The sequence below is a fragment of the Haliotis asinina genome, chromosome 13, assembly GCF_037392515.1.
Source record: "Haliotis asinina isolate JCU_RB_2024 chromosome 13, JCU_Hal_asi_v2, whole genome shotgun sequence".
Taxonomy (NCBI): domain Eukaryota; kingdom Metazoa; phylum Mollusca; class Gastropoda; order Lepetellida; family Haliotidae; genus Haliotis; species Haliotis asinina.
Window position 1 is genome coordinate 17,700,150 of NC_090292.1, and position 576,716 is coordinate 18,276,865.

The 576,716-nt window shown below is 40.9% G+C and overlaps 20 protein-coding genes and 2 pseudogenes across 26 annotated transcripts; 10 read left to right on the forward strand and 12 right to left on the reverse strand.

Moving 5' to 3' along the window:
- Window positions 1–2,106: 2,106 nt before the first annotated feature.
- Window positions 2,107–23,979, reverse strand: LOC137259725 (acetylcholinesterase-like). Of its 2 annotated transcripts, XM_067797326.1 has the most exons (5): window positions 23,929–23,979; window positions 6,439–6,597; window positions 4,141–5,616; window positions 3,838–4,001; window positions 2,107–2,949 (listed from the first exon to the last, which is right to left on the reverse strand). In XM_067797326.1, exons 3-5 carry the CDS (start codon window positions 5,613–5,615, stop codon window positions 2,912–2,914), a joined length of 1,677 nt encoding a protein of 558 aa, XP_067653427.1. In that variant the 5' UTR covers window position 5,616; window positions 6,439–6,597; window positions 23,929–23,979; the 3' UTR covers window positions 2,107–2,911. The 2 variants fall into 2 exon arrangements, with proteins under 2 accessions (XP_067653427.1, XP_067653426.1); XM_067797325.1 differs by lacking the exon at window positions 23,929–23,979 and having other exon boundaries at window positions 6,439–6,751.
- On the forward strand, window positions 18,227–20,406 carry LOC137259383 (cholinesterase-like; annotated as a pseudogene).
- Window positions 23,980–29,747: 5,768 nt separating the features above from the next.
- On the reverse strand, window positions 29,748–35,419 carry LOC137259724 (cholinesterase-like). The gene is made up of 4 exons (XM_067797324.1): window positions 35,011–35,419; window positions 32,228–33,712; window positions 31,572–31,735; window positions 29,748–31,084 (listed from the first exon to the last, which is right to left on the reverse strand). Exons 2-4 carry the CDS (start codon window positions 33,709–33,711, stop codon window positions 31,047–31,049), a joined length of 1,686 nt encoding a protein of 561 aa, XP_067653425.1. The 5' UTR covers window position 33,712; window positions 35,011–35,419; the 3' UTR covers window positions 29,748–31,046.
- A 9,823-nt stretch (window positions 35,420–45,242) lies between these two features.
- On the reverse strand, window positions 45,243–50,548 carry LOC137259930 (cholinesterase-like). Its single transcript, XM_067797582.1, has 5 exons — window positions 50,405–50,548; window positions 46,716–48,188; window positions 46,205–46,368; window positions 45,519–45,586; window positions 45,243–45,309 (listed from the first exon to the last, which is right to left on the reverse strand). Exons 2-4 carry the CDS (start codon window positions 48,185–48,187, stop codon window positions 45,549–45,551), a joined length of 1,674 nt encoding a protein of 557 aa, XP_067653683.1. The 5' UTR covers window position 48,188; window positions 50,405–50,548; the 3' UTR covers window positions 45,243–45,309; window positions 45,519–45,548.
- Window positions 50,549–62,704: 12,156 nt separating this feature from the next.
- LOC137259215 (ependymin-1-like) lies at window positions 62,705–70,532 on the reverse strand. Its single transcript, XM_067796822.1, has 6 exons — window positions 70,224–70,532; window positions 69,444–69,554; window positions 68,262–68,346; window positions 67,506–67,685; window positions 65,031–65,128; window positions 62,705–63,303 (listed from the first exon to the last, which is right to left on the reverse strand). The coding sequence occupies exons 1-6, from the start codon at window positions 70,368–70,370 to the stop codon at window positions 63,232–63,234; spliced, it is 693 nt and encodes a 230-aa protein (XP_067652923.1). The 5' UTR covers window positions 70,371–70,532; the 3' UTR covers window positions 62,705–63,231.
- A 2,781-nt stretch (window positions 70,533–73,313) lies between these two features.
- LOC137260485 (uncharacterized) lies at window positions 73,314–80,226 on the forward strand. The gene is made up of 6 exons (XM_067798154.1): window positions 73,314–73,533; window positions 74,075–74,185; window positions 75,341–75,422; window positions 77,669–77,836; window positions 78,339–78,439; window positions 79,923–80,226. The coding sequence occupies exons 1-6, from the start codon at window positions 73,405–73,407 to the stop codon at window positions 79,989–79,991; spliced, it is 660 nt and encodes a 219-aa protein (XP_067654255.1). The 5' UTR covers window positions 73,314–73,404; the 3' UTR covers window positions 79,992–80,226.
- Window positions 80,227–81,339: 1,113 nt separating this feature from the next.
- Window positions 81,340–83,720, reverse strand: LOC137260273 (cholinesterase-like; annotated as a pseudogene).
- Window positions 83,721–102,018: 18,298 nt separating this feature from the next.
- On the reverse strand, window positions 102,019–124,715 carry LOC137260206 (aminopeptidase Ey-like). Its single transcript, XM_067797900.1, has 22 exons — window positions 124,382–124,715; window positions 123,473–123,774; window positions 122,233–122,432; window positions 121,760–121,930; window positions 119,708–119,819; window positions 118,969–119,089; window positions 118,453–118,604; window positions 117,513–117,626; window positions 116,556–116,690; window positions 114,929–114,994; window positions 114,565–114,630; window positions 113,545–113,723; window positions 113,239–113,345; window positions 112,454–112,584; window positions 111,785–111,840; window positions 111,005–111,152; window positions 110,494–110,573; window positions 110,030–110,137; window positions 107,778–107,945; window positions 106,317–106,457; window positions 105,702–105,780; window positions 102,019–102,984 (listed from the first exon to the last, which is right to left on the reverse strand). The coding sequence occupies exons 1-22, from the start codon at window positions 124,647–124,649 to the stop codon at window positions 102,835–102,837; spliced, it is 3,054 nt and encodes a 1,017-aa protein (XP_067654001.1). The 5' UTR covers window positions 124,650–124,715; the 3' UTR covers window positions 102,019–102,834.
- Window positions 124,716–131,760: 7,045 nt separating this feature from the next.
- Window positions 131,761–161,163, reverse strand: LOC137259384 (aminopeptidase N-like). Its single transcript, XM_067797053.1, has 21 exons — window positions 160,899–161,163; window positions 159,646–160,102; window positions 158,117–158,287; window positions 155,940–156,051; window positions 150,509–150,629; window positions 149,884–150,035; window positions 148,158–148,271; window positions 146,976–147,110; window positions 146,437–146,502; window positions 145,441–145,510; window positions 144,699–144,870; window positions 144,068–144,168; window positions 143,740–143,870; window positions 142,003–142,058; window positions 141,089–141,236; window positions 140,173–140,252; window positions 139,792–139,902; window positions 135,220–135,387; window positions 134,342–134,482; window positions 133,461–133,539; window positions 131,761–131,913 (listed from the first exon to the last, which is right to left on the reverse strand). Exons 1-21 carry the CDS (start codon window positions 161,161–161,163, stop codon window positions 131,761–131,763), a joined length of 3,003 nt encoding a protein of 1,000 aa, XP_067653154.1.
- A 1,687-nt stretch (window positions 161,164–162,850) lies between these two features.
- On the forward strand, window positions 162,851–175,996 carry LOC137260029 (acetylcholinesterase-like). The gene is made up of 4 exons (XM_067797712.1): window positions 162,851–162,921; window positions 165,868–167,340; window positions 168,117–168,280; window positions 174,861–175,996. The coding sequence occupies exons 2-4, from the start codon at window positions 165,869–165,871 to the stop codon at window positions 174,899–174,901; spliced, it is 1,677 nt and encodes a 558-aa protein (XP_067653813.1). The 5' UTR covers window positions 162,851–162,921; window position 165,868; the 3' UTR covers window positions 174,902–175,996.
- A 487-nt stretch (window positions 175,997–176,483) lies between these two features.
- On the reverse strand, window positions 176,484–196,820 carry LOC137259282 (deleted in malignant brain tumors 1 protein-like). Its single transcript, XM_067796916.1, has 16 exons — window positions 196,737–196,820; window positions 195,674–195,788; window positions 195,039–195,186; window positions 194,142–194,323; window positions 189,223–189,367; window positions 187,941–188,119; window positions 186,298–186,448; window positions 185,902–186,074; window positions 184,429–184,573; window positions 182,874–183,037; window positions 182,161–182,330; window positions 181,645–181,786; window positions 179,932–180,134; window positions 178,269–178,391; window positions 177,453–177,712; window positions 176,484–176,819 (listed from the first exon to the last, which is right to left on the reverse strand). Exons 1-16 carry the CDS (start codon window positions 196,761–196,763, stop codon window positions 176,573–176,575), a joined length of 2,574 nt encoding a protein of 857 aa, XP_067653017.1. The 5' UTR covers window positions 196,764–196,820; the 3' UTR covers window positions 176,484–176,572.
- Window positions 196,821–198,889: 2,069 nt separating this feature from the next.
- LOC137260476 (MAM and LDL-receptor class A domain-containing protein 1-like) lies at window positions 198,890–214,749 on the reverse strand. Its single transcript, XM_067798142.1, has 15 exons — window positions 214,508–214,749; window positions 212,804–212,899; window positions 212,612–212,663; window positions 211,980–212,015; window positions 211,074–211,472; window positions 210,437–210,700; window positions 208,821–208,949; window positions 207,862–208,019; window positions 206,714–206,909; window positions 206,059–206,199; window positions 205,298–205,455; window positions 204,352–204,547; window positions 203,486–203,626; window positions 202,565–202,719; window positions 198,890–199,136 (listed from the first exon to the last, which is right to left on the reverse strand). The coding sequence occupies exons 1-15, from the start codon at window positions 214,700–214,702 to the stop codon at window positions 198,936–198,938; spliced, it is 2,517 nt and encodes an 838-aa protein (XP_067654243.1). The 5' UTR covers window positions 214,703–214,749; the 3' UTR covers window positions 198,890–198,935.
- A 6,306-nt stretch (window positions 214,750–221,055) lies between these two features.
- LOC137260131 (uncharacterized) lies at window positions 221,056–223,962 on the forward strand. Its single transcript, XM_067797832.1, has 2 exons — window positions 221,056–221,141; window positions 223,182–223,962. Exon 2 carries the CDS (start codon window positions 223,192–223,194, stop codon window positions 223,609–223,611), a length of 420 nt encoding a protein of 139 aa, XP_067653933.1. The 5' UTR covers window positions 221,056–221,141; window positions 223,182–223,191; the 3' UTR covers window positions 223,612–223,962.
- Window positions 223,963–227,242: 3,280 nt separating this feature from the next.
- LOC137259808 (uncharacterized) lies at window positions 227,243–234,806 on the forward strand. The gene is made up of 3 exons (XM_067797426.1): window positions 227,243–227,360; window positions 230,917–231,085; window positions 232,526–234,806. The coding sequence occupies exons 2-3, from the start codon at window positions 230,968–230,970 to the stop codon at window positions 233,128–233,130; spliced, it is 723 nt and encodes a 240-aa protein (XP_067653527.1). The 5' UTR covers window positions 227,243–227,360; window positions 230,917–230,967; the 3' UTR covers window positions 233,131–234,806.
- Window positions 234,807–243,770: 8,964 nt separating this feature from the next.
- Window positions 243,771–264,692, reverse strand: LOC137260011 (probable methyltransferase-like protein 25). 2 transcript variants are annotated; one of them, XM_067797692.1, is made up of 11 exons: window positions 264,647–264,692; window positions 262,760–262,882; window positions 259,509–259,580; window positions 254,250–254,471; window positions 253,445–253,550; window positions 252,005–252,598; window positions 250,515–250,641; window positions 248,809–248,900; window positions 248,528–248,617; window positions 245,156–245,250; window positions 243,771–243,932 (listed from the first exon to the last, which is right to left on the reverse strand). In XM_067797692.1, exons 1-11 carry the CDS (start codon window positions 264,680–264,682, stop codon window positions 243,777–243,779), a joined length of 1,713 nt encoding a protein of 570 aa, XP_067653793.1. In that variant the 5' UTR covers window positions 264,683–264,692; the 3' UTR covers window positions 243,771–243,776. The 2 variants fall into 2 exon arrangements, with proteins under 2 accessions (XP_067653793.1, XP_067653794.1); XM_067797693.1 differs by lacking the exon at window positions 264,647–264,692 and adding an exon at window positions 264,302–264,446.
- Window positions 264,693–264,864: 172 nt separating this feature from the next.
- LOC137260093 (dipeptidyl peptidase 9-like) lies at window positions 264,865–302,081 on the forward strand. Of its 3 annotated transcripts, none has more exons than XM_067797786.1 (20): window positions 264,865–264,937; window positions 269,302–269,839; window positions 273,884–274,064; window positions 275,274–275,390; window positions 275,988–276,110; window positions 276,997–277,058; window positions 277,793–277,893; window positions 278,851–279,019; window positions 280,586–280,748; window positions 281,946–282,016; window positions 283,148–283,218; window positions 291,151–291,232; window positions 291,990–292,125; window positions 295,867–296,044; window positions 297,115–297,226; window positions 297,745–297,847; window positions 298,087–298,136; window positions 298,530–298,672; window positions 299,338–299,449; window positions 301,438–302,081. In XM_067797786.1, the coding sequence occupies exons 2-20, from the start codon at window positions 269,360–269,362 to the stop codon at window positions 301,528–301,530; spliced, it is 2,547 nt and encodes an 848-aa protein (XP_067653887.1). In that variant the 5' UTR covers window positions 264,865–264,937; window positions 269,302–269,359; the 3' UTR covers window positions 301,531–302,081. The 3 variants fall into 3 exon arrangements, with proteins under 3 accessions (XP_067653887.1, XP_067653886.1, XP_067653885.1); XM_067797785.1 differs by having other exon boundaries at window positions 264,880–264,937; window positions 277,793–277,896; window positions 301,438–301,631; XM_067797784.1 differs by having other exon boundaries at window positions 264,881–264,959; window positions 277,793–277,896; window positions 301,438–301,631.
- Window positions 302,082–312,059: 9,978 nt separating this feature from the next.
- On the reverse strand, window positions 312,060–377,063 carry LOC137260264 (uncharacterized). 2 transcript variants are annotated; one of them, XM_067797960.1, is made up of 13 exons: window positions 376,899–376,982; window positions 339,197–339,358; window positions 334,741–334,866; window positions 334,288–334,469; window positions 332,847–332,943; window positions 327,933–328,089; window positions 326,549–326,747; window positions 323,681–323,948; window positions 322,152–322,293; window positions 321,205–321,222; window positions 318,580–318,662; window positions 316,826–316,919; window positions 315,473–315,717 (listed from the first exon to the last, which is right to left on the reverse strand). In XM_067797960.1, exons 2-13 carry the CDS (start codon window positions 339,344–339,346, stop codon window positions 315,551–315,553), a joined length of 1,683 nt encoding a protein of 560 aa, XP_067654061.1. In that variant the 5' UTR covers window positions 339,347–339,358; window positions 376,899–376,982; the 3' UTR covers window positions 315,473–315,550. The 2 variants fall into 2 exon arrangements, with proteins under 2 accessions (XP_067654062.1, XP_067654061.1); XM_067797961.1 differs by lacking the exon at window positions 321,205–321,222 and having other exon boundaries at window positions 312,060–315,717; window positions 376,899–377,063.
- Window positions 377,064–387,445: 10,382 nt separating this feature from the next.
- On the forward strand, window positions 387,446–445,388 carry LOC137259956 (alpha-1,3-mannosyl-glycoprotein 2-beta-N-acetylglucosaminyltransferase-like). Its single transcript, XM_067797615.1, has 12 exons — window positions 387,446–387,616; window positions 422,283–422,435; window positions 436,088–436,214; window positions 437,037–437,157; window positions 437,553–437,667; window positions 438,693–438,831; window positions 440,005–440,139; window positions 440,496–440,586; window positions 441,135–441,239; window positions 442,117–442,207; window positions 443,102–443,272; window positions 444,531–445,388. The coding sequence occupies exons 2-12, from the start codon at window positions 422,334–422,336 to the stop codon at window positions 444,642–444,644; spliced, it is 1,311 nt and encodes a 436-aa protein (XP_067653716.1). The 5' UTR covers window positions 387,446–387,616; window positions 422,283–422,333; the 3' UTR covers window positions 444,645–445,388.
- An 18,982-nt stretch (window positions 445,389–464,370) lies between these two features.
- LOC137260284 (alpha-1,3-mannosyl-glycoprotein 2-beta-N-acetylglucosaminyltransferase-like) lies at window positions 464,371–489,830 on the forward strand. The gene is made up of 11 exons (XM_067797973.1): window positions 464,371–464,415; window positions 465,029–465,113; window positions 465,958–466,069; window positions 466,453–466,567; window positions 468,252–468,381; window positions 484,115–484,249; window positions 484,625–484,715; window positions 485,224–485,328; window positions 486,240–486,330; window positions 487,060–487,230; window positions 488,318–489,830. Exons 1-11 carry the CDS (start codon window positions 464,371–464,373, stop codon window positions 488,429–488,431), a joined length of 1,194 nt encoding a protein of 397 aa, XP_067654074.1. The 3' UTR covers window positions 488,432–489,830.
- A 25,364-nt stretch (window positions 489,831–515,194) lies between these two features.
- LOC137259871 (uncharacterized) lies at window positions 515,195–532,097 on the reverse strand. Its single transcript, XM_067797504.1, has 11 exons — window positions 532,037–532,097; window positions 531,182–531,223; window positions 529,492–529,622; window positions 528,010–528,125; window positions 527,085–527,200; window positions 526,580–526,668; window positions 524,986–525,066; window positions 522,207–523,386; window positions 517,598–517,781; window positions 516,833–516,913; window positions 515,195–515,447 (listed from the first exon to the last, which is right to left on the reverse strand). Exons 1-11 carry the CDS (start codon window positions 532,086–532,088, stop codon window positions 515,237–515,239), a joined length of 2,283 nt encoding a protein of 760 aa, XP_067653605.1. The 5' UTR covers window positions 532,089–532,097; the 3' UTR covers window positions 515,195–515,236.
- A 7,884-nt stretch (window positions 532,098–539,981) lies between these two features.
- LOC137259849 (cholinesterase-like) lies at window positions 539,982–550,063 on the forward strand. Its single transcript, XM_067797475.1, has 4 exons — window positions 539,982–540,332; window positions 544,181–545,665; window positions 546,094–546,257; window positions 547,808–550,063. The coding sequence occupies exons 2-4, from the start codon at window positions 544,182–544,184 to the stop codon at window positions 547,843–547,845; spliced, it is 1,686 nt and encodes a 561-aa protein (XP_067653576.1). The 5' UTR covers window positions 539,982–540,332; window position 544,181; the 3' UTR covers window positions 547,846–550,063.
- An 8,824-nt stretch (window positions 550,064–558,887) lies between these two features.
- On the forward strand, window positions 558,888–574,704 carry LOC137259848 (acetylcholinesterase-like). 2 transcript variants are annotated; one of them, XM_067797473.1, is made up of 4 exons: window positions 558,888–558,964; window positions 570,408–571,880; window positions 572,143–572,306; window positions 572,563–574,704. In XM_067797473.1, the coding sequence occupies exons 1-4, from the start codon at window positions 558,891–558,893 to the stop codon at window positions 572,598–572,600; spliced, it is 1,749 nt and encodes a 582-aa protein (XP_067653574.1). In that variant the 5' UTR covers window positions 558,888–558,890; the 3' UTR covers window positions 572,601–574,704. The 2 variants fall into 2 exon arrangements, with proteins under 2 accessions (XP_067653574.1, XP_067653575.1); XM_067797474.1 differs by lacking the exon at window positions 558,888–558,964 and adding an exon at window positions 559,250–559,345.
- Window positions 574,705–576,716: the final 2,012 nt, after the last annotated feature.

Here is a 576,716-nt window from a genome sequence, read left to right on the forward strand (position 1 = left end):
TGCTCGTCACTCTGTAGACCTGGGTTCGATGTTCCACACGCGTACAATGTGCGAAACACATTGCTGATGTCTACCGCGGTAATACTGTCAAAAGAGACGTTAATCCATACTCATCAACACTATACATTCACTACAGTTTGCAGCCACCAGTCTGGTCTGTAATCCTTCCTATTGTTACTGTTATTTACTAGTAGCATAATAACGGTGAGTGAGGGAGGGAGTGAGCGAAAGTATGTGGAGAGTGAGAGTGAGTGAGAGAGAGAAGGTGTGTGTGTGTGTTTAATCAATCTTCCAGCACCGTTCGTGACATCAGTGATAGGTTTCATATATAATACTCATGTGGGCAATTAAACCCGGGTCTACGGCGTGATGAGCAAACGCTTTAACCACTAGGCTACCCAACTGGCCCCAGGAGGATAACGATCAACTGTAATTAACATTTTGAACTTAAAAGTAATAACATTACCCTCAATGGGTACAATTGCTTGTAAACAACATGGAGGTCACCGGGTCAGAGTGGGTAATATACAGACCCATGTTCTGACCTCATCAAACAGATGCAACATATGTCATATCTGGGATTTCACTTTCTCAGTAAAGTTCCGGGATTCGAACCCGCACCCTCAGAGTCAGGCACCTAATCGCCAGCACACAAAGTCTGCCGCCTAACCCGCTCAGCCACCGCGACTTCCACAAAAATGAAAGTCGGACAACTGGTAGTCTACACTGCGTACTTTGTGTACCCCTCTGATAAGTCGGCTTCTTTTTTCTTCTTTTTTTTTTAAAGTACTAGAATTTGTACTTTACTGAGAAAGTGAAATCCCAGATATGACATATGTTGCATTTGACCACTTTCTAAATGGCATCGTCTAATCATCAAACAGAGGCAGACGCTGGTACATAATATGAAAATCACCTTGTAAGTGCAGGTAATATACACATCCAGTTGTATATACGCACATGCAGCCTAAATCATCAAAGATAAACTGTTGGACTAATGACACTGCTAGTCATGACCTGTATTTCGACAGTCCTACACGGCAATGGTATTTGATGGAAAACAGAGCGCATTTGTTCAACACTCACTCACCTTATACCTTCCACTACACTTGCACTGAGGACACTGCACTGGGGTGTACACATAGGTGCTGTTAAACCGGTGATAGCATGACCTGCACAATCTCAACATGCTAATCGAGAAAAGAAAACACTGGAAGACATATATGCTGATATGAATGTACCGCTACTTGCACTTCCTCAAGACCATGGGTATTAGGTGAGAGCTAGCTCTTGTAAGATGATTGGTGCATGACGTGAAATTTGTGTACGAAAAATAAATCCAAGTTAGAAACAAACACTAACATTTGAGTGATGCAAAATGATTGTAAATATGAAAGGTCGGCAATGATTTATGAAATGAAAACCGCCAAAATGAAAAGAATTACACCCCATGTACTGCGTTGTGCACGTGCATCCCATGAGTTCTGTTTAGGGGTGGTGTTAAGTAGAAATCTTGTACATTTTTGAGATGTTTATCTTTGACAAAAAAGTTAGTTAACGCTCGTGCTTCCTATCCAAATAGAAAGTTCAAATTCCCCTATTTTATTTCAACAGTATAGGTGAGTTCGGAATGTCTGTTCAATTGGAAAGTGTTTTTTGAGTGAGTGAGTCAAAGAGTTCATAAGTGAATGCAACACAGTATATTACGTTCATCATTATAGCCCAAAGTCACTCACTCACTCCACCACTCACTCAGTTTTCAATATTTCTTAGATATCTCTGATTTATATGTCATTTTAAAAGAAGAAGGGGATATTTCACATTTTGGGAGAGTGGGGACGAGGTGGCATTACCGAGTAAGATCCACATATGTTGTAGAGAACAACATAGCTCGCCTGTCTGGCTTCATGACTTTGTCCAATTGATGCCATTCTACCCCCATTGCTAACACTGCATGGCCAAACTCACAGTGAGTCTGCTTTGCACATGTCGTAATCAGACTGAAGGCCTGACCAGATGACTTGCAGATTCTCAAACTCAAGTCGAGCTACCACTACACTCAAAATACCTGTTTCCATGAACTCAGTTACCCGTTATTTACATGTACAGTTAAAAAAGTAGAGAATATTTTATTTTGGGTAAGTGGGAATGAAGTTATATGATTGTATATGGATTTAATAACTGAATACTCCATTTATATATCGTATGAATTTCTCGCAAGCGGGAGATCAGGCCGACAAACATCATGGAATGTCCTAATTGAGATTCGAACCCGCACCCTCAGAGCGAGGCACCTACTCGCCAGCACACAAGTCAGCCGCCTAACATGCCCGGCTACCGCGACCTCCGCGATTTGTCTCCTTACACGGGTGACACCGAGCTTCTTGCCAAAGGAGATGCCAGTTTGATAGCATCTTTCTCGTTGTCGAATCCTTTTCTAATGATATTGGCATGACATATGGACTCGACAAATGTAATACTCTTCATCTGAAACGTGGCAAGTTAACTAATGATAGATGGATCAGTCAAGTTACAAAAGGGAGGAGTTATTGACATCATGTGGAGGAAATGCAAGCTCAAGACAAGCTGCAGAATGCCCAGAGTTAAGACAAACTTCAGGCCGAGTATGAAACTCGCTAAAATAATATACAAATACATTAGTAGTTAATTCACATTTCTAACTTCAAGTCAATCACAATAACGTTTACCTTTGACTATATTAATTTATTTACATACACAAATTGACTTTCTTCAACTTGACTTGCTTGACTATACTAAAGAGGAAGTTAACATGAAGCAGTGAGGAACATGGTAATTATTCCACGAAGCTTTTGATAGGCACACAGGCTGAGGTTGGGTGACTGTGTATGTGACTGTGACTGGTGGGTCTGATTATTATGACACTCTCCTTTCATCCTCTTGTGCAATACTCCTGGCCTTCCGGTGTGTCTGAAATACAACAGTGAATTCATTGTTTCCATAGCTGCACTTTAAGATCATTCTGAGACCCTGGTGCTTTTTGTCATCTTTCAAAATCAGCTGTATTGGCTGGTGATCGAGCTGTACTCAACTTGCAAACATAATATACTATTACAAAGTAGGGGATTTGTTGAGTGCTGCCTTAGTTATTTTAATGAAGGACTTCACATCAGCAACAACACGCCGAAATATGAACTATCGAAGGGCACCCGCAGACATAGACACTTTGCCTCGGAAACATTGTTTAACGTCTCAACATGAATCGATATATAGAAAAATATCGGCATGAACATATTGCCATGAGGCAGTGTCAAGCATTGTGCAACAAAGTTACAAGGTACACATTGTACCTGTAAATTCAGACCCGTTTTGGGTGTGGTCACTTTAAACTTTGGACTCTCCCTGCCTGGCGCTTTCTTCCTAGTCTCTATTCCTGTTTCAATCACGGTCTTATATCATGTACCTCTGAATTTGTACTGCGTTCTGGAATATTGCTGAATGCGGCGTAAAACTAAAGTCAATCAATCACACATTCAAAGTGAAATCTTTCTGGAAAGTGTATTGATTTGAGACTTTACATGTGAAGTTTAGAATACAATTGTTAATTTCGTCATATGTCTTTTTTGTTTCTTGGTTTCACACATAATCCTCTCACAGAGGGATTCTTGATTAACTATTTAGTTTCAGCCTGCTAGTCACCAACTACTGTTATAAATAAGTCTGTTTCAACCATTCAACTGTGTAAATTGAACCAACGAAACAACATTACTTATCATTGTAAATATTCAACCAAGTAACTGCTAACATTTAACCATGTGTACCAGCAGCCCATGTTTCATCATTAACATATAATATTACCTTTAGAAATCATGGGTAGAATCCTGTTGATGAAGACACATTCGTGATGGACAACACCGTGTCCTACTGCTAACTTGCTGCCCACGTCAAGTGCCATGTAGGAGAGATCAGTGTTGTCAGAAACAGGCCATTTCACCATGACGGGGACCGGAGCGTTTGGATCCCTGGATACAGATACGAAAATCTCCAAGAAATCTTGATTATTTGAAACAGACTGATCTGTGGTATAATTTATTGAACGGTGAGGAAAAAAACAGCTTATGTCATTTAAAGTATGTTTCACTCTCTCATTCACTCACTTACCCTGACTTGGCAAAGTTGGTCCAGTACGTCATGATGGTCCTGCTGAGTTCCACTTCCTCCTCTGTACATCCCAGAGACTTTTCCAGGACCAAGCCAAACACGAAGTCTAGTTCGTACCAGTGTGCTGCCCCCATCCACTGTGGATTCGGACTAATTGATAGTGGGTGACGAAAACTGTAGACATATGTGGGATTGGCCGGAGAGTACAATCTGTCAAACTCAAGATGAGGACACTTAAACCCCCTGTCCGAAGTTGCACGAGTCACTACGTCTAAATAATCCGTGTCCTTTAGAGGGGCTTTCTGACTTTCATAAAACAAACGGATAGGCTCTTCAACGGCTTTTCCAGTGAGCATGTCAAATGAAAGAAAGCTGTCATATTCTTGACGACTTAAAGTCAGTCTTTCCGGTAATGTTGATATGTTTCTCAACTGCTTCAATGTCATTGCAGAAACCATTGTTGTCTCATCTTTAGTAAATCCATGCAATACACTGGTTTGTTTGATGGAACCAGTGGACAGAAGAGTTTGGGGGTCATCAGGGAGGAAGTACCCATCCACAACTGGCACAAATGCCATTCCTTCGTCAAATAAACCTAGCTGAAGGTCTGCCATAGTTTGTGCATCTGCTGCCTTCAGGCAGTTATGTATATCTTCATCAGTTGAAGATGAAGGACATTGAAGGAGATCAGCAAATCTCTTCAGTCTCCGTTTTGCTGTTTTGGGCACAGTGTATGCCCATGGACAATTGAAGGTCCCACTCTGCGGGATTGCTCTGTCAAACACGTCACGTGACAGAGGTGATGCCAAATGATGACTGACGCTTGCCCCACCAGCACTTTCTCCAAATATGGTCACTCGTGTTGGATCTCCACCAAAGTTGGCAATGTTGTCTTTCACCCACTGTAAGGCTAATCTTTGATCCATCAAGCCCATGTTTCCGGGAATGGTATCTGGTCCAAGGTAGCTGAACCCTAAAGGCCCCAATCTGTAATTCATGGAAACAACGATGATGTCATTCTCAACTGCAAGGTATTTTCCTTCATACAGTGGTATTCTTGTAGATCCAATATAAAAACCTCCACCGTAGATCCAAACCATCACTGCCAGATTGCCACCGTTGTTTGATGGTGTCCACACTGTAAGATGAAGGCAATCTTCACTGTAGTCATCAGGGGTCTGTCTGTAAGCCTCTACAGGTACGAGCACATCTTTAGGTTGAATGCAAGACGGCGTTGGTTTCTGTGCATCTCTAACTTCCGGTCCCCATGACTCTGAAGGCTGAGGATGCTTGAAGCGAAGATCGCCCACAGGAGGCTTAGCGTATGGGATTCCATAGAATACGTCAAGGGACTTGCCCAAAACTGACAGACGTTGTCCTAGAAGTGGGCCATTCAAAGTTGACACTTTCTGTGTTGTCGTAACATGCAAGACCGCCACCAGCGTGACAAACGCAAGTCTCATGGCTGTTGCCATTCTGGAAAAGCATAACTAAACATTTAAATTTACTTTCTTTTGCTTCTTTTCAGTGCATGTTCCTGGTTAATCTCAGGAATACTAATGTGATACTAATAAGTACAAGTCAAAGTACAGTTTAGCGTGATTGCGGTGAAACAACGTTATAACATAAAACTGTTTCCGCAAATATTTCCCAGACGGCAGTGATGTCTCGTATTCTGTGCACATCATTGTTTAACCTCTCGAAAGAACAGCATCATAATGATAAGGTTCTTAGACTCCATATAGTTTGAATATTGATGAGTGCGGCGTTGAACTATACTCATTCATTCATCCGTATGTCAAAAACCTGACAAAAGAACATTTGAGTACAAATAAGAAACTTACAAACCGTTATCACCCTCTGTCTGTGTGTGTGTGTCTGTCTGTCTGTCTGTCTGTCTGTCTATCTGTCTACCTACCTGCTTGCCTATCTATCTATCTATCTAACTAACTGTCCGTCTGTCTGTCTGCATGTCTGTCTGTCACACACAGAGTACAAACGTCGTAAGTAAAGTTATACTGCCTTACGTCAACCCTGGATCAATGTGCCCTTCATTTCCACTGAGTCACTGAATGTTGTAATTTTGACCAACAATGTCTGAGTCATGTGAATTAATGGTAAGTGGCTAACAGTCCTACTTGATTGCATTTATGTGCAGCCTCAGTCCTCAAAGATAAACTGCTATAATCAAGAGGAGTAACTTTGTCAGTCATTGGCTATATTGCGGACAATCGTATGCTTCAATGATAAAACACAAATGCATTGTTTAACACACACTCAACTTGTACTTGTACTCACCTTGGACTCTACAGCTGGACTCACAACACTGCACTGGGGTGTACAGACAAACGCGCTGGTAAACGGGTGTTATCTGATAAGATGACCTGGTTTGTGTGACATAGTGTAAACCTCTCCTTTACATTGCTTGTTTGTTTGCATTTATTTGCAGCCTCGGTCCTTAAAAACAAACTGTTGTGGTCAAGAGGAGTAACACTATCAGCCATTACCTATATTTCGGACAATCGTATGCTTCAAAGATAAAACAGAAAGTCATTTTTCAACGCACACTCACTTTGTCATGACTCTAGAGTTTGACTCTAGACACTGCACTGGAGTATACAGACAAACGCGCTGATAAACGGGTGTTATCTGATAAAATGACCTGTTTAAAGTGATATTATATACTATTATAAAAGGCAGACGTTTTAGATTCAGGATGACAACAGAATGATTAGCGCAAATGACTCGCATTGTTATGGAGTAAATAGCCAGTGCAAATGGTTTGTATTCTTACAGAGTATATAGCCAGTACAAATGGCTGGTATTCTTACAGAGTATATAACTAGTGCAAATGGCTTGTATTCTTGCAAACTATATAGCCAGTGAAAATGGCTGGTATTCTTACAGAGTATATAACTAGTGCAAATGGCTTGTATTCTTGCAAACTATATAGGCAATGAAAATGGCTGGTATTCTTACAGAGTATATAACTAATGCAAATCGCTTGTATTCTTACAGAGTATATAGCCAGTGCAAATGGATTGTATTCGTACAGAGTGTATAACCTGAAAAAATGGCTTGTATTCTTACAGAGTGTATAACCTGAAAAAATGGCTTGCATTCGTGCAGAGTATGTAATTAGTGCAAATGGCTTGTATTCTTACAGAGTATACAGCATGTGCAAATGGCGTGTATCCGTACAGTGTATACAGTTCGCAAATGGCTCGTATTGTTACTTAATATGACCTGTGCAAATGGCTGGTAGTGATAAGAAGTAACTTCAGGAGAATCACAAGAACACGCAAAAAATAACTTGGCTGCATGTTTTTCATGCACAAATTCTGATTTAGGTAATTATTAAAAGTACCTTAAATAGAAGTGAAAACATACGTGTCAGGCTTCTCACAGACGAAAATAGATCGAAGCTTGGAAATTTTAATTAGAACGCTTTCAACTGCGTCGACATAACATGAGCTGTGATTAAGCAACACATTGTTTGAAGTTACGTCACACAATCATTATGTCTAAACGACAGTTGTCCATGTGACGGTTTGTCGCGACTAGTAGATCTGATGCCGATCGATGTTCTAGGAAAGCTGTAAATGCGAGCAGGGTAGATGATAAATCCAGTGAAGAACTCGCAGATTCCGATATTAGTGGGCCTAAAGTCTTGGAAACATAAGGGACAGGCATCCTATGATAGGTAGAACTATATGAAAACATGGCTCCTTGGTGCTCTGTCCTTTAATCACTTAACTTGTTTCCAATCAATGTTAGCTGTAGGTATATCCGTTACTCTCTGGTTGATCACAATGACTAACTTTAATTTTGTGGTTAATGGCAGGTGTCAGTGACTATTGAGTTATAGTAACGTAAGTTAAAGAAGTTATCCGCTCCATGGATCCAGTTCTGAGCGTGACCTGAATCGTTGTTTAAATAAAATACTCATATGTGTGATATTATATCTGCTTTAACATATGTTTTCGTAAGGAAAGGAGGACTGGATACAAGTTACATCCATCCAAGTCGAACAGAAAAGGACAGAAAGATAGGAAACCGTAAAACAACTGTCTGAATTAAAAGAATCTTCTCGATCGACAAATATAAGTTTGAACAATTCTAAATGAGGTTCGACTGAACTGAATTACGTTCAGATATAGTAGTACCCCACAGATTGCATTGCTGTTGGCAATACTGTGTAATTAACCACTCATAACTGAATATAATTAACATTCAAATAAATAATTAGAAATATTTCCTAAAGAACAACTTGGGTTGTCTTCAATGCATACACGAATTACATGACAATACCATCGTGATATTATATTTCTCCATGTACGTGGATAATGTCACAACAGTCGACATCATTAGCAGACATATGTACTTTACAACTGACTATCGGGTAATCCGTTACTTGTGGCGGTCTTGGAGGTATTCTCGCCTCTGGTGGTATCCTCTTTTGCCAGTCGGGCAAGCTTCATATTTAAAGAATAAGAGGATTATGAGGCATGGTCGACTAGGTCTTTTTTCACGGCCTTCAGCGGTAGAGGGAATACGTTTGGGTCAGTTATTACATTGTAGTTCTCCACACATCTCCATGTTGTCCACACATCTCCATGTTCTCCACTCATCTCCATGTTCTCCACTCATCTCCATGTTCTCCACTCATCTCCATGTTGTCCACACATCTCCATGTTCTCCACTCATCTCCATGTTCTCCACACATCTCCATGTTGTCCACACATCTCCATGTTCTCCACTCATCTCCATGTTCTCCACTCATCTCCATATTCTCCACACATCTCCACGTTCTCCACACATCTCCATGTTCTCCACACATCTCCATGTTCTCCACACATCTCCATGTTCTCCACCCATCTCCATGCTCTCCACTCATCTCCATATTCTCCACACATCTCCACGTTCTCCATACATCTCCATGTTCTCCACTCATCTCCATGCTCTCCACTCATCTCCACATTCTCCACTCATCTCCATGTTCTCCACTCATCTCCATGTTCCCGACACATCTGCATGTTCTCCACACATCTCCATTTTCACCACACATCTCCATGTTCTCCACACATCTCCATGTTCTCCATACATCTCCACACATCTCCATATTTTGTCGGGCTTTTAAACATATTTTTATATAGACAAAGAGTGGTATTGGTGATTAAGCTTTATAGCTTACAAGAACAGCTTTCACCTTAGTAAACATAAATAGAGAGTCTACGCTATTGTTAAATTACTCCCAAACTCCCTCCCAAACTACGTCACTACGTTACTCATGACGAGTGTAATATTACATATCACTGATATATCTAATGGACAAGCGAGTAACAAATCACAGTCACACCATCTACATGCTCGGTGTGGAAATTCAACCAGTCAAAGCCCAGTTTACAAATAACTCATGACAAACGAAGGTAGGTATTGGTGAATTAGCTTTACAACTTACAGGAACAGCTTTGATCTTAGTAAACATAAAGACAGAGTCTACCTTGTTGTTAACTCACTTGCCCGCCCAAACTACTTCACTACGTAACTCATGACAAGTGAGTGCCATATTACATGTCATTGATGTGTCAAATTGACAAGACGAATAACAAATCACAGCACAGGATCTCATTGGACACTGTGGAAGGTATTCCCGGAAGTTCCACCAATCAAAGCCCAGTTTACAAATAATATCACAATCAGTAATAGGATCGATATGTGAAACCACCATGAACAATCGCTGTAAGACAAGAACTGACTTCCACACAAGGGATATGCTACTACAGACAAATAATGATCTGTCATTATATTAAACACTTGACGCGCAAGTTAAAATGTGTAAAAATAATTTTTCGTTATGTTAATTCTAGTGAAAGTTTCACACGTAAAAGATATGGACTACATATTTATAATTTATTTCTGCACGCACTCGTACAAAACCTACCGCCAACGCTGACTTAGTCATTCTTATTCAGTGTACCCTCATTGCTACGACTGTATGGTCAAAGTCCCCCTGTGTCCACTTTACACATATCGTAATCAGGCTGACGGCCTGGTTGGATGACTTGCACATTCTCAGCCGGAAGTCAAGTTACACTGAAAAAAAAAACACTGTTCACACGAATTATATGATTATATGATTTATATGCTCAGTTAAAAAGTAGGAACTATTTCATTTGGATGACTCGGAACGGAGTTGTATGATTGTATGTGAATTTAGAAATGGTCAAAGTCATTGAACTGAGCACTGGTCATTGGACTGAAGGCTGGTCATTGGACTGGTCATCGCTATCCATTACGACTACATTAAAAAGATTATCCCAGTGTTCGAAACTCTGCGACGGAAGGGAGCGCGTTGGTGTGTACAAGAGCAACCTGAAGTTAGAAACGGATTCAGGATTCGGGATTCGAATCCCGAATCTGAATGTTTTCTTCACATTCTGGACTCATACATGTCTGTGTGCATGTCTGTGTGTATGTATGTGTGTTTGTATGTATCTGTGTATGTATCTCTGTATGTCTGTATGTATATCTGTATCTCTGTATGTCTGCATGTAATCTGTATCTCTGTATGTATCTACATATGTATCTACGTATGTGTCTATGTATCTACGCATGTATTTGTGTATCTATGCATCTATGCATGTATCTATGTATACATATATGCATTTGTGTATCTATGTATCTATGTATCTATGTACGTATCTATGTATGTATCTTTGTATGTATCTGTGTATCTATGTATCCATGAACATTATTTTCAGATTCGGGATTTAAATCTGGGATTCAAACCCCCAATCTGAATATTTTGTTCAGATTTGGAGTTATGACCAACAGTGTCAATATACATTAGGTGTGTGTGTGTATTAGAAGTCTCACCTGCAATATTTCAGCCTTATGGTGACTGATATGTTTATTATAGCTTTAAAACCATCCCTTCAGCTATCAGCAATTTAGATAATCTAGCCCCCAAGAACATATGTACCACGATTAAAACTAGTAGTAGGTTTAAATTTACCTTGGATGCTTTGGGACTTACTTACCATCTCAGGATGACAATAATAGTACAATACTTCAACAAGGTTTGATGGTACAGCCACTAACCATTTCATTTATTCATCTAAATTACCAACGATAAAATATTTATCGTTTTACAAACCATTTATCAAAATTATCTAGTAATGCTATGTCTTTTAAAGGTCACGTTGTTACGAGTGTGTATTGTCTGTATATTATGTTATTAATTCAGTAATAATTATTATAGGGTCACAGTGTTTAGTGTTTTGAATAATACATATGGTGGATCGCATTTCGTATGATAGATGATCCGCATTTTTTAGGATTTTGGCAACAGGCTTGTTCGAGGGCATCCTACAGTGTTGGCGATGGCAGTAAGTGCTTGTACTTTCGGGAAACGACTGAAAATGTATATAAATGCTAGCTGCCGTGTTGTGAGCGACACAGATTCACACTCATTAACTTGAGTTACATTGCCAACGCTTTATTCGTCAACGCCTGATCTACTCCTGTCAGACCACTCAGTGTGTTCATTTTGCAGCACTGTTTCTCTCTCACACTAAGTCTTTGGTGAGTTTGCTATACTATATATGTTGTGACCCATTTTCCCGCATTTGTATTGTATTTGAAGGCTATAATATGAAATTGACTTGTGACTTTGTATACCTTGCTCTCGTTGCATAATAAAACAATATTTGAATGTTTAAGACTTGTCTTTGTTCTGTTTTGCTGGTTCACAGGGAGTTTCTTACATTATTTGTCACGGTAAATTCTTAACCGTAACAACGTGCAACCAAAAACTTAAACATAATTAAAACACAATTATCACTTGTTCATGACATTTCCGATTGTGAACAAAAAAACAGATAACAAAATTATAAGTCTACAATCGCGAATCAAATATGAACTATTTTGTAATTGGGTTTACTTCCCTCGAAACGAAACATCTGCGTGATCGAAAACAGTCAGGGCGGGTGGGTGTGTACATGAGTGTATCGAAGTCTTTTCATTGTCTGGTTCATTTGTCGATACACTGACGGCTCAATGCGTGTGTATATAGAGATGATCTGTTTGACTGGCACTTAAGAAGTATGGTGAGTTATAAGATATGTTATCATATGATTCTTTATTGGAGACAAATTCTTTTATTGTATACGACGCGACGTTTCCATGTAGAATCTTGTGCCATTGTCAAGCAAGAGTTATCTTAGGATTTGTAAATACAGTCTCTTTTCATTTGCGTTCAAACCAATACCAAGATGGTGAACTACTGCGTGGCTGGAAACTGTCGTTCGTCCAGGTAAAAAAGCAGGACATAAAACGGACAACCTGAGTTTGCACCGTTTTTCACGTGATCCAGTCATCCGAGAAAAATGGATGCAGTTCGTTTGCAAACAACAAATATCATAACATATCATGTGTACAAGCATCACACCTGCCTGTCTGTGTAATTGTATAATGTGACAGAGACAGACAGAAAGCGGTGTGTTTTGTTTATGGTGTATAGCCTGATGGGTGTTAAGTTCAAATTGCGTGGGGTTAGTGAGTGAAGTTCTGGGCTGCATATTGTCATTAACAGACAGACAGGCAAACACATAGGCGTCAATAAAACAGACATTGAGTTTTGTCGGTCAACATATTTCTGTATCTTATGTATTAAAACATTTCACTTTTCACATATGTCATATTTGGGACTACACTTTCTTATTAAAGTACAAATTCTAGTCCCATCCACGATTCGAATCCGCACGCTAATCGCCAGCAAACAAGGTCAGTCGCTTAACCCCCAAATATTGCATATGTTACATTTGACCACTTTCTAAAATGGCATTGTGTAATGTACATTTCTAGATTTCAAGATTGATTTGGAAATCTAGAAAAATAAGACAAAGGAAAATAATAAGTAACAAAAGACAAAATCAGAATCTTAGAAAGATCCTAACCAAAGCAAAATTTACATTTAAGAAATTTACATTGAATTGTGTCCAAATGTAACAGAAATAACTGTGGAACATGTGAACATATTGTTGAAGGACTCTCTGTAACTTTCACGAGACACGGAAATTTCTATGTAAAACAGAGCTCTGACTGTTCTTCCAAAAATATAAATGCACACTGGGTATGCAGTAGACGTGTGGTGGCTCTGAAGTCAGTACCTTGTGTGACCACAGAGGGCATCCACAACTGCACAGCATCGCTTCGGCATCGAACAAATAGGTCTCAGATTCTTGTGTTCCCTAATCACAGCCCACTCTGCCTGTAGTGCCTGTACGGGTTGCTGAAGTGTCTGGGGCTGTGGGTTACGGCGTCGCACCCGTCTGTCAAGGGCATCCCACAGATGTTTGATCGGGTTTAAGTGCGGTGATCTGGAGGGCCAGGGAAGCACACTCATGTTGTGGTACTAGAGGAAGTCTCTAGAGTGACGTGCTGTGTAGGGCCGGGCATTGTCCTGTTGAAACAACTCCCTCTGGCGGGAGGTGTTGGCGTAAGATTTCGTTACAGTACCTTGGAGTTGTCAGGTTGCCCTGGATCATCACCAAATCACTCCTCCAACGGAAGGTGATTCCCCCCACCCACATCATGACAGTGCCTCGTTCCCATCTGGGGAACGCAAGCGTCGGCGTCTGTGCCAGGGCATTCTGCCCTGGTGTCGTTCCAATAGAAATCGTGGTTCATCTCTGAACAAGATTCTACGCCAATTCGACAGGTTCTAGGCCTGAACGTTGGTGCACCATTGAACTCGATGTCGACGATGGCAAGTAAACCATCCTCTCTCAACCTGTTTCCGACGGTCTGTGCAGATGTCTCCTCAATCCGGGTATTTTATGAGCGGTACTGGTCTCCGTAGCTGTTCGATGACGCAGGTGATGTACCCGGACGTACAGCGATCCTGTGCCGCAGTGGTCGCTCGAGGTCGCCCAATTCGAGGGGCGTCTGCAACCGAATTTTTGGGGGGATATCTCTCCCAGAGTTGTGAAACGGTGCTTTGGTGAACATTCATGCGTCGGGCAACTGCACGTTGAGACTGGCCAGCTTCAAGGAGACCAATGTCGATATGACGGTTGGCTTCACGTAGACGTGGCATGTTGCGTTCGTCAACAATACTCCAAATACAGTGAATAATCGGCAGACTGCGGTCAACCTTTTATACCCATCGGTGAGACTATGTGATCCCCAACGTTCACGTGCGTTGCATGTTAGCTGTGTATTCTGTGAAAATACACGCCGATGTTGAAAAGAATGCTGTTAAATACGCCGTCGGGTATTTTACGGATGGTGCGTTTTGTGTTTCAAGACATACACACCATAGGACTCACAAACAGAGCAAACCCTTTCGTAAAATGAGTCATGTTTAATTCATTACTACATGACATTGCAATTTTCATTATGTGTTTCTTTTTGGGGAGAGTATATATGTCATAACATGCTCAGGCTGTAATGAACGGTATAGTGCTCATTCTGAAGATTTGAGAGCCCGGGTTCGTGTCCATAGACAACAAGTAAAGTGACCTGAAACCCATATTCATAGCATTGCCTTTTTCATCAAGTTCAAAATTCAGACAAACTAAAACGAACTTTTCAAATAACACTACTTCATAGATAAGTTCAAACAAAAATTACACCATTGTAAGCTTTGAACTTGTCACCCTTAAACTTTGTCCGCACTGTGACGTCATAACGCATATGTAATGACATCATACTGTAACTGCTACAATCTCTCTGAAGCTGCATGTTGGAAATATAACATTCTGTTTGCATTTATTACTTAACACTCTGTAATGATTTGTTTTACATTTTGTACACACCTACTACCTACCTACTGGCATTACATACACACACACACACACACACACACACACACACACACACACACACACACACACACATACATACATACATACATACATACATACATACATACATAGAAAAGAAACACCTGGAATGTGAAAAGAAAATTCGAATTCAGGATTTGAGTCCAGAATGTGAAGAAAAAAATATTCAGGTTCGGGATTCGAATCCCAAATCCCGAATCCCGAATCCCACATCTAACTTCATATTGCTGTGTAGACCCCACAGCATTGATTTATACGCGAGATTGAACAACAAAACTGTTGTGCAATCCACAATCACTTATGTACGAGTTGCTTCACTCATTCTAAAACCACTTACTCAACTTAACAGACATTCCACGCTCACCCGTAACTGAGATTGCGTATGTCACACTAACTAGGTCATGACGCGAGATACCACTGGTCTAACAGCGTCTATTGGTACACCCCAGCGCGGCGTACAGAGTCCAACTGTCGAGCCAGGTACCAGGTGAGTGTGTGTTGAAAAATGACTTTCGGTTTTATCACTGAAGTATATAGTTAACGGCTGACGATGTTATTCCTCTTGACCATAACAGTTTATCTTTGAGGACTGAGGTTGCACATAAATGCAAACAAACAAGTAGGACTGCCAGTCACCTACCCCTGCCTCATACGACTCACACGTTTTTTATGAACATTACAACATTCAATGTCTCAGTGAAAATGGTGGGAATATCGATCCACAGCCATGTTTCAGGGTTTTCTCAGTGAAAATGGTGGGCATATTGATCCACAGCCATGTTTCAGGGTTTTCTCAGTGAAAATGGTGGGCATATTGATCCACAGCCATGTTTCAGGGTTTTCTCAGGGGTGGAGATGGAGGTGGAGGACGCTTCACTCAAATGTGCGTGAACAGCTCTGAAACCTCTGTGGATTTCTTTTCCTGGAATATGTCTGGACCTTCATCAAATCTAGAGGATATGGACTTTGTCAATTGTATTGAAACATTCGATTTAGTTGGTTTTACCGAGACATGGAGCAATGTCTCTAATCTAGTCTTATTCCAAAAAAAAAAAAAAAAGCAAGGACAGGAAATGTCTAGACGAATACCACAAAACTAGGAATAAGTACTCAGCAACGTTCAGACTTAAACAAAAAGAATATTTTGAGTCTAAAAAATACGCTGGAAGACAGCATCAGTTCAACGCACTTTTGCTTGGAGAGCAAAAGAGTTTAAATCCGAAAAAGACTGAAAATTGTATACGTATTGAGAATGGTATAAATATTTTGAAAATCTGCCTCCCCAGATAAGGACTCCCACTATCTACATGGAGCACCAGAAAGTGATTCTAATATGCCATTTGTAAATCAGATTTTAGATGCCCCCAAAACTAGGGATGAGATACATGAAAACATTCAAAATCTGAAATGCAATAAAACCCCTGGTATTGGTGATACTATTTCTGATTTGTTAAGAACTCATAAATACCATATTTGGAAATGATATTCAATGTTATACTCTAGAATAGTATTTTCCTTCAATTTTGGCCCATTCACAAACAGGGTGATATAAATGGTATGACTAATTATAGAGGGATTGCCCTTCTTAGCATATTTATCAAAATCTTTACTTATATCAATAATAAAAGACTTGTACCATGGGCAGATACTCAGGATAAAATAAATGATGAGAAAGGGGGATTCAGAGAGGGATACTCAACAGTCCGTTTCTGTTTAGTTTCTTTACAAATGAATTAGCAACTCAAATTCAAACGTAAATTGCAATAATGGCATCCAACTACAGCCCGATATTTGCTTCTGCTTCTATTTGCAGATGATATTATATTATTTTCTAGTACTATTAATGGCCTACAGAGAGAAATTGATGAATTAGAGAACTATTGCGGTAACTGGAAACTAAGTGTAAACATGGATAAGACGAAAGAAGTAGTTTTAAAAATTGTGGAAAAATATCAGGTAAAGAAAAAAAATTTGAAAGGAGAACTTTCAGAAATAGCACCGTTTTATGAATATTTTGGTGTTCACCATGTCATGGAACAGTCACACTGCGCAGTCAGCCAGACAAGCGCAAACGGTTTGTGTTTCTATCTATAAGCCGTTCTATCTATAAGCCGTGTATTTCGATGTAATAGAAAAAGTTCATTTATATGTCTGTAAAAGATTTCTTGGCGTTAAAACATGTACAGCTAGTGTTGTGGTTTACGGTGAATGTGGTAGATTCCTAATGCACATATGTTCTCAATGTAAGGCTATTAAAATACTGGTAACGATTCTTAAACATGCCTGCACATAGGTTTACCACCAAGTGGTACAATGTGATGACAGTTTATGACAATGATAGAAAACGTAATTGGGTAAACGAATATTAAAAGATTGTTGTTTAAACAACAGGGTTTGGTGACGCATGGTATGACCAAAACGTTAACTGCTATCCTAATTTAATAACGTCACTGACTCAGAGGCTTCACGATATTTATGTATGTTGTTTGAATCATTGATTCTATCAAATAAATGTTTCTATTGCAATTTTTTTAAAGCACGCATTACTTTAACATGGTACCTCTCTAAGATAACAGTAAAGAATTTTCGAGTTTCATTATCACGTTTTCGGTGCGCGTCTCATGATTTATTTATAGAAACTGGACGCTGTACTTTAATCGAAACATTAATGGACAAGACAGACTTTGCCAATTGTGTGCTTTAAATAATGTCGAGCATGAGTACCACTTCCTTCTTGTTTGTCCGCTGTACTCTGATCTCAGAAGTAAATATTTCCCAAATCATTTTTACAGGTATCCAAAGGCAATTAAATGTATAACATCACTGACAAGAACAGTTTAATATTTCAGAACGTATCAATGTATATCCCATGCAACGTTGTAATGAAAGAAACAGAAGGAGAGAGAGATGGGGAGAGAGAGAGAGGAGAGAGAGAGGGAGAGAGAGGGAGGAGAGAGGAGAGAGAGGGGGAGAGAGGGGAGAGAGGGAGGAGAGAGGAGAGAGATATGGAGAGAGGGGAGAGAGGGAGAGAGGGGAGAGAGAGGAGAGAAAGGGAGGAGAGAGGAGAGAGAGGGGAAATAGAAAGAAAGAGAGATAGAGGAAGAGAGGGAGCTAAGTTAAATACAACACCATTTTCACTTATGCCTGTTAGTATAACACTCCCTGTGATTAACTAGGAACTTGCATTAAAAAGAAGCAAGAAAGTAAATTTAAATGTTTAATTATATTCTTTCAGAATGGAAACAGCAATGAGACTTGTGCTTGTTACGCTGGTGGCGGTCGTGCATATTGCGACAACACAGAAAGTGTCAACTCTAAATGGCCCACTTCTAGGACAACGTGTGTCAGTGTTGGGCAAGTCCCTTGACGTATTCTATGGAATCCCATATGGCAAGCCTCCTGTGGGTGATCTACGCTTCAAGCATCCTCAGCCTTCAGAGTCATGGGGACCGGAAGTTAGAGATGCACAGAAACCAACGCCGTCTTGCATTCAACCTAAAGATGGGGTCACAGCTCCAGACGCTTACAGAGAAACCCCTGATGGCACCAGTGAAGACTGCCTTCATCTTACAGTGTGGTCGCCATCAGATAATGCTGGTAATCTGGCCGTCATGGTTTGGATCCACGGTGGAAGTTTCTATTTTGGATCTACAAGAGTGCCACTGTATGACGGAAAATATCTTGCATCGGAGAATGACGTCATCGTTGTATCAATGAATTACAGATTGGGACCTTTAGGGTTCAGCTACCTTGGACCAGATACCATCCCTGGCAACATGGGCTTGATGGATCAACGACTGGCCTTACAGTGGGTGAAAGACAATATTGCCAACTTTGGAGGAGATCCAACCCGTGTGACCATATTTGGAGAAAGTGCTGGTGGGGCAAGCGTAGGACACCACGTGGTGTCACCTCTGTCACGTGACTTATTTCAGCAATATGGAGAGTGGATCTCCGATTTGCCCATGGGCCTACGCTTTTCCAAACACAGCCAAACGGAAATTGAAGCGGTTGGCTGATCTCCTTGGATGTCCGTCATCTTCAACTGATACAGATGTCTATGACTGTGTAAAGAAAGCAGATGCTCAAACTATGGCAGATCTTCAGATTACTGATTTGTTTACTGAAGGTCTTGGATTTGTTCCAGTGGTTGATGGGTACTTTCTCCCTAACGACCCCCAAACTCTTTTGACCTCTGGTTCCAAGACGCAGGTCAGTGTAATGCATGGTTTTACCAAAGACGAGTTAACACTGTTTATGGCAGTTGCTTTGAAGCAGATGAGGAACATATCTTCATTACCGGAAACGTTGATTTTAAGCCGCACAGAGTATGAAAGTTTTCTTTCCTTTGACATTGCTGCTGGTAAAGGATTTGAGGAACCACTTCGCCTGTTTTATGAGAGTCAAACATCACCTCTCAAGGACACTCACTATTTTGATGTCATGACTCGCATGATGTCAGACAGGGATTTCAAGTGTCCTCATCTTGAGTTTGACAGATTGTACTCTCCTGACAACCCTACCTACGTCTACAGTTTTAATCGCCGACTATCAGTTAGTCCGTTTCCACAGTGGATAGGAGCAGCCCACTGGTATGATGTTGAGTTTGTGTTGGGTTGGGCTCTGGAAAGGTCTCATGGATGTACAGAGGAGGAGATGGAACTCAGCAAGACCATCATGACGTACTGGACCAACTTTGCAAAATCAGGGTGAGTGAGTGAGTGCAAGTGAGAGTGAGTTAGAGAAAAAGTAAGTGATATACGGAGTCATGCAATCTACGGAGGTTATTACGCTCTGAACAATGAGTGAGTGAGTAATCCTTTACGCGGTGTTATATGGTTCATTTATACATGTATTTACATGTTCAAACAGTATCACCTCAGATAAAATTAACTCCCGGAAGTCGTGTACTCACCGACATTAGTTAATCCTCAAACACACTATTCATTAACACAAACACACTATTATGTGCAATGCATGGAGTTTTAATGGTTTCTCTTTCTCGTTCACGATGTCTCAAGCTCCTCTCTGTAACTCCCGCTGTTTTTTTTCTAAAAAACATGTCCTAAAAACATACTCATCTAAGACATTTGAGTTTTTTTATTTCCATGTGTATGGGCTCCAACACTGTTGTTTCAGTCAAGGTAGACTGCTTCCCAAACAGATCGATCTGTATTGTTTTCTTGAAGCTTTCATATCTTTATGCAGCAACCCGAACACTCCTGTCCCCGTCAAGGTGAACTGGCCATCCTCTGACAACACTGATCTCTCCTACATGGTGCTTGACGTGGGCAGCAAGTTATCTACAGGACACGGTGTTGTCCATCACGAATGTGTCTTCATCAATACGATTCTACCTATGATTTCTAAAGATGATATTATTATTATTTTTTCTTTTGCGTTTGGTTGGGGATAGGGGTGGGGGTGTCAGTTGTTGCAGTTACATATTTTTAAATATATTTTTGTCTAAAATCCTCAAAAGAATTTGATGCCAAAATCTGTGCCTCCTTATAGCTCATGATCGTGACTTTTTTTCTGCGATCAGAAAATATCAAGATTCTATGACGGACTGAAACCTAAGACTCTAACAGAACCGATCCAAGGTGCAATCATCTGAGTGAGTGAGTGAGTCGGCAATATTTCAGCCATATCGTTACGGGAACATTCAACAACGAAGCGGACCATATGTACATTATATACGATCATTTGAAATTCGTATTACCACACATCAATAATTGTTTTAATGACTCTGGTTTTGATCAGATGCAGTTCCAAACACAAATAGTGAGCAACGTAATAGGCGTCTATTTGACGTAATTATATGGAAACTAGCCCAAGATAATGTGTAATCAGGAAAATTACAAATATTGCGTTTTGAATCCCAGATTTTCTCAGATTATTATTCTTTGCTTGTCGTTGCATCCTGCCCCCTGGTTACGTAAATCAGAATGTGTGTGTGTTTGATAACCAGTTGAGGGCACGCCCACTCGTGTTGTAGAACTACACCGAACAGCAGGCGTTTCGGTTCTGATGGTCAGTTAGTATTGTCACAAACACTCTTGATACTGGTGTGTTCATTTCCGTATGTTCATGATGATGTATTCATACTGGTATGTTGATACTGATGTGTTCATAACGATATGTTCATACTGGTATGCTGATACTGATGTGTTCATAACGATATGTTCATACTGGTATGCTGATACTGATGTGTTCATAACGATATGTTCATACTGGTATGCTGATACTGATGTGTTCATAACGATATGTTCATACTGATATGTTGATACTGATATGTTCATAACGATATGTTCATACTGGTATGTTGATACTGATATATTCATAACGATATGTTCATACTGATATGTTGATACTGATGTGTTCATAACGATATGTTCATACTGATATGTTGATACTGATATGTTCATAACGATATGTTCATACTGGTATGTTGATACTGATATATTCATAACGATATGTTCATACTGATATGTTGATACTGATGTGTTCATAACGATATGTTCATACTGGTATGTTGATACTGATGTGTTCATAACGATATGTTCATACTGGTATGTTGATACTGATATGTTCATAACGATATGTTCATACTGGTATGTTGACACTGATATGTTCATAACGATATGTTCATACTGGTATGTTGATACTGATATATTCATAACAATATGTTCATACTGATATGTTGATACTGATGTGTTCATAACGATATGTTCATACTGGTATGCTGATACCGATATGTTCATAACGATATGTTCATACTGGTATGTTGATACTGATATGTTCATAACGATATGTTCATACTGGTATGTTCATAACGATATGTTCATACTGGTATGTTGATACTGACATGTTCATAACGATATGTTGATACTGATATGTTGATACTGATGTGTTCATAATGATATGCTCTTATGAATACGTTTACAGTCGTAAGTACACGCGAAAAAGAATACCACAAATATTGGCGACACCACCCACAGAAAGAAAGAAGAGGTTTGGTGACTGATCTTTTTCCAAAGCAGAACCCACAATGTGGAATGCTCTCCCAAGCAACATCTAGGACATATTGGAACTCAAGCGTATGCAAAAAACAGAACATTTTGTGTCTTTGTCTGAGCAGGTGGACCAGTCGCTAAACGATAATTAATGTTATTTATTTAACTATTTATATATAAACTGACAAACAGATAACTAATAACAACGGCCTCCCTCGTGTGTCCCATATCCCAATAGTTTTGAAAAGGAAACAAATGAATCAACTTGTTGTGTTTCAGACCCACCAGACGGACAGGAGTACTGCACAAAAGGATAACAGAGCTACATCATACTTTTCAATAATGAGGAAAAAATAAATCCATCATTATAGTTTAGTTTTAATGTTGTTTTGTTGGTTATTACTCATATGAAATCCTGGCATATAGATCTTCAAAGGCGTTATTGAATAAATAGATGGCTCATATGATGTTGTTCCGTATTTCATCTATTTAAACATGATGTGTCCTGCAAGTCATTTGGTGTACATAATACACACTCTGTCCTGCAAGTTAGATGGTATTTATGGTGTGTCCTGCAAGTCAGTTGGTGTACATACTGTGTCCTGCAAGTCAGTTGGTGTACATACTGTGTCCTGCAAGTTAGATGGTATTTATGTTGTGTCCTGCAGGTCAGTTGGTGTACATACTGTGTCCTGCAAGTTAGATGGTATTTATGGTGTGTCCTGCAAGTCAGTTGCTGTGCATACTGTGTCTTGCAAGTGAGTTCGTATTTATGTTGTGTCCTGCAGGTCAGTTGGTGTACATACTGTGTCCTGCAAGTTAGATGGTATTTATGGTGTGTCCTGCAAATCAGTTGGGGTTTATGGTGTGTCCTGCAAATCAGTTGGTGTACATACTGTGTCCTGCAAGTCAGTTGGTGTACATACTGTGTCCTGCAAGTTAGATGGTATTTATGGTGTGTCCTGCAAGTCAGTTGCTGTGCATACTGTGTCTTGCAAGTGAGTTCGTATTTATGTTGTGTCCTGCAGGTCAGTTGGTGTACATGCTGTGTCCTGCAAGTCAGTTGGTGTACATGCTGTGTCCTGCAAGTTAGATGGTATTTATGGTGTGTCCTGCAAATCAGTTGGTGTGCATACTGTGTCTTGCAAGTGAGTTCGTATTTATGTTGTGTCCTGCAGGTCAGTTGGTGTACATACTGTGTCCTGCAAGTTAGATAGTATTTATGGTGTGTCCTGCAAGTCAGTTCGTGTGCATATTGTGTCTTGCAAGTGAGTTCGTATTTATGTTGTGTCCTGCAGGTCAGTTGGTGTACATACTGTGTCCTGCAAGTCAGTTGGTGTACACACTCTGTCCTGCAAGTCAGTTGGGGTTTATGGTGTGTCCTGCTAGTCAGTTGGTGTACATACTGTGTCCTGCAAGTCAGTTGATGTTTATGGTATGCCATGCCTGTATGATGAGCACAGCGAGGAAGCCAATAGGCATTGACATGGCGAGATAATACCCAATATTCTGTGTACAGCGAGAAAGTCAACAGACATACAAATGAATTGACAATACCCAATGCTCTGTAGGAGCGAGAAGGCTCACTCACTCGCTCATGTATACACACACTCACTCATTCACTCACCCTGTCATCAACTCACTCAATTATACACATTCTCACTCACTCGTCGACTCACTAACTCACACATTCACTTCCTCACTCAACGTTAGTGTGTCATGAAAGTGACATTCTATTAAACATCAAATACCACTGAAACACGTGATTTTCCAAAATGAAGACAATGATGTTTTCGGTGGTGTTGCTACAGACCAGCCATAAACGTTTATGTTTGAGAGCAGAGGCTGCATAGGCTTACATACAAATACGCCGTTCAATACCCTTCACTGATCAGGGAATCTGAATGGTAAAGCTCACTTGCCTGTGTCACCAGTTTTACAGCCCGTCGTTGTGTACACAGTCAGGTCAATCTGGAACGCACCTGTAAAGGAAGGTATAAGGTGTATGCGTGGTACAAAGGCACATTCTGCTTTACCACTGAAGAATGCGACTGTCCGTAATATAGTAATCACCACCGCGTATGAACAGATCCAAAAAAGACTGTCACTCACCAATCCTTGTCTTGTGTACACACTTAGTTGAGTGTTTGTAGCACGACTGTGTCATCTCTGTGTGATAAAAGTCATTCAGTTGTACGTGAAATACTGCTAAAGCACACGGCTGCACGACATGAACAACATCTCGCACTACAATGTTGTTCCTTGGGACTATAACAGCCTGCAAACAGGCCAGTACAACCCGTCTCTCTTTCAGAGACCTGCATGTTGTCTACAAACTAGTAGTTTAGTGAAAGTTACAACGACATATTCCCTAGAATTTAATTGAATTGTCTGTGTCCGTTACCTGGTTGAACCTACCCCTGATTATTCAGCAGCAAATGGGTACCAGTATGGACAAGATGGCGATGAGGCTGTTATCGCGCCTCACTTCATATTTACTGTTCGAGTCTGAGTCAAGTATCCTTTGATGCGTTTCAACTTCCTAGACTTCATACTGGTCTGTGTCAAACGTTCCTCTGTTCATTCAGCTGGACATGGCTACTAGTAAGGACAACATGGTGATGTGGTTGTGGACACTATCGCGTCTCGGTGGCACAAGGAAATCCACAGGAAGCCTGTTACTGAAATCCGTCCATTAACGGTGTTCTTAAAGAACGAATAAACTCAACTTTTTGATACTGTTTTACCACTGCACATGAAAGACTTCTGGTTAGTCATAAACGGAACATCATATTTTTAGAAAAAATAAAACTTCTGTTTGATTAATACCAAACGCTTAAAAGTTGCTAAAAAGTCGTCTGCTTCTCTCTCGTCCGCAAGTGAAACCACAGACAGGTTACGTAACTCTGTCGCCAGAGTCCTGCAGTGACGTCATAGAAGAAACGATTTTCAGTTAGTTGTATAGAAAATGTGTAGGAAGCTCGTCATTTTGCTGATTTCTCGACGTCTCCAAAGACATGACGAATTGTTGTGTTGCCGTCACTTGTTCCTTGGGGTCGGGTGTTGGTGTCACTATGCACAGATTTCCGTCGGACCCCGTAGTTTGTGCTTAAATTGGTTGTTTATGTGTGCGAAGCGAGCGTTGTGGAAGCCTGTGGTATATACTAAATCGGATGGATCGCCCCCTACCACGCTTCCAGGATAGAAAATGGAGTTCAACTTTCATCGAGTTTATAAAATCAAGGCTGCTTACTATATACTGCTGACCAAAAGGATTTTGCATGAATGTAACGCTAACGCATGCCCATCAATAAAATACATATTTTACTACCAGTGAAAAGTACTTTTGATTTTGTAAGTCGGTGAAAACAAACTTAAATAGGATTCATCCTCAGACAGGGCGCCGTCATTCTTGAAAATCGTGAAGTCACGGACTAAAATCCATTTGAAGTAATGAGATAATGGTTTGTTTTCATCAAGTTAGAAAATAAACACTACCTCCTACTAGTAGTTAAATAAATCAAGCCTATATAAATATGTATTTGAATCATAACCAAAAGGGGTTTGCATGACACAACCTGCAACATAACATAGGCGAGGTCGGGGTCGATGTGAAAATACTGCGCGATAAATTTCTTCACTTGCTAAATGTATTTGGTTTGTAACGTTCACTCACCAGTATGTAGACACCTGTCAATATACGTCTTTATACTTGGTCTCATAATCCTAATTACTTAATAATCATACTTGTATGCATTTTGAAACTTCATAAAAAGAATCGATCTGCGAGAGTATAACAGGAACGTAATATTTTTTTATTTTATAGTTTGCCTATATTTGAATCATAATTCACACGCACGCCCTAGTGTATGTCGTCTGTATCATTACACTTCACGACGAAAACAATGATTCTGTTAAAAGCTACGACAACGTGATAAAAAGAAAATGAAGATATTAAAATAAAAGTTATAGGAGCAATGTCAGGCTATTAGCTTGTTCGAGGAATGTATCCATCAATATCCACAAAAAACAAGTGATATATAATTCATCTGCAGATTTACCAAGTGATGTGTCATTTAACAATCTAATATACGAAAACCTGATGTATCGTTTCAGGTTTTTCATATTGCTGTATAGTCTCATTGGTCACTCAAAATAGCACACCTGGCAACTAGTTGCATAATGTGGGCCATTCTTTTAAAGCGGTTAATCCTTTGAAAGAGTAGTGTTGTTCTTACTTAGACACAGACACGACAGAGTGTATTCAGTATAGATTAGTAAATGTACATACATAAACACTATCTTTTGACAAATTCCCCTTTTAAATCCCCACAAAACTAATTACTCAATCAGGGTGTTATCAGTTAATCCTTTGATCGATCCAGACACAAGAAATGCAAAAAAGGGTGTTGTTTTTACATAGACACAGACACGACAGAGTGTATTCAGTATAGATTAGTAAATGTACATACATTATCAGTACCTATTGCCCAATCCCCATTTAAATCCGCATAAAAGTAATTAATCAATCAGCGTGTTATCATTTAATCCTTTGATCGATCCTGACACTAGAAATGCCAAATGGGGACCTTTGTCTACCACTAATTATAGCTGTTATAAATTCATTAACTGAGCATCAAGTGAATGATGACAAATAACGTGTAAGGTTATACCACCTAACACGGATTACAACCTAGCGACACCAAGTGATTTTGACAGAATCGTCTATGAAAACAAGGGTTGTAACTCGGAAACTAGGCAAAGCAGGAGACAAAACTAAATGATAGTAGATTGTGAGAACATTTAAGGATTGACTGCGTATTTCTTTCGTTGCATTGAAGTATGAAACTAAAAACCAATGTGCAAACTGTATGAATTCGCGTAGCAACAAATACTATACCCTTTCAACAATATTTTCTTTGAAAATAATCAAATTCATCGAAACAGATATCTTTGTTACCACCGATTAACATTTTCGGTGTAAGAATTCCTTAATGGCGTGACATGACTCAGGTGACTCATTTACATAAAATGATACGCCTACCAAACCATTAGCCAATCAGCATAGAGCACCTCCAAACAGCTGTCAATCAACCAAGCTAACATCGGTCGGCGAATCAGAGTGGAACAACTCAACGTGACACGTCGCGGTATCGGTAAAGTTTCAAGTTCAAACGTTTGAATTACTACCTGCGAACTGAAAGGGACAGTTTGAAAAGTGAGAATTGGAAATGAAGCCCGATGATATGAAGTTAGTGGAACTGAGATTGTAGTATTTGCTCAGGTAGACAGAGGGTGTGATGTGACTGGGATTGCGATGCCATGAACTGATGTTCCAACGTGCGCATGCTCTTGTCGAGGCGTTGCAACGTTATTAAGGTTCACGGATAATTTTGAGTTGTTTGTTTATGTTAACCGCAATGTATCACTTCAATGTTTACTCAAAGTTCATTAAGGTACAAGGGAATTCCCTCGCTGCGTAAGGGTCCGAAAGTAGTCCGGTGCGGTGGGCGTGGCTTATTTTTTTCAGATTCATTGGGAAATGAACTCAAAAGAAATGTTCCCAGTTAACCAATCAGATTGCCAGAATTTTAATGAACACAATAAAAATTTAATTATTTTTGGCATAACGATACTGTCTTTCATATAACAGGACTTGAAAGTAAATGTTTTATGATCTAAAGAGTAAGACATTGTCAGAAATCAATCAGAAATATCAAAATATTCTCTTCAAATCGCGTTCAGTGAAATATTTTTTGATGACATACAGTTGAGGGGGATATCAAGAACATTGAAAGGTACCAGCAGTAGTAGTATTTGCGCAAGCAGAAAGAGGATGTGATGTGACTGGGATTGCGATGCCATGAACTGATGTTCCAACGTGCGCATGCTCTTGTCGAGGCGTTGCAACGTTGTTAACGTTCTCGGATAATTTTGAGTTGTTTGTTTATGTTAATCACAATGCATCACTTCAATGTTTACCCAAAGTTCATTAAGGTACCCGAGTACAAGGGAATTCCCTCGCTGTGTAAAGGTATTCCCCGACATTCCTCAGGTCCGAAAGTAGTCCGGTTCGGTGGGCGTGGCTTATTTTTTTTCAGATTCATTGGGAAATGAACTCAAAAGAAATGTTCCAAGTTAACCAATCAGATTGCCAGAAGTTTAATGACCACAATAAAAATTTAATTATATAGCTTTCACATTTAACAACAGCTTTCGCGATTTCAGGTTTGTACAAACAGTGTACCCCCTCAAATGTAGATGAATTCTGCCTAGCCCCTCATATATATACCTACTATTACGTCACGGAGACAAGCTGCTCTGATTGGTTGATATTTCGTTTGCGATTGAGAATTGTGCTCTGTTGTCAAAAAGGTCGATTTAAGGTAATTAAAGACGGGGTTTCATTTATAACGATGTCAATGAGTGATTTGTGCATTCGCACCTCCTAGAGTATATGTCATCTTTAAAGGTCATATGCAACGTAAAACACAACTTTGCAGATTCTGATACCTTTCGGCATGCACTTACCGAAACAAATCATCAAAAATGCAAATTCAACCTATAAAGTTGAAAAAAAAATACGTTGAAAAAACCCCGCCAAATCGGAGTTCAAACGATTCACTAATTTTCCACCAGCGCTAGGGGAACAAGTGGTTTCATTAGCTGTGTTGCGTTCCGCACATCACGCATGCGCAGTGAATAGTTTCACGGACCTTGAAACAGTATGCATGCCCGAAGTATTGAGGTCGTGAGCAGTAGTCTCATTTTGTACAAGTCAATAATCTACTCGTTACGGTGTTAAGGTCAGAATGAACACTCTGCTTGCAATCTTCGATCAAAACTAACTGTCTCAAACATCAATACAGTGTTTCCTTTACTCTAGCAAACTCTACAAAAGTCTCATTGTCCTTTTTGTGAGCATTCCTGAACTTCTGACGTTAAACCTCAGGCACTAACTCATAAGCTTTCAAAAGGGTACTCTTGATATGATCATAGACTGAGCTTTGTTGTACTGACAAGGCTGAACAACCATCCTGAGCGACTTGAGATATTCAGCAAGCTATATAAAACGAAGAAGAATCTAAGGGTAGAGAAGGGTTTTCGAGCTTTTTCAGTGCAATTTCTCTGTCAACTTCCAATTTCCTCAATTCTAATTCCTTTCTATCTCTGTCTCTTTCCACCTTTCTTCCTATTTCCAACCTTTTCAGAAAAATCTTCCTGTTTTCTATTTTCCTCTTTTTGAATTTGTAACTGAATTTCAAGTTTCATTATTTCCAATTGATCTAAACCTACCTCTTGGACCATTTCCAAAACATCATGTTCGAAAACTCCCTCGTCAATATAGTGATGCAACACAATTTACAAACTCTGAAATTTCCTCATTGCAGGTTTGGCATCAAGTTTGAGGTGTGAAGAAATCTGCAACAAATCTGATTTGCGCAACTGACTGAATGTCTCAAAGTTATGGGACAATGCATACGTCTCAAAATCAAAGACAATTTTGCTGGTTTCACAGATAACGTGTTGCAAAATTTAAAAAGAACAAAACAAATGAAATAAATTTCACAAATGGTCTCAATGTCAAATGAATTCAATCCCCGACGATTCCCCAATTTTGTTGTGGATAAAACTTGCCGTGACACATGGTATAGGAAATCCTCTCAGAACCAGCAAAATGTAACACTGACAAGTCTAAAATTTTCAATTACTTTATATTGAGCAAACAAATGCAAGAATATAAAGATTCACAAGAGAGGTTTTATGTACAATGCAACTGAGTCAAATCTAAAGTGACGGGTCACAAATACAATGTCAACTCACCGAAGTCTTGGTTTGAGAGTGAGAAACATTTATGCTGAATGGAACACAGCGAGCGGTCAGGCAGCAGTTATGTACGTCAAGTGTTGACGAACTCAGGCAGTTTAATGTACTTCAGTTTGTGTGTCTGGTGTGTGTCAACACAACCAGCCTTTACATGCAAAGTCACTGATTCCTGAACATTCCAGCGAAGTGAACCTTCGCCATGTTTCACGTTCGAAACCACACAAACCAAAGGGAGGTACCTCTAAGGTGCTACCTTAAAGGTCTGGCGCTAAAATACCACTAGCACTGAACATTTATGAAACGAAATGTGACCCATAATATCTATCACGCAAAACTCTAAACATTGCGACCCAACAATAATTATCACTTAATCAATATTACAATTTATAGGAACACACTCTCGTAACATAAGAGAATCTCTGATTCGACAAGACACACTTCTCGTGTAACGTCTGTTGTCATCCAGGTTCATTCTATCCCATTCTTCCTGCAGCGCTTCGCCAAGTTAATTAACAGTGGGTGGTTGTTAACGGTAACGTAAGGGTAGTCTTAGGCTATCCTAGACAATCATGTTCGATGTCATGTGACGTAGGTTAATCGTAGGTATGTAGGTTTCGTCAGTGTATTAATCGTTTGTTCACTCACTCACTCACTCATTTATTTCCCTGTATATTTCAAAATGTACCCTACTGCTTGCAAGAAATCCATAAGACGTTTTTAGTACTAAATCCACGAGTTTTTGTTGACTGATTTTTTTCATTTTCTTTTCTTGTTTGGTTTAGTATTGCAATTTCAAATTTATGTGTTAAAAGAGATTCACCATCTTTGTGATTGCGAGCACCAGATTTGGATCCTTTGCCCTTAATCTTTTGAATTACGTTCCACACCTTGGACATGGGTGTATGGGAGTTGATTTGGGACACATATTTCCTCCATGACCTGCATTTAGTTTGCGTAAAGACACAACAGGCCCTGGCATGTGCCATTTTAACGGCATCGTATGGCATCCTTGAGAAGTATGTTTTGGGAGTGGTAGAGGTGATGGCTATGTACACAGATGCCTAGGTGTAAAAGATTTCACACAATCATACATAGTAACGTCCCTTATATCTGATAATGCTCATGTGTTCCCCAAGGTCCGATTATTATGGACGTTGACTAATGATAATTATATCTATGTCCTTCGGAGTGTGATTACTGTGATGCTGTCCTTTCATCCTTTTGTGCAGTACTCCCGTCTTTCCGGCGGATCTGAAAAGTATCAAATGCATTCATCATTTGTCTTGCTACAGTTCAGTGTAGCATCCATAACGGGCCCGTTTCATAAAGATCTCGTAAGTTTCCTAGTAGTATCCCTACCTCGTGATTAAGAGGATAGTTATAAATCAAAGTGAACGAATCTGGTGCTTCCTGTATTTTGTGCTGTCTATCATCAACACAAGTCAATCACTTTGCTATCGACAGCCACGCAGATTATCGATGAATCGATAGGTTTTTGTTTCTACCATCGATTAACTCCTATCGGGGACTCCACAATTGCAATCCATCGATAGTTAGATGTACGGTACTAGTGGGGCATGGACGTATCGACATGAACGTGTTGATATACATGTGTCATTGTAACCATTTGTCACGAATGTATTGATACGAACTGATGAGTACATGTGTATCAGTGTCTGTGTCCTGTTTTGTTATACATAAGTATCAAAATCACTGTTCCGATAGCGTGTAACGTTACCTTTAGAAATCATGGGTAGAATCCTGTTGATGAAGACACATTCGTGGTGGACTACCCCATGTCCTGCTGCTAATTTGCTGCCTACGTCAAGTGCCATGTAGGAGAGATGGGTGTTGTCAGAGGCTGGCCAGTTCATCTTGACGGGGACAGGAGTGTTCGGGTTCCTGTAAATAGAACAGGTCTATAATGCTTTGCTGGAATTGTTTGTCTGTTTGTTAGTTGTCTAACACTGCACTCAGCAATATTCCAGCTATGTGGTGGCAGTCTGTAAATAAGTGAGTCTGGTCCAGACAGTCCAGTGATTAATACCATGAACATTGATCTATGTTATGCGATATATACAATGACTTGTTTCAACCGTGTCAGCGTGCTTGACCAACCGATCCCATCAGTCGCCTGGTACGACAAGCAGGAGCTGAATCAATTCTAAACAGAATCCTCACGGCTTAGTCTGTTTGGTATAATGCTAACTGTAGAAGGTGAACATGGCTTCATGACACAAACATGCCATAATGGTTGACATGAATGGTGTCTGTAAATTGCACAGATGAGAACAATAGAGGTTGTTTCATCTTTTTTTGTGCTATGCTTTCAAAATGAAGAAGGTCCACAAATATGTTCATCATTCAAAGCCAAAAGTGCGATTACTGACTCACCCTGATTTAGCAAAGTTGGTCCAATACGTCATGATGGTCCTGCTGAGTTCCATCTCCTCTTCTGTACATCCCAGAGACTTGTCCAGAACCCAACCAAACACAAAGTCAAGCTCGTACCAGTGGGCTGCTCCTATCCACTGTGGATATGGGCTAACTGACAGTCGGTGATTAAAGCTGTACACGAAGGTAGGGTTGGCAGGAGAGTACAATCTGTCAAACTCAAGATGAGGACACTTCATTGCCTTGTCCGTACTCGCGCGAGTCATGACATCAAAATAGTCGTTTTCTTTCAGTGGGGCTTTCTGACTTTCATAAAAGAGACGAAGAGGTTCGTCAATTCCGTCCGGATTTCCAATGGCAAACCTAAGAAGACCTTCATATTCTTGGCGACTTAAAATCAACGTTTCCGGTAATGCAGATACGTTTCTCATCTGTTTCAATGTCATTGCAGAAAACAGTGTCATCTCGTTTTTAGTAAAGCCATGTAGTATATTGGTCTGCTTGACGGAACCACTGCGCAAAAGACGTTTTGGGTCATCAGGGAGGAAGTACCCATCCACAACAGGACGAAATGGGAATCCTTCATTAAACAAATGAAGCTGACGGTCAACCAATGTTTGTGCATCTGCTTTCTTCAAGCAGTCACATAGGACTGCATCAGTTGAAGATGGAGGACATTCAAGGAGATTGGCAAATGTTTTCAGTTTCTTTTTTGCTATGTTGGGAAAAATGTAAGCCGACGGACAATTGAGGGTCCCGCTCATTGTAATTGCTCTGTCAAACAGGTCACGAGACAATGGGGACGCCAGGTGATGACCCACGCTGACACCACCAGCACTTTCTCCAAATATGGTCACACGGGTTGGATCTCCACCAAAGTTGGCAATGTTGTCTTTCACCCACTGTAAGGCCAGTCGTTGGTCCATCAAGCCCATGTTTCCGGGGATGGTATCTGGTCCTAGGTAGCTGAACCCTAAAGGCCCCAGTCTGTAATTCATTGATACAACGATGACGTCATTCTCTGCCGCAAGGTATTTTCCTTCATACAGTGGCATTCTTGTAGATCCACTATAAAATGCTCCACCATAGATCCAAACCATGACGGCCAGATTGCCGTCGTTGTCTGATGGTGCCCACACTGTAAGATGAAGACAGTCTTCACTGTAATCGTCGGGTATCTGTTTGTGAGACTCAGCGGTGCCAAGAGGACCTTGATTTTGGAAGCAGGATGGGGTTGGATTTTGCGCGTCTCTTACTTTCGGTCCCCATGACTCTGAAGGCTGTGGGTATTTGAATCGGAGATCGCCTACGGGAGGCTTGGCATATGGAATTCCATAGAATACGTCAAGGGACTTGCCTAACACTGGCACTCGTTGTCCTAGAAGTGGGCCATTCAGAGTTGACACTTTCTGTGTTTTAACTGTAGGCAACACTAGCAACAGAGTCACGAGCGTAGCGAAAGCATGACTCATTCCTGTCCACATTCTGAAAGAACATAGAGATTTTAAAAATGATGTGTACAGTTAGACCTTTGATCCTTTTCAAATCATGCTCCTCGTTATTCACAGTTTCTTTACACGAGAATTGTGACAGTATTAACCAAGATAGTAGTGTTGCCTTTAGAATGCAGGTTACAAGTGTTAAAATTTCCACTTGAGACACCCTTTAATTGTTATTGAGTAACAGGGTGGTGGTGGAAAAGGAAACATACATAGACATGGAAAGTCAATTGATATGGTACAAAAGGCACCACAGAATGATAAGTCCTGTTTGCAAATTCCATGCCTGCCTCCAGCCTTTTGGAGCCTGCATGAGGCCTAAATGGTCTAAACTCTGACCAAGGAACTTTGGGTAGGCCTGGAGAACGAATCAGTGGGCAGTTAGATAGCAGACACTGATACGTATATGAGCACATGTATCTATTTGTGCTTTTTCTGAATTGACAGATGGCCCTAAGTAGGTGGCGGCACTTCGTGAGACCTTAGTACTTCCGATGACAAACACAGTTTCATATCTCTTCGACTGGTCTCATGATTGTCAGTGACAGCCGAGAATGGTTGCAGACTTGGTCCGGTCTAGTAAAGTCCTACTTGGTGGTCGAACAATTTGGAACCAGAGCTGGTTATTAAATATACGCTTGTCACTGGAAATCTGGTACCAAAATTAAGCTGGGTGCAGTCTCGCATATATCAAGTTGGCGCGCGCAAAGGGAGCCGAGAACCAGCTTAGTACCGGAAGTAGCACCTCGCGAGACTTACAGGCCCCATTAAAAGATGCTAGTCGTATCTGGTGTTGATGATTCGGAATCCTTTCTAATTGTTCCTGTTTAAAACGAAGTACATCACTTAACGTTGACACGAACTACAAGCAACGGGATATAACTCTAACTCACATACATTCCTAAAAGTGTGAAAACAAAACCTCTACCTACCAACCCCCACCCCCAATCTCCCAATACCCCCCCCCCCATCCCCCCACCCCCAACCCACCCCTCTATCCCTTGCAAGGTTTAAACGTTTTCGAATTCCATGCACAGCACGCGTAATACTATTGTTGGCGTTATAGTTATATTATGAAGTCATACGATTGTTAACATCAAATGTGGCTACCGTAGGAGGGGGCGAATATTTTTTTCAGTTGTCACCCTCCGGTGAGGGGTGACCTTAACCAATGAATTTAAAGTATTTTACAGGAGGTTAAGATAACAATGCTAGTCGTTACCTATGTTTCGGAAAATCATACAGGTCAATGTTATTTGATGGAATTTGTCCTCGCATACTCACCTTGTTTCTGACAGTTACTCTGTGGACAATGAAGTACGTGTGTAGACCCGCTGTTACAACAGTGATATGACCTGGGTGGTGTGACTAGCAGAATATCAGATACAGGTCAGTCCGGAACGATTTACAACGAGAGGGTCAATGCGTGCAGAAGCGAGAGAGTGAGCTACAGCATATTACATATAAGTTGTTTGCTTCTCCCGAGGGTAATACGGTCTCATGTACGCTTCTTTGTAGCAGTGTCATATGAACTGGTAGTCGAGGAATTCCTCAAGCTCCATATGTTTGTTGTGGTTTGATGAGTTAGTTCAACATGTCAATCTATCCCCACTACAAACACTATTGACTGCAGGGCCAAAGTCCCCCTGAGCCTACTGAGTCTACATGCTGTAATCAGGCCGACTGCCTGGCTGAATGACTTGCAGATTCTCCACCAGAGGGCGAGCTATATATATATATATATATATATATATATATATATATATATATATATAATTACGCTCAAAAACATGTTCATATTATCTCAGTTACCATTGATTTATGTTTGTTATTAAAGAAGAAAGGGAATGTTTTATTAAAACATCCTGGAAGATGGGCGGCATATATGGTGTAGTTGTGAATGCTGTTCTGTTGTTCGACATAAATATATGTGACACATTTTAGTGAAGCTCCTACGATAAACCACTTTATAAATATTTGCAATCTGCCAATGTTGATGTGAGTAATTTTCATATTAGCTAAATTATATATTTCATACATACACATATGCATGGGTGTGTGTTGTTGTTGTTGTTGTCTGGTCCAAACTATCCTATTTATGAATGGTACTTTTATATATGTAAATAAGCTAGCCTAGACCAGACAGCGACATGAGCATTTGACCCGATGACATGTGTCAGCCATCAGCGAGTCTTACCATCCGTTTCCGTTAGTCGCCTCTTACTACAAGCATTGGTTACTGAAGATCGGTTCTAACCACGATATTCACGGGTCTCATTCATGTGACGTGTGATGAATTGCATGACTGCTGTGGACCAGTGGCCTTTTACTGAAAAAATGTCCGTCTGTCTTTATAGTATTTTTATGATTACGTACCTAAAACCAAAAGATTTCCACCATCATCAGATCCAGAATTTAGTATGTCTACATCAACGGTATTTAAAAGCAGGGCACCCCGAGCATTACTTCTAAAGGAACTAAACGAATATCTGTTGGATCGCATTGTTGTGTAATTGTCTGTTCAATATCTTTAGTGAACTGAGTATCTTATGAACGACATATTGATGGGTTCCTATTCCTAACACATCTGGAATTTAGCCTTTTCTTAAAATAGTCACTGCAAGGCCTCTGCGATTTGCAGTTATTATTCTATTCACTCACAATAAGCTATGAACATCAGTTGTTGTAAATACGGGTAGAACAGTAAAGTAATAACAGTCAAGTGTTAAAAACAGCTCAAAGAGACATGTGTCTTTTTGCAATGAAGAAAAACGACACATAAAATAATCCATTATGAAAATTGGTCTTGCTGTCTAATAACTAACGTCACCTGGTCATGGATTCAGAGAAGAGAATGAGGTCACATTTCTCCCAAAGAGGATAAAACAAATAAGGACGCAGGGAGTGAATTACCTGATAAAAAATTAATGCTGGTCTTAGTTATCACGTTCACCACCAACATTTACTTGAGATTTCAATACATAGGCAATAACCAGTTGTAAACTTGTTCACTGCATCTTTTGTGCGCAGTCATCCTCTTGTGCAGTACTCCTGATTGTCTGGTGGGTGTGAAAAAACAGCAATGTGGATTGATCACTTCCCTGCCTGCAGTTCAAATTAATGCCCCCCAAAGACACAACTGAGGGATATAGCCTGATCACGCATATCGCAACAAACAAGCAGCATGAATGAGTAAGTGAGTGAGTATGGCTTTATGCCCCTTTTAGCAATATTCCAGCAATATCAATCCATTGAGTGTCGGAAACAGGCTTCACACATTGTACCCATGTGGGGAATGGAACCCGGTGGTTCTTTGTGTCTGAAGTCTCCCTTCCGCTATTCACGCCGAAGACGCGGGTTCGATTCCCCACATGGGTACAATGTGTGAAGCCCATTTCTGGTGGGCCCCGCTGTCATATTGCTGGAATATTGTTAAAAGCGGCATACAATCCCACTCACTCACTCACTCACCCAGTCCAATAATACTATCGTTCATTCAACCAATGAACCAACAATCATAATCTGTAAGAATTCTTGAATGTAATTGGCAGCACCGGAAGTCTTCCACATTACACATGTTCCTTAACTGATGTCAATAGATATGGCTGTCATACAAACTGACATGGTTGATGATGTTTCCAATTGTCATATCGGAATGACAAGTCTTAGTTCAAATCCACGAGATCACAGAGATACTAAAATGAATCTATGGTCCAATTACCCAAAGATATTTCATTTTAAGTGATTCTTTTCATTATGTGTTTTACAAATATTCCAATGATCATAACAGAAGGCGCAGTCTGAATATTTTGAATATGGATGAATGTGTTTACAGACAGACTTGACCCTGAACGCAAAATACAATCCATTCAACTATGTGCAACAGCAATGTGTTCCAAACCAAGACACCTCAGAGATGCGAAAATGAATCATGAGTCTCTATGGTTCAATTACCAAACGTATTGGTTTACATGTGGTTCTCTTCGGGTATTGTTGGTGGTTTTTAAAATAGTGAAGAAATCATGAAAAGAGGTACGGTGTGATACATTTGTATTTTGAACATGAATGAATATGTTTGAGGGGGACCTGACCTTGAACGCCAGAACCAAAATATGCGGCATCCATTGACATGTCAGTTTACTTGGGTAAGTGTAATCATATTCAACAAAACAAAAGAAATATCAAGGTCACTTCTGAAGCCATTCAACTATGTATGACAGCAATGTGTTCCTTAATGAATATCACCTTTAGAAATCATAGGTAGTATCTTGTTGATGAAGGCACATTCGTGGTTGACTGCCCCGTGCCCTGCTGATAGCTTGCTTCCCACTTCAAGGGCCAACATATATTTGAAATCCTGTGATATGTTTGGTATCATTTAAAACTAATGTGTATGTTTTTTGGACAAATTCAGAAAACACGGCAGGGTTCTACAAAACAGGGCTGCAGTCACAGGAGGCACTAGAAAAAAAGTTCAACTTTACAAGCTTGTAAATCTCTTGTAAAGTTGATGTTTACAAGACATTTACAATCTTGGAAAGATGATGTTTACAAGACATTTACAACTTGTAAAGATCCACAAGGGGAGATAACTGGTGGGTGATGGTAAAACGGTCCGCACGGCCTCAAATTCACACCTAATAAATCCCAAAGGCTAATTACAGTTTGACCCCTGGACATAATTAATGAGGTAATTGGGGCGTGAAATGAGAGTGGGACAGACCACTGTTCAGTGGAGAGTGGTCACTCTGTTACGGGTAGGATACTGATGCTCTTACCACAGTGTTCGGTGGAGTGAAGAAGCATGGGTGTTTCAGTTTTCATGAATAAATATGTCACATGCAAGATCTATTATGCATATCAACAGTAAGAACTCTAACAGAACAAAAAAATAATAAATTAGTAAGTATACAGTGTCATGGGGATTCTTGAGAAATGGAAAAATTGAAAGAAGTAGTGGTAAAATCCTTCCTAAATTTACGAAAGTTTACAAGCCTTGTAAACATCACCTTTACAATCGTTGTAAATGTTTGTAAATATGACATTTAAATTTTGTAAATTTTTGTAAATCACCATTTTTTTCTTGTGAGGCGTGTGGACTAGTAACTGTTTCTCAGGTTGACGGGCGAACACTTGGCCAGCTTACCGTCCCTGTATTACCATGGGCATCAGTGACAATTTCAGGATGACGAGGTCTTAATGAGAACGTGATATTCTCAAAATACTTTCAAACTGACAAGAAACGGACCTATACATAGACAATATAAGACCAAGTGTTTCAAAACTGTTCACCTGCGTGGACAGGCAGGCAGGCAGGCAGGCAGGCAGGCAGACAGGCAGGCAGGCAGGCAGGCAGGCAGGCAGGCAGGCAGGCAGGCAGGCAGGCAGGCAGGCAGGCAGGCAGGCAGTTTATTCAGTAAGGAGGCCACTGGCCCATAATACATGCAGCTAATAGTTTACACCTTTCACGTGCGCATGTTTTAAGATATGTATATAGCGCTCATTTGTTCCTACATTTTTATGATATTGTTGACGTGGTACAAAAACAAACCGATGTTATACATAACATCATAATGTTCATTTTGGAGCAGATGTACCATAGTGTGTACAGTATATGGTTCTTGTATATATTTAGCGTGAGTGAGTTGAGTTTTACGCCGCACTCAGCAATATTCCACCTATATGGAGGTGGTCTGTAAATAATCGAGTCTGGACCGGACAATCCAGTGACCAACAACATGAGCATCGATCTGCGCAATTGGGAACCGATGACATGTGTCAACCAAGTCAGCAAGCCTGACCACCCGATCCCGTTCGTCGCCTCTAACGACAAGCATAGTCGCCTTTTATGGCAAGCATGGGTTGCTGAAGGCCTATTCTACCCCAGGACCTTCACAGGTCTGTATATATATTTAGCAATGCATGTGGCTCTTAAATCTTTATAACAACAACACATAAATATGGCATGCCATTCATTTTCAATATAGTCCAACCCTTTTGATTTATAGTACATACAGAGTCTCTCTCTTCCATATCTACCAGTTTCTATTGCTATCTTAAAGTTGCTACATCTAAACCTTGATAAGGTTATCCTTAAATACACTGGAATGTCAGAACACAAATATTTTTCAACATTCAACAAAGAACAATAATGCTTGTGATAAAAACATTTCGGAAAATCCTTTATTGATGAGTACCAGGACTGTTATCGATTACCCTTTAATCTTTGTTTAAAAGGGAAATGAACATGCTAACATTTCTTGAAAAAACCAGACATAACCAAAGCCATACATGAGTAATATTTGTTTCACCATGCGGCCAGTTTCATCTAAAGATCTCAACATGATGTAACACTGACGAGGCAACCTATTTTCATATAACAGGTGTACAGGTACAATCATTGAATCAAAAATCCTAAATTAATCACAGCCGTCTACTAGTATGTTACTAATTTTTCTCTTACCCTCTGTTACTCTCCAGTTTCTAATATTGCCGATCAAACAAATAATTTTTCTCTGAAAACTGAATAATGATGATATTGCTTTATTAGCCTGGGATGATAAAAATAGTTGAGCTTTGCTCCACACAAACTTGGGTCTGAAAACAATACCCAGGTATCTATAAAAAGAGACAGATTCAATCTGCTGGCCCTTGTAAAACTATTTCTAGTATGGTCGTAGAGGACCGCCATTTCTAAAAACTATAACTGTAGTCTTCTTGAAATTAACTTGCATTCCAGTTTCATTGCAAAAGGTTTCTAAAACGTTAATCTTCTTTTGTAGAAGAAGACATGTGTCAGCGAGTGCTGAGATATCATCAGCAAACATAAGTGCACATAGGTTGTCCATGGTTTGTGTAATAAAAACACCTTTACCACCATCATTTAACATTTTCTTGTACAGGTCATTTATACAAATAATAAACAGTTGTGGACTTAGTATGCACCCCTGACGGGCACCCACATTACAGGTGAAGCATGATGACAGTCCACAGTTTGTTCTTTCAAAGCATGAAAGTTGAGGGTACATGGAGACAAAAATGTTGTAATATTTGCCGGTTACACCAACATCATGAAGGGATCTTAAAAGTACATCGTGTCTTATTTTATCGAAGGCCTTAGATAATTGTCTGTAAAGCAAAAATGTGATCAGTAGTTGAATTGTTGGCTCTGAAACCGGCCTGAGATTCACTAATTTTTTGTTTTAAATCCCCCATTTCTGTAGTCTTTTGTTCAAAATAGCAGTAAATATTTTACATACTGTATCAATAAGGGAAATATGTTTATAACTGTGTGTGTCTTGTTTGCTTCCAGATTAAATAATGGACAAATAATACTGTTACCCCAACCTTTTGGAAATATGTGATTCTGCAAGATATTGTTAAAGATATTTGTCAAGCATGGGACAATAATTTGGTTAGCAGTCTTCAAAAACTCACCAGGTATACCATCTGGCCCTGGAGCTTTGTTAGTGGGAAGATTTGAAAGGCTTAATAAAACTTCCTGTTCAGTGATTTGACTGTTGAGTAGTTGGGTGTTATAGTCTGTGTCATCAGTGGTGCAATGTGTAAAGACTAGCTTCATGTAGAGGGTTAACAGTGTCCAAACAGAGAAGTGTTGTAAAACCCACTGGTCATCTGTTATGGTTACAGGGATGAATGCTTTTCTATTTTGCTTAATTATTTTCCAAAACTGTTTTGGGTCATTTCTTGCAGATACTAACTCTTCTTTTTGCTTGCACAAATACTGTTCTTTCCTCTTAGGCAAAAATATTTTTAAATAGAGCTTTGCATTTCTTCTAAATGCTGATGTCAGTGTTCTTATCTTTGTGGGCTCTAAGAACTGAATATTTCTGATGTTTCAAAGTTTCAAGTTCATTGTCCACTACAGGGGTTGTGTTTTCATCCTTCGTGCAGGTATACCACCCTATGTTGTCTTAGTGTGATCAGCAGTCTTTTGAATTATGTCTGTAAGAAGTGATAGTGAAGTTTCCGTATTCTCATTTATTTATTTATTTATTTATTTATTTATTTATTTATTTATTTATTTATTTATTTATTTATCAAATCTGATAACGTGTCATGGGAAGTATGCAACATTGTTGTCAGATTTGTCAGAAAAATGTATCTTAACTCTGTAGGTATTTTACCCACTTGTTAATTTATTTTGTACTTACATATGGGATGGATGATGAAGGATTTGTAGAATAAACAGTTAGGGCCACGTTATCATAACTAATATCCAGAGAGCAACTAACTGGAAGGTGACGTGAGATGTCATAAGTGCCCACTCCAAAGTCTGTAATATGTGGGAAGAGAGATGATGATGCTACCATATAATCCACTACAGTGCAACCGGTATGTGGAATACAAGTAAATTCTCCAGCTGTGTCATTAAAGAGCCGACCGTTTAATGTATGAATGCCAAGTGGCCGGCATAATTCAACTAACTTGATACCATCGTTATTGTAGGCGTGTGTATCCTTAGATGACCAAATCATATCAAGCATGTCGCTACGGTAATCAGAAGAATCATGCATAAAATCCAAAGTATCATCTGAAATGCAGTCCAAAAAATCCTTGATACGAGCATTTACGAGCACAATATGTATTTATATGGATGTTCTGAAACGATGACATTGAGTCCTCACATACCACCATAGTCTGCTTGTATATCGGTGAGAAAGGTAAGCAAAAATGATAACAGTAATTATCATTTCCCCAGTCAAGGAGTGACGTTTCAAACAACAAGACAACGCAGTTCTCAAATTCGCTATACAATCTGCGGATGTAGCCAAAGTTCACCAGAAGTTTCTTAATTAGCACCGTAACTCTACCACTATATCGTCCAAGACAATGAACCTTCTGTCGTACACTGTTTATAACGTGATAATCTGATAAGAAGTCTTTAAAGTCATCTACATTGCGTACGAAAGATTCCAGAAAGCCAATAATGTCAAATGTTCCACAGAAAGTTTAAAGGTTATGTTTCCTTCACAGTGCTTATTTAAACCTTCAATATTCCACTAGAGTATACAACGTTTATCACGTAATCACTTACAGTGGAACCTTGGCCTCCGCTTCAGTCGTTTGAGCTTGGTGTGGTCTCCTTTGGTGGGGGTATACCTCCGGTTTGCGAGGTAAACAAGGATCCACGTGCGTTTATTGACACTGGGGTTCTTGCGGCGGTGTTGCTGCTTGAGGAAACTCACAGGGTTTACCAGCAATTTGAACAATATCCTGTTTCACACTATCATAGATAAACGTAGCACCATCTACAATAAGTTTATCAAATCTCATTTTCACACGAAGATTGACTTTTCATGCACGAATGAACCAAGGAGAAAGGGATCGTCAATCCCCTGCGCGTGAAATCCTCTGAAACACGGAGAACACTAAGATAATATTTCTCGAGATTTCATAAATACCTTGCTTTTATCATTTGAGAGCATAAACTTGGCAATGATTGGAGACTGCTTCTTTCGCGGATTCAGACGATGAGCCCTTTCAATAATTATACTGTTTACCTCCTCATTACACATGTTTCAACCATGAAAGAACGAACTTTATCTTCAGACTCGGACCAGGTCTCATCTTGTGACCCCTCCAGGTGAAATATTATGTTATTTCGTCTATTTCTTGATTCTATATCCCCGAGTTTATCTTCCAGGACTATTAGTCTGTCTTTCAACTCTCTATTTTCAGCCGAGTCAAGTTGCACGTGGAATTCAACGGCCATGTTGTCAACTTTTGAGGAGAGTGTCTTGAAATTTTTATTCATCTCACCTTTCATGTCTTTGACAGCTTCTGATACACCGTTTGTGTCCTTATCTGTAGGAAAATTCGCGCTGTGTTGGTATTACGTCGTGAATACTAGTAATGTGCTGTTCTGAAACTCTGTACAATATAGATGTGGCTTGATGTGTAGAGTATTTAACAATGACATTACGATGCATACTTTTGAATGTGTATCGTGATTAATGTAGTATTATAACGAATCTACGTACAATGTTTTTATTCTTGGAAAGCTGATTGATAACTATAAATGTTACCCATACTATAATCGAGTGATAATGTAGAAATCATCCTGTGACTGTCGTGTAACAAACTCCTTTTTTATCCAGGTGTTGTGGTGTGTGTGGTTTGGTATAGTCATACCTCTTGCGAAGCGAAATAATTCCCCGAACTCGCTATTTGATATATGTTTTGCTTTGATTTTAACGATCATAAATTAGGGCGTTCACTTCCTTTTGCCTACTGTATTATGTTGGCATTTTGTATGTAAATAGCACATAAAGATGCAATGATTAGTGACCAGCATATACGTGCCGTGCCAGAACAAACATCTGAGTATTTAACCTTTTACGTACCAATGACTATTAGCCGTTCAGTTGTTCTATGGACACGCTTCCTGGTCTTCCTTTTACACCGGCAATCAATAATACATTTTAAAAGATATGACACACTAATCAGAAAAACGTATTGGTGCTTTACCACCAAATATACACACCCTCATATTACCTCTGAAATGCACACACTGTCAGTATTTCCAACACGTTTGTTGATTGTAACAAGTGATGTATATTCGTATTCTTTTCTAAGTTTACTTCGGTTCGAGATATGAATGTATCCTTAAGTGGGGAAACATTCGTAAATTTGTAAATGTTCAAATGTTTTCATAGCTTAAAACTTGTGCATCCTTCTGGATATCAGTGTTTTTTATTAAACACTCTTTATATGCTCATGTTACCATGGTTATGCAAGCGGACAAGTTTCATTTAGATCACCACCTTAAAGGAGAATACTATACAATTGCAGTAATTTGCTGGGTGAAAGATAAAGTCACCAGAAACAGGTACTGCAATTTTTAATTTAAAAATTCTGGTTTATTATGCTTTAATCGAGAAAACAGTTTCCTTTCTTGCCAGCTGCGCACGTCTGCATCAGGTCGCTATTTGTCAGTTGCTTCAACCCATTGTCAGTTGCTTCAACCCATTGTCAGTTGTTTCAACCCATTGTCAGTTGCTTCAACCCATTGTCAGTTGCTTCAGCCCATTGTCAGTTGCTTCAGCCCATTGTCAGCTGCCTCAACCCATTGTCAGTTGTTTAGGCAAAGGTGTAACATCTGTAAAAATACTCGTGATTGAAACCTACCTAAAGATGCATTACCCACAGGTAATTTAACACGTTGTTGTTCTACTGACTCTCCCTGTATGTATGTATGTATGTATGTATGTATGTATGTATGTATGTATGTATGTATGTATGTATGTATGTATGTATGTATGTATGTATGTATGTATGTATGTATGTATGTATGTATGTATGTATGTATGTATGTGATTGTCCTCTATCCATGCAGAGTGAAACTATTTCCATGGGGATTGGTCTCTTCGCGTGTCCTACACTGGACTTCACTACTACAGCTGAAGACGCCAATGACACATATCCCTCGGCAACATCTCCAACTACAACATGCTGTTTGAGTGGCATCACAGAAGCTGAGGATAGAACACACATTAAGGATTACAACTTCTTTATTTCGTCTCGATAGTTTCTGGTGCCGATGTCAAGTAGGATTCACTCCTGTAACGAAACGTCTGACTCACGAAATAGAAAAAAATCTTATCCATAAAATTTGCTCTAAACTACTATCATCAGCAACTACGACAACAACTACACAACAGCGAGGCTCTACGACACCTGTTTTCCCGATACAATGTTAGAGAGTTAAAATGGTAGGCAGTTCAAAGCAGCTTTAATGATGGTCAGTTTTCATGAAATATATCTTTTACTTGGGGTCTGATTGTTACGATGTTGTTCGGTCATCCTTTTATGCAGTACTCCTGTTCTTCCGGAGGGTCTGAAACATAACAATATGATTCATTACATCCCAATCCGCCGGTCCGATGGGGTAACCTAATGGTTAAAGCGTTCGTTCGTCATGCCGAAGGCAAGGTTCAATTCCCCACATGGGTACATTAGGCTCATTTCTGGTTTTCCCCGCCCTAATATTGCTGGAATATTGCCAAAAGCGGTGTAAAACCATAACTTACTCACTCACTCCCGTTGGATTTCAGACATTCACAGGTTTATGAAACTATGAAGCAGGACACGATGACAACAAGCAAAGAATCACAATCAGGGACCTCTGTGAGAAATCCTTGCAGTATTTGAAGTCTTCCACATTACACACGTACTTGCTTGAAGTTATCTATGACTAATGATGCAAGCTGGTATGGTTGTTGGTGTTTGCAGTTGTCATATCACAGCCATTATCGGCGTTCCTTCGTATGAATTTAGATCTGTCATTTCGAGAATGATTTGTGTTTTACAAATATTGCAAAAATCCTAAAAGGAGGCACACTTTGATATCTGGAATACGAATGAATATGTTTAAGACAGACCTGACCTTGAAAGAAAATACAAACCATTCACCTATGTGCAATAGCAATGTGTTCCCTGTCATCTCACATGTTACCTTTAGAAATCAAGGATAGAATCTTGTTCATGAAGATACATTCGTGGTGGACTGCCCCGTGTCCTGGTCCTAACTTGCTGCCCACGTCCAGAGCCATGTAGGAGAGATCAGTGTTATTAGAGACTGGCCAGTTCACCTTGACGGGGACAGGAGAGTTAGGGTTCCTGAAAATATATGAGAACTTCAAACGTCTGAAATTTATTGTTTAATATATTTGGTATCATTCAAAATAAGTGAGCGTGTGTGTTTTCTCGACACATCCAGAAACAACTGGTTTTGGACATTGCACGTATTTGGGATACGTATAACTTGGCTAACACACCTGAGTCACTATACGTATCAATGACATATGTTCAGGATCAACAGGCCTCAGTTAAAGAACATAATATACTTAGAATACATTTGATCTCACAAGACACTGAGTGATAATGCACATTGACAACTTTAAACAGGCTTATCTGTTCGAAAATCACTAACTTAATATACCATTTTCATTCCACCATGCACTCACCCAGATTTGGCAAAGTTGGTCCAGTAGCTCATGACGGTCCTGCTGAGTTCCATCTCCTCATCTGTACATCCAAGAGACTTATCCAGGACCCAACCAAACATAAAGTCAAGCTCGTACGCGTGGGTTGCTCCTATCCACTGTGGAAACGGACTAACTGATAGTCGGTGATTAAAACTGTAGACATAGGTAGGGTTGTCAGGAGAGTACAATCTGTCAAACTCGTGATGAGGACACTTGAAATCACTATCTGAAGTCATTTGAGTCACGACTTCAAATAAATCTTCATCTTTTAGGGGAGTTTTCTGACTCTCAAAAAAAAGACGAAGTGGTCCTTCCACTCTATCAAAATTTTCAATGCCCATCTTAAGAAGACTTGCATACTCGGTGCCACTTAAATACCATGCTTCCGGCAATGTAGATATTTGTCTCATCCCCTTCAAGGCCATTGCGGAAGCAAGTGTCATTTCGTTTTTCATGAAGCCGTGCAGGACACTAGTCTGCTTTATGGAACCAGTGGAGAGAAGAGTCTTGGGGTCATCTGGGAGAAAGTACCCATCCACAACTGGAGTGAATGCAGGTCCTTCAGTTGACAAATCTTGCTGAACGTTTGCCATAGTTTGTGCATCTGCTGCCTTCAAGCAGTCATATATCTCTTCGTCTGTGGAAGTGGGACATTTAAGGAGATCAGCAAATCTCTCGAGTCTCTCTTTTGCGTTGTTGGGAAAAATATATGCCCATGGGCACATGAAATTCCCACTCTGCATGATTGCTCTGTCAAATATGTCACGTGACAATGGTGACGCCAGGTGATGACTCACGCATGCAGCACCAGCACTTTCTCCAAATATGGTCACTCGGGTTGGATCTCCACCAAAGTTGACAATATTGTCTTTCACCCACTGTAAGGCCAGTCGTTGATCCATCAAGCCCATGTTGCCAGGGATGGTATCTGGTCCAAGATAGCTGAACCCTAAAGGCCCTAATCTATAATTCATTGAAACAACGATGATGTCATTCTCTGCTGCAATGAATTTTCCTTCATATAGTGGCACTCGTGTAGATCCACTAAAGAAACCTCCACCGTGGATCCAGACCATTACTGCCAGATTGCCAGCATTATCTGATGGCGCCCACACTGATAGATGAAGGCAGTCTTCACTGTAATCGTCGGGTATCTGTTTGTGCTTCTCATCAGTGCTAACGTCATCGTCACATTGGAAGCAGGATGGAGTTGGTTTCCGTGCATCTCTAACTTCCGGTCCCCATGGATCTGACGGTTCTGGGTATTTGAAGCGTAGATCACCTACAGGAGGTTTGGCGTAAGGGATTCCATAGAATACGTCAATAGACTTGCCCAACACTGACACACGCTCTCCAAGAAGGGGGCCGTTTAGAGTTGACACTTTCTGAGTCTCAGCAATATGTAACACTGCCAACAAGACCAGAAGCGCCAGTATAATTCTTCTGCACATCCTGCAAGAACAAAACAGAATATCATTTGTTTCTGGATCACTTTCCTATTCTCATTATTCCTCTGCATGAGACAAGTGGGGTTAATAACCCAGATTGTACTAGTTTGGTATCTCAGACTAAAACATAACAAAATCAAAACCGCTATGGAAACAGAAACCATTACAAATCAACAACAGTACTAGTCAAGGCAATATGCTCACTGCCGCCTACCGCAAACCAACCCACACAGATCAGTACATTCAAACCTCCATCCTCAGATAAACCAAGCAATCATTGCCACCATCAACCGAAGTGCCATAGCCATCTGCAGTTCAAACAGCCTCAGCCAAGACATTCATGATCTCAAGTACACGTTCATTACCCTGACTGGATACCCTAAACATTTGGTACAGAAAACCATAAGCAAAAGTCAAAGCAACCCAGCAAAAATGATCCTGATCCCAAGTCAGAACTTGCCCCATCACCAGTGTTCGTCAGTATCCTGTACCAAGGTCCTACCAATAACCAGATCAGCAGACTGCTCACCAGAGCAGCTAAAATAAACATCACTTTCAGCATGCATGCACCTGCATAGACAAATACATAGGAGAGACATCAGACCCCATTGCCACCAGGATAAAAGAACATCAGACCTTTGTAGAAAACTCGGCCATGAAATATGCCCTTTCAGACCACCTCATGAAAATCCCAACCATCTACACACTAACAGGCACTGGAAAAAAGAAGAAACGTCAAGAAAGCATCGAGATCCAAAGAAAAAAGGACAACCGACAACAGGGCATTTGTGGATTAATGTCTATATTCCTAATCAAAAGGAGGGCATACCAAGTATGTGCAGGTTTATTCAAATTATAGCAGTAATTTACAGCGGAAATCATGAATACAGAGGAAGTTGTCTAAACCGGCACTTATCGGGAACTGAAGAAATAGTCCGGTCTAGACAGTGCTGGATAGTACAGCTGGTGATAAATGTACAAGCCAATGCACGATGGAACTGAGACTTTATGCTGGTGTTGCCAACTTGACGGATAGGACTGACAGATACCACTGTACATTCTCCTCATCTTTTTGAATTTACGAAAGTATAGATAATATGGCATTTGTGAATCAGATCAGTTGGATAACGCATTCAAGTGTGCACTTAATTAGGGACCTACCGGTTCATGTCTGTGTGTAGACATCTGTCTGTGTTTTGTTGTAATAAGTAGTGTCTCCTCATATATAAGAAGTGTACCTAAGGTCAGTTATTTAAACTGTAATGTATGTTACAAAAACGTAGACACGATATCAGCTACTGATCAGAAAGGCTTATCAGTACCCAAACATCGCTACTTCGTCACTACCCCACCTTAGGCCTGCCCCATCCCACATCCTTTCCCTCTGACACACTTGCACAAACAAACACGCACACACACACACAAACACACAGACACACACACACACTCCCCCGTCTCTCTCTCTCTTTATCTCTCGCTCTCGGTATCTCTCTCTCTATCTCTCTCGCTCTCCCGCTACTGAACCCGATGTGACAGTTATATTACAGAACCATTGTAACACACGTTAACATAGTGTCAATCTTGTAACACTCTGTTTACCAGATACCATCCATATACGATATTGCAAGAAGTTATTTAAACACAAAGAATACTTATAATCAAGTTAACGCTTACTGTAACATTTAAAAACACAACAAAATTACCACGCTTTTATAAACTTTAATAAACAAAACTTTAATCATGACAAAATAAAAATGTAAATGCTATCTGGCACAAATGAAACAAGGAAAAGGACAATTTAACGTCAATACAGTTGGTACTAGTTTCATGTACTTAGTCCGCTCTGCACTGAGATTTTAGACAACAATTTGACCCAGTCAGAACATATCGAACATCACAGGTCATTAACGAGTAAACATTTTCAACATTTTAGATCCAAAACACTTGAACAAAAATTAAGGACATAACCTCAAGCCGAAATTAATCCAGTTAAATATAATTTAATCATTCCCTCAACTTTTACCACAATCGCCAGAATAATGAAGATTTCCGAGAGTTACGGAGTTTCCCCAATACCAAAATACCGGTTTTTGATCAGTGTATCGCAGTACACACCATTTTCTTGTCTGAACCGGTAAATGTCGATAAACCGGCCATATTGCACACCCCTTGTATTCTTCATATCAAAACAGCAGATTGCCATTCATATCACACACCTACCTTGTTCCTGACTCTCCCAGAGTTCTCTGGAGACAACTTGTGTACCCGTTCTCGTAAACAACGAACACTTGCTTGGCAACAACCTGAAGGCCTCCCTGTGGGGTAGGTAACTGATCGACCTATCTGTCTGTTGACATATGCAGTCTCCGTCCTCAACTCTGATTACTAATTTCTAAATTGCAGACAGTCACGTGTTTTCATAGTGTGAAATTCAACACTGTGCATGTGTACATCACCATCTGACGAATATCATGCACATTGTTAACGCTCATGCCACTGTCACATGTGTCAGTTACCTAATGTGTCAATTACATTTGTCACACATTGGACTGGCATTGTTTATGTCACCAGTTGGAAACAGGTGTGTAGAGGCATCACTGTCGTTTATGTTATATAACAGAACCAAAGTCGAGAGGCATAGATTCATCCTAAAGTAAAGAAACCGTTTTAAGGCTTATTGGTATGCATTTTATATAAGAACCCAGAACCATAAAACACCGTGGTTCCTGATGAGAATGCGAAGGCCCTATATTTAAATACTGAAATAAAGTTATTGGGGCTGAAATAAGTGTCGCCCTTAAGGCCCTGTAGAAAACAAATACTGAATGTACACCAAGTGGCTGTCAGGCCTCAGGACTGACGTTAATTGTGAACGCATATCTATTCCTATCTATTCCATCTATTCGAATATCTATTGCTGTTACACCAGTGACGCTTCATTACCAGGACGTGGACTTTTCTCTTAAAGCTCAGAGGCAACCAACAAATCAGACATTACTAAGACAAAAATGTCACTTATTCTTGGCACATAATATATGTCACAATAATGTATCATAATACAATCAATGTACTTCAATGATTTCATAAAATTTCACTTATTAACTTAATCTACACAATTTCAACATCACTTATTGTCACTTCAGCTTGGCTTCGAAGGATTTACACTTGTTTGCTGTGTGCAGGGAGACCACATCTGACAAATCCCTGTCCACCACATATAGATAAAATGAAATTTCATAAAATGACTGAATTATATTGATTGTAGGTACACAAGATGACGCGAAATGACTGATTTTTTGTTCATTTTATGAAATGACTAACTTCACAAACTGACTCTAACATATATATATTGGTTCGAATGTAATACATTCTCATCGCCAGTGCTAGTATGTTGGTAAATGTGCTTCAGTTTGCAGTTTCAATGTCCATTTATGTGTTTGTACATGGCATTTATAATGCTTTTGTATCTCATTGTGCCACTCTGAATGATATTCTAGATGATATAAGTGTACATTGCCTTGTTCTTTTTGCAAATTATCCTTCCCGTGACTATCTGGGTTGGAACTGATCTCCACAATCTAAGATGCGACTGACGGGATCGGGTTCACAGGATCGAAAACCATACCTCTATAGGTCAATAGGTTTCAGACAACTGAGCTGTATGTCAAATGATTTTCACCGATATCAATATATGATATTTTCACTATATCTATGAACTATTAGACACGATAACTGACAGTTCTTCTAATGTGAAATGGAAAAGCCAAGGTTTAGGTTTAGGTAATGGACTTTAAAAGGAAATTTTAAAAAAGTCTTTAAAACGCGTTGAACTTTACATCTTAGCAAGTTAACTCGACAAAGCAACAGCGGGGTTATTGTGAATGTATATACATATTTACACCTCCAATACCCGAGGCACTGCGGTCCTTTTTCATAAACCAAGGTCCAAACATCGCCACCAAATTGTTTTTCTGGTCTAAAACAAAACTTACGCAAAATATGGTAACAATAAAATGTTTTACTGCAAAAATCAATCATTCAGCAAAGGTATTTAATGGATAACAAGAAGACAAACGAAGCAGCTCATATGAATGACATTGAAGTGCATTACCCACTTTTTGATCACCAATGCAGAATCGACTGACAGCTTTTACAACTTTCTTGGCAGCACATATTGCACAGTGCTGGGTGTGGCCACTTCTAACAGTGATGCAGGCCGGAACCCGGCGTCGAACAGAGTAGGTAAGGCTTTTGACATCTTGATTAGAGACCCGACGCTATTCCTTTAGCAGAGCAGCTGCCAAAGCGTTCCGCTTGAGTAGCTGATTTTGGCGCTTCCGAATAACGTCTCAGTTATTCCCAACGGTGCTCATTTGGGGACAGATCTTGTAGAGCTGGAACTTGCTTTCGTCACCAAAGTTCACTCATCACCAGTTTGGCTGCTGCCAGTGTAGCACAGTCCTGGTTCATATCAGTCTGGCACGTCGGTGTTGGCACGTAAACGTCATGCCCTTGAAACGTCGGTCATGAATTCGGAATCGTCTGGTCACACTCTGTCTTCTGACTGTATGTCCAATACTGTTGGCGCTTGTGACGTCACAGTGACGTATCGGCTCCTGAAGTGCAACACCTGTAAATACCGGTCTTCATGTTGGGTAGAGACCTTCAGTCTATTACTCATTGGCCTGTCTGCAGTACTGCCAGTCTGTCGAAGACGTGTGACAAGACTTCCGATGGTGGATTTACAGCATCCCATGATCCTAGACATGCTCTTGTCTCTGTTCTATCTGTATCATACCTACTGCTCTCTCCATCTGCTCTGTTGTTAAAAGAGGCATGTTTCTGGTTGTCCGTCGATTTAAATAATGTAAGAGAATAAACCTGGTTAGCTTTTATACCCTAATTTGATGCGGGCAATTTTGTGCACAGTTTCCGTTTTGTTTGCGTAATTCGGGTTTATTTCACGAAATACGAAATGCAAGTACAAATGTGCAATGGGAATAGATATGTGTTTTTAGCAGACTGACAATTATTTTGTTTTGTTGTATTTATTTGGATGGCGTTTGTCACTAGTTTAGTAAGTACCTTCAAAGTCCTGATTTACAAATTTGATGAGATAGGTAATTATGTAACTTTAAAAGTCTTAAAAGATGAATCACATATACAGTTATTGCTACATATGACCCAAATGATCATCCACCCGAATGCTACGATAATATCGCTGGGGGAAAAACAGCAAGGGATCACATGAAAATACAAGTGTTCCTTTTTTTCAGGATTCCTCGCAAACTCTGTATCTCATATCTTGTGAAAAAAACTGAAAACAAATAAAGGAACACAAGTACTTTCCTGTGATCCCGTATTTGTCCCTCAGTATACAATCAAATGGTCGTGGGCTTTAATAGCGAGCAAATGTGCCTTTGTGGCCCCTGGAATTGGTGTTAAACGATTGAGTGGGCATTGATAATAACAGGCTTGAAAACAGGCTTGACGCTTGGAAAAAAGATTATGAAAGTAACTGATACCTTTGACGTCAAAGGTCCATAGCGAGAACTTAACTAAGACTGCAAAAGATACAAATGGCGCCTACGAAACTCCCTGTCACCTGACTCAATGCCATCAATTAGTTATTGTAACATTTGACTGTGTATAAACCCAATTTCTACTTTATGTATTGGAACAAGATTCTGGACATCTTAACTCGAGTTTGCTTGTTTGTTTTTTTGTTTTAAACTCGAATCGAGAACGTAAACACGGAAGAAGTGAAATTTTCAGCAACAATAATTATACATAACGATGCAGTGCGAATGGCACAGCCAAAACAATAGTCAGAGGGGCACGACTGACTACATGTATTTCAACTGTGTTCATATTCCCAGACTAACAAAAGCAGAATTTCAGAATCGTGAGGTTGAACTAGCATTGCCTGCATTAAGAACATTGAAAACGGTTTTACTGCAGAATCTCTTAAATTCTTTTGGAGAGATCCGGGCCCATCTATGGTAAAATTGTTAATCTATGGATATGATAAAAGCGACTTCAGGCATTACCCAAATTCAACGTCTTATATACCCCTATATCGGTGGCCAATATCATTGTTAAACACTTTTTTATATAAAATTGGTTCAGCAGCAATAGCCAATAAAACTCTGCCAAGTATTATTAATGAGGGCAGAACAGGTTTTATTAAAGTGGAACTCAAAGGTGAAGTTCAGTAGATTGCTTTTATGGTCTAACAAGGAGAACTATCAGACACTAGGACTATTTCTGTCAGTAGACTTTGAAAAAGAACTCATTCGAAACGGATTTTAGTACTCTGGGAACATTTACTATTGATCCTTGAACCTAGACCGAAGGTAATAATAAGGACAACATTGCAAAAATCGAAAAACCTATGAATATTTGGTCAACGCATTCGGGTTTTTTTTCAATACCATCTCAAAATACACTTTGTCACGAGAGTGTATTTTCTGTAAATTGTATTATTAAGTCCGTAATAATTATTATGGGTCACATTCCGTATCATACATGTTCAGTGGTATTGGCATTTTATCGGCAGGCGTTGAAGGTAGTTCTCTAGGGTTTCCTCCCTTTGAAAAAGGTAAACACAAGACTGACTGAGAGAATTCTACGTTGATGGCGATGGTCGATGGATGTGCTCGAACTTTCAGGAAATGTTGACTTTATATAAAAAGATTAGCAGATTAACTGGAGTATATATATCCTCCTGCCGCCGTCAACGCTTGATCTTCATAACCACTGCCTGGCCGCTCGCTGTGTCACATTCTGCATAACTGTTTCTTACTCTCACATGAAGACTAAATGAAATATATGTATATGAAACCTCTCTTGTGAATCTTTTGCATCTTGCCTTTGGTTTTGCTGAATACACAAGTATTGAAAATCTTAGACTTGCCAGTGTTATGTTTTGCTGATTCTGTGGGGAGGTCTTACACCTTTTGTAAGCATTTTTGCAGCATTTTGACCGTAACAACTTTACTTTCACAGTCAAATATTTTATTCTCAGCAATTCCTAATCCACTAAATTCACGTCTCAATTACAAGATTCAAAAGCAATCTACTTGCTTTAGATTGACGTGTAAGGAAAAACGTGATATAGTAAAGATAAATGTTATTTATTGTCACTGGCCTCCACATGTAATTCCTTGGCATCACATTACTGCTGTACTTCCATACACCTATCAACCAGCTTGTATAACCAACTTCTGTATGCAGTCTGTTGTTACTGGCTTCTACCGAACTGACCAGTTAAGTACCAGTTAAGTTAAGTATTATGTAGTACAAGAAGCTGTATCGAAACGTCGCTCCACCTGATAAAAGAAGAATGAACCAACGTTTGTTTAGATTCTAGTCAAGACTACACTTGTTGTTAGGTTAGATTTATATGTACCCGTATCACTATTTACAAGTGTGTCTATACCATTAAAATGCAGGGATATTCCATTTTGCGAACATACCACTAGCGAACGCCAATGCATGTGAGAAAAAGTAATATACACTCTTCAAACAAGAAACGTAAAACCCAAATATCAATGAATATTTTGATTTATTCAAGGACATGTAGATTAGCGGGAAACAAAGATACATAAATGGAATGTAGCAATGCATTGCTATCTTGTCCATATTCTGTGAGAATAACAGCCATAATACATTTCTGCTGTCCAACAGGTGGTGTTGAAGTCAGTACCTCATATGATCACCTCCAGCTGCTACCACTGCCCGACACTTCATGGGTCACATCCTGTCAATTGTTGGATGTTTTGTTGTGGAATCCTTCGCATGTGGAACAACTGTTGAAAATGCTGTGGTGGATTACGACGTCGACGTACCCGTCTATGGATCTGATCCCAACGGTGTTCGGCTGGGTTTAGATCTGGGGATCTGGAGGGCCAGGGGAGGGTGTTGATGTTGTTATTGGCCAGGTAGTCCACGGTGACACGTGCTGTGTGGGGCCTGGCGTTGTCCTGTTGGAAGAGCTGCCTTTGACGGTCAAAAAGGTGAAGGACGTGCGGACGGAGAATCTGGTCGATGAAGTGATTGGCCGTCTGATTGCCCTGGACTAGCACAAGTTCCGATCTGCGGCTGTATGAGATCCCCTCCCACACCATAACACTCCTCACCGCCGAATCTGTTCACCTGTATGATGACAGTTAGGAGCAAAACGATCATGACGTCGTCTGCAGACGCGGTCTCTACCATCACGTCGTCTGAGGAGATAACGGGATTCATCGCTAAACCATATGCGCCTCCAGTTTACCAGGTTCCATGGCAGCACCGTGTTGCACCATCTCACTCGTCGTCGGCGATGTAGTCATGTCAAGAAGGGGGCAACGTTTTGACGTTTGGCACGTATTCCTACTTCTCGGAGACGGTTCCCGATTGTCTGGTCGGACACTCTTCGGGCTCCAAACTGTTCTCGTGCTGTGTCCCGGGCGGTACGATGGCGGTCACGTAGGTGGGTTAACCGGATGTACAGATCTTCTTGATCTTGGACGGTCGTCAATTTTGTCGAATTTGTATGACGAAATCTATCCCACAGTCGAGTTATTGTACTGGGATGAACGTTGAAGATCCCTGCCACCTCACTCTTTGATTCGCCAGCTTGCAATCGTCCAATTGTCTGATTTCGATCGGCATCGTTGAGACGTCCCATTTTCGTGTACAGTACTTGCAAAGATCCTGGATGAAATTGTGAGATTTATTTGGATCTTTTATAGTCACATGCTGTACTCATGCATTGCACCTGTGGAACAATCCTTGTGAATTACATGATCTTCTAAAACATTCCACAAACAATGTGCAACCCTAGACAAATGTTTTACATATGTGTACAAAATTGCATCATTTTTTTAATTTCATGTTGCGTTTCCTTTTTTAAGAGTGAACAAGCAGGGATCTTCCACACACATACACACTCTCACGCAACCCCTACACCTTTCTCAAAGATCTGTATCCGTCCTTGATCAGTGTAATGCAGCGTTGTAGTGCATCATTGCTTTACGATGGATTCGAAACATAACCTTGTTTAACTTCTATCATCTAATTATTATCATTACTGCGTTGAGGACTTTTGATCAACCGGGAATATGAATAAGTGGTGCAGAAATAATAATTATAAATAATAAGTCATCTTCTATAGCTCGGTCTCTCCAAATACCAAGTGACTGCTCGCTGTGCTTATTGAGGATCTGAGTCTTATTACCCCTGATAACCCAAGGGCACAAAAAGGGTATGGTCATATGACTTTAACCAACCTTGTACCCACTTTCTGCTAGTGAACCGAGGACATTTTGAACAAGCAGGGATATTCCATTTTTGCGAGCATACCACTAGCCAATGCCAAAGCATATGAGAAAAAGTAACATATATCCATACAGATGAAACATTTCCAAAGTAATGGAATACATTGTCACATCTTTCCTTAATTTCTCTTTATCATCTGTTTCCTCCTTGTCTTCATCTTTTACATATTATCAGTCATGTAAATTCAATATAGCCTGCTTTTTATGATATATTGCGTATTGCAAATGAATCATAATGGACTGTTTGATATATGTTTATGTAATTTTATAGCGTATGTAAATTAACATATTGCACAATAACCTCATGGAAAAACAGCATTTATTTGCTTCCTGTTATTGAACAGGTAACATAACACACCTGTACAAAACATCGCGAATGGTATATTGCATTCCTTTGTCATGATGCTACAGGAGTCATGTGTCGATGTCACTAAATGGACGACGTTGTTATATTAAAGAGTGGTGAGTTTTCCTGAGAAATGTGCAACGCCGAGGAACGTCCTTCGTTGACTAGTCACGCCAAAATATAGTTCCTAGCATCGATTATTTATTGCTGTCATTCGGCGGTGAGGTAGTGTAATGATTACCACCCGTGTTCGATCCCCCATATGTGTACAATGTGTAAAGTCCATTTCTGGCTGGCTGGCTGTGAGTTTATATTTATGTGGTTTTAGTGTGTGTGTGTGTGTGTGTGTGTGTGTGTGTGTGTGTGTGTGTGTGAGAGAGAGAGAGAGAGAGAGAGAGTATGCGCGCGCGCGTGTGTGTGTGTGTTGAGTGTTTGCGTTTATGTGTGTGTGGCTGTGTGTTTAATTTTAGGTGTTTTCATATGTGTTTGTGTGTGTGTGTCTTAACATGCGCATGAAAGTTATGTGAGGTGTAGGCGTTTGTGTTTGTGTGTGTTTATGTGTATTAGAGTGAGAGTGTAACTGTGTGTGTTACTGTCTGAGTGTGTGAGTCTGTGTGTGCTACTGTCTGAGTGTGTGAGTCTGAGTGTGTATGTGGTAGACTAAGTGGGTAGTTGTGTGGGAGAGTGAGTGACTTGGTGTGCGAATGTCTGTGTTAATGTGCATATTCTTTGTGTGTGTGTGTATTTGTGATTGTGTGTGTGGAGTTGGGGTGGGGATGAATACGTTTGTGTGCACGTCTGTGTATGAATATGTATGTGTCTGTATTAGTGTGAGAACGTGTATGACAGACGGACATACAGACTGATTTATTCAATACTGCATGCAATGTGACCTAGGGTACAATTAAACCACAACATATTATTTTGCCACGTGGAATTGATATGAAGAATAAACTAATCATTAAGAACGGCATGCTTCAAATATATGCTTTAAATATAATGATAGTAATGTGATTGTTTGTGGATTTTGTGAAGAAATATGTTTGATTAAGTTACATTTGTTTGGCACAAAAGGGGCTAACCATGGTAAATATTTCGTTCGGAGTGCAAAATATCTTTGACAGGTAAATAGTATGTGGACTTCACCTTTGATGTAGAGATCCATACAATATTCATAGCAGATGTTGTAGTCGCAATGCCGTTTCTCCTTCCTGTATGTATTTACCTTCAGATTGTTCAATGCTATTCTAAATTTACAAAATGCACGTACCAAAGACTTGTCTTTAAGACAAGTGATATATCTTTCTGTGTTAAAATCAGTTTTAAATCTTGAGTATAACGACAGAAAACTTGAGGCAGAAATAGAAAAATGCCAATCCTGGATAAAGATATCCTGTAACCTTTGTTTGAATGTGCTGATGAATAGCTTTTCATCACCAACTTGTTGTGACAACCAAGTCCATGCAAAACCCGTTGAAAAGAGCAGAGATCTGACCCCTGACCTCCGAAACCCAGTTATGTCTTCCATTATCATCTAGAGATTCGAGGAACATAGCTCTGCTTTGGATATCTAAAGGTATCCATTTGCAACTGTTTCAACCAGTATTTGATTACTCTCATTCTGGTATACACAAATACACTGCAGCCACCTGTTTCACTCAGTATTGCTTTGTATGATGCAAGTTTCCCAACGGATAGGAATCGTTTCAGGTACGAATCATGGACCTTTTCAAATGGTCCATTGTACATTGTTCCCCATATCTCGGAGCCATACAGGAGGATTGGTAAAATGTTGCAGTCGAAGATATTCGTTACTGTGGAGAACGTCATTGCACGATTACGTTTAAATAGCTGGTACACTGGCCTTAATGCGTTCGATGCCTGTGATGCCAAATTGTTACATGCAGCTGCCCAATTCAGCCTAGATGAGAACAGTAGACCAAGATATTTGTAGCATGTCGTGCACCCCAGTTGTTCGCCTGCAAAGAACCACTCCTCATCCTTGCGTATAATTCCACCATTACGAAAAACGATTATGCTTGATTTATTCATATTGACAGACAGTTCCCAAGACTTGCAATACTGGTGTAATACGTCTAGTTGTTGCAAACCAATAACATCTTGACATCGTCAGCAAAAAACAGCATCTTAATATCCTCAATGTCCTGAGAAACAAAGATTCCGTGTCTGCAGGTCTGGTAGATTTCGCTGGCCAATTCATTGATGAAAATAGTAAACAAAAGAGGACTTGGCATACATCCTTGCCGTACTCCAGAACTTGTCAACAAGGCGTCAGTTTTCCTGTTGTCAACCTTTACACATGCTTTGGCTGAAGCATGCATATTAACCACAACATCATATATTTTACCATGGCATCCGTGAATTAAAAGCGAGTAAAGCAGTTTGTCCCCATCTACCAGATCAAACGCTTTTTTGAAATCAATACATGCGCAGTAGAAACGACCCCCTTTTACAAAGGTATTTGGAACATAAAGCTTGAAGGGTGAAGATATTTCAACTGTTCCATATCCTGGACGAAAGCCAGCTTGAGCTTCAAGGAGAATTTTGTTTAAACCAGTCCATGTTCGTAATCTGGTTTCCTGCACAGATGTGAATATTTTCCCCACCACATTAAATCACGAAATTCCTCTATAGCTATTGGGGTCAAGAGTAGATCCAGTCTTGAATATCGGCAGTATCAGGCCTACATTCCACGCATCTGGAAATAGTCCTGTATCTAAAATTTTGCTGAAAAGTGGATTCAGAAGTGCTAAAAGTGACGTTTGAGTTGCTTTGAGGAACTCGGGGGGTATGCCATCATCACCAGGGGCCTCACCAGATTTTAGATGTTTTATAGCGTGCACGATCTCATCATCAGTGATTGCGTCAGACAACAGATTACTCCTAAGAGAATGTCGACAGTGTTCACAATAATGGTTTGTTATATATTCCAAGAAAAGTTCATCAAATGAGTCGTTCACATCGGAATGCACAGGGTGTAACAAATCCTTGAAGTATGTAAATAGCGTTTGCGCTTTTTCAAGACATGACGAGCGTTTACAGTACATCGCTCGTTTCACAGTGTCCCAAAACTCTTTACAGTCTCCATGTTTTGCGGAATATTCTGAGTGTTTAGCAATTTTACCATCCATTTCAATTTTCTTACGGTCACAGCTTTTTCTAAATTGTGACTTGGCATCTACGTAGTTTACGAGGTTTTGTTTGCTTCTACCTTGTTTGAACACATTTAACAATTTACACTTATTTCGTTTCAAGTTCTCGCACTCGGAGCCAAACCATGCAGGCTGGGCCTCTCTGGCATTCTGTGCAACATTACTCTTAGGTTTATATTCCTGAACGCACGACGTCAGTATGTCATTGAGCATTGACACTGCTGAACTAATATCTGTGTTCAAACGAGAGTGAAACGTGGCTAGCGTATCTTGTGACTGGCAGAAATAACTGACATCATTTGAACAGGTACTAGATATCTTGAATCTAGGGATCCTCTTCAAATCTGAGGCTGAAGTTCCATTTTCTGGACCTGTGAATAAGTTTGGAAAGGTACACACGACGGGCATGTGATCGGACTCTGCTCTTGGAATCACCTCCAGATCACACAATTCGTTGAACATTTCACTTGACGCAATAAAGTAGTCATCAATGCTGGTACCTGAATGTGGAATAAATGTGTAGTTACTTGGTGAATCAGGAACCGTTCTTCCGTTGACAATGTGGATTCCAAACTGTTTACATAAATCCAGCAGTTGAAATCCATACATATTTGTGTCACTATCGTGGGACGTGGGACGTTCGTGGGTAAACGAAAGGAGTCAGACGCATAATAGTTGGGTAAGGGGAGATAATTTGAAGAATCACGTATAAAGTCATCAAGTTGACCTGTTCGTGCATTAAAGTCGCCAGTAATAATGAACACTGGCATATCGTCATCAAAATCACCACAGGTATCAGACAGGTTTCTTTCTAAGCGATCAATACCACTCTCATCTGTTTCTAAATAAATCGGAGATTTCTCAGGGTGAACATAAACAAAACCTAGAATCAATGTTCTATTAATTTTCTTACATAACACCCTGAAATAAAGACAGTCATTACAAACACTATATTCTTTTAAACTGTGATGAAATAGTTTTCTTTACACAAACGATGATACCCCCACTATGTATGAAAGGGTGGTAGGTATTGTGAGTATGTATGTGTCTGTGTTAGTGTGAGAGTGTGTATGAGAGGGTGGTAGGTATTGTGAGTATGTATGTGTCTGTGTTAGTGTGAGAGTGTGTATGAGAGGGTGGTAGTTATTGTGAGTATGTGTGTGTCTGTGTTAGTGTGCGAGTGTGTATGAGGGGGGTGGTAAGTGTTGTGAGAATGTGTGTTTCTGTGTTAGTGTGACAGTGTGTATGAGAGGGTGGTAGGTATTGTGAGTGAGTATGTGTCCGTGTTGGTGTGAGAGTGTGTATGAGAGTGTGGTAGGTATTGTGAGTGAGTATGTGTCTGTGTTGGTGTGAGAGTGTGTACGTGTCTGTGTTGGTGTGAGTGTGTGCCTGAATGGGAAACTCTTTAGACATCTGTTTGTTTTTCTATGTGTGCATATGTGTGTGTGAGAAAGTTTGTCTGTTTATTCATGTATGTGTCCCTTTGTGGCACTGTAAACGTTTATGTTCATGTGTGTATGCATGTCTCCGATAGAATGCGGCGTAAAAGGTAACTCACTCACTCTGTTTGGACTTGTGTGTATCTACAAGACCATATATGTGTTGATGTTTTGTAACATCATTTCACACATTTTGCGTTTCTCTTGGCAGTGGATATATCGTTCATCAGAAAAGCAAATTTCGAGTGCTTCAGTAATGTTTATCAGAAGGGCAAATGTCTGCATGTCACTAAGATACTGCATTTTAAGAGTAAGATTCAGCTGCAAGCATATGAACATTAGCGACGGTACCATCAGTACAATCTCGAGGAGAACACAGAGCGGCATGTGTCTTTGGTCGAGAGATTTTGTGGGGCACAGATGCCGTGTGAGTCATATAAAAGAACAGGAGTTTGCTACTTTCTGTAGTGAATCTATTATTAGAGAATTGAAAAATCCAAGGTGCGATCTTAGAGCCAATCTCATTAATGCGATGAATTATACACATCTATTATTAGAGGTTCGGAAAACCCATGATGCTATTTATAAAATTAGCCTAAGGTCGTTCATGAAACCCGCAGTTGGCAATAATATCCCCAAAGACACACGACAATGTAATGTCAATGATGCAGATGCCTTTAATATGAATGTAGCTACAGTAATATATCGTCCATGTCAGCGTTGGAGCAGAGAACAGCGTTAATATCGGTCATGTGTTGACGGCGCTTCAGGCGATCTCATCAAGAAGCATGTTGGCAACTGGTCCGAGGAACACGTGGAGTTCTTCATCTTGGTATAGCTACAAAAAATGATTAAGTACAGGTATATATGTGTGATGTCAGTGCCACAATACAAACAGAGTAAGTCATGCTCACTTAGCACTTAAGTTAATTAGATTACAATATACGCACACATACACACACACACACACATATATATATATATATGTGTGTGTGTGTGTATATATATATATAAGTAAAAAGTATGTGAATTTGAAACCATGATATAGTTAACCGCAAAAAGTAACATAACAATCACTCCCTTTTTGAAACTGGTGACCAGTTTAATTCAAACACATGTAAATAACATAATACTTGTCGGAAAGATTTCAAAATTTGACATGTTGGGTCGTCAATATTTAAAGAACTGCAAGTCAAAATGAGGTGGCGATCCGAAAGTCAATAATGCGTGTGGCTTCCTTGGGCGTTGCATCATCAGTACATGGAGTGGATGAGACGGTTGATGAAGGGCATAGGAACGCGCGCCCAGACTCGGTGATACGTCTGAGAGACTTCAGCTGTAGTTGTCGGCATTGGTCGCACATCACTGAACTTTCTCTGTATATTGTCCACGGGTGTTTATCGGGTTTATTGGTCTGGACTAAGGGCAGGCTATTGAAGAGTTTGTATGCCAAGTTGACGGAGAAAGTCTCTAGTTGCTCTGGCAGTATGGGCACACGCGTTGTCCTGCTGGAAGACATGGTTTCCATGACGACTAAATGTGGAACGACGAAGGGTCTCAACGCTTGATCAATGTAGCGGGCAGATCTTACACCATTTCCTCTACCAGGACCAGTACTCTGGCTTAATTTATAACGGACAGCAATAGAACGTCACACCATTATGCTCGGACCTCCCCACGAGTCTCTTTCCAGGATACAATCGTTTGCAAAGCGCTCCCCGCATCGTCGCCACACTGTCACTCTGCCATCAGCCCCACGCAATATACCTGTTTTGGTCGGAGAAGACTACAGTTGGCCAACCCTGGTGAAGCTAATACCGCTGATGTGTGGCCCACTGGAGACGAGCAAGACGATGTCGAACAGTGAGGATCGGATCCCTGTAAGGACGACGACGTCTGGCGTTCCTCTGCCTCAAACGCCACCGCACTGTGTCGGCGATTGCCAATGCTTGTGCCAGCAGTCTCCCCGCGTAGCCCTGCCGATCTTGCCTCAACGTTGTCACAGGCAGTTTGGCTGTGGCTGGGACTCAGGCCGTATAGTGTTCGAACATGAACAGAAAAATGATTTGCAACATGTCTTGCAGTCTGGCCAGCATTCAGTCTTCATAAAGTTTGCTCCCTCTGTTCCCATGATAATCGCCACATGTCACTGCTGTCGAACAGTGAATGATTCGATGGATGTTCGGTGGCGCTTCCTATAGGGATGGCATCTCGAGATGCGCGTACATTGTCATTTCATGAAATACGCACCAAAAAACACCTTTTCTTTGTTTTTTTATCAAATACAGAATCTGAAACCACATTTTCTTGAACATTTGCTAACCAAGTCTAGCTAAACACATAAAAAAGTGAAAAAAAATAATTAAAATTAAAATGAAACATATCCCGCAAATCTTTTGGTAGGGTGACGATTCTTTGACAATAAGGCTGATACCAATTCTCATGCATTAAAAATTTTGCAACCACATTTCCACTTCGCTGAACGTTGAAACGCTGCTGGTAATTCAGAACAGGTTAAAGCAAACGCGTTAAACAATACTCACCCACCCACTCACTCACTCTTACCTGGCTGGTACAGATTGACGGTACAGTGAAGACACCAATTTCATCAGAGGGTATAGGTTCAGCTATATTTCCAAACAGAGTCGACATTAGGAATTTGTCTGCAAAAATAATCAGTAATCGACTGTAGATCATCCACAGAAAATGGGTACCCGGTGGGAAAAGTCATGTAACCACTAACCTTCTAGCGCCTCACAAGCAGCCATGGTTATTCGGGGTAATAACAATCAGATGTGTTTGCTCCATAAGCACGTGTCTTGTACATGGAAAACTATTATGGGCATCATACATTGTTTTAATCATCCTCGACAACCCAGGGTATCACTCAGCTAATCTGGATCTGCTGACCACCAAAACAAACCAGGTTTCGCTTGTCCTTTGGGGCAGTTGAACAGTCTGCTATTTTCAGCGTCACTACCGGTGCCAAACAGAAAAGGGAATAGGTTATCTTTTCGGTTTAAATATTAAATGTACCAAGAAATAGACACAAGAGGTATTACTCAGAAATATCAGAATCATTTACATGAAAACCGATGTAAAGCAATGAAAGCATCTATCACCACATTTGTTCTATTCCTCTTTAAATTTTAGCATTGGGAGAAAATAATCTGTGTACCTTGATACTGATAAGAAGCTGAAGGGAACAAATATTTACCATAGCAGCATGCAGCTGATTTAGTATTAATTTCAGACAGACAGCATATGTTTCTGAATATTGTGACAATGAAAGCTTCAAGCTTCGACTAACTGTATCTGCAAACAAAGCTGTGGTATATTATAAAACGAAACTGAATGCGAAACATTAATAACAGATTTGGGGAGAGAAATTTGAATATGTGGAGGCATATATATATGTCTGTTTGAATAAGTTTTACCTACTATTAGTCTTGCTATTGGTTTTGTTTGTTTGTTGTTTTATGCCGCATTCAGCAACATGCCAGCTGTATGACGGCCATCTGTCAATAATCAAGTCTGGACCAGACATTCCAGTGATCAACTTAATGAGCATCGATCTATACAACTGGGATACGGTACGTGTGGCAACCACGGCAGCGAGTCTGCCAACGCCATTCTGTAGTCACTACTTACAGCAAGAATAGGTCGATGATGACTAATTCTAACCCGTATCCTCACAGGCCATAGACTCATGACATTTACAAACACACTAGTAGAAGACAGGAACTCGCTCTGACCTTCATATGACGGCTAAGTGACAGTATCTCAGCACAATTACACTTTAAATCTTTTGACATTGTTGCTCTCATTATTGTCACAGAGTTGCAGAATGTCGGAAGATATTAATCAAATTCTATTATTCTCAATGTACCCTGCTTACAACCGAGTAACATTTCTATATACCCCGCTGGGAATGCCGAATTCATTTGGTGCTTCGTGGTAGTACCTCTTATGATGTATGGAAATTACCGATGTTTTGCGAATGTATGCCGATACATGGGAGATAACTCTTAATCTGTTTTCCTTGTCGCTTGCAAATTAATCTACCCATGGCTATGATCCGATACCCTTGCTTCAAAATTAACACTGAGCTGTCCGACAAGATAAATACATTTTTCACTGGTCACTAGAGGGACATGTCTAGTGAAGGGCTCAGGGAACATAAGCAAACATCGAGGTTACATCAACCAATATCACCCTCGCGACCAGTGAACAAATATACCCCAGTCTAAAAGATAACTGGTAAAAGTATGCATTATCCTGTCATAATCATATATGATGCGGTCAGTGTATAAAATGTAGAATATTGAGTATTTAGTTTCTGAAAAATGAACGTTATAGAATATTGAAATTACAGATAACTTGTAACTATGATGTTGAACAAAAGTGTTTAAAATGATTGCGTATTTCTAGTGATCGCCTACCTAAAGAAGCTGAACGTTGAAACACTGCCTCCTTAACAGAAAGTAAATCAACCTGTTTATTAACAAGTTTAGTTTTACGCCGCACTCAGGAGTGTTCCAGCTATATGGCGGCGGTTTGTAAACAATTGTGCCTGGACCAAACCAGTGATCAACAACATGAGCATCGTTCCAAGCGATTGTGATACGATGACACGGTTGACATTAAGGGGTTAAGAAGAAACCATGCAATCAATAATGGTCGACTGCCATTTAAAACTTACTTCAGAGGACCAATGTTAGTGCCAAATGATTTTAAATGAAACATTTGAAAATGATAAACAAAGCAGTTTTATTAAAGTAGCTTTGACTCGCTTGTTCGTAAAATTATCTCATTAAATCACCGTATCCTAAAAACCTGTATTTCATTGTGCATCAGGTAAAGATTTTGAAAGTCTTAGTAACAGCTAAGGCTTTTATTTGGTGTGTGTGTGTGTGTGTGTGTGTGTGTGTGTCTGTGTCTGTGTTTGTGTGCGTGTGTGTCTCTGTGTGTGTGTATCTGTGCGTGTCTGTGTGTGTCTGTGTCACATGATAACTGACGCATATGATATAGTTTACATACGTTTTCCAAGGCCGTACTGAGTGGACAGGACGGGGAGGTAACGGTCACTGGTGACCGTCATGACGACGCCTACTTTCCCTTTCAGTTTTTCAAACTCCCCGAAGTACGCCTTGGCACTGATGGTGTCCCCGCCCTGCGCTGCGCCCCCGAGCTGGACGTCAAACAAGTACGTCGCCTTTTCTGAAACAGGAAGTGTCATACAGGAGTATTGCCTTGTCGGACTGAGGGTATGGCATTCAGGAAGAACCACTTCACTGAAACAGGTAAAGTCATCTTTCTCAGTCTGAGAAATATTGTTTTATATATTAAATATAGAATATACTCTCTAAAGTATTCATGGCATAGAGAAACAATGTCTTCTCTGAGTGAGTGTGTGAGTGCGGACGTGCAGACGTGCGTACGTGTGCGAGTGAGTGAAACTCCGCACGTCAAACTGTGGCGTCTTACTTGTGACTTTCAGCAGTACTCCACTGATATGACGACAGGGGACACAGGCAGTAGGCTTAGCATGTTATACCAATGTAGAAAATCGAACCCAGGTCGTTGGCGAAACGATGAACCCTTATCTACTGGGCCTATTATTTACAGCCGTATATTTCGTATATATCTTTGTTATTACTACCGTAATGTTTACAAGTGTGTTCATGACAACAACGGGAAAGGAAGCATCATTCTCAATATTCATTTGTTTTCCATGATTGCTTAATTAAAGATGTATCAAACAGACAACATTTTACCAAAGATGCTGCCACATACCTGGAATGCAGAGTTCTGGGAAACTTCGTGTGATCTCTTTAACTTTGCACGTGTTTTCCTTCTCGTTGATGATGTAGCGAACTCCCTGCACAGATAAACTGATATATAAACTCAGATTACCTACGTGTTACAAACCCAGCCTCAACTTTGCCTTCGTCGGAAATTCAAGTCTGAGGCACTTGCAACAGAAAAGAATGCCCTCAAATATTTGATGGAAAGGATGCTATCATGTCGATCATGCCCTTGTGTCCATCACCATGGCTTTGTGTCTATACAATGCGTGAGACAGCTCCTGGCCCACTAGTCCGTGGTCAGTAAAAGTCCAGTCGGGTCAGCAAATCTCCAGCGACTTTCCCGAATGGCTAGTCAATTTTCATGGGGTCATTTTGTAAATATCACTCTCTCCGACGTGTTAAGATATACCATAATTTTAAATCATGCAAGATTATGGCCCCATAAAAATGTTCATGATATTACCAGCCTAATGATCAAACCTGTGTTGTAATCATTTGTTTAGTTTTTACATTCAAAGTTCGGTGTAGTGAATTATTGTGTAAGGCTTGTAACTTTCAGGCACACCTAGTCTTTGTAGTTGAAAGATTTTCATAAAATGGCGCACAGTTTCACGTAGTCCTTTAAACGCCGAATTTCGACATGTGTAACCCCACTCACTCACCCAAGCGACAACACACGATACTTCCTTATAGTCAGTGATGATCTTGAGGTCTTCATAGTGGTCGCTCACTCACCCAGTCACTCACTTACTCACTCTCTCACCCCTACCCGAACCCCCACGCCCCACCCCAATCCCCCACTCACTCATTCCCTCAGGCGACAACACACGACACTTCCTTATAGTCAGTGATGATCTTGAGGTCTTCATGGTGGTCGCTCACTGTCTCAGTCACTCACTCACTCTCTCACCCCACCCGAACCCCCCACCCACTCACTCACCCACTCGCTCACCCACTCACTCACCCAGTCACTCACTCAAGCGACAACACATGGTACTTACTTCCTTATAGTCAGTGATGATCTTGAGGTCTTCATGGTGGTCGCTCACTGTCTCAGTCACTCACTCACTCTCTCACCCCACCCGAACCCCCCACCCACTCACTCACCCACTCGCTCACCCACTCACTCACCCAGTCACTCACTCAAGCGACAAGACATGGTACTTACTTCCTTATAGTCAGTGATGATCTTGAAGTCCCCATGACGCCCGTTGACTGATATGTTTGATACAATCGCAATCCTCTGGTCCTGCAAGTCGTAATAGATGATGTTGCGGCCCTGGGATATGAGAAACAGAAAAGACAATAGCTGGAATACGACGTCCATGTTAAAGTACGGAGCGACAATTACCTCAACTCTACGACTGTCGTAAATCGATGTTAAAGTATGCAAGTGTCGATCACCTCTGCTACGACTGTCGTAAATCGATGTTAAAGTATGCAAGTGTCGATCACCTCTGCTACGACTGTCGTAAATCGATGTTAAAGTATGCAAGTGTCGATCACCTCTGCTACAACTGTCGTAAATTTCAGTTAAAGTATGCAAGTGTCGATCACCTCAGCTACGACTGTCGTAAATTTCAGTTAAAGTATGCGAGTGCCAATCACCTCTGCCACAACTGTCGTAAATCGATGTTAAAGTATACAAGTGTCGATCACCTCTGCTACGACTGTCGTAAATTTCAGTTAAAGTATGCGAGTGCCAAACACCTCAGCTACAACTGTCGTAAATTTAAGTTAAAGTATGTGAGTGCCAATCACCTCAGCTACAACTGTCGTAAATCTAAGTTAAAGTATGCGAGTGCCGATCACCTCAGCGATACGACTGTCGTAAGGCAATGTTAAAGTAACGGAGTTTTACGATCGCCATAGTACATACGGCCCTGTACATTAGTTGCCCAGAGTTACGTTCCCCTTAACTCTAAAGTTGGAAGGCTTGTCGACCCACCCTCTCCTTAAGCGGCTTGTACTGCTCGTGGATCTGAGGCAGACCCAATCCGAGTGACCCCTCATACGCTCTCCAAGAAGGTTTGGCGCATTTCCTCTCAGCAACCGACACGCCGACAACAGCAACGGCTAACATCAACTTCAACATACTGAACTTTCCGACTGCAGTAGCTCCCGTGAGTCTGAAACTGTCTATCCTGGTTTATATAGATTGCAGTGGTATAACTCTGGATATTACATCAGTCTGCAACACGCGTTTCATTTTGATATATCGAGTTGATACAATAACTGAAACAGCTCATGACAGGACAATGCATTTTAGAGATGACTAGGATATCTTTCAACAATTTTTTTTCTGTTAAATTAAATTTTCCTCTCTTGTGTACGTAAGTAATTTTTTTAATTATTCGATTTGACGGGAACAAAGGGCTAGTTATCATGTTCCTGACAGGAGAATGTGTCCATGATGTATCATTGAGTGAGTTAGTGAGTGAGTGAGTGAATGAGTGAGTGAGTGAGTGAGTGAGTGAGTGAGTGAGTGAGTAGTGCTAGCCTAATCAACGAATACACGAGTTGCCCTGTACGTTTCTTTAAAGTGTAGCAGATCATTAAAATTCTGGGTCAGAATACTGGTAACTGCTTTTAGTGAGTGAGTGAGTGGATGGGTGGGTATGGGTGAGTGATAGGACTATCTCCAGAGTGTCCTATTCATAAAAAAACCCTCTCTCCTGAATTCATTCCCTTAAGGGTGTTATGAGCCGAGGTAGTTGAGATCGGTTGGAGGACTGTATGGATATAGCTGCAAAATGGTTGATGAAAGAAACTCGATTATTTACAGATCGCTGCCATAAAGCTGGATTTTGCTGCAAAGTAAAAACAAACAAACACATAGTGCACGGCGTATCAGGATAAAGTTGTACAAACACACTTTGCATGAAGTATGAGGTTAATGTAGGACAAACAAACAAATATAGCAAGGTGTATCAGTTAAATGTAGGACAAACAAAAACAGCACAGCGGATCTGTCTGATGTAGGACAAATAAACAAACAAACATTGTCCGACGTATCAGTTTAATTAGGAGCAAGTTTTATAGGGCATATCAGTTAAATGTTGGACAAACAAACAAACACAGCACAATGTATCAGTCAAATTTAGGACAAACAAACATTGCCCGGTGTATCAGTTTAACGTAGGATAAAAAAAAAACATTGCCCGAAGTATAAGTTTGAATTAGAACAAACAAACAAACAAACATAGCACAGCATGTCAGTTTAATGTAGGACAAACATACAAACAGCACAACACACTGGTTTAACTGGAGGAAAGACCAAACCGATACTCAACGATGTATCAGTTTGGAGGAGTCCATAATACTTTCAGTTGCCAGTTGGCTAACAGGGTCTGCTGCTGACCGCAGGCTTTAAAATCTGCAGGCCCTGAATGAAATCTGCAGGCCCATTTTTGCAAAAGTCAAACCAATAAAAATAAAATAGACTACACTGTGACAATTTCACACTGCCTCTACAAAATCAGTTCGTGAAACCTATGACAGAGAGTATTTTGCATTCCTGTGTACAAAGGGTTGAAATGCCAGGAAGTGAAACTGAAAGTTATCATGACATGATGGATTATGGGTGATTATATAAAGAGTAAACATATGAGAAAGATCCCAGTTGACAAAAATGACAGATAATTTACTGAGGGCCTCAAGTGCCGGCAAATATTTGAAACTGCTGGTCTGATACAATAACAAGCGGCGCAGGGCCTCAGCAATTATTTCGAAGGCTGGACACTTGTATGATTTGTTTCTGGGGCGATTGAAAGAGTTCGATTCCTCGATTCTGAAAATGGAAATATACTTTAAGCAACTCCGAAGCATCCTAAACTTGTAGATTCAGACGAAAGTTTTAAGTAAAATCGGTGATACACGCCAAAAAGTAAACACCTATACATATATTATGGAACTTAGAGGACGTATCGTGCCAGTTAAGACCTGTGACAAGAAAGTTCCAGGCATGTATTTTAGGCATTAAAATTCGTGTTCGAGCGTAAAGTTCGAAGACGCGACGAAAAGCCGACATGTCGTTTCAGTTACATCACAATAAGGATGGAAATAGTAAGTTATAATTCTAATCATGTCGATAATATATGGTCATTTGAAATGCAATATACCTGAAGTTATGTTTCGAAGATTAAAGGTTTAGAAAGTAACGGGAATATCTTTGACAGAACAAAATAACGACAACGTCTTTCTCGGTAAAATAGATTTAAACACTTCATTATTTCAAATTGTACAGGTGAGCAGGATCAGATTGTAAATCGCTGCAGATAAATTTGAGTGCGATTTTATAGCAATTGATGCGAGATAATCGCGATATTTCGGCCCAAGTCAATCCCTGCGTCACAAATTACGACATTACGTCCCAGTTTTTGACCTCTGCCCTCTGGAATGCTGTAGCTATATTATGTTATATATAACACATATTAGTTCCCTGCAGTATTATTCTGAATTGATATAATTTAATAACACGTCGTAACATAAATCACACAATTCATGTAAAAGATAATATTTTCGTAATAACAAATTGAAACATGATCATAGCATAGTTATGCTGATGAAGAACTCTTTCTAGGGCCCATCTCCAAAACTGAAGGAAAATTATTTCATTTTTTTGTCTGAAACATCACCAGAAAAGGGTGAGTGAGTGAGTTTAGTTTTACGCCACATATCAGCAATATTCCAGCTATATGGCGTCGGTTTGTAAAATAATCGAGTCAGGACCAGACAATCCGTTGCCCAACAGCATGAGCATCTATCTGCGCAACTGGGAACCGATGACATGTGTCAACCAAGTCGGCGAGCTTGACCACCCGATCCCGTTAGTCGCCTCTTACGACAAGCATAGTCGCCTTTTATAGCAAGGATGGGTTGCTGATGGCCTATTCTACCCCGGACCTTCACGGGTCATCACCAGAAAAGAAACAGCTTCATGCGTAGAACAAATATGATGGAAGGCGGTTAGGAGTAATACAAAATCAGAAATATACGTATGTTTGTGTCAGGATACCAAAGATATAAAAAAATGACCAAATCGAGCAGTTGAGAGCTCCCCCTATGCTTGCGTTGTATAAAGTGCTTCTATCGGCACTGGTTTTCCAGTCACCCCAAAACTCTCAACGATGTTGTTGTGGGCCGTGCTAGCTGTTGTGGTAGTCGCTACAAATGGGTGTTGTGCACCTGACAGGTGGAGCGCCTACCAACTGAAGGCAGGGCTGGAGTTGATCAAGGGCTCTCCCAAAACTCAAGTGGTAAGTCTTGTCCCCTTGATGTGGCAGGATCCTATGACACTATAGCTATGTGCTCGAATTCAAAGTTCATACTAATGTGTTCCATGGTAGAGGAAGATGTATGCATTGGAATTTGTTTACACAGTGCCAGGGTAAGTGCGTGCGAGGGGGTGGGGATCGGTGGGGGAGTATTTTAGGCGTTCAAGAAACCTTTAGTTCTATGTTTGAAGTCCTGTAGGCCCTGAAATATAACCTAAACATCATTCCAACAAGTTGATTGTGGGACGGGTGTGACTGGCACGTGCTACTGTATTTCACAGTCTACCTATACTCTTTACCCTCGAAGACCCGGGTTAGAATTGCTCATCAACAGACCATGCTTTTCGTAAGAGGAGACTGACTTGGTGCACGTATCGTCATATCCCATTTGCCTAGACCAATGCTTATGCCGTTGATCACTGGATTGTCTGGTCCTGACGCGAGTGTTTACAAAACGCCGCCATGTAGCTGGTGTATTGTTGAGTGCATATAAAGACATTTGTTGCTACCTGCTATGTTATAGGGATTGTCGAAGATCTACCACGATACTGCCTCTGAGCGAAGCGCCGAAGTTATCAAGTATGCTGCAGAGGGCGAAAAGAATGGTGTAAAGATTATCTCAGATCACAAAAATGTAAGTAAATGTAACATTTTAGGTCCAAGATTGTAAGTAGATATCTACATGAGGAAGGCATGTTGGTTTGAGCAATGGTGAAATTGCGACCTTTCGGCGTAGATACTAAAAGCGTCAGTAACTAGTTGGCATCAAAACGTGTTAGTACCTACACCGAAACGTCGCACTCATTATAACTTAGAGGATGGTTTTCGTCTTCACAACTTATAACGTGCCACTCACAGACGTATAACGCCGCTTGGTGTTATATTGCTTGCCTGGATATGCGCTCATGTTAGTGTATACATTCAAGGTTACTGGTTGCTGGGAAAAACTAGTCATAAAAATAGTTAGATATGTTCTGTCTAAAAACTATTTCAGCGCTCTGTTCAGGTAAACTACCGCTATATCTAGTCGCGTGATAAGCTTAAACGCTGTTCGGGAGAGCGGGCATTCGTGGCCAACATATAATATTTCGGGACATACCGAATAGCGACTAGTGCCTCTCGTACTATTTTCGCGTCCATCTAAGCGCATACGGGCACAAGGTACTTATTCAGTTGATATGATGGAAGTATATACCTCCATACATCATGTTTATTATATATTACACGTATTTTATGTTATTTAAAACGCATTGGAATTTAGTTGGTGTGTATGCTTGAACACAACTAAATGTATCTAGTATATATTTTTCGATAAGACAAATTTGTAACATCACAAAATCCTAAAGGTTTTTGATCTTAAGGTCATGCGCATTCTCATTGATTTGTCGTATTTGTACACACTGCCTTCACTCCCTGTGCAAGTCTTCTGTATGATTGCGGAAAGGGGCGAATGGTGACAAATGTTGTTGTAGCTCACTGAGATTAAAGGGGCCAGTGCTCAAGAATGTTGTTGTAGTTTACGGAAGGGTATAAATGATTGCGAATGTTTGGACAGTTTTACGGAAACTGGCTAGTGGTGACGAAAGATGTAGGTTACGGAAGCTGGCGAGTGGTGACGAATGTTGTTGTAGGTTACGGAAAGAGACGAGCTGTGACGAATGTTGTTGTAGGTTACGGAAAGAGAAGAGTTGTGACGGATATTCCTAAAGGTTGGAGGCGACTGATGGAAGTAGTCCAAATGCAAGATGACTTGTTCCCGTCTTACTCCATTCCCCATTTGTCTTTTCAGAAGCGACTCTACGTCATCAACCTTAAAACCAACGCCTGCACTGTACACAACTTTGACAAACCGTTCCGTAGATTCTGCACAGGTAGTTGATTAAATACCTTCTTAGTGGATTTATTTTTGCCCCGTACACCGACCGATCGGCATGAGTGAGTGAGTGAGTGGGTATCATGATGTGGTATTGGTGTCACATCTTGCAGTGATCGTCTAATGGTTATTAACTCACTCACTCACACTCTCACTAATGGTTAGTCTCACCAGCAGATTTCATCTGGCTAACTGGAAATATCACTGTTTTAAATGTTACTTCTGTACAATTAGAAATGGCAGTATGAAAATGTTAGACGTTCAAACGACTGGTACCGTCTTTTGAATTGATGATATTTAGTAAAAGCATCAGCATAGTTTAACTGGTCGGATTTCGCTGGTGGTACTTTTTTTTTTGTTTATTTTTTTTTCAGTGTATTTTATCGGAGTTTTGTTGGTGAAGTGTCACGTGGTTTCATCACCCATCTCATGAATTTCACTTAAAGCACAAAAGAAAATCGCTATCCTTTCTTTGCGTGAAATTTATGACAGTTAGATAAACAGCTTGTATCCTGAGTTGAATAAAATTTTGAGATTTATGTGTTCAGTTGGTAAGGTAAAATTATGACGATTCGAGATCTTAATTTCACTTTATTCGTTTTACGGTTTTGTTAAAAGTGAAATTCATAGCTACGTTTTCTCTGAAAACAGACTGTAGTTGCGCTGAGTTACACCTGAAGTGCGAGACGAAGTTGTTCCACCAGCCTTTTGTCACCCCTCGGTGTGAAGCGTGAAAACAACACAGTATTACATGATTTCTTAAAGAACAGTCTAAGTAAACACCCCGCCACTGAGGCTAACAAAACCTAGTAGAAGGTCGCGTCAGTTAACCCTTAAGCGACCAATGATCGTCCAATCAAACGCGGGACGGTTAAATAGATTTAACCAATGAGACAACGGCTACTATTTAGGGATCGGAGGGACTTTCAAAATATTCAGGTCACTGAAACAGATCTCCCAACAGACGAAAATCCGCATATAACACAGTTATTTGACCTGCAGTATATACGCTTTGGGGTTTCTGTTGACATGGTTACCATTAGCTAATATTTCCTCAAGATAACATCCTTGAATATTTCCAAAAACACTATTTTCAGCGACTGTTTACTCTTCGTTGTCATGGCAGTACGTACGCCGTGTACATCACCCGGAAACAAGCGTACGCTAAATAGCATTCGGAATCGTTTGGTTACGAACCTCTTCGAGATAAAAAGTTCAAAAGGTATGTGCGAATGTGCACTTTCGCGATTTGGTAAACTGTGTTCTGGTTGGTCAATCTCAAAGGTTACATGACGCAACCTCCCATAAGGTTTTGTTAGACTCAGTAGTGGAGTGTAACGAAGAGCTGTTTCCGTGATCGATCAAATAACGTCAGATTTCAGATCCTGGAGGGTACAGAGGTTGTGTCTTCTTTATGTTTTTGTGCCCTTATCCTTATTTCGATATATTTTATCATTCATCGTTCTCATTTGAACCCAAACGTGACCCGTGCCGTTATATTACGTCATGACTTTCACCATATACGTGTCGTGTCGATGAGAGACCAGAAAAAGCATTGAGGATCGAACCCAGAATCCTGGTTTTCTGGTTTTTGCCGCCCAAGAGGATACAAACGTCCAGTCAAAATATAATGTTTTTGATAGTTAAATATAACACAAATAAAAATGTTAATTCAATGGTGATTCTTTTCTTGTGTTTCCACGACTGTTTTCAGTCTAGTTAATGTGGCTTTAGAGAGTTCAGGGGATTAGTAATCCAAGTTTGATGTAAGAGGCGAGAGAATGGGTAATCGTCGTAGCTCAATGCGTGGTCGATGTTCATGTTGTCAAATACTTACTTGATGAGCGTGGTAGTAAAATATGGACCAACCCACAAGCAGCTGGTTTACTGCAAAGAGTGAGTGAGTGCCAGGATAAAGCTCATGGCGGTACCATAAACTCCACTGAACATGAACTTTATGCATATTCTAATGAGGTCATTAAATCGTTCAGTTTGAATCGTAAAGAAACACTCGGTTTGTGTGTTATATAATGCCGCAATATTAAGCTATATGGCGTCGGACTGTCAATAATTAAGTCTGAGCCAGACAATCCAGTGATTGACATCATGAGCATCTACGCCATTGGTATACGATGACATGTGTCAAAGCGATCATCATGTTTCTGGTTTTACGATAAATCATACCCATGCCATAAGTCCTTCTTGTAGGCGTGATTAATAATTCTCCATTCATGATATTTTCAGACTCTTCTCAGTATTTGTACGACATAAAACTGGGGTATGGAGACAATTCTTTGACAGCACATGAATACTACAACGAGTTGGGGCCGGATGACGGCAAAGTCGGCCATCTTTACCTTGTCAGTGATGCCTGCATACCGTTACAAGGCGTTAACTTTGGTCTCGGTAAACGTAAGTACGTCATGACGTAACTCCAGTTAACGTACTGGGGAGGTGACCGGTGTATGTGTGCGTGTATAGTATTGTCATTTGTTGTTCTTCCTCTTGTCTTCCTTTTGTCTTTGTCTTGTCTTCATCGTCGTCGTTGTTTAACACAACTGACAAGTGTATGTTGAAGTGTGTGAGTTACGATCACCTTACAGCTACGACTATAGTAAGCCTATGTTAAAGTGAGTGAGTTACGATAACCTTGGCGCAAAGACGATCGTAAGTATATATTTAAGTGTGGGAGTTACGGTCACCTTGCGTGCGTTGGGGTAGGCTGGGAGAGTGAGTGAGGTTTCACACAGGGCTTCTTCGTCGTGACCAGCGAACGCTTCATCCACGGTTGGGCTACCCAACCGCCCCAGTACACTTTGAAGGGGGGAGGGGCGGGGGGAAGAGAGTGTAAACCGAGGAAGGGAGGTTTAAGTTGCATTGACGTGTTATATTATCCATTATTTGGTCTCTACAGTGGACTTCCTGATCTCGTCTGGCTGGGGGTCATTCACTACCGACTTTGATGACTCTGTGTTCGTACCTCCTTCAACATGCCCACCTCTGAACTTTTCCCAGGTAAATCTTAAAATACACGAATTTTGACGGCATGTGAGTACTGACGCTAAATGTGTTTGTTTGTTTGTTTGTTTGATGTTTTACGTCCCAACAATATGTCAGTAGTCTGTAAATAACCGATTCTTGACCACACAATCCAGTGACTGACTGCATATGTTTACAATTACATTTTTAGTCATTCTGATATTCCGACTGTCTGTGTTTGGGCGATCGTGAACAGTATGTACCTAAGTACAGTTACATTCTCAGTCAGACTGGTATTCCGACTGTTTGTGTTAGGATCGCTGTGAACAGGATGTACCTAAGTACAGTTACATTCTCAGTCAGACTGGTATTCCGACTGTTTGTGTTAGGATCGCTGTGAACAGGATGTACCAAAGTACAGTTACATTCTCAGTCAGACTGGTATTCCGACTGTTTGTGTTAGGATCGCTGTGAACAGGATGTACCAAAGTACAGTTACATTCTCCGTCAGACAGGTATTGAGACTGTCTGTGTTAGGATCGCTGTGAACAGGATGTACCAAAGTACAGTTACATTCTCAGTCAGACAGGTATTGAGACTGTCTGTGTTAGGATCGCTGTGAACAGGATGTACCTAAGTACAGTTACATTCTCAGTCAGACTGGTATTCCGACTGTTTGTGTTAGGATCGCTGTGAACAGGATGTACCAAAGTACAGTTACATTCTCAGTCAGATTGGTATTCCGACTGTCTGTGTTAGCATCGCTGTGAACAGGATGTACCAAAGTACAGTTACATTCTCAGTCAGACTGGTATTCCGACTGTTTGTGTTAGCATCGCTGTGAACAGGATGTACCAAAGTACAGTTACATTCTCAGTCAGACAGGTATTGAGACTGTCTGTGTTAGCATCGCTGTGAACAGGATGTACCAAAGTACTCCGACCGCGAGCAGGATGTGCTGCTTGTAGGAAACACCCCTAGTTGACCTGCAATGCTGCCTACCTCATTGATGTCTGAACTTCGTATGAGGCATCGCGTGCGTATTACAATATGCTATTCTAAGAACCGGTAGACTGAGTAAAGATATGTCTTACTTTCTGTCTTTATTTCAGTGGTTTAAGATACAACGCGCATAGGCTTCCATTCACCCCGAATGTCACCCATCGTCATTAATTGACAAAGCAGGATAATATGAGTGTCATGCATTGTATATAAAAATGAGTCGCTGACTATCCAACCATATTTTTGAAGGATGTTATCAGAACCATATCATTTGTTTTTTCTGGCCTTTATGTGTAGAAGATAGCCTCTGTATGTACAGTCAGTACTACTTACTGTCGAATACCGCGGCCGTCAGTATATAACAAAGCGTTGTGGGATTATTTCAACATATAAAGAGTTTATTTGCGAGTACACAGCCCCAATAACTAGTGTTACACTGGATAATTAAGGGTTATTTAAACAGGAGCGAGTACCCGTGTGATTCCACTGGATGATTTTATTTCATTTCTCTTTACAGAGGGAATATGGCGTGAATATTTTTGACGTAATTCGAAACAACGGGCCTCTGAAATATGGAAAGCTGTAACCTTGTACAACACGGAGGAAATCACAGAGTGAGACAGAACGCATACAACGTGATTCCCATCGACACAAAAGTATAAACCCAGATTGAGAACGATGATATGTAGTCGACCTGATTTACTTGTATACCTTCTGTCTCATCAGTGATCGCTGGATAATGATAATCGTCGAGACTGTCCCTCTCGCTGTACTATATTATCCATGTCAGCATACTGCTGCACAATAAACAGATGGGCATATGAAGGTGTTTATGTTGCTTTGTGAGTGACCTAGAATATTAACCAGATGAGCATTTGAAGTTGACTGGCTGGCTGGCTGGCTGGCTGGCTGGCTGGCAGGCTGGATGGATGGATGGATCGATCGATCGATCGATCGATTGATTGATTGATTGATTGATTGATTGACTGACTGATTGATATAATGTATGCACACATATATGTTGACTTCTCTGATAATATAGTGTAGGCACATATACTTGTTGACCTATCAGGATATTTCATGTAGGCAGAGACACTTGTTGAATACTCTGATTATATAATGTAGACACAAGTACTTGTTGACTTCTCTGAAAATTTAATGTAGGCACAGATACTTGTTTACTTCTCTAATTATATAATGTAGGCACATCTACATATTGACTTCTCAGGATATATTATGTAGGCACTGATTCTTGTTGACGTCTCTCATTATATCATGTAGGTACATAAACATGTTGACTTAGCACGATATAAATGTAGGCACAAATACTTGTTGACCTCTCTGTGTACATAATGTAGGCACCGATGCGAGTTCACTTGAATTCTCGCATTATATAATGTAGGCAAAAGTAACTGTAGACTCCATGACGTAGAATCGAGTACCGTGGCATAGTTCCATAGCGTACTTGAGAGGTAAATAGGGGCGAGGTTAAGGCGATAACTTTTCAGAGTTAATAACTATTGTAACAAGTAACCTGTCCGTGTAGTTGATTTACCTTTTGAAGTTTCTGAGTATATAATGTAGGCACATGTACGAATTGACGTCCTGAAGTTGAACTGTGAGGAATATCAAACACAATCACAGTATTAACCCAATGGCGTACTTGAGATGTATGTTTGGGGTTGTAGAGGTGGTGGCTGTAGACAGATGCCACAGGAGTGCAAAGATAAGGTAAGATATACTCTACTTTATTGCCATGAGAGGAATTGGTTTACATAGCACAACATCCACGCAGGCAGACTTTCGGTGTCTGTAAGGACTGCTCCCCTGCCGAACTCCATTGGGCTTTGAATACCCGTTACACTTTAAAGCAGCTTCAGTGATGATAACGGCATTTATGTCCCTCGGGTCCTGATTACTGTGATGTTGACATATCATCCTTTTGTGCAGTACTCCTGTCCTTCCGGTGGATCTGAAAATCATCAAATGAATGCATTGTTTGTCTTGCTACAGTTCAGTGTAACATCCACAGCGACAAGGAGTGTTATTGAGGGGGTTTTGTCATCTAGTTGCAAACAAACGTGCCTTTTTGTAATGAAACATATATCTATCAGCGAGAGTACCATTTACAAGGTACATGACTTGAGCGAAAAGCTTTTTATGAACAAGATGTCATGACACAAGGCTGAACAATGACTTCAAAAACAATACTTTGTTTGAACGTAAGAAACAAAATCACCTGTAGAAATCAAAGGTAGAATCCGGTTGATGAAGACACATTCGTGGTGGACTACACCGTGTCCTGCTGCTAATTTGAAGCCCACGTCAAGTGCCATGTAGGAGAGAACAGTGTTGTCAGAGGCTGGCCAATTCACCTTGACGGGAACAGGAGAGTTCGGGTCCCTGTCAAACAGATATAACTTCAAATATCTTGAACGTTTTCTTTGACATGTTTAGGATCATTTGAAATGACAACGAATATGTTTTTGACACATTCAGGAAAACGGTTGCGGTCATCAATTAAGGCTTCTGACATTGTACAGGTTGGGAGTAGGACATGTTACTCTGCTTGAAGATCGAAAACCGTCATCACTTGGCTGGCTCACCGTCACTATATCACTGCAGGCATAAATATTTTATTTTCAGGTTTAAAAGGTCTCAATGAGAACCTGACTTCTGAGAATACATTTGAGCTGGCAAGAAATGTACATATACATGGACAATATACGACCGAGTGAGGGATCGTACACCTACTCACTCATATGTTACAAAACTATGAACCTGTGGCTCGATATAACGTAAGTTATCTTGAGATCACTCACTCACCCTGACTTGGCAAAGTTGGTCCAGTAGGTCATGATGGTCCTGCTGAGTTCCATCTCCTCCTCTGTACACCCCAGAGACTTTCCGAGAGACATTTCCAGAACCCAACCAAACATAAAGTCAAGCTCGTACCAGTGGGCTGCTCCTATCCACTGTGGATACGGACTAACTGATAGTCGGTGATTAAAACTGTACACGTAGGTAGGGTTAGCAGGAGAGTACAATCTGTCAAACTCAAGATGGGGACACTTGAAATTCCTGTCCGAAGTTATGTGAGTCACGGCATCAAAGTAGTCAGTGTCTTTTAAAGGTGCTTTCTGACTTTTGTAAAACAGGCGAATAGGATCTTCAATTCCCCTACCGCCAACAAAGTCAAAGGAAAGAAGACTTTCATACTCTCGATCACTTAAAATCAATGTTTCGGGTAATGTGGAAACGTTTCTCATTTGCTTCAACGACATTGCCAAAAACAGTGTATTCTCGTGTCCCGTGAACCCGTGTAATGCACTGGTCTGTTTCATGGATCCAGTGGACAGAAGACTTTGGGGGTCATCGGGAAGGAAGTACCCATCCACAACTGGAACAAATGCAAGACCTTCATAAAATATATCCCTAAGCTGAATGTCTACCATAACGCGAGAATCTGCAGTCTTCAAGCAGTAATAGATATCTGCATCAGTCGAAGATGAAGGACATTCAAGATGATCCGCAAACTTCTTTATTTTTACTTTTGCTGTCTTGGGTGTGTTGTAAGCCCAAGGGCAATGGACGGTCCCACTCTGCATGATCGCTCTGTCAAACAGGTCACGAGACAGAGGTGACACCAGGTGGTGACCCACACAGGCACCTCCAGCACTTTCTCCAAATATGGTCACTCGAGATGGATCTCCACCAAAGTTGGCAATATTGTTTCTGACCCACTGTAAGGCCAGTCGTTGATCCATCAAGCCCATGTTGCCAGGGATTGTATCTGGTCCAAGGTAGCTGAAACCTAAAGGCCCCAGTCTGTAATTCATTGATACAACGATGACGTCATTCTCTGTTGCAAGGTATTTTCCTTCATATAGTGGCATTCGTGTAGATCCACTAAAAAACCTCCACCGTGGATCCAGACCATTACTGCCAGATTGCCACCATTGTCTGATGGCGACCACACTGTAAGATGAAGGCAGTCTTCGCTGTAATCGTTGGGTATCTGTCTGTGTTTCTCACCAGCACTAAGAATATCTCCAGGTTGGAAGCAGGACGGCGTCGGTTTTCGTGCATCTCTAACTTCCGGTCCCCATGACTCTGAAGGCTGAGGATGCTTGAAGCGTAGATCACCTACAGGAGGCTTAGCATATGGGATTCCATAGAATACGTCAAGGGACTTGTCCAACACTGACAGACGTTGTCCTAGAAGCGGGCCATTTAGAGTTGACACTTTCTGAGTCAAAGTAATGTGTAATATTGCCATCAAGGCCAGAAGCACCAGTCTCGTTCTTGTCCACATACTGAAAGAGAGAAACGATTTTACAGGTTAGCCTTTCGGAATGTACCTTGTTTCTTGATCACTTTCTAATGTATTTTGCCGGTTGCTCGTTTCCATTTACATGGGACAAGTGAGCACATTCATACGTGTTACCCTGTTTCTGTTAAGATTCAGTCTCGGCCCGGGTAGCGATGTTCTGTTTTTGCATTTAGGTGTCAAGAAGAATCTGATCTGGAAGCTTCTGGAATAATACAGCTTCGTAAAGACATGTCTGCAAGTCTTTTTATTTATTTATTTATTTATTTATTTATTTATTTATTTATTTATTTATTTATTTATTTATTTATTTATTTATTTATTTATTTATTTATTTATTTATTTATATATTTATTTCACAAGACCACCATTCTGAGGAGACAATAGCTAAATACATGTAAAAGTGTTACAGATATGTTTAAGAGGTATTACGTACTTCACCTTACAATAACATATCTTCACTGCAAGGCATGATAAATAAGGTAGGCTAACTTTCTAACAACAGATGTTTGCTTAGAAGACATAAGTATATCAGATTTTGTCCCAGTAGGATATTTGTAATATTTCTTTACATTGTATCAATACCGAGAATCATCAAAACTGTACATATCAATATAAATGATACTCTATTTCAATAAAACCACAGCTACAGAGACTTTACAAAGTCTTTCTTTCCTCTGTACATTGAGATATCTGTCTTCTTCAGTGAATTCATATATGTGCATGATGAGGGTGTAAATGAGGTATGAAATAGTTAGATCATTAGTTGTAATATCGGCATCCAGCAAGGCTGTGTTCTGAGTCCACAGATCTTCATAATCTTTATGAACAAACTAGAAAGAATAATCCAAGAATGAAGCGAGAGAGGGGGAGGTGTCTATCTCCCAAACATTTAACAACCTATGTCCTCTCATGTTTGCTGATGATGTGGCTTCATTAGTCAGCTCTTTCCTGGAATTGCAGCGTAAGATCTATGCTTTAGAAAAAAATGTGATTAAACTAAAATAATGGAACTTCGCAATGGTGGTCCTCTTCGATCATATCAAAGATGGTATTTTCCGGGAAAACAAATAAATGCTGTTTCATCAGACATATATTTAGGACTTATATTCACTCCAATATTATCTGGAGCCAGGCGCAGTTTTGTCTTTGCTCACAAGCAAACAAAGTTATGATGTCAATTCATGGGTATTCTAAGAGGTTTGTGTCATGTAAGGATTTACTAAAGATATTTGATAGTATGATTGTGCCGGTTGTGTTATGGCTCAGAATTATGTGGTATATACTATAGCAAAGAAGGAGAAAAAGCACAGTTGAAATTCTGCAAGTGAATTCTTAGAGTTCGTATATCTATGAGGAGTGCGTGAGTTAGTTTTATTTTACGCTGCACTCAGCAATATTCCAGCTATATGGCGGCAGTCTGTAAATAATCGACCAGACAATCCAGTGGTTAACAGCATGAGCATCGATCTGCGCAATTGGGAACCGATGACATATTTTAAGTCAGCGAACCTGAACACCCGATCCCGTTAGTCGCCTCTTACGACAAGTATAGTCGCCTTTTATGGTAAGCATGGGTTCCTGAAGGCCTATTCGACACTGGACCTTCACGGGTCTGGCATATCTATATCAGATAATATGATATTAGGGGAATGTGGACGTTTGCCTCTAAAGCTGGTATATTTGACCAGAGCATTTAAATGCTGATACTTATTATTGCGTAAACACTTCCTCCAAGTGTAACTACTATAGACAGTCAAACGTAGAATCACATTTGTCAGGTGATTTTCCTGTCAAGATACAAAAATTATTGTGATGAAACCATATAGAAACAAGTAGATAAAATAAGACAGTATTTAAGGATAGGGTTTGTATATTTTGTAAATTTAAGAAAAAATATTTTATTGAAGATGCGCTTCAGATACAGTTGTCTGTGAAACCTATGATGTTCTTAGTAAGAAATATATATACCCGCTAATGCGTTTTGTTAAATCTCACCATGTGTCGCAAGATATGGTGTATTTACTGACATCACACAATGTTCCTACCTGGCATTGGAAATGTCTGTATATATGCAAAGTATGGCGATCGAGAGCCAACACTATTAACCTACAAGTACTTAACCTTGCAGTTATAGACGGTACACAGTAACGTCTCTACCCTGCCGAGACAAAAGGTATAAGAAACCCTTATGAACCAGCAAAGTATAACACTGACATGTCTAAATTATTCTATAATATACATATGGAAATTAATTAAGCAACACCAAATTCAAAGACACATAAAAACTTAACAAAGTTTAACGAAGTAATTTTGATGATTGATTATTCAATTTTGATGTATTGACATACAGCATGAGCTTTTCATGGGTTGATATGACGCGCGTGAAGCTTGCACAGCGCACGTGCATTGCTTTAACCTCAACTTTCGAAAAATGCACTTTTTCCCTGGGGTGTTTACAAGCGCAGGTTGTCGATTGCATTCGGTTTTTCATTCATTTCAATGTCATGGCACGTAGGAAATTATCAGAGGCCACTCGTTGGCAAATAATCGGCATGAGGAATGCTGGTATGTCTCTAAGACAAATCGGGACTCAAATCGGACGACATCATTCCATAATTTCAAAACTTTTGAAAAAATACCGGGCCACTAATGAAGTTAAAGACCTGCCTAGACCAGGAAGACCCAGGAAGACCACAGTCCGGGAGGACAGAGCTTTACTGAGACTTGTACGGCGCAGGTCCTTCGACTCGAGCTCTCGGTTGAGACAGGAGTGGCTTCCAGGGAGACCCATCTCGAACAGGACTGTTCGGAATCGTCTGAAAGCTGCAGGATACCGGGCAAGGAGGCCAATCAAGCGACCCAGACTGTCTCCAGCCCATAAGGCAGCCCGACTGGCCTGGTGTAATGACCGTTTGCACTGGAACATTGCCTCTTGGAGGAAGGTCCATTTCTCAGATGAGAGCCGGTTCTTGCTGCACATGGTGGACGGTCGTACTCGGGTCTGGAGGCAGAGGAACACAGCAATGGCTCCACGGAACATCCAGGAGACTGTGGCCTTTGGGGGAGGTTCCGTTATGGTATGGGGGTGCATTTCCATGAACTGCAAGTTGGATATCATTACCATCCGTGGCAACCTTAACGGTGTTCGTTACCAACAGGAGGTTCTTGACAGGGCTGTGGTACCTCATTTTGAGAACCATCCTCTGGCAACGAGACCCATATTTATGGACGACAATGCTAGACCTCACAGGGCGCATGCTGTAAATGATTTTTTGCGGCAAAATGCAATTGACAGAATTCCATGGCCTGCCATGAGCCCTGACCTCAACCCCATTGAACATTTGTGGGACTTTATTGGCCGTCGTGTGAGGCAGAGAGACCCACCAGTCCATAATCTCAACGAATTGACGGCTGCCCTGCATGAGGAGTGGAACAGGATCCCCCAGAATCAGATCCGGAGACTCATCCAAGGAATGAGGAGGCGTCTGGAATCGGTGGTGCGTGCGCAGGGAGGACACACTAGATATTGATGAAAGTCGGTGTGCAGACTCTCAGATGACTGTTCTTTCTTTCCATGTGACATTTGTGTTAATACACCTGACAACAACGTCTGTGGATGAATAGTAAATTGTGTCCATTTTTTCTTGAATTTAAGACAGTTTTAAGAATTTGGATTTCGTTGCAATAAAGCAAAGTCTTGATACTTTTTCCCTTTAAGTTGTTTGTCAGAGATCGTCTGTTGAATAAAAAAGTGTCAAACTATATCAACCCGGCATATTTTGATTGTCAGAACACTTCAAAGTTGCTCCAATAGAAAAAATTGGGGTGTTGCTTGATTAATTTCCAGGTGTATATATTAACCAAAGAGCAAGATACAATGATTCGCAATAAAGGTTTCTAGTACAATGCATTTGAATTAAATGTAAAGTAATGGGTCACAAATATTATATCAACTGGTTTGAGAGTGAGATACTGAATGTTACATGCCGAACGGTCAGTGTTGGATGTAGGTCGATATTGACCATCAGACGAAGAGGCAGACACTTGTAGATGACCGAATGATGGCACAACTCCAATATAACTCCGAGTGAGTAAGTGAGTGAGTTGAGTTTTACGCCGCACCCAGCAATATTCAAGCTATATCGCATAATGTTGCACTGATTTCTTTAAGTTCAAGTATTCAACAACAGATAAACCTGCACAAACCTATAATGCGTTGCGTGACGTCACTGTGTACAGTAGAGCAACGCCAACAGTGAAGTCTGTCAAAATCTTACTGAATGTTACAGTTCAGTTCTACATATTTCACCCGAATTATATGTCTTGCCACATTTGATGTAAATAACACATAAACCTTTGAGAATGGCAAGAATTAGCTCTGAAACGTCGTGTTAGTTGGTTTCCATAAGAAGTATGCAGTCTTGGTGGTCCAACATTGCAAACATATTTACACAATACATATCAACACGAAGTACATCACGCAATTCAAGTAAATTCATAAAATCTTATTGTCTATATTAAGAACACTTCCGTGCATGGTATTCTTCACATCGAACACCAACTTGTCATTCACATCACACACCTACCTTGTACCTGACTACACATGAGTGCTATGAACACGGCTTGTTTGCACGCTCTCATCAACAGAGAACGCTTGGCAACAACCTGAAGGCCTCCGTTTGAAGTAGGTCATTGACCGACCTATCTATCTGCAGGTATATGCTGTCTCGGTCCTCACGGATACGGGCTATAGTTTGTAGTCGTAACACTGTCATCCTCAGCGTCATCTGTATTGCACTCGCTTTCGTGGTTTGAAGTTCGACACAAAGTATGCACACACAGACGCACGGTTAAACCAGTGATGCATCACACATGTATTACTATGGGGGGTGGGGTGGGGGGTGGGTTGGGGGTGAATGTAGGAAAAGGAAAAGGAAAAGCAGTAACAGAGAAAAAGCCAGCAACATCCTTATGCCTAATGACCATAAGTGTCACATATGTATAGTTTACCAAAGCGTTGAATTAGAGACAGTTTAGAAATTTCTACACATATCAATATGTGGTCATGGCTTATCGTAATGGGGAAAATGGAGGGTCACACAGAGGTCACACTGAAGTCACAAAGAGAGTGTTACTCTCTAGTACAGATTACAGCGGGCCAGTCGGCTCTCCGAGAATTTTAATCTGGTACAATCACATCGGGTGTCGGGCATTCACCATTTATGCATTACTGGTGTATCTGTGTACACGCAGTACCTACAACATACCTGTGAGGTCAGGTCATAATTTTGTACTCGAAATGATATTCTTTGAGGTCAGGGGAATAAGCCGACCACTGCATTCTCCCAACATCTCTTGTTGAGGAAGTCAGGAACAAAACGTGCGCGATCAGACCTGGCATTATAAACGATAATATTGCAAATTGATAGGTCCAATGGCGTTAAGAGCTGGAATCGGGGCGGTTGGGTAGCCTAGTGGTTAGCCTTCGTCACGCCGAAGACCCGGTTTCGATTCCTCACATGGGTTCAATGTGTGAAGCCCATTTTCTGGTGTCCCCGGCCGTGATATTGCTGGAATATTGCTAAAAAAACGGCGTAAAACTAAACTCACTAACTCACTCATCCAAGAGCTGGAATCACAAGGTTCCAACAATCTCGTCCCTGTATCGAATACCATCCAAATCGCTTGGACGTGATAGAAGGGAGTCACCAAGCAAGTGCAAGTAAACCATTACCAACCATGCGAGAACCTGCCATGCCACGAGATAATGGAATCCCGGAAACATTCACTGCACTTTCTGGAAACACGAACCTGGCCATGTTGGACAATTAGACTGCGGCGGGATTCGGCAGTGAACAACACTCGACCCCATTCTGGCCGATTCCAACGCAAATGGGCAAGGCACCATGTACGCCGGGCTTGTCTAGGAGGTTAATGAAGGATATCTACTATGGATACCAGCCAGACGAAGTCGGTTTCGAATGGCATGTGTGCTGACGTCCACATGTGTTGCCTGTCGAAGACGTCGCAGTATGGCATTGGTGGTGATGAACCGCTCACGCAGAGCCGCCAAAACGACATTGCGGTAAGCAGCCCTTGACGTGGATCTTGGTCTCCTTGGTCCATCGCCGACTCTGACTCCATCCAATAGCTCCTCCACGATCTTCAGTACTCAGAGCATCATACCCAATGAAAAAGGGAACACAAACCAAATTTCTGCAACGTCAGCTTTATACTTATCCCACATTTCCCGAAATGCCCGTACATGCCATTTGGCATTGCAGAGACACTTCGTTGACAGTTTACCTGTTTGATTTGAACATATTCAATTTGTTTTGGGCTACACTGACCGACGCCAAAAGACGGGCATTGAGATCGTCATCGCGAGCCACTGACAGAGATCAGTATCACTGTAACTATAGAATAATTATGGAGGTGGTCAGGGTTAGGATCATAAGATACGTTCTTTCTTCGACGCGTTGAAGTGCGTGACACTTCAGTAATTGTATTACTGAAACTTGGTCGCTTAACTTTGTCTTGGAAACTATATTCAGTGATTTTGAGTTGTTTGTATAAAACACACTCTCACATACTCACTCAATCACCCTCACTCACCCACTCACACACAGACACGCACACACACTCTCTCTCTCTCCCCCCCCCCCACACACAGAGACTCTCTCTCTCTCTCGCACACACACACACACACACACACACACACACACACACACACGCGCGCGCACACATCTATTAAGGGGAGAGCTTCCAGGAGGTACTCATAAAGAAATAGACAATGGTCTAAAGTAACAGAAAAACGCTATATTTATCGTGTTTGACCATGCACTATTTTGACTCGATAAAGATATCTTGTACTCTCTTGTATATGTGTAAGCCGAAACAACCACTTGGTATGGTAAATACTCACCACTATGTAACAATAGTGTAAATTTATCTCAAGACAATCTATCATAAATCTCGTTTCTTCTGTATCATACTGTTATATTTTGTGTGGCGAAGATTTCTATACGCGCATCAGAACAGACTCTATCGAGGATGATCTACTGGACTACACCCTAACCCCAAAACATTCGCACTGGGACTTTCTTACAGACCGTTTCCATCTTAAGCGGTTCTCCACCGACAAGGTTATGAAAGGGTTTGGTGAAACACTTCTTGACACATGGTCAGCCTTGATACTTATATTATGGATGGTAGTTTTGTCAGTGCTGCACGACTCGGGGATTTTACCCACACAGATCTGAATGGTACCAGTGTTACTGATTGTTACTTTGTCAGCAGCAGCATTTGACTATATGTAAATTATTTCAGTATACAATCACGCATAGAATGAGACCATCAATACATAATAGAAAAGTTAGATACAAAAATAGATACACATGGGTACGTGTCCACTTGAAATAATGAGTTCAGGGACAATTTGCTATCTGAAAACTTTCAGGAATTGTTAGCTGCATCAGATTCTGTTGTTTTCATTGGTATCGACTAAAGCATAGCACATACCAAACGCTTAAGGAAACCTTACCCTCCTTCCTTAGTGACCGTCTGTGGTATTTTCAGCTGACTTTGTGGTCTGTCTACAGTAGCACTGGATGCTATCTGAGTGGGTGAGATGACTTTTACGCCGCACTCAGCAATATTCCAGCTATATGGCGGCGGTCTGTAAATAATTGAGTCTGAACCAGACAATCCAGTGATCAACAACATGAACATCGATCTGCGCAATTGGGAACCGATGTCATGTGTCAACCAAGTCAGCGGGCCTGACCACCCGATCTCGTTAGTCGACTCTTACGACAAGCATAGACGCCTTTTATGGCAAGCATGGGTTGCTGAAGGACTGTTCTACCCCAGGTAGACCTTCGCGGGTCGCTTGAACACAGTCCTCAATGTAGTTATCTAAAGTGATTCCCTGACAATGCAGGTAGCTTGCTATCAGCCTGGTTATCCGAGTGAAAAGCCAATGGGCCGTGGATATTCCAGTTGGTACAAACATCACCCTGCAGGGGTGAACATGACTGAACATCAACCGATCTATGAGATGGATTCGAGACAAGCTCAAGAGGTGATTATCCAACGACTAGCAGAACTAGAACTATGAATTGAACGGGATCGTCTGGTATGACTTGGAGAAGCGGACGTATTCGTTAACGCAGGCGATGCAGATCGGTGAACCGAAGCGACTGTAGTCACAGTTTGAGACGAACTAGAGGCACAAGAAACCAAGAGTGCAGACAGCAAGTTAGGGGAGGCTAGTTGGCTGTAGACACTAGAGGTTTATCAATCACAACTACCCTAGAACCGACCTGAGACGTTCGGCCAGGTGAAGGAAGTGTCCCAAATAGCTTCCGCACATCTTCCGACAGGTGAGACTCTGAAGAGGCTTCCAAAACACCCTCCGCCTCGGAGGGCCGGGATATCAAAGGACGAACCGTCAGGGTGAGACGCTCCAAGCATGGTTTCTTAGTAGGAGAGGGGCCTTGGTCAACAGATATATTCCTAGCTCTGGCTGCAATCCTACGAGCACAGACCAGATTATAAGCTTTTAAATCTTCAATTAATAACTCTCTCCAACGGGTCTCCCATGAACATTGACCTACACAATCAACACACGATATGTTTGGGTTCCAAATCGAAAATATAAACTCCCGTTCAAAAGAAAGTACACAGGCAAGAAAACTTGAAATAGCAGACAAACAACACAACGCTGAGACATAATTGAAAATGTGTATTGCAGCGCAATATCAAATATAATGACATAATGACATAAGAATAAACCATTTAGAACCGAAATTGTTCCAGTGACGTTAAGTCAAACAAGCATGGGGTCAAAATGACACTTTTCAAAACTGCTGACAAGAAAGTCAGTGTCAACAAAACAGACGACATGAAGTCCTAACAATAGGTAACACACTCAGTATCTTGTGTGGTCCCCATTGGCATCAATACACACCAGGACACGTCTCTTCATGGAAGACGTAAGCCGCCTGATGACGTAATTCTGGCCCATTTGTCCTGGAGAGCCTGTTCCAGTTGTTGAACGTTGTGTGGTTGCCGTTGTCGAAGTTGCCTCCCAAGGTGATCCCATAAATGTTCGATGGGGTGGAGGTCAGGTGAACGAGATGGCCATGGCAAAACATCGACATTTTGGCGGTTGAGAAAGTCTGTGGTAAGCCTGGCGGTGTGTGGTTGCGCGTTATCATGTTGGAATAGCGTTCCTTGGTGCTGTTGTACGAAGGGCAATACCACAGGTCGCAACACCTCATCCCTGTATCTCTGCGCTGTAAAATTTCCCCGAATAGTCTCTAGACGAGTCTTCTGGTCGTTGCAAATGGCTCCCCAAACCATCACACCTTTTCCATTAAACGGATGAACTTGTTGTATGCAGTTTGGCGCCAAAGGTTCTCCTCTACGCTTTCATCACTGAAGAGTACACGAGCCCAGTTGCGACGTTGCCAGCGACGTACCGTCCTGGTCCACTGTAAACGGTTCCTGCTATGTTAGAAGGTCAAGGCCATCCCGCGGAAAGGTCGATATGCCCGGATGCCAGCTGCGCGAAGTCTCCTCATCACTGTGAACCTGCTGATGCGGTGCCCCAATGCTGTTGCAGCTGATGACGTCACAGTGAACATCCGGTTCCGGAGATGCAAAGCCTCCGTGACAATACGACAACGTCTTTCATACTCATTTTTCTTGTTGGTTGCACGTGGAAGAGTAAAATAACATGATTTACGTAAAATTTCGTGAAAAGTGCGCAAAATGGTTGTGGTTGCGTTTCGGAGAATGTAACCCGCTAGTTGTTTTCTTTAGACATGTGTTTCGCGAAAACAGGTATCACTTAGAACGAGGTAAATGTATAGTGACCAAATATATGGGTGTGTACTTTCTTTTGAACGGGAGTTTAGTTCGACACTGAGCGACAAGGAGAAGAAGAATGATCACTCTGCGTTAATCACGTGGGTAGATAATGAGCATGCTGTATGAGAAGCATGGGGTTAGTGACCTGTCCTATAAGAAGAGCAGCCTGTGGGACACGGGCGTATGGACAAGAGAGGCCTGCAGGGAAAGATCTAATTAGTTCCACTCAGCGTCGAAGCAAGAGAGAGAAGTGCAAATCGTAACATAGGGTAAGTTAAAAATTTGCTATTTGTACACAGAAAATGGAAAATGTGTTACTAAAATGCAAAAATGTTAATAAAGATAATGTTAAATGTTGCTAAACACCTTTTTGTGACAATACCAAAGATATACAATATACAATATACAATATATACAATATATACAAGATATACAAGATATACAATACTTTTTCATGCATTCACTAATGTAGATCAAAGAAATGTTTTATAAGACTGAAATCCTATGAATGAACCTTCCACAATTTTACACACTCTACAACATTGGTGTCTTGTTTTAATAGTTGAGAAAAGGTGACTTTTAATGGCTTATCTTTGTCTCAAAGCAGAATTTCATTTCCGTCTTACTTTCAGCGGCTTCCTGTATGAGAAATAAAGTTGGTCAATCCAAAACATACTTGGAAAGATGGTTTGAATCAGATTGCGAAAAACTAAAAACCGAAAGATACAAACTTTTCAATATTTTAGAGAAAAACAAATAACAACAGAAAACAAAAATTCCATACTCAAAACATTTCTGGTCTCAACCTAATCGCTTAAATAACCATCAAGTAAGGCAAAACGCTATCCAAAAAGATGATTGGTTAGCACACTTTGAGCAACTTTTTTGTGGTCTTGAAAAAGTAGTTTATAACAATGACCATGATTGTCATGACAATACTAAACAGGCCAAATTCAGAACTTGCGGCATCTATATTTGATTCAACAATCACTAGAGAAGAGATTTGGAACGTATTGACAATTTTGTATCAAACAAATCATGATGGCATGATGTCAAAACATTCGTCGACCTTATCGCACCATACTAGAACTACTATTTAATATTATATCGGAAAATGGCCCCACATTGTTTGATGATGGTATCATTGTTCCAGTTCATAAACATGATCATGCAAAGAACCCAAATAATTATAGAGGAATAACATTACTTAGTATCTTCAGTAAGTTAATGCAAGGCTGGTAAGCTGTGGAGAGACAATGGATAAGATAAATGAATGACAAGCCGGATTTAGATATAGATATACCACTGTTGACAACACGTTTATTTAAGAAAGTATAATACAAATATATTTGAATTCAAAGGAGGGTGGACCCGTGAAGGTCCCGGGGTAGAATAGGCCTTCAGCAACCCATGCTTGCCATAAAAGGTCACTGTGCTTGTCGTAAGAGGCGACTAATGAGATCTGGTGGTCAGGCTCGCTGACTTGGTTGACACATGTCATCGGTTCCCAATTGCGCAGATCGATGTTCATGTTGTTGATCACTGGATTGTCTGGTCCAGACTCGATTATTTACAGACCGCCGCCATATAGCTGGGATATTGCTGGGTGCGGCGTAAAACCTAACTCACTCACTCACTCAAAGGAGGACGGTTTTATGCTCTGCTTGAAGATTTTACGAAAGCCTTTGATTCTGTCCAACGCAATAGATTTTGATTTCTATTTTAATGTCATTGTCTCGGTAATAAAGGAAGAAACTTTGGCCGAATATGAGAACGTGAAGGCATGTGTTAAAATAGTCGAGTAGTTTCCGAAACGTTCGAATTACCAGTTTGTGTGAAGCAAGGATGTATACCTAATCCGCCCCAGTGTTTATTCTTTATCAATGTGGTTGCTATTCAACTGAAAATCAAACTGTTCAAGTGGCCTACAACGTCACCGTTATTGACCTCCAAATCAAATAAATGACCTTGGACATTATTGCGATAAAAGAAAATAAACAGTCAATAGAAATATAACCAAAATCGTTGTCTATAAACTTTCTAAAAAAGAACATTGGTTTTTTTAAGGGTAATCAACTAGACTGTGTTAGCTGTTAGAAATGCTTGGGATTGTATTTAAACAATAGTTTGTCTTGGATTATGCATGTAAAATATGCTTAGCTCCGAGCACAAAAAGCAGCAAGGCATTGGAAAAGCAATTAATACACCTGGAGATAATAATTACAAAACCCTTCTTTAAGATTGTTGAGGTAAAAATAAACCAATTCTGACGTATGGAGAAGATATGTGGGGATTAGTTGATGTTCATCTTACAGGAACAACACGCATGCAAAAAACATTAAATTGCATACAGTTAACCCTGTGGTTCACGTTGAATGTGGGAGATATCCCATGCACTACTTTACAAGCATAAATGCTGTTAAATATGCCACCATATTGTTTATAATATGATGTTATTGCCTGATGAAAATGGAGAAAGAAGTTGGATATTTCATGTTAAGAACTACTTATTCGCTTCAGAAACGTTTGGAATACACACTATGCAGAATCGCATACGTCATCCACTCAGGGTACGATTAAATATCCTTGTGAAGTAAAAGTTTGTATTGTTCGATATTTTACCCAAAAAAAATATATAAATCTATTTAATGAAATATTCATATGTTTTAATTTGAAGACATTTAGGCGATCATGGAAATATTCCAATGTTTATCTCACAATTTCTTAATTGAAAAGCGGCAGATAAATAATTGTTAAAAAATTTAGAAAGGTATACACTTTGTAATTTTAATAAAATTAAAGACGAATATCATTTTCTCCTCGTCTGTCCACTTTTTTATCATGTAATACAATATGTTGTAAATACATTAAAATCTGTTACTACTTCCATCCAAGCGTCATAAAATTCTCCACCCTTAAATACACGATCGTGCTATGTTCATTCACAGTGTTGTATAGAACAAATGTTTCATCACTGTAATGTAAATATATTCATTGTGTTCCCGATCATATGTACTGTAGGCCTGATGTTTCTTCAGTACGAAGTAAAGATGGATTGATCACAGACCTACGCTTTAAGTAACTCCCCAAGATTGCTCTGGATACAGCTTGTGTATACGCTCTCGTAAACAACGAACACGTGCTTGGTATAACCTGAGGGCGTCCTTGATAGGTGGATCATTGACCGACCTACCTGTCTGTCATATGCAGCAGCAGCCTCAAGGACACAATATAAGGTGGCATGCACTGCATCATCTGTGTGCATGCTTGCTTTGTTGGTTTGAAATTGTACACATAGCTGTGCTGTTAAACCAGTGATGCACCCCACGTACATTATTAACGCTCATGCCACTGAATGGGTGTTTTGTTCCAGATAAAAATTCAGTGATGCATGACAATCCCTTAACCAATAGGGGCTTAACATAGTCTGTTTCGTCCTTTCAAAGTAGATACTATAACTTCATCTCGATCTTTCTACTTCAGCAATTCGCCCCTCCGTGAAGAGACACCTATTGGAGGCCCACAGGTATATGACATTTTCCTTGTTGACACCCCGTGATGGATAGGGAGTCAGGAGCATGAAGCTGTATCACTACTAATATGGAACCCCCAATGAAAAACACGAACTCACGAATCTCAAGTTCATTTTGGCAATGAGAGTGATAGTTCACGGCCAACTCCTGTTACTTTCGAAAATTGGCCCCGAGTTTTGGTCGTCTCTGCTTCAGATGGCACTCTTTTGAAGCTGAATCCATTTGTGTTGGAAAATTCAATTCAAGGCATAGCTGACGATGTCGAAGATGCAAAAGGATTACGCAGTGGCTGCTTATTGATTAAATGCAAGCGACACACACAAGTTGTTAGTCTTCTGTCCTTCAAACCTCTCGCAAACATTCCAGTTGTGGTTACACCGCATCGATCTTTGAACAGTTGTAAAGGGTTAGTACGAGATAGAGGTCGTTATATGACTGAGGACGACATTCTTGAGGAACTAAAAAGCCAAAATGTTATCTCAGTCAGACGTTTCACTTCGAAAAGAAATGGGGAGGTCATTAAGACCAATTCGTACTTGTTTATGTTTAATCTTCCAAAACATCCGGACTCCATAAAAGAAGGATATTGTAACATCAAAGTGGATTTTGGTAGGGTTAAGAATTGACCGTGACAAACGATGTAAGAAACCCCCTGTGAACCAGCAAAACAGAACAAAGACAAGTCTAAAACATTCAAATATTGTATTATTAATAAGCAGAGAATATACAAAATCACAAGTCAATTTCACAATACTGATTTCAAATACAATAGATCTACCATTGAGACAAAATGCAAGGCTATGGGTCACAAATATAACTCACCAATGTCTTAGTGCGAGAGAGGAACAGTTATGCAGAATGTAACACGACGAGCGGTCTGACAGCAGTTTCAGGCGTTGACAGATGCGGGAAGATATTACTCGAGAAATATGAATGTGTCCCTCACAACACGGAAACTAGCCTTTATATATATATATTCAGTCATTTCCCGAAAGTTCAGGCACATACGACCATCGCCAACACTGTAGAATGCTCTAGCAGCCTCCCGAAAGTAACAAATAGAAAACCAAGGGCGGATAATTTCCGGACAGCCTGCTACCAAAATCTTAAAAGGTGCAAGTAATGGTATAACGCACGCACACGCACACGCACACGCACACGCACACGCACACGCACACGCACACGCACACGCACACCCACACGCACACGCACACGCGTACGGCATTCTTACCCCGCATACCCCCTCGTCCATGGACAGTCAAACAGTTTAAACTAGTACAGTACATAAATAATGGTATTATACATCTCACACACACGCCAGTGGCCATTATACCTCAATCGTACCCCATGTACCCTCTCATCCCCATTCAGTCAGACTATTTAAGCACATATAATACATAAATATGTGGTATTATGGCATACCCATACACACCCCACCCCCAACCCCCAGTCACCCATACACCCACCCACTGACCCGATCCTCACCTAGTCCCTTGCATGTCAAACGTACCCATATAACCTCACATCCAAAAACTGTCTGACTCTTTAAACAAGTATAGTCGAATCCCGGAATGCCGGAATCTCGAATAGTATGCATAACTCAAATTGTTCAACATTCGATCATCTTTTTTCTACCCTCATAGACATACCTATGTCTCGAATACATCGATAAATCGATTTCATGAATGATACCATTGACGGCAAGAATCTGTTCTCTGTTCATTTCTAAGATGTCCTGTCGAATCTCCTCAGTGTCTTGAAACATTAACATGATCGTTCAAAATGTGTAATGTTTCAACATCTATCTGGCCATAATTCTAGAAAACAAGCCCTTATTCCAATTGTGTTTGGGATCTCAGTGAGATGAGTATTCGAGTATACCTCAATTTATACATCGACAATAGACAATAGACTGAATACAGATATACTCTCATATTCACTTATTTTCCAACATTCACAAACATACAGTATTTTACATTACACATATACCCAGCGGGCCATCTCTATCTGAGATACGCCCACAAGGGCCAAATAGGGATGGTCTGGAGACCACTTTTCATGTTGCGACCAAGGGATCATCATCGACTTCCCAGTTCTTCAGAACGACACCGCATTGAAAACACTTGCAAGCATCCCTTCTGAGCAAGTACACAAATACCGCCTGTGCCATTTGACTAGGACTCGTCTGCAATGGCAAAAGACCGAAAGGAATTTAGCCGTTCTTGGAACCTTTTTTGAGAGGGATAGTGTCCATACACAGGTACCCATCATCACAAGGATACGCTGACCTTTCTGCCTCTACTCCCAAAATGTCATCAGTTGTGTCTCTCTGCATTCCTGCAGTGCTTTGAAGAGGAGAAAGGGCCCGTATAGGTAACGTGGACAGCAGTTCTCTGACCTGATCGTAGGAGGTTTGTGGTTTCTCAATGATGTTAACTTTCATGAAGATATCAAGCACTCCAAACTGGTCCAGGTTTCCATCTTTAAGGTAAACAACTAGCAGTAGAGTCAAAAGCATAGAAAAATAATTAGGCTCAAACCATATGTCATCTGTTGACGTTCAGGATTGCGGATATTCTATTAAAGAAGCAGATATACAACAACTGTTAAAAACGAATTTGGAAGTCACACTATCCACTCAACAATATTCCAATATGATAACTAAAAATTATCATGAATACCACAGTGAAGTCGGTGATAACTTACTTTCGCCTGATGTTTTTATTTTTTTGTTTTTTTAACCTTTTTTTCGAACAAATTAGTGTGTTCAGCTTCGCAGAATTGGTCACCGTACCCCAGTTGCGTAGATCACAGGATTATCTACTCCAGATTTGATTATTTACAGACATCGTCCCTGTTTTATAAACAGTGTGGCGCCAAACAATGAACAAACAAAGAGACAGACATACTGGAATGGTATATGCCGGTTGCCGGGGTATAGAGAGGTGGTCCATCTGTCATGGTTCGTACCCGTAGAATGATAATAGTTTACGTTGCACACACACCAAATACTTACGTCCTGGCAGTTAGTTGACTTGTTCTCTTCTTTTCCCTGTCATCGTTTGTCCAGAGTATGAGTGAATGTATAAATGAATGCGTGAGTGAGTGAACGAGTGAGTGAATGAGTGGGTGAGTGAGTGTATAAATGAGTGAACGAGTGAGTTAGTGAATAGATGAGTGAACGAGTTAGTGTATAGATGAGTGAGTGAACGAGAGTATATAGATGGATGAGTTAGCGAGTGAGTATATAAATGAATGACTATAAATGAGTGAGTGAACGAGTGAGTGTATAGATGAGTGAGTGAATGTATAAACGAAAGTGAACGAGTGAATATGCCATTGTAAACGACCGAGTGAGTGAGTTTGTGAACGAGGGAGTGAGTGAATGTGTTTATAAGTGAGTGAGTGTATAAGTGAGTGAAAGAATAAGTGAACGAGTGAGTGTATAAATGAGTGAATGAGTGAGTGAGTGAGAATGCATAAGTGAGTGTTTAAATGAGTGATTGACTGAACGATTGAGTGAGTGAATGTGAGTGTATGAATGAGTCAGTGAGTGAGTGTTCTATATGAGTGACTGCGTGACTGACTGAGTGAGTGTAACTCCATGTCGTGAATGGTCGATATCATCCTGAGTGCAGCTGCTGCTTGAATGCTTTAATGCGTGAATTTGAATTTCTTCACCACATCACCAAATGTCTGGCCTATTTCCAGCCAAAACTCACAGGGCTGGAATATTGTGGGCTACAAACAAGCACTCAGACTCCATTGATCGCAAGGTGACTGGCAATCTACTTCATGAGCCAACTAACCAGCTTTGTGGCCTTGCTGTATACATGACTGTGCTGAGCTTCAAGAAGGGGCATGTTGCCTTCAAAAGGCTTCATGAGTTAGTTATATGTGCAACGTCTCACCAGATACGACACCACATAAGCAAATGAAACCCATTCATTTAGGTGCTTCGCACGACATGTTGCTGGAGATCTGTTTTACATAGTTAAACATTTGGTAAACTCTTTGTGATACCCGGCCATCAAACGCTTATGTTGTAATGTGGTGTACAGCTGGTTATCACGAAAGCGACACTCTGCGTCATAGATGACATGCAGTCGATAGCAAACCTCCACAAATGACAACCCGAGAAGGCCCGGGTTAGAATTGATCTTCAGTTACCCACGCTTGTCACAAAATGCCACTAACGGGATTGGGTGGTCAGTGTCGCCGACTTGGTTGACACATGTCACCCTGTCCCAGTTGCGTAGATCGATGGTCATATTGTTGATCAGTAGATTGTCTGGTCCAGATTCTATTATTTACAGACCGCCGACACTTAGCTGGAAATCCTGCCGACCGCGGGGTAAAACAACAGGTCAGCATACCAAGCAGTCACTTGTCAAAGTGGAGTTACCAGAGAAGATGTATGGGCGGTAGTACTCCATTATAAGTTGATTGACACTGAGCCGTCGTGTACATACTGTCGGAAATATTTGTTGACAGTTCATTTTGAGTCTTTGTCTGCAGTTTGTTAACAGTTTTACACACTGAGCATGTTGTCAAGAACGGAAAGCTTCACTAATTTTAATTAGACTTTGAAGTTTACGGAAAAACAAATTGAACAATCTCATATGCACAGGACATGATCTATCAATGATTAATCAATGAACTCCGAGGACTACGCATCTTTGGTCTCTAGGTAGGAGGATGAACAATATCGATAAAAGGTGAGGCTGTCCATCTTACAAGTTTTATCACTGACTTCTTTGATTTGCACTTCTGTATAGAATATATCATGCGGACAACCTCCTCTTAACTTTTATTTTTTTCTCTCGCATTTTCCATATTTGATCTTTATTTTCAGTTTTCTTTAAAATATATTTTGTTCTTCGTTATTTTCACCTTAGTTCAAGTTGTTGTCCAATACAATGGGAAATGTGCGCGTGGCTTCGAATCCTGTATGCCACTCAACCTCCTAAAAGTAATAGAATGTGCTCTACTAGAAAGTGTCATACCAAATATAGGATATGTTACACCTTCATTGATACAGTCATGAAATAACAGTAATTTGACTGTTTGTAGTGTAGTCTTATTCAATAATATTCAGTAACATTCATTAACGTTATAAGAGACGACTAACGGGATCGGGTGGTCAGGCTAGCTGACTTGGTTGACACATGTCATCGGTTCCCAAGTACGCAGATTGATGCTCATGTTGTTGATCACTGGATTGTCTGGTCCAGACTCGATTATTTACAGACCGCCGCCATATAGCTGGAATATTGCTGAGTGCGGCGTAAAACTAAAACTCACTCACTCACTCATTAACGTTATCTTTTAACAATTATGAAATAATGAGCAATGGTTTGTAATCTACAAAGGCTGAGGGTGCACGACAGATAAAAATGGAAGTATAAAAAAACCTTGACAATCGAGGATGAATGTTATTAAGAAATTCTGTCTGACTTTGGTTCCAGTTCTTCTCAACGAATTAGTGTTGAACAGCCCTCAATATGCATATTCACAACATTGGATTCACACCGTTCTTTCATTCGCAGCCTATCTGATAAATCCCCACATCGTCGGATTAAGAGAGTATTAGCCCCTTGTCTGATTCTCCAAGTTCTCAAAGAATGAACCATTTAGTGTTGATCATAGCCTACATGTATTGTCCATATCAGCAGGTGAAGACAGTTTTAGTTCCCTGTCTGACTCTGTAGCCAGCTCTGGAAGATGATGTAGTTCTTTCTGAGCCACTCAATGTTAGCCCTGGTTGAGTCAAGCACCTGAGTGAGCGCTGAACCAGCCCCAGAGAAATCCTCACCACTGTTCATAAAGTCCTGCACCTGGAACAAGGAGATGAGTGAGTGAGGTTAGTTTTATATTTAACATTCACTTTTCAATATTCCAGCTACATATGTATATGGTGGCGATCTGTAAATGATCGAGTCTGGACCAGACAATCCAGCATCGATCTGCGCAACTGGGAACAAATGACATGTTTCAACCAAGTCACCGAGTCTGACCACCCGATCCAGTTAGTCGCCTCTTAAGACACCTTTTGTGGCAAGCGTGGGTTGCTTAAAGGGTATTTAAAAAAGGTGAAACATTCTGCATTTTTATTACACGACATTCAAACATGAATACATGCTACATCTGCACCATCTACTTCAGATGAAAGGTCGTAAGATATATATAAGTATAAATATGCACCAAAATGAAAATCACTTTTGTCCCTCCCACTCGCATGCATATTTTTATTTTTAATGGTAAAACGTCTGTCTGTGTGACGTCATACCCGAGAGTCCGATTGGTGTGTCGACCTTTCAGTAGGGTATACGCCATCGAGTTAAAAGTGAAAACTTTCACTTCGACTTTTGACCATGATCCACCAGTGTAAATTACATAGATGGTGGGAACGTCAATTTGGGACTGAGACACAGAGTTGCATTCCAGACGCGAAGTTGGTTGCAGGTGAGTTTTAGATGTAGTTGTTTTGGAAAAACATAAACACTCCAGGAGCAAGCTATATGAAGTACTAGTTGATGTAAAAGTGTCATAATTTGCACGTGTGTCCTACTTTCGATCAGAGATATATTTTTCACAGTTACAGTAACTGTTACTCAGTAAAGCCATGTCATCTCTCAGTAAAGCCATGTCATCTCTCAGTAAAGCCATGTCATCGGTTTCCCTAGACAGGTGTGTTGTCATCATGGTGCGAGTGCGCGTCGAGTGATTGGGAAGTGGGGTGGGCATGGACAAATGGGAACTTGCAACACATGGGTGAGGTTGTGAGAGTGAGCACATAATATTAACAAATAATAACAAAATTAGTCATATCAGATAATTATCCAGGGACGGGTCAAAATGGTATGTGAATTGCTGGGTGAGATGGGTTAAGGCATGATTATAATGTTGATTCTCAATCACTGTCACTTCTCTTAAAAGCAATATACATACACATAATGAAAATGAACGCTTAACACTGGCAGAAAATTGAGACTTTATGAACTCCCTGTACAAACATCATGGCAGCTACAGGTATATATGAAGGTAACTTTCCAACCTACTTTAAAAATCAGAAATCAGTGAAATATGTTTATTTAGATCATGTCTTTTTCTGTTTGTTTTTTGGCTAATATAAAAATTTTCCTTCATTGTTTTTTAAGGATGTACATGGCAGCATTTCACATAAATAAAAACAGTGTAAACGCTGAAGCAGGGATCGAGGATGGAGAACCCAAGTGGGCTATCAGCTACCCCTAAACCAAGAGACCCAAGCCAGCGAACAACCAACACGTGATAAATGTGAAACAGACAATCATTTATTTTTGTCATTTTGCTCCCTTTGCAGCCAAGTTTGAAAAATCACAACTGTTTGTATCACTGCATGAGTTTTCTCTAACTAACATGTAATGAGTCAACACTCTGTCTTGTTTGCATGGACACTGGCTTTTAATTCTCATATCTGTTTTCCTTCTCAGCATTTGTTAAGGCGAAAGTGCTTACTGTATTAGGGCAGATTTCTAAGAAAAGTATTATTATTGTTGCCAAAGCAACATATACTGAACTTATGTTACAAAATGTCGCAAATTCAGTGTAAATTTTATTCACAAAGTGTATGGTATTCCTATCCAGGACCATCCCCAGACAAAGAACGGGTTTCCTTACTACAAACTTGCAAGACACTACTGGCTAATTTTACAGGATATTATGTCACACACTTTTATTAAAACTAGTAAACAGGAACTGGTGAATTCACTGACACTAAGATCTAAAATGAAATCAAACATATGTGACTTGGGTGTGAACTGAAATCAGCTGTCCTTGAAGCGTGATGATGTTCTATGGTATTCCTCTGTTTGAATCCTGCGACCTCAGATATTGAAATAGTAAGTGTTTTCTATCTGCAGTCACCACACATGATCATTGAGAGCCATCTCGTTTTCTTACACCTATACGAGCCCCTCCGATATACACGCAAATCATTGCCTTTATGACGTTGGTGCACACGCTTTATTCATACGTTTGTCGTAAACAGTTTGTATGCAAACCAGTGAGTAAGTTGGTAAAGTTAAATGCGGTTAAATATCATTGCTCAAAATATACCACGACAGGAGGCAAAAAAAGGCTTGCTTTACCAACAAGGGTGCACCTAAATTATATTATATCAGGTTTTCTAATCCAACACCGACAGACGGAAACGTTAATCAGACTATGTAGTTTATTGTTGTTGGTTTGTGCAGGTTCATAGCCTACTCCTGTTACCACCGCTAACACGAGGGGCGGTGGGGTGCCATAATGATTAATGCGTTCGCTCGTCACGCCGATGACCCCGGTTCGAGTCCCCGCATGGGTACAATGTGTGTCCCCTGCCATGATTTTGCTTGAACATTGTTAAAGCGGCGTAAAAACAAACTCACTCACTCGCTCACTACTGTCATCACCAACATGGATGACGTTACTATAGTAACATTCACAGATTTTGCAATGAAGAGTCGGCAGCTAATTAGATGATTACAAGAAAATAAAACAAACATTTGAAACAAAAACCTAGCTTTACCTTTTTGTATTCTTGTTCAGTGTTGAATTTAGCACTAATGTCACGCAGAACTCTCCCCACGCCAGAAACGGACTGGATTCTGTAAAATACGTTAGAAGATGCATGTTTACAGAACAAACGGAAGACAACAGTGGGTGATTTCTCCGGAATGCCGGAAACGGATTGGATTCTGTAAAATACGTTACAAGATGTATGTTTACAGAACAAACGGAACACAACAGTGGGTGATTTCAAAGGAACGCCGGAGACGGTCTTTACTTGGAGGCATAAGTTTCTTGAAACACGTGAAATGAAGGAAGAGAACCAATCAGAACAAGCAACAGGAAATGAAGAAAACTGAACGGTGATGTTATTTAATCATGAACCGGGTTGACTCAGTTTTACTGATTTGTTTCACACATATCATCGTAATCCAAGTGCGTAGATCGATGAGATAACAGGGTCTGGTCCAAACAATCCAGTGATAAACGGCATCCATCCATAGACGCAAACGGCATATGATAGCATGTCAACCACGTCATTGAGTCTCCCCATCCAATCCCGTTAGTCGCCTCATACAGGAATTGGTTACTAATGACCAATTATCACCCGGATCTTTATAACTGACAAACTTACACTTCAGTGAGCTTGGCATAGTTGTACGTGACGAAGTTCCAAGCTAAGTCACGCCCCCACGGACTGTTAGCCACATAGGTGATAGTGGTGCGAGCGTCCTGAGGCCGGACTTCGCTTGCGTTGACCGACATGTCCAGCAACCTGGGCAAGCAAGTGGAGACCGACATTTAGTCCCAGAAATGAAGTCTGATATAAAACTATAAATCTGAGAAAATCATTATTCAATATGAAAAAGAACGATGCTTAATTGCAGCCTTGAGTAGAGATAATTAGGAGATAAACATCATGTGTTGGCCAATTTCCGGGTATTATTGAGTATTTGAAGCACGGGAATGTTTCATTTGAAACCTCCGGCTGACGCCGTCGTTTCCAAATGCATTCCCGTGCTTCAAATACTCAATAACATGATGTTTATCGACATTGTAAACACAAAAGTAAACCAAAGGGTTTTATTGTCTGCACTCGTTTACATCGAGTACGGGTACAGCAGTGAAGTGTCATCAACAGGCCGTTTCAGCTGGTTCCCATGGTTGCGTCTGGAGTTGCTCATTTGTGACGTCATTCTGACTTTACGTCACAATATGATTTGAATGATGTCACCACTGTTGATGACTCAACAAAACAATTGTTTGCGAGGTCAATACGCAGTGAATAGTCTTGCAGTTTCCGGGAATCTAATACCATTTGATCATGTTTTTCAACCAATCAGATTACAGAACACAGTGACTTTTGGTTTACAATCTAGAATGACCAATACATGTCCAGCAACCTGGGCAAGTGGAGACAGACATTCATTTGGGTTAATATTGCCTGTTCAACTTTTCTTTTCCATGTGTTTAAAATAAATCTAAAATAACATAACAATACTTGTCTGTTCGAAGGTTTAACCAACGTGACAAGCAGAGAACACACAAGAATGAAAATTTTTATGGGTATCAACTTCTTTATTATGAGAACACAGCGTTTCGGAGTTAACGCTTACTCCTTCATCAGGTGAATGAGAATGGGGTTCAGAGCTATATTTATAATATAAATATATATATATATATATATATAAATAGTATAAACAAGCACGGACAGGGAGCCGACAACTGTCGGCACTTGTTTATACTGGCTTCCAGCTTTTGTTAACTCATTCTACTTGTTTCTTTGTTATTGTTTACCTGTACATATAAATATAGCTCTGTATCCCATTCTTATTCACCCGATGAAAGAGTAAGCATTAACTCGAAACGTTGTGTTCTCATAATAAAGAAGTTGAAATCCATAAAAATGTTCATTCTTGTGTATTTTACGTCTAAATGCCCTTCAAGAGAACACACAGTTTTGAGAAAATGGACAAACAGATGTTATAAAGATTTCTTTCGTTTTGAAAAACTTATCTATGCTAAGTCAGACGTCATAGTGTTTCGTTATAGTCTACCTGATGTGATGTCAAATGAATAATGGTGAACCACATACCTCTGCAGCAGCCATGTTTCTCTGGTGCACGACAAAGCCCGCCTCAGTCTGTTTCTCTCCGAGCTGCTTTGCTCCGTGTGATATTTCTCGTAAACAAACTGCCAGTGTTCCAGGCCCCCGTGTCTCACAGCTGTACAATAGTACGTACTGCGCAGGTCCGGATACATGCTGCAAGTAAGTAGTTCCCGGGTCACATGTCACAATATATAATATGATACATCTAAGCAGTCTGAACGGCGGGATTCGTTGCCGAGATGTGATTGGTTCACAAGATCTTGATACAGCCTTTATCCTACGTGGGAGGATAATGCATTTATGAGCACAAGAAGTACGTACCCTATACTCCACGAAGACACAGATGTCAGGGCATTGCTTATTGCTTTAACACTTTCATCAAGTTGATCGCTGCTTTCCATCAATTTTCAGTTTGTTTTAATTCTATTACTATGACGGATTATAGAAAAGCGTCTGTAGGACAAATGTACAATATGAGTATCACTAGAGGTACATACAGTGACTCGCATTCAAGTGTCCTCTGATATCAATTATATCAACGTGAATTGTTACTAATATCCTAGGCTTGCCTAAGATATTTGTACTTTTCTCAGCGAGTGTTGATATCGGAAGACACGAGGGTGAGATCCTATTTACTATAAAGAACGACTCTTTATATTAGTTTTCGAGAGAAAACCTCTCAATACTATGCTGCCATTAGACTTGCAGTGCAAAAAAGTCAGTGCAAAGTACAAATTCTGTTGTCAAAATCCTAGAGGATATGGTAAACGGTAACACTTGTTGACGTCAAATCTATGACAATTAATTGTTGAGTCTCATGCAAATGAAAGATTTGACAATATGTTGAGGGAATAACTGAAATCAGTGTTTTAATCTCCCCCATATTTGTGTCAACGTTTTAATCGTGTGTTTTTTTTAAATTTATATATTGAGTTAGTTAGTTAGTTAGTTTGTCTTGGTTTTTCTTGCCATTATGGCCACATATATAGCACTCATCTCCACGTGAATACAACATGATGGACTGTCAAGTCAAAACATTGATCACACAACAGTCTCGTTTCCTGTTTACTGGGTTTCCGGCTTGTTGCGCTATTTAGTGCTATAACCAGTCCAGAATTTCTAGACTAATACTTTTAACTGGATACATAAATATTAATCATTTTGATTTGATACAACTAAGCACTTGTATACACTACGCTCCTTCAAATCCTTGAAAACACTTTGTACAGCGTGCTGTCGTACAGCGTACTCTGTCGTACAGCGTGGTCTGTCGTACAGCGTACTCTGACAAACGGAGATCTGGAAATCGTGGAAATCATAAACGAGGCTCTGCCGCTAAGAAGGCTCGGCGGTCTGGTACGGAATTGGTACTGCATCACTCTCATTTTGCGTTACAGAACTACACTGAATAAGCGCAAACATAACTGGTGTAACCAGTGCCCCAGATGTATTGTGAATGATTTTACGACCTCATCAAACAGGGACAGTCTGTGACGTCCTGGCTATGGTCATGCTGCTTACACTTCGTCGTAAGATATAGAAATACGATGTTATTAAAGTTTAAAATTCACATTTATTTGTAAACGCCATTTCCTCATGAAACGAGGAAATGGAATTCAGTGTAACCAGAGTTGTCTGTGATGTTTTTGGGGTTTTTTTTCACTTTCTTACGACAAACGTCGGATCGGCTGTTAAAACGGTCATTGTCTGAATAGGTTAATGAGACTCATGATTCCGTATGTTATCCAAGATGACTCAAATTTGAGGAACCACTATTCCGGTACAGGGTGGCTGTCATGTTTGTGTCTTATATTTGCTGCACCATTGGGTCAGCATTTATGTAAAGCGAACAGGAACTATAGAACAGCTTTTGACATTAATTACATACACAGCATGGCAATCCTGCGCTAATTTTTCCTCTTTTGTATCCGCGCAATTATTTGTCTCGTCGGAACAATATTTTACATGCTTGTCGTTTATTTCTTAGCAAGCAGGATTATCTACAGAGAAATGCTAGTAATTTCTACTACTGCTCAAATTGACGATACTTTAGCACTTATTTGATTTCCTGTTTGTTGTAGAGCCTTGTTACAATTTAAACAATAAAGAATAGCGCCCAAAGGATCCTCAAATCGCACAATCTGATTATTATTACCCCTTATCACCGAAGTTGCATGTGAAGCGCTGGAAGGTTAAAAGTCCCACCGTGTACCCATTTTCATCTTGGTTCTACTGACCTGTTGGGCTGACCGGCCATCCACCTGTCCAGATTGTTCACGGCTGTGTCAACACATTCTTGATAGTCATAGTTACAGGCCAGAGACACCATTTGAGCAATCTCAATCCTGCAACATTGGGCCCATCTTCGATTATCCAGTATTAAAACAACCTACGCCTGGATCCCCTTTCAAGACACGGGTTAGAACTGGTCTTCAGCAACCCATGCTTGTCGAAAGGGGGATCTGTGGCCAATCTCTTACTAGACTGATGTATACCATCAAATGACAATTGCATTGATCGATGTTTCTTGAAGTAAATCATGAATTTAGATTGTCTAGGCCTGACTCTATCGATTTCTGCTCGCCCGCACATGGTTAGTTTATTGCTGAGAAACCAAATCAACAAACAAAATGAATTTATCTTGGGGTGTTTACCAGAAAACATAAAACAATCACGAACACTTCATATCAAAAACACTGACTTGTCTACTGGTGGCATGTCCTCTGTAATGTTTGTTCCAAGGGAAGAATACGGAGTGGCAACTGTTTTGTTCATGAATACCTGAAACGTAAATAATAAAAAATAAACATGGTGTATTTTTTTCTACTCTATTTGTCCGAAAATATATCTGACTGCAGCGCGACCTTACAAACATGAGCCTCGAGGTCCACTCGTGAATATGGCTGAACTGGACAGGTAAATATTCAATACTATATTATTTGAGAATAAACTGCAGATAGCCACAGACTGACTGACTGACTAACGGAGTGACGGATTCTCTGGCAGATGACTCACTGACTGACTCACTCACTCAGCATCAGTGATATTGAATGGCGCTTATGACTTATTTTACAGTTTGATTTTTATTATCTACGCAATCTACAGGTTGGTATTCATCTCGTAGTTGAGATATTTATTTTTTGTATATTCTCTAACGGCGTGAAGCTGAAACTAAGGCCCTTATCTGAAATGTCAACCTAGAGATTGTCTACCTGGAACATTCCATACAATGGAGTCCGTTCTAACATGTCTTCCACATAGCCAAGTTCTCTGCTAAAGGCTCGCCAAGGGGCATAATCCAGATCCTTACTTAGGTAAGTGACTGTCTCGAGGGCGATAGACTGATCCAGCAGGCCTGCCCTGAAAACCAGAGGTGTTGTGTACAACACTGTGTGCTAACATGACAATATCTCCCAAAATCTTATATCATGTCACCCTATCTGAAAGTCTCATTTCTTTTCAGTATATTTGGTATGTTGACGCCAAAACTTCATACTGCATTCTGAATACCATGGCAAAATAAACGTTGAAAAACACCAGTTTCCACAAGCATTTACAATATGATCTTGGGAAAAGAACCCTGATATATTCTACAACAGCAGTATTTAAAATATGATCTTGACAACAGAACCATGTTGTATTTATACACAATAGCATTTAGAACATGATCTTGACAACAGAGCCATGATAATACAGAAGCATTTAAAATATTTTCTTGACAACAGAACCATGATACATCCTAATAGAGTAGTATTTAAACTATGATCTTGACAACAGAGCCATGATACATCCTAATACAGAAGCATTTAAAATATTATCTTGACAACAGAACCATGATGCATCCTAATAGAGTAGTATTTAGAATATGATCTTGACAACAGAACCCACCCTGTATGTACACTGTAATGAGTTCTTAACACAAGAAAGGCGAAGAAAACGCTTATTAGAGCAACATTTAGTTATCATCGGAACCAGCTGAAGAGTGTACTTACTTTGCTAAGTTCCAAGCATCGTTGATGATCTGCGCACGGTTAATCGGATGTATTTCCTAGGAAGATAATACATAGGAGAGAGTTTTAGTAATAACAACACATATGAGAGACTGATAACTAAGCTCTTCATATTGTCCATTAACATTACACCTATATTCACATCTCACTTCCTTGTCCCATGACAAGGGAATTGCCTATTTAATGGCTATTGAACAATATTAGATCACCGTTACACTTCTTGGTTAAAAGCCTATGTTCTCATGAATATGCATAAAACGGGCACAAATGGTAACCACGGAGGTTCTTGTCTAAACGTTTCACTCTAAAAGTGTATGTAGATACATCCGATGAACATACCAGCATTCCACATCAGTTTCCTCAATAAACCCTTTTCTCTAAAATTGTGCTTTCATATTTTACAAATTGACCCGAACCTCTGACGATAGTTACCTACAGGTATTTGAGTTCATCACGTTTATGAACAAATCGGCCATGGATCAAGGAATGAAGTGTTCCCTTCAGTGTGTCGTGTAGGGTTGTGGCATACAACGTTGAAAACTGCATAAACTGAACACAGAAATGCCTGCCTCAGGATATTAAAAATGTATTTATAAGACCACGGCCAAGTTGTCAATACTTAGGTCGGGACACGCTCTTAATCAAGTTTACCTGGTGGTTGTTTAATAAAGTCGTTATTATGTTTTCCCAGATCTGTTCGTCGTAGTTGACGCGGTAGAAGCCACACTCTTGAATGTTGACGATGATCCAGCCGCTAGATGGGACAGCTACATTCACCTCCACTGAAATATCACACAGAGATCTCCATCATGATGGATGGATCGATGGATTGGTGGGTGGGTATATAGATGGATGGATGGATGGGTGGATGGATGGATGATGGATTGGTGGGTAGGTGGATGGGTGGATGGATGGGTGGATGGATGGATGGATGGATGGTGAATGGGTGGTTGGGTGGATGGGTGGATGGGTGAATGGGTCGATGGGTGGGTGTTGGATGGATGGACGGATGGGTGAATGGGTGGGTATATAGATGGATGGATGGATGGATGGGTGAATGGGTGGATGGGTGGGTTGACGGGTCCATTGGTAGGTGGGTCCATGGGTGGGAGGGTGGATGGATAGTGAATGGGTCGATGGGTGGGTGTAAAGATGAATGGATGGGTGGTTGGGTGGATGGAGGGATGGATTGGTGGAGGGAGGGAAGAAATTGGATGGATGGAGGGATGGAAGGGGTTGATGGATGGATGGTGGATGGAGGGACAGACAAGTGACAGAGGGTTCGAAGTACTGACGAACGGGCAAATAATAGGACAGATGGATGGACGATTGACGGGTACATCAATGCTCTTCTGCTCGTTCGTCGGCCGTTTTAATACTAATGACCAATCCCTTTATGAACATATTGGCATGTCTTATTATTCTTTTATACTTACTGGGGTCTCCATTAACGTTCATGTAGTGAATGTTGTCGTAAGCGTATTCTTCGGTGAAGTTAACGTTGTCGCTGACGGTGAACGTGATTGGAATCGTCCACTTGTAACTGCAACAAATATATTTTTTCTGTTAAAACACTTCTACTTTCATTCCTCATCCTTTACCAATCCAATCTAAATCACATTAAACACATTTTGAAATAATTTATCTTTCAATCACTTTACATTTTATGCTTTTTTTAGTGTTTAAAATTGTTGCCAGATTTCAGCATGTTACAAGGACTCAGACTTCAAACCCAAACATACCCATATTTGCCCACATCTTGACTGGCATTTTCTGCACCAGATACGAGGAATCGTTGCTGAGTGAATGTTACTTTATTGTTTGCTGTGATGGAAACCTTCACGACAGGGTAGTTCATCTGGGTCACCCATGGGTCCATGATCGCTGTCATGTCCAGACCAAGTCCACTCGCAGTGGCTTCCTGTAAACAAATTAGTGTTGAACATATGAACTGCACGAAGTGAACCATTATCTGATGTTGTGTTCAAATTACAATCCGACCGGACACAATGTTTCAATACAATCGCAGTGGCTTCCTGTAAACAAATTAGTGTTGAACATATGAACTGCACGAAGTGGTCCATTATCTGATGTTCTGATCAAATTACATTTCAAACCGGACACAATGTTTCAAACAATCGCAGTGGCTTCCCGTAATCAGTTCGTCTTGAAAATAGGAATTGCGTGAAGTGGAGCATTTTCTTCAGACCGCACATAATGCCATGTTTCAATACAATCGAAATGACTTCCTGTTAACATTAGTGTTGAACATAGGAACAGCATGAAGTAGAGTATATTAAAACACTTTTTTTCAATTTCAGTCGTCAAAGCTTTTAGAGGTGGATATTGAATATTTACCTTCAAGAGATTTTAGATGCCGTGTTTCTTCCATCAGGTTTAACAATGTTTTTAATTATATCACAACACTTCAGCTTGATGTGAGAAAAAAGGTCTTAGTTGTGGTAGGTCTTGCAAGGCTCTCATTTGGTGAAAAAAACAAGAGGACAGGCGTATTGCTGCGTGAAACTTGGCAACCAACTTGGCAAACAATACGGCACTGGAACTTTGACATCCATAATACTTTGTCGTATTCCTGAATACCTGCTTCAACATGCCTCTCAAACAAATTACTGGAACATACGATCATAGCATTCTTTCCAGTCAAAGGGATGTAATTCTATATCAGGAATTTAGCGTTAAAGTCGGAAAACAACCCAATCTTGGTAGGAAAACATCATCCGGAAAGAAGATCTAATTCTTACCTGAGTAAGAGCATCCCACAAGTCCTGATGTTCTGCGTTCCCAAACTTTTGTGCTTCGAGATAACGCTACGGACACAAATAATGGATAGTTAGGTTTGTGCTCTGTAATACGGGAAACTGTTTCTCTGAGATGGAGAAACGTAGGCACTGGATAAATTATTATGAAACTGTTATGACGAAAGGATTAACAATTTTATCAGGTCCGAGTTGCGGTTGTTCGTTATGCTGCAAAACGATGCTTTGGGTGTCGATATATCCACACTTAATACTCTATGACACCAACAAATCTGAAAACACTGTTGATCATTTTTCTCTGGTGATGCTATTTTACTGTGGGCTACATATATATATATATATATCCTACGTTAAGACCACGGATGAAGGGTACTTGTCCCATGACCAGATGCATCATTCGGATTATACCAGAACCCTGCAACAGAACAGCAAGTGAGTGAATGAGTGAATGAGTGAGTGAGTGAGAGAGTGGCGAGTGAGTGAGAGAGTGAGTGAGTGGCGAGTGAGTGGGTGAGTGAGTTGGTTATTACCCAGCGCCAGCTTCCCATGATCTAAGGGACGATCCATGGCACCTACTGACAAAGCACATCCTTTCATACATCCATTACACACGCACATACACACACACGTTTAATCACACACACTCCTGGTTCACACTCTGACACACATACACACTGACTGACATTCACAGTTATACAACTTCGCTCACATACGTTGTTACGCACATACACTTACATTTACACACACAATCTCACACACATAGTCACACACGCATATACTCTTACAGACTGTCTCACATAAAGAAATACACACACACACACACTCACTCACACACAGAGAGGGATATCAGACAAGACAACGTTGCTTCCATCATGTACCTTTGAAATGATGCTTCGATACTCCCACCTTAAGGAAGGCTTTCCTCAAATAACCCACTTTAGGTCAGGTGATATCATCAAATATCCCCATCTCAGAGAATGTGATATCATAAAATATCCCCACCTTAGAGTATGTGATATCATCAAATTGTCCCGCCATATAGCCTCACATTAGAGAATGTGATAATCATCAAATAGCCCCATCTTAAAGTATGTGATATCATCAATTACTGCACCTTAGAGTATGTGTTTTCATCAAATAGCTCACTCTTCGACCATGTGATGTCATCAAATATACCAACCATAAAGTATGTGACATCATGAAATATCCACACCTTAGCGTATGTGACATCAATGATATCATCAATAGCCCCCACCTTAGAGCCTGTGATACCATCAAATAGCCCACCTTAGTTTATGTGATATCATCAAATTGTCCCGCCTTACAGTATGTGATATCATCAAATAGCCCCCACTTTAGAGTATGTGCTCTCACCAAATAGCCCACCTTAGTTTATGTGATATCATCAAATTGTCCCGCCTTACAATATGTGATATCATCAAATAGCCCCCACCTTAGAGTATGTGCTCTCACCAAATAGCCCACCTTAGTTTATGTGATATCATCAAATTGTCCCGCCTTACAATATGTGATATCATCAAATAGCTCCGCCGTGGAGCATGTGATACCATCAAATGGCCCAACACAAGTATGTGATATCATCAAATAGCTCCACCTTACAATATGTAATATTATCAACTACCCTCACATTAGAGTATGTGATATCATCAAATAATTCCACCTTAGTTTATGTGATATCATCAAATGTTCCCGCCTTACAATGTGTGATATCATCAAATAGCCCCCACCTTAGAGCATGTGCTCTCACCAAATAGCCCACCTTAGTTTATGTGATATCATCAAATTGTCCCGCCTTACAATATGTGATATCATCAAATAGCTCCGCCGTGGAGCATGTGATACCATCAAATGGCCCAGCACAAGTATGTGATATCATCAAATAGCCCCACCTTACAATATGTAATATTATCAACTACCCTCACATTAGAGTGTGTGATATCATCAAATAGTCCCACCTTAGAGTATGTGATGTCATCAAATATACCGCTGATGTCCCCAGGTGTCATGACGTCAGCTGTGAGAGGGTGTGACGTCCTCAGACTGTCTACTGACATGGCACCGTGAATGCTGGTAGCTACGTGCAAGTCCAGCTGAAACACCAACAGTTATCATAAGAAGACGAACCTCTGTGTGGGTTATGTAATACTTATTACCTAACCTTGTAGATAACAGCTCCAGCCAAGCAGAAATTGTCAAAGTAAACAGTGAAGCTGAGTATGATGTCAATGTGTTCGTGACGTGCGTGATGTGTGTGTCTAAGCGACTGCGTGTTGCAGTGCTTGTTTGTCCCTGTGCTTGTTTGTGCGTTCATTACTCCTCATGTGTTCGAACGTGAATGGTCCTGCGCTCGCTTGTGTGCTCGTGAACTTGATTGCCATGGTGTTTGTGCGTACGCGTATGTGCGCGCGCAGAGGGCAGTGGGGTGGTCTAGTGGGTAAAGCGTTCGTTCGTCACGCCAAACCCCAGTGTTGGATTGCCCACAAGGGTACAAAGCCTTTTTCTTCATGTCCCCCGCGTCTAAAGCAGGTGAAGACTACACCCAGATTCTTCCACCGCCACTAGAGGAGAGACGGATGGATGGATGAATGGATGGATGGATGGAATGGGGAAGGTTGGATCAATGGTAGCATGGATGGAGAGAAGGTGAGAGATAGTTGGAGGGAGGTACGTGGTTGGATTGATGGCGGATGGGCGGATGAATAGATACACAATAGATAGAGGGCTGGACGGACGGGCGTACGGGAGTACGGACAAACAATAGGACACATAGATGAACGATTGACGGATAGATCGATGGTTTTCTGCTCGTCCCCGAAGTGGTGGCAAACGAAACTCACTCATTCACTCACTGATGCTGTGAGAAGCACTCGGGTGTAAGTGTTCATGTGTGAGCGTGTGTTTGTGTGAGTTACCTTCCTCCAGCTGGGGTAGATCTCCCCGACGACATGGTAGTCCCAGAAGGAGGCGAAGGCCTCGTTCAGCCATAACCAGCTCCACCACTTGGGAGACACCAAGTTCCCGAACCACTGAAAAACATCACCATGGATACAGCTTTATATACTTGGTACATCCTTTTTGTGGGTTTGTCAGATTGTGAAGCTGAAATCATTTTAGTTAACTTGATTTTGACTGATTCATGTGTCCAGAAAGAAAGAAATATTTTACAGAAACTAGTACACCGTCTCACAAAGCGATCGTAGCGATACGACTGAAGTATGTTAGCGCTACGATTGCCGTAATGTTTATTTGACGGTCTAGACGATCACCTTAAACTACGATTGTCGTAAGTCTATGTTATGTCTGCGAGCGACGATCACCTTAAACTACGATTGTCGTAAGTCTATGTTATGTCTGCGAGCGACGATCACCTTAAACTACGATTGTCGTGCGTTTATGTTATGTCTAAGTATGCAAGCGATTGTTGTAAGATTTATTTAACGAGCTGCATTCGCTTTGCTGAGTTGTGTAACCAAGGTGTGCCAGAAACCAACGTCTGTGGGCCCAAATCCAAAGCCGTCCTGAATTCCTGTTTGGATAATTGCGGCCCTTGGTGTACCAGAGTTTACACGTCAAATATCTGCCTCGTTTATCAACCATTAAATATTGGAAGTAGTGGACAATGTGGCGCTAATCCCTGATCACTCTTGTGCATCGAACCTATGGACTTAGATATACAGTTATGTTATATGCTTATATTTAGAAAGAAATATACGTTTTCAGACAAAATAATCAAAAATAGACCCTCAGAACAATGCTTAATTCTATAAGAACCGAGAGACCTGCCAAACCCATCGAAACCTGAGTCTGATTCCTGTTTCTATCATATGTGGACAGAGAGACAGACGAGAGTACCTGGTGAGCTATCTCATGAGAGATGACCTCTGCTATCCAGTTCTCATCGGAGGCTGAGGAGACCCCGGGCTCATACAGCAAGGTGTCCCTGTAGGTGATGAGACCCCAGTTCTCCATGGCTCCGGCGTTGAAGTCGGGGATGGCGATGTTGTCTGAAATCAGTCGTAGCACATGTAGCCGTCGAAGTAGGTGGTGCAGTTGCTGGCGTTGTGGTAAGGACGTTTTGTTGGGGTTTTTTCACAAACAAACACACGCTGTTTTTGTATGTGTGTATGCAGAATGCTACTCATTAATGATTCCTATCCACAAACTCCTCACAGCGTTACGAGCAATCGTATCCAGATAGTTCATCACAGGCCTACGCATATCGTAGAGCTACGGACGTTCTCTGAATCGCGTCCCAGTATATTACTAATGTCGATATAGAAGAAAATACGCTTACGAAGAGAGTGTTACGTTCTATTGTCTTACATTGCTGTTTGGCTTTAGAACTGAACACTTTAAGGCTAGGCATACCCAATTTGGAGAAAACATATGCTGGGGTAAAGTATTCTGTAAATCGCTTGAAGATGGCGGTCCCGTGACGCTGTGCAGTCTCCGTGTACTCGAGTCTCTTTGGCATCGCCCATGTACGATACTGATGGGTCAAAAGATAAAAACTGTTGCAGAGAACAATATTTACATCTTTGGGTATGGAATGATTCATTGCCCTACTTAGCGACATTCCAGCTGTATAATAGTCACCTGCAGATTATCGGTTTTGGACCAGACAATCCAGTGATTGGCATTATGAGTATCGATGGATATTATAGCTTCGTTTCGGGCGTGACCTAACAAAGCTTCGATGAAGGACAGTGAAAACTGAAATTTTGTAACAGTTTGTAAAATGTGTCAGGTAATCCTGCCTACAAATGAATCCATTCAATATAGATTGGGTTCAGAATTCGTTATGAACGGAAAGACCTTACCTGTTAGAACGTTGTCAATACATGTCTAAAATGACTAATATACAGATTTTTAGATATCCCATATATCTCTTACATACATAATATGCATAGTATATTTGTCAGAATTAATCAGTTTTTATCTCCTTTTTATTTAACCCCTAAACATATAGAAATAGTTCCTTGAGTGCTGACAGCCCATACAGTCCATTTCTATGTACAATCACCAGTTCCCCAAGGTTTTTATCATAACAGAATGGAAATTAAAACAGACTAGATAGTAACAGATACTCAAATGCATTGTGACATACCAGGACGCCGCTGACGGTATCCTCCACGTATTCGTAGTCGCTCACTATGAACGCCAAGAGGTAGGTGGGCATCACCACCGTCCGCTCAAACACGTCTGCCACCATACCGTTCCTACAACACCAGTAGAGTATCTCACTCATCAGTACTCTATTGTTTTGAGCATTGAACTTGTCTTGGATATCCTCGTTATTTGACGTTGTGATCGTACAGGTAGGAAGGTGTTAGGGTGTGGTGATGGTGAGGTGTGTGTGTGTGTGGTGTGTGTGTGTGTGTGTGTGTGTGTGTGTGTGTGTGTGTGTGTGTGTGTGTGTGTGTGTGTGTGTGTGTGTCTGTGAGTGTGTGTGTATGTGGGTGGGTGTGTGGGGTGTGTGTGTGTGGGGGGTGTGTGTGTCTGTGTGTGTGGGGGGTGTGGGGGGTGTGGGGGGGTGAGGGGGGGGGGGTGGAGGGGTGCAAGGGAAGCTCCGTTCGGCGAGGGAGGGTTAACCGCAGTGAATATCTTTGCGCAGATGTCTCACTTAATACTTCAGGAAACGATCGTCGGTTATTCTTAAAGTTGGTATTTTTAAAAATCGGAAACATATGAGTGACGATATAAATAAGAATATCAACAATTAAAAAGTGAATTTAGAAATTACAAATCATTATCTACAGATGGGCCCAAGGGCTACTGAAGCTAACGCCATTTTAAGAGCTCTTGAATATATTCAAACACATTTCTTGCCTTCAGGCGATTGAAAATCTGTCTTGCAAACATCCACTTTTAATTGAAATTATTGCATTGTATAACGATCAATGGCCGGCCAATACGACATTGTCCTATGTTGGTGACCTAGCCACGCTGGCATTTCTGGAAACACAATGGCCAACTTTGCTGCCAGGGCAGCACTCAACAAGTCTGTAACACCACTTCTATTTCCATACTCAAAGCTAGCATTAGAACTTACATCCGAGATCTGATTCAGAAGAAGCGGGACACTCAAGTAGGTATCAATAAATTACATACAATAAAACCCTACATCGGTTACACCTACTTGGGTCGTCAGTCCAGATTTGAAGACGTCATCATGTCGTATTTGTCCCACAACATAAACACATGAATACCTACTGAAAGGTGAGGATCCTCCGGTTTTGTATCCCTTGTGATGAAAGAATCACAGTTAAGCATGTCGGCTGCGTGACGGCTCTGAACATTCCATCACAGGGGATAAATATTTTAAATCACGAACTATGAAGGATCTTTTTAACCATACCAGTTTTCATCTAATTTATGCGTTTAAAAAAAATAATTGCATGTGTTAACTGATTTCTTAATGGATAGCTAGTTCGATTACTTAGATTGTTCTTGACTTTACCCTCGAAGGACTTTGAAGTACCGTAAAATTATTGTCCTCCTCAGAGGGTACGTAAGTCCAGAAAAATTTAGGGTAAATTTAATAGCAAATGTAATGCAAGTCCCCATGGACCCTAGTATGGTGATCTACCTTCAGTTATTGGTGATAAATAGCCTATTTTTATTGTATTGTCCTAATTATTTTTCTACTTTTAAAGATATTTGCTCGCTAGTTTTAAATCATTTTGTGATACTCTACTGTAGTACTTTGCTGTCCCTCGTTGGCAGGGTTGCCGTGATTTTAAGTCTTAACTTACTCACTCACTCACTCACGCTTAGTCCGAGAGAGCAGATACGTTAATAAAAAGATAAATAAAGCTAAAAGGAAGCAAAGCATGTTAAATTGCAGGCTTACAGCAGAGGTAATCTAGACCGGATAAGTTAATCTTGGATTTATCAGATATGTTTTTTTCTATGAAAGTTTTGCAATGATTAACTTTCAGTATTAAAGATAGCTACTTAGCTACTGAGCGATGCAGGCATTGTGCAATACCAAAAGGAGTTGTATAGTGCCATAATACATTATACATCATACAGAACGCCATAACTGTGTGAAGCAACGGGAATGCTCTGTGACGCAAGTCACGTGTTGCTGTAGGCCTTTCAGTCTACTGGCATCACTCAGTGTCTTCGCATATTATGAAATTTAGAGGTGACGTACTGTAGAGGAGAGGTTGATCTGAGGGGACTGTTGGAGAGCGAAGTGTAGTTCCTTTCTCCGCCATCTTGTCTAACGAGGGTGATGTCAAACTGTGCCTTCAGTGCAGGTTCATCAAAGCAAGGGAACGCCTTACGCGCATGTGGAGCCTCAAACTGAGTCGTTGCTAGGTAACTGAAAAGCACATATCTCTATACTGACGTATGGCCTTTTGTGCAATAATACTTTGACTGATTGAACTGAAAAACTTTACGATTTGAGCATTCATCAGTCTCATTATTCTGCTTATTATTATTATTATTTGTTTTTATAATTATAAATTAAACACGGGCTAATCTGCCGCTTGAGGTCCAACAAGTTAGACTGCTTCAAACTCCGTGAGACTGTCTTCGAAACTTGCTTATCCGACATTGCGATATTAGCCGTATTTCCGATGCAAATGGTCGTCCCTGACAACGACTAGAACCAAAACTTACACGTTCTTTCCCTCCTCTTGATACACACTGAGATACAGACCGACTCCATCTTGAGACAAGGGGCCGTTGAAGGACATGAATATCTCGTAGTGGTGACCAATAGCCAGTGACGTGGACAGACGCAGGACAAAGAAGTGTCGCAGAGATTCGTACGATGTGTCCTGTACAGGTACACTGTTTGTTGTGTTCATGTCTCGCACCTGTTGGCAAAGAGATCATATAACTTCACATGTGCCTTTGGGCACATATATATGACGTGCCATAACAGTGTGACATTTTGGATTGTGTCCTGCTCCTCAGCTTTTGGGCACATATAAATGGGCACTTATAACACTGATTGTAACATTGTGTCCTTTGGCCTGTAACAAGTGTGCCAGTAATATAAATATACTTATTTATATCCGCACTTTCATATAATAACAGAATTCGGATCGCCCGGACTATACCACCAAAGAACTCTCCCATCTGCACTTCCATCTGTATTCGCCATCTTCCTGAAAACTGCCTGCCCTGCTCTTATATTTGGTTAAATAGAGCTAAATATAAATCCGGTCTATTTATCCACTTTATAGAGTTCGTAAGTAAGTCACGACGCATTGCCAGACCTTAGTACTTCTGGTGTACTTTTGGTGTAAGTTTGATACCTATTCGAATGGTCTCATGGTTGTCAGTTGACAGCAAAGAACCTGTTACCCTTGCAAGAATAACATATTTTTTTTAATTAACCATCCCCAAATTGGACAACTGTTACGACTGTCAAGAGCTATGATAGCCAAGCATGGTTTTATACTTGGACCGGTCCGATAAAGTCATGTTTGGAAAAGGAAGAGGATCTTGAATTTTAAATTTGGCGAGTGCAAAGGGAGCCGGGAACCGTCTTAGTACCGGAAGTATCGCCTCGTGAAATTTACAGACCTATAACATCAAATATATGTAGCAACGGCTTTATGTACGAAACCTCATCTCATTTTGCCATTATGGTACGAAAATTTAATTTTCACCATGGTATCACAAAATATGTAGGTCAGTCTTAGAACCCCTTATCCGGACTATTTTCCCTTCCGCCCAGCCCCTTCAAGGGTGTCAAGGCCCTGACTCAAGTCTCGATATCCACAGGGTAAGCTATAATCTTCTTCAATTTCAATTTAAGGGACTTCTACAAAAATTATATGTATTCAGAGAATAAGCATTAGTCTACAGTGCTATTGACACGCTGATGTACAGAACTTGGGATTCTGACCTGTATTGAGGCCTTGTCGATATTGAGAGTAGGGTGAGCGTGCAGGGTGATGGTGTTTGCTGTCACTTCAGCTACTGTTGCAATGGAGACGGTGCCATTGAAATCAAAAGGTCCATTGTCCCCACCGTAGATGTTGGGCTGGAGAGCCAGATTGTATAGATAGGGTCGCACGGTGATGGGTAGACGGTAGTCTGTTGGTGTCGCTGTTGTTGTTGGTGGTGGTGCAATCGTCGTAGCTGTAGTTGTGGCCTCTGGAGCTGGAGTCTTTGTCGTCCGCTCTGGGGCAGCCGGACACACCTCACCTGTCCAGATTGATCAGCTTGTGATACCGCTACTTTGGACAGTGTTTCAAGAGTATACCGAGTGTAAGATCAATGTCAGTGAGTGAGCATAGTTTTACGTCACTTTTCACAAATTCTCAGCAACACCGCGACTTGACACACCGTGGCCTTCACACGGTTTACCAAGGTTTGGGAATCGAACACGGGTATTCGGCGTGGCGAGAGAAAAATGTTTTCACCATGAATCTACATTGTCGGTACTTAATTCACTTAAGGTTATTGTCTGGATGGGGTTTGGAGGCATAGTGGTTAAAGCGTGGTTAAAGCGTTCGTTCGTTACGCTAAAGATGCGGGTTCGAATCCCCACATGCGTATCAATATGTAAAGCCCGTTTCTGTTTCCTTCGCCATGATATAGCACTGTCACGACAGTCTGCGGCAGGCCTGGATAGGGGGACATGTCATCCACTACTATGACATCAACGATAAAATAAGAACCATTGTCAACGCGAATCTTGGTTTAAGTGAAGGAATGAGTTTTACTCCTCTTTCTAAAAGACTATGTAGGTATGTTTAACTTTCCTTGCGGAGTATACGTGTATAATAAAGTAATTTATAAAGAAACTTACAGATTTCCTGTCCAGTGCCATCCTTGACCAGGTCAATACACATCTGTCTGAGGGCCTCCGGACTCTGGGCAGGGGTCTGTGACTGACCACACTGACACACGAGCTCCCCACCCCCGGAGAAGTGCACAAGAAGCCCAACCCCCACAGAGATAGCAACAGCCAGGAGAAGCAGTATAAACCCATGGACTGCGGACACATAGCACCCGGATCCTCCGCGGTCCGAGGAACTGCTCTCCGTGTCCAAAGTGAAAGAGTTCTTTAACGCCATATTGTGTTGCACCTTGACGAACTCCAGTAGAACCCGTCCAACGTGTCCCCGTCACTGAACAGTGTTACAGAACTAGGACGAATGTGCGTATGAATATATCGACTGTGAATTATGGGTACTTCAGTATTGGAGGACATGATTGTAAAAACGTGCTTACCGTTTATTTAGCCTTTTGCACACATAGCCCAATTGTCAACCCGCTGTGCACAATAAAACGGAAGGATTTATCATAATTAAACTTATATATTATTTTACATATTGTCAAGCACTACACACCTCTAACAAGCGTTTAGCTCCAAATGCAGAATGGACAGACCAAATACTCCAAACAGCTTTGTCATCATTCGTTCGTTCGTTCGTTCACTTGTTTTTCATTCAGCCATGCAATATTTTCTTCATTTGTCGCCATTATCTTAACCTACCCCATGGAGTTGAAATACGCACTACATATGCACAGACACGCGTGTGAATGTTATAATAGAATTCTGTGTATAAAATGGTGGCATTTACACCACAATATTCGTTCTTAGTATAGGGTCAGATTCACAGCCACTTGTATAACGTGTATACCACTCTTATAACGTGCACACCACTTGCATAACTTGTATAAAATGTACACCACTTGTATAACGTGTATACCACTCTTATAACGTGCACACCACTTGCATAACTTGTATAAAGTGCACACCACTTGCATAACTTGTATAACGTGCACACCACTTGCATAACTTGTATAAAGTGCACACCACTTGCATAACTTGTATAACGTGCACACCACTTGCATAACTTGTATAAAGTGTACACCACTTGTATAACGTGTACACCACTCTTATAACGTGCACACCACTTGCATAACTTGTATAAAGTGCACACCACTTGCATAACTTGTATAAAGTGCACACCACTTGCATAACTTGTATAACGTGCACACCACTTGCATAACTTGTATAAAGTGTACACCACTTGTATAACGTGTATACCACTCTTATAACGTGCACACCACTTGCATAACTTGTATAAAGTGCACACCACTTGCATAACTTGTATAACGTGCACACCACTTGCATAACTTGTATAAAGTGCACACCACTTGCATAACTTGTATAACGTGCACACCACTTGCATAACTTGTATAAAGTGTACACCACTTGCATAACTTGTATAACGTGCACACCACTTGCATAACTTGTATAAAGTGTACACCACTTGCATAACTTGTATAACGTGCACACCACTTGCATAACTTGTATAACGTGCACACCACTTGCATAACTTGTATAAAGTGTACACCACTTGTATAACGTGTACACCACTCGTATAACGTGTACATCACTTGTATAACGTACACCACTTGTATAAAGTGCACACCACTTGTATAACGTGTACACCACTCGTATAACGTGTACATCACTTGTATAACGTACACCACTTGTATAAAGTGCACACCACTTGTATAACGTGTACACCACTCGTATAACGTGTACATCACTTGTATAACGTACACCACTTGTATAAAGTGCACACCACTTGTATAACGTGTACACCACTCGTATAACGTGTACATCACTTGTATAACGTACACCACTTGTATAAAGTGCACACCACTTGTATAACGTGTACACCACTCGTATAACGTGTACATCACTTGTATAACGTACACCACTTGTATAACGTGCACACCACTTGTATAACGTGTACACCACTCGTATAACGTGTACATCACTTGTATAACGTACACCACTTGTATAAAGTGCACACCACTTGTATAACGTGTACACCACTCGTATAACGTGTACATCACTTGTATAACGTACACCACTTGTATAACGTGCACACCACTTGTATAACGTGCACATCACTTGTACAACTTGTATAAAATGTACACCACTTGTATAACGTGCACACCACTTGCATAACGTGTGCACCACTTGTATAACGTGTACACCACATGTATAACTTGTATAAAGTGTACACCACTCGTATAACGTGCACACCACTTGCATAACGTGTACACCACTTGTTAGGCGACTAACGAGATCGAGTGGTCAAGCTCGCTGGCTTGGTTGACACATGTCATCGGTTCCCAATTGCGCAGATCGATGATCATGTTGTTGATCACTGGAGTATCTGGTCCAGACTCGATTATGTACATACTGCCACCATATAGCTGGAATATTGCTGAGTGCGACGTAAAACTCACTCTCGCACTCACATCTACTTATCGCGATGCAGTTCAGTTTACTTTATAACTTTTCGAAAAGCAGTGACGTTTGTTGAGCAACGAACTATTAAAATGGGAACCAAACATTTTCTTTAACTTGTCCTATTGTAGTCCAGTTTTTAACGGATGCTCGTAAAATCTGTTTGCTTACTGGATCATGGAGTGTTGGACAAACAGCGATATCTTCAATATGATACGTCAGTATGATATGTGATGAGCACGTGAAGGAGATGTGGGTACCAGTCATCAAGTAATGTGTGATCATATCTTATTGCTTGCATTAAAGGTGTAGCGAATGATTGAATTATAGAGGTATTGTGACGTCGTATTGATAACTAGACATATGTAAAGCTGGCAAAGCCTCGTCACATGTGTTATTTATATCAGTAAATAACAGGTAGATACGTGGACAGGCTATATTGGGAGTGGGTGCGCTCGTGCGTTGGCGCGTGCGTGCGTGCGCGCGTTAGTGAGTGAGTGAGTGAACACCTGATTGCGTGAGTTAGTGAGTAACTGTCAGTTCAGGCAACAATTCTCTTTTTAAAGCAAACGGGGATTAAACCCATAATCTTTGCCGTAACGACTGACTTAGGGAGAAAATATTACTGCAGTTTCAGTTTCTGAAATGCTCTCGTGATGTGTCAATATGTGCTTTTCACAGACTGATATTCACAGACAGCTTGTTTACTTGTGTAGGTTTAATTTTCTTTTGTAGTTGGTTTGGGTTTGTTTTCGTTTGTTTTTTTCTTTGTTTAGTTTTTTTACAAAACCAAGTTAATATGTTTTAATGTTTTATTACAAAACACATGACCAGCAGTGATAGTAGTTGTCCGTTTTGTTATAAATCACAGCTTCTCATGTGACGCAGAATTTCACTTTTTATTATTTTTAAATTTCCTATCATGTTTATGTTCCATATTCCGACATTTATGACGGTGTATATTATCATCGAAACGTCTCTTTTCAGCAAGGCATACAATAAACGATTCGTTTATAAATCAACTTTTTACGTTCAGCTGTCTTAGCGTTGGAAACTGCGCAATGCACACGCGTTCATTGTGGATTCAGATACAGTTGATTGGTTCAAAACATACAATTGTTACAAACACATTTGTCATATTTTATCCTTGAAGTACATTTCAGTTATAATTACTGTAACTGTGCTTGTATCTGATTTTGTTGTTTTTCTTTCTATTGAAACGGGAATTCAAATGGTTCATTATCAAACACACAAACGAATGTCCAGATTTGGTCTTCATCAACCTAAGAGGCGACTAACGAGACCGGGAGGTCAGGCTCTCTGCCTGGGTTGACACAGGTCATCCAATGTCAGTTACGGATTGCCTGATCAACACTTGCTTATTTACAAACCGGCGCCACATATGTAGATTATTGTTGAGGGGGGCTTTAAGCAGCCATTAAACAATGCATATTAACCGTTTGCGAATTAGTATATTCGTACTTTATGTTTAATTTGTCGTTTACTACCTATGCAGTGTTGACACAGCTTTGACTGACGTGTACAAGAGTACCTTTAAATGTCCCTCCACCTACCTACAGGTCAGGCTACTTTGTCACCTGGGGTTCTGATATTGCCTTTATGGAATTCCAAGCACAGGCGCTTTGCCAACATGTCAAAGTAGGTCAAGGTCGTCACTACCCGGCCCAGGTGATCAGTGGAATGGTCCTGGAAATATGAAATGAAAAATGTAAATGCTTGAACTTTACCTCGAATATCACCAGAATCACAGACATTTCTGTTCAGATGCTTCAATACATCAATAATGTGGTAAAAGATTTGTACGTTTTGATTGGTGATTTTAATGCCTGTAAACAAAACTGTCACAATTGCTTTGTTCAACCCAGCTATGGACAAATAAGTAGGAAAGTAGAGTGCATTCCAGTTGCTTTATTTATATGTAAAACATATATTTCCATCTTGCAGTGATACAATGTGTGTGTGCTGCTATGCTTTGCTTGAAGATCATGTTTTGTATGAAGACTATGAGGCATTATGCTCCGTGTGAAGATCATGAACGCTATACTCCGTGTGGTGAAGATCATGGGATTCTATATTCTGTGTGAAGGACACGTGCAAATATGCTGTGTGAAGATCATGTGTGTCTATAGTTTGCCTGGATATCATGTACCGTTATACTCCGCATGAACATCACGCGCCTCTGTGTTACGTGTGAAGGTCATGTGCTGTCATGTTCCGTATGAATATGTTGTGCCTCTATGTTCTATGTGAAGCTCATTTCACCTTTATGGTCTGAGTGAAGATCATCTGCAGCTAAACTCCGTATGAAGATCATGTACTGTGTTCTCTGTGGAGATCACGTGCAACCAAGCTCTATGTGAAGATCATTGCCTCTATAGTCTGTGTGGAGATCATGTGCCGCTATACTCCGCGTGAACATCACGCGCCTGTTATGTGTAAAGATGCCTCAGTGTGCTCTGAGTTCCCCTATCGCCATACTACTGTGTAATGTATAACAGTAACATTACTGTACAGTGCCTGACGGGGACATCTCACAAGTCTGGATGCAAACAACACGTGCCCGGTGTGAGAATGTTTAATGTTTCACTATCCACCTGTGTGCTGGAGATAAGCAGCCTGATGGGACTCAACCGAACAAAAATACTAAAATCTGTTCTTTGGTTAGAAAGAGTAATCCCAAATTGAGCACCTTCTAAATGGCAATGTGTATCCATAATAAGTAAATATCTCACATCCCAGTTTCAGCAAAAGCGGATCTCCTCTCTGGTGTAGTGGTTAAAACGGATCTTCTCTGTGGTGTAGTGGTTAAAGCGAATCTCCTCCGTGGTGTAGTGGTTAGAGCGGATCTCCTGAGTGGTGTAGTGGTTAGAGCGGATTTCCTGAGTGGTGCAATGGTTAAAGCGTTATTGACAGAAAGCCTTCGTGAGATTAAAGCAACGACGAGGTGTATACGTCAGTAAGCGATTCTGGACCTGACAATCAAGTGATTCATACCGCGATCCGTGTCAACGACTCTACATTGCCCCGAACTGATAATTCGGTAAACTTCGTTGATAGCAAAATGGCGGCTGTAACGAGCTGTATTTTATAGTCCCTGACATGTATTATATATTTAGTGAGAAAGCAAGTAACGAATTACTCTTATATCGAAATAAGAATTAGTGTCCCCCTTGAGTTTGTTATATCCGTTGTCTTTTATGTGTCAAAATATGTATTTGGTGTATAAATGTTTGAATGTTTGCACTTTTCGAGAACATTATATTTTTGAAAAGGTCCTAAACCCTTATACATCCATGGCTATCTTACCTCACACATAAATGTCGTTTTCTGATTGGCTAAATCTTCTATCATTACTAGCGAGGTACACTGCAATATACTTCGCTGCCAGTGGCAACTCATTCGGTTCTTCGTTGTAGTACTTCTTTAACTCGAATAACATTGAATGGCGCATGGTGCACGGAAATTACCGATGTTCTGCAACTGCAAATCGGTGGAAGGAAGATAACTCAAAATTTGATTTCGTCTGCAAAATCTAGCGATGGTTACAAACATATTTGCCTCGCATTCCAAAAAATACATTTTGACAAAACGTTCAAATGTAGTCCCTGTGAAAATCAAGAAGGGGAATCGCACCGTGTCGATTTTACGAAGTGAGTGAGTGAGTGAGTTTAGTTTTACGCCGCTTTTAGCAATGTTCCAGCAATATCACGGCGGGGGACACCACAAATTGGGCTTCGCACATTGTACCCATGTGGAGAATCGAACGCGGGTCTTCGGCGTGACGAGCGAACGCTTTAACCACTACGCTACATCACCTGTGATTCACACAGGATGGTTGAAGGGAAGGATGCTCATGTTTCAAACAGTTCAAAATTAACATTGAGGTATTCGGTAAGACAAATATGTTGTTCACTGGTCCCTCGGGGACCGTGGGTATGAGGTCCCGGATCCAGAAGGGCGAGGGGAACAACAAACATCGAGGGTACATTAACCCATCCCCCTCCCATACCTCATGAGCAGTGAACAACTTATATTATCTTACCTCACACATGACTGTCGATTTCTGATTGGCTAAGCGCTATTCTATTATTTTCAATGTACCCCGCTTACGGGCGATGTATTATTTATTTCAATGTAATCCGCTGGGAATTCCGAACTCTTCTGGTGCTTCATGGCAGTACTTTTTTTCATCTCGAATAACATTGAATCACGCATGAAGCACGGAAATTACCGATGTTTTGCGATTGAAAATCGATGGAAGGGTACCCGCGAGGGTACATGAGCCTACGGCCCCCTCGTGAGCAGTGAACAGCTTATCATGTTACATAGACAGGTTGAACTCTTAGCCAACATGGGCGGTAGGATGGCCTAGCGGTTAAAGCGTTCGCTCACATGACTGAAGTCCATTTCGGGTGTCCCCGTCGTGATGAAAACGGCGTAAAGGTACACTCGCTTACTCACTCATTTCTATGCAACCGTTTCATATACATAATTGCACCTAAAACAAAATGCAACACCTAACATACACATATGTTAAGAGTGGATTTTTGTTGTCATTTTTATTAACAAGACATGAACATATACAGTGGGTATAGCTATATCTTAAATCGTATCATTCTGAGCCCTATGGCGAACAAAGTCATCATCTTAAGAGCTGGCACATCATCATCATAATTTACTTACAATCACTCAAATACACGGACGAATTGTTTGGCTACTAAATGAAACGACTTACATATTTGGTTATTCCATAAATGCCCTACATTCATCAGGAATATACAAATTGTTGGAACATGTCACGCAAGTTTCAATGATCTCCAATTGTAACATATTTATAGACTTATTAGACGCTTCATTTTTAATGTTAACACTGCAAGACCGTAAGACATTCAAGGCAAGTTTGTCTGGGACTTGAGCCATGTCTCAAACACTCCATAATTCTTCTTCAGCCAGTTGATATTTGTTGTTGTCCTGTCCAGAACCTCCTTAAATGCCGTCCCAGCCTCCGAAACATCGTCACCACTGTTCATGAAGTCCTCCACCTGAAGCAGACATTCACTGTGCTCAACCTGAGTGAGTGAGTAAGTTGGGTTTGCCACGCTTCTAAGCAATATTCCAGCAACATCACAACTGGGACACCAGAAAATGACTTCACTCATTGTCCCCAATCGAACCTGGGTTTTCAGCGTGACAAATCAACGCTTAACCACTAGGCTACTTTATCGACCCGCCCTCAGCCTGACCATTGTACAGTTTTCCTAGAAGGTATTGTACCTGATACTGATAATAGATAATAAAAGCAAGATTGTGAATGTCAAGTTCTTTAGTGTGAATTCTTTATACTGTATTCACTAAAAAGAAGTTGACATGAGTAAATCTTGCTTTTCTTATGCATTCCACTTCTAAATGCATTTCAAAGATTTGAACTGAAAATAGAATTTTACAAAAAGCCGTTACATTATGTAGTAAGGTACTCAATATGCGAGGCAATTCTTGTTGGCGTAAGAATAGGCCTTTCTACATTTAACTCCCCTGGTGTCCCAGACGACACCTTTGTTTACATGGCAAATGTGACACATAAACTTCTATAATTTATACACATGTACTTTCTCAGTTATGTCTGGGAATGCTATAAATATTTCATAGGCTTGTATGTATTACATCCATTACTCAATGGCTTCCGTAGTGATCCGGATCAGAAGAAGGTCAGTCACTTGGATATCAAGTTGGACTGACGGGCATCTAGTTGACGTTCCTTCTGTTAGTTACTGGATTAAGGTAGAATTTACACGGCCCATCGTCATATCGGTAGAACATAGCTCATTACTCACCGCACCCCACCCATCACTACCCTACCCGACCCATCACTACCCTACCCCACTCCACACTACCCACCCTACTCCCAAATTCCCCTGAGATCGCCAACACCACGACCAGGTGTATGACACTAGATTCAGAAGTCCCAAATCAACCTTGATTCGGAAGAAAGTCCCAAATTACCCTTCACTCTGAAAAAAGTCCCAAATCAACCTTGATTTAGAAGGAAGCCTTAAATCAACGTTGATTCGGAAGGAAGTCCCCATTCAATCTTGATTTAGAAGGAAGCCTTAAATCAACGTTGATTCGGAATGGAAGTCCCAAACAACCTTGATTTAGAAGGAAGTCCCAAATCAACCTTGATTCGCAAGGAAGTCCCAAATCAACCTTGACGTAGAGGGAAGCCTTAAACCCCAAATCAACCTTCATTTAGAAGGAAGCCTTAAATCAACCTTGATTCAGAAGGAAGCCTTAAATCAACCTTCATTTAGAAGGAAGCCTTAAATCACTCTTGATTCAGAAGAAAGCCTTAAAACCCAATTCAACCTTGTTTTAGAAGGAAGTTCCAAAGCAATCTTTTGACATCAGAGGAATCGGAAGGTAGCCCTGATGCGAAGCCGATCTAGAAGGTTTACCACTTGGGTGGAACACAGAAACACTGTGATTGGTAAATTCAGTAACACGGTAAGCCAGGATTCGAGTCCATATTTATGAATTTCTGGCAAGGGACACATCTCTGCACATATGTCACCTAAACTACACATAACCATACCTTCTTGTACTCTTGCTCTGTGTTGTACTTCTCGGAAATATCACGGATTATTCGATACAGTCCGGAACGGGTCGTTATTCTGTAAATAGGATATGTTTATGCAATGGCATTATGTTTTGTCGATGTTGGTAAATGAATCATACATATGACGGATAGAGTTGATAATCATCACGTCTGCACCAGACAAACGATTAATTCTCATTATGAGCAACAGCCACGAGGATAAGCTGACACACAATCCAGTCCTGGTCACCGCTTCGTTTACTGCATCTTGCGATGGTACATTGCTAAAATATTGCAATACTTTCGTCACCTTTGGGGCAAATCTCTGAAAATGCTTTTTTGGGGTGTGAGCCGATTCCCTTCAGAGTGAGCTGAATTTGATGCCGCACTCAGCAACATTCCAGCTATATGGCGGCAGTCTGTAAATAATCGAGTCTGGATCAGACAACCCAGTGATCAACAACATGAGCATGAATCTGCACAGTTGGGAACCGATGACATGTGTCTGCCATGTCAACGAGCCTGACCATCCGATCCCGTTAGTCGCCTCTTACGACAAGCATAGTCGCCATCCGTCAGAAACTCGCATCATTTTGACAAGTATAACGTCAACCCGTTCTCTGGTTCGCCATACATTGGTCAGTACAATGTGCACATCAGTCAAATGCAACGGTCAATTGGTTCTCTGAGGATATTACATCAATACATTGGTCAACTATGTTTCTGAGGACAATACATCAATCCACTGGTCAACTAATGAGCCCAATACACAAGTGCAAAGGTGGTCTGTGTTATGGAAAACGACCCCACCATGAAGAGCTAACGATCACTGTGCAACAGAGCTAGAACAAGGTTTTCTGACAGAGCGAACAACATACGCAGAACCCAGTTCAGCAAAGTGATGTTTGACGAAGTCCCAGGCGAGCTCCCGTCCCCAGCGGTTGCTGGCCACGTATGTGACAGTAGACAAGACGTCTTGACCTTTGACCTCATCCGAATTGAGGGACATTTCCAGAACTCTGTAAAATGAAAGAAACAATGATACAACAGTACAAAATACAAAACAAGAATTAGCATTTTCTGAATTTAGCACGTTTGGCTTTCTCCGTACAAAGTACAAAACAAGAATTAGCATTTTCTGAATTTAGCACGTTTGGCTTTCTCCGTAACTATTTATATATCTTATGATGAGCAAAACGCGAATTACGATCTGCTCAAAATGATGGTTATGCTTCAAATGTGTTTTTATGCCGCATCATTTCAGTCATGACACTGTGTGTGTTTTGGTGAAGCCAAAATGTTACTGGACTAAGCTCAGGTTTGATGGTGCTAATACAGAACCAACTTCATGGGGTATATTGGAATCGAGTGAGCGAGTTTAATGTTACGCCGCAGTCAGCAATATTCCGGCTATATGGCGGCAGTCTAAATAATCGAGTCTCCAACAGACAATCCAGTGATCAACAACATGAGCATCGATCTGCACAACTGGGAACCGATGACATGTGTCAACCAAGTCAGATCTAGTCTGACCACTCGATCCCTTTAGTCGCCTCTTACGACAAGCATAGTCGCCTTTTATGGCAAACATGGGTTGCTGATGGCCTATTCTACTTAGAACTACCTTCACGGGTTTATTGGAATCGAAATGACGATCATAGTCTTTTTTTCAGATTCACGGAGACTACCTTGCATTTTGTATGGGTTTTTTTTAACTATATAGCAATGCAATGTCGATATTGATGCCTCTACCTACCTCTGTAGCAACCAAGGTTCTCTGGTACACGACAAAGCCCGTCTCAGCCTGTCCTTCTCAGAGCTGGTTTGCTCCGTGAGATATTTCTGATAGACAAACTCCCATTGTTCCAGACCCCCATGTCTCACGGCTGTACAGTAGAATGTACTGCGCAGGTCCGGATACATCCTGAAACATGGTGAATACATGAAAGCACTAGTTCCAAAGGTCCAATAGGAAGATCTAGACCACTATTTGTAGATGTGTATTCTTGAATAAGTTCCGTGGCCGTGACTATATTTTTAAACACTCAACCTACCGTCAGTAACAAATATCACACCCGTGAAGAACATGTTTTTGTTCACTGGATTGTCTGGTCCAGACTTGATTATTTACAGACCGCCTCCATATAGCTGGAATATTGCTGAGTGCGGCGTAAAACTAAACTTGTGACATTCATACGAAGAATCACCCCGACTGCTACACCATTCCCAATCATACGCCAAGCCCGTCATATGTCTAGAACCATTAGCAGAAAACGTCACTTCAGATATTGAAAAGACATATACGTTTCCAGTGCCTTTCAACATCAAACTCATTGCACACAATTAAACACTAAGAGTTTCACTTGTAACTGTGGGGTGTATTCTGGCAGGAACTGGATGGAGCGTCAGCCACGTACCAATCGTGACGACCGTCAACCACTTGCAAGTACTATATCTGAATAGGACGGCGGCCAAGGCCCGGACTTTATTTCACCGGGTCCTCTTAGCAATGACACCGGTGATTATAATCATTGCTTCACTCGGATTGAATCTGTTGGTGAGAGAACCCACTTTCTGTGTTGGAACATAAATGGGCTTACTGAAAAGATTGATGACATTAGTTTTATTGATTACATTGGTAAATTTCATATTATATGTTTGACTGAGACATTTGTAACCAGCATCTCCTTCAGTTGGCTGGATGGGTATGATGTGTTTTATAGCCCTGCCGTCAAGTTGTCAGATCACGGTAGACTGTCAGGTGGTGTTTGTATTTGTATTCACCATTCGCGTAGAAATATGTATAGACAATTAGCATCTGATATCGATAATTTCATCTGTATCAAATTCTTAAAGGAATTGTTTTCACTTGATAAAGATTTGAATTTAATGTGCACTTACATCCCTCCTATTGGTTCAACATATTATAAGCATACGAATCGCAAATGTAACATTGAACAACTGGAGCAATATCTACTAGCGAATCTCCCTGACTTTGCTGAAAGTCACACTGTTATCTGTGGAGATCTGAATGCCCGCACAGGAAAACAAAACAATGTGTGCCTTAGTCTTGATGATGATGATAATATGAATCATATATTTCAAGCGAGCGCTGATAGTGACATCTATCCTATCGATGATCGGAATTCTCACGACAGTGTTGCTAATAATTTTGGAAATTTGTTATTAGACTTATGCTATTCCTTCAACCTTTTCATAGCGAACGGTAGAGTATATGGAGACTCGCAAGGCGAATATACGTTTCATGGGCAACATGGATCAAGTGTCAATGACTATTTTATTGGTTCACCAGATTTCTTTCAATGTATTAACTCGTTAAATATTGGAGACAGAGTAGACTCCGACCATTTACCATTAGAACTGACTTGCCAGTTTCCCAATATGAACAGCTCTGATAACAATAGCCATATTGATGATTATAAAGAAAAGATTGTTTGGAACGACGCCTTCTACGAAACATTTCTAGATAATTTGAAAAGTAAATTATTACTTTATAATGACCGTCTCTTATCACAGCTCGAGTTCGATCTAAAGGGAGCTCTAGATGAGTTTGTCCATGTCATATTAGTTTCAGCAGATTGTATGAAGAAAAAGATTAAGCCTTTTAAGCAAAACCATAAAGCACCCTTAAATGACGAGTGTAAAACTGCACGACGAGACGCGCGTAAAGCACTTAGACGTTTTCGGTGTAGACCCTCGGAGAGCAACAGATATTATTTTTGTAAAATGAGGAACATGTACAAAGCTTCATGCAGAAAATTCAAATCTAACCTGTGTAATAAAAGACTGAACAGATTGAATGATTCTATCAACAATACTACTATGTTCTGGAAACAAATTCGTTCATTTAGAAAGAGATCAAATCCAAAAAGTAATATTTCAAAAAGTGAATGGATGACGCATTTCATGAGGGTTTTTTCTAATGATGCCGTTTTTCCAAGTGATGGTTACACATTCGATGATGATAACTTCCCTTCGAATGAATTTGACACTGTTGATCAAATGATTTTGGAAACGCACATTTCAGTTGATGAGATTAAGAATGCTATAAGTAGCTTAAAGAGCGGAAAAGCAGCTGGTCCCGATAACATTATAATCGAAATGGTTAAATGTTCTCAAGCCGTGTTAATGCCCTTCATCCATAAGTGTTTTAATACTGTATTCGAAAGTGGTTCGTTTCCCGAAAGTTGGTCTCGTTCAGTCATTATACCTATACATAAAAAAGGGACTCAAGACAATCCAGATAATTACAGAGGCATATCTTTAATGAGTGTTATTGGGAAAATATTTACAACTGTTTTAAACAAAAGAATTTCAAACTGGTCAAATATGAGAAACTTAATCCCTGAATGCCAGGCGGCTTTTAGAAAACAATATTCAGCCATTGATCATATCTTTACATTATATGCGATAATACAAAAATGTCTGTCGCGTAATAAAAACAAACTCTATGTAGCATTTGTTGACTTTAAGAAAGCCTTTGACTCTGTGGATCGTTCTAAATTATGGTACTGCTTACGAAAATCTGGTTTACAGGGGAAAATGTACACTATTTTAAAATCTATGTACTTGAATATAAAATCATGTGTTCGTTGTGGTGATGATGTCACCGATTTTTTTTACTGCCACCATGGGAGTTCGGCAAGGGTGTATTTTAAGTCCAATATTGTTCTCCTTCTTTATAAGCGAACTGTATTATGATATTTCTAATTCAGGCAAACATGGTGTGCAAATGGTTCCAGATATTATTGAAATTTTTATCCTCCTTTTTGCCGATGATGTAATTTTAGTGTCAGATACTATTGTTGGTCTACAAAACCAACTGAATATTTTGGAATGTTATACAAATGAATGGAAATTATCTGTAAATTTTGAAAAAACAAACATAGTTATCTTTAGAAGAGGGGGCCCTGTGGCCTCTAAAGAAAAATGGTTTTTGAATGGCAAACCTCTATCTGTTGTTAACCACTATACCTATCTCGGACTAGTGTTTTCTCATACCATGAACTTTAAAAAGAGTGTTATAGATTTGAAATCACGTGCTAAGAAGGCTCTGATTAACGTTATGTCAGTCTCCCAAAATATTGGAATTTTAACCCCGAAAATATATTTTAAATTGTTTGATGCACAAATTCAACCGATTATGCTCTATGGTTCTGAAATTTGGGGATTTCAACGTTATGAATGCCTGGAGAAACTGCACCTTTTAGCATGCAAAAGATTTTTAAATGTAGCGCAAGCAACACCATCTTGTATGGTTTATGGAGAATGCGGTAGACATCCGATCTATATAAATTCTCAAATCAGATGTCTAAAATATTGGTTAAAGATTCTTGGAATGCATGAACAAAGAATCCCAAAACTAGCTTATAATATGCTTGTATTTTTAGACGCTAGGGGTAAGACAACATGGGCTTCCTATATTAGAAATCTCTTGTTTTCTCATGGCTTTGGATTTGTTTGGCTAAATCAAACAGTTGGTAATATCAGTCTATTTCTTAAACAATTTCGAGATCAATCTGTAAATATGTATTATCAAGAATGGCATTTCTGTCTAGACAACAGTTCGAGATATCAGTTGTATAGATCTTTTAAGAGCTTAATCCAACCAGAATTATATCTGTCTGTATTGAGATCTAGAAATATCAGACGTATATTTGTTAATTTTCGATTGGGCCTATTAGACTTATCAGTCAATAAGGGCAGACGACTTTCAATAGAGAGACATTTAAGGTTATGTCCATTATGTAACTCGGCCATAGAAGACGAAATCCACTTCGCTTTTGTGTGTCCACATTACACTGATTTAAGAAAAAAATATATCCCAAATAACTACCTGTTGAAATATCCATCAACTGCATTTACTTCCATTCTGTCCTCCAAAAATGAAAATGTAATACGTAATCTTGCCCTCTATGTGAAACATGCTGTTAACCTTAGAAGCAATATTTTATCTGCACTGTAAGTTCTTCCGTGAAATGTCTGTAACATGTGCTAACAATGTACTTGTATCACTTGTATATGGGCCGGAGGCCTTAAGTACAATAAATATCTTTGTCTTTGTCTTTGAATGAAACGTCAGCGGTTCAATCCCTTTTCCTCGGCATATAAAAAGATGTCGCAAGATGGTTTCCATTGCTATCTTGGCCATCGATGGGCATTAGGAACAAAAGGATGCCCCCTTTATGGCGTCTCCAGACTCGAAATTCATACAAGCAATATTCTTCATCGCGACATGTTCCACGTCCACCTCTGAGAATAGATGCAATCATGTATAAACCCTCACGGTGGCTTATATGCTACTTACTGATTGTTGGTTCCATCTTCCATCCAGATGGCGAACAATCTCACCGATGTGTTTACACAGTCGCTGTAGTCGTATTTACACGCCACGGACGCCATCTGCGCTATCTTAATCCTACAAAGAACGAACATGGTATTACAAGGCCCTTTTGGTTGACATCGTGCCGACCATTGTGGAATAAATGTGTTCATAAGCAGGAATAAGACATGTTTTATACATTTTTACTGGTAATACAAGAAAGATCATTATTTTGGAACAAACGTTTTCCTCAAATTTAAACCTTCAAATTTAAATGTGCCTCCGCCCTTTAAGATTTATTGCGCTTGTACAATACATAACAATTGCTATATGTTGCTTGATAACATTCATAATCTTCACACGTACTTCTCGATAGGCGTCATATCTTCGGTGATATTGGTACCAAGTGTTGTGAAGGGGATCTCCACGGTCTTCTTCATGAAGTCCTAAAATGTAATGTTAGTCTTGCAGAACGGTGCCATTTCATTGTGTTGTGTAAATTCTAAACCAAAAGGTGAATACACTGGACTACTAATGGTCTAATTCACATTACTACTGCAATTATCTCCTACGTACATGAAAGTCTCTGAAAATGTTGAAAATGTTATCGAGAAGCGTTTTAACTTTAAGCAGTGTATTTTCAGCCACTAGAGCTTGTTTAACTCACAACCTTCCTGTTCAGATTTGCCCTCTGTGCACCTTCTCTCATCTCCCCTTGGATATGTGCTCCTAGAGCAAGTGGTGTGCATGGATTTATAGCGTCCCAGGTGGACTATATTACCACTAACTATATTGCTGTGTTATATTCCTAAATATCTACTTTAAGTGAATTAATATTTGTATGACCTTGAGTCCTAAGCTATAGTGTTAAGGACCATGGAACGCTGGCTACTTAAATCTTTTCTCTTAACTGAGATCCGTGAAGATCCGGGTTACCTGGGAAGAACAGATCTTCAGTAACCCATGCTTGAGACAATAGGCGGACCCGTGAAGATCTGGGGTAGAATAGGACTTCAGTAAACCACGCTTGCCTCCAAAGGCTACTATGCTTGACGTAAGAGGCGACTAACGGGATCAGGTGGTCAGGCTCGCTGAAATACTTGGCACGTAATCGGTTCCCCGTTGCGTAGATCGATGCTCATGCTTTTTGATGACTGGGTTGTCAGGCCCAGACTCGACTATTTCCAGATCGCCGCCATATAACTGGAATATTGCTGACTGCGGCGTACAATTAAACTCACTCACTCACTCACTCACTCTCCTAACGCATTTCATGCATCACCTCGAACATTCCGTAAAGGGGCGTACGCTCCAGCATATTGTCCACGTAGCCAAGTTCCCGGCGGAAGGCTCTCCAAGGGGCGTAATCCAGGTCACCGTTTAGGTAGTTGACAGTCCGGAGTGCAACATCCTGGTCCAGCATCCCTGCTCTGGGAGAACAAGTAACATTGTGTAAGCAAATACCAATAGTGAGTGAGTGACTTCAGTTTTACGCCGCGTTTGCAACATTCCAGCAATATCACGGCGGGGACACTTGAAACTGGCTTAAGACATTGTACTCATGTCTGGGATCGAAGCCAGGTCGTTGGGTCGCTTTATCCACTACGGTACCCTACCCCGTTGATCGGTCGGGCAAATGACACACACGGAGACGAGGTGACTATGCCCAGATATAGTGACTGCTGACAGCTGCAAGCACACTCAGTCAAGCACCTAACGCACTCAGCAAATGCGGTTTTTTACACAAACAGAGGTTGGACAACTGCTTGTCTAAATCATTTGGAAAGTGGTCAAAGTTAACATATTTGCGATAACACTCTCTAAGTAAGCTGGCGAGAGGCTGAGTGGGTTAGACCGCTGACTTAGTGTTTTGACGATTAGGTGCCTGACAGTGAGGACCTTTCTTTGAATTCTGGATGTTATTCAACACTACTAGAATCTGTACTTTGCTTAGAAAGTGTAATCCCATATGTAACATGCGTTACATTTCTCCATTTGTGTACTTAAAGGGTACCAGGTAGGATTACGTCACTATAACGTAACGTTAACTTCCATCATGTTGAAGCAGAAGCAGAACCGAAACCTTTATTAGTGCAATTCTGGGGTATACCATTTGAAAAGCTTCTAAATGACGTTGCACCTTCTACATGACGTCTTACACGCTGATGCAAGACATAAGTAAATATCCCAACCTACTTGGCTAAGTTCCAAGCGTCGTTGATGATCTGTGCTCGATTTATGGGGTCTATTATCTGAAAACAAATAAAGAAAAATGTGGTGGAGGATATCATCATGATATCTGATTCATGATATCATGATATCATCTGATTCTCTAAATAAAGAAAATAAGAAATAGTAATGCTTTGAGAGATCTGCTCAATAAAAATAATATAAAATAAAAATAATATAAGGCGTACACAATAACACAACAACTGGTCACGATATGAATGTCACAACACGCGCCAGCGATCTGACTGGCGGAGATGCTAACCTTGACCTATGTGGTACACATGAGTGAGTCAGTCAGCCAGTGAGTATGTGAGTGAGTGAGTGAGTGATCAGTCTATGGAACAATAACACAACAACTGGTCACGATATGAATGTCACAACACGCGCCAGCGATCTGACTGGCGGAGATGCTAACCTTGACCAATGTGGTACACATAAGTGAGTCAGTCAGCCAGTGAGTATGTGAGTGAGTGAGTATGTGAGTGAGTGAGTGATCAGTCTATGGAACAATAACACAACAACTGGTCACGATATGAATGTCACAACACGCGCCAGCGATCTGACTGGCGGAGATGCTAACCTTGACCTATGTGGTACACATAAGTGAGTCAGTCAGCCAATGAGTATGTGAGTGAGTGAGAGAGTGATCAGTCTATGGAACAATAACACAACAACTGGTCACGATATGAATGTCACAACACGCGCCAGCGATCTGACTGGCGGAGATGCTAACCTTGACCTATGTGGTACACATGAGTGAGTCAGTCAGCCAGTGAGTATGTGAGTGAGTGAGTGATCAGTCTATGGAACAATAACACAACAACTGGTCACGATATGAATGTCACAACACGCGCCAGCGATCTGACTGGCGGAGATGCTAACCTTGACCTATGTGGTACACATGAGTGAGTCAGTCAGCCAGTGAGTATGTGAGTGAGTGAGTGAGTGATCAGTCTATGGAACAATAACACAACAACTGGTCACGATATGAATGTCACAACACGCGCCAGCGATCTGACTGGCGGAGATGCTAACCTTGACCTATGTGGTACACATAAGTGAGTCAGTCAGCCAGTGAGTATGTGAGTGAGTGAGTGAGTGATCAGTCTATGGAACAATAACACAACAACTGGTCACGATATGAATGTCACAACACGCGCCAGCGATCTGAGTGGCGGAGATGCTAAGCTTGACCTATGTGGTACACATAAGTGAGTGTGTGAGTCAGTCAGTCAGTCAGTCAGTCAGTCAGGCAGTCAGTCAGTCAGTCAGGCAGTCAGGCAGTCAGGCAGTGTGTGAGTAAGTGAGTGATCAGTCTATGGAAATACATCATATACATTTTATAGACACATAAGCGCACGGCATGAATCGCAGTGTTATCAACACGATTAATCAGTCCGACTGATTTCACTTGTTTAATAAAGAGGAGAAAGACGTCATCTAGCACAGACAAACACTTGCTCAAACATCTATGCTTAACTTTCCCCCAAAAGAGTTGACATAGAAGAAATCCTCTATGCTGAAGTACAGGTAAATGAATGGTGATGCACGCCATTCGGCGCTTCACAGTCAGATGGACGCTTCGCTCAAATTCCTACGCTAGTTTTACGATACATTTGTAAACAATACATGTTAGTAGTTTAAAGATGTCAACATGACATATGAAAATATTGGGATAAAATTTATCATTACATATCATATTACCGCATGGTTTGTTGACAAGGTGTTGATGATGTTGTTCCAGTTGTTGATGTCGTAGTTGACCCTGAAGAAACCACACTCCTGGATATTCACAAGGATCCAGCCACCGGCAGGCACATCGACGTTCAACTCCACTTTAACATACAACCATACCAGTGTGAGTTAGTGAGTCAGATTTAGCATACTTCAGTTATAACACGACATGGTGAAAGTCTGGAATGTACTACACTATCTACGTCAGAGGCAGCGAAACGGCAATGAATATAGGGCGGTCACTCAGTCACGAAACCTTTCACACCTTGCATCTGATTGTAACTTCTCTACAACTCACGTTTGTCGTCGTGGTACATAAAATAGTGGACATCAGAAGCCGCAGTGGTGAACCTGACGTTGTCGCTTGTTGTGTATGTGATGGGAATTGTCCACTTGTACCTAGATGGGGTACTTAACATATTAGCGAATACTTGGGACAAGAATATATACTAAATGCAAAAAGAAACGCCATCTCCTACAACAGTTGTTGCACAATTTAATCTTTGAAAAATGGAAACTTTAATGGTTTATCTTTGTCGGAAAGCAGAATCTTATTTCAACGTTTCTTATAGACATCTAAATCACTGTAATTGGTTCATTTTGCAATTATCGAAAATAGGACAATATTAGTCTTCTGAAAACGATGCATTTCACCTGAATATGAATGCATTTGCGAACTGACATTATGTTGTTTAGCTTTCTTGTAAGCTATCATCTTCTTACATCTGTCAGATAGTTTTTCAGTAATTCTTTTTTTCAGTAATTCATGCAGGTGGGATGTAACGTTTCTTTTGGCATTTACTGTATGTGCAGTTGTTTAGTGTTTTTCATTGAAGACATCATGTTAATATAACCTTGTCCATCAACACACTCCACACATCTGAATCAGATATACATCATTGTACATTGATGGGTAAATCATATCATACCCGTATTTCCCGGAATCAGGGTTGGAACTGTCCCCACCGGAAGTAAGAAATCGTTCCTGTGTTAGAGTTACCGTTCCTGGGCTTACTTCAACATGGACGACGGGGTAGTTCATCTGAGTGGCCCAGGGGTCCATAATCTCCGTCATATTCAGATGTACAGAACTGACCCGGGCTTCTTGAAAACACGATGGAATAACAATAACAATAACAAGGTAGGGAATCGAACCGAATCTTTTACTTGACGAGCAAACGCTGTACCAACTAGGCCACACGGCCTCCCCCGGTCATGTAAATGAGTTTTGTATGTGGTAAAACGCAGTAGTGGATAATGTTCTTTCTGGTGTATATACTCCCATTAAACAACAACACATAGACCTGCAACAATACATATCCAAAGCCGCGCTACAACTGAAACTGTGGAAAGCGGTCAAACGGTGTTAGAAAACGCACGACTTTGAGAACTTTCCAGATAGAGCACCATAAATGTGTTTCGCAAGTTGTACGGTTGAGAATTGAACTCTATACGGTGTCACCATCGTCATGGCTACGTAAGTACACTGGACGCTGTCTAAATCGGTACTCATGGGGACTGAAGAAATAATCCGGTTTAGACAAAGTGCTGATGGTAAATGTATAATACATGGGTGGGAATGAGATATTTAGTTGGTATGACAACTTGCCGGATTGGACAGATGATGGTTTTGACAGCTTCCACTGTATATAACAAACGATGTCAATATACTTATCTCTGTCAAGGCCTTCCACAGGTCGTCATGTTCAGCATTGCCAAAGGCATTTGTTGCAAGGTACCGCTGGTGAGACGAAATTTCAGCATTACAATAGTTTGGCATGAAATGCCTGTGGACACGGTTTTACAGGTGTTTGACTTCCTCATTCTTCAAGATTTAAGCGTTTTGCTGTTTATTTTGTTGACATTTACATAGATAGATTCTTGCATACAAATGCATAAAGTCGGTGATTTACAATGTGATCAGGTTGTCTGACAAAACATCCACTTGCAAAGTTTGAGATCGGTTGGATCACTGGATGAAGTTATTTACAAAAATGCTTTACATGCCAAACTATAAACGTATATATGGTACTAGAAAGAGCTGACACGGCGGAAATGCTCTGTGCAGTACCAGGTAGAACACCATGCTCACTATACGTCTTAGGAATATTCTACTGTGTCCACAATCAGATCCTAAGAGACATCTCTGGTGAACACTGTTTTGCCTCATTTTTTATAAAAGCAAACAATCTTTCATCGGACTGCCCGAAACGCTGTAGTTAATTCAAATTCAACTGTTTACCTAGTGTTCTGTTTCTGGAAGCAGTGACTTGCTGAATAATCTGTTAATACCGAAACTCCGAGTCTTTCTCCAATAGACTTTACATGGGAACAAGTTACCCATCATCTTGAGTGCTGATAAACCCCAGAATAGCACGAACATGTATTGGCGCAACATCTCAGGTATGGAGAGAAAATTAATTTGCCACTGAGCATGTATGACTTATCAAGTTTAAGCTTCGATTCAACTTGCTATTAAGTTACAATATCAGCTTGATACTCTGCATGAATAATAATAATTATGTTCATTAGTATACTTGATTTCTGTCCTGGACATGTATGTGAACTAGTTGAAACCAAACTCGGGAAGTTTTCTTTTCAAATGATCACAATTAATTCGTCACAGAGTGATTGATATGTTGCCTCTCTGTGAACAACACAACTCACGTTCAACCCTTTAATGAATAGGTCCTGCCCCATCACAAGCCTCATCATGCGGACTATAGCGGCGCCCTTGTGAAGAGAAAGAGTCATTGTCAGTAATATCAATTTCAGCAGCACTTATAATGATAAGCATATCTTTTAAAGTAAAACCGGGAAATAGGTTTCACCTTGTACATACAAACATACATACATGCATGCATACATACATATGCTTCACATTCAGCAAAGGAACAAGTCTTTAGATTTGATTTAATAACAGCTAAATCTGGCTCTCTTCTGAGGGGAAATGGAAAAATGTTCCAGAGATTCGTCACCGTATATTTTTGTCCTAGTTACTGAAATTGTCAAAGACAACATTCTTGATTATTTCATTATATGATAACCACAGTTGTATTGTGTTCGTGTGTGGATCAAACTGATCTCAAAATTTGTATTCAGATATAAATGTTAGATCTACATGTTGTTTTGGTGCGAGCCGTTAAAACAGGTTTCTGGTCATGGTGATTTCGTTTAACGATCCGCCAAAACACAGCACGTTATACCTTTGAATATGTAACACTGTCAAATATAGAGCTGATCTCTGCCGGTGACATGACGTCAGCAGTGAGAGGATGCGATGACGTCAGACTGTCGGATGACATCACACCGTGAGTGCTGGCAGCAACATGCATGTCCAGCTGAAACACATCAAATCATACTGAAGTGTTCTTCCTATCTGTGTATTTGTTTGTTTGTTTGCGTGTATGTTTAATGTCGCAATTAAGAAAGAAACGAAGCTATATGGCGGTTGTATGTAGATAATCAACTCTGGACCAGACAGTCCAGTGATCAACACAATGATCACCGATCAACGCAACCGTCAGTCAAATCAGTGTCAAGTCAAGTCAGTACAAGAATGGTTTACTGTAAACCAACTCTAACCCGTATCTTCACCGGTGGGTGATTATTCAAGATGCTATGCATTTTAATTCGAGATGTGAAGTAATGCACTGATCTTTATGTCCAACACTAATTTGATCTTATTTCTTTAAATGGTCCCCGTGAGATGATTATTGAAAGCTTGACACACAGGCCCTCGTGTCATTTCGAGGATTAAACATTCTTTTGAAAAAAATATAAATTTTGAGCTGCCTTGAAAAGCTTCACTGTGAAGCGTTTCAAGACGGGGGTCATCTCACTATGTAAGTATATTTAAAAAATACCTTTAATCCCCTAAATGACACGAGGTCCTGTGGCTTGACCACCCGATCCCGTTAATAGTCTCTAACGGCAAGTCTGAGTTGCTGTAGACTAATTCTGACCTTGATCTTCACGGGTGTATATATATACATATATATTGTTTAACTGAAATCACTTCTCCCTGAAGATACACGCTCGGTATTCTTTATATATATATATATATATATATATATATATATATATATATATATATATATATATATATATATATATATATATATATATATATATATATATATATATATATGTCCATCTAAACTCCCCATGTCATATCTGTCCGTTTGGTTTCTGGGTTATCTGACAATTTAGGAATAGATTTCTTTCGCATACAGATAATTCGTTTCAGGTCCAAGGCAGTTCCCGAGTGTCTAGTGTTTCAGAGCAAATTCTTCACATTACCGAAACAATAGTACCAATATAGTGTTATTTTCTTATTTCTGAGACCTCATATACAGCCCCCGTCACCATGTGTACCAAAGACCTACCATCTTCCAACTGGGGTAGATCTCACCAACAATGTGGTAATCAAAGAAGGATGCAAAAGCTTCGTTCAGCCAGAGCCAGCTCCACCACTTGGGTGACACCAGATTACCGAACCACTGAGAAGAAAACAGAGAATGTCTGTGTACAGTAATAACATAGATAAGATAAGGACAAACTTTATGGATGAGCAACTTCTTTTAGCTTCTTGTATACTTGCTGGATAACGATACGAAAAGCTGTATTGAAACTCCGCTTCACCTGATTAAACAAGTTGCCCACCCATAAAGTTTGTCCTGATCTGATTCACCAACTCCTAAACATGCCACTCAAAGACGTGAGCATAGAGGAGGATGAATAGCAGAAGGATGAATAGAAAAAGCATGAATAGAAGAAGGATGACTAGAATAAAAGGATGAATAAAAGAAGGATGAATAGAATAGAAGGATGAATAGAAGGATGAATAGAAGGATGAATAGAAGAAGCATGTATAGAATAGAAGGAGGAATAGAAGAAGGATGAATACAAGAAGAAGTAGGACAAGGAGTTAACATAGAGGAGGACGATTAGAAGAAGAAAAAGAGACGCATGGACGATGAAGTAGAAAAACGAACAAGAGACGCAGTAAACTATCTACAGTGATATAAAGAGGAGCATGAATAGAAGAAGGATGAATGGAAGAAGGATGAACACAATAGAAGAAGGATGAATGGAAGAAGGATGAACACAATAGAAGAAGGATGAATGGAAGAAGGATGAGTAGAAGAAGGATGAGTAGAAGGATGAATAGAAGAAGGATGAATAGAAGAAGGATGAATAGAAGAAGCATGAATAGAATAGAAGGATGAATAGAAGGATGAATAGAAGAAGCATGAATAGAATAGAAGGATGAATAGAAGGATGAATAGAAGAAGCATGTATGGAATAGAAGGATGAATAGAAGAAGGATGAGTACAAGAAGATGTAGGACAAGGAATAGAGTGTAATGAAAATGATATTACGCGGTGGAGAGAAGGGAAAGAAAGAAGAGGGAATAGGAGAAGAGCAGAGAGAAATAATAATAATATGTGCATTTACATTGCGCCAAACTCCTTTCACTGGGTGAATGCTCATAGCGTCAACATTCAAAGCAGGAATATTACAACCCTTGACAACCCAAGCTGCCTGTTAGGCTCTAGACGGTTATAGTCAATTATTCCACCGGGTACTAATTTGCTGCTGGGTGTACAGAGACAATTTTGAACAAACTCACTTGCCTAAAATGAGAACACATGTGTCATGTGCTTCGTTGTGGGACAGGACTGAAGTCCTAGAAACTCAAAGTCCAAGTCAAACTGCCGGTCACCCACCAGAGCTGGTCATTCTCACCACGACGGAGTAGAAAAAGGGAATAAAAGACGCAAACAAGATATAGGAGAAAGATGAGAAGATTAGAAACAACAGAATAATGAGAAGGAAAAACGGTATAAGAATAAATAGAAGGGAAGAAATGTTTACTTAACGAATGTGATAACGACAGACAGGTATAAAGAATTCGGGCAGGAGAACCAGTAAGAGGTGACTAGGAGACACGAATAGTGAGGAGGCAGACGGATGGGGAGCAACTTTTAAAAGCGGAGGGACTCTATTATCCAGATAAACTGACTTTCTGTTAGTATGAACATTGATAATGCATAAGGCACCATGTATATTTAACATAGAAGACCAATAGTCTCGACACATAGAACATACCATATGAGCTATCTCATGAGAGATGACCTCTGCTATCCAGGTTTCATCGGAGGCTGAGGAGACCCCAGGTTCATACAGCAATGTCTCCCTGTAGGTGATGAGACCCCAGTTCTCCATGGCTCCAGATACAAAGTTGGGGATAACAATGTTGTCTGCAGTGCAAGAATCAGATTGGTAGTTACAAGTACAATCAGCAGTTTTCAGCCTACAAGAAGGGAAGAATACCAACGAACGAGGCAATATTTTAAGAGCAATGACTATGACATCCTTCAGATGAGGCCCAAATACGGTGGTCCTTGTAAGTGTACTACTTTGCTGGAAATATAATCAACAATAACTTTGCATTGCCAGCCAGCATCAGATGTTTCACACCTCTGCAAAGGAACGTGAAAGATCTGAAACGTAAGTGTCTTCCCAACAACCATTGTTTGTGTATTGTGACAGATGATGGTTGGTTCAGTGGTTAAAGCGTTCGCTCATCATATCTAGGGACCGGGTTCGATTTAACATACATGACAATGTGCCATAGCAATGTTATGAAAGGATATTGTAAACCATTCTTAAAGCCTCTCTAACTCTAACTCTCACACTCTCATTCACTTTAATTCCAAGTTGTACTACATACCAAGTTTATCGTACACATATGCAGGTTTGAAGTACTCGGACAATCTGTTGAACATCTTCATCCCATGCATCTGAGCCTTATCTGCAAACTGAATCCTCTTCGGCATCGCAAAGGTCCGATACTGAAATTAGCAGTTTATAACGATCAGGTCAAGATGCTCAACACAGTATTACAGTGAATCAAGAACAACAAGGCGCCCTATACAGATCCAGAGATTGTTGAACAAATCACCAAGCACAACAAAAGGTCAACAATTTATCAAGCACAACAAAAGGTCAAGACGTCCTTCACAGGGAGAGCGCAACAATTTATCAAGTACAACAAAAGACCAAAGCACCTTACTCAAAGAGTGTATAGCAGTCCATCAAGCACAGCAGCGGTCAGGGCGCCCTACACAGGGAGAGTGTAACAGTTTATCAAGCACAACAAAAGGTCAGGGCGCCCTACACAGGGAGAGTGTAACAGTTTATCAAGCACAACAAAAAGTCAGGGCGCCCTACACAGGGAGAGTGTAACAGTTTATCAAGCACAACAAAAAGTCAGGGCCCCCTACACAAGGAGAGTGTAACAGTTTATCAAGCACAACAAAAAGTCAGGGCGCCCTACACAGGGAGAGTGTAACAGTTTATCAAGCACAACAAAAGGTCAAGGCGCCCTACACGGGGAGAGTGTAACAGCTAAGGCCGGGCGGGACAACTTAGGAATGGCCAGCGAGTCCTAACTTGACATACAGAAGGGAGCAAGCTACAAAGACATATTTTATATCATTGGAAAGATCTCGAGGAGATGAACACGAAAAGTTCATTTGCCAATGTGTTCACGTGTTAATAAGCTCACAAATTGGCTATGAAAATGCATTTCAGCAGAAATTTCTGGCAGAAATTTTTTTTCCGCAGAAATTTCTGGCAGAAATTTTTTTCCCGCAGAAATTTCTGGCAGAAATTTTTTTTCCCGCAGAAATTTCTGCCAGAAATTTTTTATTTCACTACCAGAATTATCTTAATTTAACAAAAGTAGAGAGTATAAGTAATGATACTGCTGCATGAGTGGTAGTTTCATGTTTATTCCAAGTAATAAGCACTTAGCGTGATCAACGGATCTGATATTTTTGTTTCGATACCAGAATTATCTTAGTTGAATAAGATTAAACACAATCGTTAAATAATTTAATATAGACTTTCTTTAAATGGTGTCGTTTTCCCTGTTTAAAGCCTATTAGTACCAGACAACCGAGAATTTTACAGTCTGAATTTAACCGTATTTCATTATAGCTTTTACAATTTAAAAGGCTTATGCATTATTCCCATCCGTTTCATCATAACACAGTTGTAACTTCTTAGTGGATTCACGTCGTGCAAGATTAATTTAACAGTATCGGGGTGCATTTTCTAATCCCAATAAGCCTACATTGTTTTTGCATGCGACATGGGTTGAAAGCGAATAGAGACGAAACCGGACTTATACTACATACATACAATATAATAACAATGTAAGACGTGTGAGCCATAATTTGAATTCATCAACATGCCCGTAAAGACCAGCGTACCAGATGAGATGATAAACAATGCATCAGTGTTCAAAGTGACAATGCCCGCGAAAATGTAATTGCCTCGTTGAAACAATAATTTATGCCGAAGTGGCCACCGTGTATTCACACCTGTTAACGTGGTTTATCAGGTTGTCTCTATAAGCGGTCATCGTTCCGGTTCGGTTGGCCTTGAGTGGACACCGCGGTTAATAATTGCGCAAGCCATAGAGCGGGCACTGGGGAAATACAGCGAAACAATGCCAGTTGGTGCTGCATGGACAATAGACGTTTTATAGAGTATATCCAGTACGTCTTGTCGGTTCAAGGTCACATGCAACACAAAACAGTTCTTTGCAGATTCTGAATCGGTTCGGTAACAAATTATCAAAAATGCAAAATAAAGTTATGAAGTTGAAAATAACGCGATTGAAAAAACGCTTCCCCAGCGCAGGGGGGGGAAGTGGTTTCACCACCCATAGCACATGTGCAGTGATTATTTTGAACCGGAAAGCCAACTACAACTCGTATAAACACAAGTGATGTGTGCAGGATTATTGTTGCGGTCGAAGTGGGAGAACAAGAGATGTTTCTTGTGGTTACAAGCACCCTGGTTCGGCAATAATAACAATACACTGGTACAGTACCTGCATATTTGCAACCCATGCTTTTGAAAAAAAATGTAGAGTATTAGAAATGCTAATTTCATAGTTCAGTTCGAAAACTGAAATGTTTTAAATCATGTATATGGAAACAAAGAATACATTGATTGTGACTAGCAGTCTATGTCATAGACAAAGCGCAACGTCTGTTTATTGTCACCTGTCACTCTGCTTGTCTGCTAATGACAATATGCAGTACTCAACTTCAATCATTTACCAACTTAACACCTATCAGGCTATACACCGTAAACAAACTACACTGCTTTATGGCTCGTGCACCTGGGGTTTGTCTCTGTCACATTATGTAATTAGACAGACAGGCAGGTGCGATTCCTGTACACATGACATGTTATTACGTCTGTGGGTTGCAAACAAACTACCTCCATTTTCCCGGATGACTGGGTCGGACGGAACTGAGTGCAAACACAGATTGTCAGTTTCAAGGACTGTATGTACAAAACCCAACATTTCAATATATAATATTTATGGATAACAACTTCTTCTATTGTGTGTGCTTAGAAGTGGATGGATGAATCATAATGATTGGAATATTTTCAAACTGTTTAACGCTGTATTTTGCACGAATCCACGAGTGACCAACATAGTTCTTACTATTCCTGTTTAAAAACATGTAACTGATAATATGCCGACGGTACACTAGAACAGTGATATAAACTGCCATCATCACAGACACATTTATACAATTTAACATTTCAACCACTGGCCTTTGTTGCGAAAACACGCCAATCAAGTTATCTCACTAGCTTCTGTCATGATGGGACGATAATTCACTCACCAGGGTCTTGGTTAAAAAAAGGTAGGAATAACAAATATAAAGGGGATATTGTACCACATTAGTCATTATTGAATGGGATTAACAGGTGTGAAAACTCGGTGGCCACTTCGGCAAAAATCATTGTTTCAAAGAGGCAATTACATTTTCGCGGGTATTGACACTTTGAACATTGATGCATTGTCACATAGGTATTGTTTATCATCTCATCTGGTACGCTTTTCGGGGATGTTGATGAATTCAAAGTATGGCTCACACGTCTTACATTGTTATTATATTGTATGTATGTAGTATAAGTCCGGTTTCGTCTCTATTCGCCTTCAACCCATGTCGCATGCAAAAACAATGTAGGCTTATTGAGATTAGAAAATGCAACCCAATACTGGTACTGGTACTAATAGGCTTTAAACAGGGAAAACGACACCATTTAAAGAAAGTCTACATTAAATTATTTAACGATTGTGTTTAATCTTATTCAACTAAGATAATTCTGGTATCAAACAAAAATATCAGATCCGTTGATCACGCTAAGTGCTTATTACTTGGAATAAACATGAAACTACCACTCATGCAGCAGTATCATTACTTATACTCTCTACTTTTGTTAAATTAAGATAATTCTGGTAGTGAAATAAAAAATTTCTGGCAGAAATTTCTGCGGGAAAAAAAATTTCTGCCAGAAATTTCTGCGGAAAAAAAATTTCTGCCAGAAATTTCTGCTGAAATGCATTTTCATAGCCAATTTGTGAGCTTATTAACACGTGAACACATTGGCAAATGAACTTTTCGTGTTCATCTCCTCGAGATCTTTCCAATGATATAAAATATGTCTTTGTAGCTTGCTCCCTTCTGTATGTCAAGTTAGGACTCGCTGGTCATTCCTAAGTTGTCCCGCCCGGCCTTCCTGAGTGAAGCACAACAAAAGGTCAAGGCGCCCTACACGGGGAGAGTGTAACAGTTTATCAAGCACAACAAAAAGTCAGGGCGCCCTACACAAGGAGAGTGTAACAGTTTATCAAGCACAACAAAAAGTCAGGGCGCCCTACACAGGGAGAGTGTAACAGCTTATCAAGCACAACAAAAGGTCAAGGCGCCCTACACAGGGAGAGTGTAACAGTTTATCAAGCACAACAAAAAGTCAGGGCCCCCTACACAGGGAGAGTGTAACAGTTTATCAAGCACAACAAAAAGTCAGGGCGCCCTACACGGGGAGAAGGTAACAGTTTATCAAGCACAACAAAAGGCTAAGGCGCCCTACACAGGGAGAGTGTAACAGTTTATCAAGCACAACAAAAGGTCAGGGCGCCCTACACAGGGAGAGTGTAACAGTTTATCAAGCACAACAAAAAGTCAGGGCGCCCTACACGGGGAGAGTGTAACAGTTTATCAAGCACAACAAAAGGTCAAGGCGCCCTACACAGGGAGAGTGTAACAGCTTATCAAGCACAACAAAAGGTCAAGGCGTCCTACACGGGGAGAGTGTAACAGTTTATCACGCACAACAAAAGGTCAAGGCGTCCTACACAAAAAAAGTATAGCAGTTTAACAAGGACAACAAAAGGCCAAAGCGCCTTACACAAAAAGAGTATAGCAGTTTAACAAGGACAACAAAAGGCCAAAGCGCCTTACACAAAAAGAGTATAGCAGTTTATCAAGCACACCAAAAGGCCAAGGCGCCTTACACAAAAAGAGTATAGCAGTTTATCAAGCACACCAAAAGGCCAAGGCGCCTTACACAAAAAGAGTATAGCAGTTTATCAAGCACACCAAAAGGCCAAGGCGCCTTACACAAAAAGAGTATAGCAGTTTATCAAGCACACCAAAAGGCCAAGGCGCCCTTCACAAAGACAGTATAGCAGTTTAACAAGCACGGCAAGAAAATGCGCTCTATACTGGGTAGGGATAGCATTTGATCAAACACAACAAAAGGTTAAGTCGTCCTACCCTAGGAGTGGGTAATAATTTATTCAGACGCCCTATCAAGACGCCCTGACCTGGTTGTGTGTAACGACACAATTTATGACAATTAGATTAACAGATTCGCTGACAGTCCATATATTGTTTCGAGTGCGATACACATCTGAAGAGCGCGTTTAAATCAGAAGATCAGGTGAAAGTATATCCAGGCTTGAATATACTCAGAAACAAATTTGGTGAAAAGCGAATCATCGAAGTGAAAATTATATGACTGAATCACTGAAAATTACTGAAAATAAAATGACTATTAAAATATTTAGTGTTCGCGAAAAGTGTCCTGCCCTAACGGTAGAATCTAGAATTCTCAAAATGCTCCCGAAAATGGATGTATTCAGTTTTATTCACTAGACTACACAACCGCCTAAGTTAGTATACATACAGTCAACAACTTTAGAATCTTATTAATGTTGAGAGATTTTAGGAAGGACCTGACTCGTCAAGACTCAGAGTAAAGGTTTTGCTAGTGATGCTCACCGTAACATTACTAGCGATGTCTTCTATGTACTCATAGTCGCATATGATAAACGCCAGGAGGTACGTTGGCATCACCACCGTCCTCTTGAATGGTTTTGCCACCATCCCGTCACTGCAACACAAAGAAGGGGATAATGGTGATGATATTTTGAAAATCAAATCGAATTTAATGGATACCATTGTTTACACGAAGGAAATAAGGAATCTCTGACATTTCTCAGTTACGGACTGACTGCGTTTTTCGTAGGTCTGTTGAGGTATGAATCCGATGTGCAAATTGTTTGCATCCTCGTGGAAAACGAGAAACGTTAGTGATTCAGTGTATTCCTCAGATGATCAGGAAAATATGCATTGAGTCCTTACTCTAGAAAGCGCAACAGGAATTCCTTAATTCCTAAAGAATACACAGTCAGTCCTTATGTCGTAGGAACAACAAACAATTTAACATTAATCAAAAACGATCATATAAACGATCATATAAACAATCATATAAACGATCATATAAACGATCATATAAACGATCATATAAACGATCGTATCAAAGATCAAAATGAAGAGAACGATAAGCATTCCAATCAATGGAATACATTCTGTGGAGTGACACGCCTATATATTCAGTAGCAAGCCAACGGCTAGTAACATCAAACAGGGCTCGTCAGGTTTACCCAAACGTTAGACAGCCAACAGTCATAAATCCGATTGTTTTCAATCAGGCGTGACTGTGATTTTAACCTTGTTTTACCCACTGGTATGCTGAACCTGTCCCATACACTCTACCACCCTGTATCCAACGATAATTTGTTAACTTCTAACGTCTAACTTATGGGACAAACTGAATCAGGATGAAACGAAGAGCAACAACTACAGGTCAGGAGCAATTTTATCAGGTGAAGCCAGAAACTATGGGATACTGTAAGGAACATTCTCGCGATCTCACACTCTCACACCTTTGGCATTTTAAGCCTGTTTCCAAAGGTCGAGATCGCGAGAATGTCCCTTACAGTATTCCATAAGAGACCGCCATATTCAAGTATTGTTATCCATGAAAACGGATAGACTGAGATACAGAATAGCGATTTACTCAACGTTACTCAATACTCTGTTGCCATGGCTGCGGCGGAATTCCAAGTATAACGGAATATACGAAACAATTTACCAGAAAAAAAGGTTAACGCCATACCGTTAAGAATCAAACTCATGAAAGAAAATAATTGAGATATGCAAGGAAATAAACGAAAATGTCCTTATTGTGAAAGATGGTTTGGTCGTATGATAATAATGAACGGATTGGAATTATCTAATTGTTAGTGACATTTGACAGCAGCCGGACGATCGTGAAGGAAGCGCGGGGCACTGTGAAAAGTTTTAAGTTGAATATTCAGATCAATATTGATAGTGGTAATGTCCCTGCAATCTGTCATTTATTTGCATACTGAGATTGAAACTCCCAATGACTGTTATGGGAAATCCGTCGCAATCTCCTTGCAGCGCTTGTCCCAGTTGACCTACAATCTGTCATTCGTTTACATACTGAGACTGCATCTCCAAAGCCTGTTGGGGAGAATCATTGAAGTCTCCTTGCAGCGCTTGTGCCAGTTGACCTATAATCTGTCATTCGTTTACATACTGAGACTGCATCTCCAATGCCTGTTGGGGGGGAATCATCGACGTCTCCTTGCAGCGCTTGTGCCAGTTGACCTACAATCTGTCATTCGTTTACATACTGAGACTGAATCTCCAATGCCTGTTGGGGGGAATCATCGACGTCTCCTTGCAGCGCTTGTGCCAGTTGACCTACAATCTGTCATTCGTTTACATACTGAGACTGAATCCCCAATGCCTGTTGGGGGGAATCATCGACGTCTCCTTGCAGCGCTTGTGCCAGTTGACTTAGGGGTATCATGCACAATGGTTGTCAACAGTTATCCTCCAGATTGTTATACGAGGGCTGGTCAAAAAGTTCTAGGCCTACACATCTTCTAGACTGGTGACATCAGCTAATCTTAGGCGTGTTGTTGGAGAGTGTACTTCATCAGCATTTCCAGTTATTTTACTCAAAGTGATCAACTAAGATTAGTTGGTGTCACCAGTCTAGAAGTTGTATAGGCCTAGAACTTTTTGACCAGCCCTCATACTAGGTATTACCGTTTTCACCATTTGGATCACCTTATCCTTACCTCATCCTCTCTGTTTTGAGGGGCGAGGTGTTGGAAAGGGCTGTATAGTTCCTGCCCTGCCCCTCCCGGTATATCAGGGTTATGTCAAACTGGGCCTTTAGAGCAGGCTCGTCAAAACATGGGAACGCCTTTCTCGCGTGGGGAGCCTCGAACTTGGTCGTTGCTAGGTAACTGAAACATTGGAGAAATCTGAAGAATAGGCACCAGCGTAAAACAGTTCATGGATTATGAAGAAATTGCTAAATGAACGTTACATTTCTTTTACCAGTCAATTAGAATGACATAGCATCATATACTATCCGTCAAAAGTTCAGACTTACTACTGTAAATGTGGCCACTTACTTCAGTCAACTGTTCTAAACTTCATTTTGCAAAATAATTATTGTCCATACTGTTTAAAAGTAATGTTTACACATGAACTGACGTATTATAAAACACATTCCTAACTTTGAAAAGATTCATGTCATGAGTTCAATAAACGCAGCTGTTCACATTCACCATGTTTCCGCATGCTTTTCAGCAATTTGATGCATAATCCTCGTGCAATTCATCGGCATAAGGTTGGATCCCTGAAGTTAGTGGAGAATTTCATTTTCGACACATAGCATATTGCGAGTGATTTAAGTGTGTCTAAGGTTTGGTGTACAGTATATGATACCATACGATTCCAAATAATATGATACGTTATATGCATACATACAACAGGTATGATACGTCAAAGTGTCATACAATATTGAGTAATACGATCTATGAGAGATGCGAAACATCGTGAAATGACGCTATTCCATTTGCTGTGGTATAAAATATGATATATGTTATGATACATGATATAAAACATATGTTATGAGATGCTATATTATACATATACGTTAGCACATATTGTAATGGGCTTGATATGATATTATTATGGTACAAAATGTGTACATGTATGGTAGGATAGGTTGCGGTAGTTTAGGAAAGGATAGGAAACGATAATACGTAATGGATATGACCTTACATTTGAAACATGATAGGAAACAATATGACATGATAGGAAACAATACGACACGACACGATAGGAAACAATACGACATGATAGGAAACAATACGACACGACACCATAGGAAACAATACGACACGACACCATAGGAAACAATACGACACGACACGACACGACACCATAGGAAACAATACGACACGACACGACACGACACGACACGACACGACACGATAGGAAACAATACGACACGACATGATAGAAAACAATATTACTCGCCCGTTGAAGATACTGCAATGTAATATTTTTACGGCAATATTGCACTAGTGTAATACCGCTTGACGTATGACGTCAAAATGGTTCAAAGTTGTGACGTCACAATGCTAATGTCGTTCCAATTTTACTAGACCTTGCTTGACTCGTGGAAAGCTTAGAGTCCTCACACTGTAGGGAATTTGGCGGCAGTTTCTGTCAATTTATGTTGGCGAGTAATAATATATCTGAAATAGCACGATACGATACTCTATTCGATGTTACGAGAGGACTAGCTTACACAGTTTGGCCATTCTCTTCATACTGGGCAAAGTACAGTCCAGTTCCTGAGTCGGACAATGGTGCCCCGAAACTGACCTCAATCTGATAGTGGTGCCCCACCACCAAATTTTGTGCCAGGTGCAGAGTATAAAATTCCCGCTTTTCTTCATAGGAGGTCTCATCCACGCCCACGTGAGATGATGTATTCACTTCGACCACTCGGAGACTTGACTTGTCGATGGTAAGGGAGGGGTGGGCATGTAAGGTTATGGCGGAAGAAGCTTGTACGGCTTCTGTGTATATTGTGACAGATCCCTGGAAATCAAAGTCGTCCTTGTTTCTGCTGTATATGTTTGGGTTGAGAACAAGGTTGTAGAGATATGGCCGGGCGGTTATAGGCAGGCGGTAGTTTAGTTGGGGCACAGTCGCTGCAGGTGTAGTCGGCGGAGCTGCTGATGCATCAGAGCACACTTCACCTGGAACAACGAGTGAGTGAGTGAGTGAGTGACTGATATTTCAGGTGTGTCACAGCGCCTCAAGCTGAGATGGGAAGGAAGCCGGTCTTGGGTGTTTCATACATTTGTGAAAGCTACCACGAATAGTCAGACCTAATCCTGCATTCGAGACTACAACCATAGGATCCTAGCACAGCTAAGGGACGCAACGCCGAAAGCGAATAGCGGCACAAAGACAACATGACCACCCACGTTGACAGTCAGTCAAGGAACACCGTACACTGGTCTTGCTTGCCAACGTAAATTGTAAATTTGCATCAGTAATGGTGTCACGTTTGTGAAGATAATGTCGCAAAACAAGTATGAAATTTCATAATTGTGAACTATCTGAGTTGGTTCACTTAGGAGGTACGACTGTACGAATGTACTGGCCGTAGATGTAAAATCAATACAATAACAACAGTATCTAAAGCATTAAGAAAGCTTAAAACCTGAAACAAATTGACTGAATTATTTGGATTTAACAGTTGAACAGTTCGGTCGTTTTATGGTGTCCTCTCATATGTCAGAGAAAAACTCGAAAAGCTGGTTCTAAACATTTGACAGTTTTGTGAACGATGAACTCTGGTTACAAAGTGGTCACAATGTGTGGATAAATACTTATTTATTATTATTATGTTTATGTACTATCGTATCGGTATAAGTGCTTATGCTGTTGTTAAGCAGGAAGCTGATGAAAGATCAAACTCAACCCACGACAACAAGTATCTTACAAAATCAATCTCAGCATTTTACAATAATGACATTTTGAACTCACATATGTCGTCTCCCGTTCCCTTCTGGACCATGTCAATACACATCTGTCTGATGGCCTCAGGGGTGCCCACTCCCAGGCTGGTGTCACACTGACACACCAAATCCTTACCCCCAGCAAAGTGGACAACTATCCCCACTAACAGGGCGACCACCACCGCCACCAGCAGCAGAATAAATCCATGGATGGTCGAGATATAACATCCGGTCTGTCTTTGTGAGGGGTCTTCACAGTCTTTGGTGATTGGCACCGCGGAGTCAGATGCCATGGTGGCAATCTCGTCTGGACACCTGCTCTGATTTGAAGGCAGCAGTGAGACCCTGTCACTATGCTTGACAGTATTTATACCACAGCGTGTTAAGATGGTCCTCTATACAAGCTTGCCACAATATATCAATTAGTGACAGATAGAGAGCTGAACGTATGCAGACACATGGTTCCATACCTTGATGGCGTGTGTAGTCTAGTGGCTGGGGCGTTCTGTCATCTCGAACAAAGCACGTGTTCGGTTCCCCTTGTATTGAAATCAATATATGGTGTATTGCTGTTATATTGCTGAGTAAATGTTGAGAGGTCCGAAAAGATTTACTTCCCATGACGATATTGTTTTAGTGTAAAGGGAGTCGGGGAGAGGTAGCCAAGCGGTTAAAGCGTTTACTCGTCAAGCCGAAGACCTGGGTTCGATCCCCCACATGGATACAATTCGTTAATCTCTTGGCCATTTCTGGTGTCCCCGCCAAGACATCGCTGGAATATTGCTGAAAAAAATCATAAAACCATAAACATCCATGAGGTAGGTCACATGACCAATCCACTGGCGTTCATCAGTCACACACCGGCTGATTTGCCGATATCACCAGGATCAGGGGAGCCAGTCATAACAGTGTCTTCTATTGTGAAGTAAAGACTGTCATCCATCTACAAGTGCGCGATTTCACAGATTCTGTGGAAATACAAACATTGTTATGGAACTATGCAAATGGAATTGAATTTATTTCCATTGTGACATTGGATAAATATATCCTTACAGTATCATGAGATATACTCAGCTATATGTGTAGATTGTTTACAAACAATACTGACGATGAAGAGCTCAGTATCTGCGGCATACGTTTACAGGGATCTTTATGGCAGTTTCCGTACAGTCCGTTTATTTGTTTTGCAGGGGCATTTACGTCAATTATTTAGTCTGGTTAATGTTTTATTTATGTTTGGTAAATAAGTCAGGACTTGCAATACAGGATACAATAAGTGATCCAAATAAATCATCGAAATTATTTTCTAATGGTATGCGCTCGACCTCTCAGACTTCCTCCTGCCTTGAATGCAGGACTGGTTACACAGCTTGACATGGCAGGTGTGGAGGTTTAACATCTTGTTATTTGCGGCGTAGTGTATTGTTGTCAAGCTGCGTGTTGTTTCAAAACAACCTGTGGCCAGTTATAAAAGTATTTTCACTGAATGTTAAATAACAGATTTCCATGAACTTGTCTGGCGTACAAGGCGACATGATGAATGAGGATTTTAAGGTCAGGTTGTCACTTTAAACCCACTCACTCACCCACAATTTCCTCTCTCACCCAAAAATCACTCACTCACTCATTCTCTAACTCACTTACTCACCCAGGTGTACATACATTCTCAAAACCCACTCACTCACCCAAAATTTCCTCTCTCACCCAAAAGTCACTTACCTAAAATGCACTCACAAAATGGTCACTCATTCATTCACTCACTCACTCACTCACTCACTCACGCACTCACTCAGGTGTACATGCTTTCAGGACTCACTCAAAACCCACTCACCCAAAATTTCCTCTCTCACCCGACAATCACTCACTCCAAACCACTCGCTCGCTCACTCACTCACTCACTCACTCAGGTGTACATACTTTCAGGACGGAGCGATAGCGTGGATTGTGCAAGTCATCTGACCTACAACCATGTGACCTACCACCCTGTTACAGCGAGTCACTAGGTACAGACGTAGTGTAGCATACAGGGCTCCTCTATAGTCAGGTGTAAGGTGAGTGTGGTACAAACAGCCTAAAATCAAGTACTCCATTGCACAGCGCTGTCCGAAATAGAGGCTTCTTGTGTTAGGGTTTGGATAGTAGGACCTCGACCATTGGGTGGACAGAAGTAGGACAGAGGTAGAGAGAAGTAAGACCACGAGCGCAAGCGACAGGCAAGCAAAGGGACGTAACTTTACCTTGACTTCGCCACTGTTCTCAAAGACGACGCAAAATAGGCATCAACTTGTACGCTTCCAAACTCCCTAAAACACATCAGTGGCTACCTAATGTTACCATATATAGAAACTATGATCAATAGACTAGTAGTGCGTGATCGTAAATTTCGCGCACTTTGGAACCACATTGTTGAGGTCGAACCACACACCGGTCTCGGGTGTCTATCCCAGCCATAACCTCGGAGTCGTGCTTTACCCTACATATAAACCGTCAACGCTTGATGATTAGATTATCATGCATCATAGCAAGAACTGAAGCGTTCGTAAAATCAGTTTAAAGTCAGTAACTACACTTTAAGTAAAGTCAGTTTAAATAAACAATTTAATCCTAAAGTATCCACTGACTCGGTGGCCTTGAGGTAGAAGGTGACAGAAGCGGTTTTGTTCCTGCTGGGGAAAACTGTTGCACATTGAAATTGATCTCTCGCGATATTTTTCAGTTGCTTTCAGACACGTACATATCTTCTGAATTTCAGTGCTGATGCTAATATAGTTAGGAAAAGTAAAACAAGGGAAGGGTTCTACTAACAGAAAGTAAAACCTGGGACCAAACAAAATCCTCAAGTGTGGTTCTTCTAGGGAAAGAAGCCATGCTCAATATAAAGTGAAAACCATTCTTCACTTTCATGTGTCACGGTCAGATTGTGAAACTAGTCATTTCTGAATTGATTGATAATTTCAGTTACTTCGTGAAATGACGTCACTTCGCGTCATTTTGTGTGACAACAATCAATATGCTTCAGTCATTTCATGAAATTTCCTTTCATCCGCATGTTGTGGACAGGGATTTGTGAAGTGTGGCTGTTCTGGACACAGCAAGTGTCAAACAAACCGGTGAAAATTCTTCAAAGCCAAACTGAAATATAGATATGCGTATTAAATAGCATTAAATAGTATTGAGTGCTTGCTTTGCCCTTCTGTCAAGAATCACGTCTACCTTGGCCATTGTGTAACGTGGTAGATGTGCCCCTGATGAATCTGTTTATGATATTAATGTCTAATGATACACATATGCTGCGGACAGGACAATAATATCCCTGGACACTGTTCGTGACGTAACGCCCACGTTTTCCTCATGGTGTTTACAAATATAACAATATGAATTTCAACGTCAATACTTTTGCACTGTTTACATAACAAGAGAAAATATCTCTTCTAATTAAGTATTAAGTATTAATATCCATGCCCCATTTATGGCAATACAAGTGTAGGGTATCAAGGTCACTCTGTAATCTAACAACTGTACCGGAAATCAAATACAAATCATCCGCAAAAAGAGAAATAATATTCAAGATCTTTTTCGGAGATATATATACCGTCGTCAACTTTACTTTCTAAGTTCAGTCAAGGCTCATAAATATACAAAGAAAATACTATGAGACTAAGGACACATCCTTGCCGAACCCCGCAGGTGCTATCAAAATACAGTGGAATCTGATCAATCCGGCAAGGTGTCAACACGGGAATATAATATCAGTCCCGTCTGTGGCTTGTACATTTATCATCAGCCGTACAATCCGGCACATTGTCTAAATTGGATTGTTTCTTCAGTCCTGATACATGCCGGTTTAGACAGCTTCCACTATAGTCAGTTAATTTCTTACAATACTCATAGGATACAGATTAGTATACACATCAACTTGAAACAATTACAATGGATCCCATTTTACAAAAGAACAATCATGCAGCAATAAACATCTTCGCTATGTCAAATGCCTTGTGAAAATGTATGATGAATGCGCTGTGTCTATTCCCATTTTTATGTGTTAAATACTGTCTAGAGTGTCGAAATATTGTCCACAGACGGATTGTTAGTTTCAAAGCTACCACAACATTATCCAGTTATCTCAGGAAGTTCATTAAGTACTCCCATCTTTTATTGAGGACCGACAAAAACATTTTGCTCTTTACATTCAGAAGAGAGATCCCCTATAAGCAATCGGGTCAAACTTATTACCTTTCTTGGATAGAGTGAAAATGCCAGTAGATCATGAGCTTGCCCAACAGCGAAATGTATGAGAGTATAAATAAGGAACTATTATATGTTCAGAAACTTAGAAAAACTGGATGCTCTTACCATCAGCTGGTTTTAGCCACTAGAATTGGTTTTCTTTGTGTTCATGCAGACCAGCCATGCTGCTTTAGGCAATTAATGTCTAGAATTTGTACTTTACTAAGAAAGTGAAATTTTTGTCAAAGTTGCGGTAGCTGAGCGGTTAGGCGGCTGCCTTCGTGAGCTTGCAATTAGGTGCCTGAGTCTGAGAGTGGGGGTTCGAATCCCGGATGGGACTCAACAAAAGTACTAGAATTTGTACTTTACTAGGAAAGTGAAATCCCAAATTTGACCACTTTCGGAAAAGGGCATTGTGTAATAATACCGTCCGGCCGTGGGAGCCGTGCCAATTTACGCTTATCAGTGGGTGTCACAAAGTACGCAGTCTAAACTACCAGTTTTCCGACTTCCGTTTCTGTGGAAATCACAGTGGCTGAGCGGGCTAGGTCGGGCTGAAATTAGGTGCCTGACTCTGAGGGTGCGGGTTCGAATCCCGGATTGCACTCAACTTTACTAAGAAAGTGAAATCCCACATATGACATATGCTGCGTCTTGTCTACGGCGTCATGATTCCCAAACAGAATTCTGCAAAGATAGTCTTGGAAATAAAAAGAAATTTGGGCAAATTTCATTTCTAATTTTACACACAGTGTCCATCGTACTTTCAGAATGCGGACAGGAATGAGAACGACGCTTCTGGCCTTGCTGTCACTGTTACATATTGCTAAGACTCAGAAAGTGTCAACTCTAAATGGCCCACTTCTGGGACAACGTCTGTCAGTGTTGGACACGTCTGTTGACGTATTTTATGGAATCCCGTATGCCAAGCCTCCTGTAGGTGATTTACGTTTCAAGCACCCTCAGCCTTCAGGGCCGTGGGGACCGGAAGTGAGAGATGCACAAAATCCCACACCATCTTGCATACAACCTAAACATGTATATAAAACTGCTGAGACCCAAAGACAGACGCCTGATGATTACAGCGAAGACTGTCTTCATCTAACAGTGTGGACACCATCAGACAATAGTGGCAATCTAGCAGTGATGGTTTGGATTTACGGTGGAGCTTTTTACCTCGGCTCCACAAGGCTGCCACTTTATGAAGGAAAATACCTTGTAGCAGAGAATGACGTCATCGTTGTTTCAATGAATTACAGATTGGGGCCTTTTGGGTTCAGCTACCTTGGACCAGACACAATCCCTGGCAACATGGGCTTGATGGATCAAAGATTAGCCTTACAATGGGTGAAGGACAACATTGCCAACTTTGGTGGAGATCCAACCCGAGTGACCATATTTGGGGAAAGTGCTGGTGGTGTCAGCGTGAGTGACCACCTGGTGTCACCACTGTCACGTGACTTGTTTGATAGAGCTATAATGCAGAGTGGGACCTTCAATTGCAAATGGGCATTCACAGTTCCCAAAACAGCAAAAGAGAAAATGAAGAGATTTGCCCATCTCCTTGATTGTCCTTCATCTTCGACTGATGCAGACATATATGACTGTGTGAAGACTGTGGATGCTGAAACTATGGCTGACATTCAACTCAGTTTATTTGATGAGGGACTTGCATTTATTCCAGTTGTGGATGGGTACTTCTTCCCCGATGATCCTCAAACCCTTCTGTCCACTGGTTCCATCAAGCAGACCAGTGTATTGCATGGTTTTACTAAAGATGAGACAACTGTGTTTTCAGCTGTTATGTTGAAGCGGATGAGAAACATAACTACATTTCCAGAAACATTGGTTTTAAGTCAACAAGAGTATGACAGTCTTTCAGTTGACCTTGCAACAAGAGAAAAAGTCCAGGAGCCTCTTCGACTATTTTACGAAAGTCAGCAAGCCCCTCTAAAGGATATTCACTATTTTGATGTCATGTCTCGCTTGAAATCGGATGCGGGAATAAAATGTCCTCATCTTAAGTTTGACAGATTATATTCACCTGCTAACCCTACCTACGTGTACAGCTTTAATCACCGACTATCAATTAGTCCGTATCCACAGTGGATAGGAGCAGCTCACTGGTACGAGCTTGACTTTGTGTTTGGCTTGGTCCTGGAAAAGTCTCTGGGATGTACAGAGGAGGAGATGGAACTCAGCAGGACCATCATGACGTACTGGACCAACTTTGCCAAGTCAGGGTGAGTGAGTGAGTGAGTGAGTGAGTGAGTGAGCGACCTTGAGATGATTCTGACACAGATTCGATTAAATATTCATGCCAATGATCCCACCGTTGACCAAGGATTGTGTTTGTACATTTCACGTTGCTCACTTAAAAGACTGTACTACTTGAGACATTTTCATCCTGAAACAATGGTGGTATTTATTTGTCTGCTGAATGACACTATGTGGTGAAGCAGCCGTGGGGCCATGTAGTCGTAGACCAAATACTAGAAAAGTCCCTAGTTTTAGGATCTCTCAGCAGCAGTAAACGTGTTAGTCAGTAATTAGTATGACACCTCCCGCCCTCCAAAAATTCTTGTTGATGTGGAACTAGCTACAGTGTCCACATGTTCATAAACAAACTGCTTGAGTATTGATCACATTGTCTAATGGATGGTGACAAGCACTTGCGTTCAACATGGGTGTACCATATTACTTGAGTTTGATGCTATCTCTACATTCGGCCTAGGAGTACATGTGGAAGTACCTGGTTCTAGTCAACACATGACGTAAGTCTGTTTACACATTCTCCCGTCGTGATATCGCTGAAATATTGTTAAAAGCAGCCTCAAACGATACTTCCCTGCTCACATGTAAACAAACACATGAGTCTGTGTCTTGTTGAAGCATTCCATTCCCTTGGACGTTTTCATTTCCATTTGTAGTGACCCTGGTCCGGTCAAGGTAGACTGCTTACCACTTCCATACGGATCGATCTGTATTGTTTTCTTGAAGCTTTCATATCTTTATGCAGCAACCCGAACACTCCTGTCCCCGTCAAGGTGAACTGGCCATCCTCTGACAACACTGATCTCTCCTACATGGTGCTTGACATGGGCAACAAGTTATCAGCAGGACACGGTGTAGTCCATCACGAATGTGTCTTCATCAATACGATTCTACCTATGATTTCTAAAGGTAATGTTGTTATTATTTTATTATTATTGGTAGTAGTAGTAGTAGTATTTCGTTTGCTTTTGTTTGGGGATAGGGGTTATTTTGGGGAAATGTTTGTGATTAAAGGGCCCTGAAAAGTAGTCAGAGCTTGCTTGCGCTTTTTGTTGCCTGGGTTCTGATGGCAGTCATACAACTCTTCCATTTGTTACGGTTATTAAATGGCCGTGACAAAAGGTATAAGAAATCCCTACTGAACCAATAAGATACAACACAGACAAGTCTAAAATATTCCATAATATATTGAGAAAGCAATGAGCAAGTTACAATGAATCAAAATACAGATTTCTAGTACAATGCATTTGAGTCACAAGTCTAAGGTAATGGGTCACAAATATCAAATATTAACTCACCAGAATCTTGGCATTCTACAGTGAGAGCAGAAATCCTAGAAGGAGTAGTCAGGCAGACTGTGTCAAACGATGGTGATCAAATGGCGTGGTGCTGTAGTATGTTGATACTGATGAGTTGATAGATGTACCGGTATGTTGATACTGATATGTTGATACTGGTATGAGGATACTGATATCTTGATATTGGTATGTGGATACTGATATGCTGATACTGATATGTTGATACTGATATCTTCATACGGGTATGTGGATACTGATATGTTGATACTGGTATGTGGATACTGATATGTTGATGCTGATGTGTTGATACTGATATGTGGATACTGATGTGGTGTTACTGATATGTTGATACGGATATGTTGATACTGATATCTTCATACGGGTATGTGGATACTGATATGTTGATACTGGTATGTGGATACTGATATGTTGATGCTGATGTGTTGATACTGATATGTGGATACTGATGTGGTGTTACTGATATGTTAATACGGATATGTTGATACTGATATGTTCATACGGGTATGTGGATACTGATATGTTAATACTGATATGTGGATTTTGACATGTGGATACTGATATGTTAATACTGATATGTGGATACTGGTTTTACGAAAGTGTATTTTCTGTGATTTGAATTTTACATTTTTAACTCTTATCACACATCATTAACAAGCTGCAAAGACTTTTATGTTATCCACGATTCCCATGTGTTAACCTGATGGCAGAATACTGACAGGAAAGACTCTTACGAGCTTGAACTGAAAACAGCCTGACCCTGGTCGGTGAGTGAACGCATTCAAGATGGAGGACGCACATATATATGATGCTTCTCTCACCTCTGATGCGGACCAGTCTTCACGGAAAAGGCACATGCCCAGTGATTGTGATAATGAAATATTACCTGATGCCCCTTCTGATTCACAACGGTATCAAACGTCTCAGGGTAAGGCCTTATTGTATGATTTAGAGAAATCAGACATTTAGGTGCGATTCATGCACTGGGACAAAGTCTCAATGCACGAATGTACAGACTATAAGGTTCGATTGCAGAGAAAGTGCAAGCAATTGTCAGTGTTCAAGTTTCAAAAGTTAAAGAGGCGATAGATAGAAAACTAAATGCACTAGCTGACAAAGCAGTGTCACTGGAAGAGAAACAAATAGCAGACGACAGAAATGTCTCGTGATTCCGCTAACTACTTGGACAGTATGCTTGCTTTGAAAAAAAACCCCAAACCTCTAGAGGTCTAAAATGAAGAAAATGATAATATCTTTACCATCAATAAAGCCAGTTCACTGATAAAATACGACCTTAACTGAAAAACATCCAAGTTATTAGTGTTGAAAGAAAGAAGAGTTTAGGAAAAATGCCCAGCGTAATCGTCACAAAGCTGTAGGACAAATCACCTGTAATGAAGATCAAAATGACATCAAACAAAATGAGAATGTGTACATCGAGAACTGCTGGACTAGAACCCAACTACAGACACAAGACAGTCTTATGACTGTTATGGCAGAGCTTGGTAAGCAGGGCGTCAGAGGAAATACCATCATTAAACTAGGATCTCCGACTCACAGGCGCCAACCGCGGGTCCGAAAGATCGATAAACTAAGTCCCGGTTTACTATCCAACCGCCTTACTATATAAACTATAAAGGTGCATCACCAAATCACGGCGACGTGATCGAAAACAGGACAATTTCGCACTCTTCATTAAATATATCGTATTTTAGAAGTCTCAAGAGTATCAAAAGCTTCTGTCCACATTTCTGATGTGTGTTGGAGGCATGTACAGTGGCTTTTCGAGTTTATCGATCCTTCGGACCCACGGTGGGCGCCTGTGCTCCGACTGTGCCACTGGAACTGTGCAGGCTGGTCAACGAAGGTCATTTTCAGGGAAAATGTGATATATATTCTTAAAAAAAAGTTTTTATATACGATGAAGAATATGTAGGAGATTTATCGGAGTCAATCAATGTTGATACGTTTACATTGAAGTTTATCATCCCCTACTTTTGTTCACGAGTATAGTAAATCTTATGACATCATATATCTTTGTGAAACGTTCTTAAAATATGATGAACAAACACAGCTCAAAGGTTACACAAGGTGTGGCCTTGATAGAGAAAACCACTTGGGGCTTTATGTTCTAAATATTTTGACGCCGGTGGTTTAACCTATGATATATTTACACGTCTGTATGAATAAGGCCCTTGTGCAACCTATAACTCTATACGGTAGCGCCACCTAGGGTGTGTATGAACAGAATACAATGCAAAACAGGTTGCAAATTCTCTCTGGGACTGAACCGGAACTCCTCTAATATTGCTGCGAGGGGTGGACCGCCAGTGAAACCAAACAGAGACTATAAGCATGCAGATTACTGGGACGTCACGAATATTGGAGACACCACCCGCAAAAAGAAAGACGAGGTTTTATAAATGATCGATGTCCTTTTCCCAAAGCAGAACCCTCATTGTGGAACACTCTCGCAAACATCATCAAGGAAATGTGGGTACCAGTTCAAGCGAATGCTGAAAAAATGGGGTTTTATCACTTTGCCTGAGTGCTTCTGAGCAAAGCGTTTGAACAGGCGCTATATGAATATTAACATTCTCCATTTTAACATTTATATTAAAGCTGACAAATTAATAACTGACAACAACAACATCTCTCGTGTCTCCATTGTTGCATTGTGGAATGTTCGTGAAGTGCAGTCAGGGAAGTAATGAATCATATTGTTGTGTTTCAGACCCACCGGAAAGGCAGGAGTATGACTGGACGGCATCATAATAATCAGACCGGAGTAATGTGTTAGAATCACCATGATTTCAGGCTCGCTGACTTGGTTGACACATGTCATTGTATCCCAGTTGCGTAGATCGATGCTCCTGATCACTGGACTGTCTGGTCCAGACTCGATTATTTACAGATCGCCGCATCCATGAACTGGCCATCCTCTGACAACACTGATGTCTCCTACATGGTGCTTGACGTGGGCAACAAGTTATCAGCAGGACACGGTGTAGTCCATCACGAATGTGTCTTCATCAACACGATTCTACCTATGATTTCTAAAGGTAATGTTGTTATTATTTTATTATTATTGGTAGTAGTAGTAGTAGTATTTCGTTTGCTTTTGTTTGGGGATAGGGGTTATTTTGGGGAAATGTTTGTGATTAAAGGGCCAAGAAAAGTAGTCAGAACTTGCTTGCGCTTTTTGTGCCTGCGTTCTGATGGCAGTCATACAACTCTTCCATTTGTTACGGTTATTAAATGGCCGTGACAAAAGGTATAAGAAATCCCTACTGAACCAATAAGATACAACACAGACAAGTCTAAAGTATTCCATAATATATTGAGCAAGCAGATTTCTAGTACAATGCATTTGAGTCACAAGTCTAAGGTAATGTGTCACAAATATCAAATATTAACTCACCAGAATCTTGGCATTCTACAGTGAGAGCAGAAATCCTAGAAGGAGTAGTCAGGCAGACTGTGTCAAACGATGGTGATCAAATGGCGTGGTGCTGTAGTATGTTGATACTGATGAGTTGATAGATGTACCGGTATGTTGATACTGATATGTTGATACTGGTATGAGGATACTGATATCTTGATATTGGTATGTGGATACTGATATGCTGATACTGATATGTTGATACTGATATCTTCATACGGGTATGTGGATACTGATATGTTGATACTGGTATGTGGATACTGATATGTTGATGCTGATGTGTTGATACTGATATGTGGATACTGATGTGGTGTTACTGATATGTTGATACGGATATGTTGATACTGATATCTTCATACGGGTATGTGGATACTGATATGTTGATACTGGTATGTGGATACTGATATGTTGATGCTGATGTGTTGATACTGATATGTGGATACTGATGTGGTGTTACTGATATGTTAATACGGATATGTTGATACTGATATGTTCATACGGGTATGTGGATACTGATATGTTAATACTGATATGTGGATTTTGACATGTGGATACTGATATGTTAATACTGATATGTGGATACTGGTTTTACGAAAGTGTATTTTCTGTGATTTGAATTTTACATTTTTAACTCTTATCACACATCATTAACAAGCTGCAAAGACTTTTATGTTATCCACGATTCCCATGTGTTAACCTGATGGCAGAATACTGACAGGAAAGACTCTTACGAGCTTGAACTGAAAACAGCCTGACCCTGGTCGGTGAGTGAACGCATTCAAGATGGAGGACGCACATATATATGATGCTTCTCTCACCTCTGATGCGGACCAGTCTTCACGGAAAAGGCACATGCCCAGTGATTGTGATAATGAAATATTACCTGATGCCCCTTCTGATTCACAACGGTATCAAACGTCTCAGGGTAAGGCCTTATTGTATGATTTAGAGAAATCAGACATTTAGGTGCGATTCATGCACTGGGACAAAGTCTCAATGCACGAATGTACAGACTATAAGGTTCGATTGCAGAGAAAGTGCAAGCAATTGTCAGTGTTCAAGTTTCAAAAGTTAAAGAGGCGATAGATAGAAAACTAAATGCACTAGCTGACAAAGCAGTGTCACTGGAAGAGAAACAAATAGCAGACGACAGAAATGTCTCGTGATTCCGCTAACTACTTGGACAGTATGCTTGCTTTGAAAAAAAACCCCAAACCTCTAGAAGTCTAAAATGAAGAAAATGATAATATCTTTACCATCAATAAAGCCAGTTCACTGATAAAATACGACCTTAACTGAAAAACATCCAAGTTATTAGTGTTGAAAGAAAGAAGAGTTTAGGAAAAATGCCCAGCGTAATCGTCACAAAGCTGTAGGACAAATCACCTGTAATGAAGATCAAAATGACATCAAACAAAATGAGAATGTGTACATCGAGAACTGCTGGACTAGAACCCAACTACAGACACAAGACAGTCTTATGACTGTTATGGCAGAGCTTGGTAAGCAGGGCGTCAGAGGAAATACCATCATTAAACTAGGATCTCCGACTCACAGGCGCCAACCGCGGGTCCGAAAGATCGATAAACTAAGTCCCGGTTTACTATCCAACCGCCTTACTATATAAACTATAAAGGTGCATCACCAAATCACGGCGACGTGATCGAAAACAGGACAATTTCGCACTCTTCATTAAATATATCGTATTTTAGAAGTCTCAAGAGTATCAAAAGCTTCTGTCCACATTTCTGATGTGTGTTGTAGGCATGTACAGTGGCTTTTCGAGTTTATCGATCCTTCGGACCCACGGTGGGCGCCTGTGCTCCGACTGTGCCACTGGAACTGTGCAGGCTGGTCAACGAAGGTCATTTTCAGGGAAAATGTGATATATATTCTTAAAAAAAAGTTTTTATATACGATGAAGAATATGTAGGAGATTTATCGGAGTCAATCAATGTTGATACGTTTACATTGAAGTTTATCATCCCCTACTTTTGTTCACGAGTATAGTAAATCTTATGACATCATATATCTTTGTGAAACGTTCTTAAAATATGATGAACAAACACAGCTCAAAGGTTACACAAGGTGTGGCCTTGATAGAGAAAACCACTTGGGGCTTTATGTTCTAAATATTTTGACGCCGGTGGTTTAACCTATGATATATTTACACGTCTGTATGAATAAGGCCCTTGTGCAACCTATAACTCTATACGGTAGCGCCACCTAGGGTGTGTATGAACAGAATACAATGCAAAACAGGTTGCAAATTCTCTCTGGGACTGAACCGGAACTCCTCTAATATTGCTGCGAGGGGTGGACCGCCAGTGAAACCAAACAGAGACTATAAGCATGCAGATTACTGGGACGTCACGAATATTGGAGACACCACCCGCAAAAAGAAAGACGAGGTTTTATAAATGATCGATGTCCTTTTCCCAAAGCAGAACCCTCATTGTGGAACACTCTCGCAAACATCATCAAGGAAATGTGGGTACCAGTTCAAGCGAATGCTGAAAAAATGGGGTTTTATCACTTTGCCTGAGTGCTTCTGAGCAAAGCGTTTGAACAGGCGCTATATGAATATTAACATTCTCCATTTTAACATTTATATTAAAGCTGACAAATTAATAACTGACAACAACAACATCTCTCGTGTCTCCATTGTTGCATTGTGGAATGTTCGTGAAGTGCAGTCAGGGAAGTAATGAATCATATTGTTGTGTTTCAGACCCACCGGAAAGGCAGGAGTATGACTGGACGGCATCATAATAATCAGACCGGAGTAATGTGTTAGAATCACCATGATTTCAGGCTCGCTGACTTGGTTGACACATGTCATTGTATCCCAGTTGCGTAGATCGATGCTCCTGATCACTGGACTGTCTGGTCCAGACTCGATTATTTACAGACCGCCGCCATATAGGTGAAATGTTGTGCGGCATAAAACTAAACTCACTCACTCCCATGATTCGCGTGACAGGCGGCAGGCAGCCAGTCTTTGCATTTTCTCATGAAACCAATACTTACTGTTTAAAATGTGAAGAGGTAAATTCATCTGTACGAAATAACATAGTTTGCGACATGTCTCCAGGAGTGAGTGAATTGGGTTTTATGCCGTTTTTGGTAATATCCCAGCAATATCGAGACGGGGGACACCAGAAATGGGCTTCACACATTATAGCCATGTGGAGGATCGAACCCGGGTCTTCGGCATGACGAGAGAACGCTTTAACCACTAAACCATCGCCCAATTACGTAGGACTATGAATAAGGTTGTCAAGTAGTTATTGGCAACGTCTCTTGATGGAGGACAGATGAGTTAACAAGGTTTCAGAACGCAGCTGTAGCGCTTCTTCAGACTGTACACGTTATCCAGCAAGGTCACAATGCTTTTATCTAAAGTTGATTCCAGGTCACATCGCGATACATGGGGTGTCATAAATGTCATATAACCAGTTCATCTATATGGAGACGGCCTATAAATCATGTGTGATAAATGTCATATAACCAATGGTTTACCTATACGGCGGCGGCCTGTAAAACGTGTGTGATAATATTATATAACCAATGGTTCACATGTATGAAGGCGACCTGTAAATCATATGTGATAAATGTCATATAACCAATGGTTTACCTATACGGCGGCGGCCTGTAAAACGTGTGTGATAATATTATATAACCAGTGGTTCACCTGTATGGAGCTCTTGCAAGTGATAATACCCTGGAAAATAGCGTTGCCGTTATTATGGCTAACATGGGTAGAATTTCCAGCCGCCATTGTTTTCAGTGCTCAGCTACGTTAGACTTCCAGTCGATATTTACATCCTGTATGTTGTAATTTATGGTTCAACTTTTATGGTTGGCACCGGCAAGAAAGTACATAATGGCACAGGCACGTGCGACTAATGTGAGTCAGAAATATCGTCGGTTCATTATTGACGATATTTCTGACTGACAGTCGTCACATGTACCTGTGCTATATACCATGAATTTTCTTACCGCCGCCAACCATAATACTTGTACCATAACTTGCAACACACAACAATGAAAACATCGACTAGAATAAATGGCGGCTGGTAGTATGAGCCAAGGTCAAGGTCGAATGTCGTCACTCTCAATAGTGACGTCACCTGTTTTCTTCTGAGACGTTTCCATATTTTAAAACATTGTCAGAAATTCTATCCATTTTAGCCATAATACCAGTAACGCTATTTTTCAGGCCATTACCATTTGCAGGAGCCCTCGGACATTTCAACTGGCATCCGTCGTCGGGCATTTAATGAATGACCTGAGGCTTATGCAAATGATAATTCCCTGAAAACTACCGTTAACAATAAATATATTCCCCACGCCACCTTTAAACATGCGATACCATCATACCTGAACCCTGGATCACCTGTATCGCATCTTTATTTCATGTAGTGACATAAAAATCAAATTTCACACAATCTGAAGTCGTTTTGTTACAGTGTAATCTGTGCCCACTATATTGGAGATGTGACGTTTGGCGACGAGGGTGTTACACTTCCAGTTGCACGCGCTGGTGACGTCACCTGGTGTACAGAATTTGACGTCACAAGAGAGATAGACTGTGCTGTACCCGGCGTAGAACTCAAATGCCTTGAAGTGGAACAGTGTGGTGGTAGGGTTCTCGTACACGACATGGGTTTCCTTGTCAGACGAGCACCTGCAACATCCAGTGTCTGGTAGAATCTACCTTGGGTAGCTTCAAGGGACCACAAAATACACAGGAATTGACTTTACTTTTACCAAATGCAATGAAAGTATACACCTTCCTTCATATGAATGACTAGATGACTACTTCACAGTATTACAGCTAAAATACAGGTAAAACTAAAGTGTACAAAAAGTTTATTTTTCCAGGGTTTCCAAAATTAAAACACAGGCAAAGCTTTGACAATACTCAATTTGTAGGAGGAACATATATACAGTTACCGTAGTCCTACTTTTGAACCTTTAACCTAAAAAGAGTATCACTTGGAAAATCGTCCTTTTTCAGTGATGTAGCTATACTGAAGTTCAATCCTTGGAAGTATATGAAAGTGAAAAGGCGAGACGTTATAGCCAGTTTTAACTTTCTGGTCACTTTCAGAGAGTCATACGGGGCAATGCGGTCATCCTTTACTACACATTATAGGTAATAACTTGTGTATGTCAGGGACTTGTGGGTTTTTTTCATTTTATTTTATTTTTTGTTTGTTTGTTTGTTGTTGTTTTCTGCCGCTTCCTCATAAATCAGTTTGAAGGTTGTTTGTCATCTTCATGATCTTCATGTGTAGCAAGATCTTACGAAACTTACCCGTTACGCACCAATGCGTATGTTATAGTAGAATTTGGATCTGGTTTGCCGACACAGTTCTGTAACCTCATAGAGACGTTCCAGTTGCCCTTCAGGTTGACCTTGACGTAAAGGTCATCTCCAAGCTTGGCTCTGATAGGATCGTAGCTCATCTCGTTGCTGAGCGTGGAGTCGTTGTACAGGTGGATTTCCGCTGAGTAATCAGCTGACAGATTCCGGAGGTAGTTGAACTCGTTGTTGACGCTGTATTGCTGGCTTATCTGGAGGAATCGAGAGAAATGAGTAGACCAATATCTCTGTCATCGGCTCTATTTCACTGTAAACAAGAACTAGTTGCTTTCAGAATCCTCTATACATACATGCATGCACACACATACAAACACATACAAACACAAACACACACACACACACACACACACACACACACACAGGCGCGCGGGCGGGCGCGCGCGCTGTGGTGCAGCTATTCCTATATATGTAGACTGGAAATTATGCGGAAAGTTTTCCTGACAAAGGTGCACTCCAACTCACATGCACAGAGAACACGTTAGACACATTCGAGGATGACCACACACAGCTGTTTTTCTGTGTCACCCACGTTAGAACAGAGACACCCAAAACACACCTAATCAGACACCTTCAGACACAAGCACATACGCCATCACATACGTACACACACACAGACAGAGGGTGTCTGCTCTTCTCAGACAACGGTGCACACGAACACTGTCATGTACACAGACACACACAGACACGTTCGAAGACACAGGCATGCATAAGTACGCACGCAGACGCACGTGCACACAGATAACTTACCTTTCTCTCCCTGATAAAGGCACACTCCATGTCCACCCTCCAGCGGTGTTCCCTGACGATGGGACCACTCCCAATCTCCTTGTAGATCAGGGCGTTACGGTATGTCACGTACGTCGGGTCAATCTGGAGAAATACAAATCATTATAATCATAATAATACTAATAATGTATTCATAAAGCGTCTAATATCCACAGTGGATATGCTTCATGGCGCATACCATTGTCATATATACATACGTCCCGTGTCTATATGTCAAATTAAAAACTACCTGAAAAAAAACATACCTTTTAAAAATAAGGGGTGGTGCTGGTTTCAAGCATTTATGTTTTGGACACAGTAATTATAATCCGAATTCAACCACCTGCACGTAGCTTCAGTTCATTGGTCATCGTACAGCGAAGGAAAACCCGGAGAGTATTCTCCCCTTGTTTAACGTCGAAGATCTTACCGTTAGTTTCACGTGGCATAAAAATGTTCCGGTGTAATATTACCTCTAGTTAAAGAGAACCCAAGTAGTACTAAGGGTCATTTATTTACATAGAGACTGTCAGTGTGAAGCTTTGATTTACATGTGGTAAATTGAGATTATAAAACTTCTTTGTTGCGAACGGTACGACACTTTGTTCGTGACGTCACACACAGACAATGTGATGTTATCAAAGTGTGATATCATCTACACGTCGGTAACCTTTCTCTGTTGCTCGTGTATTTTCTTCTAAATACAGGGATATTATGGGTTGAATGAGAGAGTGAGAATAGTTTTATGCCGCACAGCAATATTCCAGCCATATGGCGGTGGTCTGTAAATAATCAAGTCTGGACCAGACAATCCAGAGATCAAAAGCATGAGCATCGATCTGCGCAGTTAGGAACCAGGGACATGTTACAACCCAGTCAGCGAGCCATGGACAATAACCAGCCCAAAACATGGATAATTCTGTCCCTCGACTGACCGTCCCTTGCCATGAATTGCTCTCAGTTTTTTAGTTGACAAGTAGTCAGTAGTTCCTCGTAGGTCTTTTATTCTATTCTTCTTCAGACCAATTCAACCACATTTCCTTCGTGCCATGATTCCGGCCCTGTTGGTATAGCTCTTACCGCCCTGTTGCTATAGCCCTTACCGCCCTGTTGGTATAGCTCTTACCGCCCTGTTGGTATAGCTCTTACCGCCCTGTTGGTATAGCTCTTACCGCCCTGGGGCCCCTTTCACAAAACTCTCGTAAGCCTAAGGTCTCGTAACTTTTCTCGTAGCATTCGTAACTCCTATACCATAACATAGGAGGTGGAAATGCTATGAGAAAAGTTACGAGACCTTAGGCTTACGAGAGTTTTGTGAAAGGGGCCCCTGGTGGTATAGCCCTTACCGCCCTGTTGGTATAGCTCTTATCGCCCTGTTGGTATAGCTCTTACCGCCCTGTTGGTATAGCCCTTACCGCCCTGTTGGTATAGCCCTTACCGCCCTGTTGGTATAGCCCTTACCGCCCTTTTGGTATAGCTCTTATCGCCCTGTTGGTATAGCTCTTGCCGCCCTGTTGGTATAGCCCTTACCGCCCTGGTGGTATAGCTCTTACCGCCCTGTTGGTATAGCTCTTACCGCGCTGTTGGTATAGCCCTTACCGCCCTGTTGGTATAGCCCTTACCACCCTGTTAGTATAGCCCTTACCGCCCTGTTGGTGTAGCACTGTGAATGGGGGTTGTTGATGCTCCAGGTGTCTCCAGAGTAAGACCCCGTGCAGCCCTCGTTAACCAGCGAGATGTAGGCGGGATTTGTGTCCGGGTACAGCCATCTTAGCTCCGTGATGTTGACCTTGATGTTCATGGCGGCGTCGGAGCACGTCAAGGACACAGTACTCTCTAAGGTCACAGCTGCAGAAATGTGTTGATGGAATAGTGGAATAACGTGGTGGAAAATGCAACAGACTTTCCGTAAATGTCAACTTAATGAATGGTTCAATAGACAATAACATAAACTGACTCTAAAAAGAAAGCATACACCTGGTGGTGTGGGACTATTTTCCCAGAAACGACATAAATAGTTTTGAGAGTGTTTTGTGACTTACAGACGCTGGGTACATGTCAAAATACAACATGTGTAGTTTCTGCCGTTTGTCAGTTCATTAATACATTTAATACGATCTTCATCACCAGCCTCGGCACCTTCTCTCCACACAACCCCAACGCCAAATGAGTATTTTACGGAACTGGTGGAACACACCAAGATTTTTCCGAAAAATATCAAACAGCAGTCCTCTGCATGCCCTCAGTTTCAGACAGAAAAAGAAAATCCCGGTCACTCCTCTCATCTGCACTATTCGATTATGACTACGTGCAAACGTGTTTGTATGTAATCATCGCGCCAGAGGCATGTGCTAACCCAGCACACTTTGTGACTTATGTACTAGTTTATCATCCAAAACTGTGATGATAAATATAATCTCACCCTTGTGTCTGCTGATATCAGTTATATCAACACTCACTGATAAAGGTGAAAAAATAGCCTCTAATATCTTTACCTTTATCAGCTCGTGTTGGTGTAATTGATATCGGTAGACACATAGGTCAGATTCTCTATGTACTAGCAATACTAATACATGTCGCCATATGATGCAAAGATATACTACCATCTAAAGTTTAGATTCACTAGTTTTAATGTAGCCACTTACTTCAGTCAACTGTTGCAAAGCAGACAGTGCGAAATATTCCATAATGTTTAAAGGTACCGATTACACATTAATTGTAAATTCTAAACGTTAAAACGGACATTGTCATTTGTTCAATAAATGATGAAACTCAGAGAAAATTGGCGAATTCTTACAAAACCTTACACCACAACACATCTGTTCATATGCACGATATTTGCACGTGCTTTTCAGCAATTTGGTGCATGATACTCGTGCACTTCAGCTGCATACCGTTTGCCATGGGTTACCCCAAATCAGTGGTGAAATCGAGGTGACCACACATATGTACATAACATAAAGTAAGAGTTTTAAATGAGTCTAAGCTTTGATGTGTAGTGTGTAGAGCGAACTAGTGAGATTGTTCATTGCTGCGTTTCTGAAAGAGACCATGTCTCTGAGTGTATAACCCGTGCAGGTCCTGGGTTAGAATAGGCCTTCAACAACCCATGCTTGCCGTAAAAGGCGATTATGCTTGTCGTAAGAGGCGACTAACGGGATCGGGTGGTCAGGCTCGCTGACTTGGTTGATACATGTCATCGGTTCTCAATTGCGAAGATCGATGTTGTTGGTCACTGGATTGTCAGGCCCAGACTCGATTATGTACAGACCGCCGCCATATAGTTGGAATATTGCTGAGTGCGGCGTAAAACTAAACTCACTCACTCACCCCTGAGTGTATAAAGCTCTGCCTTTACCCTCCCATCTGATGTAAAACGTCCTGGCTCCACAGCACTGGGATTTGAACCTGATGTAGATGTCCTTGTTGAAAAGATGTACTCCCGGCACGGCGCCGCCTTTGTAGACGCCAACAGGCGAGGATAAGGGATCTTCCTTGATCTGCGAAACAAATGGACATGTGATGAGCGCTGACTCGATCGTCTACTAGGGTTTGTGTAAGTTTACTTAGACTGGTGCGATAATACGTTTTTCGGAATAGTGTAACCGAAGGTCCGACATGTCGCTGGCTTCCTACTTGTGTTGTTTATCGTTTGACGCCGTCCAGTTGTATGGCGTTCTGTAAGTAGTGGCGTCTGGACCAGACGATCCTGTGATCAACATCATGAGAATCCATCTAGGCAACTGGGATACGGTCACAAGTGTCACTCAAACAGGCACACCTGTCGCCCAATCTCATTAGTCGCCTCTTACTACAAGCATGGGTTGCTGAAGACCAGTTCTAACGCGGATGTTCAAGGGTGTCTGTACTGTACCTCTACCAGGTCATTGGCCGACAGTTTGAAATTTGTAAACCACAGCTTGTAGCGCTGAGCAGGACCCTTCGGGCTGATGCGGTACAGACAGTCGTTGTTGTCGGAGGCGCTTCCTGGGTACCCGGGAGAAGGAATGCTACCTGACTCCGACGTGTAGGTGTCTCCGCAACCTGGGAAAACACAGTGAGACCTCAAGAGTGTGAGTGAGTTTAGTTTAGTTTTACGCCGATTTCATTACAGCAATACCCTGCATGGGAGACCAGAAATATGCTTCACACATTCTACCCATGTAGGGAATCAAACCCAGGTATGACGAGCGAACGCTTTCTCCCCTCTACCCCACCGCCTCCCTTAGGAGTATGACCAATATTGTCACACACACATTTATGCTTGTATGCGTTAGTGTGCATTACCGTTAATGGGTAGGTAGATGCGTATGTCTGGTGTTTATTCTCTTACATTCCAACAATTTAATGCCGGCTAAAAATTAAATATGAGAACACAACAACCCAGTGATTGATACCATGAGCAACAAAAAGGGTTGCAAGGAAGCATGGGTAACCCGGGTTACCGACCGTTTCCACAAGTAGTGAGTGAGTGAGTGAGATTGTACGCCGCTTTTAGCAATATTCCAACAATATCATAGCGGGGGACACCACAAATTGTACCCATGTACAATTCGGTGTAACGACTCGGTTACGTTGTCTACTCACTGAAACACCGGATGGCAGCATGGACGGACTTGGTGTTGACAACTGGAGCTGAGATTGTACACTGTGATATGTGCTGCCTCGCTCCGGAACACGATAACGTGGAAATGGTTTGGTTGGTGCCTCTCCCGAACGTGTTGCCAGGCAACACCTGCGGCTTGGTGTTCCTGAAATATGCATTATGTATATATAGCAATCTGAATGTAATTACACAGGACTGTACCATATATCATCTCTATTACCACATCTGCATTACGACATCTACCTACATTTCATCTCTATTACGACATTTGTATTACGACATCTATCTACATTTCATCGCTATTACGACATCTGTATCACGACATCTATCCACATTTACTCTCTACTGAGACATTCAGAAAGCCCGAGGACTGTCGAAATGAAACACGATTCAAACCAATCATTATCAGAATGGTATCCGGAGATTTCAAATCCGATTTTAGAATTGGACGTAACGTTAGAAATATTTTTCCGGTTGCTATGATAACACTGCATGAAGAAACTGCGATGTCGGATTGTTATAATGTTTTGTTATGTCAGAGCGTGTGTATAAGTAGTCTCGTCCGGGTCTTTATCTCAGCATGTATTTGTTGCAGTGTTCGTCTCTACTGACATGACAGCTGGTGATATCAAAGAAGACGCAGGACCTTCTTCATTTCCCGAACACCTGGTGTCATGTTTTCATCGATTCTTTATTGAATCCATAACGCTACTTTCAAGAAAATGTTTTGGCAGAAAATGGACATTTCTTATTCTCTGCCATTAAAAAAATGAGTGAGTAAGTTTAGCTTCATGCCGCTTTTTGCACATTCTCTTCCCACAGAGGTTACTACTGTCATATCTTCCTAAGTAACCTCTGTTCTAATACGACCCTTTCATGATGAAAGTGTTCAAGACTCGCGATTGGAGGTATTCAGATTTCGTTGTGCAATCAGCGACGTTGTTTCAAAAGTGATCATTCGCATTTCCGAATGCATCTGGATAACTTGCCACTACCAGTTTTAGTCCCTAAAAATACATCCTGACGACTGATCCCTGCACTCTCTATTACCAGTTTCCGATTTTCAGTTAAACATGAAATACTGAATCTTTCCTTCGCACGTTGATGAACCAACTCCATGGGGGCCGCCATATTGGAGACAAGTCTATTTAACGCGTGTTCTGATTGGATAGTAACAAGGAGGATAACTCCTGTTGTGATTTTTTACCGCAAGGGGATTTCTCGATGACCGGGAAATATGGCCGTATTAGAACAGAGGTTACGTAGAAAGATATGACAGGAGTAGCCTCTGTGGGAAGAGAATGCTTTTAGCAATATTCCATCAATATCGCGACTGTGAACACCAGAAACGTGATTCACACATTGTACCCATGTTATGAATCAGACCCGGATCTTTGGCGTGCCGTGCGAACGCTTCAATCACTACTTTACCCCACCGTCCCTTTGCCGTTAAGAGATGCAAGTAAAATTCGAGATCCGTGTTTACAAAGCCATTTTCTCTAACAAAATCCAAGGCAACAAGCGGTGAGCCCTCACTGATATCCGACAGAAGCACACAGGGCCGAGGCTTCTTCAGTCTGAACGGAGCTGTTTGCGACGGCAGCCCACGATCCTGATTGAAGAATTTCCACAAGACCTTCCTGAGGCTTGGTGCCACCAGTCAGCTGGACTTTGATGCCACCTGGAACCAAGGCCGGGATGGATGGATGAATGATGGACGCACTGGTTCCTAACACGCCACATGAGGCCATTCAGCTCTCTCTCTTTCTCTCTCTTTCTCTCTCTTTCTCTCTCTCTCTCTCTTTCTCTCTCATTCTCTCATTCCCTCTGTCTCTCTGTGAATGAGTTTGTGAGTGTGAGCATTGTGTGTGTGCTGTACGTGCCACATGATGGCATCCAGTTCTCTCCCTTTCTCTCTCACTCTTTCTCTCTCTCTTTCTCTCTCCCTCTCACTCTTTCTCTTTTTGTCTCACTCTCTCTTACTGTAAATGATTTTTGAGTGTGAGCTTTGTGTGTGATGGGTGAGTGATGGATACCCTGACAAAGGCACTTGTAGCTGGTCCTAACACGCCACATGAGGGTATTCATATCTCTCCCGCTTTCTCTCGCTCTCTCACTCTTTCTCTCTCTCTTTTTTCTCTATTTCTTTCTATCTCTTTCTCTTTCTTTCTCTCTTTTACTGTAATAGGTTTGCGAGTGTGAGCTTTGTGTGTGTGTGTGTGTGTATGTGTGTGTTTTACTGTGAATGAGTTTGTGACTGTGAGCATTGTGTGTGTGTTTTACTGTGAATGAGCTTGTGTCTGTGTGTGTTTTACTGTGAATGTGTTTGTGAGTGTGAACTTTGTGCGTGTACATTTCTGTGTCTTTGTGTCCGTGTGTGTTTTTAGTGTTCGCGTTTTCATTTATGTTTGTGTGTATGTGTGTGTGTGTGTCATTGCGTGTGCTTGTCTGTTTGTGTTTATGAATGTCTGTGCTCTGGACAGGTCCATATATCGCTATAAGTGTGATATTTTAAATTACCATTTATATATTTACACTGAAACCAATATACATCAGACGAATGACATAAATCATAACTCCGCAGACAGCTGAGCGTGTCAATTATTTTCTTGAGATTTGGAGAGTTTTATCACTATTTCAGATATTTTCACGTTCATTTTGTTAAGATCGAAATTAAGAGTACTTTCTCGTCACATCTATTTATTGCTTGCTCTTCAAAGTTTCTTTTATAAAAAGTCCCCATTGCTTCGATTATCTGGCAACGTTTAACTTTCGCTATGCATCAGATAGCTGAAATCACGTGTGAGAGGATGAGCAGGGTGTTACGATTCCTCAGCAATATTCCAGCAATATCAAGGCGTGGGACATCAGAAATGGGCTTCACACGTTGTACCTATGTGGGGAATCGAACCCGGGTCTTCTGCCTGACAAGTGAACGCTTTAACCACTAAGCTACCCCACCGCCCCAGTCCTAGGCCTTTATATACTGTCAACCGGTTGCTTTGTTACCTGAGCAGTCTACAGCAGCAGTGGTAGGGGGAAACACTCCACAGTCATAGCTGTGCCTCATCCAGTAGCCGGGACACTGGGCCAGGTTCGTCTCGTTGCCGTGACACGTCAGGCGGTTCAAGAGGACTCGCGAACTTCCCTCCGGCATCGGAGTCTTCACCGCTCCACCGTACCTGACATATAGGGAGTATCCTTTATGGAACATCAACCCTCCGCCGTACCAGACAGGTGGGAATTATACTCAGGGAAAGAAGTGACGGAACATCAACCATCTACCGTACCTGACACATAGGGAGTATACACAGGGAAAGAAGTAACGGAACATGATTTTACTTGCCCTTTTCGACATGCTGTGTATTTCACACACGGGGAGTTAAACTATACAATATGTCGTACTTATATCCTAGGTTGGTACACGTGACTTTGGAGTTGGTGGTAGTCCAGCTATTGCTGCAGGCTGGCGTCCACGACTGACGGAAGGTGCTGTACACCTCCACCCGTCCCTCCCAGGGCTGCACCCCGTCCGTCAGACGTACGTACGAGGCAGCTATTCAAGTAGAAACAAACTTGTTTTAACAAAGTGTTATACTTTGTATGGCTGTGTCTTGAAGTTGCATCACAAAACGTATTGAATCGTGCATTATTTAGTGGTTGTTTCACATTTCCACTATGACTATCATCACATAGGCATCCTATTTATGTGGGCGTCAGGTAGGTCAAGCAGGTGCTTGTCGCACGGGTTCATTTCCCCGCTTTGGTCCAGTCTGTTAAGCCAAAACTCATATTAAGTCATATACATGTAATTCATCAAAACGCCACGGTGTGCCCGCAGTTTCCGTCCTCCCTTTTCCGCATTGCATGTCGCCATCTTTTAGAACCTCACAGACCCTAAACTGCCCTCTGATTTGCACTGCATAAGTTTCTGCCAGCTAATTTCGTCTGATCAGTTGTAGTATCTTTATAGGAATCACATACTATTCAACGTTTTGACTGTTGAACCACAAACCGAAACATGAGTCTCATTAACCTATTCAGACAATGACCTACTTTTCAGCCGATCCGAATTTTCTCGTGTGACACCATAAACAAGTCTGGTTACACTTAATTCCAATTCCTCGTTTTATAAGAAAATGGTATTTAGAAATGAAGTTTAATTTTAAAATTTAATAACTCCGTATTTCTATATTTTATGTCGAGGCTTAGGCAACATACTTTAACTAAGGAATCACAAACTGATTGTTAGATGAGGTCGTAAAATGATTCACAATGCATCTGGCTGACTGGTTACACCGGTTCTGTGTTCTTTGCGCTTACTGAGTGTAGTTCTGTAACGTACAATCCGATTGATATAATGTCAGTCCCGTACTAGACCTCCAAAGTATTCTAGCGGCAGAGTCTCGTTTTGAGATTTCCACGATTTCCAGGTTTCCGTTAGTCAGATCCTCGCTGTGCGACAGAGCACTCTGTACGACGTGTTTGCAAGGAATAGAAGGTGTTTTGAAATATACAAGTGCTTAGATGTAAGAAATCATACTGATAAATATTTATGTATCTAGTTAAATGAAATAGGCTAAACATTCTGGACTAGTTATGAAACTAAGTTGCGCAATAGGACGAAACCCAGTAAACATGAAACGAGACTGTTCTGTAATCAATATTTTGACTTGGATAGCATAACAAGTACTCCATAGTCGAATTCTTGCCTCAACAGCTGATAAAAGTCAGCTTGTAATAGCTGGTTGATGTCACGTCACAGATAAAGATAGCTCTGACAAGACAAACAACGGTCAGTATTGTGAAAAGAAAAACTTTCTGAGGAGAAAGCAAAGGAGACAGTAGGTCTTAAGAGAGATGACAATAAATGAGCTTGACTTGTATCATTTAGCTTGGATTGTGTGTGTGTGTGTGTGTGTGTGTGTGTGTGTGTGTGTGTGTGTGTGTGTGTGTGTGTGTGTGTGTGTGCGTGCCCTTTTCAAACCAGGATGGCCTTCTGTGCAATACCTTGACCGTGCCCTTGTTGTCTGGAGGACAGTACTCACACAATAGCGCTGGCTGACAGTTGATGCCGACGTCTGTGGTGTGGTTACACGTCGTGTCGTCGTCGAAGGAGCAGAACGCTAGGTCCGGCTCAGTTCCCTTGCACGTAACGTTTTCCATGTGTACAGGACCCGTGAACGTCCCGTACGACGACGTCGACACCACAGACGGACTGGCATGCCTTGGAATATACAGAGGGGGTAACACGTTTTATACATTGTATACTAACCATCAAAAGCTGGCTTGACTGACCATTGTAAATGTAGCCCCTTACTTACTTCTAAATTAGATTGTGTAGAATATTCCATACTGTTTAAAGGTACTGCTTACACATGAACTGATGTTTTGTAAAACAAATTCATAGCGTTGAAAAGTTTATTGTCATGAGGTCAATAAATGAGTGAGTGAGTGAGTGAGTGAGTGAGTGAGTTCAGTTTTACGCCGCTTTTAGCAATATTCCAGCAATATCACGGAGGGGGACACCAAAATATGATGTGAGGAATCGAACCCGGATCTTCGGCGTAACGAGCGAACGCTTTAAGGCTGCCACACCGCACTAGTTCAATAAATGATGAAACTTCGTGAAATTGGTAAATTCTTAACAAAACTTTACACTCATCTGTTCACAAGCACGATATTTGCACATGCTTTTCGGCAATTTGACGAATGATCCTCATGCAGTTAATTTGCAAAGCGTTTGCAGCTGGTTCCCCTAGTTAATGGAAAAAAACTATGACACAAGTCATCGGTTCCCAACAGGGCAGATCGATGCTCATGATGTTGATCACTGGATTGTCCGCCGCCATATAGCTGGAATATTGATGAGTGTGGCGTAAAACTAAATTCACTCACTCACTCACTCACTCACTCACTAGCACGTCGTAAACATAATATTAGGACATTTATCGTATTTTATCGTACTATTTTGTGATAACCCGAAGAATAATAACTTTCATCATGTCCTGGAAAAAAATTGTTTGTTGAATGGGATTACATTGATGGTGGAAAATCAAAAAAGAGTCCCAACTAACCGTATTAATGAAGTTAATTATGAAATTAATTTTCTCAGTTACTGATCACCATAACAGTTCATAACACATGAACACATAACACTTGAACAGATGCATCATCCTCGGCGGTAATACAGGGTCTTACAAATCAAGGCGTCACATACTTGCCCTACAAACCTCATGTATTTGATTTGTAATATGACTTGTTTTGCATGACTGTGCCTTTAATTCGTAAGCCTCACTCACTCACTCACTCACTCACTCACTCACTCACCAGAATCCCAGCTTGTCACAGACAACGCGAGCATCCAGACTGGTGAAGCCGACATTGCACACAGATCCCCACGTGGAGTTTGCAAACACCTCCAGTCTACCCGCGTACAGTGAGGTGCCACCCGCAAGACGCATAGGGGTGTTGGCTGGGTAATATTGAAAAACAGGCAAAATACGGTCATTTAGGGCTCATCAAAAGGATATGATTAGTTTTAGGATTGAAATCATAATGTTCACATAAGTGATATGCATTGGATATTAAAGAGATGCATCTAAGTGAATAAATAAACATCTAATTACAGGTCACATGCCACCATAACACCAAACATACCGGTAATTAAAAACAATTATCACTTATTCATGATATATAACATACAGTGCTGATTGTCAAAAAATCCCAAATAAACAAAATTATAAGCGTACTGTACCTGAATTAAAAGTCCTATATTTTGTACTTGGGTTTACTGCCCTCGAATCGAAGCACCTGGGACACCGAACCCAGTCAGAACGGGTGGGTGACTTAACCCCCTGGATGCCGAGTTTTTTTTTCAAGCGCACATTTTCGTAAGGTTTGAAAAGTGAACGTTGTGCGAGATTTGCGCTCGCGTGGTACTGGATCTGCGTACGGCTATAAAATTGCACAGAAATGTAGAATATTTAATTTCCCATCAGTTGGTATAAATATATATGCGGCTACCTCAGGGGTCTGAGAAATAGACACTGCTAAAAGTTGTCCAAAACTTTTCTGTGTGTTGAAAAACAGGAAAATACAGCTTGATATGTGAACGACATAAGTGTATATGAAATGGATGTATGTACTAATGCATAACGTCATAATCACAAAATTAAAAATGACCTGCAATAAATGTCAAAAATCGATTTTTTGACCATGACGTGAAACGTCGACACAGTATTCATGCACGTATAAAGATAAGGGGGCATAACTCAGCTATGGTTTACATTAGGTCAATGTAACTCCGATCACATGGAGAGAATTTGCTGTGGATACCGACAGTATATTTTCGTGATGTTTTGTTCACAGTGAACCAAACTATTCCAACACAAATTTCCCCAATGTGAGAGGATACCGTTTGGTAGTTTCACAATTTGTAAGAAAAGATGCCAGTGTACTACATCAAAAATCAGGCAATAGCGATTTGGATGTCCCTATCCGATACATATTTTAGTTCTTAGATTCCCATATTCTTCTGTTTGTGTATATGTATTTTTATTAATTTTGCATCATTATTAACGGAGTAACAGCCACATTTTCAAACGTAATGAAATAACTGAAAATAATGCGACATTTTAGTTGACGTCACAGCATGTTTTGTGCATTTTGTGACGTCGGAAAAAGACTACTCTGGTTGCTGATTAGTATATATCTAACCTAATTTCCACTCAATGTGTAAAAGATTTCGGCTTCTGTGTCAGAATTCAACACTTTTCAGCCAAAATATAAAATGAATGGTATTATCACTGAAATAGTGTCCTGAATATATCAACAATTACACGGTTTTACTACATATCTTATTGTGAGCAACACGCGCACCTGCCTAGCATCAATTTAGCATAAATGAAAATTTCACAACACCTGAATATTCATTGAGTATTCATTTAGGAAAAAGACTTTTCTTCTCATGATTATGAAATCAATTCCCTTCATAAGTATGCAATGAAAGGTACAAAGAGATCGATGTTTCAGTAAAGAAGTATTAGAAAATGGACGTAATGCTTGTCCAAATTAAGACTTGACCTGATGTATATATTTTTAACAATTTCCGTATAAATATTGTTTGAGTTAGACATTCTGCCATCAGATATATTTTAATAGCATTTGAATTGACTTTATTATCGAAAAACAATGAAAATGAATCATGAAACGTTTTGACAAACTCGCACCTGGTCAATTAATATTGATAATAGTTTTGTCTATAAAAATGGCACGAACCAATACAATGAACAAGACAATTCCTTTAAATAGTAGTATGTGTGCCCCTACATTTGATAAAATGTACAAATCATTTTCATTAATATTATCCGTTTTACTTATAAGTTGGAATTAAATCGTTGTTTATTAACCTGTTCATATGAAACTGCAATATTTGTCCCAACGTACTGAATATTGCACATCACGGGAACTAAAGCACATGTTGCAGTAATGGCTACGTGTGATGTTCCAACGCTTGTGTAGAGGCTTAAAATGTGGTATAATACACTTACTTAGACAGTTTCCCATGTAAATATTATTCAAACAATCAAAAGCTTTCAAAGAATAAAAACGGATACCTTATATCCACACAGAACATGGATATACGTAGATACTGAAATCAGTTTCATGAAAAAATATCTGAACGATGCGCAAAATATACATCACAATACTAAAAGTGCAATCGGAATGGTATGGGCATTGTGTTTACTCTTGTTCAACCGACCTTCACCTCAAAGAAATTGCCTAATATGTGCAACAATGTTGACGTATGACATCACTACCGATGACCGATTTCTTTCAAAATGGCGGCTTCGCTGAGAAGGGTACACAGGATTTTGCGACGACATTTTTCTTGATTCAGGGATCTTTTGTATATAAATGTGAGATGTAAGTAATCAGAATTATTCTGACTATCTGTGTATTGTGATATGTTCTTATCGTTTACATTGTAAATGACGGAAGAAGCCAGAAATGCCGATAAGTACCGTTGTCGTTCTGCGTGATTTTGCGTCAGTCATGGCGTCACGCTGCACTAAAAGTTTGACAGTTTCTTATGAATTACCAAATTATTTCATTGTATCTATTTTCAATTTGCTATTTTTTGCCACGATACTCTTCCCCTGAATATACTAAGCGTATTGAGCTATTGTAAGCAATGATTAGAGGGCTGGATGTTAGGAAATTTCCGAAAATGCTACGCAGTGTAAAATTGGAATTTTTCTTTGTTTACATTTCAGTCAAGCGCTGTCTTTCGAGCACAGCGTTCGTTTTCATACAAAGTATATTTCGTTTCGTTTTGTCTAGACAGTTGGTATTGGTGACAAAGACCATTTGTAATTTGATTCTAAGATATATGGGGAATTCAATGATGCATTTGTCGCAGCTAACTATGAAGTATACATGATGTAATAGGCTTCTCAATACCGGCCTTCTCGAAACGTGATTTAGTAAACACTATCCAATATGGCGGAAAGCGCACTTCGACGTTCGTGTAAGTGTATTTTCGAAAACATTCCAACCGATTCTGGGTACATCGGTGACGTTTCAGAATTATCATTCCGGGTTACATGAAAACTTGATATCAGTGATCATTAATATGCTATTTTTGAAATTCATTACTCCCAGTAATTATCCGATTTTCACATTTCAAAACATACTGCAAATAACGCTGTGAATCTCGATTTTGTACAGTTTGAAAAATGGCGACATTTACGAAGAAGCCTATTTTGAAAGGCGATTTTAAGCACTTTCGCTTGGTCTGAGATAATAGTGGATGGTATCAAGAAACTGGGAATTTTCCGCAGAATTCAAAACTGTGAAGTATTTATATATGCGTGGTATATTTAGAATTTTATTCGACTTCAAAGTGAGTGGTGTAGAGGAGGGACATATATGTCCCTGTGGCATCCAGGGGGTTAAGCGTAAAGAAGACTTTTCATTGGCTGGTTCATTTGGCGACACGCGGAAGGCTCATTGTGTGTATATAGAGATGATCTGTTTGACTGGCATTTCAGATTTGTGACGAGTAATACGAAAGTAAGATTTGTTATGGATAACAACTTCTTTTATTGTACATGATGCGACGTTTCGGTATGGATTATTATGTCGATGTCATGCAACAGAGATAACGGCATAGGAATTCGTACAGAAACGTCGCATCATATACAATACAAGGAATTGCTATCCACAAATATGCACGTATAGATGTTGCGTTTTGTAAATACATGCATTTGTGTTTGATCCAATCACCAAATACTGACATGGTGAACTACTGCGTGGCTGGAAACTGCCGTTCATCTAAGTACAAAGCAGAACTTGAACCTCACAATCTGTTTTTGGACAGGTTTCCGTCCGACCCGGGTGCACGAGCCATAAATCAATGTATTCTGATAGGCGTTAAGTTCAAATTGTATATGATTAATGACTGAAGTTGTGTATTGCATATTGTCATTATCAGACAGACAGGCAGACATATAGCTGTGAATAAACCAGACATTGAGCTTTCTCAGTGACAGAGACAGCTTGTCACAATGAACAAAATTTTCTGTTTCCATAAACCATGGAACCTTTATGTTGTAGAGTATCCCTGCATAAACATGCATTAAAACACTGCCGTTTTGAAGCTGGGCACATTTTAGCAATGACATTAGTATTTCTAATGCTACACTTTCTTGAAAGCTTGGTTTGTAAATCTGAATGTATTAATATTGTGACCGTGCAGATTTATTACTGCAGAACCAAGATGCTGGCAACCACTTGAAACGCATCATTTGCTGTGTTTGTACGAGTCACTTTCCCGGTTCAAGGTGCGCGAACCTAATCACTGCCCATGTTCTATGAGCACAGCGCAAAACAACTGGTAAAACCACTTTTTCCCCAGCGCTGGAGGAAAACTAGTGAATCGTTTGAACTGCGATTTAGTTAGCTTATTTGTATCGCGTTATTTTTCAACTTTACATGACGTTGAATTTGCATTTTTGATGATTTGTTTCTATAAGTCCACACCGAAAGGTATCAGAATCTGCAAAGTTGTGTTTTACGTTGCATGTGACCTGTGAGTTTTTTTAGTGAGTTTAGTTTTACGCCGCACTCAGCAATATTCCAGCCATATGGCGGTACCTGTAAGTAAATGAATGAGTGAATCTTTTTCAGGGTGTATCCGAGCTTGCGAAATATAAGTTAAAATTGGGTCCTTGACTCCTACTAACCTTGGCAGTTAACGGCGGCTTGACCCCGAACGCAGACAGATTTGTCAACCCAGTTGATCATTCCCCCTGGACACTGAAGGATGTCAGATTCGGTGCCAAAGCAACGGGGAGCGTTGGCCATAACGTTATTTTCTAAACTGCCGCCAAAGGCACTCACTGGACTGCTGTAGCCCTTGACTTGTCTGGGGAGAGACGACACACGGTACAGAATGATACATTTTTATATGAATGGTTTGATGTGTCACTGTCACAGACAGGAGCCCAGATATTCTGCTCATATACCGAAGAACTGTGCGTATGTTTACTAACACAATATGGACTTGCTTTCGGAAGATTTCGATTGATATTGTTTTAGGATATGATAGAATATTTTTCCTAGAACCTTTCCCCATAGCTACTGTAGTGAAGTGGATATGCATCGAAGGTAAGTACAGTAGACTCTTGTCCGTGTGACTGAGAAATGATGACACTGTTGCTGATAATTACAGGTACACAGAGACACACAGGTAAATTTGAAGAAAATCCACGTTTAACATAGTTTTGTGTATGTGATAGCTTCCATTAACATGTTTCATAAAATACCGGAGCAAGCATTATATATCCAGATGACCTTCAGTGGCTTCACTACAAATATCAACCGTAGGAAGTAAGAAGGTCAAGGTCGATGATATGTTATTAACTTGACCTACATAGCAAAGACACGTGTACAATATACGGATTGATATGGCGTACATTTATCAATATCATTATGTTATCATAATAGAAATGGTTTAAGGAAACAGAATGTCACTGTAAAATGCATGTCAAAATATCTTAATGATTTTTAATGGTCAGTGTTAAGTAATCGTTCACGGCTGGTAATTCTGATCCCGGTGAAACTCCCAATTCATCACTCACTCATTCGGAAAGATGCTCCTGCAGACGACGGTGAGGTCCTGTGTGGTGACGTAGGAGCTGCACATCGCGCCGTATTTACCACCCTGACCCCTGACGAACACCCGCCCCTCCCAGGGGTAGGAACCGCCCACCAGCTCTGATGACAGACCTGAGGGTAGGGTACAAATGACATCTCCATCATGCCCAACAACAGAAGGATCGTCATTGCACGACCAATCAATCGTTTTCAATATCAAACCTCAACCTCAACAAATATAGATTGAAAACAGAAAACGTATGTTCGTTTAATTATCATCACCATCATCATCGTCGTCGTCGTCGTCGTCGTCATCGTCATCATCATCGTCATCATCATCATCATCATCATTTCCACCACCATTATCAGCATCAGTATCATTTTTAAGCAACAAAATTTATTATTCACCAAACTGCGCACGAGAGACGTTCAACCCTGGCATCATATTCTATCGGGTATCCATACACCGCTGAATAATATGGAATATTTTTCCACTTTCAGTATTGACAGGATTAGATATCTGCGTTGCGCTAATATTCTGTCCCCGAGCCATGAAATCACTACAGGGCAAATCATCCGCATCCTTATCTACAGGCTTACACCACTGTAGATCTATTACCCGGACTACTTCCATCTTCGTCATTGCTCTCTCTTGATGGTCTGTCGAGGCTCTGTTCACTGTTCTGCCTCACTGCCAGGTACACAACCAGACCGCCCACCCAGAGGCATCCCACCTGCAACCAGAGTGAGTGAGGGAGTTTCAATTAACGTCATTTTGACTTGTGTTGTAGATGTTCTAAGTCGTCACTTGTTTATGCATGGAGGAACAAACCTAGAAATCAAACCAGAGCGAAACTTGGTCCCGGACCCCAGAATACAGGTTACTGCCACAATCAAGGGACGCAACTCTTCACGTGGGTTTTAGGTCATGAGACAAGGTCGCTGGGCGGTTAGGAACAAGGAACACATTGACTGACAAAAGGCACTGGCCATATATGGTAATGGTCCAATAAACGGGCATAGAGATGAAAATAGTCTAGTACTATTATCAAGGAAAGATAACTCTGAATTTCCAAACATGGCTCTGAGAATATCCTACATCCCATTGACAAAACAGCAATACCGACGTTCCCTTTCCAAGTATGTTTCAGTGTTGAAATTTGTTCATTCTTTAGCTCAAAGTTTATGCTTAAATTGTGCTTTGTACAGTGTAGCGAAGTTTCAGAGTTCAACGGTTCCGCGATTTTCATGATTTGAAATGCATTTTACGTCGCGCGATTTGATTGGTTTGTCACGATTCTTGGCAATAATGGCTTACGAGAGGGGTAACAGTTTTCTTGTAGGTCACGGAAAGAGACGAGTAGCTACGAATGTGACCTTCATTCACAAATGAACTGTTCTGAAAAACTCTGGAAATATTCAAAATATTCCAAATTTAAAGGTTAATAGTCAGTCAAAAAATAAGTTAATAATACGTGTTTTTAGACATTGTACCAAAAGACTCAATCCCAGAATTCCGGACCAGTTTTAGCATTTAATACCAACCGCTGATGCATCTCGGAAAATGAACAAACCAAACTATTTATCTTCAAAACAAAACATGTTGCCATGGTTACGAGACAGTAGCAGTTCTAGATATGCATGGCGTTGTAACATGAAGTATGTTTAAGTGAAATACTCACCAACCCGAGACAATACTTTCGAATCATTATCAAAGTGTCCTGCTAATCTGCACTGCTATCGCCAAGAAAAGTGAACTCGTACCTATGGTTTTGTTCGCGAAAGTGGCATCGAATCTAAGTCTCACAATAGGACGACGGGTCCTTTGGGCACAACGGCAGGGTGTTCTATGCACTTCAACGTCAGTGACGTGCATCAGTGCAAAATAATCGCTCCATATTATGTTGGAGTGAGTGTCTGCCTGAGTGCAAATGTGCATGTGTGCGCGCTCGTGTATGTGTGTGTGTGTGTGTGTGTGTGTGTGTGTGTGTGTGTGTGTCTGCATGAGCATATGTGTGAGTGCATGTGAGAAAGTAACCGGTAAGTGAATCAGATTCAAATCGGATCATTTAGTATCAAAACAACTCTACTGGTGGGCAAATATTAGATGATCCACGACCTGAAAAATGATCCTAATTTGCATATATGGGAACGCACTTAAGAACATTCCATTGGAAACAAGAGGGGAACAGGTGGTCGTCTAAATATTGAAAAGTCCAATTTCCTCTTGCGAATCTGTTGTGATGGAGTTTTGTTGATCTAAATCGCTCTACGAGACACGTGTTAAACAGCAGAGGTATTGATTTCGCGCCACAGTCAACATGTCTTGCACGTGTGGAATCGCCAATCTGCCTGTAGCAATCAAGTTATTTCGTCCAGATTTCTTGCCCCGCCTGCTTGTCACAAACGTTTTCACTGCGCTGGCTCATCTAATGCTTGGCAGGCAGTAGTTCCTTGAGCGCCTTATATAAATTCCGATGTATTAACCAGCTGAAGAGCCCATTATGTGAACTGAGTGTTGCCTGAAAGACTCTCCGTCATCAAGCATAAAGTACAATAGACCTTGTTTGTGATTGTCCCGCTGGTCGCATCTATTACACACTTATAAGAAACAGACCATAGTAATCTCGCGTGAAGACACCAGGAAAGATGCCACCTGTGGCCACACGATAAAGCAGCGAGCTAACACCTAGATTATTCTGACCAAATGTGTCAATGTTGCCCTACGTGTTCTCGGTGTTCCGCGTGTTCGAACTTCTATACTGACCTTCAAGAACCTTTAAGGACAAAAAATAAATTTCGGTTATATTTAAGGACTGAGGGCTTTGTCGTTTGAAATTCAAAGAAGTGCATCTTTGGACTTTATTCAAACCCTTGATGTTATGTATGTGCAGGGAAGGTTTGGACCAGTGTACATGTGCACAGTGCCAATATTGCCACATACCGATAGTGCAAATGCTACCTGCATGCTATGTTGAATGCAATTTGACAAATAAATAAATAAATAAATAAATAAATAAATAAATAAATAAATAAATAAATAAACTATGATTTATATATTGATATTGTCAACCATCACAGAGTGCAAGCTAGGTACTTATCACTGCAACTTCAGTACTATCTACTGATACTAGTACTGCAACTAGGTACTTATCACTGCAACTTCAGCTTGCATCAAACCCCAGAATATCAATTAGTTTCGGCGTAATCAGTAGACAGAGGAACGGGCTGTTGAGGTGAATATAAGTGATTTCATTCACTGACATGTTTGTGAATTTGTTTAACAATTACAGACAGTACCCTCACGGAAAGCTGACAAGGAATTACCAAGTTAAGCCTATCATGTTTGTTACGCTGTCTGTCAACTCCAATCCCAACTGAGCGAACAGGCAAAAACATGACTGAAAAATATCTGTAGAGGTTTTAATTTATTGTGTAACTTAGTGCATGTAAAAATGTTTTGATGACGTGGTAGTAGTCTCAAGTTATTACGTCCATCGAGTCACTTGGATTGGGAAAACGGAGTTTATCTAATAAAAAGGAACCCATTTCATGGTGTCCCCCGCCACGATATTACTGGGATGCTCTTAAAGCGACGTCCCTCCGCCCTTCAGTCTCTGTCAGTCTCTCTCTCTCTCTCTCTCTCTCTCTCTCTCTCGCTCTCTCTCTCTCTCTCTCTTTCTCTCCCTCCCTGTGTGCGCGCTTCTTGGAGTGTGTCTGTGCCAGGATATCTGGGTGTTTGGGAGTGTAATTAATTGTCTACAGGGGATGGGGAGTATCTGTGAATCATGTATCTCAAAAGAACCCATTTAAATAATCACAGAACGCCTTGAGCTTCCATTGTTGCACGGGTGGTGTATATGCAAATATCGCAGTGACAGTTACAGATTTTTATTACAAACGCCCTTTATGATTTTTACATCGTCAATGGCGATGTAGGAGTTGAAGGCCGTTCCTCTGACGCCCTCGACGTTGAGGTTGTACTGTGTCCAGTAGCTAGCGATGTTCAGTCTGGTGTGGTGCCAGCCCACTCCGGCATCAGCGTCCATCTCGTCCACCGTGTCGACTGGAACGTTGAACACCTGAAGAGATAGGGAGTTATACCATAGGTCAGTCTGATATGCCATTACGTTATTTTGCAGGGGCACAAGGGGCAACAACCCATAAGTGCTTTCCTTTCCATGAAAACTGGGAAAAGGTTGGGTAGCTTAGTGATTAAAACGTTCTCTCATCACGCCGAAGAGACGTTTCGATTCCTCACATGGGTACAATATGTGAAGCCAATTTCTGGTGTCCCCCGCCGTGATATTGCGGGAATATTGCTAAAGGCGGTGTAAAACCAAACTCACTCACTGCATAGCATCAGGCAATAGTACTTACTTTTTCATGCAAATTGGGCAGAGTGGGGTACTTAATTGGGTAAGGCGTTCGTGAAGCGTGAGGGGCATGTCCCCCGCCGAGATATTGGTTAAATATTGCCAAAAGCGGCGTAAAACAACACTTACTCACTCTCTGAAATAGTGCGTTATTGTAAGGGCAGGACATAATTATCCTTAGGTCGAAGACGAACACCTGATGTCATCACTGGTGTTAGTTCTCTGTTCGTATAATTTCCACAGCTATAAACGACATATGGAATTTCTTTCACCCAGTAATATTTTACGGCAAAAACTAGTGTCATACCGCTAGACGTATGACGTCATAAGGTTCGCAGTTATGACGTCACAATGTTAATGCAGCTATCGCAATGGTACAAGACCTTGTTAACCCCCTGGATGCCGAGTGTTTTTTTCAGGCGCACATTTTCGTCAGGTTTGAAAAGTGAACGTTGTGCGAGATTTGCGCTCGCGTAGTAATGGATCTGCATAGACCTATAAAATTGCACACAAATGTAGAATATTTAATTTCCTATCCGTTGGTATAAATATAACTGCGGCTACCTCAGGGGTTTGAGAAATAGACACTGCTAAAAGTTGTCCAAAACTTGTGTGTGTGTTGAAAAACAGTAAATTTCTCCGTTTTTAACCATACTATTCCAATACAAAGTTCACCAATGTGATAAGATTCCTTTTTGTAGTTTCATAATTTGTAAGAAACGATGCCAGTGTACTACATCAAAAAGCAAGTAATAGCGATTTGGATGTCCTTATCCGATACATAAGTTAGTCCTTAGATTCCCATATTCTTCTGTTTGTGTAGATGTATATTTGTATTAATTTTGCATCATTATTGACGGAGTAACAGCCACATCTTCAAATGTAATGAAATAACTGAAAATAATGCGACATTTTAGTTGACGTCACGGCATGTTTTGTACATTTTGTGACGTCGGAAAAAGACGACTCTGGTTGCTGATTAGTCTATATCTAACCTAATTTGCACTCAATGTGTAAAACATCTCGGCTTCTGTGTCAGAATTCAACACTTTTTAGCCAAAATATAAAATGAATGGTGTTACCACTGAAATAGTGTCCTGAATATATCAACAATTACACGGTTTTACTACATATCTTATTGTGAGCAACACGTGCACCTGTCTAGCATCAGTTAAGCGTAAATCAAAATTTCACAACACCTGAATATTCATTGAATATTATCTAGGAAATAGACTTTTCTTCTTATGATTATGAAATCATTTCACTTCATAAGTATGCAATGAAAGGTACAAAGAGATCGCTTTTTTCAGTACAGAAGTATTAGAATATGGACGTAAGGCTTGGTGTCAATCAATATTCATAATTGTTTTGTCCATAAAAACAACATAAACCAATACAATGAACAAGACAATTCCTTTAAATATGTGTGCCCCTACATTTCATAAAAAGTACAAATCGTTTCCATTAATATTGTCAGTTTTACTTACAAGTTGGAATTAAATCGCTGTTTATTAACCTGTTCATATGAAACTGCAATATTTGTCTCGACGTATTGAATATACACGGGAACTAAAGCACATTTTGCAGTAATGGCTACGTGTGATGTTCCAACACTTGTGTAGAGGCTTAAAATGTGGTATAGTACACTTACTGAGTCAATTTCCCATGTAAATATTATTCAAACAATCAAAAGCTTTCAAAGAATAAAAACGGATACCTTATATCCACATATGATATGGTGTTGAGCATGGATACATGTAGATACTGAAATCAATTTCATGAAAAAATATCTGAACGATGCGCAAAATATACATGACAATACTGAAAGTGAAATCGGAATGGTATGGGCATTGTGGTGACTCTCGTTCAACCGACCTTCACCCCAAAGAAATTGCCTAATATGTGCAACAATGTTGACGTGTGACATCACTACCGATGATGGCCGCTTCGGTGACAATGGTACACAGGATTTTGCGAAGATTTTTTCCTTGAGTCAGGGATCTTTTAAATGTGAGATGTAAGTAATCAGAATTATTCTGACTATCTGTGTATTGTTGTATGTTTTTTATCATTCACATTATAAATGACGGAAGAAGCTAGGAATGCCGATATAAGTACCGCTGTCGTTCTGCGTGATTTTGCATCAGTCATGGCGTCATGATGTAATAGGCGTCTCAATACCGGCCTTCTCGAAATGTGATTTTGTAAACCCTATCCAATATGGCGCAAAGCGCACTTCGGCGTTCGTGTAAGTGTATTTTCGAAAACATCCCAACCGATTCTGGGTACATCGGTGACGTTTCAGAATTATCATTCCGGGTTACATGAAAACTTGATATCAGTGATCATTAATATGCTATTTTTGAAATTCATTACTTCCAGTAATTATCCGATTTTCACATTTCAAGACATACTGCAAATAACGCTGTGAATCTTGATTTTGTACAGTTTGAAAATTGACGACATTTACGAATTGACGCCTATTTTGAAAGGCAATTTTAAGCACTTTAGCTTAGTCTGAGATAATAGTGGATGGTATCAAGAAACGGGAAATTTTCAACACAATTCAAAACTGTGAAGTATTTATATGTGTGTGGTATATTTTGAATTTCATTGGACTTCAAAGTGAGTGGTGTAGAGGAGGGACATATATGTCCCTGTGGCATCCAGGGGGTTAAGTTTATTCTATAAGGTGTCTGCTCAAATAATTAACATTATTACTCCGTACAATGGATCATTGTGCCCTAAAACACAAGCTGCCTGTGAGGTGCTGGAAGGTTAACAGTGACATGACCATTTCATCCCATCGGGTATCCATTTACTGTTTGGTGAACAGGGGCAAATTTGAGAATATCCCTTGTCTAGGCTGAGACCACATGTTTTACATGTACTTCGTTGTGGGGCAGGACTGAATTCCTAGAACATTCAGGAGTCAAGTTACCAAACATAGTCACCCATCCAAGGACTCCCCGTGGCCAATATTGCTCAACATCAACTGATTACTAATCTGCGATCGTGTCACGGGCACAACAGCCCTAGATCCAAGTTTTCTGGTATTTCTGGTTTTCTGTTATTTTGAATCAATTATAAAAAGTAAAAATAACAGAGCAGTGATATCCTAATGTTTCCCATACCATTCTCCGGATACGTAGGCTGCCGATGTTTTGACCGTCCATGTAGTACCAGAAGTCGAGGCAGTAGATGGTGTTGGCAGACAACAGCGGAGACACAAGCCATGCAGTTTCTGCACTGGCGAACTTAGGATCAAGGTAAATGTAATGACCACTGTCTGCAAGTGTAGAACGTCACACCTCTATATAATGTAACCCTTACATAACAATTCCTTCGAGACACAACGCTAATGAATATTGCAGTCAATACGAGATGCAACAGAAAGCAAGTGAAGGGATTTGAGAAATGGAGTTACGGCATCGGATTTAAATATTTCAGACACAATGTGAGTAGTTTATTCACGACATTGTGTAGTTGTAAAGCTGGGCTTTGTTGAGACCTCCAACCAGAATATTACAGAAATCTAATCGCGATGAGAGAAGACACATAGTAAGGAAATGAGCCTAGATTTTCGAAGCTCCCTTAGCGCTAAGATAGTCGTAAGTTAATGTTAATGTATAGTACTTACGACTATCTTAGTGCTAAGGGAACTTCGAAATTCTAGGCCCTGGGCCCAGTTTCACAAAGGTCTCGTAGGCCAAAGATCTCGTAACCTTTCTCGTAAAGTAAAGGCAGTACGAATTCCACGATAAAAGTTACGAGATCTCAGGCTTACGAGAGCTTTGTGAAACGGGACCCTGTGCCCCAATCCACAAAGTGTTCGTACGTAACTCCTTAGCTTACGAAATTCGTAGCGCCACGAATATTTTGATCGGGACCCTAAATCTGGAGAAATGTACTTTTGGATGTTCCCAAGTTAGTATTTCAGTAGTCACTGTTCATCCCAGCGTTTTTTCAGCCAGCGTTTTTTATAAAGTAAAATGTTTAAACCTTTGTAAATGCCGATGGCTGTCTGTGTGACATTCGGGGAAAATATTCTGTACCTGTCTGAAGCGTGTGGTCCATCTGTGGACCTTTATAGCCTCGGGTTGGAGGACCGGATTTGATCGTCCAATCAAAATCATCATTTGTCCCTTGCGTCCACCTGCACAACTGGTTCTCGAAGTCACAGTCAAGGCCATTGGCTGAAACAAATCATGAGTCGTTCATTAGGCGCCATGTTTCCAAAATCTGTCACTGGTGAGCGAAACCAATTAGCAACGATGGGCAGCAACCAGCATGGGTTTTCCCCGAGTGGTATACATTCGATATATGCATCACTCGAGGATTGAATGTCGCAGTGAGCTGTGAGCCATCATGTGACTGACTGCTACAAGTCTTCGTTAATACATCCTTGTCGTTAGAGGCGACTAACGGGATCGGGTGGTCAGGCTCGCTGACCTGGTTGACAGATGTCATCGGTTCCCAATTGCGCAGATCGATGCCCATGATGCAAATCACTTGATCGTCTGGTCCAGACTCGCCTATTTTGAGATAGACAGATACTCACATAGCGGAAGTAATGCTGAGAGTGGCGTTGAAGAATAAACAATAAACACAATCACCCATTTGCGGCACAAAAAGACAAGTGGTAACTGGCGAAGCACGTGTAGAGTCTACACGTAATGTCCCCTGACAGCTTGGAACAGCCATGTTAGCTGATAGCTGTTGTAGGGTTTAGTGACGTCCATTTGGCAGTTAGGACAGTTCATACTCGCCATCAATAACGTCATTACTTGCCGTCATTTGTGTGCTGCTAGGTGTTGTCTAACGCTACAGTCCGTGTACAGCTGGACATGAGAGCGGTCTTCAGAACATGAAGTAATAACGGTTCTGTCATAACATAACACCTGGAAAATAAAACCCCGACCTGGTGGAGGGCACGCTTTTGTCGTGCCTGTGATGTCGTCGATGGCAATGTCACCGTAGGGGTTGCTGCCCTTTACCATTTCTATGACGATGTAGTATTGCTCGGCGGAGGCTGGAACGGTGAACGTTGCCAGCTTCCACTCGTTGCCTTGACTACCGCTGTGCGTCCAAATGAGTTTCTTGGCTTCTCCTGCTTTCTGTAACAAGTCATAGTGAATGAGTGATTTTAGTTTTACGCCGCTTTTAGAATATGAGTCAGTCAGCGTTGGTCTACAGTCAATATGGTTACCTTTGTTTTTCATCCCGCATAGCTTTGACTCGCAGTAATGTGTCTGAAAATACAGAGCGGCGTTTAACTCAACTCAACTCACTCACTCACTCACCCAGGGGCGGTGGGGGTAGCCTAGTGGCTAGCGCGTTAAAGCCCTTCAAGAAGACCGGGGTTTGATTTCCCACATAGGAACAATGTGTCAAACCCATTTCTGGTGCCCTCCTCTGGAATATTGCTAAAGGCGGCGTAAAACTATAGTAACTCACTCACTTACCCATTCACCCTGTATGGTTTTACGCTTTTTTTTCAATATTCCAGCAATATGACACCGGGTGGTACTAGAAAAGGACATCACACATTGTACCTGGTTCTTCAGTGTGACTTGGAAACACATTAATCTCTTGACTACCTTTCCGATCAATATACCACAGGCGCTCGTGTCATTGCGAAGATTATTTTTTAACATGAACATTTTGAGATGACCCCCGACTAGACACGCCTCAAGTCGGGGGTCATCTCAAAATTTTCACACTAAAAACAAAACTTTAATCCGCGCAATGACACGCGCGCCTGTGGTATATACCTCTGTAATGTCCATGGTCAATGATGTTGTTTATTCTCCAAATGTATTTATCGTATATTGTTTACACCTCTTCCTAATACTCGTATACTGCACCTGGACATAAATGTTGAGAGATCCTATCCCGGAGCCCCACATATGGTACCACAAGCTCAAACACATGGCGCCCTTGTTGGTGAGCAAGGGGGAGACAATCCTGGCCGTATCTCCTGTTCTCCCGATAGATGCCTCCAGGTAGAAGTAATGGCCGCTTGCTGTTGTCAAAGAAAATACACGTGTGTACAGACATACAGTGGATGTGTGCTCAATAAACTGGATGTCATCATTTTTATGGAGATGTCACTAAGCAGGGTGTACTTTCAATCTCCATACATCGATGTAATGTCTGTGTGTTTGATTGATTCCTAGCGGTGCAAGAGGTGGTCTTTAATCCAGACCGGACCAGACAATCAAGTGACTGACATCATGAGCATCATCTCCTTTAGCCGGTCGCTAAATAACAGTATTAATCCTCCAGGGTCCCCAAGCGACTGCTACATGAAATACAGATTCATATCTGCTTTGAAAGGGTTGCTTGATTCTTGAGCCAAAACCAATAACACTATATGATAAATAATTCAGTTGTATTTACACTCAGTCTGCAATTGTTACTTCCATATGGAAGCACATATCTGAAACATATTTTTTTAAAAAGAAAAAAAATATTCTATTAACATCCAATTATTGGGTAAAACCTGCGACAAATAATTGTTTCCAAAAACGTTGTAAATACATTTTTATCACAATTTAACAAACAAAAAATTGGAGGGGCAATGAAAGATGGGGGTGTTGTCATGTTTTCGCTATCTCGACCTCACCATCTTTAAGGGTATGGTCAGCCGGCGGTCCGGTCTGGGTGCTTGATGTGGGTCCGCTGTTCAGCATCAAGTCTTTCTCGTCATCCTTTGCTTGTTTCCAAAGGCATAAGTCAGACTCGAAGTCGCAATTAAGGTCCAAGGCTAAAATCACGCAAGGAGGACATGTTTATACACTTGTAAGATACATAATATTTGTCATAAATATTTCTTCACCAATATACACTTAGAATCCTACACAGGTCCATATGATGTGACCTCTAACATAGTTGCTATAGTTACGTCTTTACAAAAGGAATTCCTAACTTTGTCTACCACAAGTGACTGCATTTTAATACCAAACCTTACCATGCGGGCTTACTTTTCATTTTGTTTGTTTGTTGAAAGCAATGGAGTCTGGGCAAGACAAACCAGTGATCAACAACATGAGCATTGGCCTACGTATTTGGGATACGATGACGTGTCAACCAAAAGTCAGCAAGCTGACCGCTCGACCCTCTTGGTCGCCTCTCACGGGTTGCCTGTGACCAGTTCTACGCTGGACCATCTTGGGCAGTGAGTGATTAAAGTTTCCCGTCACTTTGAGTCGCATTTAACTGGAGGATATACTTCATCAACATATAGTTAGAAACTCCTGGACACTGGTTAGCGCACCCACCTGTCATCGGACAAGCCCCGTGGGTAACTTCAATGTCATCCAATGCGATATCTCCCTCAATGGACTTCCCTCGCTTGGCCTCCAGAACCAGCTTGTAAGGTTGTGAGGTGGCGGGTATTGTCACTGCCATGTGGTTCCACTGGTTCCCCTGGTCACCATCCTCGCGCCATACTGGAGTGCGGGAACCATCTTTAAGCTGAGGAAAGACCAAACGCTTGTCGACGATTTATCAAGAGACATTGTGAAGCGACTGAATTTGTGGTCAGTGGGATTGGAAGACTTATGTTCCACTTTTAACGTGTCCAAAAGTGGGCGGTAGGGTAGCCCAGTGGTTAAAGCGTTGGTTTGTTCCTCCGAAGAACCGGCTCGATTCCCTACATGGGTACAATATCTGTTAGCCCCCGCCGTGATATTGCTGAAATATTGCGCAAAGTGAAGTGAAACTCAACTCACTCACTCTGACGAAAATATGAACCCACTGTCGCCATTTTCACACATGTAGATGTTCTTCATCAGTGAGTGTGTTTAGTTTTATCCCGCTTTTAACAACATTCCAGCAATATCACACCAGAAATGGGTTCCACAAATCGTAAACGTTCGGGTTTGGGAACCCGGGTCCCAAGAGTGAGTGAGTGAGTGAGTGAGTTTAGTTTTACGCCGTACTCAGCAATATTCCAGCTCTACGACGGCGGTCTGTAGACAATCCAGTGATCAACAACATGAGCATCGATCTTCGCACTTGGGAACCGATGACATGTGTCAACCAAGTCAGCGAGCCTTACCACCTGATGCCGTTAGTCGCCTCTTACGACAAACATAGTCGCCTTTTATGGCAAGCATGGGTTGCTGAAGGCCTATCCTACTAAGGGACCTTCACGGGTACCGGGTCCCAAGAACCCTTTAACCATGAGGCTATCCCGCCGTCTCTCTTCATAAGCTCTCTATTTTCTCCAAAATATTAAAAGTTTACACATGGAGTCATGACATAATATGAAGGTAAAGGGGGTGTGAAAGGTTGGGAGGCTGATCGGTTCGCGTTTACGTAGTTCATGACGGCGTGTTCTCTGCTCATAATATCAATCTTTGGATTTCACTGTTTACAGAATGTACAGGCTGAATACACTGAGCTGGCACACTGCGACACGCACCTCCGTGTACACTGTCAGAGAGTTGATGTCAGGACCAAACATGTGGTACCACAGTTGGACGCACGTGACTGTATTTCCTCCTAGGAACGGAGACACGAGTTCTGCCTTGTCGTTGATGCTGCCTGAACTGGTTTCCAGGTAGATATAGTAACCATGACCTACAATGGAAAATACTTCGACCATGACCTTCTGGGCAACGTTCGAAATAACTGTAACTATTTATTCCTCTGTGTGCCAGGCTTTCATTTTGTAGAAACAGTGTGAAGCTGCACAATGTACAATGTAGTACAATGTATTCAATTTTGTTTCGGGTTTGTTTCCTTTTTCAATTTTTTACTTTATTTATTTTTTATTTATTTATTTATTTTTCAGTTTGACTTTAACCAAATGTGCCTGCAGATTTCAATTTGGGCCTATAGATTTTGAGGCCTGCATGTAGCAGCGTGCCCTGATGGCCGGGTGGTAAATTAAACTAGTGCAAACACTGCTTCTGGGAGGCAGTTTTTCCTTGACCCGATGATGCTAATAGAAATAAACTTAATAGACTTAATACCGGTTGTACGAGCTGCATTTGAACCCATGATCTTGACCTGCTTACTTTACAGAGTTATGATTGTGCCTTCTTATTACACGTGAGGTTCAAGCGTGCGCTCATTACGCCGAAGACACGGGTTCGATTCCCAACATCTGGTGTCCCCCGCCGTGATGTTGCTGGCATATTGCTAAAAGCCGCGTAAAATGTACTCACTCACTCACTCACTCACTCACTCACGCTTTCTACATGTGTTTGATCTGAATTTGCCCCGTGACCTTGACGTCATTATGTCACGGGGTTATAATTATGTCGTCTTATCACACGTATTTCATATCGATTGTATGATCTCAGCTTGGCCCCGTGACCTTGACCTCATTACGTTACGAAGCTATAATTATGTCTTGTTATTACACGTATTCCATACCGGTTGTGTGATCTGAGCTTGGTCCCGTGGAAGCGGTTGGGGTGCCTCCTGTGTGATAGATCCAGTCAGTGTTGTCGGTCTGACTCTGACTCCACGAACAGAAGTCCCTTTCGAAGTCACAGCTCAGAGCTGCAACAAAGGGAGGTAATATGTTTAACACGTTGACTGCCTACCACTAACCCCTCCTGGCGTTCTTTGTTACTGCCAGAAGACGGTTACGTCAGGACAAACATTGACAATCCACCACACAACGAGAACAAATCAGTCCGACATGATACAGTATTGATGTTATAATAATAACACCACAACGAATGTAAGGAATGTGCCGCCATCTTTGTTCAACATTTATGGATGCAGAGGTGGGGTGGAGGAGCCGTGCGGTGAAACTGTGTGCCCTCGTCTAAAGTAGTCTCAGCCTTACCACAGCCTCTAAATTACAACAACGACTCTAGTGTTTATTCCGTTGATGGCCTGCTATCGTAGGAAACAGGACTCTATCAGTTCCAGTTCTGCTATTCTCACAAGTGCGCGGATCCTGTATCTTTTACGTGGTTCCTGAATGTCTTTTAGAAGTGACACACTAAGAAGAGACGTTTCAGTGATGTAACGTTATTGTTTATATGTCAAGGGTGTCTGATCCAGCTCACTCCCCAACACATTCAATTGGATTACTGTAAGTTGTGTTATACACTATATATTCACCGTGAAGATCCGGGTTACAATTGATCTTCAGTAACCCATACTCGTCGTAAGAGGCGACTGTGGATCGGGTGATCAGACTCGCTCACATGGCGGACACATGTCATCGGATCCCAGTTGCGCAGATCGACGCTCATGCTGTTGTGTGGTCCAGAGTATTGCTGAGTGCAGCGAAAAACTAAACTCACTCACTATAATCCAAACAACCCTAAAAACATCATCAATACTTGGAGAATGTTTTTTGATTGTATGCTTTGTTAATTTCTTGGGTCTTCCAGAAATGATCTTCAGCAATCCACACAATGAGCCTTCTGCGTATCGCTCCCTGGGTAGAATAGGGCTTCAGCAACCCATGCTTGCCACAAAAGGCGACTGTGCTTGTCGTAAGAGGCCACTTACGGGATCGGGTGACCGAGCTCGCTGACTTGGTTTACAGACCGGCAGTTTCAAATATGTATAGGGCCTTATGGCCTTCAGTAAATTATCTACCAATTATTTTCCAGATGGAATATTTCCCCCTTTTTCTTTATTAACGTTCGGGAATCATCTACGACAGCTGACAGTTTCACTTCCTGGTACTTCAACTCTTTGACGATTGTCAACATTAATCTAATAAACAAAAATTCATCTGTGTGCCATAGCTTCGCTTGATCGTGTAAGAAACAATGTGAAACTGTGAACAGTGTAGTCAGGGCTTCAAATTGCGGCAGGTCCTGATGGCTAGCTGGTAAATTAAAGCATTGTAAAAAGTGAGTATTATTTCGATGATAATCACCGGGTTGTCTGATCTAGGTCCGGTTATATACAGATCGCCGTGATGTAGCAGGAACAAAGCTTTGTGCAGTCTTCAGTACTTTACATGTATTGTTAAAGAAAAACCAACACCTTAGACAACAAATAAGACTTTGATAACGAACCGAGGAAATTGACCTTGAATGTCTTCTCAGCTTGGCCTACCCCGTTGTCCGCCCGGCATTTATACTCCCCAGCATCTGTTGCCTTGGAAACGGGTATGATGAGGAGGTTGCCTCGCTGGGTGGCGTTTGTCGGTAACGTTGATCCGGGTTTCATCCACGTGATCGTCGACGGTGGGTCTCCTCCAACGGTGCAGTTCAATATAACGACTCCTGTGTCCCCACCTACAATCGTCTCAGTGGTGGGACCGATTATGTATGGTTGCACTGCAATAGAGAAAGAATCTGTTTAGGTTTATTTTATGAGTGGGTTAGTAAGAGAGATTGGTTTAGTGAGTGAATTGTCATATGTATCAGGGTGATATCCTCATAGAAACAGCAAAATCCTCATCCTCATCCCCATGGAAACAGCATAAATAGATAGATAGATAGATAGATAGATAGATAGATAGATAGATAGATAGATAGATAGATAGATAGATAGATAGATAACTTGGTTGACATGTATACCAAGTTTGGTTAAGCTGTCTCACGAATAGTTTTGGCGACAAAGTGTGACGGACGAACGGACTCATTTCTGTATATTAAGCCATACATACAGAACCCAGTAACATATGGCAAATGCAGTCGGGATACTTACCAACGCACGTGCAGTTAGGATCCAGGTACGGGGATTTACCGGGCAATCCTTGCTCTCCTTTGGAACCTTTGACCCCTGGCAATCCGACTTCACCTTTGACCCCTACACCTCCTGGTTCACCTTTAACCCCGGGGTCACCGGTCATGCCTGCATCACCTTTTATACCTTTGGCTCCCTTCAACCCGGGTGTTCCCTTCACACCCCGGTCTCCTTGGACGCCCCGTTCTCCAGGAAGACCTTTGTCTCCCTTGACGCCGTCAAACCCTGGTTCACCCTTCAAGCCTGGTTCACCGGACTCTCCAGCTTGACCTTTCACCCCTGGTAGCCCCTGAATTCCCTGGGTGCCATTATCTCCCATTTCGCCTTGCTGACCAACAGTTCCAGGAAGTCCTTTTGGTCCTGGTTTGGGAACAGGAAATGTTGTGATTGAGCAATGATCTACATGCACTACTGGATAATCATGACACGCAGTCAGCTGACCACCAAATCTGACCACGCTACCCCAAATCGAATTAATATTGATAGCCAGGGACAAGTTCACAAGTCCATGATATCGCTGAGTAAAGATAGTTCGTGACGTTACGGACCCCTCGTGGATCGGAACCCTGCTGCCTGTTCTACTCCGAAAAGCCTTTGCTCATCACGCCGAAGACCCAGGTTCGATTTCCCACATGGGTACAATGTGTGAAGCCCATTTGTGGTGTCCCCCGCCGTGATATGGCTGGAATATTGCATACAACGGCGTAAAACCACACTCAGTCAGCCAGTCAGTCAGTACTCCGAAAATCCAAGACCCCAAAACTAATATTTACACTTTAATATGCTCATAAGTTTTGAGTGTGTGCGTGTACACTTGTTCTCCACTTACAGGTAAACTGTGAAGACATATAATTGTTAATGTTTTACCCGTATCTCCCATTTGTCCGGTGTCTCCTTTCTCCCCTGTAGGTAAAAGATAATGAATGATGTGGGTTATGAACATCAAACATTTTATTATGTGGGTCATAAATATTCAACATTTTATTATGTGGGTTATAAATATTCAACATTTTATTATGTGGGTCATAAATATTCAACATTTTATTATGTGGGTCATAAATATTCAACATTTTATTATGTGGGTCATAAATATTCAACATTTTATTATGTGGGTCATAAATATTCATATTTTATCATGTGGGTTATAAATATTCAACATTTTATTATGTGAATCATAAATATTCAACATTTTATTATGTGGGTCATAAATATTCAACATTTTATTATGTGGGTTATAAATATTCAAGATTTTATTCTTTCTGTAAACACAAAATCTTTATGGATAACAGCTTCTTTTATTTCGTGAGTGCGACCGTTAGAGTGAGTGAGTGAGTTGACTGACGCATCGTTTTACTTCGGTCACTGAATTTCTTGAACGTGAGTGGAAGAGGTGATCTCGCGTTTGTGAAGCCGTGTTAGAGCCGTCTAACATTTTTTTCTTGACAACAGTACAAGAACCTGTCAAAGAATCTGCATATTGTCTTTATCCTGAAGCTTACCTTGGACACAAAACCCTGTCCCATTACTGCAGTGCTTCTCCAGGATCAGTTCCTGGAAACATGATTTTGGTTTGTTGAGGTTTGGTTTTGACAAAACTTTTGACAGGTTGTTATCATGAAATGTGATACATATTAGTTTGAAGCTTCAACACACCTGTTCAGCTTCAACACACCTGTTCAGCTTCAACACACCTGTTCTGTAATCAGCCTTTCAAGAAGTGCATCTGTCTGCCGCTTGCTGATCGGGTGTTCCTCTGTCGCCTCCACCCTGCCCGTCAGCGTCTCCCTCTTTTGGAACACAAGCACATCAAACATGTTATGAAGGAAGGAATATTCAGCACAAAATGTATATAAATTTACTATGTCCAGTCAAGACACTGTACATGAGCGGGATAGCTGTTTAGCCTTGATATAAATCCAGTTCTGGCAGGAGTTACGGCCCATGGCATCCGATAGTCCTTCTATAAATCCAATTCAAACAAGAGTTACGTCCCTTGGTATCTGACAATTCCGATATAAATCTAATGTTCAGGCATGAGTCAAGTCCAATGGTATCTGGTCGTTCTGATATTCGTAAATCCATCTTAAACAAGATTTGTATCCCTTGGTATGTGATAATTCTGACATTGATCCAATTCATCCTAGAGTTACGTCCCTTGGTATCTACAATGTGATACAGATCTTAGAAGTCACAAGCAACAATCAACCTGTCTCGATTATCCACTGAAACTAATTTATATTAGCACAAATGGTCACGTAGCTGACGACGCCGGGTGCTCTCGAGGTAAGCATGTCCTTTGGCGGTAAACCAGGTACTCACTTAGTTTAATTCAATCTTTAAGTTGTAAATGTTTGAATGTTGATCAGCGCCGCTGCCAGCAATACTCCTGTTGAATGCTCGAGGATGTGACTGGCAGTATAAACTGACCGGCAAAAGAAAGTATACCAAGCAAGAGGGGAGGGGTTACCCCTGAGTAACACCTGCCTGCATGTGAGGAGGACATTAGACCTGAGAAACCGTTTCCTGATGGTGACGTCATCAGCGCCGAATCCCCCTGATCACCGTGACAGTCGATACACGGTGGCTAGACGTCTTGGGGTAGCAGGTGTTAAAACCTACAGAGGACAGGTGTTGACCCCTGAACACAGACGTCACAGACTGCGTTGGGCCCGAGTTGTTCTTCTTTGGTAACGGCGAGAGTAATAACGTTCATCATTGGCCAACACAATAACCAGACATGTCGATCGAGCACATGTGGGATGCACTTGACAGACGCGTGCGGAAACGCACTAACCCACGACGGAATAGACAGCAACTCCAGGACGGGTGGCGTGACGGTAGTCTGGGTCAATGATGTTGACCTCTTGAAAACCTCGTGTACTTTCTTTTGGCGGTCAGTTTATTTCTGGCGGGTTTGGACTTCAATCCCACAGAACAGCCCTTGAAGAATGTTTTGTCATTTATCGTTTGTTTTCGTTTGTTTGAATAACGCAGCACCCAGATTTAATCATGTTTTGTGATGGCGTCCCACCACCCATTGGACCAAGCAATACTGGAAAGACGTTCGCGGTGGTATGTGTAAATGGAGCTCTGGAGTTTTTGAAGGCCGATGTAAAGTCGGTATTAATCTACTCTTATGGAGGCGTATATAACGGCGGAATGTACATAATCGATTCGGGCCCAGACAATACAGGGATTGACATTTGGCCAAGTCCAAATCACCGGGTCCTGATAGTCGCCCTTTCCCACAAGCATGGTTTCCTCGGGACAAGTTCCAACCCGGATCTTCACGGGTATCATATTCACATGTTTACCAACAAGCACCTGTCGGAGAATATACGGGGAGCATTACACCACCACGTCCCAGATAACTGATTACATACTCCTATCAGTACCTTGGTTTGGTGACGAGGGCACCTTGTTTTCAGGAGCTGTAATCTGTCCTGCTGTTGCTGGTACTGCTCTCGGAGTAGCTTTTCCTCGTTGAACTGACGGACTGTGAACACAACAAACACAACATTGTGAACCACGAACAGCACTGCCGCGACGACAAACAATGCCCGAGACGTTCTTCCCGTGGACTCCGTCATTGTCGTATGACTTGTCTTATCAGTTGCCTTAGATTCCCAGGTCACTCTCTTGTGATTAGATGACAATCATTTCAGTCCGAATGTGAATGTTTTGGACGTACATTAAGGTGCTAGCTGGCACACATAGCGAGCCGTACATATGGGAACTGTGCCGTTTTGCATTAAGAGAAAATGTACTTGTTTTACCCAATTATTTCAACCCTTCGATGTAAATGTTGGGTTTTGTGGGTCGAGATAACAATCTGTAATCCCTCCATTTCCGAAGAAAACTTCAAACACCCGAAGTATATAACATGCTCTAAGTATAGGCAATGGATACATTTGGAACGTGTGTGTGTGTGTGTGTGTGTGTGTGTGTGTGTGTGTGTGTGTGTGTGTGTGTGTGTGTGTGTGTGTGTGTGTGTGTGTGTGTGTGTGTGTGTGTGTGTGTGTGTGTGTGTGTGTGTGTGTGTGTGTGTGTGTGTGTGTGTGTGTGTGTGTGTGACTTTAAAACACCTGTCATATGTGGCGCATGCGTCAGTTTTGAGCAAATCAGAAAGTCTGTATTGTTACTTCCGGGTACAAAACATGCTGTGTGCCCATATGTGCAATTCTGACTCTCACCACCCATTGCCAGGATTTACTGAATGTCCCTCCCAAACCCCAGGACGAAAGAACAGTGCTTAAGGCCACTTAATGCATCCACCATTCAAAGGCGAGAAATTGCACTTTTACAGAGTATATTCAGCATACGTAAATGACAAGATGTAGTGCGCTAAGCAGTTGCACATTTTGGACAGCATGTCTCTTTTTCCGAATGTTTCAATGGAATGAACAGAACAAGCATCTGTTGTTGGCTGAAGCTCATTTCAGTATCGCCATCATCACCACCAACATCACCACCAACATCACCACCAATATCACCACCATTATCACCACCAACATCACCACTAACATCGCCACCAATATCACCACCAACATCACCAGCAACATAAGTACCTGGTCCCCAGTATGGTGATCTATTTTCGGTTGGTTGTAACCTATAGTCTGTCTTATTTTTATATTGTATTGTCATTTATAGCTAAAATATTTTAGATTTTTCACTAGTCTTAAATTTAATCCATTGATAATCTTGTAATCTTACTGTCCGTCGTCGGCAGGTGTTTTATAATTTAATTGAGTTAATTGTTAATTTATAACGTTTTTTTATTTAAGTCACAATAGGGCTGAAATATTGACCATAAAAAAATGAACTCACTACCGAATGACCATCCAGGCCACCATCACCACCACCAGCGATATCGCTATCGTCAACACCAGTACCACCAACAACATCATCGTCACCATCACTATATTTGTTTAACGCCGCGCAATATCACATCTATAACGCGGCGGTCTGTGAATAATCGAGTCTGGACCAGGCAGTCCAGTGATTAACATTATGTCCTTCAGTCGACGTCATTGGGGCACGATGACAGGTGTGAACCAAGTCGATCTCGTGACAATCCAGACAACCAAGTGATCAACATATATGGCGGCGGTCTATAAATAATCTAGTCTGGACCAGACAATCCAGTGACCAACAACATGAGCATCAAACTACGCAATTTGGATACGATAACATGCGTCAACCAAGTCAGCTGGCCTGATCACCTGATCCCGTTAGTCGCTTCATACTGCATGCATAGGTTGGAGAAAAAATGCAGAATATACAAAGTATGCAAGAAGGTGACACAATGATTACTGAATCAAATGATTACATTTGGACAGTCTTGATAAGTGATTGTTGAAGTTTTAGATGTTGACATTAGTTGTTTATTTTATATATATATATATATATATATATATATATATATATATATATATATATATATATATATATATATATATATATATATTATATATATATATATGTGTGTGTGTGTGTGTGTGTGTGTGTGTGTTTGTGTGTGTGTGTGTAGAGAGAGAGAGAGAGAGAGGTTAGGGAAGAAACAAGCACCGTTTTCTAGGTGAGTGATGCGTTGTTGATACGAACATATGAAGATGTAACGGAATTCATCCCCAGTTAAGTGTAATTTACAAAAGCTACATACTCTTTCTTTTCTTTCCGTCCACCTCCAGCTTTCTATTGGCATATGATTTGATTTTTGTTTTAAATGTAGACTAGGTTTCCATAGATTTTCTGATAGCAGTTAGTATTTGCCAAGTGAAGGTAAGTTTTTAAAAACCTTATGATATTGTCTTTTTGATAAATTAGTCATTTCACTAGTCCACGGTTGTAAAAACTGGTCTTTCAGGATTGATTCTGTAGTTGATATAATCCAGGATTGTGTGTAATGAAAGGGTACGTCTGGTAACAAATTCTAATCCGGATCTTGAAGGGTATGAACCTCTGTATATTTATTGATCGGTGTCAGTCAGAATGATGTCTTCCCGAAAGACACGGTTTCACTGTGCACAATTTGTCAGTCCGCATTGCCAGTGAATATGTTAACGTTCAGTATGGATCCGATATAGCCGGCGAGAAATCAATAAATGGCTGAGCTGCGTTCAGCATCCAGTTACGCTCTCTCCCAGCAGCCAGCAAACCAAGCACTCTCATTCACGCACTCAAACTCGGGCACTCTATCTCAAGCCCTCGGGTAATCATACCGAACACAGAGTGAGTGAGTGAGTTTAGTTTTACGCCGCACTCAGCAATATTCCAGCTATTTTTCGGCGGTCTGTAAATAATCGAGTCTGGACCAGACATTCCAATGATCAACGACATGAGCATCGATCTGCGCAAATGGGAACCGATGACATGTGTCAACCAAGTCAGCGAGCTTGACTGCCCGATCCCGTTAGTCGCCTCTTACGACAAGCACGGTCGCCTTTTATGGCAAGCATGGGTTGCTGAAGGCCTATTCTACCCCGGGACCTTCACGGAGTGAGTGAGTGAATGAGTGAGTGAGTGAGTGAGCAACACCACAAATGGGATTCTCATAACCAACTAGCATCCTAAGTTTCAAACCATCTGTGGGTAGAGTGTGTCGAAAACAGGTGACGCGTGATAAACTGGGCCCTCCCTTCACAGATAGATGATAATAACCGAGCTGCCCAAGACATACGTCGTTTCTTGTACATCAGAATCGATATCAAACCTAAATCAATGCTGCAAATACACTTTGTGTTTTACAGACTGCAGCGGAATTGTAAATGCAAATACTGAAAACAAGTCTGTATTTGTAGCCGGTTGTTCATCTCACTGAGAATTCAGAGTAACTTCCCTTGATCAGTGCCCAGCCATCGTTTCCATTCGTAACTACTCGGGTCATTCCGGAAAGGTTACGGAAAGAGGCGAGTAGTTACGATTGCCATCGTTTCATCCGTCACTACTTGTCCAGTTCTACAACCTGCAAGGACTTATCCACTCTTCCACAAATGTCAACTTTGAAATTTCACATCTCACACACCATGAGTATCGTTGTATTATATTCATTATTCATTCAGTACTAAATGCCATATAGCTGGAATATTGCTGAGTGCGGCGTAAAACTAAACTCACTCACTCACTCAATTGCGCAGATCGATGCTCATGTTGTTGATCACTGGATTGTCTGGTCCAGACTCGATTATTTACAGACCACCGCCATATAGCTGGAATATTGCTGAGTGCGGCGTAAAACTAAACTAAACTCACTCACTCATTCAATACTGTTATAAAAATATTAGTAAAAACGAATGCCTAAAACAATCAAATCCTGATGAGTCGAATGCTGGCGTCTCGAATATTACACATAGCTCGAGGTACCTGTCGGTCACGACCACTTCCTGTTATAGTTGTCATCAGTTGATTTCCGGTTACGCGAATTCGGCTCATAAATACACATGATGACTCGAACAGGAAATTTGGTCCCAAGAGATTCAAACAACATCAGTTTTGCATACATAAGCCGAAGTCAGTCAATGAGAAGTTAATTTTGAACTTTTTAAGATATTTTCGATTATCTATGACGTTTTTGACGAGTATATGAACAACCATCCATTCAGTTGGTGCAAGATGACACAAGAACAATCACCCGAGTCCGATCATGGACCAGTTGTAACCCTGGGGTCCTATCCACATTGCTAGTGGCACTACGTCATTCGCTAAGGTACAGATGGGTGGGTGAGTGGATGAGTTTAGTTTTACGCCTCACTCAGCAATATTCCAGCTATATGCCGGCGGCCTGTAAATAATCGAGTCTGGACCAAACAATCCAGTGATCAACAGCATGAGCATTGATCTGCGCAGTTGATAACCGATGACATGTGTCAACCAAGTCAGCGAACCTGACCACCTGATCCCGTTAGTCGCCTCTTACGACAAGCTGAGTCGCCTTTTATGGCAAGCATGGGTTGCTGAAGGCCTATTCTACCCCGGGACCTTCACGGGTCTGCTAAGGTACAGAAATACGAACGTTTACGGTCGGGTGTGTAGTGTCAGAATACTAAACTGTCATTTTTAACACTTACCACTATACGCTTCCAGATCCGTGAAGGATGAGCTACGGGTTTCTCGGCAACGTCTAGGATTATCCTAACAATGCCATAAGCCTTGGCCACCAACAAGACGGTTCTGGAGAACCATATACAGCCACGGCAAACACGAAACATGGACCATTCGCTGACATGGCGGAGGGGACACTATAAATTGTTCACTGGTCACGAAGGGTACATGGGTTGAACAAGAGTAAACACAATCGCCCTATCCTTCTGATTACACTATCACTATTATGATGTATATTGTGTATGTCGTTCAGATATTTTTCATGAATCTAGTTTCAGTATCTACATTTAGACTTTACACATGTTAGAAGCTCACACATAACAATTACCATGTACTTCAGTTCCTGTAATGTACAGTATTCACTGAAGCAATTGCTAGGTTTTACTTACAAGAAAAACACAGATTTAGGATTCTCCCTTTCCTCGATTTGCATTCGCAAAACATCGGTAATTTCCGTACATCATACGTGTGTCAGTGTTATTCGAGTTAGTGAATTACTACCACGAAGTACCTAATGAGTTGCTATTGGCAACGGGGTACATTGAAAGGTGCCCGTAGCTCCCATACCTTAATATAGACTTATGGTAGTCTTAGCGCTAAGGTGCCCGTAGCTCCCATACCTTAATATAGACTTATGGTAGTCTTAGCGCTAAGGTACCCGTAGCTCCCATACCTTAATATAGACTTATGGTAGTCTTAGCGCTAAGGTGCCCGTAGCTCCTATACCTTAATATAGACTTATGGTAGTCTTAGCGCTAAGGTGCAGCGCTAAGGTGCCCGTAGCTCCATACCTTAATATAGACTTATGGTAGTCTTAGCGCTAAGGTGCCCGTAGCTCCCATACCTTAATATAGACTTATGGTAGTCTTAGCGCTAAGGTGCCTGTAGCTCCCATACCTTAATATAGACTTATGGTAGTCTTAGCGCTAAGGTGCAGCGCTAAGGTGCCCGTAGCTCCCATACCTTAGTATAGACTTATGGTAGTCTTAGCGCTAAGGTGCCCGTAGCTCCTATACCTTAATATAGACTTATGGTAGTCTTAGCGCTAAGGTGCCCGTGGCTCCCATACCTTAATATAGACTTATGGTAGTCTTAGCGTTGAGGTGCCCGTGGCTCCCATACCTTAATATAGACTTATGGTAGTCTTAGCGCTATGGTGCCCGTAGCTCCTATACCTTAATATAGACTTATGGTAGTCTTAGCACTAAGGTGCCCGTAGCTCCCATACCTTAGCATAGACTTATGGTAGTCTTAGCGCAAAGGTTCTTTGTACAACACCAAGCAGGGAAGCAATGATAATAATAAACAATTGCATTCCTGGGACTCGGAGAGTAGTCCGGAAAATGTAGAGAAAGCCGGATTGCACAAAATCCGGATTTGACGGATCAAAGGTAACTATATAAGTGTTCACCGCTGGACAATATACACAAACCAGTCAACGGGTTGTTTATTGACCAAGCGGACTTTCTACTCATTCCGTATTATTCAGCAATGTTTTTTTTTTTACGTGTAACTACCTTCTACCTTTGGGTCCGAAATCCGAAAACAATGAGTCCGGTATAGAGAGCTTTCTCATTATGGCAACAAAGAAGGATTACGTCCAGATGGTAAGTTCAGTCTGGTTTATACAGCAATCCGATAAATACAGTGTCCGAGTTGAACAGAATGCACTGTATTTTTATTTGTCCCCAAATCAGACGAAATAGTTCTGCTTGTTGTTAGTTCCTCTGCACGTATCGTTGTTTTCTATTGTTGAAATACTTCCATTGCGTGTACGTGCCTGAAGTACTTAGCAGATAACGTAAGTGGGTCCCATTGCACATGACAGGAAGTACTTCAGTAGGGGATAAGTGTACACGACTTGGCTGCCCATAGTGTAAGCCTACACAACAAGCAACGCCTTCTTATAAATCCAGAGGTAACAGACCGGTAAGAATCATATCACAACCTATATACATGTGACCTTTCCCTGTGAACAGCCAAGAGACGAAATCATGTCGACATCAGCGTTTGAGCAGTTGCAAAACGATTGTATTTCATCTTCGTTTCCCATGAAGTGGACGCTGTCCGCTTATACTGTGAAATCTGATATTGTTGTAGTTGAATGGTGTCAATATTAGTGTTAATTAGTATGATTGTTGATGTTTCTTTGTTGTAAACGTGACGTTGTGGTTGACTTATCTCAAGGCATAACAGAATAATGCGAATATATGTGACAAAGCAAAAGCGGAACTACAGCGCGTAACGCTTCGTGGAAACCTTGGAGCTTTTCTTTGTGGGCGCTTTCGTTTTGCCACTGTGCTTCGTGATAACAATAAGTAGGGATCAGCACAGCACGTTATTGTATGTACATGTAAGTACATGTGTGTTTTGAGATATAAACACGAAAGACCTCAACAAAATGAATGAACACGCCCTGTCGGCGTTGTAATGAGATTGTGCTATAAATAGCACACTAGCGGCGGCCGTGTGTTGTTATTCCACGCAGTCGTGTTATATGAGAAGCCAAGGAGGAAGGCCCACGCTATAACACGTACTAACGGAGACTTTTGATAGCGAAAGTTTGACGTCGAGCAGTGGAGATTTCAATTGTTTGTGTACTTTTTCCAGGTTCCAAGGTTTTCTATTAACGTCATTTATTTTCATATTATTTCAAACTCTTGAAATTTCGATTTGTTAGCTCACTGATTCGAGGAGAGGTGAGGTGAAATGAGATTTGGTTTTGCTACTTGAGAATATTAGGCTCGTATGACGACTAGCACGAGTGTGTATGCGTGTCTGTTTTTGTTTTTTTAAAGCGGCCTTTAAAGTGCCATCTCACTAATTAAGATACCTGGTGCAGATAAGCCTGAATGCTCCACTCAAAGGAATTCTCGAGCCGACCAGTCCTTGTTGTTTTACCCGAGTGCCAGACAGGAAACTACAAATACCATATTTTAACATGGTAGAACACGGCCGAAGATAAAACCCGTGACCTTCCGCTTTCCGGGCGGACGCTCTAACCACTACATCACGGAGGCGGTCTCTCATTGGTTGGATTAGGTTTTCGTTGTTTTACGTTTTCTCTCTTTATGTCGATTGTTTTTTCGGAGGTACAAGTCTATTTATACAAATCGTTGGGTATTACATTTATTTATTTTTTAATACATATTTTGTATTTTAAGTGAGGCTTGAACTCGACACTTTATTTCCGGAATAATGCTGATGCCATCAGTGATGTGATCTGAAACCCAACTCAACTCACGTATCGTCTTTATTCCAAATAATATGTCGATACGTAAACGCTAAAAGTGCCATCGGAATTTCAATTTTATATTTAAAACTCGATGTTTCGAAAAAGTAATCGAGGGAATCTAAATACCGAGAAGATTGTCAAACTAACGGGATTTTTTTTTTATTTGAGTTGTTTTGAATGAGAATGGCGAGAAAATAATTGGAACTACGAGACAATATTTAAAGTAACGAGAGAAAGAACAGGAAACTTAGAATGCTCAACACGTAAATCAGTGGATTGTCCGACCCAAGCTAGATTGTTTGGAGAGTGTTGTCATATTGCTTGAATATTGACTGCAAAGCGGGACAAGCATAATGGTCGACAATACTGAAACTGTGTTTTCTCGTATTTCCCAGTCTGGGCGGCAGGGTAGCATAGATGCGTAATGTTGGGACATACTTACGCATTCTAGCTTCTTTATGCATAATGGGAGGTACGAAAATCTGTTTTTCCCCTCCCCCTTTCTCTCAGCTGTTGGAGTGGAGGAGTAGCCTAGTGGTTAAAGCGATCGTTCGTCACGCCGAGGACACGGGTTCGATTCCCCTCAAAGGTACCATTCGTGGAGCCCATTCCTGGCTTTTCCCCGCCTTGATATTCCTAGAATATTGCTGGAATATTGTTGAATGTGGCGTAAAAACCAATCTCACTCATATTTCCCCAGCGTCATTCACATATTCTATCTGCTGTACTTTCAGATCGGTGAGGATGAGCTACTGTTACGTTGGCAGCCAGCATAGATTTCCCGACACTGCTGTGTGTCTGGGCCACCAGAATGATGCGGGCAAACTGTGGACGGCAGTCGCCAACACCCAACACGGCTGGGTCGGGGGCAAGGCTAGGGGAGACACCTGCTGGTACTCCTACGACGGCAGGGAGCACACCACTAAGGACTTCTCTTGGCTCACGGCACCACACGGAAGAATTGTAACGGTCCAGAACAGAGGCAACTGTCCACCAGGTGCCGTATGCCTCGGCAAACAAAGCGACAACAACGACTACTACGCTGCCTTGGCTAAATGTCCCCAAGGCCTGGTTCCTGGTAAGGCCAGAGGCAATACTTGCTGGTACCCATATGGAGGCCAAGAGCACATCGCCAACGACTTCTTCTGGCTGGTGTGTACGTAGATGGCGACCAAAGCGGTACTGAACACAACTCACTCAATCACTCATTCCCCGGACTTAATCAACATGCCATAAGAGAAAGCGTTAGAATGTATAGATAATTATCTAATACCTCAATCGTTAATGTGATAAACTGTGAATGATACATATTTCATCAATAACTGCCCAAAAGCGTTGTGTATGTGATTAGAATCCATGTGCTGACGATGTGTTCGATATTACAGCACATTGTATCCAGGTATATCGTTGTATAATTCCCAGACAGAATAGTTTCAGTCAGTTGTGAAATACAGTCTGCCTTCCAGACAATCTTTTCTTGATTGCTTCTGAAATAAATAAAATGTTTTTGGTTCATCTTGCATCTTATTCTAATATTTTTAGTATGAAGTAAGACCATTCTTGAACTGAAAGTTGGAGGGAGAGATTAGTTTACCTTGCTGGGACCTTCACAGAGCTCTCGTAGGTTTAAGATCTCGTAAATTTCCTCGTAACATCCCTACCTCCTTTACTATAACATAAGAGGTACCAGTGTTACGAGAAAGCTTACGAGAGCTTTGTGAAACGGGCCCCTGGTCCGGTCGTAGCGCTGAAACGATCATCTGGGTTTGAACATGACTCCGACACGTTAACACAGACTTACGACGCTCGTAGCTATCCAGTGGCTTTGAGAAACGGGGCCATGATGCGATAGGCAGTGGAAGATCCTTGGGGTTTGTTACTCAGAAGAGTCGGTGCCTTGTTAGACAAGAATTAGTCAATCAGTGACTAAATTTGTAGTATTATGCCTGATTTTATCCGTCAGCGCCATTAGCGATCAGCAAAACAGGACGTGTGTCGGTGAGGAAGGGCGTTGGGCTAGGCAGTCCCCGTAATCGAGTCCTCTGCGATCCTCCTTTTTGGAACTGCTTTCCTGTTATTGCCCTGAAGCTCACTTTTTTTGTGTGAATGAGAGTGTAAACTAGATACCTTGATTTAAACTGTCAGTACATGGACCACTGTACCTGAAACGTTGTTTCGCGTGATTAATAATAATAAGAAACAGTGAAATGGTAGCACGCGATGAAAAGGTAGACCTATCTACGTACTGAGTTGCTGCCGGACCAAGGGAGACTACTGCTGTGTCCGCTGATTAAAAAGCACATGATCGTGTACATGAATATGTATAATTTTTAGAAAGCTTGGAGAGGAGATTCGATTAAATGGGTGGTGAAATACCCGGACCAGGCTAGCTATATTCGTGGCCCTATAAACTTCTTAAGCCCATTCTTAACACATTGACTACGATCAAAGTTAAGAATTCTTAGGGCTACGAACGTCTCGAGAATAAGGGCCCTGCCTCATTTAGACTATACCATTACAGGTTACAGGAAAACAAAAAGAAATACAAATACACTTCCGTTTGACTTGTACAGTAACGCAATATTTGCTTTCTAAAACTGACTCGATTAAAGAAATATAGGTTACCACGCGAGTGTGTAAATATCCTGCATTGGGGATAGACATTGTATTAAGCGAGCCTATGTGCGTAGTAATACTTCACGTCACAAGCTCGGTGACGCATTTTCTACTGATCATTCAGGTGACTGCTTTACGTCATGTAGTTCCCAGTTAGATTTTATCTTGAAGAGCGTATTATTGTCAACAAATGTTAACATTAAAAATGACAAAAACACGTGTGGAATTTGGGAAAAGGTCAGTTAAACTTTTGAACAACAAATATATTGTTGGCGAGGTGCACTTGTCAACTAACAAAGTGTCAAAGAGTTCATTCGAGATTTTCCTGGCTGCTGTCCGTATCAATGGTTGCAAGACGCCTGCGTTTCGGTGCTGGTGAAGTCGTAATCAGTCCCATCTATCATTACTAGACAACACTTTCTTCTCATCAAAGCACTCACAGTACCGTAACCACGGCCGTCAATCTGGACACGAGCGCCGATAGGTGGGCGTGACGCCATGTTTGTTTACAGTGTGAAAGAAGTCCTTAAAATCTGCATATGACCTCTCTAATTTGCATCAGTATCCGTACATGACCCCAACGGATACCGAAAATATCCGTTGGCTTTATCCTGCCGAGAACATTATCCACTGTGTGATAAAGGAAGTTATACATTCGTAAGTTAATAAGGAACTAACAAAGTGTCAATCAGCTCATTCGAGATTTTCTTGGCAGCTGTCCGAGACAATGATTGCAAGACGCCTGCACTTCGGTGCTGGTGAAGTCGTAATCAGTCCCATCTATCATTACTAGACAACAATTTTCTGCCAGGAACACTACCCATTGTATGATAAAGGAAGTTATACATTCGCAACTACTCGTCTCTTTCCGTGACCTACAAAGTTATACAGATCAACCCCAGTATCGTTCGCAGAAAATGTCAGCTGATTGGCAATAACCGTGTTCCAGCAAGTCAGCGTTTCAAAACCGGTAGCACCAAATATTTAAAAATAATATGACCATGTGTGGTCATAGTAGTGGATGAATGCAGTGTAAATAGCACAAAACTGTCAAACAAAATCTTCTAATCAGAACTGGCCGAAGTTTAGGATACACAAACGTATTGCACACTAGACTGAGACATAGTTGCCTCACGCAAAACGTAGATCTGTTTCGGGTTAACCTATTTGTAATTGCGAGTGGATGTGGTCCTCCATGCGAAAATTCATTTCTTTTCTTTTATGAATGCACTTTATATGATGATTTTAGGAGGCCTCAGATATTGATAAATTGGGAGGCCAAAACACACTGCACACTATATTATTCGGTGGCCCTAACCTTAACGATTTCATGTTTTCAAATATGGTTTAGTCTGTAAACTGTTGAAAGTATAGAAACTATGTATTCACCAGCTTTGTCTCAAACCTGTTAATGAAGGAGATGGTCGGGTAATCTCATCGTTAAACGTTCACTCGTCACGCCGGCAACCCGGGTTCGAATCCCCACATGGGTACAATTTGTGAAACCCATTTCTGGTGTCCCTCGCCGTGATATTGCTGGACTGTTACTGAAATCGGCTTAAAACTAAATTCACTGATTACCTGTCACTCAAATTTTATTATATGTATAAATCACAGACTGTACAAGATTTGTAAATTTTATTTATTTATTTATTTATTTATTTATTTATTTATTTATTTATTTATTTATTTATTTATTTATTTATTTATCATGGTGAAACATCACCAGTGTCATATCTATCACATGTGCACAAGTATCACAAGCTCAAGATTCGGGAAAATGACGTTCATCAAATGACGACAGATTACTCATATTTCACGGAATACGTAAAATAAATATTATAAGCTTCTGATTTTGTTCAATTAAATTAAAACATAATGACAAAAATCAAAATACCCCCTTCTGTAAAATAAAGACATACTGTAAGCATTTGGGGAATCGAACCCGCCTCTTCGACTTGACTACCGAACGTTTTAACCACTAAGCTGCCCAACCACTCATTCCAACAAGCACCAGCTTTTATTGCAGTGTGAGATCTAAACCCCCTAAACATCACTTGCCAAGCATGTACAATGTCAAGCGGAAACACAGTTTGGATCAGCACTCCCGGGGAAGAGCGTTTTCTAGGAAACATGAATAAGTAACGACCTAGCCCTTGACATGAATAACACGCAATCTGATTGGTCGGCGATGGTGCTATTTGTGTACAAGCAGCTCTCATGCTTGACAGATCCGTTGTAGTGAGGTCTACTAACCGACTCCGTATAGCTGAAAATCCAGGTCAGCGCCAGCTCAGGTATGTTGTTATTTATGTCGTCAGATATGACAGGACAGTTGGGATGTCAGATTAAAAACAATTCGTCATTTGTCAATTCCAAACAGGTGTAGTCTATGCTATGTACCGTTATGGGAAACATAGTTTGTTGTACAAAGCCGCTATGCTAGCTTCTGCTTCTGTCTGTGCAATACAGCAGCTATATGACAGCGATCTGTATAGTCGAGTCCAAACCAGACAGTCCAGTGATCAATACGCATCTGAGCAAAGAATCTACGTCACTAGAATACGATTACATGTATCAATCAAACCATCCGATCCTGTTAGCGTCTTACAACAAGCATGGGTTGCAGGGAGCTGACTGTAACCACACGTGAGGGAAATGTGGGAGGAAAACCCGGAGTACAGCGTGCCTCGAGATCGATGCGAAAACGAGAATGAGTATACGAAACAGAATGTACCCAACAAATACGGAATATGATTTCGGACAGCTTGATAAAATACACTGAACATTGTTTATCGCCGGGAGATGTATTTAATAGAGGCTGAGCCTCTTGAAAGAAGTGATCTAACAAACTGTGGATCAGGGCTTCCCTACGCAGTATAAATGCCTCAAACACAATACAGGCCCTCGTGGTCCCAGTTCAAATTAATCGACAAAGGTGCGGTGTGTTTGAAAGTTGATATGAAATGGAGGCGTCAAAATTATATTTCGTTTACCCGTGTACACTGATTAACTGTTTTTGTGCTAGCGCCCTGCATGCAGTAACTGAGTGAGTTTAGTTTTACACCGCACTTAGCAACATTCCAGCTATATGGGAGCGGTCTGTAAATAATCGAGTCTGGACCAGACAGCCCAGTGATCAGCAGCATGAGCATCAATTTTTGTAATTTTGAACCTGTGACATGTGTCAACTAAGTCAGCGAGCCTGACCACCCGATCCCGTTAGTCGCCTCGCCTTTTATGACAAGCATGGGTTGATGAAGGCCTGTTCTACCCCGGATCTTCATGGGTCTGCTGTAAGTGAACTCCTGATTACTATCGTCACGGAGACATGTCTGTACCGTTCGACCGCAGCCGTGACATCCTGCTGACATCTGAGGTTTGGACACACTACTTGCACATGTTTATAACAACGTGCTGCAGACAGCCTGCAGATCGATTAAAAATACAATGACTGCCGATAAAACATCTGCATATTGATTACGCTCGATTGTAGAAGAACGGATATTTTAAAACATCTCAGAAGATATTCTGAGACATACCACTAAAGAAAACTGAAAGCTTTTAGAAGGGATTGTATAGTCAGCACGAAAGGTGACCTATCTCATTCATGTTGCAGTCTTCAGATAAAATGTTTGTATCACCAAGACTTTGGTGATAACACAGCTTGTACGAACATACTGCTGCTTTAGCACAGTTTAAAAATACTGATATCCAGTTATATGGTTCAGTCGGGATATATATTCTTCACCTGTTTCTTTTCTCTGACAATCTAACATTGGCATGTCACGGTGACCTCCAACAAGTGTGTATTATAGAGTCTGGACCACACAATCCAGTGATCGGCAGCATGAACATTGAGCTATGCAATTGACATGTGTCAATCAAATCAACGTCTCTGACCACCAATTCCTGATAGTCGCCTCTTACGACAAGAACGAGTTACTGAAGACCAATTCTAACCCGCATCTTCATGGCTTGGAGTACGGTGGAAATCGAGGCACAAGCAGAGAGAATAGCTGGACCGAGGATATTCAAACCAGCTGCTGGTTTCGTACAACTTAAAGAAATACTGACATCCGGTTACATGATATATGATGAGTTAAAACAGTGCAGTAATATCGTCAAGGGAGACTGGAGACAACAGTATGTTTTGAAATTTGATGTTTGTCCCATTGTAGAAAAGAATATTCGTACTTATAAACTGATACCTTGGGCTTAAGTCCTCGGAACGACAAATAGTTTGTTTGATGATTGTTTTACGCACTCAGCATTATTCAAGCTATATGGCGACGGACTGTAAATAAACAGACAATCGAGTATTCAACAGCATGCGATACGATTACATGTGTCGTTCACCTGCAGCACTGCAACCTTCACCCCATGTTCTACTACGTTCCCATGCAGCACTGCAACCTTCACCTCACGTACCATAACGTTCCCATACAGCACTGCAACCTTCACCTCATGTACCAAAACGTTCCCTTGCAGCACTGCAACCTTCACCCCATGTTCCACCACGTTCCCTTGCAGCACTGCAGCCTTCACCCCATGTACCATAACGTTCCCTTGCAGCACTGCAACCTTCACCCCATGTTCCACCACGTTCCCATGCAGCACTGCAGCCTTCACCCCATGTTCCACCACGTTCCCTTGCAGCACTGCAACCTTCACCCCATGTTCCACCACGTTCCCTTGCAGCACTGCAACCTTCACCCCATGTTCCACCACGTTCCCTTGCAGCACTGCAGCCTTCACCCCATGTTCCACCACGTTCCCATGCAGCACTGCAACCTTCACCCCATGTTCCACCACGTTCCCTTGCAGCACTGCAGCCTTCACCCCATGTACCATAACGTTCCCTTGCAGCACTGCAACCTTCACCCCATGTTCCACCACGTTCCCATGCAGCACTGCAACCTTCACCTCACGTACCAAAACGTTCCCTTGCAGCACTGCAACCTACACCTCATGTACCACAACGTTCCCATGCAGCACTGCAGCCTTCACTTCATGTACCATAACGTTCCCATACAGCACTGCAACCTTCACCCCATGTACCATAACGTTCCCTTGCAGCACTGCAACCTTCACCCCATGTTCCACTACGTTCCCTTGCAGCACTGCAACCTTCACTTCATGTACCAAAACGTTCCCTTGCAGCACTGCAACCTTCACCCCATGTTCCACCACGTTCCCTTGCAGCACTGCAGCCTTCACCCCATGTACCAAAACGTTCCCTTGCAGCACTGCAACCTTCACCCCATGTTCCACCACGTTCCCTTGCAGCACTGCAACCTTCACCCCATGTACCACCACGTTCCCTTGCAGCACTGCAACCTTCACCCCATGTTCCACTACGTTCCCTTGCAGCACTGCAACCTTCACCTCATGTACCATAACGTTCCCATGCAGCACTGCAACCTTCACCTCACGTACCACAACCTTCCCTTGCAGCACTGCAACCTTCACCCCATGTACCATAACGTTCCCTTGCAGCACTGCAACCTTCACCCCATGTTCCACTACGTTCCCTTGCAGCACTGCAACCTTCACCTCATGTACCATAACGTTCCCATGCAGCACTGCAACCTTCACCTCACGTACCACAACCTTCCCTTGCATCATTGTGCTACAACATTCATTCACAGTGACACAATGATACCTTTTCAGAGAACCCTCAATATCTTTTCAGAGAACCCTCAATGGTACACACACACATTGTCAGTATGCCAACCACAGCGAATTTCGCCTCGCTAACGGTACCTTATGTATCTCAAACAATTCTGTTCCTGGCAATAAGGCAATAAGGTTGAATAAAGCAGCAGAGTGAAAATGTAATTTACGTTTCAGACTGCAGACATTCACCCACTTACCTGACCGTGGTTGTGTTCACAAACAAACATGACTCCTCTTTGGTGGAATATTGGTTTGACTGTGGTCTACGCCATCTTCGTCTCTGTTGGATCCTCACAAGTACATGTGCGAGTGAAGCGAAAGCCTGGAGACCGCCCTAAACCGGGTAAATAACAATAATAAAGCCTGGAGACCACTCAAAACCAGGTAAATAACGGTAATAACGGCTGGAGGCCGTCCTAAATCAGGTAAATAACAGTAATAAAGACTGGAGGTTGTCCTAAATCAGGTAAATAACAGTAATAAAGACTGGAGGTTGTCCTAAATCAGGTAAATAATTAAGCATGAAGACCGTCCCAAACCGGGTAAATAACAGGAATAAAGACTGGAGGCTGCCCTAAACCAGGTAAATAACAGGAATAAAGACTGGAGGCTGTCCTAAACCAGGTAAATAACAGGAATAAAGACTGGAGGTTGTCCTAAATCAGGTAAATAATTTAGCATGAAGACCGTCCCAAACCAGGTAAATAACAGGAATAAAGACTGGAGGCTGTCCTAAACCGGGTAAATAACAGTAATAAAGCCTGGAGATCGCCCTAAAGCGGGTAAATAACGGTAATAACGGCTGGAGGCCGTCCTAAATCAGGTAAATAACAGTAATAAACACTGGAGGCTGCCCTAAATCAGGTAAATAATTAAGCATGAAGACCGTCCCAAACCGGGTAAATAACAGGAACAAAAAGTGGAGGCTGTCCTAAATCAGGTAAATAGCAGTAATAAAGCCTTGAGGCCGTCCTAAATCAGGTACATAAGTAAGCATGAAGACCGTCCCAAACCGGATAAATAACACTAATAAAACGTAGAGGCTGCCCTAGACCAGGTAAAAACCATTAATAAAGACTGGAGGCTGCCCTAAACCAGGTAAATAACAGTAATAAAGACTGGAGGTTGTCCTAAATCAGGTAAATAATTAAACATGAAGACCGTCCCAAACCGGGTAAATAACAGGAATAAAACGCGGAGGCTGCCCTAGACCAGGTAAATAACAGTAATAAAAAGTAGAGGCTGTCCTGAACCAGGTAAATAACAGGAATAAAGACTGGAGGCTGTCCCAAACCAGGTAAATAACAGTAAGCGCGTCTTAAACCAGGAAAATAACGGTAATAAAAACTCGGGGACCGCCCTAGACTAGGTAAATAAGAGTAATAAAACATTGGCCTCGTTTAAACATTTCCTTCTTCCTGTTGTATAAACAGCAGCATTAAACGTCGACACCCCCCTGTACACAGCAGGGGAAAAAAATTGTGCATACAAGAAATACAGTGTATTAAAAACACAAATTATTAAATCTAAACAAGTCTTTTTGGTGTAAAAAGGTTTCCCGGTACCTGTCACACGAGTATCATCTCGCAAAAGTGAGTGAGTTTTCTTTTACGCCGCATTCTAGCAATATCATATCAATGCAGTGGACAGGAGAAATGGCCTTAACCACTGAACCCTTGTCTCATTCTGACGAGTGGACACTTTAACCTCAAAGCCACCCCGCCGCCCTTCATTTTGTGAAAGCCACATCTTACAAGAATTTTTCGTGGTTTTTATTTTCCAGGTCAGTGCCTTTCCTTCAACAGAGGCGGCACTAGCAAAGTCCATTTTTATGCCTGTTGCAACAACGTCAACGACACTGACAAGTCCTGCGATGGACGAACCTACCAGAGAGGATCAAGTACAAGCTACTGCGGCTCCGGGGGAGCGGACAAAGGAAAAGGGGTCATTAGGGCGGAGTTTGCCTGTGGGGGGTGTCCCGGGCAGGGGAGTGTTGCTAACAAATGCAAGCCAATACCAATATTTGACCTTCCTGGGACATGCTGGCTGTTTACGAAATGTTTCAAAAAATATTGCAAAAAACGTTACAGTGCCCAGAGCAGCGGTTTAAACATGCAGGTTGTTGATCCATCTAGTACTTCCATGCCTGACACCTGTTACAATACAGTGTGCGATCCTGGTGAAACTACCGCCAACTGCCCAGTCGACTGTTGCTTCAAGCTCAACCCGTCTAAGTGCACATGGGTTACCAATGGCACGTGCATTCCTGAGTACTGTGACACGCCCTCTTGCTCAGTTAATGGTGCTGTTGGACTCACAGTGACCAAAGACGCATCGAGTATTGGCGTGTTGGTTCTTGGAGTACTGGCGCTGTTTTTGTATGTCTAGAATATGGCTTTTTCTTTCATTCATCCTCCACTATTTTCCGAAAAACAATTTTGTCACGCTATCATCCGTATACATTATGTTAGGAATCGGACCTGGGCCTTTGGTGAAACGAGTGAACGACATCCGAGTTAACAGAACTTTTTAATTGTCCATTTGGTTTACGGCAGGGTCCTGTGTTGATTCCTATGTTGTTTTCTTTATTTATAAATGAACTTTCTGTAGAAATCAGAGATTATGGTAAACATGGAGTCCAACTGTTTCCAGGTGTACTTGAAGTTCTAATGCTTGTGTCAGATACTATTGGTGATTAGGTTTGATGATGATGACGACGACGATGATGATGATAACATAACCTCTGGGCTAACTTACCTTTCCACCCAAGTGACATGTAAAGGGTAGGTTCATACTCATTACTTTACAGATGACGATCACTAGATTCACCAACTTACTAGGTTCGATTCTCTACATGGTCACAATACGTCATGTCAATTCGTCATGTCTGTCGGTTCCAGATATTGCGGAACTATCCGTCAAACCCATGCCTACAAACGTACTCATTCATTCAGATGGAAGAACTGATAACGTTATCTTTATCATCTTCACAAAGCAATAGATGACATGTGTAAATGTATAGAAAGGTGAAACGCCGAGTAGAGTTCTGTAGAAAAACAACTTCTATAATATTGCTCATATCATCATGTAGGAAGTTGTATATTAAAAAAACTGTCGTCGTTTCTAAATGCCACTCAGAGAAATTCTAAACAAATGGTCGCTTTAGAATCAGACAGGAATACCTTCTAGGTTTCTGTCCGATCTTGAAACCTACATATTTGCCTACCAGCGACAAGACTTCTCAAAGAGGTGAGAGATTACAAGCGTCCTGGATCATCAACGCCTCCATCTTGAATGTAGCATCATACTGCAACCACGTGCAGCTCATGGTGATGGACAACCTACGAGTTGACGAGGAAACGTACTTAGCAAGAGACGAGGAAACATGTACTTAGCAAGAGACGAGGAAACATGTACTTAGCAAGCGACGAGGAAACAGGTACTTAGCAAGAGACGAGGAAACATGTACTTAGCAAGAGACGAGGAAACAGATACTAAGCAAGAGACGAGGAAACGTGTACTTAGCAAGAACACACGTCTATTCCCCTCTCTACATGTAAATTATATCTACACGTTGACACCTGTGCAGACTGAAATACGTTATTCCTGGATTTGTCATTCTGAGACTGGCACAATCACTGGGGGCGTCATCAGTTGAGTTGGAATCCATGTTTGATTGTTTAACATACTTACCGTTGACTTACTGGACACATCAAATCCTGACCACTGTCGCCCTACATCGAGCTTGCACACGCTGATTTAACTGAAATGACGTGCAAGACAGTGTGGTGATCACATCTCCTACTCATTGATACAAAGGTATCCCAAGAAACGATAATCATATTGCCGTGACATTTGCTGTGCATCTCCTGTGTTCAGGGGACCATTATCTCTAACTTTAATCAGCCATCACTAATAACCACTAACCCGGTAACCCGATGCTAGGTAAAACTTCCCAGGGTTAGTCAAAATAGAATCACAGTAGTCCGGTTTTGCTAGTGTACATTTTCAGCCTGTGAAAAATTCTCTTCATGGCCTGTTTTCATAAAAATTTCCTAATTCTTTTAACAGTTTTTGTTTTGTTTTGACGACAATTCTGAGCTTAATGAAACTACACAGGAAATCTTTACAGTATCCCCGTCATAAACGCGTCGGGAAATCAAGTGCTAAGAGTGAGTGAGTGAGTTTAGTTTTACGCCGCAGTCGGCAACATTCCAGCTGTATGGCGGCGGTCTGTAAACAGTCAAGTCTGGACCAGACAATCCAGGATTCAACAGCATGGGCAACGATCTGCGCCATTATGAACCGATGACATGTGTCAACCAAGTCAGTGAGCGTGACCAATCGATCCCGTCAGTCACCTCATACGACAAAAGCATTGTCGCCTTTTATGCAAGCATGGGTTGCTGGAGACGTATTCGACTTCGGACCTTCACGGGGCTACGAGGGAAACAGAGTACAGTGAATATGCGCATACGTGAGTTTCTGTTTCTGCGGCGAGAACAGATGAAACCTCCCACAAGTGGACGCTCCCCAGAACCAACCAATTCCAGTGACGCCCATGTTGTCATGCCACCATTCAGAATGCCCACACTCCGGCCCAGGGATGACTTATCGTCACATCGCTGCCACAAGCAAATTTGCATATCATGTGACCGGAGTTTTTCTCTTGTTTGTAAATAAATGCGCATAGCGATTCGGCGAGGTTTTCATATTGTTTTACACTATTGCGTAAATATTCTTCTACAGCTGCATCAGTAATGTTTAAAATTTATGACAATACATACAATATTTCAAACCGGATGCGTCGTTGCTCTCCACAAGGCTTTGGTGATAGCACGTGGAGCAGTGTTCGAATTAACTGCCTGCTCAATAGCAAAATGCTAGTTGACCTTTGCTCGAACCTGTCAAAAGTTACTGAAACTGGCCCGAGTGGCGACTGAGAATGTATTATCTTATTATGGTTCCTAAACCCTGACTTGCTAATTTTAGCGACGTCGTCCTGAAAAACATAGACAAATAGTTAAATGCACCTTATTACAAATAACTATCTAAATTGTAATCAGTAACGTCATCGGTTAGTTCAGAAGTGCCAGACAATGACCCCTGTGACTCACCATTGGTTGAAAGCAAAACCCAGAGGGCTAAGAAAGATTCTCCAACCCCAGAAATATGAGAAAGTCAAAGATGATGAACAGGTAGATTTACATCTGTCTGAGTCAGAAGATGGTCAGGCCCAAACAGCTGAAGTGTCTGAGACAGCTGCTATTATAGTTGAGACAGCTGCTATTATAGTTGAGACAGCTGCTATTATACTTGTGACAGCTCACAGATCGAGACATTTATCATGTGGAGGATTCTTCCAGTGATGATGACTGAAGCCCTTAAGATGATTTAATATGAAGATAATTATGCTCAACGCGTTTTGCGGGAGTATTAAATGGATTCCGTCTGTGCGTACGTACACATTCGTGTTTTCGGAGCAGATCTTGAAAACCGTTCACTGTTTCTTCACCAAACTTGGCACATAAAAAGATCAGCTGGTGTAATGGTGCCTTTTCGTAGTTTTAGACTTCTGAATGAAATACTTCTTTCTTAGCGTTTCCATGGCCAGAAATTTGACTTTGACTCGTATTGGTGGTAGTGTTCTTTCCGGAGCAGAACTCTAAAACCGTTCACTGTTTCTTCACCAAACTTGTCACATAGGTAGGTCTGGTAGTGTAATGGTGCTGTTTTATTAGTTTGGGAATTTTGAATTAAATATGTTTGGCGTTTCCATGGCAACAACTTTGAGTTTGACTCAAATTGGCGGTAGTGCTCTTCTCTGCAGCAAAACTTATAAACCATTCATTGTTTCTTCACCAAATTTCGTACATACGCATATCTAGGAGTGCACTGGTGCCTGCTGGCATTTTTGGACTTATATTCTGCGATTCCATGGCAACAAGTTTGGCTTCAGCTGAGTTTGGTGGTAATGCTCCTTTGTGGAGCAGAATTTAAATACATTTTAATGCTCTCCTTCCGCTTTGCAGTATACATGCCAAAACATTTGACATAATTATGAGACATATTAGACATATTCGTGAAGAGTATTTTGTCATTGCGTCAGATTTTGATGACTTTGTCTTCTTGTTTTAAAATGTATAGGTATTCTTAGAGTGTCCCATCAGTGTCAGAGGGTGAGGGTTACAGATCACATATACTCATCGTTATAAACAAAACCCCGCCATTAAAACTACTCATTTCGACATTTGATTGCCCTAAATCGACCTTTTTGACAACAGTGCACAGTTCTCTCCCGCGAACGAAATTTCAACCAATCAGAAGTAATATCTACTTTTCAGGGGATCGATAATGTTGTTAATAGGTTTGTCTAAACCTGCAATTGATTTGAAAAATGAAAACATAATTTTCACAATCTAATGTCATTTAATTTTTCTCACCTGCCTTGCTTATTTTCCGAGATATACTAGTAACTTGTTTTCATGCACGATTCTGTCAAAATCGCTTGTTGCCATAATATATACAAATCGTTCTGTCATGCAAAATCCTTTTGGTAATGATTCAGAAACATATTTAACTGTGAGTAGGAAGTAGTTTTGGTCTTTTTACTTGATGAAAACAAACCATAATCTAATCATGTCATGAGAATCCGACAGTCTGAGAATAAATTCTATTTAGGAATGTTTTCACTGAGTTACAAGATCTAAACTACTTTCTGCTTGTAGTACATTATGTATTTGACTGATAGGCAATAGGATTTTGCATGACATTGCTTATACAGTGTTTAAAACTCCCAAAATTCCAAGCAGGACAGCCGGACTAGTAACTTTTAAAATTGACCAGTCCGGACACAAAAGTGCACGTCCGGTTTTCAACAATAAACAACAGAGAAATCTGGTTTCTGAAAACTTTATTGCATGTAATGTGAAGTTACGGCTTAGCTACATGGCCTGGTGTAGAAACTAGAAATCTCTTTTACATTTTGTCTCACAATCAGGATCCGAGAAAAATGAGTCATAATCTGAATCATTGTCATTTTCCTCAGCAGCAGGAACCTTGACGTCATCATCTGTAGCTGGTTGCTGCTGAAACACAAAAACATCCGTCAGAGTTGGTAAGGGTGAAAAACAAACTACCTCGATCGCGTCTGAGGAAGAAATCCATATGTTACAAGTTGTGTCATGCAAAATCCTTTTGGTTATCAATCATTTTACTAGTAAGTAATGTTGATGTTTTGTAACTCGGTGGAAACAAATGTAAATAAAATCTTCTATCTCGGAAGCGAAGTAGGTGTCCAACCACCAGATTTAACCCCCTGGGTGCCACAGGGACATATATGTCCCTCCTCTTCACTCCTCACTTTGACGTCAAATAAAATTCTAAATATACCACGCACATATATATACTTCAGAGTTTTCAATTCTGCGGAAAATTCCTTTTTCGTGATACCATCCACTATTATCTCAGACCAAGGTAAAGTGCTTAAAATTGCCTTTCAAAATAGGCTTCATCGTAAATGTCGTCATTTTTCAAACTGTACAAAATCGAGATTCAAAGCGTTATTTGCTGTATGTTTTGAAATGTGAAAATCGGATAATTACTGGGAGTACTGGACTTCAAAAATAGTATATTAATGATCACTGATATCAAGTTTTCACGTAACTAGTAATGATAATTCTGAAACGTCACCGATGAACCCAGAATCGGTTGGGACGTTTACGAAAATACACTTACACGAACGCCGAAGTGCGCTTTCCGCCATATTGAATAGTGTTTACAAAATCACGTTTCGAGAAGGCCGATATTGAAACGCCAATTACATCAGGTATATTTCACATTCAGCTGCGACAAATGCATCATTGAATTCCCCACACATCTTAGAATCAAATTACAAATGGTCTTTGTCACCAATACCAACTGCCTTGATAAAACGAAACGAAAGGTACATGGTATGAAAAAGAACGCTGTGCTCGAAAGACAGCGCTTGTTTGAAATGCAAACAAAGAAAAAATCCGATTTTACACTGCGTAGCATTTTCGGAAAATTTCCAGCATCCAGCCGTGTAATTATGGCTTACAATGGCTCAATACGCTTAGTATATTCAGGAGAAGAGCATCGTTGGAAGAAATAGCAAATTAAAAATAAATACAATGCAATCATTTTATAATTCATAAGAAACTGTCAAACTATTAGTGCAGCGTGACGCCATGACAACGGTACTTGTTGGTATTTCTGGCTTCTTCCGTCATTTACAATGTAAACGATAAAAAGATATAACAATACACAGGTAGTCAGAATAGAATAATTCTGATTACTTACATCTCACATTTATGCACAAAAGATCCCTAACTAAGGAAAGAGTCCTCATAAAAGCCTGTGTACCCTTGTCAACGAAGCCGCAATTTTGAAAGAAATCGGTAGTGATGTCACACGTCAACATTGTTACACATACTATGCAATTTCTTTGAGGTGAAGGTCGGTTGAACAAGTGTGTACACAATGGCCATATCAGTCCGGTTGCACTTTCAGTATTGTGATGTATATTTTGCGTATCGATCAGATATATTTTTCATGAAACTGAATTCAGTATCTACATATTTCCATGTTCAACACCATATAATATGTGGATATAAAGTATGCGGTTGTATTCTTTGAAAGCTTTTGATTGTTTGAATAATACTTACATGGGAAATTGACTCAGTAAGCTATGTACTTACCACATTTTAAGCCTCTAGACAAGTGTTGGAAGATCAGACGTAGCCATTACGGCAACATGTGCTTTAGTTAACTTTCATGTACAATATTCAATACGCTGGGATAAATATTGAATTTTCATATGAACAGGTTAATAAACAGTGATTTAATTCAACCTTGCAGATAAAACTGATAATATTAATGAAAATGATTTGTACATTTTATGAAATGTAGAGGCACACATATTTAAAGGAATTGTCTTGTTCATTGCATTGGGCTGTGTCGTTTTTATAGACAAAACAATTATGAAAATTGATTGACCAGGTGCGAGTATGTCAAAAACGTTTTATAATTCATATTATCATTTTTAGATAACAAAGTCAATTCAAATTAGATTAAAACATATCTGATGGCAGAATATCTAACTCAAACAATGCTTAAAAATATATAAACCAGGTCATGTCCTAATTTGGACAAACATTACGTCCATGTTCTAATAGTTCGATACTGGCAAAGCGATCTCTTTGTACCTCTCATTGCATACTAATGAAGTGAAATAATTACATAATCATAAGAAGAAAAGCTTGTATCCTAAATGAATATTCAGATGTTGTGAAATTTTCATTTACGCTAAATTGATGTTAGACAGGTGCGCGTGTTACTCACAATACGATACGCAGTAAAACCGTCTAACTGTAGACATATTCAGGGCAATATTTCAGTGGCAAAACCATTCATTTTATGTTTGGTCTAAAAAGTGTTGAATTATGTCACAGAAGTCGAGATCTTTTACACATTCAGTTGGAATTAGGTTAGATATATCCTAATCAGCAAACCAGTGTCTTCTTTTTCCGACGTCACAAAATGCACAAAACATGCCATATGACGTCAGCTAAAATGTCGCATTATTTTCAGTTATTTCATTACATTTGAAAATGTGTCTGTTACTCCGTTAATAATGATGGAAAATTAATAAAAATGCTTCCACACAAACAAGGGAATATGGGAATCTCAGAACTAAATTATGTATCGGATAGGGACATCCACATCGCTATTATCTGCTTTCTCATGTAGTGCATCCTCTCACACTGGGGAACTTTGTATTAAAATAGTTTAGTTCACTGTGAACAAAACCTAACGAAACTATACTGTCCGTATCTACACCAAATTCTCTCCGTGTCATCTAAATTACATTGACCTAATGTAAACTATAGCGGATTTATGCCCCCTTATCTTTATACGTTCATGACCTCTCTGTCGACGTTTGACGTCTTAGTAGAAAATCGATTTTTGGCACTTATTGCTGGTCATTTTTTTAATTTTTTTTTTTTTATTATGCATCAGCACATAAATCCAGTTCACATATACTTCTGTCGTTCAGATATCAAGCTGTATTTTCTTCACTCACACTTTCCGTAAAGATAACAAATTTAAAAAATCGTAGCAGAGTGCTTTTATTGGTGCACGATAAAAACCGAAGAAATTTACTGTTTTTGAACGGACACATATTTATACCAACGGATAGGACATTAAATATTCTACATTTCTGTATAATTTTATAGTCGTATGCAGATCCGGGACCACGCGAGCGCAAATCTCGCACAACGTTCACTTTTCAAACCTTACGAAAATGTGCGCCTGAAAAAAAAATCGGCATCCACGGGGTTAATGCGTTCAGGCTTCTACAACGTTCGCTTTGACATCACAAGCAAACTATTTAGCACTAACTGAGGGGTCCCGTGGAAATGTGTGGATTGTAACACCATCACCTGACACCTGGGAGCATTTGACGACAACCTAATGATTCGGCATGTCTTTGTTGACGTCGAGAAATCAAAGAATTCACAAGCTCGTTACACATTTTATATACAACTAACTGAAAATCCTTCCTCACATGACGTCACAGCAGAGCTGTCACGTCACGACAGGGTTACCTTACCTCTCTTTCAACTTTTAATCGATCGGTATTTTTTTTAAAGTTCCGATTAAGACTAACCACAATTCTTTCATATGTAATAGGTAAAGCAGTACAAAAATGTGCTTATTCTTTCTTTAATAATCTTAAATAATTAATTTGTGAAGAGGATACTCAAACTGTCATATGCGTTGTTTTATTGTCTATAAGTTATCATAAATCGGTCGGGCGACATTTTGGATCACGAGCCCCAGTGGATAGTGACAGTTTGAATGTATTTCCAACACTGACGTGGAGCCCTACAATCCATGTAAACAAAGGGTCGCTACGCAAATCGAAATAATGTTTCCGGATAATTTCTCAGTGAAATCGGTCATAATCGACAACATCTGAATATAATCTCCCTGGTGATGCTGATCCATTTTAACAACGATGTGTAATTAGATGCGTTGACTCATCAAAAATATAACAGCTGTGAAATGTGTACGTTATATTGAATGAACTGTTTAGATGTGACGAATCGTGACATCTTTCTGTCCCGTGGCAGCGGTACTGTGCTCGATCGCCGCATGGAACAGTCAGCATACCGACAACTTGCCATCTTTGTGCAGTTATCTGTTGTGGGGATCTCATACTGAGGAGATAACCATACTGTACACGTGTTGTCGAATTGCAGAAGTATAGTAGTGTTTATATAGCTGCAAATATGACAGTATATAACTAAATCTACTACTGATCTAGTGTGTGTTTTCTGTCATATAGATTCTGCTGAATGCTACAACAAAATAAATTAAAACAAAATGCAAATAATGAATGTAAAACAGACTAATTTTATAGCAACGTCAGGCTACTACCTTGTTCAAGAATGTATCCATCAATATCCACATAAAAGAACGATATTCCATTCATCTGCAGCTGGTAAATAATCCTGCTCTGTGTCGTGTGTCTTACAACAGTCTAATTTGAGAAAAAGTAACACATCGTTTCACGTCTTTCACGTTGATGAAAACCTGCTAAACCTCTCATTGGTCACCCAGATAGCACACCTGGCAACTGATTGTATGGTGTCCGCCATTTTAAGTAATTTAGTTAACCAATAATGAGCAATCAATCAATCAACGCAATGGTAGTTAATTCTTTGAAGGGAGGATGTTTTTACACTCGCACTTTACGACAGGGTGTAGTCAGTAGTGATTAGTACATCTACACACACTGTCTTTTGACAAATCCGCTGTAGAAGATAAAAATAATTAATCAATCAGTGTGTTATCGGTCAATCCTTTGATCGATGTTTGTTTTTGTAACTCAGCTGATAAACTCTCTTGTATCACTCACATGCACATATTACATAACATACAATACATTTGCCATTACAGACCTTAATTTATAAGGAGAAATGCCAAATGGGAAGCTTTGTTGAGTAACCTAGAGGCGTTACCACTAATTATACCTGTTATTAATTCATTAACTGACCACCAAGAGAATGATGACAAATAGCACGTGTAGGTTTACACCATCAAACGCGAGTTACAGCACTGGGAAGATGTAATCTCTGTGTCCCATGCAGCCTGAAAACACTTATGGGCCGAAACTGTTTTGAGGATAGCAACGGAACTTCGTTAAATAAGAAATACTTACAGGCATTTGCTGTGTACTTGGGTAAATAGGTGTAATCATTTTTTTCACGTAAGAAAATTTTCAGATTTCTCTACCAATGGCAAAGTCATTGTTTTTTGTTTACGAATTCAAATAAATCAGCTGAGTGTCATAGATAATAAACCAGGGTAGCTACCATAGCTACCATAGCTACCGAAATTTACGTATGATATTTGCTATCACAGCTGGGACAACACTCAAAACTGTCTGAATATAAAGCTTTGCAATCTTTCGGACCGAAACTAATGGCTTGCTACGTGCCTGTAGACATCATATTTTCACACAACATGATTAAATATCGAGGTAAAAAAAACAGCAATAGGATCAAATTGGATCAGTCACTATACCACCCAAGCATCCGAAACTATACTGCTGGGATATTTTGTTACGATCAGACAAAAAATACCATTGATATTTTTAAATAATGGCATATGATGGGCATCCGGCCTCCTGACTGTTTAGGTGAAGAAATTCTGCTAATGTGGACTGGAGCCCAGTCCCGTTGACCGTCACGGTCGAGGGAGCGGACGCTGATCAATTTGCAGTTTGGTTTCGTAATTAGACCGTTGGCGAGAAGCATTATTCGCTCCGCATCAGTGCCCCTTTAATAAGTTCGTAGGGCTACGTGAATCTGCGCAATTGAGAACCAATGACATGTGTCAACCAAATCAGTGAGCCTGACCATCTGATCCTCTTACAACAAGCATAGTCCCGTCTTATGGCAAGCATGGGTATGTGAGATAAAATGAATGACACACAATGGGTCTTAATGTTTATTAGCTATAAGTGCGATGTTTCTTGGTGATATGTTCTCCTGGAATATTGGCACCAGTTCAGAAACAACTCCATGTTCCACGAGGTAGGCGTGTCTGTCCAGTTGAAGCAGTGTCTCCAGGACAGGTTGAACAAGCACCTGCAGACACTGACAAAACAAAACAAAGAACTTCAGTACAAGCACATGTGGACAGTGACAGAACAGAACATAGAACTTTTGTCCAAGCACCTGTAGACACTGACAGAATAGAACATAGAACCTTAGTACAAGCAGCAGCTGACAATGACAAAACAGAATATAGTACAAGCACCTGCAGACACTAATAGAATAGAACATACTACAAGCACCTGCAGACACCAACAGAACAGTACATAGTACAAGCACTTGCAGATGCTGATGAAACAGAAAATAGTACAAGCACCTGCAGACACTAATAGAATAGAACATACTACAAGCACCTGCAGACACCAACAGAACAGTACATAGTACAAGCACTTGCAGACACTGATTAAACAGAAAATAGTACAAGCACCTGCAGACACTGACAGAAGACAATCTAGAGTATGAAGGTGTTGTTTCATCTACAGACACCTACAGGTGTTGGTTTAACAGGTTAATGTAAAGGTCACATGCAACATATAACACAAAATCACAGATTCTGATACCTTTCGGTACACACTTAACGAAACAAATCATCAAAATGCCAATTCAACCTATAAAGTTTAAAGTTCCCCAGTGCTGAGGGAAAAAGTGGTTTCAACAGCTTGCTGTGCTGCACCCATAACGTATGTGCAGTGAATAGGTTCGAGGAGCTTGAAACAGTATGCATGCCTGAAGTATGAGGTCGTGAGCTGTAGTCTTATCTTGGTTGTGTATACAAACAAGTAAATAATCTACTCATTACATAAAAAAAATGTTGATTATGATAAACAGACTATGTCACAGAGAAATCTCATGTCTGGTTTATTCACACCTATATGTCTGCCTGCCTGTCTGCTAATGACAATATGCAATGCACAACTTCAGCCACTGACCACATATCCAATTTGAAATTAACACCTGTCGGGCATATCCGCCATAAACAAAGAGCCAGCTAAGCATATCGGCAAATGAACCAGTGGCCAATGGCAAGGCTTCGTTATACATGAGTGCACATCCACCGGCTCTGACTGGGTTCGGTATCATGGGAGATAAACCCAAGTACATGATACTGCACTTTTCATCTGCGATTATAAGCTTATAATTTTGTTTATTTGTTTTTTCACAATCACCAATGCATTTTATATATCATGAACAAGTGATAACTGTGTTTTAATTATGCTTGATTTTTTGGTTGCATGCGACCTTTAATTTGACCTTTAACTACTCACAGTAATGATCTCCACATAGCAGAAGTGTGGCTTGTGTCTGATGTACAACTCTTGGAGGTGACACAAATAGTCAGCTCTGACCTCCCTGCTAACATCTAAAGGTAAAAAAGAAACGACAGTTCAAGACAAGTAATCTTGACAGAAAATAAAACAGAAACTTGATCAGCCATCACTAAGGGAGATAACTTCTCTGAAGCAAGCACTTTCAGTTCAGCCTGGTACTCTATGCACAAACGGTCAATTTCTTTCAAAGTTTTGAGTGAACCTTCTGTAGAGTGCATTTTGCTGCAGCCAAACTTGCCAAGAAATTCTCAAAACTACCATCTATATCTATTGTCAATCATTCCACCAGCACAGAATATACTTGACATGTTGCATGCAATAATGTCTGAAACAACAAGTTATTTTTGTCAATGCAAAGAGTGTTACAACAATGGTGATGATGGACAGGGAGACTTACCGAGACCTGTGATGATGGACTGGGAGACTTACCGAGACCTGTGATGATGGACTGGGAGACTTACCAAGACCTGTGATGATGGACTGAGAGACTTACAGAGACCTGTGATGATGGACTGGGAGACTTACCGAGACCTGTGATGATGGACTGGGAGACTTACCGAGACCTGTGATGATGGACTGGGAGACTTACCGAGACCTGTGATGATGGACTGGGAGACTTACCGAGACCTGTGATGATGGACTGGGAGACTTACCGAGACCTGTGATGATGGACTGGGAGACCTACCGAGACCTGTGATGATGGACTGGGAGACTTACCGAGACCTGTGATGATGGACTGGGAGACTTACCGAGACCTGTGATGATGGACTGGGAGACCTAGCAAGACCTGTGCTGATGGACTGGGAGACCTAGGGAGACCTGTGATGATGGACTGGGAGACCTACCGAGACCTGTGATGATGGACTGGGAGACTTACCGAGACCTGTGATGATGGACTGGGAGACTTACCGAGACGTGATGATGGACTGGGAGACTTACCGAGACCTGTGATGATGGACTGGGAGACTTACCGAGACCTGTGATGATGGACTGGGAGACTTACCGAGACCTGTGATGATGGACTGGGAGACTTACCGAGACCTGTGATGATGGACTGGGAGACTTACCGAGACCTGTGATGATGGACTGGGAGACTTACCGAGACCTGTGATGATGGACTGGGAAACTTACCGAGACCTGTGATGATGGACTGGGAGACTTACCGAGACGTGATGATGTAGGCCTGATAGACTTACCGAGACCTGTGATGATGGACTGGGAGACCTAGCAAGACCTGTGCTGATGGACTGGGAGACCTACCGAGACCTGTGATGATGGACTGGGAGACCAACCGAGAGCTGTGATGATGGACTGGGAGACCAACCGAGAGCTGTGATGATGGACTGGGAGACTTACCGAGACCTGTGATGATGGACTGGGAGACTTACCGAGACCTGTGATGATGGACTGGGAGACTTACCAAGACCTGTGATGATGGACTGGGAGACTTACCAAGACCTGTGATGATGGACTGGGAGACTTACCGACACCTGTGATGATGGACTGGGAGACTTACCGACACCTGTGATGATGGACTGGGAGACTTACCGAGACCTGTGATGATGGACTGGGAGACTTACCGAGACGTGATGATGTAGGCCTGATAGACTTACCGAGACCTGTGATGATGGACTGGGAGACCTAGCAAGACCTGTGCTGATGGACTGGGAGACTTACCAAGACCTGTGATGATGGACTGAGAGACTTCCCGAGACCTGTGATGATGGACTGGGAGACTTACCGAGACCTGTGATGATGGACTGGGAGACTTACCGAGACCTGTGATGATGGACTGGGAGACTTACCGAGACCTGTGATGATGGACTGGGAGACTTACCGAGACCTGTGATGATGGACTGGGAGACTTACCGAGACCTGTGATGATGGACTGGGAGACCTACCGAGACCTGTGATGATGGACTGGGAGACTTACCGAGACGTGATGATGTAGGCCTGATAGACTTACCGAGACCTGTGATGATGGACTGGGAGACCTAGCAAGACCTGTGCTGATGGACTGGGAGACCTACCGAGACCTGTGATGATGGACTGGGAGACCTACCGAGACCTGTGATGATGGACTGGGAGACTTACCGAGACCTGTGATGATGGACTGGGAGACTTACCGAGACGTGATGATGGACTGGGAGACTTACCGAGACCTGTGATGATGGACTGGGAGACTTACCGAGACCTGTGATGATGGACTGGGAGACTTACCGAGACCTGTGATGATGGACTGGGAGACTTACCGAGACCTGTGATGATGGACTGGGAGACTTACCGAGACCTGTGATGATGGACTGGGAGACTTACCGAGACCTGTGATGATGGACTGGGAGACTTACCGAGACCTGTGATGATGGACTGGGAGACTTACCGAGACGTGATGATGTAGGCCTGATAGACTTACCGAGACCTGTGATGATGGACTGGGAGACCTAGCAAGACCTGTGCTGATGGACTGGGAGACTTACCGAGACCTGTGATGATGGACTGGGAGACTTACCGAGACCTGTGATGATGGACTGGGAGACTTACCGAGACCTGTGATGATGGACTGGGAGACCTACCGAGACCTGTGATGATGGACTGGGAGACTTACCGAGACCTGTGATGATGGACTGGGAGACTTACCGAGACCTGTGATGATGGACTGGGAGACCTAGCAAGACCTGTGCTGATGGACTGGGAGACCTAGGGAGACCTGTGATGATGGACTGGGAGACCTACCGAGACCTGTGATGATGGACTGGGAGACTTACCGAGACCTGTGATGATGGACTGGGAGACTTACCGAGACCTGTGATGATGGACTGGGAGACCTAGCAAGACCTGTGCTGATGGACTGGGAGACCTAGGGAGACCTGTGATGATGGACTGGGAGACCAACCGAGAGCTGTGATGATGGACTGGGAGACTTACCGAGACCTGTGATGATGGACTGGGAGACTTACCGAGACCTGTGATGATGGACTGGGAGACCTAGCAAGACCTGTGCTGATGGACTGGGAGACCTACCGAGACCTGTGATGATGGACTGGGAGACCTACCGAGACCTGTGATGATGGACTGGGAGACCAACCGAGAGCTGTGATGATGGACTGGGAGACTTACCGAGACCTGTGATGATGGACTGGGAGACTTACCGAGACCTGTGATGATGGACTGGGAGACTTACCAAGACCTGTGATGATGGACTGGGAGACTTACCAAGACCTGTGATGATGGACTGGGAGACTTACCGACACCTGTGATGATGGACTGGGAGACTTACCGACACCTGTGATGATGGACTGGGAGACTTACCGAGACCTGTGATGATGGATTCGGAGAAAGCATCAAAGGTGGAGAAGTCTGCTTTCCTGATGACCTTTCTGTCCAGTTGGGTGATCTCAGCTGTCATGAGAGTAAGTGAGTTTGGATTAATCCTTAACTGAACTGTAAAGCAAAAGTTTAGGTATGACATGTCTAGTTGAATTGTAGACAGCAGACTTCATCAATATTTCACCACTCAATAGACTTACCATCTAAATCCTGAACCACCCTAAAAAATATTTAAGGTTGTTAAACATTTACTGTCTACTCACCTTCCATAAAGAATAGCTCAAGTAGCCCTCTGTAAGCAACATGTCTCACATGGGTGTCATGATCTGCCTCAGTCTGAGTCCTCCACCGGGACCTGGCAACAGTATCAGAAAGTCAACACTATCAGACACTTACACTATACAGTTAAAACTATCTGACAGTCAACACTATCAGACACTTACACTATGCAGTTAACACTATCTGACAGTCAACACTATCAGACACTTACACTATGCAGTTAACACTATCTGACAGTCAACACTATCAGACACTTACACTATGCAGTTAACACTATCTGACAGTTAACACTACATGACAGACAACACTACCTAACAGATAACACTATCTGACAGGTAACACTATCTGACAGGTGACACTATCAGGCACTTACACTATGCAGTTAACACTATCTGGCAGTTAACACTACCTGACAGATACCACTACCTGACAGTTAACACTATCAGACACACTATACAGTTAACACTATCTGGCAGTTAACAATCTACTGGTAACAGTATCGGACAGTAAACACTATACAGTTAATGATATACAGTTAAAAGTATGAGACAGTTAACACTATCAGACAGTTAACACAATACAGTTAACACTATCTGGCAGTTAGCACTACACACTCAACAGTATCTGACAGTTAACACTATACAGGTAACAGTATCGGACAGTAAACACTATACAGTTAATGATATACAGTTAAAAGTATCAGGCAGTTAACACTGTCAGACAGTTAACACTATCTGACAGTTAAAACTATCTGTCACTTAATACTATCCAGTTAACACTATCAGACACTTACACTATATACTAAACACTATCTGGCAATTAATACTACACAGTCAACACTATCTGGCAGTATACTTTTCACAGAATCAGAGAGTTAATACTATACAGCTAACACTATCTGGCAGTTAACACAATCTGGCAGTTAACAATATACAGTTAACACTATACATTTAACATTATCAAACAGTTAACACTATCTGACATTTGAAACTATCTGACAGTTAACACTATCAGACACTTACACAATACAGTTAACACTACCTGGCAGTTAGCACTATACAGTCAACACTATCTGACAGCACTACACAGTCAACACTATCTGACAGTTAACACTGTACAGTGAACAGTATCAGAGAGTTATCACTAAAAGTTAACACAATCTGACAGTTAACACTGTACTGTTAACAGTATCTGACAGTTAACACTATATGACAGTTAACATTATCTGTTAACACTATCAGAAAGTTAACATTATCTGACAGTTAACACTATCTGAAAGGTAGCATTACTGAGTTTACAATATCTAACAGTCACCACTTTACATTTCACAAATCATTCTTAACACTGGGAGCTAACAACATTACAAAGTTAACAATATCAGACAGTTTAAAATATACAGTCAACGGTTTAAGTAAGCCAACATTATGTCAATATCAGACAGTTAACAATATAAAGTTATCAATATAGAGTTAACAATGTCAGTCAATCTGCAACATAGTCAATAATATGTCAGTAAGCAAGATACAGTCAACACCATATAACACGGCAGTTAACAGTAAGAGACACTAGAAAAAGACCACATATCCAGTGTCAAGAAGACCATATACCCTGTGTCAAAGAGACCACATACCCTCTTTCTAGGAGACCACATGCTCAGTACTACATCTCTAGTGTCAAGGACAGCACTTACCTAGTTTCCTGAGCAGCAAGTCTGAAGCTGACAGGCCGAAGGCTCCAGGAACGGTGTTGCTGTTTCAGATCTGAGTAGACTGTCTGACAGTTCTCACTCAGTGGAAAACAGTTGAAACTGTTGCTTTCTGAAAAGAAAAACTTGGGTGTTATTGTTCAAAACCGGACTCTTAACTCTCTATGTTAAGGTTCAAAAGTTACCATCACCAAAGTGTCAAATTCACTTTGCACAATGACACTAACCACTTAAAACTGCTTCAAAATGTGGAGAACCATTATTCATATTTGTTATATTTTTGGCTGGATTTTTTATTTTCTATTTTGATAAATTCCCAAGGTAAGGACTTTACTGCAGTTAACTACGTTTCAGAGAAACTTCTTTCTCTAAGATATATTTTGTCCTTGCTCCTTCCTGAGTTACTGTTGAAAGGTCAAACATAATTAAAACACAGTCATCACTTGTGTTACATACAGAAATGCATTGCTGATTAAGAAAACACAAATAAACACATAATTGCAAATCAAAAGTGCAATATTTTGTACTTGGGTTTACCTCCCTTGAAATGAAGCAGCGGCGATACCAAACCCTGTCAGAGCTGGTGGGTGTGCACTCAAGTGTAATGAAACCTTTTCATTGGCCACTGCTTCATTTGCCGATATGCTTGGCTGGGTCTTTGTTTATGGCTTATAAGCCCAATAGGTGTTAATTTCCAACTGCATGTGGTCAATGAGTGAAGTTGTGCATTGTATACTGTCATTAGCAGACAGGTAGGCAGACATATAGGTGTGAATCAACCGGACATTGAGCTTTCTCTGTGACAGAGTCTGCTTAACACAATCAACATGTTTTTTTATGTAACGCGTAGATTATTTACTTGTTTATGTACAAAACCAAGATTAGGCTGCTGCTCATGACCTCTTACTCTGGGCAGGCATATTGCATATTGTTTCAAAATCCACTAACCTATTCACTGCGCGTGCGTTATGAGTGCAGCCCAGCATGGCTGTTGAAACCACTTTCCCTTCCAGCACTGCGGGCAAAATAGTGAATCGTTTGAACTCCAATTTTGTGGCCATTTCTTTATCGCATTTTTTCTCAACTTTACAGGTTGAACTGGCATTTCTGAGGATTTGTTTCAGTAAGTGCATATCAAAATCAGAATCTGAAAAGTTGTGGTGTACATTGCATTTGACCTTCAGCGGTACAAGCCATATATGAACTGGTTAACAGAGGTTGATATATGACCCAAAGTCAGTAACATATAATACCAAAGACTCCTTAAAATTCAGGAAAATAACAACAAATAAATAAAAATTGAAACAATACCTCCATTTTTTCCTAATTTTCTTGCCAAGGGCTCACAGGCATTTTTCTTAGATGAATCCTGTGCAGACTGACAGTTAGCAGACGACATGCCATGACATAAGCTCACTTGACATTAGTCAGATGAGTTAAACACAATGGATGAAAATCCAAGTATAGCAGCCTACCTTCAGTGAAGGACATCTTGTGATAACAGCAGCTGACCAGACACAAGGACTGAATGGTGGACATATGCAGGAAGTACCAAAGCATTGTGGGAGTTAGATCCCCACAACAGTGAAGGCCGATCATACACACACGTCTCTCTTCTGCTGAATACACCGGAACAGGAACATTGCCAGATTCAGGATGTTCTTGCTGGTTGTCATTATCATGTAAGTTTAGTGTTGTATGAGTTGATTCATTTCCACTTGACCACATTCTTGATACATTTAGTACAGCCCCTGCTGTGTTATCAGTCACATCCTTCAGAACACAGACACAATTTCCACAACTCCTCTCTGGAGACACATGCTTCCTAGAATTTATATTGTCCAAATTCGGGCTGACATCTGGACTAAGGGCACCTGCTTGGCATTTTGTGTCCTTCTCAGATATGAGTTTTGAATCAACTTGGCACGAATTGTTAACTGCAGTCTGTGAATGAACACAAGGTTTTAGATTTCTGACAGCTTCGGACACTCTGTCCTGAAATGTGTTGAGATGTTCCCTTGTCTGTTCAAGGTTGAAGGTCACATTGCATATGCAGCCATTCTGGAGATCTGAAAATATTCAGTGGGAAAACCCATAGACATTTTACATTTGCTGGCTGGTTTGGGGGTGTTTTCATAAGTGTTTCAGAGCAAGGAATTATTAAACAACAACCATCCAAAACTTGTCAGCTTGCTAACAGGGTTTAGTCATATGCACATTAAAATGACATAAAAAGTAAGTGAACCCCCGGCATGTCATGAACAAAATGGGTGACACCCCACTATACCCCACCCTACCCCTTAAAATCATTGTCTCTCCACCCCCATCCATAAACTATGAATGGTCGATATCACACACATATTTTTCCTCTAAGTAAGTTGATGAAACGAAACAGGCAGCCTTAATGAAACAACTGTTTTAAAAAATATACAAAAAGTGGCTTTTTGAAAGACATGCCAGTGATTTAAATGTATAGTAACTTATTTCGCTCCAATGAACAGTCACAATATTTCTGTGACATCACAACATACAGATAAGTGTATCATTACTACAGTAAACAACTGTGGTAACCAAATATAAAGGATTTTAGTTTATTATAAGTGTTGTCAGTTATGTACATTAAGGAGCATGTGGAGGGAACCAGAATATACTCAGAGACCCAGATAAGCTGTGTATCCGAGTAAAATACACAAAGAAAATTCCCAATTACGCACTGAAAAATAAGTGTTGCGTACCAATTACGCATTTAAAATGTCAGATATACAAAAAATTTAAACATATGAATAAATTCATATTATGCAACGTCAAAGTCTGAATCTATTTCTAACACTATTAAGACAAAGGTTAAACATGATATGTAAATGAGTGCTGAAGATTCACTGGGATCACCTGAATGAGTCGGACACACATGATACCTTGTTTTGCTGATCTCCTCTCAGCCCGCTCCACGTGGCCGGAACAACCCTCGACTCCAACTACGGAGTAGCCATAGCTCACGTGCAGCACCTGGCCCAGGTAGCCCTGTGTGGGGAATAGAGGATACTAAATGACCTTCCTTGTAATACCATTTTTATTGAACGATTTGGTATCAAACGAGTGAAAGCAAGTTTGATACTAATTCATTCACGGGTTTAATAGACCTGACCTGAGGTAGACCTGACTGAACAGTGTAAACATAGATATCACCAGAAAACTACAAAGACTGAGACAACACTTTTTCAACCACTTAGTTCATGTCTTGGTTCTTTGTTTCTCGACCCATGAAGGTCCGGAGTAGAACAGGCCTTCAGCAACCCAGGCTTGCTATAAAAGGCGACTATGCTTGTCGTAAGAGGCGACTAATGGGATCGGGTGGTCACTCTCGCTGACTTGGTTGAAGTGCTATCGGTTCCCATTTGCGCAGATCGATGCTCATTGTTGGTCAGTGGATTGTCTTGTCCAGACTCGATTATTTACAGATTGTCACCATACAGCCGGGATATTGGTGAGTGCGGCGTAAAACTAAACTCACTCACTCACTCACTCACTTTGTTTCTCAGCCATAACATCAACACAAGCATTTTCTTTTTCAAGCATAACATCAAGACAAGCATTTTCTTTTTCAACAAGCATTTTCTTTTTCAATCATAACATTAAACCATAACATAAAGACATGCATTTTCTTTTCCAACCACAATATCAAGACGAGCATATTCTTTATAAGCCAACAAGATGTATTACCAGTCCTGATCCAACATCTACAATAACATCACAGCCAGCTTTGGCGGCAGTTTCCTTGACAACAGCAGACATATTGGTAACTTCATGAAGTTTTTTAGGTGACATTCCTCGTTTCATGTTTGGGTCTATCGCCTTCTTTTCCAAGATGTTCACTTGGTCCCGGAGGAGAGAGAGTTGGTGTGACATCTGGATGAACCTCCTCAGTGAGTCTGGGAAGTGGGGCTGTATAACATGAAGAGTGAGTAAGTGAGTGAGTGAGTGAGTGGGTCGGTGGGTGCTTAGGTGAGTTTAGGTGAGTGGGTGAGTGAAAGGGTGTGTGAGTGAGTGAGTGAGTGAGTGAGTGAGTGAGCAAGCTTGAGCAATAGAGTGAGTGAGTTACCTTGCGCGATTGGAGAGTATAGAGGTCAAATCATGGTGCAACTTTGAAATATCACAAAATACAAGAACATCTATCTTTATCCCTATTGTTCCCTGCTAACTACAAACTCCTACTAACTCCAATAAAAAAACACACCATTTTGAACTAGAATGATTGATAAATATTGATAAGCATGTTTTTCAAAATGGCAGCCATGACGGCCAGGTTGAAAATCAGCTAAAATCTACTAACACTAGTACTGCTGGGAAAGAGCAATCATAAGTAGGAAAATTAGTACAACTAACCATTTTCTAGGCATTGTGCACTCACAAATAACAACAGCTTGAAAAAATTAAACCAAGACGACAAAGAAGTGTTCACAACCAAGTATTTCAGTATGGCAACCATGGAGAAGACACCCTTATAGGAAGAGTGAGTGAGTGAGTTTAGATTTACACTGCACTCGCACTATTAACAATTTTTCTAGCCACATGGCAGCGGCCCCGTGGGAAGGGGTATATGAAGCTTCGGTTTTACCAGTTTCCTGCTGTTTGAGATTCCTATACACACAGATGACTCAGAACAGACTACAATGAAAAATAATCTGACTTGCTGTCAGTTGAGCAGAAGTCAGTTATAGCTAGAAGTTGTTTAAACATATTTTTATTTCAAAATGTGATGAAATCTGGATAGGCGAACAAGCCAAGAAGCTTATATTAACGCCGCTCCAGTACACTACAGTGTTCCAGTGGGTGGACATATAGCTGTAGTAGTTCGATGACAAAGATCAATAGTAGGCCCAAATAACATACAACTGTTGCTAGGTGTCGGTTATGCCTAGTAACCAAGTAAGTTGCTGCAGAAGATCGTGTTACTTCTAGCTTCTCTTACATTCAATATAAATGCATAGATCATAATCACTGAAAATGGTTACTTTTTATATAATGTGGTGTAATGAGTTGAGAATAACACTATTACATTTATATTCAATGCACAGTATAAAGTTGTTTTAACATCATATCCTTGAGTATAAAAATACACAGTTGACCCTAGATTCGTATAGTTCTGACAATTAAAGAGATAGCGGAGACCATCCTCATTATCATGACCGCATGAACACTAGGATGTTTGCGATATGTGCAGCTTATATCTGTCCGTGTTTAGATCTCCAGAGCCGAGCTTGAGGCGACAGTGGATGATTTGATAAAATCTTGTTCCAACATTCAAATCAAAGTAGTTATGAGTTTCTGGGTTTATCATTGTTTTTAACTGACTGAGGGAAACTGCATTAACAAGTCCATCAGGCAATGATTTCCACAACATAATCGCACTCAGTAAAAATGATTGTGAATATCTTTGTTCTACAGTTAATAGTTTGAACAGAAGTACTATACCTAAGATTATAGTTGCTTTGTTCAAATACTCTTCCTGGTACAAGATTGTTCAAATAGTCTGGAGTCAGGCAATAATACATTTCATAAAACGTTATGAGCTTAGAGCGGTGTCGTCTTTCTTTCAGTGTGCTATAATTGGTTTCCTTGTATAGTTTATCATGACTTGTGTCACGAACTGAGCCGCATATGGATCTCAAGGCATCTAAATGCAAGTTCTCCAGTAAGTTTGCCTGTTCAACTGTACATGACTGCAGTAATAAAAGAGTGGTAAGATAAAGGAACTATATAAGGTGTCTAGAGTTTTCCGAGATAAACAGTATTTCAAATTTCTCAGATTTATGATTGCGGCTTCTGTGACTTGGACATCTGTTATCATATATATCAATGTATCATCTGCAAAAAGGCAAATGTTGTTATCTATACTGTCAACAATGTCATTAATATAGATGATAAACAGAACCGGACCTAAAACGGAACCTTGGGGAACAGCTTCCACTGTTTTAATATCTGAACTGTAACCATTTATTACCACTCTCAGCATTCTGCTATCCAGATAACTTTCGAACCATTCTAAGAGAGTGACCCTTATAATGTAAGCATGAAGTTTATGAATAATGCCACAGCGCCAAACTCTGTAAAAGGCTTTGCTTATGTCACAAAATATGGCTCTGATTTCCTTTCCTTGGTCTACTGCACCAGCAATAAAGTTATAAAGATACGTTAACTGATTTACTGTAGAATCGCCAGGAATAAATCCAGATTGTAAGCTTGACAGAGTTTTGTTATCTATGAAGAAGTTGAAGACATATTTAAAAACGCATTTTTCAAACACTTTACCGACACAGCTAGTTAGCACAACAGGCCTATAATGTGAACACACGTGTTCATCACCTTTCTTATTACCAAGGCTAATTTCCAAGATGAAGGGAAAGTTTTATTATGAATAGAGTGGTTAAACAACTTAGTTAGCAACAACGTTAGAGAGTCAGAGTTTAATTTTAACAAAATATTTCCAATACCATCGGGCCCATGGCTTTAAAAGTGTCTACACTGAACAGAATTATCTCGATTGCAACTTTCTATTGCTCTGAGAAAAATGAGTTGAGTACATCTTGTTCATTGTCATAAATGATGTCATTGCTGACAATTGATGGAAACGATGTTTTGTTATGATCTGGTTTTACATAACTCTTAACTAATCGCCACCATATTTTTGTACCATGATTATCAGCGTTATTTACAGTTTCGTCAACTTTGGCATCATGGGCATGTTTTGTGTTTCTAACACTTGAAATCATTTTGTTAAGGAGCATTCTGAACTTAAACCAGTCATTAGGATGATTTCATTTCTTTGCAATCCTATGTATACGATTACGTTTCCTTATTAATCATCGGATTTCGTTATTCATCCATGCCGGATCTTTAGTTCTAACTGTTATAGTTTTATTTGGGATATTCATTCACATTATACAATATTAAAGATGTGAGATTTTCCATAATGTTATCAACGTCCTGTGAAGAAAAAAGTGTATGTGAGTTTATCCTTTTGATACCTACATTCATTCCACTGATATCTGCTGAGGAATAATCATAGATTTTCCTTTGAAAAGAATTATTGTTTTGTACAGCTTCTGTTATACTGAGAAATACCAGGCAATGGTCACTACATATGGGATCTAATACACCAGAATTTATGACAACGTTGACACAGGATACAAATATTAAGTCGATCAACGTTTTGCTATTTTGGGTTATTCTAGTAGGATTTCTTATTATTTGCCGAAGGCCATAATAACTTTCTATATGGTCTATTTTTTTATTATTACACTTAAGAATATCAATATTAAAATCACCGGTTATGATTGTCTGCATATTAAGATCAAATACGTTACCTATTGATTCATTAATCAAATTCCAATATTTGGTGCTCCTATCGGCGCGATAAAATGTTCCAATCAGATACTTTCTTGTTTTACATTTAATCTGTATCCATATTGCCACAAGCCCAACTACATCCAAATAATTCATTAGAGAAGCACAAATAGTGTCCTTCACACAGACTGCCACACCGCCACCACGAGTGTGCCAGTCTTTACGAAATGGAAGATGGAAGCCAGCTATTCCTACATCAATGTTGTTCAAGTCTGAAGTTAGCCAAGTTTCTGTAAGGCATATTACATCATAGTCTCCTAGTTCGATTCTTAAAATATCTATTTTCTCTTTGAGACTATGGACATTTAAATGGACAACCTTTAAATCTTTTAGACATTTAGGTCCTGGGTTGGGATAGACATCTCCACAACACAATATCAATAGAGAAAGCATCAATGAAACACGAGTACTATACATATAAGAAATGTAGATAAAGTGCAAATTTACAAGAATGTTTGGAATGGAGAGCTGCAGCTGAAGTAACCACTGCCTATCTCTGTGATATTTCAACTGACATCAGAATCCATAAATTGGTAATCAAACAAACAGGCAGCGGGTAATGGTGCTACATAACTGTATACTAGCCATACACCAACACTGTCAAAAGTTTCGCACATAGTTTCTGTTTTGATACAATATCTAGCTACAACGTTTAATCTGTTATCAAAGAAAAATAAAAACCAGAACATAAAAACAAGTGAGAAATAAATGTTCATAATATTCTCATCTGAGAAACCTGGATACAAAGAAACCTTCGGGATTTTCGATCAGGATACAATACAATACATACACGCTTAAATCATTTACAGACTTATTGCAAAAGACGACAAGCAGGGAAGGTTATGAGTCTGCGTTAGTGATTCAATAGGCTGAGTGCCTCTTTAGTACTGTCTATGTTTAAGACAAACCGAAGTAATGTCATATTGTGCACAAACACATATGCGCCGACATACATACACATATGTATTTTAACATATATATACACACACACACATACATACTCACATACATGCGTGTCCAGGTGCATATATGCATAAGCATACAAACATGAATTTCAAAATAAGTGAGAAGAAAATGTTCATGATGTTTTCAACTTCGTATCTCTTACTTTGTATCAAAGATACACTTTGTATCAAAGATACACTTTGTATCAAAGATACACTTTGTATCAAAGATACAAAGTAAACTTCAGGATTATTGACCGGGATACAATACAAGTGATATTAAAATGTAACTGAACACCATTAATAAAGGATGTTAAACTGAATGTCTTGTAAAATGTAAGCAGAATCTGCATAATGAAGGCAGTAACATCTCCGTTTTAACGCGGCGATTACGTAATACAGAGCGCTAGGCACGAGCCTGCATAAGATGAACATGGCAACTCCAGCAGTTAGCTATCTGTAATGGTTTAGGATACATGGCCACAAGAACATCCGAGTTTGTGTAAGTACATTTAGTCTATGTCACAATATAAGTGAGTATATTCATAGCTGGACGTGTGTGCCATGTTGCAAACTATTTCATCAGAGGAACTCAATAACAATACAGGTTATAAACATAAAGGTTATTTACCTTGTCTTGATGGAATTCAAAAGGCAGGTTGTTCAACTCCTCCACACTCATGGCCACTAGAACACTGTGCCACTGTCAACATTGAACACAGCGTCATTAGATATCACACCACTATCAACATTGAACCCAGCGTCATTTGATATCACACTACTATCAACATTGAACCCAGCGTCATTTGATATCACACTACTATCAACATTGAACAAAGCGTCATTAGATATCACATGATTATCATTATTAAACAAGGTGTCATTAGATATCACACCACTATCAACATTGAACCCAGCGTCATTTGATATCACACCACTATCAACATTGAACCCAGCGTCATTTGATATCACACTACTATCAACATTGAACAAAGTGTCATTAGATATCACATGATTATCATTATTAAACAAGGTGTCATTAGATATCACACCACTATCAACATTCAACACAGCATCATTAGATATCACCACTATCAACATTCAAAACAGTGTCTACACAAATCACAACACTGTGAACATTAAACACAGTGTCTAGACAAATCTTATCATTGTAAACATTGTTTTCAATGTCAACATTCAACACAGCATCATTAGATATCACCACTATCAACATTCAAAACAGTGTCTACACAAATCACAACACTGTGAACATTAAACACAGTGTCTAGACAAATCTTATCATTGTAAACATTGTTTTCAATGTCAACATTCAACACAGCATCATTAGATATCACCACTATCAACATTCAAAACAGTGTCTACACAAATCACAACACTGTGAACATTAAACACAGTGTCTAGACAAATCTTAACATTGTAAACATTGTTTTCAATGTCAACATTCAACACAGCATCATTAGATATCACCACTATCAACATTCAAAACAGTGTCTACACAAATCACAACACTGTGAACATTAAACACAGTGTCTAGACAAATCTTATCATTGTAAACATTGTTTTCAATGTCAACATTCAACACAGCATCATTAGATATCACCACTATCAACATTCAAAACAGTGTCTACACAAATCACAACACTGTGAACATTAAACACAGTGTCTAGACAAATCTTAACATTGTAAACATTGTTTTCAATGTCAACATTCAACACAGCATCATTAGATATCACCACTATCAACATTCAAAACAGTGTCTACACAAATCACAACACTGTGAACATTAAACACAGTGTCTAGACAAATCTTATCATTGTAAACATTGTTTTCAATGTCAACATTCAACACAGTATCAAAACAAAAAACAACACTGTCTGCATTATATCCAGTGTCATAAAACATCATACTTCTGCGAACAATTAACAGTGTCTAGGCAAATTATATCATCTTAGCTCACACATAAATGGACCCGTGAAGGTCCCGGGGTAGAATAGGCCTTCATCAACCCATGCTTGCCATAAAAGGTGACTATGCTTGTCGTAAGAGGCGACTAACGGGATCGGGTGGTCGGGTTTGCTGACTTGGTTGATATATGTCATTGGTTCCCCATTGCGCAGATCGATGCTCATGTTGTTGATCACTGGATTGTCTGGTCCAGACTCGATTATTTACAGACCGTCGCCATATAGCTGGAATATTGCTAAGTGCGACGTAAAACTAAACTCACTCACTCACTCACTCACACATAAATGCCTCACACATTTCTGCATTCGTGGAGCACTCTTCTGTTATTTTATTCTGTTATAATGTACCTGACTTACAAGCGAGGTATACTGCAACATACCCTCTGCGGTACTTTGTGGTAGTCACATCATTAATTTGAATAACATTAAATATCACATGATGCACAGACATTAACCATGCTTTGTGAACGGAAATCAATGAACGGGAGATAACTCTAATTCAGTTTTTCCTGTGTCATACTCAAAATCTTGCGAAGGCTACAAAAAACATTTGACTCTCTTTCCAATAAATGAATTTTGACAAATATAGTTCCTGTGAATATTTTGAAGGGGAATTACATCGTGGCGACTTTACTGCGACAATACCTAAAGGAAAAAACAGCAAGATGCAAGATTCGAATTGTTTGATTCACAGAGGTTGGCTGAAGTGTACGATCCAATGCTCATGCTTCAAACAGTTCAAACTTAATATTGAGGTGTTCGGTAAGACAAATTTGTTGTTCACTGGTCCCCTCATGACAAGTGAACAATGCATAATATACTGAGGGAAAAAATAAGGGATCACATGAAAGCACAAGTGTTCCCTTTTTTATTTCTCGTTTTTTTCACAAGCTCTATATCCCCCTGTCAACATTCAACAGTGTCAATACAAATGAAAACACTGTCAACAGTCAACACAGCATCAATACAAATATTAATTTCAACATTCAACACAGTCAAAACAAATGAAACCACTGTCAACATCCAACACAATGTCAAATCAAATCATAACACTTTCAACATTCATCAGTGTCAAAACAAATCCCACCACTGTCAACATTCAACACAATGTCAAATCAAATCATAATACTTTCAACATTCATCAGTGGCAAAACAAATCCCACCACTGTCAACATTCAACACAATGTCAAATCAAATCATAATACTTTCAACATTCATCAGTGGCAAAACAAATCCCACCACTGTTAACATTCAACACAGTGTCAACATTTTCAACATTCATCAGCAGCTGTGATCAGTGTCAAAACAAAACACACCACTGAGAATTTTCAACACCGCATAAAAACAAGTCAAACCATTGTCAACAATCATATCGTCATTTGCTAACCTCCATCATTCACACTTTGAAGAGGAAAACAAACACTTGTTTGGCGGTTAACATGGAGTTAAATAAGATAGGTAAACAACTCCCTGAGTTGAAAGATATCACACGGCCCAAGACTGACCTGCAACACTATTATCACCACAGACACCATGATCATGGCATGTCTCAAGATAGTAGCAGAGGCTTGTATAACAAGCAATGAGTACACATAACTATTTATGTATTTGGCAGAAATGTGTCATGAGGTTGAATAAGAAAACACAAAGATAAAATCAAAATGAGGGCGGGGAGGGAGGGTGATTTCGAACACTTAGATGATGAAGGAAATACTAAGAACTAAACATGCATGTCAGGCAGGGCAAATTAACAGCACCTGCATGAGTGGTAGAGGGCAAAATCAACAAACATATTATAATGGACAAAACACATTTTTTGCAGACTTGCCTCATCAATAATAAACGTAATGATCTAGTGGTTGCAATAAGGTGCAGCATCTAAATATAAACATTTCACCTCTTCCGGCACATGTCTCCACACCTCGTCTACAAAGAAACGAGTGGTAAAAAAGTTGTGTATCCAGTCAAACTCATACAGGAATTGTAGTAGGTCTTGGAACTTTGGTAGGTCTCTACTCGTCTGTAAAGAAATAACAGAATATACTAGTAGCTAAGGCCTTGTTCCATCACTTGTTATGAAAAGAGAGTCATTAAAAAAATACAAAGTGAAATGTTCAGCTGCCAAGTCACACAAATTGTGTCTACATGTGAAATAACACAATGATCTGCCATTTAATTTTTTAAAACAAAATTTACAATTTACAAAATATGATATATTATTCTTTACACCCTCATGGCACCATAAAGAAAATGGGTAAGAAATACGTTGATTTCTTTGGGTTTTGTTTTAAACTGACTCAAGTCTTTTTTTAGTTTCCATTGATAATTCATCTATAAATAACAAGTAACCTGGCGTAATGTAAATTCACGGACATCAATTTTTGTGCACCTATCATTTCCGTAAGATGTAAGATTTCATGTTTGTAAACAAGAAGTCGTCTTCCTTTCCTTTCACGATTCGGAAATCACAAACTTCAAAGTACAGTTTTTTATCTAAAGTTTTCCAGCAAATGTATTTTTACTCTTCTGCACTAATGCAAAAACATCAAGATGAAATTAAACCCTAAAAAACAGTTTTCATTCATGACATCACCGAGCTGCCGGTTGTCTGTATTGGTAGATGGTAATGCTAAAAGGTCATGACCCCAGAAGGCGGGGTGTTGTCTGGGAAAAATAACCTCTGAAGCCAATTTCAGACACAATCCTTAAAACTTTTTAACAAATTTTCATGAAAAGTTACTAAGTAAAAGCTATTAATATGACTTTTTATGATGAAATCAAATGGCTTTCATTAATGAATAATGAACATATGCTTGTGTTTATTCAGTAAATGTCTCCAAAGGCTTGTAGAATATTACTTAAATTTTCATTCAAGAGTACTGGAACGTTTACTTGTATAAATGCGTCGTTTTGATAAAAAAAGACAAAAGTACATACATTCTAAACATTTCTTGACTAAAGCCTTCTTACAAGCATGGTGAGACATAAACTTCAATACTACATCAGTATCAGCTGTTGGCGTAAACTATTCACTATACTGTTTGTCCGGATTTTAGCTATCACGAATATTGATGTCGTTGCTCGCAACTGACTTTGATACTATCGTGTGGATGATGACTTCGTCCCGTTACGATAGCAATGTGTCAAGTGCTGAAATGTATGTTTTTATAAATATTTTATATTGATGAAGGTTTATATAATTGTTGATTTTCATGTGCCTTGTGAATTCAACATACTGTGCCGAAACGTGTTAGGTGTGCAAATATTGATTATGCGAGGCTGTTATCTCTGTGATCTATACACATTATTAAGCCCATCATACACACAACTATAAGCAATCTGTCCATCACGAAAAGATGAGACATTCACTTAGCACAGTTGACATAAACATTCATTTAAGGTAAAGCTCATATAGACAAAATTCCGCATTTTTGATTACCTGTTACACGCACAGTGCAAATATCATATATGGAATTTGTCAAGTGAATGAAATCGCAAATAAACTGAATACACGACATTTACATAAATATTATCAACATTCATGATTCAGGTGATGTTATCACGACACTTGAGTAATCACAGTTACCTCCCTGTACTGAGTTAGCTCCCCGTCTCCTCCTGATCTCGCAGTTGATACCAATTTCTTCCTAGTTTTTAATTCCCATGCACGGCTGTGTTTATAAATGCTAATCAAAAGCAGATACTATCCTTTTCTCCCTCTGTCTACGTAGATTTGAAATACTGTTGATTCAGTTACAATAGCGAGACCTTATCCAATGTTTACCTTTTCTACCAAATCGTGATACGTGGGCGCCGCCATGTTGTAGATGATAGCCAATTTACCCAAAGTTTTCTTGAATAACACTAGGAAATATGTAACCCTTCCCCATAGGAGCAAATCAAGAAAAATGGAACAATTATATTCATGTTCAAGAGAAAGTGTAACCATTTAAGCATATTTTTAATATATTGAAATACCGGAAGTACAGCACAAACTAGGGTAAGTTGACCTCTGACAAAGGGCAGTAGTGCCATGTCGTAGCTCGATTGCGTCGAATAACGAACGGAATGTCACGTAATACGCATTTCTAACACTCGTAAGAATATCTGCAAGAGTTTCAATGACTAATTAGAGTGAAAAACGTCTGATTGTGTTGTCATATATATTCAGATTACAGAAGAGCACCACATGAGATTGTAATCACACTTGTGACTACTTGCTAACACATACTACGATCAAATAGTTTGACGTATCACAACATAAACATGTCGTTTTCGTTTAACAAATTGATTTCTGAGACCATTTGTAACCGTTTGTGAGCTACCGCTGTTAGCGAGTGATGCAGGAGTTGGTTTTAACTGCATTATCTACAAAGTATACAGTTTGTCGTACGATAAATAATATTAAACAGATTGACAAGTTTAATCCTATGGCTTCACGAGAGAACAAGGCCAGAATTATTTGACAGACTAGAAATCATATTTATGTAAGTTCTTTCACATTTATTTGGGTAACATAGAATTTGTAAATCATTATTTACCCATGTTTGTTTGCAACATATGTTTGCCCCTAATCACTTATTTGTAGAAGTTATTGTGACAACTAGGTGTTGATAATAGCCATTAGTTATGCCATGGCTTCATTAGGCATGGATTAGTGGACTTGGGGTACTGTCCTTCATTACCTGTATTAACCCCACTTAGTTTCAGTAATGGGGGCTCATCAATGATTGATATGAAATAATAATCAAGATTCACTGCCACAGAAACTTGTGTTTTTATCATGACAGCCTAGATTTTTCAACACAATACAATTTCAGACGGCACTGATCACATAGGCTGTAACGAAACGTGTTGCGTGACACATACAATTATTGATTCTTTAATGATGCCTTGTCTCAAAGTTTAAATTTTATTTTGTACAAGTTAGTGACATATTTTACCATTTTATCATGCCTATGTAGCAGGGCGTGGAGTCATCCTACAGATGACATCCTTACCTTGTCAGCTTGCTGACGGGGTCAACCTCTTTGGTCATGTGGACAAGGCGTCCAGCTTCGGATGGGAAGGTCCGTCGTTCGAATCCCAGCAGGGGACTCGGAAATTTTGTGGCCGCTACATTGGCGCCCAACGTGGGGCTGAGCACGTTCATATCAAATTTGAACAAAATAAGCCTCAGTACCCAACTATGCGGCCCGGGACATGCCTTCTGTTGATGGGGGAGTATGTAGCAGGGCGTGGAGTCATCCCACAGATGACATCCTTACCTTGTCAGCTTGCTGACGGGGTCAACCTCTTTGGTCATGTGGACAAGGCGTCCAACTTCGGATCGGAAGGTCCGTCGTTCGAATCCCAGCAGGGGACTCGGAAATTTTGTGACCGCTACATTGGCGCCCAACGTGGGGCTGAGCACGTTCATATCAAATTTGAACAAAATAAGCCTCAGTACCCAACTATGCGGCCCGGGACGTGCCTTCTGTTGACGGGGGAGTATGTAGCAGGGCGTGGAGTCATCCTACAGATGACATCCTTACCTTGTCAGCTTGCTGACAGGGTCAACCTGTTTGGTCATGTGGACAAGGCGTCCGACTTCGGATCGGAAGGTCCGTCGTTCGAATCCCAGCAGGGGACTCGGAAATTTTGTGGCCGCTACATTGGCGCCCAACGTGGGGCTGAGCACGTTCATATCAAATTTGAACAAAATAAGCCTCAGTACCCAACTATGCGGCCCGGGACGTGCCTTCTGTTGACGGGGGAGTATGTAGCAGGGCGTGGAGTCATCCCACAGATGACATCCTTACCTTGTCAGCTTGCTGACGGGGTCAACCTCTTTGGTCATGTGGACAAGGCGTCCAACTTCGGATGGGAAGGTCCGTCGTTCGAATCCCAGCAGGGGACTCGGAAATTTTGTGACCGCTACATTGGCGCCCAACGTGGGGCTGAGCACGTTCATATCAAATTTGAACAAAATAAGCCTCAGTACCCAACTATGCGGCCCGGGACGTGCCTTCTGTTGACGGGGGAGTATGTAGCAGGGCGTGGAGTCATCCTACAGATGACATCCTTACCTTGTCAGCTTGCTGACGGGGTCAACCTCTTTGGTCATGTGGACAAGGCGTCCAACTTCGGATGGGAAGGTCCGTCGTTCGAATCCCAGCAGGGGACTCGGAAATTTTGTGACCGCTACATTGGCGCCCAACGTGGGGCTGAGCACGTTCATATCAAATTTGAACAAAATAAGCCTCAGTACCCAACTATGCGGCCCGGGACGTGCCTTCTGTTGATGGGGGAGTATGTAGCAGGGCGTGGAGTCATCCCACAGATGACAACCTTACCTTGTCAGCTTGCTGACGGGGTCAACCTCTTTGGTCATGTGGACAAGGCGTCCAACTTCGGATGGGAAGGTCCGTCGTTCGAATCCCAGCAGGGGACTCGGAAATTTTGTGACCGCTACATTGGCGCCCAACGTGGGGCTGAGCACGTTCATATCAAATTTGAACAAAATAAGCCTCAGTACCCAACTATGCGGCCCGGGACGTGCCTTCTGTTGACGGGGGAGTATGTAGCAGGGCGTGGAGTCATCCTACAGATGACATCCTTACCTTGTCAGCTTGCTGACAGGGTCAACCTGTTTGGTCATGTGGACAAGGCGTCCGACTTCGGATCGGAAGGTCCGTCGTTCGAATCCCAGCAGGGGACTCGGAAATTTTGTGGCCGCTACATTGGCGCCCAACGTGGGGCTGAGCACGTTCATATCAAATTTGAACAAAATAAGCCTCAGTACCCAACTATGCGGCCCGGGACGTGCCTTCTGTTGACGGGGGAGTATGTAGCAGGGCGTGGAGTCATCCCACAGATGACATCCTTACCTTGTCAGCTTGCTGACGGGGTCAACCTCTTTGGTCATGTGGACAAGGCGTCCAACTTCGGATGGGAAGGTCCGTCGTTCGAATCCCAGCAGGGGACTCGGAAATTTTGTGACTGCTACATTGGCGCCCAACGTGGGGCTGAGCACGTTCATATCAAATTTGAACAAAATAAGCCTCAGTACCCAACTATGCGGCCCGGGACGTGCCTTCTGTTGACGGGGGAGTATGTAGCAGGGCGTGGAGTCATCCTACAGATGACATCCTTACCTTGTCAGCTTGCTGACGGGGTCAACCTCTTTGGTCATGTGGACAAGGCGTCCAACTTCGGATCGGAAGGTCCGTCGTTCGAATCCCAGCAGGGGACTCGGAAATTTTGTGACCGCTACATTGGCGCCCAACGTGGGGCTGAGCACGTTCATATCAAATTTGAACAAAATAAGCCTCAGTACCCAACTATGCGGCCCGGGACGTGCCTTCTGTTGATGGGGGAGTATGTAGCAGGGCGTGGAGTCATCCCACAGATGACATCCTTACCTTGTCAGCTTGCTGACGGGGTCAACCTCTTTGGTCATGTGGACAAGGCGTCCAACTTCGGATGGGAAGGTCCGTCGTTCGAATCCCAGCAGGGGACTCGGAAATTTTGTGACCGCTACATTGGCGCCCAACGTGGGGCTGAGCACGTTCATATCAAATTTGAACAAAATAAGCCTCAGTACCCAACTATGCGGCCCGGGACGTGCCTTCTGTTGACGGGGGAGTATGTAGCAGGGCGTGGAGTCATCCCACAGATGACATCCTTACCTTGTCAGCTTGTTGACGGGGTCAACCTCTTTGGTCATGTGGACAAGGCGTCCGACTTCGGATCGGAAGGTTCGTCGTTCGAATCCCAGCAGGGGACTTGGAAATTTTGTGGCCGCTACACAAGAATCAAAACAACAACAGATTTTCTAAAGAAGTTATCATGGTTAAAATAGGCAATAACAAGGCAGAAAATATGGTTTTCAAAATTTAGTAGATCTAGTTTACAGTTAGTTTTAGTTGATAAACTGTGTGTTAAGACTGAAAATCTTATGTTTCAAATATTTTATTTGTACCAATTTGTTATAGATGAGTATAAAAATAATACTGTAGAGTCTATATTTTTAAACTCAACTTGGCACACTAAATATACTGTAAATATACTGAAACAAATCCTTGTGCAGACTGTCATCTGTTTGGTTCAAGTGTTAGATCCTGAGAAGGATTTTTCATTTAACAGTTACCTACAGATTTATGTGGTCAGTTTCATGCAGGTCTCTTTTATATGTTATTTTGTATAAGGCATTCTCTGACTTCACCACTCTGAGTAATATGCAGCAAAGTAGCTTTTGTACCATGTCCTTTGCATAAGATGTAGGCATGTAAAATATGTAGAAATGGTATATTATCACATACGATTTTACGGGAAACGAGCAATGATATTTGTACATTTTCCCAACTTTTCTTCCATGTCATATGGTAATGATGTGTCGCTGATATTTTGATCACTTAATCGACTTTCATCTGTTCAGTATGTCTATTTTTCTTGCAGGTTTTAAAGCAATACTATGACAACGGATTAGTGGAAGAAGAACAGTAATAAAAGTACAATGGCCTCTGAAGTTGGAGTTGATCCTTACGACCATGTGTCTGGATCTCCACCACAAACCAACACGACAGGGAAAAAGTCATGGGACGAATTACGGAAGTGCGTGCGGGATACACGCAAACTTCTGACAGCTTTAGTAAGCAGTGTGCCAACATCATTCACATTCAGGAATATCTCCACAGACAATGGAACCATAACGAGACTGTATTTTTTAGGTGTGCCAATCAAGGGTCGGGAAAACACATTGCTCTATGTGGACCTACCATCTGATTTTCAGGATTATGTGTTGCCATGGCAGTCATTACTAGACTCTTTCCAGCCATCGTCAGGGCAACTGTCTCGAGAAGAACAGTTGATGAGGGAGAGAAAGAGGCTTGGGATATATGGAATTACGTCGTATGATGTTGTGGAGGATGAAGGGAAATTTGTGTTCCCAGCATGCAGCAGTCTGTTCACGTGTGTGGACAACACTGTGGATTGTGTGAGTAATGATACCACATTATCTTACCTTCATGTAAAATACCTTAATTTGTTTGGTCAAAGAGGATTTAACAAGTTTACGTGACTGGAGAAAATATTACTTCTCTCCACCGAGAGTGCACAGAGTTAGAAAACTGTATGATTAGCTGTTTTTGAGTTCACTTCGTACACTTTTATTTTTCCAACTTTCACTGCTTTATTTAAACTATTTTATACATTTAATCATTTGCACGCTGAACTTATACATAAATCACCATTTATGTTTCACTGATTTTAAAAATCCAGTAAAGGGGCAGACACCATTTTGTTTCCGTGTCAGGTAGCAAGCTTATCGATTTTATCAAAATAAAATGACATTTTGTACATTTAACATGGCATGAAGTTAAATACATTGCAAACCTCTCCCTCGGGTTGGGTAAGACTGCAGCTTAGAGATGCACATCAGACCATATTCTGATCAAGAGAAGTATACAACATGTATGATTATGTGATTTTGATTTAAGAGATGTTAACCTACTTGCATCAGGTGCAACCTAAGATAAAAACCTAGTTGCACCAAATTCCAGTTGCACTGGTTTTATTGGTCAAAAACATAATGTGTACACGAGATGGCAGATCATCTCTTGTTTGCAAGATGGTGCGCTCTGCAGTAATAATTGAAGTGCTTCACACTGTTTAATTCAATCACTGGAACTAACTTGATTGGGTGCAAACATGGCGCAGGGTAATGAAAGCGTCCCGAAAAAAACCCAAGCATGGGATTACTTGACAGTCGTGAATAAGCAGGTGTGCGTGGGTGTGCATCCATAGCTGCATGTATATTTTGAATGTACAATGAATGAGCTTTCAGAAAATACTAAATATAAGTTTATGTGAATATGTGAAATTCACTGTTGAATATTGCCAAATTGTGCTTAAATTTGCCCATTTTTGCCAGTATTTGCCTATTTAAAGTCCTCTATTTACATTTTCACTCCTGTCATCTAATAACTTGAACATCTATCAATGACTGTAGCAACTTTGTTGAAATATTTTCATAAATAACACTTTTAGATGCGCTTTCGTTTGATATGCAGAATTCCTCTATGTGTGATCAGACAGTCATCCGAATTAATGACCCCCTCTCAAGTAGTCACTTCTACATGTAATGGGAGACTGTCTTGCATACACATTACAACTTCTACTGTTTATCACAACATGTGATGAAATGAAAGAAATATGCTATTGAATTTTGTAGGTGTTTTAGTCAGAAGTTTACCCACTCTAAAAGTAATTTGCACTAGGTGCATGTTTTGACTAATAACAAGGTTGCACTTTTTAGTGTTAGCAACTTTTCTTTTATTATTTCCATAAATGACACTTTTTGATGTGTTCTTGCATGACGTGGAGAATTTCCCTCTACGTGATCATGATCAGGCTGCACCAGTGCAAGTATCAAAGCAGTAAATTGAGACCTGTATTATTTTTAGTGTTGTCAATTGGTTAACACCTCATAATTGATGACTGGTTCATTACAACTGATCAGTTATCACAAATAACTGGTTAGCGTCATTTATGCAATTTTCCAGGTTATCAAAGAAAGAAAATATTTAGTTCTTTGGGGTTCTTTTTTTACAAATTGCACAAAATGCAATTGCAATTCCAGAATTGTTTGATTATGAGAAAACATGATACATTGCTTGGTTGTTTAGTCACTGCGACCAATCTTCGATGTCAGTTAATTGGACCATCACTAATTACTTTGGCAAAAACCTGTACAATACAAGTTAGGAACATAGGTAGAATGTCTCCCCAGCGAGCCATTACCAGGTGGGAAATTTTTTTTTGACAAATAATTTAGTTGTACGTTTGTGAACATAACAATATTACATCAAGGATTCAGACATCACACACTCACAAAGAGTAAGGCAACAAATCACCAGCACATGAAATCAGCAATCTAACCCACTCAGTCTCCTGTAATTGTTCTCATCCTTTGGCAGTCATGGGTGTCCCAGTCAGCATGGTCAGTGTTGCATCCCTATGGCATGATAGGGGAGTAAGGCAGCAAATCACCAGCACATGAAATCAGCAATCTAACCCACTCAGTCTCCTGTAATTGTTCTCATCCTTTGGCAGTCATGGGTGTCCCAGTCAGCATGGTCAGTGTTGCATCCCTATGGCATGATAGGGGAGTAAGGCAACAAATCACCAGCACATGAAATCAGCAATCTAACCCACTCAGTCTCCTGTAATTGTTCTCTTCCTGTGGCAGTCATAGGTGTCCCAGTCAGCATGGTCAGTGTTGCATCCCTATGGCATGATAGGGGAGTAAGGCAACAAATCACCAGCACATGAAATCAGCAATCTAACCCACTCAGTCTCCTGTAATTGTTCTCTTCCTGTGGCAGTCATGGGTGTCCCAGTCAGCATGGTCAGTGTTGCATCCCTATGGCATGATAGGGGAGTAAGGCAACAAATCACCAGCACATGAAATCAGCAATCTAACCCACTCAGTCTCCTGTAATTGTTCTCTTCCTGTGGCAGTCATGGGTGTCCCAGTCAGCATGGTCAGTGTTGCATCCCTATGGCATGATAGGGGAGTAAGGCAACAAATCACCAGCACATGAAATCAGCAATCTAACCCACTCAGTCTCCTGTAATTGTTCTCTTCCTGTGGCAGTCATGGGTGTCCCAGTCAGCATGGTCAGTGTTGCATCCCTATGGCATGATAGGGGAGTAAGGCAACAAATCACCAGCACATGAAATCAGCAATCTAACCCACTCAGTCTCCTGTAATTGTTCTCTTCCTGTGGCAGTCATGGGTGTCCCAGTCAGCATGGTCAGTGTTGCATCCCTATGGCATGATAGGGGAGTAAGGCAACAAATCACCAGCACATGAAATCAGCAATCTAACCCACTCAGTCTCCTGTAATTGTTCTCTTCCTGTGGCAGTCATAGGTGTCCCAGTCAGCATGGTCAGTGTTGCATCCCTATGGCATGATAGGGGAGTAAGGCAACAAATCACCAGCACATGAAATCAGCAATCTAACCCACTCAGTCTCCTGTAATTGTTCTCTTCCTGTGGCAGTCATGGGTGTCCCAGTCAGCATGGTCAGTGTTGCATCCCTATGGCATGATAGGGGAGTAAGGCAACAAATCACCAGCACATGAAATCAGCAATCTAACCCACTCAGTCTCCTGTAATTGTTCTCTTCCTGTGGCAGTCATAGGTGTCCCAGTCAGCATGGTCAGTGTTGCATCCCTATGGCATGATAGGGGAGTAAGGCAACAAATCACCAGCACATGAAATCAGCAATCTAACCCACTCAGTCTCCTGTAATTGTTCTCTTCCTGTGGCAGTCATGGGTGTCCCAGTCAGCATGGTCAGTGTTGCATCCCTATGGCATGATAGGGGCCTGTCAATTCAAATCTCGGTTTGCCTGGATATATATGTCTAGCCTTGTCAGCACCTCGCCAGTACCCACAGATTTCATCAGCATAATTTACGTCTGCGCTTCTGACTTTGTTTCCACATGTTCTGATTGGATGCATCTACAGCTCCGTCTGAAAATTTATTACTTCCCTTTGCTGGCTCTGCATTCTCACAGTGGCCAATTGCAATGTGAATCAGATTTGGGTGAAGTCATACAGACAAATTGACAGGTCCCAAACTGTGAAAAATATGTGCAAGAACTCCTTCTACCTCTTTAAAGGTACTTCTGCTTGATTTGTTGTCATGCAGTTCAATTGTTTAGATAATTTAAGATTTACTTCATCAGTTACACTCAATCGATCACTCACTGAATCACTCACTCTGTCACTCACTCCCTTGATCACTCACTCACTTGATCACTCATTCAGCGGGGTAGCCTGGTTTCGATTCCCAACATGGGTAAAAAACGGCATAGAACTCACTCGCTCGCTCACTCACTCACTCTCACTCACTCACTCACCCACCCACCCACCCACTAACCCAATCAATCAACCAACCAGCCAGCCAACCAATCAATCAATCAATCAATCAATCAATCAATCAATCAATCAATCAATCATGTTTCTTCAGCATCTTGAAGATGATCGAGTGATCCTCCCGACAGCTATCAGCACAAGTTGTTTAGGGGCTCGTCTAGACCCGAAAATCTGCCCCCTGGATACCAATCTGGTGTGTTTCATTCACAACGGGGATCTGTGGATCACACATCTCATTAGTGGACAGGAGAAGAGACTCACATATGTTCATAAAGGTAACTACGCTTTCACACCTGTGGCCATTACAGGGTTTTACCATAGAAATGTGAATTACAATAATCACATTCATGATAAGGATATTTTTCCATCCCATCACTGTCAGCCTCTTCAGGGGTTCAGAAATACAATCGCCCAACGTCCGTGACAAGTCAGTTTTCATTTCGGGCAATCAAATGGTATCTTACTTGTCCTTGTGTTGCTAGATAATTTCTGCTTATGGTTTCTAAGTACAAATAAACTTGGCTTCATTTCATATCTGCTCAGAATGTAGCTAATAATTTCACAATGTTAATAAAGTTGGGTTATCTTTCTTTGCTGTTTATAACTTTGTGAAAGGAGGCCCAGATTGGTAAAGAGAGAAAGTGTATCAGCGACAACGTCTAGGGAATAAAGAAAACTATTGCAACGGGACAAGATGTGGTTTTAAGTGAAAACAGCCCCCATCCATGTCTCAACTTAATCAACCGTCTTTTGAACATGAACAGAATGTTTAAAAGATAATGTTCTGCCTTATTCTCTATCATAGCTGTTAAAAAAGTCAACATTTCTAAAACTGTGAGTTAATAATTTTATTAATGATATTATGATATTGTTTATATACTTTAGTATCCAGATTTATTTTGATATATCACATTGGTAAACAAGTGTATTGTGTAAGCATATTTTACCAGCTACCTGATTGGTCTAGATGTGGTCACATGACGCTTGACAGAAAAACGTATTGAATCCAACCCAGGTCCAACCGAAAGTCATACTGACTTGAGTTACTATGAGAGTATGACGTCAAGCTATGACATCATACGGTTGCTTACATGTCACAGTGTTGTTGACATAGAGATATTGCTTTCTAGTGAAAATAAAATTACTTTTCTTGACTAAATGGACACATGGACGACGATGATGATGATGATGACGACGATGATGATGACGATGATGATGACCACGACGATGATGATGACGACGATGATGATGATGACGACGATGATGATGATGACGACGACGACGATGATGACGACGACGATGATGATGACAATGATGATGACGACGATGATGATGATGATGATGATGATGATGATGATGATGATGATGATGATGATGATGATGACGACGATGATGACGATGATGATGACAGTGGTGTTGGGGAAGAGCTTGCCTATGTACCATGTTGACTCAATGTAATCCCTACATCCGGTATACTGACACAGGTGAAGGGGGACTTGCTGCCGACCCATGCATGGCGGGGGTGCCGTCATTTGTCGTTCAGGAGGAGTTTGACCGATATACAGGTTACTGGTGGATGCCCAGAGTCACACAGTCTTCAGGTAAATCTGTGACGAGAATATCACATTGTTAGCATACCTGGCATCAAAGTTGGTTCTGGGCTGTGATTTCTTTATGTGGTAGATTTCAAGACCAGGAAAGATGAACTGGTGTTTCTTCTTATGGTAAATGTTTTGTTCAAATTATCAGGATTTGTGTTAGTTATTAACGAGTTCTGAGAAAAGATGAGTGTCACTGCTAATTGCAACTTCCATTAAATTGCTCTGTATTTCCCTGAAATGCTGATGACGGCGGATCCATTGCACGTCCAGCAACATATTGGAGTGGTGGGAGGCCCAGTGACCAGAGACCCATGGTACAATGTGTGAAGTCCATTTTTTAGTCCACCGCCGTGATATTGCTGGAATGTTGCTAAAAGCAGTGTATAACTAAACTCACTCACTCCAGCAAGACCATATTTTGTATGAAATGTGTATCTTTCTCTGTGTATGTATTGTAAATGTAACAGATTAAAGATTGAAAAAGATTCTTTTCATGATTGTTGCGTTTATCATTTTTTTTATATCAGTTTATTAAATTCTATATCCAACATTAAACATGTCATAAACAAACACTTATCTTTATGTGAAATCTGACAGATGAGGCAACCACATTCAGGATTCTGTACGAGGAAGTAGACGAGTCCGATGTGGAGATACTTCACGTGTTTGCTCCAGTGACAGATGACCAGGGTATTGATGAGTACAGGTACCCTCGTGCAGGTAGGTGCAGTGGCTACTCACTGAACTGAAGACTCTATCAGAACCAGGGAGATGATAGGTGAATATTGTATGTGCTTGCTTTAAGCATTCTCTTCCCACGGAGGTCACTTGTTATATCTTCCCATGAACCTGTTCAAATACGGTCATATTTCCCATCAATCCTTAGCTGCAAAAAAATCACAAAACGAATTATCTCCCTTCTTTCAAACCAATCAAAAGATGTGTTTCATCAGCATAGACTCAATGACAAATTTAAGCAAATGTGGGGCTACAAATATTCCGTCTGTGCTGGGGACTTGTGTTTTTGAGACACACCAGACATTTAATGGCAAGCTTGTTGGCTGTCAACAAAGGCCATGGAGATGCCATTGTTCTGCCATTACATGACAGAGTTCTGTCTGGAAAAAATTGCGTGTCGCGCTGGGGAAGGGGTTCTAGTTTTCCCGAAGCATACAGAAATTACCGAGGCATTACGAATGATCAGTTTTGAAACAAACGTGGGGTTACTCGTGTTTAGGATCAACTATCAGATGATTAAATAAAGTGAATTACGTAGTGTCTGGTCCATTAACTAGATAAGGATCACTGATGTTACCTTATAATTTTCAAGATAAATTACTCAATAAATTCATGGCAATAATTAGAAATATTTTTTTATTTTCTCTTGTATTTACTGAGGTCCTGGTAGAATTTCCAAAATGGGTAGAACTTTGTCTGAAATGGATTATGCCAGTGTTACAGGGAAAATATTTGATTGTTCATTATGGTGTTGTAGGAATCATTGTACTTGTGAGAATTTAAGTGATTATTGTCCTCTTGGATTGTCTGGCGCAGTTTGGCTGCCTTTTTCATTAGTGTTTGATGTGTTATAATATCACTGTTTCAGGTACCACAAATGCCAGGAGTACTCTGAAGATTGTAGAGTTTGAAGTGGGGCAGGATGGTTCGGTAAGTAGACACATATTATTTCTAAATCTGGAGATGACACAGTGGATAGAATTTTGCCTCATGACATCTTACAGCAAATATCCTTGCTGTGATTGTCTTGATCATTGCTCAGTTAGCATGAGAACCCAGAATGCATTATCATGTATCAGCTTATGGGTGATAACTTTGCATAACAGTCCAGATCCATCCTCACAGCCTGAGAAAATGGTTAAAAGTGGTTTTACCCATTCTTGTGGTATAAGGAGACTAACAGGAGCTGGTGGTCAGGCTAGCTGACATTATTGATTACATTTCATGGTAATGTAAACTGATGTTCATGATATCAGTCACTGGTCTAGACTATATTCAGAAATGAATATTGCTCAAATGCTCAGCTCTATCTGAACAAAACTGACCCATGAAGGTCAGGGGTAGAATAGAAACTCCTGCTTGCCATAAAGGAGACTATGCATCGCAAGAGGCGAATAATGGGATTGGGTGGTCAGACTCGCTGACTTGGTTGACACATCATCAGTTCCCAATTGCACAGATCAATGCACATGTTGTTGATCACTGGATTGTCAGGTCCAGACTCGATTATTTACAGACCGCCACCATATAGCTGGAATATTGCTGAGTGTGAAACTAAACTCACTCACATCACTCTAAACAAAACCACCATCTCCACCTCCAGACAAGAAATGTTTCTCTACAATGCTGCCCCTAACAGCCCTGTGTGTTGTCTCTTCCCCCAGCTGCTGGACACGGTGGTGGAGCGTCACATGCTGGAACCACTGTCGAGTTTCTGTCCCTGGATGGAGTACATTGTGAGAGCTGGCTGGACTCCAGACTCCAGGTAGTAAGTACTGTGTTGGGAATTGGGTGAAATGTCACAACTGATGATTGGTTCATTACTCAGGAGGAATCATTGAAGACAATTAGCATCGCTTTTTAGATTTTCCCATGTAGTTGTTGCGGGGGGGTATTAAAATGCGCTCTGTCGTTCCATTTGTCCATCGGTCCATGCACATTTATCTTTTCTGGAGCAGAACTTGAAACCGTTCATTCTTTCTTCACCAAACTTGGCACATAGATAGCTCTGCTGGTGTACTGGTGCCTTTTGGCAGTTTGGGTATTCTGCATAAAATATTTTTGGCATTTCCATGGCCCTGGCAACAACTTTACCTTAGACTGAAAGTGGTACTAGTGCTCTTTCCCGGAGCAGAACTCTAAACCTGTTCACTATTTCTTCTCCAAACTTGGCACATAGCTTGGCCTAGTGATGTACTGGTGCCTTTTGTTAATCTTTTAATTCTGATAAAATATTTTGGGGTTTCCATGGCAACAAATTTGACTTAGACTGAATTTGATGGTTGTGCAGCAGGAGCAGAACTTTCGAAACCTTTCATTGCTCTCCATCCAATTTTCTATATACATTTAGCATAATCATAACTTGTAGACATATTCATGAAGGATGTTTTGCCGTTGTGGGGGAATTGATGACTTTGTCTTCTTGTTACAAACTGGAATCAGGTTTGCCACATAAAGGGATCAGCCTTGTTACAAATTCAGATCAACCCTGTTATATACCTAGATCTGTCTAATTACATACTGGGATCAGGCTTGTTACATATTAAGATCAGACTTGTTAAATACTAGCTGGGTTACATGCTGGAATCAGGTTTGTTGCATACGAGGACCATCCTTCTAATTATTGTGTATTTTTCAACTGATGCCCAAGGTTCCTATGCACTTGGTGATGATGTATTTGTATTTTACACAAACCTGCAGCAGATCTGGTCCTCTCTTTCAGTGTGTACGCCCAGGTGTTGGACCGAGAACAGAAACAGCTGGCTGTCATCCTCATCCCCTTCGAGTACTTCATGCCCGTATCCTCCGACATCGAGATGAGCAGCTTTGACACCAGCACTTATCCCCCTTTACAGTTCATCTACAGAGAGACATCCCCCATCTGGATTAACGTGAGCCCATTTGTCAAGCTGCTATTGACCTAAGTGGCTTTCATGCAAGAAATTGAAGTTGGACAACTCTTATTAAAATTATAAAAGTTGTCAAACTCACAGTTTCACATCATACACATGTTGTCGATCTTTCGTGCCATTTGAGCACCATGTTTCTCTCGGTGCAGTCATATGATAATATCATTGACTATGATTGGTTGTTTCTGAACAACTCAAGTATGACGACACTTCACACATCGAACTCGAGTTTGACAACACCGAAAGTTTGATGGAAAAGTTTGTGAGAATAGAGACCAGTCATATTTCTCGACAACAGTTTGGCAACTCTGAAGTTGGTGTAGGTGGCGAGTTGTTGGACTGTTCACTCTGTCAAAACCGAGTTTGACAGTGTGTTGTCAAACTTAGTTAGCTGTGTGAAGGCAGCTTTAGTGCTTCAGTTCAAAAGAGAATGCTTGTTCCGAGCATCTGAAACATGTTGAAATCAGCGATGGATCCATTGTAAACATTAAGGTCAAAGAATGGTATCTTCATTGTCCATGGGCTACTAGATGCTTTTTGGTTCCAGTTTCTGACAGCAAATAAACTAGTGTTTCCTTCCATATCTGCTCAAATTATAGGTATTAAATTTCACAATGATAATAAAGGAGAGTTATCTTTCTTTGCTATTTATCACTTTTCGATAAATAGTCCAGTCAATATTAACATGATATACCATGCTGATCTATTCTTTCACAATGTCATCATCTTGATTATGTCATAAAAATCAGGGCATGTGGTAAATTAGTCAGGACAGGTTACTTTCGTAAGGTCACTGTGGCAAGTGGCTTTAAAAAATATTTTAAACCCCTGTCAATAATGAAGTGGCCATTGTTCACAAAGTTTGTCGTGAGTGTGTGAGTCAGGTTTTAACTTGCATTTAGCAATTTTCCAACAATGTTACGGTTGGGGACACTAGAAAACGGTGGGGGAACACTAAAAATATGCTGCACAAATTGTGCCCAGGGAGGCAATAGAACCCGATTCATCAGCATAATTAGCAGTTAGGCTACCCCACCTCCCCAATACTTGTTGCAGTGCTAGCATCTTTTTGAGGGACACAGACCTGAAGACTTTATCTATGTATTGGAACTGGTAAGGTTCAGGGTAGAATAGGCCTTCAGCAATCCATGCCAGCCATAAAAGGCGACTCAGCTTGTCATAAGAGGCGACTAACGGGATCAGGTGGTCCTGATCGCTTACTTGGTTGACACATGTCATCGGTTTCCAGTGGTGCAATTCAATGTACATATTGTTGTTCACTGGATTTTCTGGTCCAGACAGTGTTATTGACAGACTGGAATATTGCGGAGTGCGGCATAAAACTAAATTCACTCACTCACTCATTATCTATGTATTAGCCTTTTGGGTTACAGGTGAATTTTGAATGTAGTTCGTTTGATAGTCAGAGTTGTTGTCCCATTTTTATATTGGCCTTGACTTGATTTCTGCTCTTTGACCATGCCCTTTGTCCTCACCCTCTGTCCTCTTAATCATTAAATTAATTTGAATCTTTTTATTATGTTGCAGGTTCATGACATCCTTCACTTTTTTCCATCCTCATCCGATGAGATCAGCTTCCTGTGGTCCAGTGAAAAGAGTGGGTACAGACATCTGTATCATGTGACATCCAAACTCCAAACACCTCCACCTGACACAAACCATGCAATGGAGCTGGAAGACAGGTCCCCAGGTTAGAGTTCCTGCTGTTGTGTCTCCAGAATATTGCTGACTTTCAGGGTAGTGGTTATCCAGATCATCTGAGTGCCGCACTTTGCTGTGTTCTGTGACTTTCCTTATGAAAGTTTGAATCCGAGTTGGACTGAATTTTATTTTAGAGTTTGTCTGACCAGGACTCGATTTAGTGTTCTGCAACTGGCACTGATGCCACCCAATATTACAAAGTGCAACATAGTTATAAATCTAACTTGCACCAGTAAGCAAGTTGCACCAAGTGCAAGTGAAGTTTTTAGTGGGTAAACTTCTGAATAAAATGTCTATGCATTCGCATCTGCATTTCGCAATAAAAGAAGTGCAGCAGGAATTTGACTGGTGCGACTAGGTTTTTATCTTAGGTTGCACCTGGTGCAAGTAACAGCTCTTAAGTCGAGCCCTGCTTATATGTGTATTTCTTTTTTTTCAGTATTTGTACAGAAATGATTTTATCATTGACTCAGACAGCAACTTAGGCAACTGTCTGTCTTTGCTAAAAGTGTTTCTAACTGTCACTGTGTGTGAAGTAGGATCCAGACTTTGCTAGCCAGTTGGGCTAGCTTGTCAGAAAGTAGCTAGCCAACAAAATAATTCTGATATTTGGATGTAGAAACTAAAACAAAACTAGGTGAGACAAATAAACTGTTGGCATGACACAGGTTTCTTCATGAAGCTGATAATTTTTATCATTCCAAAGTCTTACATGATTTACAAGTGTGTCATAAAAGTCAAAAAGAGTGATATATTTACAAAATAACCTCATGAAAATGCACTACCCAGTTGGGCCATTGTGGAGGTTCACTGGCCCAAGTAGATTTTTACTTGCCACAGGCTCTTGGGCCTCACTGAACTGTCAACTACATTATCAAATAAGCTACAGAGGCGTGACTCTAGAATCGATATCTGGCTTATGCTTCTGGGCCTAGATTTTCGAGCCCTTCTTAGCGCTAAGATAGTTGTAAGTTAATTTTAGGTCCTGGGTGACTGAAGCTTTAAGGTTCTTCCTCTGTCTGTTTAGTAGTTGAAACACTGGCTCGTCATGCCGAAGACCCGGGTTTGATTCCCCACAAGGGTGTAATGTGTGAAGCCGATTTCTGATGTTCCTCATTGATATTGCTGGAATATTGGTACAAGCGGATTAAACCTAACTCACTCACTCACTCACTCACTTTTCCAGACTTCCTCCAGAGTCAGATGGTGAGAGAGGTGGCAGTAACCAGGGGCGACTGGGAGGTGAATGGAAAACAGGTACACACTCTCATTATTTATCCATTAGTTCTGCCTTGGAAATCCTTGTGTGAAAGCCTGTGTGATTGTGGATCAGATGGTCATGATTAGTTGTTATCATTGTGTTCATGACATCACTCACTAGTTTCTCTGGTTCAAATCAGTTTCAGTCACATAGCTGGAATAGTGCTGAAGGCACAACAAACATGAGAGCATTTTGTAATGCTGGTTGTCAAAACTAGACAGATTGCTGTCGGTATGAGAAATGTAATGTTTCCCAGAAAACTGATTTTACTTAAAGAAGGCCTCTGTGTACTTATCAGTGAATGTGTTCTGGCAGCTTGGGTTGATCCCCTGGGAGCTGAGAATGAAAATCTATCTTGCACTAATCCACTGACTGGTGGAGTAACCAAGTGATTAAAGCGTTCAATTGCTATGCCAAAGACCTGGGTTCGATTCCCCACATGGGTACATTGTTTGAAGCCTATTTCTGATGTCCCCAGCCATGCTATTGCTGGAATATTGCTAAAAGCGATGTAAAACTAAATTCACTCACTCACTCACTCCACTCCACTGATATCAATGATGTTAACAATAGATAATGCTGCAGTGGATGTTGCTGTTGTTGCTGTTGTTGCTGTTGTTACTGTTGTAATAATCAACACACAGAAAGCTGTAGGTGACAATATTTAATCAGTGATATCCTGTGAAATCACTAACACACAAACCTCGCCCATCTGCAATCGACTTGTGAAGGTCCCGGGGTAGAATAGGCCTTCATCAACCCATGCTTGCCATAAAAGGCAACCATGCTTGTCGTAAGAGGCTACTAACAGGATTGGGTGATCAGACTCACTGACTTGGTTGACATATGTCATCAGTTCCCAGTTACGCAGATTGATTGTTGTAGATCACTGGATTGTCTGGTCCAGACTCGATTATTTACAGACTGCCGCCATATGGCTGGCAAACTGCTGTTTGCCGCATAAAACTAAGTTCACTTACTCACCATCTGTAATCAGCCGGTAAGACTCTGATAGTGGGCATGGACTATTGCTATGGGAACACAAAGACATTGAAAACTGCTTGGTGCGTTGTAGTATTCCATGGAATAATTTTGTGGGGTATTCATTTGATCTCATCTTGTTTCAGATATGGGTGGATGAGCAACGCCAGCTGGTGTACTTCGTTGGGCTGAAAGACTCACCCCTTGAAATGCATTTGTACGTTAAGTCTATGCCTTGATTTATCATCCATGATTTATCATCCATGATTTATCATCCAAAACTGTGTTCCACAGGAGATATCATTTGTGTGAGATCAGATGATATCTCTTAGTAGATATTGTTGTGATAGTTGATTTTGTACAATGCCCTGACAATACTATGATGTCATGAACTTAATGACGTGACAATGCTATGACATAGCTGCACTGTGAATCTAATGACATTGCTATGTTCAGAGGTGTACATTTTTCATTGAAAACTGACAAAGAATGAATTTGGATGATAAATACAATCTCACCCTCATGTCTACTGATATAAATTATATCAACACTCATTGATAAAGGTAAAACTATCCTTCGGATATTTGTTACTTTATCAACTCGTGTTCATTTTTTTTATATTAGTAGACACTTGTGTGAGATTCTCTATACATCAAAATTTTAGACTCACTAGGGTAAATGTAGCCACTTATTTCAGTGAACTGTTCAAAACTAGATTTTGCAAAATAATCCACAGTATTTAGAGGTATTTTTTTACCCTGCAATACTCCTTAATGCATTTACAGCTCTCCTTTTGACAAGATGAAGCTGTGCGATGGAAATGAAGAGAAGTTATTCCAACCATACGAGTCACTATATTACCATTGCACCCATGTGACCCCAAAATGCTGATGTCAGATATCCTCACATTATAAGTTATCACATCCTGTCAAGGGAAATGCGGGGTTTTATCAGTCCCGAGTAAGGTTGTATTACAACGAATACGGCGTTTTATCAATCCCGAGTAAGGTTGTATTACAACCTTACGAGGGATTGATAAAACCCTGTATTTCCCGAGACACAATGTGATAACACATTTGTCTAGCTGAATGTTTTCATTAAATCAAAACAAAACAACACGCATCAAATCAACGTTGACACCAGCTGATCGTTTGACCTCAATGCACCGCACGTTACTAAAGGCTTGTCGATGCATGCTTTTCTCACTTCTCGCGTCGTCACCGAGGCGTAGCGGGATGATATGACTTTCGCAGCGGGAGTATAAAAGTCGTATACTCCCGCCGGCGGATCATGATGGATGTACATGGTATTTTATCAGAGTCATGTGGACCAATCAAAACTCGACATTCTTACATGAGGCTAGATAATACTGCTTGTCACCTGGCTGGCCGTGCAATACTTTGCTGCATTTAACTTGTGACTTAACACATTAGTGTATTCCTTTTTGTCATCGTTTCTTTTTGCAGCTTCTTCACGAACAGTTTGTGACTTCCATTTTTGAAGAGATGTGTATTTATATAATTACCTGGTCTCCACTTTATTCATGTATTTCATACATATTTCGCGCGACTGTCTGTTCCATTTGCCACGTTGCTTTCAGTGAACACAGCCTCCTGTTTTGCTCTGGTTCGCAGGGTTTACTGCTGGGTAGTCACTATATTACCTACTTTATCTATGTTATCTTCACCTTTTTGTTGAGTATATATTTTGCAGCATATTGTTTTCCCTTATCCATGTGTTTGGTACGAGGGAAATCATATGGATCGGCCAGCTTGGACCCTCCTCAGGCTAACAACCCTCATGAAATTAGAGCTGTAGCCTCCAAGATGGCCCTCCATAGTAACTGCTCCTATAGATCCATCATGGCAGGATGTTTTCGAAATCTGACATGTTTTTGCCAGTCACTGCTTGCTCTAGAGGTTGTAGAGGGTGTTTACAGTTTTTGATGGTAGCCCAGCAGGTTACCAATCCCAGCCACCATTACCGCCACGGTAGTTCAGAATGACCCTTGCGACTCTGCTAGTGTACATCACCCTAGACAAGTTTTAGATTGTAGCTTTTTGCTTCTCTTGTCACTGTTGTCTACCTAGACGCCGTGTTTTCCTCGTACCTTTGTTTGGTTATCCTGGCGGGTTGGTTTCGGGAATTGTTCCACCGAGTCTACTGCTTGGTTATTGCCATTGGTTTCTTCATACCTTGAGTATCCCATCTGAAGGGTTTCCCCACCTCCTTTCCCATCTGAAGGGTTTCCCGCCTCCTTTCCCATCTGAAGGGTTTCCCCACCTCCTTTCCCATCTGAAGGGTTTCCCCGCCTCCTTTCCCATCTGAAGGGTTTCCCCGCCTCCTTTCCCATCTGAAGGGTTTCCCGCCTCCTTTCCCATCTGAAGGGTTTCCCCACCTCCTTTCCCATCTGAAGGGTTTCCCCGCCTCCTTTCCCATCTGAAGGGTTTCCCCGCCTCCTTTCCCATCTGAAGGGTTTCCCGCCTCCTTTCCATTGGATACATAGGCATTATGGAGTTATAGGGATAAGGTAAAAATCTAGTTGTTATATTTGTATACTTATCCTGCACTACTCAGTTTTGTCACCTTCTCCATGCTACCTATGGTTTCTTCAAGCAGTAATGTGAGAATATGTAATGTCAGCACTTTTGGGGTCACGTGGGCGCAGTGTGACGGCAATATGGCGACTCGCACAGTTGGAACAACTTCTCTTTAATGTTTTCTTGGAACAGCTTCATCTTGTCAAAAGGAAAGCAGCAAATGCATTAATCCTCTCAATGCTGCCGTCGAACCCATTCGACAGGAGTGCAGGATAGTGACATCTCCAAATAAAACTTGCAATAATTATTCAACGAGTCGGATTTACGTGTCATATGAATTATGTATGGAATGTACTAATTCTCACCTTTTTAAATACATAATGTTCAATACGTTTGTATACCTTAAAACGAAACGCCCGCTAAATAAAAATGAGATCGCCGAATTTCTCCGCACGCAGTCGAAAGTAACGGCCCTTGTTGACTTCCAGCGCACCACCATCGTGTGGTACCCAGTCTAATATTTTCTTCATAATGAAATATTTTTTGATAGTTTAATCCATATTTTTTGTTCCTTGACGAAGAGAAAGCCCATAAGTTTCCCATTTTCTAAAAATTACTAACTTTCGGCTCAAATAATTATAAACAAAACCAATCTCAATGTTACATCATCGATTGGACGAACAGGAACGATCATGGCAACGGCGGTAAACAAACAACTCCACATGCATCGTGATGCCGAAGGGAATGTGCCATCCTTTTGACATATCCAACTATTTTATCTGGAATTAATTACACAGTGTTAATAGGTAAATGTTATTGTCTCTGCACAGAAATTACCATATTTAGCGATTTTATTTTGATTTTGTTTGATAAACCTTCCAACATTCACAAAGTTGACAGCCGTAGGTGACCCGAAAGGGCGTGGCCAAACTCGCAGTCTTTCTAAGTTACAAGATACGAAGGTTGTTTGAAAAAACGCGTTCATACGCAGAATCTGAACACATATACATTGAAAGAAAACGACTCAATACCTATATAATGCAGATCATGAAACAATATCACAATATTTGTAATTGTACCCACCCTTGATGAAACCGGAAGCACGTACACGGCATGGCACTCGTGGAAGTAAAATATGAACGAGTTTGAAAACGACCATTGATACATTTTCTAAACGGATTCAAATTCCCGTAAGATCCATACTATACACCAGAATTACCTTTCAGTCATCCTCAGTTATTTACTGTTAGTTGTGTTCAATAGCAGTTGTCATTTGTTGCTTGTGTTGTAGTATTTCTCCTCAAGTTAGCCGTCGATGTGTTGATCAAATGTTGTTTTAGCAAATCCGAAGTCGATGATTTTCGCGGTCTATTTTTTTCGAAGAATTTTCTGACACGGGGAGACTTATAAATTGTCAGTGTGTCGTAACAATAACATTATAATGTTCTGTGTATATCGTCACAAGAAGTACAATTTTGATGATTGAAGATGTCATGAAAAAAATCATTTTTCCTTGTGCAGAAACGAACGAAACCAGAGCTAGTGTGAGAATGTAACGTACAGTAAATGTATTTCATAAAAATTAATTACTGCTTAGAAAACAACTGTCATCGTCTTAGAGAATCAGTATTTATTTTAGACATTAAAACAGCTAAACACCACATCTTTTGTTCACGAATTTGGAGCAAAATTGAAATTATTTTGTTACTCCAAACGGCAGAGCTTTCGGAGTTAATTCTACCTAGTATAATGCAGGTAATGTTTCAGATCAAATTGTTTGACGTGTGTGCATATTTGTGTAAAAAAAATCATGTCATGTGGCTCAGTCCGTGGCTCCATAAAGCTTTTAGATATTGCACTAGTGCAATCTGAACTGCAAAATGTACCTCATGTTTATGGCCATACTTTTTAAAGTGTCTATGTTCTTATTTTACTGTTATAACAGACTGATGATCCAAACTCTTGGAGCAGTGATTACACTGACAGTGATTGAAAGACAGACTCATTTTTTTCTTGTGATGAAATTTCATGACGTAATATGAAATTATCATACCAGACCTAGAATAATTTTGTTGTAGTGATGTTTTGAATATGGAATATCAAAACTACAAGTGACAGATAATTAAGTGCTGAGCAGGAGGTGCAACCTGTGTTAGTCTGTGGCATCAAGGTAATCATGTGGTGGCACCAGGGACAAGTAGATTTCTTTTTTCCTAATACTGAGCTCTGCGGTGAGTGGTTTTTGTTGTCCAGTTTGGAACTATTCATTATGATTTCAATTTAGATTTTTTTCATTGCAATACTTATATGACAAAGACATATATATCAAATGCTTCCAGATCTTAAACCAAAGACCTTGGCATTTTGTTATTCAAAGAAGACTGTTCTTGATGTTTCTTGTTTTATGATGGTTTAGGCTATTGAACACTAAATAATTGGAGTATCACCATCAGACACTTCAGCAAACAGAAACAATCCTTGAAAGTTCAATAGACTCATTTGATATTGTGACATTGCTCCTAAACCCAGGAAAAGACAATAAGGTAGAGTAATATATATTTACAGAACATGAAGCCTGTTTACTTTCACCAGAGACAATATAACTTATTATATGTATATGGTTTCTTTTTTTATCAAATGATAACATTTTCTGATAAATATACTGTTACTGAAACAACATAAATGACATTAGTCATGTGTGATTCAAAATAATTCAGTAAACAAAGTGGTACTGTTGAAAACAAAAATAGCTCATCACCCATTTGTATTTGATGTACATTTTGGCATGATATTATAAAGAAATAAAATACACAAAATAATATGTAACATCTATCCATATATTTTATGGCATACATGTAGTTGTATTTAAGAATTGTGTAAAATTGTCAGTTTTCAACATTACTGAAAGACATTAATTATAATTTGGTTATTTACACGTTGCTAATGCATTGACAGACTTTAAGTGTCTTTGCCCTTGTGTATTTTGGAGAGAAAAATAATTGTTATATTATTAATATCAATTAACATCTGAAAACATATGAAAAGATTTAAAGTTGTAACCAGTTATGAAACATAAAGCATTGACAAATCTATCATAATTATTCAACAAGAACGTTAATTTATTGCATAAAATTATGAATGTAATTCAACTTGTTCTGAAGTGAGACATATAATTTTTCCAATCATGTAATTTGAACGCAATATTTATCAAATCATCTCCGATGTTATGTGAAACTATAACTGAAAATATATTTTAGTTAATAAAACATGTATACTGCAGTTGCTACTACACTAAATCGTCACAAAAAGAAAAGCATGAATGTTATTTTGAAACACAAATGCCACGCCCATATCCGCGCACCTGTTGTTGAGAATGATGTTTGTAAACGTTTTTGTGTCGGACCATGTCAAAAAAAGAATGAGCTAGGATCAACATGCATCACAATTATATCTTTGCTGTCATTATATTCAGTGGACAATAGAGTAATGTGCCTAATATGAACAAACATTCAAATAAAGATACTGAAAAACTTGCATCGGCAGTGTTGATCGACTACTGTTTCCGGGTCACGGGAGCATACAAGGTTAAACTGGTGCGGCTATTTGCGAATTATATAGTAAAAAATACACCAAGAAAAATCTATGAGCTCTGATTAATCATTTTAGACAGTTATTTGTGCTAAAGTTGGGTTTGTTAGACGAAATATCTCCAACTTTTCTGTTAATATTCAATAACGAATGAATTTCCTCAGACAATCCCTGTCTGTGACATCACATCCGGTGACCTTTGCATTTACTAGAAAACAAGTTAGATTTCACGATCTTAATTTTCATATGTCTCTCGTCATACTAAACGGAAAATGATACATGGAACACTTGTAGAATGAGAAATGCTCCCTCTTTCGCCAGGTCTTACACAGAAGAGTTCTGTAATATTTCTTCTGACTAAAAAAGCTATATTTTATAAAGGAGTTGGACGAAGCGCGCCATGTTTGTTTTTCGTACGTGTAACACGATCTAACACCGTCTTTTTGCGGGGTTGTGCAAAACTTATTGAACCATAACACTTGAAATTTGCACTCATGAATGTTTATAAATCATGTATTTTATTCTGCTATTTTCATGACATGACACGTTTAAATAAACGTAATCGTGCCATTTCAGTGAGACCTGTCATGGCATCGAAAATATGATTTGTTTACGACGAACGTTTTCGATTATTTTTTTCAGAATTAATTTTTAATTGGTCGTCGCGCGGATATTTGCCGATACAAATATACGAAATTAAAGTCAGATACTTATGAAATATCAGTAGTAAGAATATTGAAATCGGTTTGCGATAATTGAACAATTTATACGGCTCCTAATATAAAATGCATCCGGCTGTCAATCGAGCAGTTCAGTTAAATTCAATAAAATTTACTTTATTTATGTTTGTCTTGCAATTAATATCTGTACGTTTGAAATTGTCTGGATATTTTTTGATAATAATGTTTATTTTTCTATCTAGTAGTAATGGGCTGAATATTTTTTCAGTTGTTCCTTATTTAGTGACACACCGACTGTTTGAAATCACCCACCCTCTTCTCAGCGCCTTATGCTGAAATTAATTCAGCAGGCTAAAGGTTAAGGAGTAATGCAGGATAAGCATGTGAACATAAAAAATATCTAGATTTTACTACGTTTGAACATGACCTTAGGTATTGTAAAACATAATTCGTAACTTTGAAAAGGTTATGGTCGTCCGTTCAATAAATGATGAAATATGGTGAAAAATGGCGACTTCTTATCAAAACTTTACACCGAAATGCAGCTGTTCACATGCGTGATATTCGCACTTTTTTCAGCAAATTGATGAATGTCCTCGTGCAATCAATCAGCATAAGGTTTGGACTTGGTTCCCCCCAAGTTAATGAAGAAATTCATTTTCGTTGTAACCATATGTGTGTCACACCTGCCATGAGTCACTGAGATCCACTGTGTGTCACACCTGCCATGATATTGCTTGAATATTTCAAAAAGAAGTGTAAACCTTACTCACCCTCATACCAATGCAAAAAGTGGAAAAAAGTCTTGTAGAGCAGGGACTTGCCATGTGATTGAAGTAATAATTCATCAGATCAAAGGCTCACCTGTGATTTCCAAGATGGGTAGAATGTGTGAAGCCCATTTCAGATGACCTGTACAGTAATTTTGAAAGAATGCTTCTAAAAGTGAAGTAACATCTCACTCAAACTGTTGGTCTGTTACAGGTACTGTGTGTCATACGACTCACTGTTGGTCTGTTACAGGTACTGTGTGTCATATGACTCACTCTGTTGGTCTGTTACAGGTACTGTGTCATACAAATCACCCTGTTGGTCTGTTAGAGGTACTATGTGTCATACAACTCACTGTTGGTCTGTTACAGGTACTGTGTGTCATATGACTCACTCTGTTGGTCTGTTACAGGTACTGTGTCATACAAATCACCCTGTTGGTCTGTTAGAGGTACTATGTGTCATACAACTCACTGTTGGTCTGTTACAGGTACTGTGTGTCATATGACTCACCCTGTTTGTCTGTTACAGGTACTGTGTCATACAACTCACCCTGTTGGTCTGTTACAGGTACTGTGTGTCATACAACTCACCCGGTGAACCAGTTAGACTCACCCAGCCTGGCTTTAGCCACACAGTCTCTTTAGATAAGGTCAGTTATCAATCTAAACCTGAAAATATCATTAAAAGGCAACAACTGAAGCCCATTTCTGGTGTCTGGAATACTGCTGAAAGCAGTGTAAAACTAAACTCAGTCAGTCATTCAGTCATTAAAAAGCATCTCATTCAAATTTGTAAGTTTACTGACCACACACCCATATATCTCTCAAATTGTTGGTTCTGTTTTGCTGAATGCTGAGCCTGATGATCATGTTTTCTGAATGAAATATTCAATTCTGAACGAGTCAATGAGTATCTGATTATTTTGTTATGCGTATAGTTCTCTTGTCATGATTAAAGGTCACTGCGTCACACAGACTTACTGTTATGAGTGTTTTTGAAACTGCTGTAGACTGTCATTGACTGGAAGAGCTGACAAATAGCCTGCTCAAAGCACCCTAACAATCTGATTATTATCTCCCCTGATTATCCAAGCTGCCTGTTAGGCACTAGATTCTTTAAGTCACATGACTTTATCCAAATGGGTACCCATTTTCTGCTGGGTGAACAGAGCACAGTTTGGAACAAATGAACTTGCCTAAGGTGGTTACATGTGCATTGTTATGCGGCAGTCCTAGAAAATCCAAGGACTCGTCTCAGTCAATATTGATTTGTGATTTGAGTTTTGTATGGTTCATTAAGTCCTAGTCTCCTGCCCTCCACCTTTATCATGTTAGAGTTTTGATTGTCCTCAAACAAATACCTCTATTACTGTTTGTATGCTTGATGCTCTGTGTGTTTGTTTGCAGGCCTGTTCTCTGTTTGTGTCTGTGTACAGCTCGATCCAGCACACACCTCGATGTAAGGTGTTTCGTATCTCCCATGGAGACCAACCCCCTCAACACACACAGGCTGAGCCTTGTGGTACTGTGATAAGCTCTACATGTAAGTCATGTCTGTATACACATCCCCGTCAAGACACCTTGTGGTACTGTCATAAGCTCTACATGTAAGTCATGTCTGTAGACACCTCCCCCTCAACACACACAGGCTGAGCCTTGTGGTACTGTCATAAGCTCTACATGTAAGTCATATCTGTAGACACCTCCTTGTCAACACACCTTGTGGTACTGTCATAAGCTCTACATGTAAGTCATATCTGTAGACACCTCCTTGTCAACACACCTTGTGGTACTGTGATAAGCTCTACATGCAAGTCATGTCTGTACACACATCCCCGTCAAGACACCTTGTGGTACTTTGATAAGCCCTACATGTAAGTCATGTCTGTAGACACCTCCCCCTCAACACACACAGGCTGAGCCTTGTGGTACTGTCATAAGCTCTACATGAATGTCATATCTGTAGACACCTCCTTGTCAACACACCTTGTGGTACTGTGATAAGCTCTACATGTAAGTCATATCTGTAGACACCTCCCCCTCAACACACACAGGCTGAGTCTTGTGGTACTGTCATAAGCTCTACATGTAAGTCATATCTGTAGACTCTCCCCGTCAGCACACCTTGTGGTACTGTCATAAGCTCTACATGTAAATCATATCTGTAGACACTCCCCGTCAACACACCTTGTGGTACTGTCATAAGCTCTACATGTAAGTCATATCTGTAGACACCTCCCCCTCAACACACACAGGCTGAGCCTTGTGGTACTGTCATAAGCTCTACATGTAAGTCATATCTGTAGACTCTCCCCGTCAGCACACCTTGTGGTACTGTCATAAGCTCTACATGTAAATCATATCTGTAGACACTCCCCGTCAGCACACCTTGTGGTACTGTCATAAGCTCTACATGTAAGTCATATCTGTAGACTCTCCCCGTCAGCACACCTTGTGGTACTGTCATAAGCTCTACATGTAAGTCATATCTGTAGACACCTCCCCCTCAACACACACAGGCTGAGCCTTGTGGTACTGTCATAAGCTCTACATGTAAGTCATATCTGTAGACTCTCCCCGTCAGCACACCTTGTGGTACTGTCATAAGCTCTACATGTAAATCATATCTGTAGACACTCCCCGTCAGCACACCTTGTGGTACTGTCATAAGCTCTACATGTAAGTCATGTCTGTAGACACTCCCCATCAACACACCTTGTGGTACTGTCATAAGCTCTACATGTAAGTCATATCTGTAGACACTCCCCATCAGCACACCTTGTGGTACTGTCATAAGCTCTACATGTAAGTCATATCTGTAGACACTCCCCGTCAGCACACCTTGTGGTACTGTCATAAGCTCTACATGTAAGTCATATCTGTAGACACTCCCCGTCAGCACACCTTGTGGTACTGTCATAACCTCTACATGTAAGTCATATCTGTAGACACTCCCCGTCAGCACACCTTGTGGTACTGTCATAAGCTCTACATGTAAGTCATATCTGTAGACACTCCCCGTCAACACACCTTGTGGTACTGTCATAAGCTCTACATGTAAGTCATATCTGTAGACACTCCCCGTCAGCACACCTTGTGGTACTGTCATAAGCTCTACATGTAAGTCATATCTGTAGACACTCCCCATCAACACACCTTGTGGTACTGTCATAAGCTCTACATGTAAGTCATATCTGTAGACACTCCCCATCAGCACACCTTGTGGTACTGTCATAAGCTCTACATGTAAGTCATATCTGTAGACACTCCCCGTCAGCACACCTTGTGGTACTGTCATAAGCTCTACATGTAAGTCATATCTGTAGACACTCCCCGTCAGCACACCTTGTGGTACTGTCATAAGCTTTACATGTAAGTCATATCTGTAGACACTCCCCATCAACACACCTTGTGGTACTGTCATAAGCTCTACATGTAAGTCATATCTGTAGACACTCCCCATCAGCACACCTTGTGGTACTGTCATAAGCTCTACATGTAAGTCATATCTGTAGACACTCCCCGTCAGCACACCTTGTGGTACTGTCATAAGCTCTACATGTAAGTCATATCTGTAGACACTCCCCGTCAGCACACCTTGTGGTACTGTCATAAGCTCTACATGTAAGTCATATCTGTAGACACTCCCCATCAGCACACCTTGTGGTACTGTCATAAGCTCTACATGTAAGTCATATCTGTAGACACTCCCCGTCAACACACCTTGTGGTACTGTCATAAGCTCTACATGTAAGTCATATCTGTAGACACTCCCCGTCAGCACACCTTGTGGTACTGTCATAAGCTCTACATGTAAGTCATATCTGTAGACACTCCCCGTCAGCACACCTTGTGGTACTGTCATAAGCTCTACATGTAAGTCATATCTGTAGACTCTCCCCGTCAGCACACCTTGTGGTACTGTCATAAGCTCTACATGTAAGTCATATCTGTAGACACTCCCCGTCAGCACACCTTGTGGTACTGTCATAAGCTCTACATGTAAGTCATATCTGTAGACACTCCCCGTCAACACACCTTGTGGTACTGTCATAAGCTCTACATGTAAGTCATGTCTGTAGACACCTCCCCCTCAACACACACAGGCTGAGCCTTGTGGTACTGTCATAAGCTCTACATGTAAGTCATATCTGTAGACCCTCCCCGTCAGCACACCTTGTGGTACTGTCATAAGCTCTACATGTAAGTCATATCTGTAGACACTCCCCATCAGCACACCTTGTGGTACTGTCATAAGCTCTACATGTAAGTCATATCTGTAGACACTCCCCGTCAGCACACCTTGTGGTACTGTCATAAGCTCTACATGTAAGTCATATCTGTAGACACTCCCCGTCAGCACACCTTGTGGTACTGTCATAAGCTCTACATGTAAGTCATATCTGTAGACACTCCCCGTCAGCACACCTTGTGGTACTGTCATAAGGTCTACATGTAAGTCATATCTGTAGACACTCCCCGTCAACACACCTTGTGGTACTGTCATAAGCTCTACATGTAAGTCATATCTGTAGACACTCCCCGTCAGCACACCTTGTGGTACTGTCATAAGCTCTACATGTAAGTCATATCTGTAGACACTCCCCGTCAGCACACCTTGTGGTACTGTCATAAGCTCTACATGTAAGTCATATCTGTAGACACTCCCCATCAACACACCTTGTGGTACTGTCATAAGCACTACATGTAAGTCATATCTGTAGACACTCCCCATCAGCACACCTTGTGGTACTGTCATAAGCTCTACATGTAAGTCATATCTGTAGACACTCCCCGTCAGCACACCTTGTGGTACTGTCATAAGCTCTACATGTAAGTCATATCTGTAGACACTCCCCGTCAACACACCTTGTGGTACTGTCATAAGCTCTACATGTAAGTCATGTCTGTAGACACCTCCCCCTCAACACACACAGGCTGAGCCTTGTGGTACTGTCATAAGCTCTACATGTAAGTCATATCTGTAGACACTCCCCGTCAGCACACCTTGTGGTACTGTCATAAGGTCTACATGTAAGTCATATCTGTAGACACTCCCCGTCAGCACACCTTGTGGTACTGTCATAAGCTCTACATGTAAGTCATATCTGTAGACGCTCCCCGTCAGCACACCTTGTGGTACTGTCATAAGCTCTACATGTAAGTCATGTCTGTAGACACCTCCCCATAAGCACACCTTGTGGTATATCATGTGAAGTAACAAACTATACATGACGTTACAGTAAGCAGCAGCCTTTGTACCTGCTGTTGTTTCTATTGGCAGCCTGTCCAGAGTACCGAGCCCCACAGTTATTCAGCTACCCCAGTAAGAGTGGCTACACCATGCATGGCATGTACTACTACCCTCACAACTACGACCCTGGCACCCGCTACCCCACGGTCCTGTTTGTATATGGGGGACCACAGGTACAGCTGGTCACCAACGCCTTCAAGGGACTTAAGTAAGTCTGACTACCAGTTTGATGTTCTGGCCCTTAGCTGGTTCTTATAACTTAGTGTCCATGTATCCTAATAATTTTTCTTTAGGTTGTGTATGGGCATAAATATTGCATTTGACCGTAATTAGCTCCTAGATAAGATGAGGTCCTAACTTAACCCGTCCTCGATATCGCCAGGGTATATGTTCCGATCAATTTCCACAATACCCTGGATGTATCTAGGTCCCAATGAATTTATTGCCTCCCTTAGCTGGCTTTTTATCCAATCAGGTGTCTACTCTGGGAAGTTAAGCGTACCAGTCACAGCTCACTTCAGCGTTTCAAATTATTTAATCAATTAAATTTGGCAACATAATGATGCAGAGGTACTATGAAAGAGGTACAGTTAGTTCTTGCATATTTTGTGAAAGTTTTGGATCTGTCAAGTTGTCTCTGTGATTTCCCCCAAATCTGAATCACACTGCAAACAAACCTTGCCCCAACTGCTATTTTTGTTGACACTGGTAAGCTCGGATATAATGGCGACTTAGCTGATTAGCTACTGTGAGAATGTGGAGCGAGCAAAGGGAGGTAATAATAGATACATCCAGTGTATAGTAATCTACAGAATGCTTTGTTTGGTCCTCAAATTTCCTCTCTTTAGCAGTCAGATATGATGTGTGTATTTTAATGCATATTGTTACATAGGGAGCTTCACTGTCTGACAGTGATAGACACAGATTGTACATGGATGTTCTTTTTGTGTAGATAGTTTTTCTTACAGAGGAAATTAAGTATTACACTGGTCAGTTGCCACCATGAGAAACAGTTTGATGGGATGTTTTTATTGAAACAGTGAAAGGGAGAACACCTGTACTAAGTTAGAAACAGCCAAGATGGAGGTACTTGTAGTGACGGTTTGAAATGAACTTTTAGCAGTGAGTAGGTTCGTGGTAAATAGTGTAGAGGTCAGATTCATGTGAAACTAAACCATGGAGTAGTGTGTCCACTCATGAAGGTCTGAGGTAGAATAGTCTTCAGCCACCCCTGCTTGCCACTAAAGACAACTGTGTTCACTCACTCTTGTGTGACAGGTTCCTGCGACTACATACGTTGGCCTCCCAAGGATACGTTGTCGTGACGATAGACGGCCGGGGTTCGTGTAACAGGGGCCTTCAGTTTGAGAGTCATATCAAGGGGAAACTGGTGAGTAGAATTTTCTGTAATCTACCTCAAACAGGCGAATGATCATGATGAGGACGATGGTGAGGACGATGATGATGACAATGTTCAAAGACAGGGTAATAAGGAGTACCATTCTATTATACGGCACAGCTGATATCTGCTTTCAATCCCCAACCTGTGAAGATCAGGGTTAGGATTGATCTTTAAGGACCCTGCTTGTCGCAAGAGGCGACTAACAGGATTGGTTAGCCAGGCTTACCGGCTTGGTTGACGCGTCATCGAGTCCCAGTTGATGTTGATCACTGGATTGTGTGGTCCGGATTCGATTATTTATAGACTACCGCCATATATCAGTAATATTGCAGAGTATGGCGTAAAACTGGCTTTTTTACTTTAAAGTATATTTCACTTGCGTCACTGGGTCATGCGTCAAGTGTGTCCAGACTTTGGCCAATTAATCACAGACTGCGAGTTTACTGTCTGTCTCCTAAGCATAATTAATCCACCTGCTCTCCAAACTTATTCTGCTTATATTTCAGGGAACTGTAGAGATAGAAGAACAGGTTGAGGGTCTGCTCTGGCTGGCTTCCAAAGTAGACTTCATTGACATTACGAGAGTAGCTATACATGGCTGGTCTTATGGTAAGAACATCACAGACCTGATTTACATGGTACGAATGTCATGCTTGGCTGGACACTGGAAATATTTTGTCACTTTCTCTGCCCTCATGGACTCATGGGAGGGTGATTTTTAGATTAGATTGACAGGATCAACCCTCTGGAGAGGAAACAATGGTATAATGTTGTGGTTTCTATTCTGGATGTTTGTAACCCATGCCTGGTGAGGGTTTGTGTGTCTGATCCTGTCTGTATTGTCTCAGGTGGCTACTTGGCGTTGATGGGGCTGGCCCAGAGACCGGACATCTTCAAGGTAACATTCTCCTTGTGTTTTGATATTGCCAGTACTGCACAAGATTGTATTTGTACATTCTTTCTGCTGACATGATGGTATATGTATGTGTGGTCAAACTGTCTTTGGGTTTCTTGAGTCATGGTCTCAGAGATGTCATAACATTGTGATGTCATCAGCTCTGTGACATCATAGTACTGTAATGTCATCAACTTTGTGATGTCATCCTGTCAAGTGTGTTCCTAGTGATATCAAGGCATTGTGAGGTCATTAATTGATGATTTAATAGCACTATGACGATTCATTTGTCGCGATATCTACAATGTCGATGTCACATGCAGATAGCGCATTGTGAAGTTGATGTCACACAAGCAGGTGGGAGCCAGTTTAAGATGAAAAATGCTAATGTTGCAGGCAGCTATAGCAGGTGCCCCAGTTGTCAACTGGATCCTGTATGACACGGGCTACACAGAACGCTACCTGGATGTCCCACAAGCCAACAAGGATGGCTACACCAACGGCTCAGTCCTCAGCTACATAGACAGGTTCCCTGATGAGTGAGTAGTTTCTCTGCTGCCCAGAGTTGTCATCCTTTACCAAACAGGATCAGCTGTTCTTGTTTTTGTTTTTTGTTTTTTTTAATTCTAGATATAGTGCACCAGTTTACATAATCCAACCACAGAAACATGTTTCATGTGACTCAAAGGATATTTTGTAATTAATTAAGTTCACTAATGCCTTGAAATGTTTGTTTTATTCAGAAAATATGATAGAAAGAATTGTAACACCACCTCACAAGTCTGATTTTTATATAACGAAGTATGTTCTGTGTTGTGTTGTCAGTGTAGGGGCACTTGATATGACCAACTGTTCACAGCTTATTTAGACAGTCTCGTCATGAGAATTGACTAACAGGATCAGGTGGTCATCATATACAAATTGTGTACATCGATACCCATGCTGTCAGTCACTGTATTGTCTGGCCCAGTCTTGATTAGTTAAAGACACTGTCATATAGCTGGAACTGAGCTGATTGTGGCATAACCTAAACTCACCACTCACTCACTCACTCACTCACACTCACTCACTCACTCACTCACTCACTCACTCACTCACTCACTCACTCAGATGAGTTTATATGTACCTGTCCTCTGCTAGTGATAGTGACTTAATGGCTTCTGGGACGACTTTGGCGCTGCTGACTTTGTAATGTCTGTTCCAGAGAGAACCGTCTCCTCATCATCCATGGCCTGATCGATGAGAACGTCCACTTCCACCACACCAGTCACCTGGTCAATGCCCTGGTCAAGGCCTGCAAGCCCTACCAGCTCCAGGTCAGTACTGCCACCCTTCTGTGAGTGGCTGAAACTGAAGGTCAAGGTTGATGAACCATATTTGGATGTGTAGAAGTGTTTTTATTAATGTATCTGCAGGTAAGGGAATGGCCTTGTCGTAAGAGGTGTCTCATGTGAAACTGGAAATGGTCATACAGCCAGATTTTCATACAGTTTTTTTATTATGGAAAGTTGTCTTTAGTTTTCCTCCAGTTTGCAAACCTTACCGTTGTCAAAATCTTGGTTATCACCAGCTAGCTGACAAAATAAAGGAGCTGGGGAGATATGAAATGTCATTTTGGGATATTTTACTATTTTACAGAGAACACTAGTATTCTTTATGAACAGTCATTTATCATATTTGATAGTGTTTACTCTACTGCATGCTCTACACCACCTTACCACATACAAGGTCAAGGTCAAAGGTCGACAGCCATCAGCTTTTTGCTACGCTTGAAATTCTGTGTTTTGTCTTACATCTACTGAGTACGTTATAAGAACAGCAACATGTATTTGCTATCACATAACACATCACAGACTCTACTTACTGGAAAAGTATATTTCAAGGCAACATATAGGACATTCAGGGAGTTTCCATGGTTACGATGCCAAGCCAGGCCTTCCATACAAACAGTTAACAAATCATCAAAACTGAACTCATATATATCAAAACACCAAAACAGAACAAAAGTCAACAAAATGGGAAAATAAACCTCCAAAACTGCATCAATATCCTCTAAACCCAAAACACACGCTGTGTAATGGAAAACTAGTCATGTGAAATGGAAAGAAAACTCACGTATCAGCCACACCAGCGCCCGAGAATGGTCGCCAAGCGTACCAAATGGTAGTCAAACCATCCCAAAAACGCAACCAAAGCATCCTGAAATGTCATCAAACATGGCGGAGAGGGGAGACGAACAGGTTTTGGTCAATAATGGTTTTCGTCACTGTGAGTCTAGTCTTGAAAATTTGATATCAGGATATAACCCCTTATTGTATTTATCTTAAAACCTATGTTCTTCCTTCCCAGTGTCAAGCTTGCAGTTCTGCGCAATTTGACCCCTTGTTCGAAATGGTTTCTTCTGAAAATTTCAGTGTTTTGGATTCAATGTGCATTCGATGTGAAAAGAACTTGAACTTGCTCATAATTTAACTGTGAATTGTGTATCAGGAAGACTTTATCATTTTTATGTTCTTCAAATGTAAATAAATAAATAAATAAATAAATAAATAAATCTTGCCAGCCACATGGCAGGAAGACAGGACCTGACTGGCAAAAGTTACAACAATTTATGAAAATTTCAGCCATGAAATTCCAACTAACGCCCGTGCGAAAGGAAAGGAACCATACATACAGTTGCTGACTCTTTTTCACTCGTCTCTCGGGTTTGTAGGATTTGAAGCTATACTCTGAATGGACGCGACCATTCACTCGAATGACAGCATGAAAAGTGAGGTGCGAGGTAGATGGCCAGAGTTACCTGCTCTTGGCTGTAGGGGGCCTGAGGGGCCCTATAAGGGTGGTCTCACAAGACAAAAATGAGTTTTTTGTTTTGTAAATATTTTATTATCAAAATAGTTACAACTGTCGTAGGGATTTTTAATGGACATAAAAATGCTTATATGTACCCCAAGGAGGACTTTCTTCAAAGAATTCATAACCTCTACTGGTTTGTATAAGTTTTGATGATTTGTTAACTGTTTGTATGATAGGCCTGCAAGCTCTCTAGCTCTCTTTAAATAATGGTGGGCATACTCCAATTTTAATCCAGTTAGTGGTATAGGTTTGTGGTTTCAACTTACGCTATTCACATGATTCGATTTCCCACATGGATACAATGTGTGAAGCCCATGTCTGGTGTCCTCCACTGTGATATTGCTGGAATATTGCTAAAAGCGCCGTAAAACGAAACTCACTCATTTCTTGACACCAGATGTCACTGCACAATAGATCCAGAAGTATAACTTCCTTCTATACTTTTCAGGTATACCCAAACGAGCGCCATGGGATCCGTAGCCACGAGTCCAGTGAACACTATAAGACAATGGTCCTCAGCTTTCTGCAGAACAACCTGTGAACAACAGGACCCACAGTCAGGAATCCTGTGAAGTAATGGTCAAGCCTGTGTGCAGAGAGTCTACACTTGGACACTGCAACAACCATGAAGAAAACCTTTCTTTAAAGACTAACAGTAACATTTGTCACTAATTTATACAATAGTTGTGCCAACTGCATGGAAGATTCTTGTTATCTGTTTTATACCATCTGTCCTCATATTCTTACAAGGTACCAAGAACCTTAATATTTGCACTGAGAGGATGAAAGAATATTCATATCACATTGCCTGAGGAGTCGTTCAAGTGCCATTGAGTCCATACCATATGTTTAAAATGCCAGGGATACCTTTGTTGTTTCCTTTATAACCTTATTAGTAGTTTAGCTGCATTCTCCAGATAGTTTCTTCTATTTTCACTATCTTACTCTATTTTGAACGCAAATCTATGTGATCAACAAAAGCAGGACTTACAGGGGTTATTTTTTTAATCATTTAAATTAGTTGTTTGAAAAAAGTTACTTTTCAAAAGCTATGTGCCAAATATGGTAATGACTGATATCATTTTTAGAAAATATTTGAAAACAATTGCTCATGATATCATTAGATTTGAAATATGTCACTTCAGGAACGTGATATCATATGATACACTGTGAAAGATAACGATTAACAATGTTTGATTCTAAGTGTGATGACCTCGCTGTCAAAGTTCAAAATGATATTCAATCACTGGTGACAGAAATGATGAGCTGGTCAGACAAGGAGATGTTATTGATAGTTACTCAACCAGTGTATGAAATAAGTCAAAAACCCAGATATCAGGGCTGATAAGTTCATGTTTTTGATCATTCCAATGAGTAGGGACTGATTCCCAGATTCTATAGTTGTAGCACATCAGATCTCTCTTAGTGTCATTAATTTTAGGCATTGATTAAGTAATCCAGCTTGATCACATCAGATATTTGTAGCAGCACTACAGTTTGTAGACATGGGTTTCCATCTACAAAGCATGCCTAGAGCTACAGCATTATCAGGTCTGTGGTAGACAATAGAGTTACGACAGGTCGTAACGTTAAGAAGGCTTTGTGGATTAGAACTATGGAAGAAGGCACTATACAGTCACTTGTTTCAGTACGATCAGAAATCATTTTCAGTGTGTTTTGGTGCAGTCTGTGTCGGACAATCAAGTACTTTAACCTTCTCCAAATATATCAAGACTGCAATCAGTGTTTCACCTTGACTCTTCAGTTGTCAGCTCTTCAAGGGCCTGTATACACAATGTTCATCATCAGTGTCTTCTACTGGTTATAGAAGTAGGTTGATGGACAGGGGAGATAATTCTGTAGATGTGCAACTTCATTATTGCAATGTGTATACTCAGAGTGAATGTTCACTGTGTTTTATATACCATGTTTGTGCACCCAGTTGGTTATCCAAGTTGGCTTGGAGCTGTTCTCATCACCAATTACACATCCTATTTAATATTCGACATCAGTAATTGACACTTGCTCACTACAAGTTGGAACGTCATATTTATTCATTTTCAAATTACACACCATGTATCGAATATCCAGTGTTAATTATTAAAAGATTTCTTTTGCTATTTAGAAATTGCACTGATGCATGTGACTCGTGAAGGTCCCGGGGTAGAATGGCCTTCAGCAACACATGCTTGATATAAAAGGTGACTATGCGTCGTAAGAGGCAACTAACGGGATCAGGTGGTCAGGCTCGCTGACTTGGTTGACACATGTCATCAGTTACCAATTGCATAGATCGATGCTCATGCTGTTGATCACTGGATTGTGTGGTCCAGACTCGATTATTTACAGACAGCCGCCATATAGCTGGAATATTGCTGAGAGTGGTGTAAAACTAAACTCACTGATGCATGTTTAACAATGGCTGGTTACAGTCAGCAACATGTTGCACCTGTGCAGGTTTCCATAAATCTTCCAGCATCTTATAAACATATATTGTGTGTTTTGATTGGGAAGTAACTGACTCAGAAGTAATATGTCTTTCTCTGTATGACTTGTCACAAGCAGAAACACTTTTATACTCATAAATCAGTTCCGCAGAAGCGATGATATAATTAAGATTTACCAAGAAGGTAATGCAAGATTGAATCATTCATCATTATCACGGGGTTTGGTTGTTTTGAATGTATCTGATACCGAGTACTTGATATGAAAATAAACAAGCATTTATGTTGCTTCTTAGAACCAGTGAAAATATTTTGCGGTGCAACAAAAAAAATTTGAAGGTGCAGCGAAACCTGTAAGACAGGTTGCACTCTGTGCAAGTTCTGAATAAAACGAAATCGCACCCTGATACTGTTTGAAGCAAGGGGTGATGGTTTGCTTTTGACAGGGTAAGTGCGTACACCCAAATATGTCAGTTACTGAAACAGAGAAGTTGCATGTCTGTGGAATTCTCTACTCAGCTCATGATCCTTGTTTGCACTACCGTAAATTCTTTGTATTTGTCACAGATAATAAGCAAAATTAATGCAACTGTTGCAGTATTTTATGTGATAACTACTATGGCGCGTTCCAAGGTTATGGAACATATTGCGTACTTTGTTATCCAAATATATTGCCATTTGTGTTACGTTATCTGCACATTCATTTGTGTAAGCACTCAATGGTATGACACCTTTGTTTGATTCTTAAATTATGGCAAATACACTGCATGGCAGTCTTATGTCTATGGTGTATTGATACCTGCGATGTACTGGCAGTGGTGGTCACTGAGTTAGTAAGACAGCTCCTCGTTCACTTATTCTTTTAGTGGCATGTGTAGCTAATGAGAATGGCGCTTTACTGCACCATCTTTTCACATTTCACATATGGAGGACTGAATTCATGTTGCCAGCTTGTACTCTACTCTCATATGATAAAATAATCTCAGTCAGCAACTTTTAACCACATTTGCTATCCAAAATAATTTTATGTTAAATTACCAAGTTATCAGCTGCTTGATCTTCTTAAACAGATCACATTCCTCCATGAAGGGCTGAAGATCATTGGAAGATCATTGTCTGAGTGTTCACTGTCTGAATATATTTTGAAATGATGGGTTATTGTGGCATATTTGATGGACAGGAAATAGAATGAAATTGGCCAATTCCAAGTCTTGTTGGACATTTAACATTCTGTTACAACAGGTGTCCCTGAAATATCTGAAATGATAGTGTTGTTTGATAAACAAGCTTCTGATAAAAAGTCCCTATTCTTCAACAATTTTTGTAAATTCAGTCCCAACAAGAAAAGAATAATTTTGAAGTTGTTACACTTATTTGTAAAAGTAAAAAGTCTTGTTTTCATGATCTTTGAAGGAGGTAAATATACATGCAGGTTTCAACAAACTGCATCAAGCTGTGTTCAAATCTGTGTCACATGTTCACTGTCGTAGTTTCGTATTTTATGGTTAGGGACCGATCATTGTTTGTGGCATGTAAGGCGACTGTGCTCGTCGTAAGAGGCGACTAACGGAATCGGGTGGTCAGACTTGGTGGACACATGTCATTGGTTCCCAGTTGTGCAGATCGATGCTCATGATGTTTATTACTGGAATGTCTGTCCAGACTCAATTACTTACAGACTGCCACCATATAGGTGGAATATTGCTGAGTGCAGTGTAAAACAAAACTCACTCACTCATAATTTGTCCTGGGGTGGTGATGATTTTAGCGGATGGGATGGGGATTGTCACCATTTTTGTTCTGGGGAGGTAGGGGGTCTTCAGTTTTGTACATAAACATATTTTAAAATTATGTTTATAAGGTATGGGAAGGGGCTGGGTAGTGTGAGAGGTGTCATTGATTTTGTACATGACATGCAGGGGGGTCACTTATTTTGTACATAAATTTTAGGGGGTTAGGTCACTCACATTGCATGTTCTTCTCCATAAAAATATCATCACCCCCCCAGCCTTAAATTATGAACTGTCCCTTATCACTTGTGGTTTCACTAATGTTTTAATGTCATTGTCGTCATCTTCCTTAGGCATTGGGTCCAATGCCACACTTGGGTGGAAGTAATGAGATGTAGTCTGGATTGACTAATATTTTCATCTTTAGACCAGTTAAAATATGTAATGGGATCAACAAACATTTCATAAATACCAAGACGTCTCTAGTGGTTTTGTTCCCTCACAAGATGAGCATGGCTCGTGTACTATCTGGGGACAACTGATAGTATGAGACCTATTATGCTTTTTTGTGACAGATGGACATAACTCTATAGAGGCTGCTGGCTGTTTTCGCCTTTGCCTTGGGAAGATGCTTTGTCATAAGACTTGATTGTGATACATCATCCTGTTATCATAATTTTAAAATGTTACCATTATTTTATGTTTGTGCTGATTAGTTTTGAGGCGAATTGCACATATCGACAAATACTGGGCACACAAGGTCCAGTTGCTATGGCAACCAGCCAGGGTAGATGTGTAAGACTTATGGTATGAATATCGATCTGATAAATATACCAACAAAAAATTATAATTATGATTATGAAAAATTGGGCATTAGATGTATATTCAATATATATAATTGAAAAAAATATTTTTGCTAAGCATTTTGGATTTTGGACATCGATGAATTAGGGGATGATTGTAATAGCGAGTTGTTTGTACCTCATCTACCCTCTTCCTGTGATGAATAAGGTGGGTCCCATCCAACAAGTCATCTGTTGTCATGTCTGTAGTCATGTACAGGAGGTGTGATCATATCAGCGCTATAATAATTGGTTACTTGTCCTGTAAGGACAGATTGAACCAGACACAAGTCGCTGTTCATATTACCTTCCTACCACAGCATGATTGGTGGTAAAGTTGTTTAATCTACCAAGCCTTTCATATCGCGCCAGGCCTCTGTTCCGCAATGCTACCTCCATGCTTCATCTATGGTATTTGTGTCATGATCTGTACTTGGTGCCAAGGTCATTTGTGGCATGAAGTATAAATCCTTAGGTGATTTAAACACGCTAAACGCAACTCTTGGGATGGTATAAGAGGTCTCTTTCTACACATCATTTGCTGAGGAATAGAAAAGAAAATAAACCTTCCCTACCCCAAGATTCATATTTCAGAATAATAATTCTTTACTCGGCCAACTGAGAACGGAGAATTTGGCCAGATGGTTATGTTTTGTCAATGTTGATAAATGTGACTAATGAGTATTTGAAGTGAGCATACCTATTTCGGAAACAAGGCGAAACCATGTATCAGTGTTTCTGGAAAGATTCATTATATAAGTGTTACGTGTTACCAGAGTTTACAGCTGATCATATGCCTGCCTACTCAAGTACAACGTCAGCTTCACATAGATTTCTTGATTTTGCAATTACTCTGCCAGACGACCGAGGTGGAAAGTAACTAAACTTTCATTCTTATCCATGAATGTAGAGTCTGTATGCTGAGACAATACATATATCCTAGCGATGTTTGTTTTGTGCACACCATCCTAGTCATGTGACATGCACAAACTGATCTAAACCTACAATCCATTTACAATGCAACTGAGAATATATTATGATAATATGGCATTAATATTACTCGAAACTAGATTCATTAGGTGAATGCTCCTAGCACTAACTCTCTGGTTATTATACCCCTGGATAACCCAAACTGCAAAAGGTTAATAGTCACATGACTTATTACAGGGTGTCCATTTTCTGCTGAGTGAACAAAGATAATTTTTAACAAACTCACACATAGTTTCATCTTAGACAAGTATCACGTGTGTTTCCACATGTGGCAGGACTGTAACAGTAAGTCATTAAGTAACATGTACTCGTAGTCAGGCCGTATGGAACTGTAATTTTGTCAAGAAAATTGTTCAGAAATTGACTCACAATATATATCAAGCCTGAAAATATTCATCGATTTGCAAGAACAGCATACTAAGGCATCTGTAAAGTTACTTAAGGTCTATACTTTATTAACAGTGGTGTTTTGTGTTCTGTGTGTGTACTTACCCAAGAGTTGAACCCAGTATTGTTTCCCTAAAATGGCTAATCTGTGCTGGAGAATAGTGACACATGACCCACAAAATAATTGTATATTTTTCTTAACTGAATGACTTTATTCTATATGCTGTTTTATGTGCTTGTTGGCTGTACACACCTGTTGATTGAATCAAGTGTGTATAGCCAGGGTGGTGTTTTAGTTCTGTATATTACATGCTTTGTATAGGCACTGCTTTTTACTGTTATGCTGTGTACATATGACGGATGCATGTGAGGACTGGGGGATGTTGTGGACCAGCTTCTGTATGTTAGCACAGTAAATGTCATCTTTATTCAGGAACATATGGCCCAGTGTTTAATGTGTTCACTCATCACACGAATATTATGAACCAGCGTCTTTGACTTAAATACGTTAAATCTGATCTTTATTCTGAATAATTCAAGGCAGTGGGCAAGCCCAGTGTTTAACGTGTTCACTCAACACACAAATATTATGAACCAACGTCTTTGTCTTAAACACATTAAATCTAATCTTTATTCGGAATAATTCAAGGCAGTAGGGCAACCCAGGGCTTCAAGTGTTCACTCATCACGAAAATCCAGGTTCGAGTCATTGTGGGTACTGTCTGAAGCCTATTTCCGGTGTCACCCAATATTACCATGATATATCTAAGGATTACGTAAAACCATACTCACTCTGAGTGACACACTCTGTCTTAAATTCCCCAACAGAAAGGAACATGAACTGAACCCTGAGTGAAGCAGGAATGTTCAGCCTAGACGGCAGACCCATGGGTTTTGAATCAATGAGACTGAAGCTTTCAAAAACTATTCAGCTTCATTTCTGAGTCATACTACTTCTTAAATTCATTTTTTCCGAGGCACAAGAGTGCAAAGATAGCCTGCAGGTGACTCACAAAAATGACAGCATATTTGTAGAGACATGACATAATAGAATAGCTTTCATTAATTATTTCGTTTTGGAACCCATTTAAGTTCCTTTTTTACATGCACTGATACGTTTCTCTGATTGCTTTCACTTTTGTGCGGTGAGTGAATATGGGTCTACATCGCTTTTAGCAAAATTCCAGCAAAATAATGGCAGTGGAGCCAGGTTTGAGCTTCTCACATAGTACACATCAGTCGGGACAAAGGAGCACTTTAAACACTAGACTAACCCACTGCCTTCTGAAGTTTTGGTTATGATAGGTCCTCTTTTTGTTAGTTCCATTCATCTTTTCCACAGAATTGCAGACTTATCAGATTTCAGAGGCTGCACTGCCTTTATTGTTTTCTTCTAGAAATGACCAATTCAGGTTCTTGTCTTGTATTTTCTTTTGAAACGAGATATGCTTGTCTTCTTGAATCACTGGTCGGTGGCTGTGAGATGTTGAACAGTGTGATTGCTGGTGCTGCACCAAAACTGTAGTCACTGATGCACCACAGTATCCTACCAGCCCCTGTGTCTTAGTATGTTGTGTGTGATGGAATGAGAGAAGACAAGGACAAGAATGAGGACAAGACTGCTGCCATTAGCACATCCATGATTATATCAACCAGTACTGGAGATGAGTACACACAGATTCTCAAGGAAAATTAATGTCAGTGATCTAGGACATTAACAGACCTGCTTCTGATATCCATTGTACAGAGGAGCTATCTGTCTGTGAGGCTTTGAAGAACCAGCCATTTGAACCATTCTTTGGGGAAAATTGAATAAATTTAAGGATGGAATTTTATCGTGCACATTAACCCCTTTGCATTGGTAGGGCTCCCAAGAGACAGGTGGTTGGTTCCGATGGTCTGTGGTCCTTGGTCTGTGCTTTGTGGTGTAAGCTGAGAGGAAGACCAGTTGTTTACTGACATCTAATGTTGAGGTATGTGTGTGGTGAATGCTTGCTTTGCTGTACTCTCATACCATCTGATTCACTGCCTTGAGGTCTCTGCCTTTCAAACTGCGTTTTGTGTAAATTTTGCTCATAGTCAGTGATGGCTGTAATTATTTTACTGCAAATTTGAGATGTTCAAAACAAACTACTTTTAAACTTATGAAATACTAGGGGATCTCTGTCTTCCAGGCTTTTGCAAGAAACAATATTTGTCACTGGAAACATTTCAATACATAAAGCAACGTAAGATAAGCATCTGTAGTAAGTTTCTGAATTTAACATTTCAACAAGAGAGGGTGTTTAATCACTTGTACTCAAACACATTTGGGTCAAACTGTATGGGAAAGTGTTCTGTCTTGTCCTGTCCTGTCCTTGTCCTGTCCTTGTCCTGTCCTGTCCTTGTCCTGCTTAGCCTTCAGATATATTTATAAGTCCAGCCACTTTACCTTGTTGAAGGGGCTCAAAGTTTTACCAGATGCCACTATTTTAATGCAGGAGGACTGTAATTTGTGGCATAAAATTTCACACAAATGGATAATGTAAGGAGACAGGGAAAATCAGCTTCCTACGCGTTCTTCGGTGTAATGGTCGCGCCTATGTTTAGGGGAATCAAGGCGGAGGTGGTCGGACTGGCAGAGCAGCAGTCTGTTCTCAGCTCTCCGATGGTATGAATGGGTGAGAGTGGGTGTGTGTTATGTTAATATGTTTCAACTGTGATTCTTAACTGACGCCAATATATTTACCACATTAAAAACGGGATTGCAACAATAAAATAAGCAACTACTCCATACGGTGTCTGTCTTGTCTGTTTCGAACGTCACATGGTGCCATACTTGATTGTGATCCCTGGGATTAGATTGGTGATGAAACAAGAGTCACACATCATGTATGGTGGTTATTGAAGGCGGTAAACTACTGTTATGATGAGTGAGTGAGTTAAGTATTACGCCGCAATATTCCAGCAATATCACGGCCAGAAATGGGCTTCACACATTGGACCCATGTGGGGAATAGAACCCGGGTCTTTGACATGACGAGCGAACACTTTAACCGCTAGGCTACCCCACCGCCCCGGTTCTAACGAAGTAATAGTTCGTTATAACTTTTGCCTCTTTGTGGTTAAAATGTCCCCCCTCCTCCCCCAAGGGGGCGTTACCAAAAAACGTTAAAATAAGGTACTAATCGGTCCCTGCCTAGCGCTCGGCATTAATGGTACTGGAGTGACTATAATGTGTCATGCTTCCAGCTAGTACAAGTAGCCACATATTCACACGCATGCACGTATATATTCTTATGCGACGTTAAACCGATTTCACTTCTCTCTTAGCAGCCCCGTGAAGGTCCCGAGGTAGAAGAGGCTTTCAGCAACCTATGCGTGCCATAAAAGGCGACTATGCTTGTCATAAGGCTCGCTGACTACTAGACATCGGTTCCCAATTGCGCAGTTCGATGCTCATGTTGTTGATCATTGGATTGTCTGGTCCAAACTGGATTATTTACAGACTGCATCCATAGAGCTGGAATATTGTTGGGTGCGACGTCAAACTAAACTCACTCGCCCTTCCTTAACATCAAGAGCCGAGGTGAGTTGATTGTGTCCACCAGTGAGACATACACCGAGCTTACTGTACTTGTGCTACAACATTTAGCGAAACCAGACATTCAAGAAACAGTTTATTCACTTCAGCAAATTACAACTGGGATCTTTATCAGAAGTATGATCATCAAGGTTCAACATATGTGATGGTAACGTATCATGAAGACAATATCGGCGTCAACAAGCACACGCGGTCTTATATCATGAAAACATAACACAAATCCTTGCTCAGAGAAGTGCAAACAGACCAGGGCCACAGTGGAATAGTCGAGAACACTGGACCAGTTTTTTTTCTTAAATCGTTCCGTTTTTTATCTGAATAACGCACTACTTGCACGAAACCAGTCTGTTCCACTCTGGCGTTCTGAGCAAGCCAGTCTGTTCTAGTGTGTCTTTGTGACCAAACCAGTCTGTTCTAGTGTGTCTTTGTGACCAAGCCAGTCTGTTCTAGTGTGGCTTTGTAACCAAGCCAGTCTGTTCTAGTGTGGCTTTGTGACCAAGCCAGTCTGTTCTGGTGTGGCTTTGTGACCAAGCCAGTCTGTTCTAGTGTGGCTCTGAGACAGTTTACCACACAGGTAACAATTTCCAAGGTGTATCATCTTGGTAAAATCTCAGGTATTCAAGTCATCTTCCTCAGATAACTGTTTATTAGTATTCTCTTCTGTATTCACCCATGAAAGCTTTCGGTGAAAAGATGACCTCTCAACTTGCATGTTTCCGTATCAGCTGCAGAAATGAAGTGAATCACTTTCTTCAAAATCCTTCTGCAACTTACGCCACACAACCCATTCCAGTTACTCTAACTAGTCATAACTTGAACCAGAATGGCTTTCACTGAATAGAGGACTAACATCCGGAACGATACCACCCTTTATAGAATCAAAACAAGAACACCTGCATTTAAAGAGGTTGGATACCGGGGTTATAAACTCTGTGTTTTTATTCATGAATCTTTTTTAAATTCCTGGGGTTTTTAGAATTGATGTGTCAAATCCTATACATACTGTCTTGAAAATTGGTTTACCTGCGTTATTTCATATCGAAACCTTTAAAAAACACACATACTGAATAATAATAAAAAAAATAAACTTATACTTCGAAGAGAGCTTTTATTGACATGTTAGCTTTTACACACGGTGCCACAAGGGGGCGCCACTTTTCAAACAAATGCCGTGGTGACGTGCTATTTTTATTACATAATTAGATTTGGGACACATTTTTCTACAAAATGATGCCAAATTTAGCAATTTCGAGATATTTTGATATCTAGTATTCAACCTCCTTAAACCGGATTTATTTATGTCAAACCGGGGTGACTACACTATGGAGTGACACAACGGAATATTTACAGGTGTGATACGTGTATTTACATGTAAAATATGAAATTATGTCTCAAAATATTTTTCATTTATTTAATATATACGTTAAGACAGCAGGTCACAAACTGCATTGTAAACCACAATTCCAAAGTTATTTACAATTGTAGAAGGCGAGAATTTGAAAGAAAATATCTTCTTTGTGTAAATGCATGTTTTGTAACATTTGTAGAATCAGTAGATCACAGAATTCAGAATGTATTCAAAAAACAAAATTCAGAGGTTATTTATAAATACGAAATGTGAGAATTTTGTCACAAAAGCTATATTCCAGGTAAATGTATATTTGGTAACATGTATAGGTGAGGTAAGTTGATGACAAATTAAATATTTGTCGACATCTAAAATTCAGCGGTTCATTACAATTGAATAGGTGCTACTTATGTTCCAGACTTTTTTCTTCCGGTACATCTATATTTTGGAGCACCTATGTGACCTCACAGATATGAGGTCAATGAATGAATGGGTGAGATGGTTTGTAACGCCACTGTTACTTATGTTGTTATAGCTATGGTTTGATACTCCTAGTAATGTTCGGCGATTCAGGTATTCGAACCCATCACACTGCAATGGAGACTTTAGACACTTGTAGCACTACGAACGATGTGTGCAAGCAGGAACATGTCCCCGTTCCACAAACCGATCTTAGAGCTGAAGAGGTCGTAACTCCCATGCTTAAGGTTGACGTACGACAGCCGTAGAGCTAAGGTGATCGTAATGGACGGTGACAAGAACTGGTGTTCATCATAGTCAAGATATGTAGGAGTATTAGCATGTGTTTTACCTACACAAATTAAAGGTAATTTGTCAGCAGTATTTCTCAAGACGAATTATCCAGAGTTAAATGGTCGAATATACGTCAGTGGTAGTAAAGATCCCACAGTTTGTCATGCACTTTGGGTTTGTTAAAAGTTATTTTTAAAAATGGACGGAACGAGGAGCGGGATTAAAACAGATCCTGCTCCTGCAGAATGGATAACGTCATATACAACCAACGCGGCTGTTTGTAGCAGCCTGGATGGAGGCATACTGGATCACCCACTAGGGCTGGCTAAATAATCGATGATCGGAAATATCGTCGCCACGAAAATCGATGTGAAAATTGTGTTATCGATACTATCGCACAGTAACTTTTCTGATAGAATAAAAATTTAATTTTTTCAGACAATATATAAATTTAGGACTTTATTCATGGACTGCTTCCTAAATTCAGGCAGTTGTGTTGTTATTAAACAAACATGTCCCCACTCACATGTTATCTGAAATATATTCATTTCTTTCGGCAGTGTTGGTATTTTTGCTGAGTTATGTGTCCGATATTTATCGATAACTGATCGATATTTAGCTAACGATTATCGATATACCGAAAGCCAGACATACCACCAATCGTCATCATAAAATAACGATTAAAATCGAGACCACTGAGTCCATAGGACGGATACAGGTGCGTGCGTGCGTGTGGTGAGGTGAGGTTCATTTAATATTAGTGCGGGGCAGGTTACCAAAAAGAACGGTGATGAGTTATCACAGTGAGCAATATTTCAAATAAACAAATGACTTCAAGATAGTAGAGTCACGATACAAAATACAAACGTAATATAAAAGATCTACCAAAACGTAAACGTCAACAAAATATATAGCATTTTGAGCAAATACACTGCATGATTAATTCAGTTCCAATTCATGGACGGAATAAAGATGTTGTTAATAAGATTTCCCAGCAACAACTGTTGTTGCAAATTTGCTAACTAGCGGTAAACAAGGTAAGCAGCATAAACCTCTCAGGGACGGATTATTCGAGATTAATCTTGTGGGTCAGGGTTCTTTCTCAACCACGGCTGTAAAAACCAGAGTGTTTTGTAAATTTTGACCATGAGCCTAAATAAATATATGACCCGTTTTTGGACAAGTTAAAATTAATTTTGTTAATTTAATGTTATTAAAATTGAAATGTAGCAAAAACGTTTTACAGTTGTGACCGAGAACCATTTGTTTTTCAACAACATCACGCTATTTTATATAGCAGCATTGGTATACATGAGTAAATTAGCAATGAAAGTAATAAGGTCAACACACTCAATTAATATCGCAGTTTTTTGTGTGAAAACACAGGACATGAAATCATTAAAAAGCAATAGTCATCATATTGTGCCAAAAAAGGCGACATTGATATGCCCAGACCGGCACAGTTGTTTTAATAGGTTTTAAGAGGAAGGTGATCCTAACTCCCTAACCTTAACATTGAGTGCAACAGTCGTACCACTGGGTTATTTTGCATAACAGCTGCTTACTGTACATCCAGTTGGTGTATGTATGAAGAAAAAGCTATAAGGCCAAATATCACAATGCTACGTATTCGAATATATAGTGAGGGAAACAAATAAAGTAACACTTGACACTTCAAGCGTTCATTTAATATATTCTTGAATAGCGTTGTGGAATGTGATCCTAGAATGAATTATGAAACACTGCCATGACGCGGTGTTACCTTAATTGTTTCCTTCAGTTTATCATTAAGATATTCGCAATCAAGAATTTTGGCTCTTTTGATTTTGGTTTACAGATGAAGCAATTCGGCCATTATTTGAAAACACTTGATATCACAATGTTGGGTGTCTGTATATGACAGATAAGGGTGGTTTAACACCACTTGTAACAGTGTTTCAGTATTTCGAGGTATGTCAAATGTGAAAGCAGGTCCAAAGTAATGCAGGTCTTAGCCCAGAGGTTGGTGCGTACAAACCCAAAGCACTGTCCCACCGAACCGAGATTCCAACCAGGTCATATCATATCGGACGCAGGAGCAGCAACAATATAACAATTAAGGAACAATTATTACCTATACACATTTGCAAAACAGTGGTTTATCACTAGATTGTCTGGTCAAGAGTTGAATATTTACAAACAGTCGCCACAGAGCAGGAATATTGCTGTGTGCGACGTTAAACAACAACCAAACTAAACAAAACCAAGAACGGCGTGGGACTCATTGAATATCTACATGTACCCTTCTCTAGAGGAATTTCCCCTGACTTAATATCCACACAAGAAGTTCAATAGGATTTAGACATGTTATGGGCTGCTAGTTCTAATAACCTTAGACATTATTCTTGCATTTAGATACAACCCGTTTCCTCTTTATCACAGAACTACCCACACAAAAACCAAGATTAAATAAAAGAGTCAATGATTTGTCTTCTGTTAGCATTTCTAATGCTGTTCTTGTGCCTGTTGGGCCTCTAATCGCCTGCGGCGACTCCTGCGGGCCTGCAGCTTTTCCTGCAAGCCTTGTTCCATTCGGGCTTTGTTCGTCTGTTGAGCCTTTGTGAACTCATTCATCTCCTGCTCGTGTTGTTTCTTCAGCTCTGTGATGTTACCTAGGCAACAGATGCAAGAGTTAAGCCACACACTATAACATGAAATTATTGAGTGTCATCATTTAGCAGTATTTTAGCTGTACCGAGAACAAAAAAGACTATTTCAAAAATATGACGTGAAGCTACGGACATGTTAGGCTAAAATAATTGGGAAGACAAATATTTAGAGAAGGTTCAACTGGCAACTGATATAGAGATGTCATAACCATTTGTATTTGTAAACAATTCAAGGAAATATTGTCAAGATATGATGGCACTGTTTTTTAAAACAAAACTACTATTCGTATCCTGCTTATACAATACAATTAAACGTAGGTTTCACTTGTCAAAAATGACAATCAAGTGATTAAGTAACAATCATTTTTCACTTTTCAAAAGAAGGTAACCTTTTTGATCAAAACAAAATGCATGTTTTCCAAACGCACATACATCCCTTTTAAAGGAAAGATAACGATAAATGATAATTTCCATAATGGTTTTGTTATCAAACTAAAAGTACTAAACAAAATTATGAATGGAGTATGTTGATAACGGTGTTACCATCTACACCCAAACGTGGCATCCTTTGCAATAAAGAATTTGCTATCCCACACAACGGGGTCCTCTTTACAATGTATTGTTCCATTGCTTCGCATTCGGAGACACCAACAGACGTTTTCGAGAAAAAACAAATCAGTCTTGTAGGGTCGCTTCGCTAGCTGGTACTTAAGATTTCGACTTTTCGATTTTGATTGACTGATTATAAAGTTAGGCTGACAGGTCCTCATTCTGAGTTATTCATACCTTCAGGGGCATGAGTTACTTAGTGGGTAAAGCTTTCACTCCGCACCACAAACCCACGTTTCCCCAGAAGGTTCGAAGTGGCAACCCTCTTTATGGTGTCGACAAACTGATATTAATCGAATTTTGCCCAAAAGGGTATAATCATCCTCTCACTCGATCAGACCTTCACTTGCATAGGTATGTTATGGAAGGGAAAGATTTAATGAGACTGGTAACAGTCTTTGTACAAGGTAGTTTTTTAAGAAGCAGATTTGAGCTGGTAGAAATTCTGCCATCTGGAAGTATTAACTGCAAACATGGTTTAACCCGAAAGAAAAGTACTTACCGAACAGCTCGTCTTCAGATGGAAGAGGGGCGAGTTCATTCAGTGGCAGAGGGGTGGGAGGTGGAGCCTGGTCAGATGAAACGCCAAGGTTATCCTGAAACATGAGCTATATCTGGTACAGAAGATATCTAGAGATAAAATATGCTGAGATATAGGACGACCCCGTGTTCAGTGTGAACCTCCTTTCGTTCAAGATGATTCTATATGCACTCAGGTAAACATCCTGTTCTATATATGTATATATATATATATATATATATATATATATAGCGCACATATCCATGCACTAATGCATGCTCAGAGCGCTGATATTTTTCCCTCGATCACTGGATGTCAATCTCAACAGCACATCGTATTTCAATCTCAGCTCCCTGGGGAGTATACAACTCTTGCTGCCACTAGGCGCACCCAGTTTATCCGATCGAGGTACCCAATTCACAGCTGGGTGGACTGGGACACGTAGTCACAGTACTTTGTCCAAGTTTACTGCACATTGCTTTACCCGCAACTAGGTGTATGCACGTGTTCATGTGGCTACCATCTGGTCATATACCAACGGATTCGTGGGTTCATTTTAGTGCACAGGGTTGTGTACTGTACACTAAGGGTTGTGACAACACTGAAAGAGACTGAACATAAAGTTGACTATAGATGCAATCTGAGTTTACCCAGACATAGAATAACACGTCCTTCCTAGATTAAACCTACCTATGCTTGATACAGGCAATGTATAAGATACACAAACACGGACGGACGTGAAACAACATTCAGTCAAACACACGGGACTAATCCAACAGCACCGACAAGCAGAGAACGTCATCCATGACAAAATCTACAAGTGCCCGAGTAGAAGGCCATCCTCACCCCGGTCTAAGTGTTCCTACATATAAGGCCAGCTTTGTATCCATGATATTGTGCTCGGATATAGGACCAGACAATCCTCCTGGATATTAGCTACAAGTGCCCGAGTATAAGAGCACCCTATCACCCTGGTCTATGTATTCCAAGATAGTAAGCCCTCCCTACTATACAAGACACAGTCTGCATGTGATTGGATGTAGGACCAGTCAGTCCTCCTGAATACATTCTACAAGTGGCCTTGTGTAAGACACCGCTCACCCAGTCACCCTGGTCTATGTGTCCCTATGTGTAGGGCCACCATACTCTCCAAGATGCATTCTACATGTCATTGGATGTAGGACCAGTCAGTCCTCCTGAATACAATCTACAAGTGGCCTTGTGTAAGACACCGCTCACCCAGTCACCCTGGTCTATGTGTCCCTATGTGTAGGACCACCATACTCTCCAAGATGCATTCTACATGTGATTGGATGTAGGACCAGTCAGTCCTCCTGAATACAATCTACAAGTGGCCTTGTGTAAGACACCGCTCACCCAGTCACCCTGGTCTATGTGTCCCTATGTGTAGGACCACCATACTATCCAAGATGCATTCTACATGTGATAGGATGTAGGATCAGTCAGTGCTCCAGGCTATGATTTACAAGTGCCCAGGTATAAGACCTCACTGTCTCCCTGGTCGACTTCTCTGTATGTCCCTAGATGCAAGAGTACAGGACCAGCATGCCATCCAAGATACTGTCTACATATACTGGGATATTGAACCAGTCTTTCCTCCAGGATATAATCTACATGTGCCCGGGTATTTGTCCACCCCGTCACCCTAGCCTATCTGTTCCTAGATATAGGTACGGGTATTAGACGACCTGCTGTCTAGTGTCCCGGGTTCTCACCTTGTCCCCGCCGACCACTTCATCAGGCTGACTGACTGCTGTCTGTAGCTCGGGCTCGGGACCATCATCCAGACTTTGCAGATCTGTGGAAGAAACGTGTACTGAATAGACGGAAACATAGAGGTCAGAACGCGACATCAAACGTATTCATTGGAACCCCATATGAAGTGGCAATCGCACATTTTGGTACAGTCAAACAGCAGTCAGTTACATGAACATGCTCTCAAACAGACGAATTGTAAAAATCAAACAACACTCGGTCAGTTACAGCTGTATGTGAACCATGTCTCGGTCAAACACAGAAGTAAGTGAAACCGTCATAAATGAAACACAAACGTCTGTGGAACACCATTTAGTCAAACGCATGGGATTAATCAAACAACACCGATGAATAGAGAACGTGTGTGAAACAACATCCAATGTGAGACAAAACTCAGTCAGATAGTGACACGCGTGTTAGTACTCCTTCAAACAGAAACACGTAAACAGCTCACAAACACAGGCATGTGCTAAACTGCTTACAACACAGGCATGTGTTCAACAGCTTACAACACAGGCATGTGTTAAACTGCTTACAACACAGGTATGTGTTCAACAGCTTACAACACAGGCATGTGTTAAACAGCACTCAAACACAGGCATGTGCTACACAACTCTCAAACACGGACATGTGTTAAACAGCACTCAAACAAACAAGGACACCTGCTAAACAGCACCCAACAAACGCTCGGGTTTTATTTAAGCATAATTATTTAACATATATGCAAAACTGAAGACACCTCAACCTCCCCAGAACAACGTGATTGAGCTCCCATAAATTCCCATAAAGTCATTCAGATTTAATTAGTTAACTGTTCCCTTCAAGCTAACATATCCTTCGGTGAAACCCTAGATAGCCTGGTGGACCCATAGGCTCATGTTAAATCATCATCATCATCATCATCATCATCATCATCATCATCATCATCATCATCTCAACAAACAAACACACACATGTTAAACAGCATGCAGTCAAACATCACCCAGTGTACCTACCAATCTCTATGCCTGCAGAAGAGAAATGAGACCCAAACTAACATATAATTTCAGAAACTAGCCGTCATTGGGAACAAATTAATCACATGTGCGTACCGCATGCACCATTTTAAAGTCACACACACACACACAAACACACACACACACACACACACACACACGCACGCACGCACGCACTGACAACAGACTGCAGATGTCTCCAGTAAATACTCATCAGAGGAACAGGAATATGTATGTGCAAGGGGAAACTAAATCTGTAGGGGTAAAATAATATTCTAAATGCTCGAGAATCTGAAACGAAAAAATAACACAGACATATCTAGTGTTGGATGGGAGGGGCTGAGGTGGAAGCACCTTACTCTGCTTTGTATCCGGTCAGTAAACAACCCTGTGATGTACTATCGTTCCAGGCAGCTGCGATACCAAGCCTAAATTAAGTTAGACCGCGGTACGGTCGCTCTGTGAAACGGGCACCTGATTAATGATTTCATAATTACTGAGATTACATCATAACACAAGGGGTAGACGAAACATGTTTCCCAAATCTTCATTTATCCCAACATCTGTTCCAGAATGGATAAACGAGTCTGTTAAGCTACATATGCATAGATCTAAGATTTAGAAAGGCTTTGAACAAGCCACGTGTGCTGGGTGGAAAGTTGAGTGGGTGAGTGATTTTAGTAATATCGGAGATGGGCTTCACACGCTGAAACCATGCGAGGAATCGAATCTGGGTCTTCGGCGTGAGGAGCGAACGCTTTAACCACTAGGCTACACCACTGTCCCTCATGGACAGTGGACAAATGTTAGAATGAAGGTGTTAGAGGTGTGAAGAGGAAACAGGACAATATCTCAATGAGGGCACGGATATATTCTCTGAAAACTCTAGCACTGTTACATATGGGACACGGACATTTGGGATGGGGTAGGGGTGGGTGGAGATACCCTTTGCAAGCCCTACCCCTCCGGATCCATCTCGGGTAGACGGAAACAACCATACTGAACCAGCTGTCAATTGGGTACATCGTTAGGATGAGAGAGCCACAATAAACTCGATGCGCCTAATGGCAGCAAGAGTTGTATACTCCTCGGGGAGTTGAGATTGTATTACGGTGTGCTGTTGAGATTGACATCCAGTGGTCGAGGGAAAAATACCAGCGCCTTGAGCATGCACTAGTGCGTGGATATGTGCGCTATATAAATATCCTATATCTATAGTACAGAGTGACAGGAGGTAGAGTGTTGTAGGAGGCAGGTGGACGGAGGTACTTACAACATGTGACATAAACAATTGCAAAGAATATGAGAAACGGTATTGTCTATACATATTTAAGGGCATTTTGAAAACAAACGATTTGCAGGAAGTGCTTGTACTTAGGTGTCCCTAAAATTGTGTTTTGTCAGTTTACCTGGAATATATTTTCTCTAAAGGGAGAATTTCAGAGAAAAAAATGCATTAGAAAACTCTCCAGGAGATTTACAATATGGAATATTCTCAGAATATATTTCGTGACGGCAACGTAATGCATCGTGTCATATATTCTTTGCAACTGTTTCTTGTAGACAACGTGATGAATATGTAATACATACCCTCCAGCTCTTTCAAGTCTGCCGTCAAATTTAATGAAGTGTCAGATAATGACAGGGTGAACAATTGTGCCAAACACGGCATCATGCATAATGCATGCAGTTGGACAAATTGCAATATTTATGTATAACACTGAGTAACACATGCTGAGTATATGCACACTGACAGTCTCCAGGGCTTTGAAGTGAAAGTAGTTTGCGTTCTGTATAAGCGTGGAAACACTCAATGATAATGAGGGTGTGAGTGGGTTTAGTTTTAGGCCGCACTCAGCAATATTACATATGGTTGTGTTCTGTAAATAATGGAGTCTGGGCCAGACAACCCAGTGATCAACAGCATGAGCATCGATCTACTTTCGGTAATAACACCCTATTCGAATTACAGAAGTGTATGTCATTGTATGTCGTATTTCAAGAAACATCTGGCTTGCACAGGCCATTAATCAGGACCCGAGACTTCACGTTCAGCTTTCATTTAAGAAATGGTGAAAAGACGTTCACTATGGGCAAGGATTTTTTCCCACTTTCGAATTTGGTTGAAAGGGACTGTACAGGACACAAAAAAAGCATGAAGCATGTGTTGGCATTTATCAGTATTGTTGTTGATAAGGATAAACATTTTTCCTTGGCGGTGCCTTTGCAAGGCAAAACATTGTTAGAAACATAATCTGTGTTTTCAAATCAGAATACAGTGTATATAAGAATGACAAAACTGGCTCCGTCCTGGGCGTTATATCAGTATCAGCCTTACAATCCGACACGCTGTCCTAACCGGATTATTTCTTTAGCCCTGGTGGGTTCTGGTTTAGACAGCGTTCACCCTAATCATCTTTGAAATGTTGATAGAGAACATTTTCCTATTGTAATCTTAGGTGCTCCACTGAATCGAGTAGACTGAATTAATATTCTTCTATATATAGTCATGACGAATTGGTTGACAAACTACTGACCTCCTTCAGAGAGCTGGTCTCCCATCTCCTTGCCAACCATTTCTTTAATGAGTCGCAAACGTTCCCGACGCAGCTCCGAGCGTTTAGCATTCAGCTGTTTACGTGTAGCTTCAAGATCTCTGTTTATTGTATTCTTAATAACCTGGAAACATAAACCAGTTGTTGTTAATACCAAGTGGACGAGTGAGTGAGTATGGTTTTAAGCCGCTTTTAGCAACATTCCAGCAATATCACGGCTTCATTACCCATGTTGAACAACCATTGTGGGGAATCGAACCCTGGTCTTCGGTGTGACGAGCGAACGCTCTAACAATTAGGCTGCCAGACTTGATGTCAAGGACAATGTCGAATATTAACAAGGTGCTGTGCATTAAACGTGCTCTCGAAATTACGCTGAAACAGTTTAAAAACTACATGTTGTCTTGATATTTCATTATCACAAAATTTATTATCGCTTTAGGACACCGTCCCAAAACAGCCAATTATAATGGGAGAATATGTACTTAACTGTGCAAGACAAGTAAGTTTAACAAGATTTTCTAAGCATAAATGTATGATAAATATGAAAGTTGTATTCTGAATTAAATTTACGCCATCGTAGTTAGTGGTCATTGACAGAATGAAATCGTGAAATAATGTTTTAAGAACTTTTGGGGGATATTAGTTTGTATCAAATCTAGACGATGCCTTACACATCTTTGCAAAGCTTCCAATATTTGTCTTCTCTACAAGTACCTAATGCCCTTCTCACATGTCGCAGTCGTCTTGACGTTGTACAACTTAGCATTTACTTTTTCAAAAGTCACATTGTAGGATCACTCTGATATCTGTATTTCTGGATCAAGAAATATTTCAATGTGGAAGACAGTTATACCCCCCTCCCCAATAAATAAACAAACAAACAAACAAACAAACAAACAAATAGGCTACCTCACAAATGTTATGGATAACAAAACACGAAGTTTCTTGGCTTCTTCAGATGGACGAGTTATTTCCCCTAGGCATTACTTCTTTGTGATACAATTTAGAAGTTGTACAGGTGAAGAAAAGTCCTAGTTCTATGGACAGACACCTTCTTTATTGCAGTCAGTGGGACGTTTCAGTGTAGATACTAACACTTTTATCGAGCATGTGGTTCATTAGTCATTATCGACCCGGGGCAAGAACTATCCCGGGGGTGTCGTTAGTAATACAGAATGTGATATCCTGGTATCCAGAAGATTTGTCTTGTCTTGAATTCTATCGACCTATTTATTTTGGGGATTGCTGCGACACGGTGCAAACTTACGTTCATATATATTTGGATGAATTGGATGTCAGGGTATTTTTAAAGAAAAATTTAAGGACCGTTGGTTACGCATTATCACGATATTACCATCTATACTGGACAAAATAAGTTAGAGATATTGATAATTTTATGACTGATATGTTATCAGTACGTCAGTGAATAAATACATCATTATTCGTAATTTCAAAATTTACAGCATCCCTAACTATTTTTGTCCAGTATATTTAGATCATTTACTCACACTGTCAAACCACTGTAACAAGGCAGCGGCCCGCTTGTGGGTCGTGCTGTAGCACTGATAGGCATGTTCATGTCGGTCGTGGGACATCATGTCGACGTAGATATTGCATGTCGCTCGCTTCATCGTCTGCATCTCTTGCTGGTCGCAGTATGGGAATTTGATGTTGCTGAGGTAGCGCTGAGCGTTCTCGATGTTCTGGGTGGCGGCTATTAGGTTGTTCCGACATTCCGTCACCATGTCGTACTTTCTTTTGTTGCCGTTCTGGTCGCTGTGGAAGAGATCAGTAAAATGTCGAGCACGAAGTGGATGAGTGAGTTGAACATCGTCGTAGCAACTTGGTGTAGGTGACGAGAGATGAAATCTGATGTATGTCTCAAAGAGTGAGCATAGTTTTAAGCCGTTTTCCAGCAACACCAAAAATAGGCTTCATGTGCCCGTTTTGGGGAATCGAACCCGGGTCTTCTGCGCGACAAGCGAACGCTTTAACCACAAGGCTACTCCACCGCTTCGTAACTGTCAGTAAATATTAATAGACATAAAATTGTTTGTTTGCTTGTTGAACGCTGCACCAAATAATGTTCCAGCTAAATTGGCTGCAAAACCTGTAATAACCGAGCCTGGACCAGACAATCCAGTGATCAACAACATGAACATCGATCAGAATACGATGACGTGTGTCAACCAAGTCACTGAGTCTGATCGCTCGCCTCTCGAGACAAGCAAAGGATATTAAAGATCATTTCTGCCAGGGTAACCCAGATGTTCACAGGTAACTGGAAGCTTCGCTTAAACAGCGACGTGTATGTTGACGTAAGCGTGCACGTTTCCAGGCACAGCTTAACATGTCTGCCAAATCAGACACTGGATACTGAATCCGAGGTTTTGTTATATCCCCTTTAGGACGAGTGCCAGACAGGTAATACATTCGCCAGTCTCGTTCGTTCGATTTACCGATGCGTCCGGACATCGAACAACGCAGCTTCCGCTCCCCGGGCAGATGGTCTGTCCTCGGAAAGGGTTGCTTACTTTGGGAGGGGAGGGAGACGCTCAAGAGATGCAGGACCTTTACCAGCTGTGTAAACTTCATGACCACCACAATAGTAATGGTTTTCTTGGGGTTTTTGTTGTTGTTTTTTGTTGTTGGTTTTTTTTGTTTTTTGTTTTTTTTGTTTCCTTTTTTTTAATTTGCTTTTTGTTGTTGTTCTTTAAATCACTTTTAGCAAAAACTTTAAACTGTTCTAGCTTACATTTTACACGGTACAGACAAGATTCAGAATAGACGTACACCTAGGATTCGAACATTGAGTTTTACGGTATATCTCAGATTCAGGGTACAACTAAGATTCGAACATACTTCTAGCATCAATTATGCGATAACCCTGCACAGCGTGCCTATCACCCAGTCAACTCAGACACAACCCTGTACAGCGTGTGGCCTACCATCCCGTCAAATCAGACACAACCCCATACAGCGTGTGACCTCCCATCCCGTCAACTCAGACACAACCCTGTACAGCGTGTGACCTCCCATTAAGTCAATTCAGACACAACCCTGTACAGCGTGTGGCCTACCATCAAGTCAACTCAGACACAACCCTGTACAGCGTGTGGCCTACCATCAAGTCAACTCAGACACAACCCTGTACAGCGTGTGGCCTACCATCAAGTCAACTCCCACATAACCCTGTACAACGTGTGGCCTACCATCAAGTCAACTCAGACACAACCCTGTACAGCGTGTGGCCTACCATCAAGTCAACTCAGACACAACCCTGCACAGCGTGCCTATCACCCAGTCAAATCAGACACAACCCTGTACAGCGTGTGACCTCCCATCCCGTCAAGTCAGACACAACCCTGTACAGCGTGTGACCTCCCATTAAGTCAATTCAGACACAACCCTGTACAGCGTGTGGCCTACCATCAAGTCAACTCAGACACAACCCTGTACAGCGTGTGGCCTACCATCAAGTCAACTCAGACACAACCCTGTACAGCGTGTGGCCTACCATCAAGTCAACTCAGACACAACCCTGTACAGCGTGTGGCCTACCATCAAGTCAACTCCCACATAACCCTGTACAGCGTGCCTACCATCAAGTCAACTCAGACACAACCCTGTACAGCGTGTGGCCTACCATCAAGTCAACTCAGACACAACCCTGTACAACGTGTGGCCTACCATCAAGTCAACTCAGACACAACCCTGTACAGCGTGTGGCCTACCATCAAGTCAACTCAGACACATCCCTGTACAGCGTGTGGCCTACCATCAAGTCAACTCAGACACAACCCTGTACAGCGTGTGGCCTACCATCAAGTCAACTCAGACACAACCCTGTACAGCGTGTGGCCTACCATCAAGTCAACTCCCACATAACCCTGTACAGCGTGCCTACCATCAAGTCAACTCAGACACAACCCTGTACAGCGTGTGGCCTACCATCAAGTCAACTCCCACATAACCCTGTACAGCGTGCCTACCATCAAGTCAACTCAGACACATCCCTGTACAGCGTGTGGCCTACCATCAAGTCAACTCAGACACAACCCTGTACAGCGTGTGGCCTACCATCAAGTCAACTCAGACACAACCCTGTACAGCGTGTGGCCTACCATCAAGTCAACTCAGATACAACCCTGTACAGCGTGTGGCCTACCATCCCGTCAACTCAGACACAACCCTGTACAGCGTGTGACCTACCACCCAGTCAACTCAGACATAATCCTTTACAGCATGCCTACCACCCAGTCAACTCAGACGCAACCCTGCATGTCATGCCTACCATCCGGTCAACTCAAACACAACCCTGCACAGCGTGTAGTCTGCCATCCGGTTAACTCTGACACAACCCTGTACAGGCTTACTTTACGGGGATCTTGGGCACCTCTGTCCACCTGCGGACAGCGAAGGCCATCTGGTTACAGGCGTGTTGGAGAAGAACCTGGCCGTTCTTCCACTTATACTGCGCCACCTGGATCCTCCTGGTTCTGTCGTCCAGCTGGTCAACCTCCTTCTCAAGCACGTTCTCCTTGTCGCTGCCGTACGCTCCATTAAACATCTCCTCTGTGTGGAACAACGAGAGAGGTAAGTTAGATGTGAGCTTTATTAAAACGAGTATTGTTTAGCCTGCTTTTAGTATAGACGAGTCACAAACATAGAACGGACTTTTAAGCTTAATACATAGTTGATGGCTGCTTAAAAGGCACCTTACTGCCGATAAAAAAATCTGTCCAGCCTCATCAATATCTGCCTGTCCACTAAATCTCTCAGATCAGAGAACAAACGGTTCCTTGTTGCCCCTCATGTCCTGACCAAACGATTTGGCCATAGGATATTTTCGTATTCTGCTTCTACTACCTGGAATAGCCTACCCATTAAAATTAGACTCTGCCAATACTATTCTTCCTTTCGAGAATATAAAGGCTCTCCAACACTGCAGCCTTTGTTAGTATTATTGTGCCACCAAGAACTTTCCGGAGAGTATAAAGGCTCTCCAACACTGCAGCCTTTATTAGTATTATTGTGCCACCAAGAACTTTCCGGAGAATATGAAGGCTCTCCAACACTGCAGCCTTTATTAGTATTACTGTTCCACCAAGAACTTTCCGGAGAGTATAAAGACTCTCCAACACTGCAGCCTTTATTAGTATTATTGTGCCACCAAGAACTTTCCGGACAATATGAAGGCTCTCCAACACTGCAGCCTTTATTAGTATGATTATTATTGCTACTATCTCTTAATGCCGCTGAATTGAACTCAACCCTCTCTCAGCTCAATCGCCGTATATCCCATTTTCTGAGGTCTCTCTAGACCAACATGATCCGGCACCTCGTACAACACCTCTTTCATACTCAAAACAGGACCCTCTAACCTAGCGTTTCACTCTGATCGCTGTACATCACTATCTCTAGCATCTCGTCCTGCTGCCTCCACAGCCTGTTGATGCCCAGCACAGCCACCAACCCCTGCTACACCCCACTACAACCCGCGACAACCCACTCACCCAGCATCTCGTCCTGGTCGTTCTACAGCCCGTTAATTCCCTGCACACCCCACTACACCCCCACGACACCCCACTTACCCAGCATCTCGTCCAGCTCGTCGTACAGCCTGTTGATGTCCTGCACAGCCCACTACACTCCACTACACCCCACACACCCCATTCACCCACCATCGCGTCCTGCTCGTCATACAGCCCATTAATTCCCTGCACACCCCACTACTACATTCCGAGACACCCCACTCACCCAGCATCTCGTCCTGCTCGCCGTACAGCCCGTTGATGTCCTGCACCTCCTTCTCCAGCTGCTGAACCTCCTTCTCCAGGGTGGACGCCTGGAACTTGATCCCATCCAGCTGCTTCTGGGCAACTTCCTTCTCGTTGACAGCCTCCAGATACTCCTCCTGGATACGATAGAATGGCGGGGTTATACTCGGTTACATAGCACCTGAATATAATAATATTTTCAGTCTGTTAGTCCATGCATGTTTCCTGAAAGCTAGTATGTAGTACCCTATGAAATATTTTATGCAATATCCTACCCCAAAAACGTTATCATGTAATCGCCTGAAACATATAGGAGTCTAACTATCAGCTTATTCAACTTAATATACTTGATATTGTTCTTATTCTATTGCCGTGTTCCAAAACGGCAGTTTTTAAGTAATCAAGTCCGAATCAGATATGGGATTGATATCATGAACACTGAACGAACGAGGCCGCCAGGTCATAATGACAGACAACCAAGTCATGACATAACTCGTCATAACTACAGGCGTCATTAGGGTCGTGTCGGCGGCGCTAGTTCGGCGAAATACCAGCCATGTTCGGCAAATATGAACAAGTTTAGAGTTAACTCCCTTGACTCGGTAAGATGACACAATGGCGTATCAGCATACAACAGTGTGCACGTGTTGACTTACTGATTGCACGGCATGCAGTGACGAAAGTAAAGCGGAAATCTCAGTTGTACACGCTCGTTTTTATCGTAGCCCCTGGTGTACTGGCACACAATGCGTGAAGCCCATTTCTGGTGTAACACGTGTTGATATCACTGGAATATTGCTGAAAGCGGCGCAAAACCGAACTCACTCACTCACTCATATCCACATGTCTCACGATTGCATAGATTGAGTGGATTCGCTAAACGTTTGGGTTGTACAAGTGTTCACAACAACAACTGTTAATAACAGTGGCGATTCTAAATGTTGCTAGCCTGTTAGGATAGTCATGTCTGAAAGCTACTACCCCTCACTACGACGAAATTTGAACGTAGGAACTAATACACGCAGACGTAGACTCTGAGTCGGGTGGTCATTGTTTAAGGCACTAGATTCAGTTCTAATCAAAACAATAATCACTGTTCAACAGCCTTTGATATTCAATTTTGAATACTTTTGACAGTATTGAATACTGTCATAGACCTACCGCCGCCAGGGACAACCGCGCATCCACTACAAAGGTGACCCGTGGACGACAACCCTTCTGAACACAAATGAGTTTAAAACTGAGAAGAAATTACAAATTACCATCTCTTAATTAAAATGGCAGCAAAATTAGATTTAAAACAGAGTTATTTTTAAATCAATATCAGCATTTTTAAAACTATCAATAATAGGGATTTCGTCTTATTCGCTGTTTCTCAGCATTTTTTTACTGCTAACCGGTTACTTCCCTTGCTTACCGAATATCATGGCTAGTACCCTATTCAGGCCAATTTTTGCGGTGACCTTTATACGAAATGTCACACACTTCATAGTTTGAATATAACTGAAACCGACGCGATGACAACATGACGGGAATTTTACCCAGAGGCGCCCCAAACATGACATCTTTCAGCATTTACTTATAAACTATTTAATTACAGACAAGACCCACAGCCACTTCAGAAACCCGGTAATGATTGAGTGAGTAAGTTTATCAATCATCAGTATTCCAGCAATATGGCGATGGTAAATAATCGAGTCTGGACCAAACAATGCGGTGATCTATAGCATAGGCAATGACCTTTGCATTTGGGATACGTTGAAATTACGACATACATGGGTTACTGAAGATCATGTCTAACCCGGATCTTCACGGGTCCGGCAATGAATACACAATGTCATACAGAAGGTGGTTAAATGTAACGCACGTTGTTTCGGTGATAACACTTCTTTCGCAATGAGTAAAGTACAGACTCTATAACTTTTATTAGCTTGGGTACCATGTGGGATTAGAACTCAGGGCTCAACTTAACAAAAGTACCAGAATCTGTACTTTACGAAGAGAGAGTGCAATCCCAAACATGATCAGCAGGGATTGGGAAAGAGAACTTTAGGGCCATTTTCAGGATTATTAGCCATTTTCTGAATTCAGAATGGGCCATTGCCCTTGTATAAATAGTAAACTTCAAAATTTTAATGGGCCATTTTTCATTAAAATGTGTCAAATGACTCATGGCGCTTGCCTCTCCCAGTCCTTGCGTCAGAAGTTTAGACACACTAGTGTAAATGTAGCCACTTCCCTCTATTCGCGCAGTTCATCTGCATAGTGAGTGAGTGAATTTAGTTTTACGCCGCACTCAGCAATATTCCAGCTATATGGCGGTGGTCTGTAAATAATCGAGTCTGGATCAGACAATCCAGTGATCAACAACATGAGCATCGATCTGCACAGTTGGGAACCGATGACACGTGTCAACCAAGTCAGCGAGCCTGACCACCCGATCCCGTTAGTCGCTTCTTACGTCATCTGCATAGGGTTTGGAGTTAGTAACCCCATGAAAGAGGAGAAATCAATCTTCAACCACACGTACATACCTAACATATCATGAGTTAAAGTGAGCCTAAACTGTTCTCCTGGGTATTATATGTTACATGCAGGTTAATCATGGCTGTTGAGACATGTTTAAGGATACGCTATGGTGAGTAGCGTGAGTGAGTGAGTTTGGTTTTACGCCACTTTTAGCAATATTCCAGCGATGTCACGGACACCAGAAAATGGGCCTCATACATTGTACCCATGTGGGGAATCGAACCCGGGTGCTCGGCGTGACGAGTGAATGCTTTAACCACTAGGCTACCCCACCGCCCCCTGAGTAGCGTGAGAACAAGCGACCATCGGTAACTGTAAGGTGAAGCGCTTAGTATAGTTCATGCACATCAACCCTCCTTGGAAGAAACATAATACAAACAGCTATAGTGTAAAATATCTGCGACAATTCACTGTGGCGCAAGGAGTTCTATTTCCATTCTGTTATCATATGTACTCCAAGCCAATCGTCACCAAAACCTTCGTTCCGGAAGTGACGTCATCAGTTTCATCACTCTTATTATTCATCAAATCTTAATGTTTCCGCGGTATGCTCGTTCGATATACACCGACTTTCGAGATAGCAGCCCCGATCAAGTTAGCAAACACGATATGTTTGAAATTTGAAATCATCATTTTAAATCTGAGACTTTCTGTTAGATACGCATGGAGGTTTAAGTCTCGTTTATCGCTTGGCGTGGCGTATGATAAAACGGATTGAATAGAAATCTTGCGATCTTTCGAGCACGATTGTTTGTTAGTTGTATTTCCATGAGATTCGAGCTGAAGAATGACATGGCAGCGAATTTTAGTTTGTTTGCTGTCTAACAGTGCAGACGACCATATACTGTAATTGTATAACGATCATCTGTAAATAATGAAGTCTGAAAGGGACAATCCAGTGATCGACAGCATGAACATCGATATCGTGATACAATCGCATGCACGAAGCATGCTGGTGAAGACCAATTTTTATCATACATGCAACAGGAAGATGGCATGCCGTATTTACCTAGCGGCGGAAACATTCATTATATCACAAACATTCATTACTTGTAATGCATATTTATTTCTACTAGATACACATTCTCTGAACGTTGCAAATTACGCATTAAAGAACCGTTTATTATCCGCTTTTACTGTATATTCACTATTGTTGTAAAATGGATTTGCAAACATGTGCTCTTCGGATTCATTCATTCATTGATTCATTCATTCATTCACAACAGACAGGTGATATGATATCTGGCACAAATGAGAACGTGTGACTACGATTTGGCATGCCATCCATCAAACGTGTTGTGAAAAATAACAAGTTTAAGTTAAAACATAGATCTACTTAACAGTTTGAGGTGGAGATGGCTGTATTGGAATATAAATATTATTCATTAGTAAAACACAGCATTACAGAGTCGAAACTGGAACGCAACTCTTTATCAGAATGTTTCAAGACTTGGTCCCACAAAACGATCGGTGATCGTAGGTCGTTAGTTACAGGGAGAGAGTTACGGGGAGACGGGGGGCGTTGCTAAAAGCGACGTTAGCGTTACGACTTGTAAGACAATGTTAAAATATGATAGGTGCAATGCCTTAGTGCTAAGATAGCATGGATCTAGATTTTTCGAAGCTCTCTTAGTGCTAAGATAGTCGAAAGATAATGTTAACGCATGTCACTTGCGACTATCTTAGCGCTAAGAGAGCTTCGGAAATCTAGGCTTTTGCGCCCTTCCTCAAAACTGCTTCGGCGTCAAGATGATCGTAATGAACATATTATAGCATTGGCTCCTGATGATTGACGTGACCTGAATCCCGGGACTATTATTCTGAAACTCTGGCTTACGATATTATTATTATTATTAAGACCTTAACACTCTTTGCAACGAAGCCCTGCGTGCCGTGGTACAAACCAAACTATACGCTGAGGTGATCGTAATTCCTATACCTTGTCACAGACGTACGACTGGCGTATCGCTAAGGTTGCATTGCACATCACACTGGACCTTGGGCTGCGTCATGTTGACGCCATATGTTTAGGGTAATCATATTATTAAGTAAAGATCATGCTTGTTTGTTTGTTTAACGCTACACTTAACAATATTTCAGCTATGTGGCGTCGGTCTGTAAATAGACGAGTCAACAATATGACAATTGACCTACGTTAATCGCCTTTTACGACACGCATGAATTACTGAACACCAAATCTGATCTTGATCTTCAAGGGTAAGTGAAGATCATGAAGATGATGAAGAACATATGCAACAGACAGAAATGTTGGTCTTTTCTTGACCGTATACATATATAGAGGAGATTACCGAAATATTCACGTGACGAAAGAATCTATTAGTTTTGTTGAGGCTGAGTATTTTACCTGTTCCTTGGACATCTTGGCGTCGAATGTGTTCTGGTCCATGATGGCCTTGACACTGGGCTGGTTCATGTTGTCCACGTCAGCCTTCTCCTTCTCCCTGGGGATCAGCAAGGTCAAGGTCATTACGTAAACTTAAACGTCATAGATTATTTCATTAATACATTAATAGTTTGAACGTGGTTATATGAAAGTTGGGGTCTCTATTTATACAGAAAAGAAACAAAACTGCTGGACATACACTGTAATATAGGATTTGACAAAATACATATAAAGAATACTCCCAAGAAGTTTCCAGGATATCCATCATCAAGTACCTGAGTGAGTATGGTTAAACTCATCTTTTAGCAATGTTCCAGCAATGTCAGGGGCGGTGGACACCAGGAATAGGCTTCACACATTGTACCCATGCGGGAATCGAACCCGGGTCTTCCGTCTGACGAGCACTGCAAACCTCAGGACGAACCACCAGTCTGTATCTAGCGATACACTGCTATGGAATAACAATTTCCTGCTTGTTTTATCTTAAGCTTCCATCAAATGTGGATGGACACTTTCTGTTTTCCGGAAATTTTAATAAATTATTAGATTCTGGACAATATGATAAATTTCCTACGAAAACTATAAGTAAAGGTCATCTGCACATTAACAGAGAGTGGAAGAAGAAGGCTGTTAGTGTGGGCGTGGGAGATCTGGAGCTAGTGCACGTCGATGACGTTTACGACGCATACCAACAGTCATGGTTTGTTGTTGACAAACAGAACGAGAATCAGGCTGATGCTGTGTGAGCTTGGAATGCACTTAAAAATTCTTGAAGCCCCTTCAATTGCTGACCAACGCGATTTCCTCTAAGGTATTTTGGATACGCTGCTCACACTTTTGGCAGTGTTTCTGTATATTGAAAACACTATCTGACAAGCAGCCTGTAGTGTTTCTGTATATATTATTCACACTTTCTTACAATTTTCTCATGGTAGTGTTACTGTATATCACTCATGCTCTCTGACACGCCTCCTGTAGTATATCACTCACACTTTCCGACACGTGGTTCCTGCAGTGCATTACTCACACTTTTTGACACGCCTCCTGTAGTATATTATTCACATTTTCTGACATGCCGCTGTAGTAAATTACTCACACTTTCTGACACGTATCCCGGTACTGTTACTGTTTATATTACTCACACTTTCTGACACGCCTCCTGGTAGTGCTACTCCATATATTACTCACGCAGTTCCTGTAGCGTATTACTCACACTGACAGGCATCCTGTAGTCTATTACTCACTTTCTGACAAGCATTCTGTAGTATATCACTCACACTGTCAGACACGCAGTTCCTGCAGTGTATTACACTTTCTGCCACGCCTCCGGGCAGTGTTTCGTTATATATTGCTCACACTTTCGGACACGCCTCCTGGCTATGTTACTGTTTATATTACTCACACTTTCTGACACGCCTCCTGGTAGTGTTTCTCCATCTGTTCTACTGTGACCTTGATGTCGACCAACTGGTCACGCTTCATCTGGAAAGTGCCTACAGAATTCTTGGATTCGTGCTCCCGGATCTTCTTCTCCAGCTCAATGTATTTCCTGAACATTGCCATGATGTCCTCTTTTGACTTCGCCTGAAACAATAAAAACAAGAATAGATCGATTTCCGCGGAACGTTTTACACGGTGCATGATTTATGCATTGTTGATTAACGTTAACGTTAATGACAATTGTCCCTGAACTAGAATTCAAGGAGTAAATGTAAATTGTCTTGATGATCTCACGAAACTCAGTGAGTTGAACACCAGGTGTCCTTGTAACCAGTGTCCTGGTAAGGTCTGGTCCTGAGAAGATGATGACATTGCTATATTCGTTTGTTATCTTCAAAGCATATGGCAAGCACACCTGTTGTTGTTGTTGCTGCTGCTGCTGCTGCTGTTGCTGCTGCTGTTGTTGCTGCTGTTGTTGGGCTGCTAGTTGTTGCTGCTGCTGTTCCAGACGACGACGCTCTTCTTCTTGTTGCATAGCCAACTGTAAAAATATATACCAAGACTGCTGATACAAGCTTACTTGAAGGACATCCAAAATTATATGGTCATTTCATCGTGACACTGAGCAATGGAGAAATCTAACAGATAAAGCCTTAGTTCGGCAATCTGAAGACCTTGGTTCGATTTCCCAAATGGTTACTCTGTGTGAAGCCCATTTCTAAATATGGAATTAACATTGTTAAAATCCACGCAAAACAATACTCACTCGCTCCATCGTTGTAAATACCCTAGACTCGTTTCCCCTCAGTTTCGTTTCGCTTTTGCAATATTCATTTCATCAACCTAGCACAGAATTCCTCTCAAAATGCTAAATTATCACAAGCATGTTGCCGCTCGAATTAATATAGTCTGTTTGTAGAGAAAACATACTGATGAATTTCTCTTTAAACAAACCAAAGTCGAATAAAGTTTCAGTCCTTAGCTGAATAAAATTCTGAGACTTATTTTCAGTTGGCAAGGTAAATTTATGAGGATTCGCAGTCTTGATTTCAGTTATATTTACTTTACTTTTTTGTTTAAAGTAACATTCATCGGTAGGTTTTCACTGCAAACGAACTATAAAAGCGACAAAAACATCTTCAAATGAAGAGAAATATGTTCTAAAAGCAATCAGTAGTAAATATAATTCTGTTTTTGTGATATAACGGGTGTTCACTTAAAGGTGAGGGTATCCTGGCCCACTGACAGAGCACAAACACATCCAAGGGCGAGCCAAGTTTTCAACTGACACCATCTGCTTGTACCTATACAGACTAAAGTCAGCTCACATTGCAAGCCCTCTTAAACACCATACTGAAGGTAACAAGGATATTCTCCTCAAACACCAATCTGTTTTATCTCCTTAATGTGGAGCTCGTGTTTCGAGAAACCGTTAGTGTAAGATTACAGAAATGTGAGATGTGGAGATATAGCGATTACAGATTCTGTGACCTTCACACTGAAAACCACACATGTGAATTCACAAGCTACTCCTGAAGGTGTCTTTTTCCACTGTATGGTTGTGTAATCTTGTAAACTGGATATTGATCCGGTATCCTCTACCGTAGCCAGATTCTATCGAAACAGGCCTATCACATAGCCAGAGTGAGATATACCTGACTGGGGTGAGTGTGTTGATAAAAATTAGACCTAATGTGTCATTTCAACAAAATGCTCAATTAGTGACATTCGAGAAATTTGTATTAAAGTGAGATACATATACATCGATATGGTAGTACCTTGGGTTGTTTTCTTGGGGTTTTTTTGCTGTTGTTGTTTTTTGTGGTGGTGTTGTTGTTTGGTTTTTATGGTTTGTTTGTTTGTTTTGGGTTTGAGGAAACGCTCATTTGGTGACATCAGTGACATTTGTATCAAATATAAAATGAATTACATTTATATGGTACTCATATTGATATGAATTTCAGGGAATGCTCAATTCAGCTAATAAAAAAGTGAAATGTTTCTCGGGCATCGGCGCGTCACTTTTATTTGTGCGAGTAACAATATTTTATTGCAATTCAAAACTATTATTCACCCATTTGTCTAGGTGTTTCTCCCTCGTCGCTTTTTTTGTGTCATATTTCTTCAAAAAAAAAGTCCAAGCGCCCTCGTCATGTTTGAAAACAAATGTGCTCAAGAAACATTTAATTTTCTATGCAGCCTTAGTAATATCAGTGAAATGATTTTAACTAGTCCAGGATAATTTATGCAAACATAGTCATTATTCCCAGCAAACACACGTAGGCTTCTGGTTTCAAAGGACGCAATTTCGACTGCACAAATAAATTATGTACTTAATAAAGTTTCACCAATGATAAATTGTTGAAGGACCTATAAATAAGATTGTCGAACAAAATCATTTTTACTCAGCGCCACTGAACTTTGGAATTGTTTGCTGGAAGAACTCAGCAAGTCAATTCAAGAATAGGATTAAATCATGTTGTAGTACTTGATTATCAACATTTGAAACACTGTCACATAACCCATCGCAGACCCTGATTAGAATAAATTAAATGCCCATAAATACGTAGATTTATATGCAAACTCATCGTGTACTTGTGGTGCTGTTTCCGAGGAGACCCTTTGTTATCATTTTATATGTCCTGACTATGGTGCTATATGAAACGATTTATTTTATTTCAAACATGGATATAACATAACTGATGCTGCAGATCTATAAATCATGATGTTATCAAATCAGAACATAACTTTATTACCACTTCAAGGAGATTTAATCAATTTGAATTTTTCATCTGGCTATTTGCAGCACTACATTTTACATGTATTAGTATTTTTGCTGTGTGGATGTCTATATCAATGTATATTGTATGCTTAATCCCATTTATGATATCATGAACCTTTGTAATCATGCTATGAAATAACACAAATGTTATTTTTATATAAGCTTTTTGCAGGGTATGAAACGGCGTCTGCCCGGCGGCCCGTCGCTTGCTAGTTTCATGGCGGTCTTACAACATTATTCTATAGCCGGCCCTGAGCACCAATACATTTTCCAAGGGTATATATTTGACCATGTCATTGACTAGGGGAAATATTTCGAAAATAATTTACAATTGTGGTAACTAGATTATGTCCGTGTGGTTCATGATCAATCAAACTGTAACTTCCACAGATCATCCTACCCATTTATCTAACACTAAATTTGACTGGTCTACAGAATGCTTTCAGCCAATGAATAATGTCGTTCTTCTCTGAAGGAAGTGACACTAAGTGGAATCATGGTGACCGTCAAGTCATGGTTATATTAAATCTGCCATTACACATGTTTCAGTTTACATCACTGAAAGTATTTATTACTATTTATTAATTATCATTAATTACTTTCTTTTAATTACTAACTTTCTTTTCAATTTCCCATATTTAATACAGGGCTGGTTATATGTTAACAGGGCCAGCAACATTTTTGGTTATCAGCTTTATGGACTTTCTGTCTTTTTGTTGGATTTTGTATGGTTGCCGATCACGTTTCTGAACAATATATCAGAAATAAATATGTTGAAACTGAATTTTAATATTACACCCTCACACGCACACACACACACACACACACACACACACACACACACACACACACACACACACACACACACACACACACACACACACACAAACAAACAGACACAAATAAACACAAACACACATACAAACATACAAACACACAAACGCACACACACATTTCAAATAGAGAGTTACCTTCTCATTTATGTCATGCTATTAACCCATGCTTCATCGTTAACAGGATCTATGCATCTAAATTTACAAAACGAAATAATTGCTGATTCAAACCACAACTTGGCGAATATATTAGTTTGCAGGTTGGAACTATTGTGTCAATCTGGAACATCATGTAGTTCTCACAGTCTCTTCACAGAGACCTGGACATATTGTGATTACACGATGCCATTTAGAAAGTGGTCAAATGCAACATATGTCATATTTGGGATTTCACTTTCTTAGTAAAGTACAAATTCTAGTACTTTTTTCGGTTGAGTCCCATCCGGGATTGGAAAACACATTGTGGAAGTCGCGGTGGCTGAGCGGCTAGGCGGCTGACTTTGTGTGCTGGCGATTAGGTGCCTGACTCTGAGGGTGCGGGTTCGAATCCCGGATGTTGCTGGACATATTGATTCTGATATGTAACAACGGTTACATTGTTAATTGAAACAATTGTGATGTAATCATGAAGTTACATATCTACCACGTCATTAATTCCTTCATCCCTTGCATCACTCACTCACTCACTCACTCACTCACTCACTCACTGCATCCATCCGCCTAGACCCGTGAAGGTCCCGGGGTAGAATAGGCCTTCAGCAACCCATGCTTGTCATAAAAGTTGGCTGTGCTTGTCGTAAGAGGCGACTAACGGGATCGGGTGGTCAGGCTTGCTGACTTGGTTGACATATGTCATCGGTTCCGCAGATCGATGCTCATGTCATTGATCACTGGACTGTCTGAGTTTAGTTTTATGCTGCACTCAGCAATATCCCAACTATATCTGTCTGTAAATAATCGAGTCTGGACCAGACAATCCAGTCATCGCCAGCATGAGCCATACACAACTGGGAACCGACCACATTTGTCAACTAATCCAGCGAGTCTGACCACAGATTTCCAGTCGCCACTCAGGACAAGCATAGTCGCACAGGGTTGCTAAGGACCTATTCTACCCCGGATCTTCATGTCCTAGCGATAACTTTGATAATGGAATTGGAATTCCATGAGCAGAAATAAGATCGCTTGTGAAGGGGTCCTTTTATGATATGTTACATGACATGGAATGACGGCATCCACAATGTATTACAACTCACTATTTTGGGATCGTGTGCCTGGATCTGTTGCTGGTGATGTTGCTGATGTTGCTGTTGCGGAGGGACGTTGGCGACGGGTCTCTGGGCTTGTCGCGGGTAAGCCTGGGATGGAGGACCATGGTTGGTTGGTGTTGATGAACTGCAGCCCATAGTTAATCTGTTCTGTAACATACAAAATTTAAGTCACAAATCACGGTGTAAAGTTACGTGCGACTGGTCTAGGGAGCCCGTAATCGTAAAGAATTTTACGAGTTTTTTGGGTTGGAGTCCTATATTGTACCCGAATTCTGTGCATCAAACGAGTAATCGTTGTTCTCACCATGACGTCTTCTACATCATAACATGGTTCCCGATCGATCACAGGATTGTCTGGTCCAGATTCCATTATGTACATGGCGGTGTTAATAAAGCAAGCTTGATGCAACTAGAATGTACCCTTTACTTATCATGAACTACATTCTTGGTTTCATATGCCTGCTTAGATTGTCCAAGAACAAAATGTTAAAATCATATGAAATACAACACATGCACACACACGCACACGCACACGCACACGCACACGCGCACGCACACGCGCACGCACACGCACGTCCTGGTTAGGACGTAACTATGCAGTTAATCGTGTCAATGACGCCGGCGTCGAAATAGCACCACTTCCTCCCATGAGGCATCAATGAGCGCAATTGTCCCGTCAACCGTTATTGGTTTACAAAGTCTAGATACAGCCCACGCCTGACGCGTTCATCTGAATTCCAGCGGAAGAACTGATTAGAAACAGACACGGGAAAACACCGCACCGTACCTCTGATCCCGTCGGTAGGAAATGCTGATAGTGCAGTTTTGTCAGATTTTTATTATTCTGGTCAAGTATGTTTGAATTGGCAGTGGATGCATCAGAGAAAACAGAGGGGAGACACAACTTTCATATGTCCCTCTGTGATATAACGTTGTGACGGTGAGCACCGAGGGCGATGGTGTTAGACCTGGCGCTGTGGGAACGCTCCTACACTTCCGGTTACTGGGTTACTGAAATCGATAATGCGGTCTCATTTTATACATGCTGGAGGATGGTTTGGTCGTTGATGCCACGTTGTATGAACTGGCAGAGATATGTATATATCACAGCCGTCGGCATCATCATCATCATCGTCGTCGTCGTCGTCGTCATTATTATCACGAACATCAACATCATAATCACAACAAACCATCATCATCATCATCATCATCATCATCGTTTCAACAACAAACCATCATCGTTGTCATCACCAACAGCAGCTGCATCACCAACATCACAATCACCAATATGCTCGTCGCCGTCAGCGTTTCCGCCGTCATCATGTTGTCTGTGACGTCATTATCATATGCAACATCATCATACTATTATTGCTATTATTTCAACAGCAACGACAACATTATCGGCTTTTTGCCAAAGTCATTTATATCTACCAAAGTCACTATCACCCTCCCTGGGCCCCTTTTCACAAAGCTTTCGTAAGTCTATGATCTCGTAACTTTTCTTGTGACATTCGTAGTTATTATTCTGTAACATGGGCAGTATGAACGCTACGAGAACGTTACGGGATCTTACACTTACGTGAGCTTTGTGAAAAGGGGCCCTGATCATTATCAACAGTATCTATTTGCATTTGTGTCAGCCCCAGTTGGTTGTGTGGGATTATAAGCGACATATAGGGCCTGTTTTGATGCCTTATATTTTGACGGTTTGGGTGGTATTTAGTGGTCTTGTTTGTCGTGTTAGGTGCGTTTGTGACCACTGAGCTCTGGAGCACTATTCTGTGTCGTTGGTGGTGCATGGAGTATAGTAAGACGTATTCGAGCAGTTTCCGTTTCGTTATAGAAACAACCTGCCATTGTACATTCTAGAGTATGCCATCTCTTTGTACATAAGGTAACGTGACAACAGGAGCGGCTGATCGCAGACATTCAAAACCAATTAAATAACATTGCATATATAACTGTATGCACTTATGTGTTTACTCTTGTGTTAGTTCTGCACACATCTCAAACTCGATAACAGGATACGAGACTGCTCCATCTGTGTATTTCTAAAGGTAGACCCTTCTCCTTGACATCGTCTCCACGCTAGGGGCAGGACCAGATTGTGGGCGAGTCGTGGGGTATATTCAAACAGGCGGTTTTCAGAGTCCACTCAAGGGAAGAGAAGGACGCAATGTCTACGTCGAACAATGGGAAGTGTTTGTTCACACAGTGACAAGAATCTTCAGCTGAGGAATACCCGTCAGCTTCATTATGACCGACGGTAGACTGCCTACAGGAACTGAGGTTGTGTCGTGCTGGGTGGGGTGATTGTAATACTCAGAACAAACATGCGGTTGAGATGTAGGATTGTGTGTCCAGTTGGAGTGTGTCGGACGATTTGGTGTGAGAGTTAGGGAGTGAGCTTAGTTTTAGTCTAACGGAACGTTCCGAAATCGTGTATACTGCCATTTTACCCATCAGACGTCAGTTGTTATTTCCAGAACTCTAGGCGGCACGGTCAGTTTAGTGTCAAACTCGACATCAAGCTCGACATCAAGCTCGACGTCAAGGGCAACGTAACTGAAATCATAGGAAACCTCCATTGGTCGGATGAACGTCGACTTCATTTGGTCAGGATTCGTGGTAGGGTTCGTGTTTGGTGCCGTAGAAACAAAGCATATGCATAACAGAGTATCTTGGAACAAGTACCATTCAGGGGTTCATTAATGTGGGCGCCTGTACTTAACTTACTTGGCCTTACAACGACCAGACATGAATAGACATCGGTACATCACTGAAACCCAAGACGGGGTTGTTGTACCACATCTCCATGACCATCCTCAAAACAGAACGCCTTCATAAACGGCAATGAGAATGATTCTTACCTCAAGAGGCTGGAGCAACGCTACCTTGGTCCATCAGGAGTTCAGATCTCAATCCAAAGCCGCCTGTTTGGGACATTATGGGTAGCGGAATATATCAGAGCTCCTCCAGTACCATTCTCTTCCCACAGAGGTTACTTGTCATATCTTCCTACGGACCTCTGTTCTAATACGGCCATATTTATCGGTTCTCATAAAATCCCCTAGCGGCAAAACATGGCAGCAGATTTATCTCCCTTTTTTCTGTCCAATCAGAATACGTGTTACATCGACTTAGATTCAACTTGACAAATGCAAGCAATGTGGAGAAACAAAAATGACATGACTGAGTTATGTCTAGAAAAAAAACATTTGAGTATCGCGCTCGGGAAGAGGTTCTAGTTTTCACGAAGCATCCGGAAATTTCCGAGATCTTTCGAACGATCGCTTTTGAGTGAGTGAGTGAGTTTAGTTTTACGCCACACTCAGCAATATTCCAGCTATATGGCGGCGGCCTGTAAATAATCGTGTCTGGACCAGACAATCCAGTGACCAACAACATGAGCATCGATCAGCGCAATTGGTAACCGACGACATATGTCAACCAAGTCAGCGAGTCTGACCACCCGATCCCGCTAGTCGCCTCTTACGACAAGCATAGTCGCCTTTTATTGCAAGCATGGGCTGCTGAAGATCGCTTTTGAAACAAGGTCGCTGATTGCACTACTAAATCTGATTGCCTCCAAACACGAGTCTTGAACACTCGTCGTATTAGAACAGAGGTTACGTAGGAACATGTGACAAGTAACCACTGTGGGAAGAGAATGCTCCAGTACAAAATCTTGATGTTTTTTCACATGCCCTCCATCAAGAATTGAACGCAATACCCCAATGTCAAATTCAACGTTTGGTACAAACAAAGGAGGGGGGGGGTGGGGGGTGGGGGGGGGGGGTGTCAAGGGTGTTATTGGCTACATCCGATGCTGAAAGTGTGCTCGGAGAATGATACTCGTATTATTTCTTGTGAATTGTACACACAACGTTCTTAGCGCTCCGCCATTCGTAAGCCTATGATAAAATGTACAGTTACATGTCATAAAGTTACGAACGCTTTGTGGATCGGGGACCCAGTACTACAAAATAAGTCACTTGTTGCCATGTTTGTTTCAGCGATACATTTCCGTTTGCCTTTAGTATTCCCATTTTACTTATACCTCGAGAATCAATTTATCCAGACAGTCATTTGGATTGTGTTGGATAAGTTTGTTTGTTGTGGTAATGGAAATATATGTACGCTTTGAAAACAGGTGTAGCGATACGTTTTTCCGCATGTTTATATGGATGTATTGGAGGTACGGTATCATTAGCCTATGTTGAGGTATGAGGGTTAAGATCGCCTTAGTGTCAAGACTGTTGCAATATAAATCATATTAAAGTAAACTCATGGGCAAAAGAAACTTATCACCCGACATTATTTGTGTTAAAAACGACAAAAACAAAAAAATGTCAGAAAGAATGTTTATATAAGAAAGATAAGCCATTTACACAGCAAAAACTGTATTTGTTGATGCCCTGTCAATGTTCATGCATGCAGGAAGTGAGGTAGATGACACATGGGGTGGACGTGAAAGTTTACACAGAGGATTGCATTCACAGAGTGTGTGGAAAACTGAATCTTGGAAGTGTCTGAGCACTCAGTACCTAGTGTGTCCACCCCTTGAATCAATGCACGCTAGTACACGTCTCCGCATTGATGTCGTCAAACGCCTGATGACGTCAGGAGGAATCCTCTGCCACAGTTCCAAGAGAACTTGCTCCAATTGTTGGCGATTTGCTGGTGGTTGCTGTCGTTGTCTTAGCTGTCTGTCGAGATGATCCCAGAGGTGTTCAATGGGATTCATGTCTGGGGAACGTGCTGGCCAGGGCAAAACGTTGATGTTGGCGTTGTTGAGGTAATCTTCAACGATTCTGGCAGTATGCGGACGTGCATTGTCCTGTTGCAAAAGAACACCTCTTGGCTGTTGACGCACAAAGGGCAAAACAACTGGCCTCAAGACTTCGTCCCTATACCTTTGGGCTGTCAGATTTCCATGCAGGATGACAAGCTGTGTCCTCTGATCAGCACAAATCCCACCCCACACCATGATACCACCTCCTCCAAATGGGTGCACCTCTTGAATGCAGTTCCTCGCCAATCGCTCACCTCTACGTCGGTATACACGGGCTCGGCCATCATTTCTGTACAAGTTGAAACGACTTTCATCAGTGAAGAGCACTCTCTGCCAGTCACGTCGCTGCCACCGACGTACTGTTCGTGCCCACTGCAGCCGACGTTGACAATGTTGGCGGGTCAAGGGCATTCCACGGAATGGACGGCGAGCTCTGATACCAGCAGCACGGAGACGTCTTAGTACGGTTCGTCTGCTGATGCGGTGTCCCAAGGCTGTGGTCGCCGTTGACGTCGCTGTGACGAATCTGTTCCGTAGGTGTATCGTACGGATATGGCGGTCTTCGGCGGGCGTCGTAACCCTTGGTCTACCTGATCTTGGACGGTCAGTGGTCTGACCTGTCTGCTGAAAACGTCTCAGGAGGTTGCTGATTGTTGCCTGGCTGCAGTGGAATGTTCTGGCAATCTGACGTTGTGACGCCCCCATATGGGCCATACCGATGGCCCTATTGCGTTGCTCCGATGACAGTCGTGGCATAACTTTGATATGCTTTTTGATAATGCATGATTGCACTGTCGAACAGCTGTATTTATGCAACCAATGTGCACGAGAACTTTTGGTTACACTCAAAAAACCTTTTTCACTGTTTTTCGTGCTTTCACGAAAATCACAATATCTCGGGTTTTTTGCTTGCTACTCAGCTTAAAAATGTGTTTTAGCGAATGTTTTCTCAGTATGTTTTACCTAGTTCAGTTTTGTTTAGAAGCGTAAATGGAAATTTTAAAGTGATAAGTTTCTTTTGCCCATGAGTTTAGACAAAGGAGACGAAAGACTGTCTTTGTGCTATAATGTACGGGGTCCGTATTTCTAGAGATTATGTACTGGAGACTCTCAGCTCTTAAATGGAACCTTTCTGGCCAAGCTCCTCATCCAATACATTTGACTCAACAGTCGTGAGAGACAGGAAACGGCTACCGACTGTTACTGCTCGATAAAACCATGGAGACTGCACGACCTTTGCCGAGGTAATGTTCTAATGGCCCACGTGAAAGATTTAGGACTCTTTGGCAGGTGAGTTTAATGTCCAATAGATAGGATTACTAATCATAAGCGACACACTTTTATCAGGAATCACCATTCAGTGTCTGGTTGCGGAGGCGTGTATCGTCCACTCTATTCAGGCGAATTGGATATGACCTTTTTAAATATCCGTCACTCGGCTCCATGATATAGGTTCATCCATACTTATATTTCTGCCTGCCTGCCTGCCTGCCTGCCTGCCTGCCTGCCTGCCTGCCTGCCTGCCTGCCTGCCTGCATTCTGCCTTCCTGCCTGCCTGCCTACCTGCCTGCATTCTGCCTTCCTGCCTGCCTGCCTGCATTCTGCCTTTCTGTCTGTCTGCCTGTACGCCTGTCTGGTCATTCATCTACATGTGTGTGTGCGCGCGCGTGCGTGTGTATGTTGTGTGTTTTTGTGTGCGTGATGTTCAAGGTGGATACTCTAGTATTCTGTTGCGAAATTATTGAATTGAGAGAAATTGATTCTTTGTCACTATACGGAGGAAAATAGAAAATAAAGTTACATTAATATCCATTCACATATACTTTGTTGACATCATAGAGTGATATCTATACATTATGCATGTACACAAATGCATGTCTGCATTTATACTGCCCGCTATAAACGGTGTCTGTTTAGTCTTGTTTTTAACAATATTCCAGCACCTGTACACCTAAGTTTCAGTATCATTAAATGAACAAGACCGCACGAATGTTCGATGTTACTCGAAGAAGCATGATTACATTAAGAGATATTTCAGAACAAGACATCACATCGAGACCAAATTTGAGTTTTGGTGAACTGAGATTGTGATCAATAACCTCTGAATACATGACGATGGGAAATCCATGAAATACCTCTGAAATATTTTTGATGATCCGTGAGATCCCATCCTCTTGAAATGCAATTGTAATTTTATACTCGTGGCTACAAACTTTCTATTCAAGCCTATGCTATATGCAATGGCTGCTGCTTGCACGATACCATCTTATTTTAGATGATGTGGCCCGTGAAGATCCGAGTTGGAATTGATTTTCAGCAACCCATGCCTGTCGTAAGGTTCAGGTTCAGGTGGTAACGCTCCCTGACACGTTGTTACGTGCCATCGGTTCCCGGTTGCATAGACCTATGTTCATGCTGTTGATCATTGGATTTCCTGGTCCTGACTGTTTACATACCGCCACACGGCTGGAATGTTGCTGAGTGCGGCGTGAAGAAACAAGCAAACCAAATAAGTTAGATGACCTAAACTAAACGTGGGCCAAAGGCTCGCAAGGAGGTGCAGCCGGTTCTCCTCAAGTATACCATCGAGTGTTGATGAAAGACCAAAACACCCGGGGTGGTATCAAAAGGCAAGAGTCTGTTGATGACATAAAACCATCCTCCTATGTCACGAGACCGAAGTAGGACAACTGGTTGTCTTGATCATGTACGAGGGGATGTCAGTACGTTTTGAGCCTTGCATAGAAAAACACAAAATATTCGTATGAACCACATTTATTTTTCAACATAGTCCCCTTATGAGTCAAGACACTTGTTCCATCTTTTCTGCCAGGCGCTGATGCCATCTTTGTAGAAGGCGCCATTTTGGTCCTCAAACCAAACCTCAGTAGCAGCAATAAGCTCATTATCATCCTGAAATCTACGACCACGCAAGTGTTTCTTGAGATTTGGGAACAGATGGTAATCACTTAGTGCCAGGTCTGGGGAGTAGGGGGCATGCGGCAAGATTTCGTACCCGCATTCCTGGACAGCAGCGGCTGCAACGCGAGAGGTGTGTACTGGAGCATTGTCTTGATGTAGAAGAATACCACGTCTGATCTTGCCCCGCCACTTCTCCTTGATTGACTGTCGCACTAGCCTCAACAAGTTAGCGTAATATTCCCCATTCATTGTTCTTCCTTTTGGTAAGTAATCTATGTGGATGACGCCTTTGCTATCCCAGAAGACTGTCGCCATTACCTTCTGCACTGATCTGGAGGCTTTGAACTTTTTGGTCCTGGGAGAAGTGACATGTTTCCATTCCATGGATTCTTGTTTGCTCTCAGGATCATAGTGGTGGATCCAGGTTTCATCACAGGTTACTAGCCTAAAGTGAAAATCTTCTGGATTCTTGTTGTATCTGGTTAACATGGAGTTGCTTATGGTGACCCTTGTTTGCTTCATTTCATCTGTAAGCATTCCTGGCACCCATCTTGCGCACACCTTAGACATGACGAGATGTTCATGAAGAATTGTCTCGATGGATCCGTGTGAAATGCCTCTGGTCTCCTCTAATTCGTGGAGTGTGATTCGACGATTTTCGGTCTCTTTCTGTCAATGTGAGCTGTTCAATAACTTCTGACAGTAGGATACCAAATCTTATATATCACGTCAGTCGTACCATGGGCTTATTGACATCCCCTAGTACTTTGTACCTTCCTGATAAGGGTTAATTGGCATGGCTCTCACGTCCGAATTAAAGATCCGTTCCAGAATCAGTCGAACAAATGTATTATTATTCGTGCAATCCAACATATAACGTATGCCAAGATCTTTGCCCAATGGACGTCCAAAGTCTTCTGTTCAACGAAGACACGTGTTGTACACCATGCACAAGCTACATACATTGCAAACCACACTCCGTTAATTTGAGGAAATGCGGTAGTATCAAAAAGTATAAAAATCGCAAAGTGAACCGAAAGTGAAACATACAATATGATGGTTAACGTAGGCCAATATACATCGATCATCTTTCCAAATGTCATGTTCTACAAATACCGTGAAACTGTACTGTGATATATCAGATGTAAAATGCTGTCAAACGGTAAAGTACAGTCGATAGACGATAATAAACGGTAATTTGCTTTTCCTGTCAAATATCATCGTTTACATATCGAATACCGCCACACTGTTGATATCACTCTCGGGAGCGACAAAGAAATATAATGTCACTTTTGAGGTCGGGTCACGTGATGGGCAGAACATGAAGACATGCAAAATTGATGAACAACTTCTTTATTGTTTGTGATGTCGTTTTCGTCTGTCATGAGCTGAATACCGAGCAATCGTATTGACGGAGTATATATTTTTTTTTAAAAAAGTGGGGGATCATGGCTTATAAACGTTAATACCAAGCATTAGAACAGATTTAAGTGTTGACATCGCGTGTCACACGCAAGATTGTTTAGGTCTTTGGAGCTTAACAGGAGACAGATCGATAAGTGTGGACCATCATTCTCGTTGTTCATCGGCCAGTCGGGCAGTTTTTTTTGTTTTTCGTGTTTTTGTTTTTGTTTTTTTTTGCGTTTTTTTTTATTGGGAGGGGGTGGGGGGAGATGTTTTTAATATCCTTTGTCCGTTTCATTGTTTCCTGAAGATAAGCCGTCAACAAACCGCGGAGCGCCGCTATATTCTGGAATCCCGTAGGCGTTAACGTACAGTTGTTCCGCCTTTGAGGACGATCATACACCATTCGAAAATGCCCGCACAACAATCATGAAATGTCACTACAAGCACGAAGCCATGGACGTTACCCTGCTGAACCTGTGTGTGCGTGCGTGAGTGAGTGAGTGAAATGGGTTTTAACGCCGCTCGTAGTTTAGACATATCACGGCGCGGCAGTTGGGTGTGCAAGGAAAGGAAAGTTACACAAGCCTTAGATGCTCACCACTGTGGTAAGTTCCTCAGCGATGCATGGTTCAAACAAACCTACAAACACATTCAGAGACTCAAACACACCTTCACACGTTCTGACACGTCCAAGGGACGTTCTGAATGCAGCACGTCCTTGGGCTCACGTTCCCATTTCATTGGCGCTCCTTTTCTATTTAAATGGGTTTATTTGTTATTATCAAAATCATATACATTCATAGCTTCAGCGTTAGTCTACGAATCATCCTAACTAATTTGGTCGCCATTACGACACACATGGCTGCTGAAGACCCGCTTGGCCCCGGATGTTCACAGATGTCCAAACTACTGACTCCTGAAACCCACATGATACAACGACAGTCCTGATTCAGAGAGAACGGTATGAGAACCATCTAAGGTCAGTCCCTGATGAAGTAATGACTTTCAGCTGATTGACACTTCATGTAACATGGTATGAAATATCGCTTATACTACCCATAAAAGAATCTAGTCGGCAGAGGCAGGGCACCATTGCTTCCAAGTGCAACTCAAGTGTTAAAGGTGATATCGATCCGGCCATCAGGGGGCAATACGGCTGCACCATAACATGAGGTTATAAAAGCCTGTGAGTATTTCATGAAGAAGAACTGTACACAGTCATACAGACACACAGTCATACAGGCACACAGCCATACAGACACACAGTCATACAGACACACAGCCATACAGGCACACAGTCATACAGACACACAGCCATACAGTCATACAGACACACAGCCATACAGTCATACAGACACACAGTCATACAGACACACAGCCATACAGGCACACAGTCAAACAGACACACAGTCATACAGGCACACAGCCATACAGGCACACAGTCATACAGACACACAGTCATACAGGCACACAGTCACACAGACACACAGTCATACAGACACACATACAGACACACAGTCATACAGACACACAGCCATACAGGCACACAGCAGACGTAGCAATTTATTAATGGTGACAGGGGTGGGGCTCTGATAATAAGTATTCTACCTATGACCCCCTACAATGTACCTGACCGTCCCATTTAAGGCTAAATACAAACCACTTATTGTATTTCGAAATGTCCATTTTATTTCTGACACACCCTGAAAAGAAGTGCGAAAACTTCATTGTGTAAAAGGAGGATACAAAAACGACCATCCGTGTAATACCATTTGTTATTAAACGAGTGAGTGATTTGGTATCAAACGAGCGAACGCGAGTTTGATACTAAATCTTTCACGAGTGTAATGAAAATGGTATTTCACGGAAGCGACTTTTTAGTATTCTGTTTATTACTTCCAACACAAATTGATAGAAACTGCGGCTACAGTGTGAGAACTCCCAGTTTTCCTCGAGTCAAACAAGGTCCAGTACCACTGCGATAGCGACATTAGCATTGTGACGTCATAACTCTGAACCCTTATGACGTCATACATCTAGCGGTATTACACTGCAGTATCTTCCATGGGCGAGTAATAATAAACTGTTCCCTTTTCATAACTCAACTCCTCAAAACTGTGTGTTTGGTTGTGAAACTTCCGTGTGAACTGATATAATGTGTGATGACATGTACATGGAATACAAGTGTATTTTGTGCGAATAATGTACATTCAAATTATCGTAATCAGACAGTAAGACAATACTCGCTATTACTTTTAAAACGAGCCAGTATTGTTTATTTCACATGTATGGTGCTTCGCTTAAGGAACAAAAAAAAACCACGCAGATTTTCATAATTGTAAAAGAACACATTGATCGACTAATCCATTGTCAAACAGTTAAACAAAGATCAGGCGAACAGCTTTAACGTGTAATCGATCCAGGACAATATGTTTATGTAACAGGAGATAAAAGGGTTTGGTGCTCCCGTGTAGTGATACCAATAAAGCACGACAATGAGACGCTGGTTACACTCAATATTCAAAACGTGGTTAGCACGTCATACACGTACACATATGGATCATTTGAGACGCTTTAATGGATCCAAGGGGACCACACGTGACCGAGTCGTGTGAAGTGCCTCTTTTCGCAATACAGAGTTGCGTCCATTGGGTAAACCACAAACCTATGATCTTCGTTACGAATCCTGGTTCGTTATGTGGATGTTTCTAGTGTTGTCAGAATTACTCTCCAGGGTTTCACCAAAGAGATCAACGTTCTGAAGTCTACATAATTTCGGCCTTTTCAGGCAGGCAGGCAGGCACACAGACAGACAGAAATATATGTATGGATGAACCTAGATCTACGTATGAACCTACGAATAGCCGCCAGTTTGTGCTCGGTTTCTAATTAAACTAAGGTGTATAGTCTAACGTCATGGTACAAACCACAGTGGAGTTATCTCCTAAATCCAAGCCAATATCAGCGGATCATGATACGGGCACTGGGCGCAACTCTGCAAGCAAATTACAGATCTCTCGTGCGGGGGAATTGGTGTAAACGTAGCTAATTCACTGTTGTTTTCTCACAGTCCTACATCGCATGAAATCCACACAAACTGTACTGCCTTTTTACTTACATCATAAATGGATTTTAGTGACTAGGTGAGCATCTTTAACATTCCAGACGTTTGTGTATGAGGCATTAATAGCGGTGTAAAACTATATACACTCACTTCGTCAGACTCTTTCTTCACGAGTATAGTCCATATGTCGTGCCTCATAAAGGCTTTGTCTGCTGATGTGAATGCATTATAGTGACTAGATAACTATCTTTAACGTCCTCCAGACGTTTGTGTATGAGGCATTAATAGCGGTGTAAAACTATATACACTCACTTCGTCAGACTCTTTCTTCACGAGTATAGTCCATATGTCGTGCCTCATAAAGGCTTTGTCTGCTGATGTGAATGCATTATAGTGACTAGATAACTATCTTTAACGTCCTCCAGACGTTTGTGTATGAGGCATTAATAGCGGTGTAAAACTATATACACTCACTTCGTCAGACTCTTTCTTCACGAGTATAGTCCATATGTCGTGCCTCATAAAGGCTTTGTCTGCTGATGTGAATGCATTATAGTGACTAGATAACTATCTTTAACGTCCTCCAGACGTTTGTGTATGAGGCATTAATAGCGGTGTAAAACTATATACACTCACTTCGTCAGACTCTTTCTTCACGAGTATAGTCCATATGTCGTGCCTCATAAAGGCTTTGTCTGCTGACGTGAATGCATTATAGTGACTAGATAACTATCTTTAACGTCCCCCACACAATCAATGTATGAAATATTAATAGCGGCGTAAAACTATATACACTCACTTCGTCACACGCTTTTTTCAGTACTATAGTCTATATTTTGTACGTATCGTACAGTTTTAGTGCATCCTCCACTTTTTAAAAGAAGAACTGATGACCTCTTTTCACTTTAGTGGATAATATAAAGGGAAGGATGAAATATTAATTTTTGTTTTACCAAATATACTTAATCGTACACTAAACATGCTGGAGACGCAATACGATGTGACAACTACAGATTAGTTTGGTAACCTTGGAGAGAAATCACCACGTTGGTCCAGTGGATTGAGTGTTTGCCCAGAAACCAGATGGTCGGTGGTTCAGTCTGAGTTTGCGTTACAATATAATTTGCTTAAAGATGGTACATGTGGTTTTCCTACCTGGTGGTTGGTACACACACGCTCTCTGACACACACACACGCACACACACGCACGCACACACACATGCACACTCCTACTCGCACTTACACACGTACACACACACTCACACTCACTCACACACACACTCACACACACTCACACTAACACACACACACTCACACTCGCACTTACACACACACACTCACACTCACACTCACACTCACTCACACACACACTCACACTCACATACACACACTCACACTCACACACACACACTCACACTCACACTCGCACGCACACACACTCACTCACACACACACTCACACGCTCACACTCACACACACACACACACACTCACACACACTCACACACACACTCACACTCGCGCTTACACACACACTCACACTCACACTCGCACTCGCACTCGCACACTCACACTCACACACTCACACACACACTCACACTCGCACTAACACACACACACACTCACTCACAGACACACTCACACGCACACACTCACACACACTCACACTCACACACACACACACTCACACTCGCGCTTACACACACACACTCACACTCACACTCGCACTCGCACACACACACTCACACTCACACATACTCACACTCACACTCGCACTTACACACACTCACACTCACAATCACACACACACACTCACACTCACAATCACACTCACACACACTCACACACACACACTCTCGCACTCACACTCACACACACATTCGCACTTGCACTCACACACACTCACACTCACACTGGCACTTACACACACACACACACACACTCACACACACTCGCACTTACACACACTCACACTCATACTCACACTCACGCACTCACGCACTCACGCACTCACACACACACTCACACTCACACACACACACTCACACTCACACTCACACACACTCACACTCGCACTCGCACTCACACTCACACACACTCACACTCACATTCGCACACGCACACACACACACGCTCACACACGCACACACACACACTCACACTCGCACTTACACACACTCACACTCACACACACTCGCACTCACACACACACTCGCACTTACACACTCTCACACTTACACTCACACACACACACTCGCACTCGCACTCACACACACTCACACACTCTTAAACGCTCACACTCACACTCGCACTTACACACACACACACTCACACTCACACACACACACTCACACTCACATACACTCACACACTCACACTCACACACAGGTTGATGTTTGCTGCTACGTAAGTGCAATAACCGTGACCATCATATCCATTTAATCTCACCTCACCTTACAAAGAAAATCAATCGCATCTGAAAGAACCTGCTAACAGAATACTAGTACTCGGTCTCAAGGCGCCCAGAATATTAAATGATCGGCCCTGAAACCAGACATTGACGCTGTTATTGAAACCTACACCAGTTTGCAGTAGCCTCTTGTATCAATGTCGGGAACCGGGCACAGCAGAAGAACACGCTCGATTGAGAAATTAGCAGCGACTTATTAAGCCAAGTTATTGGAGCCCAAGTAACATGTCTGGTCGGTTCCGTAACAATGTCTGGTTCGATGAAAGGGTTGGGGTGATATGGGAATATGCCATTTTAATCAAAACCAAGCTAATATTGAACCGACGTCCATGAAAAGTGTCACGTGTCATTGCATTGTGGGAACAGTCTGTCTCACACAGCATAGGGAATAAATGAAAATTAACTCGGGGAATAAATGAACTATTTATCTTCAAGCAACTAACTCAAGTGTAGAATGATAAGGTCAAGTCTACATTGCCTCACGAATTTAAACATATTTTAGGGATTTTATTATATCTATATACCTTTTCAAAATAGGAATTTATATTTGTGGGAATAAATGTTTTACTAAAATGTCTCGCATCAGACTTCGCTGCATTTGTCTACCTTATAAATGGTGAGTAACAAAGCTGTTTTGTGGTATATATATCACCCGTGAAGTTCCGAGTTAGTACTGTTCGTCAGTAACCCATCGGATGGTCAAGTTCACTGGATATGTTGACACATGACATCGTATCCCAGTTGAGTAGATCGATGCTCACGCTGTTGATCACTAGATTGCCTGGCACAGACTGGGATATTTACAGACCGTTGCTACGTTTTTTAAATATTACTGAGCGCGGCGTAAACCTAAACTAGTATATATTATAGAAGATGTGTATATGTATACATCATAATATATATAGTATTGTTTTCTGTGACCACCTTCATTACCTAAAGACAAGGCAGAGACCCGTTTCAATAAACTCTTTACAAACGGCAGTCACTATTTAATCCATTCCTCAAATAACCAAACCACACATTATTCTCAAAACAACATCCCTTAGTGTCTGGTCAATGAAATCAACACCCCCGTGTTTACACAGCACATCCCTAGCAATGCATTATCATTGTTCGATACACCGGCCTTAGAAAGTGTTTAATAAATATGCAAATGAGGTCAACTTGGAATCGAACTTCTTGTAATAATCGGCATTGATGATATCTTATCTTCATCCCGAACCCTTGCATGACGTTACATATTGGTCCATGTTACATGGCTGCCAGGCGGTTGCCATTATCATAGATTCACTGAATAGTGTATTCCTATGGTAGATTGAAAACACGTTAGTGCGTGGGAGTAAACTTCTACTATTTCTGCAATTACATTAGACCTTATGTTTCTGTGACGTAAGAATGATAATTTACGAATAAGAAGCATTTTGATAGTTTCCTAGGCGGTAATTCAAATGGATTCCTAACATGTGATATTTACGATGATTCGGGCTCGAATTTGATCAGTTCGCGTTCATGTTATTGATCACTGGATTGTCTGGTCCAGACTCACACTATTCACATCGCTGGAATATTGCTGTGTACGGCGTTAAACAATATACGAACAAGTGATATTTACGATAAGGAGACACACTTGGATAACAGTCTCTGGTTATTCTCATGAAGATCCAGTGATCCATCACGATCCGTAACAATGTTACTACCACACAGAATAATTCCGTCAAATATGGATGCACAACATGGATGGACAATCTCGCTGTGTTTCTCCGGTTTGTTTTATCAGCTAATGTCTTCCGTTTGACCTAGCGATCTTCCATTACATATATCCATTAGCTGTATGTACACTGTAGCGGTTGTAGTCAAGGTATTGACCACCATCCCACGACAACGGACACACAGGAGTGACGTGGGGAATAAGTAGAAATACTGACCTAACTATATCTACAAATATTATCCGTTTTGTTTGGTTTTGTTTAACGCCACACCCAACAATATTCCAGTAAGTGAGTTTAGTTTTACGCCGCTTCCAGCCAAATTCCAGCTTTAGGGCGACCATCTACAAATAACCGAGTCCGGATAATCCAGTGATCAACAGCATGAGTATCTACGATGTCTGGATACTGTAACGTGTGTCAGCCAAGTCAGCGATCCGGATCCCGTTAGTCATCTCGTACGACAAACATATTTTCATTCATTCATGTTTGGTTGTTACAGACAATATACAGACAAGCTTGTGCAACATATGTCATATTTAGGATTTCACTTTCTTAGTAAAGAAAGTGAAATCCCAAATATGACATATGTTGCATTTGACCACTTTCTAAATGGCATCGTGTAATCATAGACAAGCTTGTATTTCTAAAGACCCAATTCCAACCTGAAAATTCAGCGATGCTAGAAATATTTACCGTGTCAACGACAGAGGGTAATAAGCACCAATTATCCAGATAACCATTCCAGTTCCACTTGGCGCAGAAGGTGAAACATATGCGGATGACTGAAAATCAGCGATGACACCAAGTGTTTATTTCCAGCCCAAACACTTATAAAAACAATATTAATGTCATATTCTATAGCGCACAGTCTCCAAAGCTCTCTGAATTTGTTAAAAATTCTGTCACCTGTCAGTCATGTTTCTTTGAGGGTTCGAATAACAAGCGACAGCGGTGTTTTAAAAATAGAGGAAATAGGAAGAAAATATGTCGGAGGCATGACGTTACATGTTAAAGCAAAACACGAAAAATCAGGCATTAATATAAAACAAGAAGGGAAAACAAAAGTTACGTGGGGCTGCCTCCTCAGTTACAGTATATCTGTATACCAATATGTTCCCATTGGAATATTGTCATTACACTGCATTCCGTCAGCGCATTTAAACCATTATGATGACGTCAAACTATTGTTGTTCATTGCAAGCGAGAAATTCTATAACCATACTGAACGCCAGTAAACCTGACGCGACTACAAGTCATTATGCAACATTAAAGAGAAATAATGCATTAAACATAACACGAGTAGAACAGAATTTCATAATTTCCCCATGGCATATTCCATCAGTATTTGACAGAGGGCATTCTAGTACCGTTATCTGGGACAAGATGGCGCCATTGTAATCAGCCATACGGCAGTGAATGATAGCGGGGCGCCGATTGGCTACATTTTTTAAATAATTTGTTTATATACCTAAAGCAGTTACATGTTTTTTGCATAACAATATATTCAAGAGAATAAAGCATGGCAGTTTGAGCAAACCATACTGAAGTGGTCCCCATTATAGACAGGGGCATACAGTGAGCGAAATAGTTTCCAAAACTTGCTAGCCTCGAACTTACTAGCCCAATAAATAATTAAATGGTCTGAAATTTGAATGAAGAAACTAATACAGATATTACAAAAATAGATAGGAATGTGATAGGGTTTCATCATTAAGCTGCTAATGTTTTTCATCAGGCCATACGGGACGGTGGGGGTAGCCTAATGGTTAAAGCGTTCGCTCGTCACGCCGACGACCCGTGTTCAATTCCCCACATGGGTATAATGTGTGAAGCCCATTTTCTGGTGTCCCCCGCAGTACGTGATATTGCTGGAATATTGCTAAAAGTGGCGTAAAACTAAACTCACTCACTCATCAGGCCATACGTTAGCATGATTTAAAATTGTATTATAACTTAACAAGTACGAGACAGACACATATTTACCAAATGACACCGTAATAATTCATGCCAGTAGAGCCTGTGACTGTGGAGATGTACTGGCCAGACTGGATTTTTATTAACCACGAGCTAGCGGATCAGTGGCTATTTCGCACACTTGGGGTATAATGTTGGTGGGTTGTCATTATTTGATTGGCTGCTGGCTACATTCCGTCCGGCACGGTCGCCAACAATGACGCCGAGATATAACAGTCCGACACACTATATCCGGCGATCTAATCGGGAAAATTCCGAGGTTATCTCTCTTTACCGTTTCGCCAATAGCTGGCGCCATTCACTACGGTCCCACATTAACTTCCGGTATAACGATGGCGTTAATGCAAATATTTCGTAGGACTAACCACGATATGGAATAAGTAAATGATTGTTCCATATGTGAATAAGAGAGTGAGTGAGTTTGAGTAGAGAAAGGTATTTTGACATTTGAACCGCCTCATAAGCCATCAGACACGGCTATAGTGCTGACAAACTTTGGAACGCATATCAAGAGAAAAAACCAAGTTAATTTCTAGTGCATCTAATAACGCATCTCTGTTTAGAGAATTAAGGTGCCTTAGTTCACTGGGTCGTGCGTGCCCTCTCAACACAAGAGGGAATATATCAGTTCATTTTGTAGTCACGTTCAACACCAAGGTTCGATTTCCCGAAGTGAACCCGTGATGGCCACTGGTGGCCACTCAAGCTGACTAGCTCAGTGGCAGTAATTTATTTATTTCGTTATGAGTTTAAGAAAAAGGATTGTTACAGAAAAGAATTAAAGATTTCTATCTACTCGTGTACACTTTAATGCACTTTAGTCCTGTGGCCTTTTTTGACGTACTGAATAAAGATTGATTGATTGAACCATTACAGCTAATGCGATGCCAGCATCTGATGAATACATAATTCAGTAGGGCTTAATGTTTATGTTCAAAAACGGCAAAAAGGCTCTTACCATTTTTACTCAGATATATTTCAGATGTCATAAATACAGTCAGCTAAATCTGTACTACAAAACTGTCGCAGATAAATATCCGTTATTACGCAAAACACTAATCATTACGCCAATCGCTAGGCTAAAACATACAATCATGCTTCGCATGCTGTTTAAAGATCACCGTAGATTACAGCAAGCTCCTGCCAACCCGATGCGATGAGGTCGGGTTGGTGTGAGTGGGTTTTGGTAGGACAAACATCTGGTCTCTCAAATGTGCATGTGTTACAGACAAATAAACTCGTTCTTATATCACGATCATAAAATATAGTAAACTCGAATGAAATATTTATAATTAAGACTTGCTACGTCTACTAAACTTGCATGGGCTTCCTTTGAGGTACTTGTTTCAAGGTCAGTATGACCACAGACTAGGTTTTTCTGTTATTCCTAAGGTTTTCGTATTTATCAATATTATCAGTATCAATATTTATCAATATTATCAGTATCAGTATTTATCAATATTATCAGTATCAATATTTATCAATATTATCAGTATCAATATTTATCAATATTATCAGTATCAGTATTTATCAATATTATCAGTATCAATATTTATCAATATTATCAGTATCAGTATTTATCAATATTATCAGTATCAATATTTATCAATATTCAGGCAGTATCAGAATTCCGACTCAGAACACCATAAATTGTACCACTCCTTGTTCCCGTAGATTAAACTCGGTACTACTGTGAGAAAAGCGAACACTTTCCCCTCTAGGTTATCCAGTTGTTCCCAGCGTGACCACATACGGATATCTGTACCTTGAATCGTCAATGAAATCCAGATGACAAGACCTGTTAAGACCTCTAAAACCTGATCAAATACTGAGCGATTACAGCTAAATTCCCCTTCGATGTTTGATCCAAACCCAATTATTTACAGTCCGCATTCAAATACCTGAATATTCTGCTGTAAACAACAAGCAATCAAAACCCGTTATATTTGTTGTATAACAATCAATACCAGATCAACATTGTCGGTCTCCTAATGAAGACCATTCTGCAACAGCCAATACAATATTTATACCACAGCCCAGCAATAACACTACCTGTATACCTAAGTACCGTAATCCTGTATATCTGTATTTCACAAATAACCGTTAACATTTGGAATACAGCGGGTGTTTACTGTGTGACTACGCCGTAATCGGATGGATCGGGAGTGTGTGCGTGTGTGCGTGTGTGTGTGTGTTTGAGCATGTGTGGGAGTGAGTGAGAGAGTGAATATGGGAGAGAGAGAGAGAGGGGGGGGGTATGTACCTCTTACTATTATTACTATAGCAGCCTATGCAAAGTAAGTGGTCAACGCAATTGTATTGTACCCTGAAATCTGGCGATGGTACTATGGCAATGGATTACTTGGCTTTTGAGCTGTGTGCTGTGGTATTTGCTCTTGTGGTTCCAATGGGTACTCCACTGATGGATGGGAGGGGGGGAGGAGGTTCCACCTAATGGGGATAATGCTTATGTTCCACTGCCGCAGAGAGGACAAGCACCAGGCATATCATCTGACATCAGAATTGCTTTTTCGATGATGCTGAATTGCATTCTGTCTAGACACACGTTTTTATTGGGTGAACTGGTCTTAGAAGCTGTATTGTATCGTGTACTTACAGAAAATGCAATTGCCCTTCAGAAATCTCGGGGGAGGAAAGGCCCTCAGTAACCTAAGCTCGTCGTAAGGAAAGACTCTGAGGATCTGATGATCGGGTTTAACTTGCTTGTTCCTGCCTGTGTATTACCAGGCATACGCTTGTTACAAAGCAGCAAACATATGTCCATTTGATGCCGATTTTATTACATCCATTTCAATGTTGTTGTTTTTTCATGATTGAATTAATTAGGTTAAGTATTCCACGTGATTATGGCAGCCATCTGTTTCTTTCATTCACTTGATAAAGGTGAAGACTATATTCCGAAGCGACTTCCTTAAATTAAAGATGTTGACGTCAATAAGTGCTTGCCTCTAACCCAGTGGTTGATACTATGAGCGTCGTCCAGGTGCGATGACACCCAGTTAAACCAAATCTGAAGAATGACCATCCTACCTATTACGCACCTGGCATCGCAAGCGCTGATAGCTGGGTGTCTCCATCAGGTGAGTGAGTATGGAAAATGAACTGCACACATTGTACCCACATGTTGAATCGAACTCAGGTTTTCGACATGAAGTGCAGACGCGTTAAAAATAGGTTTATATCACTGTCTCGCATCCCAACAAGGCTGCAAGAAGCTAATATATGCACAAGTAACGTGACCTTTGACTATCGGTATGTACGAAAGTAAACCCCTCATCTAAATATACAAACGATCTACTTGGAAAGACGTTATTCGACAAAGATTCGAATTGCCTCAATTTCCATTTCCCTGATTACCATGAATCACGCGCGAAAGAAATAGCATGACGTCATTGAATGGTATAAATTCTGATAATGCACTGTCTGTCGTGTGCCCATCTTGTATCGATCTCTGAAGCTGAATGGATAGTGACGTCTGCTCTGTTCGCACCTGGGTGTGTATCTACTGAAATACTGATGGTTAGATCACATTCTGTCGCTGTGTTAACCATCTGTGTTCACCATCTGTCGGACACTGGGACACAGCAGGATGCAGATGGCTAATGTCCTGCCTTACTTGCTGCTGTAAATGGCTTGTTTCTGCGACGTACAAAAGCATCCATTCTCGATATCTCCAGGGTATACGTTCCGATAAATCGGCGCTATATAGTCTGGGTGGATCTACTGATAGGCCCGATTAATATATTACCTCCCTTGGCTGGCGTTCTACGTTGGGAAGTTGAGCGTACCAATCTCAACTCACTTTTGATTTTTAATTTTTATCCAATCGATTAAACTTGGCAACACAAATGATGTAGAGGTGCTATGAAGGAGGTAAACGGTGTTCTTGTATATTTTTAGGAGTTTTGGGCCTACCCATTTGTCTGTATGATTTCCCCAAACCTTTGTCACTGCGAACTAAGCTTCGCAGCTGCAACCACTGTCTTTGTTGACACTGGCAAGCTCGGATATAACGACGGCTTAGCTGACTGACTATTGCGAGAAAAAGCGGAGCCAGCAAAGGGAGGTAATTTAATTATCGGGCTGAGCCGTAGATGCATCCAGGGTATAGTGGAGATTTATCGGAACGAATACCCTGGAGATATCGAGGATGAATGCCTTTGTGACGTAGAAGATGACTGTGGCTGGGATGTTCCTGCGGCCTGCTATAAACATTTGTTTATACCATTTGTGACTGGTATTTATCAGCTAGCCACACTGGAGTGTGCGCCACGTCGCCAGTATAGCAACTCATCACAGCCGTCAGTAAATGAGGGTAGAAGCACATGTACAGGTACACTTTGACGTGTACATTTACGTGCGTGCTCAAGTGTGTCACTCGTAGTGGGTGTCTCTGTCTCTGTGTGTGAGTCTGTGTATGTCTGTGTCTGCGTTTGTCTGTGTGTCCGTGTGTCCCTCTGCACCATGTGTGCGTCTGTGTCTCCTTGTGACTGTGCTTCTTTGCCTGTGTCCCTGTCTGTGTCTCAATGTGTTTGTGTCTCTGTCCACTGCGTGTGTCTGTGGCTGTGTTTCTGCGTGTCGGTATCTTCGTTTGTCTGTGTCTCCATGTGTCTATTTCTCTTTGCCTCTGTGTCTGTGTCCCTCTGTACTGTCTCATCGTGTCTCTCTTGTACTGTGTGTGTCTGTTTCTCTTTGCTTATGTGTCTGTGTCTCTGTTTATGGCTCCTTGTGTCTTTGTCTGTGTGTCGGTATCCCTCTGTATCGTGTGTGTGTCTGTGTTTCCCTGTGTCTGTGTTTCTTTGCTTATGTGTGTTGTTGTGTACTGTGTGTACATCTGCATGTGTCTCAAGTTGTTGCCATATCTCTGTGTCTGTCGCAGTGTCTCCAGTCATGTCGAACCTGGGACAAATAAACCAATGGTTGATAGCATGAATGACGTTGACGCCGTCGGCACTTCTTACGATATTTGTATTTTTATGGCTAAACAAATACACCGGTCCACATATATTCTTCCTAGTTCCTAAAATAACCTTAAGTACTTAATGGTCAACCAGCTATACGTGTAGCATTGCCACTTACATTTACAGAATGCTACCTAAAGTATGGGCTAGAATAGGTCTTGAGAACCCATATTTGCTGTAGGACGCGATTTCACGCTGAAATATTTCCAGACAATCGCTAAAACTTTCTTTTCAAGGCGTAATATAATTGTGTGTGCGTGCTCAAGGCCTTGCGTGTGTGCGTATGAGCGTGCCCTCACTTAAACAACAGACTGATGGTCAAATCATATTGCAATATTTCTGTATGCGTGAGTGCGTGCTGTGGGACTTGCGTGTGTGTATGGCGGACGTAGGCAGACCGAAGATGAAACGACAGACTGAATGTCGATCAAGCCCATTGTATACAGAAATTCATGTACAGCCGTTAACAAAGTAAGCAATTTTCATTGATTGGTTTGTTGTTTAACGCCGCACTCAGCAATATTCCATCTGTATGGCGGCGGTCTGTAAATGATAGAGTCTGGGCCAGACAATCAAGTGATGAATGTTAAGCGTTAAGCTACGCAATCAAGATACGATGACATATGTCAGTCGACAAAAATCGAGTCTGGACCAGATAATCCAGTGATCAACAGCATGAGCATTGATCTGCGCAATTGAGAACCGATGACATGTGTCAACCAAGTCAGCGAACCTGACCACCCGATCCGGTTATTCGCTTCTTACGACGACAAGCACAGTCGCCTTTTATGGCAAGCATGGGTTGCTGAAGGCCTATTCTCTCCCGTGACCTTCACGGGTCGAAATATAGGATAAATTTAGTTAGTCGCTTCTTACAAGAAGCAAAAACTCCTAAAAAAAAATCTAAAGCGGATCTTCACGCGTCCAAAGTAAACAAGACATTTATTGTTGTGAGGACGTTTAATCACAGGTCATAAACATCCGCTCTAGGTAAAGAAAGTATACAGTTAAAACTGTAGCAGACCAGATATAAGCACCGAATAACACCAGGCTTAAAGTATTACCGGTATATCGATGTATCACAATTCGTTTTTCAAACGATACGTACATGTATTGTTATGGAGTTTTTTTCTCAGAAACGGTATGTTGGGTGAGTGAGTGAGTGAGTTTAGTTTTACGCCGCACTCAGCAAGATTCCAGCGGTCTGTAAAAAATCGAGTCTGGACCAGATAATCCAGTGATCAACAGCATGAGCATTGATCTGCGCAATTGAGAACCGATGACATGTGTCAACCAAGTCAGCGAACCTGATCAGCCGATCCCGTTAGTCGCCTCTTACGACAAGCACAGAAGCCTTTTATGGCAAGCATGGGTTGCTGAAGGCATATTCTACTGCGGGACGTTCACGGGTCGTATATTGGGTAAGAAATACACAATGTTTTATGATCATCACTATGGTTTAAATTAGTATCTACTTGACAACAGTACAAGAATCGGAATGGAAACGAGGGCAACGGTACAGCCTAATGATTAAAGCATTCGCTCGTCATGCCGAAAACCCGGGTTCAATGCCCCACGTGGGTATACAACGCGTGAAGCCTCTTTTTGGTATCCCCTGCGGTGGTATTACTGAAATATGGTAAAGACAGCGTAAAACAAAACTCACTCACGAACCGTCGCACTCTTGGAGAAGTAGGAGTTGCAGTCCCTAAAGGTAGTCATTATATGCCTATAATATTTTGTATAATAAATGGAGAGCCGAGACACTGGGAACTCGGGAACAGGTGGTTCTAAACCGAACCATTAATAATATATCCAATATCACAATGAAGGAAGAAGCTGCACCTAATCTTCTATTTTCACACATGGCCAGTTCGTATTTTCAAACAAATCAAGGAAATCAGAGTTTTGATGCGCTTGAGTGCGTATTGTTCGACTTAGATGAACCAGTATTTACAAATTTCTGCCTGATTTTAATATGCACTGACATTGCGTTTAAATGGTTTTGCGGTCACTAGATTCAGAGAGGTACAAATCCCATTGCATCGCTCCGTAATGCATTAATGTGAGATACAGTTCTACCGTCACTGCACCGCTGGATTACATGAAGTACAGGCCGAGTTTTGTGCCATCTCTCCAGGGTTTAACGGTGTTTATGTGGATTTGTTTCAAGTGCTCCATCGACTGGTTTAATGAGGTAAGCTAACGGCGCCGAGTTTTCTCTTTTGTCATGTTCTACCGATCGACATAAAATGTTTTATTGTACGAATCTGTGTCTCAAAGTGTTATATTCTGAAATGTGATACTTCGAACACGTATGAATTGTGAATTCAACGTGATGGGGCGATAAAACGGTGGAATTCCCCTGGATTTTTTTTCCATATGGGATCCCAAACAGATATTAGACTGAGATATTAAACTCAAGACATTAACAAATTAAATTAACGAATGAGTAAGTGTTGACTGACGCACCTGTACCGATATCCCGGGAAAATCACCACGGGCAAACAGATATGGGTTTCACGCAGTGAACCCGTGACTCATCATGACAGACCAACCACAGATATACACAATATTTCATTCTGTATCGTGTACGTGTCTGTTTCTCACATAGATATAATGATGATTATGTGTATATTTCATATTCATTATGGGGCGGTGGGGTAGCCCAGTGGTTAAAGGGATCGCTCGTCACGCCAAGGACCCAGGTTCGATTCCCCACATGGGTACGATGTGTGAATCCCAGTTCTGGTGTCCCTGCCGTAATATTGGTGGAATGCTTCTAATAGCGGTGTAAAAAGTAAACTCACTCACTCATATTCTGCTGTAAATTGCTGTGTTTAAATAGTATTTAACGCTGCACTTAATATGCAAGCCATATGGCGGCGATCTGTAAATATGACAATCGGGACTGGTGACTGACATTACGACAATCTGTTGACTGATATTACGACATTACGACAATCTGGTGACTGATATTACGACATTACGTCAATATGGTGACTGACATTACGACATTACGGCAATCTGGTGACTGACATTACGACATTACGTCAATCTGGTGACTGACATTACGACATTACGTCAGCCAATCTCGCAACCCGATTACGTTCATTGTCTCTTACGACCACAATCTAGCTCACAGATCTCACAGAAGTGAAAGTCATATCTAAGCTACGACAAGCGATAACGTGGCCACGTGGAAACACATTCACTCACAATCACCTACAATTCCGTGTTTTGAAGCCTAATGTGGTTAAGTGATAATCCCTTGACGAATACACTACATCTAGTTCCACCTGTTTCATAAAACATTCATAGACAGTGGCGGTCCACACTTCTCAACAAAACGCATAATTTACGTGGATTCTTTAGTGCAAGTCGCAGAACCCAGGGGACTATTCCACAATCGATCTCGGCCCTAAGGTGATCGTAACTCCCATTCTATATGACTGGCTTACGACAGTCGTAGCGCTAAGGTTACCGTAACTCTCACATTACATCACTGGCTTACGACAGTCGCAGCGCCAAGGTGATCGTAACTCCCATACTACATCACTGGATTACGACAGTCGTAGCCCTAAGGTGATCGTAACTCCCATACTACATCACTGGATTACGACAGTCGTAGCGCTAAGGTGATCGTAACTCCCATACTACATCACTGGATTACGACAATCGTAGCGCTAAGGTGATCGTAACTCCAATACTACATCACTGGATTACGACAATCGTAGCGCTAAGGTGATCGTAACTCCATACTACATCACTGGTTCACGACAGTCGTAGCGCTAAGGTGATCGTAACTCCCATACTACATCACTGGATTACGACAGTCGTAGCGCTAAGGTGATCGTAACTCCCATACTACTTCACTGGCTTACGACAGTCGTAGCCCTAAGGTGATCGTAACTCCCATACTACATCACTGGATTACGACAGTCGTAGCGCTAAGGTGATCGTAACTCCCATACTACATCACTGGATTACGACAGTCGTAGCGCTAAGGTGATCGTAACTCCCATACTACATCACTGGATTACGACAATCGTAGCGCTAAGGTGATCGTAACTCCAGTACTACATCACTGGATTACGACAATCGTAGCGCTAAGGTGATCGTAACTCCCATACTACATCACTGGTTCACGACAGTCGTAGCGCTAAGGTGATCGTAACTCCCATACTACATCACTGGATTACGACAGTCGTAGCGCTAAGGTGATCGTAACTCCCATACTACTTCACTGGCTTACGACAGTCGTAGCCCTAAGGTGATCGTAACTCCCATACTACATCACTGGATTACGACAGTCGTAGCGCTAAGGTGATCGTAACTCTAATACTACATCACTGGCATACGACAATCCTAGCGTAGTCCTTTGTGGAGTGGAACCTTGTTTTGTAGTACAGTGTCAATAACTCACTGGTCAGTGACTAGAGATCAGTAGACATTCTGGCCCATGACCACTGCCTTGCTTGTCTCGTTGCGATCTCATAATACTCTTGGGACATACAAATCTGGTGTCTGTCCAGCGTCAAGGGAACTCGGTGTGCTTCACGAGTGAATGAGTGAGTTTAGTTAGTTTACACCACCTTGGAAATAACCAAAAATATCACTGGGGAGCACACCAGAAATGGGCTTCACAAATTGTACCTATGTAGGGAATCGAACCCAGGACTTGGCATGAACGCTGTAACAACTAGACCACACCACCGATCATTTGCACCACAAGAAAAGTAAATTACGTAAAAAAAATCATTCTGATTCAATTGTTGATGTCGGATTCAAGAGTGTGTGAGTGAGTGAAGTATCTCGTCCCTTTCAGCAAAATTTCAGCGATGGGCGTCACATATTGTCCCATTATGGGAAACAGAACTCGGAGCTTGACGAGGGAATGCTTTACCTGTGGAACTTTCCACAACCCTATATGTGGATGTTATGGATGTCTGTAAGGGACTGTTTTTTTATTTAGGCCAAGATGGGGGCGATGATTTTAATGGAGAAGCACGCACAATGTAAATGACACCCACACCCACACAGAAAAGCCTTGACCTGTCACCGATGAGGTTTCACTCGATCTCGCTATTTCCACCGCGAAAACAGTTTGTTGACACGTGATCGTCCAGCTACATCAATTGTGAATTTTAGAGAAGCAAAAGGTGTATACGTATCCATTTTCTGTCAAATACACTTCATTTCCAGGTGTGAGAAGACCCAATGTAACGTCTTGCGTTCGGAATGGCCGCAATATTAGGACCCATACAAAAGTAACGATTTTTTTCTGCAACCGCGGAATCGCGGAATCCAGGAGGGATTGAATTAAGAACAGATTTGCTGGGGTAGTCTGCCTTACAGTGAAAGCTGTCAAAACCGGCATCTGTTCAATCCGGCAAGTTGTCAGCAGTTGTCAAAAGCTCTGTCCCGTTCGTGGCTTGTACATTTACCATGAGCTCTACAATCCGGCACATTGTTCAAACCGGATTATTTCTTCAGCCCCAATGGGTGTTGTATTTAGAAACCGGATTATAGAGAGTCCAGATTTGACAGATTCCACCGTATTTCTCAAGTGAGCATATATCTTACATATAAACAGACATAGTATTCATCTTTAAACGAGTAAAGGTAACATGCAACTGTGGTTTTACATGCAGAGTCGGTATGAGGCATATTTAACGATGATGTCTCGACAGCTTTGAAGTGATATTCGAAATCTACACATTTATCTAACAAATAGTTTGTCTCTGCGTACAGTTACATTTAAATCGGGTTGAAGAAGGTTTAAAGGGGTAAACGACCCGGACTGTTGCCATGTTTGGAAATAAATACGCGTCTTCTAAAGGCAGTCAGAAACATGATATTATCACATACACAAGTTTGTTATCCAATAGCATTTGTCTCACATACGATACCCAAATGACTGTACCATTCTCATCGAGGACATTAATCAGGACATTACCTTGGTGTAGGAATCGAGTTACATTCGTTCGCAACAGCTTAATCCACTACTTGATTATGCCTATTTATAAACCTTATACTATGGTGTCATGTTTCATGCCGAAGAGCTTGGTTTCCTGAAGATTTTACCCACGCCAAGACCAAGAAAACGTTTAAAATAGCTTGCTTGTATCGTTTCTGTTCGGCCATGATATCTAGTACTTCCCATTTCCGAGCCACACATTAATATTGGAATACTGGAGCGATTTGACAGCCTATTATGTAGCGAGCAGTTAAGAAACCTATGAACCTGTTTTCGCTGAATAAATGAAAAACCTGGCCCCATAGCCTAAGGTGATTTCATGGCATGAGTTTCACATGCTTTAAGCCATATTAACAATGAGGAAAACACAATTTCTAGATATTTGTAATAACATACCGTCTTTATCCAGTGTCTATTCATTTTGACATATTATTCCTCTGTCCCTATATAAATATAATACAATAACGTCTGTTCTATCAAGATTTCAACACATTCCCCATTTGTATCTGAAACATCAAGCAGTCCCTGCAAACCCTGAACGATATGAAAGAACAACACAATTCCATCGGCAAATAAGACTGATATCGCATCTTCAATATGTTATGTGAAATATACCATGATCACAAGCAGGGTACATTTCAAGCACACGTTCATTTATAAAGAATCATTTATTAGCAAAATATAATCACGATTGATAGAGGATTCACTTACGACTTTTTTTATGTACTCTGCAAATATACAGAACGTCCGAATTAACGTTGGCAGATTTGTGAATCTACCACCATGTACATATAATCAGTACACCATAAGCTACAATCTCGGATTCGAACTCACATTCAGCGTACAGAGTCGCAGCAGCACAAGCTAGTGGGCAGATGCGTCCTATTCCCCGTTTCTATAGCAACACGTTTTTGTACAGACCCACAGATGCCACCTTGGCATATCTTCACTAGTGACACCTGTGGCATTGGACAATAATCCAATCTCTGTATGTTTGTATGAGTACTGTTTGGATCAATACCACAGCTTGCTGTCATAAACACAGAATACAGAATTTCTTTTATTATTTCGATCGTATCCTGAGAACATTATCATTGCGGGCATATAGAGTCAGTACAGGCTATTATGAACAGCAAAGGCGATATCAGTACAGGGCATGACATCAAGGGGATATTGCTTTTACTACATATGTGTGGATCATTAATAGATCCGGATCTGTCCAATATATCACGGCTGTTGAATATTGAGAAATATTGGTTGGTTGGTTAAATGATCGGTTGATTGTTTGACGCGGCACTCAGTAATATTTCAGTTATATGTCGGCGGTCGGTAAATAATCGAGTCTGAACCAGACAACCCAGTGATCAACAGCATATGCATCGACGACTATAAATACACGAGTCAACAACATGAGCATCGGTCTACGCGACTGGGATACGGTGACAACTGTCAATCAAGTCAACGACTCTGACCACCCAAACCCGTAAGTCGACTCTTACGATAAGTATGAGTTACCGAAGATCGGTTGTAACCCTGATCTTCGAGAACTCATTGAGAAATGTCTCAATGTAAGCATAAATACAAGTAATGACCATTGCCAGTAAATCGAGTGAAAAATTTCACTTGTACATAAATGTCAGTTTTGAATGATGCCAACTTCGAGCGTTTTCACCAGAGATAAACTGGAGGTTGGTTTCCGGTGCCCATGCTTGCTGATATGGTTACAGGCAGGGAAAACCACATTTCCTAAACAGATAGCCTCAACTGGGTCTCCTCCGCAATAGTTGCGTGAACATCGAATGTGGCTCTCCCGGTTATGCTGTCACAACATATTGAGTGATTCAAACCCGTTACCGTATTTAACAAAGCAATACATGTTTCCTCATAATTTTATTCAGATTACAACATGTTTTGGTTCTATAACTAACACAACATTATATACTAACAGGTATATTATATACAATTATCACGCATGATGATAAGCACATAAGCAGTGTCTCCTCACATATAAGAAGTGTATAAGGTCAGTTATTCAATCTGCAATGTAATTTCCATTCGCAGAAAGCATAAACGATATAACCTACTGATAGAAAGGTTTATCAGTATACTAACACCGACATATCGCCACCACCCCGCCCTAGGCCTACCCCATCCCACACCCTCGCCCTCATACACACGCTCTCTACCATACATATCGCTCTGGCCAATACACCCAATATTTGAACCTTTTAAACAGACGTGTACATGTCAAGGAAGGCACGGGCGTTAACAGCGGTGCTCCATCACTTCACCATATGTTCCTTACTATCTCACTATATTATGGCATAGTCAAGACACGTTAACGAACCCTATGCAACAGTTATAATACAGAACCATTGAATATGGCCACCAAGGTATTATGAATATGTTGAAAATAAATGCTAAAGCATCGTCAATCTTGTACTAAACTCTTTACCCATAACAAACCTAACCCTGGTTATACGAGATTTCAAATGTATTGAAATGCGTGTCCTACAATCACAACATTTACATATGTTACACATGCTGGAAACCACGTGACAACAATGGGCAGATTTACACACCTGAAATACATGTAAATGCAGAATTGATAGTTCGTTTATTTTAACAGCGCTTTAAATGTATGTAAATCTGAAAGCCAGGTGATACGTAAATTTCAAACGTTGTTCATATGGCCGCCGGATGCCGTGCGTTTTCTAGCATTAGTAAATTTGGGTAAAACGGTCATTTTGTGCGGTGCAAGACGTCACTTACACGTGTTACAGAAAAACAAGCTTGATTCAGTGTCAGTTAAAGTGGGGACACTATTTTACTGGTTACCGTCATCCATTAATTAACGTGTTGGAAATGAGGCTTTACCAGCTACAGCCATGTAATGGAAATGTGGCCTTACCAGCTACAGCCATGTAATGGAAATGAGGCTTTACCAGCTACAGCCTTGTAATGGATATGTGGCTTTACCAGCTACAGCCATGTAATACAAATGAGGCTTTACCAGCTACAGCCATGTAACGGAAATGAGGCTTTACCAGCTACAGCCTTGTAATGGAAATGTGGCTTTACCAGCTACAGCCATGTAATGGATATGTGGCTTTACCAGCTACAGCCATGTAATGGATATGTGACTTTACCAGCCACAGCCTTGTAATGGAAATGAGGCTTAACCAGCTACAGCCATGTAACGGAAATGAGGCTTTACCAGCTACAGCCATGTAACGGAAATGAGGCTTTACCAGCTACAGCCTTGTAATGGAAATGTGGCTTTACCAGCCACAGCCTTGTAATGGAAATGAGGCTTAACCAGCTACAGCCATGTAATGGAAATGTGGCTTTACCAGCTACAGCCATGTAATGGATATGTGGCTTTACCAGCTACAGCCATGTAATGGATATGTGACTTTACCAGCCACAGCCTTGTAATGGAAATGAGGCTTAACCAGCCACAGCCATGTAATGGAAACGTGGCTTTACCAGCCACAGCCTTGTAATGGAAATGAGGCTTAACCAGCTACAGCCATGTAATGGATATGTGACTTTACCAGCCACAGCCTTGTAATGGAAATGTGGCTTTACCAGCTACAGCCTTGTAATGGAAACGTGGCTTTACCGGCTACAGCCATGTAATGGAAACGTGGCTTTACCGGCTACAGCCTTGTAATGGAAATGAGGCTTAACCAGCCACAGCCATGTAATGGAAATGTGGCTTTACCAGCTACAGCCATGTAATGGAAACGTGGCTTTACCAGCTACAGCCTTGTAATGGAAATGAGGCTTTACCAGCTACAGCCTTGTAATGGAAACGTGGCTTTACCAGCTACAGCCTTGTAATGGAAATGAGGCTTAACCAGCCACAGCCTTGTAATGGAAACGTGGCTTTACCGGCTACAGCCATGTAATGGAAACGTGGCTTTACCGGCTACAGCCTTGTAATGGAAATGAGGCTTAACCAGCCACAGCCATGTAATGGAAATGTGGCTTTACCAGCTACAGCCATGTAATGGAAACGTGGCTTTACCAGCCACAGCCATGTAATGGAAATGAGGCTTTACCAGCTACAGCCATGTAATGGAAATGAGGCCGTCCCGACAACAGCCATTTTTACAATGTGGCTTTCCCGACCTGTCACCGTGTATAAAATGCATTTTGTGAAATGCATGCTTTTACATTCCCATGCTGTAATTATGTGACAGATTCTCGACAGACAACGTTTCTTAAGCCATAAAGTATATATAGCATATTTCATGTTAATTATTTTTGTTGTCGTTTTGTTCTGTCTCTGTAAAGAACTGTTCTATTTTTCACCTGGCCACTTACTTCATATATTAGTGGAGATGAGGATAGTTATAATAAACTAAAACAAATGGTGCCCCTGACGTCGCAATAAACCTACAATAAGAGTGAATGAGTTTTACGCCGCTTTCCAACAGCAGCATCATGGGGGACACTAGAAATAGGCTTGACTCATATCGTATATAATCAGAAAACCTACAGTTTCCTCTACATGAAAAGGACGAGGCTTCTTTCATCGATTCCAGGTGCTTGGTAATTCAACAAACTGAAGGTAAGCCACACACATCAGGAACACCACCTGCGTCAAGCGAAACTCCGACGTATGAGCACGCGCTGCAGGTGCTGTCAGGATACATACAGCTGATTACATTATGTATACTTACTGGCAATGTCACCTCAACGTGACGTGGAAAAAAGGATCGTAGATAATATACAGCACATATGTACATGATCAAATATACACAACAAATGTATGAACAGATGTGTACCTTCAGCAAACGTAGATAATGTTCTAGTCAGCGAGGCTTTGTCAGTTTTCGAAGCAGTTTGATGAAATTTGGTTATACGTTCAGCAGATCATGTAGCGTCGTGCATGTGCGTGCGTGTGTGTTTGCGCGGACGCATGTGTGTGATTGTCCTTCACCAATAGCATGCTTCAATGTGAACATGGATACCGGTGAATACTGACTGCAACTACGAGCCGAAATGTGCTTGTAATTTTCGTCTTTGACAAGCACCAGGCTGGGCAACAAAAAGTACCATGTACTTTACTGTTTCAGGAATGATGTTATCAGGCGAAATCTCACAGTTTAGAAATCACAACATCATATGTCACTCTCGCGATAATCTTTATATATACAGGTGACTTTCAACGCTAGTGACCGAGATTTTGACACTGAAACACCAAAAACACACCAATGCATTTTAGCAAGATATTGCCATGGAAACGGTTCGTCGTTACGCACATATTTCTGTACGACTTTGATTCCAGGACTCGAGAACAATTGGAAATACGAACTGTATGCTATCATAATTGTTTGATCAGGCAGATTACTCGTTGAAATTGATCTAGATATTCTACTTGTCATACGGACCTTCCACAATCACCCACAGAGCCTCGGGTGAGTGTTGTCAACACACTCAGGTGTGGTGAGGTGAGGTGAGGTGAAATAGGGTTTAACGTCGCGCTTGATTATTTCGCTAATATGGTGATGTGTATGGGCGTATATGCGTGTGCGTATGCGTATGCGTGTGCGTGTGCGTGTGTATGTGAGTGTATGGCAGTATGTGTACTAGTCAAGACATTTTTTATAGTGCGAACTCACTGAGAACCATACAACAGCTATTCATGAGTACCCTGCTCAGACACACTGTACTTACTCCGAACTGACGTCCTAAAAAACTTGTTGTACACAATAATGCTGAGCGCCAGGCAGGGACCAGCAAGTACCATATTCTAGCGTCTTTGGGTATGACACGGCCGAGGATAGAGACTGCAACCTTTCGCTCACCGGGCGGACGCTGTCACAACTACATCACGAAAAGGAGGTTTCATCCTCACACAGAACAATCCTATGAAGATCCGGGTTAGAATTGATCTGAGTGACACATTTACCCCGCACTCAGCAATATTCCAGCTATGTCTCGGCGGTCTGTAAATAATCGAGTCTTGGCCAGACAATCCAGTGATTAAAATCATGAGCATCGATGCCTTGTCTTCACGCAATCCATGCTTCTTGAAAGGGTGAGTGAGTGAGTGAGTGAGTTTAGTTTTACGCTGCACTCAGCAATATTACAGCTATATGGCGGCGGTCTGTAAATAATCGAGTCTGGACCAGACAATCCAGTGATCAACAACATGAGCATCGATCTGCGCAATGGGGAACCGATGACATGCGTCAACCAAGTCAGCGAGCCTGACCACCCGATCCCGTCAGTCGCCTCTTACGACAAGCTGAGTCGCCTGTTATGGCAAGCATGGGCCTATTCTACCCCGGGACCTTCACGGGTCTCTTGAAAGGCATTTACAAGCTGAACGAACAGGACCACTGACGAATACACGACACGTATTCTTGTTGCTGTCAGATTCTGAAGCCGATAATGGCAAAGGGGTTAAACCGAACTTTAATACCCAATTAGACATTAAAACCATAGTTGTGAAAACGGTACAGTGGGAGTGAGTGAGTGAGTGAGTGAGTTGTGAGTGGTCCAGTTGCTTGACGATGTCTCAGCCTGATGTGAACATCGTGTGGGAGGGACGCGAGAAGGCGGTATTGACCTTGATCACTCTGGGGAAATGCACGACTTGGTGAACGGTGATGTCAAACTTAATGACAAATATGCAATCGGAGCGATGGCAAACGGTCACGCATAGAGTGTGGCTAGGTCTTGCTCCAGTCCTATCACACACGCCCGCAAGCACAGAGAGAGACGCAAGCACAAAGAGAGACACTCACGCCCGCAAGCACAGAGAGACACACACACACGCACCAGAGAATGAGACACGCGCACGTGTGCACGCAGAGATGAAGAGAAACACTCGTGCGCACACACTTGGATACATACGCTTGCGAGGAAACACATACTTCAAAATGGAACATTTTATCCTTACCCATCCAAAGGAAATATTGATTTTCACCTGTAATGTGTAATTTATATATGCAAAATCTATGACTTTTTTACATTTGATTCAATTTGTCAACCACACCTCATTATTTCCTTGGTGTCATATATCAATTCTGACATGCCAACCTCTCAAAAACCCACCCACCCAAATCCGAAAGTCCAGAGCCTGAATGTATGTATATTACATAGTTGAATAAATGTAACAATTGAATAGTTGAATAAATGTAACAATGGAATAGCTGAATTAATGTAACAATGTAATAGTTGAATAAATGTAACAATGTAATAGTTGACAAGATGGAGATGCAGTGTAACATTTTGCCGACAATATACACTAGTGTAGCATCGCTAGTGTTTGCAAGTATGACGTCACAGTACTAATTTATCTGTCACAATGGTATTAGACCTTGCTTGACTCGCGGAAAACTGAGAGTTATCACACTATAGGCAATTTCGTCGCAGTTTCAATGTATGTTGGAGAGTTATAAACAGAGTTATAAACTCGCTTTCGCTCGTTTGATACCAAATCACTAACTCGTTTAATTAAAAAAATTGTATCAAGCGGAAGGTCGTTTAGTATCCTCTATCAATGGGGTAGTTGAATAAATGGAATAACGGAATTTCCAAATAGCCGTGATAACTATTGGCAACACACACACACACCTACTCCCTTCCCCGATCCACCGACACCCATAGCCTTTGCTTTGTCAGTTCTTATAATCCCAAAACCCCTTAATTCCACCGACCCGACACTTCCTATGACAAAATACCAATCCCCATGTTTGAAGACAAGCCACAAGGGGATGAACAGCCATTATACTGAATGATTAATTGACGATCGGCATGGTATAATGATAATCGAAACAAACCATTAGGATAAAATGTTTATACTTAAACAATGCTAAATCGTTCAGCCAAGACTGTTGGTATTTTTCCAACACTGTATAATTATTATAACATGTACACAATTCATTTTCAGTAGTAGCTTATATAGTTTATTTTATCTCAGGAAAGCGGTTCGTTGCTTTTCTTAATAACGCCACAATTTATACAACGTGACGATTTAATAAACTATGAAAACACTTACTCATTCGTTCGTAAGGGTCGGTTTGTAGACACATTTCTTTTAAGTAATAAACATAATTTTCAAACAAACCCAGTTATCAAAACTCGAAACCTTATGAAACGGATACCAAGGTCAAGGTCGTGAATAGCGACAGGTGCGTTAATAACACACCCGTGTTCCTGGCTGTATAGCACTCAATGAAATATTATCATGTTCGTTTCGACAAGAAATGCATCTGATGTGATCTCAATTTAGTCAAACCAGCAGTTATCCAGTCGAAAGGGACCAAGTGAACACATTCACCACGACCTATTTCCCGGTGGCTTATCGACCGGAACCCGACCCGAAGCAGACGACACAACGTGAGCAGAAGATAATTTACTTACATCGACAAGGTGAGATGATCCTAAGTTGGTTTATCCCGAACGGGAAGCTAAGTATCCAATTCGGGGAGCAGGAAATCAGACAGGTTATTTAAATCGAGGACACAGGGCGATCTTCGATGTGTTTACAATGACCCGTTCATTGAAGCATTTGTTATGGTGTCGCTACTGCGGGTATAATACCTCGTGACGTCATCTCCATGACAATTACAACAACAAACGAATCCGGCTTGCATTGAGTATGGTGGACATGCGTGCGAGGTGACGCCGTTATCTGAGACACAATCAACTCAGCTGTTTATCTAGCTTTACATATAAATATTGCGCAATATTCTGGTGTATTCACGTATACTTGGGGGGTGATCGATAGTACTCGTAGAAATGTCAAAATGTAAATATTGAATTTGTACACACGTGACTGTGGCATTCAGTAGCACACAGATTCTTTGACTGTTGGATTATCTCCATGTCGAAATGTGTAATATGTATGTAAAGGTTTATAGAATCTACGGTTTGTTTTTCTAGATCTCCTCATAGCTTTGTCGGATTCAGCCTTCGACTAATGTATTTTGACGCATCTTTTCGATTTGCTGTCCTGTTATTATTTTAAAAAAATATTTATTTATATTGTTATTATTTTTTTGTTTTAGAGGGGTGTGTACGTCTAGATTTCAATTTACAGATATCTTTCTACGCATGTTCAGTGTCAAATAAATAAAGAATGCCTAGTTTTACGTTTGGCTTGTCTCTGTGGGATGTTTCAACTTTTGACATTTAAATGTTTTGATAGCTCCTTGCTTGTTCTTGTTCTTTGCTTACCTTCCTCACATTCATTCATTCATCCATCCATCCATCCATCCATCCATCCATCCATTCATTCATTCATTCATTCATTCATTCATTCATTCATTCATATAGGTATCGGGAGCACGGAACGCATGTCAGTTCAATAACTGAGTATACTGTATACTACCTTTCGCAACTCCTTTGATACCGCCTGTAGTTACCGCCTGTTTATATCGCTTGCAGAGGCAGACCTAAACGCATTAAAACCTGATTCATTTCTGGCCCCAAGAACCGACTATTGTTCGGTTGTCAGTATGCCTTACATGTTTCCAGGTGTCCACTGGTGTGCTGCATGTCATATCGCCCATGATCCCACTTTGAAGTATATCGGCCTCGGATAAAATTTCTTATTTCAAACATTGGTTTTACGCCGCTTTTAGGAATATTCCAGCAATATCACAGCGGGGTACACCGGCTTCACATGGTGTACCCACGAGGAGAATCGAACACCGGTCTTCGGTGTGTTTACGACACAGTAATCCAGGTGCACAATCTCACGCAAACATTAAAGTGTATTTGCTGCTCAAAGGGTCAGTTGAAGGTTTCTGAAGTTCCACACGAGTTTGTTATTCTTTTAAAACGTAAGCTAAGATTTGTTCAGAACAATACGCGATTTAACATGAAAACTTACTGGGATCTAGATTACCTGATGCATTCAGCTGAGTGAACACGACAAATATGTGTCACTGGGCTTGTGACGTCACGTATTACTACGCACATATTTTTGACGTCATAGAAATGCGGGCACATCTCACGAAGTTTAGTTTCATGATCTGTGGTAAATGAAATCACATTTTAAAATAAATTGCAGTAAGAATAACATTGTATGATAAATAGGTTATCACACTCGTGTGTTTTGGGATGGTTAATATCCTGCATTACGAATAAATACTATGTAATTCGTTGGCCAAGGCTCGCTAAATACAATGTTTATTCGTGACGCAGGATATTAACCATCCCAAAACATATTCGCGTGACAACATATATTTATGCTAGCAGGGATTTCTTTTACATTACGTGGAAGTGTTTCTGTAAGTGACGAGGTAAATACAGTGACTATATTGGAAATATGTATGCTGAGTTAATAATAAAAACCGATATTTTAGACGTTCCGAGACCATGCTTACAATGTGCAGACCCGTGCCAGTTATATTCGGGCAATCCGCAGACTTACATGCTAATTTAGTGTAGAATAAATAATTTTCATGAATTTAATTTCCGTATAATCCAAGTCAAAGTTTGCACATTTGAGGGGAATCATCTTACCTACATTCACATAATTTCTGTGTAATTTTCCGTTGCTTACTTATCGAATGCATATGTAGAGTGTCGGGAACTCCTTTAACCCCCTGGATGCCGAGTTTTTTTTCAGGCGCACATCTTCATAAAGTTTGAAAAGTGAACGTTGTGCGAGATTTGCTCTCGCGTGGTCCTGGATCTGCGTACGGCTATGAAATTGCACAGACATGTAGAATATTTGATTTCCTATCCGTTGGTATGATAGGCTACCTCAGGGGTTTGAGAAATAGACACTGCTAAAAGTTGTCCAAAACTTTTGTGTGTGTTCAAAAACAGTAAATTTCTCAGTTTTTTATCGTGCACCAAGAGAAGCACTCTGCTACGAGTTTTTTAATTTGGCATCTTTACGGAAAGTGTGAGCGAAGAAAATACAGCTTGATATCTGCACGACATAAGTGTATATGAAATGGATGTATGTGCTAATGCAAAACGTCATACTCACAAAATCAAAAATGACCCGCAATAAATGTCAAAAATCGATTTTCTACTATGACGCCAAACGTCGACAGAGAGGTCATGCACGTATAAAGATAAGGGGGCATAACTCAGCTATGGTTTACATTAGGTCAATGTAACTCCTATCACATGGAAAGAATTTGCTGTGGATATGGACAGTATATTTTCGTGATGTTTTGTTCACAGTGAACCAAACTATTCCAATACAAATTTCCCCAATGTGAGAGGATACCTTTTGGTAGTTTCACAATTTGTAAGAAAAGATGCAAGTGGACTACATCAAAATTCAGGCTATAGCGATTTGGATGTCCCTATCCGATACATATTTTAGTTCTTAGATTCCCATATTCTCCTGTTTGTGTATATGTATTTTTATTAATTTTCCATCATTATTAACGGAGTAACAGCCACATTTTCAAACGTAATGAAATAACTGAAAATAATGCGACGTTTTAGTTGACGTCACAGCATGTTTTGTGCATTTTGTGACGTCGGAAAAAGACTACTCTGGTTGCTGATTAGTTTATATCTAACCTAATTTCCACTCAATGTGTAAAAGATATCGGCTTCTGCGTCAGAATTCAACACTTTTTTGCCAAAATATAAAATGAATGGTTTTATCACTGAAATAGTGTCCTGAATATATCAACAATTACACGGTTTTACTACATATCTTATTGTGAGCAACACGCGCACCTGCCTAGCATCAATTTAGCTTAAATGAAAATTTCACAACACCTGAATATTCATTGAGTATTCATTTAGGAAAAAGACTTTTCTTCTCATGATTATGAAATCAATTCCCTTCATAAGAATGCAATGAAAGGTACAAAGAGATCGCTTTTTCAGTAAAGAAGTATTAGAAAATGGACGTAAGGCTTGTCCAAATTAAGACTTGACCTGATGTATATATTTTTAACAATTTCCGTATAAATATTGTTTGAGTTAGACATTCTGCCATCAGATATATTTTAGATATATTTTAATCGCATTTGAATTGACTTTATTATCGAAAAACAATGATAATGAATCATGAAACGTTTTGACAAACTCGCACCTGGTCAATTAATATTCATAATAGTTTTGTCTATAAAAACGACACAAACCAATACAATGAACAAGACAATTCCTTTAAATGGTAGTATGTGTGCCCCTACATTTGATAAAATGTACAAATCATTTTCATTAATACTATCCGTTTTACTTATAAGTTGGAATTAAATCGCTGTTTATTAACCAGTTCATATGTAACTGCAATATTTGTCCCAACGTATTGAATATTGCACATCACGGGAACTAAAGCACATGTTGCAGTAATGGCTACGTGTGATCTTCCAACACTTGTGCAGAGGCTTAAAATGTGGTATAATACACTTACTGAGTCAATTTCCCATGTAAATATTATTCAAACAATCAAAAGCTTTCAAGGAATAAAACCGGATACCTTATATCCACACATGATATGGTGTTGAACATGGATATATGTAGATACTGAAATCAGTTTCATGAAAAAATATCTGAACGATGCGCAAAATATACGTCACAATACTACAAGTGCAATCAGAATGGTATGGGCATTGTGTTTACTCTTGTTCAACCGACCTTCTCCTCAAAGAAATTGCCTAATATGTGCAACAATGTTGACGTATGACATCACTACCGATGACCGATTTCTTTCAAAATGGCGGCTTCGCTAAGAAGGGTACACAGGATTTTGCGATGACTTTTTGCTTGATTCAGGGATCTTTTGTATATAAATGTGAGATGTAAGTAATCAGAATTATTCTGACTATCTGTGTATTGTAATATGTTCTTATCGTTTACATTGTAAATGACGGAAGAAGCCAGAAATGCCGATAAGTACCGTTGTCGTTCTGCGTGATTTTGCGTCAGTCATGGCGTCACGCTACACTCAAAGTTTGACAGTTTCTTATGAATTACCAAATTATTTCATTGTATCTATTTTCAATTTGCAATTTTTTGCCACGATACTCTTCCCCTGAATATACTAAGCGTATTGAGCCATTGTAAGCAATGATTAGAGGGCTGGATGTTGGGAAATTTCCGAAAATGCTAGGCAGTGTAAAATTGGAATTTTTCTTTGTTTACATTCCAGTCAAGCGCTGTCTTTCGAGCACAGCGTTCGTTTTCGTACAAAATATATTTCGTTTCGTTTTGTCTAGACAATTGGTATTGGTGACAAAGACCATTTGTAATTTGATTCTAAGATATATGGGGAATTCAATGATGCATTTGTCGCAGCTAACTATGAAGTATACATGATGTAATGGGCTTCTCAATACCGGTATTCTCGAAACGTGATTTTGTAAACACTATCCAATATGGCGGAAAGCGCACTTCGGCGTTCGTGTATGTGTATTTTCGAAAACATCCCAACCGATTCTGGGTACATCGGTGACGTTACAGAATTATCATTCCTGGTTACATGAAAACTTGATATCAGTGATCATTAATATGCTAATTTTGAAATTCATTACTCCCAGTAATTATCCGATTTTCACATTTCAAAACATACTGCAAATAACGCTGTGAATCTCGATTTTGTACAGTTTGAAAAATGGCGACATTTACGAAGAAGCCTATTTTGAAAGGCAATTTTCAACAGTTTAGCTTGGTCTGAGATGATAGTGGATGGTATGGAGAAACTGGGAATTTTCCGCAGAATTCAAAACTGTGAAGTATTTATATATGCGTGGTATATTTAGAATTTTATTGGACTTCCAAGTGAGGTATGTAGAGGAAGGACATATATGTCCCTGTGGCATCCAGGGGGTTAACATGCATCATAGAAGCGTATGTAGGTTGATAAATGTGATGTTATATTTAAACAGTGGTCGGAAAATTGAACTGAAATGATGTGTGCAGACGAGGGAGTCACCGTTGCCTGACAAAATTTTACGAAGATCCATCCTAAACTCACTTCCTGAAAATTATTTATGCGACACTGAAATAACATTTAAGTATATAGGGGTGGGGGGATTATCAGCCAGAATTATCAAAAGGAGCCCTCGGCCGATAGGAACCCCGTGACGTCAGAACAGGCGATGATGACGTCATACGCCCTCTGTACTTAACCATTGTCCAGTGGTTGGTTACTAGTGACAACGTCACTACGAGCATGTGGAGAATGGCAGCTGATTCTCATCTTGCATGAATGGTCATTCTCTTGCTTTCAGTTCAGGAAATGTCATCTTTCTGGCCTGTCCCTTTAACACGTCTCAGTAGTCGGAATGTAGCCCACTGGTTTAAGAAGGCCAGGGTTAGATTCCCCACTCCGGTACAGTGTGTGAAGCCCATTTCTGGTGGCCACCGTTGTGATACTGTTGGAATATTACTATAATTGAAACTAAACTCACTTACTTAGTCAATCAATCGCGGCACATGGGTTCGAAATGAATGCCAAAGGGAGGCAATTCCGTACAGTGACGCGGCGCCTTGTACAATAGGACCACCTGTGTCCTTAGTAGAGCATTAACGCGAACACAACACACCTGTGCGCGGACATAATCCACACTCAGGAGAGGTTACCAAGGGCTTCAACGTTGGTCAAAGCTGTCTTTGTACATTTTCCATCAAAAATGCGTATAAAATGGCAAGAAAGTGGAACGAGTAGAACATCAAACAGAGATGAAAAGTCTTCATCAAAGTGGCATTATCGTTTATAAAGTATTTATATCAAAAATCAAATGTTTAATTTCCCTGATGCATAGCAGAAAACAAACGCTTCCCACAAAAATTAGGGAGCTAATGAAATGATAGTGAAGTGAAATTACGATGCACGACCATAAAATTAATTCCCGCCATGTTGATCAATATCTGGTATATCCACGTGTTGGGCAATAAATGCACGACTCTTTAATGGCACGCTATTGACTAACTTGCACATTCATAGGGTGCTCTTTAATGTTGTCCGCCATCCCACCGGAAGTGTTATCCATAGGTTGACAACTTCAGCTGCAGCTGGATCTATCCCGTACACTCTGCGATAAATCTGTTTGTTTGTTTCTTTCTTTCTTTATTGTTTAAGGAGGTATTCAGCATAATTATGTCCACCCTCTTTGACTGTGTTACATATAGAAGGAGTGGAGGTTCGCTGGTTTGTTTGTTTGTTTACTGTTTAACGCAATATTCCAACTGTATGGCGGCGGTCTGCAAAAAGTCGTGTCTGAACCAGAGAATCCAGTGACTGACAGCATGAACATAGACCTACGGAATGACGATAAGATGACTTGTGTCCACCACGTCAGCGAGGGTGACCACCCGATCCCATTAGCCGCCGTTTACGATAAGCGTGGGTTGCTGAAGACCAATATTTATCGGGATCTTCAATGGTTTCTGGAGAAATTCCACATTGCTCTGTTGGAATGAACAAGTAATCAGATTTTAACATGCCCGTTTGATATCCAAAGACAACAAATAATGCCTTCAGATCGGGGATAATCGGTGATGGCCAGGGCACGACGTGGTCTGGCATTGTCAACCGGTCGTTTCAACGTTTCGGTTGATAATTATAGCGAAAGGAACAGCGACGGGACACACAATTACGTCAACACATCCCCTGACAGTAAATATCACAATAACCAAACACGTTTCTCTGTGGTGTGCCATGACGCTTCCGCCTATGTCAGCGTCCATCACCGCTCCATTTCCTGCAAAAGTTTCTGCAGTCTAATGAATATTGCGTAACGATAGGGGCAACCGCAATGCTTACCAATTTTTAAGGTCACGCCCTTTCTTCTTGTCTACATGCATAGATCGATGTGCTGTTGATTATTGGACTATGCTTGTCGTAAGAGGTGACTAACTTGAAAGGGCGATTAGGCTCGCTGACTTGGTTGACACGTGTCATAGGTTCCCACTTGCGCAGATCGATGCTCATGTTGTTGATCACTAGATTGTGCTGTTCAGACTCGATTATTTACAGATGGAATATCGCTGAGTGCGGCGTAAAATGACAAACAAACCGTCCTTGCGGGACCGGTTTTAGGAAGGTATACTGCATTGTGCATTTCATGCTATGAGACCGCTCTAAGTGTCGTATTTTTAGGCCTGCCACACGTTATCAGCACATGTGGTGAGAGTTTCATTCCCACCACTGTGCGTGCTTATGGTTCAGTAAGCAACACAATTAAAGGTCACAATGTTCCAAGAGTAATAATGCTTTGTATACGTGGATACTGTGTAGCAAACTATATCTGCATACGAAAGTATACAGTGTGTACATAATTCCATGTGGGTAATACAGAAACCACCACGTTCATACACTTGTCATGCTGGTTCAATATATTCACGTTTGCAGCGATTACGCGTATAACGAACCGACAGATATATCTCGGCTCTGTTTGTTAAATATTTGATGTTTTAGTCAAATGCGAACCACGATCTACCGTTTTTGACGAAGGAAATTTAGAGGTCCCTTTGAATCCGATACAACCACAGTATTCTGCATTACGAAACTCGACGTTGCATTCTCATTTCCTGATAAAATACAAACATTCGTTTCGTTAAATCATTCGTTACACATATTCTTGTAGTAATTACTACTTCTGAACACACTAATATTCAACTATAGGATAAAAATAGGAACTGTGCATTCAGCAAGTTAACATCTGCATGACGTAGATGACGTCCTTGACCTTGCAGTGCTTTCGGATCTATACATGAGAGTTATGACACTAACGATAATGCCCTTCTCACTGGATTGTAGTGGATGGACAGTCTGTCCCAGAAGTAAGTTGTCTTATTAAAGATATGTGTCCACAAAACATTAAAATCCAAATGGAACGTTCAACGTTGCTCCACTGGCACAATACGCGAAGCCTATTTCTGGTGTCCGCCGTGATATTTCTGGAATATTTGCTAAATGCGGCGTAAACCTAAACTCAGCCGATTTGTTATTACCAACGTCGTTATGTAACCCACGACATACCCAACAGGTCTAAAATAATAATAACACAATCAGAATAAAAATATAAAAATAGATTTCTTTACGCTTTCAACGCATACTAGTGACGGTAGTGAAATATGCCTGAATGTGGAAAACAAGAAATGGAAACGGGTGCTTTAAGTCAAGAGGGGATAACGGTAAGCTGGGTTTAAGGTTAAAGTCGAGTTCAACAGCTGAGTGTGAGCTGTATACTGTACGTGATGTTCACATGAAGAGAGATGCATGGACAGGAGTGTGTGGATATCTCCCGCATCTCTTGCAGATAGGTGGTGAGAGACGGTGTCTGGTGTCGATGACGAAGACAATGATCTGTACAATGAAGTGCTAATCTCGCACTTGATGTGACGGCGTTGGCATCATCACTAACTCAGTCAGATAAAATCTGTTGAAGACTGCCCCTCCATCCATCGCGAGTTTCGAATCCTAGACACGGGTGTAGCTTCATGGCTACATCTCACCTGGGTTTTACAAATGTTCACAGCCTGTTTCCAGTTTGGCTTTTCTCATAAGGTGGGTTAGGGCTGAAGCGGATTTGGTTTGGTTGGGAGAGGCGGTGTGAGATTGGAGTGAGGTGGTGTGGGGTTGGAGTGAGGTGGTGTGGGGTTGGAGTGAGGGAGTGAGGCGGTGTGAGACTGGAGTGAGGTGGTGTGCGGTTGGAGTGAGGGAGTGAGGTGGTGTGGGGTTGGAGTGAGGTTAACCTCGTGTTGTTAATGTCACCGTGTTGGTGATAATGTCGGGTTGTCACTTTCAACGCACTGTCAATACCACCTCAGCATCAGGCTGTCATCAACACCACCGCGTTATGTCATCACAGGGATTATGCCATATTGTTATATCAACACGAATTCTTGTAACTGTCAATAATGTTTTAAATTATGAAATTGATTTGAAAAATATCTTAATTAGTTTCTCTAACGCAGCCAAACGTGTACATAAATATAACACTGCTACATACTTGAAACAACAAAGTATGTAAAAAATTCGATGAATTCAATACACAGTGATCAGATTCGACACTGAAATTCAGCTGACTCAAGAGAAGATGACTTAGAATATTTGACAACACCTTTTCAACAATACAGGCAAGTCCAGTTGAAGTGCAGATCGTCCCCATTGTATATTATACTAGAGCTGGAGTTTTTAGTGCGCCAATTTGTATTATACAAATTGGCACACTAAAGACTCCAGGTAAAGACATATATCCAGTATGCATGCGTAAACGAAACCCAGTGGTCCCTCACCTGATTTACAAGTACAAATTGAGCAAATGATTGATGTGAGCATATTTTATTTAAAACCTTCTGTATCCAACTTTAACAGTCCATCGGTATTATGCACGTCATTGCGAAACTGTCATTTCTGTATTTACAAAAATGTAAATATTTATATATGCGAAAAAAGATTAACATTACAGCTGAAACGCGTACACCCATCTAACCAATGCAACGCAATGGCGCTTTTTGAATTCTTTAAATGGATGTCATACAGACAGCTAAAGTGTATGTTATCGTCTTAATAAGAAGTTGTCATTCATAATTCATTTTGTAGATAAACGTTGTATTTACGAACTGTGCACATGAATGTATTAGGAATATACAATTTATGTGGCCTTTAGACGTATTCATCTTCTTTATAGCTTTTAGAAAAATCACAATGGAAATGTATGGCAATAGAACTTCATGCATTAAAACATTAGATGGCTCTCGGCCGGTTTATTGACTCAGAAACTCGTTTTAGTGGACACGCCCCCTGTCACACCCCCTTTTAAGGGTAAACTAGGGAGAATAATTATTTCTATAAATTACCTGATCAGAGAGAATAGAGGTGTTCATAAATTATAGATATTGAACATAATCTACTATATATTCTTACGATCATACTAGAAAAAGTCTCCAAACGTTATGTTTTCATCTGTTCTGTCTTGTCGTAAATGTAAATGAGTTGATCAATTTTCTCGCAATAACTGCTCCCTGACGGAAGTGCCTTCATCAAATGCCACATTTTCATCATGGCGGATGATAGTCGGTGTAGCAGATAAACCAGATAATATTTTACTGTTTGCTCGATTTGCTAGGTATACTGAACACCAAGCCTCAGCCGTTGCGTCGACTTGGCCACCCTCCACCGTGCATTATTGATTTTTACAGTTCAGGTAAGCCGGTTTCTTCTATACTCAGGGAACATTCGCCGGATTTCATGTCACGGTTTGTTCCAGCGACCCTTCGTAACCCGTGACCTAGACTTGAGTGTCACCATGCGAGTCTGTGTACACTGACAACACCCCCATTGTGATAACATTTTCTGTATATCCATGACACGTGTGGCTTATGGTTTTTTTTCTAACGGAATTTTAGTGACGTTTTAAAAACTGAGGACGATAAGCTATGCTTATTTGCCCCAGCTGTTCCCTCGTGGTATACAACGAAACAACTCATACCATATTACCAACTACATATGGAGTATTGCAGTAATATACCGTCGAGCATATCGGTGTTCTAAATCTGTTTTAGCAAGCCCGCTGTTTGTAACGGACACGCATCATGTACTTTCAAGGTTAATTTCTTGTGAATTTATTTACCAGATCCAATGATCTTTACGTGTTATGCTGGATAAATTATTGTACTTTCTCAAATCCACGTATCACCTTTATGAATCCAGGGATTCAGGTCCAAACAATGTTCATGTTTGAAGACTTACTATACAACTCGTACGTAAGAAGTTCAAGATCATTCTGTTGGTCTACGATGATTGTTTTTGATTGTGTTGAACACAAATCTGTTTAGGTTGAGATGTTATGACCATGATGACAGCAGATTTCACATTTATCATGAGGCAGCTGTAGGCAGATTTCGCATTTTATCACGAGGCAGTTGTTGGCAGTAAAGAAATGTCATTTAGTGTAGTATTGCTCTTATTGATTGGTGGGTCAGGAAAATGTAAACGGCAGTCTTTGAAATTCATGATAGTCAACAGGTCCTGGATTTCTAAATTGTTCTGTGTGACTTAGCATTTGAGTGCTATATTTCTGAACCAGATCTCTGTATTTCAGAACTGTTATAAAAGGTAAAGATTTTATCTTGCTCAGGGCGGACTAGATGCAGTAAGACTTGTTGAAATCAGGTTTTAGAAAACTGCATTTTTACTGGACTGAAAAGTCTGTTTCAATCTTGATTCAGTAGGGAATAGTCCAGGAGATGTGACCATGTGGAGGGTTTCACAGAGTCACAGTGTGACTTCCAGAGTATGTGTAATACATGGAGTATTCTTACAGAGAAGGAAAATAAGAGAAAATACCAGCAAACATTGAACATGACAATGAATACCCCAAAAATCCAATGTTTTGAGGACCTTGACAAATGCTGTTCAATTTGTAATATTTTCCAGTGCCTCAAAACTAGAGACGATGATGATGTTTACATCAAAACATGGAAATAACAGGATATGAGTAATCTGTTGGAATTGCTATGTGTTTATGGTTAATAGTGCCAATACCGGTGCATTAATGCCAGTATACCCAGTCATATTCATAGTGTGCTGATATTCTGCCTCTTTCAGAGGCCAGGTTTTATTGATTCCTTGGTGTGTCTTACAGCTCCCCAGGATAAACGACCATTTAGCATCAGAATTATTCTTAATCGTGGCCTGCTTCAAACAAGTCAAGAGGTGGTATTTTTAAGCAGGAAAATGATGGATTTTGATGTGGCATAATGATCCCAATTTTTAAACATGTTAACGTTGTCATGCGGTATATCAGTTTAGTGTATTGCCCTGAGGTTAACAATGAAGACCAGGTAAACTTTCAAAGGTCTACTTGTCCGGGGTTGATGGCTACTTCAATTCAGTCGTAGGGCTTAAATCTTCTTCTGCTTTGGAGTTTCAATTTTAATGGAACAGTCAATGATGCTGCAGTGTAATATTTTTATGACAATATTACACTAGTGTAATAGTTATGACGTCGCAATGCTAAAACCACTGTTGCAATGGTACTAGACCCAGCTTGACTCGCGGAAAGCTGAGAGTCATCATACTATAGGCAATTTCACCACAGTTTCTGTCAATTTATGTTGTAAAGTAATAAACAGAATGCTAAACTTGCTTCCGTGAAATACCATTTTTATTTAACTCATGAAAGATTTAGTATCAATCTTGCTCTTGCTCGTTTGATACCAAATCATTAACTCATTTAATAAAAATGGTGTTACACAGAGTGTTGTTTAGTATCCTCTATGTATCACCTATGTTGGTTTATGATATATATCTTGTGGTTAGACTTGGTGACCTTATTCATTGTATTTCATACTGGGATGGCATGGATTGTTGGTGGTATATTGATCACATGTTCATCTGGTCCACATTCAGTGTCTTACAGTTCATACCTGTGAAAATCCAATTTAGAATTGGTCTTCAGCAACCTATACTTATCATGAAAGGTTACAGACAGGATTGGGTGGTCAGGCTTTCTGACTTGGTTCATGGTTGACACTCGTCATTGTATCCCAGTATGGTAGATCGATGCTGATGATGTTGATCACTGGATTGTCTGGTCCAGGCTGGTGCATCATACAGCTAAGCTCATTCACACTTACAGTTCATTATCATAACGGTGGAACGCTAGTATTTCTCTCTGCTGAGCTGGGCTAAAGATAACACAAAGAAAACTGCGTCCACTTTTGTTTTTTAAATCAAAGTTAATGCTGTGTGAAAACAGTTTGTGTTGATTAATCCTGTGTGAAAACAGTTTGTGTTGATTAATCCTGTGTGAAAACAGTGTATGTTGATTAATGCTGTGTGAAAACAGTTTGTGTTGATTAATCCTGTGTGAAAACAGTGTATGTTGATTAATGCTGTGTAAAAACAGTTTGTGTTGATTAATCCTGCCTGATAAAAAGTGTGTTGATTAATCCTGCCTGATAACAGTTTGTGTTAATTAATCCTGTGTGAAAACAGTTTGTGTTGATTAATCCTGTGTGAAAACAGTTTGTGTTGATTAATCCTGTGTGAAAACAGTTTGTGTTGGTTGTGTTGATTGATGATACTTGTTGTTACCCTCCCTTGCAATCAACAATAACATGATACTACAAGAACTGGTCAGCAAGCAGTCAGTATACTGCCTGTTTCTTTACAGTGGACTCTCACCATGAACCCATTGTTAGCTGTGGGGTAGCCGAGTAGTCACAATGTTCACTTGTCACACTGAAGACCTGGGTTCAGTTCCCCACAGGGAAAATATGTATGAAGTCCATTGATGGTCCCATGCTATGAAATTGCTAGAATTTTCCTCACTCACATTATATACCTATGCGTAGAGTTTCAAAGCTCTCTTAGCGCTAAGATAGTGGTAAGTCCCATGCATTAACATTAAATCAAACCTCTCTTAGCGCTAAGATAGTGGTAAGTCCCATGCATTAACATTAAATCAAACCTCTCTTAGCGCTAAGACAGTGGTAAGTCCCATGCATTAATATTAACTTACAACTATCTTAGTGCTAAGATAGTGGTAAGTCCCATGCATAAACATTAACTAACAACTATCTTAGTGCTAAGATAGTGGTAAGTCCCATGCATTAATATTAACTAACAACTATCTTAGCGCTAAGATAATGGTAAGTCCCATGCATAAACATTAACTCACAACTATCCTAGCGCTAAGATAGTGGTAAGTCCCATGCACAAACATTAACTTACAACTATCTTAGCGCTAAGAGAGGTTAAACAGTCTAGGCCCTGCTGAAGTGAGTGAGTTAAGTTTTACACGGTATTGGCGATATTTCATTTATATGGCAGCAGTCTATAAATAACTGACTAGGGACCAGTGAATCCAGTAATCAACATTATGTGCATTGATGTACGTAATTTGTAAATCCATTGTACTTTGAGACAAGTGCTCGCATGCAGATGTATCTGTAGGACTGTGGAATACTCTTGAATTCACCATTGAAGTCCATTTCACTTGCACATTATAGTTTTGTGAATTTCATCTTCTGAACATATCTCCGTCAAAAACCATATTGTCTGCAGCTCCAGACAGCTCAAAATTGACCTTCAGACCAAGAATATTTGACTGTTCCATTAAGATTGATTTTCTGCGTATTGTTGAAACAAGAACATTAAAAATTCAATGTTTCTCCTTGCTAGCAGTGTCTCAGAATATTCCTCGCAGACAACCACATGCTTCAGGGTTCACTTCTTGAAGAAAGTTTTCTCCCAATTTCACCATCTTGCAGGGTAATGATAATGAATGGCTTAGAATGGCCATTATTTGATTGGTCAGTGAAAAGCCGTCCAGAGCTGTCGATATCGCCTTGCATAGTTTGTTCAACCCAGCTTTTGTAAACATCAATAAAACGTGGATCCCATTCTCAAACAGTTGGCGGTGCATTTACATATGAAAGCCATGGACGTCTTTCTCAGAGTTGATGGTAATACGGCTTGATTGCAAGCACCTCTTGAGACGCACACCCTGTGCAGGTTTTGTTGTAGTAATGATGGGGAGATAACCCCTGTGATGTAATGGAATAGATGTGTTCAAAGTACCCTTATGCTTTCAGTATAATGATACATTTACATCCAGACATGAATGGGGGTCGTCTCAAATGTATATGATGAAATTTACTCATGTGAGTGAGTGCGATAAAATTTACCATTTCTTTTGCACTATGCCCTTTTGAGATTGCTGTTTTGTCTTGTTTGTGTTAGAAGTGAATAATACATCCATTGTGTTTAATCCTCCATTATCTAGACAATGACTTGTGTGGTTTCTAATTTTGCCCCATGAAAATCCAATTCAGGGAACTGGTCTTCTGCAACCATATGCTTCTTGTTACATGTGGCTTAAGTGATTGGACCGGGGGTCTCAGAAGTTCTGGGGTAGAATAGGCCTTCAGTCTCCCGTGCTTGTCTTAAAAGGCGACTATGCTTGTCATAAGAGGTGACTATGCTTGTCATACGAGGCGACTAACAGGATCAGGTGGTCACTTGCTGACTTAGTTGACACATGTCACCGGTTTCCAATTGTGTGCATCGATGCTCTTGAACCCGTGAAGGTCCCGGGGTAGAATAGGCCTTCAGCAACCCATGCTTGCCATAAAAGGCGACTCAGCTTGTCGTAAGAGGCGACTAACGGGATCGGGTGGTCAGGCTCGCTGACTTGGTTGACGCATGTCATCGGTTCCCAATTGCGCAGATCGATGCTCATGTTGTTGATCACTGGATTGTCTGGTCCAGACTCGATTATTTACAGACCGCCGCCATATAGCTGTAATATTGCTGAGTGCGGCGTAAAACTCAACTCACTCACTCACTCACTCATCGATGCTCTTGCTGTTGATCACTGGATTGTCTTGTCCAGACTCGATTATTTACAAACCTCCGCTATATAGCAGGAATATTGCATAAGTGCAGCAAAAAACTAAACTCTCTCACTGATCGTGTGGTCATTATATCCAAATTGCATAGACTGGTGCTCATGATGTTGCTCACTAGATTGCCTGGACAAGATTGATTATTAATAGAAAGCCATCACGTGTTTGGACTGTTGGTGACATTGGTGTTAAAAACTACCAAAACGACACAACATTTATATTTTAAAATGAGTATGTTGTATGAGATATATTGCAATGAATATAGTCAGGCACACCGATGTGGTGGTTACCATGGTTACAAGACTGACCATGTTTTACATGTCAAATTCAAGTCATTGTGCTCATTTGAAAAGAAAATTAAATTAAACTGAGGATTTGCAGCAGTTAAGTAGTCAACAATTTGAATGTGTAGTGCAAAGAGTTACTTAGGTAAGCTAATGCCTGGCTCTCATTTTGCTGATGATCAGGACGGTGGAGGTAACCTAGTGGTTGAAGCGTTCCCTTGTCACGCTGAAGACTGAGGTTCAATTCCCACATGGGCACAATGTGTGAAACTCATTTCTGGTATCCCCGCATGATATTGCTGGGATATTGTTTAAAGCGGCAGATGTTGTCAGTGATGCAAAAAGTATTTAATTTGTTTGATATTTATTTTCAGTTCATGTTGCCATCTGTTACCATTTTTGCCACATGTTATAGATGTCATGTGAATATAAAATAATAAGTTATTTTTTTTATTCAGCTTAATGTGTTTTGGATAGATCATGATGAACATCCATTAGTATTGGACTAGAGTATGTCTTCATCAAACAATGTGTGTGCTTGACGAATGCAAGGATCAAAGTTATCAGTGCCATCGTACAAATGGCACAGCTAAGATTGAAATGGCAAGGTTAAATTCTTATCTGTGTGCCCTTATGGCACACTTCATTTGTTTGCGAAAGTGCATTAAAGAATGTTTTCACCATTATTATCTTTCATGATTTAAAGTGACATTATAATGTGTACAGGTCAGACAGCCAGCTAAACATCATTGTCTTTTCAAAGTTTGAGGTCAGTGAATAAACAAAAATACATACCTTGCATTGTTATATTGCTCATGATTTATTGGTGATTGTTACAACTACAACTTTCACATTTTCTTCAAGTCATGTAATGTTTTGACGTTCATTTTAATGGACCATGAATTTATGGCACACCTAAAACTGAAATGGCACACTTAAAATGATCATGACAGTGTCCTTGAGGCACACTTGAAAAAAACTTAATTTCGATCCCTGGAATGTGATCACGCGATCAGGTTCTCTGATTCTGCCATTGTAGTTCCTCATATCCCACTTAATGGATTGTCAATATATTGTATACTGCGGGATTCATGTAGGTCTCTTACAGCTATGGGATTGTTCCTCTGGTGATGGTGTGTTATCCTTCTCTGATGGTTATATCTTTGATCATGCTGTCAATCACTGGATTGTTTGACCCAGACTACATAATTTACAGGTGATGTGTTACACAATGACCATGTAATGCCAAAAGACATCAAATATCAGTGTGAGAAACTGGATCTTAGTTGGTTCACTGTCTATAGAACCGGTGGCTATTTCATACATTGAAACAGATGAACATGATGAATTGTTGCCTCGCTTAGGAGTCGACAATAAAGCGAGATAAAGAGGGCAGATCAGCTAAGGCACATTATGCAGTGTCTGAATGAGGGAGGATATCTCAGTGGACTATTACAATTACCAGGAAAAACCCTCACTCATGAACGACACGACACCTGAACCGTGATGGTCCCGAGGTGGAATAGGCCTTCAGGAACCCATGCTTGCCATAGAAGGCGACTATGCTTGTCGTGAGAGGCGACTAATGGGATCGGATGGTCAGGCTTGCTGACATGGTTGAAACATGTGGATTGTCTGGCTTGATTATTTACAGACTGCCGCCATATAGCTGGACTATTGCTGACTGCAGCATAAATCTAAACTCGCTCACTCACTCACAACATGACACCCACATCTCATTTGACCTAAACTCTTTTAGTTTAAGATTAATTTCTATTTGTCAGATTTTGACTATTTCATTTTACTACTTATGACATGCTCCCTTTCTGCCTGTATCGATTTGTCATAAAATTTTGTTGCTGTGCATTTTTCTTGTGTAACTGAAAAACCAACTGAAAATAGTATAAATCTCATCCAGTGATCATGCAAAGCCTAACCATGTCTTTATGAACTTTCAAGCGCCCTTTTTGTGGCTTATTGATCTGTTTGTGCGGTTTATTAGATTAGAATTCCTCAAGTGACACACAGATACGGAACATTGCATAAAAAATCACGATTGGAAATGTTAAACTATTTTTTTCTGTTTGAGATGGCCCATGTTCAGATATTGATCTGTAGTGTGTATGAATCTTGTGTTGTGCGGTGACTGTGATCCTTGTACGTGACAGGAAGTGGTTCCTTTCAAAGCAGGAGGATCAAATCCTAGGATAGTATATGCATGAGGATAAATACACAGCAGATGGCAGGTCTGAGAGGGAAGAACATGTGCATTGATAGTACACAGGAGAGGATAGTACTCTGGAGAGGACAGCACACAAGATAGTACACAGGAGAGGATACTACTCTGAAGAGGACAGCACACAAGATAGTACATAGGAGTCTAAGGGCAGTCATAAGAGGATAGTACGTGCACGGATAGTACACAGGAGAGGACAGTCGTAAGAGGATAGAACATGGGCAAGGATAGTACACAGGAAAGGATAGTGCACAAGATAGTAAGCAGAAGATACTACACAGGTTACAACATACTACTGACACTAGAGAGGATAGTACATTTGAAGTCAGTACAAGCATAAGGATAGTAGTATACAGGAGAGGATAGTGCACAAGATAGTACACAGAAGATAGTACCCAGGATAGAACACTGGGGAGGATAGTGCACAAGATAGTACACAGAAGATAGTACCCAGGATAGAACACTGGAGAGGATAGTGCACAAGATAGTACACAGAAGATAGTACCCAGGATAGAACACTGGAGAGGATAGTTCATGTATGAGGTTAGTACAAGCTTGAGGACAGTACACTGAAAAGATGGTACACATGACAGGATAGTACACAACTGGATGGAGGTAGCACTGTTTATGTTTCACATCCTGTCACTTGCGGATGTGAATGTCTTCAATGCTTTTCTCTGTTACTGTTCATGATTTGTACGTGAAAAGAATCAGTGTTAGAAGTTAACTATAGGGTAGTCTGTGGGTATATAATATTTGATACTAGGATATTGAATTTTGGAGGATCTCTCTCTCTCACTTTCTCTCACTCACTCACTCACTCACTCACTCACTCACTCACTCACTCACTCACTACTAGGGGTCAAGGTGTATAACCACATTTTAACATTGGCTGATTGGCTGAGAAGACCTTACGGCTTTAGATTCTCAATGTCCTCAAATTAGGTCTTCGATACTGACATGGTGGCAAGATGTCTTCCTTCATTCTGCTGAGTGGTTGATTTGGTTCAGCCAAGCCCATCCATCATCAAGATTGATGAATTACGTTTGGATATTTTGACATCTGATGGTTGATCACATCCAATGCTTAATCCTTGTGAAGAAGAGAATTGGTTTGGTTGTTGTTGTTTAACACAGCAGTCTGTAAAAAATGTAGTCTGGACCAGACAGTCCAGTGATCAACAGCATGAGCATCGTTATATACCCAGATGGGATACAATGACGTGTTAAGAAAGTCAGCGAGTCTGACCACCCAATCCCATTAGTTGGCTCTTGCGTCAAGCATGGGTTATTGAAGATCAATTCTAACCCGGATCTTCACAGGTTTGATGGCTGTAGTAAGAGCATTCCTGGCAGACTTGTATATGGTAACCCAGTTAACAGGGTATTGTGTTGAAGTGTAATACTTTTTGTTTTGGCCTAAATGTTGGGTTTTTTTTCATCCTAATCAATAGCAACAGTTTGTCGATAAAGCAGATGCACTTCAGCTTTGCTGCAGTTATAAAATAAAACCCAGGTCCTTGAGCAGACTTATGGACGTTTTCGTTGAGCACGGATATGAAGACTCTTACACAACAGGCTTGTAATCAATATTGACCGTAACACTGGGCATGGGAGACTACAAACAATCCTCTTTAACTGTCAGAATTGAAATTAGAATTGATCTGGCACACAGATTGTATTCAGAAAACTGGCAAGATAGTTGATTTCCATAAGCATCTGGGTCTGACTCTCAAGTACACGTAATAACAGAATAATAACCATGACCGTAGAGTGAGTGAGTGAGTGAGAGAGAGAGATTTTACACCACTTTTAGAAACCTTACTTCAACAGGACATAAGAGAATGGCTTCACACATTGTATCTTTGAGGGGGATGAAACCTTTTCATTGTGACGAGCAAATTCTTTTACCACCACCTGCTAGTCAACTGAAATTGTCAAGTATTTATCCAGTGAGTAGTTTGCCATGTTCTGACATCTGGTATGAAAACAGTATTTGAAATTAATTTTGTTATGAAGTAACAAGTACTTGCTACCATGTTTAAAAACAGGTAGCAAAGTCCCTTGCCAGGGAGCAGCATTATTTCCTGTTTTGTAAACTACATCATATGATCAGTTCACAGTGTGTTCAAAAACCACTGCATGCTGGTATTTATCAAGGTACGCAAAAGTAATACATTTACTTGGGTTAGAAGATGACGTTTTATCGCCCTGACACTTCAGGAAATGGTCAATGCCCACTATCAAACATATGAAGCGGTGTTATCTTAACTCATACATACATGTCGTTTTCTGATTGGCAAAGTCTCGGTCTTCTATTATTTTCAATGTACCCCTTTTAAGGTACTTTGCAATGTACCCCACTGCCAATGGCAGCTCATTTGGTACTTTGTGTTAATACTTCTGTATCTCGAATAACATTGAATGAGGCATTGATGCATGGAAATTACTTTTACTTTTGCGAATGCAAATGGATGGAAGGGTTGATAACTCTAAATTCGTTTTTCTTGTTTTGTCTGCAAAATCTAGCGATGGCTACGAAAAAAATTTGCCTCACATTCCAATACATAGATTTTGATAATATGTTCAAATGTAGTTAGAACTGTGAATATCAAGAAGAGGTGTCGCACTGCAGCAATCGTAACCTGCAGGAAAGACAGCAAGATGCATGATTCGATTCGTTAGATTCACACAGGTTGGCTGAAGTGTACGATCAGATACCCATGCTTCAAACAGTTCCAGATTATCATTGAGGTGTTAAGTAAGATAAATATGTTGTTCACTGGTCACTTGAGGCCCATGGGTTGATGTACCCTTGATGATTGTTCTTGTGTACTAGGGTACATCACCTCCTGCCCCCCTCGTGACCAATTACTAGGGTACATCACCTCTTGCCCTCCTCGTGACCAGTTATGAGGGTACATCACCTCATGCCCCTGTCATGACCAGTTACGAGGGTACATCACCTCATGCCCCCCTCATGACCAGTTATGAGGGTACATCACCTCATGCCCCCCTCATGACCAGTTAATAGGGTACATCACCTCATGCCCCCCTCATGAACAGTTAATAGGGTACATCACCTCATGCCCCCCTCATGACCAGTTACGAGGGTACATCACTTCATGCCCCCCTCATGACCAGTTATGCGGGTACATCATCTCATGCCCCCCTCATGAACAGTTAATAGGGTACATCACCTCATGCCCCCCTCATGAACAGTTAATAAGGTACATCATCTCATGCCCCCCTCTTGACCAGTTAATAAGGTACATCATCTCATGCCCCCCTCATGAACAGTTGATAGGGTACATCATCTCATGCCCCCCTCATGACCAGTTAATAAGGTACATCATCTCATGCCCCCCTCATGACCAGTTAATAAGGTACATCATCTCATGCCCCCCTCATGACCAGTTAATAAGGTACATCATCTCATGCCCCCCTCATGACCAGTTAATAAGGTACATCATCTCATGCCCCCCTCATGAACAGTTAATAGGGTACATCATCTCATGCCCCCCTCATGACCAGTTAATAAGGTACATCATCTCATGCCCCCCTCATGAACAGTTAATATGGTACATCATCTCATGCCCCCCTCATGACCAGTTAATAAGGTACATCATCTCATGCCCCCCTCATGACCAGTTAATAGGGTACATCATCTCATGCCCCCCTCATGACCAGTTAATAAGGTACATCATCTCATGGCCCCCTCATGACCAGTTAATAAGGTACATCATCTCATGGCTCCCTCATGACCAGTTAATAAGGTACATCATCTCATGTCCCCCTCATGAACAGTTGATAGGGTACATCATCTCATGGCTCCCTCATGACCAGTTAATAAGGTACATCATCTCATGCCCCCCTCATGAACAGTTAATAGGGTACATCATCTCATGCCCCCCTCATGAACAGTTAATAGGGTACATCATCTCATGCCCCCCTCATGACCAGTTAATAAGGTACATCATCTCATGCCCCCCTCATGACCAGTTAATAAAGTACATCATCTCATGCCCCCCTCATGACCAGTTAATAAGGTACATCATCTCATGCCCCCCTCATGAACAGTTGATAGGGTACATCATCTCATGGCCCCCTCATGAACAGTTAATAAGGTACATCATCTCATGCCCCCCACCCCAACGACCAGTGGACAACTTATAATGTTATACCTCTGCATATGTGCACTGAACTGCCTGGTTCTGTGTCACAGTCATGTTAGTACTGCAATGCATATGTGACCACGATAAGTTACAATGATCAATTTTTAAAATTTAATACCAGTATTGGTAAGGTTACAACTTTAATACAAGTGAAATTGGAGATATCCTTTAAATATCAGTGCTAACAGATGAGCATAAGCGATTTCTCTAAAAAATACCTGATAGCAATTTGTTGCTACTTTGTGTATTTTCAGGTAGCAAAATTGGATTTTGAATCTACAACCTGAAAGAGTTAATTTCAAACCCTGTATGAAACGAACTGGGTTCAGGCCACCCACAGACACCCATGTGTGCAGGGGTTCAAAAACTTTTTTAAAAGTCACTTGACAAGTAACTTTAAGAATGTAAGTTGTCCTGGCTAATTTTCCACTTGCGCCAGTTTTTACGTTATAATCATGAAAAGAATAAATCAACATGGTCTACTTGATGTTAATGTTTACTGGACTATTTATTGTAAAGTGATAAATAGCCAAAAAAGATAACCCTACTTTATTATCATCACAACATTTTTAGAGCTACACTTTGAGCAGATATGAAATTTGCAGTTTGAACCATAAGCAGAAATTATCTAGTAGCCCACAGACAAGTAAAATACCATTATTTGATTGCCTAAAATGAAAACTGGTTTGTCCTGGGCATTGGGTGATGGGATTTTTAACCCCTTTTGTGTCATTGCTGTGTGGTCGATAGATCTCAAACAGATGCGTGTCAAGCCGACTTTTTCATGTAAGCCCAATAGGTTGGAAAGCTTTATATTTAGATGGTATAGAGGGCTTGGCCAACCTTGTGAGCAACAATTATGTGGAAACCTGTACTTGTATTTGTAATGGTGGCTATTTTCTTCTTGAATGTGATGATAGGAAGCCTTGCTCACCCATGTTGGGTTAATTACAGGCACATTGGTGTACTGTGGGTTACGAACACAGTCTTTGTTTTTCTACATGTCTGTTAAGAAACAATGTGACATTTCTCTAAAACAATTTGCTTTTTGACCTTTATTTTCTTTTTTTTCTGACTTCAATTACAACTTCAGGTGTTAAAAATGTTCACTGTCAGTGCTGAGAAGTTAAAAACTGATGGATAATCTGCACGATGTTTTGTTTATGTATACTGACAAAACTAATGCAAATTTGAAACTTGCTGATTCTGTTGCCAAACATATTCTTCCAACTTTGGAAAACATGTTTGAGTTCAAAATCATCATCAGTCAGGGTTGTTTGCAGGGTTGACAATTTTCCTCAAATCCACGGCCTGCGGCCATCATACCCCTTCACTTGTTGCCATCCCTGTCTTTGATATAGAAATCTGTTTTTAGGTACACAATTTCTGGCCAGCTTGTCAGACAAACTTTCTGAGCTAACTTTCTAACTCCAGTGCCACACCAAATGTCACCTACTTGAAAATATGTGGACACACATAAGCATAAGTCATGGTGATAAAAATAAATACATAATAATAATAAAATACATAAAATTGTGGTTAGTTTTAATTACTGGATGTGCTTTTAACATCTTTCACTATTTCATCCAATCACAGCTGTCACAGGCCTCTGTCTCTTCAGACTTGTTTGCATACAGTATTCTCTCAGGGAGCATGTGACTCTGATTTAAAACATTTTGTTCATCTTGGCCCACTAAATTCCAAAGGTTTTGTCTTGACTCATAGGACCTGTGAAGGTCCCAAGGTAGAAGAGGCGTTCGGCAACCCTTGCTTGCCATAAAAGGCAACTATGCTTGTCATAAGAGGCGACTAACAGAATCGGGTGGTCAGCCTCGCTGACTTGGTGGACACATGTCATCAGTTCCCAATTGTGCAGATCGATGCTCATGTTGTTGGTCACTGGATTGTCTGGTCCAGACTCGATTATTTACAGACTGCAGCCATATGGTTGGAATATTGCTGAGTGCGGCGTGAAACTAAACTCACTCACTCACTGACGACTCATAGACATGGTGGTCCCCAGGATGCCTAATTATGAGTTTTAAGGGCCCATGCAGGCAATACAAGGGTCCTGTGAAGTACTAGTGTTAAGAGCTGTAAGTTCTGATCATTTCTTTCCAGCTTAGAATGAATCAGTTAGACTGATAGATGGAATGATGCATGTAGCTGCTAGCTAAGTCATAGATGTGTTGTGGGTCAAGCGAATAGTATTGTGCAGTGAATGTAACATCTTTGTCAATTCTCTACGTTTGTGCTGACTAAATGCATATATACATGTCATGTGAAGCCTGAATTTGTGACCATCAGTGTTTGAAGACCTGTAGCATGTTTGGAACCCAGCCCATGTGTATGTGAATCCCATTTCTGGTGTTCCCTCATGATATTACTGGAATATTGTTAAATGTGGTAGAAGACACTGCTTGCTCTCTCACCCACTCGCTCACCCACCCACTCACTCACTCAATCACCCACTCAATCACCCACCCATCCTGTATTCAGCATATGAATGAAGAAGACAATTATGGTGGCTTGTGTTGTATATGTGTATGATAATTTCTGCATATGAGGTGCATCTTCAGGGACCAGTCAATCATCTCATCTTCATTCATGTCATGCAGTGTCATGTGGTGATAGACATGTGAATCCTCTGAGATTGGTAATAACCCTCTGCTTGATTGATGTGTTCACAAACATTTGTCTTGTGGGGATAATGTACATACTGGCAAATAAGGTTAAGTTGGAACTGCACAGAGAATGCATTTACAAGAAGTAGGTGGTGCACGGCAAAGCAAACCCGTTTGGTTTGTGGAAGGAGAACAGATGTAGGCTAGTGCAGGTGCAGTGCAGGACAACGAAATTGATTCTTTGTGTTGGAGTTTGCTGAGACAGGCTACATGCTTCACCCATTGCACTAAACTTGATCATGGACAACCTTAGGTTCTTTGTTCACAATGGCAAGCATGAGTGGGCGTTGCTCACACATGCTAGTACGAGTTAAATGCAAGGTCGATGCTCAACTTACCCTTGTTTGCTCATAGTAATATGCAACAATTTTATTGCACCCTATTACTTTTAGACCCATGAAGGTCCTGGTTAGAATTGATCTTCATTAACCTATGCTTGACACGAGATGCGATAAACGGGATCGATGGTCAGACTCGCTGGTGTGGTTGACACGTCATTGTTTGCCAATTATGTAGATGGATACTCATACTGTTGATCACTGGAATGTCTGGTCCAGACTCAATTATTTACAGGCTGCTGCCATATAGGTGGTATATTCCTGAAAGCGTCATGGAAGTAAACTCACTTGTTTACTCACTCACTCACTCACTCACTCACTCACTCACTCACTCACTCACTCACTCACTCACTCACTCACTCACTCACTCAGTTAGATAGTAACTAATTCACTGTACTGCACTGTGTTTGAGAAAAGTGTCCAGCAGATGTCGCATCAGGCCAGTAGTTTGAAGAATGTATGGATCCCAAAGGAAGTAAGTTGTCGAGATATTTGTCAATGTCAATCACTGGATTGTTTGGCCCAGACATATCTCCAGACTCTGTTAACCATCACGCTCACATGCTTTGATTACATCTCACCCTCCCCCATCACGCTCACATGCCTTGATTACATCCAACCCTCCCCATCATGCTTACATGCCTTGATTACATCCAACCCACCCCATCATGCTTACATGGCTTGATTACATCCAACCCTCCCCATCATGCTTACATGGCTTGATTACATCCAACCCTCCCCATCATGCTTACATGGCTTGATTACATCCAACCCTCCCCATCATGCTTACATGCCTTGATTACATCCAACCCTCCCCTATCATGCTTACATGGCTTGATTACATCCAACCCACCCCATCATGCTTACATGGCTTGATTACATCCAACCCACCCCATCATGCTTACATGCCTTGATTACATCCAACCCTCCCCTATCAGGCTCACATGCCTTGATTATATCCCAAGCATTGTTCAAGGGGGTGTTTGCTCAAGTCCAAGTCATATACAGAATATGAAATGATTTGTGGCTGGTCCCTGGTTTCTGTCAATGATTTCTACAAGTAATTGCGAGGCCGTGGTCCTTTGGGTGTCGTATTTGATCTGAATCTCAGTCCCCCAGCTGCTGGACCTGGTAACATTAAGATGTTTGGCCTCTGTGGTTGTGATTGATGATTGGCTGGTTACTCCAGGAAGATTTATTGACCAATCAGAAGGGCACAACTCTTGGTAATCAACCCCTGGATATGTATGAAATCTAACAGGCTCTTGGTGTTTGACAGCAGCACTAGTGTTTAATCTGCTCACAGGCTAGAGTGTTAGTCATTATTAACGTGATGAGGGGTAACCAGCCATTGATTATTCTGTTAGTGGTTGAACCTTTTGGGTCCAATTCCATTGAAGGTTGGTGTGATATATTATCAGACATTTATCATGCACATTACTCCATGCACAATAGATGCTCCAAGCGCCCAAATAATCTGATTATTATTACCCCGTTTAACCCAAGCTGCCTGTTAGACTTTAGAAGGTTGGTGGTTACATGACTTATTCCATCAGGTACCCATTTCCTGCTGGCTGAACCCATATGATTTCACCAAAATCGGAGTCGCACTGCGAACAAATCTACAACAGCTTAGATCGCTGTCTTTGTTGACACTGACAAGTTCGGTTGTAACAGCAGCTTAGCTGATTGTCTACTGTTAGAATGCGGAGCCAGCAAAGGGAAGTAATAAATTTATCAGGCTGAGCTGTAGATGCATCAAGGGTATTGTGGAGATTTATCATAACGTATACCTTGGAGATATTGAGGATGGCCATGGCGTCAGTCTGTAAATAATGGAGTCTGGACAAGACAATCCAGTGCTCAACGGTATGAGCATCGATCAAACCCGATGACGTGTCAAGCAAGAAGCCCTGACCACTTGTACAACAAGCATGGGGTATGCACAACCAACACTATTTCTTAATGGGGTGGATCAGGTAGAGGTTGAGGTTTTGTTGCCGTTTTAACAGTGGTCAACAATGGTACTTTATGTGGTTGTCTTGAGCTGTCTGCATGTCCAACTTTGAAAGGATACGGTTGAATCCTGGATACCTTGATAGGACTCGAAGTACTGGACTCTGTACTGTACTAAGAGACAACAAACAGGATGGGGTGGTCAGACTGACTGAATGAAGTTGGTTGATACGTGTCATCGTATCCCTGCTGCATAGATCGATGCTCATGCGGTTGATTGTCTAATCCAGACTTGATTACAGTGCAAGCTGTCAAAACCGGCATATGTTTAATCCAGCAAGTTGTCAACACTGGCATAAAATCTAGGTCTCTTCCGTTACTTGTACACTTATCATCAGCTCTACAGTAGTTACAACCACTGCCACATAGCTGGATTAGACACCTTCCACCGTAGTTACAACCACCGCCACACAGCTGGATTAGACAGCTTCCACTATATTTATAAACCACCCCCACATAGCTGGATTAGACACCTTCCACCGTAGTTACAACCACCGCCACACAGCTGGATTAGACAGCTTCCACTATATTTACAAACCACCCCCACATAGCTGGATTAGACAGCTTCCACTGTATTTACAAACCACCCCCACATAGCTGGATTAGACAGCTTCCACTATATTTACAAACCACCCCCACATAGCTGGATTAGACAGCTTCCACTATATTTACAAACCACCGCCACATAGCTGGATTAGACAGCTTCCACTGTATTTACAAACCACCGCCACATAGCTGGATTAAACAGCTTCCACTATATTTACAAACCACCGCCACATAGCTGGATTAGACAGCTTCCACTATATTTATAAACCACCCCCACATAGCTGGATTAGACAGCTTCCACTATATTTACAAACCACCCCCACATAGCTGGATAAGACAGCTTCCACTATATTTACAAACCACCCCCACATAGCTGGATTAGACAGCTTCCACCGTAGTTACAACCACCCACACATACCTGGATTAGACAGCTTCCACCGTAGTTACAACCACCGCCACATAGCTTGATTAGACAGCTTCCACTATATTTACAAACCACCCCCACATAGCTTGATTAGACAGCTTCCACTATATTTACAAACCAGCACCACATAGCTTGATTAGACAGCTTCCACTATATTTACAAACCAGCACCACATAGCTGGATTATTGCTGAGTACGGCATTAAGCAACACGTCAACCACTGAGAAAGTGTAATCCCAAGTGTAAAGCATTAATTCTTTTAGGTTTATCAACGGGATAGAGCAAGAAAATTTCTGAGTGCGGTAATCTTGAACGAGACTGTATTCCACTTTTCACCTCATTTCACTTTGTCCATGCCAGGTTCAAGCCTTCATCACTGGAGTCAGGGTGTGAAATTGAAATGTCCATTCCCAGACACATAACTTTCCCTAGTGTCCGAATCATGAGCATTTAATAGCTGGCTTGTCATTAGGTAGATGGTCATATCAAGTCTTGGATGCGTCCATGGCCTGGAAAAGGAAAGCCTGTCCTGGCGTGAAATTGTGCAGACATTCCTGAGATAGGATCATCTGATGACGTGCACTTTGGGTTGACAGTTGTATTGGCTGAAACTGATACAGTGAGATGAGGTTGAGATGGAAGCTGACATTGTGAGATGTGGGTGAGATATAAGCTGACATGGTGAGATCTAAGCTGATATGGTGAGATGTGGGTGAGGTATGAACTGATGTGGTGAGATGTGGATGAGATTTTAGTTGAGAGAGTGAGATGTGTGTGATGGATGAGTTGACATGGTGAGATGTAGGTGAGATGGTGAGATGTAGGTGAGATCTAAGTTGACATGGTGAGATGTAGGTGAGATGTAAGTTGACATGGTGAGATGTAGGTGAGATCTAAGTTGACATGGTGAGATGTAGGTGAGATCCAAGTTGACATGGTGAGATGTAGGTGAGATCTAAGTTGACATGGTGAGATGTAGGTGAGATCTAAGTTGACATGTTGAGATGTAGGTGAGATCTAAGTTGACATGTTGAGATGTAGGTGAGATGTAAGTTGACATGGTGAGATGTAGGTGAGATCTAAGTTGACATGGTGTGATGTTAGTGAGATATAGGCTAGTATGGTGAGGTGAAGGTGAGATATAAGTTGATATGGTGAGATTTGGGGAGATATATGTTTCTTTGCTTTTGCAAATCTTATTCATATTCACAGTAATTGAAAAGTTGACAAATAGGCTTGTTTGGGTGGTTATAAGTTATTCAGTCAGTTGAAAATATTTCTTTACTAGTAGTTGGTAGTATCTGTTAATTACATATTAAGTACAAAAGAAAGTGGTGTTTAAAGTTATGGTCCAAGTGTGGGCACAATAACAACAATGAGGTTCTGCTGTGGACACCATTGGCGCTAATGGCATCTATCACTCTCAGACTCCCCAGTCAAAAGCTGTGGAATAATTCAAAATTATTGTGACATTATATTCATTGCAGCTCTTTTTTGTGCTCCAGTGGCCTTTTCAAGTCTCTGGAATTGTGGTATTAGAATCAATAATGGAAACTAATATCTTGTTGATCATATGTATGTTAAGACTTGACCTCATCTCGCCAAAGACCCATGTTCAATTCCCTACATGGGAACAATATGTGAAGCCCATGTTCTGGTGTCCCCTACCGTGATATTGCTGGAATATTGCTAAAAGTGTCGTAAAATCATACTCACTCACTCACTTGAGCAAGGATGAAACAGTTATATGTTAAATGTGATACATTCCGTGTGACGATCCTTGTAAGAATTCCTTTAGTCAGTGCCACCACACGGGTGGTCATGACATTGTATCCTAGTTGTGTCGGTCATGGTGTCAATCACAGGATTGTCTGTTCCAGAGTCACATTGTATCCATTTGGAGAAATGAATATGGGCCTTCAGTGTGATGAGCACGATGTGAGACTGCCTTAAACACTATAGGGGTGGGAATCACTTTAAAAGTCTGCTCCGGTGCAGTGAAAGATGTAAAATCACTTGCTCTCATAGTTTTCCCACTAACTGGCAGATTTTTTGTTAATTTGTTTTAGATAAGCAACGTAATTAACATTGGAAAGTCAACTGGAAACCAGTACAGCTTCATTTACAAATTTGCTTGCCTGACAGCAGAAAAAGACAATCACTGGCCTGTGGACGTCAGGGTTATTTCCACCACTGCACTAAGACACCTCTCCACGTTCGACATATGAGAAGACTGATTCCCCTATAAAGTATTACATTAGGGAATCATTTCAGAGTTAAAGATACCATCTTTCTCCATCACACCTTGAGCTCAAGAGTGAAACAAGAGGCTGAATTAGTTTTCACACTCTCCAAGTTGATATGAACATAACACACTCAAAAAATTGAAGATGCCATAGTTTGGGATAATGGGGTTTCCAAGTACAGATGAACAAAAATGTTTCTCTCTCACAGAAAAAGGTGAACGAATTCACCAGAAATCATCTGTGAGTTTGTGCTTTTACAGAATTGACAAAAATGGAAATCCACCTACAAAGGGGTTCGGCATGGTCGGTGTAAATGCTCACAGTTTGACTCAACCCTCTTAGCTTTTCTTCTAATTGCTTCCCCTAATCAGTTTGCTGTTGGTTTTGCAATTTCTACCAACCATCTATTAATTCATTCCTACGACCACTGTCACGTTGGAGTGTAGAAACTGGTCGGATGAGCGGCTTCGAGATGAGCTGCCATTACTGATCAATGGGTGTAATTTGTTTGAGCTCCACCAGTGCTGCTCCTCATGTAAACTGGGTTTGTTGAGGCGGCGGCGTCAGTGTGGGAGGATAAAGTTGGCAGCGATGGGGTAGCTGGTTTTGAAGTCTGGCTGAGATTCTGTGATGAGCTCAGATGTGTTACCACTGTGAACAAGTGAGTGACAATGAGAAGGGGTTTGATTTCAGTTAGTTGTATCACACATGTATCCAGCAGCTGGAAACGAAGCTGATTTTCTTGCTTGGTTCAGCCTACTTTTTAAAATTCAAAAAGGGTATCAATGTGGATAAAACATGGACTTAAAAGTGTTCAGTCACTAATCATGGCAGTCTTTGACATAAGCGGGCAAGCAAATGGTTGACAGCATGAGCAGTGTTTCCGTGGTTTAGAATTGTGGTCACTCTGATTTATTTGTTACCATGTTCGTGTCCGCTGTTCCATCCATGCCCATTCTATTTCAGTCCATACTTCCCGTCCTAATCCTTTCTTCTTGTCCCAATCCTTTCTTCTCGTCCCAATCCTTTCTTCTTGTCTCAATCCATACTTCCCATCCCAATCCTTTCTTCCCGTCCCAATCCTTTCTTCTCGTCCCATTCCTTTCTTCCCATCCCAATCCATTCTTTCCATCCCAATCCTTTCTTCTCGTCCCAATACTTTCTTCTCGTCCCAATCCATACTTACCGTCCCAATCCTTTCTCCTTGTCTCAATCCATACTTCCCATCCCAATCCTTTCTTCCCGTACCAATCCTTTCTTCTTGTCCCAATCCATACTTCTCGTCCCAATCCTTTCTTCTTGTCCCAGTCCTTATTTCCCATTCCAATCCTTTCTTCTCGTCCCAATCCTTTCTTCTCGTCCCAATCCATACGTACGGTCCCAATCCTTACTTCCCATCCCAATCCTTTCTTCTTGTCCCAATCCTTACTTCCTGTCCCAATCATTTCTTCTTGTCCCAATCCTTTCTTCTTGTCCCAATCCATACTTCCTGTCCCAATCCTTACTTCCCGTCCCAATCCTTACTTCCTGTCCCAATCATTTCTTCTTGTCCCAATCCTTTCTTCTTGTCCCAATCCATCCTTTCCGTCCCAATCCTTTCTTCTCATCCCAATCCATACTTCCCGTCCCAATCCTTACTTCCTGTCCCAATCCTTTCTCCCATTCCCAATCCTTTCTTCTCATCCCAATCCTCATGTCCCTTCCCAATATTTACTCCCCACTCCTGCTATTCACGTCCCGTCCCAATCTTCACATCCTGTCCCAACTTTCATTTGCCTCCCCTCTATTCACGTCCCATGTCCCAGTCTTTGCTTCTATTCCCCCATCCATGTTCCATCCCAACTTTCATGTGTCTCCCTTCTATTCACGTCCCATGTCCCAGTCTTTGCTTCTATTCCCCCATCCATGTTCCATCCCAACTTTCATGTGCCTCCCCTCTATTCACGTCCCATGTCCCAGTCTTTGCTTCTATTCCCTCATCCATGTTCCATCCCAACTTTCATGTGTCTCCCTTCTATTCACGTCCCATGTCCCAGTCTTTGCTTCTATTCCCCCATCCATGTTCCATCCCAACTTTCATGTGCCTCCCCTCTGTTCATGTCCCATGTCCCAGTCTTCACGTCCCTCCTATTCACATCCCTTCCCAATCTTCATGTTTGCTCCCTCTACTCACATAATCAGATGTCACTTACAGCTACTTCACTCATTTACTGTGTTGCGATTAATTATTCTGAGATGTAATTAGGAAGCATTGCTGTCTTCCATAATGTCTGTGGCATGTCACAGGTTCACTTCCCATCCATGCAGCAGGCAGTGGCTGACACTAACGTTGCCTGTTGGATGATAAACTGCTCTTTCGGACCTGTTGTTATTCTAGGTCATGACATTGTAGGACACTTCAGCTCTTCTAGTGATCCTTCCTCGATGGAAACGGAGCCCTTCCTTCCCTGTTAAAAAGACCGCGTTCTGTATCACATTTTCGACATCACGTGTCCAGCTTCATATATATACTCTTAACAAAAGGTAGGGGATAATGAACTTGCAATTTGGATAGGAAGTGTAAATATTAACAAATGTTTCAAGGACGCACCACCATTTTCCTCTACTACCACCCCTAACCACAACGCATGATATGCACGATATGCACGTGCACAACGCAGTAGCCCCATGCATGTGCATGGGTTCCCATTCTCGATTTTGACGTTTTTTCAAGAAGGTCGAGAAATCACTTTGAACACCAATTTTGACAGTCATCTTGCATCACACACTTGTTAGTGTTTGTTTCTAGTCACTTGTTTTAAAATGAAAATATACATGCAAATTACATGCCATACACCAGTCACCTTTCAAAAGTGACTTCAAGTAACATTCCAATAGCTAAGTGCAAATGGTGATGCACTCTCATTTAAACATTCAATAATATCATATCCACATTGATTGACTCCGATAAATCACCGAAATATTTTTAATCATAAAAAGAAAAAAGTGAATATCCCCTGCTTTTTTTTAAGAGTATACATCCTGCCTCAACAGTATCTTACAACCACTAAACATTTCCCAGGTTTCTAAACAAACTGTTCTTTGTACATTAGGAAGAAAAGACAACTATTCATGACTGGGATTCTTTAAACCTACTTCTAAATTCTGAAGAATAGTAACTTTGCAATACTGTAAAACTGTTTTCACATTGAAGCCTTGACCTCGACATTGGTCCTGCTTTCTGTGGTACAATGGAATCTGTCAAAACCGGCATCTGTCCAATTTGGGAAGGTGTCAACATCGGAATATAATCTGAGTCCCATTCATGACTTGTACATTTATCTTCAGCTCTACAATCTGGCACTTTGTCTAAACTGGATTATTTCTTCAGTCCCAATGAGAGCCCGTTTAGACAACTTCCACCGTACACAGTTTCCTCTGTCAGTATTTGACATTAATTATATTAACTGTTTCAGCTATGAGATGCTTAGCTCCAATGAAGGAATATTTACTGACATGTTCTCGTACTAGGTGCAAGATATCACCCTGTGATGTACGATATAAAGCATTTGACAGTTGTAGTGATCCAGTGTTTTTATGGAATGGAACCCAAGTCCAGGTAAACCCTTGTCAAACGGATGCAGTGTCAAGTTATTTGCTAAGTTGAAAGGCTTGAAATGACTACGGTAGGGTAGGGAGGGGTGGATGGTAGGGGGTAGGGGTGTGGGGTGTGGGTGCCTCCAGAAGACACCTGACAAAGGGCTGGAATATGGTTGGTATACTGCTGTGTGCAGTGTAAAACTTACTTAACTCACTCATGCACTGTTAAGAATTGATTGTTGTGTAATTGCCATTGTGTATACTCTGTCAGGCAGGCAGCCATGTGTGGCACAAAATATTCCTTGTAAAATCACCCGTGAAGGCCCCGGGGTAGAATAGGCCTTCAGCAACCCATGCTTGCCATAAAAGGTGACTAAGCTCATTGTGCTTTGTATTTTAAACCATATTTATACATGTGCAATATTGTTTAATGAGCTGATAAACATCATAGCTTGATTTTCTATTAAAGGGCAGGGGTTTTAGAATTTTCAGAGTAAAATATATCCTCTTTTCAGGAGAGACCATTTTTTTAACAATATTGGGGTCTTGCATTTTTTTATATTTTTATACAGACAGTTGCTTGTCTTTGAAGCTGGATGTTTTTATATCTCAGATCCATCATTATCGTTGGCGCCAATGGTAAAGTTTTTCTGTTTCTTTGTTGTTGGCACCAGTCGGTCGGTCTGTAACTATGGCAACTGGTAAATTATTTTAACAAATGAAACAATCATGCCAGGCCCAAGACTTTTGACTTTAATTAATTTAGATGAAGCAATATTGATAATCGCATTTAAGAGACTTCAAAAGTCTGATTCTTTGAAAAGAAATATGTTGGCTTTGTTGATCTCCAAGGGATTTAACTGGTATTATTCTTTTTAAGCTTGTTTTGGGGATGAATGTTTTGTCACAAGAATTTGCTAGAAAAACAACATTTGTAATGATAGTGGCTCTCTGATCCAAGACACCTTGTGATTAGACAAACAATCCAAGTAAGAATGACTTCTTTTTTGACTGTGTAAGTTTGAAAAATCTGAACTATTTTCCCATATGTGGAGTCTATTAGACATACTTTGACATACTCAAGTTTAAGTTGTGTTATTGTATTGATATAGATCATGTTGACAAACGGTTCCTGAAAGCATGACGCTATAAATTATTTCAACTTACTTGCTTCTCTCGAGGGTAATATGGTCTGATGTATGCCTTTTGTAGTAGTGTTATCGAAGCTGGTAAGTTGGGGTTGACACTGCTACAAAATGTTGTAGACCCTCGAGAGAAGCATACAACTTATTTAACTTACCACCATGTTAAATGTAGTTATCATTTAACTTTATTTTGAAGATCGATCAGCTTGTGAGCTTGCTACTTACTACATGACATGTGAACAAAATGACGTCTGCCTCTCAACATGATTTCTTGAACTCAGAGTAACACCTCTCTGACAAGTGTAAAACTGCTATAACAATGGTTAATGATATTTAACTTGGATGTCCAAACAATCCAATGTATGAAATAGTTTAAATAAAGCAGTGCAAGTTGGTGAAATAAATGTGTACAAGGTGTACTAAAAAACAGCTAATCGAATGGTTTTCGAACTCTGTGCATTTCATCATGTTCATGCATCATGATGTCATAGATAGTTAATGATACAGGTTGTTGACAGAGAGTTCACCGTTTAGCGTGGTAGCAGGTAATGTTTGTGACCTTCCTAGGTGTGACATTAACCAAGAAATTAAAGTATTTTACATGAAAGGAAGGTAAAAACATGATCTTTGTTTTTCATGACATGGCATGTCAACATGTCTAGCGAACATAAAATTTCTTTGCACAAAGACTAAAATGTGTATTTTAGAGTGGGTATTATGAATGTCGAATGTCAAACATAATTAAAACACAGTTATCACTTATTCATCATATATAACATTCATTTCTGATTAAGAAAAAACAAATAAACAAAATTATAAGCGTATAATCGCACATCAAAAGTGCAATATTTTGTACCGTTGATTACCCCCCTCGAAATGTAGTAGCCATGATACCGAACCCAGTCAGAGCCGGGGGATGTGCACTCATGTGTAATGAAGCCTTTTCATTGGCCACTGATTCCTTTGCTGATATGCTTAGCTCAGTCTTTGTTTATGGCTTATAAGCCCGATAGGTGTTAATTTCAAATTGGATGTGGTCAGTGATTGAAGTTGTGCATTGCATATTGGCATTAGAAGACAGGCAGGCAGACATATAGGTGTCAATCAACCGGACATTGAGCTTTCTCTGTGACAGAGTCTGCTTAACACAATCAACATGTTTTTTTTATGTAACGAGTAGATTATTTACTTGTTTGTGTACACAACCAAGATTAGGCTACTGCTCACAAGCTCATACTTATGGCAGGCATATTGTTTCAAGCTCCATGAACCTATACACTGTGCATACATAATGAGTGCAGTTGGAATCACTTTTTACCCCCAGGGGAAAAGTAGTGAATCGTTTCAACTCTGATTTTGCATGCTTTTTTTCATTGCATGTTTCTTTTTAATTTTGTAGGTTGTATTGGCAATTTTGATGATTTGTTTCAGTAAGTGCATAGTGAAAGGTTTCAGAATCTGCAAAGTTGTGTTTTGTGTTGCATGTGACCTTTAAGTGATTTTACTCAGCTACAGTGTTCCCAGAAATTATTGAGAAAATCTGTTTTTTTTCTAATGATGCTAAGATTGGAAAAAGGGCTTTCACTATGCACTAAGCATACTAAATAAGGGAAACAACTCTTGAAGGCTCAGAAGGCAGCTCATTACGTCAAGAGTTATCTCCCTTGTCTGAGCAGACGGCTTCCTGTGTTGACATGGCAGAATTTACAGCAAGAGAGAAAAGAAAGCTCATTCTAGTTGATTTTGAAAGGGGTGAGCCTGATGCTAAAGTGTTAGCTTGTAGACATGGTATTCCTCTGTCTACAGTATACAGAACTTTGAAGAATATTCAAACAGGAACCGGGATAGAGCACAAAGTAGGGGCAGGTCGGCCTAGGAAATTCAGTGTTGTGGATCGCCGAAGACTTGGGCAGATTGTGAGTAGGGGCAAATTGAAAAGTGTTGAGAACATCAGAAATGAAATGATTAGCAGAGGAAGTCCTCAGGTATGCAATGAAACAGTTAGGCAGGAATTACAGAGACTTAATTGGGTGAAAAAACGTGGAATTCCCTCGCCGTTGATGAAAGATGCACAAAAGGAAAAACGTTTAAACTGGTGTCGGGCTCATGAAAATCAAGATTGGGATAATGTTCTCTTTTCGGATGAAAGTTCTGTTTGGCTTTTCCCTAATTGTGTGAAAATGTGGACCAAAGATACTGTCAAACCTATCTACCAGCGACCAAAACATAGCCCGAAGTTTCACATGCGGGGTGGCATATCGGCTCGCGGAGTGACGCCATTGTGTGTTTTCATGGGAAACTTGACAAAAGAAAGATACGTTGACATTCTAAATGGTCACCTTCTTCCGACAGCACAAACATTGTATGAAGATGATTGGATTTTCCAGCATGATAATGACCCAAAACACACTGCGCGCTACACAAAACAGCGGTTGTCGGGCGAAAATGTTCAAGTTTTAGACTGGCCCAGTTACAGCCCAGACCTAAACCTAATTGAGAATGTGTGGGGAGTCATGAAGGACAGAATAAACCAAAAGGGACTGAGAAATATTGAAGATATGAAGGCCGAGGTTGTCCAATATTGGGATACCCTGTCACATGATTACCTACAAACTTTGATGGGTAGTGTGCCTAGGCGTATTCAGGCATGCACTGCTGAGCGAGGAGGTCTAACAAAGTACCAAAACAAGACTGAGAGTGTAAAAGGGTGATGTTTTAACATGTTTATGTAAGTAAAACGCCAGAAGTTAATAAACGTAATGAGTTACATGACGCAACATGATTCTCAATAATTTCTGGGAATACTATAAGTATATGTCATTAAGTAAGTTTACTAAGCGGGTATGTACTCCACTGGGTTGTACCGAATCAAAACCAACTCAAATATGAAGGAAATGATTTCATAAAAAATCTCTCATTCTATACCGATAGTATAACTTGATAGAAATCAATAGCTTTTTAAATTATGCAAGCAATTTTTATACATTTATACAGAACGCATACGTTTTAAACTTAAAGTGTATCTAATATCTTATTTGCATAATTGGCATGCAACAATTATTTTTCATTGCATAACTGGAAATTTCCTGTGCATATCTGTTATCCTTATCACACCCTGTCATCCTGTTATGCAACATCAAAATCAGCTGAAGTTCAGAGAGGCACTGAGGTTCCTCACACGTGAAGTTCTGGGGTAGAATAGGCCTTCAGCAACCCATGCTTGCCATTAAAGGTGACTATGCTTGTTGTAAGAGGCGACTAACGAGATTGGGTGGTCTGAAACTCACTGACTTGGTTGACACGTCATCGGTTCCCCATTGCGCAGATCGATACTCTTGTTGTTGATCACTGGATTATCTGATCCAGACTTAATTATTTACAGACCACCGCCATATAGCTAGAATATAGTTGAGTGCGGCGTAAAACTAAAGTCACACGCTCACTGACTGACTCACTCACTAAGGTTCATGGATATATGATACTCGTTTGCTTTGTACAACAAGCAGGAAAACAGGCAAAATATTTTATCCAGGAATCCCATGGGTGAACAGAGCATGAATCAGTGAATGACGGAATGTTCTGGAAATGTTTAAAGCAAAACATTGGCAGTTTTATGGCCTCTCATGAACATTGAGCGTTAAAGATGAAATTGCATTAAAAAATCATCAATGGCCAATCCCTGTAATGAATGATGAATGGAGCAGAAATCAGGGAAATAAACCATCTGTAAACGACTTGAGTGAAAGGTTAACAGTCCTAGTTCATGCCGATGTCTGCTGGTTAACAGAGACGAGCCATTCCCTGGTGTCAAACGTTACAGAATCAATTACGCTAACCTGGTCTCCATGTTTATCCCCTTAGCTCCCCTAGTTCTCGTATTTGCCTCATGAGTGGAAGCATGACGTGGAAAACATGATTCTGAAATGGGAAGGCCACCATCTTGAATTTTTCCAACTTAACCATTAGTGATTTCAAGCAGTCTGATCTGTCTGTAGTTGTCACGAATACCATGGTTTGAATCAACACAGCCTCTATTTGGCCTTGATTATGAGATTCAAGAGTCAGCCATCCTGGACGATTGACTCCCTTGGAGATCATGAGAAGTAGGCTGAATGGGCCAAAATTGACAAACTGATGTCATGAATCCTGGTTTGTGTTTCATAAACATTGTGACTGCAGCGTAGAGGGACTCTGAGTGTACTGAGTGTGTTTGGTGTTGTTGTGCTGATGCGATCATGACAATGTTGATCCTACGCTTTCACTGATGCTGGTGTAATTGATTCAAAGATCGAATGCAATGTGATCTCTCTGACAGAAAATCGGTATGTTTCTTCTCAGTTTTTTGTTTCTCTTGCAAGACTTTCATGGAGATTGTTTGTTTTGTATGTTGTGAATGCTGTGTCTAGGCAAGGGTGGTGTGGTTAGAGCGTTAGCTCATCATGATGAAGTCCTGGGTTTGATCCCCCTCATGGGCACATTTCTGGTGTCCACAGTCTTGATGTTGCTGGGACCCATGAAGGTCTCGGGGTAGAATAGGCCTTCAGCAACCCATGCTTGCCATAAAAGGTGACCATGCTTGTCGTAAGAGGCGACTAACGGGATCGGGTGGTCAGACTAGCTGACTTGGTTGACACATGTCATCGGTTCCCCATTGTGCAGATCGATGCTCATGTTGTTGATCACTGGATTGTCTGGTCCAGACTCGATTATTTACAGACCGTCGCCATATAGCTGGAATATTGCTGAGTGCGATGTAAAACTAAACTCACTCACTCACTCACTTGATGTTGCTGGAATATTGTCCAAAGCTGCGTAAAAACTAAACTTACTGAAAAGTTGTGAATGTTCAAGGTCGTTGGTGACACACTGAGAGTGCTGGTATGATTCAGAATCATCACAAGCAATTCTAAATCTGTAGCTTAACATGAAGCTTAACTTGGGTGTACAATGACTTGAGTGTCAATTGTCAGAGTGTTCCATAGCATGAGTGCCCAGTAGCTTGATTGTGTACAGTCACTATTGTTTACCATGGGTGTTTCATGGCATTAGGTAGCCGTAGCTTGTGTGTACTATTGCTTGACTAAACAACTGCTTCACTGTACAATTGTTTGAATGTCCATGTAATGAGTGTACAGTGCGCAAGATTTGACAACTGAAGAGTGAAAGCTTAAATAGCCAGATCTGAGAGGTAATAAGCAGTTACAAAGAGAGAGCAAGGTTTTCACCTAGAAATGAAAACAAATAAAAGAAAAAAGGAACTAAGTAATAGCTGTGAGCTATGTACAACATATGAAATCAAGGTTAAAAAATTATTACATGAGGGTTAAAGCAGGATTTAGGAGCAGATTGCTGAGAACCAAACCCAAGAGCATGAGTTAAGTGCAGTTAACTATAGTCAGGGCTAAACTGCCAGAGAGATCACAGCAAAAGTCTAACCAGAAGATGACAACTCGGAAGTTGGGAGTAATCCTTTGAATTTGGCCTGCTATGCAGGGACTCGTCTTTATTGCAGTCTTATTGCCACATTCTTGAATCATTGTCGTAAACATATTTCACAGCCATTTCCCTGGCTTTGAATTGTAGCAAATTAATGCAGTAGTCAACTCAACGACATAAAAATCCTTTAGCTTGTAATTTAACTATTTTGAGGTAGAGAAGTTGGATGGAAGGATATATGCCTTGGTCCCATTGGTGTCCCGTGTAATGGGCAAAGAATACGGCCCAAATTGAGTTAGGGATTATTTGGCTTTTTGTCATGCGCTGGAAGCATCTTCTTGTCGCATCCTGATGAGGAATCAATACTAACTGCACTTGTTGCGCCATCCCATCACGAAACTCGTCAACTGGCTCGGCAGGAAGTATGAACAGGCACACGTGGCACGACATTTCTACGGGACTAATGAAGTTATCAATTTCGGGATGCATAGCGCCTGTGCCTTTCACTTTACTTACTCATTCCAGGTTTATTTAAGCTGTTGGCCGGCGTGCGTCAAATGTTGAGCAGCATTGAATAATTTATTGCTGCTTCCGCGTTCGACCAGAGGTTGAATCCCTGAGGGTGCAGACCTGTTCACGATGCTGCTCTGGCCATTGGTCTGAAATGAAGTCGAGATCGGAGTTTCCATACTGATCATTACATGCTGGGATGTCGAGTCTCAGAATGCTCGTCATGTAACGGGGAATCCTGGAGGGAATTGTGGGTCAGAGGAAGATGGTTTGTGTCGGGCTATGTGCCCATATGAAGAACTTGGTGATGGACCATGGGGAGGTTTGTCACTTTAGTTGACCTGATTGGTGATAACATTGTAACCTTTCAGTTATTCAGTCTTAACTTAATACTTCAGTTAGTAGACTGGAGGAATTTCGTGAAGTATAGATAATCTCACCCAAGTGTCTGCTGATATTTGCCACAAGTTGAGGCTGGCTGAGAATAGTTTTACTTGTTTCAACAAGTTTTGATATATTTGAAGATGAGATTCTATTTATCAGTAGAAATCACTCTTCATTGGTTTTCAGTGGAAAATGTACATCTCTGAACATGGCACTGCCATTTAACTTCTAGTGAAGCAGTGTCATAGCATTGTGACATCATCAAGTTTATGACATCATTAGCATTGTGATGTCATCAGATTTTTAATGTTATGGCATTGTAAGTCATGTATAGGCACAGCATGGACTGGTCGACACAGAGCCAGTATAATGTGTCTGAGTGAGGTATTCATGCATAATGTGGCATAGTAACTCAGTGAGCTAGCTGTATAAAACCAGCTTGTCTCGGCTAGTACAAGCAGCCAGACATACACACACATGCACATCATCATATGAGGGAAATATTGTCAAGTGTGACATTAAAAACTCAATATCACCCCACCTCAGTCATGTAATTGATGATGTCATATAATGACATTGTGATCTCATATAATGGATGATGTCAAAGCATTGTGATCTCATGTAATTAATGATGTCAAAGCATTGTGATCTCATGTAATTAATGATGTCAAATCATTGTGATCTCATGTAATGGATGATGTCAAAGCATTGTGATCTCATGTAATGGATGATGTCAAAGCATTGTGATCTCATGTAATGGATGATGTCAAAGCATTGTGATCTCATGTACTGGATGATGTCAAAGCATTGTGATCTCATGTACTGGATGATGTCAAAGCATTGTGATCTCATGTACTGGATGATGTCAAAGCATTGTGATCTCATGTAATTAATGATGTCAAAGCATTGTGATCTCATGTAACTGATAACATGAGGGCACTGTACAAAAGCTACTGTCAAAACAACATCTGAGAGAAATCTTTTCATTTCACACAATCAGTATCTCCTGTGGCACACAGTTTTAGATGGTGAGCTTCTCACATGCGGCAACCTGAACACATGAAGAAATGTGTTATATGACTGAGCCGTGTAATATATGTCAATATGACATTAGCAAAATACTGCTAGATGTATGACGGTTACAGTTATGAAGTCACAATGCTATTACCTCTACCTTGACTAGTGTCCAGTAATAACACTGTCTGCAATTTCACCAGAGTTTCCTAGTAATCTATGTGGGAGAGTAATAACACTGTCGGCAATTTCACCACAGTTTCCTAGTAATCTATGTGGGAGAGTAATAACACTGTCAACAATTTCACCACAGTTTCCTAGTAATCTATGTAGGAGACTAATAACACTGTAGGCAATTTCACCACAGTTTCTTAGTAATGTATGAGGGAGAGTAATACTTTAAAAACTTGCTTCCATTAAATACCCTTTTTATTTAAAACTTGCTTCCATTAAATACCCTTTTTATTTAATAAACTTGTGAAATATTTAGCATCAAACTCACTTTTGTTTGTTTGATACCAAATCATTAAGCCGTTTAATAAAAATGGTATTACACGGCAGACCGTTTAGTATCCACTGTTTATTTCAGTTCTTTTAATAAGTATATTTACCATTGATACAGTTGCCAGTTTGGTCTTCAGTCTTGATGCCTTCAGTGGACCACAAAACTCATTGCAGGCACACAGTGTCTCATGGTTTTACAGCAACCCATGCTTGGCATAAAAGGCGACTATGCTTGTCGTAAGAGGCGGCTAACGGGATCGGGTGGTCAGGCTCACTGACTTAGTTGACACATGTCATCGGTTCCCCATTGCACAGATCGATGCTCTTGTTGTTGGTCACTGGATTGTCTGGTCCAGACTCGATTATTTATAGACCGCCGCCATATAGCTGGAATATTGCGGAGTGCGGCAGAAAACTAAACTCACTTACTCACTGATGGTTTTACATATACAGACCATGTTCACTCTCAAGTGTTTTGGGAACTGTGAGGGTTCGGGGGTTCAATAGGCCTTCAGCAACCCATGCTTGCCATAAAAGGCGAAAGAGGCAATTAACGGGATCAGGTTGTCAGACTCGCAGACTTGATTGACACATGTTATCGGTTCCCAATTGTGCAATCTGTGCTCATGCTGTTGATCACTGGATTGTCGGATCCAGACTCGATTATTTACAGACTACTGCCATGGGCCAATCAGGGCAGCCATCAGATTGTGTTCAATCAAACAGTTACTAGTTACTGCAGCAGCAGCCATGTACAGTCTGTTTTGGTTCAGACAAGAATAATGAATGATTAAATAACTCGATATAGGGATACAAAAAATAATTAAGAATTGATCCTAAAACCTCTGTATCCAACAGGATCTGAAATCTGGCATGATGGATCACAATATAGTTGTATGACAAACCATGATGTAACATTGTCTATTTTCACTCTTAACATTGAGGGGTGACAAATAGCTAAAGGAACAGTGCTGACCTGTACTTCACACAAACTCATCACAGTTCCCTACTTGTTAAAATATGGAAGGTGCTGTTCCACCAGTCGTTTGTCACGAAAAAAAGAAAAAGAAAAAAGAAAAAAATAGCACAATGTTACATGACTGACCAAATTTTTCTGTAGTTGGCCAGTGATGCATAACATCAGTAGCTAGAAACCGCCTTCCACTGATGCTAAATGTATTTGTGGATTAACATTTAGCATTTGGTGTTTAGCACTTAGTATCTTACATAGCATAGACATAGCAGACTCCTTCTACAAAGGGATGCCTGGTGAGCGCTATGATTGTCAGGAGTTTGTTAAACATGGTAGCCAAGATCATCTTAGTGCTAAGGACGTCTTGTGGAATGCTACCCAAATGTCGATGACCTTACTAAGTAAGTTTTCAAGTGCTAGGCTAGCCTCATGGATAGTGTGTTTGTTTGTCTTGGCAACAATGTCGGTTCAGTTCCTCTCGTAATGTTCAGTGTGAGAAGCCAGTGTCTAATGTGAACAAGCTGGAATAGTTCTAAAATTGATGTAAAGTGGGGCAGTAGTGATGCATTAAACTATCCGATAGCAATTAAAAGATTGATAGTAACTGTTTTTTGTTTCTACAGTGTATTGATATGTTACTATCAATGCCTTCCACTGATAAAGGCCCAGTGCAAAATATAGAAAGTACCTAATTTTTATACTTTCATTTAGAGTTATCTCCCCTGTTACCTCTTGAACAAACTTGATCTGGGTTTCAAGTTATCTAGTCAGTTCCTTAAAGATTGAAACTACTTCAGCTTGTTTTTATTCCATGATAACTATGCATCAACTAGGAAAATGACTTCAAATGAAACAATTTAAGGAGAAACAAACTGTTTGGTCACTAGACTGTCACTATCCCCTGTAATTAAAGCAACGATCAATAAAGGTCAAGATACGATAATATGCGACCTCTGTTTTTCAGATGGCCTTGACCTCCAATTGATGTGCATGGCCGGACCGTGGGACTTCGAGGATGCGGCTGAAACGTACACACCTGGTGACTGTTGTCATCGGTGTCTTTCTCTCCTGGAATATTCTCACGTACTACATGCTGGTTTCTAAGCAACCAGGGAAAGTAAGTACACGTATTTATGAAATTGACTCGAACTGGCATGTTTTCATTTGGACATGTTGTCCATATGAGGGTGAGAGTAGTGGTATACACAGAGATCACTTTTGATGAAAGCCTCTGTAAAGCTTTATTTAAATAAGAAGTGATTTTGAATCGCTGTTGTATATACTAGAATGGAAGCTGTCGAAACCGACATCTGTCCAATCCGGCAAGTTGTCAACACCAGCATATGGTCTCAGTTCCACCCGCGGCTAGTACTTTTATCACTAGCTCTACAATCCAGCACGCTGTCGCAAGCAGACAATTTCTTCAGCCCCGATGAGTGCCGGTTTAGACAGCTTACGCTGTATTAGAGTTCATGCTGTTTTCACTACTCTCTAACTTTCGCTAACAGATCTCTTTATTTGTATCGGTTCCCTGTACTTCCTATGGGTTTTAAATTCATATCAAAGGAATACAAATCCAGGTGAAAACAAATATACATTCAGGGTTTCAAAAATCCCATTGCCCAGTGCCCCAGGCACAGACTACTGAATCAGTTTTCATTTTGGGCTGTCAGATAATTGTTCCTTACTTGTCCGTGGGCTACTAGATGATATCAACTTATGGTTTCAAACTGCCAATAAACTTAGATTTCATTTCATAACTGGTCAAAATGTCACTGTTAAAATTTGACCCAATACGAGAATGAAATGAAGTATTTTTCACAATGATAATAAACCAGAAATGAAGTATTTTTCACAATAATGATTTATCAGAGTTCTTTCCATGCTATTTATCACTACTTTATAAATAGTCCAGTAAACATTAACATCAAATACCATTTTGATTTATTTTTTTCATAATTACATCATCATGATTATGTAAAAAAAATCATGGCAAATGGAAAATTAATGAGGACAAATTATTTTCTGAGAGTGTGACGTGCTTTTCTAGAAACAGTTTGAACCCATGGGATTTATATTGTATGAAATGAGGCAGGGTCTGCTGACTCAGTGTGAAAGATACACAATAGGTATCTTTGTTCACTCCTTGCGCGTGGAAGATACTGCAGTGTAATATTTTAACGGCAGTATTACACTAGTGTGACACCGCTTGACATATGTCATCACAGTGGTTCAAAGTTGTGACGTCACTATGCTAATGCTGCTGTCCCAATTTTAATAGACGTTGCTTGACTTGCAGAGAGCAGAGAGTCCTTAATTTCGCTGCAGTTTCTGTCATTTATGTTGGCGAATAATAAACAGAATACTAACACTCGCATCCGTGAAATACCTTTTTCTTTAAACTTGTTAAAGATTTGGTATTATATTTGCTTTCACTCATTTGATACCAAATCATTAACTCATTTAATATAAATGGTATTACACGGAAGGTTATTTAGTATCCTCTATATAAATGTTCTCAAAAATTTGCTAAAGTAAATTTTCACGCTGGTATTGATTGTTTGCCTGTTTAAAATGTGTTCCTTGAACGAATAGAGCATGTGTTGCATTCTGAAGAAATTGACCTAGGTCAGTCAATGTCAGCACAGTCCAAGGATATAAAGTTACATGTTTGAGCAACACAGCGATACATTAATTTCAAACCCTCTGATCTGGCTGTGTCAGAGTGACTCAAAGAGGAGATTGATAGTTTCACATCACAACATGGGAGTTTGGCTTCACATGCTTGCACGCCATTTACAATAAACTTCCTATTCTTAGTGATGCTCTAGATATAAGACAAAGCATCTACGATACAGTTGTGTTTCCATGGCAACAGGTTTGACTTTGAATGATATTGTCGTAGTGTCCTTTTCTGGAGCAGAACTCTTAAAAGTGTTGAATATTTCTTCACCAGACTTGGCACATGGATAGGTTTGGTGGTGTACTAGTGCCTTTTGAGTTTTTTTGCGTTTCTGAATAAGATATATTTTTGCATTTTCTTGGCAAATGATGATCGGTTAGCAATTTCTGATAGATGACCCGCGAAGATCCTGGGGTAGAATAGGCCTTCAGAAATTTCTGATAGATGACCCGCGAAGATCCTGGGGTAGAATAGGCCTTCAGAAATTTCTGATAGATAAAAAGGTGTTTGGGTGTAGTTTATTCATGAACATCTTGCCTTGTAATATTTTAAAGTACCAATAATTAAATTTTTATTATGTTCATTAAGATTCTGGCAATCTGATTGGTTAACTGGGAACATTTCTTTTGATTTCATTTCCCAATGAATCTGAAAAAATAAGCCACGCCCACCGAACCGGGCTACTTTCGGACCTGAGGAATGTCGGGGAATACCTTTACACAGCGAGGGAATTCCCTTGCACTCGGGTACCTTAATGAACTTTGAGTAAACATTGAAGTGATACATTGTGGTTAACATAAACAAACAACTCAAGATTATCCGTGAACGTTAATAACGTTGCAACGCCTCGACAAGAGCATGCGCACGTTGGAACATCAGTTCATGGCATCGCAATCCCAGTCACATCACAGCCTCTTTCTACTTAAGCAAATACTACAATCTCAGTTCCACTAACTTCATATCATCGGGCTTAATTTCCATTTCACACTTTTCAAACTGTCTCTTTCAGTTCGCAGGTAGTAATTCAAACGTTTGAACTTGAAACTTTGCCGATACCGGGACGCGTCACGTTGAGTTGTTCCACTCTGATTCGCCGACCGATGTTAGCTTGGTTGATTGACAGCTGTTTGGGGGGTGCTCTGTGCTGATTGGCTAATGGTTTGGTAGGCGTGTCATTTTATGTAAATGAGTCAGCTGAGTCATGTCACGCCATTACCGAATTCTTACACCGAAAATGTTAATCGGTGGTAACAAAGATATCTGTTTCGATGAATTTGATTATGTTTAAAGAAAATATTGTTAACAGGGTATAGTATTTGTTGCTGAATTTAATTATAAGGATTGACTTTGTATTTATTTCGTTGCATTGAAGTATGAAACTAAAAACCAATGTGCAAACCTTTGTAAGGTTTTTAGTTTCATACTTTAATGCAACGAAAGAAATACACAGTCAATCCTTAATTCTAAACCGATATATTTAGCAATTCATGGGGACACTTTCTTCTAAAACAGGCAGTAGCTGACATATTCATGAAGAGTATTTTGCCATCGCAGGGGATATTGATGACATTTTCTGCTTATTATGTACATCTTAGTAAAGTCCTTAAACTCGGCTAGTGAACATGTAATTTGAAGGATTGTTGTGACTCAGGGTCAAAATAGTCTCCAGGCAATTTCATTGGCCTCAGATGAATGTGTGTAAGAATGTGGTTTAGAATTGGTCTCCAGACACTGTGCTTAGTCTCAAGCTATTGGATACTTACTTTTGGAGGATTGTGGTATTTTTTGGATTGAGTGGTTGAGCTTGGTGATTTGGTCGATGACTCACTCACTCACTCACTCACTCACTCACTCACTCACTCACTCACTCACTCACTCACTCACTCACTCACTCACTCACTCACTCACTCACTCACTCACTCACTCACTCACTCACTCACTCACTCACTCACTCATAGTATCAGATGATTTATTGATTGGCTAAATGACTGAAGTGTTTCCAGTCAGCTTTTGGATAATGAAAAGTCATTAATGGAACACACCAAGGGTAGTTTAGCCGTCTAAGGTGCGGCTGTTTGCTGTGCTGAGTTGCGTCTGCTATGCATCCAGAAACCTGTGATTGTGTGTTTTGATCACTTTGAGAAATCAAGCCATATTTTTTCTGGAATATTGTTTAAAATGGCAGCAAATTCACTTGCATTCTCACTCACTCACTCACTCACTCGCTCGCTCACTCGCTTCTGCGGTGGATGACATTAAGCCATCACTCTGTATCTTGACTGGAGTATTGTTCAAAACGGCAGTAAATTCACTTACACTCTCACTCAGGCATACATGCACTCACCCTCGCACTTGCTCACTCACTCACTCACTCACTCAGATGCACTTCTAAAATGCAAATGAATTTACTTTTTAATATTAACATCTTTTCACTGATTATTTACAGGTTGTCATATTGTCTGACGCAAAACACCAGACGTTTTCGAATAGCATCTCTAGCAAAACACACTTTTCAGGAAGTAACGTATTGAACATACCCTGTCAGCCTGTCTTCTATTTCCGTCAGATTTTTGCACACCATGTCTGAAATAATCTCGCCGGATTCGCTGCTTTTCATCAGACCCACCATAAACCTACTTTGTCACTTTATCTTGGTCCCCGGGAAACCCGTAGATGCTAGAAGTGCCACTTTTATTAATGGGTCACCTTCTACAAACCAACTAGTGCTGACCTCTCTCTGATGCTGCTCTCATCAATCTTTCCATGATTTTCAAACTGCTGCTTGCCTACTGCTCTCAATCTCTTTAAATTTACCCTCAGTATTGATGAGACATTTCATCCAGCTCAACCTCTCCACAGCGGCCCATGAGACGGTCCTTTGCCCTTTCCCATCAGTTAGAAAGAAACCCAAGTTGCCTGTAAGGACAGACGAAAAAATGAAAGCATGTATCACGTTTATAAACGTTATGTGGCACGCTCTTCTCCCTAGGAGGCACAGAGGAAGCTTTAATCCTTACAGGAGGAGGTTGAAAAATGGAGGGTTTTTCAGGAGATTGTGGAATAAATCAATGACTTGGTTATTAAACACTCACGAAAGACGGCTTAGGGTTCCTCTGAGAGGGGTGAGCATAGAGATTCGTCACATCTTTGGGGACTTGAGTAATTAACCCTTTCGGAGATAAGTCCTGATTGTCGGTGGAGGAGGAGTCATTAGCGAGGGTGTAAAGCCTATCTACGAGGAGTTTGGGAGGAAGTAATTGGTTAAAATGTCCCACGTCTGTGCTATGCTGGCTTGAGACCAGTACTGTGTAGTGGTTGTGATGTGTCTTCGAGTTTGTGGATGAGTTCAGGTGTGGATGAGTTCAGGTGTAGAGAATGGCTTTCTCCATTCAAAGACGGGTATCAGGGTAGCCTAATGGTGAAAGCATCCATTTATCACACTGAAGATGCAGGTTCGATGCCCCACATGGGTACAATGTGTGAAGCCCCGCTGTGATAATGCTTGGACATTGCTAAAAGTGCCGAAACATTCTCCATTCATAGACATTGTATGTAAGGCTGATTTAATGCTTTGTTACTTGCTCTTGTGAAACCCAATATTACAAAGTGCTACATAGTTATTGGGCTAACTTGCAACAGGTGCAAGTCTATTTTGGGGTTAATGTCGTAATAGAAACATCTAAATATTCAAAAGAATATTTGACCAGTGAAGGTCCTGGGGTAGAATAGGCCTTCAACAACCCATTTTTGCCATAAAAGGCAACTATGCTTGTCGTAAGATGGTGACTAGCGGGATCGGGTGGTCAGACTCGCTGACTTGGTTGGCTCATGCCATCGGTTCCTAGTTGTGCAGTTTAATGCTCATGCTTTTGATCACTGGGTTGTCTGGTACAGTCTTGATTATTTACAGACTGCCGCCTATAGCTGGAATATTGCTGAGTGAGGCGTAAAAAGAACTCACTAAACTTGATCCCTGGTGTATAGTTTGTATAAATTGTATATCATCTGTACTTTGTTGATGTGGTATAGCAGTGTCTAGAATCTGCCTTGAGGCTGGATAGAGAAGTCGTGTGAAGCTGCAACACTTTATCTTGATGGGCTGTCCCAGTGATACAGGCACCTCCAGACAGGGTTTTTCATGATGTGTGATTCCTGCCTGTTTGATACAACAATTTTGTGAAAGATATATTTTTGCATTTTCTTAGCAAATGATGATCGGTTGGCAATTTCTGATAGATGACCCGCGAAGATCCTGGGGTAGAATAGGCCTTCAGAAATTTCTGATAGATGACCCGCGAAGATCCTGGGGTAGAATAGGCCTTCAGAAATTTCTGATAGATGACCCGCGAAGATCCTGGGGTAGAATAGGCCTTCAGAAATTTCTGATAGATAAAAAGGTGTTTGGGTGTAGTTTATTCATGAACATCTTGCCTTGTAATATTTTAAAGTACCAATAATTAAATTTTTATTATGTTCATTAAGATTCTGGCAATCTGATTGGTTAACTGGGAACATTTCTTTTGATTTCATTTCCCAATGAATCTGAAAAAATAAGCCACGCCCACCGAACCGGGCTACTTTCGGACCTGAGGAATGTCGGGGAATACCTTTACACAGCGAGGGAATTCCCTTGCACTCGGGTACCTTAATGAACTTTGAGTAAACATTGAAGTGATACATTGTGGTTAACATAAACAAACAACTCAAGATTATCCGTGAACGTTAATAATGTTGCAACGCCTCGACAAGAGCATGCGCACGTTGGAACATCAGTTCATGGCATCGCAATCCCAGTCACATCACAGCCTCTTTCTACTTAAGCAAATACTACAATCTCAGTTCCACTAACTTCATATCATCGGGCTTAATTTCCATTTCACACTTTTCAAACTGTCTCTTTCAGTTTGCAGGTAGTAATTCAAACATTTGAACTTGAAACTTTGCCGATACTGGGACGCGTCACGTTGAGTTGTTCCACTCTGATTTGCCGACCGATGTTAACTTGGTTGATTGACAGCTGTTTGGGGGGTGCTCTGTGCTGATTGGCTAATGGTTTGGTAGGCGTGTCATTTTATGTAAATGAGTCACCTGAGTCATGTCACGCCATTACCGAATTCTTACACCGAAAATGTTAATCGGTGGTAACAAAGATATCTGTTTTGATGAATTTGATTATGTTTAAAGAAAATATTGTTAACAGGGTATAGTATTTGTTGCTGAATTTAATTGTAAGGATTGACTTTGTATTTATTTCGTTGCATTGAAGTATGAAACTAAAAACCAATGTGCAAACTTTTGTAAGAATCCGCTATGCTACTCGGCTAGTGAACATGTAATTTGAAGGATTGTTGTGACTCAGGGTCAAAATAGTCTCCAGGCAATTTCATTGGCCTCAGATGAATGTGTGTAAGAATGTGGTTTAGAATTGGTCTCCAGACACTGTGCTTAGTCTCAAGCTATTGGATACTTACTTTTGGAGGATTGTGGTATTTTTTGGATTGAGTGGTTGAGCTTGGTGATTTGGTCGATGACTCACTCACTCACTCACTCACTCACTCACTCACTCACTCACTCACTCACTCACTCACTCACTCACTCACTCATAGTATCAGATGATTTATTGATTGGCTAAATGACTGAAGTGTTTCCAGTCAGCTTTTGGATAATGAAAAGTCATTAATGGAACACACCAAGGGTAGTTTAGCCGTCTAAGGTGCGGCTGTTTGCTGTTTGCTGAGTTGCGTCTGCTATGCATCCAGAAACCTGTGATTGTGTGTTTTGATCACTTTGAGAAATCAAGCCATATTTTTTCTGGAATATTGTTTAAAATGACAGCAAATTCACTTGCATTCTCACTCACTCACTCGCTCGCTCGCTCACTCGCTTCTGCGGTGGATGACATTAAGCCATCACTCTGTATCTTGACTGGAATATTGTTCAAAACGGCAGTAAATTCACTTACACTCTCACTCACGCATACATGCACTCACCCTCGCACTTGCTCACTCACTCACTCACTCAGATGCACTTTTAAAATGCAAATGTATTTACTTTTTAATATCAACATCTTTTCACTGATTATTTACAGGTTGTCATATTGTCTGACGCAAAACAACAGACGTTTTCGAATAGCATCTCTAGCAAAACACACTTTTCAGGAAGTAACGTATTGAACATACCCTGTCAGCCCGTCTTCTATTTCCGTCAGATTTTTGCACACCATGTCTGAAATAATCTCGCCAGATTCGCTGCTTTTCATCAGACCCACCATAAACCTACTTTGTCACTTTATCTTGGTCCCCGGGAAACCCGTAGATGCTAGAAGTGCCACTTTTATTAATGGGTCACCTTCTACAAACCAACTAGTGCTGACCTCTCTCTGATGCTGCTCTCATCAATCTTTCCATGATTTTCAAACTGCTGCTTGCCTACTGCTCTCAATCTCTTTAAATTTACCCTCAGTATTGATGAGACATTTCATCCAGCTCAACCTCTCCACAGCGGCCCATGAGACGGTCCTTTGCCCTTTCCCATCAGTTAGAAAGAAACCCAAGTTGCCTGTAAGGACAGACGAAAAAATGAAAGCATGTATCATGTTTATAAACGTTTTGTGGCATGCTCTTCTCCCTAGGAGGCACAGAGGAAGCTTTAATCCTTACAGGAGGAGGTTGAAAAATGGAGGGTTTTTCATTAGATTGTGGAATAAATCAATGACTTGGTTATTAAACACTCACGAAAGACGGCTTAGGGTTCCTCTGAGAGGGGTGAGCATAGAGATTCGTCACATCTTTGGGGACTTGAGTAATTAACCCTTTCGGAGATAAGTCCTGATTGTTGGTGGAGGAGGAGTCATTAGCGAGGGTGTAAAGCCTATCTACGAGGAGTTTGGGAGGAAGTAATCGGTTAAAATGTCCCACGTCTGTGCTATGCTGGCTTGAGACCAGTACTGTGTAGTGGTTGTGATGTGTCTTCGAGTTTGTGGATGAGTTCAGGTGTGGATGAGTTCAGGTGTAGAGAATGGCTTTCTCCATTCAAAGACGGGTATCAGGGTAGCCTAATGGTGAAAGCATCCATTCATCACACTGAAGATGCAGGTTCGATGCCCCACATGGGTACAATGTGTGAAGCCCCGCTGTGATAATGCTTGGACATTGCTAAAAGTGCCGAAACATTCTCCATTCATAGACATTGTATGTAAGGCTGATTTAATGCTTTGTTACTTGCTCTTGTGAAACCCAATATTACAAAGTGCTACATAGTTATTGGGCTAACTTGCAACAGGTGCAAGTCTATTTTGGGGTTAATGTCGTAATAGAAACATCTAAATATTCAAAAGAATATTTGACCAGTGAAGGTCCTGGGGTAGAATAGGCCTTCAACAACCCATTTTTGCCATAAAAGGCAACTATGCTTGTCGTAAGATGGTGACTAGCGGGATCGGGTGGTCAGACTCGCTGACTTGGTTGGCTCATGCCATCGGTTCCTAGTTGTGCACTTTAATGCTCATGCTTTTGATCACTGGGTTGTCTGGTACAGTCTTGATTATTTACAGACTGCCGCCTATAGCTGGAATATTGCTGAGTGAGGCGTAAAAAGAACTCACTAAACTTGATCCCTGGTGTATAGTTTGTATAAATTGTATATCATCTGTACTTTGTTGATGTGGTATAGCAGTGTCTAGAATCTGCCTTGAGGCTGGATAGAGAAGTCGTGTGAAGCTGCAACACTTTATCTTGATGGGCTGTCCCAGTGATACAGGCACCTCCAGACAGGGTTTTTCATGATGTGTGATTCCTGCCTGTTTGATACAACAATTTTGTGAAAGACTCCAAACTATTATCATACGACTGAAGCTTGATGTGAGTTTTATAGGTGACTCTCAGGTTTCTGTTCAGTTGACTTGATTTGATAAGCAATCAAAGGTAGTTATGTGATGTCTTCATTAATATAGATATTTCTTCCAATTAGGAGATAAACATCATGTGTTGGCCAATTTCCGGGTGTTATTGAGTATTTGAAGCACGGGAATGCATTTGGAACCGACGACGTCAGCCGGAGGTTTCAAATGAAATATTCCCGTGCTTCAAATACTCAATAACACCCGGAAATTGGCCAACACATGATGTTTATCGACATTGTAAACACAAAAGTAAACCAAAGGGGTTTTAGTGTCTGCACTCGTTTACATCGAATACGGACACAGCAGTGAAGTGTCATCAACAGGCCGTTTCAGCTGGTTCTCATGGTAGCATCTGGAGTTGCTCATTTGTGACGTCATTCTAACTTTACGTCACAATATGATTTGAATGACGTCACCACTGTTGATGACACAACAAAACAATTGTTTATGTGTCAATACGCGGTGAATAGTCTTTCAGTTTCCGGGGATCTAATACCATTTAATCATGTTTTTCAACCAATCAGATTACACAACACAGTAACTTTTGGTTTACAATTCATGTTTATGCTACAGTGATTATAGATAGTCCACTAAAGCTGACATGACTTCCGTATATTGGAAATGCCTCTCCAAAATAAATACTGTGACTCTTTTTGTGAAAGCGTGTGTAAAACCCTTTGCTTCTCACTGTGCAGTCACCACAACCCGTCCAACTTGATTCAGTCCGCTGTGATAACGTCCATCAACGCACTGCAGCATGGTCTGGTCAGAACGACCCTGTCAGTTTAAATAATGTAAAATAACAAAGATGAAATGCTTGTTCCACACTTTCTAAACATATGGGATGCTTGTTCAATAATAGATGTTTTGTGGTGGAACCAGCACTGTTCAGGCTCCGCAAAGCTTTGAAACGCCTTGTGTAAATTAAACAGACCACTCACTACTGTGCATCCCGTGGGGAAGCTTGGGAAAGCAGATCACAGGACTTGTACTTAGATGACTGCTGCGTGGCAGCGCTGGAGGTAGATTTCTTCACCTGGTGTGTATGAGGCATTTCACATTCACTCTGTGTGTAGTCTTTCACACATGGAGACAGGTTCTCACACTGCTGAGCACTCAATCAATACCACACATGTGGACCCACCCGTGAAGGTCTGGGGTAGAATAGGCCTAGAACAACCAATGCTATGCTTGTTGTACGAGGCGACTAACGGGATGGTCAGGCTCTCTGACTTGATTGACACATGTCATTGGTTCCCAATTGCGCAGATCGATGCTCATGTTGTTGGTTACTGGATTGTCTGGCCCATACTCGATTATTTACAGACTGCCACCATATAGCTGATATACTGCTGTGTGTGGCGTAAAACTAAACTCACTCACTCACTCACTCACCCCACACATGCACTGCATCAAAGGGTCGAAATGGACACTGATACATACGATACATTTAAGAATTCACAGTTTTTAGTAACGCCCAACTTTTCTGTGGCCCAAATTTTGGTTTGCAGTCAGAAATATATAAAAATGATATCTTAGAAACATTGTCATACATATTTTAGAGTTACTTCCCTTTACTTTTTAGGACAGTAGGTAGGTTTCTGTTTTCAAATCCATGGAGATTATAGCCAATCACATGCTCAGTATATCATTCAATGATGGCGAGGAGCCTGGTGGTTAATGCGTTCGCTCGCCATGCCGAAGACCCGGGTTCCATTCCCCACGTGGATACAATGTGCAAAGCCCATTTCTGGAGTCTCACAGCTGTGATATTGCTGAAATATTGCTGAAAGCTACATAAAGCTAGGCTTACTCACTCACTCACTGACCCTGTACATGTGGCAGTGTGGAGTTCCAACTTTATCAGATGTTTGACAGTTCTGAGTCAGGTCATTGTTGCAGACAAAAGGAAATATTTATCAGTCTCCAACTCTGCTTAAATGCGTTAAAGGTCATGTATTGGAATATCTGTACATGTAATCCAATCAGTTTCATTAATTTTGAACAGACTTTACTGCTGAAAAATGGCTGCCATCTCCAGAGTGCATGCTAGGAAAGAGCAGACGACAGTTTTTTGATAAATGACATGATATTCCTGTGCTCTCAGGGTAGGGTGGATTTGTAATTTAACCATACCAGAGGCCGAGTTTGACTCTTGACATATGATTCATGTGCTGCCCATTGGCTTATTCACTCCTTACCTGGTGTGCCATGTCTCTTTCTGAATGTTCCTGAAGGCAGAGTACAGACATACTCACTTAAATGTTACAGTAAAAAGCCCGAGACATATTGAATGTTTTTATTTTTGACTATAAAGTATTTTTCTGAATTTGCTGCTTTTTAATAATAAATTTACTTGTTTCATGTTTAATTTAAACTGTCAATCCACTGAGATTGTGAAATGGGACCCTAGGCAATACCTCAATGTATTGAAGATCACGTGTTGGACAGGATACCACGACTTGTAATCCAATAATTTTCATTAATTTAACTGACGTTTCTGCTGTGATATGGCTGTGTCTCGAGAGGGTTTTAGAGGGCAGTATCAGATGATTTATTGATTGGCTAAATGGCTGAAGTGTTTCCAGTCAGCTTTTGGATAATGAAAAGTCATTAATGGAACACACCAAGGGTAGTTTGGTTGTCTAAGGTGCGGCTGTTTGCTGTGCCGAGTTGCGTCAGCTATACTTCCAGAAACCTGTGATTGTGTGTTTTGATCACTTTGAGAAATCAAGCCATATTTTTTTCTGGAATATTTTTCAAAGTACGACAAATTCACTTGCATTCTTACTCACTCATTCACTCTCACTCACTCACTCACTCACTCACTCACTCACTCACTCACTCACTCCTAGTTATTGCTGTTTGAAGTATATAGTCTACCGACATGACATCCTCAAAATGTCAGATTCTCACAAAGGCAGCTCATTATAGGGTTCTGTGACAACAGACTGATGGCTGATGTAAGTTTCATTGTGTAGTGATCAACGTGTGCCTGCAATACTGTACTCTACGTGACATTTTGATAAGTATAAGTCGAGATCTCCTGATTACGAACTGTGTATTCTGTTTGTGTGCAGCGTCTCTACCATGGAACTGTCAGAACTGACATATGGTCATGAGATTTTCTTCTCCTTGATCAAGGGAAGAAACTTGAATGAAGGATCACATGGTGTCTGTAACTGAGAGGGACATTCAAGGAAATAAACTTGAATGAAGGATCACATGGAGTCTGTAACTGAGAGGGACATTCAAGGAAATAAACTTGAATGAAGGATCACATGGTGTCTGTAACTGAGAGGGACATTCAAGGAAATAAACTTGAATGAAGGATCACATGGTGTCTGTAACTGAGAGGGACATTCAAGGAAATAAACTTGAATGAAGGATCACATGGAGTCTGTAACTGAGAGGGACATTCAAGGAAATAAACTTGAATGAAGGATCACATGGTGTCTGTAACTGAGAGGGACATTCTAGGAAATAAACTTGAATGAAGGATCACATGGTGTCTGTAACTGAGAGGGACATTCAAGGAAATAAACTTGAATGAAGGATCACATGGTGTCTGTAACTGAGAGGGACATTCAAGGAAATAAACTGTGTAGTTTTTCCACAACTTTATGTTTCTGGGTGGTGGTATACAAAACGACATTATTGCTAGGACTGTTGTAAGTTTATGTTGAGGTATGGGAGCTACCATCACCTTAGCACTAATGAAGATTGCTTTTTACAGTGGCACCTGGGTGTCAAACAGGTTCTTGTGACCCTTAATCATAGGGCTGTTCAGTTGGAAGTACATGTAGTTTGTGCAGAAAAACCATCTGCTGGAGACTGGATTAGAATTTGTTGGATCACATGTCCTTTGTCCCATGGTTGCTGTGCCAGAATTGGGTAAGGTGGCGTGGACTGGGATAATACAAAGTACTAGCATGATTCATTGCTTTCTTAGAAATTGTAATTGTGCTTCACTTGCTTTCACCTGTATGTAATGGATACACTACCTTGCTGAAATAATGGTTGTTGTTTTATGAAACTATTCTACCTTGCATTAGTGACTTTCACACAAAATTTGGTTATGACTTTGACCCATAGCATTGACCTTCACCTTGACCAAAAGTGTTGACTTTTACCTTGACTCCCTGGTTTTAACCTCTTTACCTAATCACTGCTGTTGCTGTTTCAGATCACTGATGTACAGGGAAAAGAAGCTTTAGCGACACGACTTGGTAAACTTGAGAAGGACTTGTCCAGTCAGCTGGCAGAGAACGAGGAACTGCTTCAAAAGCTTCGCCATCTCAAGGAGGAGGCAGGTTAGCATGTTTGTCACCTTGTATAAGATGTCAGGTGCAGGAATGCAAGATGGAGCAGTTCACTGACTTGTTAAGTGTGCTGGGATGATGGGGTTCAAATTCCCTGAACCTGTGAATGAGTAAACACACTAACTCACTGCTGGGTTGTGCAAGATTCTCTTATGTATTGTGAAGTGCATTATGATATACTGGGAGGTCAAGGTCAGAATGATCAGTTAAATACATTTTTCTGGATTTTGTATTAAGTTATGCAAATGATATCAAAACCTCTGCTGGTTTACCATCTATATACTGAAAACCTATTTCAAAACCTCTTGTTTGACAAGTGTTTTGCAGTATGCCAATACTAGTTTTCCCAATATGCCCAATGTGTACTGATAAATCACAACTTATTGTGTATTCTACCATGACTTCAGTAAATACTGGATTCTGATTGGTTAAGCAAAGTCATTCAGAGGTATATAATCACATTATATACCTCTGATTTTCCAACACAATATGTATTTGTTTAAAATCTGAATAATGTTGTTATGGTACAATGGAGATAAACGTAATATGCTGGAAAATCAGAGGTATATAATAAAATTATAATAATAAAATGGAGAGGTATATAACAAATTATGAGAGCTCCAATTTTTTCATTTGAAACCTCTTTCTAGACATTTGGTTTCTAAGTAAAATTTAGAATATTTTTGTTATATACTCTGGTTGTCCAACACTCTATGTTGGTCTCCTAAATACTGTGTTGTCCTACTGCCTGGAATATCAGAGTTTTAAATGTGGTTTCGTAAACTTAGTTTCTGTTTTATGTTTGTGTTTCAGATCAGCGAAAAAATGTTCCGGCAAAAGAAAATCCTGATGAGACTCATCCAAACCAGATCGCCATCCTGATGATAGCATGTGACCGGGTGACTGTGAGCCGCAGTCTCGACCAGCTTTTAAAGTGAGGAACTGCTATATGTTGTGCTGTTTTGTGCTCTGTTGCCATGGTTACACATCTGCTGACCCTAAAATCTGATGTATTGTTTTTTATGATTTGCATTTTTTCTTATCATGTTAAAAACGTTTTAAATTTGTTACTTATGAGGTGAATTATCCATCATGCCCTCCACAGGCCTCACTTTATGATCAGATTATACCGGCAACTGGCAAATGTAGACAACTTGTTAAGCAAATATTAGAGCAGATTGCAACGTAGCTGAATCATAATTATCTTGGGTGGTTTCTGATCTTGTATCCTCAAAACCTCAAAAACCTGTAAAAATATCTTTTTTGGAATTTGAAGAAATGACACTGACTGAACAATGTAATGGACACAAAACCCTGTCTTTTACGTAGATATCGCCCACCTGGTGACAAGTTCCCAATTGTGGTCAGTCAGGACTGTGGACATCAGCAGACGTCAGATGTCATAGACGGATACGTCAAGAAACAACTCGTGAAACATGTGAAAGTAAGTAGGTCACATGCCATCGCTGGTACTTCGTGTGTTGCTTAACATCATGTCCCTCTATCACCTGTACCTGTCTGTGATGTCGTTTCTCTCCCTTGAATCGGGACAGTAGTTGAAGCATTGACTGATAGTTCGAATCAAGAGCAAGCTGGTTTCTTTGAGAGAACAGTCAGGAAATGTTGAGATATTACTGGTCTTGCTCACCAACAAAGAAACCCACTTTATTGCCTGAGTGAGTGAGAGTGTTTTAGCCACACTCAACAATATTCCAGCTATATGGCAGCAGTCTGTAAATAACCTGGAACAGACAATCCAGTGATCAGCAGCAGGAGCATTGATCTGCGCAGTTGGAAACTGATGACATGTGTCAACGAAGTCAGCAAGCATGACCAACCAATCAATCACCTCTTATCTATTAGCTGAGAGACAGGAAATGCTCAGGGTCTCCTCAGCAATCGTAGCGCTGTGACTGCCATAAGTGCATTGGAAAGTATTTGAGTTACAATCACCTCGGTTAATTCCAACCACTTTACCACTACGAGGAACAGGGCCCAGATAAAACACTTTAAGCTTTTGAAGTGTGCAATATCAGCTATAGCATTACTGCAGTCTGCTCATAATTGTTCAGAGTCTATTAAATCCACCTGCTCACTCACTGAAGATCTGAGTGATCTTCAGCAAACCAAATTTGTGTCACTAACTGGATATTTTAGGCAGCTCACTCACCTGGGCCTAGGTTTTCGAAGCTCTTTCCGCACTAAGACAGTAGTACGTTACTGTTGATGTATGGCACTTACAACTATATTAGAGATAAATCTAGGCCCTGGTTTATTGGTTTATTGCATATGCCAAATGTGTTGTCAGTGCAGACTAGATAGGTCCAGTTACTGGATTGCCTGGTCCAGACACAATGATTGACAGACTGCCATCCTAAAACTGAAATGTTGCTGAGTGCTACGTTCACCAACAAACAAACAAACAAACCCATTCTATCTGATGCTAATCCTGTGTTGTGTTTGTTTCAGCAACCTAATTTGTCCAACATCAACCTTCCATGGCCGCAGAAGAAGTTCGTTGGCTACTATAAAATAGCCCGCCATTACAAGTGGGCTTTAAATCAGATATTTAAAGTCTTCAACTATTCCACAGCCATCATTGTAGAAGGTAAGCACCTGAGTCCTAACTGTTACTGACGCCTGTAGCTGAGATGCCAACCCTCCTGAATTTATTGGAATCTTCCCGGAAAATGCATGTTGATTCTGCCATCCCGACAAAACTAAATTCATTTCAATTTGTTTTCAAGCCATAGAAAAGATATAGATAGTTTTACTTGCTGGAGAGCTAGGATCATCTCTAAATACACTTCAGCCAACCTGTGTGAATCAAATCTTTTGAATTTTCTGTTTTTTCATTGTCCTAATAAAGTCGTCATTCCCCTTCTTAATATTAAATTCACAGTGACTACATTTTAAATGTTTTGTCAAAGTTTATTAATTGGAAATAGAGTCAAAAGTTTACGTAGCCACCACTAGATTTTGTAGACGACACAGCGATGGTAAACAACTGCCGTGAACTTTAATGTTTTGTGAATCCGTTATGGCCTATCAACATGGGTCAGTCCCTGGCCAGACCATGAATGTGCCAGCGATGGTAAACTGCCACTGAAATCATAAGTCCTTTATGATCAATAAAGACACATTAATGAGTGGCCACCAAAAATGGCTGGTAGTCGAGACCACATTGGATCCAGCCATGAAGACTAACCAGGGGTTCCTTTCACAAAGCAACCTTTACTAAGGTTAACCTTAACTCCCATTCTTTAACATTGCACTAAGATTACCTAGTGTAAGATAGCCCTAGTGCAGTGTTAAAGAATGGGAGTTAAGGTAAACCTTAGTAAAGGTTGCTTTGTGAAAGGCACCCCTGGAGGATATATCAGGGGAGGTGGCCAGACCGAAAGACAGAGGTGAACCAGGGCAGCCAGAGACACGCAACCAGCGACAGAGCAGCAGCCAGTAGCAGCAGTCCCGCCCAGTCAGCCGAGCCTCATTGTACTCATGTCGCCATTAAATGAGTAGTGAAATTACACCCTTTCTCTTTGTGTTGTCCTTACTTCGTTATAGCAGTGAAAAAAAGAAGTGGTAGAAAACCATACACACTCAATCCAAATTCTGGGTTCAGGTTTGTGAGCCCCATGCCAATCCCTATGGTCTCCATCAAAGTGTTTTATGTCTGAGATCACTTCTGGACTTTTCTCACCAAGACACAATGTGATATAACTGTACTGTTCAAAGATGCACTAATGCCCTATTCACTTCCTGTCCTTTTTTATTGCAGACGATTTAGACATATCACCAGATTTCTTCGAATATTTTGCTGCCACGCACATTTTGATGAAGAATGACCCTTTGTTGTGGTGCGTGTCTGCTTGGAATGACAATGGCAAGGAGAACATGGTGTCCGAAAACTCCGGTAAGTGGATGCAGTCAAAGGACCTCTGCTGGAAAAGATGTCAAAATGTTCTTTCAAAATCAATAAGACTCATGTCAAAATAAGGGCGGAGGCGTAGCCTAGTCTGGTGGTGTAAGCGTGCGCTTATCATGCAGAAGAAGTGGGTCTGATTCCCGATATGGGTACAATGTGTGAAGCCTCTTTCTGGTGTCCACATCATGATATTGCTGGAATATCACTAAAACTGGTGTAAAACTCAACTCACTTGCTCACTCATGTCAGAATATCTAAGGTTTCCCCGAGTTCAAATTCACTCACTCACTCACTCACTAGCTAGTTCGAAGACAGTGCTATAGTTCTGAGTCTTTTGTTTGCAGAGCTACTGTACAGGACAGATTTCTTCCCTGGTCTCGGCTGGATGATCGAGAGAGCCACGTGGCTGGAGTTGGAACCCAAGTGGCCAGAAACGTGAGTCATGGTGAAACATTGGTGAAGATGAAGTGTGCATTGTTGTGAAACGGGTTGATGTGAAACCGACGTCAGGGTAAAACTTTGCTGTGGTGAAACATTGGTGAGGATAAAGTGTGCATTGTTGTGAAACTTGAGTCAGGTGAAATGTTGTGAGGATGAAGTGTGCATTGTTGTGAAACATGGGTTGGTGTGGCACAAGGCATGGGTGGAGTTCATGTTATTGATGCGTCATATTGCATGTGAGTTAGGATATAGGTGTGTTGTGTTACAGTTATTCCAAATTACAGGTGTGTCACATTACAAGTGCTTCATGCTACATGTGCATCATGCTATAGGTTTTTTCATGCTACAGGTGCATCGTGTTCCAGGTGTGTTACGTTATAGGTGTGCCATGTTAGTTGTTCCAAGTTACAGGTGTGCCACTTTACAAGTGCATCATGCTGCTAGTGTCCCATGTTGCAGATGCATCGTGTTAATTCTGCATCATGTACCAGGTGTGTCATGTTACAGGTATTCCAAATTACAGGTGTGACATGTACTTTCAGGTTCTGGGACGACTGGATGAGGCACCCGGAGCAGCGGAAGGGCCGAGAGTGTATACGCCCTGAGATCTGTAGAACCAGCACGTTCGGCAAGAAGGGCGTCAGCAAGTAAGTGCAGTAGTTCTGTAATGATGCATCAAACTATTGATAGATTTTTGTTGTTGAGTCTCCAATAGCAATGACTCTGTATCCTGTGTGACTATTGCAAGTTTAGTAACTGACTTTGTTAAAAAATGTGCAGTGCAAAATACAGGAAGTACCAGATTCCTTGATTTAGAGTTATCTGCCCTTGTTACCTCTTAAACAAACTTGATCTGGGTTTCTGGTGTCTTGCCAGTTATTAAAAGAGTGTTCAGCTTGTGTTTATATCATATATTACATTCGTCTGGGAAATGATTTCAAACGAGACAATTCAAGGAGAAAAAGACTATTACAATACCTCACCAGGTCTTCCTTTAATGGATTTGTTTTAACAGCCAACAGTCATCTTGCTGGGTTATCACTGTCTCAGCCATAACCGTTCTGGATTTGTTGATCTTGGGTTTGAACCCCTGGTTGTGAGGTTCCTAAAGCAACCTTCACATGGCAAACTAAAGTTTGTCTACATATGATGATAAATTCTTAAAAGTTGTCGAACTCGTATTTTCACACATGAAACACATGCTGTCAAACATTTTTGTCTTTCGACTGATGCCACTTTGTGGGTTGAGTCGACCAGACGATCAAAATATCATGTGACAATTTTGTTACAATGTGATTGGTTGTTTCTGAGCAAGATGAGTTTGACAACACCTGGAGTTTGCTGTGTCAAAGCCACTTAAGAGGTCTTCATTTCAAAATGTGACATTTCACTGGAAAGGTCTATGAAACTGACATTAGCGCAGACACACCTCTGTATGGATAGGTTGGGAAGCCATACTGTCTCTGATGTTGTGTTGCAACTGTCTTGCCAACTCCTTGTTAAAAGATCTTCATTCTGTTTCAGGGGGTTATATTATGAGAAACATTTAAAGTTCATAAAGTTGAACCAGAAGTATGTGCCTTTCACACAACTAGATCTTTCATATCTGGAGAAGGTACGTAAAACCATTCCTGACCTCCATTAGAGTCTAAAATACGAGTGTATTAATGGGTGCAAATCTTCTGCCCGGGTACCCCACATTATCCTACCCTACCCAACCCAGATATCCATCCTCTTAATTCCTCTGATCAAATTTGCAAGATACGGCAACATGCTGTTCAGCTCCGAGACTAAAATTTCGAGTTTTTCAATATCTGAACCATGTAATATATACAGAAGAATTGAGTGTAAATTATGTTTAAATTTTCCCATCCCAGGTATGCCATACCCATCCCAGGTACCTGTCCCAGGTATCCAGGTACCCGTCCCAGGTATCCAGGTACCTGTCCCAGGTATCCAGGTACCCATCCCAGGTATCCAGGTACCCGGCCCAGGTATCCAGGTACCCATCCCAGGTATCCAGGTACCCGGCCCAGGTATCCAGGTACCCATCCCAGGTATCCAGGTACCCGGCCCAGATATCCAGGTACCCATCCCAGGTATCCAGGTACCCGGCCCATGTATCCAGGTACCCATCACAGGTATCCAGGTATCTGGCCCAGCACTTTGATATGCATTCTTCCAAACACAATTGAACAATCACTGACTGACTGAGGGATGTGATGATCTGTGTTGTAACTGGGCTGTCAGGAACCCTTGCTTCTCATCAAAGGCTGCCTGACTTTGTTGATAGATGCAGTGATATCACTCCGGTTTAGATTGATGCTCATATTGTTGATCACAGAATTGACTGACATCATATAGCTGGAATATTAATGAATACAGCTTTAAACACCAACCGGCTGAACAGAAGGGATATTTTATATGTATCTCTATGAATAGACACTTGCTCCATCGAGTGGCTCTCTTTGTGTGGACTTATTACTGTAAGTGTTCTTTTTTTTGCCAGGAGCGTTATGACACCGACTTTGTAAAGCATGTGTACGAGTCCCCACTGTTGTCGGTTGCCGAGGTCGTGAGTCAGAGCAAGAGTGATTATGGAACAGTTCGGGTGCAGTACACTACTAAAGATGAATTCAAAAGTCTAGCCAAAAAACTTGGAATCATGGATGATTTCAAGGTAAGTGTGAAATACAAACTGACATCCACTTGACGTATGTTTTCACATACACATTGCCATTGTTGTTTGTGGAGGTCACGGCTTTTTGGATACTGTTGATGATTTTCATTGTGACACAGAGGCACACAGACATACGCAAAGAGACAGACACTTTCAACACCCACGCATGCACGCATGCACGCATGCACCTGCGCATGCACGCATGGACACAGAGAGAGCTATAACAGGGGTGGATCAAGGAAAATGAGGGCTGCACAAAAATCATAGGAGTTCTTATTTGAGGGGGAAATTCTCCTCAGTGCAGTGTTTGAAATAATTTTTCAAATCAACCTGACAGCCGGGCTGGTGGCCCATAACTGTTGCCTGTCCATCTTGAAAGTTGCCTGCCCACATTTTTAATTTACGTTTTTGCAATAACTTACAAAAACGCTGCCATTTTGTAACAAGTACAAACAAGTAAGTCTTTGATTTGTTCTCTTTGAACCATGTGACTACAGATATCCAATCATAACGTAACTTACTAAGCCAGCTAGTTTTAGTGTCCTATTGCTATCTTCACTGGCTGAAGAGTTGCCCATGTATAATTATGGCATACACTGGTAGCTTTCATTCCTCTTTCTTAAAACAAAATATGACATGACAATTAAAATGGAATGATCGTCCTGAGAGCGTAGTGAAAGTAGGTCAACCTTAAAAATTTTAGCCAGGCAATCGGGCAGGTGGAGAGAATTTCCAGGCACCCTGACTCAAAATTTACCGGCCATGCGCAGTCGGGCAGGACGTTATTTGATCACTGCCTCAGTGCATGTTTTACCTGCCAAGTTCTTTATAGTAAAGACTTAGGTATTCTAGCATTTGCATCATAAATATCGTAATGATGAATACTGCATCTGTAAAAGTTCTCTTACCACAGCCGTGTATCCCACTGTGTATCTTTGATGTTGGTACTATTCTTATCACTACTATCATTATTGCTGTCGTTGATGTGTAAATTACGAAATGGTTGCACTGACAGGATTGTTATATGACAGTAATTTATTGTTATGAATATTATGTCCTGATAACGTATATTGATATGAATATTATGTCCTGATAAGGTATTATCATAAATATTATGTCACAATAAAAAACAGTGTTCCTAGAAACAGTGTTCTTAATGGGGAAAAAAAGTATGGGGAGAGGTCTGGATCTGCCATGCATAAGAGTGCCCAAAGCAATCCATTTTCATCTGACTCACTGTAGTCCCTGAATGTTTCAGGCGGGTGTCCCTCGGGCAGCTTATAGAGGAGTCATCAGCTTTATGTATAAGGGCAGGAGGGTCTACCTTTCACCTCCCCCGAACTGGAGTCAGTATGACCCCAAGTGGAGCTGACCAATCACAGCACTTCTTAGGGAGCCTGCTAGAAGCATCATCCAATGAAAACCACGGAGAGGTGATCCAAGAATACCATGAACCAATCAAGTGCTGTGTTGCATATTTAGTGTGTCTGCGAGTGAAAGGAGTGTATCAGAGGTTTTATGCAGTTCTGGTGACAGTCATGTCGCATCCACGGCTCAGCGAAATTACTTTTAGTTGCTCAGGAGTTCCTGCATCAAGACTACTTCAACGTTGATTTCCCTTGAACTTGACCGAAACTGTGTACCATGTTTCCTGAACAGTGGAGACCATCTAAGCATAATGCACACTAGCCTCCAAGTTCTGTAGCAATTTTAAGAAATATACTGAGAGAAACAAGTAAAGGAATACAGGAAAATTCAAGCGTTCCTTGAATATTTTCCTGTTTTTATCGCCAGATTTGAATGGCGCTGTGGAGGAAATCTGATAATAAATACAGGAACACTGCTGTGACCTGGCTTTCCTATATTTGTTTTTCTCAGTATAGATTATTTTAGCGTTCTGAGCAGTCAATAGCTATACTGTATTCCAGCTATAGACAGAAACAGTTTTTCATCATTTCAGGGACATACAGAGCTAGTGCACCTAATTTCAATTGGTTTCATATCAAACTATGACGTTCCAATTTTAGATATGTATAATATATCTATAATAATATGTATAATGAAGTATTATTATGCACTGGTTTATTCCTTTTGGTAACATGCATTTGTAAGGAAATAAGAGAAATATTAATGTATAAAGTCTTAGGAAACTCTGATTACCTTCATCAGTTATTGTTTGAATTTCATTAGGCTTGTATCTACATGTATCTAACTCAATAAAGAAGGAAGATTTGTGTAGGAAAAAGATGACTGAACAATACCAACATTGACATCACTTGTCTTTTTACCTTTGACATTTTCGAAGGTTTGAAAATCTCTGGCACAAGAAATCGATTTGTGTGTACAAGCGGAATGAAAACAGTAACTACAAATCACTGTCAACTGAATTTGCATGTGTGTGTGTGTTTACTTCATGTTTTCTTGAAATGTGTTAACTACCAAGCACTTGTCAACCTCCAGGTCAGGTCACCAGGACTCGATTTAGTGCTTTGTTACTTGCAATAATGCAACCCAATATTGCAAGGTACAACCTAGTTGTTTGAGTAAGTTGCACCAGGTGCAAGTCAATTTTTGAGTGGATAAGCCTCTGAATACAACATCTAAATAACTGACTAGCATATTTCTTTCATTACATGTTACAACAAAAACAGTGCAGCTGGAATTAGGTCTGTGCAACTAGGTTTTCATCTCAGATTGCACCCAGTCCAAGACATCTCTTAAATTGAGCCCTGTTTCACTGATATATAGTTTTCACATGCACTTCCTGTTAAACTTGAAAATATGAATTCATTTTGTTGGGCCCAAATGCTTCATTGAATCCTTGGAAGTCTGGTTGAAGTGATTTTTAAAATGTTAATTTTTGCCATTATTTATATCCACACTTCTCCAGACCAGTTTATATATGGCTTCTCTGATGTGTCTGTAACCATGGTGATGTGCTTTTCAATTGTTTTTCAAGGTGTGTTTCTGGTTTGTAGACGGGTCATCTGTAGTATGACGGTTCCTGTTACCTTCTCTTTGAAATCCTCTGATATGTCTGAAAATGACAAACAGAAGGAGACTGAACGTGATATGGATCGTTTCTTTTTCGTTTGTGGGAAGGGTAGAGATTATTTGCAGGGTGTCATGTCAATGTTGAAGAGATAATGGGGTGGGATAGTGGTTGAGGTGTTTATGCATTATGTCGAAGGTCCGGGTTCTATTCCATACATGGGTACAGTGTGTTAAGCCCATGTGGTCTGCCCTACCATGATATTGAAACATTGCTAAGGAACCTACCTGTGATGTAGTCCTATATAGATACTACTTCCAGGTTGGTCCAGAATAGCCTCACGGATTTTCAGTCGTATCCTCAGTATGTAGTGGTTGAAGTTTGAATCTCAGGTTTATGATCCTCTGTCTGTCTGCATCAGGCCATGCAAAGTCTTAAGACCTTCAGATTCTTTCCTATGATAGTCCTTGATTAACAACAAAATGGCAACAGTCTGAGACTGAAGTCTCTGGCATCCATCATCAGTACTGTGATACAACAGTGATATCACCCTCCGAGAACTGATGTAAGCATATCATGGTCTCAGACCTGCAGCAATATGAAGCATGATATCACGCTCTTAAAACTGTAGTGATATAAGCATGATATCATCCTCTTGGACCAGCAGCAATATAAACATGATATCATGTTTTTAGATCTGTAGTGATATAAGCATGACATGACCTTAGGACTGCAGTGATGTGAGCATGATATCACCGTCATAGACAAGCAGCAATATCACCATGATATCACCCTCTTAGAACTGCAGTGATATAAGCATGATATCACCTTCTCAGACCTTTAGTGGTATTATGATATCCCTCTCTTGAAAAGTGTGAATCTTCACTATAGAACAACCTGTTTTAATAATCAAATGTATGGGTGGATAATTGAACCAGTCAGTGCTTCCACTTATATTTCTTTTGTGCTGTATTTTCGGAGTGTTGGGTTTATTTCATTCTGAGGCTGGGTTGAAGTTCATTGTATATTTGGGATGTCAGTTTTAATGAATTGTTCCATGTTTTCTGTTTAAGATATTTGTTGAAGAATTCCATGTGTTTCCTGTATGTTTGTGTCAGCTGAAGAGATAGTTGACATTGTTTAATATACACACAGTCTGTAGCGTGAAGGCGTCACATACATTAAATACATATCAGCAAATAATTGTGCAAGAATTATCAATTTTTTTTAATTTTGTATCCTGAACACTGAACTGGGAAATAACATCAGTGATAACACAGGGAATCGTGTCCCTTCCTAGTTTGATGAATACTTTAGATACGTTCCCTGAAATAGAATCATGGTTTTCAGTGTTAGTCTCTGTTTCTACCTTCAGACCTTTTGTATAAATATTCAGATATCACTCTCTGCCGAGAATACACATTGTATCCATATACACTGGTCGGCCATGATACCGTCCCATGGTGCAACATTTGATATTAAAAAAGCAGAGCAAAAGTACTTTCAATCAACTGTGGTGTCATGATAGTGAGTCGAGCTGACTTTATGTTTGTAATTTCCATTGCGAAACAGGAAATGGTTTACAGTATGTTTCATGCACTAATTCTTGTGACAGTGTAGAATACTGGCCTAAGGGAAAAATTTGATTTATATTGTTGAAAGTTTTTAGAGAGCTGTGTGCTGATAGGCTCGTTTATAAGACTATCTTGTTGGGAAACAACACCATTAAAATATTTTTGATTTATTCACCTGTTACAGAAAAACATATCAACATTACATATACTCATGCTCCAAGACTGGGGGATAACTGCATTTTGATGGAAACAAGTCTGAATTTTGAAGGCAGGCAACATAGCTGTGATGCCACCTTCACATACAGTGTATGTATTGTGTAATATGGGTTTCCTTCACTTGCTGGAAAGGAACTACCATTACGAAGATTTCTATGCTTCCTGCTATTGGTAAACATCGTCAGTTGAGTTCGCTGGGCTGGCAGATTCAATTCCTGACCTCTTGAATTTTGGGATAGATTAGTGAACTCAGTTATAAGTCGAATGTGATTTTAATCTCCTTTTTCTGGTACCAAATTTCCAGCTTATAGTCCATCATATATGATAACTGATGTTTGGGTGTATGGATGAGGCTTGATTTTTAAAACATCATGCAGAAGTATTTTTTTGTGGCAGACAAGATTCTTTTTGTTAACAGCTTGAGGCATTGCCCTTTATTGTAAGCATTGTCTGAGGAGACTTATTTTTGTCTATAAAATCTGTGTCACCCCTACAGTATTTTTTCAGACATGTAAGAGATCTGTTTAATTGTCTCCTACTGGATACTGGTAGACGATGCCAAGACTGTTGATGCTTCTGTGCAGAGGAGCTCCTAATCCTTGCTTACTTTCATCGGTTGTTTGTCTGAATGTTTGTTTATATGAATGGAACCGTTTCAGTGCAGGATGGTTTATTCAGAGTTCTGATCCACAAAGCGTTCGTAGCATTACGACATGGCATAACTACATAACAGGTCACAGGCTTATTAATGTGGTAGGGTTGTGTGAACAAGGGTCCAGAATGAGATTTTATTCAATTTCCATGTGTTTTCTTTGATTAGGAACTGATACAAGGTTTGTAAATTGTTTTGTTTTTGTCTCCAGTAGTACCTGAGCTGTGGTTATTTTTCTCTGCTAGTAGGTGATGTGTGAGGAGAGTGTGTGTATTTTTCTCTGGTACTACGTTTAGTGTATTGACAGTGTCGGTTTTTCTCTCCTGTGTGAGGGATGGACAGTGACAGTTTTCCCTGGTACTACGAGAGAAATGTGGTCAGTGTCTGTTTTCTTCTGGTACTAGATGAGGTGTGTGGACAGTGTCTGTTTGTATCTCCTATGTGAGGGATGGACAGTGTCTTGTTTTCTAATTTTACTATGTGAGGTTTGGACAGTGTCTATTTTTCTCCGGTACTACATGAGTGTGTGGATGGTGTCTGTTTTTCTCTGGTACAACGTGAGGGGTGTGGACAGTGTCTGTTTTTGTCTGGTACTATGTGAGGTGTGGGCCGTGTCTGTTTTCTTCTGGTACTAAATGAGGTATGTGGACAGTGTTTTTTCTCTCCTATGTGAGGCATGGACAGGGTCTTTTTTTCTATGGTACTATGGGAGGTTTGGACAGTGTCTGTTTTTCTCCGGTACTACATGAGGTGTGTGGACAGTGTCTGATTTTCTCTGCTACTGCGTGATGGATGTGGACGTTAGGAACAGCAGGCACTTGCTTGTCTGTGCCAGTCTTTGGTTTTGTTTTTTCTATAGAATGCAATGCTGAAAAATGTCATTACAAGGTCGACAAAAGAATCACACAATAGTGTGTTCTTTAATTGATGGATCATCGTGTTTTTCATGGCATGGTTTGTGTATATCTAGACATTCTGAATACAAATTCTGACTTGATATTTTGAGTGCTGTTTTCATCATGTGGGAATTCTTTAAATGTTTTGTTTCGTCAAAATGGGTTTTGCTGGATGTGTGTTATGATAAGGTCATTATTACTTTGGTTGAATATTTCTTTTATTGTTGCCAAGAGGATTTGAGACTTATTTATTGGCACAGTTTCTGTATTGTGTCAGTCACTAGACATCATTTTATGTGCCACAGATTTATTGTCAATACAATTCAGTTTTTGTACATGAGGTTCCCCCATCACATGTCACTTAGTCATTATGTAGGATAATATCAGTCATTTAAGTTCCCTCTTGCCTACTGGCCACGACTACTAATTACAGTGTAGCGTCTAGGCAGCGTGATTGCGTAATGTACTTTGTTTCAGCTTAATAAAATGCTGTTTTTATTTTGGATGTGTTACATGTGACACCAAATTTATATTATGTATGCATTTTCGTAATAATGAAGTGTAAACTTTGTAAGTTTTATCACCATAAAATATGGTCATTAGTAATGGTAATGTTTGGCACTTACAACTATCTTAGCGCTAAGAGAGCTTAAAAAACTCTATGCCCTGATTGGCTGTTAGATATCACAATTAGAGATCAAAATTTTTGTACAGAGCCACTTGCCACAGGGCAAGTGACCTTGAGAAAGTAAATTGTCCTGACTAATTTTCCACTTGCCCTGATTTTTATGACATAATCATGATAATGTAATGGACTATGTATGGAGAAGTCATATATATCAGAGAAACATAACTTTACTTTGTTATCATTGTGAAATTTAATAGCTACGTTATGAGCAGATATGAAATGAAATCCACGTTTATTTGCAGTTTGAACCCGTTAGCAGAAATCATCTAGTAGCCCGCAGACAAGTAAGATACCATTATTTGATTGCCAGAAATGAAAACTGACTTGTCCCTGGATGTCGGGCGATGGGATTTTTTAACTCTTGTTGCATAACCCATATATGGTTATTCCCAGTTGCAACACTGCTCAATTGTGCTGGAGACTGGTAACAATGCAATATAAGTTGTTCACTGGTCACGATTGGAACATGGTGTGATGTACCCTCAAACATAAACAGACATCGAGGGTACGTCAAACCATGGGCCCCAAGGGACCAGTGAACTATGTATTTATCTTCCCGAAAACCTCAATGTTAATTTTTTATTGTTTGAAGCACGGATACAAATCATTTTGTAGCCAATACTAAATTTTGCAGACGACATGAAAAACAGATTTAGAGTTATCTCCCTTTCATCGCTTTGCATTCGCGAGACATTGGTAATTTCCATACATCATTCGTGATCAGTGCTATTCAAGAAAGAAAATTACTACCAAATGAGTTCGGCATTCCTGGCGGGATGCATGGAAATGTTACTCGCTTGTAAGCAGGTTGCAGAGAAAATAATAGAAGAGCATTCAACCAATCAGAAAACGACTTTCATGTGTGAGATAAGATAATGTAGTAATTCTGAGCCGGGTCTCGTGTCATACTGGAACTGAATAAAATTGACAGCAACAGGAAATGTTTCTGTCTTGTTCGATCAGGATTCACAACGTATTCTGGCAGTTAATGAATTGATATTTCCACTATAGTTTGTTCATCCTTGTAACCACGACTGGTTGGATCTATCATTGTCAAGGGGTGCTCCTTTGTCAGTTCATTGTCAGCATGTCCGAAAAGATGAGACAGGGTCGCGTCTTTAACATTCTCTGCTCCCCTATTTAATGAAGTTACCTCGGCCTGCCATTTCTGCCATTTGACCTCCTGGGTCATGCATATGCAGAGTAGCTTAGGTCAAGCTCAACAACCTGTAGTTCTCTTGATTTACTTGAACTAAGACTAACATATGTTTTACTGATATGACTGGAACAGTAGCTACACTGTTCGTTACAAATCATCTGTAGGAGAACGTCGTGCATATCTGACCTTGAAGGGGTCATTTCTAGACTTATTTATACTGTGCATTGTCATCTGCAACTGATAGTCATTGTATGTTGATTATAATGCCAGATTAGATTAGCATTTAGAACATGGGATGATATATCATAAAGATTATATTTTATCTCTTTGGTAATGGATCTGTAGATAGTTCTTTGACTTAAACTTCTCAAAATCCCTAACACCTGATTCTGTCATGGCGGACTAATTAACTGCTGTCATAGACTTGTTAGACTTCTTTGGTTATTATGTCAGACATGTTTGTCTTGGCAATTTTGATAATTCAACCAGTGACAATTTAAATATTATTTGTTGCAAAATTTGACTGTCACACTCAAAACCATGATGTTGTTTTTGTGGGGTGTTTTTGAATTTTTGCCGTTGGAATTCTTTTGGTGCCATTTTTCAAACAAGCTTTGCTTGCTTCAAAACATATCAGTTGCATTTAATTACATGGTGCTTCCTAAGTGTTACTTGTGTTACTTCTGTTACTGCGTTGTCTGTTATCCACCTCTCATTCAGCCATCTTGTAGCTCTTCATTTAATGATTTGTTAATGGTTCAAGAATTGATGCTGAAAATTAAAACCCTGTCCCTTAAAACCAGATGTTGAAACCCTTGAAAGTGATATGTTATACAAGGTTATTATTAAGTATTTAAGTATTAAATGCATTTGTACTAGCCGCGGGGTAGAGGGCCAGTGACTATTTCGCACACTGTTAGGAACTAAAACATGTATTCTGTAATGCTTGTCAATGATCTCACACAAGGTGCTAATAGAAATACTGGATGAAATAAGTTGTAAGTACACAGGTTTATTTCCTCTGTTTTAATAGAATTTTCTCATTATGGAGATACACTGCAGATATTCCCAGTTAAACACCAAACAGATATATCCTAAATTGTGGGAAAGATGGTGGTGTTTTCATGTTCTAATTTTATTTGACAAATGTTGAATTTCAAGTTTGTTAATGAAACCTATAGTAAAACACCTGATACGCTGAGTGGTAAAAGCGTTCATTTGTCATGCCAAAGGTACAGATTAAAGTCCACACATGAAAGCTATATCTGGTATCCCTCGCTGTAATATTGCTGTAATATTGCTGAAATATTGCTGAAAGCATTGTAAAACAAAACACTCACTCACTCACTCTAGTGAAGTTCAAGTACTGTATTTTCCCATGCAGATTTGCACACAGAAACAAGAAGATCTTTCAAATCTTCACATTATAATAGTGTACCCTGTATTACATATTTACATTTGGACCTGTCCTTTTTAGTTCATTTTCAAGATACAAAAATAAGATATGCTGTTCTCAATGCTCACTTACTGATAATTTAGAGAGTATTGTATCAAAGTAAATACTTTTAATGAAAAAGAGGTAACTGAGTTGTTAAAGCATTCGCTCGACCTGAATTTGATTCTCCACATGGTTACAATGTGTATAACCTATTTCTGGTGTGCCCCTGCCACAATATTGCTGGAATATTGCTAAAGTCAGTGTAAAACCAAACCCACTTGCCCACGTTAATGAGAACAGACCACACCATCACTCCAGGCCAAGGGACCAGCTACCAGTGATGACCAACTTTGTGTAGTCATACATTCTTACATAGAAACAGGGCTACATGTGATATTAAGAGTCAGCAAGTATTGATTCACTAGTTACCACACACTGGGTATTGACTGGCTTTCTTGGGAATTCCATATTACTTCCATTCTGGTATTTTTATACCAGTGAAAATTTGGAAGATGATTCACAAATGTTTGTTTTTCTGATGACTTAAAACTTGTATATGTGTGCTTCCTTCCCCAAGTCTGTCGACTTGGAACAGATTATCATGCCTCATTGACAGTGATTGTTCATGTACGTAAAGCCTGCCTTAATCAGTAAATACTAACCTGCATCGCTTGCACAAAGAGAACTCAGCCCTACAACTATCTTGATAAAGTATTGTCGGCGCCTTTGATCTTTCACTGAAGCATCTTAGAATCAAATATACAGCTTGTAGCACTGTAGATTTTCTGTACATCCTTGACAGTCATAGTTTTATGACAGTCATTGCATGAAATAGTTACAATTCTGACAATGTGCTGATGTAGGTGTGTTCTCACATAGACTTTACTATATTTATTTAGTTTTAAGGAAGATAGTGTTTGTAGTGTCATTATTTGTATTGACTTAAAGATTGATTAGAACTGGCTTTGTCGTAGAGAATGTAGATGAGATAATATATCTATATATGTATTAATGACATAAATACTCACTCAGTAGATAAATTAGCAGTAAACTGCACGTTTTATTCACATACATGACGCTGGTCATTCGTTAACGTTATATTCAACAAGTGATAAGTACTCTTTGATCCAGAACCTACATATACTACTCACCAAAGGTTAAGTCTCACTGAGTTGAGTTTTCCACTGACAAAGTAAACAGAGTATATGGCTAATACAAGCAGTATCATTTTTCAAAATTAATTATGAACATTAATGGGTCCATTTCATAACCCAAATATGTAAAGTTAAACATATAGTAATGAGGTGGGGGTCCTCAGATTCAGACAATGCGTAATCAGTCATAAGATACCTCTTATTTTAAAACACTCTTATTGATGATAACGTTTTGTTGGTTTGATATTATCATTACCCAAAACAGTCATTGCTTATGAATTCATACTAATCATTTGGTTGATGGAAGCCATTTGTAACTGAAATACATGCTGCAATTTTGCTGTTACCTTAATTTTGTGCATCAGTATATATCTGGGGAATGAAGTCTGTTGAGCTGTTGAGTTTGAAGTGTCATGTTGTGAAGGAAATAAATGTTGATGATTGAGAAATAATTTTGCCAGTCTATAAATGACAATGAAAATACATTTAATTACATTTGTGTATTATAATTGTGTAATTATCTGATTAATACATCGAGCACTTGCACTGAAGCTAACTTTGATTGTGTAACACTTTGCGAGGTGTTTGTAGATCAGATGGGATAACCAGACGCTGGTTGTCAGATTCTTCTCCAGTTTACATTGTGTTCATTTCAACAATGTCAGAAGGATCTTGTCCTGGCAGCCATTCTTAGCTGTTCTCAAAAGACACCGTTATGCAGGTCCACCATAGAAGGTGAGCTGCAGAACCTGTGGTATTTATGAATCAGCAGTTAACGATACTTGTCACATCTCTGTGTACATGTAATATTCAGTGTATATAGGTTGTACATATTCAAATTAACATTAAATTCCAGTATTTTTGTATATAGTGAAAATGTCATGTTCTTTCAGAGAATGATAAATTAAAACCATTCAAAACTGCTGGTGATTTGTTTAATATCTGTTGTGTTTGTTTGATGTCTAATGCCACACTGAAAACATTCAGCTAAAAGTGGCTGTAAAAGCTGTCGGGCCAGGGTGACACTGTGGGAATATAGTGACATGCATTTGGTGAAGCCCACACAGTTGACAAATATCATGACCGTTGCTGCTTCTGACATGGACCTGTGAAGATAGTCAGCTAAGTCAGTGAACCTGTCCACACAATGGACACCTAGCATGAGAAGTACAGGTTGATGGAAACCGATGCTGCTAGTGACATGGACCTGTGAAGATAGTCAGCTAAGTCAGTGAACCTGTCCACACAATGGACACCTAGCATGAGAAGTACAGGTTGATGGAAACCGATGCTGCTAGTGACATGGACCTGTGAAGATAGTCAGCTAAGTCAGTGAACCTGTCCACACAATGGACACCTAGCATGAGAAGTACAGGTTGATGGAAACCGATGCTGCTAGTGACATGGACCTGTGAAGATAGTCAGCTAAGTCAGTGAACCTGTCCACACAATGGACACCTAGCATGAGAAGTACAGGTTGATGGAAACCGATGCTGCTAGTGACATGGACCTGTGAAGATAGTCAGCTAAGTCAGTGAACCTGTCCACACAATGGACACCTAGCATGAGAAGTACAGGTTGATGGAAACCGATGCTGCTAGTGACATGGACCTGTGAAGATAGTCAGCTAAGTCAGTGAACCTGTCCACACAATGGACACCTAGCATGAGAAGTACAGGTTGATGGAAACCGATGCTGCTAGTGACATGGACCTGTGAAGATAGTCAGCTAAGTCAGTGAACCTGTCCACACAATGGACACCTAGCATGAGAAGTACAGGTTGATGGAAACCGATGCTGCTAGTGACATGGACCTGTGAAGATAGTCAGCTAAGTCAGTGAACCTGTCCACACAATGGACACCTAGCATGAGAAGTACAGGTTGATGGAAACCGATGCTGCTAGTGACATGGACCTGTGAAGATAGTCAGCTAAGTCAGTGAACCTGTCCACACAATGGACACTTAGCATGAGAAGTACAGGTTGATGGAAACCGATGCTGCTAGTGACATGGACCTGTGAAGATAGTCAGCTAAGTCAGTGAACCTGTCCACACAATGGACACCTAGCATGAGAAGTACAGGTTGATGGAAACCGATGCTGCTAGTGACATGGACCTGTGAAGATAGTCAGCTAAGTCAGTGAACCTGTCCACACAATGGACACCTAGCATGAGAAGTACAGGTTGATGGAAACCGATGCTGCTAGTGACATGGACCTGTGAAGATAGTCAGCTAAGTCAGTGAACCTGTCCACACAATGGACACCTAGCATGAGAAGTACAGGTTGATGGAAACCGATGCTGCTTCTGACATGGACCTGTGAAGATAGTCAGCTAAGTCAGTGAACCTGTCCACACAATGGACACCTAGCATGAGAAGTACAGGTTGATGGAAACCGATGCTGCTAGTGACATGGACCTGTGAAGATAGTCAGCTAAGTCAGTGAACCTGTCCACACAATGGACACCTAGCATGAGAAGTACAGGTTGATGGAAACCGATGCTGCTAGTGACATGGACCTGTGAAGATAGTCAGCTAAGTCAGTGAACCTGTCCGCACAATGGAACCTAGCATGAGAAGTACAGGTTGATGGAAACCGATGCTGCTTTTGACATGGACCTGTGAAGATAGTCAGCTAAGTCAGTGAACCTGTCCACACAATGGACACCTAGCATGAGAAGTACAGGTTGATGGAAACCGATGCTGCTAGTGACATGGACCTGTGAAGATAGTCAGCTAAGTCAGTGAACCTGTCCACACAATGGACACCTAGCATGAGAAGTACAGGTTGATGGAAACCGATGCTGCTAGTGACATGGACCTGTGAAGATAGTCAGCTAAGTCAGTGAACCTGTCCACACAATGGACACCTAGCATGAGAAGTACAGGTTGATGGAAACCGATGCTGCTTCTGACATGGACCTGTGAAGATAGTCAGCTAAGTCAGTGAACCTGTCCACACAATGGACACCTAGCATGAGAAGTACAGGTTGATGGAAACCGATGCTGCTAGTGACATGGACCTGTGAAGATAGTCAGCTAAGTCAGTGAACCTGTCCACACAATGGACATCTAGCATGAGAAGTACAGGTTGATGGAAACCGATGCTGCTAGTGACATGGACCTGTGAAGATAGTCAGCTAAGTCAGTGAACCTGTCCGCACAATGGAACCTAGCATGAGAAGTACAGGTTGATGGAAACCGATGCTGCTTTTGACATGGACCTGTGAAGATAGTCAGCTAAGTCAGTGAACCTGTCCACACAATGGACACCTAGCATGAGAAGTACAGGTTGATGGAAACCGATGCTGCTAGTGACATGGACCTGTGAAGATAGTCAGCTAAGTCAGTGAACCTGTCCGCACAATGGAACCTAGCATGAGAAGTACAGGTCGATGGAAACCGATGCTGCTTTTGACATGGACCTGTGAAGATAGTCAGCTAAGTCAGTGAACCTGTCCACACAATGGACACCTAGCATGAGAAGTACAGGTTGATGGAAACCGATGCTGCTAGTGACATGGACCTGTGAAGATAGTCAGCTAAGTCAGTGAACCTGTCCACACAATGGAACCTAGCATTACAAGTACAGGTCGATGGAAACCGATGCTGCTTTTGACATGGACCTGTGAAGATAGTCAGCTAAGTCAGTGAACCTGTCCACACAATGGACACCTAGCATGACAAGTACAGGTCGATGGAAACCGATGCTGCCTCAAGGAAGAGCACTTGAGTGTGAGGCAAGGAGTTATATAGTGACAATAGCAGAACACAGTATTACAATAGTAGTTTCAGCTTTGGTGGTTAGGGCTGTGCCTGGTAAACTGGATTCTAACCACATGACAAGATACCCTCCATACTGGACACCTTTAAGTGCCACTAGACACCCCTAAACACTATCTGTATTTATGGATCCCCTCAATACAACAGGACATGCTCAGTACTGGACAATGTCAGTGCTACTGGACACCCTCAGCACTAAAGGACACCCACAGCACTGGACAATCTCAGTGCTACTGGACACCTTCAATACTAAAGGACACCCTGTGTACTGGACACCTTCAATACTAAAGGACACCCTCAGCACTGGCCAATCTTGATGCTACTAGACATCATCAGTACTAAAGGACAACCTCAGTACTGGACAGTCTGTGCTACTGGACACCTTCAATACTAAAGGACAACCTCAGTACTGGACAATCTGTGCTACTGGACACCTTCAATACTAAAGGACACCCTCAGTACTGGACAATCTGAGTGTACTGCAGCACTCGAAGTGTCAAATATAGATGATTCCAGTTAGTGTTAAAGGGGTCCACAATGGAAGGGCCCTGTAGTATAAGGGATGTTGCAGTAGTGTCCAGACACATACAGCAACAAATGACCCTGCATATACCAACACTGCTTCAACCCTGCTCAGTCCCCTCACCATCACAAAGTAACAAATTAATATAAATACACCAACATTGATTTAATCATGCTAAATCAACCTCACCATCACTAAGAGCAACAAATGAGCCTACATTCGCCAACATTGATTTAGTTGTGCTCAGTCACCCTCACCATGACATAAAGTAACAAATGAACCTACATTCAGCAACATTGATTCAACTGTGCTCAATCCCCTCACCATCACGAAATAACAAACAAGCCTACATTCAGCAACATTGATTCAATCGTGCTAAATCAACCCCACCATGACATAAAGTAACAAATGAACCTACATTCAGCAACATTGATTCAATCGTGCTCAGTCCCCATCACTGGGGATCGTTATTGAAAAATATCACATCCTGAGAGCGATCAAAGCTCAAGGACGTTGCTTGTATTGACTCGACTAGTGGCATTAATCTTGTTCCGGTGCAGCCACACCGAAAGAGTGTTCTGGAGGTGCATACGTACATCATACTTCTCCTGGGGTCTACTGTGATGAGCTGAAGATCCTCCACAAAATAACATGTTCTTATTGGTGTACTCGACATTTCAAACCTCAGAAGTCGTTTGGATTCTTCAGCTGTAACGACTTCAGCTGTAATACTTGATGTCTGTCGTCATCCACCGCGAAGTCTCGAACCAGGAGGTTTTTGGAAATAGTCTGTCTGCTCTGCCCGTCAGGAATAAAACTTAGGACCTCTCCACCTTGACTTACCGACAAAAGGAGTCGATGTATTGACGGTATGTAACCAACGGCCATCACATGGTTCATGTTTAAAGGGTAAGGCGTCACATTCCATGATGGAAAGGCGATTTGATATAACTGAGCTTCAGTACTGGTCATTACTGGCACGACCCGTGAATGTCCCCGAGTAGAATAGGTCTTCACCAACCCATGCTTGCCATAAAAGGCGATTATGCTTACCGCAAGAGGCGACTAACGGGATTGGGTCAGGCTCGCTGACTTGGACACATGTCATCGGTTCCCAATTGCGTAGATCGATGCTCATGTTGTTGATCACTGGATTATCTGATCCAGACTTAAAGTTATGCAATGTCCGGTTTATTCGCACCTATATGTGTGCGTTCCTGTCTTCTAATGCTAATATGCAATGCACAACTTCAATCATTGACCACATCCAATTTGAAATTAACACCTATCGGGCTTATAAGCCATAAACAAACACCCGGCTAAGCATATCGGCAAATGAAGCAGTGGCCAATGACAAGGCTTCGTTACTCATGAGTGCACATCCACCGGCTCAGACTGGGTTCGGTATCGAGCTACTTCATAAACCCAAGTATAAAATATTGCACTTTTGATTTGCTATGCCTATAATTTTGTTTATTTTTTTCTTAATCAGAAATGCATTTTACATGTATGATAAATAAGTGTTGACTGTTTTAAGTATGTTTGATGTTTTGGTTGCATGTGACCTTTAAGTACCAACATATCTGATAGCAGTGGAAAATGGAAAATAAAAACCCACTCTAAAATACTCGTGTTAGTCTTTGTGAAAAGAAACTTTATGTTCACTAGACATGTTGGCACGGTTTTACCTTTCTTTCATGTAAAATACTTTAATTTCATTGGTCAATGACACGTTAACAAGTTTCCATGTCCCTCCTACCAGGAAGGTGACAACTGAAATTACTGGTACCAGCTGCCATGGTAACCGATAACTCTCCGTGGAATACCCGTATCACGTACTTATCTATGCCATCATACTATGATGCATGAAGTGCACATTTCGAGTTCGAAAACCTTTCGACCAGCTGTCTTTTTAGTTCACTATGTACATGCATATTTTACCGACTTTCACTGCTTTATCTACAGCACTGAATTGTTTGGACACCCAAGTTATAGCAGTGTTATGCATGCCAGAATATGTTACACTGACGTTAAGAAATCCAGTCGAGAGACAGACGTCACTTTGTTTACATGTCATGCAGTCAGTAGTAATAATAAAATGATAACTTGTACATTTAACATGGTGGTAAGTTAAATAAGTTGTATGCTTCTCTCGAGCATAATACGGTCTGCTCTACACCTTTTTGTAGCAGTGTCAGTTCTCACTTTCCGGCTTCGATAACACTACCACAAAAAGGTGTACATCAGGCCGTATTACCCTCGAGAGAAGCAAAGAACTTATAGTGTCGTGCTTCCAGAGAATAAAACCGTTTGTCAACATGGTCTGTATCGATACAATAACACAACTTAAGTATGTCATAGTATGTCTAATGGACTCCACATCTGGGAAAATAGTTCAGATTCTTCAAACTTACACAACCAAAAAAAGAAGTCCTTCTGAGTTGTTGAATTCAAGAACTTGGATTGTTTGTCTAATCACAAGGTGTCACAGTGGCTCTCTGCACCACCATAGCACATGTTGTTTTTTCTAGCAATTCTTTTGACAAAACATTCACCCCAAAATCAAGCTTAAAAAGAATCAGACCAGTTACATCCCTTGGCGATCAACAAAGCCAACACATTTCTTTTCAAAGTATCAGACTTTTGAAGTGTCATAAATGCGATTATCGATAATTAAAGTCAAAAGTCTTGGGCCTGGCATGATTGTTTCATTTGTTTACATAATTTACAAAGTTGCCATGGTTACAGACCGACTGACTGGTGCAGACCAACAAAGAAATGGTAAAACCTTACCATTGGCGCCAACCATAATGACAGATCAGAGATATAAAAACATCCAACGTCGAAGACAAGCAGCTGTCTGGTTACAAAAAAATGTAAGACCCCAATATTGTAACAAAAATAGTCTCTCCTGAAAAGAGGATATATTTTACTCTGAAATTTCTGAAACCCCTGCCCTTTGATAGAAAATCAAGCTATGATGTTTATCAGTTCATTAAACAATATTCAACATGTATCAGTACTAGTAGTTTAAAAAACTATGTATGTATGTATGTATGTATGTATGTATGTATGTATGTATGTATGTATGTATGTATGTATGTATGTATGTATGTATGTATGTATGTATGTATGTATGTATGTATGTATGTATGTACTGAACAGCAAAAGAAATGCATTTTTCGAAAAATGAAATAATTATATAGTTCTTGAATCATTGTGTCAGTTGAAGCTATGATAGTAAATGAGTGCAGTGTATTTTACGATAACAAGGCAACAATACTTAGAATGAGACAGCATTTAGTGTGATGCATGGTTGTGGCTTTCTTAATGGGCTCTCAACCCTACCCTTCTCCTTAAAAGGCACAATGTCACACCGCATTTCTCTAAAAATACATAATGCATTTCCCTGAATAATACTAACTACCAACCGTCAGGGAGGATATCATATTCATTCCAACAAACAATACATATTTTGAGTACAATATTAGGTTAATAGAATGTTCGAATAAATTGATTCAATGTTGCATTAAATCTACCATTGCACCCTTTACCTGCTGAATATTATTTCAAGTGAACCCCTGACAGTTATGTCGTTTTTGAGCGCTCTTTACCAATACCCTACTCACAGCTTGAAACCAAGACTGACTTGCTCAAAGCAGTTTTAACGCTACAAAGATTGGAACTCCCATTCTCCAACATAGGCTTAAGATTGCTGTGTGCAAGTGGGCCCAGTTTGTCACACACCGACAACAAACACTGCATGCGACAGTTTTCAGTTTACAGAGCAATTGTTTACCTTCCATATATGGCTTGTATAATCTGTTTGGAAGCCGTTCACCTCGAAATTTCAGTTTTCGATTTTAGCCAAGTCATAATGGACAAGTCTTTATTGCACCTATCTGAAGCTAAAGCGAAGGTATATACACCTAAGATATAAAATATAGGCCAAATAATTGTCGACAATGTGTGGCATTGTGCATTTAAAGTATAACCTGTTTCTAAATGAATGAATTATGTTTGAAATCCAGTTCAAATCACTTGTATATGGACTTGCATAAGCTTAGTCCATGCTAACCATTCTGTGTACATAAACTGTTAACCGTTCTTGAGTGTGGCATTGAACATCAGATAAACAAAACAGATTTTACAGGTAAACAAGCAGTTTTGAATGGTTTTAATTGATAATTCTCAGACTGTACACAGTTTCACACTGTTTCTGCCAAATGAGTTAACGACGCCAATGGTCCAGAGAGAAGTTTATATTTGTTAAAGACTGGTGTTGACATTCCCATGCATGTGGAAAGCACTGAAATACTAGGGAATGAAACAGTAAATAATCGTAAAACGCAGGATTGGGTAAATAATAATTCCCGAACCTTGGTGAAGAAAAGAACAATGGGAAAGATTTTAGTTGAAAAAAGAACGACATAATTTACTGGAGGCCGTTAGGGACTGCCAATATTTGAACCTGTCGGCCCGATACCAACCGGCGCTGGGTCTACGTTTTGGTGACTATTTTGAACGCTGATAACAGTGTCTTTAAACGAACACTTCACAGGAAACGCCCGTCCAACATAATCGCCTTCTATCGTTCTTTCAAGTACGGCACAATGTCAAGGTGTGCCAACATTGTCACCTTCTTTGGTGGCCTTGTGCAGTAGTCTATCAAGCACAGCACAATGTCAAGGTGTGCCAACATTGTCACCTTCTCTGGTGGCCCTGAACAACAGTACAAGCTTCAAGGACAAGCTTTGACAAGAAACTGACAACCAACATCTAGTCATATCTAGCAAATAGCTCTCCAAGTATTTCACTATCAAACTGAGCTTCAGAGACAAGCGATAGCATTATAGAACAAGGTCAGGTGTGTGGTGTATTAATGAGCTGTTAATACAAACGTAATACACAAATGTAATTAATTTGATTTTCATTGTGTTTAGGAGACTGACAAACATATTTCTCAATCATCAACACTTATTCCCTTCATCAGACGCTTGTAACTCATTATTTGTTAGGTTCTTGATCATACAGGACTTGATCACTTGAGTCTTACTTTAATCAATAAACATTAGACGTCATGTCTGTGAATAAAATAAATACTCCAGTGAGTACACACACAGAGAGGGAGATAGATAGATAGATAGACAGATCCACATTCTCAAGATTCTCTAGATTGCTGGCTTGTCTCATTAATAGAGATGAAAAGACAAAATTAACAATCATAATTAATCAGTAGTTTCAGATAACTGATGACGAGTGCTGACAGATGTTAACATACATTGAACCCAAAGCAGAATGGTCTCTAATTAAAATCGAAAGGTCGAATCGGGAGATACATATCTGTGACTGCCCCTAGAAATCTGAGCTGTAAAGACGTTTGGGAATATGAAAAGTGTGATTTGATGATTGATGACATTTGAATTCCAAGAAAGATACGTCGTTTCCTGATGACATACAATAGGTATTAAAGCAAAAATATTTCTGTTAAATCGAATGTATATAAATCACTGTCAATAGCCACTTAACCTGAACTGCGGGCAGTCCGAGGTAGCATGGCTTCAGGTTAGTCTTGTGCTTATCATTCATCAACCTTTCCGTTTTTTGACATAATATATTTTTAAATAAATGGTCAGACTGCCAAGAATTGTGGCATTGAGTCTGATAGTAACATATGTTTATTCGGATAATTGACAAGCATGACCTGCAACTATTTTGGTGTCCCTTTCACCAGACACAAGCCAAGCACTTACGCTTGGAGTCGTCATCAGAAAGCGCAGTTTTCTGACATTCGTGTTTCATTTGCGTGTATTGCAACACAGTTTCTTTTGAAATTTTCGGAATGGGTCTGAGTGTTGTTTTAGTTGTAGCATTTGTCACGCTGCCGTATAGCAGCCCAACACATGACTGGCAACCTTTTGGTCCAGAGATGTGCAGGCGCTTGTGTGGAACAATTGTTGGTTGCACATCCCCAGATTTTTTCCTTACTAGCCTTCTGTGTGACGTCACGAACGGCACCACGATGTCGTCTTCAAAGAGCGAGATGTCACGGACGGAGCTTCAAATGGTAAGCTGAACTGTCCCACAAATGAACGTCGTAACGAACAGCGTCTGCCATATAGCAGAGAACGGTGTCCAATTATTTCGGAAAGTTAGAGTAGGATAATAAGCACAATGATCTGTGATAAACATTGTGATTTGAAATTGCCTTTGAAATACGATTTCCAGCGTGTTAAGTGAAGGATTTGTCCACAACGTGTCCCTGCAACCCTCCGCTGACTTCATGACATTTGTAGGTTATTTCTTAAGGTTTTGGTTCAGCAGCTGCTGCTGATGATGATGATGATGAAGATGATGACTTGACCGATAAATATGGGGACATAAAAGGTCGTCACGGTTGCACCATTTCATTTCCACAAAGTTTGAATTTGGAAATTGGCCAAGTTTAGGATTGTGTTCTCTGACAATGCACGTGGGCCTGTGCCTGAAAGCTTTGTACAGTACAGTACAGTACAGTAGTTGACAACAGTGAACTATTTCCAGTGATAACTCGACCCGGATTTTGATTGCCCACATGAGTATAACGTGTCAAGCCTATTTCTGGTGCCACCTCATGATATTGCTGGAATATTGCAAAAAAAAAAAAAAAAACGGTGTAAAACCATATTCACTCCTTACAGGTGGTACAGCAAGGTGTGTCTAAGACTGCCCAATGTCCAAGGGGCACTAGGATGTTCTACAGCCGGTCTGGGACATTGCATTGTGGTAAGACAATATATCGTCTACTCTCAGTTTCAAAATCACATATGTGAAAATATACGAATTAACTGAGTTTCCCAGGCATTGTTCAACGAAATCGCCCTTAAGAACTTTTATGAATGTTAAGGCAGAATGCTATTCTTGTATAGAGTAATTGTTTAAAACATAAAGATGAAATATTTTTATGGTTTTAAATGAAACATTCCGCTATTTTTAATTTTCACTTCCCATTATAATATATGTAATCACGTTATATACCTCTGACTTTGCAACACATTATGTATTTGTTTAAAATATAAATAATGCTGTTATGGTAGAATGGAAATAATTGTAATGTGCTGGAAAAGCAGAGGTACATAGCAAAATTATGATAGCTCTAAATTTGGTATTTATTCGGTTTTAAATCAAATTTAGAGCTATTATAATTTCATTATATACCTCTGATTTTCCAACACGGTATGTTTATCTCCTAATTGTAGTATACCAGTAAACCTGTCTATTGTCATGGTTTCAGTAAATGCTGGATCATGATTGGTTAATTAAAGTCATTCAGAGGTGTATAATCACTTTATTGACCGAAGATTTTCCAACACATTATAACCTTTTTAATCTTAGTAATGCAGTTATGATAAAATGGAGAGGTATATATGACAAATTATGAGAGCTCTAATTTTTTTATTTGAAACCTCATTCTAGGCATTTGGTTTCAAGTAAAATTTAGAACAATTTCGTTTTTACTCTGGTTGTCCAACACTCTATGTTGGTCTCCTAAATACTACTGTTGTCCTACTGCCTGGAGTTTAAAATGCGGTTTTATAAAGTTAGTTTCTGTTTTGTGTTTGTGTTTCAGATCAACGAAAAAATGTTCCGGCAAAAAAAAATTCTGATGAGACTCGGATCGCCATCCTGATGATAGCTTGTGACCGGGTGACTGTGAGCCGCAGTCTCGACCAGCTTTTAAAGTGAGGAACGGCAATATGTTGTGCTGTTTTTATGGTTACACATCTGCTGATCCTAAAATCTGATGTATTGTATTTTATGATTTGCATTTTTTCTTATCATGTTAAAAACGTTATGAATTTGATACTTATGAGGTGAATTATCCCTCATGCCCTCCACAAGCCTCACTTTATGATCAGATTATCCCGGCAACTGGCAAATGTAGACAACTTGTTAAGCAAATATTAAAGCAGGTTGCAACGTAGCTGATTCATAATTATCTTGGGTAGTTTCTGATCTCGTATCCTTAAAACCTCAAAAACCTGTAAAAATTTCCTTTTTGGAATTTGAAGAAATGACACTGACTGAAGAATGTAATGGACACAAAACCCTGTCTTTTACGTAGATATCGCCCACCTAGTGACAAGTTCCCAATTGTGGTCAGTCAGGACTGTGGGCATCAGCAGACGTCAGATGTCATAGACGGATACGTCAAGAAACAACTCGTGAAACATGTGAAAGTAAGTAGGTTACATGCCATCGCTGGTACTTCGTGTGTTGCTTAACATCATGTCCCTCTATCACCTGTACCTGTCTGTGATGTCGTTTCTATCCCATGAATCGGGACAGTAGTTGAAGCATTGGCTCGTCACGCCTATAGTTCGAATCAAGGGCAAGCTGGTTTCTTTGAGAGAACAGCTGAGAAATGTTTTGATATTACTGGTCTTGCAGAGCGATGCTTTCACCAACAAAGAAACCCACTTTATTGTCTGAGTGAGTGAGTGAGAGTGTTTTATGCCACACTCAGCAATATTCCAGCTATATGGCGGCGGTCTGTAAATAACCAAATCTGGAACAGACAATTCTGTGATGAACAGCAGGAACACTGATCTGCACAATTGGGACCAATGACGTGTCAACCAAGTCAGCGAGCCTGGCCAGCCGATCCCATCAGTCACCTCTTACCTATTGCCTGAGAGACAGAAAATGCTCAGGGTCTCATTCCTGAAAGTAATCGTAGTGCTACGGCTGTCATACGTGCATGGTGACGTATGGGAGTTATGATCAACTTAGTGCTACGGCTGTCATACGTGCATGGTGACGTATGGGAGTTACGATCAACTTAGTGCTACGGCTGTCATACGTGCATGGTGACGTATGGGAGTTACGATCAACTTAGTGCTACGGCTGTCATACGTGCATGGTAACGTATGGGAGTTACGATCAACTTAGTGCTACGGCTGTCATACGTGCATGGTAACGTATGGGAGTTACGATCAACTTAGTGCTACGGCTGTCATAGTGCATGGTAACGTATGGGAGTTACAATCAAGTTAGTGCTACGGCTGTCATACGTTCATGGTAACGTATGGGAGTTACGATCAACTTAGTGGTACGCCTGTCATGCGTGCATGGTGACGTATGGGAGTTACGATCAACTTAGTGCTACGGCTGTCATAGTGCATGGTGACGTATGGGAGTTATGATCAACTTAGTGCTACGGCTGTCATAGTGCATGGTAACGTATGGGAGTTACAATCAAGTTAGTGCTACGGCTGTCATAGTGCATGGTAACGTATGGGAGTTACGATCAACTTAGTGCTACGGCTGTCATTGTGCATGGTAACGTATGGGAGTTACGATCAACTTAGTGCTACGGCTGTCATACGTTCATGGTGACGTATGGGAGTTACGATCAACTTAGTGGTACGCCTGTCATACGTGAATGGTGACGTATGGGAGTTACGATCAACTTAGTGCTACGGCTGTCATAGTGCATGGTAACGTATGGGAGTTACGATCAACTTAGTGCTATGGCTGTCATAGTGCATGGTAACGTATGGGAGTTACGATCAACTTAGTGCTATGGCTGTCATACGTGCATGGTAACGTATGGGAGTTACGATCAACTTAGTGCTACGGCTGTCATAGTGCATGGTAACGTACGGGAGTTACGATCAAGTTAGTGCTACGATTGTTTTGAGGAACAGGGTCCAGATAAAACACTTTTAATTTTTTAAAGTGTGCAGTATTTGCCATGGCTTTATTGCTGTCTGCTCATATTCGTTCAGTCTGTTAAATCCACCTACTCACTCACTGAACATCTGAGTTTGAACTGATCTTCAGCAATCCGAGTTTGTATTATAAACTGTGTCAAACAAACCCATTCTATCTGATGCTAATCCTGTGTTGTGTTTGTTACAGCAACCTAATTTGTCCAAAATCAACCTTCCATGGCCGCAGAGTAAGTTCGTTGGCTACTATAAAATAGCCCGCCATTACAAGTGGGCTTTAAATCAGATATTTAAAGTCTTCAACTATTCCACAGCCATCAGTAGTATAGGGAATGATAGTCCGAAAACACTTTTCAAAAACCCCTCTAAAAAGCCTCATTTACTAAATGAGGCTTTGGTGGGACCCTTAGCTCTTGCTATTATTACCCCTACTACAAAGCTACGCCATCACGTTTACCGTGACTTGGCAGGCGGTAACACTGTGCCGTACGGTACGATCAATAATTCTTCTCTTACAAATCCCCTACCCGGCCCATCCCTCAAGTAGTATAAGTTAGGTTCGTCGGCTTTCATATCCATTTTATCTATGTTGTAAGTTTTGACTGACCATATAGGATCGGTGGCTCGCTTACGGCTATCGCCCTCATGTTCCCCCGGCTGGTATAGATACCTAACTAAGGCCCTATCTGGTATCTGTTTCTCCTTTCCACGCAATGGAGCAGACGACTCTGCTAACACTGATTTTAGTTTGATAGCGTCTACCGGTTTCTTACCAGTGAGCCGGGTTACTTCATGGTTGATTGCCGACACCACCTCGGGTAACCTCGCTACCCATTCAGTCGATCGTTTTCCAGTGGTTGTCATTTCCCTAGCATATTGATGACCGAACAAGCGCTCAGCCAAAGTCCTATTAAATCTCTCAACTATAGCTTGGCTGCGATGGGCTCCGGCCGTGCCACGTCTGACCTTTGTATCGTGTTTGGCTAGCAGTTGTGAAACGGCACCCATGAACTCCCGTCCTGGATCAACTTGCAGCTCTGTTGGCCAAGTCAGCGGGCTGCGTTTGTATATGCGTTCTAATCCTTTGGCTACTTTGGCCGAATCTTTCGTGGTCAAGGGTTCGGCTTCCTTGTAACGACTGGCTACGTCCACTACGGTTAAGGCATACTTGTACCTCTTATCATGAGGTAGGAACAGTAGGTCTGCCTGGTGAATGCTATTAGGTATGTTAATTCCGAAACTCCTTCTAGGTACGTAGCGTGGTGCAGGCAAATAGATCTGCCACAGGGCTTGTTTTTCAAGCCACGCTTTGGCTTTCTCTGGTGATACTCGTGCCATTTTAGATAGCTTATCTACTGCGCTAGCTCCTTTCCAATATCCACGCGGGCTGTAATAAATAGCCTCAAATTTTTTCATGTCCATACGCGTATGTGTTTATACCATCAATAGCTATCCAACGTTTCGTGTCCATAGGCGATAGGGACGTCTTGTTTATAGTCAGTCCGTATATCTTATGTCCATCACTTCTAAGCGTGTTCATCTTATGCCTAAAGGTACGGGTCTTGAACAGGGCCTCCTTGAATCTGGCGTGTTTGATGTGTTGTTTCACCACATACTTCTTAACCCCTTTAGCTTTTCGGATCTCACTATTGTCGGTTTTCAATATGGAGTACATCTTAGGCCTCAAACCTATATACTCAGCTATTGGCGTGCCAGCACACTCGTCCTTCATCTTACCTAGGACCTTTTTATTTACCGTGCTGTGCATGGTATGGGTCTTAGGATAGTCGCTGGTGTCGTATAAATCGATGTGTTTTTTCATGTCCTCGTACACGTCCTCGGTTCGAATCTCCATCAGCAGGGAATCCGTGTCAGTGTACAGCACTTCGCACCTGTCGCCGTACTGTTTCTTGAGCTCGTTGTAGTAAAAGTCGTACATCAGGTGTTTGGATAAATCGAGGATACTCATCCCAACGTAAACAGGTCGGTTGAATTTTATGTGGCTTTTCTTCATGTGTATGGCAACTAGGTCATCTGTGAATATTTTATTACGGTTGAATGCCGGACTGGCTATCAATTTCCTGAGCTTGTCTTCCTCACTAGATCTAACCAGTTTCACGGTTACGCGTTTCCTCAGGTTTTCCATAGTCTTACCAAACACCGAGTTGTTCATGAGCTTGTAGAGATTTTTTTCAAAATCACTGGTGGCTTTTTTTCGTAGGTCTGTGTTCATTCTGATGTAGGGCTCCATCCATGGGCTCTGGTCGAACATGAGCACCCTGTGTATTTTGGTCAGCCTCATACCCAATGACAGGTACAGCTGTAGGTTGCGATAGTGAACTATGTACTTGGTCTTATTCATTAAGTTAGGCACGAGTTTCTCAACGTCCGCCACACGACCACCTGACAAGTTATGTTGGTACTCAGACATCCAGTCTGTGTTAACCTTCATACGTTCGGGTGCAAGGGGATAGCTGTTGTGCGATGTGTGTAATGCCTTGGGATACTCTAAGTCAACTTCGAGGATATACCCTTTGTTTGAATCTGGTGCAATGCTCATAACATCAACGTTTGGTACCCATTCGAATCCCCCTGTAGGTAGATACTGGCTCATGGCCCAGCCGTACAGGTTGTTTGCGTCGAGGTATAGAATGTGATTGGTTGGTTTGTTAGGATCGTAACCTTTCACGTATTGATTATTTGCTTTAGCGTATCGTTTGGATGCCATGGAAATCCCACCTCGCAAGCCCTTCTCAATGAATAGGTGCATGTCGTAATCTGTGAGCAATTCCAAATTAACTCCGGTCTTTCTAAGCAAGGCGTCCCACGACAGACCTGGGCTGGTGTAATACCATGCGGGGTCGAGTTTATACTGCTTTAAACAGGTCCGCCTGAACGTTTCAAACACGTCGGCTAACAGCAGTACATCTGTCCTCAAGTACAGATCGTGATAATCGCCAAGGTTCTTACAACCCAGTTTATTCCATACGTTAATCGCGTGCGAGTAATCGTCTCGTGAGACGGACGCCTCATTCAGCTTGCTATAAAAGCAGTCGATAGGAGGTAGTCTGGTCTCGGTGAACTTAGCCCAACTATCCATGTACTCATATGGATATACACCCTTCCTCATGAGCAGGTGTCTAGTCTCGGCGTCTGTGTATCGATCTGTGATAGGGAAGGTATTGTTGGCCTTGACCAGACTGTCGAGTGACGATAGGAGGAATTGAAACGAGTCAATGAACCTAAGTCCGTTTAAGCTGAAGGAGATGTATCTCTCCATGTTGTTGGGGATGCACGTTATATTACCATCGATTTTCGCGATGGCCTGCATGATCAAGTGAGAGTCGTATCCTCTCAAGTTGTGAAAGACAACGGGGATGTTTATTGTCTTAGGGTTGATTTTAAGCTTGAGGTTGCACGCGTTGTGAGCGGCGCCTCTATACTTACCAGTTATGTGGCAGTGATCTCTCACCGAATCACCGTTAAGTGGTGAGTCGCACACGTGACAGTTAGTGCTACTGGCGTGAGCTAGCATGTCGGCTCTGGTCATACGCATTGGAGTGATTTTATACAATGCATTCCTAATAATTTTTTCTTCCTCCTGCAAGCACTTTAGAAACCTTTCAGCCGCGTCAGGACCCCTATACACTACCGGAGCTTTCGTTTCCCCGTCACAACGGACGACAATGTATCCAAACGAACAGGCTATATGCTCTTGTGTTTTGTGTGTGAAACTCCCACTAGTGGATGATTCCCCTACAATTAAGGCTTCGAAGTCGGCGTATATAATATAAGGCACAGACATTTGATTCTTGTGATTGTCGAATTTTAGGATATTTTCACCTTCCTTAGGCATTTCGACTCGTATGGCCGTCTGCCCAACACCTTGGCAATCCTCCAGGTGGGATTCTAATAAATCGGCCCGACTGAAACAGTGTAGGCATCGTACACAAAAGTGTTTTTCCCCAACGTGTTTCGACTGGTCGTGCAACAACCGGCTGAGATGTTTTATCCACGTGTAGTGATACGTTTCACCTTTTTGAATCATGAATAAATTAATAACTTGACAATCCTTCACCGGGCTGACCCTGTGTATTATTGTTGTATTACCTTCGTGTCCAAAGACATTTATAGCCAGATTATTCTGTTTTTCTACTTTAGTGATCTGGGATATTGGGGTGGGTTCATCTATACCATCCCAGTTGAGCCCATCGTCCTGTGGATAATTAGAAGGCCTGTTCGGATTAGTGGCAGCTGGAAATAAGGCTGACCTGATAGATAACCTCAAGCAATCGTTTCCTCTATTCTTAACGTTTACTATGGCTTGTTTGTTCTTATAGTAGGGAGGCAAGGCTAGGTATGACCCACCTCTGAACGGCACGTATTTAGCTATATCTAGATAGACATTATCGATTTTATCTACAGCCCACCCGGACCCCATGTGTGTGTAGCGTTCTAGGTATTCTCGTATCTGCTGAAAACTTGTATCGATTGATGCGTCAATGGTCTCTGCATGTGTGACGACCTCTTGTTTACCTCGGAAGTAAGGCTGAACATACTCAGTGGTACTCCCAACCTGCTTATCGAGCGACATTTTCACTGTGATCTGAAACTTGATACTTCCTAGATTATTTAGTTCCTGGTTGACCTTATCAGCTATCAGAGGCTTAATATCTGTAATGTCTATGTTTCTATCGACGTGCATGCGCCAACTTCCCAAATAGTTGCCTACAGCGTGCTTAGTGCGCACGAACTGTAGGTCAATAGCTCTATTCTGTCGTAATAATTCTAAAAGCTGTGGTTTTCTCATACGAGAATACCCGCCTAAACCCAAATCGTGTGCCTCGGTTTTCAGTTGTTTTACAGTGGGAGGTTTTGCTACGGGGGTATGTGATAACAATGCGGTTAACCCGGCTTTCCCCAATTTTGAATAACCCGTGTATCCAAGCTGTTTCGCTTGAGCTTTTAACTGTTTTACCGTAGGAGGGACTTCTAAACCTAGTAATCTCAACAATGCTGGCTTCCGCATTCTAGAATACCCGATAACACCTCTCTGTTTTGCGACCCTCTTGAGCTCGCGCACAGTAGTCATTGTGTTTACACCTAAGAGAACTAATGTCTAATTGGTTCACAGTAAGGGGAGGTAACTCCTCCACTCTTGATAAAAAATATTTTATTTCTTGTAATCACTTATTAACCAAACTCGGTTTGTTGGCCACAATTCTCGTAAGTCTTCCAACAGCTTGTGTGAATCTATGTAGGCATCGATCAGTGTTTGGTTATTTGATAACAATTCGATTAACCCGGCTCTCCCCAGGTTTGAATAACGCCGGCATCCAAGCTGTTTTGCTATAGCTTTTAATTGTTTTACCGTAAGATAGGCTTCCATATTCAAGAATGTACAGTAGACATGTTTACACCTAAGAGAACCAATCTCTAATTGGATTTTATCTTGAGCAGTCGTCTACGTTCTTTTATGTAGTCTTTTTTATTCTCATATATGAGTTGATGTCTGACTACGTTCGCTCCGTGAGCTTTACATAAACAGTAGTGCCCTTTAACCCCGATACCACACACAGAACACGTGTAGTTAGGACTTCCCATATGGAAACAACAGAACCCCTGATTCCTGCATTTCCTACCACAGGCCTCGGTCTTCCCCATAAGTATATATTCGCATCGGTATGGAGCGGGTCTCATGTTTACTTATATAGGTATTTTAGTTTAATTGCTTAGCAACCAACGCAGTAGCTGCTATACCCAACACTATGAAGCCCAGTTCACGATTCATTTGTCCCTTGGATGGTGTGTAGTACTGAGCGAGTGTGGGTTTATTGAGCGCTTCCAATCGTTTACCAGTTAGTAGATAGTATTCTTTCATTGCTTCATCGACATCGTTGAATGTTTGAACGGCATGGTTTTCACGCGTGAGTTGTTCGTTAATAAAATCGAGCCTCTGGAGGCGTTTTTTAGCGTACTCGGCCTGTGCTCTTTGTAATTTCTCAGTAGCGAGATCGTGTCGCTTCCTTTCTTCCTGTATTTCAGCCGCGTGATCATCTCGTAGTTTCGAGAAGAGGAAATTACTCCCGGAAAATGCCAGGGCATTCACTAACGCCCCACCGACCATCATAGCTATCGTGGCCATCCCTATATTTATTTCATTATATTATCAGGTATTATTCCTTGTTTTACTAGGATGTCTTTTGTGGCCATCGCCATACCAAGGTTCATTATGAGCATACCCATATCCTGCAGGTTGAAATCTAGCTTGATAGTTGGTTGTTTAAGCACCATTTTAGTCAACCGAGCGTACCCTACTGCTAAACTGGCTACCACTGTGGCGTGGTATGCGTCGTTGACGAACGTTTTCCCCTCAGACATTATGTATATGATATAAAATATTTTAAATTATAACATGATATGCGGGTCGACGGTGGGGGTACCCCCCACACCCCCAACAGTGGGGGTTACCACCTCAGGTACCACCTCACGGTGAGGGTTTCCCTCACGTGTATATAACCACGAGATAGCCAAGGCAGCAGTTACACCTACAGCCAACAACAGTCGGGTTGGGTTGGTCACTTTATGTTGGTTACACCACCGTTTTTTACCGGCAGCTACTCTCTTAGGATTCTTCTGTCTGGTTACTGTTGAAGTGGTCTCCACCGTCACTGGTTCCTGTGAACTCACTGTTGGGGGTGTGGGGGGTACCACCACTGGGGTCTCCTCCACTGGGGTTTCCTGTGCAGTATCCATCTATACTATTATTATTATTCTTTCTCTCAAATTGACAATGTTTTGCCGTGATAATCGCCGCCGTCACTGGAGCCAACAACATACCATATTTGTGGTACAACCCGCAGCTGATAGAGCTCACGGCGTGTTCGATAAAAGGGTCTTTCTCGAGGTCCTCCCACAGGTAAAGTCGGCGCTCTGGTGGAATGGGAAGGAAGTGTGATACAATACCGGTGTATATCTGGGTCATAGCCGATCCTATTGTCTTTGTCATTTCTGCTCCGAGCCGGGACTCGTATCTAGCGTACAGCTTATCGATTTCTTCGGCTGACATTTTGTGAATTTTATCCGGGGTGTAGTCTCCAAAGTAATGTTTGGCTTTGCCGCCAACAGCCAACGCCACCAGTTTCTCTCGCTTGGGGGAATCCCCAGTTGGGGAACCCTCCACAGACAATTGTTCGAGCAATTCCTCACACTCCATCTTATAATATAACAAGTAAGATTTAGTTTTAACTATATAATACCCGATACAAACAAAACACAGAGAAATGAAAGTTAAGTTGCACACGACAAATACTTCAAATATCATAGCTATGCTTAGCATTTGCTTAGCTTTGCTTAGCTTTGCTTAGCTTTGCTTAGCTTTGCTTAGCAAACTATATATGCTACTGGTTGGTCGGTCTTTAGTACGAGCTTAGCGTGTTTAGTTTCAGCGAGCTGTTTCTTCACCCGTTCCCGTTCTAATTTACTCATCACATCGTTCTCTCTCAAACACTCCTCAAACGAATCCCTGTCCTTGCAGTGAAATAAGGCCACCCATCGCGTCTGCTCCCTGAGGTCTTTCAACACCGAGTTGAACTTCTGCGTTAGCACCCAGACGCTGTGATTTGCATGCCGGCCGGAGAAGGCCAGGTACGATAGCATGTCTCTCTTTTTTGTTATCTCGCGATTAGCGCTGCAGTCGTCCAGTATAAACAGCGTCGGTTCCCCTTTAAATTTCTCGTGAAGAGCTTTCAACCAGTCCTGCAGGCGTGTTCCAGGGTCGATTTTGTGTACGTCCGGGTCCGTCATCACCCAAGGTCGCGCGTATGTTTTATTCATGCTCAGAGTAGGGCACATGATAACGATGTTATCGAACACATCCTTGTAGTAACCCTCCAACATATCCAACACGAAAACGGTCTTCCCACAGCCAGTCTGCCCGCATATGATAGCGCAGTGTGGGTCAGTGGGTAGGTGGATGGTGGGGTACCCCCCACTAGTAGATGGCTTGCACGAATCTCCCATTGTCTATATTAAGTTGCGCGTCCATAATAACGTACAGATATAATTTCAACTTACCAGCGGTTTGAGCCTTCTTATTAATCTGGATGGTTATCCCTTCGCTGCCGTTATCTATACGGCGCCCGCTACCGTGCAGTTTATCATCATCCGTGGATCGCATGTCCAACCATAGGGCGTACTTGGTGGTCAGGTATTCACCGATCTGCACGGAGCCGAGGTCCAGGTCCTTTGTTATATAATCCCCCACTGGTAGCTTTTTTATCTCATCCCACTGCTGGTGTGGTCTCATACCATGACTGAACAGCTGGTTGGGCACGCCCTCGATGGTAACTTCCACCTTTTCAATCTCGGGGTTGAAAAACTTCTCGCTGTCCCTCCGGAATGGATCGTAATCCTCCACGGGGACGACCAGGATACCTTTCATCGATCGCGCCGGCACGTTCAGGTTGATATTCCACACAGTGTCGCTCTTATCTCGCACGACTGATCTATGCCTCAGTACGCGATCGTACAGGATAGCCATCTTCCCAGAGTACTGGCTTCGAACCTGCCTGGCCAGCTCCGGACTAGTGACCATGTCGAACTCCAGAGAGATGTTGTCTATGGTATAACTGGCCTCATCACCGTTCGGCGTACGCACTACTTTGCTATAGTCGTTAAACGTGAGCTCGTATTCGAGCCTATCACCCAGCGCGGCCTGGTAAAACGGCGCGTGTCCCGTGAGCAACTCGAAGTCGAGCGGCACGCAGAATCGATTCCCGTATGCTCGAGCGATGGCCTTTTCACCGTCCGATAGCTTGTCTTGCTGGTCTGTCGTGAAGACGTATCCTATGCGCGCCCGGGTTGATTTGCTGATACCCTGGTACACATCATTGACTCGTTCTCTCTCGCTTTTCCAGAGATCCTTGTAGCAGTGAAACACGTCGCTGTCGTCGATGCTCAGTACCTCGTTACCGCTGATCTTGACGGTCGTTTTCTTGATGATAGCTCGACCCACGTTCCGCACTAGCTCGCGTTTGTCGTTGTCGGAGGTCAACGTGATATTAAACGCCAGTCGAACAGTGCCTGGTACAATGAGGTCATTCTCACCAAGGTTTGGAAATCTAACCAGCAGAGTTTGGTTCTGGTCTATCTTGCTGGGATTGTTGGTGATGGTCACCGACTGTCGCACGGCTCTGGCACCTAATGGCTCTCTCAATTTTCTGAAAGGATCTAATTTTCTACCGTACATTGTTATATATAAATAAAATATATTTAAATACTAATGGATGAAGACATAGATATGACGGAGATGCCGGGCGCTAGTGCCCAGGCATTCGATGATGAGCAGGAGACCTCATTTACTAGTTCACCATTGAGCCAAGAACTCTTGGAAACAACGGTAAATGATTATTACAAAAGTTTAAAAAGCGATAAAAACTACGTTGAACCCCAGGGTATATACCATAAGAATTTTTTTGTTGATACAAAGGGTGTTCTACGTCTTAAGTCTGCCCCAGGGGTTGACCTCTTTAACAAGATCAATAAAAAACCACTGGCCTTGTCAACTCTAGCCAGCCGCAATGGTGGTGCTGAATTTATCCGTGAACATCTAAACATGCGTGATTACGGTGGTGCAATACCTAAGACCGTTAAAGAAGATCTGCAAGCTACCAGATCCCACCTCACCACTATAGATGAAATGACGCCAGAGCGTGCTACAGAAGCCTCGGACAGCATAGAAAAACTGTTGAGCACCTACTGGGACAAACCGTTACCGGGATTTGACTTTCCGGTAAGGGAACTGCGCGGCTTAGACGAAGCCGTGAAACGCGTGCGTGGAGAACTCGTGAACAACATGGGGAAACTGAACGAAATCGACGAGCACATCGCTAGGGAAAAAACCAAACTCACCGAAACTGACGACGATGATATGAAGCGTCGCATCAATGAACGAATACGTGATTTAGAAGACGAGAGACGTACACGATTGGAAGCCGCTTCCTCGAATCGTGAACATCTTCGATCCCAGATCAGTCGCATTCGGGAAACAATCGATAGAATACTGAACGAAGATACAACTTTAGCCAACAGGATTCGGATATTGTTCCGGGAGCAAGGGGTCACCATCGCCAGCATTCTGACTGCATTGGGTTTCATCATATCAACCTTGGTGGTGTCACTGGTGGGGGCACCCCCCACACCCCCAAGTGCCGGCGGTGGAACTCCCAGCGGTGGTGGTGTTAAAGACTGGATTAAAAAACTCGGGGAAGGCCTAGCTAAACTGGCTGGTAAAGCCGCCGAAGCCCTTCCCGGCATCCTGGGTAGCATCGTCTCGTGGTTGTTGAGCGCTCTGTCTAAAACTGCCATGTGGCTCAGTCAAAACCTGTGGGCAGCCATCGTCGCCGTGGCGGGTCTGGTGTACGTAGCGGCTAAGAAATCTTTAACCAAATAAGTCCCAAAGTTACCCCACCAACCACCAGGGCCGTTTTATTATCAATATGATTGGTGGCCTGAATATGGGGGTGTGTGGGGGGTACCCCCACATGAATTTTAGGCTCCGGAGGTGGCTCCACTATACCCGTTTCACGTGGTGGGATGTGTGGGATATAGGGGGTGTTAATATCGGGGTTGATGCCCAACTTTTGGTCCGCCGTGGCTATGACTATTTTGTTGTTATAACCCACCACTTTTTTTACTCTCAGTTGCATATCACTCGGAGACATATACAGCCCCACACCGAACACGTAGTTAACTTTCGATCTGGCGTATTCTAACACGTTTTGGTAGCGTTCGATGGCCCGCGGGAGATCAACTGGAGAATTAATAGCATCCTCAACGTTGGAAACGAATTGTTTCTGAGCGTCGTAAGCAGTTCCCTTACCGAGGATGTTAGAACGCGTCATCGACTGCGCACCCAACAGCGACCACACATACGTTCGAATCGAGTCGTTCAAGCGTATTGTACCAGCACGAGTGAATCCTTTCGATGTGTCCAGCATGAACATTTTCCACCCGTCTGCGGTTGACTGCTCCACTTTCTGGACTGTGAAAGCAACACCACCTTTAAAGTTCATACGATCATCCCTCCATTCATTACTCGACAAAGCAAAGTCCGGGCGTAGTTTACCTTGTTTCAGTATAAGATCACTGAGTTCTTTCACTGATCGCACGCCATCAGAAGGAATACCCAACCCGTGGTTCGGCCCCGGCAAACGCCAATCCGTCTTCGGGTTTATTTCGAATTCATTACAAATACGTTCATAGGCCCGTCTATCGTATGGGTTGTTTGTTGCGTCCCACGCTTTGTCCTGTGGGAGGGGGGCACTGATCTCTTTAAGGATACGTCTGACCTGGTAGTACACGTGGAATTTGAATACAGACTGACTCAGCGGTCCACGTCGAGTGTCGGTCAATGCCACACCACACCCCGTTGTAGCGCACCACACAGCAAAGTTGAATTGATTCTGCCAGAACTGCATAGGGTTGTTGAACCACGCGTGGACTGCCTCAATGTTAGTCACCATAAGCTTATACTTATCGAACACATCTAAAAGCTGGGCATTGAAATACAACTCAGGAGCAACCACGATCTTCATGGGGGAGAAATCTACATCCAGTTTAGGGTAAAACACACCAGGGGAATACATTTTAAAACTATTATATAATAAATATATATGTAATATGTACATAACACTTCCTGGAATAACGAGCGGTGAGGCCGTTCAGCTGACGCACGCGATCGATAACACGTCAGGTCAACTCGAAGTCGCACTCTGCGATATCACCTACCTACCACAATGGACTAACATTAATATCAGCAACAATAAGCTGTTCGTCAGTGGAACTCGCAGTCAAATAACTGACGGCTACTACAGCGTGTGCTCTCTAAACGACGAGGTCTTCAAACCCCTGGGAGCCGAACTCAAAATGAACGACTCAAACGGTACAGTGGTGTTAATCAACAACGGAAGAACCTCCTTGAGGCTCGGCCGACCATTAGCGAGGATACTCGGTATGTCTCCTGACGAGATAAAACCAACAACAACCGTCACAGGCACGAAGTTACCCGACCTAGTACCGTACCGAGAGCTATACATTCATCTCGGTCAGGTGAGCACAACGTATAACATTCAAGGAGGCCACCCTTCCACTATACTGAGAGCAGTGCCGGTGAAAACTGAGAAATTCAACGACGGTAGAACCGAGTCATTTTCACCACGGCAGTATAAGAGATTAACCCAGGGCAACATACCTGAACTGACAATATCGGTGTTAGATATAAATCATAATCCTGTAAATATAGGATACCTCAGCTTAACGCTTCACGTAACATGACCAGCGCACAAGGGCCCGGAGTGAAAAAATGCGTCAATATCGGGATCTCCGACCTCGGAGACACACGCGGTTTCGACGCTCCCGGAGTAGATGGTAAATCGTACGCCTTGCAACTAAAAAACAACATTTACAAACGCGTTGAAATCCCCTCCGGTGGAGCCCTAAGTGATATGATAGATACCACAGGAGCAACAGCCAACACTAAGTACGCCCTCGTCAACACCGGTGATGACAACTGGAGAATATACCCATCATTCGGAGGTAAACTGTTCGACTTAGACGATGTTGAGAGCACTACCGTCGTCAAAAACAAACCATATATGCTCGTCTTCACCGAAGATGACAAGTGGGTGTTGTTACCCGATAACAAATGGTTTCTCAATATTAGACTCGTCTCCCCTTACGTGTTCACGGATAACAAAGACAACCACCTAAACAAAGTCGTGAACAATGGAACCCTGCTCGTGGCTTACATCCCAACTCAGAGACGTAGCATAGTCGTCAGCCCAGTCAACACTATAGCAGCCCACATGCTATCAAGTAAACCGGCCATGCAAAACGTGAAATTGCAGTTGGTGTCTGAATTCGAAGGCGTGGTTAAGATACTAGAGAGTCTACCGGCAAACTCAACACTGTTCATCAAAGTCTACCTAGGGGAACCATCGGGGAATGATGTCGAGATCGTGAAGGGGATCAAACTCGGGTGGGTGAAACGACACCAGTTTCAAGTTTGCAACGTTTACGTGCGGGTGGGTGTCGACTCCAAGACCAGTCTGCAGGGGGTCAACGTGATCGTAGAAAACAAGATATCACTAATCAATATCTTCCTGCCTGACAACATACACTTCATGGGTATAAAGTTAACCCCTGAATTATTATCAGAAAACCAGTTGGAAATTATATCATAATAGTATAATAATGACTAATCATCATCCCAACACTACACTTAACGACCTGGGAGATACGGAGGGATTCGATCAGCCTGGTGAGGAAGATGAATTATACATCCTACACTTCAAAGACAACGTGTACAAACGGGTGTCGTTACCAGATTTTAAAAAACCTAAATGGCTGATCAACTTAACACCCACCTCACCTAATATGATATTAGATAATGGGTATATCTCTAAGATTAGGAACAACGGTATCTGGCCCGGGGATTTCATTCCGGAGAATACATTAGTAAACACAGAATCTAGTAGTTACGAAAAAAATGGTTTAGGAGTTTATAGAGACAATAAATTAAAATTTAGCAGTGATCTTGATAGAATATCTTCCCCTTCCACCCTCATTATAGAAGTCTTCTTTACGTCTTTCTTTAGAACCCCCCCAATATCACAACAAATTTTACCCGGGTTGTTAATACACTGGGATAAAGAACACATACACCGATATTGCCGTATTGTTATACAATGGGGTACCACGGGTCTTATAAACCGCTTAATAAACCTCAATGGGGTTTCTATTACAACAGGAAATTTTATTGGCCTCTCACCTATTACCCTGACTAGTAATCTAGAACTTGTAGACTTCAAATTCATTGATAGACTTTTAATTGAAGCCCAATTAAAAAATCTTTCAAAATATATATTATAGGATGGGTCTGTACCCAGTCGTAGAGGAAGTAGCGAAGACGTTGGAAACCGTAGATGGGTTCCGTTTGAGGCAGTTATGTGATGTGAAACGTCAACTAGAACAAGACCGTGACACGCGGAAAGCATTATGTAAAAAATACAATAGAGCTTTCAATATCGTGGATGGGGCTGACACTACCCTTATGGCAACCAGTATGGGACTAGGGGCGGCAGGCGTTGGATTGTTAACCACCATCGTGGCTGCACCTATAGTGCTAGGTATTGAAATAACGGCTGGGGTGACAGGGTTGGTAGGGTTGGCTCTTAAGTTAGTATCACGCAGGCTTAATCGTAAGGCATTGAAACACGACGAGATCAGGGTTCTGGCCGAAGCAAAACTCAACACAGTGAGTGAGCGAATTTCCACGGCACTCTCTGACAGTAAGATCTCAGAAGAGGAGTTTAGTTCAATCCTCTCTGAACTCAAAAAATATAACGGAATGAAACAAGATATTCGATCCAAGTCTCGTAAGTCTGCTATCAGCGAGGATGAGAAAAAAAAGTACATAGCACAGGGAATACAAAAAGCCCAGCAAGCCTTTATTATGAACACCAAAGAGATCGTAGGCGGTTCACGTTAAACTGTTTCATCGATATAAACATAACATAGCCGTAAGCGAGCCACCGATCCTATATGGTCAGTCAAAACTTACAACATAGATAAAATGGATATGAAAGCCGACGAACCTAACTTATACTACTTGAGGGATGGGCCGGGTAGGGGATTTGTAAGAGAAGAATTATTGATCGTACCGTACGGCACAGTGTTACCGCCTGCCAAGTCACGGTAAACGTGATGGCGTAGCTTTGTAGTAGGGGTAATAATAGCAAGAGCTAAGGGTCCCACCAAAGCCTCATTTAGTAAATGAGGCTTTTTAGAGGGGTTTTTGAAAAGTGTTTTCGGACTATCATTCCCTATACTACTGCCATCATTGTAGAAGGTAAGCACCTGCGTCCTAACTGTTACTGACATCAGTAGCTGAGATGCCAACCCTCCTAAATTTATTGGAATCTTCCTGAAAAATGCATGTTGATTCCACCATCCCGACAAAACCAAATTCATTTCAATTTTTTTCAAGCCATAGAAAAGATATAGATAGTTTTACTTGCTGGAGAGCTAGGATCATCTCTAAATACACTTCAGCCAACCTGTGTGAATCAAATCTTTCGAATTTTCTGTTTTTTCATTGTCCTAACAAAGTCGTCATTCCCCTTCTTAATATTAAATTCACAGTGACTACATTTTGAATGTTTTGTCAAAATTTATTAATTGGAAAGAGAGTCAAAAGTTTACGTAGCCACCACTAGATTTTGTAGACGACACAGCGATGGTAAACAACTACCTTGAACTTTAATGTTTTGTGAATCCGTTATGGCCTATCAACATGGGTCAGTCCCTGGCCAGACCATGAATTTGCCAGCGATGGTAAACTGCCACTGTAATCATAAGTCCTTTATGATCAATAAAGACACATTAATGAGTGGCCACCAAAAGTGGCTGGTAGTCGAGACCACATTGGATCCAGCCATAAAGACTAACCAGGGGCTTCTGTGATGAAGCAACCTTTAGTAATGTTATCCTTAACTCCCATTCTTTAACAATGCACTAAGATTACCTAGTGTAAGATAGCCTTAGTGCAGTGTTAAAGAATGGGAGTTCAGGTAAACCTTAGTAAAGGTTGCTTTGTGAAAGGCACCCCTGGAGGATATATCAGGGGAGGTGGCCAGACCGAAAGACAGAGGTGAACCAGGGCAGCCAGAGCCAGAGAGTTCTCACAGCAGTCCTGCCCAGTCAGCCGAGCCTCATTGTACTCATGTCACCATTAAATGAGTACTGAAATTACACCCTTTATATTTGTGTTGTCCTTACTTTGTTATAACATGAAAAAAGTGGCAAAAAAACAAATTCTGGGTTCAGGTCTGTAAGCACTATGCCAATCCCTGTGGTCTCCATCAAACTATTTTATGTCTGAGATGTGCATCACTTCTTCACTTTTCTCCCACACCAGGCCACAATGTGATGTAACTGTACTGTTCAAAGATGCATTTATGTCTATTCACTTCCTGTCCTTTTTTATTGCAGATGATTTAGACATATCACTGGATTTCTTTGAATATTTTGCTGCCACGTACATTTTAATGAAGAACGATCCTTTGCTGTGGTGCGTGTCTGCTTGGAATGACAACGGCAAGGAGAACATGGTGTCCGAAAACTCCGGTATTTGGAAGCAGTCAAAGGACCATCGTACAAATAGACGGTGTCACCTTGACACTTACAATATTCAAAATGTTCTTTCAGAATCAATGAGACTTGTCAAAATAAGGACGGTGGGGTAGCCTAGCGAAGTGGTGAAAGCGTTTGCTTGTCATGCAGAAGAACCGGGTCCGATTCCTGATATGGCTCCAATGTGTGAAGCCCATTTCTGGTGTCCATTTGTATGGTATTCGGGGGATCCACAGGATCACCAAGGATCCTCTGGACCTCTTCATTTTCAAGCACTGGGGGTTGGGGAGGGGTGGCCTGGTGGTTAAAATCACTCACTCACTAGCTAGTTCGAAGACAGTGCTATAGTTCTGAGTCTTTTGTTTGCAGAGCTACTGTACAGGACAGATTTCTTTCCTGGTCATGGCTGGATGATTGAGAGAGCCACGTGGCTGGAGTTGGAACCCAAGTGGCCAGAAATGTGAGTCATGGTGAAACATTGGTGAAGATGAAGTGTGCATGATTGTGAAACATGGGTTGGTGTGAAATCTGTCAGGGTAAAACTTGAGGAAGATGAAACGTTGTGAGGATGAAGTGTGCATTGTTGTAAAACGGGTTGGTGTGAAACCAGTGTCAGGGTAAAACTTATGTCAGGTAAAACGTTGTGAGGATGAAGTGTGCATTGTTGTGAAACATGGGTTGGTGTGAAACCTGTGACAGGTTGAAACTTGAGTAGTTCAGGTGAAGCATGAATGTATTGTTGCGTCATATTGCACGTGAGTTAGGATATAGGTGTGTAAGGTTACAGGTGCGTTACATTACAAGTGCTTCATGCTACATGTGCATCATGCTATAGGTGTTTCATGCTACAGGTGCATCGTGTTCCAGGTGTATTATGTTCCAGGTGTGATACGTGTTAATTCTGCATCATGTTACAGGTGTGTCATGTTACAGGTATTTCAAATTACAGGTGTGTCATGTACTTCCAGGTTCTGGGACGACTGGATGAGGCACCCGGAGCAGCGCAAGGGCCGAGAGTGTATACGCCCTGAGATCTGTAGAACCAGCACGTTCGGCAAGAAAGACGTCAGCAAGTAAGTGCAGTAGGTTTGTAATGATGCATCGAACTATTGATGGATTTCTATTGTTGAGTCTCAAATAGCAGTGACCCAGTGGTGGAAACAAGAAACTATCAATGCACCGATAGCATGTGTGACTATTGCAAGTTTAGTAACTGACTTAGATAATAAATGTGCAGCACAGGAAGTACCAGATTCCTTCACTTGATTTGGAGTTATCTGCCCTTGTTACCTCTTAAACAAACTTGATCTGGGTTTCTGGTGTCTTGCCAGTTATTAAAAGAGTGTTCAGCTTGTATTTATATCATATAAACATTACATTCGTCTGGGAAATGATTTCAAACGAGACAATTCAAGGAGAAAAAGACTATTACAATACCTCACCATGTCTTCCTGCAATGGATTTGTTTTAACAGCCAACAGTCAGCTTGTTGGGTTATCACTGTCTCATCCATAACTGTTCTGGATTTGTTGATCTTGGGTTTGAACCCCTGGTTGTGAGGTTCCTAAAGCAACCTTCACATGGCAAACTAAAGTTTGTCTACATATGATGATAAATTCTTAAAAGTTGTCAAACTCGTATTTTCACACATGAAACACATGCTTGTCAAGCGTTTGTGTCCTTTGACTGATGCCACTTTGTGGGTCGAGTCGACCAGATGATCAAAATATCACGTGACAATTTTGTTCAAATGTGATTGGTTGTTTCTGAGCAAGACGAGTTTGAGTGAACACCTGGAGTTTGCCGTGTGAAGGCCACTTAAGGTCTTCATTTCAAAATGTGACATTCCACTGGATTGGTCCGTGCAACTGACATTAGCGCAGACACACCTCTGTATGGATAGGTTGGGAAGCCATACTGTCTCTGATGTTGTGTTGCAACTGTCTTGCCAACTCCTTGTTAAAAGATCTTCGTTCTGTTTCAGGGGGTTATATTATGAGAAACATTTAAAGTTCATAAAGCTGAACCAGAAGTATGTGCCTTTCACACAAATAGATCTTTCATATCTGGCGAAGGTACGTAAAACAATTCCTGACCTCTGTTAGTGTCTGAAATGCTAGTGTATTAATAATGGGTGCAAATCTTCTACCGGGGTACCCCATATTACAGTACCGTACCCAACCCAGATATCTTTCCTGTTAATTCATCTGATCAAACTTGCAAGAAACGGCAATATACTGTTCAGCTCGGGGACTAAAGTTTCGAGTTTTCAATATCTGAACCATGTAATATATTCAAATCTCAGGGTAAATTATGTTTAAATTTTCAAAGGCAGCAAAACCCAACCATCCCAGGTATTCAGGTACCCGGCACAGGTATCCCATACCCATCCCAGGTATCCAGGTACCCAGGTACCCGTCCAGGTATACAGGTACTCATCCCAGGTATCCAGCCCAGCACTTTGATATGCATTCTTCCAAACACAATTGAACAATCACTGACTGACTGAGGGATGTGATGATCTGTGTTGTAACTGGGCTGTCAGGAACCCTTGCTTCTCATCAAAGGCTGCCTGACTTTGTTGATAGATGCAGTGATATCACTCCGGTTTAGATTGATGCTCATGTTGTTGATCACTGGATTGACTGACATCATATAGCTTGAATATTAATGAATACAGCTTTAAACACCAACCGGCTGAACAGAAGGGATATTTTATGATGTATCTCTATGTATAGGCACTTGCTCCATCGAGTGGCTCTCTTTGTGTGGACTTATTACTGTAAGTGTTCTTTTTTTGCCAGGAGCGTTATGACACCGACTTTGTAAAGCATGTGTACGAGTCCCCACTGTTGTCGGTTGCCGAGGTCGTGAGTCAGAGCAAGAGTGATTACGGAACAGTTCGGGTGCAGTACACTACTAAAGATGAATTCAAAAGTCTAGCCAAAAAGCTTGGAATCATGGATGATTTCAAGGTAAGTGTGAAATACAAACTGACATCCACTTGACGTATGTTTTCACATACACATTGCCATTGTTGTTTGTGGAGGTCACGGCTTTTTGGATACTGTTTATGATTTTCATTGTGACACAGAGGCACACAGACATACGCAAAGAGACAGACACTCTCAACAGGCACGCATGCACCTCCGCATGCACGCATGGACACAGAGAGAGCTATAACAGGGGTGGATCAAGGATTTTGGAAAATGAGGGCTGCACAAAAATCATAGGAATCCTTAGTTGAGGGGAAAATGCTCCTCAGTGCAGTGATTGAAATAATTTTTCAAATCAACCTGACAGCCGGGCTGGTGGCCCATAACTGTTGCCTGTCCATCTTGAAAGTTGCCTGCCCACATTTTAACTTACTTTTTTGCAATAACTTGCAAAAACGCTGCCATTTTGTAACAAGTACAAACAAGTAAGTCTTTGATTTGTTCTCTTTGAACCATGTGACTTCAGATATCCAATCATAACGTAGCTTACTAAGCCAGCTAGTTTTAGTGTCCTATTGCTATCTTCACTGGCTGAAGAGTTGCCCATGTATAATTATGGCATATACTGGTAGCTTTCATTCATCCTCCTTAATTCTAAATATGACATGACAATTAAAATGGAATGATCGTCCTGAGAGCGAAGTGAAAGTAGGTCAAACTTAAAAATTTTAGCCAGGCAATTGGGCTGGTGGAGAGAATTTCCAGGCACCACTATGTGTATCTTTGTTGTTGGTACTATTCTTATCACTACTATCATTATTGCTGTCGTTGATGTGTAAATTACGAAATGGTTGCACTGACATGATTGTTATATGACAGTAATTTATTGTTATGAATATTATGTCCTGATAACGTATATTGTAATGCATATAGTGTTTTTAAATATATGTTGTTATGAATATTATGTCCTGATAAGGTATTATCATAACTATTATGTCACAATAAAAAAAACACACAATTGAAAACAACGTTCCTAATGGAAAAAAATATAGGGAGAGGTCTGGATCTGCCATGCATAAGAGTGCCCAATGCAATCCATTTTCATCTGATTCACTGAACGTTTCAGGCGGGTGTCCCTCGGGCAGCTTATAGAGGAGTCATCAGCTTTATGTATAAAGGCAGGAGGGTATTCCTTTCACCTCCCCCGAACTGGAGTCAATATGACCCCAAGTGGAGTTGACCAATCACAGCACATCTTAGGGAGCCTGCTAGAAGCATCATCCAATGAAAACCACGGAGAGGTGATCCAAGAATACCATGAACCAATCAATTGCAAGTGCTGTGTTGCATATTTAGTGTGCCTGAAAGGAGTGTATCAGAGGTTTTGTGCAGTTCTGGTGACAGTCATGTGGCGTCCACGGCTCAGCGAAATTACTTTTAGTTGCTCAGGAGTTCCTGCATCAAGACTACTTCAACGTCGATTTCCCTTGAACTTGACAAAAACTGTGTACCATGTTTCCTGAACAGTGGAGACCATCTAAGCATACCAGTATAAAATACGTTCAAAATACTTGCTTGGTTGTCTATAAATATTTGGGGTTCTTTGATATAATTATCAAGAAACCTTAGTGAAATCGAAATACTCATAACGTTTTGATATCTACATACAAACCTAGCAGTAGATGTTATGCATCAGACTGAACAATGACAGCTACATAGGAAGCTATAGTGACCTATGATGGACACATCCTTCAAAGCCTTCGCGCGCACTGACCGTCTATTGTCGTGTGGCTATACTTGCATCCCCGGACAAGATATAGTTACGTAACAACACAGCAACGACGCATCGCCAGACATGATTTAAATTCAAGACAATATGTATCGTTGATTCATTAATGTATCAATCAAAGTCAAACATAGGAGGACGATTACTATAAAAGTCAAGCATCTTCACTGGTCAGTACACAACACCACTGACAGTAAACTGCTTGGCTGTAATAGTTCCTCTTCTTATTAAGGTAGGAACCATTTACACCTTGTTACTTGATATTGCTGTCTTATGTATGTATAGAATAATCTAGATAGTTTATGACTTTATTGGTTGCTCACTTTCTAGTATATAACCACTGCATGCATAATTATCCGTTGTTTGCATACATATTATAAGTGTTTGTTATTTCACACATGATGGATCATGCACGATAAGTTGTATGTTTTAAGATATCTCTATTCCTCAATGTGTATGTATATGATTGTGTATATCTATCTATTATCATTTGATGAACTATGCATCTTAGAGGTATTAAGTCAAGCTTATGTATGTATGTATTCATTTTCACTTACATGTCGCAATATCCCTCCTCTCTAGACATGAAAGTGTGCTTACCTCTACCTACTGCTATATCCCCTGTCGATCTAGATCCTCTTTAGTAACACAAATACTGACGTGATATAGTTAGGTTGTTTGTATACATTTCATGTATTCATATGACTGTTAATCCATATGCCTTGCCTTGCATTTCTGTTTTATATATGTCATGCACTGATATTATTGTCAATCCATATGCCATGTATTTCTGTTTATCAATTGTATCCAATTCTGTAATACACAACACCACTGACAGTAAACTGCTTGATTGTAATCGTTCCTCTTCTTCTTATTAAGGTATAATCAAGTTCCCAAACACGGGTGAGAAGCTTGATTATAGTTGGTGGAAACAGGTTCGATCCCGACCTCGAAAAAGCACTACATGTCTAGAGGGGCGATGCGTACGAACTTCTATCAACTTCGGAAACGCAGACCTGTCCAAGTAGAACAAAATACATCTACAAATACAACAAGACCAGCCACAACGCATCTGACACAACCAGCACAACCAGCGAAGAAAGAATATGGCCACTATCTTTGCCCTGCAGACACTGCCAGTATTTTATGGCATGAACAAGAATGTGCTACAGCCTGGTTCACTAGATTTGACCAATGGGCTCTCCTCAGTGACGTGGGTGATGACCAGAAAAAGACAGCTGCTTTGATGCCGTGTTTGAAGGACGGCGCACAAATGTGGCTAACAAAACTCGAAGCTGGACAAAAAGACACATTTCAGCATTTATCAGCTGCCTACAAACATAAGTATATCACAAGGAGAAAGTTCAATGCTTCGGATTTGCGCCCAGTGGAAAGTATAGAGGACTAGCTCCTGAGAGCCAACTCTTACTTTCAACACATTAACATGGATGAAACGTATGTAGTAACCCTTATCATAGACGGACTCCAATCACAAATCAAGGAGATAGCGCTGATGCACGATATTCATACACTAGATGATCTTCAGGCCAAACACAAATGGCGGAGTCAGTAATAGCTAACTGGAAGAAATCGACAGCTGTCAATGCAATGTCTGGGAAGGATGAGCAAATATGTAACCTTGTGGACGTCCTGAAAGTGGTGCTTGTTTCATCCCCAAAGCAACCACAGGACCCACTGACCATAGTACAGGCGACCCTTTAGAGCTCACCTGCATGCAATGACAGTCTATCACAGTCAAAGATTTCAACAAAGCCAGCAACCAGCACACTATCAGCAGAATGAATATCAAGTTTTTCCATCAAGGAACAACTACAGGTCTTATCGACAACAGTATCAGCACATTAAGCGGGATTCCTATCAGGAGTCTCAAAGACAGTACCAGCCAAGATGTCAGACGGATACACCTCAACAGTATAGGAGCCACAGAGCTGCTGCCAGAGCCGCATACTCCAATTCGCCATGCTACCACTGTGGTGAGTACTGTAATGGGTTTGACTGTGCAGGTTTCCATTCAATATGTCAGAATTGCAATATGGTGAACAACCATACAACTAGAATGTGTAGGAAGGCTCAAAAAGCCCAGTTCATTACGTCAAATGTCATGAAAAACAGAAATCCCCATAACCCTCCCCAAAGCAGCCCCTCTCACACGGCCTAGGGAATTTCGAAAGGCAGATCCCTCATTGCACCACTACACAAGAACACCATACTAGTACACTTTGCAGACAAAAGAAGAAATGCACTCATAGACACAGGTGCATCAATCAGTTGCATTAGTCAAAAACTTCTAAACAAAATAGGATTAGATGACGAAAAATTAAACAAATCCCCTTTTCATGAAGTGTTTGGATTTGGAGGTGAGAAACAGCATATTTCAGGGACCATACAACTGTCATTTTCATTAGGTCATCTCAAGTTCTCACACTGCTTTTATGTCGTTGCAAAGTTATGCCATTCACTTATCTTAGGGATGGACTTTACTGAACACAACAAAGTTTCAGTAGACCTTGGCTCTCGAACCATTTCTATTCATAATGGTTTAACATTTGTTTCACTGGTACAAGCTAATGCAGGTTTAGCTCGGGCATACAAACCATTCACCATTCTGCCCAAAGGACAAATGGATGTTCCAGTTCGTATTTCACGGAACACATTTCACTTATTAAACCCAACTAACAGCGACATCAACATACCAGCTTGTACAGTTCTTGCAACAGTCAGTGAAGTGGACAGCAATCCTATTCAAACTTTGGCAGATGATGAGGCAGATGATCAAATATACATTATGTCTATATCTGAAGCTCTCACCAATCAAGGTTAATCTGCCAAACATATTGACTTTGATCTTTCTTCTTCTGATCTTTCACTTCAGCAAAGGAACCATTTGAACCCTTTTCTTCAGAACAACAGGGATGTCTTTGCTGAAAACTGGCAGGAACTTGGCAAAACCAGCTTGCATCATCACACGATAGACACTGGTGAGGCCAGACCAATGCGACTTCCCTTTTATAGACAGAAACTTGAAAAGAATGTGCCAGACAGGTACCGGACATGGTTGATGCTGGTATCATCGAGCCCAGTCGCTCAGATTGGAGAAGTCCTGTTGTCATGGTCAAGAAGAAATCGGGTGAATATCGATTTGCTGTAGATTTCAGAAGATTGAACAGTGTCACTCAGCCGGAATTCTTTCCTCTACCTCGTTTTGAAGATGTAGTGGATGCTATTTGAGAATCTCAAGCTCAAATATTCTCCGTTTTGGACTGTGCCAGTGGATTTTGGCAAATACCCATGGACCCTGCCACAAAACACAGCATTTGTTACACCAGAGGGAGTCTTCCTGTAGAATCAAATGCCTTTTGGGTTGACCAATGCACCCATGTCCTTTCAAATGCTGATGATAGAAGTAATAAAGGAGATGAACTGGATTCATGCACTAGTATATGTCGATGACATAATAATCTTTTCCAGGAACTTTTAGGAACATCTGAAGCACCTTCAACATGTTTTTCAGAAGCTCCGACAGGCAGGTCTCACACTAAAGCCAAGTAAATGCAAGTTTGCTGAAAAGAAAGTGACCTACCTTGGTCATGTCTTCAGTAAGGATGGCATTGAAGTGGACAAAAGCAAAATAGAAGCAGTGGAAAGCATGCCAACTCCAAGAAATCAACAAGAGGTACATCAGTTCATTGGCCTTGCCAACTACTACAGGAAATTTGTTCAAGGGTTTTCACAAATTGCGGCACCTCTTAACCAGTTGCTGAGGAAAGACATCGAATTCAACTGGAATGAAAAATTTTAACATGCTTTTGAAAAACTGAAAATTGCCCTTACATCTGCACCTGTTTTAGTGTATCCAGATGTAACGAAACTCTTCATATTAACCATGGATGCAAGCGGTATAAAATACACTTGGTTGTCTATAAACATTTGGGGTTCTTTGATATAATTATTAACAAACCTTAGTGAAATCGAAATACTCATAACGTTTTGATATCTACATACAAACCTAGCAGTAGATGTTATGCATCAGACTGAACAATGACAGCTACATAGCAAGCTATAGTGACCTATGATGGACACATCCTTCAAAGCCATCGCGGACATTGAACGTCTATTGTCTGGCGACCGTAGTTGCATCGCTGGACAAAAAACAGTTACGTAACAATACAGCAGCGACGCATCGCTAGTCATGATTTAAATTCAAGACAATGTATCGTTGATTCATTAAGGTATCAATCAAAGTCAGCCATAGGAGGACGATCACTATAAAAGTCAAGCATCTTCACTGGTCAGTACACAACACCACTGACAGTAAACTGCTTGGCTGTAATCGTTCCTCTTCTCCTTATTAAGGTATAATCAAGTTCCCAAACACGGGTGAAAAGCTTGATTATAGTACCATGTTTCCTGAACAGTGGAGACCATCTAAGCATAGCATAATGCACACTAGCCTCCAAATTCTGCAGCAATTTTAAGAAATATACTGAGAGAAACAAGTAAAGGAACACAGGAAAATTCAAGCGTTTGTGGAAAATTCTCCAGTTTTTATCGCCAGATTTGAATGGCTCTGTAGAGGAAATCTGATAATAAATACAGGAACACTGCTGTGACCTGGCTTTCCTATATTTGTTTTGCCCAGTATAGATTATTTTAGCGTTCTGAGCAGGGAATAGCTATACTGTATTCCAGCTATAGACAGAAACAGTTTTTCATCATTTCGGGGACCTAATTTCAGACAGTTTCATATCGAACCATGATGTTCCAATTTTAGATATTTCATTTTGAAGTATTATTATGCACTAGTTTATTCCTTTTGGTAACATGCATTTGTTAGGAAATTAGAAAAATATTAATGTGCAATCACTTTATGTCCATCAGTTATTGTTTGAATTTCATTAGGCTTATATCTACATGTATCTAACTCAATGAAGAAGGAAGATTTGTGTAGGAAAAAGATGACTGAACAATACCAACATTGACATCACTTGTCTTTTTACCTTTGACATTTTCGAAGGTTTGAAGATCTCTGGCACAGTAACTACAAATCACTGTTAACTGAATTTGCGTGTGTGTGTGTGTTTACTTCATCTTTTCTGGAAATGTGTTAACTACCAAGCACTTGTCAACCCTAAGGTCAGGTCACCAGGAATCGATTTAGTGCTTTGTTACTTGCAATAATGCAACCCAATATTGCAAGGTGCAACCTAGTTGTTTGAGTAAGTTGCACCAGGTGCAAGTAAATTTTTGAGTGGATAAACCTCTGAATACAACATCTAAATAATTGACTAGCATATTTCTTTCATTACATGTTAAAACAAAAACAGTGCAGCTGGAATTAGGTTTGTGCAACTAGGTTTTCATCTCAGATTGCACCCAGTCCAAGACATCTCTTAAATTGAGCCCTGTTTCACTGATATATAGTTTTTACATGCAATTCCTGTTAAACTTGAAAATATGAATTCATTTTGTTGGACCCAAATGCTTCACTCAATTTTTTGCCATTATTCATATCCACATTTCTCCAGACAAGTTTGTATATGGCTTCTTTGATGTGCCTGTAACCATGGTGATGTGCTTTTCAATCTATTTTCAAGGTGTGTTTCTGGCTGGTAGACGGGTCATCTGTAGTATGACGGTTCCTGTTACCTTCTCAACTAAACAAATCTCTTACAAGTCTGAAAGAATACAGTAGGGGTGACACAGATTTAATTGACAAAAAAGTCTCCTCAGAAAATACTTACAATAAAGGGCAATGCCTCAAGCTGTTGACAAAAAGAATCTTGTATGAAACATACTGTAAACCCATTTCCTGTTTCCATGTTGGTGTTGTCGTAATGGAAATGACAAACATAAAGTCAGCTCGACTCACTATCATGACACCACAGTTGATTGACAGTACTTTTGCTCTGCTTTTTAATATCGAGTGTTGCAGCATGGGTATCATGGCCGACAATGTGTATTCTCGGCAGAGAGTGATAACTGAATATTTATACAAACCCTCTGAAGAAACAGAGACTAACTTTGAAAACCATGAATCCATTTCAGGAAACGTATCCAAAATATTCATCAAACTAGGAAGGGACACAATTCCCTGTGCTATCACTGATGTTATCTCCCAGTTCAGTGTTCAGGATAAAAAAATAAAAATATTTGATAATTCTTGCACAATTATTTGCTGATATGTATTTAATGTATATTATGCCTTCCCACTACAGACTTTGTGTATATTAAACAATGTCAACTATTTCTTCAGCTGACACAACCATACAGGAAAACACATGGAATTCTTCAACAAATATCTTAAACAGAAAACATGGAACAATTCATTAAAACTGACATTCCAAATATACAATGAACTTCAACCCGGCCTCAGAATGAAACAAACCCAACACTCCTGAAATACAGCACAAAAGAAATATAAGTGGAAGCACTGACTGGTTCAATTATCCACCCATACAATTGACTATTAAAACAGGTTCTTTAGTGAAGATTCACACGTTTCAAGAGGTGGATATCATAATACCACTATAGGTCTGAGAAGGTGATATCATGCTTATAACACTACAGTTGTAAGAGGATGATATCATGCTCATATCACTACAGATTTAAGAGCGTGATATCATGCTTATATTGCTGCAGGTCTGAGAGCATGATATGCTTACATAATTTTTCAGAGGGTGATATCATCGTTGTATCAAGGTACTGATGATGGATGCCAGAGACCTCAGTCTCAGACTGTTGCCATTTTGTTGTTAATCAAGGACTATCATAGCAAAGAATCTGAAGGTCTTAAGACTTTGCATGGCCTGATGCAGACAGACAGAGGATTATAAACCTGAGATTCAAACTTCAACCACTACATACTGAGGATACGACTGAAAATCCGTGAGGCTATTCTGAACCTAACTGGAAGTAGTATCTATATAGGACTACATCACAGGTAGGTTATACAAATGCAATGTTCCAATAATATCATGGCAGAGCACACCACATGGGCTTAGCACACTGTACCCATGTATGGAATAGAACCCACCGGGTGGGGGGGCTGTTGTTAAAGTGGTTAAAGGGTTCGCTCATCACACATCTGTCTGGGTGGTGGGGTAGCCTAGTGGTTAAAGGGTTCGCTCATCACACATCTGTCTGGGCGGTGAGGTAGCCTAGTGGTTAAACCGTTCGCTCATCACACATCTGTCTGGGCGGTGAGGTAGCCTAGTGGTTAAACCGTTCGCTCATCACACATCTGTCTGGGTGGTGGGGTAGCCTAGTGGTTAAAGCGTTCGCTCATCACACATCTGTCTGGGTGGTGGGGTAGCCTAGTGGTTAAAGGGTTCGCTCATCACACATCTGTCTGGGCGGTGAGGTAGCCTAGTGGTTAAACCGTTCGCTCATCACACATCTGTCTGGGTGGTGGGGTAGCCTAGTGGTTAAAGGGTTCGCCCATCACACATCTGTCTGGGTGGTGGGGTAGCCTAGTGGTTAAAGCGTTCGCTCATCACACCTGTCTGGGTGGTGGAGTAGCGAAGTGGGTAAAGTGTTCGCTCATCACACATCTGTCTGGGTGGTGAGGTAGCCTAGTGGTTAAAGCGTTCGCTCATCACACATCTGTCTGGGTGGTGGGGTAGCCTAGTGGTTAAAGGGTTCGCTCATCACACATCTGTCTGGGCGGTGAGGTAGCCTAGTGGTTAAAGCGTTCGCTCATCACACATTTGTCTGGGTGGTGGAGTAGCGAAGTGGTTAAAGGGTTCGCTCATCACACATCTGTCTGGGTGGTGGAGTAGCGAAGTGGTTAAAGGGTTCGCTCATCACACATCTGTCTGGGTGGTGGGGTAGCCTAGTGGTTAAAGCGTTCGCACATCACACATCTGTCTGGGTGGTGAGGTAGCCTAGTGGTTAAAGGGTTCGCCCATCACACATCTGTCTGGGTGGTGGAGTAGCGAAGTGGTTAAAGGGTTCGCTCATCACAGATCTGTCTGGGTGGTGGAGTAGCCTATTGGTTAAAGGGTTCGCACATCACACATCTGTCTGGGTTGTGAAGTAGCCTATTGGGTAAAGCGTTCGCTCATCACACATCTGTCTGGGCGGTGGGGTAGCCTATTGGTGAAAGCGTTCGCTCATCACACAGAAAACCTATGTTCCAGTCCCCACATGGGTACAATGTGTGAAGCCCCTCTCTGGTGGTCCCCCGTAGTGATATTGCAGAAATATTGCTGAAAGTGTCCTCTGCCAGACATTGCAGCAATATTCCTGAAATTTCATAAAACTATAATCACTCGCTGACTTGAGATTTTCCACCAACATCAGTCATCCTGTGATGTAACTGAATTCTTGATCTAAACAATGTCATGCAGATTCCCTCCATAGTATGAGTTTGTAAATATTTTGAGGTTCGCGTTTATCGGCAAATAGGTAATTGGAACCAGTGTGCGAAATAGTTTCCAAAGAGACCAGAAAGTAATCCAAAATTTGAAAGTAAACATGTGTCTCATTATGAAGTTGCTAATATGATGAACATTTTTGTCAGGCAATAATGTTGTATGACTTAAAAGTGTATTATAACTTAACAAGTCCGATAGAGTGATATATTTACAAAATGACCCCATGAAAATTCACTAGCTAGTCACGCAAGCGACTGTGGAAATTTACTGGTCCAAGTGTATTTGTACTAGCCACTGGGTAGAGGACCAGTGACTATTTCGCACACTGTTAGGAACTAAAACATGTATTCTGTAATGCTTGTCAGTGATCTCACACAAGGTGCTAATAGAAATACTGGATGAAATAAGTTGTAAGTACACAAGTTTATTTCCTCTGTTTCAATAGAATTTTCTCATTATGGAGATGCACTGCAGATTTAGTGACAAAGAGAGTAATGTTTTAATCATTTATTTTTTATGTGTGTAAAAAGCCTGTAGCAAATATATTCACAGTTAAACACCAAACAGATAGATCCTAAATTATAGCAAAGATGGTGGTGTTTTAACGTTCTAATTTCATTTGACAAATGTTGAATTTCAAGTTTGTTGATGGAACCTATAGTAAAACATCTGATAAAGCATGCCTAAATCGTTATGCTCTTAGTATGTCCTTCGCCTCGAATAGCTGCAATATTGCTAATGAGGCATAAAGCAGGGAACAGGTCAAAAGGGCTACATGACAAAAGGGCCGCAAAACAGAAACTCAACAGAGTTAAGCAACATTCATTCATTCTTAGTATGTCCCACATGCTTGTCCTTCAGTGTAAGGGGTGGCGTAGCCAAGCGGTAAAAGCGTTCACTTGTCACGCCGAAGATACGGGTTTAATTCCACAAATGGGTGCAATGTGTGAAACTATATCTGGTTTTTCCTGCTGTAATATCGCTGAAATATTGCTGAAAGCATAGTAAAACAGAACTCACTCTAGTGAAGTTCAAGGCACTGCATTTCCTGTGCACAGTCGCACACCCAGAAACAAAAGGATCTTTCAAATATTCACATTACAATAGTGTACCCTAAATTACTTATTCACATTTGGACCTGTCCTTTTCAGTTCATTTCAAAGATATGAAAATAAGATATGCTGATCTGAATGCTCACTTACTGATACTTTAGAGAGTATTGTATCAAAGTAAATACTTTTAATGAAGGGGAGGTAACCGAGTTGTTAAAGCATTCGCTGGTGATGACAAAGATCCGAGTTCGATTCTCCACATGGTTACAATGTGTACATCCTATTTCTGGTGTGCCCCTGCCATAATATTGCTGGAATATTGCTAACGTCAGTGTAAAACCAAACCCACTTGCCCATGTTAATGAGAACAGACCACACCATCACTCCAGGCCAAGGGACCAGCTACCAGTGATGACCAACTTTGTGTAGTCATACATTCTTACATAGAAACAAGGCTACACGTGATATTAGGAGTCAGCAAGTATTGACTCACAAATTACCACACACTGGGTATTGACTGGCTTATTTGGGTATTCCATATTACTTCAAGTCTGGTATTTTTAAACCAATGAAAATTTTGGAATATGATTCATAAATGTTTTGTTTCTTTTCTGATGACTTAAAAATTATATATGTGTGCTTCCCCAAGTCTGTAAACTCGAAACAGTGATTATCATGCCTCATTGACAGTGATGCACCAATTTACTGTAGATTTTAAGTACATCCTCAACAGTCATAGTTTTATGACAGTCATTGCATGAAATAGTCACAATTCTGACAATCTGTACTCACATGGACTTTACAACATTTATTTACTTATTTATTTTTAAGGAAGTGTTTGTAGTGTCATGATTTGTATGGACTTTAAGATTGATTAGAACTGACTTTGTCGTAGAGAATTTAGATGAGATAACATATCTATATATGTATTAATGACTCACTCAGTAGATAAATTAGCAGTAAACTTCAGGTTTTATTCACATACATGACGCTGGTCATTCATTAATGTTATATTCAACAAGTGATAATTACTCTTTGATCCAGAACCTAAATATACTACTCACTAAAGGGTTAGTTTCACATAAAGCGCCCACTCTCTTATATGTATATGGTTGCATCAAAGATAAATTTCCTCACCAACTTAGGGGAACCAACTGCTGTCGAATTGTTGACAAGCATGTGCAAATATTGTGCATGTGAACAGCTGCAATTTGGTGTAAAGTTTTGTTAAGAAGTCACCAATTTTCACTGAGTTTCACTATTAAGTGAACTCATGACAATAATCTTTTCAACATTATAAATGCTTTTACGGTACATTGGTTCATGGGTTAACAGTACTTTGACACAGTATCGAATATTTGGCAATTTCTAGCTTAGAACAGTTGACTGATGTAAGTGGCTACATTTACTCTTTTTGATGGGTAGTATATACACTGAGGGAGTAGGATAATACAACAGCTGTTTAACAGGTGTGTTAGTTGAGCTTTCCGCTGACAAAGTAGACAGAGTATATGGCTAATGCAAGCAGTATAATTGTTCAAAATTAATTATGAACATTAATGGGTCCATTTTAAAACCCAAATAACGATTTGAACTCAAACTGACTCTTATTGTTGAAGTGTAACCCTCGTCACGCCGAAGACTTTTTTATGAGGCCGTCTGTTTAATCTACTACTTCCAAGAGCACTGTACCCATGGTAGTGTTGGTAACGTGCCATAACAGGATTTACCATGGCGGCAGGCAGACTGCTTGGCAGTTATTTCCCTCTATTTAGCAGTCCTCCACGTGTATACAATAAAATGTATTTAGCACATCGATAAACCTTGATGGTGCAAATACATTCAATGCACTGAATGTGCGTATTAATGATTATGTATTGAAGAATAAGCGTTTTTAAAATCGAGCGAGGATGTCGGGAACTCAACTGAAATCCACACTTTCCAAGTTCAAGGTCACATGGAACGTAAAACACAACTTTGCAAATTCTGGTTCCTTTCGGTGTACACTTACCGAAACAAATCATCAAAAATGCCAATTCAACCTATAAAGTTGAAAAAAAACCGCGATGAAAATTAAGCCCGCGAAATGGGAGTTCCAACGTTTCACTAAATTTCCCTATCGCTGGGGGGAGAACTGGTTTCAACAGCTGTGCTTCGCTGCGCTCATAACGCATGCGCAGTGGATAGGTTCGCGGAGCTTGAAACAGTATGCAAGTAAATAATCTACACGTTACGTAAAAAAAACTTGTTGATTGTGGTAAGCAGTCTCTGTCACAGAGAAAGCTCTGTGTCTGGTTTATTGACACCTATACGTCTGCTTGCCTGTCTGCAAAGACAACATGCAGTACACAGCTTCAATCATTGACCACATGTAATTTGAACTTAACACCTATCAGACTATACGACATAAGGAAAATAAGTTGATTTATGACTCGTGCACCCATGTCCCGTCTCTGCCACATTATGTAATTGGGCAGATGTGATACACGTGACATGCTTTTTGTCTGTGGGTTGCACTTTGTACTTGGACGAATGACAGATTCCAGCCACGCAGTAGTTTACCATCTCTTCTGAGATGACCTTTGATGGTGTCGAGTGCAAATTCAGAGAACATGTATGTTCAAAACCTAACATCTCTATATACATTCTTCATGGATAACGACTTCTTTTAGTGCATATGGTTTTGTTTGACAACAGTATATGAATCCATACTGAAACGACGCATCAAGTACACAAAAAGAAGTTGTTATCCATAAAGAATCTTACTTTCTTGTGACTCGCCATACTTCTAAAATGCCCAACAAACAAATCATCGATATTTCTGCACACACACACAATCACAACACCCTCAGCATATCAGCAAATGAAACAGCCAATCGGAAGCCGTCGTTACACTTGAGTGCACATCCAACCGCTATGACTGGGTTCGGTCTCCCGAGGGCTTCGTTTCGGGAGAAGTAAGCCCAAGTACAAAATACTGCACTTTTGAATCGCGATTGTACGCTTATAATTTTGTTTATTTGTTTTTTAAACAGCAGCAATGTATATTGTATGTCATGAATAAGTGATAAATGTGTTTTAATTATGTTTGATCTTTTGGTTGCATGTGACCTTTAAGTTTAGTACTGGAAACACGATAACGTGAAACTTAAGTCAAGGACCCCAACCGTCCAATCCCGTTAGTCACCTCTTTCTCATGCGTCCAACCTACACCAACCTTTATTTCGGTCCATCTGAAGAACATCGTGCTGTGTAATATCAATTGCAAAACAACTGGTGTTAAATATTTATTGCACAGTTTGACCATACACAGCAACGGACAAAATCACATCTGCAGAACATGTCCGACTGAAACTTGTTCTGTATGTCGTTTGTGGATTCAGCAATAATTCGCAAATGTCTAAGACTTGAAGGTGCTTTTTCTGTTTTCTCTTCATACGGGTTACAATGCAGGTGTTCTTAGTCTGACTCGTGGCACTAGTACTAGACAATATCACCTAGTGTGTGTGTGCGTGTGCGTGTGTGTGTGTACGTGTGTGTGTGTGCGTGTGTGTATGTGAGAGAGAGAGAGAAAGGGTCCGAGAGTGTGAGTAAGTGAGTGAGTCCAAAAGAGTGAGTCTGCGAAAGAGAGAGAGAGAGTGAATAAGTCCGAGAGTGAGTCCAAGAGAAAGAGAGAGTGAATAAAAGTGTGAGAGAGGTTGAGTACGTCTAACAGGGAGTCCGAGAGTGAGTGAGTGAGAGAGTGGGTGAGTGAATCACAGAGAGGGTGAGTTAGAGAGATTGAGAAAGTCCGAGCGTTGGTGAGCGAATTGGAGAGAGAATGAGTGAATGAGTCCGAAAGTGATTGTCACTGAGTGACTCAGAGAGAGAGAGAGAGAGAGAGAGAGAGTCGATGAATAAGTCTGAGTGTGAATGAGTGACAGAGTGAGGGAGTGAGAGAGAAAGAGCATGAGTCCGAAAGTGAGTGAATCACAGAGAGAGTGGTCAGACAGAGATTGAGAAAGTCTGAGAGTGCGAATTGGAGAGAGAATGAGTGAATAAGTCCGAAAGTGATTGTGTCACTCAGAGAGAGAGAGAGTCGGTGAATAAGTCTGAGTGTGAATGAGTGACAGAGTGAGTGAGTGAGTGAGTGAGAGAGAAAGAGCATGAGTCCGAACGTGAGTGAATCACAAAGAGAGTGAGTCAGAGAGAGTTTGAGATAGTCCGAGAGTGAGAGAGCGAGTCGTTGAGGGTGAGTGAATATGTCCCAAGTCAGAGTCAGAGAGAGAGAGAGAGTGAGCAGGCAAGAGAGTGAGTCCGAGAGTGAATGAATAAGTCCGTGACAGACTGAGTAAGTCCGAGAGAGTGAATCATAGAATGAGTGAGAGAGAGACTGAAGTCACAGACAGTGAGTGAGTGAGTCGAGTTAGAGCAATATTCCAGCTATATGGCGGCCGTCTGTAAATAATCGAGTCTTGTCCAGACAATCCAGTGATTAACAACATGAGCATCGATCTGCGCAGTTGGGAACAGATAGCATGTGTCAACCAAGTCAGCGAGCCTGACCACCCGATCCCGTCAGTCGCCTCTTACGACAAGCATAGTCGCCTTTCATGGCAAGCATGGGTTGCTGAAGGCCTATTCTACCACGGGGCCTTCACGGGTTGAAGTCACAGAGAGAGTCGTGGATATCTATAAATAATTCATTCTGGACAAGGCAATCCAGTGATCAACAGCATGAACATGGACCTAAACAAATGGGATAAGGTGACGTGTGTGACCACACGATCCCGTGGTAGTCAGCTACAGTCAGTCTAATAAATCTTTCCGTCATGGGACAGCACAAAGCCGGTGGCTGTATCTGTTTGAAAAAGCGGGTAACCGAGCAGCTCTATGATGGTTAGGGTGCAACTTGAATATTCCATCTTTTGTACTTACAACTAAAATATTATGAATGGAAAGGATGCTTAATGGTGCATTGTTCAATGACGTCAAGATACTTTGTTTTCCGCTTAAAGGATACAATTTAATGACAACAAGATCGTTATTGAAAAATATCACATCTTGAGAGCGATCGAAGGTCAAGGACGTTACTTGTATTGACTCGACTAGTGGCATTAGTCTTGTTCCGGTGTAGCCACACTGAAAGAGTGTTCTGGAGGTGCACACGTACATCACACTTCTCATGGGGTCTACTGTGATCAGCTGAAGATCCTCCACAAAATAGCATGTTCTCGACATTTCAAACCTCAGAAGTCGTTTGGATTCTTCAGCTGTAACGACGAATACTTGATGTCTGTCGTCATCCACCGCGATGTCTCGAACCAGGAGGTTTTTGGAAATAGTCTGTCTGCTCTGTCCGTCAAGAATAAAACTTAGGACCTCTCCACCTTGACTTACTGACAAAAGGAGTCCATGTAATGACGGTATGTAACCAACGGCCATCACATGGTGCATGTTTAGAGGGTAAGGCGTCACATTCCATGACGGAAAGGCGATTTGATACAACTGAGCTTCAGTACTGGTCATTACTGGCACAGCCAGCAATCTGCGTTTTTCCTGTACAGGCGAGACTGTGGAGCTGTGAAGTGTTTCTGTGGAGAGAGAAAACATTATTCATGACATTATTAAAGAGGAAGGCATTATTGGGGACATTGGTACAGGGATGACATTATTGAGGACATTACTAAGCATTACAGAGGAAGACATTACATAAAGAAGAAAATGTTAAAGGGGACATTATTACATACTGAAGAGTGAGTGAGTGAGTGAGTGAGTTTTACGCCGCACTCAGCAATATTCCAGCTATATGGCGGCGGCGGTCTGAAAATTATCGAGTATGGACAAGACAATCTAGTGATCAACAACATGAGCATCGATCTGCGTAATTGGAAAACGATGACATCTGTTAACCAAGTCAGCGATCCTGACCACCCGATCCCGAGATATTAATGGGGTCATTATTACAGAGGAAGATATTAATGGGGTCATTATTACAGAGGAAGATATTAATGGGGTCATTATTACAGAGGAAGATATTAATGGGGTCATTATTACAGAGGAAGATATTGATGGGGTCATTATTACAGAAGACGATATTAATGGGGTCATTATACAGAGATGGGGTCATTATTACAGAGAAAGATATTGATGGGGTCATTATTACAGAGGAAGATATTAATGGGGTCATTATACAGAGATGGGGTCATTATTACAGAGGAAGATATTAATGGGGTCATTATTACAGAGGAAGATATTGATGGGGTCATTATACAGAGATGGGGTCATTATTACAGAGGAAGATATCAATGGGGTCATTATTACAGAAGACGATATTAATGGGGTCATTATACAGAGATGGGGTCATTATTACAAAGGAAGATATTAATGGGGTCATTATTACAGAGGAAGATATTGATGGGGTCATTATTACAGAAGACGATATTAATGGGGTCATTATTACAGAGGAAGATATTAATGGGGTCATTATTACTGAGGAAGATATTGATGGGGTCATTATACAGAGATGGGGTCATTATTACAGAGGAAGATATTGATGGGGTCATTATTACAGAGCAAGATATTAAGGGGGTCATTATTGCAGAGGAAGATATTAATGGGGTCATTATTACAGAAGACGATATTAATGGGGTCATTATACAGAGATGGGGTCATTATTACAAAGGAAGATATTAATGGGGTCATTATTACAGAGGAAGATATTAATGGGGTCATTATTACAGAGGAAGATATTAGTGGGGTCATTATACAGAGATGGGGTCATTATTACAGAGGAAGATATTAATGGGGTCATTATTACAGAGGAAGATATTAATGGGGTCATTATTACAGAAGACGATATTAATGGGGTCATTATACAGAGATGGGGTCATTATTACAGAGGAAGATATTAATGGGGTCATTATACAGAGATGGGGTCATTATTACAGAAGAAGATATTGATGGGGTCATTATACAGAGATTGGGTCATTATTACAGAGGAAGATATTAATGGGGTCATTATTACAGAAGACGATATTAATGGGGTCATTTTTCAGAGATGGGGTCATTATTACAGAGGAAGATTTTGATGGGGTCATTATTACAAAGGAAGATATTAATGGGGTCATTATACAGAGATGGGGTCATTATTACAGAGGAAAATTTTGATGGGGTCATTGTTACAGAGGAAGATATTAATGGGGTCATTATACAGAGATGGGGTCATTATTACAGAGGAAGATATTGATGGGGTCATTATTACAGAGGAAGAAATTAATGGGGTCATTATTACAGAGGACCTGACAAATCGTACTTGAATGTACATGCAAAGTGTCATTTTCATTGCAGCTTTGCAATATTGCGTATCCTGTGTTGTCTTAGAGGTGACTGTGTTGTCTTAGAGGTGACTGGACGGTTAGAAATATGGCAGATGGCTGTTATCAACCACTATTGGAACACCAGTAAAGATGTTTCAGTATCCATACACTGACAGAGAGCAAGTTATAGTGATGAAACCCATTAAATCAAATTTCACAATGAACTCATGGGCACTGAAAATAATTGAATGTTTTGACTTAAAATCATAAAACTAGTTCAACTTTTATGTTTTAAACAATTACTACAAGAATAGCATTCTGCCTTAACATTCATAAAAGTTCTTAAGGGCGATTACGTTGAACAATGCCTGGGAAACTCAGTAAATTCGTATATTTTCACATATGTGATTTTGAAACTGAGAGTAGACGATGTGTTGTCTTACCGCAATGCAATGTCCCAGCCCGGCTGTAGAACATCCTGGTGCCCCTTGAACAATGGGCAGTCTTAGACACACCTCGCTGTACCACCTGTAAAGAGTGAATATGGTTTTACGCCGCTTTTTTAGCAATATTCCAGCAATATCACGAGGGCGACACCAGTAATAGGCTTCACACGTTCTAATCATCATCATCATCATCATCATCAGCAGCAGCAGCAGCAGCAGCAGCAACAGAACCAAAACCTTAAGAAATAACCTACAAATGTCGTGAAGTCAGCGGAGGGTTGCAGGTACACCTTTGTGAACAAATCCTTCACTTAACACACTGGAAATCGTATTTCAAAGGCAGTTTCAAATCAGAATGTTTATCACAGACCATTGTGATTATTATGCTACTCTACCTTTCCGAAATAATTTGACACCGTTCTATGCTAAATGGTAGGCTCTATTCAATAAGACGTTCATTTGTGGCACAGTTCAGCTTACCATCTGACGCTCCGTCCGTGACATCACGTGCTTTGAAGACGACATCGTGGTGCCGTTCGTGACGTCACAGAGAAGGCTAGTAGGGAAAAAATCTGGGGATGTGCAACCAACAATTGTTCCACACAAGCGCCTGCACATCTCTGGACCAAAAGGCTGCCTGTCATATGTTGGGCTGCTATACGACAGCGTGACAAATGCTACAGCTAAAACAACACACAGATCCATTTTGAAAATTTGGAAAAAATAAATTGTGTTGCAATACACGCAATTGGAACACGAAAGTCAGAAAATTGCGCTTTCTGATGACGACTGCGAGCGTAAGTGTCTGGCTTGTGTCTGGCGAAAGGTACGCCAAAATAAATGCATATCATACTAGTCAATTATCTGAAAACATATCAGACTCATATTCTCAGTTCTTGGCAGTCTGACCATTTATTTAAAAATATATTATGTCAGAAAACGGGAAGGTTGATAAATGATAAGCACGAAACCAAGCTGAAGCCGTGTTACTTCGGACTGCCCGCAGATTGTTTTTTTGGCATTTGGCTATTGACAGTGATTTATTTACATCCGATTTAACAGAAATATTTTTGTTTCAACTACCTATTGTATGTCACCAGGAAACGATGTATCTTTCTTGGAATTCAAATGTCATCATTCATCAAATCACATTATTCATATTCCCAAACGTCTTTACAGCTCAGATTTCTAGGGGCAGTCACAGATATGTACCTTCAGACTTGACCTTTCGATTCTAATTAGAAACCATTCTGCTTTGGGTTTAATAGATGTTAACGTCTGTCAACACTTGTCATCAGTTACGAATACACAATGCCATTTAGAAAGTGGTCAAATGCAACATATGTCAAATTTGGGATTTCACTTTCTTAGTAAAGTACATATTCTAGTACGTATTTGTTTGAGTCCCATCCGGGATTCGAACCTGCACCCTCAGAGTCAGGCACCTAATCGCTAGCATACAAGTCAGCCGCCTAGCCCGCTCAGCCACCGCGACTTGGGAAAGTTATCATCAGTTATCTGAAACTAGTGATAAATTAATGATTGTTAATTTGGGGTTTTCTACCTCTATTTATGTAATGTTCAGGTAATGTTTTCGTGATTCGGTGACGAGACAAGCCAGCAATCTTCAACACCATGACACCACTTAATTAAGCTTCAGAAGGTTTACAAGATTATCGACTTGGAGTGTAAGCCAACTGTGCCAGCACATCCCTCCACTCCGCTCCAATCTATCTGTCTGTCTGTCTGTCTGTCTGTCTGTCTGTGTACTAACTGGATAGGCAAATTAGCAGTAGTTTTGTTTTTATTCACAGACATGACATTTAATGTTTATTAAAGTGATACTCCTCACGTGGTCAAGTCCTGTATGATCAAGAACCTCAATTTATTCCATGGAAGCCCTCTAAACCGGCATTCATGAGACAGGCCAAAATGCCAATATAGAGGACGTGTCGGTCTTGTGGACTTTTTCAACCAGAAAATGATCATCAACGTCATCATATTCTTTATCTAGCAATCTAACCCACTTGACTGAGCTAGCTATCTTGACACAATGAGCGACTGATAAATTGAGACACAGTTAATTTAAGATACAAGTGACACATGCTACTCACAAGATTACCTCACCTACTTAGGCCTAGTCTTTATCCGGCACAAATAATAATGGTAATTTGTATAAACAGCTGATTAATACATAACCTCCACAGGTTCTATAATGCTTGTCTCTGAAGCTAAGTTTGATAGTGAAACACTTGGAGAGCTATTTGTAGATCAGATATGATGATGTTGGTTGTCAGTTTCTTGTCTGGAGCTTGTACTGCTGTTCAGGACCCTCATAGACGGTGACAATGTTGACACACCTTGACATTGTGCCGTGCTTGAAAGACACTGTAGTACAGGGCCACCATAGAAGGTGACTATGTTGGGAAGGCTTGTCCTGTGTACCGTTCTTGAAAGACTCTTTTGTACAGGGCCACTATAGAGGGTGATCATGTCGGGCGGGCTTGTTCTTTGAATTGTTCGTTTAAAGACACTGTCATCTGAGTTCAATATAATCACCAAAGCGTAGGGCCTGCACCCGTTAGTATCGGGTCAACAGTTTCAAATATTTGCAAGCCCCGACGGCCCTCAGTAAATTATCTGTCATTTTTTTCAACTAATTTTTTTCCCATAATGTCTTTTCTTCACCAAGGTTTGGGAATCACCCCTGATCCTTCATTTTACGATTACTTGCAGTTTCACTCCCTAGTATTTCAGTGCTTTGTGCATGGGAATGTGTACATGTAATGTTCAGTGTATATAGGTTGTACATGTACAAATTAACATTAAATTCCAGTATTTTTGTATGTAGTGAAAATGTCGTTCGTTCTGAGAATGATAAATAAAACAATTCAAAACTGTTTAATATCTGTTTTGTTTGTTTGATGTTCAATGCCACACTCAACAAGAATTAGCTTTGCGAGAGAAAAGACTAAACTGGATTTACAGGAGCCAAAAAAAAAGAACACAAGGACCATATTTGGGACATTTTATCAAACATATGGTTAACAGTATATATATAAGTTTATGTACACAGAATGGTTAGCATGGACTGAGCTAATGCAAGTCCATATACAAGTGATTTGAACTGGATCAAACATAACATCATTCAATTAAATACAGGTTATACTTTAAATGCACAATGCCACACCTTTTTGACAATTATTTGGCCTATATATCATATCTTAGGGGTATATACCTTCGCTTTAGCCTCCTATTGATACAATAAAGACTTATTGTCCATTATAACTTGCATAAAATCAATAAATGAACATTTTGAGGTGAACAGCTTCCAAACAGATTATACAAGCCAAATATGGAAGGCAAACACTTGCTCTGTACGTTGAAAACGAACTGGGCCCACTTACACAAAGCAATCTCAGTGCTACGACTATGTTAAGCCTATGTTGGAGAATGGGAGTTACAATCATTGAAGCGCTAAGATCACTTCGTGCAAGTCAGCCTTAGTTTCAATCACAAAATGTGAAAGGACATATATCTCAGGGGTTCACTTGAAATAATATACAGCAGGTAGAGGGCGCAAGAGTAGATTTAATGCAACATTGCATTACATTAATTCATTCGAACTGTCTATTAATCTAATACTGTAATCTAAATATGTATTTTGGGGGGGGGGGTTGGGTAAAATAAATATGGTAGCTTCCCTGACGGTAGGTAGTTAGTATTATTCAGGGAAAAGCATTATGTATTTTTAGAGAAATGTGGTGTGACATTGCGCCTTTTAAGGAGAAGGGTAGGGTTGAGAGCCCATTAGGAAAGCCATATCCATGCATCACACTAAATGCTGTCTGATTTGCAATGATCAAGGGTATTGTTGCCTTGCTATTGTAAATACACTTGACTCATTTACTATAAGAACTTCAACTGACATAATGCTTCAAAGACCACATAATAAAATTACATGTTTCTTTCATGATTGCAGCAGTAGGAACTGCTGACTTTGGCACCAGGTAATATCACAAGGAATGGAAGCCTTCATCACATCAATGTCTTGTCACACTCCCGTCACTTGTCCGAAAACTGAGTCTAATCAGATTCTATTCCCCTAAGTCAGCTCAGCTGGTAATAGGCCATATAATAAAACTGATACCCAGTGCTGATATTTAAATAACCTCAGTATTACAGGACACCCTCCATTTCGGACACCTCCACAATGGACACTTTCATTGTTCTCGACACTCAGTATTTCTGGACACCAGGGGCTCCTTTCATGAAGCAACCTTAATTAAGATTAACTAAAGCTCCCTATCTTTAACATTGCGCTGAGGTTACCCTATTGACTTACGATCACCTTAGTGCTTTTTGAAAAGGAGGCCCAAGGCCTTATCACTAATGTCAACCTTAACTCTAAGATTTCAATCTTAGGCCACTACTATGGTTTTCACAAAACAACCTAGGTAAGCTTAAACTTACATAAGGTGAAAACACTTGGGTTGGTATGACCCTACCCTGGAGACACTACAGGGCACCCTCTGCATTGGACACGCTCTGTTTTGGACACTTTCATTATTACTGGACAACTGCTGCTTCTGGACTCCTCCATTGTTACTAGATACTCGGTACTTCTGGCCACCTACATTGTTACTAGATACTCGGTACTTCTGGACACCTCTAGTGTTACGAGATACTCGGTACTTTTGGACACCTCCATTGTTACTATATACTCGGTACTTCTGGACACCCTCTATACCGAAGACCTGGGTTTGATTCCCCACATGGGTACAATGTGTGAAGCCCATTTTCTGGTGTCCCCCACCGTGATATTGCTGGAATAGTGCTAAAAGCGGCGTAAAACTAAACTCACTCACTCACTATACCAGACACCTTAATTGTTATTGAGCATTTGTTACTTCTGGACACCCTCTATAACAGAGATGCCAACCTCAACAATTTTATCGTAGTCGCTATGAATTTTAACTTCAAACTACGCCAATACGATTCCACTGGAAACCCTACGAAATTTGAATACACAAAACCTATATTTTCAGCGATGAAATACATTTCGGACTTCACGTCCGATCAATGACATATTTGAACTGGAATGATTGCAAGTAACAAACATAATTTTAGAGAAGCTGATTTCAATACCTTTGAAATTTGACACAGTTCCTACGGAAATAATTTAACCACATAACCGTAATATCATTAATTTTTTTTCTCAGAATCCATCATGATTTTGTTTATTTAGTTGACTACTAATTTTATGGTCAAACTACTAATTTTGAACGTTGAAACTATTATTTGCAACACTTTGGGGTTGGCATCTCTGCTATAATTGTAACTGGAGTAACCTCAGTGCTTCTGCTACTAGACTCCATCAGTCTTACTGGATACTTTCCATGCATCTACTGGACACCCTTAGTATTAGAAACCTCCAGCTCTCTATGACGCTAGTCTTACAGGACATATTCCCTGCTACTGGACACCCTTAGTATTAGACACCTTCACTGCTACTGGACACCCTCAGTATTAGACACCTCCAGCTATCTTGGACACTAGTCTTACAGGACATATTCCCTGCTACTGGACACCCTTAGTATTAGGCACCTTCACTGCTACTGTACACCCTTAGTATTAGACACCTTCACTGCTACTGGACACCCTCAGTATTAGACACCTCCAGCTATCTTGGACACTAGTCTTACTGGACACATTCCCTGCTACTAGACACCCTTAGTATTAGACACCTTCACTGCTACTGGATATCCTCAGTATTAGACGTCTTTACGGCTACAAGGCACCCTCGGTGTTGGACATATTCCATGCTACTAGGCACCCTATGGGCTACTAGACACCCTCAGTATTAGACACCTTCACTGCTACTAGACACCCTCAGTATTTGACACCTTAACTGCTACTGGACACCCTCAGTATTTGACACCTTAACTGCTACTGGACACCCTCAGTATTAGACACCTTAACTGCTACTGGACACCCTCAGTATTTGACACCTTCACTGCTACTGGACACCCTCAGTATTAGACACCTTAACTGCTACTGGACACCCTCAGTATTTGACACCTTAACTGCTACTGGACACCCTCAGTATTAGACACCTTAACTGCTACTGGACACCCTCAGTATTTGACACCTTCACTGCTACTGGACACCCTCAGTATTTGACACCTTAACTGCTACTGGACACCCTCAGTATTTGACACCTTAACTGCTACTGGACACCCTCAGTATTTGACACCTTAACTGCTACTGGACACCCTCAGTATTAGACACCTTAACTGCTACTGGACACCCTCAGTATTTGACACCTTCACTGCTACTGGACATCAGTTTTATTGGATACACTAAATATTAATAGATACTCTCAACTTGTAACTGTCATTCTATATGAAATTTATATGTCCGTGCCAGTCGTGATAACTGGCATCAATTGTAGGAGATTATAGTTGTACTATATGGACCATGTTCAGCTGTGGATACTAGAAAAGATTTCGGACAAGTGGCTAGAGAGAAGACCAACAAAAAATAACAAATATCGTATCTGAACCCACTTGGACAAAGCGATATTAGTGCCATGACTATCTTAACCCTGGAGAATGGGAGTTACAATCATTGTAGCGCTAAGATCACTCTGTGCAAGTGAGCTAATCTTGTGTTTGGGACACAATTAAATATTCTTTATCCAACAAAACTCGAGACAGCCTCAGAGCAGTAGAGTTGAAAGCTTTTGGCTGATAACAATTGGCAAGATAAACTCCTTCAGTACTGAAAAACTGCACTGAAGCCGTTTCAACACGTCTTTCTGACCTATGTGATGTCATGCATGCTTATATATATCTTAACATACAAATACATGTATATACAATCACACAGTTTGTACACACCAATATTACATATATACAGATTCTAACTGCTAGATAAACCTGAAGGACAACAATTTCCAATTACAAATGCAAGATTGAGAGAGGTAAACGAGAATTGCACTTGATTCTTGTGTAAGCAATGCTCTCAGTCATTCGTTTCACATGAACATGCAATGAAATAGTCTACGATCATTTCTCAGCTGTGAGCAAAAATGCAGAATAACAACATCAATACATATGTTGGATTCTCTTCACTCCAAACAAGCACATAAAAAGAGATTTGTCTACTGTTGCCATCGAACATTTGTGAAAGTTGGGGAGCAGGAACAGGAAGCCATTACTATGGAGCTAATGATTCATAGTGTAGTCTAAGTTGTATCAAGTACTTTGGCGATCATTGTTTAACACAAAAGTAACTGTAGAATCATTGCATGTACTACAACTTGAATATTCCAATCTCTGTAGTGATCTTGTTCATGCAAAAGAGGCAGCTGTCTTATCTGGGAACCGTCATGATGATTTACCAGTGGTGTTCTGATTAATTTAAGTACTAGTAATCAAGGATTGGTCGCAGTGACGAAAAAACCAAGCAATCAATCACATTTTCTCAAAATTGAACACAAATGATTTTGCAGCTAGTGTTTTAGTCTTTGAAACACCTGATTATGGAACATATCTTTGATGCTGTGCTGGCCAGAAAACTCACTTCACTAATTGAAAAGTCATGACTGAATATTTCTTGAAGACTCCAGGAAGTTTGTGTTCATGATGTATTAGTCATCACTGTAAAGTAGCATGTTCCATCATGTCATACTTTCTGCTATAACAATCTGAACAGGAACATCTACAAAATGACTGCTAACCAATTGTTTTTTTGATGATTGTTTGTTGGTAAAGAAGCAGTCACGTACAGTGAGATTTCAATCAATTCCCAATGTTGTGATTTGAGACTGATATAATTACAACTCTTAAGGGTATTAATCACAGTTGTTGTGGTCCCATGTCAGTAGTCTTGTCACTGTACCCATGTGGGGAATCAAACCCAGTCTTCAGCATGATGAGCAAACATTAACCATTCAGCTGCCCCACCACATTCTTGCAGACAAGAGACAGTCGGCTGTCACACATGTTGTAGGTTGGGTGAGAAGAAGGCAATGTGGGTTGCTGTCACAACACAAAACAGACAAACAGGATTAATGAAGTCAGTTATCAAGTTAGTTCTGGTCTATCATTGCTCCTATTGCTCATAGAGCAGCATCTGGGCTTTGTTTCACAGCTACTCTGTCAATCAAAAGCTGGGGTCAACAATGATTCTACATTGTTAAGGATATCCAGGCTTGTTATGTATCAGTATTGTGAGTTCAATAACTTAGTAAGTACCTGGTTAGATTGTCCCATCACTTTCTCACTGGTATTTGTTACATACTGAACACCACAAACATTACAACTATTTGAAATGACAAGGCACATGCCATAAATAAAGGCAAGGTGGTGTGTGTTTGATACTCATTAACAGGTACAACAAGGACTGGTTGTCGTTTCATCAGTCGTTTCATGAAATGCCTAAAAGGGTCAGCCATTTCGCATGATTTTGTGTAACAACAATCTATACACTTCAGTCATTACATGAAATTTCAGTTAATAAGTTAATCTACAAAAGTGGATCACAATTTCAACATCACTTGTTTTAACAGTTAAAACTCTAGTGGCAGTGACGGCTGCTCTTCAACTTGGCTTTGAAGCATTTACACCTGTTTTTTGACACTTGCAGTGTCCAGAGCAGTCACACCTCACAAATCCCTGTCCACCACATACGGATGAAATGAAATTTTATAAAATGACTGAAACATATTGATTGCTGTTAAACAAAATAATCCAAAATGGCTGGCCCTCTTAGTCATTTCATGGAAAGGCCTGATTTCACAATCTCTCAGGAACATATAGATCTAAGCAGCAACTTCTCTTTTTAACAAAATACGCCTTACTACATACAAACATGCTATACTTGATTGGTTTTCACCAAACATAACAGGGATACCACACAGAAGCTGGTCCCAGTCCAAGTGTCGAATGTCAGAATGACCATATTTAGCAGTCCTTAACTGCACTGCACTGAGCAGAATCTCCACATTTAAACTCCAATCATAAACACATGGTGTACAGTGTGGTATTGTCCAATGGAGGTATCATTTCAGGAAAAACACTTCTTCTAGAATTTTGCTCTCTTCCAGATCCTCTGCTTGGCCCTCTCTGTCAGACAATGACTGGTCCCTGGACTGATTGGGGAGCGATGTGTACCCGACGAAACTCTCTTCTCTACTGTGGAAGCTACCGTCTAAAGAACCATTGTTCTTTTTAATGGAGTTAACTAGTTCTAATACTGCCAGAGTCTTGTCCCTGAAATGAAGGAAATAACAATGACAAGATCATGCTGAAACATGCTGGGTTGGGAATATCAGTACATGGAAAGATACACTATCATCAGCTCAATCTTGACAAGCGCTTTGTGAAAGTTGAGAAGGCTTTCACTCGTCTGATACCAAATCATTAACTCGTTTAATAAAAATGGTATTACATGGAAGGTCGTTTAGTATCCTCTCTGTATGTTTTTTAAGTGCAGTTGGGAACCTATGACATGTTGACCAAGTCACCCAATTCCATTAGTTGCCTCTTCCGACAAGCATAAAAAAAAGCCCAAAACAACTCCATTCAATCCTTATCAGCAGCAAGGATTAACTGACACCTGACAAGCAGTGGATATTCAGTCCATAGTCTGCGGCAAGTGTCAGTAAAACGCCCCTCATTTAATTGCTAGACTGTTATCTGAATAAACATTTAACTAATTATATTGATTGTACGTCAGATATAGCAGACACAAATTCTCCACTAGATCTATCTACAGCCCACAAATATTAAATGTGTTAATACAAAACTCCTTCCAGGGAAAAAAATATTGCAAGACTACAAACTAATCCAAAAGTCCAAGGGTGAAACATGCTGATCAACCACTGAATATCGCTCAGGTAACAGCGTTTTAGATCTAAACTTGCTTGGTTGTTCCCTAGCTAGAGTGAGTGAGTGCATTTAGTTTTACATCACACTCAGCAATATTCCCACTATATGGCAGCGGCTGTCTGTAAATAATCGAGTCTGGACCAGACAATCCAGTGATCAACAACATCAGCATTGACCTGCGCAATTGGGACCGATGACGTGTGACAACCAAGTCAGCGAGCCTGACCACCCGATCTTGTTAGTTGCCTCTTACGATAACCATTGTCATCTTTTATGGCAAGCATGGGTTGCTGAAGGCCTATTCTACCCCCGGTGACACCTTCACGTGTCACCTTGGTCTGAAGCTTATTTAAGCTGTTTCATGATGTTGAAGATTGCTGGCTTGTCTCGTCACCAAATCACGAAAACACTACCTGAACATTACATAAATAGAGGTAAAAACAAAAAAAACCCAAATTAACAATCACTAATTAATCACTAGTTTCAGATAACTGTTGATAACTTTCCCAAGTCGCGGTGGCTGAGCCAGCTGGGCGGCTGACTTTGTATGCTGGCGATTCGGTGCCTGACTCTGAGGATGAGACTCAACCAAAAAACGTACTAGAATATGTACTTTACTAAGAAAGTGAAATCCCGTTAGTTGCCTCTTACGACAATCATTGTCATCTGTTATGGCAAGCATGGGTTGCTGAAGGCCTATTCTATCCTGGACCTTCATGGGTCTCCCTAGCTAGGAGAATAAAGATGGTCAGATACGGAAGTATTACCCTGGAGAGGGAGAGCCTTTACTGTGTGGAGATGGACTGGTCCTTTGCTGGTTCAAGGGGAGATTACTCTGCTGTGGGGATCTGAAACAAGTGTTTAAGTGAGTATGCCTGCATGAAACGCTTGTGAATGGTAACACTGGCCTCGTGAAACCTATCAACATTAGAAATTCATCGTTTTATTGTTCTGTTCCTGGTCTCTGGCCACCGGGATATATTTCTGTATGAGACACTTGTTCCTGCACTTATCATGTCCCCGTCCTCCTGGATATATGTCTGTATGAGACACTTGTTCCTGCATACATCAAGTCCCCACCCACCTGGATATATGTCTGTATGAGACACTTGTGTCTGGAACTATCAAGTCCCCACCCACCTGGATATATGTCTGTATGAAACACTTGTGTCTGGAACTATCAAGTCCCCACCCACCTGGATATATGTCTGTATGAAACACTTGTGTCTGGAACTATCAAGTCCCAACCCACCTGGATATATGTCTGTATGAGACACTTGTGTCTGGAACTATCAAGTCCCCACCCACCTAGATATATGTCTGTATGAAACACTTGTGTCTGGAACTATCAAGTCCCCACCCACCTAGATATATGTCTGTATGAAACACTTGTGTCTGGAACTATCAAGTCCCCACCCACCTGGATATATGTCTGTATGAAACACTTGTGTCTGGAACTATCAAGTCCCAACCCACCTGGATATATGTCTGTATGAGACACTTGTGTCTGGAACTATCAAGTCCCAACCCACCTGGATATATGTCTGTATGAGACACTTGTGCCTGCATCTATCACGTCTGGGATATCCGGTGTCAGTCGACCCGATGTGTCCAGTCTGACTGGCGAAGTTCCTATGGACACAGCTTGCCGACTGTTTATGGGGGAAGTGCCTGCTGACTTCATCTGCTTTGCTCTGCCTTTCTGACTTGAAATATCTTGACAGAAAAAAACCCGTAACATTTCAACTTGAAAATTTTAATATAAATGGCATATTTATATACCTATCCTATCTCACGGTATGCACTTTCATCTCTTGATTCGACACTGAGTGGAATGATGTAAACTTTTTCTCTCTATACTTCTCTTGTCCATCTGCCCAAGCACTCCATACTACCCTCATTATAAGACAGCTTCCAAACTCTCGTGCTAAGCATGCAGCACGTATCACTAACTGCCCACATGACCATCTCCGAATCAGTTCTATTTCTTGTCACACACTAGTGTGGACGTGTCTACTTACTTTTAACAAAACAGGAAAGGTTGATCAGAAGAAAAGGAAGAAATGAACTCTGACAAAGTTTCTTGGTTAATGATTCTCATTTACTGAGTGTGGATTGGGACGGGCAATGCAAGTGGGATTTTCAGTGCAGAAAATGTAAACATCTCACCTTTGAGGAGTTGTGCGAGTATGCCCAAGCTTCCTAACTCTCATGCTAAGCCTGCAGCATGTGTCAACAACTGCCCACATGACTATCTCTGAATCATGAGTCTCCACTTTGGAGCCACACAGAACATCCATCTTGGAGATCTGCATAGCAGGGACTAAGGGTGTGAATCCATTTGTGTAATATATATACATGTATGCACTAACCACATGGCTGAATGGCGGGAAACCAGATATCGTTTCTTGATAGTTTGAACAATAGAACTGTGTAGACTGGAAACAACCATAGATAGTGATGCGCAAGGGAGGCTTGTTAATGTTATGCATGCACGCAACTCCTATGCTTGTGACGAGTTCTCTTGAACTCCTTGGCTTATAATATAAGCACAACAACTCCCAGGGAGATGGGTGCTCCCGAGCAATGTGGTATTTGGCCGCAACCTCCGAAGAGGGACATAGCTCCATGAGAAGGATGCGATTTTCAAGGTACCCCTGTAAATTAAAGTCATAGACAATAATCGGGCCAGCCCCTGCTTCAAGAAGACCCCTACAAACACCAACCCGAGGCGAGTGGAAGAAAAGTACTACTCGGAAAAGTCCAAATTTTAACGTTCATTTCTGGAACAACATCAAATTGCCCCTCACTCCTTTGCATCAACTTGATCAAAGGATGTGCCCGTCAAGTTTGGAATCAGAACACAACGAAATCCACTGGGATTTGGGAAGGACACACTTTACTGAAGTAAATGCTTAGAATGGTAGAGGTCAGGAAACGTGAATTGTTGAACCCTTCCACATCATGATACAGAATTATGCTCCAGATTCATCCAACCACAGCAGAAGTGGTAGTAGTATAGTAGTAGTCATAGTATCAAACAAAGTCAAGGAATTCTAATCCACTAACAAAGAACATAAGGCAAACAAACAGTTCAGACTCATATTCTAGTGTTGTTTGGCAATAGATGGCTGCTGAGCAAGGACGAGAGGACCAAACTGGTGCAGGCCTTGAACGTCCTTCACCAAGAGGCTGCGCAGGGAGTGGCAAGAGCAGACCATCTCTGATCGCCAGAAACATCCCTCCATGATGGAATGAAGGGAATAGATGCTGTGGAGAGCCATCGTGGATGCCAACGCCTGAGCAAGTTGTTGGAGGCGGTAAACCATTAAAAGTATAAGCCTGTAGGATGGTGGCTCTCATCCAAAACGATAATGTGGTCCGAGACACTTCTGCACTGGATGTACAGGATAGCGGGATGAAGAGGCGTTTGTGAAGTTGGCGCCGGTTCCTTGAAGCAGCCACATATATCTTCAAAGCCCTAACTTGGCAAATCTGCAGATCTTCCTCTTCATGTGGTCCAAGGATAGTGGACAATGGTGGGATAGTGAAGGTACAATCAAGTTGCCCTGGTAACTGTTTCTTGGTAATGAAATCCCAGTGGAAACCAAGGAAAACCTTGCAATGCTTCGTCGTTCAAACTAAACTCTAAAGCATGAAGCTCAGATATCCTAGCAGCTGCAGCCAATGCAACCAGGAGAAAAGGGAGAGGGATCGGGTTGCAGTCTGACAGTTGAACAAGATCAACAAACCAACTTCTGGCTGGCCAGTAATGTGCAACCAAAAGCAGTTAAATCTGCCTGGTTGCACGAAGCTTCTGGACTACTCAGGGTAGAGGAGCTGGAGGGTGGAAAAACCAGGAAAAAAATACTCCACTGAATGTTGCTTTGTAAAAACCCGTTTTGGCAAAAGGCAGTTTGTCCCATGCCAATTTGGTGAATGTCGGCTTGATTCATGCCACTACGGCAAAATGTGACGTTTCGGTGAAAGGTGTCGATTCGACGAAAGGTTCCCATTCAAAGAAGTACTGCGATTCCGTTAATGCTGTCAGTTTGGAAAATGGGTTCAGTTCAGTGAATGGGTCCGGTTTGGTAAATGGCTTTGATTCGGGGAATGGTATCAGTTCAGCAAACGGTGTTGATTCCGCAAATGTTCTGGCAAACTAAGATTCACCAAACTGGTAGGTTTTGGTGAAACCGACGTAAAAGGAAGCTGAATACCAGAGACAACAGTCCTCTTTTGTTGAAGGAGAACCAGTCGGTGAAGTAGCAGTTAAACGCTCTGAGTCGTCTGCCATTACATTTGTGGAATGAGAAACTGTGAGCAAAGAATGAAGATCTTGTTGAGCAGAAATATTACCATAGGTAATGGAGGATTTGAAACCACCACTACCCAGGAAGTAGTTGAAGACGACAGACTTGGACTGTTAGCATGATGAAAGCCCAGTAAATTTCACAGAACTTCTGATAGGAATCAGACGATGCCCGCATAAATTCTTCGTCATTCGAAAGAGGTGACTGGAACAGCCAAGCAGATAAAACTCCACGTTTAAACTTCCCTTTTTCGGAGGTACTAGGTCCTTTAAGCGCCACAGTGTGACAAGCCCAATTAGCAACTCTACGAGAACAAGCCTTGGTATATTTGCCAAACTCCTCAAAGGTGAGATTTTCCGAAAATCCCACTTGCATTGACCAAAACAATCCACTCTCAGTAAATGAGGATCATTATAAAAAAAAACACTTCCTTTTCTTCTGATCAACCTTTCCTATTTTGTTGAGAGTAAGTAGACGTAGACAAGTCCATACTAGTGTGCAACAAACAATAGAATAATGTTCGGAGACAGTCACATGGGCAGTTGATGGCACGTGCTGCATGCTTAACATGAGAGTTGGGAAGCTCTCTTATAATGAGGGTAGCATGGAGTGTTTGGGCGGATGGACAAGACAGGCGTAGATAGAAACAGTTTACATCGTTCCACTCAGTGTTGAATCAAGAGATAGGAGCACACCGTGAGATAGGATAAGTTTAAAACTTCAATATATGGACAATAGTATGGCATATGAGCAATAATGAATTACACATCTAAAGAGACATTACATTCACAGTGCTGAGCTTACACATTTTCTATCTGTGAGGACAAGCATACTTTCTAAATTTTTGTATGTTCATGAAAGAGAGGGGCAAATATTTTTCCATTCGACATGATTACAAATAAACAGACTACAGAACTCCACAGACCCCCTTACAGACATATAATTGTTCTTGATAACAACTTAACACAACAGTAAATGTTTTGCAGTGCTGCAGCAAGGAATACCTTGTAAGGGGCCAATTGGCCCTTAACTTTTGAAAATGTAGGCCAATAAGAGAAATTCAGAAAACCATATATCTTCATGGTAAATCTTATACACTTTAAGGTGAGTGAGGGAGTGAGTTTAGTTTTACGCCGCACTTAGCAATATTCCAGCTATATGGCGGCGGTCTGTAAATAATCGAGTCTCGACCAGACAATCCAGTGATCAACAACATGAGCATCGATCTGCGCAATTGGGAACCGATGACATGTGTCAACCAAGTCAGCGAGCCTGACCACCTGTTCCCGCTAGTCGCCTCTTACGACAAGACACTTAAAGGTAAAAAATACAGTAAGTAAAGATTTCTAATCACATTGTTGATTAAATTGTTTTGTTTTACTTTACAAAGGGATGAAAGTCAAATCTCTACTTCTGTTTGAAAAGTAAGAAAGCCAAGTATATCTAGATAACCATTTACAAGGCATTGTAGCCCGTTCTGTTTCGTCTGCTTGGTCAAGATTTACAGGTAATTCTGCGCATGATGTGCAAACACTTGTATTAGATGATAAATTTGCGCCAATTTTGGCACATACGACTATGGATAAAGGGCCAAGGTATGTACAGTTTGCGGGAATCCTGCAATTACGCAGTCTGGCTGCAGCACTGGTTTTGTATCCCACTTCCTATCCGTTCAAATTCCTAGTAATGTTCTGCAAGTGGAACAAATACGAGTTAAGTCAAACTCACTCATACATAGTGTCAACATCTTAGTAATAAAGATGAAGTGCATCACAAGGAACAAATAAAACAACAGTGTCCAGAAGCTTGATTCAATGTGTTTTCTTACCACTGCCGCTGTTAGACCGAGAGAGAGACAGGCTTGAGTACTCCAATCTTTTTGCCAGACCCCCAATGCCTCTCTTCTCAGACACTGCTGTTTCCTTTGCTATTGTCAGCTGTCCACTGTGTCTGTCTGTCCCACCATTCTGTGTGTCATTCACAATGTTCACATCAAAGGGTCTGCTCTGGATATTTTGGTTTTCAACTTCGGTCAAGACTGGCTGGAACTTGAATTCCTTTTCTTGCAGTTCTCGGCGTTTAAGCTGCTCATGTTTTTCCCGCAGCTGAGATTCCTGTTCCAGTAAGACGTGTTTCAGTCGAATTTGTTCCTCCAACAATTTTGCCCGTTGCCGCAATAACTCTCGTTTCCTTTCCGCTGGAGTCAGTTTCTTGTAATATTCCATGAATTCACGATCACCAGCGACATTGTTCTCCACCTCCAACACTGGAGAGTGGACACGTGCACTGTCTAAATCTTCAGGATGATCTATAAAACCAACACGATTCCTATTTCGGGTGTCTAGTTGGTTGTCATGGAAACCATTATGTCCGCTTCCAGCAAATGTTGTCCGTGGGCTATTGTCAATGGGAAGAGGTTGATAGTTATCACTAGCAATAGTTGGTAAAGAATTGAAAGACATCTCTTCATAAATCTGTGAACTTTTCTGAGTACTTGACATGATGGGCTCCCGAAGAGGCCCCAACATCTTTCTGGAACTTTTCTTCCCATGTCTCTGTCCACCATTGGGCAGATCAGCAGTAGGGCCATGTTTAGCAGCAATGTATTCCCCTTGAGACATAGGTCTATATTCCCCTTGTGACATGGGTCTCGAATCCCAGTTTGATACAGGTCTACAGTCTCCATGTGATACAGGTCCATATTCCCCATGTGACACAGGTCTATATTCCACATCCTGAATGGATCTATACCCCTGCTTCATTGATACAGGAATGTATGTCCCACCATGAGCTATGGGCCTGTATTCCCTTGTGTGAGGTAAGGCTTCATGCTGGATGCCATGGGTCTGGTTCTCAAGCTGTCTTTGCTGAGCTATCTCCTGGTCAATGAGAGATGTGTAGGGCCTGTGGGGATCCGGGGCTAGTGCTGGGTCTCCCCTCTGGCAGGGTACTTCGCGGCTGTCCATGTGCATGTCCCTCACTGGCTTATTTCTAACTTTGAAACCTTCCTACATAAGAAACAAGCATACAGTATAGTAGTGGTGATAATCAGAGATTGGTCGCAGTGACTAAATGCAACTGAATATATGTCTTAATAATCGATCAAAAACATTTCATGTGCATTACTAGCTCATTCCATCAGTGCTTGAGCCAGGATATTTGTAAGTGTTGCCAATTAGCACCTGAAAAAATTAAACATCAACCAGTGCAGGTGAGACTTTTTGCCATTCATGGTAACCATGGTTCAGAAGACCTGTGGACTATATTAAATATTGCAGCAAATGGGTACACTCCAGCACGGAAAAAAACCCCATGCCATTGCATATTTTTTAAATGTGAATTGGCACAATGGTGCTGCCTGGCTGAAGCACTGTTCCATGTTATGTTCTTAAAAATACAAGTCATAATGTAATTTGCAAAGAGACCCAAAGAACTACATGTTTTGTTTTGTTTTCAAATTTTGTGTGTGAATAATGTACTGATAATAAATGACATTAAGCAATTATTATCGATGACTGTTCGGTTGTCATGGACCAATTATCAATTATAATCTCTTAACCAATTCCCAACACTACAGTATACTGCACCAAAACAAAGGTTCAGGGTTGAAGTTGGTTCTCACTACACAATATCTGACCACACAACCATCAGGACACTGCCAACACTGTTTAAGACACTGACAGTTGATGCAGGGGTTCAAAAATATTTACAAAAGCCACTTGCCACAGGGCAAGCAGGGCTCCAGATAAATGCAATATTGGTGTATGTATGGATTACAAATATGAACGATACGAGAGGAAAAAATCAGAATTAGAATCAGTTACAGACATATTTGTCTGAGAAAGTATTGCTTTATTGTTTACTGACCTGTTTACACAAGAGTGGCAATGTTGTGGTGCATATATGAAACGAAATACAAGATTACTTACACACCATTAAATTACACTCGGTACCCTAAATGTACCCTTAACTTTTCCCAGTACTCTTACATTGAAAAAATAAGGTGTACATACTCCTCATGTTGAAAAATTATCTGAAGCCCTGAGGCAAGTGACTTTATGAAAGCCACCGGCACTGACTAATTTTTCACTTGTCTTGATTTTTATGACACAATCATGATAATGTAATTATGAAAGAATAAATCAACAAGGTATTTGTTGTTAATGTGTTAATGCCTAATTAGTGGACTATTTACTGGAAAGTGATCAATAGCAAAGAAAGATAACTCTACTTTATTGTACACTTTGAGCAAAAAAGGAAGGGACAACCATCTTGCAGTTTGAAAAGACAAGTGGAAATCATGTCACAGTCAATGGGCAAGATACCATTACTGGATTGAAATCTGAATGAAAACTGACTTGTCCCGGGCATCGGGCAATGGGATTTTTTAACCCCTGAGATGACACTTTAAACTGCTTATGACACCGACAACACTTTATACTGTTGATGACACTGACAGTTGATAACACTTTATACTGTTGATGACACTGACAGTTGATAACACTTTATACTGTTGATGACACTGACAGTTGATAACACTTTATACTGTTGATGACGGCGACACCTGACCACCATGTTCAAGGCTGGAGTACCTAGTATGGTCTTACCTCACTGTCAGTATCAGCATCAGCTCTCCAGCTCTGTGGGGTGGACTGGCGCTTGTCCTCCTCCATGGGTGGATGTGGTGTCTGTGGACAGATTTCAACCAAAACATGTCCACTTCGCAATAAGTTTTGACAGAGAGGTGGACTTTGTAAAAGGGAGGAAAGTTAGCCATCTGTCAATACAAGTCTTATTCTGGAAAAACAATGACTTTTAATGGGAACATTGGGCACCTCCATTAAACCATAAAAGACCTCAATAAAAAATTAAAAAATTCTCTGATTCCAACACCGTGTCTCAGGGATTTACTTTGAGTCCTGAATTTGAGGGTCCCTGGGACTCATGCTTATAAATTTCAGGGGTCCTGGACAACAAAATGGGGTGCCAGACATATAATATTATAACAGTATTACAATTATAGTATTATTATTAATACTGTTAATACTAATTGTGTATCATGATCAACACACCAACTGTTACAGCATTGAAACAGCAAGTCACACCATAACCCAACCAGCAGCAAACTCGGTGATAATGTATTGTTACTTGATTGGAACTTTTACAAAAGCATTTGGACTTTTGTTAATGCACTAATCAATTTTGTTGCATCCACTGTCAATTTTTATGTGTATAGGATGCAGGAAATGGCGTCCTGTAAATCCCTGCTATCTGCATTCAACCTGTTGCCTGTGGAAGTTGTTCTGGTAACATAACATACATGTAATTTTTACAATAAAATTGATAGTTTAAATACTTATCCTGACTAATGCCTATTGCTTAATTCCCTTCTCCTTGTGATCGTTAAGTGTATCCTTTACAATTCATTGAAGTGATTGTAAAATCACTCGCCAAGAACAGCCACCCACATGACCTGAGCCTAGCTCTCATCACATTGAAAAGGATTCAAGTTTCCGCTTAAGTGTCGCAAGGGGAAGGGAGATAAGCAAAAAGCATGAGTCAGGGTAAGGAAAAACTTTAAACTTTGAATTGCTGTGGCACCAAAATCTTGCTATTTATAGACACGTCTAAGCTATGACAGCACTTGTAAAAAAGGATCTGCGATGTCTGTGTGTTGCTATGGCTTCATGGGTACTACACCATGGAAATATGATTATGCACACCGAAACCTGAAGTTTTACCACACTATGCTGCACTTTGAATTTGGTAGGTGCAACTAGGTTTTTATCTTAGGTTGTAACTGGTACATGTAGGTTAACATCTCTGAAATCAAGATATGTTATATCTGGGATTTCACTTTCTTAGTAAAGTACAAATTCTAGTACTTTTAACCCGCACCCTCAGAGTCAGGCACCTAATCGCCAGCAAACAAAGTCAGCCGCCTAGCCCGCTCAGCCACCACAACTTCCACCAGTCACCCCCGCGACTTTTGTGTGCTGACGATTAGGTGCCTGACTCTGAGGGTGCGGGTTCGAATCCCTGATGGGACTCAACCAAAAAAGTACTAGAAGTTGCACTTTACTAAGAAAGTGAAATCCCAAATATGACATATGTAGCATTTGACCACTTTCTAAATGGCATCGTGCAATCAAGCCATGTCTGTGATTTGCCCAAAGTCTCACACCTCTGTCAGTGTCCTACCTTGTGCTTCCTATGCTTGTGCTCCTTAACTATCTGCTCCTGGTACTTGGTCAAAAGCTGCTGAGTCTCGAGCAACTTCACATGGATGTCTGAAATTGCCACATCAGTTTTTGAAGGCTTGGGTTCAATTCCCTACATGGGTACAATGTGTGAAGTCCAAGTCTGGTGTCCCTCACTGTTTACATTGCTGGCATATGGGTTTAAACACTTTTTTTTAAAAGCCATTTGCCACAGGGCAAATGACTCCAAAAACGTAACTTGTACTGACTGGTTTTCCACTTGCCCTGATTTTTATGATATAATCATGATGATGTAATTATGAAAGAATAAAGCAACACAGCATTTAATGGCAAAGTCTACTGGACTGTTAATCAAGAAGTGATAAATAACAAAGAAAGATAACTTTGCTTTATTATTATTGTGAAACTTAATGGCTACATTTTGAACAGATATGTAATGAAATCCAAGCGTATTTGCACTTTGAAACCATAAACCCCGACTTTACCTTCTCTTTCCTTCAATACTTGCTCTTGCTGCGCCACCAGCTGCAGAATCTGCTGCTCATACTGCTCTCTCTCCTGGTGCAGCTGTACTACAACCTTCTCCTTCTCATCCCCAGCCCTGCAATGAACAACAGAAGATATGGAACTCAGAACCTTCCTACAGTGTGTGAAACAACCACTGGCCCGCTTGGTCTGTGGCAAGTAAAAATTCACGAGCCCGACATGGGTTCATTTTTTAAAAATATCACTGATGTGTTACGTTATAGTACATTTCTAATCATGCAAAATTATGGCCTGATATAAATGTTCATCATATTACCAACTTAATGATGAATCCCTTGTGTACACTGAAATGTTGAGCCAGCACATTATTTTGTGGACTAGTATCTTTCAGGCACAGCTAGCTTGGACGTTTAGCAAAACTTGGAAACTATTTTACACTGCCAATATATACTTGGTTTCATCTGTCCGATTTGCATGTGACAGCTATCTGTACATAATCAAATCTGGGCCTGATGAACAATGAATAGCAGAAGATAGGGAAATCAAACATAAGGAAAATGTCTAGTGGGTTGACATGAGGAAAATTTTAATGAAACCTCCTAGACAAACATTATGCTAATTAAACTGCCAAACAGAAAAATAAACAATTGAAATGATAAATGGTGTTGTGGGGTCGAACCCTTTATACAAAGCTATCTAAGCGCTACGACCATCATAATCCTAAGTTAATTAAACTACACGAGCTAGGATCATTTCACAGCAAAGATTGTTTTCTTGAGTGGGACACAGATTTCTGAAGCTCTCTTTGCGCTAAGATAGTCGTAAGTGCCACGCATTAACAATAACTTACAACTATCTTAGAGCTAAGACAGCTTCTAAAATCAAGGCACAGGGTCCTTGTACCATGGATTTTAGCATACTTACTTTGCCAACTCTTTGATAAGGTTAGCCACCCTCTTCTTGTCTTCCATCCTGAGATCCTTGAAGGAGGCTTTCCTTTCATGACGGCGTTGTGAGTGAGTGTCAAGACTCTGAGACAGCTGGGTACAACAAAAACATACACATGCAGATTGTGATTTCAGTCTTTTTTTCAGTACCTGCATTAAGTGTAACCTGACTTACAGGTCTGTCAACACCATCAAACCTTTGGTTGCACCACAAAATAACGTCACTGTTGTAAAAACTAACATAAATGCCTGTTCAGCAATTTTTATAACAAGTAGTCAGTACACCATACATTCAACAGAACCAGATCCCATGATGACAATGAAGAATAATTCTGCTTCAGTTATGCATTACCTTTATTTACTGACTTTACGATGATTACTGCTACGTAATTTATGAAATGTTTATGCTTGTAACAAGTTTTGTTACTTCCAGTCTTTACTTCCCATTATTACCCGCCCACAGAAGATACAGCAGTGTAATATTTATATGGCAATGTTTCACTACTGCCATACCGCTAGATGTATGACGTCAACATGTTTCAAAGCTGTGACGTCACGATGCTAATGTCGCAGTTTTACTTGACCTTGCTTGACTTGCAGAAAGCTGAGTGTCCTAGCACTGTAGCCACAGTTTCTATCAATTTGTGTTGGAAGTTATAAGCAGAATACTAAACTCGCTTCCATGAAATACCATTTTCATCACACTTGTGAAAGATTTAGTATCAGTCTTGCTTTTGTTTGTTTGATACCAAATCATTCACTCGTTTAATAAAAATAGTATTACATGGAAGGCTGTTTAGTATCCTCTATATATAACACACAAAATGACAGCTACAACAAGTTGGAAGATTTATTCTTACTTGCACAAGGTGCAACCTGTTACATAAGGCAACCAGCACCAATCATTCTGAATGATGTAGGCTGTAAATATCAAAATCACACAGTCAATTGCATCTGTTGTTTAAACCATTACAGCTAATGATGACTGCCTATAACATATGCCATTGATTCAGTGTCGTTATGACTGAACATTTATTAGGGTGGAGTACTGACTCTCTATCATATCAATGAAATTATGCTCAGAACACAGTCAGGTCAAGTTAAGCAGCGACGGGCACGGACAGTGCTCAGATGGGTGAGAGGTAGCTTAACTCCTGAGAGTTTCTAGGACTTCAGTCCTGTCCCACAATAAAGCACATAACACATGTGGTCTCACCTTAGGCAAGTGAGTTTGTTCAAAATTGGCTCGGTTCACCCTGCAGAAAATGGGTACCTGGTGGGATAATTCATGTGACTATAACCTTCTAATATGCCTGCTTTGACTGTTAGCGCTATGAACATTCACCTTGTGAGTGGAGTTTGGCACAAAATCAATGCACATATTATTATGATTATATTTGCAATGCACAGCACATCTGGGGAACACTCCCAACATTACTGATAAAATTCTACTTCTCACATCATGAAGCAGGATATTTGTCCCAGCGGGCAAGTCTTCCACTACAGGTCGGTCCACAGATATATTGGCTTTCACCTCAGGAGTCTTCCGACCTTTAACCCTCTGACGCATGTTTCCTGGCTTGGACAACCCTGAAGAGAGGTAATATTGACAGGGACTCATGTAAGTGACAGTAAAAACGATAGCTTTCTTAGTTGTTAAGGACACTGTTCTGAAACCAAAGTGCAGTCAAGGTAGATCAGCTCATTCTAGTATATAGATGGCGGAATAGCCTCTTGGTCAAAGAGTTCACTTACACTGAAGACTCTAGTTGATTCCCTACTTGGCTACAGTGTATAAAACCAATTTCAGGTGTTTTCTGTCATGATATTGATGAAATATTGCTAAAAGCAGCATAAAACTATACTCCCTTGTTTTAGTCTATATGGTAAGATTAACACTAACGTCAAAATACATGCATCACTAAGTAGACTCCGTATTGGAATGGACCATGAGATCATGAACACTTAGTCACAGAATCTCTAAGAATAGGGCTAGTCTGTCACTACAGTCACTAGCACGACTATTTTGAAGTCTAGGAGTCAAAAAACTATTTGTTCAGTTTTGTAAGTTTAACTGATATTAGTGGACCTAATAATGCAAAACTGTAATTTCACAATGAATTTTATTACACATGGTCAACTTTAGGGGTAGTGCATATTAATCCAGTATGTCACACAAAGTCTTTTACCAAAGTGAGTGGGTGAGTGAGTGAGTGAGTGAGTGAGTGAGTGAGTGAGTGAGTGAGCGAGAGTTTAGTTTTACGTTGCGTTCAGCAAAATTCCACCTATATTATATTACATGGCGACCGTCTGTAAATAATCGAGTCTGGACCAGACAATCCAGTGATCAACAGCATGAGCATCGATCTGCGCAAATGGGAACTGATGATGTGTCAACCAAGTCAACATGGGTGACCACTGGATCCCGGTTGTCGCCTCTTACGACAAGCATAGTCGCCTTTCATGGCAAGCATGGGTTGCTGAAAGCCTATTCAACCCCGGACCTTCATGGGTCTCAGTTGGCACAGGGACAGATGAGAATGGTGCAGTCATGTCAATACAGTGTGACACCATGCAAAAAAAATGTACTACAATACATAATTCTTCCGCAACCTCTTTATGAAACCAGTTTCCATTTGAAACCATGAACATAACAAAATAAGCTATTTTGTTAATTTAATGCATGTAGTATATGAGTAATAAATAAAGTTCAGTACTCAGTCTCATTACATACAAATTATACACAACTTGTGACCTTACCTTGGTATCTGACCAAGCAAAGGACACTCGTTTGGTTTAATTAGTATGTAATGAAATACAATGTAGTACTCTCTGTTTATCGCCAACTGCCCATAATGAACTGATATGTTCTCAAGCATAGCACCCCATTTCCATTAATCAATTACTGTGGTCTAACTTAAGCATAAGTACATAGATGATATTACTATGGCCTCGAAGGCGAATGCTTGACATAGCCTAGTGGTTAAAGCATTGCCGAGGCCTAGGCTTGATTTCCCACATGGTACAATGTGTGACAGCCCATTTCTGGTGTCCCCTGCCACGTTATTGGTGGAATATTGCTAAAAGTTCACTCACTCGTACCCTTGTCCTTGTAAGCCGTGTGTCTTATGAGTGATTAATTACTTTACCTGGTATATATGCATCGGAATCCTCTGTGCTGGAATCCATTGCTGTAAAACAATAGATTATAACATCATTTTGCTTACTTAAAAGCGTTTTCTACAGAAATAATTCAGTTTGAATCTCAATTCTATACACAAGTCTGTGGAAGTGTGATCATTGAGAAGCCTCTTGTTCAGTTTCTGTTTTCAAGTTGCACAACCTGACTTTACTTTAGAAAAAAGACCCACTTATAACTGTACATAAATAATGAACGAAACGGTAAGAGTTCCGCCCGTACCCCCCTCTCCCATCAAAAGCCAAAATTACAAACTGACATGCACACATGATCCTAAATATGAATTCAATAAGCAAGAACAGGTATAAAACACAATTAATGGGCTTATTTGAAGTGTTGGAATATTATATCAGGGAAATATACAAATATGAAAGACATAATCAAGTAAAATGTGCAACTGTGTTAAGACAAATCATGTACATGATGAAAAAATGAAATATTCAAGGGGGCCATTTACTAAAATTATTTACAATCACGTTCTCAGTGAAATTTGTTGTCATAGTCCAAACTATAAGAAAAGTTGACAGAGATTTGGGAACTATCAATTGCGATAACATCCAAAGTATTTCGCTGCTTCCCCTTCAAGGAATGCCACAACGTTTCCAAGAATAATTATCAAATATGACGTGATCAAATTTCGTCTGCCACTGTCATGTCTAAACTTGAAGTTTGACATTTTGGCTGCTGTCATGGTAAATGCATTACAGACTACAATTTCAAAAGAACTTCAAGAATAGCATGGAAAACTGCAGTCGTCATATCTTCCGGTTGAGCCATATTACACGAATACGCTGTAGTATCTAACCTGTATTCGTCCAGAAAACACGTCGTCTGTTATTTGCGGAAGTGTCCGCCATGACATCCAAACAAACCGCCTTTCAATTGCGCATGCGTGAAATCCGTTTATCCGGACAAGATCTGTGTGGCCAACGGTATTGAAGGTAAGAAGGGATTTTACGACCCCCTCAGCGGTATTAGCGTTGCACAAACACTCATTCCGGATTTCGGATTTTGGTACATGATTTTGACTCGACTGACAAACTGCGTCAAAGCCCCAAACGCAGGCAACTCCTGCCAACTCCATGCAGTCTGACTGTCTGTGAACAACATAAATTTTATTTCCCTACCGCCCATCTTATCTCAAAATAAAGCAAATCTACAATTGTATCTGCCACATCACTCGAGGCATATTTCTAATTTAATAGGCTTCTATGTTTCTATTAAAATGAATTTAGTCATGTGCCCTTGTTCGTCGTATGTATATTAAATTGATATTAATGTTCAAGTGGAATGTCAGAGATCCAGATAATTGTTCATGCAGTTGAGTATTGTCTGGTAATGTATGAGTAGTTGTACTTTTTGAGGAGTAACTAGCATTTGCATAATCCCACATGTTTAATGAATTGAGTTCTTTCACACAGTGTTTCCTATCCTTATTGGATAATTAACAATTATAAGTATTTTAGCATAAATGCCTCTCAATAAACCTAAGTTTTTAGTAATTCTTATATTACCAGATAGTTGGGAGCCTTTTTCAAACATGTAGTGTGGGAAGCCACGTGACTACTACAGTAAACTCCTGACAGTGGCCATGGCTACAATAGCATTTATGTTTACTCCGTGTCTGTCAACATTCCAGCAATATCACGGCGATGACATCAGAAATAGGCTGCATACATTGTTCCCATGTCGGGAATCGAACCCGGGTCTTCAGCGTGACGAACGAACCCTTTAACTCTTCTAGGCTACCACGCCGCCCGAAAATATAAAAGTGCAGGAAGAAACAATAACACAAGAGAAGAGAGTACAGTCTTTCGTTCAATGTTAATATGCAGGTTACCACAATGCAATGTCATTACACTTCACCATTGTCTTGGCAGAGACATTGACATGCTTCAATTTCTTTGCTTGAAAAGTCTGTAATTTCTTAACTTGTTACCATGTTGGTTGCTCTTGTCATTTAATAGATCCACTTTTCTCTGCCCCTGTCATTCCATGTACATTCGCAGTTTTATTGTCAGATTCACACCCGTAAATTGCCACCCGTTGTACTCCAACCAATTTGATACTTCGCGTTTGATACCATAAGTTTTCAGTTTATAAATAACTCCTCTATGCCAGACCTTATCAAAGGCTTTACATTTATCACCCAAGGCTGCACACACTTCTTTCCTTAGTAAGAGCTTTGGCTATGAAATTGTACAAAAAGGTGATTTGTTGTGGAATCGCCTGATTGTAAATTGGTAGTAAGTCGTTATCTTTTTGGAAGTTATATACTACCCATCAATAGTTTAGACTCACTCAAAGCACTCACTACATGCTATGTACATATGTGTGGTTACGTTGAAGATGAATTTCTCCACTGACTTGGGGGAACCAACTGCAGATCTTATGCAGATGACTTGCACAAGGACCATGTATCAAATTGCTGGAAAGCATGTGCATCGCGCATGAGAACAGCTACGTTTTGGTGTAAGACTTCGTTACGAATTCGCCAATCTTCACTTATTGTTATCATATATTAAATACATAATAATAATCTCAACGCTAGAATTTGTTTTACAACACATCAGTTTATGTGTAAACAGTACCATCAAACAGTATGGAATATTTGGAAAACATCTAGTTTAGAATATATAGTTGCTTTAAGTGAGTATATTTACACGAGCGAGTCTACACTCTTGATGTTTAAATAAATTTCTCAAAGACTTCCGATAAACAAAATGTGAGTGCGATAGGGTGGTAGTTAGAACATAACACGCTTAATCTTAATCTTTCTTGTGAATAGGTATTACCGTTTCTACTTTCCATGAGCGGGAGAAAATAGACTAGCTTAGCGATAACTTGAATAATTCAATTCCAGGCTCGATTATTTACAGACGGAACCATATAGCTGGAATATTGCTGAGTGCGGCGTAAGACTAAACTCACTCACTAACTCACTCACTCACTCACTCACTCACTCAGCGTCAGTATAACTAATGAAAACAGTGCTGGACATGCATGAAACCTGGAGTCGTAATGACTGTGCATTTGGTGACATCATACAAAGGCATTATGAGTTTCTCAAACAATTTATCTAAGGTTTGCAACAGTGTTCATTTCTCTTGATTCAGTCTTATCACCATCTTGAGTTTAGTGCACTTTAAAGGCGCTGTTGGGGACATTTCTCACCCTCCCGTCCAGCATCTATATGAGGATGACCCCACTGGCTAACTCTGCTCCATATGATCTCAACTGACGAGGACTGTACGAGATTTTCATGTATTTAAGTTTTGATCTCAACTTAAGGACGGCACGTTTCCGAGCGAGTCAGACACGTATAGGTCTAGTCGTGGATTGTACTGTGGAGTGGGTGGTTGTTTGGGAGTACGATCACTAATATCAACTTTTTCACCAGGGTTGAGATTTACACCAATGGACTTAGCCATGTCTAGCACCAACTTGTCAGTGCCCTAGCTCACCCTTGGATTCAGGCAACCCTGAGATTCTGTTATTATTTCTTCTCGAGCACTGTCCACGTCCGTCGAGCTGATTGGTGAGAGTATCTGTTGTCTCTTTTTGCACGATAAGTTTGGTGGACATGAGTGACACTTTCCCTGCAAGGATTTCATTTTGAGATGTAACAATGATCAGTTTCATTTCTTGACGAAACATAGGCCTTATCGCATCAGCCACGGTAGTACTTATTGCGAGACCTTCAGTGTTGTCCACAGCTTTAACCACTACAGAAATTTCGACACTCATCATATAGAAGTGTTAGAAATATCCAAATGTGAATTATTACGACACTGGCGTTTTACGTCAAAATCAACCTCCGCGCCGAATAAGTTGAACACTTCTTCTTTGTTACGGTGAGACGAGTACTTTCGATGGATTTCTCCATGTACTATGCGTTAATGTCTAATAAAATGAGTGAGTGAGTGAGTTTAGTTTTACGCCGTACTCAGCAATAGTCCAGCTATATAGCGGAGGTCTGGTAATAATCGAGTTTGGAAAAGCAAATCCAATAGTCAACAACATGAGCATCGATCTGCGCAATTGGGAACCGATGACATGTGTCAACCAAGTCAGCGATCCTGACCACCCGATCCTGTTAGTCGCCTCTTACGACAAGCACAGTCTCCTTTTATGGCAAGCACGGGTTCCTGAAGGCCTATTCAACTCCGGGACCTTCACGGACCTTCAAATACAATGAAAATCGTATGTACTCTCCCTTTGACATTGTGATAATTCTGATATGTCCACGAACTCCGGGCACTTCACAAAGCACAAGTAAACAAGGAGTTAGCAAATCAAACACGAGTTGATGGCGTGAAGGACGACTTTCACGGATCATTTGCGTTCAAGTGTTCAATCAATCTAATGTTTATCGTACAAATTACCACTCAACATTCACATATGATGTACCCCCAACCACTTTGAATGTATAGTTTGAAAATCTGTTGTAATAGATAATTCCTGCACCTAATAGCGCAAATGATAGGAGTCAGCTCTCCACGTCCAACTACAATCGTGACGTCACCGGAAGCAATTTGTTTTGTTCATGTACATTTCTTTATATGCGTTCAGACCCCACACGCTGGGACTGTACTCTTGTAAATAACTGTAAAACAATTTGGTAAACACATCGTGGTTTAAACCAGATCTTGCTACTGGCCAGTGCGACATCGTCTTTTGTTGGTTACCAACCCATGTGGGAATCCCTGGTAACACAATGACCGATTTCGCTGCTAAGGCAGCACTCAACAAATCTGTGACACCACTTCTTATCCCATACTCAGATTATAAAGCTACAATAAGATCTTATATCCGAGATCTGATGCAGGAGAAGTGGGACACTCAAGTAGGTATCAATAAATAACATGAAATAAAACCCTACATTGGCTACACCTACTTGGGTTGTCAGTCCAGATTTGTGGAGGTCATTATGCAACAATGTCGTATTGGCCATGCGCGGTATACACATGAATACTTGTTAAAAGGTGAGGATCCTCCGTTTTGTATCCCTTGTGATGAAAGAATCATAGTCAAGCATGTCCTTGCTTGACTGTGTTGAATATTCCCTCACAAAAGATAACTGTTTTAAATCACGAACTATGAAGGGTCTTTTTAGTAATGTTAGTTATCATTTAATCATTGCGTTTTAAAAAGAATTAGATCTGTTACATGACTTGTAAATAGATAAATATTTTATGATCAGAAGATGAATTAGCAACTAAGATTGTTAGTGGCTGTATGCTCATAGGGGGTTGAAGTGTCGTAAAAGTATTGTCCTCTTGAGAGGGTACGTAAGTCCCAAAACAGTTGAAGTCAGATTTAATCTTTTACTTTTTTAGCTGAAGAATATGTGCCATTTTAATTTGTGGTTATTCTTGCATACAGTCGCCAGCAGCTGGGGGGAAGGTGTAAATCCATCTAGGGACCATGCAGGTACGAGGGGATGTCAACAGCTCACAGCTATTGAACAGCTCACATTGACAGAAAGAGACGCCCCCCCCCCCCTCACGGCAGTGAAAATGAAGAAAATTGAGTATAGAGCAGTAATTAAGTTTTTAGTTCTTGAAGGAAACTCGACGAAGAACATTGAAGAAAGACAGTTTATGCGAAGCAGTTTATGGGAAGTCTTCCCCTTCATCTGCTACCATCAAACGATGGGCCAACGAATTTAAGCATGGTAGAGAGAGTCTTGAAGATGACCCCCGTCTTGGTCGCCCAACAACAAGCACTAGTCAGGAAAACATTGACAGAGTGCATAGACTTGTGCTGGAAAATCGTCGAATCACACTCCACGAGTTAGAGGAGACCACAGGCATTTCACACGGATCCATCGAGACAATTCTTCATGAACATCTCGTCATGTCTAAGGTGTGCGCAAGATGAGTGTCAAGAATGCTTACATATGAAATGAAGCAAACAAGGGTCACCATAAGCAACTCCATGCTAACCTGATACAACAAGAATCCAGAAGATTTTCACTTAAGGCTAGTAACTTGTGATGAAACCTGGATCCACCACTATGATCCTGAGAGCAAACAAGAATCCATGGAATGGAAACATGTCACTTCTCCCAGGACCAAAAAGTTCAAAGCCTCCAGATCAGTGCAGAAGGTAATGGCGACAGTCTTCTGGGATAGCAAAGGCGTCATCCACATAGATTACTTACCAAAAAGAAGAACAATGAATGGGGAATATTACGCTAACTTGTTCAGGCAAGTGCGACAGTCAATCGAGGAGAAGCGCCGGGGCAAGATCAGACGTGGTATTCTTCTACATCAAGACAATGCTCCAGTACACACCTCTCACGTTGCAGCCGCTGCTGTCCAGGAATGCGGGTACGAAATCTTGCCACATCCCCCCTACCTGGCACCAAGTGATAACCATCTGTTCCCAAATCTCAAGAAACACTTGCGTGGTCGTAGATTTCAAGATGATAATGAGCTTATTGCTGCTACTGGGGCTTGGTTTGAGGACCAAAATGGCGCCTTCTACAGAGATGGCATCAGCGACTGGCAGAAAAGATGGAACAAGTGTCTTGACTCACAAGAGGACTATGTTGAAAAATAAATGTGGTTCATACCAATATTTTGTGTTTTTCTATGCAAGGTTCAAAACTTATTGACATCCCCTCGTAGCAGAGGTACTGTAAGTCACCATGGTCCCTAGTATGGTGATCTACCATCTGTTGTTGGCGATCTATGGGCTGTTTATATATTGTACTGTCCAAATAGTGATACTATTATTTGTTATAAAGTTTCCACGCTAGTTTTAATACTAACTGTGATAGTCTAGTAGTCTACTGTTACAGGTTATTCGTAATATGCATATATATTCCTTTTTATGTCACGTATGTTCTCGTCACGATATGGTTGCAATATTGCCGAAGTGACAAAACCTCACTCACTAAACCATCTCAGGTGCAGGCCAGAAACATGTGACGATTCGACCATTTAACTTAATAATATTTCTTATGAGTCTACACATCTAATTAAACATCATTGTTAGGATGATTTAGTTTCACTGAGAAATTATCCTGAAACGTGCGACACTATCTCAATCCTTTGTTTACATGGGTTATACGGCTCCACGTGCTGTCATCGAACCCTCATGGAGAGCCAAGGATCCAGGCGCTTTGATATGTAAGGCTGCATCAAAATGTTAAATGCTTTTCGGGCACGTTTGGTTTTTTTCAAAATTTACGAGGGCGGTTGGACTTAATTCTTAATAGAAAAAAGTGACGAGGGAGGAACACATTATTAATGTTTTTTCACTCTAAGAAATACAGTTTGGTAAGTTTAGCACGTGTTAATGAGTTGTAGACTCAGTCACACTCATTCTTACAGACTCATTCTTATGGTGAGCAAATGGATGATCGGGACGTTGCCAAGTCATTTTTTTAAAAAAAAGAAATGACAATAAAAATATAACGCGCACTAATACAACTGACGCCCCGATGTCCGAGAAACATTTCATTGTTTTTATTTAGCCTGGGTATGCATTGTCATAAACCTTAGTGTCGGAGCTGTATTAAAATATTTGTGCAACAATGTAAAACATTATTGAGACCGTGCCATTGCGCAGATGTTGTTGATCACTGGATTGTCTGGTCCAGACTCGATTGTTTACAGACCACCGCCATATAGCTGGAATATTGCTGAGTGCGGTTTGAAACTAAACTCACTCACTCTTATGTACGAATATGTGCGTTTGTTTACAAACAAGTGAAAAGACCGATCACATGATATGCAAATTAGGCTGTGGTAGTGACGTTATGCCACGTCATTACTGCGAATGGAGTGTGTTAATGAAATAAATGATGATTGAAGTAGTCCCGGCATGTTGTTATCAGCTGTTTCTTAAACATTCATTTCAGTTAATGTCATATACATGTACAGCGGAAGTTGTCTAAACCGGCACTCATTGGGACTGAAGAAAAAAATCCGGTTTAGACAAAGTGCTGCATTGTAGAGCTGATAGTAAATGTACAAGCCATAGATGGGGTTGAAATTGTATGCCGGTGTTAACATCCTGCCGGATTGGACAGGTGCCGGTTTTGACAGATTCCACTGCATATTACATCAAATTATATGTAATACAAAACATTTATTCCCCATTTTCTTATGTATACCTACATTATTAGTAGTAATAGTAATATTATTGATAAAGTACGTTCAAAACGGGACTTCCAGAAAATATATTCACAGAAACTTCAAAGGGCTAAGTACGTACTACGTGTACCGTTTTGAAAAACGCAAAAACGCAACCCCAAAATTTCCTCTCATACAGCAAAAACAGTTTCACACACCTGTTATGATTTCAACTTGACTCGTCTGTTACTCGACCTCGATGCAAACTGTTTTCAAGCGCCAAATCAAATAGAAATAAGTTGACTCGTCGTGAGTGACCAATCAGCATAGCTAGAGGCCAATTCAGCGTTTTAAGAAAAGGGGGTACACACTGTTGAGAAGTGGGAGGGGTGTGGGCACACTTCATTTTCACCCGAGTTTCAGTGGTCATAAAACAGAACGTCCGGACAAAGATGGGGAGGAAAGCTGGGTGCGAACCCCCGCACCCTCCCCAAGGATCAGCCTATGACAGCTGGGAAGTTGCGCGACTCTTTGCTGGGCTGATTTTGTTATAAATCTATTAAATATTGCTATTATTTTTTAACTGGATTGTTTATTTGTCCGATAGGCGCACGATTAGGACGCATTTCAGCTTTAATGTTACCAACTTGTAATGTGCACTACAGCCTGCTCGTGGCGATACGGAGATTCCCGTGACGTCATTAGGAAGCCTCGAGGGATTCAATGTCAGCATTCAATGAATGATTCATTATGACTATCTACTACAGGTGAAATGACGGATACTACAGTCTCGAGGATGCATGTTGACGATGCTCTAACCAAAACTTCTTCATTTGCTCACTTATTGTGCCATACGAGAGCTGGTGTGCTTCCCATCATCTCACCAGGGGGCGCAACTCTTGACGCCTGTCCGTCACAGTAGGTCATCCTATGCGATATCACCGCGGTAGCAGCACGCCTTAGTGTCCACACTTTATGCAGTATCTGGAGCACACGCTACGAGTCAGTTGCCAGGTAAGTGTGTCATGAAAGTGACATTCTGTTGAACATCAAATACCACTGACGCATGCAACTGCCCGAAATGAAGACAATAGTGTTTTTGGTGGTGTTACTTCAGACCATAGGAGATTATACCCTTGACCTGAATTGAGAGCAGAGGGTGAACACGCTTGCATACAATACGCCGTTCAGTACCGTTCACTAACCGGGAGATCTGAATGGTTAACCCCCTGTGTGCCAGAGTGACGTACATGTGTGTGTTCTTCCTCGTCAACCCTCACTTTGAAGTCAGTAAAACTCTATCTACATCACGCACACAAATATACTTCACAGTTTTGACTTCTGTGGAACATTCCTTGTTTCTTGATGCCATTCACTATTATCTCAGACAAATCTACAGACTGTGTAATAACCTCTCAGCGTTTTTGAAATGTAACAATCGGAGAATTACTGGGAGTTTTGAGTTTCAAAAATAACACACTGAGGACGATTCACTGATATCAGTTTCCCATGAAATATCCAATGATAAATCTGGAGCGATGCCGATAGCCCTAGTATTGGTATGGGTGTTTTCTAAAATAGACCTACACGAACACCGAAGTGCGCTTTCTGCCTCCTACAGGTTTACGTTTTTCAAAATCACGTTGAATTGATGCGAAAAAGTTGCCCCGACTGCTCACATTGGGAAACGCATTAAAATCGTTTAATTGTAACAGTTGATGTATTGAGGACACTATTTAAATGGAAAATTTATTCATTTATGTTTTGTCTAAATTCTGCCACAGAGGCCCAGAACTTTTGCACAATTAGAGGAAATTTGATTAGATATATCCTAATCAGGATGCCTAACGGGATCGGGTGCGTGGCCGGGCTCGGTTACATGGCTGACACACGTCATCGGTTCCTAATTGCACAGATCAATGCACATACTGTTGATCACTGGATTTACAGACCGCCCCATACTGATGGAAAATGGGCGCGGCGTAAAACTAACCTCACTCACTCACCCATTATCGGTTCCGGAGAAAAAACGGAGAAATTTACCTTTAACGCATAACAAAGTTAGGAACAACTTATAGCGGTGTCTATTTGTCAAACCGCACTTATATTTATATCAACGGATAGGAAATTTAACAGCCTAACTAATCTTAGCATCAGTATTATTATTTGCGCTCAACTACTGAGTGCAACAAAGCCTTCTAGATTTACCAATCAGAACGCAGCTTGCCAGATCGCGAAAGTGGACATTCGGACACACCTTTTGAATGTTTACCTCGAAAATATTGGTACCCGAACGATTCCAAATGCTAATTTCCGTTCTATCGCTTCCGGATAATGCACATGGAGCGCTCTGCGACACAGACCCTCGCGTCATTGCGAGGATTAATGTTTTTTTTTTAAAGAAAATAGTTTGAGATGACCCCCGACTTGAAACGCCTCATAACATATCTAGACAACCCAGGCACTTCGGTGTACCCCACCCGCCTGCTTTACCGATCGCTACGCAACAATCGCATGCAATCGATTAAAAAACTTCATCTAAAAAACAAACAAACAAACAAAAAGACATGGATGATTAGCCTATCGATCACCACTCATAACACATACCATGTCTTTCTACAAGTCGATTGAAAGTCGATTTGGACCCTGAACTAAACGATCTTGACACAAAAGGCGGACGATAGCAAGGACGATAAGGCCGCATAAAGGGGATGTGGTCAAAGCAATCATTGGTCGACGCTTGCTATCGTCCGCCATTGTGTCCCCAGAAAGCCCTGAGCATACACTGGTATACTGCAGGTCCAATATTTGTGTTTTATGCGGATTTTCGTTTGTTGTGGGATCTGTGGCAGTGACTGGAGAATTTTGTAAGTCCCGTCAAACCCTAAACAGTAGCAAACCCTAAACAGTAGCTTTTGTCTGATTGGTTAAATCTGTTCGGCTGTCGACGTCTCCCATTTGAATGGGCGGTCATAGGCTGCGCAAAGTTTACGTTACGAGACCTTCTACTAGGGTCTGTTACACTCAATGAAGGAGTGTAATGAATCATATTGATACTAAGTATACTTAGACTGGGAAATATAATATATCTACATTTCTGTGTAATTTTATAGCCGCTCGCAGATATAGAACCACGCGAGCGCAATTCTCACAGAACGTTCACCTTTCAAACCTTATAAAAATGTGGGCCCAGAAAAGTAACAAACTAAATAGAATAAAATAGAGAAAATTGGCATCAAGAGGGTTAATTAAGCGGCCTTGCTTGAGTCACCTGATTGACGGCCCCTCTTTGTGTACGCAAGCAGTTCAGTAACTGGCGCACACCCGTTGGAAGGTGAGTGTGAGGTAAAAGTGACATTCTGTTTTGCCTGTCCGAATTAGAGTAATCACTGTCATTTTCTCTCAAGGCCATAAAAGGTTTTATCATTCCAAACTGTGATTCTTCAAAGGCATTTAGAAGTTGGCGTAGTAATACAAATTTTATGGATAGCAATTTCATGAGTTTATTTTCACGACCTTTCGGGGCTTATTACTCGCCCGTTGAAGATACTGCAGTGTAATAATTTTGCGGCAACATTGCACTAGTGTAATACCGCTTGACGTATGACGTCAAAATGGTTCAAAGTTGTGACGTCACAATGCTAATGCCGATGTCGCAAATTTACTAGACCTTGCTTGACTCGCGGAAAGCTGAGAGTGGTCACACCAGAAAATTTCGCCACAGTTTCTGTCAATTTATGTTGGCGAGTAATAAACAGAATACTAAACTCCGTGAAATACCATATTGTGGCGGTCGAGTTCTGATGGATTTCACGGATGCAACACAGCAGAATGATAGCAGAGATAGCAACGTATTCAGTAATACAAAATATTCATTCATCTGTCATTGGTCAAACACCCAAGCTATTACAAATAACAAGGAAGATAAGGGCCAGGGGGTGTCATCTCACTTAGCCAGATTCAGTCATAACAGACTGACTGGAATTTACGTTAAAACTGTGTTCATAGATATGGAAATCCATCGGGAGAGATATATCTCCTTTTTTAAAAAATACAAACAATATTTCGAGTTTTTCCATACACAGTTTTTAGTGTCATCCAACAAAGAAAGAGGTTCAGCGAAATGTGCATAAATACATGCTTTAAGTCAAATATGTATTGCTTGAAGAAAATAATGAAAAATGAGGGCTGATAACGTTAACATGATAATGAATAGGTACAGCCCTTGAACAGAGGCTCACGCTTCCATGACTGATGCAATGAGACCCGTGAAGGTCTACCCAAGGTGGCATAGGCCTTCAGCAACCCATGCTTGCCATAAAGGGTGACTGTGCTTGTCGTAAGAGGCGACTAACGGGATCGGGTGATCAGGCTCGCTGACTTGGTTGACACATGTCATCAGTTCCCTATTGCGCAGATCGATGCTTATATTGTTTATCACTGGATTGTCTGGTCCAGACTCGATTATTTACAGCTATATAGCTGAAATATTGCTGTGTGCGGCGTAAAACTAAACTCACTCACTCACTCCATGACTGATGCCAATTACGCACTGTCCCTGGCTCGCATCTCACCAAGCTGTAGTCCACTGCTGTCCTAGCTAATAGCCTTTTGGGTAGACTGTAGAAACGTGGGAGTGAACCGGTCAGAGACGGGTTCACATTACTGTCCTCAAGCGGCAGTGATCAGTAACAATTACAACAGTCTGTTTCTGCATTACGCAGTCACACAACACATACTTGTATATTCTGCCATTTTAGAATAGCATCAAATGTCCTCTGCAGAGAAACTCTAATGAACCAGGACCATGGATAGGAAAAGGAAAATTGTATCTGTTAAATGTATCCGGATGCTTTTTTCAGAATGTGGACAGGAAAGAGACTTGCAGTTGCAGCACTTGTGCCTTTATTGCTAGAGTTGCATGTTGCAAAAACACAGAAAGTGTCAACTCTAGATGGCCCAATTTTTGGGCAACGAATGTCAGTGTTGGGCAAGTCTCTTGACGTATTCTATGGAATACCATACGCCAAGCCTCCTGTAGGCGATCTCCGCTTCAAATACCCACAGCCTTCAGAGTCTTGGGGACCGGAAGTTAGGGATGCACGAAAACCGATGCCGTCTTGCTTCCAAATTAAAGACGCTCTTGGTGCAGTTGAGGCTCACAAACTGATACCCGACGACTACAGTGAGGACTGTCTACATCTTACAGTGTGGGCGCCATCAGAGAATGGTGGCAATCTGGCAGTGATGGTCTGGATCTATGGCGGAGGGCTTTTCAGCGGATCTACTAGAATGCCACTTTATGAAGGAAAATACCTTGCAGCAGAGAATGACGTCATCGTTGTTTCAATGAATTACAGACTGGGGCCATTAGGGTTCAGCTACCTTGGACCAGATACCATCCCTGGCAACATGGGCTTGATGGATCAAAGATTAGCCTTACAGTGGGTGAAGGACAACATTGCCAGTTTTGGAGGAGATCCGACCCGGGTGACCATATTTGGAGAAAGTGCTGGAGCTGTCTGTGTGGGTCACCACCTGGTGTCACCTCTGTCTCGTGACCTGTTTGACAGAGCCATCATACAGAGTGGGGCGCCCAATAGCCCTTGGGCATACACCATACCAAAAACAGCAAGAGAAAGAATAAAGAAGATTGCTGATCAATTTGACTGTCCATCTTCAACTGATGTGGACATCTATGATTGCTTGAAAAAAGCAGATGCTCAAACTATGACAGATCTTCAGTTGAGTGGTTTGTTTGATATGACCGAAGTATTTATTGCGGTTGTGGATGGACACTTCCTCCCAAATGACGTCAAAGGTCTTTTGTCCAGCGGATCCATCAAGCAGACCAGTGTGTTGCATGGATTCACATTAGACGAGAATACTCTGTTTTTGTCCATGATGCTGAAGGAAATGAGAAACGTGTCCACATTACCCGAAACACTCATTTTAAGTCAGACAGAGTATGAAAGTCTTCTTTCCTATGACTTTGTTGGCGGTAAAGGATATGAAGAGGCTCTTCGCCTGTTTTATGAAAGTCAGAAAGTGCCTCTGAAAGACACTGACTATTTTGAAGTCTTGACTCGAATGACTTCAGACAGAGATTTAAAGTGTCCTCATCACGAGTTTGACAGATTGTACTCTCCTGACAACCCTACCTACTTGTACAGCTTTAATCACCGACTATCAGTTAGTCCGTATCCACAGTGGATAGGCGCAGCCCACTGGTACGAGCTTGACTTTGTGTTTGGTTGGGCTCTGGAAAAGTCTTTGGGATGTACAGAGGAGGAGATGGAACTCAGCAGAGCCATCATGACGTACTGGACCAACTTTGCCAAGTCAGGGTGAGTGAGTGAGTGAGTGTGTGACAGAGTTGGAGACTGTAAATGATGTATCGAGCCATTGAATATTCTACGCAGGTGAATAATTTTGGAACAGATGAGTGAAATATCCCTCACTCGGTCATATATTGATCATGTATGTGTACGTTTCTTGTTTACAGTTATTCTCAGAATAACACGTTCTCATTAAGATCTCGTTATCCTGAAATTGCCATGATGCCCATGATGATACAGGGTGGGTAAGCTGGCCAAGTGTTCGCCCGTCAACCCGAGAAACTGCTCCTAGTCCACACGCGTCCAATGACTGAAGTCCTATTTTGTAGACCCCAGCCGTTTTTTTTCTCTCAATGTGTCCAAAAACCATGTACAGTAACTTTTAAATGATACCAAACATGTCAGAGAATTACACATAATTCATTATGTTTTTGCAGCGACCCAAACGCTCCAGTCCCCGTCAAGGTGAACTGGCCAGCCTCTGACAACACTGATCTCTCCTATATGGTTCTGGACGTGGGTAGCAAGTTAGCAGCAGGTCACGGGGTAGTCCACCACGAATGTGTCTTCATGAACCGGATTCGACCCATGATTTCAAGAGGTAATATTCATTAAGGAACGCATTGCTATTACACTCCGTTGAATGGCTTCGGAAGTGACTTTGAAATGTCTATTGTTTGACTGGAAATAAAGTCCCCACCCCAAGCATATTGACATATCAGTGACATTTGCGTTCAAGGTCTCCCTTTATTCACATTCAAAATGTCAACATGTTCATAAAACGAACAACAATATCTGAATAGAATCGTTTGAAAGCAAGGACTGTAGATCCATAATGCATCTGGGCATCTCTGAGGTCTCATTGATTTCACCTGAGTAACGGATTGAAATGTCTTCATGGGAAAATGTATATGATGGAACAGATATGAAAAGTGAACAGTTAGAGAGGCATTCTAGAAGTTGTAAACAATAGGCAAGTCTCTAGGGATGATCAACTTCTTTAGTGTACAGTTACGACTGTTCGGTATGGATGCCGTTTTCGAGCATGTTGTGCAAAAAAGAAGTTGAACATCCATAAAGACTTGTCATTCCTATATGACTAAACGAATCATCAACCACATCAATTTATATGACAGCCACATATACTGACGCCCACCAAGGAACATGTGTAATGTGGAAGACTTGTTGTCAGTTGCATTAAGGAATTCTTACAGATTATGATTCTTGTCTTGTTGTCATGTATCCTGATCGGTGGATTCATTGACAAAACTTGATAAAACAGGACTAGAGACACAAAGAACACTAGGCATAGAAAGTGTTATAAACAGCCACAAATAATTCAAGAAAAGAACATGTGTAATGTGAAAGGCTTCCGAGTTCAGATTTCCACAGAGTTCGCTTCTCTTCTTGTCATCATCACATCCTGCTCCCTGGTTTCATTAAAGCATTTGATGACAGCGAGTTAAGGTTTCCTCCGCACTCAGCAATATATGGCGGCGGTCTGTAAATAATGGAGTCTGGACCAGACAATTCAGTGATCAACGACATGAACATCGATCTGCACAAATGGAAACCGATGACTTGTGTCAACCAAGTCAGCGAGTCTGACCACCTAATCCTGTCATCGGCCTCTTACGACAAGAATGGGTTTTTGACGATCAACATTCTAACCCAGACTTTCGCGGGTAGTGACTCTCTATAACCACATGACATAAGAACGACGGAAATACCGAAGACAGCTGCGAGATATGCCCACATCCATAGCATGGATTCCTATCTATACTTTCATACAAATTCATGTTCAAAAGGGACGGTGGGATAGTCTAGTGTTTAAAGCCTTCGCTCGTCGCGCTGAAAACCCGGGTTCGATTCCACACAATATGTGAAGACCATTTCTGGTGTCCCCCACCTGTGATATTGCTGGTACATTGCTTAAAGCTGAGGAAAACCTAACTCACTCACTAACTCATTCAAACTGATACATTCACATCAATATATCCACACCTATGTGCTTTGTTTTCCCAGGTTGCGAATATTGCTGATTCGTTGATACATATAGGTCCAAAATATTTGTGTTCGTTCACCTTTGATATCATGGAATTCATCCGAGCTGCAGGCAGGGAAATAATTACTCACATTGTTGTGTTTCAGACCCACCTGACGGGCAGGAATACTGCACAAGAGGATGATGACATGTTAATAAGTACATATTCATCGTCTCCGACAAGTGTGTTGGTATAATAGTTCGGCAATAGATAAAAACAAACTTTATGGATGAACAAATCTTTATTGAGATGAAGCTACGTTTCGATACAGATACTTGTGTGGTTGTGAAGCTTGAACCTTTATGGATGGACAACTTCTTATCTGATTCACCAACTTCTAAACATGCCACTCAAAAATGTTAATAGTTCGGCAAGTAAATTAGTTCCACAAGTCAACACGTCGGCAGGTGAACTACTGTATACGATATTGAGAGAAGTCAACTGACATGGAACACCTACTTACTGGTAAATACATATAAGATGATCCACGACCTCACAAATGACCCCAATTTGCATACTTGGGAACGCCCCACAGAACGGTCCACTTGAAACAAGAGGGAGACAGGTTGTCTGATAAATATCGAGAAGTTCATTTTCCCCGTGATTTTCACGCATGAATTGTTATAGCACACTCGATTTGGGAACAGGTACAATCCCAACGAATTGAATCAACACAATATACTGAGCAATTATGTTTAGGACCACCGATCCATTTCACGAAGCAAACGACATTTTCCTGGGTTTTTTCTGTAACAAAATTGTTGAATATCTAAAATGCTTGTCAATGCCCCAGTCATCTTATGCCTGAAATTGCAGTCTTATCATTCGAAGGAATATGCGGTGTTGTTTTAATGGGTAAAGTTGACTTTTCGTCTGCTAAATATTAAATAGATAATAACTACATATAATTAATTGCGTTTCATTTAACTTTTTAATGTGTTAAAAGTTATCTGTTACTGAATGGTGGTGGCTAAATCAGAGTAGAAGAGGGAAATATTTTTATCCCATAATTTTGTTCCTATTTCTCTATACGGGCTGATTTTCGTCCATAATTCCGCCGGTGATTGACCGGGAATACATGTCTTGGAAATTTATGTAAGCGGTTCCAGAGAAATAGTTAGTATTCAAACAATATTTCCAAATTTCTGTCATATTCTTATTATGGTCACCAAAATTGTGTACAGAAAACTGAAAATACCTTTTGACATTGATAAGTCAGTGAGAAATATCTTTGTTTACAAATTTGTCGGTTTGACTATTACTCAGTACCAGACTCAGTAGCTTTATCAGTGACTAAAAAAATATAAAATACAGACAACTCACCAAAGATTACTCTTCTTTTATGACACAGTCTGGGAACAGTAAAAACCTGATATAGTATGTGTCAATTATTATTCAAGACACAACAATGCTGGAAAATTAGGCGGACTTACGGATTTATGCTTTAATTATCACTCTCTGAATCAGGCTCGGTGTCTGAATCACTTGCAAGTGCTAAGTCAATCACTAGTCTGTCAATTTCCCTTTCTACTGCGATTTCGCGTTGGCAGTAACCATCTTCAATTGTTTTAACATGCTTACAACATTCCGGCCATTCTTTTGCACTGATTGCAGACATCCTTTCATTTATGGCAACTCTTAAGGAACTTTTTGTGAACTGCAAGTTTTGTGAAGCGACATAATTTTTCATATTTGCCCAAAATAACGCAATCGGGTTTAGTTCTGTGTGGTATGGAGGGAGACGTAATACATCATGACCATGTTGCTTCAACATCGTGTCTACTCTGTAGACAGGGCCCGATTTGTTGGATTTTGCAAGAAACAATAGTTCGGCTTTAAGCGTGTTCTCATCAAATGAGATATTGCGCCTTTGTAGACACGCTTTTATGTCATCTTTTCTGTTGGCGGTTGTAGGACATTTGTCCACTTGCTTGCTATGATATGGTGCATTATCTATAACGATGACAGAGTGCAGTGGAAGGTTTGGGATCAACTTTTCCTGGAGCCATTTGGAAAAATTATCAAAGTTCATCTCGTCATGATAGTCTGCTGATTTGAGTTTGGAATCAAAAACAAGCAAAGCATTTGGAACAAAACCGTTTTCATCCCCTGCATGAACCACAATAAGCCGAGGTCCGGTGCCAGACGGAGGTTGAACCCCATTTATTACGACTTCACCCTCAAGTTGCCAACACTTTCGGACAATGTGGTGTACATGCAACCAAGTTTCATCGATAAAGATGAGTGTGCGATTTTCTTCTCTGTATTTCTTTATTGCACGCAAGAATTGCAAACGCTTGGAAACAATGCCTTTACGTTCCATTAAAAGTTTACGGTTTGATTGCGTTTTTCGCCACCTAAACCCCATGTCTTTGAGATTTTTTCGAAAACTTTCCTTAGAACCCTTGTAGTTCAACTGGCACTTTGCCATATCATACATCGTATCCAGAGTGGGTAGTTGTTTTTTTACGCCATATAAACTTTGTACAAATTGACGGACTGCACACCGGTCGAAATCATCAAGTTTGTAACTGCAAATTTTGGGTTTGCGCAACTTGGTGGGACTGATAAATGTAGGTCGACTCGCACTCCTACCACCTTCTGCCTTAATGCGCTTTGAAGTTGCCGTTGAGAGTCCAGAAGCAAGGCCACTTTGTAAAAGAGAATCTGCTTTGGTTGCACAATTTTTGTCCATATACATGATAACATTGTATGCTATCTCCCTTGCCTGAGAATGAACTATTTGCCCATGTTTTCCTAACTTGGACATTTTTACTACAACTGAAATCTGTTTAACAGTATTGAGACAGGTGTAAAACAGTAGCGAGGCTGGTGTTACACAGTAGCGAGACAGGTGTTAATCAGTAGCGGTGTTGATTTCATGTCACGGTTAGCATGTATTGCACGTTCATAATCGCCAAACTACCTGTAGCAGCCAAGTGTACCCGCCCAATTCGTTGCATCGCCTCTCTTGTCACAAATGCGTTTAGTGCGCAGGATCATCTAATATGTGTCTAGCAGTAGACATCTACACTAAACGCCAATAGAAACATTACCATCCTGCCTGTATGAATTACTGAAAAAGTATCAAACATATGGTAGAAGGTGTTAGTTTAAAAGAAAGCTGAACGATACAGCCTTGTGCAAAAGCAGTTCTCAAATGCATTCATATTTAGGTGAAATGCATTGTTTTCAGATAAATAAAAGTGCCTTATTTTGTACCACGCCGAAATACACCAATAACAGTGATTTGGATGTCCAAAAGAAAGGATGAAATAAACTTCTGCTCTGAGACAAATATAAACCACTTAAAGTCACCATTTTTGAACTATTAAGACATGAAACAACTGTTGTAGAATGTGTAGGAAAGGATCCTTCCTATGACTTAATTTTTCACAACATTTTCTGCTGATTTGCATTAGTAAGAACAAGTAAAAAGTATGTTTGATATTTTGAAAAAGTGTTCAGGAGCATCTAACAGTATCTTGTTAACATTTGTGCTTGCAAAGTAATATTTTTTTTACATTTTCTGTTCACACATAGTAATATTTATCCCCAAACCGTAGCAATATTTAATCAGTATTTGCATTCTGTAGGGCATCACATGATTCTGTAGGGCATCACATGATTCTATAGGGCATCACATGATTCTGTAGGGCATCACATGATTCTGTAGGGCATCACATGATTCTGTAGGGCATAAAGAGAGGCTAGACTGCATGATATAATACACAAGTGTGAGACATATGGCACGAATGACTGCTACAGAGAGAGAAAGAGTCACAGGGATGTTGCAGATTGGGCGACGTACAATGTTGTTGCCAACTCCCTCTGATGCCACCGTATCACTGTTATAAGACTAATCTAATGTAAAAAAGACTACAGATCCCCAGCAACTAAAAGTAGATCACTATACTAGGAACCAAGGGGACTAACATTTAATATAGCTACCTGCATGGACCCTTGTTGGATTTATACACCATCCCTTCATGTCCTACACGTCGCCAGTGTGTAATCCAGAACCATTGGTATGTTCTCCACGACCCTTGCTGGATTTATACACCATCCCCTCATGTCCTACACGTCGCCAGTGTGTAATCCAGAGCCATTGGTATGTTCTCCACGACCCTTGCTGGATTTATACACCATCCCCTCATGTCCTACACGTCGCCAGTGTGTAATCCAGAGCCATTGGTATGTTCTCCACGACCCTTGCTGGATTTATACACCATCCCCTCATGTCCTACACGTCGCCAGTGTGTAATCCAGAGCCATTGGTATGTTCTCCACGACCCTTGCTGGATTTATACACCATCCCCTCAGCCGCTAGCGATTTTAAGAAAATGTAGTCGAAATTTAGAATGACGATTTTTAAAAAATTGGTAAGTTTAAACTTGACTTTGAAAATTTTGGGACTTACGTACCCTCTCTATTGGACAATACTTTTATGTTACTTTAACCGCTTTTGAGGGTACAGCCACTAACAATCTGAGCTGCCAGTTCATACCACCATGTTTAAATTACCAACTTTCTAGTAAAAAAAACCAAAACATATTATTCCGAATATATCTAATAATTCTATTTTCTGCTTGTAAAATTCAATGATTAAATGATACTTATTCACGGTAAGGTGTTTGCTTGTTTTGGGTTGATTAATGCACGTCCTACGCGTCGCCAGTGTGTAATAAAGAACCAGTATGTACTCCACGACCATTTGTAAGTAATCTAAGGCCTTTGTTATGTAATCCATGACCATTGGTATGTAATCCATGACCACTGGTATGTACTCCACGGTCACTGGTATGTACTCCACGACCATTGGTAAGTAATCTAAGGCCGTTGGTATGTAATCCACGACCATTGGTATGTAATCCATGACCACTGGCATGTACTCCACGGCCAGTGGTATGTACTCCACGACCACTGGTATGTAGTCCACGACCACTGGTATGTACTCCACGGCCATTTATATGTACTCCATGGCCATTGGTATGTAATCCACGACTACGGATTCAGTCCTGTGATATTCTCTTCCATTCTTCTGGGGCGGTGGGGTGACTTTGCGGTTAGAGCGTTCGATCATCACACTGATGACCCGTGCTCGATTCCCACTGTGATGTTAGAATATTGCTACAAGCGGCAAAAAAATTTACTCACTCATCCATTCTTCACACTTGCAAAATATATTTGGGATAAGCCTGCCCACGCAGACGCTATGTGTGAAATATATCTTTATATGTACTTCTGATGTATGATACAATGACAAACAGTTTAGGAAGTCTGCTTGTTAAACCACCCATTAAGTCATTTTGTACGACCAGCATAGGGGCATAAAGGCATGCAGTCATTAACATGTAACTATAGCAGGCAATAAGACATTTTGCATTCATTTCACTGCGACATACGATCCACTGTTAAAGGCATGGTGACTTAGGGAAACAGTTCGTTGTTGAGTGATTGTTGTTTGTGATGGTGGCAAATGTCTTACACCTGCATCGGTTTTTTTTTCTTTTATGAAATATAGACATCTCACCGGAGTGTCTTTTGATATCAACTATATCATCACGCGTTAATAAAGGTACAAATATCCGAGACTTACCGATATATGTATGTTATACGTAGACACAAGGGTGAGTTTCTGTGTATCGTCGCCAATCACTCTTCTTTAGTTTTCAGTGAACATGGTACTGTCATTAGATTTGCGGTGCAGCGATGACATAGTATTGTGACATCATCAAGTTCATGACATCATGACATTGTCAGGGCATTATATAAAATCTATTGTCATACAGAATACTACACGAGATTTCATTACATACAAATTATATGAAACGACTGTGCTTCCCATGGTATCTACCAGAGCGAAAGTTCACGAGTGTACCCACATATAGAACTATAACAAGTCTTACATGCATTAAATTGACAAAGACCGTATATTTCGTATTTTTATGGTTTCAAACCGAAACTGGTTTCATAAAGAGGTTGCAGAAGAATTATGTATTGTAGAATATTTTACTGCATGACGTCACACTGAATTGACGTCAAATCGCCATTTTTGTCTACCCTTTGGTAACCGACGTCATGATGCATGTCAGTTGTCATCACCTCGTGCAGCCGGCTGCAGTAAACTGCTCGTAGCACCCCGTTCCTTGGTTTGCAGTTGCTTCACTCAGGTAACATCCCTGGTGGAAACATTGCTTCTATGTTTTTCGACGGACATAATGTCTCAATTAAACAGCGAAAAGACATCGTTCGCAGTGTTTACTTTCCACAATTCATAGACGTGCATATTCATGGTAGAATGAATGAATTCACGTATTTGTTTTGAATACAAATGTAGTTCCGTCACAGCGTGACCTAACTGAAAGGTCATCAGTTATCCAATCAAATCGTTAGAATCTCAGGTTACGTCGTTACGACACAAGTCAACGCGATACGACACTGGTGTGACGTACGAGATTAGTATGCAACTACCCATACGTTGACCACGTGGGTAATAAAAAAGATGTCTCCCAGGTTTGATCTCACATAAGCAATATCTTATGTTGGACACAGTTTGGGGTGATAAAACTGAAATACTGTTATTCCACACTCATTTATCCATGCACGTTTTCAGTAACTTCTTCTTAACCCCCTGGATACCACAGGGACATATATGCCCTTCCTCTTCACCCCTCAATTTGAAGTCCAATAAAATTCTAAATATACCACGCACATATAGATACTTCACAGTTTTGAATTCTGCGGAAAATTCCCCGTTTCATGATACCATCCACTATTATCTCAGACCAAGCTAAAGTGCTTAAAGTTGCCTTTCAAAATAGGTTTCATTGTAAATGTCGCCATTTTTCAAACTGTACAAAATCGAGATTCACAGCATTATTTGCTGTATGTTTTGAAATGTGAAAATTGGATAATTACAGGGAGAAATGAATTTCAAAAATAGCATATTAATGATCACTGATATCAAGTTTTCATGTAACCAGTAATGATAATTCTGAAACGTCATCGATGAACCCAGAATCGGTTGGGATATTTTCGAAAATACACTTACACGAACGCCGAAGTGCACTTTCCGCCATATTGGATAGTCAAAAAATCACGTTTCGAGAATGCCGACATTGAGACGCCTAATACATCACGTATATTTCATAGTCAGCTGCGACAAATGCATCATTGAAATCCCCAAACATCTTAGAATGAAATTACAAATGGTCTTTGTCACCATTATCAAGTGTCTAGATACAACGAAACGAAAACTACAAGGTATGAAAAAGAACGCTGTGCAGACTGCGAGTGTTTGAAATGTAAACAAAGAAAAAATCCGATTTTACACTGCGTTGCATTTTCGGACATTTTTCAACATCCAGCCTAATCATTGCCTACAATGGCTCAATACGCTTAGAATAATCAGGAGAAGAGTATCGTAGCAAGAAATAGCAAACTGAAAATAGATACAATGCAATCATTTGATAATTCATAAGAAACTGTCAAACTTTTAGTGCTGCGTGACGCCATGACTGACTCAAAATCACGCAGAACGACAGCGGTACTTATCGGAATTTCTGTCGTCTTCCGTCACTTGCAAATGTGAACGATAAAAACATATAACAATACACAGATAGTCAGAATAATTCTGATTACTTACATCTCAATTTTATGTACAAAAGATTCCTGAATCAAGGAAAGAATCCTCTCGAAATCCAGTGTACCCTTGTCAGCGAAGCCGCCATTTTGAAAGAAATCGGTCGTCGGTAGTGATGTCACACGTCAACATTGTTGCACATATTAGGCATTTCTTTGAGGTGAAGGTCGGTTGAACAGGGATAAACACAATGGCCGCATCATTCCGATTGCCCTTTCAGTATTGTGATGTATATTTTGCGTATCGATCAGATATATTTTCATGAAACTTATTTCAGTATCTACATACAACACCATACTAGTGTGAGTATAGGGTGTGCGTTTTTATTCTTTGAAAGGTTTTGATTGTTTGAATAATATTTACATGGGAAATTGCCTCAGTAAGTGTACTATACCACATCTTGAACCTCTACACAAGTGTTAGAAGATCGCACGTAGCCATTACTGCAACATGTGCTTTAGTTCCTGTCATTCCTGTCATGTACAATGTTCAATACGTCGGGAGAAATATTGCAGTTTCATATGAACAGGTTAATAAATACCGATTTAATTCAACCTCATTAGTAATAAGTATTAATGAAAATGATTTGTATATTTTATGAAATGTATAGGTACACATATTTAAAGGAATTGTCTTCTTCATTGTATTGGTTTGTGTCGTTTTTGTAGACAAAACAATTATGAAAATTGATTGACCAGGTGCGAGTTTGTTGAAAAACGTTTCATGATTCATTATCATTGTTTTCTATAATAAAGTCTATTCGAATGCGATTAAAACATATTTTGATGGCAGAATATCTAACTCAAACAATATGTTTAGGGAAATTGTTTAAAAATATATAAACCAGGTCATGTCGCATTTTGGACAAACCTAACGTCCATATTCTGTTAATTCTATGCAAAAAAAAACAAAAACAAAAACAAAAAACAACAAAAAAACACGATCTCTTTGTACCTTTCATTGCACCTTTCATTGCACCTTTCATTGCACCTTTCATTGCACCTTTCATTGCATACTTTAGAAGCAAAATAATTACATAGTAATGTACATAATCATAAGGACAAAAGGTTTTATCCTAAAAGAATATTTGATGAATATTCAGGAGTTGATTTTTCATTTACGCTAAATTGATGACAGATAGGTGCGCGTGTTGCTCACAATATGATACGTAGTAAAACCGTCTAATTGTGGATAAATTCAGGATACTATTTCAGTGGAAAAACCATCCATTTTGTGTTTTGTCTAAAAAGTGTTGAATTCTGACACAGTAGCCGATACTTTTTACAGATTGAGTGGAAATTAGGTTAGATATATACTAATTATCAAACCAGTGTCGTCTTTTTCCGACGTCACGAAAAGCACAAAACATGCCGTGACGTCAACTAAAACGTCGCATTATTTTCAGTTATTTCATTACATTTGAAAATGTGGCTGTTACTCCGTTAATATTGATGCAAAATTAATAAAAATACATCTACCAAATCAGGAGAATATGGGAATCTAAGAACTAAATTATGTATTGGATAGGACCATCCAAATCGCTATTACCTGCTTTCTCATGTAGTACATTGGCATCTTTTCTTACAAATTGTGAAACGACCAAAAGGTATCCGCTCACATTTGGGAACTTTGTATTGGAATAGTTTCGTTCATTGTGCAAATGCTCTTCACGTGATCTGAGTTACATTGACCTAATGTAAAGCATAGCGGAATTATGCTTATCTTTATACGTGCATGACCTCTCTGTCGACGTTTGACGTCATATGAGAAAATCAATTTTTTACATCTGTTGCAGGTCATTTTTTATGTTGTGAGTATGACATTATGCATCCATTTCATATACACTTATGTCGTTCAGATATCAAGCTGTATTTTCTTCGCTCACACTTTCCGTAAAGATGACAAATTATAATAATCGTAGCAGAGTGTTTTTATTGGTGCAGGATAAAAAACGGAGAAATTTACAGTTTTTCAATGCACTCAATAATTTTGGACAACATTTAGCTGTGTCTTTTTCTCAAACCCCTGAGGTAGCCGCAGTTATAAACTGAAGGGCAAAAGAAACTATACCAAAATATTTTTCAAGATGATGATATCATTTTGGATTCGCATCATAAGTTTTGAAGTGGAAAAAATCGCCCGAACGCAACTGTACTGAGTCAAACAAGGAAAACACGTGCATGATCCCAAATATGGACTTTATTGAACCTTTATTGAACAAGGAGCGGTAGACCTCGTGTTACAACTCCAGCCGAAGACCAGTATCTGCGGACCATTCATCTTCGTAATCGTTTCGTGACGGTGACGTCGACGGCAGCAACAGCTCCTCACCATGTTGTCAGCAGGAGAACTGTTTCCCGACGTCTCCGACGACATGGTATTCGAGCCTACATGCCCTTCCGTGGAATGACCCTGACCCGTCAAGATCGACGTAACCGTCCCCAATGGTCAAGGAGATTACAACATTGGCAGAACTGGAACTGGCAAAAGATACGAGAGCAGGTTCCAGTTGTATCGAGCTGACGGGAGAATCCGTGTATATCGCCGAATGGGGGAACGGACGGCGCAATGTTGTATCCAGGAGACGGTACCGTTCGGGGGTGGAAGCGTGATGGTTTGGGGCGGAATATGCAGTGACCACACAACTGACCTTGTCGTGTTTGAACGAAACCTCAATGCCCAGGGGTACATCGACGACGTGCTTCGCCCTGTTGTCATTCCCTACCTCCAACAGAACCGACGAGTGCTGTTCCAACACGACAACGCTCGTCCCCATACAGCCAGGGTTACAAGAGACTTTCTAGCGGCAAACAACGTCAACACCTTGCAGTGGTCTGTCAGATCACCAGACCTGTCGCCCATTGAAAACCTTGGGACCATCTTGACCGGCAAATAAGGGCCAGACATCCACTTCCATCAAGCAGAGACACCTTGATACAGGCAGTGGAAGAGAAATGGCAAGCCGTACCGAATCACGTCATCAGACGTCTCATCAACTCTATTCGTCGACGTGTTCAAGCGTGCATTGATGCCAATGGGGGGAGGGGGGGGGGGGGGGGGCACACACGTTATTGACGCTTTAACGAGGACAAATCTTCCCTTTTCTGAAGTGATATTCGGAAAGTTTGAGTTTGAAAGTTGACATTTTACCCCACTGCCATAACTTGTGTTCCTGTCAGTACAGTTTATGTCATTTTGATGTGTAACTTCCATTAAAATGTTGGCAAATAAATTCTCTTTGAATCCCACCTAATGTTTCATGTCAACATAGTTTTATGTGTCGTATTTCATGATTGAAATGTTGGTTTAGTTTTTTTTGCCCATCAGTTTATTTATACCAACGGATAGGAAATTAAATATTCTACATTTGTGTGTAAGTTTATGGCCATACGCAGATTCAGGACTACGCGAGCGCAATTCTCGCACAACGTTCACTTTTCAAACTTTACAAAAAATGCTGGCCTGAACAAAACTCGACATCCAGAGGGTTAACCCATTTACGTCTAAAGGTCACAGCAGCCTTGACTTAGATTTCGCTCGTAGCATGAACCAGGTTAAACAGTGCGTCTATGCGTGCACACGCACTTCATTGTCTGGTGCACGTCTGTCAGGTATAAGGTAAGTGGGTCATGAAAATTGACAAATTGTTTGAAAATTGAAAATTCTGTTTTCCAACAAATATCATTGACTCACAGGATTGTCCGAAATATAGCTAATGACAGCTAGTTTTATTCCACTTGACCATAACAGTTTTTTATCAGGACAATGACTACCATTGAACATACGATTGTCAGATTGTCGACAGTTTTTGATAGCAGTTACTCTAGAGCATATCAGTTTATCTCTGAAGATTAAGAGCGCGTATTCTCGCATACAAATAGACCGGTGAATTATCTACCAAACACTGAGACGCCTGTGTTGTTTGCAAGCAACTGATCAAGCCCCTTGTTGAACAGAGCCAGTACACAAGTAGGACAGCGTCCGCTTGTACTGCGTACTGTAAATATTTACTCTATTATCTTTGATGCATGCTTATGTCGTAATTACGACATATTGAAGGCGGAGTGGATGAGCAAATATTTAGAACGGTATGTTTGGAAATCCACAAATATTTTGATTTCACCGGGAGAGGCACTGAATTCTGTACCATGACGTAAATTGTATCTCCTAAGTCAGCTTTGGCCTCGAAACTGAAACTCTTTTTATTATATGTAAGTGTGAAAGAATGAGATTTCCTGCTTTGAGAAAAGTGATTTTTTCAGGGGATTGGCAAATGTATTACGATCACTGCAGTTAACGTTCACGTTGAGGCCAAATGGATCGCTCAATATTATTACGTACGCCAACACAAGGAAACGTATAGGTGATATTATATATATATATCTGTTAATTATAATTCCACAGTTATGGTACTTGTTTTGACACATGAGACGAGTGCACCGTGAAAAACGCATCTTCTAAAGCGTTACTGCGTTCTGTGTTCGACATCGTGAAGGGAGTAGAGGAGGAGGAGGAGAGAGTAGGTGAACAAAAGAGAGGGCTGGGGGTGGGGTTGGGGTGGGGATGGAGGTGGGGGTTAGATCAGCTGACGAAGGCATTGCAAGATTAATGCCCAGGACCTCATTTCACAAAGCTCTCGTAAGCCTAAGATGTCGTAACTTATCTCGTAACATGCTTATCCTCTGTATATCTACTGAAACATATAGGAAGTACGAGGGCTACGAGAAAAGTTACGAGATCGTAGGCTGCTAGGGCTTCGTAAAGTCCTGCGTTTATTCCTGATGCAGGTTTTTAACCACCCCAAAACACACTTTATAATTTTAAAAGCAATGCAATTTCATTTGCCACAGATTCTGAAACTAAACTTCGTGCCCGCATATCTTTGACGTCACAAATATATAGATATGCCCGCATATCTATGACGTCACACATGGTAATACGTGACGTTACAAGCTTGGTGAAGCAATTTTCATACTGATCACTCAGTTGACTGCATTACGGCATCTAGTTCCCCGTAAGCTTTTATGTTAAAGAGCGTATTGTTGTCAACAAAGTTTAGCTTATGTTTGGAAAAAAAAGAACTCGAGTAGAATTTCATTAACCTGTAATTAACCTTTTGAACAAGTAATACACTTTAATGTTCGCATGACATTGTGCACCTGGATTCCCGTGCCGTCCTCTCGCTACCACCGACAGTCGCTCGGGAAACTGTTGTAGATTTCTATCTTCGCTTTGTAGCATACTCCATCTATCGTAGCCAGGCATGAATTTTCTGGGATCAAAGCACTGACAGTACCGTAACCACGACCATCAATCTGGAAGTGATCACCGACCCTTGACGCTATGTTTGTGTACACTCTGAATGCAGTCTCTAAGATTTGCATGTATCCTCTTTAATTCGCATCGATATCGTTCATGACCCCAACGGATACCGAAAATATCTGTTGGCTTCATCCTGCTGAGAACACTATCCATTCAAGAGAGAAACAAAACACCTACGCGTTTCATTTCGGCGCGAAATTGAGAGAAACTGCGGCTAGAGTGTGAGAACTCCCAGTTTTCCTCGAGTCAAACAACAGGCCTCCCCTAAGTAATTGAAGGAATTACAGCAAATTTGAAGGAATTGCATCTCAAATGTAAACAAACGCAGCCCACTCGCGAAACAATTGCAGCGATATCGGTAGTTTAACGGTAATAATAGAAACCCATCGGCCCTATCGGAAGCAATTAATGTCGGTAATACAGGAAACACGCTCGGCCATCTTCGGAGATTTTTCGGTCGCGAGCGGAAACTCACGCAGCAAAACATGGCGTCGTTGGAAGAAGTACCCGTATCGGTGAGTTTTGCTTTTAGTTCCTACTATTACATTTTTATACTTATCCATCTTTGACCACCCGTGTTGAATGCGTTTAAGCATGAAGTGTTGTCGGGGCAATAGCTTATGTTTTTAAGAAAAGATTATGATGATTACGAACATCATGAATGTGCGCCATGAAGAAGTTTATGAGCCGTAATTTTTCTTGCTATGAAGTGCAATTGACAAATTTAAACTCATTTTACAAAAAAAAAATGATGTTATATCTAGTGCACGTTCGTAATCATCGGCACTACTTCTATGTTCAGATGTAAACAATCTCCAGGGGCATGACTTGTGACACTCTCCTAGAGTGACTATCTTTTCCTAAAAACATAAGCTATTGCCCCGACAACACTTCATAACAGATTGTTATTTGCTGTAATTCCTTCAGTTACTTAATCTGAAAAAAAAATACGCCACGCCCACGCCGGACTACTCTCGGACCTGAGGAATGTCGGGGAATACCTTTACACAGCGAGGGAATTCCCTTGCACTCGGGTACCTTAATGAACTTTGGGTAAACATTGAAGTGATACATTGTGGTTAACATAAACAAACAACTCAAAATTATCCGTGAACGTTAATAACGTTGCAACGCCTCGACAAGAGCATGCGCACGTTGGAACATCAGTTCATGGCATCGCAATCCCAGTCACATCACACCCTCTTTCTCCTTGCGCAAATACTACAATCTCAGTTCCACTAACTTCATATCATTGGGCTTCATTTCCAATTCTCACTTTTCAAACTGTCTCTTTCAGTTCCCAGGTAGTATTTCAAACGTTTGAACTTGAAACTTTGCCGATACCGGGACGCGTCACGTTGAGTTGTTTCACTCTGATTCACCGACCGATCTTAGCATGGTTAATTGACAGCTGTTTGGGGGTGCTCTATGCTGATTGGCCAATGGTTTGGTAGGCGTGTCATTTTATGTAAATGAGTCACCTGAGTCATGTCACGCCATGTCACGCCGAAAATGTTAATCGGTGGTAACAAAGATATTTGTTTCGATGAATTTGATTACTTTTAAAGAAAATATTGTTGAAAGGGTATAGTATTTGTTGCTGAATTTAATTATAAGGATTGACTAGTGTGTATTACTTTCGTTGCATTGAAGTATGGAACTAAAAACCAATGTGCAAACTTTTGTAAGAGTCGGATTCTTACAAAAGTTTGCACATTGGTTTTTAGTTTCATACTTCAATGCAACGAAAGAAATACACAGTCAATCCTTAAATCATTTGCAGAAGCCCGTGGTCTTTCATTAACTGCCCGACAAAGGAGGGCAGTTGAAAAGACCGAGGGCTTCTGCAAATGATAATGCCCTGAAAAATAGCGTTACCGTTATTATAGTTAAAATGAATAGAATTTTTAATAAAATAAGAATAAAAACAGCGGCATCGGTTTAGAAGCATTTACTGCCAACAACAAAACGACGGAGGTCACCGACACACATTTTACAAACATAGACACGTCATAGAATTACACAGATGACGTCACTATTGAGAGTGACGACATTCGACCTTGATCTCTGCTCATACTACCAGCCGCCATTGTTTTCAGTAATCAACAACGTCAGACTTCAAGTCGATATTTTCATTGCTGTATGTTGTCATTTATGGTACAATTGTTATGGTTGGCACAGGCAGGAAAGTGAATAATGGCACAAGCACGTGTGACGAATGTGAGACAGATATATGGTCAATAATGAACCCAAGTTCAAACGAGCCGAAGGTGATGAACTTCAACAGTTGAGCTACTTATGACGTCACCTAACAACGGGCTTGATAATGTCCCGTCGTTAAGCATTTTGCGGGCATTATCATTTGCAGAAGCCCGAGGTCTTTCACTAACTGCCCGACGAAGGAGGGCAGTTGAAAAGACCGAGGGCTTCTGCAAATGATAATGCCCTGAAAAATAGCGTTACCGTTATTATAGCTAAAATGAATAGAATTTTCAATACAATAAGAATAAAAACAGCGGCATCGGTTTAGAAGCATTTACTGCCAACAACAAAACGACGGAGGTCACTGACACACATTTTGCAAATATAGAAACGTCATAGAACAACACAGATGACGTCACTATTGAGAGTGACGACATTCGACCTTGACCTTTGCTCATACTACCAGCCGCCATTGTTTTCAGTGATCAACAACGTTAGACTTCAAGTTGATATTTTCCTTGCTGTATGCTTTCATTTATGGTGAAATTGTTATGGTTGGCATAGGCAGGAAAGTGCATAATGGCACAGGCACATGTGACGAATGTGAGCCAGATGTATGGTCAATAATGAACCCAAGTTCATTCGAGCCGTAGGTGATTGAACTTCAACAGCTGAGCTAATTATGACGCCACCTAACAACGGGCTTGATAATGGCCCGTCGTCAAGCATTTTGCGGGCGTTATCAAGTTACAGTGGACCGCTCATTTCTGATAACGAGCGGTCGTTTTCATGATAATTCTATCCATTTTAGTTATAATTTCTGATAACGTGCGGTCGTTTTAATGATAATTCTATCCATTTTAGCTATGATGCCGTATAAAGATAAGTTTTGTCTGGGCTATCATTCTATTTTGGAATACTAAACTATGCCCTTATGTGTCTGAACAAAAAAGTGAAAACTCTTCAGTTTACAGCTGGTATAACTGGATTTCGATGATCGAATTTTGAGTGATTATTTTTTCTAAATGTAATTATACAAAATTCGAAAGCCTCTAATGAATAGAAAAGGAAGTATTATATTTCTTGAGTCAAGTGAAATGGCCTCTATATACTTCCTTTTTTATCAACACCTTGCTCCGCAACCTTTAAGGTAAAACATCTCAACTCAAAAGACTGGGTGTCATTAGGTTAAGCACCAGGTGTTAGCTTGATGACTAGCCCCAAACGAACAGTTGTACGTACTAGTATACAGAATTGTTATTTTGTACATGTACATAAAATGACTATCTTCTCAAATCCAACACAAATTTGTTTGATCAGCGTTTCAAAAATTCAAGGCAGTATATTTGAACGACTGTACAAAATATGCTTAGGGTGGAAACAGCAATGGCGTTGGCAAAAATAATACTCACCTTTCAGGAAGTGTGGTTAGTTTTCCAAAACAAGACCCAGGTTGGGTGTCCTGACTGCTGATGTAATAGGTTTGGGACAATTGCCACTAGGACAATTGCCACCAGGACAATTGCAATTGAGAGGCTGACCCACTATACACGTGCACTACTGACCACTGCAGAATATTCCTGAGAATTGCAACATTTTAATGAAATGACGTTTGTACTGTGTTGGATATTAGCTGCTGCATATACTGTTCACACTTTGCTAAGGATCAAATTATGGATTCTACAGAAAACAGACTATGGTGTAGGGTCAAATTAGGTTTATACATTTTAAGAACGAATAAACTCACACTTTCTGTACTCTTTTAACCATTACATATGAATGACTTGTGGTTAGTCTTAAGTGAATTGCGACTATGATTATCATAAGAGGCGACGAACGGGATCGGGTGGTCAGGCTCCCTGACTTGGTTGACACTTGTCATTGGTTCCCCATTGCGCAGATCGATGCTCATGTTGTTGATCATTGGATTGTTTGGTTCAGACTCAATCATTTACAGACCACCGCCATATTGCTGGAATATTGCTGAGTGCAGCGTAAAACTAAACTCACTCACTCACTCTTAAGTGAATTACTATTTTGTCTCTAAACGTTGCCAAAATGTGACCTCCTTCCCTCTCGCCCGTCAACGAAACATCTGACAGGTTACCTCTGTCGTCAGAGCCTTGGAGTGACATCATGTGAGGAAGGGTTTAACAAGTATAATACATGAACATTACTTTAGCACCACTCATTTTCATGCTATATGATTGCGTTTAACAAAACACACTGGTGATTCATGATATGGAACCAAAACACATGGTTATCCCCTATCTGAACCATCTAAAGTGTCAGTCCATCAACTACCAACACTGCTGCTACTTTCGGCTGTAATTTATTGACGGCCACTAAAAACGTCATCAATAATCAGGTCCAAAACTATGGTCACACAGACAATGTCTGTGGTCCAAGGTACGCAAAGTTCTCAAATAACGTTCACTGTTCAATCCTAAGCCAACAGTAATGGTGACATCACTATTTGGTTAATCCTCCCCTCGCACGGATAACTGCTGGAACCCTCCTCGTCATGCTGGAAATCAAATGCCGAATGCGCATCATTGGAATCCTCTGCCATTCGTCATGAAGAGCCTGGGCTAATTCCTGTAGATTTTGAACAGGTCGATCTCTTACCTGAACTTGGTCCCATAAATGCTCAACTGGGTTGTGATCAGGCCAAGGTAATCTGTCAACAGCAAGTATGCGATAAAAGGAGATACACCCCACACCATTACAGATCCACCTCCAAAGGTTTCAGCTGCATGGATCATCTGCTGTTGATAAGCCTCCAAACTCGCCAACTGCCATCAGTAACGCGAAAAAGAAAACCGCTTTCATTAGACCAATGGATCCTGCGCCATGCCCTCTGATTGTGGTTTTGCCGTTGAGCCTTGTGTCTATCAATGGAGAAAGGGACGTCTGACTGGACGACGCGCACGGGGACAGCGGACCTTAGCCTCCTTCGGATGGTGCTGGTTGAGGGACGAACACCCACTCTCCATTGTTCTCTTAGATCTTTGGCATTGGTCATGGGCCTGCGTCTCACTAGTCGAACTAGGGCACGGTCATCACGGGGAGTGGTCTTTCTCAGCCTTCCTGATCGTGGACGATCCTTGACGTAACCAGTGGCCGCATGTTTCCTTACAAGGGGACTAATGACAGTGTGATTGATATAATAATTCAATGTGGACCCAATGCTGCGACAGGACAAACCAGCTTCATGCATACCAGTAATCTGGCATCTGGTATTTTCAGAAAGCCTAGGCCTCGGCATGTCCAAAAAAGTTCAATTTAAGCACTTTTCACTTATCGATGCGTCCATAAGAAAGCAGTGAGAATACTTCATTTCACCTTTTTATACTCCACAGTCGCTTGTACCATGACGGAACTTTAGCATGAAAAGCATGTATTTGAGTCAGCACGCGAACTTCATGCTAACTTCATGTGTATTTAAATATATCTGGTTGACTTCTCTGTCTCTGTTTTCATCCCGTTTTGTTACAATCAAATATTATTTTTGGTGGTGCTTAATTAACGCTCATGTGTATAATATGTCTAACAAGCTCGTCAATTTTGCTGATTTCTCGACGTCAACAAAGACATGCCGAATCGTTAGATTGCTGTTAAATGCTCCCAGGTGTCGGGTGGTGGTGTCACCACGTGCAGATTTCCACGAGACCCCTCACTTCGTTCTAAATATGTTGTTTGCGCGTGCGTAAGGTGCGGTGTTGAGGCCTGAACTTATTAAATCGGGTGGCTGGACATCCACCACGCTTCCAAGATAGAAGATGTTATTCACACTTGTTTCCATCGAGTTAAAAAAATCAAAACAACTTAACAGTAAATGATTTATAACCAAAAGTACTTTGCATGACACAGCTTGAAACATAAGGATTTCTTCCTCAGGACCGATCGAGGTTTTCGTTGAAGTCACCGAAATACTGTTAGTAATATTATAATGACACCCACTTCGCTATACATGGTTCCGACTATCGCGCCAAGCTCCGCCCACCTTGGTTACTGTTGCTACATCCCCCAAGCTTTCGGATGCTAAGCTGTCAAAATGGCGGATACACTGGCAGAGCCCGATTGCCGGTTGACATTCCCAAACACAATATCAATTTTAATTTTGCCAGATCGCCCTATTTTAACGCTGAAACCGAGGCTGAATGGCTTGAACTACTGCGTAGTATTTGACAAACCCTTTAGTTTCCCTGATCTCACTCAGACACTGGTCACATTACATCTTTGATATTTCTTAAGTTCTTCCCTCAGCTCTACAATTCCCTTGTCTTTTGTCTTCAAAATCGTCCTCAGGTCCTTGATCCTTGATCCTACCTGGGATCTCAGATTCTGAATTTGGACTGTCTGGTGTTGCTGAAGTGGAGTGATGGCTGAAAAATAACAGGCAAAAAAGTAATTTGGAATGAAGTACATACGAACAATGTGTCACTGCTTAAAGTTATTAGTTCTATTTATTCAATTTCCTATTTTCAGACTAAAACAGATATCCCCTAAAGTATCGAGTATGTGTGCCCCTGTCAAGTTTCCAAAAGTATAACCTGTACAGCTCCCTCCTAGGTATGAAGATCTAACGCCCAGTATCAACCTACAGATCTTGGGAAAGTAGAGGATGAGAAAAGCAACAGACGGAGAGTTGGTTTTTGAAAAGAGATGAGGTCTAATCGCCTTACAGTTTCCAATTTTCGGAAGGATATTGAAAGAAGAAACCTGCACTATCTTTTCTCAACAGTCTATTTCCATAGACTTCTATCCACTCAGCATCTCTTTCCTATGGGAAGAAGAACAAAGTAGAGTCCAAGAAGAGATATCTAGAGCACAAAGTCTCAACCTATCTACACGAGACTGGACAACTATTCAACAATAATTTCTGCTTCCTTGAAGCCACTCCTGATTGCCAGATATTATGTCCTGAACAGGACAGCGGAATTACTGAAATCAAATGTCTGTACTCAGTTCGACACTTCACTTAGAAAGTGTAATCCCAAATGTAACATGCTACATTTGACCACTTTCTAAATGGCATTTTGTAATGAAAGTTTCAGAAAAACAATTACTTAGAGTAAATATGAGGCAATATTTGTTTCAGATCAGTCTTCTTCACATACATCAAATTTTTTAATAACATAATTTTAGTTGCTTAATTTTGAGGTTAAACATTTTAAGTATACTTTATCTCATCCTCCATTAAGTTTGTGTTGTTATTTTTATGTGTGTTATGTTGCATGAGTTTTTTATATGCTGTTATGATCACATTTGTTTTATTACAACTTGGTTACATTATTTTAGATGGCTCAATTAATTCATTATTTTTTTCTTCTCTGCCCAAATGTGGGGGTTAAATAAAATCATCATACACAGACAAGTGAGGACAAAATAAAAATAGATGATGTACCATTCTTTTGTTGTGTGGTCTTGTTCCTCACTTATCAGTGTTTGTCACATTAGCGAACGGTTTTTCAAATAATAGTAAAGTTTGCGATAGGAGCACAAAAACATTTAAACAACTCTTAAAGGAATTGTATTCTTGAAATGGCACGCTGCTATATACTCTTCTTTTTCTTACTGAAATATACATTAGAAATAAATCACTGGTATCCAAACAGTTCCTCTTTCTTGGTGGTGGCCGGGTTGGTGTTGAATCTCCCCCGATATCGCAGGAATCTGCTATGGAATCTCAGCTGTTGGTCCACTCGGATCCTTGAAATACTGTCAGAACAATGCAGTGATTATCCGATTCCCCAGAAATTCTAGAACTCATCACAGATGTTTAACGTGTGTTTAAGGTCAAATATTGATTTTCGTTATATGATGCAATACACTATCTGCTGGCAGTACCTCAACTTGACAATTTATCATGCATATATTTATTGATAATAACAACAGCTAGCTTCTCAATGGAATCATTGTAAAGTGTACTTCAGACTGTAAAGATTAAAGTAGAAAAAAATTGAAATAAAATCGAATGTAACACAAAACAAAATGAATATTTGATACGCTTTGCTAGCTGTCAGTATGCTTACATGCAGTAGATCTTTCTTGAACATACGTAAGATGTATTTCCAGCATAGACGCATTATAATTCCACTCAATGAAATCTTGACAGTTACTTCAAGGGTTGATGTATCAATGATTAAACATACCTTTGACGACTCATGTCTGTGTTTGTTGATGTTGGTATTCAGCCGATGATGTGGTCTTCAACAAGCCCAAATCCATCGCAAACACGACACCAAAACGGTTTCCAAACGGGTCTTAGGTTTCGGAAAAGGAATGAAATTGCATTCTCTAGCCTCTCTTGATATCTCTCGTCAGAACTGCACGTTCCCCATGCATATCGTTTCCCCATTATCAACAACAACGGCAAGCTACTTTGCAGGGTCAAATGTCCTGACAACCGAAAGCTTGGGGGGACCTATGGCACCTTAGCAACAAGCTATCACGCGGTGATAAAAAAACGCGATCTGATTGGTTGACGGACATGCATTGTCTGTCAATCAAATACACATGTTGCTACCAGGAGAAAGTAGCTTAGATTTTCTGTGTAAACAATCGTAGATAGCATTTATTCTCAGACCTGCGGATGTTCGCCACACGGCGCAGCCATTTTAAAATCGGGGCTGTCATAGTCCAAAGTCAGTTTGAGAATCAGTTAGATTATGGTTTGTTCAAAAGATCAAAACTACTTCCTACACGTAGTTCAATATGTTTGTGAATCATGACCGAAGATTGTAACAGAACGATTTATATCCATTATAACAAGAAGCGATTTTGATACAATCTTCTATGAAGTTGTATCTCGGAAAATAATGAAGGCAGGTATTAAATGACAGCAGATTGTTCAATCATGAAGTTTTCATTTTCTCAAAACAATTGGCTCGATTGCAAGTTTAGATAAACCTATAAACGAAATAATCCTCTGCCTGAAAAGTTGGTGAAGCAACCCACACAGGTGTAGCTCATATTGCGTCACAGAGGCGCGCCCTTCTGATTGGCTGAAATTCCGTTCGAGGGAGAGAAGCGTGCGCTGTTGTCAAAAAGGTCGATTTAAGGTATTTAAATGCTGAATGGAGCAACTTTAATGACTGGGTTTCATTTATAGCAATGTCAATAAATGACAGTATTAATTTTAAGCTCATTGTAAGCATGGATCGTAGCCTATGTTATTTTTTCTGGTGGATCCCACACTTGCTACTGATAGGCGTTGTGTACTTGTGAATGGATCATTCCACGATATGCAAAATGGTTGACTCGTGCCATCAAAGACACTTTTATGGTTACTCATGTTCAACTGCATAGGATTAGATTAAATGATTGTTTGCCTAAAGAAGGCTTACCATACAATTACTTGCCAAATGGGTACAACTTCAAAATAAAAATCTAAGTTTAAGTAAAGTTGTAACCCTTAGCAAATATGAGCAGCATATGTCCAGAACAAAGGAACTATGATGAACTGGGAACATATCTTGTAAAGTAAAGATGAGAGGTGAAACTAATAAATGGATCTCTTCCGTTCTTTCAGAATGTGGACAGGACCAAAATTCATTCTTGTGACATTTTTGGCGTTGTTTCACAAGGGGAAAACACAGAAAGTGTCAACTTTAAATGGCCCACTTCTAGGACAACGTGTGTCAGTGCTGGGCAAGTCTCTTGACATATTCTATGGAATCCCATACGCCAAGCCTCCTGTAGGCGATCTCCGCTTCAAATACCCACAGCCCTCAGAGTCTTGGGGACCGGAAGTGAGGGATGCACGAAAACAGATGCCATCTTGCTTCCAAATTAAAGACGCTCTTGACGCAGTTGAGGCTCACAGACAGATACCCGACGATTACAGTGAAGACTGTCTACATCTTACAGTGTGGGCGCCATCAGAGAACGGTGGCCATCAGGCAGTGATGGTCTGGATCTATGGCGGAGGGTTTTTCAGTGGTTCATCAAGGATGCCACTTTATGAAGGAAAATACCTTGCAGCAGAGAATGACGTCATCGTTGTTTCAATGAATTATAGATTGGGGCCTTTAGGGTTCAGCTATCTTGGACCAGATACCATCCCTGGCAACATGGGCTTGATGGATCAACGACTAGCCTTACAGTGGGTGAAGGACAATATTGTCAACTTTGGTGGAGATCCATCTCGGGTGACCATATTTGGAGAAAGTGCTGGTGCTGCAAGCGTGGGTCATCACCTTTTGTCACCATTGTCACGTGACCTGTTTGACAGAGCCATCATACAGAGTGGGACTCCCAATTGCCCATGGGCATACACCGTGCCGAAAACAGCAAAACGGAGACTGAAGAGATTTGCTGATCTCCTTCAATGTCCATCTTCAACTGATGCGGACATATATGACTGCTTGAAGACAGCACATGCACAAACTATGGCAGATCTCCAGCTAGGTTTGTTTGATGAAGGAATTCCATTTCGTCCAGTTGTGGATGGGCACTTCCTCCCCAATAACCCCAAAAGTCTACTGTCAACTGGTTCCATTAAACAGACTAGTATACTACATGGCTTTACAAAAAATGAGATGACACTATTTTCTGCACTGACATTGAAGCAGATACGAAAGGTTTCTACATTGCCAGATAAACTGATATTAAGTCGCTCGGAATATGAAAGTCTTCTCAGGTTAAACATTGCAAACACCAACACAATCGAAGAACCTTTTCGTCTCTTTTACGAAAGTCTGAAGGCCCCCCTGAAAGACAAAGACTATTTTGATGTCATTACTCGCGCAACTTCAGATAGGGGATTTAAATGTCCTCATCTTGAGTTTGACAGATTGTACTCTCCTGCTAACCCTACCTATGTCTACAGCTTTAATCACCGACTGTCAGTTAGTACTTTTCCGCAGTGGATAGGAGCAGCCCATATGTACGAGCTTGATTTTGTATTTGGTTGGGCTCTGGAAAAGTCCCTTGGATGTACAGAAGAGGAGGTGGAACTCAGCAAGACCATCATGACCTATTGGACCAACTTTGCTAAGTCAGGGTGAGTGAGTGAGTGGTACATGTGAATTATTTAGCCGGTGATTGCAATGTTGGCCTTTCGGTCGATACACATTTCGCCTGGCCCACAAAATTATAATTCTCGAGGAATACACAGAAGAAAGAGCATCTGTTTATGTCTCGTGCACATTGTCCACAGTGCATTTTTGTACTCCACTATTTTTCCAAATACTTTGTAAACCCGTATTCACATACTCAATTTAACCCGATAATAAAACACATCAAACGAAAGATCCTATCTGCAGGAACCCTAACGCTCCTGTCCCTGTGAAGGTGAAATGGCCCGCCTCCGACAACACTGATCTCTCGTACATGGCACTGGACGTGGGCAGCAACTTAACAACAGGGAACGGGGTAGTCCACCACGAATGTGTCTTCATCAACAGGATTCTACCGATGACTTCTAAAGGTAATTTGGCACACTATAGATTCAAAGGTGATTTTGCTTACAAACAAATATTCGGTATCGTATACTGTCCAAAACAGCTTACGCCAAACTCACATTTTAAATACTGCTATCGCTGATAGATATATGCTTCAGTACAAAAGGTACGTTTGTTTGTAGCCAGGTAACAGCCCCTCTCCATGTCAGTCCTGGCTGGTTTTTGTGGATGTTATACTGAACTGTAGCGAGACAAATAATGAATCCATCTGATGATTTGCAGATCCACCGGAAGGCCAGGGGTACTGCACAAGAGGATGAAAGGACAGCATCATAACAACCAGACTCAGAGGGACGTAGATATTGTGATGTCTTGTACACTGCTGCGTCTATAGTGTCTACAGTCAACATACTTCTCAAGGACACCATGGAATTGTTAATAACACTTTAGTTTGCTATTCCTCACGGTTGCAAGTCAACCTGTACCCAAGCCTATATTTTACACACCGAGAAATCAGCTGGTAAATTCACTGCTAAGATAAGGCAGGCAACTGTTATCTACTCTCACAAGTCAATTGGCATCACCTTTATCACCCAAAACTGTGTTCCACGGGAGATATCGCTTTGACAGTAGATTTTGCACAATGCCCTGACAATGCTATGACGTCATGAACTTTTTTTTAACCCTTTGTACCAGTATAAGTTTTTTTTATCACTTTTTTTTTATCATTATTCATTCAACTCAGTAGACAGTTACACAAATAAATGACGCAACAGCAGAAGTACACAATAATGACGTCATGAACTTAATGACGTCACAGTGCTTTGACATCACTGCACCGCAAACCTAATGGCAGTTCCTGGCTCAGAGATGTACATTTTTCATTGAAAACTAATGATGAATGACTTTCGATGATAAATAGATTCTCACCATCGTGTCTACCAATATCAATTATGTCAACACTCGTTGATAAAGGTAAAAGTATCCTCGGCAAGCACCGCATATTTATTACTTTATCAGCTCGTGTTGATATGTTTGATATCAGTAAACACTTGGCTGAGATTCACTACGTACCACAGCCGTATGCACCTATCAAGAATGACATTGAATTAGGAACATACTCAACAAAAGAAATTGACGACCACCTCAATTTTCTATATTGAAGTATTTAATACTTCATACGATCCACACAATACCAAAGTATTGCATATCGGGGTGGTCCTTAACATTTGTGGCCGAGTATGTCTCTCTTTATTTTGTTATTACTCACGGTTCCACTTCAGGAGGTCCACGTTATGTACTCAGAAAAGTCAGCTGGTAGATAGTCATCACCTATACCACAGCCCAGTATACCTACCAAGGACGCCTTGGAACTAATACTGTACTTGTCTTGTTACTCATCTCGATCCCACGTTATGAGTTCAACAAGTACCTGGCCCTTCATTATACTTCATGAGAGATTAGAAAGTGCCTCTGCCTACATTATACCCCTGAGAAGTCACCAAGTGCCTCTGCCTACAGTATACCCCTGAGAAGTCACCAAGTGCCTCTGCCTACATTATACCCCTGAGAAGTAACCAAGTGCCTCTGCCTACATTATACCCCTGAGAAGTCACCAAGTGCCTCTGCCTACAGTATACCCCTGAGAAGTCACCAAGTGCCTCTGCCTACATTATACACCTGAGAAGTCACCACGTGCCTATGCCAACATTGTATACCCTGAGACGTTACCAAGTGCCTAGGCCTGCATTATATACCCTGAGAAGCCACCACGTGCCTCTGCCTGCATTAGATCCCCATGAGAAGTCACCAAGTGCCTCTGCCTACCTTATATCCCCTGAGAAGTCACCAAGTGCCTCTGACTACAATATATCCCCTGAGACGTCAACAAGTACATGTCCTAGTACAATATGAGGACGTGTTATCCAGCGAGTCAACTGCCATAGACATTATATACTCAGTGAAGTCACCTGGCACAAAACATCTAATCAGACAAGTCAGCTGTGGTATGAGTGGAACATGTCTGTATTCACCTTGTGACACAGGTCGAGGTCACTCACAAAGCAACATAAACACCTTCATATGCCCATCTGTTTATTGTGCAGTAGTATACTGACATGGATGATATAGTACAGCGAGGGGGACAGTCTCGACGATTATCATTATCCAGCGATCACTGATGAGACAGAAGGTATACAAGTAAATCAGGTCGACTACATATTATCGTTCTCAATCTGGGTTTATACTTTTGTGTTGACGGGAATCACGTTGTAGACGTTCTGTTACACCCTGGTGAACCTCTTCGTGTAGTGTCAGGCTACAGCTTTTTATATTTCAGAGGCTCATTGTTTCGAATCATGCCAAAATATTCACGTCATATTTCTTCTGTAAAGAGAAATGAAATAAAATCACCCAATGGACTCACACAGGTAGTCGTTCCTGTTTATTATCCAGTGTAATACTAGTTATTGGGGCAGTGTACTCGCAAAAAAACTGCTTACATGTTGAGATAATCCCACCAGTATTGTGATCGCATTGCTTTATACTAACAACCGTAGTGTATGACAGTAAGTAGCACTGACTGTACATGCAGAGCCTATCTTCTACACATAAAGGCCAGAAAAAGAAATGATATGGTTCCGATAACATCCATCTAACAAATCGTAGGACAGTCAGGGACTCTTTATTTTTATTGTACCATTCATGGCACACATAGTATTCTGTTTTGTCAATTAATTAATTAATCAAACAAACAAACAAATCTAATGTCAGTACTCACATACCGTCCAAATTCATGTATTGTAAGATTTACCTGGGAACAGGTCAGAGGTAGGCAGGTTGAAGGAGGAGTCATCAAAGTCGGTAGTGAATGACCCCCAGCCAGACGAGATCTGGAAGTCCACTGTAAAGCCAGTACAATCACACGCTTAAACATAGACTTGCGTTCGTTGTACCACGAATGTGATCGTAACTCACACACTTCAACATACACTTACGATCAGCGTAGCGCTTTGTGAATCAGGGTCACGTTGTGAATAATGAGTAAAATATAAAAAAGAGCGAGTTAATCAGTTCAGAAACAACATGGGATTTGTGTTAAACAAGAACAACGGCACCGGCAAGAGGAAGGACAACAAATGACCATACTATGTACAAGCACACATACGCTGGTCACTTGTGTCACACACAAACCGAGTGAACAACCTGACACACCTTTGCGTGTATATTTTGACTGGAAGTTTGTATCCTCTTGTGCAGTAACCAGAAAGCCAGGATCCTGGGTTAGAACCCAGGGGCCCGTTTCACAAAACTCTCGTAAGCCTAAGATCTCGTAACTTTTCTCGTAGCATTTGTACCTGGCATACTGTAACATAAGCGGTGCAAATGCTACGAGGGAAGTTACGAGATCTTAGGCTTACGAGAGTTTTGTGAAACGGGCCCCTGGTGTTTTAGGTCTGTCATCGACACGACCCTGTCTTATTTGATTTCACTAACATGGTGAAAGTCTAATTCTTCCTCCCATCTCAAGCAGACACGACGTAATATAACGACGTAATATAACGACGTAATATAACGACGTAAAGCACGGGTCACATAAAGGTACTTCGCACGTTTGGGTTCCAATGAGAACGATGAATGATAAAATAAATGGAAATAGGGATAAGTGCACAAAACATAAATAAGACACATGCAACCTCTGTACCCAGCACGATCTGAAATCTGCCGTTTTTTCATAGATCACGGAAACAGTTGTTTTAGAAATCATGTAATATTGTGCTATTTTCACGTTTCACACCGAGGGGTGACAAACGGCTGGCGGAACAGCACCGATACGCACTTCAGCTGCAACTCCGCACATACTCAGCTGTTCCACCAACCGTTTGTTCATGTTTCACGGGTAGAAATCTCTACTCCTAATGATGAACGCGTTAAAAACGTTATTTTACGGCGAAAACTATGATTACACAATGTCATTTACAAAGTGGTCAAATGTAACATATGTCATATTTAGGATTATACTTTCTGAGTGGGTGTAACAAAGTATAAGCAGACGACAACCAGAGGTTTTCAAGGAACGACTTTTATTTACTTCATAACATCAGCCGGTAGGTTGACCAGGGGCATCAGAGGCAGGGCGAGGCAGGCAGAAGCAGGAGGGGGCCCTCTCGGCGAACTGTACTGTACTTGGCGAGCGTCAGTTCATGTCTGCTGGAGTGTGGGGTCTGGCCCCCCTTTTATCCAGTTCATCCCCCGCTTTGATTGACACAAGGGGAAGGTGCAACTGGCATATGGTTCCACCCAGCTGGCAGGTTGATCCAGGTAGCTGGCAGGTCGATCCATCCAGCTGGCAGTTTGATCCAGGTGGCTGGCAGGTTGGTCCGCGTGACCCCACCACACCAATCTTGTCCCCCATTAGTGTCGGGCGAGACGTTGGT

Excerpts from the sequence above, each read along its gene's own strand:
- LOC137259725 (XM_067797326.1), bottom strand. The coding sequence starts at position 5,615 with ATGGCAACAGCCATGAGACTTGCGTTTGTCACGCTGGTGGCGGTCTTG. Across the intron at positions 4,002-4,140 it reads ACCAACTTTGCCAAGTCAGG|GGATCCAAACGCTCCGGTCC; the intron begins GTAAGTGAGTGA and ends ATCTGTATCCAG. Across the intron at positions 2,950-3,837 it reads TCTACCCATGATTTCTAAAG|ACACACCGGAAGGCCAGGAG; the intron begins GTAATATTATAT and ends GTTGTATTTCAG.
- LOC137259724 (XM_067797324.1), bottom strand. The coding sequence starts at position 33,711 with ATGTGGACAGGAATGAGTCATGCTTTCGCTACGCTCGTGACTCTGTTG. Across the intron at positions 31,736-32,227 it reads ACCAACTTTGCTAAATCAGG|GAACCCGAACACTCCTGTCC; the intron begins GTGAGTCAGTAA and ends TTCTATTTACAG. Across the intron at positions 31,085-31,571 it reads TCTACCCATGATTTCTAAAG|ATCCGCCGGAAAGACGGGAG; the intron begins GTAACGTTACAC and ends GATACTTTTCAG.
- LOC137259930 (XM_067797582.1), bottom strand. The coding sequence starts at position 48,187 with ATGTGCAGAAGAATTATACTGGCGCTTCTGGTCTTGTTGGCAGTGTTA. Across the intron at positions 46,369-46,715 it reads ACCAACTTTGCCAAATCTGG|GAACCCTAACTCTCCTGTCC; the intron begins GTGAGTGCATGG and ends ATATATTTTCAG. Across the intron at positions 45,587-46,204 it reads TCTATCCTTGATTTCTAAAG|ACCCTCCGGAAGAACAGGAG; the intron begins GTAACATGTGAG and ends GTTATGTTTCAG.
- LOC137259215 (XM_067796822.1), bottom strand. The coding sequence starts at position 70,370 with ATGTTGAAGTTGATGTTAGCCGTTGCTGTTGTCGGCGTGTCGGTTGCT. Across the intron at positions 68,347-69,443 it reads TCATCACTGACTATAAGGAA|GGAGTTCGCTACATCATCAA; the intron begins GTAAGTACCATG and ends TTATCTGTGCAG. Across the intron at positions 67,686-68,261 it reads CCCAGAACTCTGCATTCCAG|AAAAGGCGACGTACTTGTTT; the intron begins GTATGTGGCAGC and ends TTCCTGTTTCAG.
- LOC137260485 (XM_067798154.1), top strand. The coding sequence starts at position 73,405 with ATGTTGTTGTGGGCCGTGCTAGCTGTTGTGGTAGTCGCTACAAATGGG. Across the intron at positions 73,534-74,074 it reads GCTCTCCCAAAACTCAAGTG|GGATTGTCGAAGATCTACCA; the intron begins GTAAGTCTTGTC and ends GCTATGTTATAG. Across the intron at positions 74,186-75,340 it reads TTATCTCAGATCACAAAAAT|AAGCGACTCTACGTCATCAA; the intron begins GTAAGTAAATGT and ends TTGTCTTTTCAG.
- LOC137260206 (XM_067797900.1), bottom strand. The coding sequence starts at position 124,649 with ATGGCGTTAAAGAACTCTTTCACTTTGGACACGGAGAGCAGTTCCTCG. Across the intron at positions 113,346-113,544 it reads CAAGATGTGGGCAAATATGG|TTACAAGTGGACGATTCCAA; the intron begins GTATGTTTGGGT and ends TATTTGTTGCAG. Across the intron at positions 111,841-112,453 it reads CTTTATTAAACAACCACCAG|GAAATACATCCGATTAACCG; the intron begins GTAAACTTGATT and ends TTATCTTCCTAG.
- LOC137259384 (XM_067797053.1), bottom strand. The coding sequence starts at position 161,163 with ATGGCATCTGACTCCGCGGTGCCAATCACCAAAGACTGTGAAGACCCC. Across the intron at positions 158,288-159,645 it reads GAAGAGAATGGCCAAACTGT|TTACCTAGCAACGACCAAGT; the intron begins GTAAGCTAGTCC and ends CCAATGTTTCAG. Across the intron at positions 144,871-145,440 it reads GAAGGCCTTGACAGAGATAA|CCCGGGTCAGTTCTGTACAT; the intron begins GTATATTGACAT and ends GTTTTCAAGAAG.
- LOC137260029 (XM_067797712.1), top strand. The coding sequence starts at position 165,869 with ATGCGGACAGGAATGAGAACGACGCTTCTGGCCTTGCTGTCACTGTTA. Across the intron at positions 167,341-168,116 it reads ACCAACTTTGCCAAGTCAGG|CAACCCGAACACTCCTGTCC; the intron begins GTGAGTGAGTGA and ends ATCTTTATGCAG. Across the intron at positions 168,281-174,860 it reads TCTACCTATGATTTCTAAAG|ACCCACCGGAAAGGCAGGAG; the intron begins GTAATGTTGTTA and ends GTTGTGTTTCAG.
- LOC137259282 (XM_067796916.1), bottom strand. The coding sequence starts at position 196,763 with ATGATTCGAAAGTATTGTCTCGGGTTG. Across the intron at positions 195,789-196,736 it reads GAAAGTATTGTCTCGGGTTG|GTGGGATGCCTCTGGGTGGG; the intron begins GTGAGTATTTCA and ends CTCTGGTTGCAG. Across the intron at positions 186,075-186,297 it reads TGTACCAACCTAGGATATAA|GTACGGTGGAGCGGTGAAGA; the intron begins GTACGACATATT and ends CCTATATGTCAG.
- LOC137260476 (XM_067798142.1), bottom strand. The coding sequence starts at position 214,702 with ATGACGGAGTCCACGGGAAGAACGTCTCGGGCATTGTTTGTCGTCGCG. Across the intron at positions 210,701-211,073 it reads TCCTAACTGCACGTGCGTTG|TGCAACCATACATAATCGGT; the intron begins GTAAGTATCCCG and ends TCTCTATTGCAG. Across the intron at positions 208,950-210,436 it reads ATTCAAGGTCAATTTCCTCG|CTCTGAGCTGTGACTTCGAA; the intron begins GTTCGTTATCAA and ends CCTTTGTTGCAG.
- LOC137260131 (XM_067797832.1), top strand. The coding sequence starts at position 223,192 with ATGAGCTACTGTTACGTTGGCAGCCAGCATAGATTTCCCGACACTGCT.
- LOC137259808 (XM_067797426.1), top strand. The coding sequence starts at position 230,968 with ATGACTCCTCTTTGGTGGAATATTGGTTTGACTGTGGTCTACGCCATC. Across the intron at positions 231,086-232,525 it reads TGGAGACCGCCCTAAACCGG|GTCAGTGCCTTTCCTTCAAC; the intron begins GTAAATAACAAT and ends TTTATTTTCCAG.
- LOC137260011 (XM_067797692.1), bottom strand. The coding sequence starts at position 264,682 with ATGGCGGCGCCCACGTATCACGATTTGGTAGAAAAG. Across the intron at positions 259,581-262,759 it reads GGAGACATGTGCCGGAAGAG|TGGCACAGTGTTCTAGTGGC; the intron begins GTGAAATGTTTA and ends CAATGTTGACAG. Across the intron at positions 248,618-248,808 it reads TGAGCTATTCTTTATGGAAG|CTGAGATCACCCAACTGGAC; the intron begins GTGAGTAGACAG and ends CTCTCATGACAG.
- LOC137260093 (XM_067797785.1), top strand. The coding sequence starts at position 269,360 with ATGGCCTCTGAAGTTGGAGTTGATCCTTACGACCATGTGTCTGGATCT. Across the intron at positions 277,059-277,792 it reads AAGTGGGGCAGGATGGTTCG|CTGCTGGACACGGTGGTGGA; the intron begins GTAAGTAGACAC and ends CTCTTCCCCCAG. Across the intron at positions 282,017-283,147 it reads GGGAGGTGAATGGAAAACAG|ATATGGGTGGATGAGCAACG; the intron begins GTACACACTCTC and ends ATCTTGTTTCAG.
- LOC137260264 (XM_067797960.1), bottom strand. The coding sequence starts at position 339,346 with ATGGGCTGCAGTTCATCAACACCAACCAACCATGGTCCTCCATCCCAG. Across the intron at positions 322,294-323,680 it reads TGTTACAGTGGTTTGACAGT|GTTATTAAGAATACAATAAA; the intron begins GTGAGTAAATGA and ends TTATGTTTCCAG. Across the intron at positions 315,718-316,825 it reads ATCTGAAGACGAGCTGTTCG|GTAACATCACAGAGCTGAAG; the intron begins GTAAGTACTTTT and ends TCTGTTGCCTAG.
- LOC137259956 (XM_067797615.1), top strand. The coding sequence starts at position 422,334 with ATGCGGCTGAAACGTACACACCTGGTGACTGTTGTCATCGGTGTCTTT. Across the intron at positions 422,436-436,087 it reads TTTCTAAGCAACCAGGGAAA|ATCACTGATGTACAGGGAAA; the intron begins GTAAGTACACGT and ends TTGCTGTTTCAG. Across the intron at positions 441,240-442,116 it reads GGCAAGAAGGGCGTCAGCAA|GGGGTTATATTATGAGAAAC; the intron begins GTAAGTGCAGTA and ends ATTCTGTTTCAG.
- LOC137260284 (XM_067797973.1), top strand. The coding sequence starts at position 464,371 with ATGTCGTCTTCAAAGAGCGAGATGTCACGGACGGAGCTTCAAATG. Across the intron at positions 464,416-465,028 it reads CACGGACGGAGCTTCAAATG|GTGGTACAGCAAGGTGTGTC; the intron begins GTAAGCTGAACT and ends CACTCCTTACAG. Across the intron at positions 466,070-466,452 it reads AGTCTCGACCAGCTTTTAAA|ATATCGCCCACCTAGTGACA; the intron begins GTGAGGAACGGC and ends TCTTTTACGTAG.
- LOC137259871 (XM_067797504.1), bottom strand. The coding sequence starts at position 532,088 with ATGGCGGACACTTCCGCAAATAACAGACGACGTGTTTTCTGGACGAAT. Across the intron at positions 523,387-524,985 it reads ATGCTGATACTGACAGTGAG|GAAGGTTTCAAAGTTAGAAA; the intron begins GTAAGACCATAC and ends TTTCTTATGTAG. Across the intron at positions 516,914-517,597 it reads TCATACAGACATATATCCAG|ATCCCCACAGCAGAGTAATC; the intron begins GTGGGTTGGGAC and ends CACTTGTTTCAG.
- LOC137259849 (XM_067797475.1), top strand. The coding sequence starts at position 544,182 with ATGTGGACAGGAAAGAGACTTGCAGTTGCAGCACTTGTGCCTTTATTG. Across the intron at positions 545,666-546,093 it reads ACCAACTTTGCCAAGTCAGG|CGACCCAAACGCTCCAGTCC; the intron begins GTGAGTGAGTGA and ends ATGTTTTTGCAG. Across the intron at positions 546,258-547,807 it reads TCGACCCATGATTTCAAGAG|ACCCACCTGACGGGCAGGAA; the intron begins GTAATATTCATT and ends GTTGTGTTTCAG.
- LOC137259848 (XM_067797473.1), top strand. The coding sequence starts at position 558,891 with ATGAACCAGGTTAAACAGTGCGTCTATGCGTGCACACGCACTTCATTG. Across the intron at positions 558,965-570,407 it reads GCACGTCTGTCAGGTATAAG|AATGTGGACAGGACCAAAAT; the intron begins GTAAGTGGGTCA and ends CCGTTCTTTCAG. Across the intron at positions 572,307-572,562 it reads TCTACCGATGACTTCTAAAG|ATCCACCGGAAGGCCAGGGG; the intron begins GTAATTTGGCAC and ends GATGATTTGCAG.